Source organism: Sciurus carolinensis, chromosome 12 (genome assembly GCF_902686445.1).
Source record: "Sciurus carolinensis chromosome 12, mSciCar1.2, whole genome shotgun sequence".
Lineage (NCBI taxonomy): Eukaryota > Metazoa > Chordata > Mammalia > Rodentia > Sciuridae > Sciurus > Sciurus carolinensis.
In genome coordinates, this window is record NC_062224.1 from 113806412 (window position 1) to 114377392 (window position 570981).

The 570981-nt window shown below is 42.0% G+C and overlaps 6 protein-coding genes, 1 long non-coding RNA gene, 1 other non-coding gene and 2 pseudogenes across 16 annotated transcripts; 8 read left to right on the forward strand and 2 right to left on the reverse strand.

Annotated features, from left to right (window-relative positions):
- The first annotated feature begins 323 nt into the window (after positions 1 to 323).
- On the forward strand, positions 324 to 66911 carry F5 (coagulation factor V). Its single transcript, XM_047521427.1, has 25 exons — positions 324 to 583; positions 2724 to 2815; positions 11455 to 11577; positions 26080 to 26292; positions 27464 to 27607; positions 30477 to 30698; positions 31868 to 32033; positions 33784 to 33961; positions 35517 to 35616; positions 36013 to 36224; positions 37294 to 37444; positions 39539 to 39751; positions 40921 to 43399; positions 46866 to 47040; positions 49569 to 49805; positions 50771 to 50978; positions 53330 to 53509; positions 55534 to 55650; positions 56420 to 56491; positions 57152 to 57255; positions 57670 to 57825; positions 60333 to 60477; positions 62872 to 63023; positions 65088 to 65270; positions 66617 to 66911. The coding sequence occupies exons 1-25, from the start codon at positions 426 to 428 to the stop codon at positions 66761 to 66763; spliced, it is 6327 nt and encodes a 2108-aa protein (XP_047377383.1). The 5' UTR covers positions 324 to 425; the 3' UTR covers positions 66764 to 66911.
- Positions 66912 to 70875: 3964 nt separating this feature from the next.
- On the forward strand, positions 70876 to 72478 carry LOC124962226 (60S ribosomal protein L7a-like; annotated as a pseudogene).
- A 15566-nt stretch (positions 72479 to 88044) lies between these two features.
- Slc19a2 (solute carrier family 19 member 2) lies at positions 88045 to 104758 on the forward strand. Its single transcript, XM_047521426.1, has 6 exons — positions 88045 to 88386; positions 94573 to 95175; positions 98363 to 98585; positions 100415 to 100607; positions 100957 to 101098; positions 103738 to 104758. Exons 1-6 carry the CDS (start codon positions 88183 to 88185, stop codon positions 103864 to 103866), a joined length of 1494 nt encoding a protein of 497 aa, XP_047377382.1. The 5' UTR covers positions 88045 to 88182; the 3' UTR covers positions 103867 to 104758.
- Positions 104759 to 130235: 25477 nt separating this feature from the next.
- Positions 130236 to 150658, forward strand: Ccdc181 (coiled-coil domain containing 181). Of its 7 annotated transcripts, none has more exons than XM_047521334.1 (8): positions 130236 to 130406; positions 131164 to 131244; positions 132659 to 132798; positions 133989 to 134936; positions 138003 to 138149; positions 146885 to 147007; positions 148865 to 149019; positions 150313 to 150658. In XM_047521334.1, exons 3-8 carry the CDS (start codon positions 132682 to 132684, stop codon positions 150473 to 150475), a joined length of 1653 nt encoding a protein of 550 aa, XP_047377290.1. In that variant the 5' UTR covers positions 130236 to 130406; positions 131164 to 131244; positions 132659 to 132681; the 3' UTR covers positions 150476 to 150658. The 7 variants fall into 7 exon arrangements, with proteins under 7 accessions (XP_047377290.1, XP_047377291.1, XP_047377288.1 ...); XM_047521335.1 differs by having other exon boundaries at positions 131189 to 131244; XM_047521332.1 differs by having other exon boundaries at positions 131189 to 131244; positions 132679 to 132798.
- A 15259-nt stretch (positions 150659 to 165917) lies between these two features.
- Blzf1 (basic leucine zipper nuclear factor 1) lies at positions 165918 to 187358 on the reverse strand. The gene is made up of 7 exons (XM_047521794.1): positions 187298 to 187358; positions 186468 to 186547; positions 178290 to 178729; positions 176340 to 176539; positions 172390 to 172520; positions 170551 to 170768; positions 165918 to 166273 (listed from the first exon to the last, which is right to left on the reverse strand). The coding sequence occupies exons 2-7, from the start codon at positions 186496 to 186498 to the stop codon at positions 166088 to 166090; spliced, it is 1206 nt and encodes a 401-aa protein (XP_047377750.1). The 5' UTR covers positions 186499 to 186547; positions 187298 to 187358; the 3' UTR covers positions 165918 to 166087.
- A 329-nt stretch (positions 187359 to 187687) lies between these two features.
- On the forward strand, positions 187688 to 362094 carry Nme7 (NME/NM23 family member 7). 3 transcript variants are annotated; one of them, XM_047520309.1, is made up of 12 exons: positions 187688 to 187909; positions 221788 to 221895; positions 223177 to 223343; positions 230159 to 230269; positions 235761 to 235811; positions 239755 to 239962; positions 248328 to 248433; positions 276845 to 276909; positions 279142 to 279210; positions 285198 to 285299; positions 321965 to 322072; positions 361810 to 362094. In XM_047520309.1, exons 1-12 carry the CDS (start codon positions 187907 to 187909, stop codon positions 361840 to 361842), a joined length of 1131 nt encoding a protein of 376 aa, XP_047376265.1. In that variant the 5' UTR covers positions 187688 to 187906; the 3' UTR covers positions 361843 to 362094. The 3 variants fall into 3 exon arrangements, with proteins under 3 accessions (XP_047376265.1, XP_047376266.1, XP_047376264.1); XM_047520308.1 differs by lacking the exon at positions 187688 to 187909 and adding an exon at positions 200226 to 200325; XM_047520310.1 differs by lacking the exons at positions 187688 to 187909; positions 321965 to 322072 and adding an exon at positions 200223 to 200325.
- On the forward strand, positions 261204 to 262326 carry LOC124961572 (40S ribosomal protein SA-like; annotated as a pseudogene).
- Atp1b1 (ATPase Na+/K+ transporting subunit beta 1) lies at positions 361904 to 383561 on the reverse strand. The gene is made up of 6 exons (XM_047520311.1): positions 383056 to 383561; positions 378661 to 378789; positions 368091 to 368246; positions 366752 to 366936; positions 364392 to 364472; positions 361904 to 363292 (listed from the first exon to the last, which is right to left on the reverse strand). The coding sequence occupies exons 1-6, from the start codon at positions 383150 to 383152 to the stop codon at positions 363029 to 363031; spliced, it is 912 nt and encodes a 303-aa protein (XP_047376267.1). The 5' UTR covers positions 383153 to 383561; the 3' UTR covers positions 361904 to 363028.
- Positions 367781 to 367854, forward strand: Trnat-ugu (transfer RNA threonine (anticodon UGU)). Its single transcript has one exon. It is a non-coding gene; the product is annotated as a tRNA-Thr (tRNA).
- Positions 383562 to 391020: 7459 nt separating the features above from the next.
- Positions 391021 to 481343, forward strand: LOC124961573 (uncharacterized). The gene is made up of 3 exons (XR_007104290.1): positions 391021 to 391148; positions 407473 to 407595; positions 478389 to 481343. It is a non-coding gene; the product is annotated as an uncharacterized LOC124961573 (long non-coding RNA).
- Positions 481344 to 570981: the final 89638 nt, after the last annotated feature.

The window sequence follows — 570981 nt, forward strand, 5'->3', positions numbered from 1 at the left end:
TTGCAAAGAGTCTGGCAAACATGAACTTTGACCCAAGCACCATGGATGGTGGGAGGCTACTGCTTCAGTGGTTTCAGCCAGTGAAGTGTGGCCTGTGAATTCCTGGGCACTGTCCCTCCTGTTGGAGACTCTAGCAGAATCTCTGCCTGCCATTTCTTCACCTGTAGAAAAACAGTCACTAACTCTCCCCCTTGTCCCTCTTGTCACCAAGGACAGTGATCTTGCCACGCCCCTCCTGGGACAAACCCCAGGAAGTGGGGAGGGAGGGTGAGCCAGAGGCTGCAGGGGAGGAGGACACTGCCACCCAGAGCCTCCCAGAGCTCACTGCAGCCAGGACAGTTCACAGTGCGGCATCGGGCACCGCAAGCTGCTAGGCGAGCCCTGCCAGTCCCAGGGTGGCAGAGGGCAGGAGAAGGAAAGGAAACATGCTCCTAGACTGCCTGTGCCTCTGGGTCCTGGTGGTCCTGTGCAGCAGCTGGGCAGGCTGGGGGAGCCAAAGGGCTGACGCAGCGCAACTGAGGCAGTTCTATGTGGCCGCTCAGGGCATCAACTGGAGCTACCATCCTGAGCCCACAAACCTAAGGTAATTCAGGTGCATGTCCAGGTGGGGAAGCCAGGGTGGATAATCTAATGTTTTAGAGAAGATTCCCTTTGCAATTCCACAGGCGTGCGTGTGTGTGTGTGTATGTGTGTGTGTGTGTGTGTGTTTCTGGTAAATAAATACAATTAATAAAGGTAAGAAGAGCGTAATAAACTTGGTGAGAGCTAATTTTGCTCCACTAATGTGAAAAATATTTGACTTGATTGTTTAGATGCTACTTTCTTTCCATGAGTTTGTTTTCAGTACGGTTTATTTGTAGTCTCATTGTTGGTTTAACGTGTTGATTGAATCACAAACACCAAGCTCCTTCATCTGCCCTTCTTGCCAGTTCCCATTCCATATTTTTAGTATCCCAGTATTTTTATGTCACTTCTAGTTACATATTATTTATTCCATTGTCATACAGCTTCAACTTCTAAAACTAAAGGTGTGCACATCGTACTTTATTTTGAGAAGATAATTGAAGAACTATTGCCATAATTTTGTTGCTTTCTTAAAAATGACTTTTGAAACATCGGTCCATGGATATGCAACACTTCAGTACTTTCACCCTGTCCTACTTCCTATTTGGCTTATTCATGGCTGTTTACTGTGACTCTCAATTTTTTTCTCTCTTAATCACTTCCTGGAGTATGGTTTACCCTAGATATTTTGGTAAGGTCACTATTAAAAGGCATGTGTCACTAAGAGGAGGTTTAAATAATATTAAACCCTATCTTTCAGTTGCAAACTATAGTTTTCTAATTTAAAGGTTAAAATGAGACTTCCTGGACATTAACTAAATCATAGGGTCTATTCAATTTTTCCAGCTAATCTTATTTTTATTCTTCTTAAATGGTAAGCCTCCTAATGTGAATCACTTTTATTTTTTAACTTAGCATCATAGTTTAGATGATTGTGAAAACTGTGTTCCTCTTTTACAATTACAAAACCAAAGCAATCTGCCAAAAAAAGTAATATTTTGAGAGTCTTTTCATGTATCACATTAACCCTTTAAAAATTCCATTGTAACTGGTTATTTAAGAGGGCATTATATACTATCTTGGTCTTACAGTACAAAGAAATTTTTACTTTTAAAAGATAATATTGCATTTCTAGTGATTCATCCAAGTTCATGCCCACACCCTTAGTGAACTGTCGCTCGCTCAAACCCCATAGAAAATAACACTCTTTCTGACACTGATCTTGCCTGCCCATGGGTGGAACAGGAGCTTGGTGACTGGTTTCCCGGTAGCAGGCGGTATGTACGCCTTGGGGTGGGGATGGGTAGATGCAGGCCAAAGCACACAGACCAAAAGATCGAATGTACAGCGTTGGGACCACACTGCACTGGCAGATCTCCCATGGTTAGGAAAGAAGGGTGGGTCAATTATTGACGAGGGAGCCACCTGGGGAGGACATTCTCCTTTCACAGCCTCTGTCATTCCTGTGGAATATGGTACTGTAGCTAAGACTCAGAACCCTGTTGAACCTAGAAAAAAAGATTAAAATAGGGATTAACTGGGTCAGGATACAGGACAGGAAATGATTTTAACCATTTTGGTTCTTGGCTCTGTCATATATCAACTGTATTTCCTTGGAAAATTACTTAATCTTCCCAAGATAGTTTTTTCATTTGTTTGTTTCCAACAGGAATCCCAGAGAGTTTACTCCATTAGCTATATCCACCCTCTGAAGCAGAAAGTATCCAACAAATCGATATGAATTTAAGATATTCCCCAGTGGCTTAAAATTATAATTTGTAAGAAGTGTTTTAAGAAAAATTGTATTTCATTGATTAGTTGAAAACAGCTTACCTATTTACCTATAAGTGATTTGATCATGTTTTTAATCATTTAAAACCTAAACCTAAAGTTTGAGTTCATACTATGATCTTAGGTTTCTTTTAAGAAAATTGATTCTGAGAAACAGCATTAGGGCAGTCTACACTTATGAAAGAATGTGATCACAGCATACTATTTTTGAAGAGATCAATAATTATTTCATTAATTCCACTTATTGTTCATATCTATAAAACACTGTCATTCTGATAGAAGTCTGAGGTTATGAGAGATATACTTGGTTATAATGTAAGTAGATGTCATATACATCTTTCAAATTAGTTTCTGCATTTTGATTCCAGTTTGAATCCTTTTACAACTTCTTTTAAGAAAATTGTCTACAGAGAGTATGAAGCAAATTTTAAGAAAGAAAAACCTCAATCCAGCATTTCAGGTAAGCCTGAAAAAATATATATATATATATTTAAATTTTAAATATAAATTTAAATTATATGGAGCATGTGTTATTTATCTGTATCTAAAATATCTATTAAAATATCTATCTAAAATATCTATTTTTTTTTTACCAGTACTGACTGTGTAAGATGTTGGCCCAGTGCACAGCGAGAATGTGGTGCCCCTTGCTCATGTTACTGAGAATTTTCAAATGAATGACAGCAAAGCATTAAAGCAAACAGAGTCCCTTTTGAGTAGGGGGCCCTTTTAAAAGGCACAGGTCACGTGCCCATGAAACCAGTTGTTTTTAGTCTTGGTCAAAATAGCTAAAGAAAACTTTTAGGAATTTGAATTTTTACCCATTTGTCTAATGAACCAAAGTGGAGCACTGAGGGGCTCGGCACTGAATCAGGCACTGTGGGAGCAGCAGTGGACAGAGGACCTCACACACACCTTAATGGGGCTTGTGGGTTGGTCTAAAAGGCACAGATGTGTCTCAACAGCATGATTTTTTGTTTTAATCTGTCTTCCTGGATTCTTTCAAAGGAACTATGTATAGCTAATTCTTTGCATCTGTCTTTCTCATCTATACTGTTGGTATAATCATGGAGAATAAATTCATTAGGGTTCTAGGATCTTAATTATGGAAACATAGTCCACAGAAATGAAAGAAGCCATCAAGGAAGAACTTCTTTCAGTTGGGTCCCCTTGTGAAGGACCCCCCCACCCCACCATGCTTCCCTAGCCAGGCAGAGGCCTGTCATCTACCCAGACTCAACCTTCACCTCTCCTGCTTATCCCAGTCTGCCCTGACTCCTCTCCTCTCCCTTAATCTTCAATCCTTCCTCAACCAGTCTTCTCTGCATTCAAAAATCAATACCAACAAAACAAAATCAGATCAGGTAAATTCCAACCTAAAAAAAGAAAAGGAAGAAATCTCCCATGACCCTGCCTGCCTTTTCCTTTTTTCTCCTTTCCTTCACTACTGATTCCTTGAATGAAGAGTCTACATCATTATCTCCATTTCTTTATATATTCTTTGTATGTATTCACTTATCTTTATTTTTTAAATATTGTTTTAGTTGTTGATGGATCTTTATTTTTGTTTATTTATATGCAGTGCTGAGAATTGAACCCAGTGCCTCACATATGCGAGGCAAGTGCTCTACCACTGAGCCACAACCCCAGCCCATATTCACTAATCTTTAAATAAATATGCGTATAAATATTCTTTTCCTTTTTAACATTTGTGTAATTGAGAACTACGACATTCTAGGTTCTGGGAAAATAAAATTGGGTAAGACCTGGAGCCTGACTACCAGGTGCCAACCAGTTATTGGGGATGACCTATAATTAGAAAGGTCATGACAGTACAGAAATAAATAAAGAAGAACTATGATGAGGGATCTACAGTAGGACATCAGAGACCTATCTCCAGTCCAGTGGTCATGAAAGTTTTCCTACTTTTAAGTTGATAGCTTGGAAAAAAAAAAAAAAAAAAAGAGTACGATCTTGGAAATCCAAGCTGTGGTTAGGGATGGAGATGAATTTTAGACCAAGGTGATTCAGAAGTTAGAAAGCATGTGTATTGGGGGAACCATAAGTGGATCAGCACAAACATCAAGGAAGGAATCGACAAAAGATGCAACCAGATGGGGACATGGCCAGATCGAAGCCACAGAAAGGCTTTATCCTGAGGACAGTAGGAGGTACTGAAAGGATAGATGCAGGAGAGACTCAAATTTGTGTTTTAGAAGAAGAACGGGTTGGAGAAAGCCAAGTCCAGACCAGAGAAACAAGAGATGGAATTTGGCGTTTGTCTAGGTAAGAATTCAGCAGGGAAGCTGAGGTGGGGAAAATCAGACTATTCCAAAGATATTGAGGAGCTAAACTTGGTAATAAACTGTATGTAGATAATAAGGAAGAGAGAGGAATTGTGATTGATTCTGACATTTCTGATTTGAACAGCAGAGGGCTGCCATTCAATGATAAAGAAAATTTAGAAATAGGAGAAAGTTTGAGAGAGAAGGTTTGGGGTTTGAAATACCATTGGAATATCTACCTAGTGACTCAAATGAGAAGATAGAAGTTTGTCCTTTGGGAGAGACATCTATACTGGACATAAATATTTGGGAGACATCAGAACCAAGATGGTAAATGAAGAGTTTAAGGAGAGTTTAAGGAGAAAAGGTCATAGACAGAGTTCAAAGGAGCAACAAGATTGAAGAGATGAGATCATTCTTTCCTGAAACTTGGCTCCAAATAGGGGGAGAAACAGGTTGGCTCTAGAGAGGAATGAGGGGTCTAAGGATATTTTGGAGTTTTATAAAACAGAATACAGAAACCTGATATATTAGGGAAGATTCCAATTAAAAGGGGGAGTATAAAGACATCTGAGAGAGAATGATTCATGGAGTTAGAAGAAGCAGGAAGTGCTGGGATTCAAAGCTTGGGCTGGCTCAGCTTGAAGCAGAAGGGCTATGGCCTTCACTGGGAGACAGGAGGAGAAGTAAGGCTGGCTGTAGAGTTAGTCTGTGGCAAGGACAGAAGCCAAAGGACCTCCCCTCATCTATCACAGAGCCTATTCATTTTCATTCTCCAGTTCCAAGTTTAGCATATATAGCAGATACTTAAGGACTGTTTAATGAAATTAAATTGTAGGTGGGTAAAAGGGAAAATGGGCTTGGAAACATAGTCCTTAGGCCTAGAAAAGAGGGACTGGCAGGTATTTGAGATTGTACCTTTTGTGGCTTTTGACAAATTAACCAAATGTTAATGTCATACTGGATAGGACATCCACTGAGTGCCAAAGTAGTAAAAAGGACAAATGCCAGCCTGGGCTTCCAAGCAATAAGGAAGATTTGGTAGTTTTTGAAGAGAAGAGTACTGTGATGGAAATCCTTTCAGATGATTAACCTTTATAGTCATTTCCTATTTAACTTCATTAACTATAAGTGGACCTTGAGAGTTAATGAATCAGTTTCTAATTCATGTTTAAGTTCATTTCACTTTAAGCATTACTTTTCTGTCAACTTCTGCACATCTCAGATTGCATTTGTTTTAGGCAAACTAAGTATGTCAGCATCCATTTTTACGCAGTCTCTTCTTGAATTCTCAAAGTTGTTTAACTACGAAGCCCTGAAGAGTAGCAGTGGCATTGTGTTCATCTTTGTAGCTGAGACAAGGAAGCAGAGCTGGTATGAAGGAGAGCCACAGATTTTGATTGAGAAGATCTGTATGTGAACACTGCCACTAACCATGAGTTCCCCAGCTTGGCCCTGGGTCATTTGTACCTTTGCTCCATTTTCTGCTCTGCTCATCTGGTAGGTATGATTCTAGCTGACCCCTGAACAAGTCATGGTGCTGCATTTCTGCAGGGTGACCCCAGAAGTTGTTGTAATCGTGGATGGGGGCAAGGCTACAGGGCTGAAGTTCAGTGAGGCTTGTGAGCACTGGACAGGGGGAGGGCCGGGTTCATTTTCAGGAATTTTGTCACAGGCTTTAAAAGAGCTAGTGATGAGTCTCTGCTTCTTTTCAAGGAAGATTATGAAATGTTTGTTCCCAAAGGCGTTTTAAAATAGCTGCTTCTTGTCTCACGTAATTCCCTGTTCAGCAGAGAGCAGGGGACTAGGCTAGCTCATCTCCGGCATTTCTTTCCATCTTCGCAACTCCATGAACTCCAGGGTAGGCCTTCCCCCAGTCCACCTCTGGGCTCTGAGGGGAAGGTGTAAAGGGCTTCCGCAGGAGCTAATCAGCAGCTCAAAAATATTGCAACACGTGTTTGCCTGCATGTGTTAAGGTATCTGGTTTGCATCAATGAAAACATCCTTTAGTTTTGCTTAATTCTGAAGAATCAGGAAGGGAGGCTGAACAAAAACCCCAAACTGTCACTGTAAAGGTCTCATTAGGAAGAGAACTTAGGAGACTTGTCCTGGGCATCAGGCATTTAAAGCCATGTGATGCTAACAAACGGATTAACCAGGTCAGGGAACCATGACAACAAAGCATGGCACAAGCAGTCTGGGAAGCTGGGAGTAGCCAGTGGGACTTCCAGGAGAAGCCGAGGTGGAAGGTAGCAGCCAGATAGGGTCAGTGGTAGAGTCAGACATGGTCAGGAGCCAAGAAAGCTGAAGACTTCTGGACTTTTCTAGGAAGGGGAGGGTGTGACTTGCTCTGTGGAAGGTGGAAGAGAAAGCTTTGGCTCCAGAGTGTAGAGCTGAGTTCTAGTCCCAGCAATGCCACCAAATCACTGACTTGCCCTGGGGAACCACCTTACTCCTCCCTCCCAGGCTTTGTGAACCATCTCTAAGATGAACACGGAACTATGTGCCCTCCGTGGTCCTGTGCAGAGCTAACACAAAGCAAATGAAAGAAAGCTTCAGGCATAGAACAGTATAAATTCGTGGACTAGAAATTCTGTAAAAGGAGCAAGACAGCAATGGGTGGGAAGACAGGGATAGGGGAAGGTAGAGCTCTGTCCCAGAGATGGTAGGTTACAGATAACCATTGCCGCTGTAACGAATCACCACAAATTCAGTGCCTTAAAACAACACAACTCTTACAGTTCTGGAGGTCAGAAGTTCAAAATGGGTTTCACTGGGCTAGAAACCAGAGTCGTGTTACTGCTAGAGGCTCTAGAGGAAAATCATTTCTTTGCCTTTTCCAATTACTTAAGCTGCCTGTGTACATTCCCCCATCTTCCAAGTCAGCAGAGTGGCATCCTCTAATCAATCTCTCTCTCCCCCCGCTCTCATTTTGCAGAGGTTGGGACTGAACTGAGGCCTCTCACATGTCAGGCTACTAAACTGGCACTGAATTGCACCCCAGTCCTAACCCTCTAAAATGCTCTTTCATAAGAACCCTGTAACCACACTGGGCCCACCCACTAGCCCCCAGACTTCTTCCTGTCAAGATTCTTAGTCACATGCACATAGTCCCTTCTGCAATATAAGGCAGCGCACTAATAGATCATAAGCATTAAAACGCGGACCTCTCTGAGGGAGGGGACATTATTCTGCCAGTGTCCTCCACCTCAGAGAGCAGCACTTATCCGCCCAGCTCCCAAACCAGGCCTCACAACCATCCATGGCGACGTGATCTCCTCCCGTCCCACATGCAGTCCATCAAGTCCTGAGACGTGAATCCCCCAAACAGATCTCGCATGTCCCTTCCTTGTCATCTCCACACCACAACCTGGACGTACACCAACGGGGCCTTCTCTCAGCATCCACACTGGTTTCTCCCCAGGTCATTCTCCACAAATGCAGCCAGAGATTATCCACAGCTGGTTCACGCTGTCCCCTTGCTGAGAACTCTCTAAGAGCCTCTGAACACTGTTAGGCCACAGCAAGACTCCGGAAAGCCTGCAAGGCCCTGAAGAGGGGGCCAGGGGTGCAGTCTTCAGTCTCCCCTTCCACTTTGCTCTTGCTCCTCCTAAGCTTTCTGGCCACCTGCCAATTATCCAAACAGGCTGAGATTTCTGGCATCTCAAGGCCTTTGTACATGCTGATCCAACTCCCTAGAAAGACCCTGCCCATCTCTTGGCCTCTCTGCCCTTGGACTTCAGTTAGAGTGTGGCTTCCTCCAGAAAGTGTTTCCCAACCCTGACCCTCTCCCTGACCAAAAGTGGACTAGATCCCCCACCTAACACTTTCAGAGCACCCTGCACTGTTCTGCCATAAGGATCACCACGGTTGATAATTAAATATTCATATGATTATTTGTTAAAATCTGTCTTTACACAGGGCAGCTGGTGCACGCCTATAATCCCAACAGTTGGGAGGTTAGGCCAGAGAATCGCAAGTTTGAGGCCAGCTTTAGTAATTTAGCGAGACCCTGTCTCAAAGTAAAAACAATAAAAAGGGTTGGAGATAAAGCTCAGTGGTCGAGTGTCCCTGGGTCCAGTCTTAGAATCTGTCTTTCCTACTACCTTACAAGCTCTATGAAGGCAGAGAGTGTATTTTACTCTTTATGCACCATGGCAGTTCTGAATCCTGGAGGATGTGAACAATCAATATTTGTTGAATGAATGCAAAAAAATGTGGAGATTGCAGGATAAAGAGGTGGTTTAAAGTTCAGCTAGATTTCAATTTTAATCATGGCTTTGCCTCTCATTCACTGTTATTTTGGACAAGATATTTAAATTCTCTGAGGTTTATTTTCCCTACCTGTAAAATAAGCATTCTAGTGTCTCCCTGAAGACTTCCTGTGAGGAGTACTGCAAGGGCTCAGGGTGCGTGGCTGTCTTAGGCGGGTGCAGAGGCTGCGTCGTCGCCATCACCACTGTCAGTGCACGCCTGGGGGACTCTGTGACCACTGACACTTCCCTCTACTTCTGAAATTCCTAATGGGCAGAAGCCCATCCCATAAGGACTTATGGATGGCTTGGAAGTTGATCCAGTCACCTGTCTGAAATGGGACTTTGGATGACAGATTCTCAAACTTTAAAGGAAGCCAGAATCACAGGTGAAAATGCAGATTCATAAGGTGGCCATTGAAAATTTTTGTTTTAGTAAGACCCCAGGTTATTCTGAAGTGGAGACACTAAGAACTTCACTTTGGGAAAGTATATGATTCTTCAAAACTCTGACTCAATGTTAACGGAAGAGGTTGACTTTAACTCCCCAGACAGAATTAGTCCTGCATCTTCTCTGCCAACCATGTCTCAGTGGTAGCTCCTACTGTATATCTACTTTCAAACTCACCGTAAGCACCCAAAGGACAGGCTGTGTGCATTTATCCACATGGCCCAAGACCTCGCTCAGTGCCAGCCTGTACCGAGTGAGACCCTACTCTTGAGGTCTGTATCTCTAACCTGTTCCTGTGTCATTAACTGGTAACATTAATCAGGTCAAAAACCTCAGTCATCCTTGGGTTTCTCTTCCACATGCCACGTCAATCCACAGGAAATCCTGCTGCTTTACCTTTATGTGTCCAGAATCCAACCCCCTCTATCGCATCTCTGCTACACAGGGTGGCCCAGGACACCACGGTCTCCTTCCTGAATGCCAGAGTCCTCTGCTTTCACTCTTCCTGCCGTGACGGTTTATTCCCTACACTGCCAGCACAGACCTTTAAAACACATCTGACCATCTCTGTTGCACAAGTCTCCAGTGACTTGCCATTTTACATAGGGGAAAATCCAAATTCCTTCCCACGGCCATGGGGCCTTGCATGATCTACACCCCACCTCCACTCACCTCGTCTCTTCTCACTCTGCCCAGGCTGTTTTTCTTACTGTTATTTGGATACATTAGGCTCACTTCTATTTTAGGAATTCTGAACTTGCCCCAGGGCCAGAGAGCTGTGTTATTTAGGCCTCTGGGGTCTCCTACTTCAGAGAAGTATAATCATTTCTTTATGTCCTGGCATAACTGAAAATGATCTTTCTTTTCTTGACCAAAGTTAGCAGTGTCTAAGGCAAGGCAGTGATCAGAGGGGGACCTGGTCAGAAAGGTCTCCCCTGCTCTCTTGACTTGCTCTGGGTCCGGTCAAGGATTGGACTGTTTTGATTATATGTAACGTAGAGTTAATGTGCTGACCGGGCCTTCCAGATTCAAGAGAAGCTGGTCAGTTTCAGGACCAGGAAGAATGACAGCAATTGCTTCTGGAGTTTCTCTGCATGTTTTTCCAGCTTGGCACTGCAGTCTTTGATGATCCTGAACACACATTTTTTTTTTATTTGTTCTAATTGGTTATACATGACAGTAGAATGCATTTTGACACATTGTACACAAATGGAACATAACTTCTCCTTCCTCTGTCTATACATGGTGCTGAGTCACACCAGTAGTGTAATCATACATGTATATAGGGTAATAATGTATGTCTCATTCTACTGTCCTTCCCATCCCCCATCCCATCCCTCCCCACACTCCCCTCTGCACAATCCAAAGTTCCTTCATTCTTCTTCACCCCACCCCCACTATGGATCAGCATCTGCTTATCAGAGAAAACATTCTGACCTTTGGTTTTCTGGGGATTGGCTTATTTCACTTAGCATGATATTCTCTAGTTTTATTCATTTACTGACAAATGCCATAATTTCATTCTTCTTTAAGGCTGAGTAATATTCCATTGTGTATATGCATCACATTTTCTTTATCCATTCATCTGTTGAAGGGCATCTAAGTTGGTTCCATAGTTTAGCAATTGAAAGTTGAGCTGTTATAAACATTGATGTGGATGCGTCACTGTAGTATGCTGATTTTAAGTCCTTTGGGTATAAACCAGGGAGTAGGATAGCTGGGTCAAATGGTGATTCCATTCTGAGTTTTCTGAGGACTGCTTTCCAGAGTGGTTGCACCAATTTTCAGTCCCATCATCAATGTATGAGTGTACCTTTCCCCCACATCCTCACCCACACTTATTATTGCTTGTGTTCTTGATAATTGCCATTCTGACTAGAGTGAGATGGACTCTTACAGTAGTTTTGATTTGCATTTCTCTAATTGCTAAAGATGATGAACATTTATTCATGTTTGTTGATGAGCTGTATTTCTTCTTCTGTGAAGTGTCTGTTTAGTTCCTCAGCCCATTTATTGATTATTTTTGTGTGTGTATGTGTTAAGTTTTTTTAATTCTTTATATATCCTGGAGATTAGTGAACACACATATTTTAAATCTTTGTTTCCACAGGACTTCTTGGACCCACTTTATACGCTGAAGTTGGAGACATCATGAAAGTCCACTTTAAGAATAAGGCAGACAAGCCCCTAAGCATCCATCCTCAAGGGGTCAAGTACAGTAAGTTCTCAGAAGGTAAGGGCAAAGGCATATCCTTAACGTCATTTCAAAATTTAGAACTGGTATTATTAACTTATGTTATTAGGGAAATATTCTTTCCCACAACTGGTAACCATAAAAATTGTTGCCTTTGTAAGTTTTGGAAATGGAAAAAAAGGTTCTGGAGTCATCTAGACCTTAGGTTTTCCTTAGTTCTTGCTCCTTAATAGTTGAGTGGGCAAATTACCTCATCTCTCTGAATTCCAAAATATTTGCCTTAAAATGGGAATGATAATAATATGTATGTTAAGTGCTGGTTCAGGGTAGGGGTCAGCAAACTTCTGTAGAAAAGCAGTTAGTAAATATGTTCAGCTTTGCAGGTCAGGGGACCTCTATCATAACTACTCAACTTGACATTTTAGTAGAAAAGCAGTCAAAGAAAATAAATAAATGAATGAGCATGACTGTTTTCCAATAAAACTTTATTTACCAAAACAGGCAGCTGACTGGGTTTGGCTATGAGTCACCGACATAGTGATATAGGACTAACCTGACAAAAGGGGTGGCCTGGCACACAGTGACACTCATAAGTTGTGTTCAATGGTGGTGGCACTAGAAGTAGTATTTGAATTTTGGACATAGTGGTTAGAAACATTAGCTTTGAAGATTCAGACTTCAGACTTTTCACATTTCACGAATCTCTTTTCTCCTCCCACATGTTTAGCCCTCACACCTTCGCAGAGAGGAACTGAATAAGAGAGTTCAACTACACTGCACTGTCAGGTGCAAATCTTGGTTTAAGACACTTATTAATTCTGTGACTTTTGGAAAGTTACTTAAACTCTTTGTGCCTCATTTTCTCATCTGTAAAATGAGGATAGAAATCATATTTATCTCAGACATGTTTGTTTTCATGAATCTTAGAACACTGACTAGCATGTAATAAGCAATCAACAAATACTAGCTATGACAGTAAAAAGGATTTTTCAAATAGTGTTCAAATAATTTAATACCTGATAATCTGTGAGTTAGGAAATGATTTTACACTCATTATTTCCTATGTAAATTACTGTTAAATTCATTCTTACTAAAGTATAAGTGACTCCAGGTCAATGAACTACCTTCCCCACAAACTAAATCCCTCCCCACAGACTAAATCTAAAACTAAGTCCTTGGCTTGAGGATAAACAATGAAGCATTATCTGTGAAACTGCAACCATCTTCAACAGCTGATTTGGCAAGACTAGGAGGGGCAGTGTCCACAGGACTCTCTTCTATCTTCCTAAAATCACACAATGGCATAATGAACAACCGCTTAACCTACTTAGGAGGTCTCCAGATGACTGCTTGAGGAACTCGGCAGTGCAGAGCAAGAGAAACCTCAGAATGTCCGAGTGTCCCTTGCAGGTTCTGATTCCAGCGTGGGAGGAGGTATGAGTTGTGGACTTTGTTCCCCACTAGACTGTTTGCACAGTGAATGGACCTTGCAACATCATCCCTCACTTTACTGTTCATTTGCTTTTATCTCCCACCCCCAGACCAAATCTTTTATGAAAAATTGCTTGAAATGCCCCACCACTTCCACGAGTACCAGATTATTGGTGCTATTCATGCCTCTGCCATGAATCTAGGAAGGCTAAGTGTAGATGGGTGAAGAAAGTAAACTTTTCCTTTGAAATGAGATGCAAATCTAGTTAAGTAGCACCCTCCATGGTACAAGACAAGCTTCTGCTCATCTTACTAGGCCCTGTGTAATGAAATAAGATATCCCCTCTTCGTGTCTCACTCACCCTCACCTGCAGCCTTCCTCTGAGTTTTGAGACTTTTTCTCAGGGGTGGGACAAGCTAACAGTGTGCTGTAAGGAACCCCACTTCCTTCATCTCAGAGATAAGCGTGTGAGAGATGGATGGCAGGGATCGCAACACTGGGACAGGTTTGAGAAACCACAACAGTATACAGGGCAAGGGTGGGAACCCTTTCTGAGAGCAACATGTCATTTGTAAAAATGCTTATGTTTCCTTTAGAAATGTATTTAATATGCTTTTAAATCAAGAAATAAAGTGTCTAAAACTATGCCTAATCGTTTAAAACTTTTCTATCACTTATAGAGTTTCAATTTGAGGCTAAAATTTCAGATATTCTATACAAAGCTTGCACTGAATTGTTTAAAACTGGTACACTTGAGCAAATTTTGTTTTTCAGCAAGTTTCAAAGTTGTTTTGATCATTATCTTTAGAACATTTGTTTCATAGCAAATCTTAATATTATTCTTTCATTTGATTTATATTGACATATTTTAAATATGTGAGTTGCCTCATTAGTATTGTACCACAACATTAGTTTGATAATATTTAGCTATCTGTTGGTAAACCAACTCTGTGAATTAATAAATCTCCATTAGAGATTGTTTTTTGCATCTAAGTGTTACTAAATTCTACATGAAAACTTAATCTAGATTTTTCTAAAATATTTCAATGCTGGATATAATATAGTGATTTTTTTTTTTATTTTTCACCTAAATTTTAATTTTGGTCTTATGTAGCTACTTCCTTAAAAATATGATAAAAACCTGAAATAAACTGTTGGCTAGTATAAAAATTCTCAAAAATGTGAATTCCCCCTCAAAAGAGGCTTGCATGCCCTGCACAATGGAATCAGGCTCTTTACAAAACAGTCAGCATTTAAATTTGCCCATTGCCCAAGTCATAGCTTCTGAAAGAGTGTTCTGAATCTTTGAATGCACTGAAACATTCAGTAAGCTTATTAAATGGAGAGGAAAGAGTTGTTCACAAAAATAAGTAAGGGAGGCTTAATGAATGAGCACCCTAATGGGCAACCGAAAAGGCTTTTTTGGAATTTCCCAAGCTTGTATGCACCATTTTACATTTTTAAAAAAATGCTGAGAGCCTTTTGGCAAAATAATTAGTACACATGACCAGAGTAAACAAATCACAAAGCTGAATATGGACTGAGCAGGAAGTGAACAGAACCGGGTAAATATGAAACCAAGGACTCCCTCGTGCAGAGAATTTAGTCTAGCCCAAGGGTGAACAAGGACTTTTTGTGCCCTAGCACAATAGCTGTTCCTGCCCGTTTCTCTTCTTTGCAATTTAGTCTTCACTTTTTCCTTCACTTCACAAAAAATGCATTTCAAAAATGTTCCCTATAGGGCTGGGATTATGGCTCAGTGGTAGTGCACTTGCCTAGCATGTGTGAGGCCCTGGATTTGATCCTCAGCACTACACAAAAATAAATAAACAAAATAAAGGTATTGTGTCCATCTACAACTAAAAAAATTTTTTTAATGTTCCCTATTAATAACTGTTTTATTTCACACCTTATACTATGTAGGTTGTAAATAAAAAATAAAACAAGCCCTGCTTTATTCTAAAGGCAAAATTATCTGAAGTGAAAAGAACAAAAGCAGATAAAATTATCCTCCAACTGTCTCATTAGTAGTCCTCACTACTTACTTACAGAATATCACCCATCTGCAAATCTACGTCGTCCACCAATCATTCCAAGATACCCATAATTCACCTTTTAAGCTTAATTAAAATCATTCATTCAATCATCTGAAACTTTTCTTACACTTAACTGACATGAATGTGCAATTCTGAGGAATTTACTTTGGTCAATTATATGGATATTAATTTGTATGACCATAATAACCTTTTCAAAATCTATAGGTATATCAAAACATCATACTGTACACTTTAATGATATATGATATTTTTTGAAACCCAATATGTGTTAAAATAAACCTGCTGTGAACCACTGACCATTCACAAATTATCATAAAAAACAGTCACACTGCTGTATCTAGCACAAGCTCTGAGGTTGAAGCAACTCCTAAATGTTTACATTGCTTGGTGCTCAATCAAACAGTGGTGTCTAATTGTGGCCTCTGCACTGAGGGGCCCTAGAAGAAATCTGAGGATAAGGCCCATCACAACTAGGCCACCAGCACGCACCCTCCTGTTACCACGCTGAACACTGGGCTGCGGCTGTGCTTCCTTCACGGTGTACCTAGCACCTGTCTCTGGGCTTGAGACAGCAGACGACAATGTCATATTGAGCTGAACCAGAGGACCGCGGGCTGATTAGGAAGTCGGCACTGGGTGGCACCTCCCCTTTGCTTTAACAAGCATTCATCTTGCTGGAGGTTATGAGCAGTTACGCTCCTGGCATTAGTTTTTATCACCTTTAGAATAGATACATCACTACAGTGGACCAGATGTTGTGTCTCCCCAAAATTCATGTTGAAATCCTAGCCCTGCTGTGTGATGGTTGAGGGGTAGGGCCTCTGGGAGGTACTTAAGTCACAAGGGTGGCCCCTCAGGATGGGATTAGTGTCCTCACAAAAGGAACCCCAAGGTAGGTCGTCCCACCCTCTCCTGCTGTGTGAGGATGAGGAGAAAGCAGTCTCCCACCTGGAAGAGGCCCCACCAGAGCCTCAGTGTGCTGGACGCTGCCCTCAGGCCTCCAGTCTCCAGAAACAGGGGACGTGTGCTGTTTAGATGGATGCAGTCCAGGGTTCCTCCTTATATCAGCTAAACTAAGGCAATCACCAATTTCACTCTTTCTCACTGCATTAAGAGAACTCAAGAACACAAAAGATATATCTTATCCAAAGTAAAACAGAGAAAGAGGCTATATTAATTATAAAGTGCCTGGGAAAGAAAATACTTGGCTAAAATACAAAAGCATGTGGACACAGGCTATGGAGTAATTATATATTATATATAATTAATTATATATATAAACATATATATATTCCAGTCCTCATAACCCATCAAAAATAATTATTATTCCTATTATATCCAGGCAAAGACTTATGTTATCTTAAATTCTGAAGGAGAAAGCAAAGGCTGAAAAAGGGCATTAAGAAACTTTTGCGGCTTCACATGGTTGGTTGACAGAAGGCACAACCTCTGACACCACAGCTCATGTGCTTCTCACATGACCCAGGAGAAAGTACCGTTAACCATAATCTCAAATGCAAATTGTGATGAGTGCTATAGAAAAACCTGTAGCTCAACGAAAGATCAAGGAGGGGGTAAGCTTATATTTCATCACATGTGAAAAGGATGAGTGCATTTTATTCAGAGGAAGGAAAGTAAATTATCTCTCACCTGACAAAAAATACCATTTGTGTCTTTTAGAGAGTTTGTGAATACAATGGAAAGAAGGCTACTTTCTGGCATAGGAAGGGCCTGAGATGTTTAAAAAGTTAGAAGGGTGCAAGCTTTGTGTTCAGAAACATCACTTTTTCAGCTCCACGAGGCCAGGAAGCATTGAGTCAGGGCTGATTGACCACAGTGCAGCTCCACCCCAGCCACCTCGGGCCAGTTAGTGAAGTCTGACCTCAGGGGCAGCTCTCCTTATCAGTCTGTTTGCGCTGTGCTACAAAATCTCTTTTGTAACTTTGCAGAGATAAAGCTGCCTGTTTATCAGTGGAAAGTCTTCTTCACCTACTCTTTTATTTTTCTAAGGCTGAAAGGTTATAATTCACAGGAAGTTATTTAAGCTTCTATCATTTCTCAGCTCCTGATAATTTTAACACTCAAATCCTATTTATCATCAGAATGAAAGTTCAGTTTAAGGTAAATATGAGTTATCAGTCACTGCCAAACCATCTTTCAAGGGTGGGAGTGGGCAAGAGGCCAGTGTCCAGCTAAACTTTACCATTAGGTCGCAGGCTTGGATGTCCACAGTGACCAGGTGGGAAATTCAAAGGAACATGGGTCCCGTAGGTACTGGCAACCAGAAAGTAGAAGAGCACAGTGGGACACCAGTCCCACCAAAGTCTGTGCAGGAGTTTGAGCCTATGTTAGCAAATCTCTAGGATTTGGTTTTGCTCTTTTGTTTCTTAATCGTGACATTGTATTTCTTGTTGCTTAGTCTGCAGCAACTTGGTGACAGAGTCCCATTATCTGTCAGGTACAATGGACTTTGGTGCATAGTGGGGTAGAAACACCAATTATAGCAAGTCATTCCTGTGCCATTATCCTCAAAAACTTTTGGTGTTATTTCTTAGGGTAAGTGCAGATATCCTGAAAGAAAAAGTCATTTTATCAATATATCCCTCTTTTTTGATGAATTTTATTCTAGTTATTTTTGGCTCTTTGGCTTTGTACCTATAATTTTTACATGAATTTATTAGCATGTTGTGGTTACACATAATGTTGGAGGTCATCCTGACATGATCATACACGCATGGAATGTAATTCGCTCCCTTGCAGTACGCAGCACTTCTCCTCTTCCCTCTTCCCTCATGGTCTTCCCCTACCTCTCTGCTGGTCTTCCTTATATTTATTTATTGTTTTTAAATTGATGCTTTGTAGAGATACATACAGGTGAAATTCACTGTGGTATATCTGGATATGTACGCAGCACAATTAGATCAATTTCCTTCCACCATTCCTATTTCCATCCTCCCTCCCTCCCTCCCTCTTTACCTCCTTCCTCTAGTCCACTGATCTCCCTTCTATTTTCATGGAATTCCACCCCCTCCCTTTTATTTTTCTTATTTTGCTCTATCTTCCACATGTGAGAGATAATATTTGATCCTTAATTTTCCGAGGTTGGCTGGAGATCAGCATGATGATTTCCAGTTCTATCCATTTGCTAGCAAATGGATAATAATAATTTAAGTAAAATCCCATTATGCATATATACCACATTGCTTTAAATTTTTTTTTGTTTTGTTTTGGTACAGGGGATTGAACCCAGGGGTGCTTAACCACTGAGTCACATCCCCAGCCCTTTTTAAAAACATTTCTTTGTTTTTTATTTTTAAGACAGGGTCTCCTTAAGTTGCTTAGGGCCGCACTGAGTTGGTGAGGTTGGCTTTGAACTCATGATCCTCCTGCCTTACTTAGCCTTCCAAGTTGCTGGGATTACATGTATGTGCCACCACACCCAGCTTACATTTTCTTTATTCATTCACCTGTTGACAGGCACCTGAGAGGTTCCGTAACTTGGCTACTGTGGATTATGTTGCTATAAACATTGATGTGCCTGTACCACTCTACTATGCTGATTTTGGTTCTTCTGAATAAATACCTAAGAGTGGGATAACTAGGTCATGTGGTAGTTCTATTCCTGGTCTTTTGAAGAATCTCCATACTGCTTTCCAGAGTGGTTGTAGTAATTTGCAGTCCCACCAATAACGTATAAGTGTACCTTTTCCCCACATCCTCAACAGCATTTATTATTGTTTGTATTCTTGATGACTGCTACTCTAACTGGAGCAAGATGAAATCTTAATGTGGTTTTGATTTGCATTTCCCTGATTGTTAAGGATGTTGAACATTTATCATGTACTTGTTGGACATTTGTATTTATTCTTTGGAAAATGTCTGTTTAGTTCTTTTGCCCATTTATTGATTGAGTTTTATGATTTTTTTTTTTTGGTGTTAAGTGTTTTGAGTTCTTTATATATTCTGGATATTGATCCCCTGTCAGAGGAGTAGCTGGCAAAGATTTTCTCCCATTCTGTAGGCTCTTTCTTCATGCTCTTGTTTCCTTTGCTATGCAGAAGTCTTTCAGTATCATGCCACCCCACTTATTGATTCACGGTTTTATTTATTGAGCTTTGGGGGCCGTTTTAGGAAATCTGTCCTATGCCAATATGTTGGCATGTTGACATGTTTTCATCTAATAGTTGCAAAGTTTCTGGTCTGATTCCTAAGTGTTTCATCCACTTTGAGTTGACTTTTGTGCGAGGTAGAAGAAGGGGACCTGGTATCATTCTTCTACATATGTAAATCCAGTTATCCCAGCACCATTTGTTAAAAAGGCCCTCTTTTCTCCAACATGTCTTTGGCACCTTTGTCAAGTATCGATACCTCTATGTATGTGTGTTTGTCTCTGTGTCTTTTATTCTATTCCATTGGTCTTCATGTTTCTTTTGATGTCAATACCATGTTGTTTTTGTTACCATACCTCTGGTGTAATTTGAGGTCAGGTATTATGGTGCCACCAGCGTTTCTCTTATTTCTTAGTATTGCTTGGCTACTCTGGGTCTTTTCATCTTCCATAGGAATGTTAGGACTGATTTGCCAAGTTCTGTGAAGAATGTTATTAGCGTTTTAATGGGGATTGTATTGAATCTATATATCGCTTTTGGCAATATAGCATTTTAACAATATTAATTCTTCCTATTCAAGAATATGGAGGTTCTTTACATCTTCTACAATCTTCTTCAATTTCTTTCTTCAGTGTTCTACAGTTTTCATTACAGAGGTCTTTCATCTCATTGGTCATAATTAATTCTCAAGTATTTTTTCAGGTTTATTGTGAAAGGGATAGTTTTCCTGATTTCTTTCTCAGCAGATTCATTATTGGAGTACAGGAAAGCTATCAATTTATGATTTGTGTATGTTAATCTTATAGCCTGCTACTTTGCTGAATTTGTTTACCAGCTCTAGAAGTCTTCTGGTGAAGTTTTTTGGGTCTCCTAGGTATACAATCATGTTTTCAGCAAAGGCAGATAATTTGACTTCTTAATTTTCTATTTGTATTCCTTTAATTTCCTATTCTTGCTTGATTACCCTGGCTAGAGTTTTAAGGACCATGATGAATAGGAGAGGTGAGAGTGGGCATCTTGTCTTGTTCCTGATTTTAAAGGAAATGCTTTCAAATTTTCTTTTCAGTATGATGCTGACCTTGGGTTTGTTGTATATAGACTTTATAATGTTAAGTTCCTTCTCTCTCTAGCATTCCTTCTTTCTCTAGTGTTTTTTGACATGAATGGGTGCTGGATTTTGTCAAAGATCTTTTCTGTATCTATGAAGACAATCATATGATTCTTGTCCTTAATTCTATTTATGTGGTGAATTACATTTATTGATTTGCATTCCTTGGATAAAACCCACTTGATTTAATGTGTTTTTGAATGCATTTGCCAGTATTTAATTAAGGATTTTTGCATCTATGTTCATCAGGGATATTGGTCTATAGTTTTTTTCCTTAATTTGTCATTGTCTCATTCTGGTATCAGGGTCATACTGGCATCATAGAATGTTTTTGGGAGTGTTTCCTTCCTTTCTATTTTATGTAATAATTTGAGGAGGTTCTGTTTTTAAAAGAGAAACAAGGAACCCAGAGTCTTATCTCCAAATTTTTTTTTTATTGTAAACAAATGGGATACATGTTGTTTCTCTGTTTGTACATGGAGTAAAGGCATACCATTTGTGTAATCATAAATTTACATAGGGTAATGTTGTTTGATTCATTCTGTTTTTCCCTTCCCCCCACCCCTCCCACCCCTCTTTTCCCTCTATACAGTCCTTCCTTCCTCCATTCTTGCCCCCCTCCCTAACCCTAACTCTAACCCTAACACTAACCCCTCCCACCCACCCATTATGTGTCATCATCCATTTATCAGTGAGATCATTCACCTTTTGGATTTTTGAGATTGGCTTATCTCACTTAGCATGATATACTCCAATTTCATCCATTTGCCTGCAAATGCCATAATTTTATCATTCTTTATGGCTGAGTAATAATCCATTGTATATATATACCACAGTTTCTTTATCCATTCATCAATTGAAGGACATCTAGGTTGGTTCCACAGTCTGGCTATTGTGAATTGAGCAGCTATGAACATTGATGTGGCTGTATCTCTGTAGTATGCTGATTTTAAGTCGTTTGTGTATAGGCCAAGGAGTGGGATCGCTGGGTCAAATGGTGGTTCCATTCCAAGTTTTCTAAGGAATCTCCATACTGCTTTCCAGAGTGGCTGCACTAATTTACAACCCCACCAGCAATGTATGAGTATACCTTTCTCCCCACATCCTCACCAACACCTGTTGTTGCTTGTATTCTTGATAATCACCATTCTAATTGGGGTGAGATGGAATCTTAGGGTGGTTTTGATTTGCATTTCCCTTATTACTAAAGATGGTGAACATTTTTTCATATGTTTGTTGATTGCTTGTATATCTTCTTCTGTGAAGTATCTGTTCATTTCCTTAGCCCATTTGTCGACTGGGTTATTTGCATTCTTGGTGTTGAGTTTTTTGAGTTCTTTATAGATTCTGGAGATTAGTGCTCTATCTGAAGTATGATTGGCAAAGATTTTTTCCCACTCTGTAGGCTCTTTCTTTGCATTGCTGATAGTTTCCTTTGCTGAGAGAAAGCTTTTTAGTTTGAATCTATCCCAGTTATTGATTCTTGCTTTTATTTCTTGTGCTATGGGAGTCCTGTTGAGGAAGTCTGGTCCTAAGCCGACATGTTGAAGATCTGGACCTACTTTTTCTTCTATAATCTGCATGGTCTCTGGTCTGATTCCGAGGTCCTTAATTCATTTTGAGTTTAGTTTCGTGCACCGTGAGAGATATGGGTCTAGTTTCATTCTGTTGTATATGGATTTCTAATTTTCCCAGCACCATTTGTTGAAAAGGCTATCTTTTCTCCATTGCATATTTTTGGCACCTTTGTCTAGTATGAGAAAATTGTATTTATTTGGGTTTGTGTCTGTGTCCTCTATTCTGTACAATTGATCTACCTGTCTATTTTGGTACCAATACCATGCCGTTTTTGTTACTATTGCTTTGTAGTATCTTATCTCCAAATTTTTAATGTTGGCATTTAAACTGCTTTAATACCATTCAATTCTAGCAAAACACATCCATGAGCCGTGATGTGGCTCTAACCCACAGGATCTTGAATCTTCAGAGTGCAATAAATATGCATGCTTCTCCATGAACTGTGGAGGGCACCAGAGATACTAGGACAAATACAACAGCAGTATCCCTATCTCTTGAGAAGTTTACATTTCTGGCAATCAAAATGTGTAGAATAAAAATACCTCAAAATAATCATAATCTTGAAGGAAAAATTAAATTATCACATAATATCAAATATTTAGTTACAAACTATGATGAATGCTATAAAAGAAAAATATGTAGCAGAGTCAGAGATAAGGGAAGGAGTAAACTGACATTTAAGTTGATATCTAAAAAATGAGCATCATTTATCCCAAGGAAGAAAAAAGAGGATGAGCACTGGAAGCAGAGGAGTTAGCATCTGCAAGGACCCTGAAGCAGTACAGGATCTGGCACATCTGGGGGACTGATGGGGAGCCTGAGTGACCAGCGCACAGTGAACAGTGAAAGGCACACATGATGAGGCTGGAGAGAGAAGTGGGGGTAGACTGCACGTGAGCTTGCCCATGGTAGGAATTCGTAAGTGATGGAGAGTCACTTCCATGCTGGATTCTCATGTACGTAGAATACAGTGCATGTCACCTCAGGGCCTGTGTGCCTGTTGCTGACCACGGCACTGTGTGCCCTGGTCCCACACCCACTGAAAGGGCCCAGACATATGCTGACGCCCTTGAAACTGTCACAGAGTTGTGTGGGGAACAGACTTTGAGAGGCTGGGGTGGGGGAAGTCACAGTTAAACAGGGATCGTCAGTGCTGCGACATAGACATTTAAGATAGCTGTTGTGAGCCTTCTCCACATGTTTCAGATGGAGTAAAGGACAAGCATGACCAGGAGAGACAGAAGATAGAAAGATACTTAACGAGAACTTGTATAGCTGTGGAGTTGAGGTTACCAGCACATTAGACACTATGGGAGAAAATTTTCAGAACATTAATACATAGCAATAGGAACTATTCACGGCTGGGCTAGGGCTCAGTGGCAGAGTGCTTGCCTAGCTCATGTGGGGCACTGGGTTCAGTCCTCAGCACCACATAAAAATAAACAAATACGATAAAGGCATGCTGTCCATCTACAACTAACAAAAAAATTTTAAAAATAAAAAGAGATGAAACAGAGATAAGAAAGAGAACAAAATGAATGGGGCATCTTTGAACTGTGGGATATCATGTAGTCTAACATGCCTAACTAGATCCCAGAAGTGATGGAGACAGGAAAAGAATTTGAAGAAATAATAGCTGTAAACTTTCCGAATGTGAAAAGGTCTACAAACCTGCAGATTTAAAGAGTCTTGACAAGCCTGGAGGGGAACATGAAGAAAACCACACCAAAGGGCATCGCGCCCATGTTGCCAAAAGCCAGGGTCAAAGAGAAAATGGTAAAAAGTACTCAGAAAAAAAGAACACAGGGAAATCTGTCCACTTAGCGTTGTATGCCATGCAAAAACACCCTTTCAAAATGAGGCAAAGTAAAGACTAACTTAGACGTACAAAAGCAGAGATCATTTCTCACTAGCACACCAGAAAAAAATGTTAAAGAATTTCTTTAGCAGTAGGAAAACTGTCTCAGTGGGATATTTAGACTCAGAGGGAATGAAAAATTCTGAAACCAGTAAATATAGAGAACTTTTTTATTTTTAACCTCTTAAGAAGATAATTGATTATCCAAATATTAAAGCAAAAATAATAAATTATTGTGGATTGGACCATGTACATAGAAGTAAAATGTACAACAATGGCAAGAAAAGGACCAAGTACCACAGGGTCTTGTACGTAAAATGTCACATTATTATTTGAAGGGAGACCGTTAAGGTAAAGTCGTAAACTGAAGGACACTGCTAACAACAAAGCAAGACCAAGGAGCCAATCGTGGGGACTTGAAACAATCACTGAAAGCACTCAACCAAAAGGAAGCAGGAAAAAAGGGAAAGTAACCCAGACCAGACAGAAACGGAGCACGTATTGCAGGATAGTGGTCTTTGATCCAGCGATTTAACTACATTCCAAGGGAGCGGAAGAACACTACAGTGAGCAGCAAATTGGAAGCCTGGATAAAACATCGGACTGTGTGCAGAATTCAGAAAATCCACTTAAAATTAGACACAAAGAGGTCAGAAAGAGATGAATGTCACATGTCTTCTCACATATGTGGAAACTACAAAAACATCTGAAAATAGCAGAAAGACTTTAAGAAAGAGGAAAGGGGAAGTGGGGGAACATGATCCAAGCATGATAAAGGCATGCACTGAAGTGTCACAGTGAACCCCAAACCTGCACAACTCGTATGTGCTAATAACTTTAAAATATTTGAAAGAAAAAAGAGACTAATCCACGTGCTCAGGTAAAACAGTTCATACCAACCAGAAAAGAAAAGAAGAAGAAATTAAGAAAACTATACACCATATCAACTGACTGTAACTGAACACAAAGTCATCTATAATGTCACCCATTTGTATGACATCATAGAGAGGCAGATGGGAGTGGAGGAAACGGGCGGTTGCCTGGCCTGGGCAGGGGAGGGTGATGGCACAAGCACTCTGGAGCGAAGGAGCCACTACTTGATTGTGGCTGTAGCTATGAGCCTGCACACTCTGGTCAAAGCTCAGCAAATACGACACTTAAACTGGGTGGACTCTGTTACACGCAAGTTTACCTCAGTAAAGACGAAGAATGGAAGGGAGAGAGGGAAGGAAGGAAGGGTGGTAGGAAAAGATGAGACACTGAAAGGAAGAAAGAGGGAAAGGAAGTGGAGGAAGGAGAGGCGGGAAGGAAGAAATGAAGTGCCATCTGTTTTCAAAAAGCACAATCCCTTGAGTAAGAACAGTTCCCAGGGGCCTTTCTCCATCCTGAAGTTCCGGGCTTGATCCTTGCCTGCCCAGAGCCGTGCTGATGGTCTCCCCATCTACCTCAAGGCAGTTATCAAGCTACCGTTCCAAAGATCACCAAGACCCCAAGGGAAATACCCAAAGGCACCGCTGCTGGGAGCGAAACTTTCAGCCAGTGAAGAGGGCTGCCTCCCGCAGGGGAAACCGCCCAGCCCTCCTGCTGTCTGGACACTGCCCTCGCCCTTCCCGTCTCACTTGCTCCATCCCCAGCACTTCTTCCCTTCCTTGCTGAAAGCCCCACCCAGCCCTCTGGTTTTCTTTTAATTGTGAGCATCTCAGTTCCCCTTCTTCAAAAAGGAAGACCAATTTCCACATCCTCTACGTCCTGTCAGAAGGGAAAGGAACACACACACCACACGGGGGTGTTAAGGGGTCTCTGGGTGCACAAAGAACAGGAGCAAGAAGTCTGACTTCAAAGGACAGACACAGTTTCTGAGCACCAGGATGACTGCACTGCTGTGGGAGCCCACCTAGGCTCCAGGGGGAAAGTTGGGATAACCAGATAACAGAGACGCATGAAGATACTAACCAGGGCTGAGGGGGACTGCAGCTGGAAAGAAGCTAAAGAAGGTACGTTCAGAGCCAAACAAAACAGTGGAAAGAGCCCCAAGTGTACACCAGTCCCGTGCTAACAGCAGCTAAATATAAGAGGACTTGTCAAGCACCAGAGAGAAAATGTAACTTGTTCTCATATTTGGAGGTGATTTACTGACCAGAGGTATTTGAGTCTGTGATTATATTTAAATAATTGTTTGTATACCCTGGAAAATTAACTTGCTAAACCTTAACTAATTCACTGGTAACAGCTATTCAGCGGCATAGAAGTAGGTATATGTGAATCTTTCCAAATTAAAAGGTTCACTATAGAAAGGCATACACCCTCCAGAGAGTTCTACTCAGGTTCTCAGATTTGAAAATGATGAAAAAGTCGTCTCAGGATCTGCTCAGATGTCCTCATGGCCTTTGCTTCTCCAGGTGCGTCTTACCCTGACCACACGTTCCCTGAGGAGCAGATGGACAACACTGTAGCTCCAGGTCAAGAATACACCTATGAGTGGCACATCAGCGAGGACAGTGGGCCCACACAGGACGACCCTCCCTGCCTCACGCACATCTACTACTCCTATGAAAATCTGATTCAGGACTTCAACTCAGGGCTGGTTGGACCTCTCCTTATCTGTAAGAAAGGTACAGATCCACAGCATCAAATGTGTTCTGGTGGTAAGGAGCTCTACGTGGGATGCGGTTTGGCACCTTGGTACATCAGGCAGAGGGAGCAGGGGTGGAGACCAGATCATTGTTTGACAGTAGAAAACACCTAGTATTTGAGGGTCTGGATCCTACTCTGCTTATTCTAATTCCTCCTTTAGCTCAGGCATGGACGCTTCTCCCAAGTAAATGCCTCTTTGAATGTGTTCTGACATCATGCTTGTAACACTGGCCTCAGGGCCAGCCTTTCTAAAAGGGTACAGCAGCACGTACTCTGCTGAAGAATTCTTAGAAAGAATGCAGGCTAAGGTATTTGACATATTGGAGACAGCAGAGGTTTGGGCTGGTAATTTGGTCTACAAATACATGAAAGTGTGGCTTCCTTTCTTATTAAGTTGAACACTGAGCAGCGAGTTTCAAACATCCCAAGCTGGCTTCTTAAGAAATTTCATTGACTAGGCTTGAGTTTTCCCTTCACTCTAGGAATTCAGGCCTTGTTTCCTTAAAACGAACTGTACCAGGAGAAAGTGACACCCTCACCATCCACCCACAGACACAGACCAGGCCTACACACACTCGGTTATTCATTACGCAAACACATTTCTCTCATTGCCTGTACACAGAAGATGCCACGATGGGCGCTGAAATTTTTTAAACTTATGAAAAGCTCTTCTTTCATTTCACCTTTCATTTCACCATCGGCAGCAATATTTCCTTATATGAAAATGAAATAATCCTGATACAACCAATTCTCTAGTGACCTATTTCAAATACAAACAAGATAGCTGCATTAAGCTTAGCCTGTGAGGCTTTATTACCTGAACTAAGGTACGTACGTATTGGACTGATGAGACTCCAGGAAGTGGGTACTTTTACAGAGCAGTCCTTGACAGTCACCAAATGCTTTATTTCTGTTCCAGGTGAAATTTACGTATAAAACTGTCCCCCCAGTCCACAGGGTACCAAAGTAAATAATGTGGCACCAGAAATTTAATAACTGGCAACTATTATTCCTTGATAAAGATGCTATTTTAAAAAAATAACAACTCTTCAGTTATATCCTATGATTATTTTCTTGCTCTAAACCTTTGCTACCTAGCAAACTCATGAATATTCAGTACAGGATGCTACCGCGTCTTTTCTCTCCCAGGCACCCTCACTGGAGATGGAACTCAGAAGATGTTTGACAAGCAGCACATACTGCTGTTTGCTGTGTTTGATGAAGGCAAGAGCTGGGCCCAGTCGTCATCCCTGATGTACACAGTCAACGGCTATGTGAATAGGACAATGCCAGGTAACCCACAAGCCACGCACCACCCAACCTCTGTGGACTGGCTCCACTGTGGCTCCACCGCTTTCCTCCCGCATCAGACAAGTGGCCACGCCCCCTGCTTTTCAACTCCTAATCAGAAAGCAACATAATCTAGTGCAATAGTTCTTAAGGTTCTATTGCCTTTTGTTTTTAACCAGGAAAATACAATACCCAAATTAGAAGCTAGCTAGGAGAAGGACAGCCTTCTCCAGTGCAGTGCTCTGAACAGGCTTCACCTTGGCCTGTCCTACAGAAAGACCTCCAGGGTGTTAGTTCAGTCTCCCTCAGTGAGGCCTGTGGACCCTGCTGTATGATGAGCACGCTTACTTCCAAGTCACTCCCTAGCAGAAATGGTCAGCAGGTCAACAGAAAGAATGCAATAAAGACAGAGTGCAATGAAGACACTTTCGGTGAAGATGAGCTGACAGGAAAATCCCTAACATAAAAAATACATTATTCATTTCAAAAGTTGATGAATGAGTAATATTCAATGGCAAGAAGAATGTTTTTTGTAAATTTCCATCTACCTACGGACTGTAATGAGCAAGTAAAATTAGAACCACTGTTAGGTAGAAAAAAAAAAACCTTAACTTCCACTGTATTAATCCATTTTCTGTTGCTATAACAAAATACCTGAAGTTGAGTACTTTATAAATAAAAGAGGTTTAATTTAGCTCACAGTTTTAGAAGCTTAACATCCAAGATTGAGCATCCCCATCAGTTCAGCTTCTTGTGAGGGACACTTTGTCTGTGTCACAACATGACAGAGAAGCAGAAAGAGAAATGGCCACATACAGGAGAGGCCAAGTTCATGGGTAAACTTCCCTTATGACAACTCACTCTAGTGAGAAGAAAGCAGGGTCCTTCCACAGGCCCCACCTCTTAAAGGTCCCACCACTTCCACACCACCACTCTGAAGACCAGTCTAGAACCAGCACATGAACCATTAGGGACACATTAACACACCTACCAGTTCTTATACTGAGAGTCCTGGGTAAACCAGGGTGGTCACCACCTACTCAGCTCCCTCTTTGGCCTAATCCCTCAGCTTTCCCGTGTTTCTGAACTAACGTCCCCGTTCTGGGCTGTACTCTTATCTTGGTAACAGCCCCACCCAGACCACCTCTGCTCCTTCCTTCTGGTAGAACTGATTGAGAACTAATACTCCACGTACATGGTAACTAGTCTGAGGAAAAAAATTAAAACATTCCCATATTACAGAACGCTAACTTCTGAGAGGTCATTTTCATCTGAATAGCACTTGTGGCTTCAGTTACTAAAAATTATCAAGAGTTGCATTCTAGGTATTGCTTTTAAATTGAGTTCTATTTCCTTTGACTGTTTTCCACCTGGATTATTAAAAACACACCCTATAACTCTGGGTATTGATTCTGAGCTCCAAAATCAGGAGTTTATAAACCTGAGGCTTAGTTAACCGTGGGAAGTTTAAGTCCACACCTCATTCTCTTCCCCATCCTAGTGTAGCCTCTAGGTGCTCACTTCTAAAAATGGATCAACCATCTATCTGTGTCCCAAGAGTGAGCAATGCATACAGAAGCCAACAGAAAAAAATCCACAAAAAAAACCAACTTGCTGGGTGCTATGGTGCACACCTGTAATCCCAGTGGCTGGGGAGGCTGAGGCAAGAGGATGGTGAGTTTGAAGCCAGCCTCAGCAATGGCGAGGTGCTAAGCAACTCAATGATACCCTGTCTCTAAATAAAATACAAAAAAGGACTGGGGATGTGGCTCGGTGGTTGAGTGCTCCTGAGTTCATTCCCCAGTACCTGCCCCCACCAAAAAAAAAAAAAGAAAAAAAACTTGATGAGAACAGAGATAATAATTATTCTTTAGAAAAGAGTAATTGGGGGTAAAAGGGAGAGGGAAGGGAAATGCCACTAACAGAAGGGTCGATGCCTGTAAAACTCCCTGACTTACACAACAGTACAGCTGCAGACTTCCACAGGAGCACTCCTTAGGGACGGAAGCCTCCGAAAAGCCTCCTACCTTCAGCTTGTTGCCAGTGCTGCCAGACTCTCCGCATTGTCACAGGGTCTCCCAAGCAGTACGAGCCCCTGAATGGGTAGGAACTGATTCTCAGTCCCATGATCTAGTGTCTAGTGATTATGGATCTAAAATTTAAAGCCCAAGCCAGAGACAGAAGCCAGGATTAAAATATTCCATTGAGCAAATAAACATTTTCCCAGTTACTGTGGGAGCGATGAAGGAGAAAACTAAGCTTTTATCCTCAGTTCTCATTAGTCTATCCATGAAAAGCTCCCAGCGGCCCAGCATAATGAGGACATCCACAGCATTTTAAGGAGAGCCCATAACCCACAGTAATACCATCAAATGCGGATGAGGAAGCGATATGAAGTCCTCCCTATAGGCAGGGCTTTGCCATCTGTCTAGAGAAGAGGAGAAAGCTTGGACACAGCCTCATTGGAGGCTGAGACCAACTGAGACCAGACTGGTGTGTCCAGCCACCCTGTTTTGCCCAGGATCCTACCAGTTCTTATACTGAGAGTCCTGGGTAAACCAGGGTGATCCCCACCTACTCAGCTCCCTCCTTGGCTTAATCCCTCAGCACTCCCATGTTTCTGAACTAACGTCCCCATTCTGGGCTGTACTCTTACCTTGGTAACTTGCTGCCATTTACTGGAGTGGGTTGTGACTGTCACTTTGCTGTCACTCTGCAGGACAGGCACCACAACCGGAGCATCTGCTTCCGGCCCCAAATTTTACGGAATGCCTGTCGCATAGCAGGTGCTTGATCTGCATTTGGAAGTGAACTTTTATCCCAGAACAGTGAACCAAGTGCCTGTACTGCCCTCTCTCTCCTCCTCCCTCAGATATAACGGTCTGCGCCCACGATCACGTCAGTTGGCATCTGATTGGAATGAGTTCTGGGCCCGAGCTGTTCTCCATCCATTTCAATGGCCAGGTCCTGGAGCAGAACCACCACAAGGTCTCCGTCATCACCCTCGCCAGTGCAACGTCTGCTACTGCAAACATGACCATGGGTCCAGAGGGGAGGTGGATCGTATCTTCTCTCATCCCCAAACACTTCCAAGGCAAGGCGCTCTTCTGGCAGGCTCGCTTCTGGATGCAGCACTGCTGCCCTGGCGTTCCTCCTCCTCCTCGCCCTTCAAACCACCTCCCCGCACCCGACATACATGATGCCCTGGTACCTCACAGAATTTAGATACTCTGCCTCTAGACATGGAACCAGGGCTTGGGGATGAAGGAAGTGAAGGAATTGGCAAAGATTGTTTTAAATGATGCAAAAGCTGAAGAGAGCTGTACTTCCTCAAAAGGAGGAAAAGAGGAAGGAAATAAATGCTACAGAGAGGAATTCTTTCTTGGGGGTTGTCATGTGTAGTCAAAGGAACAGACCTGGAGGCTAGAACGAGACAGACACCCACAAATTATAGAAGCACCAAGGCACCAAGAGTGCCAAAGCTTTAACACAGAACTGCCCTTCACGACAAGACGGGCACACGCCTGACATGGGCGCTCGCCAGAGAAGGGTGTTAAGAGTAGGGATCATGTGTACAGAGACTAAAACCTGAGTAAATGCCATCTCTATGGCCATCTGATTTTGTTACCAGAATAACAGTGTGTTGGCAACACATGCCAGGAAGAACTTCTTCATGGCATGTTTTCTTTTCACACCAAGCAACTAAAATTATGTTCAAAGTAACAAAAAATTGCAACAATATCCATGGAAGATACAGTTCCTAATAATAACAAAACAAAATAGAAACTAACTTTAATCAAGGATAAGCACCATCCTGTGTTGCAATTTAATCTTCAATGACAATTTCATTAACTACGTACTGTTGTTATCTTCATTTTTCAAAGTCAAATAACAGGAAAAATAAGAATTTAACAAGATCTAAATTATAGGGTTTGCTGTTGTTTTGGGGTGCTGGGGCTAGGACATAGGGCCTCCCACATGCTGAGATTTACCACAAGCTACACCCCAGAATCTAGAAATTTCGAGAAATCTTCCTGCTCCAGAAGAAACACAGGGACTGCTCGCAGGTGCTTCCTCTAGCACCGGTTGTCACTCTCACCTCCTCCCCTCCACAGCCCGGCACTCTTACTTCTGGAGGCCACAGGAGGAGTTCCAAGCCAAAACGCTCACTGTCACTGTTTAAATCTTCCCCAAACTGATTTTAAAAACATGTGTTTTGATCAACAATCAAAGTCCTTTCCCTGTCTTTATGTCCTAATGCAGCTGGGATGCAGGCTTACATTGACATTAAAAACTGCCCGAAAAAAACTAGGAATCCTAAGAAACTAACCAGAGACCAGAGGCGGCACATTAAGAGGTGGGAATACTTCATCGCTGCAGAGGAAGTCATGTGGGACTACGCACCTGTCATTCCAGCAAACATGGATAAGTGAGTCCCTGGGGTCGGCTTCACCCTGCAAAGGTTTGAGACCCTTTGGCAGGGTCCTGTATGTGTGGGTGAAGTGTCACAAGCAGACATTTCCCAGGGTCATGTGTGTTTGTTTCCATTCAGGCCTCCTTGTCAAAGTCAACGTGCGTGACCCCAAACTAACCCAGGGAGTTCAGCCCACTAACAGCAGTCACTGCAGCTGCTGCCATTGCCACATGCCATGCTCCATCCTGCCCAAGAGTTCACCACAGTTCTACGAGTTAAGAGACTGCTCTTAACCTTCTATAGAAGAGGGACTGTGTCAAGATATTAAGAAATCTGCAAATGTGAATAGCTCCTGAATAGTGAAAAGGACTGAATTCACTCATAATAAGAGAAATGCAAATTAAGCTTCACTGGAATACTGTTTTTTGCCTTACAGTAGGCTGTTCAGATGTCGGGCTGTGGGAAATAAGTATGGTCATATATTACTGGTAGCAGAATACATTGGTAAGGCCATTCAGGAACTTGGCAAAATGAATCAAAATTATAAATGCATATATTGCCCTCCAAGCCAGCAATCCCACTCTGGGAATTTAGCTACATAGGTCTTCCTGCTCACAGGTAAGATGATGGACATACAGGGCATTCAGTGCTGTACTGTCAGCAATAGCAAAAGATAAAAATAACCCCAAATGTCTAGCAACAGGAAGCATGTTTAATAAATTATAATATACCCATACAATGGAACACTGTGCATCTGCCAAAAATCAAATACACAGAAAAGGATGCTAAATGTTCTCTATATGCTAATATGAAAAGTCCCAGAAGATATGTTGTTAAGTTAGAGTCAAGATGCAGTACAGAGAGGATAAACAACCACCTTTTGTTAAAGGAGCAGGGAGATAAGAATATTTATATTTGCAAGTCATATTTGCATAAAAATTCTGGAATTACACACATGAAATTAATATAATTCAGAAAATTCGGGGAGCATATGAGTTTTCACTGTAATAGAAATCATGTGAATGTATTTTCTATTCAAAAAGCCAAGAAAAAGAGCAAAAATGAAATTTGGCCAGGATTATACAATTAGTGACAGAAGGGAGACAGGAATCTGGACCTCTTTGGCAGTAATTGGTGTTTTTCACTGCTCAAAATAAATGCATCTACTTTTACAAACTGAGGTAATAAAGAGCGTTGGAGGAAAGTGCTTCCTGTTATTGGCCCTAAATCACTTATCCTGGTGGCTACAGAAGATAAGTGAAGGAGGTCATTTTTTGGTCTACACCTGAGAAGGGTGGATATCAAGAAGGAGAGCCCAACAGCTCGAGCTATGACTAATAAAGATGGTGAAACTTCCTGGGTAGAAAAGTGCTCTGGGCAACTGAGAAGCACCTGAAAGTCAATAAGGGAATCACAGACAGAGTAACAGGGAAGACTGAAAATGTACTAGTGTGTCCTATCCTTTCCTGTAATGTGGCCCTTTTTCCAGGGACACCTAAAGGTCTACTGCATGAGAAGGACAGAAAGGTCTAACCTGGTACCTGCAACTCTACCATTGGTGGAAGAGACAACCAAGAAGTCTCTAGTTTTCCAACTAGATAGAAGACATCAGGACCTTGCAAACTACAGAAATTTTTAGAGAACTAGCATTCTAGCTAACCCCAAAGCAGAACTTCTAAGCACAAGGGTTTCCCCATCCTGCTGGGGTCTCTACTTGAGGAAGTGGTTTAATTTTTCTTTATTATTATTTCATTTCACTTTAAAGAAAATACAGGTCTCTGCACTTGGACAATTTCTCAAACCAAATTGGAAAATATTATAAGAAAGTTGTTTACAAACAGTACCAAGATGAGACCTTCACCAAACGCATAGAGAATTCCAATATCAAAGAAGAAGGAATTTTGGGCCCTATTATCAGAGCCCAGGTCAGAGACACACTCAAAGTAAGTAACATAAAGAACCATGAAAGAAATGAAATGACAAAAGAGATCATGGCATGCTTGCTTATTAATTTTTTTAAAAAATTGTGATAGTCTTTAAGAAAAAATGATTGCCAAAGTTAATATCTGCATTTATTTATAATCTGCTCAATAATACAAAAGGCCTGGGACTTATCTTCAAATTATTAATGAAAAAAACAAAGAGTGAATGTAGTCGGGGTGGAGTATAATATGAGACCAAAGAAAACAAAGTCACAAATAAGTAAAACAAAATCCATACCATATGATCCTAAGAGACCACTTGCAAATTTGGTGCTAAACTTTATGACAGTCAACGAGAAAAGGAAATGTGCCAGAGCAAGACTTATGCAGTCATAAAAGAACCACAGTCTTCTGACACTAGGACCTAAGGAATTTCTCCCATAGATCCTGCAAGTGCGGGGGCAAGGTGGTAGACAGCATCATACACAGAATTCCTACAACTGTTGTAGATGTAAAATGCCATCAGGGCCTTTAAAATAATGAATCTCGTTTTTTTGTCACAGTAAACACAATGGAGTAAAGCCAAATCTTTAATGTGATCTAGGTATGTAGTTCCTAAAGGTTGGTCTCTGATAAAGGTAAATTTAGATATAAATTAAGAACTGGAGTTTTCATCAGATAATTCTCTTTAAATATTCATCATATTACTGAGATGCAAGAACTGGGCAACAGGAAATAGAAGGTTTTAATCTTTGGCAAGATCCTAGGATGCAGTAATCCACAGTTTAAGGGTGATTTAAAGGCTTTGGTAATCAGCCAAGCAGAAGATAAGACTAAGATTCTCATTGGAAGGTTAGAAGACTGAAGCCTATGCTGTTCATTCCCAAACAGCAAAAGGACAAAAGCACTCCTGGTGCTTCTCCCTCCCTCATTTCTGGTTCCTGCTAGGTGCTCTAGTAGGTATAAACATGACTCATAGGGAATTCAAGGTCTGGTTATTTGTACCCTGCAGGAAGATGGCTTTAATGACAATGGTCCTAGGAGATCTGGCAGGAGAGGGACCATGGCCTAGAGATGAGAAGGACCAGGCTGGAAATGAGCTGTGGTCCAAACTAAAAGGAGAACAGGAACCAAGTGGAGACCAGCTTGCAGAGGGTGATACACTAGGAGGAAAAACGCAGTCTCTCCCAGACTATCCTCGAAGGTCTTCCACTTTAACATGAATGTGAACGTCTCAAAGCCTCCTGCCATGTTTCTGGAGAGGTTGTTGCTCAGATAAACAGAACTAATTTCTCCGTGTGTGTGTTTGTGTGTGTGTGTGTACAAGTGTGCACCTGGACAATTTTTCAAACAAAATTAGAAAATATTATAAGAAAGTTGTTTACAAACAGTACTAGGATGAGACCTTCACCAAACGTGTAGAGAATCCCAATACCAAAGAAGAAGGAATTTGGGACCTCTTATGAGAGTGCATGTGTGCATGCACACACATACACAGAGTAAATATACAAAGATAATGTCCTTTATTAGTTCTCGAGTGATCTTAAACACTGAAGTAATAAATCTAACCTTGTAGATCGTGTTCAAAAATATGGCCAGTCGAGTCTACAGTATTTACCCTCATGGAGTGACCTTCTCTCCTTATGAAGATGAAGTCAACTCTTCACACACCTCAGGTTGGAATCTTTCACTTCTACTGAAAGAACTAGTGGCCTCTGAGAGGCTTCCATGTTTTTCTGTTTTCCTTCTTGCCCTGTGGTATAACTAATGCAGTTAACTGTTTACACACAGGAATATCCTACAAATCACAACAAAACCTTTCTCACTTCGGGCAGTTTGTCCTAGTAGTAACACAATATGGTAACCATTATTAGTGCCATGGCGGCCCCTAGTGGAGCAATACTGGCTGGCTACATGCTAGTCAGAATTCAAGAAGTGTTTCATAAACAGTAAAAATTAATTTTCATTCCTGATATTAATTGGTTCTGATGAGAGTCAAAATATTCAATTTTTATTCATTATAATGAAATAATTCTCTAACTGCAAACAAAACTGAGTACATTTTCTTTCAGGCAGTCACACCATGATCAGAGCAGTTCAACCAGGGGAAACCTATACTTACAAGTGGAACATCCTAGAGTTTGATGAACCCACAGAAAATGATGCCCAGTGCTTAACGAGACCTTACTACAGTGACGTGGACATCACAAGAGACATTGCCTCTGGGCTGATAGGGCTACTTCTAATATGTAAGAGCAGATCCCTGGACAAGAGAGGCATACAGGTATTCCGTCTGTGAGATAACCCCTCAGAAATTCTGGGAGTTTCTTCTGGATGAAACAAGCTAAATGTTCTTGCTAAATAATGAGGTTTCCTTCTAGAGAACAGTAAATTCCAGGTAATCTTCTTTAGCTTGACTGTGATGACATTTACCATTTTCGTTATTTTTTTCTTTTCTGTTTCATGTGGACTCTCTCTACACAAGGCAACTTTATAGTGTGATATCATATTTTCTTAATTTCAAATTCCATGTCTGTTGGTAAGAAAGTCACTTAGCTTTTCCTAATTTCTTCCTTTTATCAAATGGGCAATACCCCTCCTAAAAATTTTACAGAGAGGCTTGGGAGCTCAGTGATATATCACCCAGTAAAGTAGAAAGCTTTGTACCCACCTTTTTTATTTCTAGATACCCACAACAGAGCGACAGGAAAGACTCCCTGAAAGCAGGTGCACTTGGAGAGACCATTTCTAGTGAAGGTGAACCAGACATGGTCTTTCCCTGGTGAGACTTAATCACACAGAAAAATGTGATCAGAGTTAGTTTTCCAAGCTTATCTTCACTGAAGATTAATATCTCAAAGTGTTAACCTAAAATTCCCATTTAGGCTTGTAACAGTGAAAGAGGTACCATCCCAAGGCATACAGAATAAATAGGCACCTGAGAAAAATCAGAAATAGATACTTAGAAGATCCTGATATGTTGAGCAGATGGGAAGCAGGTAGGAGAGGCATGAGGCTTCCCTACTGAAACCTTCTGTTCAGCCTCCACAACTCTTTGGAACACATGAGTCAATCACGCCTGTGAAAGGTGTTCAGTTAAGAGGTAAGTAGACTTGCAGCAGTCATGGTGAAGTGGAATTTTTTCTCTGGGATATTTTAGCCTCTGAATTTTTAAATCTGCTGTTTGCTCGTGCATGCTAGCTTTAGCTCTGACAAATGCTTGGTACACAACGGGCTCTCAGTGCCTTGAACTGAGCAGCCCCAAGGACAGCGCCCTCTGATGTCTGAAGAATTTGGTGTTACAGATAAGCAGCAGAACGTTTGTCTCTGAACACAGCCCTTTAACCCTCCAGAAGGCAGCAGACATTGAGCAGCAGGCTGTGTTTGCGGTGTTCGATGAGAACAAGAGCTGGTACATTGAGGACAACATCAAAAAATTTTGTGAAAATCCTGATGAGGTGAAACGTGACGACCCCAAGTTCTATCAATCCAACATCATGAGCAGTAAGTTGGGGCACTGGTTCTGTCCATCGGGCTCTCACTCCTGTGGTCGAAGTCAGCCTGTGACTAGAGGCAGAGACAGGGGTGTGAATATACTCACTGAAAAGCAGTTCTCTTATCCTCACTTCAAATTCAAGGACTTGGTGACAAAACCCTGGGGTGATGGGGCTGGAGCTGTAGCTCAGTGGTAGAGTGCTTGCCTAGCATGTGTAAGGCATTGGGTTCAATCCTCAGCACCACATAAAAATAAATAAATAAAATAAAGGTATTGTGTCCATCTACAACTAAAAAAATATATATTTATATAAAAGAAAACCTGGGATGATGTCCCTGCAGTCAAGATTTGTTATATTTTAAACAAGAAGTCAAAGACTAGTCATACCAGGCACGTTTTGGTCTTTTGGGGCTCCTATTCTCAATGTGTGTATGTGTTTGTGTATGTGTGTGTGCCCATAAATGTGTATGCATGTATGTATGTGCATGTGTGTACTTGCATGCATATGTGTGTGTGGGTATGTGTGTGTGAGTCTGCACTTACTCTGGGCAGTGAGGAAGGGGGCAGGGAAGGTATTAAGGTCCTGCTCAGTGGTATCTGGGGACTTAACACTGTGCAGGGTGAACACTCCTTATTAAGGTCAGGGTGGAAACAAGATAGGTTATCCAAAGCTGGATTGTCAAGTCAAAGTTAAGCAAAATGAGCCTGGGGACTCAAGAGCCTGGGAATGGCAATGCATGAAGAGGTTTTAAGTGAGCAGTAAAAAGTTCAGAACAGAAGAATTCCCTAGCTGGGGTTCAGCCATTTGCTGCAGTTCCAAAGTTCACTGCCATGGGGAATCCAAGAGAACTTTCACTGAGGCAGTTAGAAGCAGACTTCACTACAGCCAGGGGCCCTCCTGTGCCTCAGAGTCAGGAGTCACCTTCTCTGATACTCAGAACTCTGAGGATGAGTTCTCCAAGGTCTGTTCACATAGCTCCAAATGACTGACAACTGGGGATTATCAGAACTGATAGGTGCCATGACATATCATTCTAAATGGAAGTTATTCTCACCTTTCTTCCCATAATTTCATTTCAGCAGTGAACCTAGACCAGTGCTGTCCAATAAAAATTACATGAATCACATGTAATTTAAAATTTTCTAGTAGCTACATTAAAAGGGAAAGAGAAATTAGTGATATTAATTTTAATGATGTTTTATTCAACCCACTATATTCTAGACATTATCATCTCAAAATACAATCAACATAAAAATTAATAAGACTTACTTTATTTTTGTCTTTGAAATCCAGCATGTATTTTATTTTTACAGTACATCTTATCTACCACATTTCAAGTGTCCAAAGGTCACCCCACCACATTGGACAGTGTAGCTATGAACCTTCTTGACAACCATCTAAAACAGGGTACATACTAGTGACACATTACATCAGTGATTCAACATGCATGTATTACGTGCCCACTTGAAAGTTTGACAAGTGTCAGGCACTGTACCAGCACTACAGGTATAGCGGTAATCTAAGTAGATGTCAGTCCTGTTCATAGAAACTAGCACTTTGATTTGATTACCACACTTAGTACATAAGGAAAGAAAGATACTGCATAAAGCAGTATATTTTAAAAATAATGAAAATATTTTAACATTTGAATGAAAATTTTAACTTATACAGATGAGATTAAATGGCAATAAAAATGTCAAAATATGCTAAATGGGCTCTTTTAGGGCAACATTCGTTTTTACTCAATGACCAATATTTCAAGAAGATGCATTTCTTATACTGTTCTTCCAGGTAGAATTATTCTGGACAATATTCTAAATTGACTTCAAAGACAGCATGGAATATGAGCTATCTAACATACCTCAGACACATGAACGGAAGGCTTTGTCTCTCTCCTGGCATTGCTCTCTTAGCTAACTTAGAATAAGCTCCCTTGGGGAAGTCTGCATTTGACCTTCTAGCCACAGTTAGACCTGGAAGTGTAATCTTGAATGACCACTGATTTGACACAACCAGATGAACGCTGGACAGGTGCCTCAGGGAGAAGGAGATGGTGCCCTCTGGGTGGCACCTGGAGTTCTAACAGCTCTCACTCTTGCAGCTATCAATGGCTATGTGCCTGAGAGCATACCTACTCTAGGATTCTGCTTCGATGACACTGTCCAGTGGCACTTCTGCAGTGTGGGGACCCAGGATGATATTCTGACCATTCATTTCACTGGTCACTCATTCATCTACGGAAAGAAGCATGAGGACACTTTGACCCTCTTCCCTATGCGTGGAGAATCTGTGACTGTCACAATGGATAATGTTGGTAAGAGCATGGACACTTGGAGAGAAAGCTGACTTTGAACCTCTGGTAAAGTCTGCTGCAGCTCTCCAGATGACCACTGCTGGTGGGTCCATCTTCCCGACCCCTGCAGACTGTCCTTCCACAATTTCTATTTGGGAAGTTAATGACTTAAATAGGTCCAGTCCTTTCGTGTGGTTTTCACTGATAGAATCTCTGGGCCAAGTGGGAAGTAAAGACACACCGCAGCAGGATACAGCATAACCTTGAGGAAGAAGCACAAATATTTTGACCTCAGAAGAGCATTTCCTTTTATTAAAATGCACTTTTCAACTTTTTAAGACTGCCATGCTACCCAGAGTCAGCAATCATCAGATACAGTGCCTTCAAGGCTGCCTCGGGACAGCTTTGGCATGTTAGACCTGAGTTCCAATCCAGCTCTTCCACTCCATCTCTTATAAACTTGAACAAGCTACTTGGCCTCACTGAGCCTCAAGTTATACATCTGAAAGACAGTATAATAACACTTTATAAAGCTGCTTCAGCAGTTATAGTATGCACCAAGTGCCTGGCACTCAACAAGTGGTGACTGTTGGAGACATTCAGTAAATCGCGAGTGTCAGCAATTCATGCCATTCATGCCATTTCAGAGAGACTCAAACTAGCACTCACCCCACCTGAATTATTTCTTAGAAATGCCTAAGTATGTCTTATTCGTTGGAGTAGACAACATCATCCCCTAACTCCAACTCTCAAACAAGATGCAGAGCTAACAGGATGTTAATGATATTCAAAGTCTATTTTATTCTTGATCCACCCCTTTATTAATACATTCTAAAACAGTGATTCTACAAGTATCTGTGCTGAAGAGCTTCTTTTCCTCCCTAATCCCCACTGACCAATACTTTTGGTCAATATTCTGTTAAACAAGATAAGTACATTTACCATGTACTCCAATGCCACAGCAATGTTAAATTGCTTTAACATTTTTTTAAAAAATACATTATTCTTGGTTTATTTCCTTATGTCATCATGGCCAATAATCCAGTTCACAGACTGGCAGTGGTCCATCATCCACACTAAGGCATCCCCCACTAAAGTTCACTAGAAAGAACTCGCCACAATGGACCCTAATGTTTTCATATCTTTTCCTGGACCTTTAGCCATCTCTTCTCTCTTTCTCTCTTCTGAAGGAACTTGGATGTTAACTACCATGAACTCCAATCCAAGAAGCAAAAACCTCAAGCTGAGATTCAGGGATGTTAAGTGTATCCGGGATGACGATGACGACTCACGTGAGATCTATAAACCTCTAGCACCTACAGTCATGGAAACACGGAAGATGCGTGAATCTTCGGAAAATGAACATAAAGAGGACAGCCCTGATGATGATTACCAGGATATACTGGCTTCGTCATTAGGAATCAGGTCATTCAGAAACTCATCACTGAATCAGGAAGAGAATGAGTTCAACCTTACTGCCCTTGCTCTGGAGGACATCTCCGAGTCCATTTTCCCAAGAAGAGATACAGCTATTGACTCAAATTTTTCTTCCCCAAATAACAGTAGTAGGCGTATAGCTAATAACCTCACAGAACCTCAGAAAACCCTTCCTCACTCAGGAGCCACCAAAGTTGGTCCCCCACTGGGGTACCTTGTTGGCTTAGGTAAGAACTCAGTTATCAACACTTCCACGGCAAAGCATTCCAGCCCATATTCTGAAGACCCTCTAGAAGATCCCTTGCAGTCAGATGTCACAAGGATAAGCCTGCTTCCACCTGGGGCAAAAGGACTGAGAAATCAGGAGCATTCCATACATCAGGTATCTAAGGCAGAGAGGGACCGAGTAGCAAAGCACAGGTTCTCCTGGATGAAATTACCAGCCTACAAAATTGGGAGGCATTTAAACCATGGTAACACTTCTTCCAGAAGGAGACCCTGGAAGGACCTTCCAAGTGAGCCCTTACTCTTAAAACAAAAGAATCCATCTAAGACTTCGAATGGAAAATGGCATTTGGTTTCTGAAAAGGGTAGCTATGAAATAATCCAAGACACTGATGCAGATGTAGCTGTTAGTAAGCTCCCAGATAGCCCCCAGAATGTCTCAGGGACTTGGGGAGGAAGCCTTCCTCCTATAAACAAGCCTGACATGCCTAGTGACCACCCAAAGTTTCCTGGAGTTAGACACAAATCCTTACAGATAAGACAGGATGGAGGAAATAATGGACTGAAGAAAAGACCATTTTTCATCAGAACACGGAAAAAGAAAAAGGAAGAGAAGCTTGCACACCGTGTTCCTCTTTCTCCAAGAGGATTTAATCCTCTAAGAGGAAAGGCCTACAACACATTTTCAGAAAGGAGATTTAATCATTCCCTGTTACCCCACAAGTCCAATGAAACATCTCTTCCTGAAGAACTTAATCAGACATCCACATCTGTCAATCTTGGCTGGACAATCTCGCTTGACCATAATCAAAAGACCCCAAATAACACTAGCCAGACAAGCTCCCATCCAGATCTTTCTCAGACAGTGCCCCCAGAAGACCACTATCACACATTTCCTATCCCAGACCCTAATAGAACACATTATACAGACCCCAGTCACAGGTCCTCTCCTCCAGAGCTCAGCCAGGTGTTTGACTATGACCTGAGCCATGAGTTCCACCCTACTGGCATGGGTCACATGTCCACTTCATTGGAACATGAGGGCTGGCAGACACCTATCTCTCTAGATTCCAGTTACCCATTCCTTTCTTCAGATGAGGGTCAGATGACCCCCTCCTCCCCAGACTTCAGCCAGACAATACCCTCCCCAGACCCAGGTCAGATGACCCTCTCTCCAGAACTTGGTCAGAGAAATCTGGACCCAGATGTGGATCAGATAACCCTTTTACCAGGACTTGGTCAAGCAAACCTGGACCCAGATGGGGGTCAGACGACCCTCTCTCCAGAACTTGGTCAAGCAAACTTGGACCCAGATCTGGGTCAGATGACCCTCTCTCCAGAACTTAGTCAGATAACCCTGGACTCAGACAGGGGTCAGATGACTCTTTCTCCAGAACTTGGTCAGACAAACCTGGACCCAGATTTGGGTCAGATGACCCTCTCTCCAGAACTTGGTCAGACAAACCTGGACCCAGATGGGGGTCAGATGACCCTTTCCCCAGGCCTCAGCCATGTGACACCTTCTCCAGACCTGGGTCAGACAATCCATCTTCCTAATCTCAGTCCAACACTGCCTCCTCCAGACCTTGGTCAGACATCTTACCCTTCTGAGTCCAGACAGTTGTTGCCGCTTTCAGAGTTCAATCAGACCTTTCCTAATCCAGACCCTGTGTACATGCCATCTCCTCTACCGTCTCCAACACTCAGTGATGCTTTTGTATCAAAGGAATTTAATCCACCAGTTGTGGTGGGCCTCAGCAGAGATGATGGAGATTACATTGAGATCATTCCAAGGCAGGAAGTCAAAAGCAGCGAAGAAGATTATGTTGAAATGGACTATGTGGCCTATGATGACCCTTACCAAACTGATACTAGGACAGACATCAATTCCTCCAGAAACCCTGACAGCATTGCAGCCTGGTACCTCCGCAGCAACAAAGGAAACAGAAAGTATTATTATATTGCTGCTGAAGAAATATTCTGGGATTATTCAAAATTTGCACAAAGGTTTGACTAGCTTTCTCTTTCTATATTATCATTCTTTGACTATTGATTTTAAAAAAGGAACTCCAATAGTGTGGGTAGATAATTCTAGGCAAATGACCTTTGGTTCCCCAATTGCAACTTGGCCTGTAAAATTTATTTTTATCAATTCCAAAAATTAGTTTCTCTACATTAGATAATACCTGGACAATATGAGACAGTCCTGTGGAAAGTCTATGATATTCTAGAGGTAAATAAACCTCCTGTCTCTTCTTCTCTTACTACACATGTTCTACCCTTCTTCTTGCTCCAGTGCAGTTTCTTCTATTCATAGCTATCAGATAATCATTATGACTTAATTGAAGTTGGCTTCAAATTCAAATTCTGATGGAGAAATCTCCTTTTTCATTTACTTGTTTATAACACAGAGTTTATAAAGGATCCATGTACTTTCTTAAAATATCATTTTCAATATTGGTATTGCTTAGGGAAGAAAGTCATATTGGGCTGAAGATACAAAGAGAGAAGAGAGAGGAGAAAAGGAGCAAGGCTTATTCAACTACAGGCTCTCAGGTTTACTGCACGGTGACTGTGCACAAACTGTCTAAAAGTAGTTCACTGCTCTTACAGGTAGTGTAACTTCTACCTGTTACACTAATTAATTAAAAACCAAAGTGTAATTAGAGTATGCAAACATAATACATGGTGTGACTTAGGCACATTAGCTCATTAATCTGATGCCTGACATTTCCATGTTAGAACTCTGTTTAATTTTCTCCCTGACTTCCTACTGAATGGTAGCACCAATTACTCTATGTGAACAACCAGTTATCCAAGGAGTTCTAAGGAAGACCCTGAGGGGATAGCTCTTCGGGTCTGTGCGGAGCAGAAAGGGTAGGAATCGCTCCTTCAAGATCGTGGGTCCCACTCAAGGCCTACAACCCACTTTTTTTTTTTTTTTTTAAAGTGATATTTGAACAGGGTCTTTTTTAAATTTTTTTTTTTTAGTTGTCAATGGATCTTTTATATTTGTTTATTTATATGTGGTGCTGAGTATCGAACCCAAGGCCTCACACATGCTAGACAAGTGCTCTACCACTGAGCCACAACTCCAGCCCTACAACCCACTTTTATGGCAAAGCTGTTTTGCCCACTCTGTGTGTTCTTTGAGATTGTGTTCTACGCTCAGAGTCGTATGGCTGAGGCTAGTAGGGGAGAACGACCAGAAAGAAGGCAGAGTAAAATTTTCTGTTGATGGTTATGGACTATAACAAATATGATGTGTTCGACAGATGAGCTTTTGACTTATTTCCATAGGCTTGGGAGATTTGAGAGTCAGTGGGAGAATTTGACAACCACTGGCTTCAGACGGAGCTAATGAGAATACATGGAGAATAATGACCTGTATTTACATTTTTAATTAAACATTTTGTGATGATTGTAGATTCACATGCAGTTATGAGAAATAACACAGATCCCTTGTATCCTTTACCTGTTTTCCCAGTGGTAATATCTTGCAAAACTATAATCTCCTATCACAACCAGTATACTGACATCAATACCATGAGAATGAAGAGCATTCCATCGCCACAAATGTCTCTCTTGCTGCCCTTCTGTAGTCACATCCACTTCCCTCCATGCTGACAACTCTGCGCTGGACTCCATTCTGTATTTTTTTTTTGTCATTTCAAGAATATTACATAAATGCAACATGTAACTTTTGGGGATTGGCATTTTTAACTTAGCATAATTCTCCAGAAAGTCATCCAGGTCTTTGCATGCATCAGTAGTTCATCCCATTGCTGAGTAGTATTCCATAAGATGTGTGTGCCATAGATTTTTGTTGTTGTTGTTGTTTTTATATATTAAGGGTATCATACATATATATATGTAAATTTGAAGTGCCTAATTCTGGCTAATTGACACATGCATTACCTCACATACTTACCTGTTGTGGTGAGAACACTTAAAATCTACTCTTAGTAATTTTTAAGACCATACTACACTGTTATTAACTATAGTCACCATATTGTACAATAGACCTCCTGAAAGTATTCTTCCTAACAAACTGAAATTGTGTATCTTTTGACCAACATCTTTCCTTCTTCGAAGCCTCTGGTAACTACCACTCTACTCTCTGGTTCAATGTTTTCAGATTCCTTATATAACTGAGATCATGTGATATTGTGTTCTGTGCCTGTGCCCTCCAGGTTCAGAATGTCCTTCTTTTTAAAGTTTATGATGCTCCATCGTGGATACGCACCACATTGTCTTTATCCATTCATTCACTGTAGGCACTGAGGTTCATTCCACATTCTGGCTGTTGTGGACAGTGGGGCAGTGAGTATGGAATGCAGGGGTCTGACTGATTCACTTTCTTTGGATACATGCCCAGAAGTGAGATTGCTGGGCATGTGGTAGTTCTATTTTTAATTTTTCAAGGAACTGCTATACTGCTTTCCACAATGGCTATAAACTAATTTAACTGTACCCGGTACCAACAGTGTACAGGGTTCCCTTTTTTCCACATCCTTGCCCACAATTACCTCTTGTCTATTTTATAAGACATCCTAACAGATGTGAAGTGAAATCTCACTGTGATTTTAATTTGCATTTCTTTGGTTATTAGTAATGTTGAGCATTTTTCATATACCTTTTGGCCATTTGTATTTTTCCTTTTAAGAAAAACATATTCAGGTCCTTTGCCCATTTTTAATCAGGTTATTTGGGTTTTTATTTTCTCCTAGTCCATAGATTGTCTCTTAACTCTGTTGATTGTTTCCTTTTCTATTCACAACATTTTTAGTTTAATAAAATCCCATTTGTCTATTTTCACTTTTGTTACCTGATTGGGGAGGTCATAGCCAAAAATATCTTTGCTCAGATCAATGTCAAAAAGATTAGAAGTAATGCATTTAGCAAAAGCAGAGAGTGGCTGCTTCTAGGGTACAAAACACTCATCCACCCAGGGCCTTCCACAGAGGTGACATTCCAACTCAGCTGGCAATTGTCACCTGACAGCCCAAGTTCTACTTCTGACACTGTCTAGTGAATGGCACCTTGTCTGCCTTTGATATTAAAATCTATGTTAATATGTACTTATATTTGTTCATTTACTCAGGTGTTTGATAAAAATCTCACAAATAAAGCATACATAATTGACTGCATATATTATAGGAATACTACAGGAATCTACTGTATATACTGTAATAATACAGTAACACTGTATATACTATATAAAGAAATATGAGGAATTATATGAAAGACTTGACCTAGTCCAAAGAATCTTAGGAAGACATACCTAGGAAATGATATGTGAGTTGGAAGTTAGAAAATATTCAATGGTGGGCATTTTCATTCATTAATTCATCCATAAAGTATTTATTAAAGACTCTCTGTGCTAAATATTACATTCAGAAACAATTTCCTAAATTCTTTTTAACAGTCTTTAGTTTCTTCTTTTAAACAAACCCTATTGTTATCATTTCAGTGAAATGGACAACGAAGACACTGACGACCTTCGAGAGGACACCACATATAAGAAAGTAGTTTTTCGAAAGTATCTTGATAGCACTTTTACTAAACGTGACCCTCAGGGGGAGTATGAGGAGCATCTTGGCATTCTTGGTCCTGTTATTAGAGCTGAAGTGGATGATGTCATCCAAGTAAGTCAACTTTTGAGTGCTACTAAGATCATCAGAGGAATTTCCACAAGCACCAGAGGTTGTAAAGGTGAAGGTGGTGAATGAAATCTCCAGAATTAACAAATAATCACATTTTTTTTCAAAGACTGCTTGCCAAGCAATTTGACAATCTTTAAGACAAAAAAAAAACAACACAATTTTTTAAATGCTGAAAACTATATAATTTGGAGGATATCATACAAATTTCTTGGGTTTTTTCTTGGTTTTTGATTTATTCTTTTTAGATATACATAGCAGCAGAGTATATTTTGATATATTATACATACTTGGAGTATGTATAAGTTATTCTAATTAGGATCCCACTCTTGTGGTTGTACATGATGTGGAGTTTCACTGATTATGTACTCACATATGAACATGGGAAGTTCTGTCTGATTCATTCTACTGTCTTTTCTATTCCCATCCCCCCTCTCTTCTCTTCATTCCCCTTTGTCTAATTCAATGAACTTCTATTCTTCCCTCTGTCCACATTGTGTGTTAGCATTTGCATATCAGAGAGAACATTTGGCCTTTGTTTTTTTGGGGATTGGCTTATTTCACTTAGTATGATAGTCTCCAGTTCTATCCATTTATCAGCAAATGCCATAATTTCATTTTTTATGTCTGAGTAATATTTCATTGTCACACTATAATTTCTATCTAAAGCTAACCCGTGTGAAGCTAACATAGAAAACTAACACATTCAGGAACAGTTCAACTGAGTTTCATAGCAATAGCAGAGGTGGCAAGGGCAGTAATTTAGCAATATCTCCTGGTATTTTCTTAAAAGAAAGTAGAGTGAAGTTAAAGAAAACCAGTAAAGGAAATAAGTATGTCTCTGAGCCTTCAGAAGTAAGCAAGTTCCCAAAGTATCTTCCCAATTCTGGTCATTTCCTTTAAAAATCCTGTATCCAGCTCCATGCCTTTAATTCTTTAATTCTTCCAACCTCTCCTGAATATTCAACCAAACAGCTGCTTCTCCAGGGCATTCCCAGCTAAACCCATTCATGCTTTGTCTATAGCACCTGCTGTCTTGGTTCCTGTTTCTATGCCTCTCCTCATTAGTAGCTTTTATTACACAGTTTATCTCCCCCATCCTTCCTAACCTCTCACAAAATAATAATAATGATGGTGGTGGTGGTGGTGATGGTGATGAAAGGGTCCTGAGTCTAAAGTAAGCTATTTTAGATCCACAAATATAACCTCTTTAAATCTATTTAAGCATTTGCCAAATTTTCAGTGACTATTTGCTCTTTTTAAAAATGCACATTGGAGAACGAGAATATGTATTAATCAGCTTCCTGTCACTGTGACAAAATACCTGAGATGACCAACTTAAAGGAGACAAGATTTATTTTGACTCATGGTTTCAGAGATGCAGTCCTTGGTTGCTTGGTTCCATGGCTCTTGGGGCTGAGGCGAGATGAACGTGGCAGAAGCTCACAGAGCAGCAGAGTACTCACCACATGGCAGCAGGGAAGCAGAGAGAGGGTGGGGCTGGGGGCCCAATATCCTCTGCAAGGAAGCACCTCAGTGACCTACTCTTCTTTCTCCTGGTTCCCACCTCCTAAATATTCCACCACCTGCCAACAGTGTCACAGGCTGGTGACCAAGCCTTCAATACACAACCTTTGGGGAACTTGAGGATCCAAATCATAGCAGAATGCAAGGATCTTAACTATTCTACTTGTTCCATGAAGACATGGGCGGCAAGAATCCTCTCTCAAGATTAGGGGGATTTTAGTCATGAGAAACTATAGAAGAAATAGGCTAAGAGACCGGATGGTGCTGGGGCACGAAGACTCCCTATGCGGCATTTAAGATCCTCCATCATCTGGTCCCAGCCTGGTGTTCTTTGAGCCACATTTCCCACCAGGTCCCACCCACCCCTGTGTACTTCAGTCACTCAGATGCTTGCTATCCCCCAAACTTGTCCTTCGTCCCCCCTCACAGGCCTGTCTGTGCTCTTCTGGGACCCTGAAAGTCTTGTTCCTCTTTCTCCCTCTGCTGAGACCCTGTTCATTCTATAAGGGCTTAGTTCCATGTCTAAGGAACTTTCTCTCCTGAACATTCAACCAAACAGCTGCTCCTCTGGGGAACTCCCAGCTAAACCCATGTATCCTTTGTCTACAGCACCTGCTGCCTGGACTTGTGGCTTGGGTTCACATGTGCATACCTCTCTTCGCCAGTAGCTTGAAAGCCTGTCACAAGCAAGGCCAGGCCTCATTTGACTTCAAACCTCAGCACTGATCACTATCATTTCATTTGTCAATAATGTCAACACTTTAGCCTTGGGCATGAGATTTCATGTTCTGGTGTTTCTGGGTAAACTACCTGAGCACTATCTTACAGGATGGTTGTGGAAGTAGATGAAATATTATGAATAAGGTGCTTTGCAATTGTAAGTGCTCTGATCTCACAACTGTCTACTTTGGCCCATCATGCTGACAATTTTTTGGTTTGGATTTTTGTTAAGCTTAAGTACATTTGTGGATTGTTCCTTTTTCTAGGTACGTTTTAAAAACTTAGCATCCAGACCATATTCTCTACATGCCCATGGACTCTCCTATGAAAAGTCATCAGAAGGAAAGACTTATGAAGATGACTCTCCTGAGTGGTTTAAAGAGGATAATGCTGTGAAGCCAAACAGCAGTTACACATATGTGTGGCATGCCACCGAGCGCTCAGGGCCCGAAAGCCCTGGCTCTGCCTGTCGGATCTGGGCCTACTACTCCGCCGTGAGCCTGGTAGGTCTTTCCATCCAAGGCTTTCACCATCCCCAGCCTTACAGCCAGAGTCTGCTCTGTGCAAGGATTGGATTTCTGTGTTGAGTCTGCCTAGCTTTCCATGAGGACGTGGAAGGGTGTGTCAGCCATCCACAGCTACCACAACAGGGAGAGAGACACTCCTATTCAGTGGACAGGAGGGAGGATTATTTAAATGGCTCGCTCCCAGTTACAGTGCCTGAGTCCACAGTAAAAAAGTGTTGATTTGCAATTTTCTAGAGCGCTTTATTGAAGCAGTGTTCTGCTCTTTATAAAAGGACTGAAAGATTGGGACTCCTTCCTTTAGCATTCTATAGTGTACATATAATCCCAGAAAATATGCTGTACATGATAAATATATACAAGTTTTTCAGATAATTTTTAAAAAGGATTTCTTAATTTGAGGTACAGTAGGAAGAGCACAAATTTAGTTTTTCTGTGTGTGTGTGGTGCTGGGGGTTGAGCCCAGACATGCTTCATACATACTCTATCACTGAAGTACATCCCTAGCCCCTAGACTTAGATTTACATTCCTACTCTATCACAAATTATTTGACCTCTCTCAGTCTCAGTTTCCAAAATTAAAAATGAGATAATAGTATACAGCACTTGATAAATATTTGTTTAATGAACTAATTTATATTCATTATCGTAGAGGACAACTGTCAGAATTAAATGAGCCAAGAATATAGTACAGGTGCTCAAAAAATAGTATCCATTGTATTATCAATATCATTATAATCATTACTGGGATAAAGAATATAATCAGAGGAATGCAATAGAATTAAGTGATAAGTGCCCAAGTTTATTAAGCTATTGATTAATAATTTTCAAATTTAGAGCCTTTAAGAAGAGATTTCCTTTTCAATATGATTAGTTATTGCCGGAAGAGTAAAGCAATCCTGAGCAAAGGTGAACTCGTGCCATTTGCTCTTCCTCTCTTCCAGGAGAGAGATGTCCACTCTGGCCTGATAGGTCCCCTTGTGATCTGCCGAAAAGGAACACTTCACAAGGAGAGCAACATGCCCATGGACATGAGAGAATTCATCTTACTCTTTATGGTCTTTGACGAGAAGAAGAGCTGGTACTATGAGAAGTCCAAAGGGTCTCGGAGACGCGAATCTTCAGAAGTAAAAAACTCCCATGAGTTTCATGGTAGGGACCTCCGACTTGAATCTAATCTCTGAATTAATCACACTGGGTCACAGTGATTTCTGCCCTTAGGGTTTCACAAGATTAGACATTAGATCTTCTGAGGAACCGGGAGCTACAGGGAAACCAGTTCTTGAAAACTGGCAGGTGACAGGGCAGGTGAGGGAGTGCAGAGAGTCTGAAAGAGCACACAGAGCCGCCCAAGACAAGGCCATGCACTTCAGCTGCTAGCATGCATGGCTAGCATCCCTGCATCCCTCCAGCAGCTGTCAGGTGGCCTGTGAGGAGGAAACTAGGAGAGAAGAAACAAGGGAGCAGGTAACAGGAGGAGAGAGGCAAGAGAGCAGAAGAAAGTACACCCAGAAGCCCACTCAGGAATTTAGGCTGTTCATTGCCAACTGAATTGCAAACAGTTTTAGAGAAAGGCAGAATTTAGGATTTTGTGAACAGCTAAAAAAAAATAAATAAGGAGGGGATGTTGCAATTAGAAAACAATGAAGACTAATAAGCCATGTTTTCAGAGTTTGGAGAATGGAGGTATGGGGTGTAGTTCAAGATTTCTGATCTCTGAGGGCCTGTGTTGGGTAGCAGGTCACTCAGGTAACAAGAAAGCTGCTATTGCTTAAGGAAACAAACAAAATCCATTATATGCAACACCTCCAGCCAGCCAGCAAGACTGGGCATATCTCTCTTCCCTCTTCTACCATTCGAGTGCTCAAGCTACCCTTCTTTTATCTTCTCTTCTTTTTAACCTTTCTTCTATTTCTAGGAGGCGTTTAATGATGTCACCCATAAAGGGACTTTGAGGTAGAGACAGGCAAGGAATATGATTTATGATCTGTTCCAAATCCCACCCATCAAGGATGGACTCTACTAATCACAAATAGGTCTATAAAGTCCAAACATTAAAAAGACCTATTAAGAGTGTAGAGCAGAGTGAGAGACAACTAACAAACAGGCTGAAAGCAGAGCTTCCTTCCCTTCTCTTCTACTATCTGTAGCCCCAGTGTGCTTGGTCTCAGGAGCAGGAAGCACACTTTAGAAAGCCATGGCCTCTAGGAAGGCACAGGCTACAGAATCAGACTGGATGGTTCTTGGCTGTGCCCTTGACTCACAACCCTGGAGAAACTGTTTTTCAATTTCATCACAGAAAGACTCAAAAGCATCTGGACCAGCTTTAGTCCCAAGTGTGTTGCAGTCTGAGTCTCCGTACTGTGGTAATCCCCATGCTGTGATACTTACCAGGGTATTTACAGACAGGGCCCTGAGTCCCCAGTCCCTAGCTCAGTGCCTTGCCTTTGAAGAACAGGCTCAACAAACATGTGAACTGGTGACTAAATGAGTGGATTCAGTCAGCTTCATTAAGTGTTTACTGAGCACCCATCGTGTCAGGTCTTCACTTCCACTTCCTGACAGACAGATCAGGAGTGCCCCTAATCATCGTCACAATGCCTTGCACTCTCGTGAGCTCTATTTTTTTAACAGGAGCTAAGGTGAGGGGTAAGAGCTGGTGTTCTAAGGAAGTCCACAGCTGCTCCTTTACCTGACGTGATTCCCTTAACTTGGCTCCAGGAATTCCACATCAATTCCTTTACTATAATAACAGCAAGAGAAACTTTTCCTCTCTTCTATTCCAGTTAAATGCTCAGTAGCATTAGGCTTTATCATTAAAATGTTGAGTTGTATTTGCAAGAGAATCAAGTTTACCAGGTGCTTTAAACACACACACACACACACACACACACACACACACACACACACACACACATATTTCACTAAAGAGAGAACCCTAGACACCTAAGCTAAGAAGGGGGCAGAGGAGCCACCAAATCAAACAGAAAACAAAACAAATCAAATGGCTATGGGTGGTGGGAACACTGAAGATAAACTTGGAGTTCCAGATTTGCCTTGGAACTCTGACTTCAGGAGACCTCAAGGTGATAAGCTGCTTGTCCCCTTACTTACTCTCAAATCAGATTTGTATTATATTATCTGCCCAAATTAATCTCCATCATGTGGCAAAGGGACATTTGCACTATTAATGTGAAGACTAGATGAGTAAAGCACAGACAGGGAGAGGCATACTACAGGGAAGAGTGGGAAACGGTGGAAAGGGAGCTCACTGCACTCCTGGAGGCTGGTGCACAGGACAGGAGGAGGACCTGGAGGTTCTGGTTCTGTTTCAGCCTTTCGCTGGTCTTATGATGCACAGGAGGGCCCTATCTATGCCTGGGTGGGCCTGGGAATGTGGAGTAACGAGAAGGTTGGGTGGTGGTGGGTTGCCCCACATTTCCTTATCAGCCTCCTCCTGGTGTATACAGGTTTCAATTGATTGCAACTCTCTGTCCTTTCAGCCATCAACGGGATGATCTACAACTTGCCTGGCCTGAGAATGTACGAGCAAGAGTGGGTGAGGTTGCACCTGATGAACATGGGCGGCTCCCAGGACATTCACGTGGTTCACTTTCATGGCCAGACCTTGCTAGAACGCGGCACTCAGCAGCACCAGTTAGGGGTCTGGCCCCTTCTGCCTGGTAAAGATATGAGCAATGGAAGAGGTCACTGCTGAGAAGTAGCTAGATAGGGCAACCTTAATATCCATGACTCCCCCTCCTTCTTTCCAGTGCATCCTCTACCTAAGGGGTCAGAACACAGGATTCTGCCATAGATCTGAGGCAAAGTCATATACCAAACTGTAAACAGTGTATAAAACAGCTAGTGTATGATGAGTGCAGCCCACACAAGCTAAATGTGTGGCCAGATGTGGTTCAACAGAGATGCTGTGTTTCTCCCAAGCTGCTGTCTGTTGAGCAAAGTGGCTCTCCAGCAATGACAATATGAACCCCAGAGGGTTGAGGCAGATGAAGCTTTTTCTGTTGGGAGGGAGATTAGACTAATTAGACCTCTGGATTCTTGAATTCTACTCCTGGCTCTATCACCCTGACGATATGGGGTCCAGGAATCATAATTTGTACTGACACATGCAGATGTTTGGAGAGAAAAGTTCTTTTTGTTTGTCTGTTAATGATTGTAAAAGATGAACAATAACAAAGGTATTTATGGCTTTTCATACGTAGAATAATGAGAAAATATAGATTTAAGCAAACCCCAATCATCAGAAAGGACTTCAGTGTGCCAGTGAGTTGCTTGTAGGAGTATCTGTTCAGGTAGCAGAACCAGTGCTGGGCGCCACTGATTCTCAAATGTCAGTGGGCATAGTGAAACCTAGGAAGCTGGTTAAAACACAGACAATAAAAGCAGAGATTCTGTTCTCAGAGACTTTGATCTTGGGTGGGATTCCCAAGTAGCCTCCCCTCCACAGTACTGTCTAAGGAGTTAGTGAAAGGCTGTCCCTTGACAAGCCCTTGGGTAAGGATGTCATCATGTGACTCTGCTTCAGATGCAGGTCCACAAGTCCACACAGACCTGATTTGGTGAGTGGAAGGGAGGAGGGGTTCTTGTTTGCTTGTCACACACCATGATTGCCCAATAAATCTAGAAAGACCCACTCTGTTAAAATTAGAGACAGAAAGAATTGGGTCAAACTTATTGCCACTTCTGGTTTTTTTTTATTTTTATTTTTGGCACTGGGGATTGAACTCAGGGACACTCAACTACTGAGCCACATCTCCAGCCCTATTTTGTATTTCATTTAGAGACAGGGTCTCACTGAGTTGCTTAGTGCCTTGCTTTGCTGAGGCTGGCTTTGAACTCACGATCTTCCTACCTCAGCCTCTTGAGCCACTGGGATTACAGGTGTGCGTCACCCAGCCCAGCTTACTGCTTCTTTTTTCACCAAGTATTAGCACATCAGCTGTACTTCCCAAGAGCCTGCAAAATGGACTGAGCAGCCAGCGTGGACCCGGTCATCTAAACTTCCAAACCTGAGTATCTGATTGGAGGCAGAAGAACTGGAGATCGCATTCAGTGTGTTTGAGGGCGATGACCACGGGCTACTAATTTTCACTCACAATCTGGGCATTGACTTCAAGTCATATTCAATAGAATTTAAGTACAATGTTAACTGGCAAAGGATGATGTTAAGTATCATAATAAATAATCAGAGGTCATATAAACCTCATTCTTTCAGTGCTTTTCCAAAACAATTTATGTAAATATCCAAATATATAAGCTTCTAAGAAAATTTGAAAATACAAGGAAAGGATGTTTGTTTTGATTTTCTTATTTTAAAAACAAAAAAGAGAGATGAAAAAAGGAAGGAAACATGAACAATATTTTTGAGGCCTGAGGTTACTTTGATACTTGGAACTATGAAACTTTGTTGGCCATGGGTGACCTGTAACATCACATTAGATAAGTGAAAGCTGCTTTCCAGTGTGGGGTGGTTCATTTTTAGTAACGTGTGTGTGTGTTGTTTTATAGTTGTTTTGATTCTGTCAGTTGCAACTTGAGGCTTGCCTAGAAAACGGATGACTCCTAAATTCTGTGCTACAGCCTCTGTGATGCAGGGGCTGTAGGACCCTTGGAGAGCTGTCAATCATAATATTAACTTGTTCATCTCTGGGTGTATAATTTTGCCCTTAACTCTCTATTTGAGGTTCATTTACAACTCTTGAAATGAAAGCATCAAAACCTGGCTGGTGGCTTCTAGACACAGAAGTTGGAGAAAACCAGCGAGTGGGCATGCAGACACCTTTTCTCATCATAGACAAAGGTACCACCCAAGAGCCATGTCTTGCTCATGAGCAGGAGAGCACCCCAACTTTTAGATCATGAATGTTCAGTCCTGATTATCCCATGGGACAAAGGCGTGATCTGTAGCCAGAGGTGCTCTTACTCCAGCCCCAGGTCTGATGGCACTGAAACCATGCCAGATGGCTCAGAACAAAGGCAGGCCTCTTACTTGGGGAATCATCCCTCCTCCTGATCTTTCTGCCAGAAAGAATATTTAAGAAATTCTCCAGGTTCCTAAAACAGAGGGGGAAAGGTAATAGGAATTACAAAATGACGGAGATAGTCACTAAACTTGGCACATCAGTTCAAGAAACTCAGTTTCCATCTGCCACCCACCAAGCCTTCACTGACAGCACCTGTGGAGCACCACTGTGCCACATCCAGGCCATGCCCTGGCTGGCAATCTCTTCCCTGGTGGCGTAGGGATAATCTGTAACTTCCGGTCAACGTTTGAGAACACAGTCTCACGAGGGATAGAAGTTAGAATTGTAAAATAGCTTACTTTAAGATCCAAGCAGGTAGAAGTAGGTTTAAAAACCAGCCGCATTTCAGAATTTCAGTTCTTTTCCTCTGGGGTGGCACTATTAAAATTAAAGCACTAGTCTTGCTAGTGCACTTCCTATTTTATAATGAAACATATTTAAGTCCATTCCACACAAGGTTGGTAGAAGCAGTTACCAACCAAGGATCTCTTACTTTGTTGTGTACATTTTCTAAGCAAAAACTAATCATTGTTTGGTTTTTCATAGAATGTAAGATGCCAATGGGACTAAGCACTGGTATCATATCTGATTCACAGATCAAGGCTTCTGAGTATCTGAGTAAGTATTAGCATCATGGCTTGTGAATGGCAACTCACATTGTGCAGTATACACTCTGTGGAACCATACATGACAACACTGTGGGTCAGCTCTCCTCAACATAATAAGACAGCTTCATCTGGGGTGCTCATGTGATAGTGGGAGGAGCATGAGGGTAGGTGCTAAGAGCCTGTTAGTTATAGTCCCCATTAATAAGGCCCCTTGCCTGCGCCAACCATTCATCTACTCCAGAAGCTTTACTGACCATCCACTCTATGTCAGGCACACCTAAATTTCCTCAGTCTGCTGCAAATCCTTCCAAGATTGAGGCCTTGATCAAGAGAATGATGAGGTTCCCATCTGGGTCCCTCCCTTACCTTCCTGGTATGGAGGCAGTCAGCAGCCAGCCACACCAACAGAACTGAGAAAACACAAGGCTGACCTGTGTGCAAGAAAAGGTGGGAGGTGATTGACAGTTGACCAAACACAGGCTGAAAGAAGATTCCATCACCGAGGTCTGGCTTGGTACCAGGACCCTCTCAACTGCCTGCTCTCCTAAAGGGAGCAGACCCTGCAAGGATCTGTTTTCCCACTGGACTTAACTCCCTTAAGAAATTGCTAATTATCTATTGTTGTTTTTCAAAAATTCAGAATAAGCTTTTATCTTTCCTTTGAATTTAGATTATTGGGAGCCCAAATTAGCAAGATTAAACAATGTTGGATCATATAATGCTTGGAGTGTAGAAAAAATTGCAACCGAATTTGCCTCTAAGCCTTGGATCCAGGTATGTCTTATTAACCTGATAATGTTTACTACTATTATAATAAAATGACTGTGATTTAGTAATTCTTTTTGTTGTTCTTTCAATGTTAGTAGGGGAAACAGCAGCTAACATTATTCTCAATATTTTACATCTTCAAAATCAATACTCTGAGTATGGTTCTAATAATATCCCATTTTATAGATGAAAAACCAATGACAGAGAGGTATAAATAACTTCCCAAAGTGACAACGGTAGGTAGTGGTTTAGCTGGGTTCAAGTCAGGCACTCTGTGCTTACATATGGATTGCATCTATGAATTTGCTGAGACCGTAAGGTTGGTTCTGGAGTTCTGAAGAGAGTTGACTGCACCAGGAGTTAAGGTCATATGTGACTCATTGACAAGGACTTCTGCTTGCTCGTGTTCCTACACTGCAGGTGGACATGCAAAAGGAAGTTGTAGTCACAGGCATCCAGACCCAAGGAGCCAAACACTACCTCAAGTCCTGCTACACTACTGAGTACCAGGTGGCTTACAGTTCCGACCGCACCAACTGGCAGATCTTCAAAGGGAACAGCACCAAGAATGTGATGGTATGTATACAGGTTTCTGTCTGAATCTCAAGACTCACCCCATGGTTACTCTGATTGTGCCCTTTTTATATTACCTTTGTGGGGCCTGGGGTTGTGGCTCAGTGGTAGAATGCTCGCCTAGCACGCATGAGACCTTGGGTTCGATTCTTAGCACCACATAAAAGTAAAATGAAGGATTGTGTCACCTACAACTTAAATATGTATTTTCTTTTTAAATTAGCTTTGTGGGTGCTAGAAATGTGAATGGCTTTCTAAGGGTCCTAGGGAGGAATGAGGTGATATCATAGGTTTATGTATTATAAATTAAAAGGATCAGCAGAGCTGCTGAAACTCTGAAACCCCACAAAACTTGAAAAAAAAATTCCTTCATCATCAAACAAAGCACCTAGATGTATCATGTTGGCAGACAATGTACAGTAGAGTAGAATCTCTGTTCTTATTCCTCAGGGTTCTCATGCTAGAAACTGGCCACCAAGAGTTCTGATTTCATTATTGTATTTTATTCTGTTCTTCATTTCAAGGTACCTGAAGCAAACAGTAGGGTTATGCCAGTGATGCTCTGAGGCAGTATGATCTCAGACGCACTTGGGGCCATGCCTGAGGCATGACTGTCCCCAGCTGGTATACAGTCTGGCTCCTGCCCCTTGCCCCCACTCCCCTCCCCAGAGGAAATGACCTGAGTGCAAGGACACCAGTGATCTTGTCTGCCATTATGACACCAGGAACCTTGAATCTGTCTCATTTTATATCTTGTGTAAATCATCTACTAATTACTATTTTTCTACATTATCATTTAGCTATTTCTAATAGCCAAATTAGTTGTAATATAACAGATAAAATCATAAAAATCTTAAGTTATGGTTCTTATTACTCCACATTGGGAGAAAAAACACAGACTGCAATTGGGTCTGTAACTTAAGGATTTGTACTCTTGAGTGATATCACTGCATAGTTTTGGTACTGCCTGTTTTTGACAGCACATTAATACCAAACTCACAGAAGAAATTGATGAGCATATAAAGAGATTTCTACAAATTTGTGTTAATTTTTTAAGCATTTGGTAGAAATTTCCAGCAAAACCTTCTTGGGTCTGGGGATTTCATTTGGAGTTTTAAAATCATAAGTTCAATTTCATTAACAATATTCGAATGATCCATTTCACATTAGGGGTGTTGTGATGCTTCGTTTTTAATAGATCGGCTTGCTTCCTGAGGTCCCAAGCCATGTGTGTGGAGGTGTCTGTGGGATCTGCCCTCACCGTCTGAGTCAGCAGCCTGTACTGACAGTGCCTGTTTCCACCTGATGTTGTGAACTGCCTCTCCTCTTGTTTTTAGCTTATCAGGCGTGCTCTCTATTTGCCCATTTATGTTTATGGTCTCCAAGAACCAGCTCTTTCGTTGGTTGTTCTCTGCTGTTTTTCTGTTTCCAGTCTTACTGGTGTTTGCTCGGACCTACAGGAATTTCCTGACACTGCTGGAGCAGTCTGGTTACTGTCAGGTGAAGGTCAAAGTCCAGGCTTCCCAATGGGCTTCGTGGGCATCTTAGGGGAGATTTCTCCTCTCTGCTGCAGGGGCAGAAGCCTCATGAGGGGCTGGAGATGGTAAAGTCCTGGGTTCCTATTTTCACCTTCTCAAACACAGCCCCAACAGGGGTGTTGAGGGTACCTCTTCAGTCTCACAACCCTAAGCGTTGGCTCCCCATTCAACCTTGACTGTTGTGGGTGGGAAGGGGCCACAGTTTTCTCGTGCTGCTTGGTTTTTATAAAACAGTTATTGTCTAAAACTCTTTGCCAGGTTGCCTCTTCCTGGTACGTTGATGACAGAAAGCAGGCTTTTTGTTGAGTAATTTTTTGTCTATACCCAATGGTGTCTCCACATTACCAATTTCTTCTCCAGACTGGGATATATGAGGCAAAAAGGAAACTCAGGGAGCCCACCTCCATGTTGTCCCTTGGGCCCTGAGAACCCTGGTCAGTCCTCTTTTCTCTCCACCTTTCGGAGTCTTCTTCTGTCTCTTTTATGTACAATGTCCAGGGATTCTAGTTGTATGTAGTGAAGGAAACAAGGCGAAGTATGTCTATACCAACTTCCTGGAAGTAGAAGTCAATAATAATAATAAATAATAATAATAACTATTATTATTATCATTATTATTGGTTCTAGAGATTTAACCCAGAGGTGCTTTACCACTGAGGCACACCCCCAGTCCTTTTTGTTTTTTTTTTTTTATTTTGAGACAGGGTCTCACTAAGTTGCTTAGGGCCTCACTAAGTTGCTGAGGTTGGCTTTGAACTTGCAATCTTCCTGCCTCAGCCTCCTGAGCCACTGGGATTACAGGTGTGTGTCACCACACCTGGCAGAAGTCAATTCTTTTTTTAAGATCAAATTGATTTGAATGTCTCAGCTCGCATGAAAACTTAACATTACAATACTGTTAAATCAAAATATTATTATAAAATTACTTTATTGAGAATTGTTACATGACTAAGCTTTCCTCTTTTCTTGTAGTATTTTAATGGCAATTCAGATGCCTCTACAATAAAAGAGAACCAGTTTGATCCACCTATTGTGGCTAGATATATAAGGATCTCTCCAACAAGATCCTATAACAGACCTACCCTTCGACTGGAGCTGCAAGGTTGTGAAGTTAATGGTAAGGCACAAAGATGCGTTATCTTCTCACTGACTGTCTAGGGCACAAGACTGGGGGCCATGGAGGATAAGCAGAATTCTTAGATCTCTTCCATGAATTACGCTTCCAGAAAAATCTCCATAATCAGAGGCTCTACTCAGGTAAACTCTCAGTGACCCACAACGGGAGGGTCCTAGGTTGAAATTAGTTCCATCAATCCATCATCAGCAAGAAATACTTGAGATTTGAACTAATTTTGACTCTTCCAAAGTCCTCCAGGCTACACAGACTTTTATGTAACAAAAATATTCGACAATGTTACTCACGTATCTTGCTGTTCAATGAATATTTGAAATCTGATTCTGTTTTCCAACTTCGAGGTCACACTCTATATTCTTTTGTACCTATGTAGGTACTCAAGTCTTTTCTTTGTAAGTTGCTATATTTTAGGGGATGCTGTATTTTAGTGTAAAAAAAAGTCTAGATAATCATAAATAGTCATAATGAAATTCTACTACAGCTAGTGAGGATGCCTAAGAGTTTTATCAACTATTCTTCTCTGACTTAAAGCAGTGCTTTCCAGCATTTTTCACTTCAAAACACACAGAAAATAATGTCATCTGCCTAACATTCTGAGCTAATCCAGTAAAGCAACTGGCCCCGGACTTGGCTGATCCTGGCCCCTCAGGACTGGGGTGAGGGGTCAGAATAGAGACACAGGGGAAACTCACTGTGTCGCTCTGGGTGGAAGTTACAGCACATTCCCTAGGGGCAGGTAAGGAGCTGGGATGCTCAGTGGAGAAAGCAGCTGAACCTTGGAATCACTTTCTTATCAAAGCAGATAATGGAGCAGTATACCCTTGACACTTGTGAAGGATATGGACGTGGGCATTTTGCCAATGTCCAGATAGCTGCACTATGCAACACCTCCATATAAAAGGCAACTTTTGTGCAGGTAGTACTACTCCTTGAAACAGTTTTGTAAATAACTGGGGCTTTTTCTTTCCATACAGTAAATGGCATAAATTGTAGATTTGTTCAGATCATACAGTCAAATTATCCTGTGATGTCTGATTCTGTTAATTTATTTAGATATCTCTTTTCTATGCAAGAAGCATTACTTTGTTCTTACTTCACTTCCTTATGTATAATTAGCATCAGTAGTAGCCATTCCTTTTAGGGTTTTTGTCACCCACCCCCAACCTACCAAACATACACACACACAGAGAAAGAGGGGGGCGGTGATATCACTTCAAGAAAATGAGTGCACGTTGCACTACCGAGAACAAATCATCCCGGGATGGGCAGTCAGTGAGGCTCACTCACTAGCTATGCTCCTTACACAACTGGTCAGCCTGGTTGCCTGGTTGCCAAGTTACCCCTTGGCAAAATTCCAAAGGGTGCATAACATGAGTCACACTCAAAAAGTTGAAAGGAAAGTACTAAATGGTCACTATCAAGGATCTGTTACATTCTCTTTGTAGCTTTTGTTAGGAGAAGAAACAGTGTTTTCTACACACAGCCATGCATTGCTTAACAGCAAGGATAAGTTCTGAGAAATGCACCATGAGGCAGTTTGTGTCTGTGAAAACCTCAAACCTAGTCGGTACAAGTCAATCACTTGATGCCATTTTGATTGCATCAAGAGAAGCAGAAAACAAGATGTGTGTGGCCACTGCCAGCAAAACATGACACACTGTTTTACAGTAAGTTATTTTTATTACATAGGAGTACATTCTAAAATAATAGTTAAAAGTGAATACACAGCCAGTAACATGTTGCCCTTATCAAGTATCACGTTCCATACATAATTGTATGTACTGTACTTTTATACAATCAGCATAACAGTCATTTATTTTGCCAGCATAACCACAAACACATGAATTACATGCTGTGTCATGACATCATGAGGGCTATGACATCACTGAGCAACAGAAAATATTCAGCTCCATTATATTAATGGGACCTATTGTACATGTAGTCTACCATTAACCCAAAGGTCACTGTGCAGCACATAACAACACAGGGATAGTTTAGAATATTGTCTGCCTCAAAGCAAAGATGAAAGGTTCCACTCAATGAAGGAGGCACTGGAGTTTAAATATGTAGAACATGGTATTTGGTGTCACAGTGAGTTTAAACTCAGTTTCTGATTCTTTTGGCTGTGTAATGTTAGACAAGTTACTATTTCTTGCTGTATTTTTGTCTTCTCATTTGTAAAATGGAGATAATTATGAGCATTAAATAATACATTCAAAGCCCAAGAGTAGTATTTGGCACATGAATTCAATAAATGTTCAGTGTTGTTTTGTTGACACTTGGTAGAGATGCTTTCTCTGTGTCTTCTGCAGTGTAAAACACCATACAGGAGATGTTGGTGCTGCATAACTCATTACATTCCTTTTCTCTTGACAGGATGCTCTACACCTCTGGGTATGGAAAGTGGAAAGATAGAAAACAAGCAAATCACAGCTTCCTCGTTTAAAAAATCTTGGTGGGGAGATTACTGGGAGCCTTCCCTAGCTCGTCTTAATGCCCAGGGCCGTGTGAATGCCTGGCAAGCTAAGGTGATGCAGACCTTTCAAATGCAGTCCTCTTGGCCCCCAGAAGAAAACATGGCCTCACCACAGAGGGAAGCAGGAGTGTCATCTCCTGTCTCTGCAGATTAAAATCCTAGGTCTGAAAGTCTAGGATATCTGCTGATCAATAGCTATAGCTCTGACTTTGGTTCAGAGAAGTCATTTCTCATCTCTGTAGTTTCTGCTTTATAGCCTTAACTTAAACCAGGAGGGGACATTTTTCTGCAAAGAACCAGATAGTAAATATTTTAGGTTTGCTGAGCCATTTATTCTCCCTCATAACTACTCAACTCTGCCATCGTAGCTTGAAAGCAGCACACACAACACATAAATGCAAGCGCATGACAACGATTTGCCAGTTCCTGATTTAGACCAGTATGCATTACTGATAAATGAATGATTTAGATTTACCACATTTCTTATTTTTTCTTTACAAGTTAGCAATATTTTTCACTTTCTTTAGTGTGCCATCTAAACATTTTTGTTCCAATTTTTTTCAAGAATGTTGTAACATTCCTTAACACAACTGGAGTCATGGTTACAAAATCAGGACTATAAATCAGTGACCTAAGATAAAGAGACACCATAAAGAGAGTTATATTGCCCCTGATATCAATCCCTGAGTAATTCAGGTGACTTAATTTTAGGATAACTGTTAATAATTGACTTATTTTACCTCTTTGTTCAACTGACCAGAAGAAGCAGAGTGGCATAGGGTAGCTATGGGTAGCTATGATCCCTTTAGCCAATTAAATCCAAATTCCCAATTTAGCATCCTCCTAGCTCCTTCTCTTAAGGTAGCTAGGGTCCAATTTCCTGGGTCCTCTGTAGAATTCCATACCCTGCCCTTGAATTAGGTCTCTAGAGTGGAAAGACTTGTAGTGTTACTAGATCCAGCCCAGTCTTGGGAACAAATGTCTGTGCCTTCAAACTCATTCTGCCCATCATGAGATCACAGAATGCTAACATGGCAGGGGTTAATGAAGCATCTGCCTAGGCCTTTCAAGTCTAAAGGCTCAGGAGACTAAGTCATTTTTGCTTTTGGTGTTAGAACCAGGACTGGAATTCCATTCTTCCAGGATGCAGGTCAGTGCTCCTTCCTGCTTTGCAAGCAGCCCAAACACCTCGTTTTGTAACTCTGAAGGGAGGCAAACTGGCACCTAGAGAAGTTTAATGATTAAAATCATAATATTACATTGTACTTATAAAATAATATAAAAAATAAAGAGAGCTGTCATCCAAAGCTTTCCTAGATAAATTCTTTGGACCTGTACATTGTAAACCTTGTTATTCCACCCTCCATTTTATACCCTTTTAAAAAATTTGCTCTCTAATATAGTTTGCTCTTAGTCTCTGTGATGTAATGAAGACCCAAAGATAAGATGCTTATTTTAAATTTTTAGTTCTGCCATTTACAATCTGGAATTCTGAGTCAGAAATATGTTTCATTTAACCTTCTACTAGAATGAAATGTGTATATGTGTATATACAAACACACAAACACACACACACACACACATACACACACACATTTTTGAGACACAGTCTGGCTAAGCTGCTAAGACTGGCTTTGAACTTGCTATCCTCCTGCCTCAGCCTCCTGCGCAGCTAGATTACAGGTGTGTGCCACCTGGCTCATCATAGTATTTAAACAAACTCGCTTAAGGACTTTCAGATAATTTAGCAATATTCTGAAGGAAAATTCATTTATTCATTCATTCAACAACTATTTCTCTGAGCACCAACTGTATTCCTCACATTGTCGTGAATACCAGGAAACAAAACTAAATAAGTCCCTATTCTCAACCAGTAAAGGACACAAACAATTATTGTGCAAATAATTATTGCACATTGTATAAAATACATCAATAGAAATTTATACTTGTGGCAAAAACAAGAAGAGACAGGGAAGGCTTCTAAAAGACTGAATCTTAAAGGTGAGACAGAAAAGGAAAACTCTGAGCTCTGTGCATTTCTGAATATCTCTGTCTCAAAAAAAAAAAAGCAAGGTTGCAACATCTTCCTTATCCCTGTGTTTTTATCATTTCATAGGCTAATAACAACAAACAGTGGTTACAAATTGATCTGCTCAAAATCAAGAAGATAACTGCAATTGTAACACAGGGCTGCAAGTCTCTGTCCTCTGAAATGTATGTGAAAAGCTACACCATCCACTACAGTGACCAGGGTGTGGAATGGAAACCTTACAGGCAGAAATCCTCCATGGTGGACAAGGTATGTTGGCAAGAGAAGGCATTCTGAAAACGGGGCCATGATTAGAAGGATAAGGTGCCTTACATTTTACACATGTGCACCAATGTGTACCACCTCTTTACATCTTCTAAATCCTAGTCTGCAGGTGCCTGGTCTTGGCACAGGGACAAAGCACATCACCTTTCTGCCTTGATTGCACCGCCTGTGAAATAGGACAAAATACCAGGGGATGGCTTACTTAGTCTGGTTGAGAAAGACGGCACAGGCATCCAGAAAGCCTTCCACTGAAATGATACCACATTAACATTGCCTTAGATGTACTTGGTATTTGTGACTGATTGAATGCCCAAGACTACAAACCTTTGTATGCCATATTGTTATTAAACAAACAACTATTATCCTTTCTGATGGGGAGACTAGCTTTCCTGCAAGACGAACTGCTCTGTTACATTCTTACATCTTAGTAGGTGGTTTAAAATGCTACCAGAGGCAACACCACAGAGATGTGCCTAGTATTTGAGGAACGGGAATTGGGCTGAAGCCAGGAGGAGAAGCTACACAGGGAAAGGAACCGAGAGCTACTGAATTCTCATCAGGTGCTCAGCACTTTCTCTGTTAATGAATCTGTACCCATTTTTCACTTTATGAGGCTGTCCTTATAACAGGGTAAGCATCCTGTCATAACCACATAGTGACTTGGCTTCTGCAGTGTGTGTGTGTCAATCTTGGAGAACTTGCTAAGGATGGGATAAAAACAAACAAAAAAAAAAAAAAAAAAAAAAAACACCCTACAAAACAGTTCAGTTGAGAATATAAAGAATATTCTAAAAAAGATGAACAAAAATGCCTGACCATATTTTTAATTTAAATGCCAGTAATAGCTAATCATTTACTGGTGTCCATTACCTGACATTTATTGGCACTCATCATATGTACACTTTCAAACCTTCTGTGCCACAGAATTTTATTATCTCCATTTTGCCAAGAGGAAATGGAGAACCAGAGAATACAACTAACTTCTTCAAAGTCACAACAGCTACAAAGGGGTGAGGAGCAGAGATGGTTTTGCAGCTGCTCCCCAGCACCATGTCAGATTTATTTTTCCTTCACTTGACTCAGATCATTGATGAAATGAAAAATCTTTTTTTTTTTCAATTTTTAAGTTTTATTTTATTACTGCTTTTCTGTTCTCCAGGTATGACTCCTTAAAGGAGTCTGCCGGGCTTGTGACTTCATAGTGAGGATCATCTCTGTGAGAGCACTGTTTGATGCCCTCAGGTTCAATGAAAAAATTTTTTTTAAAATGTGTGTAAGATTTTTATACTAACTCTACCAGCATTAAGGATTTTCTCTTATTTTGCTTTCAGATTTTTGAAGGAAACAGTAATATCAAAGGACATGTTAAGAATTTTTTCAATCCACCAATTATTTCCAGATTCATCCGCATCATTCCTAAAACATGGAACCAAAGCATCGCACTTCGCCTGGAGCTCTTTGGCTGTGACATTTACTAGAATTGATTCTTTGAAAAAACAAAAGAAACTCTTTAATACCTCCAATCATTTAATGAGGACAGTGTATTTTATGACTATTTTAAATATTAACAATTTTCCATTATTTCTTTTCTTCTATTAGAGAATAAAATTTTATATAAGAAATGTTTACAATGCAACTCATTGCTGCCATTCAGTGAGACAGTGGCTATTATTTCTACATTCATTTGAATATAGATGAGAAAATATGATGAACCAACAAGATGACATCTTTTACAATGATTAAAAATTCTATATAAAGTAATACTCATGTAGGTAATATGCTTCATTATAGCTTTTTCAAATCCTACACACATTAATAAAAGAGTGATTACTTTTGTAAGCCCTTTATAGACCCGGAAAACTTTCATTCTTACACTTTTCTTTAAAAAAAAATGTGTTTATGAACAAAGGAAAAAGGATTTTTAAAAACGGTTTGTAGCTTCTGATAGAGAGAAAAACAATGTTGCCATGTGAAATAAGTGCCTGAAGTGCCCTGTCTTTCTTGTATGATGATGATATGCTCCTTCTACATAAGCAAAGAAAGAAACATGATTTGAGTGTCCCACTAGACTTGTGCATCTGTCCTGGTCTCCCTTGGGACTGGCTGCAAGTATTAATGTTCAAGCAGTTGGTGGACATTGTTATGATTTGGACCTGAGGTGATCCCCAAAAGCTCATTGCGTGAGACAATGCAAAAAAGGTTTAGAGGAGAAATTACTGGGTTGTGAAGGCCTTAATCCAATCAGCAAATTAACCCCCTGGTGGGATTAACTGAGTAGTAACTGAAGGCAGGTGGGGTGTGGCTGGAGGAGGTGAGTGGGCATTGGGGCCTTGCTTTGGGTACATATTTAGTATGGGGTGGATGGAATCTCTTGCTGCTTCCAGATCATCATGTGAGCTGCTTCCCTCCACCACACTATTCCACCTCACCTTAAGCCCTGAGAATGGAGCCGGCTGTCTGAACTGAGACCCCCCAGACTGTGAGTTTTTCCTCCTCTACAATTGTTCTAGTCAGATCTTTTAGACACAGCAGCAAAAAAGCTGACTAAAACAGACATGAAGCAAAACCAAAATAACTGTGGGAGAAACAGAATGGCTTTGACTTCATTCTGGCTGGCACTGTCTCAGCACAGGTTCACCTAAGGGAAGGCTTATACCCGTAAAACACTATTTAAACTGCTGGCTCAAAAGCAGCTATTCCTGCTGTAACTGGCCCTTGGCCAAATGGGCACACGGTAAAGGTGTTCTCTCTGTGCCCTTTTCTCTGTGGCCTCAATCTCCTCTTCTTTCCTCCAGCAGCTTCTCAACACTCCCTCCCCTAGGAACTTGGGATCCAGTGATCCTGAAGACACTGTGGGGCCAGGAGGTTTTGGCATCCTTGAAGTCACATACAATAGTCACTGTGGAGAATATCTAGTTTTGTGAAATAAATCACCTCAAACTCAATGCTTAAAACAACAACCACAAACGAATGGTATCTGAGGTAAGGAATATAATGGATAGCTAAATGTAATCATTTTACCATGTGTACATATATCAAAATATCACACTGTATACCATAAATATATATACACATATAATTTTAAACAAAAAAATTAAACAATAATGTCATCAACAAATTTATCATCTTTCATGGTCCTGTGGGTTGACTGGGCCCAGCTGGGCAGTTTTACTGCTGAGTGTCTCCTGAGGTCATAGCAAGACAACAGCTACAGCCGGAGTCATCAGGAAGCTCAGTTCAGTGTTATTACAGTCAGTCTTCTCCCCTCTCCAAATAGTTTCAGGTCCTCTTCTCACAACATGGCTTCCACACACAGTCTTCCCACTTGATGTCTCCAACAGCATAGCAGACTTTTTATATGGTGGTTCAGACCCTATAAGCAGGTGTTTGAGGGTTAGGAAGCAGAGGCTTCCAGTACCTTGGAAGGCTGGGCCCAGAACAGGTGCAGCCTCACTTACGTCACATTCTTTTGGTTAATGCAAGTTAACAAGAACAGGTCAGGCAAGATTCAGAGTAGGAGGAGCTACTTAGGATGTGCATACCAGAAGCTGATATTCATTGGATCTTCATAAACTAATAAAGTTACCTACAGCACCTTCAGGTGAGCGCTGCAAATGCGCATGAGAACTCCAAAGTCTCCCAAACACTGGCTTTCTGGTTGGTATTTCTGTTGTTTCTTCTCTTTCATGATTCATGTCACTATTCCACCACAAGTTCTCTAAGGTTTTTATTTTGTTAAGAGCAAAAGAGTGTCTGAAGTTAAAGGAAATATTCCCTTTTTTCTCCATGGTTGGCCTCACAGATGTAGTCTCTGTTCAGTCACAGAAGGCCCATGCACAGAAAGACCCCATGCTTAGGTCAATACTGCTGTCATCCCCCTTGAAGTCCTTCATTTTTAAACAAGAAACCCAAAGTTTTCATTTTGCAATGAGCCCGTCAAATAATGAACCTGCTCTCTACTGCTGAATTGGTCAGGATTTCTCTTGATCTAGAAGCTACTGGGACACAAAAAGGATAATTAAAACATATGTCATAATAGGAAGGGAGAAGATGGCAATGGAGCATAAGGCCCAATTGGTTATTCAATGTGTTAGAAGAATAAGGACCCAAAGGTAACAATTTGCCCAAGGCTGTTGCTTAGGACTGTCACAGCCTATAATCCCAGATGATCATACTCCCAGCTTCTCTTTCAGTCTGGTTTCTCTCCCATACAATGGAACTTATATTTATGTTTATGTTTATGTTTATGTTTATTCATCCCCCCAGACAGGTAGACATGAACCATTTGGGGATGAATAAAATGTTTGGGCTACATCTGATTTTGAAGTAAAAGACACTTCCACTTTTTATTCCTCTCTTTGAAGTTACTTAGATGCAATTTCAACATTGGCTGCATGTTCTATCCTCCTGACATAATATAGCTGTTGCTATGGAAAGGAGCAAACTGACTCAGAGGGAAATCATGACTTGGGAGGAGAAACAAAGCGATAAAACTTTAAACATTATGAGTCATTCCAATTGAAAGTTGGGCAAGACAAGCTATGAGCAAATCACCAATTCAAAACAGCATCAAGAAACATGGAGCCATTTCTCCAGGATTATTTCAGCAAATGCCAGTCTACTTTTAAAATGACTTTAAATAAGCACCATTTTTCTGAGTTTGGGACCATTATACCAAAATTAGAGCCAAATAGTGTGGATCCTCCCAAGAGCCATGAATATTTCACCATTTGTTTCTCTGGTTAGACCAAGAAGTAACACTTCACAGGCAATATTTTTGACTGTACAATTTGCACATGCCCCAAAGCAGCAAGCCTAAAACATACTTAAAAATATCTTTTTATGTTTTCCCCCAATAGAGAGACAAACTGTATGGAAAATTCTGCACGATTAATTCTTCTAAGTTCTTATGTTCTCATAGCCTAGAGGTAGGACAGACAGCGAAACACAGACAAAATGACTACGTATGGAGTGACACATAGTCAACGTCTGGATAACAAGGTTTTTCATTCCCAGGTATTATGCTGGGAAGGACTACAGAGCTTTAGGATTTTTCTACCTCTGACTTGTATGAACTGTTAGCATCAAAACACACATGTATTTTGCATTTTGGTATATGTGAAGAAAATAATTTAAATTTTTTTTCAATTATTAAATTAAAACAATAATTTTAATTAACTTCTCTAGATATACTAACATTTTAATTTGTTCTTTAAAAATATTAAGCCATTCTATCTGCACAACAAAGCACTATGATAAGCTTTGGAAGGGAGAGTATACAAAGGAAATAAAAGACTTCCCTGGATTGTTCAGCACATCATTCAGTGTAACAGGGAAAACAAATAAACATAAGAAACAAACAGAGACTATAAAACTACTATGCCTAACAGATTATACCCCGAGGATTAGGGGTGGAGTGAGACTTTGAAAGCTTCTGGAGAAGAATTGACCTAGGTGACTAGAAGAGAAGAGCTTTGCACTCCAACTTGGGACCTTATAAACTTTCCCCAAAATACCCACCAATTCTCCCTGCTATCTCTAGCTCAATCTGGTAACGCACCTCCCCTTCCCTCCTTACCATGGTCATAAATCCAGTGTGTCTGTAAGGTCAAAATAAACAACAATAGCCTTCTCCTCCAGCGGCCCAAGATGCCGAAAGGAAAGAAGGCCAAGGGGAAGAAGGTGGCTCCGGCCCCCGACGTGGTCAGGAAGCAGGAAGCCAAGAAGGTTGTGAACCCGCTGTCCAAGAAGAGGCTGAAAAACTTCGGCATTGGACAGGACATTGGAAAGAGACAAGGAAATAATAGGAATTGCTATAGTTGTGTGTTTTGTAGTGATAATAAGCTATATTTGGTATTTGCCTGGACTTGTAAAGCTAAAATCATAAAAGGCTCCTGGTGACAAACTTGCTGTATGGCAGGATGACACTCTTGAACAATGCCGACATGAACCTTTATCTGTGATTTGAGTCGGGGCTCCTAGTCTAGTCGTGTTCTGGTCTTTATCAATAAAGACCAGAGCATGACTGGGTTGAAAATCACTACTTAAACCCCTGGACTTTTGGAGCAAACTGTCAGCAGTACCGTGACCAGAGGACTACACACCGCTCTGTCTCTTGACTACCCTGGCTGCTGTCCACACTATCACTGATTGCTGATGGACCGTTGTCACTGAGGCCAGATAACTAACCACCTCTCTGGCGATGATGACTGCCATCCAGCCTCCAGCTTATCGGACACCCGAGGACATCCAAAGACATCTGAGGAGCTGAGAGAGGCTATGGCTGAGAAGAATCCCCTCAGTCTTGCTGACTGGCTTCTTGGCTGAGACGTTGCATTGAGTAAGTCCATGGGGACCAGGCTCTAGGTGAACAAGGGAGAGAATCTTCAATGTATTTGTGACTTGCTATTACTAGGAATGTTAAGTTGAGTGTGCACTGCATGAATAAAATCCACCTGTTGGAACCAAATTTGATTCCTCTCTTACTCACTGCTTGCAACAGACATCCAGCCCAAAAGGGACCTTACTCGCTTTGTAAAGTGGCACTGCTACATCCGGCTGTAGTGGCAAAGGGCTATTCTCTATGAGCGGCTGAAAGTGGCCCCTGCGATTTAACCAGTTCACCCAGGCCTTGGACCGCCAAATAGCCACCCACCTGCTTAAGCTGGCCCACAAGTACAGACCAGAGATGAAGCAGGAGAAGAAGCAGAGGCTGTTGGCCCAGGCTTGGAAGAAGGCAAAGGGGATATCCCCACAAAGAGACCACCAGTCCTTCGAGCAGGGGTCAATACTGTCACCACCTTGGTAGAGAACAAGAAGGTTCAGCTGGTGGTGATTGCACGACATGGATCCCATTGAGCTGGTTGTCTTCCTGCCTGCCTTGTGTCACAAGATGGGAGTCCCTTACTGCATCATCAAGGGGAAGGCCAGGTTGGGACATCTGGTTCACAGGAAGATGTGCACCACGGTTGCCTTCACACAGGTGAATTCGGAAGACAAAGGAGCTCTGGCTAAGCTGGTGGAAGCTATCAGAACCAACTACAATGACAGATATGATGAGATCCATCACCACTGGGGAGGCAACATCCTGGGTCCAAAACCTGTGGCTCGCATCGCCAAGCTGGGAAAGGCAAAGGCTAAAGACCTTGCCACAGAACTGGGATAAATGTACGCTGTTGGGTTTCTGTACATAAAAATAATAAATTATCCTCCACCCGGTGTCTTGGAAAAAAAATTAAAAAAAAAAAAAAATAAACAACAATAGCTACCAGAGTGAACCCAGCAATATCGGGATGGGTAGGAGACACACCAGGACACAAAACACCCCTAACCTGCAAATTGGGAATGATAGATGGTGATGACCAGATTGAAAGCAGCTCACCTTTGGAGTATTATGGAAGATGACTACATCGGACATGATTTTAGTTTGCTTAGGGTGACTGGAGAAAGGCACTGGAGTAGGGAGAAGATGGATAAATGTGTGTCACATGTGAGGAACTGACAGAGAGATGAGATAATCACAGGGGATCTTTGAAAGATGACAAGAACTCAAAGTGCTTATGTAATGGTTTTACTTTGTTTTACCATAAGTCCACATCCTAACCACTCCCAAATCATCTGCACTTTCACATTTTGCACTTTGGGACAGCTTCTTAATGTGTTATGATGTACAGATAATTGTTACTCTACCTTCTTTTTATTGGCATGAACCTTGGTTATAGGTTTACCAGTCTATTTATCTTAACTATCTTGTATCAAAGTCCCTCAGGTACATTCCCACTGTGCAAACATCACCACCGTCCACCACTCATTACTTTTTATTGCTGCTCTATTTCCTACCTGTGACTTGATGCTTCTCCCAGGAGGTGGCGGTCAACTGCACTTAGAGTTCTGGGGACTTGCACACAGGTCAAGCCTTAATTATCCACTAAACAAATAACTGAATAATTTGCATGGACTTTCTTCAGTGGATTTAACTGAACTGATTATGTTTTTCTCAGGAGTAGGGACAATTAACATTAGTTTACTTACTAAGTCTAGACCTCATATAAGATTCAGAAAAAAATATCCACACAAAAATTGGAAATTTTAAATAGAATGAAGTAAAACATTTCTCTACAAGAAAAAAAATTATTGGTTATCAGTGAAGCAATTGAAACCAAGAGAGGTGAATAATTTTTGCCAGAGACTAAGGAAGAAAGGTCAGCATGCTAGATTGTTCTATGCACTGTGAAGACTGTACTTTTTTGCAATGCAGCAAATAGGTCATTAAAAAGTATTGGCTGGTGGTGATTGTATGGTTTGCTATTTGCCAGGTACTATAAAGCATTCTTTTTGCCCTCTCAGCAGCCAACATTCTAAATTAAAAATGCTCATATTTCTTTGGATGAAAAGCTAATTGGAAAGTCAGTGCTCTTAGTAAAAATAAAATCCCAAATGATAATATAGTTTTATGGACATATGAATGAATGGTATTTATCTTTTATCTCATTCCCCTAATATTTCAGGGTGCTTAAAAAAAAACACAAAATGCTATTTGATAACATGTTAAAGTAAAAGAAAAAGCAAAACTAGAGCTAGAAACAGAAACAGGAAGCACAAAGAGGCCACCATGATAATGCTTGCCAGAATGCCCTTGACCTTGCTCTGAATGAACTTGGGATCAACCAAGGATTTTTAATAGTCAATGCAGAAAGGAAAACCTTATTAGTTATACAATACAATGTCCCCAAAATGTTCAAAAGAAGCACACTTTTCTTCAGAGTAAAATTAAAAATAAATTTCTCCCAAGGGACCTTAGAAAGAGGTCACCATGTAATATGCATGGTGCCTTCAGCAAGAGCAGACTGTTCCCTGTGCAGCCCTCAGAAGCTGAAGGCTTCCACCAAAGCACTGTTCAGTACAGCTGGTCTTCAGAGGCTACTCTTCCGTGGTCTACTGTTTGACTCTCTGTGGTCTGGTTGTGCCAAAGGTAGACTTCACAGTCTGTAAGTATAGTTTTCCTTCAGTTTTCACAGTTCATATTGCAAATACTGGATACTCTAAATCATGATTTTTACAGACATTTGGTGGCAATGAGCTCAGACTGCACATTCTGCAAGGTATAACAATGACATTTTTGCAAAGCTGTTGTATTCCAGCATCATATTCTATTGTAAGCAAGTATCAATAGAAGTCAAATATTTCAGTGATTAATGAGGAAAATACACAAATTGAGAAAATTATTTCCATTAACCTAACTTCTTTGCTACAAGATAGAAAAAGAGAACCATTCTATTTTGGTAGTAAAATACTTCAGTCTTTCATAGATGGCGGTAAAGATATCAACATTCAATGTTACATGTATAGACATGATCTGATTTTCTTTTACACTTCATTTAGTGCAGATTAGCCAATTCTAATCAATATCTTTCCTGAAAATGAATATAACACATTTGGAGTCTTTCAACTCAATTACACAATATTTACTGCTAATCATTTATAGAAAAAGGAAGTTTTAGGTACTGTAGAGAGCATCATCCAGCAGAGTCCTGAGAAAACTCACACTTATTGACAAATTCTTAATTGTTAAAGCTCCATTTGACTAATTACGTATTATTTTCTTCTTAGTAGCTAGCTTTTCTCCCCCCACACTGAGGATTGAACCTTGGGCACACTACCACTGAACTACATCTTTGAACTTTTTTATTATTTGAGATAGGGTCTTGCTAAGTTGCTCAGGCTGGCCTCCAACTTGTGATCCTCCTGCCTTAGCCTCCCAGTTGCTGGGATCAGAGGTGTGCGTCAAAACACCTAACTGGCAACTAACTTCTTAACATTTTGTGGTTTGTTGTCATACACTCAGCACAGCAGACTCTAAATAAACAGCTTCTCCCAGATTTGAAATCATCTGAACTATAACCTAGGTTATGAAACAAAATGTAATAAGCTCCCTAAACCAGGTGTTTGTTTTACGAAGGGACCATTTATCACAGCTTTGTAAACACAGTCGGGTTTATACTTAACCCTTTCCTGTCCTCCCCCAACACACTCCTCTCCCTAACACTTTACTCACTATTCCTTTTCAACATTCACAAGATGAAAGGTTTTTCCCTATCTCATAGTAAGAGAACTTTTGAAATAATAATTTTTGTGGCTTATTTTATCAAAACACATTTTGTCCTCCAATGTGTAGATACCTCTAAAGTACTGCCCTGCTTAAAACTAATGCCATCCTTTTAAAAACACCCTTTCTAACAGTGTTCTGTAGTTCCTCACATCCTCGATTTTACGTGAATGTGGAGGACGTTAAATGTGGTTTTCCAGAACCTTCTCTAAGTCTGTATTCCACTCTACCTCAGCAGCTGGTCCAGTGGGAAGAACCTGAGCTGAATGTTAAAGCCCCTGGGCAGAATCTCCAGTGTGTCTCAGCCCTCGGCACCATCATCCCACCCACCTTAGAATCCGCCAAGGCGCCAGCTGTCTCAGGCCCTCTGCTGACTTCTTCCCTAAGGGGTGAACACCCTGGGCACAGCAACCCTGCTTACAGACACTTGGAAAACTCTTGTTTCCATCCCTTGCCCTTCTCCCCACCCTAAGAAGTCCCCAGCCCACTCCTCCCAGCTGGATGGGCTGCAGCACAGAATCTGCACACAGCCCTGTCGGCTACTCCCCAGCACCTGCACAGTCTGACCATCTGGTTTACCTCTTCTCAGGACCTTGTTTCTTACCACACAGGGAACCCCTCCACCCAGCACTCGCGTCTGTTTGTCTGCATTTCCATCTACTTTACCTCCTTCCCTGAAGGGAGAAAGATGAACCTTCTTTCTTAGTTAAGGCCAAAACTTGCGTTTCAGTTCCAGATTTCAGCAGCTTCTACGACCTTAGTGGCCTATTTTTTTAAAAAATCCTTAATCCTACAGTGGTAATTATGTAGTTGTATATTTTGCCAAAACTTATTGAAAGATAACACTTAAAATGAATGGGTTTTACTGGATGAAAATTATAACTCAATAAAGTCATTAAAAAGTTCTTTAAAAAAGATAAAACCCTGAATCTCTTCTGTCCCTTTTCCTTCTGCTCATGCATACGTTCCAGTCTCTGACAAAATAAACAAAACCTAAACTTGAAAATGTACTCTGCAGGTTCTATCCACACATGCATTTTAAAGAGCTCCTATTTTGGGCTCTTCTAAGTACTTGCAAGCTGCCAGCATGGTACTTACGTAATAACAGATCTTATTTTTTAAAGATCAATTTTGTGTCAGGCACTGCGCAGAGCACTTAACATGTATAATCTTATTTAATCCTTCTGCCAAGGCTAATAAGTAGGTATTTTCTCTGTTTTACACATGAGAAAGCAGCCTGACAAGGGAACGGTACCTTGCCAAGGTTGTCAAAGCTGCAGTGGCAGTTAGGACCTGAACCCTGGTCTGCCCGATGATGAGCTTAAGCTCTTCATACTAAGCCAGGGCATTTTAGGTAAAGTGGGAGAGGAAAGGAAAGATCAGAATAATCTGTTGCTCACAAATTTCATGCACTTCTCTCTTGTGTTAAGTCCTCACCCTCATGGCTAGGCACAGGAAGGTATTCCTTGCCAGAATAAGAACTTGGAGGGTCAAAGTTGCTGGTGGACCACCAGACAGTATCCTGGGTCTACAGATCTTCTCTCACCATTCGAGGTAGAGAGAGATTTCACCCTGGAGTTCTGGTGCATAGCCAGAGAAGGTTAGTTTGGAAATACAAAATGGTATGGGTTATGCAAAAGCATGAACCAAGAGATCTCTTTAAGGGATATCTATACTCAAATACAAAGTTAGGCATTTTTGATCCTGTGGATCATGATAGACTCTAGAGTTGGTTTCATCTAAAGATCTCTACACCAAATTAGAAGAACTGGGCTAATGGTGAGGATGGAATGCTTCATCTATAGCTAAGTGTGATGTTATAAACCTGCAAATGAGCTGCAAAAAAAATTCTAATGAAGGCTGAAAGTGTAAGTCATGAGGGCTTGGAAATCTGTCCACCAAGGAACACTTATTAGATAGCTCAGAACACCAGAAGAGACAGGAAAAGATAAAGACCACACTTCAATCCTGATCACAAAAATCCCTATAGTGTTCCAGAGAGGACATCATGTATACAAGGTCTAGAAATTATTCACCTGGCAGGATGTGACACAGGCTGAGCATGAGTGCATGTGGCTTGATAAGTCATGCCCCATAACAGATGGCCTCAACCAGAACCCAAAATATCCTCCCTCTGTTGATAGGAATTTCAGCCACAAATCTTCAACCCTCAGAATCAAGGTTGAGAAGAAGATACATAATAGGAATTTGTGGTTATGAAAACCTGGAGAGGGGATCCTGAATCAGTATTCAGACTAAGAAGTAGGAAGAGTATGTCCTTACTAATTTCTTCTCTGGGAGGACTTTACATGAATATTTTGAACCCTTCATTCATCAAAGAGCATTTCAAGATATTTCACCAAATCGTATGAAAAATAACTAAACCAGAGGAGAGAATATAAGTATGTGGTGGTGTGTTTGAATGTGTTTACACACAGTTAAGAGTGAGAGAGAGGAGAGAGACAAGGTAGAAACACTTTAATAGACATGGCCTGTCTCTGTGGCATTGAGAAAGTCAGAGCACCTCAACTGAGACCAGTTGCTTGGGTCAATTATGTTTCCACCAATGAATATTTGATGAGAGAAATCAACACACCCTTGTTTCAGTTTATTCAGGATTTCTCAACATGTGATTCATTCACATGTGACAGTGAAAGCTGCTTTCAGAGGTTACAAGAGGCTGTGTGTTTTTATAAAACAGGATTTAACACATTTTCTCTCAAAGTTCAGAAGCATTCTTAAAAAAAAAAAAAAAAAGAAAGAAAGAAAGAAAGAAAAGTATATCGAAAAAAAAAATCTTTTACTCCCTGGCATGGCTGAATAGTCCAGTTAGTTCTGTTCTCATGTGAAACTGCTCTGTGTAGAAGTCTGTCTGATCCAGGACATTGAGGAGGCTGCTTCGGCTAAGTCACAGATGGTGCATACAGGTTGCCATCTCACTGGTAACTGTCTGCTCTCATTATGCTTCTGGCAACCTCCAGAACCTCCCTGGGAACTTCGGAAGTCCCCACCCTGCATCCTTCACCAAGTGAATTCTAGTTGTCAGAGAAAAATCCAACAGCAGAGTTCCATGTCGGAAGTCTACAGACCTGAGTAGGCCCTTCCCAGGTACCTCTCACATGTGGCTAGAAGCAGGCTGAACCCTCCCCTCTTCTCCTCTTCCATCCTGGTAAGAGCCCAGCTGCTGCTGGCTGCCAAAGGCAGTTGTGTTGATAAGAAGGGGAGTACAACAGCATCTGATGCCTGGGTGGAGGCTCTGCCAGGTGTCGGACTCTGTCATTATACCCTTGTCACTCAAAGTCATGGATGTCAAGAGATAATGCATTCCTCTTCCAGGACTCAATCTGTTGCTGCCACTTGGCTGCAATCACCCAGCTGAATCAATAGAGAACTTCCGGTTGTCTATTGGAAAGACTTCCAGAGATCATGTAGCTCCTATTCCTACATTAGAGGAATCTGAGTTGCAAAGTGCAGCTACCTTTCCGGGGCACATAGCCTATTTGTATAATCACCTGAGCAAGAACTCATGGCTCCCACCTTCCAACCCAGTGCATTTTTACTGCAATAAACTTCCTCCTTAGATTGACCTGTAGAGTTGTTACGAGGTCCACAGACTCCTACCACCCAGTTGGGTGATGGATTAAAGTCTTGTTTCTAAGAAAATCAGTTTTCTTTTCTTATTGAATTCTACAGGTTACCAGTGTTTGTGCTAAGGCCTTTCGTGAGAACTGTTACATTTTGGCTTGTTTTTTTTAAACTTTCTGCTAATTTGCCACCAAGGTAGCTTTCAGAGGCTCAGGAAAGCAGAAGGGAAGGGAAATCTGGGAAATGGTACACTGGAAGGAGATTGTTTTTGCCTTGGGCACTGACAATGAAAAATGCCAGAATTCAATAGTAGTGTAGCCTCCTGAAGGTGGGATTAATAAAGGTGTCGCATATGTCCACTGTGGCTGTACCATTCCACACATCTTCCACCTTCACTTCTTCTATTCCTTCTCAACAAGTTTGTGCTGGCTGCCGGGACTGACATGAAGATGAATAAGATGTCTGCTTCTGAGGATTTCATAGACTGGCAAGGGGTAAGAGAGACAAATGTGACAACTATCTATGTATAACTAAAGAGAAGGGAACAGAGAATAGAACAAGCACCCAGGAGGTGTCAGAGGTGCCAAGAGGAACTGACACCTCATTTAGTCATTCAACTAATGCATACTGAGTGTGAGCCTGCTTGCCAAGCTCCATTCCAGATCAGCAAGCAGCTGTAGCAGATGTCGAGCGCTTCTCCTGCTGTCCATTTCGGGGGACGGGAGAAGGAAGGAAGCATGTAACACAGCAAGTGGGAATGAGTGCTGGGATGAATGAGGCGGAGTGGAGGACAGAGTGGCCGGCATGGGACACATGCTATTTTAAGGAGGCAGAAACATGAAAGTAGTGAGGCAGGCATCGTACACATAGGTAGGAAGAGAGTGCTCTAGGCAGAGGAACAGCAACACAAAGGTCCTCAGGTAGGAGTGTGCTCGCTGCATGCAAGGAATGAGGAAGCCAGTGTGGCTGGTTCCCAGGGAAGATGGAGAGTGATGTGCCACAGTCACGCTGAGGTCGAGTGAGTAGATCAGGCAGGACTCACAGGCTGCTATGGTGTGAATGTCCCCACCAAAACTCATGTTGAAATGAAATCCCCCTTATAAGGTATTAAGAGGTAGGGACAGGTAGGACCTTTAAGAAGTGATCAAGTCATGAATTCTGTGCCCTCAAGTAGATTAATCTATTTGTGAGGCTAATGGACTCATGAGTTAATGAATTATCTCAAGAGTGGTCTGTCATAAAAGTTAGTTTGGCTCTGGCTCTTCCATGTGCCCCTCTCATCACATAAGGCCCTATGTAGCCTCAGGACTCTGTAGAGAGACCTCACCTCAGCAAGAGGGCCCTCACCAGACACATACAGGCAAATGTCAGCACCATGTTCTTGGACTTCCAGAACCATAAGTTAAATAAATCTCTTTTCTTTATAAATTACCCAGTCTGTGGGATTCTGTTACCACAATAGAAAAAGGACTAAGACACAGGCCATAGTAAAACTTGGAATTTAATTCCAAATCCAATGAGAAGCAGAATTAGGGACCTAAGCAGAAGAACAGTATGATCTGATTTAGGCTTTAGGAAGATCATTCTAGTTGCTGTGCAAACAGACTATAGGGGGAAAGATGGGTGCCAAAAAAGATATAAGGAGATAGTGCAGTAGCCCAGGCAGGAAATGATGATGGCTTAGACTAGGGTGGTAGTGGTGGAGGAGATAAGACTCCTGAAAAAATACTTTGAAAAACTCGTATTAGTACAGGCTAGTAGAGAATGAGATTGTAGGGTTTATCAAAAGTCAGAAATTAAAAAGATTCTGTTTTATTGAGTAGCACCAAGGATTCTTAATCAGAGGACAGGACAAGGGTAATATTCGGTTCTAGTAAGATCATTTGAACAGTGGTATGGAGATTGGCCTGGACTGGAGAGATACTAGAGGCAAGAAAACTGCAATTGGAGTGGGGCGGGGTGGCACACACCTGTAATCCCAGCAGCTCAGGAGGCTGGTGCAAGAGGATCACAAGTTCAAGGCTAGTCTCAGCAATTTAGCAAGTCTCTAAGCAACTCAGTGAGACCCTGTCTCAAAATAAAAAATAAACAAGGCCGGGGATGTTGCTCAGTGGTTAAGTGCCCCAGGTTCAACCCTTGGTACCAACAAGTAAAGAAAAAGTAAAAAAGGGCTGGGAATGTAGTTCATTGGTAAAGTGCCCTGTACCACAAAAGGGGAAAAGAAAAAAGAAAACTACACTCTAATAAATGCAAGTAGAGGATTAAGGTAGTTATTTGATTATATCTGAATTATGGTTACAACAGATAGGTTCTTTTGGGGTATGCTAACTTTTCACAGAGGATGGAATTTTTTGAGATGGATGAGTGATGGTAGCATTCCAATTTAGGTGTCAAAGGGTGACAGAAGACAGGCAGAGTCAGGAGAGGAATGATCTGCACAGTGTACACTGGGAATGCTCCAGAGCATTTTCCCACAGGGACTTGTAGGTGTGGCAATGCCTCACCTGCATGAACCACATTCCCAGCCCACACAGTCCAGCAGCTGATGAGTAGGCAGCCCTAATTTAGATGGGCTGCTCCATGAAACAGCTACGCTTTGGGGCAATGTCTTAATGACTACCTACAAAATTCTGGGTCAAGTATTTAAGAAACAGGGAGGAGAGTACTTATGAGCTGAGCTGGTGTTTTACTGAATAGTGCAGCATAGTCATTCAGTCTATGATTATTGTCAGGACACAACTTGGCTTCTGTTTGTGAAATGGGTTGTGAATTTAGGGGGATTTCAGAGGCACAGGTTGGAGTGGGACTTGGGTAACTGATTCACTACTGATTCATCATATGAGCCCCCTGAGATTGTGGAAGGTCTTATCTTTGTTTTCCTATGACATGAAATGCAATGCCTGAGGCACCCAATAAACTCATGCTAAGAGAATAAATGTGACCTCTCAGAGTTCCCTTCTATAAACTGAGGAATATGTGTATTTTTACCTATCACACTTAGAGGACTGTAGTAAAAATACAAGTTCTAGTAAATACATTTTGAAAGGCATTTCAATACTTTGTTTTCTAGGAGAACTGCTTTGTGGTGTGGTACCATTGTCCCACCATATCCATTTAGAACTGGTTCCAGGACCCATCACAGATAAGTCTGTGAATGTTCAAATTACTTACATGAAACGGTGTAATATTTATGTAAAACTGTGCAATCCTCTCATATACATTATCTACACAGCATTACATTGTGTTAGATATTATAAGTAATCTAGAGATGATTTTATTCTACTGTATTGTTTAGGGGAAAATGACAAGAAAGTCTGCATGTGTTCAGTACAGACATGATTTTTTTTCCCCCTGAATATTTAAAATCCACAGTTGGTTGAATCCATGGATGCAGAACTCATGGAGAGGGAGAGAGTAAAGAAATGGTACCGGGGAGGGAGAGTGCAGAGGTGTCCTGGCGAGGAAGAGCAGTATGAGAGTGAGGCTGCACAGCCCACTAACTCTTGAGGTGATGCTGGTAAATTGATTCACATTTCTTGGCTTCAACTTCAATGTTCTTTCCAAAATGAGCACTCCGTGATTACAATTATTCTTACTGAAGTCCACCATCTCTACTGTAAAACGAAGTTCAAACTGGGCCAACAGCATTTTTTAGATTATATCATATTACATCCCTTAACATCTCAGTAACTTCAAGTCTTCCTCTGGAAAGTAATGCAATAGAAGAGCTGACCTTACTTCTTCCTTCTGTTCTAAAATTCTATATGCCACTCCATGGGGATGAATCAGTACTCCTTTCCTGCCTGCACTACTCCACAGGACAAAAATGTTTGACTCGCCCATGCTTTGTAGGTCCCTGCTAACTCAGCTGCCCCTGAGGTTTTGGAATGAACCATTTAAGGCATCAGAATCAATGATCTACTGGGGAACTTCAATCACCAAGATTCATGAAGTTCTTTCAACTTGCCAGATGCCATGCTAGAAAAACAAAAGATAATAAAACAAGGTTTATGGTATCAGTCCAGCACATTCTTTGGGATGATCAAATTTATAAATATTGTCTTATCACTCTCTTTAATTTTTTTATATTTTAGTGATTTTCCATTACTTGAATCCCAAAGTATACATGTAGTCGCTTAGATTTTGGAAATTGTTCCTTACATTTCAGTCATTTATGCATCTAGAATTTGTTTTTATATGTGCTTTAAGATTATTAAGATGAAAGAAATCAAGTCTGGAACAAATCAAGTCTGGAACAAATTGTTATGCTAAGCCATTTATTAAGTTATCCATCCTTTTTTCATTTAATTGAACAAAACAGCTGTCATTTATTAAATTTTCATATAGAATAAGAACTATTTATGAATTCCCTGGTTTGTTTCACTTATGTACCTGTCTATTCTAATGATCTTGCCAAACTGATTTGATTTCAGGGCCTTTAAGTAATGTTCTGATATCCGGTGAGGCAAGGTTCCTCTTTAATCTTACTGTAAACAATTTTATTGGCTATTCTTAGACTTTTTTGTTATGCCATATAAACTTCAAGGTACTTTTGTATTCTTAATTGAATAGTGTTCAGGTTGGAATTGTATTAAAGTTATACATCACCTTTTTTTTTTTTTAAAGAAAAGAACATTCTTATGATGCTATTTTCCATCCAAGGATATAGTTTGACCATCTGTTCAGATCTTCTTGCTTTATGATCTACATTAAGATTTACTATTTGGCTAAATACATTTTAAAAATTAGAAAAATATATATATTCAAAAAATAAAGGTTTGGATTTTTTTTTTTTATACCAGGGATTGAACCCAGGGGTACTCTACCACTTAGTCACATCCCCAGTCCTTTTTCTGTTCTATTTAGGGCCTCACTAAGTTGCTGAGGCAGGCTTTGAACTTGTGATCCTTCTGCCTCAGCCTCCTGAGCCACTGGAATTACAGGTGTGTGCCACTGCCCGTCTGAAATATAAAGGTTTTAATGAAGAGAAAAAATAAAGGATTTATAAAATTTAAAGGGCTCTTATAAGTAGATAAGGATGAAAAGCCAAAAGAAAAATTGGCAAAGGGTTCAAGTAAGCTATTTACAGAAGAGTAAATCCAAATGTCTGACAAACACAGAAAGATGCTCAAACTCACCCTTAAATATTTTCAAATCTTTGTACCAGGAATTCTCAACTTTTTACATTGTTTCTCATCTTCCTCACAGGATTCTGAACTGGATAACTCTTTGTTTTGGATGATGCCCTGAGTATTGCAGGATATGCAGCAGAATCCCTGGCTTTGCCCAGTACAAATTGGTAGCACCCTCCCCCAAGTCATGACAATTAAAACTATCTCTAGACATTGACACATGTCTCTGGAAGGCAAAAATCATTGCAGACTGAGAACCACTTATTTGCACCTACTAGACAAGCAAAAATGTAAAAGTCACACATCAGATTCTTCTCATCCTTCAAATTGACTTCTGATATCAGCAGGAGAAAATTCTGCTCATGTGACTGATTTTACCTGCAATCATAGATACAGTGCAAAACAAATATTCCCATATGTTGCTAGTAAATATGGTAAGTTATTATAGCTTTTATGGAAAACAACAGAACACCTATTAAATGAAAAATGCATACACTCTTTAACTCAGCAATCGCAGTCCTGGGAATAAATGCCACTAAAATTACATTTAAAAGACATAGTTATATTGTGCAATGATGTTAATCGCAGTATTGTTGGCAGTGATCAAAAACTAGAAACAATGAATTAATTATACTACAGCCACACAATGGGATATTTTGTAGGTATTTAAAAGAATCAAAGACATACCTTATTACTCAGAATGTGCACTGTAAATTATTCCTTAGTGAGAAAAACAAGAACTAGAAATGGGTATAACTGTATAAGTAATCCTACCTTTTGCAAAACACACATTTCTACATATGAAAAGAGAAAAATATCTCTCAATATTTTATTTACTCCTACCAAATAAGGGAACACAGTATCCAGAATATTTAATGAACTCTTATGAGTCAATGACAAAAGATAAACCACCCAATAAAAAAGTGGGCAAAGGACCTGAATAGACATTTTTCTGAAGATGTACAAATAACCAACAAATACATGAAATGATGCTCAACACACTCATTCATTCAGAAATACAAATCAAAGTTACAATGAAATACTATTTCATACCCATTGGAACATTTTGTACATTGCTTGCAGAATGTAAAGTGGTGGAGCCTCTCTGCAAAACATTTAGTTTGGCAAGTCCTCAAATAAACATAGGATACAGCGATCTTTCTCCTAGGTAAGTACCCCCAAAATATTGAAAACAGGCATTGAAACACTTGCACAGGAACGTGCACACCAGCACTATTCATAAGAGCCCAAAAGCAAGAACAACCCAAATGTTCATCAACAGGCGAATACATAAGCAAAATGTAGTACATACACATATTACTCCACTATAATAAGGAATGAGGGACTAACACATACTACAAGATGAATGAACCTTTAAAACATGCTAAGTGAAAAAAAGCCAGACAAGAAGGGTCATATATTGTATGAAAATTCCAGAACAGGTCAATTCATAAAGACAGAAAGCATATTACTGTTTGCTAGGGGCTGGAAGGAGGAGGAGCAGTCACTAGTAGCTTAACGGTAAGGGTTTCCTGTCCAGCTTTTATGGAAAGGGAGGTTGTAAATGTCTTGGAACTAGACCGAAAGAACGGCTCCACAATACTGTGAATGTACTGTGAACATACTAATGGCACTAAGTTGTTATGTGAATATTACCTCAATTTAAAAATATATCCTATTTGCCACTGTGCTAGTTTCCTATTGCTGAACAACAAACTACCACAAATTTAGCATCTTAAAAAAATCATATCTCTTAACTCACAGTTCTGTAGAGCAGAAGTCCAGGTGGGCTTGAGTGGGTTCTCTGCTTAGTGTTCCACAGGCCAAAACTAAGATGTTGAGCAGGCCAAGCTCTTCTCCAGTTGCTCCAAGGAAGAATCCACTTCCAAGTTCATTGGGGTTTGTAGCAGAACTCAGTTCCTTATAGGTAGGACTGGGGTCCCTGCTTTCTCCTCGGCTGACAACCAGAAGCCAGCAGAAGTTGCCACAGACACACCATGTTCTTTGGAGCATAGTCCCTTCCAGCAGCAGCACATCAAATTTTTTCTCCGAAAATTCTGCTTTTAAAGAAATCATTTATTGAATTAGGACCAGATGGATAATCTGACTTTTGCCATAAAAAGTTAGATAATCACAGGAATATCATTTCATTGAATTCATATGCTCCATTCCACACAAATGGCTAGACAATACAAGGGCGAAAGCCATTTGGGGTCAGTTTTAGAATTCTGCCTATCATGACCTCTTAGAGAGAAAATAAGAAGAAAACTTTTTCCACCCAATTCAAGAACAATTGCTATTTGTTTATGCTTAGCATCACTGCAAAAAGGACTTGAAGGGCCTACCAGATTTATGTCAAAAAAAAAAAAACAAAAAAAAACCCAGTAGTTTACAGATTGACATAGTTCAAGTCTCCAAGCCTCAGGGAAAGGATAGAAATATTCTTTTGGTAGGTAGTCTTCTCTGTCTGAGGCTTCTCCCTGCCCGTCTTCCTTCCTTCCTCTCTTCTCTTTGCTTCAAGCAATTAATGTAAATGCAAAGCAATTGCCAACAGGACCAAGTTCTCTGATCATAGTAAGAGAAGCAGATACTACATGGGAGTTTAGGGGACTAGAATATTGTATTGCAGGAGATCAGTAGTTCTCAAACTTGTTGATTTCAGGAATTTGTAATTGAGGATCCTAAGATTTTCGGTTTGGGTAAGTCATTATCAATTTACATTTACCATACAATAAATTAAACCTGGAAAGTTTTTTTAAACACGAGAGCACAAGTACACATTCTCTTCGCCTATGAGGTGACAGTATCATCGCATGATACTGTTCCCGAGTATAAAAGGAAAAAAAGCCTTTGTACGATTATGAAACTGGTTTTGACCTTGGATGTCCTCTGAGAAGGTCCTGAGGACCTTCAGGGTGTCCTGGACCCTCTGAAAAGACTCAGCGAGAGGTATAAATACCATGAATCGTATTTTTTCACGGGTTGATCAACTCGCATGTGTTGGCGCTCTCGCTTGTAAGGCCTTAGAAATCTCTGCCCTTCCTAGTGTGGTGTTCCATCCGCTTTGCGGCTGATGCTTGCGTAATATAGGCAAAAGCAAAACAAGGTTAACAACACCTGCTTAGGCGTCTGGCGGGATCAGCTACCCTACAAATACTGCCGGGAAACACTGCCTTAAGAGGCGCCGCTTGGGCTGCAGGGAGCTGGGGGCCAGGCGGCGCCCGGCGGCGGCCCGCGGAGGGCGAGGGGCAGGCGCTGGCGATCCGGTCCGGCTGTGCCTTCGAGGCCACGCCCAGGCAGTGGCTCCGTCGGCCTGTTTTTGAATGAAATCGGTCGTTCGCGAGTGCCGGGACTCGGGTCTCCGCTTTCTTTCAACCCGAGGCTACACATACGGCTGGGAGTCTAATGGCTCTGTGTGTCCCTGGTAAAGGGACCCAGCGCGGCTGCGGCGCCAGGGCCCCGGGGGCGGTGGTGCGGCGCCCGGCCGCTCGCTCTTCCTCACGCGCCCTCGGGGTCGCGCGGCGCCTTGACGCGGCGGCGGGTCCTGCCCGGGCGGAGGGACCCAGTTCTACACGCGGCGCGGGCAGAGGTCCGCCGCTCCCCGCCCCGAGGGCGAACCCCTGTCCGCCGCCGCCACGTCTTTCCAGCAAGAGGACGACAACCAAGGGTGAGGAAAGCGACTGGCGGCGCGCGTCGGCGAGCGGGAACCAGCGCGGCCAAGCCTCCCGCAGCGCTGCCAGTTCCACGCGCGCCCTGACGAGCCCGCGGCCCGCCCCCTCGACGTCAGCGCCTGGCGAGGCGCCGCCGCCGACCAATCGGGGAGAAGCCGAGTGCCGGACGCCCGCCATGATTGGCCCCGACCTGGAGGCGGTGGCGGGGGGGCGGGTCCAGGAGCCAGACGGCCGCGAGACTCCGCAGAACACGTGAGGGAGTGAAGGCCCCGCCTTGCGGCGGCCGGCCGGGAGCGGCCTGACCTGCGGAGAAGAGGTGTCGCTCGAGGTTGCAGGTGTCGCCGCCCGAGACTCCCTCCAGTTGGCGGAGCAGAAGGAAGGGGCCGGGCCGGCCCGCGCCCCGAATGGATGTGCCCGGCCCGGTGTCCCGGCGGGCGGCGGCGGCGGCGGCCACCATGCTCCTGCGCACCGCGCGGGTCCCTCGCGAGTGCTGGTTCCTGCCCACCGCGCTGCTCTGCGCCTACGGCTTCTTCGCCAGCCTGCGGCCCTCCGAGCCCTTCCTGACCCCCTACCTGCTGGGGCCCGACAAGAACCTGACGGAGCGGCAGGTAGGCGCGGGCGGGCGCGGGGCCGTCCGGGCCGTCGACCTGGCTGGCGCCCCGCTCTGCCTCCTCTGCCGGTTTCCCTCGCCCTCAGGAGTCCGAGCGCGCCCAGCCCGCGGGCCGGGGCCCTGGCGAGGGAGGAAGCGCCGCGGCGCGGCCGGCCCGGCTGGCCGACCGTCCTGCAGCCCTGCGGGAGGAGGGCATCGCGTCTTGATAAAGAGAACGCGCGGGCGGTGCCCGGGACGAGTGGAGAGCGGGTGAGGACGCACTGGCTGGAGGCGGCAGCCGCTGCTTTTCCGAAAGGGCCTTCCCTCGACCTGCTGCACCCCCTTCCCTCCCATGCCCTCCTTTGTTCACCTTTGACAGGGTGGATGTGCTCGGATAAGGACGGTACTGGACAAGTCTCCATCATCGTCACTTGTCATGTTTTTAATTAGGTGAGGGTGTATCCAAAGTTAGCCCTCCCCGCCCCAGTGAGCCCCATCTCCTGGGACAAACGCAGGTGGTATCGCATAAACTGGCACTTAATCCTAGTTTTTTTTCCTGCATTGTGAATTATTGCTTCACAGATGTTAGTTTTGCTCCTCAACTGTTAGGTGAGGTGTTTGAAGGCTCTGTACCTGATGCTCAGGTAATTGAGAGCACATAGTTCATGGTCAAGATCTTCTTGCTGATTTATTTACCCAAGATAAGGACTTTTAAGTATTTCAGAAGTGCATAATGTACTTTTTAAAAAATTATTTTTAGTTGTAGATGGACACAATACTTTTATTTTATTTATTCATTTATTTTTATGTAGTGCTGAGGATCAAACCCAGTTCCTCACACGTGCTAGGCAAACACTCTACCACTGAGCTACAACCCCAGCCCATCATAATGTACTTTAATGACACGCTTAACTCTTAAAGTGCATGGTCAATTCCAGTATTTGGTTTTCGCATTTAGACATATAAGCTGAAAAAGAAGTTAAACCCAAAGTGCTACCACAGAGCCAAAATAAAGCATATTCAACACCTTTTCCTTGAATACTACCAAAGGTGAAAGCTGAGGTCTGGTCTTTACCTTCCTGTCAGTTGAGTGGTGGCTGGTTAGCTGTTGATTTTTTTCTATGCCTCCCTTTCATCCCACCCTGCCTCCCTGCTCCAGTTATTACAGATTACTCCTCTGATTTAAACCTTACTCTTCCTAGTGTGGTTAGTACTTGGTCACCTCTTTTGAATAGCAATTCAGTTACCCAGCATGACAGGTCAGAGCAAGAGGTGGCACTATGGGAGTCATTTGCTGACTGGCAGGATATAATTACTCATAGTCCAGTTTGTTGTTCCAGTATGCCTTTTTTTTTTTCCAAGGGCACTTGAGAGAGAATGGAATCAGTGTTGAAATCTTGGATTCATTTGAGTGTCTGACATTGTTTCACCCCAGTGAGTGTAGAGCTGACTTTTGCCCAATTCTTCATCATCTGTGTCTCAGTCTTGTGGATTACCACACAAGGAGCTGTAATAGTTATTCATCACCCATTTGAATTTTGATACTGGTTAAAACCAATAATAAAGTGGAAAGGACCATCTCTTAAGAACAGAATGATTTTACAAGAAGAAAATTACTGTACTGACCTCAGAAAACATGATTCTGGAGACCCCAACCAACCACTGAATCTTGAGGGTTGGCTGCTAAGACAGAAGTAATTCAGCTTGTGAGCAGCTGACAATTAAAGTTTCATATGAACTGCCATGCGATCTGCAGTTTGTGCACCTTGCCTGACAGAGAAGCACATAGGGAAGAAACATGTCCCCAGTGTTGATATTTGAAAGCTGATCTGTTTTGTCATGTGCCTTGGGCAGAGTTACTGTGTGCTGTCATGACATGTGTCTTATCAGAAAGTTTTCTAGGGTGAATAAAATATGTTCGGGGAAATAGAAATGAAGCAGGAGTGACAGGCCCAGTAAATATTTATTGCTTGTATAATAGAAACATAGGCATGCTTCTGTTATTGCATATCAGGTGCGGAGGAAGGCAGGGTTTGAAGAGAAATCTAGTGGTCTGGGAATAAGAGTCTGCCATTTCTGAGGACCCTGGATTCAGAGCTGATTCTGTTGTTTGTAGCAGTGTGGCTCTGTTTATTCTGTGGAAAATCCCTAGGTTTTTTTTTTTTGATAACTAATAACAGAATCCTTGCTTTTAGCAATTGACAGTTAAGTTAGTAAGCAACTAAATACCAAGCCACTTTCAGTGTCACATGTACTGAAGTTTGAATTTCCCCAGAAGACTTCAGAAGGACCCAAATAGATCACCTTAAATAGAGTACTATGACCTAAGTCCAAAAAATAGCATTTCCTCTCTCTTTGCACTCTCCAAGGAAGTTTTTCCCTTAAATTTTAGGAATAACATTCACTTTAAAATAGTTACCACTTCATAAGTTTTAAACAGGTTAAAGTTCATAGTTGAAAACCAAACTTTCAATAAAATAGTACTGTTTTTTTTCTCTAAACAGTTTATTAACCTTACCTCTTTGTCATATGTGATTTGAAAGACATTTACAGTTTTCGATTTTTTTCATCATTGTGCATATTCTGCTTGATAGTCAGAGCCTAACAGTCTGATTTTTATCTCCTTGATAGCATTGTCTCCCACTCCCTCTTTTTCCCTCTTCGCCCTCCACATAGCCAGGCTTCATGCAGACTGATCTTACAATCATGGGTCCCACATATCCACTAACTCCCATCACCTGTATCCCAAAACGTGATCTCTGTTTGGAATAAGCTTCCCACACATATCTGTTGATACCTTTCTGTAGCTGCTTCTTCATCCTTCAACGTCTGCCTCAAAGCACCCCTTATTTCCCATTTCCATTGTAAGTGGAACCTAGCATATTTCTCGCTAGGTTCAGAACTCCTGGAGAGAGCATTTTCCTTTTTTTTTTAATCACCTCTAAATGGATTGAGAACAGTGTTGTGCTAATAGGTGTTTATTAAATAGTTTAATTGAAACTTGATTTTAAAATGAAGTCTCAATTGTTTTCCCTTGACTTTTTATATCTTAGAAGAAAGCACAAACTCTGATCCAAAGTTACAAAAGATACTTTAAATAAGCTCAATTCCCTTTGATCAAATGGCAGATTTTACCTGAGGTAAGAAATTGGGGCATAGATAATAAAGATCTTTAATTTGTATAGTTTTGCCTATAGGAAGTTCCCCTTCAAGATTCAAAATATTTATCCAAGAAGTGTTTTCTGGTATAACAACTTCCCTTGGTGGCAATGAAGAGAAAGAAAGGATGATCTCCTTTGAGGACACAGTGGCTAAGCTCTGGAGACTGTCTGCAGTATTGCAGTTTTTATTTGACAAATGTCCTATAACGTCACCTCCATGGCTGGAGAGTTGCTTAGGAGGCTTAGGCAGGAGGATTGTAAATTCAAAGCCAGCCTCAACAACTTAGCAAAGCCCTAAGCATTCCTGTCCCTAAATAAAGTATAAATAAAGACTGGGGATGTGGGTCAGTGGTTAAGCACCCCTGGTTTCAATACCCAATATCGGGGTGGGGGGAAGCCCCACAAAACCTCACCTCCTTGTAGACTGTAAAAGCACTTGCAGGCCTCAAGTACCTTGGGAGGCTGTGAGGTTAATAACAGTTTTCTGACTGAAGAAACCAGGTGTTGCAGTGTGATGGATTCAGAATACCTGATTTTGAATGTCTGCTTTAGATCTTCCCTCTGCCAGTCCTCACTGTGATGCCATAGATAGTTCACCTAACCTTTCTCTAAGACCAAGTTTCCTTGACTGCAAAATAGAGATGGTGAAAGCATTTACCCTGCAGTGCTGTTGCTTGGATCAACTGGGGGTAATTTAGGTGAAGTGCATAGCATGATGTATAGCACATCAGTGGAGATTTACTGTTAGGAAGCTGATATTAGTGTGAACGGGCCATTCACCATGGGCAGGTGTCTAATAGAAGACTGTAGGCCTATTAATTATAGTAGGTTAAAGACAACCCAATACACCCCCCCCCTTATGTTTTGGCTGGCATTGCCAGGCTGACAGTGTCACTTTCCCTCAAGTTCATTATCTAAATTGTTTTTCTTATGAGAACGAAATATTTTAAATTGATAATTAAAAGAAGAGAACTTTTATAATGAAAACTTGACAGTTAATCATTTAGGGACAACCATTATTGAAAGGTATATAACATGTCTAAGCACAATTACTGGAAGTAAAAAGGTCAACTGATGTCCTAAAACAAAAGATGGAGTAAGGGAGTGATAGAAACTATTTTTAACTTATTTTTTATTAACCTACAATAATTATACATATTAATGAGGTGCAGTACACAACACATGCGCACAACATGCACCAAACAGGGTGGTTTGCATTTCCATCTCTTTACCATTAATTCATGTTTGGAGCTTTGAGCACTGTGCTTCTACTTATTCATAAAATATATGATAGGTCGGCTGTGGAATGCTAGAATGTATTCCTTCTGTGTTTTGGTACCTTTATCTAGCCTCTTTTTATCTACCTTTCCCTCATCATTTCGAGTATCTAGCATCCTCTATTCTATATTCTTTGCACAGTTCCTACTATACAGTGGTTCAACTTAGGATTTTGGTTTTTTTTTTTTTTTTTTTACTTTTTGATGGTACAAAAGCAATACACACTCAATAGAGAGCATACTCCACATTTGCATTTTGATCTTTTCCCAGGCTAAGCAATGCATGGTTCCTTGCTCTCTGACGATGCTGGGTGTTGAGTATAGCTCCCAGCTAGTCAGACAGACAGTCACAAGGGAAAACGGCCAATGCTCTGTGTTGCTGGACGATGTTGCTTGGTAGACTAGATGTGCTAAGTGCATATTTGACTTGTATTCTCAAGTTACAGTGAGTACATCAGGACCAATACCATCATAAACAGCAAGTAGTAGAATTGCAATTCCAGCTAGAGCATTCTAGTTTAATGCTTATTTTAAAGATCATTTTAAATTTTATTCCCATTTAAAAATATGCATTAAAAAGAAAATAGTAATAAGTTCTGGTATACTATTACATAGAAGGTGATTATAGTTAACATTGTAATATGTAAATCAAAATAGCTAAAAGAAAGGATTTCCAATGTTCCCCTCACAATGAAATGATAAAAAAAGTTTGAGTTGATGGATAACCTAAGTATCCTGAGTTGGTCATTACACATTTACTGATGTACATTTACTGATACAACACACTATGTCCTATAAGTATGTACATATGTACAATTATCTGTCAAGTAAAAAATTAATTTTTAAAAGTTGAAAATGGAAAAACTGTTATCTTCTTCCAAATTACAAGTAAGTAAAAAGGACATAAAACTTGCCTATAATCCTACCATCCAGAGAGAATTATTCTGTCAAGATGCTAGGACTGATTCACTCTCTCTGCCTATTCCTCTGCCCCAAAAATTAAAATTAGAGAGATGTAATTTGTCAATAGGATCAAAGCTCCTTGTCCTGTACTTTTTCCAAAACATTAAAGGAGCCTAGTATCTTTTTTTTTAATCAAGTAGATAATTTGTTGTTTTGTACTGACAGTTGAACACAGAGGCACTTTACCACTGAGCCACACCCCCAGCCCCCACCCCTTTTTTTTTGAGACAGGGCCTTGATAAGCTGCTGAGGCTGGCTTTGAACTTAGATTCCATCTGCCTGCCTCATTCTCCTGAGTCACTGGGATTACGGACTTGCACCACCATGTCTGGCCTGGAGCCTTGTATCTTTCAAGCATGCTGACTATTAGGGTGTACAGATGAGTGTTGGGTCTCCCTTTAAAGAACCTACAAGACAGTGGGTCTAGGAAGTTTAAAAAAAATCTTGAAATCCAAAATTTTTAAAGCTTCTTGGGAGGTATACAGCCATGGCTATGAATCAGTTTTATAAGTTAACTGGGGACACTGACACAAGATAGTATCAAGAGAGCTTTGAATATCAACTTCAGCAATCTTCCTGGAGAAGGAATTCTAAAGAGCCTTGATGAATGGGAGAGATTTTATTAGGAAAAAGATGAGAGTAGAGCTGGGGAAGGATATTTCAAACAGATATCTGAACTGCTATTGCCAAGGTTTCTTTGGTTGGCAAGAATGTGGTATTTGAAGCATTGGTAGATTGTTTTATAAGAATAAATTCTTTTTGAGTATTTCAATCACTAAGAGGTTTTTATTTTCTTTTTACCAGGTCTTCAATGAAATTTATCCAGTTTGGACTTATTCGTACCTGGTGCTGCTGTTTCCTGTGTTTCTTGCCACAGACTACCTCCGTTATAAACCCATTGTTCTGCTACAGGGACTCAGCCTTATCGTTACCTGGTTCATGCTGCTCTATGCCCAAGGACTGCTGGCCATTCAGTTCTTGGAATTCTTCTATGGCATCGCCACAGCCACAGAAATCGCCTATTACTCTTACATCTACAGTGTGGTGGACCTAGGCATGTACCAGAAAGTCACAAGTTACTGCCGAAGTGCCACCTTGGTGGGCTTCACTGTGGGCTCTGTCTTAGGGCAGATCCTTGTCTCAGTAGCAGGCTGGGCCCTGTTCAGCCTGAATGTCATCTCTCTTACTTGTGTTTCCGTGGCTTTTGCTGTGGCCTGGTTCCTGCCTATGCCACAGAAGAGCCTCTTCTTCCACCATGTTCCTTCCACCTGCCAGGGAGTAAATGGCATCAAGGTACAAAATGGTAGCATCGTTTCTGACATGCCTGCTTCTAACCACCTTCCTGGGTGGGAGGACATTGAGTCTAAAATCCCTCTAAATTTGGAGGAGCCTCCCCAGGAGGAACCGGTAAGTTCAGCCTTAAAATTTTTTGTAGTTGCTGTTTTGGGGACTGACTATTGGTGGTAAGACAGATTGGAACCCCCTCTTGCTAGATGTTTTCAGATTGAGGTTTTGTCATGAGTGGGTTCATTGGTTCATTCATTCATTAATTAAAGATACAGTTGATTTATATTAAGAATGACAGGTTTTCCCCTGAAGTGCTTGACCTCCAGACTGGCACAGCATTGTTTATTCATGTCAGAAATGTCTTGGATTCCAGGGGCTGTGTCTGCTTCATCTTTCTGTCTCCAGTGCTTGATAGAATGTAAAGATAGCATTCAGAAAATTTTGGCTGACTGAACAGATGAAGTGATTCTGATAAATCTTTTATATCTACTTCTAGTTTCTGAATTGAAGCCCACAGCCTTTAAAGATAGAAAGTTGTTTTCCTTTTCTGTGCATATAGTGTGTTATTTTTCAAATAACACTTTGCCAAAGTAGGATAGTAATGAATGATACAAAGGAAGAAAATCACAAGAGAAAACTTAAGATAATGATATAAATACTAAAAGTGTGATTATAAAGAGAGATGACATTTAAAATAATTCATCTGCTTATTCTGTCTTTCCTGGAAGATGAACTGCCTCCCCAGTCACCCACTTTTTTTAACCCCCTCTATCAGGTTATAACCTATAAGGGGCAAGGTTCATTTTCTGGGACGTATTTGGAAATAAGCCTATTAACATTCCAGCTTTGCATGTGGGCTTGGCAGACTTAATACTGAGCTCCGAAAGTTGTGTAAACTGAATGAGAATAAAGAACCACCATGAACAGAGACTCCACTACCTGGAGTTTACCCAGTGGTTTCAAAGGTGACCTCTGATGTCCTTATTGAAAATTCTCTATTTCACCTACCCCATTCTTCATCTCGGGTTACTAGCTGGAATTTAGGTTATTGTCCCCAGGAGCCTGAGGCACCCTCTAGAGCCTGGTTGATACTCATCATGAGACTTCCCCTTGATCACCAGGGAACCTACAGCCAGATTTGGACAAAATGACAAGGGATTGAATATCAATGAAATGCTGATTTCATCAGAATTTGTTAGCTGACATTGCAAAGTCAACAAAGGGTTGCTGGGGGAGGGGAGTATATATAATCATTTAATAGGTCTCATGTAGTAGAAACAAAATAAGAACTCTTTTTGTCTATTCCAAATGTTTTCAAATTGATTTGACTGAATAGATACACTTAACATATAATACATATAAATTTTATTTTATTTTATTTTTTTTAATTTTTGCAGTGCACTTGGACTTAAACCCAAGACTTCTTGCAGGCTAGGCATAAGTATATATTTTAAATATTAGCGAAACCATAATTCTAAAGATTTTTATAGATATTTATAGGCCTAGTGTTTTTAATGTGAATGAGAAACCCAGGAAGAACATTTTACACAGCAACCAGTACATACACATAGGTACATATTTTATGTATAACAGAAAAAAATTTTTTTCAACAATATACTTTATTCTGATACATTCCATTCTATTTATTTTTTATAATTCAGGCCATTGTTCACTAAATCCATGTTTTACCTACTGATGAGTTATGACCTACAGTTTAAAAAATTCTGTCCTAAACCAACCTGAAATTTGTTATTTATAGATATGTGAAATGTCAGATTTTTATATGCCGAAGAGTTGTAAAATTTGGTTAGAATGGAATCTGATCATAGATACAGAACAATCAGAGCATCTTGAAAGGGACCAGGTCTCATTAGTCCTCTCACCATACAGATTGGAATCATAGATTAGCAGTTTATGTAGAATTGCACAGATAATAATCCTGAACATAATTTAAGAGCACCCATGAGATCCACTTCTCTCTATACTTTGATCCATAAAGTCTTTCACTAGGGTGACACTATCGTCAGACCATCAGGTTGGCTATAGTGTGATGAAAATTCGGATTCAGGTCAGTTCTGATATCCTAGGCTCTGCTGCTGATCCCCTAGCAGGCTGGTAATGCTGCTTGGTAGCTGTTCTGACTAGCCTGAAAATACTGCTGTTTTTCTTGGACAAACTTGAAGAAAAGTCACAATATGGATACTGGAGATTGTAGACCATTTAAATTAATCAAAATCCATAAGTAAACTGTAAATCATAGTTGTAAGTATTGAAGAATGGGTAGTTTGATCTTGATTTTATAGAAAGGAAGAGTAAAGTAGGAGTCAAACTGACAGCCTAGTCCACAAGTTATTTGTGAGTTCTTCACAGAGCCTATTGCTTTGGGGCCAAGGTTGCTAATATTGCAAGAAGAAAAGCCACCTAAGCCAGTGATTTTTTTTTTTTTAATTTTTTTTTTTTTTTTTTTTTTGGTGACTAGAACTGGACTCAGGTACTTGCTTATAAGCTGGACCTAATATATTTTGAATTCTTCATCAAAAATAATTAAGGGGCTGGGATGTAGCTCAGCGGGAGAGCACTTGCCTAGCATGTATGAGGCCCTAGATTCCCTTCCCAATATTCTCTCTCTCTCTCTCTCTCTCTCTCTCTCTCTCTCACACTCACTCACTCTCACTCACTCACACACACATATAAAAGATACACACAAAACTACTTTAGCATAGGGATTGGCCTATCATTAATACTTGAGTTGATTCTTTTAATATTACCACACTTTTATTTGTGGATGATATCTTTTGCTATTAGTACACATTCTTTGTGTTATAAATCTTTGAGTTCTGTAAAAAAATGATAATTACAAAATTAATGCTTCTAGTTTGGTATTTAATAATATGAGATTTCTAGAAGCAGGGTGTAGTGGGTTTTGAAGAAAAAGAAGTTAAGTGCAGACTCCAGTTCTAATACTTCTTGGGCAAGTTATTTAATTCTGTGAGACTTAGTTTCCTTATTCGTGTATCTATTGAGTATTAAATGAGGCAGTATAAAGCTTTTAAATAGTAGGTACTTAGTCCATGTTAATTGTTGTTATTAATGTTATTATTAGTCATTGTGCCTTTACTATAGATAGTCATTTGTGAGTAATCTCCCCTACCAGGGATAAATGTAATTACTAATATTTGTTTACTTATTTATTTATATAAAGTAAGTTTGTTTTTACAAGGAAAAAGAAAAAGTCTGTTAAATAGGAAGTCCAGCCTTCTATATAGTTGCTATCAGGGTGTTGAAGCTGTTTCCTCTTGCTGCCTAGGAGTCCAGACCAGACCGTCTCCTTGTGCTGAAGGTGCTGTGGAATGACTTCTTGACCTGCTACTCTTCCCGCCCTCTTCTCTGCTGGTCTGTGTGGTGGGCCCTCTCCACCTGTGGCTATTTTCAAGTTGTGAACTACACACAGGGCCTGTGGGAGAAGGTGATGCCTTCTCGCCATGCTGCAATCTACAATGGTGGTGTGGAGGCCGTGTCAACCTTACTGGGTGAGCAGAGTGGGATGGTTAACCCCCTGGTAGTTAGGCCATTTGTGACTGGATTTATTCTCCCCTCCTAAATTTGAAGGGGCCTCAAGGAGCGATTTCCTTATTTTGAGTTCTGATTTTATTGTGTAGTGGAGAACTTAGAAGGGCTCAAGTGGTGGGGAACTATGACTGACAAACCTGAATTTTTTGTAAGCTTCAGGAAAAACTAATACAGTGATTTTCAGAATTGTTTTACTTATCCAAGGTTCTCATTATCTTTGTCTTTTTCACTGATGTGAAATTTAAGTAGCAATATACCATGCTAATGTTGATGGTTAACATGTGCTAGGTGCTATTCTAGTATTCTAGTGGTCTACGTATATTAACTTGGTTCCACACAATTCCTGAGATAGGTGCATTTATCATCACTATTTTTTTTTTTTTTTTTTAATTTATTTTTTTTTTTTACGTTTACATAGGGTAATGATGTTTATTATATTTTTTCCCCTCCCCCCCACCCCTCCCCACCCCTCCCACCCCTCTTTTCCCTCTACACAGTCCTTCTTTCCTTCATTCTTACTGCTCTCCTTAGCCTAACTCTAAACCTAACCCTAAACCTAATGCTAGCCCGTCCCAAACCCCATTATATGTCCTCATCCGCTTATCAGCGAGATCATTCATCCTTTAGTTTTTTGAGATTGGCTTATCTCACTTAGCATGATATTCTCCAATTTCGACCATTTGCCTACAAATGCCATAATTTTATCATTCTTCATTGCGGAGTAATATTCCATTGTATAAATATGCCACAGTTTCTTTATCCATTCATCAACTGAAGGGCATCTAGGTTGGTTCCACAATCTGGCTATGGTGAATTGAGCAGCAATGAACATTGATGTGGCTGTATCTCTGTAGTATGCTGATTTTAAGTCCTTTGGGTATAGGCCAAGGAGTGGGATAGCTGGGTCAAATGGTGTTTCCATTCCAAGCTTTCTGAGGAATCTCCACACTGCTTTCCAGAGTGGTTGCACTAATTTGCAACCCCACCAGCAATGTATGAGTGTTCCTTTTTCACCACATCCTCGCCAACACCTATTGTTGCTTGTATTCTTGATAATCGCCATTCTAATTGGGGTGAGATGAAATCTTAGGGTAGTTTTGATCATCACTATTTTACAATGGAAACTTGAGATAGCAGGTTGTTAATTTGCCTACAGTCGGATATATGTCAAGCACTAAAGTCAAGATTTGAGCTTGGCAAGTAGCTTTAGAGCCCGTGTCCTTCACATTATACTCCGTTGTCCCTTTCTTATTTGTGGCCCTACTTACAAGGTCGTTGGAAGGTTTTATGTGATATCTATAAACACTTATTAACCGGCACTCAATATGTTTTAACTCTCAGCAGCAGCATCATCTTAACAAAAGGGTAGAGAAGCCCTTTCACGTGTACTAGATTGCACCTTGGCTTGATGGAGGCAATACTCTTGCTGCCCTGTTGCCAAACTAGAAGTCTGGTTCTCTCTGACATTTTTCCTAAGGCCTGTATCCCGCTTCTCCATCTCAGTGCCAGCTACTCTACTTAAGTTTATGGTCGTTTCTCAGTTGCTCCATGTTGTTTATTCCATCAAGTCCAAAATTCTCTGCCTGAGTTTCAAGGCCCTCCATAATCTTGACCTGATTTGTTATAAAATTCGATAATTTAAATTAGATTAAAATATAATCTAATATAAATAAAATTAATATAAATTATATTATATTATATATTATATATATTATATTAATATAAATTAATTTTATCAAAATGTGTTTATTTAGTGAAATAACTAGAGTATTTTCTTCTTGTTTTGTAGGTGCTATTGCTGTGTTTATGGTTGGTTATATAAAAATATCCTGGTCAACTTGGGGAGAAATGACACTATCTCTGTGTTCTCTCCTGATTGCTGCTGCAGTGTACATCATGGACACTGTGGGTAACATTTGGGTGTGCTATGCATCCTATGTTGTCTTCAGAACCATCTACATGTTACTCATCACGATAGCAACGTATGTATTTTGGCCCAAAACAGCATAAGGAAAAGGTGTGACAGGATAAACTTTTTGGTTGCTTAACAAACAAAGAAATTCAAATTTCTAGTTAAAAGAGACGAGTGGGAGGAGGCATTGTACTGTATGCTCTATCCGTTTTTCTCTTCAGGAAGCATGTAGGCGAAATTTGTTTATTCCTGTTTTTAGATCTTTGCATGGAATTTACATCATTCAGCAACAAAATTTTTTTCATGTGATTGGGAAGAGAATTGACATGGAAAGAAGGGGCTATTCCTCCTAGTTAAAGATTATAATTATCCAAGAAGCAGTCCTTGTTTATTCATCCTCCTTTTACTTTTTAAAAAAGTTTTCAGATCGCTGCAAACCTCAGCATGGAGCGCTATGCCCTGGTGTTTGGTGTAAATACCTTCATCGCCCTGGCACTGCAGACTCTGCTCACTCTAACTGTGGTCGATGCCAGTGGCCTTGGCTTAGAAATTACCACTCAGGTAAGCTCTTTCCTTCGGCATTGAAGATGGCCTGAAGTGGTCAGGGTGACAGAAGTAGAACATGCTTAATGAAAACAAAGCCAAAAAACTTGGGCAGATATAAAGTGAAAGAAAAAGTGTTCCCTTGTTCCTCCAGTCACCTAGTCCTTAGTTCTTTTGTGTGGAGGATGTTGAGGTCATCATCTTTTAGATGAGGCCCTAGAGCATTCTTGAGTATGACTAGCCTAGAGGGACTATTTCAACAGAGAGGTAATATTAATTCCTTCTAGGCTTAGCCCTTTGGCTTTCTCATTAATTTTGGGGTGCTAGGGATCAAACCCAGAGCCTTATACATAGTAGGCAATACTCTTCCACTGAGCTCTCCCCAGCTCCTTCTTAATTGATGCCTGGAATAATATATCTTCGTGGTTGAGATGCTGCACCTCATCATCTCAGTCCTATTTCCTCTCTCGTTATCTAAAGCACCCCTTACCCAAATACCAATGGAATGACTTGCAGTGGACAGACAGCATTTTGTTTCTTAACATATGACTTATTGAGAAAAGATCTGCACAGACACCCAAACAAAATGAATACCTTTATTTGTTCAGGAAACATACAGTTCTGCATACCTTCATGTATTGTGAACTTGTAGTGTTTGCACTGTACTTCGTTACAGTAGGCAACTGAATCAAGAAGTGCCTACCCCGAGTCCCAGCCCAATTTAGCTCAAATGATTCCTTCTCCATTATTCCCTCCATAAATACTACCTAACAATCATATTTACATATCAGTTTTCTTAGAACACAAAGACCCAACATGTTAGCAATAACTAACTTGTTTTATTAAAGAGGGATGATAATAATGGGTAATGTGCATTCAGTGCCCTCTATGTGCCAGGTGCTTTATATAGAATTTGCAAGGTGGTTGTCAGGAATAAATATCAAGAAATGAGTCTGGGAGATGTCAAATGACTTAAGATCATCCAATCAGTGTATGGAAGAGCTAGAATTTAAACAAGTTGTCTAACCCTAAAACCTACTTCGGAATGGAGAATAGGAGGGAAACTAAGTTTCTGTCATCCTGTTTGGTAAGGAAGAATTCCAGCCTATTACAGTTGAAGGACATATGGCTGACATTTGAAGTAGAAATTTGATAGCACATCCTTGTAGAAATGGTGGGTTTACACATAGAATAATCAAATTTTGTGGCTATGCTGAAATTAACTGCCATTAGTAATTAATCAACTTCGTATCAGAAATGTATTCAAGTTTAAATGAACTTGACCCGGAGATTTAAGGCCATACTCTTATTGTGTCTTTGAACCAGTTTATAAGTGTAGTAAGTCATTAAGAATTAGATGATGATGATGTTGATAAACTATATAATAACATTAGAAAATTGTCTTAGGGAAGTCTTATAAAAGGTAATCCTAGGGGCTGGGGAGATAGCTCAGTCGGTAGAGTGCTTGCCTCTCAAGCACAAGGCCCTGAGTTCGATCCCCAGCACCGCAAAAAAAAAAAAAAGTAATCCTGCCCTCTTCTGGAAAAGAATGGAAGTTCTTGATCTTCAGAACTTGGCTTGTTAGTTGTACCCAACTGTCAGTTTGAGGATATAGACTGTGTTCATCAGCTTTTCATCACTGTGACAAAGTACCTGATGGAATCAACCTAACTGGGAAAAGATTTATTTTCGCTTTGCTTTTAGACCTCAGGTGAAGCAAATAAATCATGTGGAAGGGTGTGGACAAAGAAAGCTGTTTACCTCATGGCAGCCAGCAGTAGAGAAAGTAAGCCAGAAAAGAAGGGGTCAGGGACAAGATATAGTCCCCAAGAGTACATTACCTCCTATAACCCACTCCTTTCAACTAAGTCCCACCTCCTTATTTCCATCACCTCCAGGAATGTCATCAAATTATGAATCCATCAGTGGATTAATTCACTGATGAAGTCAGAACCCTCGTGATCCAATCATTTCCCAGAAGCCCCACCTCAGAAAAGTGTAGCACAGGGCACCAAGCCTTCAACACATGAGCTTTTGGGGACATTCAGATCCAAAACACAGCACAGACCATGACTCAGTTATAATAATAATAGCAACAACAATAAAAATATTATTCATTTTATGTGTGTAGTACTGGGGATTAGACCCAGGGGTCACAAATGCTAGCCAAGTGCTCTAATACTGAGCTACATCTCTAAGGTCTCATGCAGTGTTCAGGTGACCTGAGTCCTCCTGCCTCAGCCTTCTGAGTAGCTGGGATTACGGGAGTGCTCCACCACACCTGCTAACTTACCATATTATTAACAGCAGAAATCTTGTGCTAATAAACATTTACATTTCATTGGCTCCTCGCAACAAATCTGTGAAATAGCAATTGTTACGAACTCCATTTTGTAAATGAAGAAATCAAGGCTCAGAGGTTAAGTATCTCAGTCAGGGTCACAGAGCTAGTAAGGAATGAAGTCAGAATTCAGAACTACCATGCTAGGCTACTGCTTTGAGTCTTCAGTGCCTGGCACATAGTGTAAGCATGCAAGTTTTGAAGTTGTATTGAGAAGCTCTGAATATAACTTTAGTTATATAATGCTCACACATATGTAATGAAACAGCTCATCTCTAATAATTATGTAAATTGCTACTTTTTTCCCCCCTTTTAGTTCCTGATCTATGCCAGTTATTTTGCATTCATTGCTGTGGTTTTCCTGGTTAATGGTGCAGTCAGTGTTATCAAGAAATATAGAAAGCAAGAAGATCAAGAATCAAGTTCTCCAGTAACTACTTCATAATACACTGCTGAAGGGCTGCTGCTTCTCGCAAGAACTCTGCATAGCAACTACCTGGATGTATTTAATTTTTTAAGGTGTAGGCAGATTTTATGAATATGCATTTCATGGCTTCAAAGCAGTCACTCAACTAACACCTTATATTTCTGGTATCATGATCCTGTTGAGAGGAGCCATGGATTATTTTTGAGAGCCAATTTAAGGATAACTCTTTTCTGATTTTTCTGATTTTGAAAACCAAGTAATCAAAAGCAGTCAAGCAGCACATGTGTTGTATACTTGATTAGCAATTGAATGGTGTTTTATAGATCTCTGTATCCACTAGCCAGATGCTTGGCCTGGTTGACCAGGGCTTCAAAGAAGCCATAAGATGTTACAAGCCTTGAGAGAAATATTTCCTATCAGCACCTGCCTCTATTCGACTTCATTCTGATCTCTGTGTTACTCACATGCATTTGTGTTTCTGAAGATGAAAGTTGATCCTATCATTGGCAATATTTGCTCTGATTTAATGTTCTGTCCTGTAAGGAGTATGTATTATTTCTCATTTTAAGTTATTTTTAAAAAATTCATTGTATGAATGTTTTTGGTTCCCATCTTGACCATTATGTATTTGAAAACTTTCTTTAGAAGTACATTTTTTGCATTATTCATATGCTTCCCAGAGAAGCTCACTTAGAAAAGGCAGCAAGTTTTCAAGCCTGCCAGTAATCTAAATGAAGAGACCTAACCAGAAAACTTAAAGTAGGTTTGCTTGTCTTTTATAATTCAGTATGAAGGATTAATTCCATGATGAAAAACTCATGTGGGCTAAAGATAAAACTAGTCCATTTTGTATTCTCTCCTTCCCTTTTATTTCTAAAATAAAATGAATGTCTTTTTTTCTTTAAACTAACTTCATTCCCATTTATAGCTTTTATATTACTTTTACTTTATTATCCAAGATAAGGATGTCAGTAGGAGTTGGATTATTCCAAGGCCTTTTTCATAAACTGAGCCTCTTTTTAATTATTTCAGTGGGCAGGAACTAGGTTAGATTTGATTCCTGCATTTTGTACCTTAGGTCTGCCTTTGTTTCTAAAGGCAGATCATCTTGAATATTTGCTTAAAAGTTGCTAAGTGATTCCAAGTTACTTGAAAAAAAAAAAAAAAAAGTTGTTCTGTGTGCATTTAACTCTGAAGTCAATCTCCCAATGGGCTGCTAATATTTGTGAGACATGAACACTATTTTAAAGCCAACTTTGTTGCCTTATTGTGAAAAAGAATCTAGGTAGGCGCTTTTAACTGGGGTATTAACTTTTAGAACAATATAGCTAAATAGCATTTAATAATAGGGTCAAGATTGAAAAATTGATATGTTCATATGATTTAAGTAGGAATCCCAGAAGCAAATGGATGAGGATAAAACAGATCTTTTCCACTCACCTTCCTTAACAATTAAGGGAAAGGAAAAGAATACTAACAAAGAAGGGAAGGGGAAGTGATGTCATAAAAGTAGCAACCTGCAATTTTATTTTTTGGTTTTTGCTTTGATTCCTTTTTGCTTTATAGGGGGAATTGTTTACCCAGAAACAAGTAGAAAAATAGTGTTTGAGGAATTTTTATTTAATTTTGTAAAGTAAAATGGACTATGATACAATCAATTTATTCATGTTACCAAAGCAATATTTCCCTGGTATTTAATTCACAGTTTGTGGCAACTACCCTGAGCCTTTACCTGTTTAAGACAAAAATATGTTTGCCTCTTAGAGTGGCCATATTTGTAGAATGCTAAACCCAGTGTGCTAGTTGTACTGTATACAGTTTTGCAAAGAAGTGAAAATAATTTGTTGTAACTTTTTATTCAAATCTGTATAGATTATAAAATTATTTTTATTAAAACATATTTTAAAGTATATTTTCCCTTTTTAATCAAAATCATTTTAAATTTATCTTCTGCTTCAATGGGAGCTTTTCATTACATCTTTAAATATTCTACTTTTTCCTAGGACAAAGTTCATATCAATCCTTCCCCTCGTCTGACCTTCTAACTACCTTTAGTCATCCTGTGAATTCTTCCGTTGCTTTATGATCTCACCTTTAACTTTTCCCTCTTGTTTCTGTTCTTGTCTCTTTTTTTCTGGCACTGCACTGCCAGACAAAACAACAGCATTGCACTGTTGATTTTTCTTGATCTTCATCTTGGCCCCTCTCATCTCTAAAAAAAAAGCATTCTTTCCTATAGAAAATGAAGACCTACATTCCCTTTGATGTTAACTGAATTTTTTAAATAAAGCAAATCATATCAAAGCAAGCGCTGAAAATACCATCTTGTTTTAAGACTCCATAGCCTCTTTGTTCCACCCCCAAATATTCTGATACTCAGAGAAGTATCTTCTTGCCATTGGTTAAGAATCATCTATCATATCCCAGAAACCAAATCAGTTTTTTTTTCTCTGTACTCACATATGACAACTTTTATTTTAATATCCCATCCCAAAATTTACTGAAGGGATCTCATTGATTATCACCAAAGATCTGGAAAACTCATGCAAAAACAAAAACAACAAAGTTTAAATTTTTGTGTGTCTCCTGTAGGTACATCCTCAGTATCTTATTGCCTTTCAGATTACAAACCTTCTGGGCAGGGACATGTTTTTTTTTCTTTGTTGCAAAACACATCCCGGTGCTATGTGAATACTGAATTATATAAATGGCATCATTTAAATGGTTAAAAGATGAACTCAGTTACCTACAATTATTCAAGAAGAACATCTGAAACATTAAAATGTCTATGACAGATCTCTAGTCCACCAGATCTTTATTCAAAGTATTGTGTTTGAATGATAGATATCTACTTGTTTGAGTTATTATGGCATCTTCCCTACAATTAACATCTGCCACTTGGTTAACATGTTATACTTCAAGTAGAGGCTTTGTGGACATCATCTTTGATTCTTGTAAAGGAATTTGTACTAATTCTACTTTAGTAAGTAATGCTGTCAGAAGAGATTTCAAAATACTAGGTTTGCATCTTGAATTTGACATGTTAGGAATGTCATTGTGTCTATCCTCAGTTTCTGCATCTGTAAATGAGATGCTACCTCACGGGACTGTGAGGAAATGAGAACACATTTGAAAGCACCTATCACCAAGACCCTGAGTAGGGGATTGGGAAATGAACTCATTTCCCCTTTCTTTCCATTTACCGTTAGTTTTTAGCTATCAATTTCAAAACTCTTCAAGTTTAGTTGCAATCAAAATGTAAATACGAGGCTTTTAAACCCACCTCTCTTCTTTTTTATTCATATTTTGGAGCATTTATGTTAATACAAAGATGAAAGTCATGGTTCCTGCTCCCAAGGAACTTAAAATGTTCCAGTAGAAAAGGTGAGTAGGACTAACAAGTACACTATTGCAATCCAAGATAAAGTGACAGGTAACTTAGTGAAAAGGCTTCTGTCAGGAACAGCAAGGACACTGGCTACATCAAAAGTGGTTCCTGAAGAAGGTGGAATTTAAGCATGCCATGAACATTGAGTAGGATTTTAACAAATTAGGAAAAGGTGGGGAACTGTTGTGGGAAAAGAGCCATAACTGTAAAGGTTTCTGAAGGGCATAAGATGCTGGGAGCAGGGGAACACATAATAGGTACAACCAGCAAGGAATAAAGACGGGTCTGACGACGGTGGACAGGATAAATTTTATAGACAGATACCCCAATTAGTTGAACTGCTATTGGAATTGGCTGTGTGGATGAGGAAGGACTTTTGTGCCTTAGAGCAATAGAAATAAAAATAGGACAGGTTCCTTGTTGCTAAATTAACATTCTAGAATGTGCCCATATTTCATGGCGACTTAGAAATTTTAACCAGCCCAACATCACACATCTGTGAAGTAGGAAAGCCAAGATTCCGATCCCTTCCCTACTGTGTAAGTTGATGGTCACTTCCGCCCGCGTCCCCCTGACAAGGGCGAGAGCTGGGCGGGGGACCGTAGATCCTGCTCAGGAAAAGGCTCCAGCAGGAAGAAAGCCAGGCGGGGAAGAGCAGCTGTCAGCCTGCAGTGGGTGGGTAGGTGGCAGGCAGGGGAGGAGCCCTGGGGTCCAGGTGGTAGGAGGGGAGGGACAAAGCCGCAGAGACACCCCGCGTGCGCTCCCCGAGGGCGGCCGCAGAGGCAGGTGCACCGCCCCGCCGCCTCGGAAGCTGCTCCCAAGCCTGGCCAACGCGGTGGGGGACTCCGGGCTCTGGGGAGCAGGCCTGTGTGCTGGCTGTTGCCTGAAACTCCTCAAAAGAAAAAGAAAACCACAGGGAACCTAGGGTGAATGTCAGACAGGAAAGAAGGTCGGTGGCTCTCCGTGACATTCTAAATGCCTTCGTAACCAGGATGGGCCGTACAAATTGCCCTCTGAAATCATTTATTACCAAATTGTCTTCCTTTAAATAAATGAATCGAACGGGGCAAGAGCCATTTGCAAAAGAATAATCTTACCCGTTAGAGGGGAAAAAATCAGAGCTAAGAAAATTCATCCTTCTGCTCCCAATGCTGAAATAGTAACAAAAACTAATCCTTAAATATTTAAACCCCGTAATTTTGCTCACCTATATGATATAGTTCCATCTTCTACCGCCTCCAACTCCTCTTGTCTGTTTTCAATATTCCAAACTGCATGACTTAACCATCACCCTTCTGTTCTGGACGCCAAAAACCTAGAGGAGTCCTGGGAGGGTTACAAGCATAGACCTTGAACGCTAGATCAGCACTCACTGAGATCTTGCACAGAAACAGCTACCTGAAAAGTTTTGCCACTATCTTGTGCTGGACTAGTGAAGAGAGAGCATAGGCCATAGAAAGTGTCTGTGGTGGAATCATCCAGGTGACCACCAATAGGCTTAAAGATCTGTTTCTAACTCCCATAATTAGCTCCCTGCTAGTCCCCCCACCACCCTGCTAGTGTTCTGATCCTCTCCTTCCCATCTAGATATTTTCTCTACACTATGGGCTCCTTTCCTTTGGTGTAAGCCATTCCATGCTTACCCAAAGGCTTTCCTTCATAAACATTTTTATAAAAATGACTGTATCTACAGGAGAAAGGATTCCAGCATGAAGCCAGGGATTCTGGATGGAAGCTAGGTGGTGTTGGATGAGTAGAAACCCCTGGATTCTCTCAGAAGCAATATTTTATAATTGTCTCTAGGGAAAAGCATTGCCTTGTAAGCCACTGCACAGATGGAATTATGCACAGTGAGCAACAGAAAAGCAGAAAGAAGGGGACCCCTTAATAGTCAATAACCAGCCTCTGAGAAAGGGACTAAAGTACTATTCGAAGTGCATATGAGTTTATGTTTAGCAAATATTCTGATTGCAGAGTTATCTTAATATTATTACATGGTTTTGGAGTCATTACCATTCATGATAGGAAATTTGAGGAAATAAAACACAAAAAATAATCATTGCTATTAGTAATTGCCAACTCTAATCCCATGTATGTGATTTTATCCTCCCACAAGCCCCAAGAATCCACAATAGAGCACAGTAATTAATAGGAAACTTGGTGGCAGATCATTTTAGACACTGGGATTATCAGATACAGAGTATAAATATGCACAAATTTTTAGGTACAAAAGATGACACAATGAGCAAGTACCAAGAGACTAACAGAGATGATAAGACTGACTGGAAAAAGAACTTAAAGAGATTTAAAAATGGAAATGTTGAGGAACTTCCAAATTGGGGAACACATCAGCGTGCCAGAAGAGTGACTCGACCCAACTCCACAGGGGCAGAAGCTACTATGCTGGGCACCCTTCTGGACCTTGCCCTATGCACCTTTTCATCTAGCCGTTCATTTCTACCTTTGTAACAAACAGATAAACATTTTAAAAAATAAAAATTTTGAATCTAAAATTCAATGCTTAATCTCATAAATTGCTGGTGGGAGTATGAATTGTCACAACTACTTTAAATAATATTTTTAAAGTCAAAGATACACATACCCCATTGACCGAGCAATTCCATTACCAGATAGCACTCCTGAGCTGCACTGCCCAACATGGGAGTCACTACACACTTGCAACTACTGAGTCCTTGAAATGTGACTATATAGGAATTAAAATGGATAAATCAGAGCTATAAGCAACAGTTTCAATGAATCTTGACACAAATCTAAAGAACCGAGACACAAAAGAATATATCAAATATAATTCTACTTGTTAAAGCAAAGAAACTATATTGTTTAAATCTATATACATGTGGTAAAAGTATAAAACAAAGGAAAGATTATCATAGGAAGTACTACTTCCAGGGAGTACTGTGAAAAAAATGGTGTGCTTAAGAAAGGGGTATACAGGTTTTGTGGCACTTTTATTGTTGACTTGTAATATGGGATGTGTGTTTCTATATAATTCTTTGTACTGTACATCTATGTATTATGTCCTTCCCCATATATTCACCAACTTTTTTCACTCTTCAAACACTTTTTTTTTTTAAGTTGAAGGGTTAGGTTAAACAGCAAATTAAACATCTGGAGAAAAAATTAGTAAAAGGGAAGATAAGGCTGAAGAAATAACTAGCAAATGGCAATAAGACAAGAAGTTGTTTTGTTTTTTTTTTTTGTTTTTTTTTTTTTTTTTTTTAGTAAAAAGAAGATATATGTAGGAGACAGAAAAAGAAGATCTTATGTCAACAACCTCAGAAGGAATAAATAAATAGAATAGAGGAGAACCAGTATTCTATAATATGACTGAGAATCATTCAAAACTAATGAAAAGCAAGAATTCACAGGGATAGGAATCACAGTACAGTCCAAGCAGGATAATTTAAAAAAGAAATCCACACCTAGACATATAGTAGTAACATAGTAGTAAAATTGCAATTAAATTAGGATCAAGAGCAAATAATAAAAACAGCCCAAGAGAAAAAAGACAGATCATGTAAAAAGAACCGTAAGTCCCTGACAGCATTTCTCAAGAGCAACAGTGGCAGCCAGAGACAATGCAATGAACTCTCAAATTACTGAGAGAAAATAATTTCCTACCAAGAATTATATATCCAGAACAATCTTATTTTTAGAACAATGATCTTTTAAGAGCTAGAGTAAAATGAAAACATTACAGATTTTTTAAAACAATGGAAAAAGACTATGCCAACAACAGATACCCCAGGAGGAAGGAACGGGACCCTAATAGGAAGGGCCAACATGAAAGACATTAGTGTAAGTTTTTTTAAAAGGCAGGGTTAATATTGAAATAAATCTAAATAAACATAACTTTGTTAGTAATGATTATTTGGGATGTGTATTAAAATCCATTCATGAGGAGCATGTAAACTGGGCTTTGAGAGATGCTCAGGTGCATCAACTCTGCACTCAGTCTCTGGGAAGGTTCCACAGAGCTTTGGCTCATAGGTACCCAGGGATGTGCAGTCCCCACCACAGACCACTGCCCAGAAGGTGCAATCAGATGAAGTGACAGTAAGGAGAACTTCAGATGAGGTTCCTAACCAGTTCCTGCAAGTAGTTGAAACTAAACCAAGAAAAAAGCAAGAAAGCATAAATCAAAAGTTTTGCAACAGAAAACAGGAAGCAAAAAGCAAACTATGGCTACTCAAGAAATGAAAGAATGATCCAGCAGGAAGTGGAGAAACTAAAACTGAAGAGTACACCGTCTAGTTAAGTCAGGAAAGAAAGTCAAGTCTGATCAGTATAACTTACCAAGTTTTAGAGGTTCCTATATCTTCCCAATTGCAAACCAGAAAAGTATATTCATCACCTATTTTCTAAATATAAGGGTTTAAAAATAGTTCTAAAAAGACATTTTTTAGAATGTGGAATACCAATACATTACAGGGTGAGTGTGCACTTGTACTGGAAAACATGATATCAATTGAATAAGGGAGGGACTAGGAATTTTTTGTTTGTTCATTTATCTTGTGTCTTATAATTATCATAAAAGCAAATTTTATTCCAATTTCTCCTTTTAAAATTAAAATGTTATCACATGATGTCATTGCCAGTGTTCTTGAGTATGGATATAAAGTAGGCAGATGGAAAATATGTCATTTATATTTGAACCCAGGAGTAACAAGAGTTGGGGACTGATTAATCGAGTTGCCTTTTAATAACTTGAATAGATAATTTTTACACTGTTGAGATATGTTTGAATTTCAGTATTTAGAAATTATTTTTTGTTGATCATGTACAACCACAAGAATGGGATCCTAATTAGAATAAGTTATACTCCATGTATGTATAATGTATCAAGATACTCTCTATTGTCATGCATGTCTAAAAAGAACAAATAAAAAAAGGAATTATTTTGTGTTGAAAACTGTATTGAATATTAAGTATCCTTCTTCACAACAAACAAATACACCAACAGTAATTCACACTAACACAAAACATGTTTCTGATAAGCTGTTACTGTTTGGGACAATTTCAAGTTGTCTTTCCCCCAGCAAAAACAGAAATGTACCTATAAAATTCTCAACATAGACCATGTTCTTAAAGCAAATGATTCATAAAAGAACATGAATATAACTTGTAAGTAGTTGATACAAACCTAGTTGAATTTGTTAAATTCACTAAGAGAACACATCTGTAGTCTTCTCAGATTAAAAAAAAAAAGTGCCCTGAAGAAAAGACTTTATCAATGTCTAAAATTAAATGGTTTTTATACACAATCTGATAAATTATCATAAAAAGTTTTAAATTTTCCATTATAATGTTAAAAAATATTTTAAAAATAGTTAACTTTTGCCATTGGTCCCACTATGTTGTTTATTTATGTCTTTTAAACTAATCCTAAATTACAAATACAATACCTGTGAACTCATTAATATCCTCATAAAACCTAGGACTTGGCCTTCAGGACTCCAAGACCCCAGCCCACCCATGCCCTTTGCAAACTCATAGCCAGTGTCCCACCCATACTGTGGCGCCCCATCTACCAACTTGTTCGGAAGCCCCAGTACAGCCATCTTGGATTATCCCAGAAGCAGAAACCGCCATCTTTAGGAGGGGCAACTCCATCCAGAGTTGCCTGCTGGAAATTGGAAGCTTATTGTCAGATATCTCTCATGCGTCAGGCCACTGAAGATTGGCAAGTTTGAATAGTATATGACTATTGTATTATAGATTTTTTTCCTTCTTTTTAAATTTTTATTTCCTTATTTTTCTTGCTCTATTTTCCTTTTGTTTACCTGTTTTCTTGGAGTCTCTCTCTCCCTTTTCTCATGCTAATGACCAACTTCTTTTAATTCTGCCTTCACTCTTCCTATGATCTAGTACCTCTATACACTCTCTTCTTATCCCATTAACAGTTACATTCTATACTTCTCCCCATCCTCTTTGTCCACCATTAGAAATTGCAGAACTCATCGCAAATGTATTGGTTATACTGTAGATAATGATAGAACTCATCTTCTCTGTTTATTACGACAAAACTGTTAACATCTTCATGGGGCTACTTGGTTTACGGCTGCATATTGTTTGTACTGGGTGTTATTAATATTGAGCTCCCCCTTAAAGGAGAGGTATTGGAAACCAGCACGGTCACTGTAAGCCTACAGGGGGTAAAATGCAATACCTCAGATCTGCATTGCTAAAGGGGAAGGTACACGAACAACATGAAAAAACAAGGGAAGAAAGTGCTCCAAACAAATCAAGGTTCTATGTTAATAGAAATCAATGACAGTATGGTAGAAGAAATGGTAGAAGAAATGTCAGAAAAGGAGTTCAGAATGTATGTAATTAAAATGATCTGCGAAGCAAAGGATGAGATAAAAGACCAAATGCAGGCAATGAATGATCACTCCAATAAACAGCTAAAGGAGCAAATGCAGGAAGCAAAAGATCATTTCAATAAAGAGATGGAAATTCTTAAAAAAAAAAAAAAAGAAGTTCTTAAAATGAAGGAAATAATAAACCAAATTAAAAGCTCAATAGAAAGCATCATCAACAGACTAGATCACTTGGAAGACAGAACCTCAGACAATGAAGACAAAATATTTAATCTTGAAAATAAATTTGACCAAACAGAAAAGATGATAAGAAATCATGAATTGAATCTCAAAGAACTATGGAATATCATGAAAAGACCAGATTTAAGAATTATTGGGATTGAGGAAGGCACAGAGATGCAAACCAAAGGAAGGAACAACATATTCAATGAAATAATATCAGAAATTTTTCCAAACTTGAAGAATGAAATGGAAAATCAAATACAAGAGGCTTACACAACACCAAATGTACAAAATTACAACAGATCCATACCAAAGCACATTATAATGAAAATGACTAACACACAAAATAAAAAAAAATTTAAAGACTGTGAGAGAAAAGCATCAGATTACATATGGGGGAAACCAATATGGATATCAGAAGATTTCTCAACCCAGATCCTAAAAGCTAGAAGGACCTGGAACAACACATTTCAAGTTCTGAAAGAACATGGTTGCAAACCAACAATCTTATACCCAGCAAAATTAACCTTCAGATTTGATAATGAAATAAAATCCTTTTAGGATAAACAAAAGTTAAAAGAATTTAAAAATAGAAAACCTACACTACAGAACATTCTCAGCAAAATATTCCATGAGGAGGAAATGAAAAACAACAATGTAAGTCAGCAAAGGGAGGAACTACCCTAATGGAAAAGCCAATCAAAGGAGAAATCAAGCCAAGTTAAAAACTGAAAATAAGCCAAAATGACCAGGAATATAAATCATATCTCAATAATAACCCTGAATGTTAATGGCCTAAATTCACTAATCAAAGACACGGACTGGCAGACTGGATTAAAAAGAAAGACCCAACAATAAGCTGCCTTCAAGAGACAGCTTCATCTCATAGAAAAAGACATCCACAGACTAAAAGTCAAAGGATGGCAAAAAACATACCACACACACGGACTCAGTAAAAAAGCGGAGTTTCCATCCTTATATCAGATAAAGTGAACTTCAAGCCAAAGTCAGTAAGAAGGGATAAAGAAGGTCATACTGCTTAAGGGAACTATAAATCAGCAAGACATAACAATCATAAATATTTATGCCCCAAACAATGGCACATCCACGTATGTCAAACAAATCCTTCTCAATTCCAGGAACCAAATAGACCACAATACAATACTGGGTGACTTTAACACACCGCTTTCACCACTGGATAGATCTTCCAAACAAAAACTGAACAAAAACCATAGAACTCAATAACACAATCAATAACTTAGACTTAACAGACATATATGGAATATTCCATCAACGAGCAAATAGTCTATGGAGTGGGAGAAAATCTTTTCCACATACACTTCAGATACAGCACTAATCTCCATAATTCATAAAGAACTTAAAAAAACTTTACACCAAAAATACAAGGAAATCAATCAATAAATGTACTACAGAATTTGGCAGATACTTTACAAAAGAAGATATACAGGCAATTAATAAATATATGAAAAGTGTTCAACATCTCTAGTAATTAGAGATATATAAATCAAAACCACCCTAAGATTTCATCTCACTCCAATTAGAATAGCTACTATCAAGAACACAATCAATAAGTGTTGGCGTGAATGTGGGAAAAAAGGCACACTCATACATTGCTGGTGGAGTTGCAAATTGGTGCAGCCACTCTGGAAAGCAGTATGGGGATTCCTCAGAAAACTTGGAATGGACCCATCATTTGACCCAGCTAGCCCCCTCCTTTATACCCAAAGGACTTAAAACCAGCATACTGAAGTAATGCAGCCACATCAATATTTATAGCTGCTCAATTCACAATAGCTAGATTGTGGAACCAACCTAGATGCCCTTCAGTAGATGAATGGATAAAGAAACTGTGGCATATATACACAATGAAATATTACTTAGTCATAAAGAAGAATAAAATTACAGCATTTGCAGGTGACAGATGGAGTTGGAGAATATCAAGCTAAGCGAGATAAGCCAATTCCCAAAAAACCAAAGGCCAAATGTTTTCTAAGTGGATGATGATACATAACAGGCGGGTAAAGAGGGTAAGAGAAGAATGGAGGAACTTTGGATTGTGTAGAGGGAAATGGGGGGGAGGGGGTGGGGCATGTAAAGATAGTGGACTGAGACAGACATCACTACCCTATGTACATGTATGATTACACAAATGGTGTGAATCTACATTGTGCACAACCATAGAAATGAAAAGTTGTACCCCATTTGTGTACAATGAATCAAAATGCAGTCTGTAAAAATTAAAAAAAAAACTAGGACTTGACTACAATTAAGAGGAGGACTTAAGTCCTTTGACAGTATAGTGATTGGTGGGATGATAAAAATATTAAAAACTTGAGAACCACTCCTTAGATTACTGGTGATGTTGGGAAGATAAGAGGGTCAATAAAACTCCAAAGACAGCATTGGAAGCTCATTACAGTCTTCCTTCACCTGAGTTCTGGCTTTGTCTCACTCTGCCTTCCCACACCACGCCAGGATATAGGCTGTGCTCTTGACACCCCCTGGGATCTTCACTGTGTCTTTGCATTCTGGACCGTGCCTGGAATAGTCTCACCCCTAATTCTTTGATGTTGCTATAGTTTGGATCTTAGGGTCACCCCAAATCTCTATGTTAAAGGCTTGGTCCCCCTGGTGGCACTAATGGGAGGTCTCTAGGTCATTGGGAAATATTCTTGAAGGGGACTGAGGCATCTTTGTCTTTTCTTTTTCCTTTCTTTTGTTCCCTGGCCATGAGGTTAGTGGTTTTGCTCTGCTATACACTTCCACCATAAAGTCTAGCCTACACTCAATCCAATGCAGCTAACAGATCATAGACTGGAATCTCTTAATTTGCCTGCCAAAACAAACCTTTTCTCTTTATAAGATGATTATCTCAGTTATTTTGTTATAGGGACATAAAGCTAACACAGATAACCAACTCATTCTTAAGTTTAGCTCAAATGCTATTTTTTGTAGGAATACTTCTCCAATGTTCCTACACTACTAACATTCACTCAACAATGTGTATGGTTATTTTCATGTATATATACAATTTAAACTTTTTTGAAGTCAGGAACTTATTTTGTTCATTATTATTTCCTAGCATCTAGCACAATATCCCATAAATGTTCAACTGAGTTTACTGACTGAAGTAGAGATTTCTGTTTTTCCCAGATTCAAACATTTTAGCAATACAAATTCAGGGAATTAAAATCTTTAGAGAATATCGCTTAGAGATCATGTATTAAAAGCTGGTAATTAAAGAAATCTCTGGTTTTATTACTGATAGCTCTAAGATTCACTTCCAAGGAGGGATCAAATATATACTAGTGAGGCACTTAATATTTGTCAAACTACCCCTGCTTTTTTGATTCCAAATGCTCCTAAACTGTGTACTATATCAACAATTTAGAAAGGAACCCTGCTTCTGATTATGATGAGTACCAAGTGCTGTAAGAAGTTCTGTGGTTTAATTGAGCTTGGCTCTAGAAGCTGGAGGAATCCCTAGGAATACCATCAAGTCAGAGTTGAGGTTGATTTACAAACCATTTGAAGGATGAATTGGTGGATAGATAATAAAGAAAACAAACTAAAAACCTAAACCAAAACGAAATTTAGAGAAGTCAGAGGTTGCTAAAAAGATATTTACAGAGCATATATCTATTAAAAGGCTTGCATAAAAATGTTCTTAGAACTTAATAATAAAACAACCCAAGTTTAAAATGGGCAAAAGACTTTAACAGACATTTCACCAAAGAAGACATACTAATGCTAAGAAATAATGACATCATTAGTCATTAGATAAAAACAAATTAATACCAAATGAGACACCTCTACATATCCTAGAATGATTATCACCTAACAAAGCAGAAAATACCCAGAGCTGACAAGGATGTGGATAAACTAGAATTCTCACACTGCTGGGAGGAATGTAACGTGGTATAGCCACTTTTAAAAACTGGTTCACAGATTCTTAAGAATTACATACAACCCAATAATTCCAGTCATAAAAATCTAACCAAGAGAAATGAAAATCTGTGAATACAAAGAGGTATGCAAATTTCCAAAGGAACATGACATATAGTAGTCAATAATAGGACAACCCAAATGTCCAGCACCTGGTGAGTAGATAAATAAAATGTGATATATCCATCCAGCAACTACTATATCATTCTGTGACAAAAACAAGCAAAATACTGATAACTACAACACGGAAGAACTTCAAAACATTAGGCTAAACGAAAGAAGCTAAATGCAAGAGACTAACTATTGTCAGAGGTAGGATGAAGATTGCCCGGGGCAGAAGGAAAGGGTACAATTTCAGCTGGGGGGCATGAGAAAGCTGAAGGGGGAAATGAAGGGGAAAGTAACCTTTACACAGTGGACCCAGAGCACTCTCCATAACCAAGGGGACACAGTGAAAGAGCCTTGTTTGTGTGGAGGATGGATGTCTGAGTTCAGAATCAGAACTCAGGTATGATATTACGGGAATTATCAAATGGAATTTTTAGTGAGTATGTTTAGGGCTCTAATGGAAAAGCTAAACAATGAACAGATGGGTAACATAAGCAGAGAAAAGTAAACTCTAAGAAAGAACCAAAAGAAAATGCGAAAAATCAGACAGTTAAGATACAAAGAATGCCTTTGAAAGGACGGGATCACCAGTGTACTGAGCACAGCAAAAGAAAGAACCAGTAAGTTAAAAGATGGATAAATGGGAACCTCCCACACTAAAAGACAAATGGAAAAAGGATTAGACAGAGAGAGAGAAAAGAGGAGAAAACATTCAAGAACTTTGAGATAAGCTCAAAGGGTTAATATACATGTTATTGGAATACCAAAAGGAGAAAGGAGTTAAGGAACAGAAAAAATATTTGAAGCTATAGTGGCACTCACACTATCTTAAAGCTAATGGCAGATAGAAAAACACTGGCCCAGAAAGCTTAGAGAACATCAGGTGGGATAGAAACAAAAAAATCTACACTTGGACAAATATTCAAATTCAGAAAACCAAAGACAAACTCGAAAGAAACCAAATGTGAGAAACCTTACCTATAAAGGAATAAGTATAAGAACTATAGCAGATTTCTTATCAAAAACCACACGAGGGGCTGGAATTGTAGCTCTGTGGTACAGTGCTTGCCTAGCATGTGTGAAGCACTGGGTTCAATCCTCAGCACCACATATAAATAAAAGAAGGGTACTGTGTCCATCTACAACTAAAAAATATATATTAGAAAAAAAGAATGTCTTTAAAAAAACATAAGCAGAAGAAAGTGGAATGAAATATTTAAAGGAAAATCCGGTCAAACTAGAATTCTATATCCAGGGAAATTATCCTTCACAAGTGAAGAAAATATACAGACTTTCTCAGAAAAACAAAAATGGAAGGAATTCTTTGCAGGCAGACCTGTCCTGAAAGAAGTGTTACATGAAGTACTTCAGGGAGAAGGAAAATTACACAGATCAGAAACAGATCTATATTAAGAAAGGAAGGCTATTAGAAATTCATGAAGGTAAAATAAACCATTTTCTTTTTCTTACTCTTACCTAAAAACTAAGCTTTAAACTATTTAAAGTAATATCAGAAACTGTATCAGATGAATATAGTATATGGATAAGTGAAATGAATGACAGTTTTGTTGCAAGGGTCAAGAGGAAAAAATTTGGAATATGCATTTACTATGTACCTGCACTGCATATGAAACAATACATTTTCATTTGAAATTGACTTTTAGATTCAATTAAAATGCATATTGCAAATTCTAGGGCATCAGTAATGTTTTTTAATTTTAATTTTATTTTTTAAATTCTTTTTAGTTGTTGATGGATCTTCATTTATATTTTTATATGTGGTGCTGAGAATCAAACCCAGTTTCTCACACATGCTAAGCAAGCATTCCACCACTGAGTCACAAACCCAGCCCAAGTAACATTTTTTAAAAGAAGTAGCATTTCTATCCCAAGAGAGGAGATAAATTAGATAGTATAAAATGTTCAATTACAATGAGAAGGTAGAAAAGGAGGGAAAAATAATTAAAAACAAATGCAATTAATAGAAAAGAGTTAGCAACATGGTAGCTATTAATACAATTATATCAACAGTTACCTTAAATAGAAGTGTTCTAAAAACATCAACAAGATTGTCAGAACAAATGAATAAAAATAAAACTCAACTATATATTGTTTATAAGAAACCCAATTTAAGTAGAAAGACACATATAGATTAAAAAGATGGAGAAAGATTTCCATGTAACACCAATTAAAAGAAAGATGAAATAGCTATGCTGATTTCACACACACACAGAATTCAGAACAAGGAAAGTGAAAATAGAGGCATTACATAAAGATAAAGAGGACAATTCTCCTAGAAGCTATAATAATCCTTAACACATATGCTCTCAACAATGTAGCATCAAAATACACGAAAGAAAAAGTGATCAAACTGCAAGGAGAAATGGGCAAATCCACAGTAACAGAGGACTCAGCACCACCTTCACTAACTGATTGATCAAGCAGGTGGAAAATCAGTAAAGACATAGTTGACCTGAATAGCACTCTCAAGTAGATCCAGGTCTACTAAATCAACTTAATTTAATTGGCATTTATAGACTACTTCATTCAACAGCAGCAGAATATATATTCTTCTCAAACTTGAATGAATGTTTATCAAGATGAGTCACATTCTGGGCACAGTTTTAAAAATTTGAAAGTATAGAAATTATACTAATTGTACTATTATACCACAATCAAATTAAACTAGTAATAAATAACAGAAACATAGCTGGAAAATCTCCAAATAGTTGGTGATTTAGCAGCATGCTTCTTGATAACACGTGTAAAAAAATCTCAGGGAAATTTGAAAATATTTCAAAATAAATGAAAATACAACTTACCAAAATCTGTGAGATGCAGCCAAAGCAACTGGAGGAAAATTTATGACTATATAGAAAAATATAATCAAATAATCAAATAACAAATAATCAAAGACTTCATCTTAGGAAACTAAAGGAATAGCCAATTTAAGCCTAAAGCAAGCAGAAGAAAAGAAATAATAAAAATGGAGCTGAAATCAACAAACTAAAAAAGGGAAACAAGAGAAAAAATAAAAATAACAAACCAAAAAGTTGGCTTTTTTTAAAAAAGATCAATAGAACTAATAAACTTTTAGCCAAACTAAGAAAAAAGCAGAGAAGACACAAATTACCACATCAGAAATGAAAGAGTAATTCTCACTACTGATCTCGTGGACACCTGAGGATAATAAAGTAAACAGCTCTTTGCCCATAAATTTGGTAATTTGAATGAAACCGACTAACTCCCTGAAATACACAATCTGAATAGACCTATACCTATTAAATAAAATGGAATCAATAATAATCTTCCCCAAAAGGAAGCACTATGCCCAAATGGCTTCAATGATGGATTGTACCAAATGCTTAAGGAAGAAAAGATACAAGCTCTTGACCATGTCCTCTAGAAAACAGAAGCAGGGGGCACACATCATAAGTCATTCAATGAGGCCAACATTACTCTAAGTTAAAAACAAACTATTACAAGAAAGAAAAACCACAGACTAAAATTTCTCATAAGTATGGATGCCAAAATCCTCAAAAAATGAAAATGCAACCAGGAATGTATAAAGATAATCATACACCATCACCAGATGGGATTTATTATAGGTATACAAGGTGGTTCAACATTTAAAAAAATCAAGTGTAATTAATCACATCAATGACTAAAGAAGAAAAATGTGATCATTTTAATAAATTTAGAAAAAGTATTTAAGAAAATCCAAAACCTATTTCTGATAAAAACACTCAGCAACTGGAAGTAAAAGGTAACTTCCTCAACTTGATAAAGAACATTTACAAATTACCTAAACCTAAAATCAAACTTAATGATGAAAAACTGGGCACTTTGTTCCTCTTGGGATCAGAAACAAGAATGTCCACTGTCATCTGAATGATAGGAAGGAGCAAACCAGGCAGAGGAAATACCAGAAATGGGAAAGAGCTTGCTAGGATGGTGGTGGTTGAGTAATGAGCAGGAAGTGTAGGGCTGAGACAACAGTGTAAAGAGGGTCCTGATTATGCAGCACTTCAATATTTTATGTAGGAACACTGGAAATTCAGGGTCAGTGTGATCTGACTTGCATTTTTAAAAATATGTTTTGGTTGTAGATAAACGTCTATCTATCTATCTACCTATTTGTATGTGGTGCTGAGGCTCAAACCCAGGGCCTCACACATGCAAGGCAAGCGTTCCATCGTTGAGCTATAACCCCAGCCTCCTGACCTGCATTTTCAAAGAGTATTCCAGTTGCTGTCCCAGACTTCTCCGTTGTGGCAGTATGTTACTATGGGACACTTCACTCTTGGCATCCAGCTTCGGAAGACGAGATGTGTCTGATACCAGCTAATGCCAAAGGTATTCTTTTTGCATATCCACATTTTGTAATGAGTTTAACAAATCTGACAACCCCAGAGAAGAAAGATATATAGCCACCACTGCTTTCGGTTTGTCACTAGAAGGCATGAGGCAATGACTAGAAAAACTTAAAGTCAATTTTTATGGTATGTGGTTTTGAAGTAAAATTTTTTCTTTTTAAAATTTTTCTATATTTTTATTTGTGCATTATAGTTGTACATAATGGTGGGAATTATTACACAACAACTATGTGGAGTATAATTTTTCAAAATTACTAGTCTTAAGAAAATCTGATAATATAAAATCATCTGTATTGAACTTTACAGTTATGTTTAATTTTTTTAAATATAAGATCATTGTAGGAGGCAGCTGTAGGAACCAATCTATGCCTTTGCTATACAAATGCTAGTAAGGAGCTCATGATGTAGTTCAGTGGTAGATCACTTTCCTAGCATGTATGAGGCCCTGGAGTTTGAGCCCCAGCACTGAAAAAAAAAAATGCTATTTAAAGCATATTCCTCACATCACTCATTTTTCCTAGTAAAAACCCCACCTAAGAATTATTTTAAAAAATCAATGCTGGGACAACAGGGTTTCCCTAAGGAACATGTGTAATTTACCTCTTTTTTTTTTTTACATTGACTGTTTAAAATTTGAAATTCAGTTACAGAAATTGAACAGACTTATAGTATTAGCATATTGAAACTCTCCCTATCTAGGATGTGATTACAAGCAGTCTCAGATCCCTTTGTGAATATACTGAGTATGAATTTAAACACATGAATTTTATAACTGTAACTGTCAATAAGCCAAAATGTACTTTAATTCTATGATATAATGTTAGTAACAGTAAAGAATACAGGTGAATATGAATATATAGGGATATTAATTTAAAAGCATTTTTATGGCAATAGAATCAACTAAACAACATTTGTTAATGTACCGGAGGCAGTTACTCTTTGCAGTGGCACAGCTCGGGAACAAGACAGGGCCAGTCTCATGGCTAGTCATCAATACTATTTGTATGCCTTATGTGGAGTCTTGGTAGTTTAGCTTCCCTCTTTTATTACTTTTTGCTTTTTGTGTTTAATGCTTATGTCTGAATATCAAGAACGAGTAATTTCTGTTGTTCTTCACTGACTAAAGTAGACCTGCAGAATGGCTGAACGAACAGCACTTACTGTGTTCAGCTAGATAGGTAGATGTTTTCGAAGAGTAATTATTTATCAGGCAAAGAAACATCACTGTCAATAATTTCAAAAGTAAATTGTTTGTTGTTTACCCAAAGGCTAAACTCCTTTTGTTTATTTTCCATGCTAATGTCTTCCCATTAAATTCTTCTTCTGTTACCCACTGATCACAGGATTCGTGATCACATAGAGTAAGATAGAGCTTTCAGCAGGAAAGCCCTTTAAACTATGGCCTGGCCATACTCTCAAAAGAGCTGAGCACATGAAATGGTGCTGAGCAAATCTACTGAAAATATGAAAATGATTACACTCTAAATACTTTTTCACTTAAAGCATTTGTTTTAAGGAATGTATTGCTGAGATGCAAGCCAGAAGTGGATTTGTCCCACTGCTAAGGGTCAAAAGCGAACATATGACCTTTAGCCTTGTATTGGGGCACAACTTAAAAACATACCGATTACACTGAGAAGTCCAAATTTGAGAGTCTTTATTAAGCCGGCTGCTGACTGTCTCACACAATGCGCCAAAAAATGACTATTGGGAGAACAGCCCCGACCACAGGGTTGTAGGTGTTCTTATACCAAAAATTACATTAATCATAAGTGTCTGTTGCTATGATTCCAAATTACACATTAACATCATGAGATCATTGACAGAGGGGGAAGTGGGTCAAAATGACCCTTAGGGTACAATCTAAAGAATGGTTACTAAGATCCACACAATCACTGTTCACATGGTACATTGTTAGGAGCAATAGGAATCAAAAGAGAGCAATATTTCTTTACATAGGAATTATCATTCTGTATTGTTAAACATGTCACACTAAGTAACTGATGATGGGCACAGAGGCGGGTTGTTCCCATGGAAGAAGTTTATTTCCTACATAACATGGAGTCTCAGAGAAAAATGGAGTCTGTTTAGTAATTTCCCTTAGAGTCTGGCCTAGAACATTTTCATGGAGTCAGATCTGTCAGCCCATCACAGCCTTTGGTGTGACTCACAAGAGCAAATGAAAAGGATGTCTATTTTAATAATTTGGTAGATTATCATTTTAATTACATCCAGATATGAGATACATATATGATTTGCATATCATTTGTCACCTTCTCACATACTATATGAAATGATTTACTTATTTAGCATGTTTACTATTTGTTGTTTTCTCTCCCTAATAGAAGGTGAGCTTCTTTCATTGAAGGCAAATTTAAATTTTTGACTTTTTAGAGACAATATTCCCTATATTACTGAACAACTTTTTAAATTCATAAACTATCTCAGTGTTAATTTATCAGTTTCTAATACATTACAGTTATAAAGTCCTTGGGTTCTGTAAATGAATGAACATTAAAGATAGAATGTATAGGTGCAAAATTCAGGAAAACGACACATTCAAACATCCCATCTCTTTAAGTTCCCTTCCTTTCTAATTATCACATTCTAATTTCTGGACTGGGAACTCAAGAGATTTGGGCTAATAAGAATAAGCCGGGGCTGGGGAGATAGCTTAGTCGGTAGAGTGCTTGCCTTGTAAGCACAAGGCCCTGGGTTCGATCCCCAGCACCCAAAAAAAAAAAAAAAAGAATAAGCCAAAGGACTGTGAATGACTCATATGCTTTTAAATAGCTTTATTTTATTGTTTTCAAGTCTTTTGAATCTTAAATTTTTTTTTTAACAATTGGGTTCTAGGTAGTTAAGGTTACTGATTTCCAGGGAATATATGAGTTCGCTGATATATTCAAGTATATAGAACAGTGTCTACCATGTAAGCGTTGTACAATTATTTGCCGAGATATTTAGAAAATTTTTTGACTGCAGAATCTGAACAGCTTCTGTAAAGTATATTACTTGGAACAGTTTTATTGGATATGTATGGATATGACTTCTCAATTCTACTTTTTTTTTGTTACTTCAGTTAAATATTGGCTTTTCTAAGTAAAGGCACTGAAAACACTTTTTAAAAGATCTGCTTAACTTTATACTACTCTTTTTCATATTGTGCACTTATTTATTTCTAAAGTGAAAAAAACAATGCAGAAAATTGGGTTAGCATTGTCTGTTTCTGGGAACATATTTTGAAATATATACATTCCAAATTTATACCATAACTAGTATTAAACAGTAGAGGGGAAAATGTTTAGTGCTAATTTACATATACAATGATTTTAGATTTGTAAAATAGCATAGTCTTTGATGAATCATAAATTTCAAACACATTTCTCCTGCCTATAACAGAAATTGCCATCTATTGACAGACTTTAAAAATCATAAAACCAGTCTAAATGAAAGACCTGAAAAGTCAACAACTTTCTTTTCCTCACATATGTGGTTTTTCCTAAATCACCTTATTCCTTTTTTTAAAATATTTTTAAGTTGTAGATGGACACAATACCTTGTTTTCTATTCATTTATTTTTATGTGGTGCTGAGGATTGAACCCAGTGCCTCACAAGTACTAGGTAAGTGCTCTACCACTGAGCCACAACCCAGCTCCATCACTTTGTTCTTACATTTCCTTAATTTTCTTCTCTTGAGCAGTTCCAGGGCTCACACTAGAGGGGATAGGGAGAAGACATCAAATGACATGTGTCTACAGAGAGATAGGTATCTTGACTTGATGGATTCTAAAATTTCAGTGTGTCATTTGCATCCTTCCATAATCCCTTCAACATGAATCTTGGGTTTTCATGGTGTCTATGATTACTCTGATTTACCAAAGTTCTGCACTTTCCAAAATGTCCCATTTAAGAAATTTCTCTTCTCTGTGATCATCAAAATGCTAATTCCTTCCACTCTCTTGATAAAGAATTAGGGTGAAATTTAGGGAAATAAGAATGATTAACTTTTTCAGAAAAAATAGTTTATTAATTTTAAAATTCATTAATTTTATTAGATTAGTAGTCATGTGAACTACATAAATACTCATTAGGTATTTAGATGCCTGAACTATGAAGTGTACAGAAATGCCTAAAACTCAGTCTCTTCTTTTAGGAAACATGCAGCTTAGCAGAAATGAATGATATGCTTAACTTTTCAAAGGACAGTGATAATTTTAAAGAAAACATTTGTTCACAGATCTATTGCTCTGGTTTTCAAAATATGCTTACAGTATCTCAGAGGCTGTCATAGGCAATAAAGCATAGATTTCAACTTACACCATGCCCCCACTGTGCATGTTTTTGAGACAGTCATTGTGAATTGCCTAAACACCTTGAACTAGTTGATGGCTCCAGGGCCTGGAAATGCAATCATCTCTGGGTGTGATGCCCTACCCTTCTTGCACAGCTCTTTTCATTCTCCAAAAGTCAGAGCTGATGTCAGCACTTTGCAGAAACCTTTTATTGTCATCCTCCTCTTAATTAATCCCTTCGTATTTGAGTTGAGTTTGCATCTTGTGTGTCACACAGTGCTCCCTTTGTTCAAACCTATCTCCTTTTTCAGTGTGTGGCTGCTTCATGCAGCAGGTGGGAGGAAGGGTAGCGTGGTGGAGGTGTTAGGAATTACCTCCCAGTCAGCCCATGTATAAGGACTTCAAAAGGAAAAATTAAATAAAATTGGAAACATAATCTTGTTCTGCCTTTTAAAATTGATAAAATGAAATCAACCGTTTTTTAGTTGCTTGGGTTTTTTTAATTATAGATTGTCAATATTGTACAATATTGCAACTTAGTGTTGTCTCTGGTGCTCTTAGACAAAAATTTGGTTTTATTTTACATTGTCTCTGTTTCTAATTCTTTTTATTTATTTTTTTATTCCTGCATGTCGTTTGGCAACCTTCTAAGTATTTCTGGAGTCAGTGTACTTGCTTTTAACAACCCATTTGTTTCCCTTCTTTCTTTCAAATTATCTTGTTCTAACTTCTAGGCTGGGAACTCAGAGATCTGAGTTTATGAGACAAACATAAGCAAAAGAACTATGAAGACTTTCATACAACTGCTCAGTTAGCTCAAGAACTTTGTAATAGCTTTGTATTGTTGCTTTCAAGCCCTGTTCAATTGTTTGTATTTTCAACGGGTTTCTAAGTGGTTGTGAACTATGATCTACATACAAGTGGGAATTTTTTCTGAATTTAGCACTATCTATTCCACTCTTTTTTAATCTTAGTCTTTTAAAATTTTTTAAAAATTTGTTCTAATTAGTTGCACATGACAGAATGCATTTATACATTTTGATAAATCATACATAAACAGAGTATAATTTCTCATTTTTCTGATTATACAGATTGTAGAATCACATCTGTCATGAATCTATTCCACTCTTAAAGCTCAGTTACATAGTGTTCTATAATTAATGTTTAACATATTTTTGAAATTGATACATTAACATCTAGAGCCCTCAGTAATGAAAAAATTGCTTGGGCACTGAAAATACTTTCTTATGGAATTCACACAAATTTTAAATATTTCTTATTTTAACTTTAGATTATCAGAATTAGATTGTAGAATCTATGTCAATTCTTTTGAAAAATATGTAGTGAAAACAGTCACCATTTGCTGAGTACTTTTATACATCATGATCCTCACAGGACTAAATAAAAATATTATCTCTATTTTGAAGATGGGGAAACTAGACTTAGAAATTAAGATATTTCACAAGTTTAACATAGGAAATAGAAGCCATATGTTAATCAGTTTTTGAAAACTCATTTTTAATATTTTCAAATTCTCCAGTTATCGTTTGCCTACTCTGTCATTGATTTTTTTATAAGATCTTTTTTGTTGACATGCAATTCATATGCCATACAGTTCACCTTCTAGTAATCATCCACCCATTTCCCTCCAACAACTTCCTTGCCTCAGCCCAAAGCAATCTCGGATCTACTTTTTGTCTCTATAGATTTGCCTATTCCAGACATTTCACATAAAGGGAATTATATGATATGTGGTCTTCTGTGACTCACTTCTTTCATATAACATCATATTTGTTCTTAAGGTTCATCTATGTTGTACTATCAGTACTTCATTCCCCTAGAAGCTGCAAGCCCTTAGCAGACTTCAGAGTTCCAGAATAGTCACAAGAGAGAGATTCCGCCACTTATGACCACTTCTAGGTGAGGAGACAGATTCCTGGTGCTACCTATTTCACCATCTTCCCAGAATCTTCTTCTAGTACTTCATTCTTATTTATTGAATAATGTTCTACTTAATGGTGTACTGCCCCTAAAGAAAAGGGGAACAGTAAAACGCCAGGTCCCTAAATGCCCCCTTGCTATTTCCAAAATCCTAGCCAAGTTAAGAGTGCAAGAGCAAGTCTGTGTCAAAAAGTTCAGATACGTATCATGAGGGATACTGGGAACTAGGGCAAGTTAGTGTTATCTGTAGAAAACTACATTCTTGCTCCTTGGTAAGCTGCTCAGACAAGAAAAGTAAGCAAGCTAATGCTCAGAATCTCACTGCTTCTGCAGCTGACATATAAAACCCTCTTTCAGTGGTGATGAGTGAAGACCTGAAGATAACTGTGGAGAGGATACATTCACTGGTCCAGCCTGCTTTCACTGGACAAAATGCCTGAGGAAGAGCAGGCACTCCTTGGGGAAACTCTGAGGGACAGGTGCCCTTCAGCCTATCGCCTCTGAACATTTCTTGGGGCAGTCACTGATCTCTTGTAAGCTTTCTCCAATTAATCCTATGTGTCCCATGTCATCTCCCGGCACTTTCTTTGGCCTTTCCAGTAACTTACCTCACTACCCTGGCACAACTGCCCTGTGAATGTGACAAATGGATATATATCACATTTATTTACCCATTATTCATTTGATGGATATTAGGTTGTTTCCACCTTTTGACTATTAAAAACAATGCTGCTTTATCCAATTAATATTTACATAAACATTTACAAATTTGGGTGGGAGTAGTCAAAGGAAAAAGGAAAAAAATTGTAGTTGATCATTTTAAACAAGGATTGTTGAATCCTAGGGTCTACTTCTACTTCTAGACAAAAACTATGCTCAACTTTTAACAATAATGTTTTTTTTGTTTTTCTTTTTCAAGTGTTTGGCCTGGGTCCTGAAGCAGTAGAAACATTAGCTTCAATAACTATACAACGGCTAGCAAGTGCACTCAATATTGTAATTCATTTTAACCTGAATTTTTTTTCTTAAACTTAGTTTACTCTATAATTTGGGGAATACAAAAAATTCAATTTTATGTAGCTCCTCTTTGGAGAAAAGGTGCTTTCCATCATACCCAGTGACGAACATTCTATTAACGAACCATTTGAAAATTACCTGAACTTCCTAGATTGTACTGAGGAAATGGTTTTCACTTCTTCACTTTCTTGTCTGCCTGGGAATGGACAGTTCTGAACTCCTGCCATCTGTCGCCACAATCTAAAATTCACCTTGTTTTCCTTTTATACCTAAAGACGCTAAAGGAGGATTTGAGAAAATTGTAGTTGATCATTTTGATAAATCTGAAGGTGCAACAAAAATCCTATTTCCTTTGACAGTCATCTTGGGTAAATAAAGTTTTGATTTTGATTCAGAAAAAAAAACAGTTGAGGGTCAAAAACACAATGAAAACCGAGACTGCTTTTTGAGATTAACGGTGAAGCAAATGGTATATGGAAACGCACTTCTAGAAAGTGTCCATGTAAATTATCTAGCGAGTTACCCACGATGACACCGAGTTACCACGAGTTACCACCGAGACAGCCATGCGGGGCCAGCCGCGACCACGGCGAAAGTTCAGGGTGCTCGGCGCGGCGGCCGTCTCCTAGGAAACCGCGGCGTGCGGGTCCTTTGTGCGCGCGGGGATGCGCAACCGCGGGAGGGGCGGGGTGTCGCCTGCGCCTGCGCAGGCCTCCCGCCCGTGACGTCAGAGAGGCCCGGATGGAGGACGCGGAAACGCGCCGTTGCCATGGCATCCCAATCCTGGCCGCCGCGGGAGCGAGTGCTGGGGTCTCTGTCGCCTCGCTGTCAGAGCTCAGAAGCAGGAGGCGAGGACTCCCGCGGCCACCTCTGTGACCCCATTCGCTGCGCCTCACCCAGGCAGGAGGGGGCTGGAGGGCGGGGAGCGGGGCGGGACGGGTCGCGGCGCCCCGGGGCAGACGGCGGGCGGGCGTCAGTGCAGCGGGGCGGCTTCTGCGGGGACCTCGGGGGGCCCCTGGAGTTTTTTCCGCATCGCTTTCCCGCCAAGTTCCGACCGCGAGAGGTGCCGGCTTGGTCCCTGGGAGCCGGGCGCCTGCCATGCTATAGCTCCAGGACCGGAGTCCGTTCCATTGTGCTTCCTACGCACTTACTGTGCCTTTAAAGGCAGCCGCCTTGACGTCCTTTCGGTCAGTCGGCAGCTTTTAGTAAGCGTGCTTAGGAGGCAGCGAGGCAAGACGGGCCAGTGAGTGCTCGGTGCGGCTGTCACTCTCGCCAGGCCGCGGACCCAGGGCCACGCCGGCTCCGTCCGCCTCTCGGCCAGAGTGGACTTCGGCCTCTCCCGGCGTGTTCCTGGGAGCGGGCGTCGGGGCCCAGCCACCTGCGTAGAGCTCTGCCGACGACAGGTGTTTAAGCTGAACGTGAGGACGCACCGTGGACGGAGGAAGGGAGGGCCAGGCCTTGTCCGCGTAGGGTGCCTCTGTTCCGGCGTGTCCACTGCGTGCGGTCCCGACGCCTCCGGAGAGGAAGATCAGAGAATCCGCGGGGTCGAGTGTCCTGCGGCGCGTTTTTTAAAAGCACCAGGGCTGGGTGGCAAGAGTTTATGGCTTGTGTCCTCTGTTTGCTTGAGGCACCAGGCGTGCCTTTTTTTTTTTTGAAGTTACAGGAATAGGATTACTTTTCAGATTTCATGCAGCTGCCTTTACTGCTCAGTTACTTCACTATGGCTTTTCTCTTTAAGGTATAATATACAATTTAATAACACCTAATATGTTTATATTTTTATTTATTATACTTTTCTGTTTTAGTTTAAACCTGAGTTTTCACATGGGTAGGATTCTTTGTAAATAATAAAGCACAACTCCTCAGGTTTTCAGGAAACCACTTATGAGTTCAGAACTAGGTTTATTATAAAAATGAGGGAACGTACTAAAGAGTCCCAAAGAAGTTTTGTCCTAAAAGTAATGTCACTTAAACATCTTAATAAATTTAAGATCCCTGGTCTGCAAAGGAGCTGATTATCCCAAGGCACTGTAACTGTGATAATAAGTACTATTATTTACTTATTTCAGATTATACTGAGTTTTACTTTATTCTGCATCATTCATTGTGCCCTTACTTCTAATTAGTAGGTAGGTAGATACAGTTTAAGGGATTCAACTGTCCTCCAACTAGGCAGTCTTAAATAAACTTACTCTGAATATTGATTGGTTTCTCCAGGCCAAAATATTATTGCCCTGAAATTTGATTTAAAAATTATGGAAGCCTTACTTTTGAATTCTTTAAGAAAGTTCATTTTGTATTTTTAGTTGAAAAGAAATAAATATCTGAATGAATTATAGTACAACTAATACTTAAGAAATAATAATTCTCCAGTTGATTAGTTAAGTAGAATAATTAATAACTTTAATTTTATCTGAAAATTCTATTTACTGTTACTATCTTCTTGATAGTATTAGGTATGAAAGTTTTTAAAATGAAAAATGTATATTATATATAATACATTTTATACTTCTATGGAAATCAACATTTACCAATAGTAAGAATTTGTTGGTACTTATTAAAAATCTCTGAGGGCTGGGGTTGTACCTCAGTGGTGGAGCGTTTACCTTGCATGTGTGAGGCACTGGACTCAATCCTCAGCCCCACATAAAAATGAAATAATTATGTCCATCTAGAACTAAAAAAAAATTTTAAAGCTCTGAGATTACAAATATGCCTTGTGAATTACTAGAAGGTTTGAGAAATTAGGGATGGAAATCGTTATACTCATTTTTATTAGAACATGAGCAAATGCAAGTGGGTAAAACAAACAAACCAAAAATAATTTGCTCCGACTGGACAGTGTTTTAATGATTGGCAGGGGATGTGGAAATCCTTTTCTAATCCTCAGTCTTCTTATCTACTTTTTTAAATCTCCTTCTAGATTAGCATTTCAGAAACTGTGGGGTGGTGTAAGGTTGTTAGGAATATCCACATATTGAAATGTCATGCCATTGCAAGTCTCTCATTAGGGTATATGCAAATATGTTTGTTTTGACATTCTGTTAGGTGCATTTATATGTGTTAATTAACTTACCTTCAGTATTACTCTCCATACCATATTCTACCTCTAAAGTGGACTTACATATACCTTATCTTTTAAAATCTTATAGCATTATTCTTTAACAAGCAGAAAATGAATGAAAATAAAGATACGGAATCAAAAGACAATGGAGAATATGAAGATGATTTTGAAAAGGACCTGGAGTGGCTAATCAATGAAAAAGAAAAGAGTGATACCAACATAATAGAGGTATATATAAATTGCCAACAATATTCATAATAATTATGTTAACAAAGTGCTTTGTGATTTTTGAAGATTTTGACATATCAGCTCATCTAAACCTCACAAAAAGTTTTTGTTGTACCTTGGAAAAATACCTTATTCCCATCCTAGAGATGAGAAAATTGAGGCATAAAGTGTTTAAATGTTATATCCTAAGGCATGGGGCAATGAGATAACAGGGATTAAATAACACTTAAAGCTAAAATAATAATTACAAAATTATAATTTAAATTATTAAATAATAAAATCATGATGTATTACTTCAAAACTAAAAACTTACACCTCCCACTTGCTTAGCATGCACAGTTCCTACGTTCTAGAGTGAAATCATGGGGTTATACTTCTAATGTCAATGAAAAATAAAGAAAATCCCTTAAAAATATAATATTTAAGCTAATATCTGAAACTTGAAGACTGGATTAGCTCTTTAAAGGAAGGAACATAGAGAAAAAAGAGTCAAAGACTGACCATAAAACACTTCTAGGAAAAAGGAATCCATTAAAAGTGATCATATACTATTTATGAGAGATGAAGAAGGGAAATTCAGGAAAATTAGCCAGTTCCTGGATCATGATAGGTTCTTTCTCTCTCTTTACATATATACAGTGTGTATGCATATTTATATAATTTTTATGTGTATGTGTTCGTGTAAGAATAAGTGGGGAAAGTAACTGAGGAAAAGAGCTGAGACTGGGATATGAGTAGGTGACTTTAGAAGGCTAAAAATCAGAGTAGTTAGAGAAGAGGCCTGATTTAAAGGGGGTTAAGGAAAAGAAAGCAGATTTTACACGTTCTTAGTTCCATCTCGCTTTCTTAGTGATGGAGAAGACAGGGTAGATAATGTTTGCAAAAGACCACAGAATCAAAAGTGAAGATTTTCCTAAGGTAGTTTTTAAAAGGAGCTTTATGAATTTGAACAGAATAATCAGAACCAGTAGAGGCAGAGATACCCGGAGTGGTAAGGTTGAGCCAAGTTCTCATGACTGGAATGGTGCGAGTCCAGAACACAGGGCGGTAGAGTTGTCTGTGTGGTTCAAGCAGGAAGCACTTGCACGTTCCCATTCATAAAATTCAGAAGTAGAAAAAGTCCATTTTGAATTGTCCACATAGTAAATGAACAGTTTTACAAAAAATAGAACCTCATATCCTTTTTTTAGATGGTTTGCAAGAAAGAAGAGAATGTTAACGAGGAAGCAAAAGAGAATGAAACAGAAGTAGAACACATCAAACAGCTTTCTGATCCTGACACATCCTTGAAGGATGAGGTTTCACCAAGAAGAAATGATTTCATTTCTGTACCAAGTATTCAGCCTTTGGACCCTATATCAGATTCAGATAGTGAAAACTCTTTCCAGGATTCCAAACTAGAAAGCCAGAAAGACCTGGAGGAGGAAGAGGATGAGGAAGTAAGGAGATACATAATGGAGAAAATTATACAAGCTAACAAACTTCTACAGAATCAAGAACCTGTGAACTATAAAAGGGAGAGGAAACTTAAGTTTAAGGACAAATTAGTTGATTTGGAAGTTCCTCCACTAGAAGACAATGATATGTACAAAACTTATTTTGAAAATGAAAATACGTGTGGAAAACTCTCACAGTTGTATATTTCCAATGAGTTAGGGTCAGAAAGTGTGCTGCTGTCACTTACTGATGGAAGCTGTGACGAGAGCAAAGATAGGAAGATACTGGTAGAGAGAGATGGGAAGTTCGAACTTCTGAATTTACAAGACATAGAGAGTCAGGGGTTTTTGCCCCCCATTAATAATATCAATAGTACAGAAAATGAACCTCCTCCGCAGTTGTTACTCAGATCTCCCAATTCCTCTGTCAATAGTGTCAAGAAAGAAGAGCCTGCAGTAAAGATTCATGCTGTCACTCACTCAGCAGGAGAGCCATTGGCTTATGTCCCTCAGCCACCACCCAACCCCAAGACTTGTCCAAGCTTTGCCTCCAACTCAGACAGAAGTAAAGGAAATGGAAAATCTCACCACCGGACACAATCTGCAAATACATCTTCAGTGACCTCAACATACTGTCTTTCCCCTCGACAGAAAGAACTCCAAAGACAGCTAGAACAAAAGAGAGAAAAGCTAAAGAAAGAGGTAAGGATACAAGTGGACATTATATTGAAAATAGAGTATATTTCCATGTTTTAAAAAAGCAGTAGGAACTGAAATCATTGTTCAAAGTATTGGCGATTTTGCTTATTTTTCATTGTTAAGTGTTAAGAATGTGTATTTATGAAACAAGCACTCTGATTACCTTGATCCTTTTTCATAAGCATCACAAAACACAGAATCATCTGTATGAGAGGCAGAGGAGATCTCAGTGATGACTTCTTTCAGTTCTTTGATTTAAAGGTGAGACTCAGAGAAGTTGTGACTGCTAAAAGTAACTTTGATATGAGATAAAAGGAAAACAGATGTCAGATGGAAAAATGAAGGCACAGAGTTGTTGGGGTTTGGCAGGCAACAGGTAGACTTGGATTGTGATTCTCTTATGTGTGTGTGTTTTGTGTATCTTCTAATCTACCACCCCTTGATGTTGGTTTTGGATAAAGAAGAGAGCCTAGGCTGGAGGGTGTAGCTCCATGGTAGAGTGCTTGCCTAACATGCACAGTGGCCTTGGGTTTGGTTCCAGACATTGAAAAGAAAAGGGGGAAAAAGTAGAGCTTAAAATATCCCCAAAATTCTGGATGGAATCTTAAATTAAATATTTGATTTTTGATTTTGCTCTTAAGTGAAAATCTATATATTTATAATTGAAAATTCCAGGTACTTAAACTGGTGAGTTTTCTCTAAATTATATCAGTGCTCTAATTCTTGACTAATGGGATACTTAATAATCCAATAGTAAATACCAAATCTCAACAAAATCATAGCCTGATAAATTTTACAATTAGAAGGGACCTTAATGATCATTTTACAGATAAAAAGAACACTGTACTTGACCAAAATCACTCAACTTTTTAGTAGTAAAGTTGGAATCAAAGTTCAAGTTCTCTGGCATCCATTGAGAAACGGTGTGTTTTCAATTTCATGTGAGAAATTATCAGGGAAATTTCTGACATTTAGATCAGGAATTCACATTAGCTGAAAAAATGAAAATGCATTTGTCAGAATGTGAGACTCAGGCAGGAGCACGGAAGGGCATGTGCTTACAGAGCTTTGCTCACTTGGCCACTAAAATCCGAACTCAACAGTCAAACCCGGTTTACATGATTCAGGTATAAAACAATAGTTGAAAGTATCAGAACTTCAAGACAATGGAGAAGAATTTGTTGAGGACTGAATAATTGTTTGCTATACACAAACACATCTGTGTGCGTATTTTTATAAGAATCATGACGGGGTTTTATATAGACTTCAGCTCCCTTTCACCAGTGACCTGATGGTGAACTTTAACCTGCATATGTGATGGGTAGTTCTCTTTTCCAGATGTCACACATACTTGTTCTGGGATCCACTTTTGTTGTGTTAGGATCCTCATAACTAAATTTCCCTTTGGTCAAGACATGCTCTTGAAGTGCTTTGCTAAGACTTTTAAACAGTCTTAGTTGGTTTCAGGAGAAAGCATGGCTTTTCTTACACCCAGAGCTTGCTTGTTTGGGCTGCTACGCTGTCTTCTAACCTGAGAGCTTCATTGCAGTGCTCCCCTTGGCAGTGGTGTGACCGATGGCGCCTGTGTAGTGTACCTAAATAAGCCCTTCGGAAAGATAATCCTGTTATATTGTGTGTGTTCACGTGGGGAATCCAAAGTCCTTTTTGAGGGTGGGGTGGGGGGGAGAAAATGTATGAGCAAGTTTAAAATGTAATCTTTAATAAATTGACATTTTATGTAATGTAGGCTACTTTAGGGCACAGAAAATAGTATATAGATATTTCCAAAGATATATTACGTTGTTTAGTCAGATTTTTGCTTTACTGCCTTTCTTTTGTTCAATCAAAAGGAATTAGAAGAGTTTGGTAGTTTGACAAAATGTAAGAAAAACACATTGAATTCCATTATTTGAGGATAATTTAATCATGGACTTGAATAATTTAGTTTGTTTAAGTGATAAAATTTAGAACTGGAGGAGACATAAGAACTTCTTGCTGCAGCTCCATTTTATAGACAAGCATAAGGAGGCTGAAGTTCAGCACCGTGCCCAAGCCAGTGTGGTGGATTGTTACCTAGGCCTGACTCCTAGCCTGGAGCTGTTTCAACTGTGCTCTGCTATTTTGGTCTTGGTTACTGTTTTATAGCTCTAAACAACTGATTTCAGCATCCCCCTTCAAGTGTAAGTAACTCCTTTTTATAACATCAACTGAATAATTTGGATAAAAAACTCACTTTATTCTTTTTTTTTTTTTTTTTTGGTGCTGGGGATCGAACCCAGGGCCCTGTGCTTGTAAGGCAAGCACTTTACCAACTGAGCTATATTCCCAGCCCCTATCACTTTATTCTTGATCATTAACCCAATGTCTAAATATCTTTCTGCTAGCAAAAAAGTTATGTTTTGAACATAAACTACTTGAAAAACATTTTTAAACATTTTAATAAAAAGTTTCAAACACCTATAAAGGCAGTTATTTATTCTGTATCCCCATCACTCAGATTCAAGTCATTGTGATTTTGGCATATTTAATTCACCTCCTCCTCTTTCCTTGTATTTTTAAAGCAAGACCCAGAGAGCATGTCATGTCTTAACTGTGTACTGGTATCTTCTCGAAATGATTATGGCATTTCCTTTCATAGGTACAATACTATTCATCACAATACATTTAAAAATAACGTAAAACATTATAAATTGTACACATTAATATGTATTACATATTAACATATACCCACATAATTGTATACAAATATATAAATTAAGATATTATATTGCTTCTAGAGTGTGGTTTTCCTTTTGCATAACTGCAATTTGATGGAAAATTGCATAGAAGAGAGATCCAAAGTACTTCTAAAATCATCTCTGTAATCATCTCTATGTAATTATAGACTTTACAGTTTAACTTATCTATTTCTCCTCTAAGAATATTTGAAGTTCTGTTTTTTAAGAAGGTGCAATTTTCAGAAGGAAAGTTTCAGGGGCAGAGAATCCTAAGTTTAGATATCAAAATATCTCTCTCCATTCTGACAACTCATACAATTTTATTAATGTATTTTCATATACTTTCCACTAGGAAGAACAGCGGAAAATAGAAGAAGAGAAAGAAAAGAGAAAAGAGAATGACATGGTATTTAAAGCATGGTTGCAAAAGAAAAGAGAGCAGGTTCTAGAAATGAGGAGAATTCAACGAGCAAAGCAAATTGAAGATATGAACAGTAGAGTAAGTAAAACTTCTTTATGGAAAGCATGTTCACCCAGATGTGAAAACCAATCTTGTTTACAAGAAGGGAGTCTGAATAAGACTAAGAACCTGTGGAAGACCTAGAAGAATAGTGAAAGATCTGCAAAAGTTGGAACGTGCAGACGACTTTATAATTAGGTTCTAAGAAACTATAAAAATAAAATGATTCCTATTTTATTCAAACTTTCATAGTTGGGCACAGTGGCACACACCAGTAATCCCAGCTACTTGGGATTGAGACAGAAGGTTGAGACAGGCGGACCACAAGTTTGAGGTCAGTCTGGGCAATTTAGCAACCCTTTTTCACAATGAAAATATAATGGCTAGGAGTATAGCTCAGTGGTAGAACACTTGCCTTGCTTGTGAAGCCTGGGTTCAATCCTCAGCACCTCAAGCAAATAACCACCCAACAAACAGAAATGTTCATAGCCCAGGAAAACAGAAAATACCAGTTCATTTTTTCAAGATAGTGTAGCTTTACTATTCAAATGAAGCAAAAATAAATTCTCTCTCAGACTAGTCTTACTTTAAAGTAGACATATGGAAATCTTATATAAAAACTAGCAAAGACACTGAATTATTTAAATTGTAAAAATTTTAAACAAAAAATCCAAGAAAAAGTTTAAAAAAACCCATATCCTCACTACTTTGAAATAAGTAAATAAAAAGTAAAAAATGAAAATTTAGTTCTTAGCTCTTCCAGGTTCACCTCACAATGATAGCCATTTTTGACAATGTGATACAAATCCATCTTATTTATGTTTGTTTATTTACTTGACCAAAATTTTATGGTGTAGTTTATTTTCACTTCGTCATGAATATCTTTCTAGGCTATTACATTTAGATCTCTTTTTCCTTTTCAAAGAGATATGTGGTATTCCACTGTTAATTTATTAAGCCATTCCTCATTTGTCAGTGTTTAGGTAGGTTCCAATATTGTGCCATTAACAGTGCTACAGAGAAGATGTACATTCTACTGGGAAACATCTTTTAAGAGTAGAATTGATGGCTCTTGAATGTTCAGAGTAAAATTTTTGGTTAACTATGTAAAATTTACTTCAAATTGTTCTACCAATTTATAGTCCCTCCAACAGTACGTTAAGAGTAAATGTTTCCCACATCATACTTAACAGTATATGTGGTTCATCTTTTTGTTTTCAAATAATAATATACATGCTTCTCTACAAGCATGGACTTATATATGTTTGTAAAATAAAAATAATTACGCATATTGTGGTCTTTACCCCTGGTTTTTGGCACAGAGCTCCCAAAACACTTGTAATTTCCTGAACAGTAGGGGTACTAGGTGTGTCTTTTATTCTAATATTTGGTCTTTGACTCCTGTTCTGACAGGGAACTCTTAATCCCATAGACATTCCTGTCTAATGAGGTAACTTGCTGGTTCCTGGGTAGGACTGGGAGAGAAAGACTAAACCATGACTAGAGGCTTGGAACTTTCAGCTCCATCTTGTAACCATCTCAGAAGGAGAGAGAGGCTAGAGACTACGTGATTGTAGGGAAAGAACCAAGGGAAGGAAATAGAGAGGAGAGGCTGCTCAACAGTAACACAGGTTTATTTGGGACAGACCTGCAGAGGGGGTCCTGGTGGGTCCTCCCCCACCTGTGGGCCCAGGGACACCCCCTTCAGGCACAAAGGGCCCACCTCCTAGAATCCCCCAGGGATTTGAGCCCTTCTTTGATGGTGGCCACAGAGTTATGGAAGTAGCCCCACAGAGATGTGAGCCCGATTCCCCAGGGATGTTTGTTTGTTATGCTTTCTTGGAGTCTCATCAGATTGTTTGGATTCCCTTACAGGACCCCCCTTCCCTGGGAATGCACCCCCAAGTCCCTAGACTTACTTGGTCCTCCTCAGCTCCCTGTTTCCCATAAGACTGGATATAGTCCTTTTACTTCCTTGTGACTTATGGGACTGGTTTATAATAAACTCTCAAAAGAATATTATAAGTGCACCTGCTGTATCCATTTATTAAACACCCTTTGATGCTTCTCTGGAACAGTAAAGAAGATACTGATATGGGAAATTATTTCAGTTTTTCAGTTGTTGAGTTTGAGGTACCTACAAAACATTCAAGTGATATTGTATTGTAGATTATAGATTAAATAGGGAAGATTGTGTAGTGATCAGGAGAGGTTTTGAGACTGAAGATCTGAATGGGGAGACTTGATTTCAAAAATGGGATAGTTTGTGGGGATCTTTGTGTACCCTCTGAAGTCCTTTAAGTGTGGACTATATATAATATATAGGTTCTATTTGAGAGAAGAAGCTGTTCCTTGGGGGCAAGTCAGGCTTTGCATTAGTAGGGGATTTAAGGCCAGGGCCCTCTTAGTGGGTCAGGAGGATAGAGGATGTTAAGAAGTTTTTATATTGTTGAATAGATTACAGAGAGCACACTAGCAAGGTTTATGAGGGAGGGAAGGAAGTAAGAATTGGAAGAATCACAGCACATTGCTGTAAGGGTTAAGGGTATAGAAGACAAGAGGAACCTGTGTTTCCCAATCACTGATCACGAAAAACACAGCTGTGCCTGTACTGCTGCTAGTTTCCAGGCTGATGGGCCTTCAGGCCTCAGGGTATTCAGCCTAATGTAATTCTTATTAGGTATTTGTAAAAATCAATGTATACTTCAGTGTTCCTTTTTTTTTTTTTGTACTCTATTTATTTACGGAAATCATAACCTTAAATATCATTTTCAAAACATGGACCATATCAAATAATTTATTTCAAATAATTTTATGTAAGAATACATCATGGTTATATTTTCCTTTGTAGTTACTTTAAGAAATTTTTAAAAATTTTTAAAAATTTAAAATTTTTTCAATACATTGCATGTCTATCTAAAAAACTGACTTTAATGAGATTTCTGAAGTACTTTTATGACCTTCCTCCCTACTAAAGCTTTGGTAGTTGATTAATTTGGCTTATTATAACATTGTGATAAGTAAGTGCATTTTGTTTATTATTGCTATGAGGCATTATATATAATGTGAGTCATAGTCTTCAGAACATATTTTCAGCATATTGTTGAATGATCTTTTTTATATCAGATGAAAGAAAGATTTTAGGTGATAGAATTTTTATTGCCATTTTAGTAAAAGTAGCTAAAGATATTTTTTGGAGAAATAGCTAAAAATATCTTTCTTTTGCAATGAAATTTGTTTCCTTTGCTCAGTAATATATGCATATCTAGGTGAACTTTCCATGATCATTTACCTACCTTGTATTTTATGCCTTTGGATGTAGGGTTATAATAATATCAATATGATGGAGTTGGTTAATGGTGATGTTAAAAGCTTCCACATTCTGTTTCCCCCCATTTGTTCTGTGAATTACTGAGAAAGTGGTGTTAACACTACCAACTTATCATTGTTTTCTAGTCTTTATCTCAGTTCTGTTTAACTTTGCTTCACTTGTTTTAAAGGATTGTGTGTGTGTGTGTGTGTGTGTGTGTGTGTGTGTGTGTGTATATATATATATATATATATATATATGCACTTAGGGTTTTCTGTCTTCCTGATAAATGACCTTCTTTCATTACGAAATGCCCATCTTTTCTTAGAAGGAAGTTTTGTCTGATGTCACTGAAGCCATACCAAGTGGCTTTGTATTTAGAGAATGATTCAAGCAGACAGCATAAATTTGGATCCAGAAATCTACTTCTTTTAGTTGGAGTTAATTTGTACTTAATTATTGATATTGTAGGTTTTAGGTCTACCATTCTGTTATTAGCTATTTGTTTCTATTTTTTTTTTCTTCTCTTCTTCCTCTTTCTCCTCCTCCTCTTCCTCCTGCTGCTTCTCCTTCTCATCATCCTGCTTCTCTTCTTCCTCCCCTTCATGCTGGGTTTCAAACCCAGAGCCTCAGACATTCTAGGCAAACATTCTACCACTAAGCTTCATTCCCAGCCCTGTTCCCTGTCTTTTGAAGCCCATTATTCATCCTTTTTTGCCTTCCTATGTGTTATGGTTTGGATGTGAGGTATCCCCCAAAAGCTTATGCGTGAGACAATGCAAGAAGGTTCAGAGGAGAAGTGATTGTGTTGTGAGAGTCTTAACCCAGTCAGGGAATTCATCCCCCAACAGGGATTAACTGAAGTGGTAGAGTGTGGCTGGAGGAGGTGGACGTTGGGCCGTGGCTTTGGGGTGTATACTTGTATCTGGAGAGTGGGAGTCCTCTCTGTCTCCTTCCTGATCGCCATGTGAGCTGCTTCCTTCACCACACTCTCCTGCCATGGTGTTCTGCCTCACCTTTAGCCCTGAGGAATGTTCCTGCTCTGTATGGACAGAGATCTCTGAAACCATGAGCCTCTGAATAAACTTTTCTTCCACTACAGTTGGTCTGTTGGGTCTTTGAGGCACAATAGTGAAAAATCTGACTAAAACATTATGGATTAGTCAAATGTTTTTAAAATGTTACATTTTCTTAGAGGCTTTTTAGCTGTGTCTCAGCATTGTTTTAAAAATCATTAATCTAAGGCTCATAATATTTACACTGAATGTATCAAAATATATAATTTTTAATGCTTATTTTATTATGTAATTTTGGGATGACTTTTTTTTTTTAACCTTTTAGCACTTTAAAGATGGTGTTCAGTTGTTTTCTGACCTTCATTGTTTCTAACCAGAAGTTAAGCATCATTCCTATATTGTTCTTGTTCCTGTGTATACAGTGTGTCTTTTTCTGTTGTTGCTTTAAAAATTTTGTGGCTTTCGTTTTCAAAAATTTATTAGATGTATGATTTTCTTTGAATCAACCTGACTTGGGTTTTGCTGAGCTCCTTGTATCTGTATGTCAATGTTTTACACCATATTTGGGGAATTTATGGCTACTATTTCTTGGAAATTTTCTTTTGCACCACCTTTTTTCTCTCCTTTTGGAAATCCAGTTTTACATGTGATAGGATGCTTTCATTACCTCACATTATTAATAAATTTATGTTTATTTTTTAAAAAACTTTTTTATTTGATTTGCATAAATTTTATTCATTCATCTTCAGGTGCTGACACTTCCTTCTGTAGTTTCCTCTACACTTATTAAGACTACTCGGGGGATTTAGGTGTTTTTCTGACTTGTTTTGTTTTCTTAAGTTTCTAGTTCTTCAATGAAATTCCTTATCTGTACATTATTTATTTCATATTTTTAAAACTTCCTAAAATTGTTAGACCTGTTTTAAAGTCCTTGTATCTGTATCTTCTCGTAATCTGGTTCTGTTGATGGTCTCTTTTCTGGATCAAGGATCACACACTTTGTTTCTTCTTAACGTCCAATGTTTTTTTTTTAATTGTGTAATATATTCTGTAGACCTTTACTTGTAGGGAGTCTGGATTACATTATTTTATTTTAAAAGGTATTTGATTTTGTTCCAGTAGGAAGTTAATATTGAATGCTCTTTATCCTGTCAGACTTGGTTTTATGCTTTGCTATGTTTGGTCTGTTTGGTTTCGTTCTTAATCTTAAAGCATAGTCCTTACTCCCAAAGCATGTCCTTTTTAGTTGTAAGTGGTTGACCAAAATATTCAGTGAGGTATCCCCACTCTGTTGAACTTGGACTCTAATGACTCACAGAACTTGTGACTCCTGGTATCTTCATCACTTGTAGCTCTCTGCTAGAACTTATAGATCCTTGTTTTACACATGCACAGCCCATTCCTTGCTAAGGCCAAGGAGAAGCCCCTATAAGTCTTTTTGAGCTCTCCTCTGCATGACTCCTTTCTTCTAATGCCCTGACCTGGTGAGTCAGGTCCTAAATGCCCCAAGTTCCCATCTCTGCTTTGTGAAACCAATGAGACTATTAACTGCACTATGCCATGCCTCCCTTTTCCTATATTATGGACAAGAAAGTAAAAAGCCAGGTGAACATTGGGCTCTAGCATGTGTTTTTTTTATTTTTTAAAAATATTTTTTAGTTGTCAATGGACCTTTATTTTACTTATTTTTATGTGGTGCTGAGGATCTAACCCAGTGCACATGCCAGGCAAGCACTCTACCACTGAGCTACAACCACAGCCCTAGCATGTATTTTTATTTATGTCAATAGTCACAGCTGCTGCATTTTTTTTTTCTGGTTTTTCAGCTGATTAAGGTGAAAAAGGGGTCTGATATCAGTTACTCCATTCATGACCGGATGTAGAAATTTCAAATTCATAGTCTTTTGTTTTCATTTCTTAGATATTTTATCCATTACTCTTATTATTCATATTTAATCTTTATAATTCTTTGTTTTCATATTTCTTTTTAATATATTTATCTTCTGATTCCCCCCAGTGTAGAAAGTTATTTGCTATTACTTTATATATATATAATTTTGATGCTAGACTTTTAGTTGCAATTTGATTTACCTTACATTTTAAAAATGTAAAATTAATGTAATGAAAAAGATTCAGATTTCCTTTCAGGAAGATGAGGGGCTTGGGATTTATGTGCCTTTTTATACCCATTTTTTGGTTCATCTGAGTTTATCATGCCCATTATTTTAAATGAAAACTTTTGAAAAGCTCTTACAAGCAACATTTTAAAAATAGTCAGTTTATGTTCAATAAATACTGCAAACAATACAATATGATTCAGATGAGATCGGGCACATTCAGGGTAATGTGGCTATAGACAATACAATATAAGTCAAAAGTTAAAATGTACCAAGAATTCTTTTTCCTGCCTTCCCCAGCTAATAAATTCCCCCTTTCCAGTAGCAACCAGAATCGGCAATGTTTTGTGCTTTTCCAGGAGTATTATCATTCATCTATGTATATATGAATGATATAAATAAATATATATATATAAATTATAGATATAAATAAACGTGACATATGTGGATGTGAACCCGAATTCTATCCACTAATGTGTACTTTTGATTTTCACTGAATGAATCTTAGAGGTGATTTCGTATTGGTATGTAGATGGAGATTTTCCAGTCTTTCGTTATGTGGATAGATCACAGTTTACTTAATCATTCCTCTGTTTATTAACATTGCAGATTTTTTAATTTTTTGGTATTAAAAAATCCTATAAGCAATTATCAATGGATACATGTTAATTTTCAAATATAACAGTTTAAATGGAGGATTACATTTGAGGAGATAGTATTGCTGGGTATTTCTTTTTAAAAATTTGACAAGTTGTTTCTCATAGATGAACTACTTATACTGTCATTGATGGTGCGTGAGAGTTTCTATATCCCACACCCTCATTAAGAAGTGTGCTTTCCAGTGTTTTTTATCTTTACTAACTTTGTCAGTAGGAAATGCTGTCTGATTTTATTATTATTATAAGACTGACACATACACATGCTGTTTGAACTTTCTTTTCATAGAAAAATTCTTTGCTAGCTTTCTATTAGTAGTATTGATCCTTTTCTTTTGACATTTAGGAATTCTTTGTGCATTATATCAACTAGTTTTTTGGGAAGTTAGCTGCATTTTCCTTTTTCTTTTTTTTGCAATGTATAAATTTTTTTTTCATTATTTAGAGAATACTTTATTAGTTTCTGTAATCAAACCCATGTAGATAAGAACTTACATATTTAATACAGTGCGTTACCCCTGTACAAATGGAAAAAAATTAAGTTTAACGTTTCTAGACCAATATGGCTGTTAATTTCTGTACAATGCCAACTCAACACGGTAAACTGTGATACTTTTTCCAAAGTTGACAGCACAGCTAAAGTTTCCAAAAATTCAAATTATATATATATGTATATATATTTATATTTATATAAAAAGACCAACAACAGTATGTTATGCATCAATAGCAGCAACAGCTTTTCCAGGTTCTGCAGTCATCTGAACAAAATTATAGAGACATCCAGCACACTCCATTAAAAAAAGGGGCGGGGGGGTAAAAAAACAAAAACAAAACAAAACCCAAGAAAACAGCAAAATTCTGTTACTGTTGTGATATCTGGCACCTTTTTTTTTTATTAGCTTCTCAATCATCATCTGAAAAGAAAACATTCTAGAGTAACATCATTAAAAACAGCTCTGATAAAGCACAGTCACTACTACGTATGATAAAGCAGGTACAAGAGGTTTCACATTCACAGAGTATGATACAGTACTGTCCTACATCTATAATACTAGAGGATACAATTAAAAAGGCAATTATTTGAGACTTGATTCTACTTTTCCAGCAGAGGGCCCAAAGGATGGCATGACACAGCTCTGTAAAGAAATGTACTTCCTTAGGATTTCCTTGCCTCCACTTGGTCACCTGTGTATGAATCCAATGGTTTTGTTTTGCTTTTTGTTTTTTGTTTTTTTTCCTGGCCTTTTTTTTTTTTTAAATATATATATATATGTATATATATATAACAGTTTTTAGCTGATGTTCATGAAGAGAGTGAGTACTTGGAACTGTGCCGCCAATGAAAGGAAATCCTAAGGAAGTACATTTCTTTACAGAGCTGTATCATGCCATCCTTTGGGCCCTCTGCTGGAAAAGTAGAATCAAGTCTCAAATATAAATTTGATTTTATATTAGATTCATAAAATAAGAAAAAGCCTGGAACAATTTTTTTCAAAAATCATTTACAGCATAACACAACACTTAAAATCTAATCTCTGAGCACATTTTGTTGGTTCTACTTTCAAAGTATATCCTAAATTCCACTACCCTAATCCACAGCACTATTTTCTATTGGCTAGACTGCTATGAAATAATAACCAGTTCCCTTTTTGTACTTTGCCTCTCCCTTGCCCAGTGTTTTCCACATGGCAGCCAGAATGATCCTTCTAAAATGTGGAAGATTGTCATGGATGCTCAGAAATCGCTAATGGCTTCTCATCTCAAAATAAAATCCAGAGTTCCTACCATGCCCTGCAAGGTTGTACTTTACCTGATTGAGGCTACTTCCCTACTTCATCTTCTGCTCTTCAGCCACTTTGCTACAGCTTCACTTTGACTCCTTTGCTACTTATTGAACATGCCAAACACAATCCCTTCTCAGGTTCTTTGCTCTTACTGTTAATAATGCTTGAAATATTTTTTTCCCAGATAACCCAAAACTTCCTCCCTCTTTCTCTTTAAATAACATCCTTTCTCTTTCCCTTTCCCTTTATTACTCTCTCTTTCTTGTACTTCTCTGGAGGAATCCAATATATCTATCATCAATCAGTGATTTTTCTCTTAACATAGAATAATATAGACCAAGAGAACTTTATAAAATGATGGACATGTTCTGTATCTGTGCAGTCCAATACAGTAGCCACTAGCCATACATGACCATTGAGCACTCAAATGTAGCCAGTGTGACTGAGGTATTGAATTTTAGGTTTTTTGTTTTTTAAATAGGGTCTTTGCTGTGTTGCTCAGGCTAACCTCAAACTTTTGGGCTCAAGGGATCTCCCTGCCTGAGCTTCCTGAGTAGCTGGGGCTACAGATGTATGCCACCACACTTGGTATGAATTTTAAATATAATTTAAATAGCCTCATGACAAGTGGCTACTGTAGTACAGAGCAGGCATAGAATGTATAAGAGAGGGAACCTTGTTTTTGCTTATGAAACTCCATACCTATATGCCTGCCATGTAGTAAATATTTTATAAATACCTGTCAAATGAATGAAAGAACAGGAGTACCCATCATTCCCATACATCCCTGAATGCTAGACTCTTCTGATCCACAATTCCAGAGCATATGCACCTCGTGTTATCTCCAGTTATTCCCAACCTTCCAGGTGTTCAGTAGTCATCCTTTAGATCCAGATGTTTTCTCCTTAAAGTTCATTCATGTATCCAAGATCCTGAATTACATAAATCTTATAAATTAGATGGGAGTGTACTTGCCAATGTTGGTTACAGATAAGAGAAAAGGTAAGATGGAGGAAAGGTCTGTCATAGAACTCCCATTTGAGGCAAGCATTAGATGAGTGCATCTTTCCTTTTGTGTTCTAGCTAGGTGTCCACATAATAAAGTCATACTTTTTCCCAGGCTAGAGAGTTCCAAATACGTCCCTTTCCTCTCCCTTTTTCCCCCTAAATGAGAGCTTTATCAACTTTGGAAAATTCTCTGAAGCTAAAATCCTGATGCTACCCTCCATGATAGTAATTACAGTTCTGAAGATGGGCTTAGCAGTTAAGTACATTCTGACAGATATTCTTAAAACTTAAAAAAGCTGAGTTTTAATAAAAAGATGGATGGCACAAGTGTTAGATCATATAGCATACACCATTTTCCATCAGCTCCTTTAGAAACTGCCCCTCACACCTCAACTCCACTCACTTCCTGTACCCAGCCTTTCTTCAGTTCTTTGTTGTATGTGTTTGTGCAAAATTATTTTGACAAAGGGGCCAACTTTTGAAAATCACAACTTTTAATCAGTAAGCCTTTTTTATGTGTGGTTTTGTGTTGTCTTTTGTTTTTGGTTCTGGGATACAACTTGGGAGCTTACAGATGCTAGGTAAGTGGTCTACCAATGAACTACATCCCCAATGCTCTCAATAAGATTTCTGAAAGAAAACAGATGGCATTGAGTTCAGTGTTGAATTTCCTGACAGAAGGGTAATCGGCATTGCTGATTCAAGGGTGAGGTGGTCTGCATACTTGGAATGCAGGTGATGAGGTTGGTGCTGTTATGAAAAATGGATGATCGGGCAGTGTGTTCTTGTAGGGTCACATAAGACAGGGCCTCAGAAGGTAGTTTTGGTTTCTCTAAATTAATTAAAGTCTGTTTTCTAATCAGCAGGAAAGCAGAGATCCACAAGAAGCTTTTCGATTGTGGCTTAAGAAAAAACATGAAGAGCAGGTGAAAGAAAGGAAGACAGAAGAACTAAGAAAACAAGAGGAATGCTTATTCTTCCTTAAAGGAACAGAAGGCCGTGAAAGAGCTTTTAAACAGTAAGTTCAAGACATGGCTTGATTTTTTTCTTTTTCATTTTTAAGGCTAACCTGATTTCTTTCCAGTTATCTGGGTAAAACTGTATTACCTCACTAATTCTAAAAATACAGACCCGGTTTCATAATTTTGCTAGCAAGCCTTGGGGAAAATAGGGACTAGTAAGTATTGAGTCGACTTATTTGAAGTTCATTTTTTTTTTCTTTTTCATAACTTTTTATTATAAAAGAAACAATAAATGTCAATTGAGTAAACAGAAGCTATTTACATGTTCATCACACAGAAATCATGACTGTTAGCATTAGAATACATATCTTCCAGGTATTTTTCTCTACATATAATTTTAAAATATTGAGTCATACTGAATGTATTGTTGTTCACTCTGCTTATTTTATTAATGATCGCATCTAATATCCAACCCATATCCATTTTTTCCCCAAGTGACACATAAATGACTTAGAGGCCACTTACTTCAACTCATATCCAATTCAAGTTCTTAGAAAATTATGATTTTTCTTAAGTTCTTTTAATTCTAATAGTTTAGTTATTTAGGTTCATATATGAAAAGAACTATATGTATGTATAGATGTATAGGCCTGCTCACATGCCACATACATAATTATATACTAGCTATATGTGAAAAGAACTATATGTATGTATAGATGTATAGGCCTGCTCACATGCCACATACATAATTATATACTAGCTATATGTGTATATAATAGTTTTTGATGTTATTTAAAGTAACAAAGCACACTAGATTTGTTTTATTGACTAGATTATTTAGAATGTGGACTCTTCCTTAACCTGTTTTGATGTGTTTATGCTTAGTCTTATTTTTATATTCTAAGGAAGAACTTATTTTATGCATTGAACAGCAAGAGCTCTATAATTTCCCTATCAAGAAGAGTGAGGCACTGCTTTTGAATCATGCTAGTATTTCTAACCTGGCTAAGTAACATTTTAGAATATAGCTAAGTACAAAGAACATGTTACTTGGGATCTATCAAAGTTATTTGCTTAGAAAACAATATTCTTAAAAGAGGGTAGGACTTAAAGCACTTGTAAAACATTGTTTATTACTAACAAACAATCAAGTTGGCAGTTTCATCATAAGACAGACTTAATTAACTATGCCTTCTTGAATTTCAGGTATAAGCCTGAAATTTTTCTCTTAATAATTTAATAATTTGTGTTGTAACATTATTTCAATGTGAAAAATATTTTCCTAACCTTAGAGTGTGAAAAGTGAATTTAGGGGATGTGCGCCAAATTTGATAATGCCTTTTTTATAGATGGCTAAGAAGGAAACGCATAGAAAAAATAGCAGAGCAAGAAACTATGAAGGAGAGAACTAGACAGCTCCGACTAGAAGCAAGACGTTCTAAACAGCTACAGAACCACCTGTATAACATGCCAGATGCCAAAACTTTTCGGTTTACAGATCCTTACAGCTGAAGGTATATTAAATACTTCATTTGGCAGCAGCTGTCATCAAAATTTTGGAGATAATTTTTATGGCTCTTGTGTTTTGGTAATACTCTAAATTATGGAAAAAGTATTTATCTTTTGGTGATATTGACAATAAATATATGTTTTTGTAACATTAAAACAAAATAAACTTATCTTACAGTGTTGGAAGGTGCTGTGTCATCTCGTAATCTGTGAAACAAATAACAAATGAACTCTATGTTTTTCTACTTCTAAATTATTAACCTTTCTACCTAGAAAGAACGAAAAGAAAGGGATATATTTATTTAATTCTTACTATCATTTAAATTTTGCAACAACATTTCAGGCAGGGGAAGTAGCTTCTTTTTAAAAAATATTTTATTTGTGCATTATAATTACATATTATAATGCATTATATTATACATTGTAATTATGCATTGTAGTGGGATTCGTTATGACATATTTGTACATGCACATAACATAAATCAATTTAATTTCTTGAACCTCCCCTCTCCAAAACTACCTTATGTTCTGCCTATCTCCCTTCTGTTTTCATGAGATCTTTTTATTTTTATTTATTTATTTTTTGCTTTTTTCTCTGTAGCTTCCACATATGAGAGAAAACATACAACACTTGACTTTCTGAGTGGCTTGTTTTTTTTGTATATAGGAATATAATTCTGGTGGGGTTGCTAATCAGCCTGTAGGCAAATTTGGGTTGTTTTACAACCCTCATTCCAACAACTCTATCCTGGAAGTACACCGATCTTGTCTGTGCAAACAAAACTCCAACTGACAGAACAACTTCATCTGACCTCGTACTGGTGAGAAGAGAAGCTGAGAAATATTTCAACCAGCTTCAGAGTTAGGCCACTCCAGCTGGCAACTTGGAGAGCAGCACAAAAAGAAGAGGGGGTTAACAACCCTCAGCCATTGTTCTAGAAGAAACAGAAAGACAGTTGGGCATAGATAAGGACCATCCATTCTCATCGACTGGACCACCTCAGTGGAGACAATTTTGTCATTTTTCATGAAGAATCATTTTCTCCAACCACCCCCACCTTCGTGTTTGTGTGTAAGAGAGAGAGGGAGAGAGAGACAGAAGAACAGAAGGGTAGAGAAGAGAGTTTTTGATGTGCTGAGTGGTTCAGATATATACATATGTTTCTTTTTCTCATTTTTAATGTTATTTTTGTGTGCCTTGTCTTTTGAGGGTTAGGTTTTTGGTTTGTATAATTTGATTTTGTTTTATATTGTTTTCACATTTGTTTCTCTTGTTTCCCTTTCTCTTTTCTTCTGCTTACAGCCAAAACACTAGTGTTTTCTCTCTCTCCCTTTGTTTCTGCTTTTTTCTTTATTCCATATAACCATAATCTGCTACATCTCTTCTGCATTTTCTGTTCACTATTTAGCACATTTTCTTTCTTCTTCTTTTTTTTTTTTTTTTTTTGTTTTTTTGTTTTTTTGTTTTTTTAGCTTTGGTGTCCAGTTTTTATTGAGATATCATTACATAGCCTTGGTTGAATTGTTGGCCACATACCGAACTCAATCTCCAGCCTCTCTCTCCTTCTCTAGGGTCTGGCTGACTTAAAGTTCCAACCCTCTAACCATATGATTGGTCTTTATGGTGATGAGTCCCCATTCTGAGTCATCTCATCTTTCAGCATAAAATCATCCAAAGGGCTCATGAATACCTAAGACATTCTTTTTACATATGCTCCTAAATGCTCCTAAACTTCCATTGGGGTTATGTCCCTAAAAACCTATCATAAGTTGAACATATCCTACATCAAAAATGCATTTAATTTGCCCAACCTGTTAAGTATCATAGCTTAGCAATACAGTACACTGCAGAGTATTAGTTATGTATCTTCATGATCACATGACCACCTGGGAGTTGGGGCTTGTTGCCACTGTCCAGCACCCCAAAGGAGTACTGTGTCACGTATCACTGGGATAGGAAAAGATCAAACTTCAAAATTTGAAGTATGCATTCCACTGAATGCATATACCTTTTGCACCATTATAAAGTCAAAAATTCCTAAGTCAAATCATCATGAGTCAGGGACCATATTTACCAAAGGTTTAGCATTCTCATGAATCAGGGATAAATGCCCATCTTTGCCCCTCACACTACAGCCTTCTAGGAAGCTGGATTCCAGGACTCCATTCTCTCTGACCTCCGACTCCAGATTCACCAAACTGAGAGTCCATCAGCTCTAGGCACCCCAGGTTGGCCCAGGGTGTGTCACATCATCCATATACTGAAGAAGTCCTTTGCAAAGGCAAAACCTGTCCTCGTCGGCCCTGCCTCCAACTTCCAAGGCCCAATTGAAGATTCTACCCATCCCAGGACTGTGCCTCTCCTTTCTCCTGAAGAGTCAAGCTCCACAATGGTTAAACCCTGACAACTCCAGATGAAGCCATGTGCCTGAGTGAAGGGAATCTCCTTGGCCTGGAGAACCAAAGACCAGAAGGGAAGACCAGGCTGCTCTGCACCAGACCAGACTCAACCAGGGCAGGAGTATCAATGTGAGTGTGAGCAACAGGGTGAGTGTGGCAAGATCACAGCCTCTTCAGGTCCAGACTGCAGTGCTTCCAATAAAGCCACCTGAAAACCACTCATCTGTGTTGTCTGTATATAGCGCAGACTTGGGAAGACGGACATACGAGAGAGAAAAGGGGTTAAATGGACGATCAGGTAGTGCATCCATTCTTCTCATTTCAGCTGAGCAAATTTTTCATCTTGCTTATTTTGAGTCATTCTCTCCCATACAATCAGTTCAGCCACAAGACTCTCTTCTGCCTCTCCCAAACTGTGGGTGAGTCGTGGGCCTTGGCTGGAATGTCAGAGATCTGAGGCAGCTATTTCCAAACCCCTATAATGGGTTAATTGCCCTTCTTGGCTCTGGTGAAGCACTCTGCCTTCCCCAGCCAGTCTGTTCCATTTATTGTAATGATCTATCCCAGCTTCTTTTGACTATCCCAGTTGTACCCCAGATGATGGTTCTTGGAGGGTGGAGACTGCCTGTAATTCTTTAACACTACATCCCTATGTTCATCACAGTGCCTGGCATGAAGTAGACACTCAGTACATAGCTGTTGATTGAATGTCTGTGACCTAGTCAGATTCGTCCCGAGAATGACGGAGAAGGGTACCTGGGACTGGGGAATACTTAATACAATCATGCCTTTCCCCAGGAGACATTCAGAACCCAGGACATGTCGGGATTGAGGAGATACAAGGTGGCACTGGAGGCGGAGGAGGAGTGAGTGGAGGCGGGGTTCTGCAGAGGAGGAATCAGGCAGCTCTGGGTGGGGGAGGGTGCCTCTTTCTTCTTAATTAACTATTTTTACCATCTTCTAGAATGGTTTATATAATTCCTGCTCCCACCATTAATGCTGATGAAATTACTACAACTGTGGGTGACAGCTGACACCTGCTGTGTGCTGTAAAGCCAGATCTATTTCATGGCTCTTGTTTTCACTGTTAACAATTGCTGACCCCACCATTCCTGGTTTTTTTTGTTTTTTTTTTTTGTGGTAGTTAATGTTGTAGATGTCATAGTAGGACCTGGGTATTCTAATGCTATAATACTGTTTGCATCAGTCATAGTTATTGTTTGCTATTGTTTGTTTAGCCTAATACTTTGAGGTGCTACAAGTTGCTGTTGAACAAACTCAACCAAAAGACCTTATTCCACACACAAATTGTATCAGCTACACTTTAATACAAAGAGTAGAAGAAACAAAATCCCATACTAATGCCGTAGCCCCAAGTCAAAATACATAGGGGTGGGCGCCTAGGTCCCATATATGGTCATCCACTGCTTCAAAAAAAAACCCAGAATCAACACAAAAGCTGTCACAAGAAGTTGTCACTATAGATCACTCTAGGACACTTTGGTAGGTGAATACTGTGCCCTAAAAAGACCCAACGCAAGAGCAGAAAAGATATACCTCCAAACAGACGCATAAAACCCAACACAGCAATACAAGAAATATGAAAAAAACAAAGTAACATGACACCTTCTAAAGTTTATAAATCACCAGCAATTGACTGCAAAGACACTGAAATGAATAAAATATCAGATATAGAATTCAAAAGAATCATTATAAATTTGATCAGTGAATTCTAAGAGAACACAGAAAAACAACTGAATGAATTAAGGAAGAGTATGAATGAGAAATTCAATAAGGAGAGAGAAATTTTGAGAAAGAAACGAACAAGTTTTGGAAATGAAAAACAATACATCAAATAAAATGTTCAATTGAAAGTCTCTAAGACAGATGCTGAAGACAGAATCTCACAACTGGAAGACAAAGTGACCAACTTTGAACATTCAGATAGCATTAAGGAAAATAAGTAACCATGATCAGAATATACAAGAACTCTGGGAAAACATTAAGAAACCAAATTTAAGCATCATTGGAATTGAGGCTGTGAGATGCAGGCTAAAGGAATTGATAACCTCTTCAGGGAAATAATAACAGAAAAATTTCCAAACCTTGAGAATGAGATGGACATCAAGATACAGGAGGCATTCAGAATTCCAAATAGACAAGATAAAACAAAACCCTGCCCATGACACATTATTATTAAAATGCCTAACATGCAGAACAAGAATAGAACTTTTAAAGCCTTAAGAGAAAAACATCAAGTCATATTTAGAGGTAAGCCTTTCAGAATTACTTTCACTTTCTCAGCAGAAACTCAAAAAGACAGAAGGACTTGGAATGATGTATTATAAATTCTGAAAGAAAATAACTCTCAACCAAGATTGCTACATCTAGCAAAAAGCTATTATTCAAAATGAAGAAATAAAATCCTTCTAAGATAAGCAGAAACTAAAAGAATACATGACAACTGGCACTACAAAATGTACTTAATGAAATACTCCACACAAAAGAAATGTAAAACAAACCCAAGAGCTCACAAATGAACGAATCTCAAGAGTAGCAAAGCAAATGAGAAGACTGATTTAAACATTATATGTAAATCAAAATGGCAGGAATTAGTAAACATCTTTCTATAACGATACTGAATGCAAATGGTCTCAATACAGGCTGGCAAAACATATTAAGAAATAAGATCCAACTATAAGTTGTTTGCAAGAGTCCCACCTTATAGGCAAAGACAGACACAGACTGAAAGTTAAAGGATGGGAATTGATACACAATGGGAATGTAGCAGGAACAGCTATTCTCATCTGACAAAGCAGACTTCAAACCAAAATCAATCAGAAAAGACAAAGAAGTCCACTTCATATTGCAAAGGGATTAATCCAATAAGGAAATATGGCAAAAAATATTTATGCGCCAAATATGGGTAAAACTTAATTACATAAAAGAGACTACTCAAACTGAGGCCTCAGATGGAAACTTGTAAAATAATACTGGGTGATTTCAAAACACTGTGCTCACCATTAGATAGATCATCCAGACATAAACTTGGTAAAGATTCTCTGGATCTGAAAAATATTGTAAATCAAATGGACTTAATAGACATCTATAGAATATTTCATTCTGTAGCTGGATACTTACTTCTCAGTGACTCATAGAAACTTCTTCAAAATAGACCAATTTTAGGCCAGAAAGCAACTCTGAGCAAATATAAAAAGAAACTGATATTTAATTCTTCGCATCGTATCAGATTATGATGGTATGAAATTAGAAATTAACACCAAAAAACCTTACAGAAACCATATAAACACATAATGTTGAACAATACTCTTCTGAATAATGAATGGGTGATAGAAGAAATCAGGGGAAACTTTAAAAAAATTCTTAAATGAGAATAGTGATACAACATATCGGAACCTCTGAGACACCAGGAATGAGTTTTAAGAAGAAAGTTTATAGCTCCTAGTGCCTACATAAGAAAATCAGAAACATCCAAATAAACAAACTAATGATACATCTCAAGGACATGAAGAACAACAAACCAATTCTAAAACCAGCAGAAGGAAGGAAATAATTAAGATCAGAGCTGAAACCAATGAAATTGGGAATAAAATAAAATACAAATGATCAATGAAACACAAGAGTTGGTTCTTTGAAAAGATAAACAAGATTAATAAGCCCTTAATCAAACCAGCCAAAAGAAAAAAAAAAGATCCAAATCAATAAAATTAGAGATGAAAAAGGAGAAATCACCACAGATATCACAGAAATCCAATGGATCATTAGGGACTATTTGAAAATTTATACTCTAATAGATTGGAAAACCTAGAAGAAATGAATATATTCCTAGACAAATATGATATGCCAAAACTGAATTAAGAGGACAGAAAACCTAAACAGACCAATAACTAGCAATAGGATATAAGCAGTAATAAAAAGTCTTCCAACAAAGAAAATCCCAAGACCAGATGGATTCTCACCTGAATTCTACCAAACCTTTAAGATAATGCCAATACTCCCAACATTAGTCTATAAAAGAAGGTGATGAATACTTCCAAATTCATTCAATGAAGTCAGTACTCATACCAAAACCACATAAGGATACTACAAAGAAAGAAAATGACAGACTAATATCTGATGAATTTAGATGCAAAAATACTTATATTAGCAAATCATGTTCAACAATGTATTAAGATTATATACAATGATCAAGTCAGCTTTATTCCAGAGATTCAAGAATGATTTAATATACACAAAGCAATAAATATAATCACAAATAGAATAAAGGACAAAAAACACATTCATTTCAATCGATGCAGAGAAGGCTTTTGACAAAATTCAGCACCCACTCATGATAAAAACTCTGAACAAACTAGGGACAGAAGAAACCCACCTCAACATTATAAAGGTTACATATGAAAAATCCAAAGCAAGCCTCATAGTAAATGGGGAAAAACTGAAAGCATTTCCTTTAAAATATTGAACAAGGCTATCCACTCTCACCACTTCTGTTTAATATAGTGCTGGAAATTCTAGCCAGAGCATTTAGGGAAGAGAAGACAATAAAAGGAAATTTAAAATAGGAAATGAAGACATCAAGGAATCACTATTTGCAGATATGATCTTATACCTAAAGGTCCAAAGAACTCTGCCAAAAGACTGCTAGAACCAATAAACAAATTTGGCAAAGTAGAAGGTAACAAAATCAACATACAAAAATCAAAAGCTTTCCTATATACCAACAACAAATCTTTTGAGAAAGAAATCAGGAAAACAATTCCACTCACAAAGTAAATAAAATACCTAGCAATAAATCTAACCAAGGAGGGGAAATCTTCTACTTGAAAATTATAGAACACGAACAAAGAAATTGAAGAAGCCTTTGGAAAATAGAAAGACCTTCCATGTTCATGGACTGGCAGAATTAACATTGTTAAAATGGCCACACTGTCAAAAGCAATATACAGATTCAATGCAATCACCATCAAAATACCAATGACAGATGGTGTGGTGATGCATACCTGTAATTCCAGCAGCTTGGGAGGCAGAAGCAGGAGGACTGCAAGTTCAAAGCCAGCCTCAGCAACTTAGGAGACCCTGTCTCAAAATACAAAACAAATGTATGGACTGGGGATATATCTCAGTGGTTAAGCACCCCTGCATTCAAACGCTGGTACCAAAAACAAAACAAAAATTAAATGTAAAAACCAATGATAGTCTTCACAGATCTAGAAAAATAGTCCTAAAATTCATTTGGAAGAATAAAAGACCTATAATAGCCGAAGAAATTCTGAGCTAAAAGAACAAGGCTAGAGACATCACAATACCCGACTTCAAATTGTACTACAGAGCTACCCTAACAGAAACTGCATGGTACGGACATAAAATTTGACACATAGGCCAACAGTACACAAGAAAAGACACAGAGATAAATTCCAGTTCTCTGCATGCTTTACTGGGTGTCCTATAACTCAGATCATTCTCACACTGCCTGGAGGGAGTGCAGACCCATGAGGTAAGAGTGCAGTCTCATGAACCTGCTACTTTAGAGTGCCGACCCCAAGTAGAAGGTCTCCAGGTCACACTTTCCACGGTCATTTGCTATGATGACAGGAAACACTTAATGTTTAATCTATTTTTAAAAGGCTATAGCACAGTAATAGCCAGATGAAAGAGATGCTTAGGGCATAGTATGGAGGAAGGAGAGCAAAGATTCTGGGATCTCTCCAGGTGCTCCACGTCCCACACACATCCATGTGCTCAGCAACCTGGAAAGCTCTTCAACCCTGTCCTTTTGTATGTTTATGGAAGTTTCATGATGAAAGCATAATTGATTAAATCACTGATCATTGGTGATCAACTCAACCTGTAGGTACTCTCTTCTCCCTGGAGGTTGGGGGTTAGGCCAAAAGTTTAACTTGACCTAAAATTTGAGGAGTCATACCTGCCATTTTCAAAAACAGGCTACAGTGACCTAAACAGTGCATAATGGAATAAGGGTAAACATGAGGGTCAATAGTACAGGATTGAGGGTTGAAAAGTTCATACATTCATGGATATTTGATCATGTCTAGATATATTTCCAATTATCCTAGCTCAAACTTCCATTTTAATACCCACTAGCAGTGGTGAGAGTGTGCATTCCTATCTTGTTTCTGATCTTAAGAGGAAAGATTTTGTTCTTTAAAAATTGAGTAGGATGATAGTGGTGAGTTTTTTGGTAAGTGCCCTCTATGAACTTCCTATTTTTCTGAATCTCTTTAATCTTGAAAGGGTATTGGGTTTTGTCATAGCTCTTTCTGTGACAAGTGAGATGATCCCGTTTTTCTCCTTTTTTCTATTAGTGTGATAATATTACATTCATCTTCTTATGTCGACCTACCACTGAATTCTTGAAATAAATTGCACTTGGTCATGGTGTATAACCCCTTTAATATTCTATTGCATTTGGTTTGCTAGTATTTTGTGGAAGATTTTTTTTTCATATGTAAACAATAATGTTCTGTAATATTCTTTCCTTCTTATCTTTGGTTTTGGTATTAGGGTAATCCTGGCTTCACAGAATGATTAGGAAGCATTATTACCTGTTTGCTCCTTTTCTATTTTTCTGGATAGAGGATTGGTTTTAATTCATTAAATGGTTGGGAGAATTCACCAGCGAAACTCTCTGGTCCTAGACTCTTATTGGGTGTTTTTTGTTTTGTTTTGTTTTGTTTTTTAAAAGACTTGTTTTTAGAGTTCATAGCAAAACTGAACAGAAGGCAGAGTTCTCATACACTGCTGGCACCCCTCCCCAGACTCCTCCCTCCCTTACTAACTTCCTATACCAGTGCAGCTCCCACATTACCAACTTCCTGTGCCAGCGCGGTATATGTCAGAATTGATGAACCTAATACTAACACTTCGTTTTTGCCCCTGATCCACAGATCACATTAGGATTCATTCTTGGTGTTGAGAACTTTTGGATTAATTTCTTCATTTGTTATGGATATGTTCATATTTTTTTTTCTTGAATCAGTCCTGGTAATATGTGTCTTTGTAGGGAATTTTTCCATTTTGTCCTAATTTTCTGAAGTGCAGTTGTTCATTATATAAGGTTGGTAATAATGTCCCTACTTTCATTTTTACTTTTATTATGTTTTCTTAGTCAATCTGACTATAAACTTGTTTTGTGGATATATTCAAAGAATCAACTTTTGATTTTTGTTTTTCTTGCCTCTACTTTTCTTTTTAAAAGTGTCTTGAATCTTAATTTCCTTCCTTCTGCTAGGTTATTGAGATTTTTTTAACATCTAGCTTATTTACTATCACTATATTACTCCCATTGATGCTCTTAATACTAATAGCTGACACTCTTAATACAAATACTCTTGACACTAAAGCTGCATTAATGTCCCAGGAGTTTGTGATTCTTATAGATGTCTTTATAAATGTCTTTATTTTTTCTTGTGGTAAATATACGTCAAACTTACCATTAAACCATTTTTAAATGTAAGTACGTTGACACTGCTATACAACTGTTACCATGTCCATCTCAGAAACTTCCCATCATTCCAAACTGAAAACTTGTACCTATTAAGCCAGATCTCCCCATTCAGTGCTCCCATAGTCCCTAATAACCTCCATTCTACTTTCTCTAATTTTTTCTAGGGAGCTCATGTTAAGAGTATTTGTCCTTTTGTGTCTATTTCATTTAGCATGTTTTTAAAGGTTCGTCTGCTTCAGCATTCCATTTGCTTTTAAGGTTGAACAGTATCCTTTGCAGGTATATACCAGATTCTCTTCATTCTGTAACTGATGGACATTTGGGTTATACATCCACCACTTGGCTATTGTGAATTAAGCTGTTATGAACATTGGTGGACAAATACGTACTACAGCATCTCCTTTTTTTCTTTGTCTTGAAGTGGAATTTCTATGCTTCATGGTGATTAATTTTTTGAGGAATTTCTCTACTGTCTTCAGCAGCTGTCGCACCATTTTACATTCCCACATCTTTGCCAGCACTGGTTATCTGTCTTGTCTGTTTATAGCCATCCTAATGGATATGAAGTGGTAGTGATTAGTGATTTGCAACTCCTTAATGGTTAGTGACGTTGAGAATCTTTTGATATGTTTACTGAGTTCTTCTTTTAGAGAACTGGCTATTTAAATTCTTTGCCCACTTTTTGTGGGTCGTTGTTTAGTTATTGAGTTGATTTAAATTCATTATGTATTCTAGATCCTTATCAGATGTATAATTTGCAAATATTTTCTCCCATTCTGTGAATTGCCTTTTTAGTATATCCTTTGATGCACAAACGTTTTAAATTTTGATGAAGTTTATTTTTCTTTTGTTGCCAGTGCTTCTGGTATATTCAAGAAAAATCACTGCCAAATCCAGTATCATGAAAATTTTCCCCTAAGGTTTCTTCTACAAGTTTTATATTAAGTAAACCTAAAGGCAAAAAAGGCAAAGAAGCCAGGTCTGGTGGCGCATGCCTGTAATCCCACCTACTTGAGAAGCTAAGGCAGAAGGATCCCCAGTTCAAGGCTGGTCTCTGCAACTCAGTGAGACCCTGTCTTAAAAATAAAAAAAGGGCTGGGGATGTAACTCAGTGGTAAAACACCTCTCCAGTTCAATTTATGGTAGCACAAAACAACAACAAAACCAAAAAAGGCAAGGAAGCAATTAAAAATAGTAAAAGCTAGAATAGTAAATGGAATCAGCACACATTACTCAGGTAGTGTGGTGGGGTAGGAATAATCACAATAAAAAGATGGGGAAATTTATTGCCACTTGAAACTATAACTCAGATGACTGACAGAGAAATAATTAAGTTGATATTAACATATATTATTTAACTAGATTTATCTTTAGAAGATTTCTGATAGGCTCTTCTGCAACTTATTTGTGTGATTTGAAATACATTGCGTATAGTTTTAAAAGGCAATAAAAGGGTCCTTTATCATATATATTACATATTAAGATTGCATTTTTTGAGTTTATACAACTAGAAAGAGTCTACCTCCACCATATACTAAAAAAATCAAGTTGGATACTTCTGTTGTGTGTTGCCTTTGCCAAAATGCACTGATGGTTATGAATATTTCCTTTATATGACAAATTGTGTCCATTTAGAATGTAGAATCCCTTGCATACATGATAACCTGTTTGTGTAAGTATTTGTTAATTTGGCTCTAAATATTTTTTATTTTCCTAATATATTGCATTTAGTTTTTACTGTATGTAGATATATGTTGTCAAGGTACAGTTGTTACTGAAGGCTATTCTCCTCTCTCAAAAGTGGAGCTGGGAATCAAACAGCAGTTGGACCACACTGAGTGGGTGTTTTAAGGCTGAGGTAAGCCCTGCCTTGAAGCACAAAATAGAGAGAAAGCAGCTCATTAAAAACCCTCATATAACAATGGTAAGGACAGCCACCCCTACAGAAGAGCACATTCAACATAGGAACACACATAAAAGATAACATGAAAAAACAAGGCAATAAGATGTCTCTAAAAGTTCAAAACTCCCTAACAACTAAATTCAGAGATAATGAAGGGTAGAGAATACCAAGGAATTCAGTTGATTAGTAAGATGATCAATGAATTAAAAGAAAATCTAAAGAATGAACTACAGGAGTAAAGGCAGGATATGAAAGAACATTTCAATAAAGAGGTAGAGATTCTGAAAAAAAAACAAAACAAAAACAAAAACAAAAAAAAACCAGACAGAAATCTTGGAAATGAAAAACTCCGTTAATCAAATAAAAAAGTCAGTTAAGTCTTACAGGCAGACTAGATAATACTAGGGTTGGAGGATAAGAGGCAGGAAATGGAACATACAGTAATAAAGACAAATAAACTACAAACAGAATACTCAAGAGCTCAGGGACAACATTAAAAGAACAAACTTAAAAACTGCTGGCTCTGAGGAAGGAGAGAAGATAGAGACTAACAGTATGGAAAACCGACTCAGTAAGATAATGGCAGAAAATTTCCATGATCTTGGGAAGGAAGGACATGGATGTAGAGGTATAGGAGGAATTTAGATTTTCAAACAGAAACTGATCATAGCTTAGGCCATAAAGCAAATCTCAGCAAATACAAACAAAAAACACCAGAAACAAAACAAACAAATAATCTTTTGCATTTTTTTCAGATCATAATGGAATGAAATTACAAGGAAAACCACAGAAACTACACCAATACATAGAGATTAAGAAATGTACTTTTGAATGATGAGGGGGGTCACTGAAGAAACTAAGGGGAAAATTAAAAAGTACATAGAATCCAACCAAGATGGAAACACAACATACCAGAATCTCTGGGATGCAAAAGTATTAAGGGAAGTTTATAGCTATGAATGCCTACATTAAAAAACAAAACAAAAAAAAAAACCCCAAAAACCTAATGGATCTCAAATAAACAAGCTAATGATGCACTTTATGGTTTCAAACAAACAAGAACAAAGCACATCTAACACTAGTTAAAATTAAGATTAGAGCTAAAATTCATAGAAACTAAAATAATACACAGGGCCAATGAAACAAAGAGCTGGTTTTTCAAATAAACAAAATAGATAAATTCTTAGCTAAGCAAATCAAAATAGAGAAGACCCAGATTAATAAAATTGACAACAAAAATGGGGATATTACAACAAATGCAACTGAAATCCAGACAGGGTCATTAGGTATATTTTCAACACTTATATTCCAATAAATAAAAATGTCTAGAAGAAATGGACAAATTTCAATACCCATGTGACCTAAGAAAACTGAACCAAGGGAGGACAGAAACCTAAACAGACTAATTACAAGCAATGAGATTGAAGCAGTAAAATGCCTCCCACCAAAGACAAGACCAGGACCTGATGGATTCATAGATGAATTTTACCAGGTCTTCAAATGTCAATACTCCTCAAATTATTCCATGAAACTGAAAGGGAAGACATGCTTTCAAACTCATTCTACAAAGCCTGACTAACCCTCATACCAAAACTGGATAATGATATTTCAAGGAAAGAAAACTGTAGAACATAGATGCAAAAATCCTAAATAAAATATTAGCAAATTGAATTAAACTATACATTAAAAAGATCATATACCATTATCAGGTTCACTGCATCCCAGGGAAGCAAGCATGGTTCAATATACAAAAATCAATAAATGTAATACACCACATGATCACTTCAACATGCAGAAAAAGCTTTCAATGAAATTCAACAACCTTTCAAAATAAAAACCCAGAAAAAACTAGGAATAGAAGTAACTTACCTCAATATCATAAAGACTATATGTAGCAAACCCAAAGCCAATATGGAGCATTGCAATTTCAAGTTATACTACAAAGTCATAACTAAAAGAGTACTATACTAGTAAAAAACTGACATGTGGACCAATAGAACAGACTGTAGGACAGGGACAAATCCACAAAGATATAATCATCTGATTCTTGACAAAGGGGCCAAAAAACATATCCTGGAGAAAAGACAGCCTCTTTAACAAGTGGTTCTGGGAACACTGGATATTCCTATATAGAAGTATGAAACTCAATTCCTCTCATTCTGTACAACTCAAAATGGATCAAAGACCTAACTGTAAGATCAGAACTTTCCAGTTGTTGGAAGAAAACGTAGGGGAAACTCCAACATATAGGCACAGGCAAAAACTTCCTGAATTAGATCAGTATAGCAAGTGAAATAAGAGGAATAAATGAGATGGCATCTAATTTAAAACCTCCTTCACAGCAAATCAAATAATTTTAACAGGATGAGGACACAACTGACAGAATTAGAGAAAATATTCATTAGCTACCCTTCCAAAAGGGGCAAATATCCAGAATGCACTAAGGGCTACCCACCCAAACTCAACATCAAAAAACCAAATAATCCAACCAATAAAAGGACATATGAACTGAATAGATACTTCTCAAAAGAAGTACAAATGGCCAAAAATATATGAAAAAATGTTCAACATCTTTGGTCATCAGGGAAATGCAAATCAAAACCACATGAGATTCCATTTTTCTCCATTTAGAATGTCATTCATGGAGAATCCAAATAACAATAATGCTGGTGCAGATGCATGGAAAGGGAACTATTATACATCACTGGTAGGAAGGTTAATCAGTAAAGCCACTATGGAAATCATTATTTAGGTTCCTCAAAAACCTAAATATATGATCATATGATTCAGCTATACCACTCCTTGGTATTTATCCAAAAGAACTAAAATCAGCATATTTTAGAGACAGATGTATAACTATGTTTATTGCAGCACAAATTCAAAATAGCCAAGTTACGATAACCCTGGGCATACCTCAACAGAGAATGGGTAAAGAAAATGTAGTACATACATGCAAGAGACATTCATGCAGGAAAAATGGACAGAACTAGAAACCATAATCTGAAGCAAAATAAGTCGCGTGGAGAGAAGAGTATTGTATGTCTTCTCTCATATGTGGAAACTAGGAAACAGAGAAACATGGAAAAGAAGGGACTCTGAAATTAGGAGACTAGTAGGGTTGAGGAAGGGATAAGGGTGAGGGATGTATTGGGGAGTGAAGATCAAATATTTTTTTATGCATGCATGAATATGCCACAGTGAAACCCACCATTCTGTAAAATGAACACACACACACATACATACACACACAATCACCCTTAGTGTTTCTGTAAGCCTCTTTTGTAGCCCAAAAATTACCATAAAAATGAATGAAACACTTTCTTTCTCCCTATTCCCCAGGATTATTTTTATGTAAGGGTCAGAAATTTTTTCTGTAAAGAACAATTCTTTGAGGCTCTACAAGCCCTGCTGCATCTACTCAACTCTTGTTCAAAAACGGCTTAGGCAATATGAAATGAATGTGTATGGCGACATTTGACTCATGGATGTAGTTTGCTGCTGTAGTGCACCAAAATAAATTCTTTTCTTACAGAATAGACAAGATAAATAATAACTTGGGGCCTCAAAGACAGGTAAAAAATCTGAGTCTTTTAGCATAAACACTGTGTTTGCCTGGAAATTACCCACTACTTCAAATATACCTACACGGTTTGCTTTCTTACCCTGAGATATTTATTTAGAAAGGATAATGTGGAGTCCGGAACATAAAATCTCTTTGCAGATATACATTATGTAAAGAGGAAGTGACATTAGTTTGCATTATAAGAACCCCAACTCCCAAATAAAAATGACTTTGGAAATAAGCATGACTTCAACGTATGGAATATTAAAGGACAATAAGTTCTCCCTGGCAGTGATTACAGCAATTAAAAGTTACATTTTCATATCTAGTATAGGGATGAAATCGTCCAATATTTTTCTTAGTAGCAAGTAATGTGTTTGGTGAAGACTCAGAAAATGGATTATCAGGTGAGCTTTCTGTACAGGTAACTGGATCCAAAATGCGAAGAACCTAAGGAAAATGAGAGGTAATATTAGAAGTATGCAGTATGAACTAATAAAAGCCTTTCATTTCACTGATGTATGACTACCTATGAAGCTTCAGTTCATTACTATGAAACTCATAAAAATCACATCTGAAGGATGATTTTGAGAACAATACCATCGCCCTAAATCATACATTTAACAGTGATTCCTAGTTATTATTACATTACTCTAGGTTACATGTTTTTTTTAAGAATGATGAAATTAATGCTCTTTTAGGAATATTGACAGGAATAAAAACCAGAGAAAATGAGGTTGTATCAATTCTACTTTAAGTGAAGACAATTTTTATCTGTGTTCACTGAATCTTCTTAAATCTTTCATTCAACTACTTAGAATCAGGATTCTGATCTTTATTTTTTTATTGAATGCTATTTTGCAGTCTGATTAGTTTTTAATTGTAAAATAAATAGCTTTCATTTCTTTTTCCAATTTATATGCAATAGTTCGTGTTAACAATCATGTTCTCATTTCTTAGGTTCCATAACACTGTCATTCTCCCTATTCTTCTGCTCTGACTTTTCCTATTTAGTCACCTTTACTGATATTCAAAACAAGGAACTTCTGGATTGAAAAAAATCTAACTAAGAATAAGGATAACATGTCTGGCTCACAGCTCTCCTACCTCTTGTTCATATTCTCCCAGTAATCATCACATGATGAATATGAGTTATGTTTCAAAGGAGGTAGGCACTGCAATCATAAGGAAATTGTGAAAGGAATCAGAGAAAGGTCTTTCTCTCTAGAAAGCTTATTCAAAGAAGCTTTCAAGAAGGGCTGAAGAAACCCACTTCCCTGCCCTGATGTTGTCCAGAAGACTGTTTTTTCCTTCTAAGTCACCACCACACCCACACTGCAGCTACCTTAAGAATATCCCAGAATTGCATGTGAGCCACCATTCTATTTAGGACTTGTATTTTTCAAATAAGCTTTGCCTTTTCAATTTAGTTTTTGAGATCTTTCCAATTTTACTCAACCCAGTTAAATATAAGATAACAAGCAAAGAAGAAGGACTTAGAGTTACTTATAAATTTGGAGGGGAAAATAAGGTTTCCAAATATCCTATGTATGTTGTTACATTATGGATCTTTAGAGAGAAACAAAATGCTTAGGAAATTCAACAGGAGACTGAGACACCAGTATGAATAGAACTGCTTTTGGACGGTAGTCTAAAAGAGATGAGGATGGATTTTTAAGCATCGTCCCTTTCACAGAGATCATGTGATACACAGTGTGGAAGATGGGAAAAGAAGGGCAATTAGGGCAGACAAGGGAAGAAGAAAGGTAAATCACTGCAATTACCTGATTAAAAACTAATGGCAACTTGAGGTAATGGGGCTGAAAGGTTCAAGAAATCCTAAGGAAGAAGGGCTATCAGTTTTGCTAAGTGGGAAAATGTAATGGGATAAAGGACTAGAAAAACAAGGAGTTCTCCACCACACCCTGAGAATTCCCAACATTCTGAAATAGAATGGTCAGATAAAAGAAAACACAGGAAGTTGTAGGATTCAGAAAAAAACATGGGAAGAGAGTATTTCACAAAAGACAGAATGGTCAACTACTCCAAATGCTCCTGGCAGCAACCAAGTATGCACTGACATAATTTCCCAACAAAGAGAATAGTAGAAAAGGGGAAACAAGGTTTCAATAAACTTCTGAGTATTGTTCTAGGCACTGATTCATTCAGTAAACAGCTGAGTCCCTTCTCTGTACCACATACTATGCCACATCTTGAGGAAACGAGCAGCTCAGGGTTTGGGAGAAGGACAGAGAATCAAACACAACTACAACTTAAGCTAATGAAGAGCTAGTGCAACAGAAGTCCGCAGAAGGCACATCTAGACTTGCCAGTGAGACCTAGGGAAGGCTGACTCTCACAGTTGGTGCAGAGGCGGGCGACAGGACAGCTGCTGGGAAGCAGTCCAGGGAGACAGAGACACAGGGCACGTGTAGGAAATGAGAAGTGGTCAACACTGCTAGATGTGAACTTCAGCGTGGTAGGGGCAATCGAGAAGGAGGGATGGAAAAAAGATTCCAAAAATTCTTTACTATATGAAAAAATTTAGATTCAATAACGAGGGAGACTGGGAGCTATGTGATTATTGTATTGGCATTTAAAAAATAACTTTCTGGAAACCAAGCTCAGGATGGCCTGGAGGCAGGTAAAAAACGAGGCTGGGATACTGCCACAGTCTAGGCTGTGTAGGTCAGGAGCTGGAACTTAGAAGCGAGTGTAAATCAGAAGGAACTGATAAGATCTGTAAAATTAACAGGATTGGGGCATGAAGGAAAAAAAAATAAAAATGATGGCTACCATTTATCGAGAAACTGCTATATGTTGTAAACTGCTATTGCCTTTATATTCATTATTTAAAAAATCCTGAAAACATTATATACAATAGGAATAGTTCACAAAGATGGAGTATAGGAAAGAAGGTGATTTTTCTCCTTTTTAGGGGGTGTACAAATGCAAAAACTAGAAGGAAAAAGGTTGTTCCATTTTTACCTTTCTGTAGAATAAGCAGAAATGTGCAGGTGTATACAAATCTCTTGAACTAACAAAAAAATGCTTCTGGTAGAGAAACACAAGCATACATCTAAAGGAACATGACAGTCCTGTGAGAATACAGAAAGTATGTTAAGTGAGGAAAGCCTCAAGCATGGCCAGAGGAAGAGGGTCCGGCCCTCCTGCTTGAATACTGAGAAAGAGTGGTTACAGAAGCAGTGAGGAGCTGGAGAACGTGGTGCTTTGGAAACCAAGACGTCTGAAGAGTAGGGAAGAGATTCCTATGGAACATCAACATTTAAAGGAGAAAAAATGTCTCCAAAGAAGAGGTCAGATAGAGTAATGTTACAGAAGTCAGGGAGTATGAGGAAAAAATGCTTGATTCAGTAAAATATGACCATGAAATAAACATTCATGACCTTTTTATTAGAGTACTTTTAAGAACAGTGAGGCTGGGAGTCTTCTATACTTGGAAGTGGGTGGCATGCAATGACAAACAAGCATGGTTTTGTCCAAGACTCTGGGTTGTGAAGGGAAGGTGATGAGGCCATACCCTAATGAGAACTAATGAGAGAGGAGACTTGTTTTTTAAATGAATGACACACGGGCATGTTCTTAACCCAAAAGGAAAGAGTTAACAGAAAGAGAAGGGATAACTGTTCACGGATATGGTGTGCCTAGAGAGAGGCTATGCTTGGGGCCAAGGAGGAACACCTTTTCCTGGGAGAGAAATGAATATGATGCTGGTCATCATACATGAAAGGCTTCCAGACATCAACTGGGACTTTGGGGCAGTTTTCTGCCTGTACCCTCTCTTTCTTCTGTGAATCAGGAACCAAAGTCATCTGCTGAATGTGGGGTAGTAGTCTGATGGGTATTGAAACAAAGCTCTTGACCAGCTGAACTGACACAGGCCTGGGTTCTGAGTACCTGGGAAGGACAAGGGAACAAGGTACTTAAAATGAAGCCTAGGCAAGAAAGACAGGGAAGAAAGAGAAGCTGGGACTGTGAGCTGATGAGATGGAAAAAAATGCAGGGATCGAGGGAAGAATAATAATGATGTGATCAAGAAAAAGGCAGTAAAAATGAAAGAATCAGTTAGAAAAGTTGGAGTCACAGATCAGAGAGAAAGATGCTGAAGATTTTAATGATGAAAGAGGTCTACTGAATAACAAGGTCCAAGATGGGAGTTGGGTACTAAAGTTGTAAGGTAAACTTGGCTGTCATCAAAGAACTGTGAGAGCACATATTGGATAGGTCACCTGCATGAGCCCTGAATTCATCCAAAACTGGAGGTACTTGGTCTACATTATTTGATTCTGTATTATTGAGCACATTCCCCACTTTTATGTGGGAATTACATAATTTCTTAGATCAGAAGTAAACCATTTAATTTACTAATGATTACTAAATTATAAATTTTACAGCGGTTTTTATATCAAAATGAGTATAAAGAAAAGGATTTTCAATGTGTTGTTTGCTAAAAAAAACTGAATCTCTTTCAAAACAAATTTTTTTTCTCCTCAAAATAGAGCAGTTATGGTAGAGAAAATTAAAGCTCAGAGGAGAAAACAATTGTCTCAATGATCACAAGAAGCTTATTAGCATGAAAATCAGGTTTAGATTCCATACTTCCCAACTCCCAATGCCAACATTATAACATGATGCTTTTCAGTAAGGGTACAGTAAAATTCGAGAGATCATAATAGAAGTTCCACAGATCATGAAAACTATTTTACCTTTTCAGCCATTTTTTCAGCTGGGGAGCTGCAGAATTCAACTGCTGATGGTATCTTTTGTTGACTGCTAATGCCAACATTCCCCAGAAGATGAGAATTTAATGCTTTTGCCAGCTTGTGATTTGTTAATGCAAGTTCTGCTGTGCTTTGGGGTTGTGCACTGGGGGAGTAAGTCTGCTCTCTTCCCCACTGTAAGGAGACCAAAAGCTCCTCCAAAATCTGCATAAGATACACATGAACTCTGAACATTAGTGAGAAGACAAAATATAAACATCCATAATAATAAATAAATGAGAAATACATTTCTGAAATCATATATTCTTTCTCCTGTATCTTTCTCTCTCCAAATTCAATAAACCAGGCAGGCTGTCTGGTCAAATAAGTTAACTACAGAAAGCACCAGTCAACCTGAAAATCATTCAACGAATAGTACTTTTTTTAGTTATTATATTTTAGTATAGGAGCTACTGATATGTGCATCTATGGGTTTTCTTTTTTGATTTTGAATGCTAAACCAACCTATAATACCTGAGCTCAACCTTATGTTGTCATAACATACAAATCTTTTTCTATATTGTTGCATTTGATTCACTAGAACTCTGTTAAGGATTTTTACATCAATGTTCATTAGAGATACTGGTCTATAGTTTTCTTGTTATGTCTTTGGTTTTGGTATTAAGATAATGGTAGTCTCATGAGTTGGAAATTGTTTCTTTCTCCTGTACACTCTAGAAGAATCTGTGTATATTTCCTTCTTTCCTAGATGTTTACTAGTATTCAGTGAATCCAATTAGACTCAGAATTGCCCTTACTAGAGGGTTTTAACTACAAATTCATATCTAATATATTAGGACTATTCAGGTAATTCATATTTTTTTTACTTTCTTATTTTTCTTTGTAGTTCTGGGGATCAATAAATATTTATTCTAGAATAACCTTTGTTAGTATGTCTATTTCATCTACATAATTGAATTTACTAGCATAGAGTTGTGAGTAATAGCCTTTTATGATTTTTTTCATGTCTATATAACCTGCAGTGCATACTCCCCTCATTCCTAACACTTAATATGAATCTCCTCTCTTTACCCTAATTAGACTGGTTAGAGGTTTCTTAAATTTATCTTTTCAAAGAACTAGCATTTGGTTCTCTTTTTAATTACTTTAGCTTTCATCCTTATTATTTTCTTCCTTCTGCTTACTTTGGGTTTAATTTTTTGAGGGAGCTTCAATAACTGGTGAGACCTTTCTTCTTTTCCAAAATAGCATTTAAGGCTGTGCATTTCCCTCTAAACACCGCATTAGCTGCCTCTCACAAATTGTGATACTTTGATGTACTGTGCTTTGTTCTTTTGATCATCCATACAATTTACTCTTTGACCCTTACTGATTCTACTGGTAATAATTCAATTATATACAGTGCAAGGAGCTTATTTTTTAAGGAAGACTTTTTTTTTTTTTTTTTTTTAAAGATGGTTTTTAGTAGTTCTGGAGTATACCTATTTAAAAACGAACTCTAATCCTGTAGAAAGTCTTCGAAAAGATTACCTTCCATAGGAAAGACAGGTATACTCCTTGGCTTCTACCAAAAGTTATAGTAAACCACAAAACCATCATCCAAATCAGTTTTAAATTTCAATGATTTTTTTCTATTAAATTACTGGTATAAATAATATTCTCCCTAATCGAGAACAGGTGAAAAGGCATATCTATATTTTAGGCCTCCTCCCTCCCAAGACATCTGTTTTATAAGTTATCAAATGTAGACAACTAAAAAACATTATTGCAGTAGCAAAAATAGCAGGAAAAACTATAAGAGTTCAATATGTAAACAAGTGCCGTACCTTTTGGTAGCTACCATTTCTTGACAAAACTGCTCCCGTTCACTTAGGAGATCTTGTATAGCACTTTGTGCATCTCGATTGTGACGCTGTAAAACTGCTCTGGAGCTGGTTAGTTCATCTGCCATTACCCTGAAACAGATTAAAATTTCACATACAAATTTTCTGAAAGTAGGACAGTAAAGAAATATTAATATAGTGCTTTGTAACTGGCATTTTCAAAAAATAACAAAAGATTTAACATACTGTCTTGTTTAAAAATTTTCACTAAAAAACATTTAAAAATATTTATAAATTTAGTGCTCACTAAAGGGATTCAGTTAAAATATTTATTTATAAAATGACAAAGGAAACATTTAATTTTTCTATACAGTGGCTTTTGAATTTACCCCAATCTTACTCAAGGTTAATTATATTTGGAAAATAAATGAAACGAGTTTAAATATAGAAAAATTTAAAGGGGAAGACAAAAATGAGCTTTTTTTTTTTTTTTTTTTTACTACTCAATTACAATTTGCCCTTAGAAAAATACAGAAACATAGAAAGGCTTCCATAAAATAAAAACTAAGTCTTTCCTTCTGCCCAGCATGCCTGTCCTTCTTTTATATATAACTCATAAAAATTTCTTAAATGTTTTTACCAAAAATTGCTTACAAAAAGCGATTATTTAATACGACGTTTACTATACCTTGCTTTTTTCACTTACTAATTTTGGAGCTTTTTCCATATAAGCACATGCAACTCTATTTCATTCCTAGTTTATTTTTGCAGTACTGGGGATTGAACCAAGGGCTTTTCACATGCAAGGCAAGGACTCTAACACTGAGCTATAATCCTAAACCTTTTAAAAATTTTACTTTGAGACTGAGTTTTACTAAATTGTCCAGGCTGGCCTCAATTTACCTTAGCTTCCTGAGTGGCTAGATATAGGCCCAGCTCATTCCTAGTTTTGAAGAACCAACTTCGTGTTTTCTACCGATTGTACATACTACATTTTACTTAACCAACTCTGTTGATGAAACTGAAGCAAATTTTACAATATAGCTTGAGCTGAAAAATCTTTAAAAAAATTTTATTTTAGCTATAGATGAGGCACAATGTATTTTATTTATTTATGTGGTGCTGAGGATTGAACCCAGTGCCCCATGCATGCAAGGCAAGCACTCTACCACTGAGCTACAACCACAGCCCTGAGCTGAAAATCTTAAAACTAAAATTTGAAGTTTCAGACCATACTTATTACTGAATTCCTTAAAAGGAAAACAATTTTGACATTAAAAGATCAATTCAACTAAAATATCAGTAATTTTTATTATCTTTAGAATGCTACCATGGGTGTTGATCAGGATGTTAAGAAAGTTACATATTATTTTTTTTAATTTTTATTGTAAACAAATAGGATACATGTTGTTTCTGTTTCTACATGGAGTAACAGCATACCATCTGCATAATCATACATTTACATAGGGTAATGATGTTTGATTCATTCCGTTATTTTTCCTCCCCCCCACCCCTCCCACCTCTCTTTTTCCTCTATACAGTCCCTCCTTCTTCCATTCTTGCCCCCCTCCAACTCCCCATTATGTGTCATCATCCGCTTATCAGCGAGATCATTCGTCTTTTGGATTTTTGAGATTGGCTTATCTCACTTAGCATGATATTCTCCAACTGCAACCATTTGCCTGCAAATGCCATAGTTTTATTATTCTTTATAGCTAGTAATATTCCATTGAATATATATACCACAGTTTCTTTATCCATTCATCAACTGAAGGGCATCTAGGTTGGTTCCACAGTCTGGCTATTGTGAATTGAGCAGCTATGAACATTGAAGTGGCTGTATCTCTGTAATATGCTGATTTTAAGTCCTTTGGGTATAGGCCGAGGAGTGGGATAGCTGGGTCTAATGGTAGGTCCATTCCAAGTTTTCTAAGGAATCTCTACACTGCTTTCCAGAGTGGCTACACTAATTTGCAGCCCCACCAGCAATGTATGAGTGTACCTTTTTCCCCACATCCTCTTCAACACCTATTGTTGCTTGTATTCTTGATAATCGCCATTCTAATTGGGATGAGATGGAATCTTAGTGTAGTTTTGATTTGCATTTCTCTTATTACTAAAGATGGTGAACATTTTTCATATGTTTGTTGATTGCTTGCAGATCTTCTGTGAAGCGTCTGTTATATCCTTAGCCCATTTGTTGATTGGGTTATTTTTATTCTTGGTGTAGAGTTTTTTGAGTTCTTTATATATTCTGGAAATTAGTGCTCTATCTGAAGTATGAGTGGCAAAGATATTCTCCCACTCTGTAGGCTCTCTCTTCACATTGCTGATAGTTTCCTTTGCCGAGAGAAAACTATTTAGTTTGAATCTATCCCAGTTATTGATTCTTGCTTTTATTTCTTGTGCTATGGGAGTCCTGTTAAGGAAGTCTGATCCTAAGCCAACAAGTTGAAGGTTTGGATCTACTTTTTCTCTATAAGATGCAGGGTCTCTGGTCTGATTTCAAGGTCCTTGATCCATTGTGAGTTGATTTTTGTGCAGGGTGAGAGATAGGGGTTTACTTTCATTCTGTTGCATATGGATTTCCAGTTTTCCCAGCACCATTTGTTGAAGAGGCTGTCTTTTCTCCATTGCATATTTTTGGCACCTTTGTCTAGTATTAGAAAATTGTATTTATTTGGGTTTGTGTCTGTGTCCTCTATTCTGTACCATTGATCTACCTATTTTGGTGCCAATACCATGCTGTTTTTGTTACTATTGCTTTGTAGTATAGTTGAAGTTCTGGTATTGCGATACCCCGTTTCATTCTTCCTGCTAAGGATTGCTTTAGCTATTCTGGGTTTCTTATTCTTCCACATGAATTTCATGATTGCTTGCTCTATTTCTGTAAGGTACGTTGTCATTGGGATTTTAATTGGAATTGCATTGAATCTGTATAGCACTTTTGATAGTATGGCCATTTTGACAATATTAATTCTGCCTATCCAAGAACATGGGAGATCTTTCCATCTTCTAAGGTAGAAGTTACATATTATAATAACCTGTATAACATATGCATGATTTGCCTCTTAAGCTGTTTAATAAGAACTCTTTCATTTGAAATCAATAAATAGAAAGTTAATTTCTTCAAATAGCATACTATACTAGCATAATTGGAAACAAATAAGTGAAGGACTTCAAGAGAATAATCAACTACTAGAGTGTATCACAAATGTTAGTACATGAAGAAACATGTGATTCTTAAAAGTATAACCTGGAAAACTTTGGTGTTTTGTGAAAAATTTCCACAATTAAGTCAGTAATTGTTAAACACATGAAGTCCTTTTCTAAACACTAGAAATATAGAGATGAATAACATCAGATCTTATTCCCAGAAACTCAAAGTCAACAGGGATAAACAGAGTCATAATATATATCCCACAGTTCCCAACCAGTGCGGTCAGATGCCTGGACTAGGGCCCTGGTTTACTATCTGCTAGAGAGTAGCCTCATGAGGTATGCCATAAAAATGTTGTAATTTTTTAATGTATATAGAGAAAAAGGTTAGGAAGATCTCTTTGTAGACAAAAGAAAGAACTCTGAGAACAGGACATGGACAGTGTCCTGTTAGGCAGTGGGAACAATATTAGAGTTCTCCAGATAGAAGGTAGAGGAAAAATAATGTAGTTTTGCCTTTTGTGATTTTAATATTTACCAGATATCTGAGTTTACAGGTTTGTTTTGGTCTTAAACAGTAATGGGAGGAGTGATTTCTAGACTAAGAGAGGATGCTTCTATTATTTTCCCATTCAGGGAGACTGTGTGAGAACCACATATTAAATGATGTATGAAGTACTCTGACAACCTCAGTAGAAATTTTTGTACTACAATCTACTTTCTTATGCTATTGTTCAAAAACCTGACAGAACAAAAACTAGTAAATGAAACACTATGTAGAATAGAAAATACCTGCTTGCGAGGAATTTACTACGCCACACATCACACTGTATGGACATACGTTCTAACTGTTCCGAGAGTTGAGCTGTGTTTCGACTTAGGGCTTCATTTTCTAAAATAAGCTGATTCTTCTCACGGGCTAGACGTTCAAAGTGATACTGAAGATCATCCCCCACAGAAGCCACCAGCAACTTTTTTAACTCACGATTTACCTAGAAGAAAAGAACATAATCGATACAACAAGCTCAAAGTAATGCACTGACTTTAATGTAGCAAAAACAACCTGTGTTTCTGTGTAATGTGGATCGCTTATTTAATAAGTGTATATCAAAAAATGATATTAAATAATTAAGATGCATAATGTATACAAACATTATCTCTATCTTTACCTGTAGATAATGTGGTTATAAACTGAACCTCTATAATAAATACAACTCCTTAGCATGAAAATAAACTGCTTCCAGTCAACAGAAAGGAAATGCAATCAGAAAACTAAATCAATACATTTTGCCCCAAAGTATGAGAGAATGTTTTATGTGGTTTTTATTTCAATATCTACAAGTTAATTTCTTTGTGTCCTAAGACTTTTAGGAATTTAAGAAAAGGCAGTAGTATAGGGTATCTATAAGTACATTTTTTATACTTTTATTGAAAAGAGCAAAAAATTAAAACAAATGTCAAACTTGTATTGGTGCATGGTACAGCCACTGAAGAACACTATTACTATTAATAATTAGAACATTATTACAAGGAAAATAATGACTGAAAAAAATGTGGGTTATAAGACAAAATAAATTCAACATGTATAGTTTTGAAGTTATACCTGGATAGTAGTTATGGATGGTACCATGTTCATTGTGTTTTTCTGTATTGTAAAAAAATGTTTACTATTTACAGATGTCTGAGTTCACAGTTTTCTTTTGGTCTTAAACACTGTAGGAGTGATTTCTGAATGAGAGAGGTTCCTTATATCATTTTTCCACTTCAGGAGACTATAGGACCATCCAGAGAAGAGCTGCATATTCAATAATATATGAAGTAGTGTGACAAACTTAGAAATCTTAACACTAAGATCTAATAAGTATGTACTACTTTTATACTTAGAAATTGGTTAAAGTTATATTTAAAATATATTGTTACTAGGCGTGGTGGTGCATTCCTGTAATCCCAGTGACTCAGGAGGACTGAAAGTTCCAGATCAGCCTCAGCAACTCATCAAGGCCCTAAGCAACTTAATGAGACCCTGTCTCAAGATAAAAAATAAAAAGGCCTGGGGATGTGACTCATAAGCTGACAGAACAAAAGGCCCTGGGTTTAGACCCCAGTTCCTCCTCCCCAAAAATTTACATAAATATATGTGTGTGTATATATATATGTGTGTATGTATACATACATACATATTGTTAAATACATTGGACAAGAACCGCTATGGTGTCACAAGACTAGTAACTAGCAAAAAGATACAGTCCAATAGAGAAACAAGGGAGGGTTAAGGCAATTTTACTAAAATGTAAAGATTACAGCAACACAATCAAGCACTATAGATTGTTTTTATCATGATGAAGACACAACTTATAGCACCATTTGCCTATGTATCATGTGTACACAGGCAGAACAACTTGGGATTTATGGATCCTTAAAACAAGGACTGCTAAGTCGTCAACTTAAAAGCTTGACTTGATCACCCTTTGGTTTGGCACTTTATAACTGTAACCTACTTTGACAATTTATAGGTAGTCTTCTCCAAAGCACCTCTCACCTCCATCCTTGATCACGCTTACTGATCAATTAACTCTCTCTAGGTGCCCTCAGAGAGAATGAGAAATTTAAGGGGAAAAATTTTAAAGAAATGACCACCTTTGATAAATGACATATCCATGAAGAAACAGACCTTTCTGCCTACGCTTAGAAGGTTCAGGTGTAAAGAGTAGCTGCCATTTAAGCTATTAAGGCCATTCTTACCTCCGTCTGTACTCGGAGCTGGTTTGAAAGACCTTCTTTGTCTTGTAGTAACCTCCGTTCAGAGTTCTTGAGCTTTTCCAATATAGTCTTTACCTCTGAGAGTTCCTTTCTAGGTTCTATAACTCCTTCTGGCTGACCATGAAATTCTCCTCTATGATATCCTAGAGACTTAAGCTTTCCACTTCTGTTGGGGATATCATGAGTTATAGCAGCTTTGGGAACAAGTATTCTTATAGCTTCGACTTCTACTGCTTTTTCAGAGAGAATCTTTCCCAGCTGAAGAACTCCTGGGCTCTCTGAGGGAACTGCTTTCTTCCGTGGACTCTGAAGGATATGATGCTTTATGGATTGGACTCCAGAGGTGACTTCAATAGATTTAGGTGGCTCTTCCGTTTCCATTCCATCTCCTGCTCCTCGGATTGGGGTTGAAGTAAGGGTGACTAACACAGGAAAAACAAAACATGAATTACCAGAAAGAAAGGCTAAGGAAATGCCAAGACTGCTTTGTTTTACATTCAGAATTACAAAAATTTTTTTAAAAAGGAAAATATTTACAGTTAAAAGTAATATTCCAAACAATCATGTGTCAATAAAAGATGAATTAAGTCTTCCAGACTCCAACTTTCCTTAGTAAATGGCCTCTCTTGGTAGAAGATGCAAGAGAATTGTAATCACAACATTTGGTTTGGTCTTCGTATAAGATCAAGCGCCTGGCATATGGTAGATAATAATTTTAGTTAATATAAAAATAAGTATCAGGTTTACATATACATATTTACAAACCATTTATGTACCTCAAAACAAATTCATCTTGTTTTGTGACCTCCTGGCAAAGAATGCTCTACATAAGGGTAAGGGAAAACATGTTAAACCAGAGAAATGATTAGGCAAAGAGTGAGTCACATTCTTAAACCTAAGGGTTTAGGTGTTGCTTACATAAGTGAAACAACATTGCATTGTCAGATTAAACTTCCACATACATCGCTTTCACCATAACATTTACTAGTGTTCTGTTTCCTCCAGTGGCTTTCAACTTATTTTAGGTACACTATATTTCCAGTGAAGTACTTGTACACAGTACTCAATGCAAAAAATGAATAATAAATTGTGATGAAAAATAAATGAATGAGACTAAGGAGAGGGTAGAGGACAAGCACACAGGTCAGTAGCAGTGATCACAATGACTAATGAAGTGGTGGCAGGCAGTGAACATGGTGCTGCGTGTCTCTTGGAGTTCATTCTGAGGCAGTGCCGACCACTTTACTGCAGAAACTTCCTATCTAATTTAGGAGACAGGATATACACCTAAAAAGATAAAATGGGTAATGGAAGTGCAGGGCAGTGATAGGACCTGTGCTTAAAATGCATGAGGCCCTGGATTCATTCGGAAGCACCCATAAAAGAAAAAAGATAAACTGTATAACAGGGTAATGTACGGTGGGGTGCAATAAAGGTACAAAAATATTTTGATAGAAAACTTATTTCTATGGAAACATTAAAGGCAATCTTGAATTACTGATTGCTCTTTAGTGACTTCATTACTATTTAGCTGAATCTCATATATATGCGTATGTGTATAATAGATTATGTAAATAATACACAATAACATAAATATGCAATATATAAATAATAATACAATGTAATTTCCTAAGACAAAGACCTGGAACAGAACTTAGAAAAAAAGCACAAGTATGTTCTTAGTTTTGATTATTACTAAATAAAATATCTTACTATATCAAATAATCACATTTCACTATACCTACACTATTAGAACTTATTGAATTTGGTAAGAGCAATGATAAGATCTTACTAAAAATAAACTTCTTTAGGGTTGGGGATGTAGCTCAGTTGGTAGAGTGCTTGCCTTGCATGCACAAGGCCTTGGGTTCAATCCTCAGCACCACAAAAAAAAAAAAAAAAAAAAATTAAACTTTTTTAGAGTTTCTGATGTTCAAAGCCACATTAAGAGAGAGGTACAATTTGTGAACATTCCAAACTGAAGTAGACTCTGCTTGTCACCCTGGTTCTTGGAATTCTGGCCCTGAAATGGAGTTCTCTGGCCAAAGCACTATAAAAAGGGTAAGCATTTTGGGGGCAATGTTAAGAATGTTCAAAAGTTACCTGGGGCAATGTTAAGAATGTTCAAAAGCTACCTGCCAACGTGTTTTATAACAAAGAAAATACCTAATCAGAATAAATTCTTGAAGTTTCTTTGTTAGGTCTACTTTTACTGAACTTAGTTTTCTTCCTCTTCCAAACTTCACTATACAGATACAAAAACTACCAAATAGAACAGATCATCTTCACACACAGTCACACATCTTTGGCTTCTATTACTATTTTTAAAATATTACATTATTAAAGATATTAACAAAAAAACTTACCTATGTTATCACTAAAAAATACTTATTTCAAACTTCTTCAATATTTCTATAATCATAAATTTTATAAGTTTAATATATTTTTGTTTTGTTATAGTCTTCATATTTTTCATTTTATAGCTATAATATATGCCTTCAGGCTTATATAGAATTCACTTATTATATTGTTGAATATTTGTTTTTTCAATTTTTCACTATAATAAATAGTGTTACTATATAATGGTTTAGTGAACATTTTCATGCCTCAACTTCTCAACTTCTGGATCCTTTCTTCCTTCTTTCCTTTCCTTCCTTTGTTGAGAGAAAGTATCACTGTTATGAGGGTTAGCTCTGAACTTCTGAACTCAACCAATTCTCCTGCCTTAGCCTACCACATGGCTAGGATTACAGACATGCACTACCATACCTGACTTGTATTTCTTTCTTTCAAATAAATTACCAAGCATTGAATTAATGGGTTTGGTGAAGATCTGTATTACCAAACTATCTTCCAAAATCATTCTATAATCTATTTCTTATGTTCTTATTTAGATTTACTTTTTTAACATGCTGAATCCTATGATTTAATATAATCCTTAAAAGTAAATAAGAACACAAGAGAAGAGTTCAGAATGGTGCTTGGAACAGTAAGCACGCATTAAATATTAGGGCCTACTGTGATCATTATTATTATTCTTTATAAAGAAATTCCTAACAAACTTTGGGTGTTGCTAAAAAGAAGAAGTCTATTTAATGTTATAAAATATAATTCTAACTTTTACTCTTTTAAGATAGTCATATCACTAGACAACAGGACTAATTTTTTTCATTTAAAAGATTTTTTTTGTTGTTGTTGTTCAAAATTTTCCTGTATATGTAGTAATGTCCTGGGAATCACAAGTTACATTAGAGGGGAGGGAAAAAGAAATCTGGGGTGGAACTAATGTGCTCTGTTCTATAAAATATTGTATACTAGAATAAAATAATGTCAATTCAATATAAATGTTAACACATTTGAGACCTTAAGACTGACTTGAATTTCAAAAAGATAAGCAAGTATTTGAGAAAGTTAGATAAAGGATCTGTACATTATTTAAAAACATGCTGTAGCACATTAGTACTCACTAGAATATCCATTGAACTGTTTTTAAAAATAACTATTCTCATGTTCTTAAAATATGGTTTTAAATTTGTCTAACTTTATCTAATGCGAATTTTATTTTATTAATAAGACAAGCTGTCATTCAAGAACTTAGAATCAAGTAATAACTATAGAGTATTAAAAACAACAAAAATAAAAAGATCACAGGAGCCATACTACTCAGGACTACTGAGGCTGAAGACACAGGCTGGGGTTGTGGCTTAGTGGTGAAGCGCTTGCCTAGAACGTGTGAGGGACTGGGTTCCATCATCAGCACCGCATTAAAAATAAAAAAAATAAAGGTACTGTGTCCATCTACAACTGAAAAAAAAAATACAAGAGATGTGATACTTGATCACAGTTGAACAGGATTTCAGAACATTTTTGAGTTGTGATTTTAAGCAATGGAGATTAAAGAACAGATGACAAAATGGATAATGCTAACTTTAAAAGGCAAAGAAACATTAATGGGGTTTTAACAAATATCTTTTTTCAAACAAAATACATGGTAAAATTCCAATCAAGAAATTCAACGGTTTCAACACTAATTTACTTTTTTTGGGGGGTGGGGGTGGTACCCGGGATTGAACTCAGGGGCACTCAACCACTGAGCCACATCCCCAGCCCTATTTTATATTTTATTTAGAGACAGTCTAAGTTGCTAAGCTCCTTGCTTTTGCTGAGGCTGACTTTGGACTTGCAATCCTCCTGCCTCAGCTTCCTGAGCTGCTGGGATTACAAGTGTGCACCAATGCACCTGGCTAAATTTACTCTTAACTTCATTTGAATTGTTCTACTTACTCAAAGATTTATGAATACCAAGGCTGTGCTGCGTATCATACAGCAGCTCCTTCTCACTGACAACTGATTTTAGCTAAAACGCATAGGCAAGCTGGCAATGAGAGCCAGGGCTTGACATTTTTTCACCTGGTAGTTTGCCTTTCATAATTCTATTTTTCCCTGTGACACACAAAGATACCTTTATTACATATATACTGGCACAATCCAGGGCACATTCATGAGCAATTACCTTCTCTGAAGTGGAAAGACCAGACTCTATGGTACCAGCTCCACAATTATGAGTGTTGCTTACGTACAGCAAAACACCATCCCTTGCTTTTCTCCACTCTTTGAGGAGAATCAACAAGACCACCACTATGATACTCACCAACGCTACCTTCAGCTGTGATCACTTACCAATAAACTGAACTATATCTAAGGTTCACGATTCATTCTAATTGCCTTCTCCAAGGACTGGTCAAATGTAGGGACCTAACAAGTAAGGTCACTAGTTTAACATTCTAGAATAGGGGTTGGCAAAGTTTTTTTCTAAAAGGTCAGAGAGTAAATATTTAGGCTTTGTGGACCAGGAGGTAAAAGAAAGGATATTACTGATGAAATTAAAACTATAATAATTATGGAATAAAGTTGGTACTATAGATCCAATAATGAGAAGAACAAAATTCTTTTTTATTCAGAACAACATTTAATTGATGTGGAACTCAAAGTTACTGTTCCCTATCATCTAATTGCAACCATTTTCAAGGAGGCCCAAGAGCCACAATTTGACAATCCTTGCTCCAGAATATTTAGGCAAAAAGTATGATTTTATAGTCTGTCATTGAATAAATACTGTCCTTTATTCATAACATTGTGAATCCACAAAGATAATAATAAAAAAAAAGTCAGCAGGGTGAGAAGGAACACCAGACTGCATCAAAATTTAAGTCCCCGCTGCCATCAGATTCTGAGTCAGAGTAGTATGTAAGTCCCCACTGCTGTGTATTATGTAAACTTGGATAAATCCCTCAACTGCACCCTCTCCCATCCCCTGGAGCTTTCAGAACAATGCGAATACTACAATATTTTAAGATGATTTCTTTCTCTTGCAGACTAAACTATTGGAAGCTCCTTAGAGTAGAAAGGCTTCCTACTTCTTATATCACCAGCTACAGAAATGAGGCTTGGCACAGAGATAAGGAGGAAGTGCTTAATGAAGATTTCAGGTGTGTGTAAATGTTCAATAACTAACTCCTTTAAAAACTGCTTACTTTTTCCCTTTACACTAAATCATTAATTCCTCAGTTACAGTCTGACAGATTTTTCCCTTTTATTTATTTATTTATTTATTTTTGCGGTGCTTGGGATTTGAACCCTGGGCCTTGTGCTTGCGAGGCAAGCACTCTACCAACTGAGCTATATCCCCAGCCCGATTTTTCCCTTTTAGAACAGCTCTGGCAGCAATGATACATCACTCCAGTGATAACAGTATAGCTCTTATGTCTTCTGTGAGGAAGTTCTGTGATACCAAACAACCAATGATCAAGAATATAACCATGTTTCTCACCTAAGGCAGGTACAGGAAATGCAGACAACTGACAAGGTCAAGTCTATGTACACTTCTTCTCAGGCCATGCAGTACAAGTAACTTTGTTCACTAACAACAGTTAACATATTAAGTAGGAATAGCACTAGTACTTGGATTTATTTTCCTTATTAGATAATTAAGATCAAATGAAATAAAATATATGAAAGTGTTTTATAACTCTAATCCTCATTACAAATAACAATAACAATTTCAGAAGCACTTCAAGAACAAGCTTTTAATCACTAATCATAATACTGTATTTAGTTTTTGTCAAATGCCATTCTATTTTTCACATTAGTTATCATTTAATAGTTCTTATTTCCCATTTATTCCCAGTTTATTACTTTGATTTGCCTATTCTAATGCTATTAAACTATTTTAGTGACTTGTGAAAATGACTGATACAGTTGTTGCATACAGCTGTATCAAATTTAATTAAATACTTAGCGTGATCTTTCTTTGTTGTTTCCTGAACATATGTCTGAATCCCTTTTTTTGGTGGGGGGAAGGCGGGTACCAGGGATTGAACTCAGGGGCACTCGACCACTGAGCCACATCCCCAGCACTATTTTGTATTTTATTTAGAGTCAGGATCTCACTGAGATGCTTCTCTCTCGATTGAACTCATGATCCTCCTGCCTTGGTCTCCCAAACCACTGGGATTACAGGCGTGCATCACTGCGCCTGGCTCTGAATCCCTTTTAAAGAACTGACATAAGCAGAGTTTACTATTGGAAATATGCTTCCTGAAAAGTCTGCTTCTAGAAAACTGCTTCCAATCTCTCAATAAAGGCTCTGGCCGGCAGAACTCAACTCTATCCCCAAACTGAGCGGGGTCAGGAGTTCGCTTTGGGACATACCAAGATTACTGTCTATATCTAAGAAAAGACAGTTACAGTCTATAAGGGTCTAAATCTCAAGAGAAGGGATCTGAGCTACTGATAAATCTGGAAGTTGTTCTTACAGATAATTAATTACAGAAGTTCTGAGAGCAGAAGAGAAAAAAGTGAAAAACACTGATGTTTAAAAGATAAACCAGGGAGAAGGCACTGCTAGAGCAGCACTGTTCAAAAGAATTTTTTGGCAATAATAGAACTACAATAAACACTAACCACTTTGGTTACTGAGCACTTGGAGGTTGTAATGGTTTATGAAAACACCCAGAAAACCACACCAGATATGAATTAACTGGGTAGTAACTGTAAGCAGGTAGGCCATGGCTGGAGGAGGTAGGTCATTGGGGGTATGCCTTTGAGGTATATATATTTGTCCCCGGAAAGTAGAGCTACCTCTTTCTCTGCTTCCTGGTTTCATATCCTGAGCTGTTTTACTCTGCCACACTCTTCCATCATGATATTCTTCCTTCCTCTGGTGTCAGCTATCTATGGACTGAGACCTCTGAAACTTTGAGCCCCCAAATAAACTTTTCCTCCCCCAAACTTGTTCTTGTTAGGTCTTTTGGTTATAGCAGCAAAAAAAAAGCTAACTAAAACAGGTGTAGCTAATATGAATGAGAACTAAATATTGATTTTTAAAAAATGTTAATTTAAATCCAAGTAGTCATATGAGGTTACTGAGTTGGGCAATAAAGAGCTACAAAGCAGGTTGACGGCACAAGTGATGGCTTGGAAGACATGGAAAGAATTTCAAAAGATCGGGAATGATCAAGAATATTATAAGCAAAGCAGTACTACAAACTGACTACTGTATGTGGAATGTGCTATGGGTAGAATGGTGTACCCCAAATATTTATGCTGAAGTCCTAATCTCAGTGCCTCAGAATGAGACCTTATTTGGAACTGCAAATGTAGTTAAGATGAAATCATACAAGATTAGGGTGGGTCCCTAATCCAATATGACTGCTGTCCTTATAAAAGGGGAAAGTTGGATACATAAAAATGCACAAGGGGAGCATACCATGTGAATACAAAGACAGAAAAGCCAAGGAACATGAAAGAGTTCCAGCAAACACTAGGAGAGGAGCCCAGATCTTTTCTAATGCTTAATGAGAGTGTGGCCTTGCTGGTACTTGATTCTTTATTTAAATCTCGATCCTCCAGTGGATAAGGAATATAGTTATAAAACTGAGTTTTGTTACACTAAACTTTTAAAAGTAAGTAGTCATCCAATACATATGACTTAATGATGTTAATGTTCAATTATTTACCTGAAGTACTGAAATATAAAATCTGAACTACAAAGAAAACATGAAGAGATCTGAAACACAAATGATTCAAGGAGACTATGAGATTCATAAATTTAACCATAAATTTCATGTCTTAAAAAGTTATCAAAATAAGAACACTTACCTTTGGTTTCTAAACCTTGAAGAGTAGTCATTTTTTTTTCTTTAATGAAATGTACTTCAAGACTTCCACTGGAAAAAATCCAAAAACGTATACACAGAAAAGAATTAAAACGATATCATATAAACACAGTCGATAAGTGCCTGTACTTAAAAATTTATATTTTAATTGCTTCTGCTTTTAGAACCCATGCACTCAGAAAGGGAAATGTTCACAGTGCCTTCTCACAGGTGATAAAAAATCGGGCACAGTTCACTTGTAGGTGCTGTTTTAGCCTCCTCACCAGTCTAAATTGTCAGGGGTGTGCCTTGAGTTTTAGAAGCACTGAAGTTGCTGTAGGAGCTGATCCACCACTGACAGGACAACAGGTATTTTAAAGTAAATCATTCTTTCAGGAGACACCCGACGCACTCTGTTCACTGTACATTTCAGAGGGGCCTCTGTTCAGATGTGTAACAAGCAACGAAAGTAACACTCGAGATAACTCATTTTGCCCCTTTTCAGCAAGACAGAGCGATGCAGCTCCTCACAGTAAAGACGTAACCCGAGCTTCCAGCCCGGTCTGCACAGGCTCCAGGACTGCACAGGACCAGGGCGAGGCCAGCGCAGTGCCCTCAACGCGGGGGCGGCACACTGGACGCCCGCGGGCTCGGACACGCGAAGGCGACCGGTCCGACCCGACCCGAAGCCACGCAGCGCGGTGGCCCCAGACCCGCTTCCCCAACCAGCCGAGCATGCCTCGCCGGCGGCCCGGCTCTGGACGCAGGGGCGCCCGGGAGTTGATCCCTGTTCCGCCCGCGACGGAGAAGCCTCCGAGGTCCTCCCCTAGTTACCGGAGCTGACTCGGGAACCTCCGCCAAGACCCTGCTCTCCCGACTTCCGCCACCCCGCGTCGCAGGCCGAGCGCTCCACGTCACCCCGCAGCCCCGCCGGCTCCCCTCCCACCCGATGCGCCCCAGGCCTTCCGGACTCCGGACGTCCCTCTCGTCACTTCCGGTTACTCAGTTTCGTTTCCGGAAGGCTTTTCCACAAGAGAAAGACAGTACTCTGTGGTGCGTTTAAAATCTAGGAACACTGAAAATACAGTGTAACGCCTCAGAAAGCGAGAAGTGGGCGCGAGTATATAAAAAAAAAAAAAGCAATATTTGGATTCTAGCCTCTTATTCTCTTGAACTTCCGGGTCATCTGTCAATCGCACGGAAGTGCGGAAGGAGGAAGGTAGAAGGCGCGTCCGTTGCTCCGGCGACACCTGAAGGGGCAGGCCGGTCGGCTGCATGGGCGGAGCTGAGGTCCCTGCCGCGACTGGAGAGGGAGCGGAGAGGGGGCGTCCTGCGCGGGGTCTGAGTGGGCGGGGCTCTGTCGCCGGAGTAACCGGCTGGCGACCGTGGTGATGCTGTCTTCCTGTCGCCACGGCGGGTTCCCCGTGCTGAGATCCTGAAGCCATGGTGAGTGCGGGGAGGCCAGAAGAATGGCTCCGGGGTCGCGTTTCTCCATCCCCCGCGGCCCTGCCCTGCCGCTCGAGGACCGCGGCGTTCCGTGAAGGGCGAGGGGAGGCACCCGAGCGAGCCGCCCCGCCGCTGCGTGTCCAGGCCGTGCGCGCGGTGGGCGTGCGTGACTCTGCCGGTCCGCGGTCCGCTCGCGCCCGGGTGGCGGGCTCCCCGCCGAGCAGGGCCGCAGCCCGGGGTGCACGTGCCGGGCTCTCAGGTAGTCAGCCCGCCGCCTTCCAGGTGCGTCTCGGGATCGTTGGGGAAGCTCCTGAGAATGACAGGGCACCGGGTGAGCGTTTTTAGTGAGCGCTGTTCGCCGAGAAGGCGGGGTTCGGTGGTCACTTGATCATCAGGCATTTTAGGCACCAAGGTTGCGGCCCTGGAGGACAGCAAGTCGGCAGCTTTCGGGGGTGTGTGTCTCTGCATTTAGCAACAGACCCCCCACCTCCGCGCTCCCGTTAGTGCTCAGCAGGCCCTTTGGTTGACCCATCTGCCCCCGCCCCGTGACCGCAGAGACCTTTTCCATTCTTCACTTTATAAACCCCGACCCTTCACCGCTTTTCTCCTTTTTTAAAGCAGATGACAGAATCCAGTAGGCAATTTCTTCAGCCTCGTGGCCTCTCCTACACACAGATCAATATTTTTACCCATTCTTTAGGCTTGTATTTCTAGTTTAGAGGAGACGTTGAAAGATGGCCCATCTTCGCTCTTGATCTCCTTTGCTGCCTTCTATTCCAAAATATTTTGCTTCCAGTTGTCTTTTTCTTTCCTGTGCTTTAAGTCTCTTCCTCCACAGCCCCTTCTTCTAGATGCTCAAGTCATACATTTCATGAAGATTGAATGAAACAAAAGCATGTCCGCCATCCTATGTTGATTCAGTTTTTGCCCAGTCCTCTCATCAATCTATCAGTAAACTGCTTGAAGGCATAGTATTTTTACTTGTGCCAACTTCTGCCCTGTCCTTTTCATCTTCCGAAGCCGATTGCCTGGCTTCCTTTCTGATCACTTCCATGCCATTGCTCTTTCTTATGTTTCTAATGACCTTTTAAGTGCCAAATCCAGAAATCCTCCAAGTTCATTTTACTTAGCCTTTCTGTGACAATTGAGGGTCATGATCATTTATCTCCTTTATTTTCAACTGGCTTTGTCTTTTTTAATGCCATTTAATTTCTTAGTGCCTACGTGTTCTTTGTCTGATTTTTGTTCACACCCATGGATTCTACTAATACTTGTGATTTCTATACCAAGTTTGTTTTCACCTCAGACCTATGGCCTAACTCTGATGCTTCCTGGATATTTACATGTGGGCAACTTAAAGGCCCTCAACTTAGTACAATTCAAACTTTAATTTTCCTTCTGGTTGCTCCTATTATCACCAAATTAGTTCATGAATCCAGTATGCTATAACTGAAACCGGAAATCAGAATGATCAAGGTTTGGGGTATAACTTAGTGGCAGAGTTCTTGTCAAGCATGCACAAGGTTCAGGGTTCAATCCCCAGCACCACAGATAAAGGAATACATACATAAATAAAATATATGTAAGTGAGAATGGTGGCACACGTGCAGTCCCAGCCTCTTGGAACACAGGAGGATTTCAAGTGTGAAACCAGTGGGGCAATTTAGGGAGTCCTGTCTCAAAATAAAATAAAATAATAAGACCGGGGGTGTAGCTCAGTGTTAGGGCACCCACGGGTTCAACTCCAGTAATGTGAAAACAAGAAAACAAAAATGAAGCAAAACAAGAAACTGACAAAGCGGAAACCGTGTATGCGTTGCTCTGTGGTATGGGTAACTTTAATGAACTTTCGTATTAAATTGTACACATATGGCGTGTCTACTGGGTTAAAATGTAAAAGATATTTCTTACTGTGGATCACAATTCATGAAATTCAAGATACAGTCAGGTTTATCTTGAATAAGATATACTTTAAAAGGCAAAAGAGTTGAAACCTTGAGGCCCGCAGATTCACTTTATTCCTGTTTTTACCAAGTGTTGGTGTGACAGAAAAAGCTTTGAATTTAATGAAAGCCTAAAATTGGCTCGAGTAACATTTTCAAGTGTCTTTCTGCATCCAGATCTCTCTTCTACATCATTTGCTATCAGTCCTTTATGAGAAAGTGTGGACCTTTTGAGAAGAGGAGAGAGCTGTCCTCCGCTGCGTGCAGCCTCGCCACGGGCATATGTTTTGTAGCCAAGGCTCCTGGTCTCCCTGTAAACTGCTGCCATGGAGGTTTCCTGCTCTGCTGGTGTGGCTTCCAGCCACTGTAATTTTATTACATGATAAGCTTCAGCCTGCTTCTGTTTTGTTACACCTGTGGCTTCCAGCATTAGATTTAGGTTCTGGTTACAAATTCTAAAACCTCCTTTGTCTTGTGAAACAGAGACAGGCAACTGTAGTTTAATATGCCTTATATATATATATATATTTTTTTTAAATTTTTTAAATTTTTTATTTTTTTAATTGTAAACAAATGGGATACATGTTGTTTCTCTGTTTGTATATGGCGTAAAGGCATACCATTTGTGTAATCATAAATTTACATAGGGTAATGTTGTTTGATTCTTCTGTTATTTTTCCCCTTCCCCCCCACCCCTCCCCACCCCTCTTTTCCCTCTATACAGTCCTTCCTTCCTCCATTCTTGCCCCCCTCCCTAACCCTAACTCTAACCCTAACACTAATCCCTCCCACCCCCCATTATGTGTCATCATCCACTTAGTAGCAATATCATTCGTCCTTTGGTTTTTTGAGATTGGCTTATCTCACTTAGCATGATATTCTCCAATTTCGTCCATTTGCCTGCAAATGCCATAATTTTATCATTCTTTATGGCTGAGTAATATTCCATTGTATATATATACCACAGTTTCTTTATCCATTCATCAATTGAAGGACATCTAGGTTGGTTCCACAATCTGGCTATTGTGAATTGAGCAGCTGTGAACATTGATGTGGCTGTATCTCTGTAGTATGCTGATTTTAAGTCCTTTGGGTATAGGCCAAGGAGTGGGATAGCTGGGTCAAATGGTGGTTCCATCCAAGTTTTCTAAGGAGTCTCCACACTGCTTTCCAGAGTGGCTGCACTAATTTGCAGCCCCACCAGCAATGTATGAGTGTACCTTTCTCCCCACATCCTCGCCAACACCTGTTGTTGCTTGTATTCTTGATAATAGCCATTCTAATTGGGGTAAGATGGAATCTTAGGGTGGTTTTGATTTGCATTTCTCTTATTACTAGAGATGTTGAACATTTTTCCATATGTTTGTTGATTGCTTGTAGATCTTCTTCTGTGAAGTGTCTATTCATTTCCTTAGCCCATTTGTCGATTGGATTATTTGCATTCTTGGTGTAGAGTTTTTTGAGTTCTTTATAGATTCTGGAGATTAGTGCTCTATCTGAAGTATGATTGGCTCTTTCTTCGCATTGCTGATAGTTTCCTTTGCTGAGAGAAAGCTTTTTAGTTTGAATCTATCCCAGTTATTGATTCTTGCTTTTATTTCTTGTGCTATCGGAGTCCTGTTGAGGAAGTCTGGTCCTAAGCCGACATGTTGAAGCTCTGGACCTACTTTTTCTTCTATAAGATGCAAGGTCTCGGGTCTGATTCTGAGGTCCTTAATCAATTTTGAGTTTAGTTTTGTGCATGGTGAGAGATATGGGTTTAGTTTCATTCTGTTGCATATGGATTTCCAATTCTCCCAGCACCATTTGTTGAAGAGGCTATCTTTTCTCCATTGCATATTTTTGGTCCCTTTGTCTAGTATGAGAAAATTGTATTTATTTGGGTTTGTGTCCGTGTCCTCTATTCTGTACCATTGATCCACCTTTCTATTTTGGTACCAATACCATGCCGTTTTTGTTACTATTGCTTTGTAGTAGAGTTGAAGATCTGGTATTGCGATACCCCCTGCTTCACTCTTTCTGCCAAGGATTGCTTTAGCTATTCTGGGTTTTTTATTCTTCCAGATGAATTTCATAATTGCTTGCTCTATTTCTGTAAGGTACAATTGGGATTTTAATTGGAATTGCATTGAATCTGTATAGCACTTTTGGTAGTATATCCATTTTGACAATATTAATTCTTCCTATCCAAGAACATATAAGGAATGTCTAATGTTAGACTCACTAGTATTGGAGTCCTCAATTTTTTATGCTTAAATAGAATAAAGAAGGTAATTCTAAGACCCATTAGACTAACAAAGAATGTTATGTAGTATCTAAAATGTGGCATTTATTTGAATACTGTTATCTCACATGAATTAGTATAAAGGACTTTAAAGATTACCAGCCATGTTCCACAAAAATTAACCTTTGAAGTACAAATGTCTCGAAGCTGTTTTAACAGAGTTACCAAAGACAGTTTCATGATTATTAAATAAAGAACAGGATTTTATTCCATGAATGTTTTTTCAGATTCCAATACTATTTATAAAATTCTTTCTAAATAGCGTTCTGTTTTTGTCTTCAGCAACTCTTTTCTTTTCCATCCAGAAACTGAATACTTCTGGTACTTGGAACTATTAATTGGAAAGAATTACAGTTGTAAAGTTTCATATTTATTGAAACTGAATCAGAAAGCATACAGCTTAAATTACAAAACTGAAACTTAAAAAATTAATTTTCCCCTATGTGTTTATTAAGAATAAAGTCTCAAGTCTGTTGTATTCTTTAATAGAATCAGTAGTCTTTGTAAAACTGAAGAGTATATGATGAATATAGTGCCTTAATTTTCATCACAGGTAGCTTTATTTTTTTCTTTCCTTTTTCTGCCTTTTGTACCTCATTCTTCCTTCATTCACCATTTATTCATCAGTTTAAAAGAGCATTGAGTGTATCTAGGTATTGGTGGCTATACATGGATTAGTAAGACACCACACAGTGGTCCATATCTCATGGAGTTTATAGTGAGGAACAGATACTGGAAAATAAATTACAAGTGTAAGTTGAGTTGCAAAAGAAAAATTACAAGGGGAGGTGGAAATTAATAATAATATAGGGTGATCTGACCTAGCCTGGGGTGGTCACGGGAAGCTTCCTTGGTGATATAACATTTCCTATTCCTTTTTTTCATTAGCTGGGGAGAAAAAACAATTTATTTGTGTGAATAAATAAATGAAGGAGGGCCCTTCATATAGTGATAAGCACTGTAATTAAACCAAGTAATGCCACAGTGGCTGGTGCCAAGAACAAGTAGCTTTGGGTACTTGGTCAGGGAGGGTCCTCTCAGGGAGGCAGTTTTTAAGCTGAGATGTCAGTGATAATAAAGGAGCTTGCTGGGTATGCTGGTATGTTCCTGTAATCCCAGCTGCCTTGGAGGCTCAAGCAGGAGGATCCCAAGTTCAAAACCAGCTTGGGCATCTTAGTGAGAAACCCTGCTTCAAAATAAAATTGGGGGGAAAAAAAAAGACTTCAGGTGTAACAGAGTGGTAGTATCCTTTCCCACTTAATATATCTTGTACATTTTTCCAGATTAATTTTAAGAAGTACATTTTGTTCTTTCATTACTCTCATTTTAACCAATTTATTGATTATTCCTGTTAATACCATAAATAGCATGTTTTTATACATGTCCATAATCATTTCCTTAGTATGAATTAGGTAATAGCTAGGTGGGGGGCCATGTGCCTTTCCCAGGATTTGATATTTGTCAAACAACTGAAGTTTTTAAAAGATGATACTCTGCTAGTAGTGTGCTATGCTATCAGCTTCTACTGAAAACTAAACTGGTATTTCTATATGTTGTATTCAGATGTCTAACAATAGATTTGAACTTTAAATAAAATGCCACCCTTCCCAGAATATTGAGAAAATGTTAAATTGCTGTATGCTGTATTGATGAAAGACCTGTAAATACTTACCTATCACATTTCCCTCATAAATTATTAAAATGAAAAGTTTATTGTCTATATATAATGAAGAAGCTAAAGCTGCCTTTCTTTAAATGTTATTTACAGGGGACATGTAGTCCTCTCTTGTCTGCCTGTTTGAAAGAGCAGCCTGTTGTAGCATGAAGGAACTTGTGTAGAGCTAGTAATCTAAATTTTCATTTTTTATCCTAGTCCTGCTGCAGCATTTGTGAGCTGTGCATCGTGTAATCTTCCTGGACAGTCATTTTTTCCTCCATAAAAACAGAATAATACTTTTTGTTCAGATTATCTTTAAGGCATTTATGTGAGGATCAAATAAGTTAATGCATATGAAAGTAATTTATAAACTGTAATGTACTATACATATAAAATATGCTATTTTCCTATTAACTATATTTCTAACTAATGAGAAGTTATGAGGAAAATGGAAGGACATTAAAATCCAAAACAAGCCTCAGAAATAAATATCTGAGGTTAGTAGTATTATTAACAAATTTTGTGACTATGGAAAAATTAATTTTTATATATTGAATTTCATTTTCCTCAATTTCTCTTATAGATTTATTTTCATAATGAAAGCACTACAAAACCAGAGAAAAGGTAGGGAAGGAGGGAAGATGGCACACATAGTTCAATTTTCAGTATCTCTCATACACTTTTGGGGAACAGAGCAGCTAAAGATGCCCGATGTGTACTTAGTAGACATTGGCATTTGAGACCCATGAATTTTTACTCAGCTTAAATGAACTATTTGGAAACTTTTACTTTATTACTGGTAGTCTTGAGATTTTGTTATTCAGTAATTTAATTGTGAAAGTACAGTGAGGCCATTCAAACCCAGTCTGTTTCTCCTTATGGAGGTTCAGAAATATGACTGTGGGAAAAACTAAAAATTTCTCCACCTAGTGGCAAGTATAATTCTATCATTTATGTCACTCATCTTGGTTTTAAAGTAACGTATTGAATTTTACTGCATATAACCAAAATTTTAAAGGTGAATATTTGTGTTTCTTAGATATCTGAATATTTTTGTAATTAAAAAATTTAAGTTTTACATTCAAAGGGAGAATGGTTTCTAAAATAACATGGCCACTCTTTCCCTAGAGTTTTCACTTTAAAACTAGGAATGGCCTTTTGACTTTCTTCTTACCTTTCAATACTCTTCACACATAGATCAAGGCATGCATCACAGGAACACTGGGTTAAATTTGAAGTGTTAAACATGAGCGGGGGCTCAGCAATGTATGGAGGAGAGGGCTCCTTCAGAGGAGGGTTTGCTCCCTATTTTCCTGTGTATCATAGGCTGCTCTTGGAGACCCTCAGTAATACTTTGCTTCAAAGACAACCATAAATTCTTATGAATACAAACAAAAAATCTGTAACCTGGAAAGAAGCTTAAATCAAAAGAGAATTTTGGAGAATTTGCAAGGAACTTGATGAAATTCATCCAAAAGTTAAGGAAGAATAAAGGTTCCTTTTAAACACAACACACATGATACATACACACACAAATATACACACACAACATATTAAACTTTTTTAAATGTCACAAGGAAGATGTTCTTAAAATAATTTGATAGCATTTTAAAAATCATTGTTTTCAGTAGTTTAGAATGCTTTTATGTAATTACTAGAAATTACATAAAAATTGCCTGTTAGAAAGCAGGTGAAGAGATTCAGCAAATGTCCCTCATCTATGAGAGGTGCTTGAAACCTGATAGTTTCATCAGTGGCTAAAAAGCAAGGCTTTAAACTTACTTGGGGCTGATTGGAGGAAATGATCAAGAAAGAGTTCAGATTAGTGGCGAGGATGTGGTGAAAAAGGAACACTCATACATTGCTGGTGGGGTTGCAAATTAGTGCAGCCACTCTGGAAAGCAGTGTGGAGATTCCTCAGAAAGCTTGGAATGGAAACACCATTTGACCCAGCTATCCCACTCCTTGGCCTATACCCAAAGGACTTAAAATCAGCATACTACAGAGATACAGCCACATCAATGTTCATTGCTGCTCAATTCACCATAGCCAGATTGTGGAACCAACCTAGATGCCCTTCAGTTGATGAATGGATAAAGAAACTGTGGCATATTTATACAATGGAATATTACTCCGCAATGAAGAATGATAAATTATGGCATTTGTAGGCAAATGGACGAAATTGGAGAATATCATGCTAAGTGAGATAAGCCAATCTCAAAAAACTAAAGGACAAATGATCTCGCTGATAAGCGGATGAGGACATATAATGGGGGGTGGGAGGGGTTAGCATTAGGTTTAGGGTTAGGTTTAGGGTTAGGGATAAGGAGAGCGGTAAGAATGAAGGAAAGAAGGACTGTATAGAGGGAAAAGAGGGGTGGGAGGGGTGGGGGGGAAGGGAAAAAAAATAAACATCATTGCCCTATGTAAACGTATGATTACACAAATGGTATGCCTTGACTCTATGTACAAATAGAGAAACAACATGTATCCCATTTGTATACAATTAAAAATTAAAAAAAAAAGAGTTCAGATTAGGTTTTCTCTAAACAAAGGATTAGAGAGAAATGAAATTGTTGACCTGCTAAATGCCATCTTTTCATTAAAACGTTTAAGCTGCTGTAATGGAGGGGGATATGTTAAAACCAAAAAGAAACTTATTATAAACCAGATCAGGAAAGCTATTTTTCTTAATATTTATTATCTATTAAATACTGAGTGTGTAATAGCATACTGCACATGTTCTCTTCATGTAAGGAAATAATCTTGGTTTTTAAAAACACCAACGTTATACTGCTAGATCTGGATTTGAACTTCTTTAACCTAGAAGCTTGCATTCTTTCTGGTCTACTGTAATTGGGATCAAGATGCTTAAATGTTTTAAATTTCTTAGGTGTAGTTCTCTTCTACGTTTGTGTAGATCTAGACAGAGCTTTAACTCCCTTGTTTTTGAAAACATCGATTTCTAGAGGATATGAATGATATAAAACTTTTTAAAAAGGCATAATTCTTATTGTGCTTCTTGGCTAAGGACTTTGCAAAATTAATCTGATTTAATATATAATTATAAGACTGGAATGTTTGTAAAATGACTGTGTAGCCAGGATATTTTAAAAAAAATTTAGTTGTAGATGGACACCTACAATAAAATATTACCTTTATTTTTCATTTTATGTAGTGCTGAGGATCCAACCCAGTGCCTTACACGTGAGAAGCAAGTGCTCTCTACCACTGAGCCACAATCCCAGACCCTAGCCTGGATATTTTGACATCCACATTGAACGTTAGGTGGCGCTCCTTCATCATGGGACACATTCTTTAGGGAAAGATCCTGTATGAATTTTATTAGTTGCATATTAATTTTAATCACATTGATGTGACAGATATCATTCATCTAGATATCACAGAAGTGCACAGTATCAGATTATTTCTCATAAAGTCAAAGACACACCTTTTTCTCTCACGTATTGGAAAATAGTAATCTAAATGATGAAGATTGGCCTTTGGAATTAAACTTGAAAATAACATTTGAAATCTGTTTCTGCACCACAGTATCCTTGAACTAATCAAAAGACTCAAACAGTAGGCTACAAAATAAAAATACGGAGTCACATGGGATAATATAGGCAAACGCACTGCACAGAGTAGAAAAGACTACCCTGATAAGACTACCCTAATAAGTCCTCTTCAGAGGATTGACTTCTCACACGTACTGATGTAGACATGGCTTTGATCACTGTTACAGAGGTACATTCATACTTATAGCCTCTTGAATTTGCGTCAGTTGACTATGAACACAGTATTTTCTCCAAGGACAAATATTCAAAAAGTACTTACTTGTTCCTTTTCTCTTGAGGATAATGCTAATGGAATCAGCAAATTGTAGCTAATGCTGAATAGTAATAATTTGAAATGCATTCAAGTTCACATATACATTTATCATCTACAGCATTTGGTATATGAAATAGAGAAAAAAAGGAACCAGTCTGCTTTATGTAGAAGTACCCTTCTCTCTGCAACTAGGGCCACTACAAACTATATACATTAGCATTTAAAAAAACAATTGTTTTTAGTAGTCTGACACCTAGTAAATTACTAGCAGGTGAAGAGAATTCACAAATGTTCTACATCTTCTACAAAGGCTGTTTGAAACCTGATTAATTTCATCAGTGGCTGAAAAACAAAGCTTTGTACAACTAGGAGTGACCATAGATTTGCTCATTTCATATTTTTCTAACCAGTGGAAATAAAATGTTCTGAGGAAGGCATGTTTTTTCTGTTTGCACAAAAGGAGAGCTTAAAAACAGTCTTCTCAAATTTCTTAGCAATGACACTGGTTAGCATTGCCATTGGTTCTTTTTGTAGATGGAAAAAGTAGTATGAGAGAGAACATTTCAGGGTGCACCTATAGCAGTGTAGGTTTAGAACCTCCACAGTGGAGGCCACACGCTTCCCTCTCTCTCTCCCCTTCTTACTCCATCTTCAGGTCATACTGGCCTTGTTGTTTCTTGAACTCACCAAACTCCATCTCCCCCATCAAACTTTTTATACATTTTTTCTGCTTGGGGTATTTTTCTCCCAGGTTTCTGCATGAGTGGCGTCTCTGACATCTCTTGGAGATAGGCTTGATTATCCATTCTCGTTGAAGGAGGATTCCCTAGCTTTCTGGACCTAATTATTAACATGTTTATTTATCATATTGCCTTTGTAACCCTTATTATTCTGAGATTATGTTGTTTTCTACATTCTTTGAGCAGAGAGAATTAGTAATAAGCTTCATGTCAACAGAGCCTCATCTGTTTTGGTTATCCTAAGAGTCTGCTGTAGTGCCTGGCAAAAAGGCATGAATGAATGAATGAATTCATCTTTAAGGCATGACCACCTTTTTCATTTGATAACTGGTGGATAAATTCTGCTTTTAAAATTTACTCATTTAACAAATATTCAGTGACATCTCTATGCCATGTATATACCTAGTCCCTTCAGATGTGTCCTTAAACAATACATTCTACTGGGAGATGTATGTATGTTTATATATAAATATATATAAATTTTATATATATATATATTTATTTTATTTCATATATATATATGAAATAAAAACATCATATTTAACATACCTGATATTCGAAGTTGTTAAATGCTATAGGGAAAAAGTGAGTAGAGTACTGAATGTTGTCTGTGCTGATGGCTGTGGTGAATATAGTTTAAAGGGAGGTAACCAGGGTCAGTCTTGTAATGAAGGTGATGACAGTGAAACAAGTTTTGAGATGAAACTTGATTCCACAGTTCTTAATGGGGGGCTGTGTGCTCCAGTAAGTGTGACAGGTCGACACACCGTGGCTCCCAGGTCTCAGGCTCGCTGCACCTGCATGGTGGGGTCCAGCGCTGCTTGCCTGTGCTTGCTGCCACTCCTCCCCTCTACTGCCGCTTCTCTGCAGGGACCAGTAAGCCAGCTGTGCCGCTTGGCAGCCAGGGAGCCATGTCCAAATGATTCCATCTTCTTTGGTTAGTTTCCTGATTTACACGCATACTATGGAAATAGTTGTTTTGGCATTTTTTCACTCTTAAATTCAGCAGGAAGTTGAAAGTGCATTCCCAAGTGTCAGTTTGGAAAACACATGAGTTATTCTCTTTATTGCAGCATCAGTTCCTTTTTGTAAAGACAAGCGACAGTTCATTATAAGATGTGGCATTTTAAAAAAGAAAATACCTTGGAAATATGTGGAAGTCTCATGTTCAACAAAATTTTTCTAAATGGGAGAAGACATTGTCCTTAAACTATATATATTTTTAAGGCTAAAAATGATTGCAAGTTTGAGGGTCCCCCCTACCACCACCACCACCACCAGTACTGGGGTAGAACCTAGGCTTTGACCTAATTTTGACTTAGTTCTTAAAGAATTTAAGTGAAATAGGATAATTAGCTAAGTTTAATAATTCACCTGCCTTTTCCTCTTTTGTCTTCATTACTGAGAAATGCTAAGCTGTAGTTGGCAAGTGAGACTCTCCACCTGAAGAACTGTTACCTGAGCTCCCCTTCCATTTGCTTTGCACTTGTAGAATTAGGAGGAAGAAGTTACCGCCTGACAACAATCTAACCAGGCTCAAAACTGGTTCTAGCCACACTAATGGAAAGTTAATATTTGACACAATTCAATGTAGGAAAATACTTGGTCTTTGATAAAAAGCCCTAGAGAAAGAGACTCCTTGTAAAGGATAAGAATAAAATAAATTATTGCTTAAAATCTAGCCTGTGGTATTGGGAAAATATAAACCTTTTGGTGGTTCTATTTTCATTTTTATTGTACTTATCACAGCGGCATCTCAGTAGGAATTGCTATGCTTAGTTGCCTACTGTGTCTGGAAATACATTTTTAATGATTCACTATATTCTCGGAATACTCAAGACAATAAGTTTGTTCTTTGGAAACCACTTTTCACTGGCCCTTACTGGAAGCAGTTGGCTTGAGTCGGCAGGTTCTCAGATGCCACAGATTTCTGTTACAGCTGTATGTCATCCAGGGTGACTGTAAGTACATGGAGACTCCAACTAAATTTTAGAAACTTGGTGAACTGTGACGTTTACTGTCTACATAGTTAATTGACTTAAAATTGGTCGAGACCAATTACTGATTTTTTTTTTTGGGGGGGTGCTAGGGATTGAACCCAGGGCCTTGTGCTTGCAAGGCAAGCATTCTACCAACTGAGCTATATCCCCCCAGTTACTGATTCTTAAACATACAAATTTGGAAAATCAGATTTCTAGTTAAAGAATTTTCCCATAATGTATTATATAAATCCATTTTAGTATGATTTATGCAAAGGAGCAGGTATTTATGAGCAAAAATGTTTTGTTGCCTATTGTGAAGTAATTTTTCCTAAAATAGAGTATTATAAAATGCAATATACATTGATCAGTGCATTGTTAGAATTGCAAGTTTGGCAACTATGGCCTGATTTTTATTGTTGTCTTCACTTTTTAAGATCTGATTTGCTTTCATAGAAGATTTAGTTGAAAGGCCTTGGTCTCCAGTTCTGCAGGTCTAGTAAAGAGTGCTGGATATATATGTAGGCAACTTAGCCCTACTACCCTTAGATGCCCCTTTCACTGCTTTTAAGCAAAAGGTTAAGAACTTGAGATCTAGGATCAAACTGCGAGGATTCACCTCTGTTTTTTAAGCTGTGTACTCTTGGGCAAGTTTTTCTCTCTATTTTTTTGGTATTAAGGATTTAACTGAGGGGTGGTTTACCACTGAACCACATTCCCAGGCCTTTTTTATATTTTATTTTGAGATAGGGTTTTGCTAAGTTGCTTAAGGCCTATCTCACCAAATTGCTGCAACTGACCTCAAACTTGTGATCCTCCTGCCTCAGCCTTCTGAGTTGCTGGAATTACATGTGTGTACCACTATGCCTGGCTTTGGGCAAGTTTTTTAACTTACCTGACCTCCAACATTACACCATCTCTCCCATAATGTGGTTTAGATAAAATACATAAGTGTTCACAGTAGGGTTTAGCATGTAGCAAGTACCCAATACTAGCTCTTGGCCATCACCATTACTTTTCTTGTAATATTGGATTGTAATGAGATTTACATGTTGGGTTCTATGTTACTGACCTCTTAAAGTTGGGGATTGCTTCTAGAATTCACAGAATCTACCCAGAACTAGGCACAAGATAAGCAGTTGATGCCTGCTTTTGGAATGAGTGAGAGCATGCAAGGAGAATCTGATCAGATGTGATCTGAGTTTGAACTACACAGGATGAAGCTGACATTGAGCACTTATAGTGACATAGGTGGACAGGAGGCTATTGTATGACTCAATCTCTCAACTATTTTAGTCTCCTATTCCTATTAGAATGTCTTTCCATTTCTCCTACCCCCACAAATATGTATTTAGTTATAATTTGTATACAAATATTAATATACTACATACATTGTAAACCATATATAATAATAGAAAATAATAGGCTAAGATAAAAAAATAGATATATAAAGATTGAGATTTTCTTCCTGCCTCCTGGGGGATCCACTACTTCAGAGACTATTGGTATTAAAAAAAAAAAAAGGGTCTTTTAGTCTGACGGGTTGAAGTTCTGGTTCTGGCACTTGGTGTGGGTACTTAACCTGCTTTTGCCTCAGTTTCTTATTTTAGGAAATAATAACCTATTGGGTTATGTTTATGGTACATAATAAAGTCTCAGTAAATGTTAGATGTTACACTACACCTTCTACTACTAAGAGTTATTATGCCTTTTGGAAAATATTTCATTTGGGGAATTTTTCATGAAATTGCTAGTTTTTGTGAAGTTTAATACTTTTTACTTTTCTAATAATTACTGTTGTTCTTTTAAAATTTGTTCTCAAATTTTAGCATGAGAGTCCCCACTGTTACTATAAATTTATTAGAACTTTTGCCTTCACACAGGACCAAACATGAGAAATTGTGACTTCAAAATCTAACTGTATATAGTATCATTTTTACCTATGAAAAGATCCTCTATTCTCTCACTCACTTTGACTTGAAACCTGGAAATATCTTTAATCAATCTCTATCTTTCCTATCTACATCTTTTCCCTGTCATTGACTAATTATTGCTTACTTAAAAAGCCTCTTTTATCCATTGTTCTTACTGTCATTTCTTTTATGACTGTATTAAAACAGCTAGTCTCCTCCTTTAGACTTCTCCCACCCATCTATCCATTCATAATATTGGACAACATTTATTAAACACCTAGTATGCCAGTTACTTTTCTAGACCCCGGGTGTATGTTCTCTGCCCTTAAGAGCTATTTCCATATTAAGGTGAATATTATTTAACTATTAGCTTCATTATCAGTTTCTTTACTTAGAATGTTCACTGACTCAGGGATTCATTACTTCCACTTTGTTTTAAAAATTTAAACCTTTTACCAAACTATGTTTCTAGTGAACTCCATCCTCTTGGATTTTCAGTAACACCCATGCTTATTTCCAGTCTGCTTTTTTGTCACTTTCCCCCTGATGATCCTATAGATTCCTCTTCTTCAAATGCCCATACTTGTGGATCACACAGCCCATCTCCATTTTTATGTTGTATTTTTGCTGTTGTTTTGTGCATATTGGTCTTCATTTGTCCCTTTGGAATGTGTGCAAAGCCCATGCAGATCAGGATTGTTATTTTTACCCGTGTATATGCTCTTCCTCCCTCCCAAGACCCAGGGCCAAGTCTAGGAAGATGCTTATTCTAGTCCTTAACGATTCATCTGTACAGTCACTGAAGATCCTCCCAAGTGAAGGGAACCCACACCATCAGCATTTGTTACAGGCTCATTATTACATTATTGAAGCAGGAAATCCAAGGTTAAAATTTTAGTCATAATCAGAAAGGAGAAGTCAGCTGCAGTCTCTGTGGCACACAGGAGCTCTTCTTCTCTGCCCCACCCCCGGTGTTTGTATAAAAACATGTATGATTTTTCTGATACATATTAAAACAATTTGAAACAAACAGTTCTGTCAAATCCTAAATTAGTAGATGTGCAAGTTAAAGTTTTTAAGAAGTGTAAGCATAATGGTAAGATACTGAAATAACAAAACCCTATAATTTAAAAATCTTTTGGCAACAGATAAAATAGACATGTAAAAATCATACTGAAATAGCTTGTGTTGGGTATTGTGTAAGCAGTTTTCTCCTGGAATTAGTTCTTAGATGAATCTAAGATTGAAGTGTTGAACAGATATTGACTGAGTGCCAAGTATTGGAAGGCACTTTGGGGGATATAAAGATGAATGACTCTTGTTTTTTATACTGTCATAAAAGGTAAGCTATGTATAGGAACAACTATAAATATGCCTCCAAAGGCTCAGGTCAATGCAGGAGGATTTCAGAGCACTGAATAAAACTTCTTTAATCTGGGAGACTCCTGGGCAATTTTATTGAGTGGCTACAATTTGAATTATGCTTTGACAAGAAAATGTATGAAGGAACTGAGAGTTTAGAAGTACTATAAACAGAGGATGTATGGTATGTCATTGATCTGAGTCTGGAACATAGTAAGACTTTATTTCAGCAGTGTTCAAGACTGAGATGTGATTCCTTTTTGGCTTGTTACTAGGAAAAACAAAGAGAATAGGTATTTACTGTCATTTTAGAGTCTTTGCCTGCACTCATTTAACTCATCATCCAGAATGAGCCATCCAGTCCTTCCTAGGATGTGTTAATGGATAAGGACTAGTGCCTTCATTTTTTTTTCTTTCCCTTCTCAAGTAGCGGTATGTATTCTAAGAACTTTCTTTTGCTGATGTTTCATTTTAAATGGTAGTCTTGTATAAAAAATGGGTATAAAGACATACATTTTCACAAATGGAAATCAGAAAATACTCCTTGTCACTAGTACACCAGCGCTGCTGCTACTTTACTACTACTACTACTACTACTACTACTACTACTACTACTGCAACTATGACTACTCCTACTCCCCCCACCCCCCTGCTTGCTCACTAATTGCACCTACCATTTATTGAGCAGGTTTCCCATATGCTAAGCACAGTATTAATTAGCTTACTCATTTAATCCTAATAGCCCTGTAAGAATAGTTGAGGTCTAGAAAGGTTAAGTAATTTGCCAGAGGTCAGACAGCTACCTTGGAACACAACAAACCTGAGTTTTTGACCTCTGCATGATACTGAGTCAAATCCAGTTAGTTAGAAGGCCCACTTATGTCCTGAGTGAATGGTTTTTATTTTGGTAAACCTCTGAGACACATTTTCTCCTCCTTCTGTTCCTTTTTCATAGCTTTTGCACAATAAATAAAGGATTCAATTAAAGACAGTTTGTATCAAAATTAAACACTTCAATACTTAGAAGAGTAAGAGGATTAATGGTAGAGGACTAGACTAAGATAAACTAATAGTTGTTTAGACCTTTAATGTTTCTTTGTATTAAGTAATAAAAGTACATGGATCTTGTTTACTGCTGTCTAGTCATGAAGAATACTGGGTATTTTAAAAGTTCAACAAAGATTTGAACTCGTATTTGTAGAAGATGACTGAATTGTGACATGCCATGTGAAGTGAGAGATGTTGTAGAGATTCATTCTCAATTCTTGGGCAAATGGGAAAATATAAGGAGAAATATGCTAACTTAGCCTGCAGCTAAGTTATAAAAAAAAGTTATAAAAAAAATTGTACCATGGACTTCATTGCTTGAAAGAAATCAGAACTTCTAAGTGGCATTGAGTTATGACTTATAGATTCAAATAATATATTTAAATGAATATTCAAATAATATATAATTGAAACTTGGTAGTTACTTTATTAGTTCTACAGAACCGATATTGTTGGTTAGAATATAACTGCTAATTTCAGTGAAATGTCATCTTGGTTCTGTTATTGGATCGTGTTTCAGGTAAGTAATTTCAGAAAGAGGGCTTCTTTTTTGCTCCAATTTTCTATGAGAATCAGAACACTGTTCCACATAATTCCAACCTGGTGGCACTATAGGCTATTTCCTTATATTTTACATGAGAAGTAGTGCTTGGTCTGGGTTCATAAACAATGGAAGTTCATTTCTCATGGTTTTGGAGGCTGGGAAATCTGATCAAGGCACACTGGTAGATTGGGTGTCTGGTGAAGGCGTGTTCCCTTCTTGTTTTGAGGTTAGAAAATGAGTAGGATTTTCAGTGTTTCCTGCCTTCCCTCTATGCTTATTACTACCAAGAAAAAAGAAATTACTTGGACATATTCCTTGAATAAAAATTTTACTTCACTTCTGAACCATTAAATGGAGATTTGGATAATTTATTTGAAAAAAAAAATTCCATGCTTTATTTTTGGTATCAGAGAAACCTTGATCTGAAAAACTTTCTCATCCATACACATTGATTCTTTTTATAAATGAAATTAAATCATTTTTGCTTTATCTCTGGAATTAGTAGTTTCTTCAGATTCTCCTCTTTTTTCTTTAACATTCCTTTAATCCTTAGATTCCTGCGTGGTCCTAGAACTCTAGCCGCATAATTGTGTCTGAATGTTAGTGTAACTAAATGGTATTATACTAGCTCTTTTGGACATATAAGTGCCTAATAAGTGTAATGTCTAATAGACTTCAAAAACTAATGTGAATGCTGTTATTATTTTTGTAACATCTTTGATTTCTGACTGAAGCCAAAGTGCAGCATTTAATTTCTCACATCTATTCTTGGCAACAGTAATTTTGTGTTGATTAATGCAGTTTATGATTTTAAACAGTGCCTTTCTTTTGAGAAGTTAGAATTGTAAAGCTAATCATTATTATGTAACAAATGGTATTCTGTTAATTTTTTAGTAAAAACAGATCCATTTCTAGATGAGCTTTTCAAAAGGCAAGAATTTGTAATGACTCTCATGTCCTTTATGAAAAATTACTTATTACAGAAATAACTATATTCATATTATATAATGTACATATATATGCTACAAATATGTGTGTATATATATGTAATAAATATTTTCAGCAGTTTTTTCTTGAATATTATTTTAGTTACATTTCTCTTTTGTGGCCTATCACATTCCCTTTTCCTTGTACTGTTTTTTTTTTGGCAAAGATCTTTAAAAAACTACCTAGGATTATGTGTAGCAGAGTTTGTGGCATTATGAATCAAGGGTGACTCTTCTTGCGTGACTTTAAGAAAATGTTCAGTGAGGGAGAGGAGTGTGTATGGTGCAGCTCCGGAGTCCCAGGGCAACTTAGAAGCCAGCATCACTGCTGTGGGAGATATGGGCAATGAAAATCCTAAGTGCTTCATGTACCCAAGTCATTTAGTCCCCACAGCTACCCTATAAGGAAAGTATAATGACTGTTTCTCCTTTATGGATGGAGAAACTGAGATTTGGAGAGATTAAGTGTTGTGTCCAACATCACAAAGCCCAGAGGTCGGTCTGACTCCAGGTCCTGTGATCTTCAACATTCTGAAGTATTCTCCACCTGATCCCAAGAGAAAACTTTATTTGTTCCCGATCTATAAACACATTTTGGGGCCATGCCACTTGGTGCCAACAGATGATGGCATACTCTTTGTACTCAGTAATACTGGCAGTGCCTGCAGTTTCAAGTGGTAGTTTTTGATTGCCTTAGTGTCATCAGGAATGGAATGACTTTATGATCAGTAATATTGAAATGTGGGAGGCCAAAGTACAATTATAGTTGACGGCACAAGCTTGGTAAACTTGCTCTTGAACTGAGAGACTGGATTAGTGTTTGTTCTTTGTTTTTTTTTTTTTTTTTTTTTTTTAAATATATGCATGTAGAAAAGATTGTTTCTTATGACTCATAGGACTGAGTCCTCCCTTTAAACAGTAGCAGGGAGAGGTATAGTGGGATTCAGTTTTTCAAAAGCTTTGTTATCCTTCAAATATTATTTCACCTGAAATTCCAGCACAGTTGAAATTTCCTCAAAATTACCTATTTATCTTGTAATTTGTGTGAATTTTACATTCTGCTCAATAATATATATGTGTATATAATAATGTAAAAAATGTTTATATTACTTACATTAAGTAATTCTGATGTTTTAGGAAACTTCTCTGTCTTCTTACTGTCTACAAATATAGTCAATTTAAGACATCTGTGTATATTAATACCATATGGTGTAATTTAAGTGATTAAAATGCTGAAGATCATTTTATAAAAATAAATTACTTTGCAGAAAGTTAAAAGATAATGCCATTATGACTCATTTAGGTCTTATCATTATTATATTACTATGTCAACTTTCCAGCAATATCCCTATTAAACAGGATAAAGAACAATTGGAGGAATCTCTGTTAAAATCTTGTCAAACAGGGCAGGGCCAAAATTGGGGTAGAGTGGTCTTCCAAAACGAAGTTAGCTAAGTCATTATTGACTCTAGGTATAAATGCTTATAAATTTCATTGGTATACTCATACGCATAGTAGGAAATTTTAGTTACATTTAAAAAAAAACTATCATTTGAATATAAAAGTAGGGAACATGGTACAAACGATTGTACTGAAAATTGAAGGGTAGTATCCACATTTACTATGTTCACTTATTTGGTGTTCTAGGCATTAAGAATTCATGGTGAGCAGAAGTGGACATGAGACCTTGTGTTCATGCACCTTATAGTCTCATGGGAGAGGCAGTTTTCAGCTACAGGCAAGGATACAATCCTAACTGAATGAAAACTTGTGACGTGATAGGGACTATGACTTCAAGGTTACTCTCAAAGCTGAAAACAGTTTATTTGGCTCAACCTTTGTGAATCAGGGTAGGCTTATTTGAGGAAAGATGTTTGAACTGGGTCTGGAGGATAAAATAGAAACTAGGCAAAGGTGAAGGAGGAGGAAGAGGTTCTAGGCAAAACCCACTAGGTAAGAAGGATTTGGTCTATTTTAGGAATTCAAAGGTGTCCTTTAAAGCTGGAACCCTGCAAGAGAGCAGGGAAGGATGATGTGGGTTGAAGCTAGAGTACAGGAAAGACCAGACTGTATGAGGTTTTCCGGGCCATGTTGAAGATGTCACCCTTTTTCCTAAAAGTTGGGAGAAGTTTTAAGTGGGGTCAGGATGTGGTGGTGGCAGAATCAGATTTGGATTTAAAAAGTATCACCTTGGGTGCATTGTGAATTGGAGAGAGGCCAGATAGCTGCAAGGAGACCAGTTAGGCTACGACAGTGGTTCAACAGAGAAATAGTGCCAGTGTAGCTTGGGGTGGGAGTGGTGATGGTGGAGAGAAATGAACGGGTTTGAGAAATGCTTTGCAAGTGAGATCGAATGACCTTGGCGAAGTATGAGGTGTGGCAATGCAAGATGTATCCAGGTGATTCTCAGTCTCTGCCATGGCAGCTGAAAGGGTGGAGGTAATATTTACTGAAGTAGGATACGGAAAGAGTACCAGGTGTGTGGGTTGGAAATCACAAGTTTTATGTAGAACTTGTTGAATTTGAAAGTCATCTGAGTGGAGGTGGCTAGTAAGCTGGAGCTCAGAGTCAGTGGTATGCATTTTGGAGACATTGCACATTGATGGCAGTAGATGTCATGGGTTAAGCTTAGGCAGAAGACAGTCAAAAAAGGGCATTAAATGTTGAGTAACCAGTTGGAGGTGGAGGTGGGTGTGGGGAGGTTCTGACTTGTGGCATTTGCTGATTTTCATAGTATGAATAGTCCCAGTATGGCTGTTTTCAAGCTATTAATGGTTTAACAACTGGATCAAAAAATTCCTGTAAGTGTAATAATTAACTCTTACAAGCAGGTATGACCCACTCTCACATGTATCACTGGAAAAGGACCTAGAACCTATTCTTTACTTATTGACCAATTAGATGAGGATTTGTATGCAAATGTTAGAAAGAATAACCAGAAAGTATCAAAGAAACTAAGAAAAGGATTTCAAGTAGGAGAGTGTTAGAGTGTCAGATGCTTTTGAGGTCAAGTAAGGTGAGAACTAAATGTGTCCATTATTTTTTAAAAAATTGGAAGTCACTGGTAAATATAGGAATCCTATTTCCAGGAGAATGAGAACATTAAGCAGATTGGGCATATTTGCTTGAGGTCAACATTTGACAGGTCTGGAAAAAGAAGAAATAGAGATAGTAAGTATAGATGATTCTTGTAGAAATTTTTAAAGCTCAATAATGTAAAAGGGGGAGAAGTTGAGCAGATTACCTGCAAGGATGGGAATATATGGGTGGTGAAGAATGTTGAAATTGCTGGATTTTGTGGTGGAAAGCTTTCAGGAGATGGTAAAGATCAGAATGTGGCTAACTCATCTGTGTAAGTCTTGTATGTTCTTCCAGGGTTGTTGCAAGTTCTGTCATTGCCATGTTTATAATTTGTGTTCATTAAGTGTTTTACAAAAGAGCATTATCAGGCTGGAGTTGTGGCTCAATGGCAGAGCGCGTGCCTGACATGTGTGAGGTCCTGGATTTGATACTCATCACCAAATATAAATAAATAAAATAAAAAGATGCATTAACAACTAAAAAAATTTTTATTAAAAAAGAGCATTATCACTTCTGTTGCTTTTCATCCATTTGAAAAATGGAAGAAGGGAAAATGTTTTCAAAATGAATGGAAGAAACTTACCTACCCAATCAGGCATAGTATAAACCAACTACTTAAAAACAAAAGTGACTGCACTGATAAATGACTCATATGAGAATGTTATTTGAATAGACAGCCATTTTCATATGTGGCATTTAGAATGATATTTTTCTTTTTTAGAAGCTGTTATAAGTTTGGAAAAACAACCTGATTTTTTAAAAATGCATACTATCACAGGGAAATTAAAAAGTTTCTCATGGCATATACTGATGATAGTTATATAAACAGTGTTGAATGAATTTTGAATAAGATGGGGTAAAAATCAAATGACTTGATTTGATGGATGGTCTTAACTGAACCAGTGCAACATAGAAGACCACTAAATTTACAGCCAGAAGGCTTAAGTTCCTCTCAGAAATACACAACACAATACCTGAAACATGGAAAGTGTTCAGTTTACTGAGTAATGAACTAATGAGTAGGAATCTATAAAATATAAAGCCCTGCCTTATCCTTTTTAATGTGCAAATAGTGATGCTTACATTGAAACAACTGTAACTTTCTACATAAAGATATAAATAGGTTGAAACAAGTTATTTTTATAGTTATAAGCATTTTATTAATACAAAGAGCATTGAAATATTCTGTACACACTGCAGACATGAGATTTAAAACTCTGTTATGCAGCTCCCTATCATGTCAGCTTAGGAACAAGACTCCTAAAGCAAGTAAAATCAAGAATCAACAAATGGGATGGTGACAAACTAAAAAGCTTCTTCACAGCAAAGGAAACAATCAAGACCATAAAGAGAGAGCCTACAGAATGGGAGAAAATCTTTGCCACCCATATCTCAGATAGTGCATTTATCTCCAGGATGACTCCAGGATGTATAAAGAACTCAAAAAACTTAACACTAAAAAAATCCCAAATAACCCAATCAATATATGAGCAAAAGAACTGAACAGGCACTTCACAGAAGAAATATAAATGGACAACAAATATATGAAAAATGTTCAACAGCTAGTAATTAAAGAAATGCAAATTAAAACTACAATGATATTCCATGTCACTCCAGTGACAGAATGGCAGTTATCAAGAATATAAGTAACAATAAATAAATGTTGGTAAGGATGTGGGGAAAAAGGTTCACTCTTACATTGCTGATGAAACTGCAAACTGGTGCAACCACTCTGAAAGGCATTATGGAGATTCCTCAGAAAACTTGGAATGGAACCACCATTTGATTGATCCAGTTATCCCACTCCTAGGTTTCTACCCAAAGGACTTAAAATCAACATGCTATAGTGATGCAGCCACATCAATGTTTATAGTAACTCAATTTACAATAGCTAAGCTATGGAACTAACCTAGGCGTCCCTCAATAGATGAATGGATATAAGAAAATGTGGTACATGCACACAATGGAATATTATTCAGCCATAAAGCAGAATTAAATTAATGGCATTTGCTGGTAAATGGATGGAACTGGAGACTATCATGCTAAGTGAAATAAGCCAGCCTCCCAAAATGAAAGACCAAATGTTCTCTCTGATATGTGGATACTAACACACAATAAGTGGGGCAAGGAGGGAAGAATAGCAGTTTATTGGATTAGAAAATTGGCAATGAAGGGAAAGGAGAGGGAAGGTAATAGGAAAGTAGAATAACTAGGACATAACTCTCCTATGTTCATGTATGAATACAGGACCAGTGACACTCCACATCAAGTACAACTGCAAAAATGGGATTCTGATTAGAGTAAGTTATATTCCACATATGTATAATATTTCAAAATATACTGTCATTTATATCTAAAAAGAACAAATAAATTTAAGAAATTCATGTTATACTGTTTTGTATTCTATTAGGATTTTTTTATCTGTCTATTCTGATTTTTAAAGTATAACTGATAAAGAGAACTCCAAAGCTTCCACATGAAATATGGCATGAAAAAGGCTGTAGTGATGATGATTGTTTTGGGTGTTTAGTTCTTACTTATTAAATGGATTCTAGCTTCAGTTTGTCTATGGAATTTTATAATTAAAGTATAAAGAAATATCAGTGAGAAAGCAACTTAACCTCTTTTGACATTAAGCAAGTAATAACAAGGAAGGTTCAAATGGTTTTCAACTTGTGTACTTCCTAGTGGCATCTACTTTTGACACATTTTTTAGTGTCTTTGTAGAAGAAATTCTCTATAGGATTTAAAATAGAATATTAAAGATTTGAGTTATCACTCAAGTTTCTTGGTGATGAATGTGGTCATTATGTTGCTCTATGCTGAGTTTTTGCAGTAGGAACAGAACTTCTTTTAGTTTAGGATTAATAATTTTCCACAGCTTCCTGTACTGTATCCTGCTTAGCTATTGTTTACATAATCATGGACATGTTGTTCTTAAGGTACAGCACCCTGCAGACCACTGTGCATTTTGCACTGGAGACTTGAGCTCATGAAAGCTTCTATTCCATTTCCTGACTCTGATCTTAGAGTCTTGGCTGTGGAGTAGATGTATGCTTATAACATGACAAGTTAAATGGGCCAATTAGTTATTACTTGCACAATTTAAGCAAAGTATGATCAAATGTGAGGGAGCAACCCTTCTGTTATATACAAATTATATCTAAAATGTTTGCAAGAAGAAAAATGAATTGGCTTCTTTAGAAAAGTCTCTTTGGATGCAGCATAACCTTTCAATACTCTCTCTAAACAGTTCTGATGGCAACTGAAATGTCCAATGAAAAGGGAATGAATGACTGTCCCTATAAACAATCTTGTCAGCACATCTGTGGCAAGAAGCTTATGCACTGCTAGTATTAGATTCTCCGTGAGTTATCTCTAGACAGTTGGAATTATGGGAAGATCTAGGTAATGTAAAGTTTAGTTCCTGGTTTTGGTTCCATCATTAACTAGCTTCTTGACCTTATGTTGGTCATTTTTTCCCCCTGGAACTCTGTTTCTTTAACATGAAGGATTGAATAAAATGACATCTAACTCTGATATCATTTAAAAAAAAGATGAATCTTTTTTTTGCTAGACCATGAAGCTGAAAATTAATTTTTTTTTTAATTTGAAAGGTTACTTTTTCCAAGAAGTCTGTGTGATTATCCATGTATGTGAATATGTGAAGTCAGGCAGGTAGTTGAAAAGCTGACTTAGTCTTTCTGCTGCTCTAATAGAACATCTGAGACTAGGTAATTTATAAAGAAAAGAGGTCAATTTTTAGATGGCAAAATAGAGAAAGTTGCTTTCCTGGCTGCTTTGTGATGTGAAACTAAGAAAACAGGCAACTTCTCAGCAAGTTGGGTGAGCAAATAAAAAAGTGGGAGGGGGGACCTTACTCGAATTTAATATTGCACATTCAAAGTAGATCAGGGACTCAGGAGTTTGGGTATAATCAAATAAGGAAAAAAAAAAAATCCCAGGCAGCACAGCTGCTGCTGAGGCCAGAGACAACAGCAAGCAAGGTCCCTCTATAACAAAGTGGTGGGAAGGGAATTAAAGGAACCCACATTTTTAGAAGGACTGAGGCATGTCTAGGTACAGAGAGTTTAGAGATCAAAGATACTGCCCAACTAAACTGAAAGGCACACTGCACAACATCCTCTCTCCAGGCTGCATGTGAAGGACAGAGGAAGGAACCATTTTGTAGCAGCAACAGGGCCAGGCTGCTGAGGGAGCTGCTTCCTGGCAAACCTAAGTTTGGCCCAAAATATAGGCCTGACAATCTTATGCTGCATGACATAAAGTATGCTTAAGTGACCAGGAGAAAATCAGACATGGAGAGAGGCTTACACATGGGACAAGTAGTTGTAGAAACTCACCCTGCTCTTCTTCTCCCCCATTCTATCCAGCTGCCCGTGGGACCTGTGGGAGAGGCGCACCTGGACGGGAATTTGAAAGGGTGGTTGTGGGAGAGATTGAGTATAGAGACTGAACCCAAGATCAGGAAATGTGGAATCTGCATGTAGTGTAGAAGACTAAGTATTGACTCCTTCACTACATGAGTGGAATCCAGGGGAAATCTCTTGGATGCTGTCTTCCAGGACTGGCAATTGCTGGGCCTTTAAGTTGTGTTGATTTAAAATCTCCAGACAAATTTGCATTCAGCCAAGAGCATGGAACCTACCTAGGCCTAACCCCACTTCTGGGAGTTTCACCTATAGGATTACCTCTCTTATTGCAGCAACCCCACCCTAAGGGTGGAGCAGGCATCACACTCCAGATGATACCTCCTAACGCTGCTGAGAGGGGAAGCTGAGAATCTTCTGAACTCCAACAGAAACAATTCTTTGACTTTTCATCAAGATAGTTTTTCTTTTATTTTCCTTTTTCTTTTCTCTATTTGATTGTGACCTTAAAGTTCATGGATAGTTATACACATTCACATTTTTACCCTCATTTCTAGCAGTTTTGAAGCCAGTTGTTTTTCATGGATCAGTATTTTAAGGACTAGGATATTTAATTAGTATATTTTGTATTCTTTTTTTTGTTTTTAGAATTCTTACTTTATATAAATTTTTTCCTTTCACTTATGTTTCCCTTGATTCTTTCTGTATTTTCTTCTGATAGCATCTAATCTCTATTGTTCTTTCAATTTTCCTTTACTTACTTCTACCTTCTCTCTTCCCTCATAATTATTATATCCTACATCACTTCATTTCTCTCTCTGTTCATCATTTAAAATTGTAAAGCCTTTTGCAAACTTCTTGTTTTTAATGTAAACAATAATTGATCATATCATTTCTGTTTATTGTGACAGTTAATATTGCAGATGTCATAGCAGAATCTGTTTGGTTTCATGCTATGTATTGCTTGCATTGGTTGTTGTTATTATTTGTCTCCCCCTAAATATTGAGGTACTGGAAAACTTCAGGAACACTGTAAAACCGCAGAGTAGAAACTGCTGCCTCAGATCCACATTGTTAGATGGGTAGACTCACAAAGAACACACACACAAAAACAAAGGAACAAATCACCCCAAACAAACCAAGATACTTCATTAACAGAGTCCATCAACACCTGAGTTGAAGAAATGTCAGAGAAGGAGGTTAGAATGTGCATAAACTGATCTGCAAGGTAAAGGACGATGTAAGGAGTGAAAGAGAAAATATAAGCAGTTCCCTTCAATAAAGAGTTGGAGATTCTGAAAAAAAAAAAAAAATCAAGCAAAAATCCTCAAAATGAAGGAATCAATAAATTAAATTAAAAATTCAATGGAAAACATCACCAACAGAGATCACTTTGAATATAGAATTTCAGGCAATGAAGACAAAATATATAATCTTGAAAATAAAGTTGGTCATAGAGAAAAGATGTTAAGAGACCATGAAGACAATTCCCAAGAAATATAGGATAACCTGAAAACAATTAATTTAAGGTTTATCAGAATAGAAAAAGACTCAGAGATACAAACGCAAAATACAATCTTTGCAAAGGAGTAATATCACAATATCTCCCAAAAATAAAGAATTAAATGGAAAATCAGACACAGGAGGCTTACCAGACCCAAAATGTACACATTTACAACAGACCCACAGCAAGTCACATTATTATGAAAATGCCTAATATACAGAATAGGAATAGAATTTTAAGACTGCCAGAGAAAAATGACAAGTCACATTTAGAGCGAAACCAATCTGAATCTCAGTGGATTTTCCAACCCAGACCCTTAAAGCTAGGAGGTCTTGGAATAATATATACCAAGCTCTGAAAGAAAATGAATGCCAGCCAAGAATATTATACCCAGCAAAATTAAACTTCAGAATTGATGATGAAATAAAAGCTGTACATGATCAACAAGAGTTCAGAGAATTCACAACTAAAAGCCTACACTACAAAGTATACTCAGTAAAATATTTCATGAAATAGAAAAAGCAGTCATGAAATTCATTTGGAAAAATAAGAGACCCAGAATAGCCAAAACAATTCTCAGTGAGAAAAGTGAAACAGGAGGCATCACAATACCAGACCTTAAATTATTCTACAGAACTACCAACAAAAATGGCATGGTTTTGGCACCAAAACAGACATGAAGACCAATGGAACAGAATAATACAGAGACAAACCCAAATAAATACAGTTATCTCATACTAGACAAAGGTGCGATAAACATGCATTGGAAGAAAGCCTCTTCAACAAATGGTGCTGGGAAAATTGGAAATCCATATGTAGCAAAATGAAATTATACACCTATCTCTCTTGCTGCACAAAACTCAAAGTGAATCAAGGACCTAGGCATTAGACCAGAGACCTTGTGCCTACTAGAAGAAAAAGTAGGCTCATATCTTTGCCATGTTGGCTTAGAAATGACTTCCTCAATAAGACTCCTGAAGCACAAGAAGTGAAATCAAAAGTAAATAAATGGTATGGTTTTAAACTAAAAAGCTGCTTTACAGCGAAGGGAACAATCAAGAACATGAAGAGAGAGCCTACAGAATGGGAGGAAATATTTGCCACCTGCATCTCAGATAAAACATTAATCTCTAGGATACGAAGAATTAAAGCAATTTAACACCAAAAAAAAAAAAAAAAAAAAAAAGAGAAAGAAAAAAAAAAAAACCCGAAACAAATAACCCAATCAATAAATGGGCAAAGGGACTGAACAGGTACTTCACAGAAGAACAACAAATTTGAATGATCAACAAATATATGAAAAAATGTTCAACATCTCTAGTAATTAAAAAAATGCAAATTAAAACTACACTGATATTCCATTTCAATCCAGTCACAATGACAATTACAGGAATACAAGTAACAAATGTTGGTGAGGATGTGAGGAAAATGGTACACTCATACATTGGTGGTGGGACTGTAATTGGCTCAAGCACTCTGGAAACATTATGGAGATTCCTCAGAAAATTGGACTGGAATCACCAATTGACCCAGTTATCCCACTCCTCGGTCTATACCCAAAGGACTTAAAATCAACATAGTGCAGTGACACAGCCACATCAATGTTTATAGTAGCTCAGTTCACAATAGCTAGCTATGGAACCAACGTAGGTGTCCTTCAATAGATGAATGGACAAAAAAACTTCAATAGATGAATGGATACATAATGGAATTACTCAGCCATAAGGAAGAATGAAGTTATGGCATTTGCTGGTAAATGGATGGAACTGGAGACTAAATAAAATAGGCCAGTCCCCAAAAACCAAAGATGGAATGTTCTCTCTGATATGTGGATACTAACACACAATAATGGTGGGGGAAGTGAAGAGTAGAAGTACTTTAGAGTAGACAAAGGGCAGTGAAGGGAAGGGAGAGGGATGGTAGTAGGAAAGTAGAATGAATAGGGCACAACTTTCCTGTGTTCATATATGAATACAGGACCAGTGAAACTCCACATCATGTACAACCAAAAGAATGGGAAGTTATACTCCATTTATATATAATATTTCAAAATACACTCCATTGTCATATATAACTAGGGAGAACCAATACAAAATTTAAAAATTAGGAAGAAAAGAGGTTTGTGTGGCTCATGGTTCTGGAGGCTGGGAAGTGCAAGAGCATGGTGCCAGCATCTGGTGGGGGCCTTCTTATTGCTTTACTCCTAGTAGAAGGGAGAGGAGCATACTGTAGAGTTCACTTTTATAGCAACCCCCTCTTATGACAACTCACTCCTTTGATGACCACATTAACTTATCAATGAAAGCAGAGCCTCTTTAAGGTCCCACTCTTAATACTGTCTCAGTTGCAGTTACAGTTCAGTAACAGTTTTGGAGCATAGGTCAGCTGTGCCAAGTCTACATGTACCACTGTTATAACTCTAGCTGTATCTTTGACTCTCAGAAGGAACCAAATTTTTTACTGCAATAGTAAATCAGAACACAAAATTTAAGTCACATTTGAATACAGTTATACTCAGATAAATAAACCTTTTCTCGTAGAGGAAATAGTACTTGTGAGTTAGTTCCTTCACTTGTAGATATAGTCTATTTTTATTCTTGTGCCATTTAAAAAAATCTCATTGGATCAGTTCGGTTGTAGATGAAGGAATTGGCTACTTTTTTCGAAAGATGACATCAAAACTTTTTCTTTGTAGGTAGGTGGTATTGTGAAACACTTAAGTCCAAACTCCAAAGGTCATAGAGCTTAGAAGTTTTTGAAATCTCATGAAAATAGTTATTTGTCTTTCTTTTGTTTTGATGCTTATTTATCAGATTTATTTGACTCCTGTGTAAAGTTGCAAACTCTCCCTTTTAGCACCTCATTAGGTTGTTAGAGTTCAAGGGATTTTAAAAGACCACTGCTCTCTACTTTTATATTTTATAATCAAAATTTTTTTATATTGTTTTGCATGATATCATGACAATGTTAGAATAACTATTACCCACAGTGAAAATGGCTTCAAAGGAGCCACTTGTTGGCAAAATGGTCTGTAATATCTCTAATTTCCCATGTGGGAGAGTGAATAATTAGGTTCATCATTGGTTGGGGTGCATTGATTCAATACTCTGTTTAATACTGACTTTCACATAATATTCTACATGTACTGTTTAATGGGTCAAAGCCTGAACTTTATCAAAACCTGTAGGTCCAAGGTTTGAGTTTCGTTGTATAACTGTGAGCCAATGTTCAAATTTTCTTAATTATATATTCTTGTCCATAAAATTGGGATATATTGTCAGTTTGAGGATACAATCATATAATGCATATAATGAACTTAGCACTTAGTAGGTATTCCAAAAGTTGTTATTCTATTATTGTTATTGTCAAGATTAATGATTATCAGTTTTTTTTTTAATTTGAATGATTTTCCTGTTACTAATTTATTAAATATTCTAAAAAGTACTTCCCAGACTGGGGAGTAGTAGAGGAAGGAAAGACATTTTAACAGAAGAGAGGGTAAAAAATAGAAGGGAACATTTATGATTCATTGTCGTTATTTTGGGGAGCTACTTGTTCACTGATGTGCATTTGAGTTTAATAGATGAGAACAGGTTAACAACTGATCTAGAAGACACTTTCTTTGCTTTACATAAGTTGAACATTGTCAATCCCTCATCCTTTATATTCTTATTGACATGTATTCAAATTCTACTTATTTTGTATCCCTTAAGACAATATCATTATTTAGGGTAGTCATTATTTATTTACATTTACCCAGAGTTACCTTACATTATTTTTCATTTCTTTCTTCAATTCTTGGAATCATTTGGTGCCATTTTCTTTCTTCCTTTCGAATTTCCTTTAGGCTTCCTTTTACATAGGTACATTGGCTATGAATTTTCTTCAATTTTGTTTTATCTAGAAATGACTTTATTTCACCTGCAGATTTTGAAGAATATTTTTGCTAATTATAGAATGGCATGTTGGCAGTTGGTTTTAGAATTTCCACTTTATTTAAAAAATCGATTCTGGCTAGTGACTAGTGAAATTCTCCATTCTGACATGTGTTTTCTTATACTTGTTGTTGTTATTCTAAAGCTTTTGTTGGATCACATTAGGTATTCACAGGTCTCTTTCTATTGCCTGTTCTTCCCCCTACCCGCTTGGTTCTTATTTGTGAGTGTGTCTGGTATTTTATCACTGAACACTGGACATTAAGTATTGAAGGTTGTGAAGTTTTTGAGACACAGGGAGGTGGGAAGAGGAAATAGTACCTCAGTATGATCAGGGGCTAAGCATTGAGTGAACATAAATTTTTTCTTTTTTCAGACTTTGTAAGGGTTAGTTTACCTTTAGGTTACCTATGCTTCTAGGGTGTGAGCTTCTTGGACCCACAACAGAATGTTGAGTGTTTACAAGGGGTCTCCTCTTTGGTGAGTTTAACTCTTATTTTTCTTTCCCCATCACTGTGAGATTACAAAAAGCTCTGTTGACTTGAGCTCACTTTTCTGTGCTCCCCTTCTCTCCAGAGTCTTTGCCCTCTAATCTTGGGTGCTTTGAAAGGCCCAGATGTGGCTTTACTGTCCTTATCCCTGTGAAACTGCTAGAAGTTCTGCTGGGTTCTCTACTCCTGGCAGGTGCACTCTGCCAGCTTCTTAGAGTCCTCAGGTTAAAGTAACACAAAGAACTTTGGACTCCCTGAAGTGAGCTTCCTGCTTTTCTGGATCTTGGTACCTCATACCTTGGCTATCTTGGGAAGCTCCCCAGCATCTTCAGTACCCACTTTTCTGGTTGTTCTCAGAAAGTAGCATTGGTTTGCTACTTGCTAGTTTGTCATAATCAGAAGCAAAGTAGTTCCTTAGTTTCTTTTCTTTTCTTTTCTTTTTTTTTTTTTTTTTTTTTTTTTTGCTTGCTGGGGATTGAACCCAGGGCCTTGTGCTTAAAAGGCAAGCACTTTACCGACTGAGCTATTTCCCCAGCCCCAGTTCATTTTCTTTGTATTAACCTTTTCTGGATAGCGTGATGTACAAATTATGCCTCGTAACTCGGAATTAAACAGTATGATTTACAAATTTCGTGGTGAGGCTACCTGGGGAAATGGAATTATCAAGTTTTCATTTGCTTTATTGGTTTTCAAATGCATCATTTTTCCATTTCATCATTTTTTCATTTTAGAGAAATATTTAAATTATATGTATGAATATTTTATCATGGATTATAAAATAATAAGCAACAAATATTTAGTTTTAATTAAAAGGAAAGTACAATGATAGAATATACAGTGAAACCTAAACCCAAAACCCTGTATTGTTAGAATAAACATGAAAAAATGCATAAAGAAAACTTTTTGCAAATGTCATAATGTGTCTTATTTTACAATTATTTTCTCTGGATTAATAAGCATTGGTTAAATGTGTCTTTTTGGTGATTGTGGGAAAAAATAAAATAGAGACTTAAAAACTGCTTATCTATATTAAAGTTTAAGAATCTAATAAAAAACATAAGTAGAGATACAACTTCTCCCATTTTAATTTATAAGTCAATTATTAACATAAAAAAGAACCCAGCTAGATCATCAATTCCAGAATTAGCAACAAAACTCTAATTCCCTTCTTCCTTATGCATCTACTTACTTTGGAACTGGAATATTTTTACTAACATATATAGTGGGAAATCCTGCATAATAGTAGAGGAAAGGGGGCTAATCTTTGACTTACTTTAAAATTTTATTCTCTGTATTAACTCTAAGATTGCATCTCCTAGACCTCCAACCATAGGAAACTTAAGTGACCAAAGGTACCGGCGGTTATGTTCTGAAGTCTGCTGCTGCTTCTGAACTTTGACCCTGTCCCAGGGCTGGTCCAGTGACTGAAGGAAGCAGTGATACTAGAGCTGCCCCTCCCTGGGACTCGGAGCCCTTCTTGAGCTGACTGGAGCACTCCTTAGACCACGCAGCAGGGAGTCCTTTGAATCTTCCCTCCTGCTCTCCAGTCAGATTTGTGTTGTGGTCTGGCTCTCCCAGGCTTCCCGTCCTACTCACAGGAATTTCCCTTGATGAAATGCATGTCCAGCCTGTCTTGGCTTCTGTTTCTCAGAAGTCCTAGACTAACACATTCTCTAACACTACTTCTATAAAAAAATACTGTTGTGAAATTACTAAGGAGTAAAACGATGTTTACTGTAATTTTAATTACAACAGTATCCTAATATTGCTAAATTCTTAAGTTTAGGAAAGTTAAAACACCCTGTAATTGAACCTCTCAATTTTTTTTCATATTAGTTTATTGATAGTTTATATGTAAGATTGCTTTCAGAACTACTTGAATTGTTACTGTAGTTGGATTAGGAGCTCATGTTCTAAAAAATGTTAATTAGGGTGATGGATGGTTGATCATGAAGCATATTGAAAGCTCTTAACTCATCTTTAAAATATCTAAAGTATTCAATGAGAAATCAGCAGGAAATATTTCTGAGGATGTGATATTTTGTTGAAAAGGAGAATAGTTCAGCATGAAAGTACCAGATTGGTTTGTTGCAAATATTTGGAAATTCTCACTTTCATTTTGTATGGCTTATACAAGAGTACTTACGTTTTATATGTTATCGTGCTAAAATTCTTTTGTTTTCTTTGCAGAATTATAGTGAGAGATTCGTTTTCATTGCAGAATGGTATGATCCCAATGCTTCACTTCTTCGTCGTTATGAGCTTTTGTTTTACCCGGGGGATGGATCTGTTGAAATGGTAAATGAACCTTTCTTTCTTTGAAAATTGGCAAAGCAGGAGAAGGTCAGACAGGAAGAGGAATAGAATTACTTTTAAATAGTTGCTTTAAAAAATGTATTTGTGTGTGTGTATAAATTCTTTTTTATTCATTATAATTGATACGAGAAGATAACTTTGTGCCTGCATTTTTGTGTGTGTGTGTGTGGGGGGGTGTTGGGAATCATACATGCTAGGCCAGCACGCCCCCATTCCATGCCTTTATATATATTTTTTATTTTTTAAAAATTTATTTAGATGGGGAGTCTGGGAGAGAACACCAGGAATTATGGGTTGGTTTATCTCTTTTTTAATCTGTCACTTTTACCAAGGCATCCAAGTCAGAAAATCCACTAGATAGTAGTAGATATGATTCTGGATGAGGAAAAATATGAGATAGATCTGATTGTTAAGAATTAATGCTTTCTAGGTGGATCAGGTCACCCAAAAGGTGATGGAAGGAGAAGAAGAGGGATGGGACAGACAGAGGGCAAATATTGGTCAAAGTACATTGCTCACACATAGGAATTCATCACCGTGAATCCCATGCTTTTGTACAATTAACATGCAGAGATGATGTGAGCCTGTAATCCCAGCAGCTCTGGAGTATGCAGCAGGAGAGTCTCAGATTTGAGGCAATTTCGTGAGGTTCTGTCTCAAAATAAATAAAAAAATAACAGTGTGGGAGAGCCAGTGTGTTCTATGTCTGTATTTTTAATGTCAAAAATTGGAATACTTTTTATTGGAAAAATGAAGCAGGATTATTCATGTCTTGGATTAAGCAGTAACTGATAAATGGTTATTGATAAAGGTATCATGGTCACAAATATCATTACCAAAAATTGTAATCTCTGCAGAAAGTCAAATTGAAGAGGATCGAGGGTCCCTTTGTAACACTTAATTGTCAATACCTTTAAGAAGTAGGTCTATTTGGCATAAGAATGTTTATGCAATAAAATACAAATTTGGGCATATGATGGTCTTTCTCTGGGATTTTCATAGGACTACTTTGCTAAAATAACTTGACCAACAACAGATCTTTTTTAAAAAATGCTTTATATATAATAAGACTCTTTTATGTTATTACTGGGTTGGATTAGGAAATACAGAATTTACAATATAAAAATATTGTGATTTGTATTTGCAGCAAAAAAGGAACCTATCTTTGATATGCTAGCAGTAAAAACTGTTTCTACCTCATGATAAGGTTAACCTTTTTTATTGATAATTATATTTTTATTGTATTATTACTTTTGTTTCTAGCATGATGTGAAGAATCATCGCACCTTTTTAAAGCGAACCAAATATGATGACCTGCGCTTAGAAGATTTATTTATAGGCAACAAAGTAAATGTCTTTTCTCGACAACTAGTATTAATTGACTATGGTGACCAATATACAGCTCGTCAACTGGGTAGCAGGAAAGAAAAGTAAGAAAATAATTACATAACCTTATTTTTCATTCAAAACAGTATGCATGAGGCTTGGTACCATATTTCCTGTTTCTATTGTGTTTTCAGAAAGTGGAGATTTTTCAGTGATCCAGTTCAATGTTATGACATTTTTAGAATAGTTTGGAGTAGATTCTGTGATTTAGTGTTCAAATCAGAATAACAGAGTGATATCCGTAGTCTTAGGCAGTGATTATTTTCTGGGGAAAAAAGACAAAGCTTTAATATGCCTATCATTTTTTATAACATGTATCTCATGGGAACTAAGAATATTTGAATGTACAAAATCTTGTTTTAAGAAAAAAAGTGACTTATGGGAGGAAAGAGAAGTATTGAGTGTAGAAAGCTCAGTGGGAACTCCAAAGCAAGTAAAGTTGTGGAATTGCTCGGAAGGCTTTGTGGAGGTGTTTGGGCTGGATAATGAAAGACAGATTGAATTTTTACCAGGTTGAAGAAGTAGGCTGGGGCTCTGGTTAATAGAATAAGCATAAGCAAGGGTAGAAGGCAAGAATTGTACATCTCATACTGGGAGAAGCCTGTTGCTCTCCCTGGATAACCTTGTTCAATTTTTGTAAATGTTTACTTTGTAAGATAGCAATCTTAAGTTAGGATGGTGGGTGTGAAGAGGAAAGAAGGAATGTGCGAGGTTAAAGAAGTGGAGGGATGGTGCTGGGAAGCATGCAGTGGCTGCTAGCTATTACACAAGGTGCAGTCTTGAATGGTTTGCATGCATCATTGATTTAAGCCCCACGTTATCTCCACTTTGTAGACTGGGAAGGTGATGCTTAGCAGTCTTAAGTAACTTGGCTAAGTTTACAGAGTAGAGACAATATTAAAACTCAAAGTCAGTCTGCATCAGGAATGGCAGAATTCAACCAGAGGAGAATGGGTAGGACCTGGAAAATGGTTGCCTTTATTCTGTCTTAATTCATTTTTATGTCTTCTATGGTACTTAGTAGATCTCCTTATATATTACAAGCACCTAATCTGTTAGCTAAATGAATTAATAAATAACAATTTAAAATTTATCAATTCTTTTTCCTGTTTTCAAATTGTGACTTCTTTTGATCTAGTTAACAAGGAAGTTCTTGTCTACGTTGTTTATCACTGATGTTGTTTATTCTTGAACTTTACTCACAGAAATAACATATCCAATAAATATTGACCACCTGATTAATTAAAAACAACTGATTAATTAAAGATAGACTTTGAGTGTTGTAAAAAGGACAAAAAAAGGGAGAGAGAAAGAAACCGTATTTAAGCATGATGATACAGAGAAACTAGTTTGTCTTTCTTTTTCACAGTTGTATCCCTAAAGACGTTGTGGTGATATGTACAATACTAAATTATTTACAGGATGTGTCCCACAAAAGTTTTGAATGATCACATCATTGAAAATAGCTGGTGTGTCAGGAGGAAGTTTCCAGCTGGCAGCCATTCCTGCTTCCTCCCTTCATCACTCTGGTTGCATGTTGCTTGTGTTGGTCTGTTTTGCAGGTTTCAGTCATTGACCGTTTGGTCTTGTTTGTGGTGCCACAGCACATCATGGTAAGAGTAATCCAGAAAGGAGGCCATTCGACTCATGGTGGGGAAGCAAAAGAGAGGAAGAGGAAGGGCCGGGGTCCTATACCTTCTTTGAAGTCTTGCCTCCACTGACCTTAAGCCCCCGCACTAAGTCTTTCTTAAAGATTGCCAGTTGTACAACGGGCTAGAGTCCAAGCCTTTAACACATGAATGTTGGGAAACCCTTTTCCAAACCCATGATGTACAGAAGCACAGTACAGTGTCCTCCACATGCATCTCTTCGGTCTTCTTTTTGTTTATCAAAGTTATATTTGTCATTCTGATTTTCTGATTGATTTAGAAGATATAGAACATTTTGGAGATGGTAGCTGAAAATTTGGCTTTATAGAAAATAAGAACTTTTGATATTCTGTTTCTTCTGAATATTGATTTCATTATTACACAATGACAGTTTACTTTTCAGTTTCTACTTGCAAGTTACAACTTTGTAAGACTAGAATTATATTTGAAATGAAATTTTAATTCTTTGGTCATCTTTCTTGGCTCTGATTTCTATGATGTATATTTTGTATTGTTTGTAGAGTTTTTTCGCATTTATGGAGTGATTGTTGGGGTAATTAAAAGTAGGGATCGATTAAGTTAAGTTATATGCATGAAAAGCTCCAGAAATCAGCAAAGTATTTTTATTATATATTTCACTGATTTAAATCGTTTTACCACTTTTTCCTTCTGATTCTTTCTTAACTGCCCATGGTCAGTGAATACAGCAATCATTTGAGTGATTTAAATTAATCTCCAAATCTAAGAATTCCAAAGATATTGTTTCACTTCAATGACATTACAGTAAGCATATGGAAAAATGTGTATGTCTATCAGGGTCCCAAAGAAACATCTTATACATAATCATTGTAATTTAGTCTAGTTTTCAGTGTAGTATAACATCAAGGAAACTGATGAGCTACGTGCATACCCAGCGCCTTTCTTCCTGGAGCAAACCTATAGTGAGGGGGGTGGGTGAAGTTGATCTCCAGGGAGCCCATCAGCTAATTGCGAAGCAACTATCCAAATAATTCAGTGTCATTAAACTTAACTCATAGATTATCCTCAAGTTTTCAGTTCCCTTTGAAGAAATCTGACATTTGATTCACATATCTAGCCTCTTTTATAAAGACTTTTTCAGATGGATAAAGGTTATTAGTCCAGTTTATTTGAGGGTCCATCACAACAAAAACAAAATAATGGTATGAATTCTTTTGTTCTCATGGAGATGTACTGATTTGATAAGAATTCATTACACTGAAAAGAATTGTGGGTAAATAGCAAGCTGTATTTAAGTTGAGACCTGTGCTTCCAAGGGTTTTAAAAGCACTTTTCTTGAAAGCAGGGTGACTGACCTAAATTACCTTTTGACATTTTTGATACAACCCAAGAATTCCAAGTATTTGTTTAGCTTAAATATGCCTTATAGATAATATTTTTAAAGGTACTGAAATAGTACTCTATATATTTTCAAGACTTACATAGTTTAAGAATACTTATGAATGAACATACATTATTTGGTATTAGAATTTGATTCATGTATTTTTTTATATTTGGAGATTTGGAAATGTCATCAGATATCTCTGAAGGAAATTTATGAGGAGAGAATGTCATAAAATCTTGGCTATTTAAACTGTGAACTAGCCTTTGGGTTCAGGTATTTTATACTGAGGCAGGATTATAATATTGGGATATAAGAGTATATGAATTAATTAAAAGACATTGAAATTAATAAATGCTAAACATCCACCAAATAGAGCAAAAGAAGTTTAGAATAATGTAAAAGTATTCCTTTCTCTCCCCCTGGTTGCTGTAGCACTGTATGTCCCTTGCTTTTGCTCTGCCTCTCTGGTTATTTCCTCTGTCTTTCTGACCTCTTCTTAATAGAGAAAGCTAAAAAATAGTGCTGACATTCCCCACGTTTCTGTCTGAGGGCCTTTTTTTTCTTATTCGTGCACCCTGTGAGGGAATTCTCTTTATACTCATAACTTCAACTGTATGTTGCTTTCCAAGATTATATTATCAGCTCTGCTGCAAAAACCATATATTCTTCTCTTTTCTGTATCTTTCCATATGGACTTTACATAGATACTTAAATATAAACAGATTCAAAATTGAATTGATTCTCTTTCATTGAAAAGCCTCCTTTTGAACTCCCAAGCTTCATATTCACTTAATCATAGTCTTAGAATAATGGGAATTCCTTGAGTCCTATTTGTACTTTAACCCTACATCCTGAAAGGTATCAAACTTTACCCATATACTTACCTCCTTTGGAAATCTCTTATTTCCCTTCTCTTCCTTCTTCATGTCATGTCCTTTGTACCTTAAATCATCCTCTTATCATCTTTTGCACTCTGTTAGCTTCCACTTTCCCCTCCATATTATTAACTGATTGAGGATAGGTAATTTCAGTATCTGAAGTATTTGTAGGTCTCTCTGTTTGTATTGTTTCTTTTCATTCTCTCCTATGTTCTTTTCTTGTGTGTGTGTCTGTGTGTAGTTATCTTTATGCGATGATGGCTATTGTTTGTGGGTGTATTTTGTATGTATATGATATATGTGCACTGTCTATTTATATATGAAATATTGGAGGTACAGAAGGAAGTGAATTTGTTCCCTGGGAAAAATTGTGTTGCTTCTGCCTATTTCCTGTGACATTAGCAACCTGTATGATCATTATCCAGGCTTAGAAATTAAGTAACACTTATGTAATGAGAATGTGTGCTTTTGGTTCATGTTCATGTTATAGCTGTTGGTCCCAGGTTATTATAGGGAGGATCATCTATTGCATATCATTCCCCTCTCCTGGTAATGTAGTATAGATTAAAGTTGAAGTTTGCCACTCAGGCAATGCTGGCAAGTCAAAAGTTGCTTTCATTCTCACTTTCCTGGCACCCTCATAATTACTATCTAGTTAATTCATCTTTACTTTGAAAAAATGTTTAAAAGGTATCTTACCTACTTTTATTGTTTTAGTTTTCAATGTAGGGATTGCTCTGAGTAGTTTGCCATTTTTGCCAAGCTTGGTGCATTTCATCTGTACCATAGCCTGCCTCACGTGAGGATGTTTTCCTTTATCCACAAGGAAAGCACACACTATATGCTCACAAAGAAAACATAAAATAAACCCTAAGTTTAGCCTTCAGTTGCCAGGTTCAGTGGTGCATGCCTATAATCCCAGTGATTTGGGAGACTGAGGCAGGAGAATCACAAGTTCAAAGTCAGTGTCAGCAGTTTACCCAGGCAGGCCCTAAGCAACTTGGTGAGACCCTGTTTCAAAATGAAAAATAAAAAGGACTGGGGATGTGGCTCAGTGGTTAAGCGCCCTGGGTTCAATCCCTGGTACCAAAGATAGATAGATAGATAGATAGATAGATAGATAGATAGATGATAGATACTTAGATAGATAGATAGATAGATAGTTAGATAGTTAGATAGATAGATATAAAATGTAGAAAAGAAGCTAGGAGAGATTCACACCTATAATCCTAGGTGAGGTGGTAAAGCCAGAGACCTCCTTGGTGGCGTCTGAAGAGACCAGCCAAAGGGCAGTAAAAGCTGAAGATAAGACTGGACTTCATTATGAAAGGAACATCCCAGAGAAGGTTGAATTCTCAGTCCCAGCAAAGTTCTGATGGTTTTAGACCTTTTAATTTTTAAATCTGTGATGGTGGGGATCAAACTCAGGGCCTTGCACATGTTAGACAAGTGTTCCACCACTGAGCTACATCCCCAGGCCAGCTTTAGATTCATGTTGCTGCTTGTTCACAGAAATTGATGACTGTTGCTATCTTATATTTTAAGAGTTAAGGTTTGTGAAATATTCTTCTAGAGTTTAAACATAATTTATAGTTTAGGTTGGCTTATAATGATTAAATAAATTGAAATAAAAAGCAAGATTTTTTTTTTTTTTGGGTACCAGGAATTGAACCTAGAGATTCTTTACCACTGAGCCACCTCATCAGCCCTTATGTTCTTCTTGATGGTAAAAATAGCTTACTATGAAAACTTTTCTCCTTTTATGGATTCCTTGAATTAATGCCAATATTATCAGATCAGTTGAAAATATAGAAGTGGAAGGAGCAGCAATAGATTGAATTATTCCAACTGGTCAGGTTTTTGTGTTACATCTTGCAGATTTGGTAATGATGCCCCTAGTTAATAATATTAATAGTAACACTATTTATGATGTGGAAGGAGCACAGACCTAGAAGTCTTCTGAGCTGTGTTTTGGCCTGAAGATGGAACTAATCAGTTGTGTGACTTTTCTATATTACACACACACACACATATATATATATATATACACACACACACACACACACACACACACACATATACACATATGTATATATGCATACATATATACATACACACATATGTGTGTGTGTGTGTATGTATATATATATATGTATATATGTATATATATATATTTTTTTAGAGGCAGGGTCTCACTGAGTTTCTTCGGACCTTGCTAAGTTGCTGAGGCTTACTTTGAACTCATGATTCTCTTGCCTCAGTCTCTCCGTATTACCTCTTTAGGCCTAGTTTTCTCATCAGTAAAATGACACTCCTGTTATGTCCATTTCCAAAATTTTATTAATTCAGAGACTTCAGAGGAACATTGCTCTGATGTATCCTCTAGAAAGAAAGCATGATTTTAAAAATTAGGGTGGTGCTTGCTGTTCATATACATTGTTGGGTGAGAGGACGTTCGTCTCTGTGTATCACCCATGTTACGAATAAAGAGTCAGTAGAAGAATTTATAATTATTTCCAAGTCAGTGCTGAACCCATTACATAGCATACATGTTTAAGTCTAGGAGACCAAAACCAAGCTTCTAATACACTCATTACAACTCTCTAGAGATTAGTCCTTTGTAGAAAATGTCCTATAAGAAATAGAAATTTTAAATACCTGTTTTCTAATTTAGGTATATTGAAAATAGCAATTTTAGTGTTTTTTCCCCCTAACCATTCTTCTTCTTTTTTTTTTTTTTTTTCCATATTGGATACCTAGTTTTGATTTCCTTGGAAAAAATACTAATCTTATTTAGTATAAGTTTTTAAGTGAAGTTTTTAAGTGAACTCTTTAATATAACTTTCAATATACTTAATTTTGATGTTGATTATCTAGAATGATTTAAGGAAACTACCATTCCTTGAGAGTTTTAAATAAAAACTGAAGAAAAATGTTTATTTTCAGATTTATTCCTTGTTTTCTTACAGAACATTAGCCCTGATTAAACCAGATGCAGTAACAAAGGCTGGAGAAATAATTGAAATAATAAACAAAGCTGGATTTACTATAACCAAACTTAAAATGATGATGCTTTCCAGGTAATTTTTTGATCATTTTCAGTTATGTAATATCTGATTTTGTTTTTTAAAAAACTTTCCTGTCTTTCTCTTTGTTGTTTAAAATTTAAAGAAAACTTCATTGAATGACAAAGAGTAGAATATTAATTTTATCCAAATGAGAAAAATAAAACAACAGGTTATCAGATGTAAATAATCACTGAACTCTAAACAATTAGGAGTTGTGAGATGATCCTTGTTTAACTATTTGTTGTCTTCCATAGCCCCATCTCCTTCTATAAGACCAATGGTTGATAGTGGTAATATGTTCTTAATATTTAATATATAAAAATGACACACTGTCTATAAGTGATAGAAGAGGAAATGAATATGATTATTTCTATTTGTTCAGGTTTTTGCATTTAATTTCTTCTAAGTATATATAATGGGTAAACATGCCTGCTCACCACTCTGAAAAGCAATGCAATGTATCTAATCAGACATTTTCTAAGTTATTTAATGAAAATAAGACTTATTCTACTTAGCTTTATCAAAAAATAAAGTAACTCCAATCCCATGATAAAATGGTGTTTCTCTCTTGGGAATGACAAGAAAAATATTTACAATGTCCAAATAAAGATGAGAGAGATGGGACAACTTCTCTGAAAAAACTGAAAGCCTTTGGGAAAAAGCACAGTATCTTTCCATGATGTTGGACACTTGATTTTTTAAAAATTTCATACCCAGTAGGCATAGCAAAGACAGAAATTTTTCAGAGGATGAAGAATGGAGGCAGGCATCTCTCAGGGCAGAGCCCCTTTTCCCTGGAGTCACATTTTGGTTGGCTGAGTGTGACACAGTAGCACAGTCTCTGAAGGGGCCTTCGAGTGGCAATTAGGAAGAACTGGCTCCAGTGTTCTTGTATTATTCCATTAGTTCTTCTCTTTGGTTTTGGTCAGGTGCCTTCTCTCTGCTTCAAGAAATCATTGGTTCCTAGATTTCTATTCCGTGGGTCAATTGCATTTTCATCTCTGAAAGGAGGGACAACAGGAAACAGTAAACATTCAACCCAGTTTTAATAAGTGTGATCTGGGAAATGATGACAAAATGCCCTCAGTTTTACCTCAACAGTGACATGTTTTAATCTGAAAATTTTCTCCTATTTAAAATCTCCCTATTTCCATATTATATAGAGACAGTGGCTTACATTTTAGAGCAGAGTCTATGGCCAGATTGCTTGCAGCTATGCCACTTTCTAGGCATGTGACTGACCAGTTTACCTCTGTGCTTGTTTCTTCATTTGAAAAATGAGGTTCATGATAGTGTGTATAGTTTAACACAATATAAGGGCTACATGCATTTAATGTCTCTAGACCTCCAGTGTTTGATAGTGTGGTGTCACATTTCCTATGAAGGGATGCTGTTTGTTTTTCATAAAGGCCCTGTAGCACATAAATAAAGATCCTGGAACCAGTCAATACTTTGGGAACACTATACAGCATAAATTTGTAGAGTTTTGTTTTTTTTTTTTAAACTTGAAATTTGTTAATTCCATCTGTGCTTTATAAAACTCTTCACCCTTTGGAGTGCCACAAATTTGAGCCCTTCTAATTATTTTCTACACAAATATTTGCTCCTTTATTATTGTGTACTGCCATTAATCTGTTATCAGACCCTTTTTACTGGCCCTTCTTGGAAGCCAAGTTGCATGTTAAACCAACATTTTTGTGTCCACAGCATCATAATAGAGAGCTCCCAAATCCCCCCTCCACCTTTCCTTTAGTTGGAATCTGACTCTTCTCCAAGAGCTTACCTTTTCCTTTAGCCCTTTTGTGTAGGCTGCTCACTCTTGAATATTCCTGTGTCACAGGATCGTGACAGGATCAGTGTTTTATCTCCCTCTGAAAATCTCCACTCTTTCACAAAACAACTTGTTCTTGGAAGATCATGTCATACTTTGAACCTCATTTCCATTCTTTAGGTCACAAACTCCACATTTATTATTTGGGCATTTGGTTTATAATCTTTGTCTCCACTCCAACTTCCGTTAGTAGGGATGACTTCAACATCTCTGATCATACAGGATTTTTGGCTTTATGGATAATTTACTTCCCCATCTCAGTGACTTCCACCATCTTTTCAATGAACTACTTCCATGGCTACATCTTTTTCTTGAAGCATGTTCTATGTGTATTCTTTTCTTTGTCCTTTCCCTGGTGGTCCCATCCATGTCCACGTCCATGTCTATGTAATCTCTACTACTTATAGGTGAAATGCAAGCACATCTCTAGCGCTGACTTCTCTCAATTACCATCAGTCTGAGAGTGATCCTGGATTCATGCTGATTATCCCCCATTTCTAGTACCTACCTGATATTTAAGTCTTCTTGCTTCTGATTTCTATACATCTTTGAGAACCTTTCCTTCCTTATAATTCCCATCACACCTGCCTTAGTATAGGACCCTGCTCAAGTTGTTAAAGTATTTAAATATACTACTGACTGATTCGCCTACCCCTAAATTTAATGTTCTTTAAATACTCTTGATTACCCAAGATTGCTTCATTCTATTCTCTGTATTGCCAGTAGAGCGAGACTCATAAACAGAATGGAAATCTGAGCACATCTCCATCTTCTTCTTTAAACCTTACTGGTTTCCCTTTGCCTGCTAGAGAAAACAGACTAGCTCTTTGGGGGAGTACAGAAGACCCGTAGTCATCTGACCTCACCTACCTTAATAGGCTCACCTCTTGCCACTCCTTCCAGAGGCTACTTGGGTTTCAGTTACTTTAATATGCCTTGCCTCTCACCTCAGTGCCATGGAATTGCTTAGCAATTCATTTCTCAGAATAGATAATATGGTTAAGTGACATATGACAGTATTCCCTTTTTTTTTAATGACAAAGGTGTCAAGGATAGGTGGAGAATTACAAAGTTACAGTGCTGTTTCTTTTTTAAAATTTATTTGTTCTTTTTAGATATATATGACAGTTGAATGTATTTTGATATGCCATACATACATGGAATATAACTTCCCATTTTTGTAGTTGTACATGATGTTGAATTTCACTGGTCATGTATTCATATATGAAGATGGGAAAGTTCTGTTCATTTCATTCAACTGTCTTTCCTATTCCCTTCCCTCTTCCCTTCATTCCCTTTTAACTTCTATTCTTCCCTACATCTCCTGCCTCCATTGTGTGTTAGCATCCACATATCAGAGAGAACACTCAGCTTTTGGTTTTTTGGGATTGGCTTATTTCACTTAGCACGATATTCTCCAGCTCCATCCATTTACCTGCAAATGCCCTAATTCCATTCTTTTTTAATAGCTGAGTAGTTCCATTGTGTATATATACCACATTTTCTTTATCCACTCCTCTGTTGAAGGGCACCTAGGTTGGTTCCGTAGCTTAGCTATTGTGAATTGAGCTACTTTAAACATTGATGTGTCTGCAACATTGTAGTATGTACATACTCAGGAGTGGGATAGCTAGATCAAATGGTGGTTCCATTTCAGGTTTTCTGAAGACTCTTCACACTGCTTTCCAGAGTGGTTGCACCAATTTGCAGTCCTACCAGCAATGTATGAGTGAGCCTTCCCCCCCACATCCTTGCCAACATTTATTGTTACTTGTATTCTTCATAATTGTCATTCTGACTGGAATGAAATAGAATATCAGTGTAGTTTTAATTTGCATTTCTCTAATTTCTAGAGATATTGAACATTTTTTCATAATATTTGTTGACCATATTTCTTCTTTTGTAAAGTGCCTGAACAGTTCCTCTGTCCATTTATCAATTGGGTTGTTTGCTTTTTTGGTTTTAATTTTTTGAGTTCTTTGTATGTCCTGCAGATTAATGCTCTATTGGCAAAGATTTTCTCCCGTTCTGTAGGCTCTCTTCATGTTCTTGATTGTTTCCTTTGCTGTGAAGAAGCTTTTTAGTTTGACATCATCCCATTTATTTATTCTTGATGTTACTTCTTGTGCTTTGGGAGTCTTGTTGAGGAATTTGGTTTCTAAGCTGACATGATGAAGATTTGGGCCTACTTTCTCTTCTAGTAGGCATAGGGTCTCTGTTCTAATGCCCAGGTTCTTGATCCACGTTCAGCTGAGTTTTGTGCAGGGTGAGAAATAGGGGTTAAATTTCAGTTTGCTCCGTATATATTTCCAGTTTTCCCAGCACCATTTGTTGAAGAGGCTATCTTTTCTCCAGTGTGTATATTTATGGTACCTTTGATGTTACAGGATTTTTTAAGAAAATTAAGTATAACTAAAAACAAATAAAAATTAATTTATAAATCCTTGTGAAATAATGATGAATTTCTTCATAAAACCAACATAAAACTCATAGATAGTGACACACTTGATGATATCTATCTACTTCTAAGCCTTGTAAGGGAGGAATTAGATAAGAATAAGGAGGAGAAATTCATGCACTCCCATTCTGGTTTCAATTTTAGATTTTGAATGGAGATGACTATGGAATTGGTGACATGTTAGAAGTAAAAAAAATACTTAAGAGTGTCCTTTTCACTGATATTAAAGATCCCTTGGAGTTAAATTTGTGTGTGTGTTGGATGGTTTAGAATTTATCATTTTAGTACTCTTCTAGTGCCTCTTCTGATTTACTCCTTGTGTGAGTTTTTCAGATACTGTTTTACCCCATTTTAAGCTGCTATGTAATATATTCATGTCACATTTTTATAAACTCTTTACTGTCTAGATTTTTTTTGTTCAGTTGGTAGTAGAAAGAGTACATGCAATCAGAGAGACTATCAAAATCAAATCTTCCTATCTTGCCTTTACTAGTTCTTTGACCTGAACAAATTATGTCACCATGCTAAACTTGTTCTTCTCATATGTAAAATGAAAGTGATCATACCTACTGCAATATATTGTTGAGGAATAAATACAATTTAATCATTGCATGTGGTGGACTCTCGAAATATGTGAGTTGTTTTCCCCTCCTCAAGTCTTGTGAAGAATTTTATTCTGTGTACTTGTGTAGTTTATTTTTATAATGTCTGCATAGCCTTCACCACCCACACACATCTTTGTTAATTTTTTCTTCTAATCCATGTTCTCTCATCCACATCTGCCTGTGCTTCCAGAATGGGCTCTGCCTTCAGATTTATGCTGGTTAGGATGCCAGTCTGTCAGCTTTCCTTAATAGTGTGTTGGGGGTCCCTAACTTAGCTGAGGAACTGGACAAGTTGTCCTTGATTTCAGCTTCATCCCACCATGAATAGAAAAATAAATGCTACCTCTTCTATTCATTTTAATTTTATGCCTCAAAATAGAAATGACTCACACTTGCAAAATATTCAAAAGGGGGAATTTGACAGACTATTTAGTGAAACATCTTTAATTCACAAACTGATCTCTCTCTCTCTCGCTCTCTCTCTCTCTCTCTCTCTCTCTCTATATATATATATATATATATAAAGAGGTTTTCATCTTTTTTAATGTAAGCTAAAATAATAATTTTCTTATATAACTTTTAACTGTTGTCATTTTGATTATTTTATAGGAAGGAAGCAACCGATTTTCATGTTGACCACCAATCAAGGCCCTTTTATAAGTAGGTATTTAATATGAGGCTAGTGGTACATAATGGAGGATATCCTAGAAAACTAAAGTTATACACATATGTGCATAAGTATGTAGATGTATATATATATGTATTTTTGGGGGGGGTTCTAGGGATTGAACTCAGGGGTGTTCTGCCACTTGAGCTATATTTCCCAACCCTTCTTATTTTTTATTTTTATTTTATTATTATTTTATTTTTTAAGTCATTGATGAACATAATACCTTATTTTTTTTATTTATTTTTATGTGGTGCTGAGGATTGAACCCAGGGCCTCACATGTGCTAGAGCACACTGAGCTACACCCCCAGCCCTTATTTTTTATTTTGAGACAGGATCTCATTAAATTGCTCAACCTAGCCTTGAACTTTCGATCTGCCTGTCTCAACCTCTGGAATTATAGGCATGTGCCTCTGTACCTGGCAAGAAACATATTTTATAATTCAAAAGTTTATTTCACGAGAATAATCTGTCAAAGGACCAAAACAATACCTTGCAACTGCACAGAGTTCTTTTCTAAGAATTTTATATCTCAGGCCAGGCATGGTGGTGCACATCTGTAATCCCAACTACTTGGGAGGCTGAGGCAGGAGGATTGTAAGTTCAAGACCAGCCTGGGCCTTAGAGAGACCCTGTCTTAAAATTAAAAAGGACTGGGGATACAGCTTAGTTATACCATGCTTGCCTAGCATGTGGGGGGCACTGGTTTTAATTCCCAGTATCATAAAAAAAGAATTTCATGTGTTTATCATTAAATAGCTTAAACTTTAATCAAAAGCAAGTGGATGATTTAAGTTACAGGAAGTATAGCTTTCTTGAGTGAGTTAAAAATGTAGTAATAATTATATTTTCTGATGAATACTTTTGATGTCCTTTTATTTTATTATTTTTATTTTATTTTTTTTATTATTGTATACAAATGGGATACATGTTGTTTCTCTATTTGTACAAAGAGTCAAGGCATACCATTTGTGTAATCATACGTTTACATAGGGCAATGATGTTTATTTCTTTTTCCTTCCCCCCCACCCCTCCCACCCCTCTTTCCTCTCTATACAGTCCTTCTTTCCTTCATTCTTACCGCTCTCCTTATCCCTAACCCTAAACCTAATGCTAACCCCTCCCACCCCCCATTATATGTCCTCATCCGCTTATCAGCGAGATCATTCGTCCTTTAGTTTTTGGAGATTGGCTTATCTCACTTAGCATGAGATTCTCCAATTTCATCCATTTGCCTGTAAATACCATAATTTTATCATTCTTCATTGCGGAGTAATATTCCATTGTATATATATGCCACAGTTTCTTTATCCATTCATCAACTGAAGGGCATCTAGGTTGGTTCCACAATCTGGCTATGGTGAATTGAGCAGCAGTGAACATTGATGTGGCTGTATCTCTGTAGTATGCTGATTTTAAGTCCTTTGGGTATAGGCCAAGGAGTGGGATAGCTGGGTCAAATGGTGTTTCCATTCCAAGCTTTCTAAGGAATCTCCACACTGCTTTCCAGAGTGGCTGCACTAATTTGCAACCCCACCAGCAATGTATGAGTGTTCCTTTTTCACCACATCCTCGCCAACACCTATTGTTGCTTGTGTTCTTGATAATCGCCATTCTAATTGGGGTGAGATGAAACCTTAGGGTAGTTTTGATTTGCATTTCCCTTATTGCTAGGGATGTTGAACATTTTTTCATATATCTGTTGATTGCTTGTACATCTTCTTCTGTGAAGTGTCTGTTCATATCCTTAGCCCATTTGTTGATTGGATTATTTGTATTCTTCGTGTAGAGTTTTTTGAGTTCTTTTGATGTCCTTTTAAAGTCTCTTATTTTGGTACTCTTGTATATAAAAAAATTCATAGAACCCTTATATTTGAACTTAAATATCTTGATATATATTTTGTTTATTGATATATGACAACTAATATATATTAGAAACAATCTGTATTCTGAATATTTGGTATGTAATTAAATTTAAGTGAAAGTGGTGCATATTTAATTATTGACATACAAAGAAATGCTTACATTTCTAATAAGGATAAATGTTATTTACTCAAACTTCTATAATAGACATGCCATTTGGTATCTTATACAGTGTAGTGTTTTTTAAAGCTTTATATAAGAAAATTACTGTTATAGATTTTTAAAAATGTTTTTATTAGTTCATATTATAGAAAAGAGTGGGTTTCACTCTTTGACCTCTCCTTCTCCCTTCCCCTGACCCTCTTGTTGTACCCTAATGATCCCCTTCTACCTTCATGAGACCCTATTTTCTCTAGATTCCACATATGAGAGAAAACATGAGGCACCTGTCTTTCTGATTTTAGCTTATTTCACCTACCATAATGTCTCTGGCTCTGTCCATTTTCCTGAAAATGTCATAATTTTGTTCTTTATGACTGATAAAACTCCATTGTGTGTCTATATACCACATTTTCATTATGCATTAATCTGTTGATGGACACCTAAGCTGGTTCCATAATTGGGCAATTGTTAATTTTGCTGCTGTAAATGTGGCATTGCATGTATCTCTAAAGTAAGCCGTCTTTAACTCTTTTGTTATAGATTATTTTAAATCAAGCCTTATAAAATATTCCCAAGACTTGTTAGAATGGGCATATCCAATTTTTAGCAGATTTGTAGAAATTATTGTAATAGGTTCTTTTATATGTTTATAGCATCGGATTGCAAATCTTAGTTTAATGTCTTAAATGTAATTAATTTACAGTAAATTTTATTAAGTGGATGAATTATATAGTTGGTTTTGGGATAGATGTAATGAAAGAATAGCAGCAGTAATCAGATATTGCTTCATGAAACAATATCTTATGATATACTCTACCCTATATTATTACACGATAAGCTCATATTCTTAGAATGCTACTTTAACAGGACTTTAGATCATCAGTTCCTTGTGGGAGGAATCTTATTTTATTGCATAGATTCTGATATGTAGTAGGCTATCATCAAATGTTTATTGAATGGATAAACATGGGTTTGGTACCTTTATTTGGGCACCTTAGATCTAATGGTTGGTTTGTTGGGGTTTGAGGAGTAGCTAAGGGCTAGCAAAGTATGTGCTAGGGGATCCTGTGGTCTTAGAGTAGAGGGTGAATACCACTTCATACGTTGTATTTCTTAGAAATAGTCTTCAAAATGAATTGGAGTGATGAAGTACTGAGGGAGTAAGGTAACATGGGAGTACATGAAGGAAAAAATGTACAGTCCTAAGTTAATAGGCACAAGGGCTGTTACTCCCTTCTCCTCCCTCCACAAAGCTGTTCTCTCTCTCTGATGTGAACGAGAGAGAAACATGGGCTCTCTCTAAAGCATGCTTTGTGTCTGCTTATTGCAATAACAAGGATACGCACTCCTTTCACAGTTAAACTTGTCATTGCTGTGTTGTGTACACATGGAAGTAAGTGTACATTGCCTGGGGGATGGTGACTCATTGCTGGATTTTTAATCAAGAACCTCTGTATATGTTTTGAAATTTAATATAGGAATAACTCAGTAGCTTTTATACTAATAAGTGGATATTTCTTGAAGACCCATTGATATCTTTTTTCTTTATCCCTAAACCAAGTCAATGTTTATCAATAGAGAGTTCTTCATCACTCTTTGAATTCTAATAGTTCACACACACACACAGTGTCAATGAAATAGTCTTAATTCAATCAAAGTGATTTTTTTTCTGCTAATGGTAATTGACTTGGCATTACTACCATATTGATTTTTAGTGAACTGGGCTATGTCAAGACACTTAGTTTATGAAAGCCTTATCCTGCTCATATAAAATTCATTACTCCCAACAGTAGTTCTAAGAATATAATATTCCTGTCTGTGTTGAAATATTCACATTTAAATATATCCATGTGGTTAAGAGAGAAGTCTAAGTTGGCAAAAGCAAACCAATCTTCTGCCTGTTTTGTAGTGAGATGATCCAGTTTATTACAAGTGGTCCCGTTATTGCCATGGAACTTTTAAGAGATGATGCAATATGTGAATGGAAAAGACTGCTTGGACCTGCAAACTCTGGGGTGGCTCGTTCAGATGCACCTGGAAGCATTAGAGCACTTTTTGGAACAGATGGCATAAGGAATGCAGCTCATGGCCCAGATTCTTTTGCTTCTGCTGCCAGAGTAAGGTTTTTTTTAAAAAAATATTTCAATTGTTGTAGTTTTTTGAAATGTTTTGTATCAAAGTAAAGCATGTGTCATTGGTGATTCAGGATGGCTCTATACAGCTGATCTGATACTGAGAACACCTTTGACGTTGGGTCAGAAGGTGTGTCAGCAATGTTTCCTTTGTGAACTGGTGGCCTGGTCTTTCTCAAGATAAGTTTTCTGCAATTAAGACTCATTTCTTATTCTAAAGACTTAAATTACTGAGTCTCACAGATGTTATAACTATTGGATTCATGTATGAATAGTAGTTTATGGAAAGTAGATGCTCAAAAAGAAGGCATCATTTGATACAGCCTTTCTTTGATTCAGACCCAACAGTAGGAATCAAGGAGAAATACTGCAACTGGAAAATGAAGCATGTATGAAGAAGCAAGAGCCACCGTTTTTAACAACAAATTGAAAACATACATGCGGCCTCCCTTTACCTTGAGTTCCTATTAGAAACTGTCTATAATTTTTTTTAACTGTCATGTTTAATGTTCATTACTTTCTGTTTCTCAGCTGCTTTTGAGCACTCACTGGAAGCAGACCCTCCAATTAGGGTCTGCTTTGTCCCCACCATTCCACTGAAACTATTTTGACTGAGATAACCAGTGTCCTCTTAATTTTAAATCCAAGGAAAAATGTTCATCTCTTACATTATCCTTCTGCTACATTTAACATATTTGAGGGTGTCTCCTTTTGAATACTCACCCTATTTTAATTTTGTTATCTCACCATTGATGTTTTTCATACCTTGTAGACCGTGATCTTTGCCTTGTTAATTGATTTTTCTTCCTTCACTTTCTCTCATCTTTTTAAGTATTGGTATTATTCACGCTTCTTTTCCTGGTCTATTGTTAATTTAATTTAATTTTCAGTCTTCTGGCCTATAAAATAGGTAATAGTTGCACCTGTATCATGGAGTTCTTCTGAGGATTAATGAGCTTATTTATGTCCTTAGGATAGGACGTAGAATATAATATTTAACGAATAGATAATAACTTTTTAAATTATTATCGATACTTCATTTTAATTGCACTTCCCAATCTACATCTGTACATTCTACTAGACATAATGCCACTAGTCCTGTACCACATGACAGTATTTACATCAGTGATAAGCCACAGAGCTAACAGTGGTCCTTGAAGAGTATATTGCCATCTTAGTTGGTGTAAATGCAACTCTGTGATGTTCACACATCTCCTTGCCTTTCCCCCAGCCTTGCATCTTGTCTCTCCCTGTGTGCCCTGTTGTTCTTGCTCAACTGTGTATGCTCACTCTGCCACTTTGCCTTGGAATGCCATCTCTCCTTATGCCCAAGCATTCTTTACTTGTCCTTTAAAATTCAGCTCAGAGTTCTTCAGCATTATGGGTACAAATTCTTCATTCAGATATATGATTTGCAAATATTTTCTCATGGGGTATGTGGCTTGCATTTTCCATCTCTTCAACAGTGTCATTGGGTGAGAAGTTTTTACTCTTGATGAAGTTCTGCTTTTCAGTGTATTCTCTCATTTATTGTGGTTTTGGTGTCACAACTAAGGAACTGTTGCCTCACCAAGTATCACAGATTTCTCTCCATTGTTCTGGAAAGTTTAGTTTCAGGTTTTACTTTTGTCTCTGTGGTCCATTTTGAGTGTTTTTTCTGACAGAATTTGCTGAAGATGGTCCTTCCTGCACTTCACTGCCTTGCACCTGTGTTGACTATGTGTAGGGCTCTACTTCTGGATTCTGTTCTGTGCTTTTTATCCATTAGTCTCAGTATGCCAATTTTATACTTATTTCAAAAATCACAATTAAAATTCAATAATAGATTTGAGTAGGCATGTCATCAAAGAAGATAGATGAGTGGTAAATAAGCATGTGAAAAAGCTTTGTTAGATATTAGAGAGATGTTGATTAGAACCACACTTCCTAAAGACTGACCATAGCAAGTGCCTAGGATGAGAAGAACTAGAATTCACCACAATCTCTGCTGGGAATTAAAAGTCATGCAACCACTTGACAGTTTAGAAGTTTCCCAGAAAGTTAATGTACATCTCCCCTATGACACAACCATTCCACCCTGAAGTGTTTACTCAAGAGAAATGAAAGAAAATGTCAGTGCAAAGAGGACTTGTGTGCAGATATTCATAGCAGCTTCATTCTCACACCACACTGCCTGTCACTTGTGTCTCCTCAATTTACAGTGGCAGAAACTGGGACTCAGGGAGCTTAGTTACCTTGCCCATTTGAGGACTTGAGCCCAGACACTGGCTCCAGAGCCCCTGTGCTTAGCTACTGTTCTCCACCACATGTGCTGGAAGTAGGCACCTGCTTTGCTTCAAATGTTATAGACTTTTAGAATTCAATTTTAAAAAGTATAGGAAAGAAAATTTGTCATTACCAATCCTTCCAGCAAAGTTTTGAAGAGATTACCTATTTATGACATATTCCATCCAACTCATTCCTGTGATCATGTGTATAGTTTACATACTAAACATCATCTTACATTGTTTTAATTGGATTCCTTTTTCCATTTGATATTTTATTATAACATTTTAGATGACTTCATATTTTATTAATGTTTTGGATTATTTTCTGAGAACAGATTTGTTATTTTAGGTTATGTAGAGAAATCTAAGTATGCTTTTTGCAGTTTTTATCTGGGGAATTTACAAAACTATTTAAAATTACCATGTATAGATAAAAAGTTTCAGAAAAGCTGTTCACTGGAAATCATTTAGCAATATTTTTATATTTTAATTAAGATACTAATATAGGTTTGTCAAATATTTTAATGCAATTACCATGGGATCTTATTAGGGTGAAAATTTATGAAGCAGTGCAACTATAATTTTATGCTTTGTTTAAAAATTAATATGCTTAAACTTTATCAAATTGAATCTGGATTTTTGATTTGTTGAAAAGTTTTTTTTTTCCTTTTTATGTTAGACAATTTAGGGAAACATAGTATCCAAGAATGATAGCACAAATGTTTGCAAGGAGAACAGCTTTATATAAAATGTTTAGCCCCGCAAATCACAAAAGAACATGAAGCTTCTGTGGTGACTTTATATTTATTCTGTGAACACTTTAAATTGGTTGCCATAACAGTGACCTACTAAAAATGTTTTTGCAAATGTTATTTTGGATTACTAGGTGGGATGAATATAACTAATGGCACAGGGGAAAAAGAGAAAGCACAACATAGAGCCGTAAGTAGAATTGTTTACTTTTACAAAGAAGTGAGATATGTATGTACAGGTACACACACACGCATACACACATACACACAAATGGGTGTAAACCTCTATACTTTTTGTCTTAAATAAATATTTGTTCATCATATGTGAGTATCTGGGAAGCTAACTTCCATTTTTAAAAATTGAACAAGAAAATAAATTAGAATTTGAGTTTAAATAATTGGCCAATTTTAACAAGTGGTTGAGTAATTCGTTAACACTAAAGGTAGGATACTATAGCATTGTTTTTTCACTTAAGAACTAGATATGACAGAAAAAGTTCAGGGTTTTGGAGTCATAATGACATGGATTTGAATCCTGACTTTGCCACATTAACTTTAAAGGCCTTGGTACTCAAAATGAGCCTCATTTTTCTCGTTTGTACTGTGTGGCTATATTTATTTTTATTTTTTAAATTTTAATTTATTTTTATTGTAAACAAATGGGATACATGTTGTTTCTGTTTGTACATGGAGTAACAGCATACCATTTGCATAATCATACATTTACATAGGGTAATGATGTTTGAATCATTCTGTTATTTTGTCCTTCCCCCCACCCCTCCCTCCCATCTTTTCCTCTACACAGTTCCTCCTTCCTCCATTCTTGCCCCCCTCCCACCCCCCATTATGTGTCATCATCCACTTATCAGTGAGATCATTCGTCCTTTGGTTTTTTGAGATTGGCTTATCTCACTTAGCATGATATTCTCCAGTTTCATCCTTTTGCCTGCAAATGCCATAATTTTATTATTCTTTATGGCTGAGTAATATTCCATTGTGTGTATATATATATATATATATATATATATATATATATATATATATATATACCACAGTTTCTTTATCCTTTCATCAATTGAAGGACATCTAGGTTGGTTCCACAATCTGGCTATTGTGAATTGAGCAGCTCTGAACATTGATGTGGCTGTATCTCTGTAGTATGCTGATTTTAAGTCCTTTGGGTATAGGCCAAGGAGTGGGATAGCTGGGTCAAATGGTGGTTCCATTCCAAGTTTTCTAAGGAATCTCCACACTGCTTTCCAGAGTGGCTGCACTAATTTGCAGCCCCACCAGCAATGTATGAGTGTACCTTTTTCCCCACATCCTCTCCAACACCTATTGTTGCTTGTATTCTTGATAATCACCATTCTAATTGGGATGAGATGGAATCTTAGTGTAGTTTTGATTTGCATTTCTCTTATTACTAAAGATGGTGAACATTTTTTTCATATGTTTGTTGATTGCTTGTAGATCTTCTTCTGTGAAGTATCAGTTCATATCCTTTGGCTATATTTATTTTACTTAGCACTTGCAGAATTTATAAGTTTCTGAATTTCATCCATTCCAAAGTATTTATTGAGAACTACTAGTGAATAAATGCCTGGCTTGAGTTTCTGTTTTCTTCTGATGGGGAGTGTCAAATAATAAACAAGTCAATAGACACAACATTTTGGTTGGTAAGTGCTTTGATGGAAATAGAGAGAAAGGGAATAGAAAGACTAGGTGGACAAGGACTGTTTGGAGTAAGGGCGTGGAGTGCTGTCGAATGCAGGAAATCCTCACAGTCTCTGTTTGAGAGATATGAAGGAAATGGAGAAAACTATGAAGATATCTGGGGAAGGAACATTTCATGAAGAAATGCCAAAGATGGGAACATATCTGCTGTGTTTGAAGAACCTCGCAGGGGCAAGGCTAGTGATGCCAGGGCAGGAACAGAAGTGGCTGGAGGTTGGGTCAGAGCTGTTGCCAGTAGGCAGGTTGTATGAGGCCTTGTAGGACCTCTAGGACTCTAAACTTCACCCTGAATGAGATGGGAGACGTGGAGGCAGTGTGTGGAGGCAGGGCAGGATCTGGGTTTCATTCTGCCTGCAGTGTGAAAAGAGCAGGCTGGTTGGGGACAGGAACGTCGTGGGGAACACTGGAATGGAGAGCTGTTAGCTCAGTTCTGTCTTCACAGGGGGTGGCCTGGTGGAGGTGCTTCAGTTCCTGATATATGTTGAAAGATTTCTAGATAATCGGATAGATGAGTGAGAAAAGGGAGGCATCAGGGATCACCTTCTGTGTCTTTCCTGTATGTGTACTTGGGTACAGGGAAAACAGGGTGGCAGAGAAAGAACAGATTTTTGGAGTGAAAGCATGAATTCTGTTTTGGACTTTTTGAACACCTAATGTCTGAAGTGGTATTTGCAATTATGATGTGGAGTTTAGGAAGGGGGTTGGGTTGGAGGTAGAAATGTGGGAGCCAAGAGATGACAGATGGCATTTAAAGTTGTGGGACAAGATCTCCACCAGGAGGATGACTGTAGATAGAAGACAGACTGAACCACAGAGTACTGCCACACATAGAGGTCACACAGACAGGAGAAAGCCGGCAAAGGAGACTGAGAGAAGTAACTGCTGAGGTGGGAAGAAGGCCAGATGATTAACGCATTTCAGGACTTGGGGGTGCTCAAATGAGTCAAATACCATTGGGTCAAAAAGGGTCAGTTCTGAGATTAACCTGCACACTTGGTAACATGGAGTGGTAAGAGATCTTTTTTTTTTTATTATGTGTTTTTTTATTAAAATCATTTTTATTTTTGCAGACTATATTTTGATTATTGTACATAAATGGGCTACAACTTTTCATTTCTATGGTTGAACACAATGTAGATTCACACCATTCATTAATCATACATATACATAGGGTAATACTGTTGGTTTCATTCTACTATCTTTCTGTCCCCTACCCCTTCCCACCCCATTTTCTTCTACAACATCCAAAGTTCCTTCATTCTTCTCTTCCCCCTGCCACTCCCCTCGTTATGTATTGTCATGTACTTATCAGAGAAAACATTCAGCCTTTGGTTTTTTGGGCTTGGCTTATTTCACTTAGCATGATACTTTCCAACTTCATCCATTTACTAGCAAATGTCATAATTTTATTCTTCTTTATGACTGAGTAATGTTCCATTGTGCATATATACCACAGTTTCTTTATCCATTCATCTATTGAAGGGCATCTAGGTTGGTTCCACAATCTAGCTATTGTGAATTGAGATACTATGAACATTGTTGTGGCTGCATCACTGTAGTATGATGATTTTAAGTCCTTTGGGTCTAGATCAAGGAGTGGGATAGCTGGGTCAAGTGGTGGTTCCATTCCAAGTTTTCTGAGGAATCTCCATACTGCTTTCCAGAGTGGCTGCACCAATTTGTAATTCCATCAGCAATGTGTGAGTGTGCCTTTTTCCCCACATCCAGCCAACACTTATTATTGCTTGTGTTCTAATTGGAGTTAGATGAACTCTTTGGGTGGTTTTAATTTGCATTTCTCTAATTACTAGGGATGATGAGCACTTTTTCGTATATTTGTTGATCACCTATGTATCTTCTTCTGTGAAGTGTCTGCCCATTTCCTTAACCCATTTATTAATTGGGTTCTTTGTATTTTAAGTTCTTTATAACTTTGGAAATGAGTGCTCAGTCTGAAGTGTGTGTGGAAAAGATTTTCTCCCACTCTGTAGGCTCTCTTTTCACATTATTGATTGTTTTCTGTGCTGAGAAAAACTTTTTAGTTTGAATCTATACCATTTATTGATTCTTGCTTTTATTTCTTACACTCTGGGGGTCTTGTTAAGGAAGTCTGGTCCTAAGCCAACGTGATGGAGATTTGGGCCTACTTTTTCTTCTATTTGGTGCAGGGTCTCGGGCCTAATTCCTAGATCCTTGATCCATTTTGAGTTGATCTTGATGAACAGTTTTGGTGGAATAAAAACCTGATCGTTTGTGGAATAAAGACATCTCTTCTGAGTTTTGTCATGAAGGTGGCAGAGAAGTTGGAGTTCTGGAAAGCGCACACCCTTTCTCTTTTGCAACTCTCCCAAGCTTTCTTGTCCTCCCAGTTCCACTTCATTCCACCAGTGATTACCTGCTTGGGCCCTGGGGGTATCTCGGTTCTTATTTGTACCATAAGGTCTGCTAATACTGTGTAATCAAAAGATCTTGTGCAGGATGAAAAGTGGTAATTGATGATGTTATTGATCCAGAAGAGTGGTAAAGGGAGCAATATGATAGAGAGGAACTCAGTGTCTAAGGAACAGAATATTTTAAATTTTATTCTAAGATATCTCACCACTGGAACAGCTCAAGCATGTATACCAATATTTGAACAAGTCCTCTTACTCTTTTAGTTAAAGAAAATGTCATTAGTATGGCATATCTTGTGATCTTTCAATTTTAAGTTCAATTAAAAAGGTGAATATCTCTTTTGAGCCAGGCATTGTTTTAGGTACTTTGGGGTCTACAAAGATATGCAATTAGTTCCAGTCTTCAAATTTATAATTTGGTAGAGGCAGTACCTGAATAATCACAACTTTGAGGGAGAAGAGGGTGAAGACTAGGGCACCAGGAAAAGCCTCCTAGAGGAAATGGTATTTAAAGTAACCCTTTATGCCTTACAAGGGTTTTGGTGCTTTATAGGGAATAGTGAAAATAATAGTAAGAAAATTTAAAGACAGGAAAGCATCTAAGTACTTAAAAGACCTAATTAATGTGAATATCTCTGTGTCTGATTCAGGTTGCTGGGTTGTCATTTTAACGAACCATATGCAAAGCAAATACTACAACCTGAATTGGGCTATAAAACATGGTGCATTTGACTTATGCTAGAACTATTATAAGTTAGTTTTAACCACCTGTTGTTCTCAGATTCCTGAATGTTAATCTCTATTTCTATAAAGATTTCCTTGTTTTAAATTTTATTTTACATACTTTAATGAAAAGTTTAAAAATAGATTTGTATCTTATGAACTATGCTTTGGGGAAGATAAGAACTTCATAATGATTACTTCCAATATCCAAACTTTAAGACCTTGTCAGTTATAATCAGAAACAAAATGATCCCTAATGTATGCTTTAATACTTCTTCATATGTTCTTTTGATTCTAAGCCTTGAAACAGGGTTACGTTAATCAGTTATTCTTTATAAAACTCACATTTAGGAACTTTGAAACAAAGAATTTATATTATGAAATTTTAAAACTACTTGCATAATCTACACCTATTAAGAAAAATCCTGTAAGTTAAATTGAAGAGGTCATATGGGTCAAAGTCTTTTCTCTCCGTCTTTAGGAAATGGAATTGTTTTTCCCTTCGAGTGGAGGTTGTGGGCCAGCGAACACTGCTAAGTTTACCAGTTGTACCTGCTGCATCGTCAAGCCTCATGCTGTCAGTGAAGGTAAGTGTTAGGTTGAGTACAGTAGCTCCAATATATTTTGGTAATAGAACAGTTTGTTTCACTAATGATTATTTTCTTGATGAATTTTACATGATGAAATTAAAGTATATTTTTAATATTTCAATTTATTGGCACTGGCATTGTGGTTTAGTGGTAGTGTGCTTGCCTAGCACTTGTGAGGTCCTAGGTTCAATCCTCAGCACCACATAAAAATAAAAAAATAAAGGTATTGTATCTACCTACAACTAAAAAATATACATATTAAATTTTTTTCAATTTATTTTTTCTTTGAAGGTATATAATAAGAGATGTCAAGTTATGAGGGGAAATCTGTCCAAATCTCCATCTTTATCTTTGTGCATTTTTAGAAGGTGTTCCTTGGGTTACTGATCATGGTCTTGCTCACTCCTGTTAACAGGTTTTGGGTCCTTGACTTTAATTTTCCTCTTGTCCTTCCAATCACTTAACTGTGATTCACGTAATTTACTTAAGTAGCACTCCTAATGTTTAATTTTTTTATTTATTCTAATTAGTTTTACATGACAGCAGAATGCATTTCTTTCTATTCATTGTACATGAATGGATCACAACTTTCATTTCTCTGGTGGTACATGATGTAGAGTCACACCATTTGTGCAATCATACATGTACCTAGGGTAATGATATCAATCTCATCCCACCATCTTTCCTATGCCCTCTCTCTTCCCCTCTCTCCCCTCTGCCCATCCAAAGTTCTTCCATTCTTCCCCTTCCGCCTCCCTTGCCCCATGATGGATCAGCATCCACATATCAGAGAGAATGACCTTTGGTTTTGGGGAGTTGACTTATTTTGCTTAACATGACTTTCCAACTCTGTCCATTTACCTGCAAATACCATAATTTTATTCTCCTGTAAGACTAAGTAATGTTCCATCCTGTATATACCACACTTTCTTTATCCATTCATCTATTGAAGGACATCTAGGTTGGTTCTATAGCTTAGCTATTGTGAATTGAGCTACTATAAAAATTGATGTGACTTTGTCACTGTAGTATGCTGATTAAGGCCTTTGGGTGTACATCAAAGAGTGGGATAGCTGGGTCATATGATGGTTCCATTCCAAGTTTTCTAAGGAATCTCTATAGTTCCAGAGTGGTTGCAGTAATTTGCATTCCCACCAGCAATGTATCAATGTACCTTTTACCCCACATCCTTGCCAACACTTATTGTTCCTTGTATTCTGGATAATTGCCATTCTGACTAGGGTAAGCTGAAATCTTAGAGTGGTTCTGATTTGCATTTCTCTAATTACTAGAGATGTTGAACATTTTTTCATATATTTGTTGATCAATTGTATATCTTCTGCGAAGTGTCTGCTTAGTTCCTTAGCCCATTTATTGATTGGGTTATTATTATTATTTTTTGGTGTTAAGTTTTTTGAATTCTTTATATATCCTAGAGATTAGTGCTCTATCTCATGTGTGTGTGGTAAAGATTTTCTCCTGCTCTGTTGGCTCTCTCTTCATGTTATTGATTGTTTCCTTTGCTGAGAATAAGCTTTTAGTTTGAATCCATCCCCTTTATTGATTCTTGCTTTTATTTTTTGTGCTGTAGGAGTCTTGTTAAGGAAGTCAGGTCCTAAGCTGACATGATGAAGATTTGGGCCTACTTTTTCTTCTGTTAAGTGCAGGGTCTCTGGTGTAATTCCTATGTCCTTGGATCCAATTTGAGTTGAGTTTTGTGCAGGTTGAGAGATAGGAGTTTAATTTTGTTTTGCTGCATATGGATTTCCAGTTTTCCCAGCAACATGTGTTGAAGAGGCTATCTTTTCTCCCAATTTATGTTGTTGGCACCTTTGTCTACTATGAGGTAACTGTGTTTATGTGGGTCTTTGTGTCTTCCATTCTGTGCCATTGGTCTACCTGTCTAATTTGGTGCCAATACCATGCTGTTTTTGTTACTACATATCTGTAGTGTAGTTTAAGATCTGATATTGTGATGCCTCCTGCTTAACTTTTCTTGCTAAAGGATTGCTTTGGCTATACTAGGTCTCTTATTTTTCAAATGAATTTCATAATTACTTTCTCTATTTCTATGAGGAAAGATGGGATTTTAATAGGACTGAATTCATATAATGCTTTTGTTAGTGTGGCCATTTTGACAATATTAATTCTGTCTATCCAAGAACATGGGAGATCTTTCCATCTTCTGAGGTCTTCTTCAATTTCTTTCTTTAGTGTTCTGTAGTTTTCATTGTAGAGGTCTTTCACCTCTTTTGTTAGATTGATTCCCAAGTTTTTTTTTTTTTTTTTTGAGGTTATTGTGAATTTCTCTTTCAGAGGATTCATCACTAATGTATAGAAATGCATTAGATTCATGGGTGTTGGTTTTATATCCTGCTATTTTCCTGAATTCATTTATTAGTTCCAGAAGATTTCTGGTGGAATTTTTTAGATCCTCTAAATTTAGAATCATGTCTTGGCAAATAGTGATGTTTGAGTTCTTCTTTTCCTATTTGTATCCCTCTAATTTCTTTCTTCTGTCTAATTGCTCTGGCTAGAGTTTCAAGGATTGTGTTGAATAGAAGCAGTGAGAGAGGGCATCTTGTCTTATTCCAGTTTTTAGAGGGAATACTTCCAATTATTTTCCATTTAGAATGATGTTGGCCTTGGGTTTAGCATAAATAGCTTTTACAATGTTGAGAGGTATGTTCCTGCTATCCCCATTTTTTCTAGTGTTTTGAACATGAAGGGAGTGCTGTTTTGTCAAATGTCTTTTTTGCATCTATTGAGATGATCATATGATTCTTTTCTTTAAGTTATGGATGTGATGAATTACATTTATTGATTTCTGTATGTTGATCCAATTCTGTATCCTGGGATGAACCCCACTTGGTCATGTTGCATTATCTTTTTAATATGTTTTTGTATGTACCAGAATTTTATTAAGAATGTTTGAATCTATATTCATCAGGGATATTGGTCTGAAGTTTTCTTACCTTGATGTGTCTTTGTCTGGTTTTAGTATCAGAGTGATGCTAACTTCACAGAATATGTTTGGAAGGGTTCCCTCCTTTTCAGTTTCGTGGAATACTTTGACGAGTATTGGTATTAGTTTTTCTTTGTAGGTCTTCTAGAACTCCGCTGAGAATTCATCTGGTCCTGGGTTTTTCTTTGTTAGTAGACTTTTGAAGGCATATTCTATTTCATTTCTTAAAATTGATCTGTTTAACTTGTCAGTACTCCTGATTCAATTTGGGTATTTCTTATGTCTCAAAAATTTGTCATTGTCTTCAAGATTTTCTATTTTGTTGGAGTACAAATTTTCAAAGTAGTTTCTAATTATCTTCTGTATTTCAGTAGTATCTGTTGTGATATTTCCTTTTTCATCACAAATTTTAGTAATTTGAGTTTTTTCTCTCTTTATTAGTGTGGCTAGGGGTTTATCAATTTTATTTATTTTTTCAAACAACCAACTATTTTGGTTTTGTCATTTTTTTTGTTTCTTTTATTTCAATTTCATTGATTTCAGCTCTGATTTTAATTATTTTCTGTCTTCTTTTTTTATTGTAAACACATGGGATACATGTTGTTTCTCTGGTTGTACATGGAGTAAAGGCATACCATTTGTGTAATCATAAATTTACATAGGGTAATGTTGTTTGATTCATTCTGTTATTTTTCCCTTCCCCCCACCCCCACCCATCTTTTCCTCTACACAGTTCCTCCTTCCTCCATTCTTGCCCCCCTCCCACCCCCCATTATGTGTCATCATCCACTTATCAGTGAGATCATTCGTCCTTTAGTTTTTTGAGATTGGCTTATCTCACTTAGCATGATATTCTCCAATTTCATCCATTTGCCTGCAAATGCCATAATTTTATTATTCTTTATGGCTGAGTAATATTCCATTGTATATACATACCACAGTTTCTTTATCCTTTCATCAATTGAAGGACATCTAGGCTGGTTCCACAGTCTGGCTATGGTGAATTGAGCAGCTATGAACATTGATGTGGCTGTATCTCTGTGGTTTGCTGATTTTAAGTCCTTTGGGTATAGGCCGAGGAGTGGAATAGCTGGGTCAAATGGTGGTTCCATTTCAAGCTTTCTGAGGAATCTCCATACTGCTTTCCAGAGTGGCTGCACTAATTTGCAACCCCACCAGCAATGTATGAGTGTACCTTTTCCCCACATCCTCGCCAACAACTATTGTTGTATTCTTGATAATCACCATTCTAATTGGGATGAGATGGAATCTTAGTGTAGTTTTGATTTGCATTTCTCTTATCTTCTACTCTTTTGATGTTGATTTGTTCTTCTTTTTCTAGGGCTTTGAGATGTAATATTAGGTCATTTATTTGTTGACTTTTAATTCTTTTAACGAATGAGCTCTGTACAATGAACTTTCCTCTTAGCACTGTCTTCATAGTGTCCCAGAGATTTCAATATGTTGTATCAGTATTCTCCTTTACTTTGTGTGTTTTTTAATCTCCTCCTTAATGTCTTCTATTATACATATGTCATTCAATACTATATTATTTAGTCTTCAGGTGTTGGAGTAACTTCTATTTTTCATTTTGTCATTGATTTCTAATTTCATTCAATTATGATCTGATAGAATACAGGGGAGTATCTCTTTTTTTGTATTTGCTAAGAGTTGCTTTGTGGCCTAACATATAGTCTGTTCTAGAGAAGGATCTGTGTACTGCTGAGAAAAAATTGTATACACTAGTTTTTGGGCGGAATATTCTATATATGTCTGTTAAGTCTTAGTTATTGATTGCATTATTGAGTGCTATAGTTTCTTTGTTTAGTTTTTGTTTAGAAAATCTATCCAGTGGTGAGGGAGGTGTGTTAAATTCACCCAGTATTATTGTGTCATGGTCTATTTGACTCTTAAATTTGAGAAGGGTTTTTTTTGATGTACATAGATGCTCCATTGTTTGGGGCATAAATATTTATGATTGTTATGTCTTGTTAATGTATGATTCCCATAAGCAGTATGAAATATCCTTCTTTGTCCCTTCTGACTAACTTTGGTTTGAAGTTCACTTTATCTGATATGAGGATATAAACACCTGCTTTTTTACACAGTCTGTGAGAATGATAATGTTTTTTCTGTCCTTTCACGTTCAGTCTCTGGATGTCTTTTCCTATGAGATGTGTCTCTTAAAGGCAGCATATTGTTGGGTCTTTTTTAAAAATTCAATCTGCTCTGTCTTTTGATTAATGAATTTCAACAATTAACATTCAGGGTTATTATTGAGATATTCTTTGTGTTCCCCGGTCCTTTTGCTTTATTTTTGTTTTTTACTTGACTTGGTTTCTCCTGTGATTGGCTTTTCCTTAAGGATAGTTCCTTCCTTTGCTGACTTTGATTGTTTTTCATTTCCTTCTCAAGGAATATTTTGCTGATAATGTTCTATAGTGCAGGCTTTTGAATTGTAAATTCTTTTAACTTTTGTTTATCATGGAAGGTTTTTATTTCATCATCAGATCTGAAGCTTAATTTTGCTGGATGTAAGATTCCTGGTTGGCATCTATTTTCTTTCAGAGTTTGGTATATTTTGTTCCAGGACCTCCTGGCTTTGAGGGTCTGGGTTGAGAAATCTGCTGAGATCTGAATTGATTTCCCCCCATATCTAATCTGATACTTTTCTCTTGCAACCTTTAAAAGTCTATCTTTACTCTGTATGCTGGGCATTTCATTATAGTGTGCCTTGTTTTGGATCTGTTGTGATTTTGTACATCTGGTGTCCTATGTGTCCAATAAACCTTTCTTGTATTTGATTTTCCATTTCATTCTTCAGGTTTGGAAAATTTTCTGGTATTTTGTTGAAAGATTGTGCATTTCTTTGGTTTGTATCTCTGTGTCTTCCTCTATCCCAATAATTCTTAAATTTAATCTTTTCATGTTATCCCATATTTCTTGGAGATTCCGGTTATGGTTTCTTACCATCTTCACTGTGTCTAGATTATATATTTTGTCTTTATTGACTGAAGTTCTGTCTTCCAAGTAATCTGTCTTTTGGTGATGCTTTCTATTGAGTTTTAATTTGATCATATCCTTCATTTCTAAGATTTCTGTTTGTTTTTTTTCCAGACTCTTTATCTCTTTATTGAAGTGATCTTTTTGTTGCCTGCATTTGCTTTTTTTTTATTATTTTTTTTATTGTAAACAAATGGGATACATGTTGTTTCTCTATTTGTACATGGAGTCAAGGCATACCATTTGTGTAATCATAAATTTACATAGGGTAATGTTGTTCGATTCATTCTGTTATTTTTTTTTCCTTCCCCGCCACCCCTCCCATCCCTCTTTTCCCTCTATACAGTCCTTCCTTCCTCCATTCTTATCCCTAACCTTATTCCTTATCCTTATCCCTAACCTTATTCCTTATTCCTTATCCCTAACCCTAAACCAAACCCTAACCCTAACGCTAACCCCTCCCACCCCCCCATTATATGTCCTCATCCACTTATCAGCGAGATCATTCGTCCTTTAGTTTTTGGAGATTGGCTTATCTCACTTAGCATGAGATTCTCCAATTTCATCCATTTGCCTGCAAATGCCATAATTTTATCATTATTCATGGAGGAGTAATATTCCATTGTATATATATGCCACAGTTTCTTTATCCATTCATCAATTTAAGGACGTCTAGGTTGGTTCCACAGTCTGGCTATGGTGAATTGAGCAGCAATGAACATTGATGTGGCTGTATCTCTGTAGTATGCTGATTTTAAGTCCTTTGGGTATAGGCCGAGGAGTGGGATAGCTGGGTCAAATGGTGGTTCCATTCCAAGCTTTCTGAGGAATCTCCATACTGCTTTCCAGAGTGGCTGCACTAATTTGCAACCCCACCAGCAATGTATGAGTGTACCTTTTTCCCCACATCCTTGCCAACACCTATTGTTGCTTGTGTTCTTGATAATCACCATTCTAATTGGGGTGAGATGGAATCTTAGGGTAGTTTTGATTTGCAGTTCTCTTATTACTAGAGATGTTGAACATTTTTTCATATATCTGTTGATTGCTTGTACATCTTCTTCTGTGAAGTATCTGTTCATATCCTCAGCCCATTTGTTGATTGGGTTATTTGTATTCTTGGTGTAGAGTTTTTTGAGTTCTTTATATATTCTGGAAATTAGTGCTCTATCTGAAGTATGAGTGGCAAAGATTTTCTCCCACTCTGTAGGCTCTCTCTTCGCATTGCTGATAGTTTCCTTTGTTGAGAGAAAGCTATTTAGTATGAATCTATCCCAGTTATTGATTCTTGCTTTTATTTCTTGTGCTATGGGAGTCTTGTTAAGGAAGTCTGATCCTAAGCCAATAAGTTGAAGATTTGGACCTACTTTTTCTTCTATAAGATGCAGGGTCTCTGGTCTGATTTCAAGGTCCTTGATCCATTTTGAGTTGAGTTTTGTGCAGCGTGAGAGATAGGGGTTTAATTTCATTCTGTTGCATATGGTTTTCCAGTTTTCCCAGCACCATTTGTTGAAGAGGCTATCTTTACTCCATTGCATATTTTTGGCCCCTTTGTCTAGTATTTATTTGGGTTTGTGTCTGTGTCCTCTATTCTGTACCATTGATCTACTTGTCTATTTTGGTACCAATACCATGCCGTTTTTGTTACTATTGCTTTGTAATAGAGTTGAAGATCTGGTATTGCGATACCCCTGCTTCGCTCTTTCTACTGAGGATTGCTTTAGCTATTCTGGGTTTTTTATTCTTCCACATGAATTTCATAATTGCTTGCTCTATTTCTGTAAGGTACATCATTGGGATTTTAATTGGAATTGCATTGAATCTGTATAGCACTTCAGGTAGTATGACCATTTTGACAATATTAATTCTGCCTATCCAAGAACATGGGAGATCTTTCCATCTTCTAAGGTTTTCTTTAATTTCTTTCTTTAGTGTTCTGTAGTTCTCATTGTAGAGGTCTTTTACCTCTTTTGTGAGATTGATTCCCAAGTATTTTATTTTTTTCTATGCTATTGTGAATGGGGTCATTTTCCTAACTTCTCTTTCTGAAGATTCATCACTTATGTATAAAAATGCATTGGATTTATGAGCATTGATCTTGTAACCTGCTACTGTACTGAATTCCCTTATGAGTTCTAAAAGTTTTCTGGTGGAATTTCTAGGTTCCTCTAAATATATAATCATGTCATCGGCAAACAGGGATAGTTTGAGTTCTTCTTTTCCAATTTGTATCCCTTTAATTTCTTTGGTCTGTCTAATTGCTCTGACTAGAGTTTCAAGGACGATGTTGAATAGAAGTAGTGAAGGAGGGCATCCCTGCCTTGTTCCAGTTTTTAGGGGGAATGCTTTCAGTTTTTCACCATTTAGAATGATATTGGCCATGGGCTTAGCATAGATGGCCTTTACAATGTTAAGGAATGTTCCCACTACCCCAATTTTTTCTAGTGTTTTGAGCATGAAGGGATGCTATATTTTATTGAATGCTTTTTTTGCATCTATCGAAATAATCATGTGATTCTTAACTTTAAGTCTGTTGATATGTTGAATGACATTTATTGATTTCTGGATGTTGAACCAACCTTGCATCCCTGGGATAAAACCCACTTGATCGTGGTGCACTATCTTTTTAATATATTTTTGTATGCAATTTGCTAAAATTTTGTTGAGAATTTTTGCATCGATGTTCATTAAGGATATTGGTCTGAAATTTTCTTTCCTTGATGTGTCTCTGTCTGGTTTAGGTATCAGGGTGATATTGGCTTCATAGAATGAGTTTGGGAGGGTTCCCTCCTCTTCTATTTCATGGAATACTTTGAGGATTATTGAATTGAGCTCTTCTTTAAAGGTTTTGAAGAACTCGGCTAAGAACCCATCTGGTCCTGGACTTTTCTTTGTTGGTAGGCTTTTGATGACCTCTTCTATTTCATTGCTTGAAATTGATTTATTTAAGTTGTGTATGTCCTCCTCGTTCAGTTTAGGTAATTCGTATGTCTCTAGAAACCTGTTGATATCTTCGAGGTTTTCTGTTTTGTTGGAGTATAGATTTTCAAAATAGCTTCTAATTATGTTTTGTATATCACTTGTGTCTGGCGGGACTTGGAGCTCGTTCTGTGCAGAAAGGCTCTCACTGGGTGGCCTGATCCGAGAAGCTTGCCGTGTGGGAGGAGCCCACCACCGGAGTGAGCAGGGCTACCTGGGGAAGACTCTAGCTGCCCTGCCCTGCTCTGATAAGCCGCCCCTATCCGGGCCTGCTGCCCAGGCCGAGCTTCACCCGGTGGGGGAGACTCACCCCGTGGCTCTATTTTAGTCCGAGTCTCTCAGTGCCTCCCCTTCTTGAATCCTGGGTTCTGCAGCGACTGGAAATGCAGTCACCCTCTAGTCTGCCATCTTGGATTCTGGCCTGCATTTGCTTTTTTATATCATCCTTTACTTTGTGATTTCAATTATATATATTCTGAATTCCTCCTCTGATGTTTTTCCTAATGTGCTGTTAAAACTTTCTGTTACTATAGTGTCTTGGTTTCTTTGGGGTGTTTTCTACCCTTGTTTTTTCATGTTGTTCACGTGTCTCCCCTCTAGCAGTATGCATCCAAGGTATTACAGTTTCTACCCTATAGATTTATAGTGTCCCCTGTAGGTTTCTAATAACTTGCCTTTAAGGTGGAGATCAATATTAACAGTACCCAATACAAACAATATGCAACCTTGAATCAAGTAGCCCCTATTAAAATGTTTACAGTTTTGTCCCAATAAACAGAAATAATGTGTTTGATTATTATCTGCACTATATAAACATTAGCTTTGCAATAGTGTCTACAGTTTCTAAAGGTGGATGAAGAAAGCATGGGCGGCAGTGTAGGGTGTGATGTTTATGAGGTAGGAGATGAGAATATAGAAGTTTAGATCATAGCAAAAGTGAAAGAGGAATTAATATAAGTCGGGTGTTAGCAGGAGCGAAGAGAGAAATGGACTCTCAGGTGTAGCCAGGCCTACAGGGACCTTGGCGATGGTCTTCCAGGTCCTGGTTGTCATCTCTAAATAGAAGTGGCCATGTCTCTAGTTGATAAGACTGTGGATGTAATGAAATGTTGAATTTATTATTAGATTAACTTGGCCTCTTCTCAGTTGGTGGTTTATGTTTATCTTTTCCTATAATAATCCCATCTCCCGGTATATTTCATTTTACCTGTGGTCTAGTCTTAACATGACAGAAGAAGTTTAAAAAGGACTTGCTGATAGAAGAGCAACTGAAATTGAATCTGCAGAGTTTTCACGATCACATTATCTCTCAAGGCCCCACTGTATTGGGTACCACGCCTTCAACATATGAACTTTTGGGGGACATTTATGATCTAAAACATAATAGTGAATGTGAGGCAATTGCAGTCTTTTTATAAATATAGATTGAAATACATATTATCATTTGGGGAATCAGGTTAAAAGGGAGGAAATATCAGGTGAATATTCTTGTGTTGTTCTTACATTTTTAATTTAAAAAATATGCAACATGTTTATTTTTATGTAGTTAGTTTAATTCCATTCATAAAAAGAAATTTTGCTCTCAACATGCTCTCTAGGTTTGAATTCTGGTTCTGCTACTTACTAGTCATGGACTATTGGACGGATTACTTCACCTCATTGAACCATTCCTATTTGTTAGATAAGAGTGATAGTATGCTTTCTTTATGGGGTGACTATGATACTGTGTGTAGTACTTACCCTGCACTTGGATAAGGCTATTATCAGTGTTAGACATTGCTACTCTTTCATGACTGCCATTGCTACTAGTTTCATTATCTTTTAATTTTTAAGTGAAATTGAATAGTTCTCTAGTAAGAGCAGTAGTTTAAAATGCTCGAAAATCCAACATCCACAGGGACAAAAATCCTTTTCACTAAGAAAAAATACTTTAAATTTTCCCCAGTTAAAGTCTAGGTCTAAGTTAAGTTCATGAAGTAAGATTATTGTTTACATCTGGTTAATTCAGCAGCTATTTTCTGATTGCCTCTTCAAGTTGGCACTGGGCAGGAAGTGGTAACCTAATTTAGGAGAGCCTCTTTTGTACACAACTGGCTAAACATTTTAGGCTTTTATAGTATTAGAACCCTGAAATATTGTTAGAAATTTTTCTTATAACAGATTAATTCATTAAATAACTTTATTACGTTATTCATAACGTAGTCCTTTAGCACTTTGTTTCTTCATCAATGAAATGAGTTAAAATGGCTTGAAAGTTTTATCTAAACCTTTAAGTGAGAAACTATAGAAAATTCTTGTAAGAGGAAGTTATATTCTGTATCTCAATGCTGTTTGGTTGTAAAAATTAATTCAATTTCATGGAGAATATTTTCAAGCAACTTTAGATTTTTTAAGAAAAAAGATGGAGGACCTTTGGGATTGTCTGCATTTAATTAACTATGAAGCAGATTATGTATTAGAATATTATATAGTTTGTAAATTTGTTGCCACAATTACCTCTGAAATACTAATTGAAATAGGACGGGTAGCAGAAAGGTCTTACCTGTCCAGTTTCTCACTTCTTAAAATCAGATTGTCCTTACTCAGAGTCTCTTTGCAAGAGTTTTAATGTCCACCCTAAGGGTACTTTTGATGCCGTGTGCACCAAAAACCCTAGAAGACACATTCCACCAATGCATCCTCATGAATTTGGGCTGATTGACTTGGTTGACTTAGTATTAAATTTCCCTCCTGTAATTCATGTTCCAGGTAACTGTAAAAGAGGTGTGAATTTTTTTGGTGTAAAGAGATTAAATTAAGTATCATAAATCTCAGTTTCAACAACAACAAAAAGCTAGAAATGGGCCCAGATTTGCTTAGAATGTCACAACTTTGGAATTCTGTGATTGTTCTGGGTTCTTTCTGAAAGAACAAACAAGTGGAATTTATAACAGATGTACCAAATATATGGAAATGCATGTAAGACTGACTTTGAGTACATAGAGCTCAGCATGCAGTTTTGAAACATAAAATAATAGGCAGTGATAATATTCTATGGATTTGTAAGTTATGGCAGTTTTAAATGAAATTAATGATTGTTTGATTTAGGAGGAATCAAAAGTTCTACTAGACCTTACTGAAGAATCTTAACTTTCAGGAAGGATAACATTCAGTGATCCTGAAGAGATAGATATGTGTTAAGCTTTAAAAACTTCGTTTTAAAATAATGAAATTTGTTTGCTAATGTGTCTCAACATCTAGTAACCTATAGAGGCAAATGGGCGTCTTGGGATTGTCAGTTGTAATGACTTGGGTAAAGGAAGAGGATCCTCAAATCTCCTTTATGAGATTATTGGAAAGGCCCTTTCCCAAGTATAGAACAAAAAGAGTTTCATTTTTATTACAAATTGCAGTTCATGTCTGTGAAGTGCTAAACACTTCACAAATTTAGTGAATTATTTAACTGACAAAGAGAGTGGTTATTACATGAAACCCATTTCACAGAGAAGAACCCTGAGCAGTAAGATGTTAACTTGTGTTAAAATCACACAGCTCTTGGGGGATGGAGTTGGTATTTGTACCAAGATTGTTCTCGTTCTGTCACATTGTATCATTCATCCCCTTGGTGGACGATCCCTTAGAGCTATAAAACCATACCATCAGATTTAGTTATTAATCCCCTTTTATCGGTGTGGAATCTAAAAAGGTAACACCCTGAATCCAAAATGAGTTAATTTCACAGCTGGGGTTATTTGCTGTATTCCATTAATATAAACATCAGTTGATCAGAAAACAAACTGTAGGCCTTTCCATGCTACCCAGGGAGGGGTCCATAGGCATTGTTCTTGATTCCCGTCATAACTTAAAGGGAAACTGTCACAATGTCCGGAGCCCTTGATGTCCTGCAAATGAAGGAAGAGGATGTCCTCAAATTCTTTGCAGCAGGAACCCACTTAGGTGGCACCAACCTTGATTTCCAGGAAAAGTGATGGCATACACGTCATAAATCTGAAGAGAACCTGGGAGAAGCTTCTGCTGGCAGCTCATGCCATTGTTGCCATCGAAAACCCCGCTGATGTCAGTGTCATATCCTCTAGGAATACGTGCCAGCAGGCTGTGCTGAAGTTTGCTGCTGCCACCAGAGCCACTCCTATTGCTGGCCGCTTCACTCCTGGAACCTTCACTAACCAGATCCAGGCAGCCTTCTGGGAGCCACGTCTTCTAGTGGTTACTGATCCCAGGGCTGACCACCCGACTCGTACAGAAGCATCTTATGTCAATCTGCCCACCATTGCTCTGTGTAACACAGACTCTCCTCTGCGCTACGTGGACATTGCCATTCCATGCAACAATAAGGGAGCTCGTTCTGTGGGTCTGATGTGGGGGATGCTGGCCCGAGAAGTTCTGTTCATGCGTGGCACTATTTCCCATGAACACCCGCAGGAGGTCACGCCTGATCTCTACTTCTACAGAGATCCTAAAGAGACTGAAAAGGAAGAGCAGGCTGCTGCTGAAAAAGCTGTGACCAAGGAGGAATTTCAGGGCAAATGGACTACTCAGCTCCTGAGTTCACAGCTACTCAACCTGAAGTTGCAGACTGGTCTGAGGTGTGCAGGTGCCCTCTGTGCCTATCCAGCAGTTCCCTACTGAAGACTGGAGTGCCCAGCCGGCCACTGAAGACTGGTCTGCAGCTCCCACTGCTGAGGCTACTGAGTGGGTAGGAGCAACCACTGAGTGGTCTTGAGCTGTGCTGCAAAATGGACATAAGGTTACGGAAAATAAGCACACCATTTTATTAAAAAAAAAAAAAAAAAAAAGAAAGAAAGAAAGAAAGAAAACAAACTGTATGAGGTTACATAGTAGTTAGAATGAAGGGTGTTTTAATAACTAACATCTTACCTAGGTGAAAAATATTCACGGCTCATGGTAAAATTTAGAGATTACTGCTATGCTGGCTGAGTTAATGGCAGTTAAGAAATGAATAATAAACAAGTTCTTGAGAATTACATAGTTGAATACCTCTCTAAAACTTTCTCAGTTAAATGAGAATAATACTTAGGAACACACCCTACATCCCCAACATTGGGCATTATACCCAGGGACACTTTATCACTGAGCCACATCCCCAGCCTTTTTATATTTTATTTTGAGACAGGGTCTCTAAGTTGCCAAGGCTGGCCTTGAACTTGCAGTTCTCCTGGCCCAGCTTCCAAAACAACTGGGATTACAGGACTGTGCCACTATATCTGGCAGCAATCATGCTTTTTTTTTTTTTTTTTTTTTTTTTTTGGGTGCTGGGGATTGAACCCAGGGCCTTGTGCTTACAAGGCAAGCACTCTACTGACTGAGCTATCTCCCCAGCCCCAGCAATCATGCTTTTTATGTTTTAAAAGATATTGATTTGAGTAAAAGCAGAGTTTTTTTTTTTTTCTTCTTTTTTTTTTAATTTGGAGTAGTCTGTTTTTCCTAAGTGCAGTGTGCTCTCTCTGAGTTCCACCTCTGGAGTCAGTCAAATGTTGGTGGAAAGTCTTTGGGAAAGAATAGCATCTATACTAAACAGGTACAGACTTTCTTCTTGTTATTCTTGCCAAACAGTATATAGCACATCTACTTACATAGTATTTACTTGTGCTAGTTATTATAAGTAGTCTAAAGATGATTTAAATTGTGGGAGGCTGTATGTGGGGTATATGCAAACACTGCCATTTCATCCCAAGGATGTGGACATCTGCACATTTTGATGTCCCTGGGTGTCCTGGAGTCCATTCTGCTATATTTTTTTCTAGCACTAGTGAAGACCTTTAGGCTCCCTGATTTGCCTTATTTTTTTTCTATTCTTGGCACCTTATCAGTCATCCTTTTATATCCAGAATGTGCATCTCTTCTTTCTCCCTACTCTTAAAATGTCATTTGCTAGCCAGATACCTCCCCACCCCAGTATGGTAGGCATCCAAACATCAGAAAATGTGGTCTCTAGGATCATGGTGGTGGTCGTTTTTTTAATTTGTTGATCTCCTTTATCAACTTAGTACATGATTAGATCAAAAAATCCTAATGTGTGCTTGAAAAGAAGGGTATTTGGTGCAGTATCCTCTATATTTAAATAAGTATTTATTCAATTAGATTGTTCAAATCTATATAACCTTTTACTTTATCTGCTTGATCAAGACTTTTTATCCAAAAAAACCTGTTAATTCTCACATGTTAAAATGACCTGTTATTATTATATGTGATTTTTTCCTTTGAATTTTGACTTTTATTTTACTTCGTATATTCTGAGACTTCATTATTTGTGATTATTATGTCTTTTTTCTCATTTCATACTATTTCACTTTATTCCCATTGTTTTTTATTGCTTACTTTAGACGGTGTTGTATCTTTATGTAACTTTTCTTTCAGCTTTTTCCTTCCTACATATTTTATTTTCATTATGACTGACTTTGGTGATTTCTTTTTAAAAATTAGAAGAAAAATTTCAATCCATTCTGTAGCCTTGTTAATAGTTGGATTTAATCTCTTGCCCTTTATTTTGATTGCTGATCTGTGTAGATTCACTTCTTATTTATCTTGCTCAAAGTTTTTTTCCCCCCACTCTTCCTCTCTCTCCTTTTTTTCCCCCTTTCTAGCTTTTTATTGGATGGATGAAGTTTTCTTATTGTACTCCTTTTTTGTTTATTTCCTGGTTTGAAAACCATAGATCAGAAGTTAGCAAACAATAGCCCTTGGGCCACATGGGCTCAGCTGTGAGTCGTGTGAATAAAGTTCTGCTGCGACTCAGCACACCTGTGCATTGTCTATGACCATGTTTATGCCTCAGTAGCAGAACTGAATAGTTGTAACCATGTGACCTGCAAAACCTGAAATATTAACTATCTGTTCCTTTACAGAATGTTTGCCATAAATTGTAATTTTTAATTGGTTATGCCAAAAATTTAGCATGTATATTGAGCTCTAAATTTTATTAATACATTCTGAACTTACCATCATTTTTGTCCTGAAATAAGATAAAAATTTTAGAATGCTGTAAATAGCGTCTGAATCTTTGATTTTTCTGTTATTGTGAGAATGTTAATTCTCTTGTTTTTAGCCTTCATTTTTTTGGGGGGGAGGGTTACCAGGGATTGAACTCAGGGGCACTGAACCAATGAACTGCTTTCCCAGCCCCATTTTGTATTTTATTTAGAGACGGTCTCACCGAGTTGCTTAGCACCTCACTAACTTGCTGAGGCTGACTTTGAACGCAGAGCTGCTGGGATTACAGACGTGCCCAGCTAGCCTTTGTTTTTTAAATCAACATTATTGACACATAATTTACATAACATAAAACGCATTCCTTCTAAGTGTATAGTTTTGGCAATACATTAGTATCTCAAACTCCCATAGTCAAGAAATTCTGTATAATGTATAGATTTGTTCTTTCCTGATGTCTTCATTTTAGAGACATTTAGATGGTTTTGATTGATAATTTGATGGCTTCATTGATTAATGCTGTGTTAAAGCAGGAGTAATGAATAGATTAATTCCAAACTTAATTATGTGCCTTTATAATTATGGTCTCCATCAAAGACAAGCAATGGAAAGTCACTGTGTCATTTATCTTCTGAAGTCAGGCTGTACCCTTCACACTTGACTGGAACAACAACTATCCGTTGCTAGGCAGCCAAGCACCAGTGCCTAGCAACTGTGATATCTGCATCAGGAACCTTAGGGTCTCTTCAGAGCGGAATGTCATGTAGTTAAAGCAGAAGATCTGTGCTTTTCTGTCAGAATTAGAGGAAGCAAGAATCTAGAGGGAGGAATGGGTGAGCAGTCAGTGAACATCCTACTAGAGCACTGGCAAGTGTGATCATAATTTACGTTTGGAATGACCATTACATTTTTATGCCTTTGACACTCATTTGTGATCTTGGAAACATTTCTTGATCTTCCTAAAGCCTCATTATTTCATGTGTGAAAATGGAAGTGACAGAATCTAGTTCATAAGTAAGTTAATACTTGTGGTGCACTTAGCACAGGTTGCAATGTAAAGCATTCAATAAAATGTTAGTTGCTAGTAATAGTTTTAGAGATCATATGATACAACATTTTTTAAAAAATAGAATCAATAGTGCTTCTTATCTATTGCTTTATAACAAATGACCCTGAACTTAGTTTCTTAGAAACAATTTGTTATTGTTTATAATCCTGTGACTTTTCAGATGACAGTTTCTTCTGTGGCATACCAGGAGTTGTTTGTGTGGCTTCAGTCAGTTGAGACCATGGCTGGAGGTACAAGATTGTTTCTCATTCCCCAGAGACTTTCCACGTGGCCTCTCACCATGCTATAACCTAGGCTGGGCTTCTACAGCATGGTTGCTGCTTCCTGGAGGAGCATTCCAAGATATTCCCCAGTGTAGCAGTGCCCATCAAGCCTCTGCTTCCACATGCGTTAATGTCCCAGGTGGCCCAGCCCAGAGTCCATATGGGAGGGGATTCCACAAATGTTTGAACACCAGGAGTTAGGGTTCACTGGGGCCACAAGTGTAGCGTCTCCCTCCAGTGGTGGAAAGCACTTGAGATACTAACTTGAGATAGTAACTGGTCAGGATGTGTGAGTAGATCCTGACCTGGGGTGATGTGCCACTACTGTGCCAGATGATGCTTTTTCAACTTTTATGTGCACCAGAACCACTTGGGTACTGTTGAAATGCCTATCCCTGGGCCCCAACTTTATGAGCTTTTGTCTCCTTAAGTCTAGAATAGGGCTCAGGTTGTCCTGATAACACTCATGAGAATCACTTTTTGTTTTAATTAATTATTTTTTTTAGTTGTAGATGGACACAATACCTTTATTTTATTTACTTATTTTTATGTGGTGCTGAGGATCAAACCCAGTGCCTGAAACGTGCCACGCATGCTCTCTACCACTGAGCCACAATCTCAGCCTGAGAATCACTTTTCAGAAAATTTAAAGACAGAGAACACCTTCACCTTCTCTGGTACTCTGCTTTATCTAGGCAAATCCTTATGAATTTTAATACGTTAGGGAAGATTGCTAGTTTATTCTCTGTGGTAGATTAATGAGTCATAGGGGTGTTTGGGAAAAAGTCTACTTTTGGTTTACAGTTGTTCCTGTGACTCAGAGGTATCCTCTGTGCTGAATTTTAAAGTTGGTGGAGAATTCTTAGAGAGATGGAAATTTTGGGTGTCCAGGACATTCTTGTTGAATATGCATCAGCTTCTGTGTAGTACCAACTTAATGAAAAACAGCAGTAAGGTTTGCTTGTGGCTAGTTGAGTGTCTTAGAATGACATTTCTCTCTATTAAGATTAGAATAAAAAAAAAAAGAATAAAAAATTTAAAAAATTAAAAAAAATAAAAAAAATAAAAAAAGAATTAAAAAAAAGATTAGAATATAATCCAGTTTTATGGAAAGAAATAGACTGGTAGAGATTAACGTCAAGGAAAGGGCCTGCTAATATAGGCATCTTAAGTTATACCAGTCATACTTAGTCATGGTTTTAAGCTTTAATAACTTCACAAGTATCAATGCTACAAACAAGTATCATGAGTAAAAAGTAACAATTTACATTTCTTTTTACATATAGAGTTTTTTATTTTGAATAATAGTTCAAGTTTTTGTTTCAGAAAACATTTTTAAAAGAAATTTAAGCAATTCCTGTTTTTCTGTATATTTTTTTAAGATTCAGCAGTCACCATTTAGGGAATGAGGCTATTGAAGCAACCTGCCACACATGCCTTTGGGATCTTTATCTGTTGATTTGCTAGATTCGAGGTATGCACAGAGACTTTAGGAGGAAGAGAATTACTGCCAGCTACATACAGAGCTTTGATGCTCTCGTTTATTTTCATGTCCTTGTCTGTTAGAGGACTGTGTCATTTTAGAACTCATGATAATCAACACTGAGTATTATAGCTAGACCTGACCTAGACTGAAAGAAAGCATTATCTCTAAGAGTTTGGGAGTTTGTAGCAAATATAGGGTCTCTCATTCCTCTCTGTGGCACTGGTCTCCTGGATCTCCTGACCACTCCTTTGCAGCAGTGCCTTGTCATTGCACAGTGACAGAAAGAGACAGTTTCTTCCTCCTGCACTCTGGTTCTGTTCTTCAGGATGCTTCCTCTTCCTTCCAACCAGGAACTGGGCTGGTTCCTATAGAGCTGGAAATCCAGGGATTCAGGGAACATGATGTTTGTTTGCCAGGAAATGTTTAAAAAAGAAAAATCCAAGGAAGCACGAGCTCATGCTTTAAGACTTTAGAATATAATTCACGTTTCATGGACGATTATAAATGCTAAAAATATAACAGTATAATTAAAATTGGTTCTTATGAGGAGGAAAGAGGAAAAAAGATCGTACCTTATAGGAAGGTATCTGAAAACCTGGGATTTCCAAGTGACATGTTGAAAGGAGGAGTTGATACTTGTGAAAATGTTGGACATGTTTGCTATCATTGTTTCTTTTTTCTTCCCTTTTTTAAAATTAATTTTTAAATTCTAATTAGTTGTACATGACAGTAGAATGCATGTATATGTTTCTTGAGTGGATTAATAAATAGCACTCTTCTTTGCTTTTCTATACACTTGAATATTTTTTTACTCTACAAACCCCTGTGGTTCAAAACACTCACTTATTTTGGTTGTTAATTCATTTCTAACATGTCACCAACTTGCATCTACTGCATCTCTGTGTTGACACATAGCATGTACATGGTGGCTTCTGGGTGTGCAGAATGGGGGATGGGTCACTCATCTCAGTTATGTCTCTAGAGATCTTTCTTGGTAGGCATTGTGGAATACCCTGGTTTTCCAGGGGTGGTTTTCATTGTTCCTTAGGATTTCAATTTAAGCAAATTGGAATGAACTAGGATGATTCTGGAGTGTTTAAAATAAATCTTGAATTATTTTTCTTAAGATTAGTACATAGACTCTGTATGCTGTTTTCCATATTCTTTATAATATCCACAATTTAAATGGGAAAAACTTTAAGCACAGTGCTTTTATTTAAGCATTGGATTAGTCAGAAGATGGAATTTCAAATATGTTTTTATAAGATTTTGTTTTTCATCATAGTTTTTACTTATTCTGATTGCTATTAATGATTCAAACATGCCTCAAATTTTTTACAACAATGATGTGAGGATAAATTAGGTAATGTAAAAAAAAACTAATTTGGGTTCTTTGGGAAAAGTCATCACTCTAAGGAGAACATCTTACACTGATGTATACAAATAAAATTGAAAATTTTGTTTGAGAACTGTGTTCTTTAGACAATGAAACTACCAAAGTGCTCCTATTAAGAAATAATGACACCAAAGAAGTACAGGGGTGGATAATGCTAAGTTTTAGCCAGGAGTTTGTCTTAGTAGCTGCATTTTTTTTTGCAGGGTGGTGGTGGTTCTTGTATTAATAGAACATATATAGTAGAAAATTTAGAAGTTATAGACAATGTATATTTAATGATCACTTATTCTATCCAGAAATTCTAATTACTTTCTCTTTTTTTCTGAATTAGGAACACTTTTTCCACGTATTTAATTGGTGTATTGTAGTTGTACATAATGGTAGGGTTTCTTGTTACATATTTGTGCTCGCTTACCATATAGTGATATAATTTGGCCAGTATCATTCTCCAGTACTTTTCCTTTCCCTCCGCTCCTCCCTCCCCCTTGTCTCTTTCCTCTACTCTTTTGATCTCCCTTTGATTTTCATGAAATCCCCTGTACCTTTATTTTTCTCTTTCTTCTTTAGCTTCCACATAAGAAAGAAAACACATGATCCTGGACTTTCTGAGTTTGATGTACTTTGCTTAACATAATGTCCTCAAGTTTCATCCATTTTCCTGCAAATGACATAATTACATTTTTTTATGACTGAATAAAGTTCCATTGTGTGTATATATACTACATTTTCTTTATCCATTCATCGAATGACAGACACTCAGGCTGGTTTATAGTTTAACTATTGTGAATTGTGCTGCTATAACTGTGGATATACATGTATCACTTTTAATTATTTTCAAATGTACTTTTCTTGACTGTCAGAGCCAAACATAGCAACATAGATATCATCGTCTTGAAGTTGAGTAAAATAGGCAAGACATAAAGCATAAGATGACATGATTCTTTTCATATAAATAAGGGCAAAGGTTAATAATGTATTTCAAGAATGCCTATGTAGATAGTGAAATACAAAGAAAAGATTATTCCAAAGACAGGTAAAACCTCCTCTGAAGAGAAAAAGGGTAATAATTTGGGGGAGGGGACGTGTGCAGAAGGCTCCTGAAGAGGACTTGTGACGTAGATGGTGGTTGTCACAGATGTTCGCTTTACAATTATTAAATGTAGCTTATCTGTTATATATTTTATCATTATAAATATATATATATTATATTTATTTTCAGTGACTATATAGAAATTGAGTAGCACATAGACAGTGTAGTCTCATTGATTAAAAAGAAAAAGGCCATGTCTTGCTAGGTGCGGTGGCACACAGCTGTATTCCCAGCAACTTGGAAGGCTGAGACAGGAGGATTGCAAGTTCAAGGTCAGCCTCAGCAACTTAGTGAGCAACTTAGCAAGAGCCTGTCTCAAAACAAAAAATAAAATGAGCTGGGAAAGTGACTCAGTGGTGAAGTGCCCCTGGGTTCAATCCCTAGTACCAGAGAAAAGAAGAAAGAAAAAGGACATGTCTCTGTATTTTTATATCAGTTGAATATTTCTAAAAGAGCCTGTAAGAAATGACTAACAGTGATTGCCTTTATGAAGGACTGAGATTCTGAGATGGGAGGGAAATTGATTTTCATAATGCATCTTTTATTTTCATTTTGCGTTTCTGATTTAGAATGGTCTACAAAATGAAATGTTAAAGAATAGGAGAGATTAAGACAACAATTTAAAATTAAAGAATTTTGCACCTTCTTGATTTCTTTATAATTATGTAACTTTGGTGTGATAGGATTAAGACTGTGATTCAAAAAGTTAAAATCATGGGCTTTTGGATCGTATTATCTGTTTTCATTGCTGGGTGAGTGGTCCTTATGCAGTATACTGTGTCGTTCCCAGAGACTTTGCTCTGTGACAGTTGGATAACCTGGAAGACTTGTCAGTAGATTTCTGGACCTGCCTCCTGAGCGTGTACTTATTACTTCAGGTTTAAACCCAAACAAACTGAATTTCCAGTGAATTCCCAGGTCGTGCTAAAGCTGTATGTGTGGGAACCACACTTTTCTTTTTATTTAGTTACATTTTGATGGTTTTCAGTACATAGTCACTATATTGTGGGTACATCTATAAAGCTCTTAATAATCCTTTTTACTACCTTGCAAAAAATTTATGGATTATTTTGTTAGGAAATTGATAGGGAAAAATGGGTATTTTAGATCTGGGTGTATGTAATTAAATGAAGGATAAGAAATGCTACTGTTTAAATTAGGTCTCTTTTATAAGTCTACTTGATAACAGAATGGATTTTATGATCAGCTAATGGATTAATTTGAGATTCTAAGTGCATTACTAAGTTCTCAATTTAATACATCAGCTGAATCCAAACTCTTGTTTGGCACTAACAGTGTAATTCTACAATTTTTTTTCTTGCTTCCAAGGCAGAAAACCACAAAAGACATTTACAGTCTGCTACAGTTTAGATCTTAAGTGTCCCCTAAAGGCCCATGTGTTGAAGACTTTGTCCTCAGCTTGGCACTTTTGGGAGATGGTAGAAACTTTAAGAGGTCGGGCACAGTGGGAGTTCTTTAGGACCCTGGACCCCTACCTGTTCTTTTCTCATTTGCTGCCTGGCTGTGACATGAATAGTTTTGTTCTATGAGACATTCCCTTCATAATTGCTGCCTTACCTGCAGTCAAAACAATGGAGCCAGTCATCATGGACTGAAACCTCCAAAACCATAAGCCAAGATGAACCTTTTCTCTTTGTAAGCTGATTTTTCAGTATTTGTTTACAGTGACAGAAATGTAACATGCAAACAAACCAGTCTGTGGGTTTCTCTTTACATTCAATTTAAAAAATACTGAAAAATTATTAGGGAAATGGTATTGCCTAGTTACGTATTGCTGTCTGGGGGGACAGAAAACTTTTCCACCTGGTTTTTATGCTTAACATTATTATTATTTCACTAGATTTAACTTTTTTAAAAAAATCACATTTCTCCAATATGATTTAAATTGGCTGTTAACATTTAACTATTTAACAATTTTGTTACTTTAGGCATTCTTGGCTATATCAAGATTAAAACTTTTTTTCACAAATTCTTTTACATCTAAAATTTTTTTGTGGACATCTTTCTGCTTCTTCCCATCCTTCAATTTTACTTCATTCCTGTTCATTATCTGGGTTGTAGAGTGAAGCATCCAGGTGATAGTGAATTGTCTTGTACAGTAGCCTGGTTGCTTCTCTGAATTTCAGTTTCATAAACTGTTTTACTCATCAGAGTGTTCATTTCATGGGCTGTCATTCTTGTGAATAGGGTTTTGCTGTCATCTATACCCTGCTGTTGCAAGGAGAAGCTTAACTCTGACGATCAAGGTGTTTTTCAGGCTTTCCCACAGTATGTGGGCATATTTATTGGCAGTAGCTTAGTTTTGAGGTTTGCAGGTAACTGTAGGGTAGAGTATAACATAAAGAGAAAATCTCAAGACATTAGGCAAGACTTTGACATCAGATTACATTAGTTCACATGGATTTTGATGTAGAGACTTTTGGAAATACAAAACTCTTAGATTATTAGCTATAGAAATCACTTTTGTCATTATTTTTAAAAGTATTACCCATCTAATTTGTTAAATTTCTCTTAATGTTCTCTCTATAAAACATTTTTCTTAAACTATTAATAAATAGTAAACTTATTTTTTCCTCTCTTCTGTCAAATCTGATGAGCATCAAAGTGATTAGTGACAGAAATCTTCAATTCTGAATAATCAATAAGTTGGGGGTGATGATCCTCTGACTAATTAAAAATTTACTATAGAAGTACTCTATGTTATCCTCTTATGGATTTTATGGTATGTATTCAGAAGATCTAAAAAGATAAATTTCATGTATGTATATATACCCATATAAATCTATGTATATTTAATATAATTAATTTATTTTTATTAAAATATTTTTTATTTTTACAGACACATTTTGATTCATTGTACACAAATGGTACAACTTTTCATTTCTATGGTGGTACACAGTGCAGATTCACACTGTTCATGTAATCATACATATATACAGGGTAATACTGTCTGTTTCATTCTACTGTTTTTCCATCCCCACCCCCTCCCACCCCATTTTCCTCCACACCATCCAAAGTTCCTTCATTCTTCTCTTTCCCCTGTCACCCCCGCTCATTATATATTGTCATGCACTTATCAGAGAAAACATTTTGGCCTTTGGTTTTTTGGGCGTGGCCTATTTCACTTAGCATGATATTTTCCAGCTTCATTCATTTACCAGCAAATACCTTAATTTTATTCTTCATTATGGCTGAGAAATATTCCATTGTATATATATACCACAGTTTCTTTATCCATTCATCAATTGAAGGGCATCTAGGTTGGTTCCACAATCTAGCTATTGTGAATTGAGCAGCTATGAACATTGATGTGGCTGCATCACTGTAGTATGATGATTTTAAGTCCTTTGGGTATAGAACCGAGGAGTGGGATAGCTGGGTCAAATGGTGGTTCCATTCCAGGTTTTCTGAGGAATCTCCATACTGCTTTCCAGAGTGGCTGCACCAATTTGCAACTCCACCAGCAATGTATGAGTGTGCCTTTTTCCCCACATCCACGTCAACACTTATTATTGCTTGTTCTTGATAATAGCCATTCTAATTGGAGTTAGATGAAAGTATGTATATTTTAATATACATGGATAACTTAACTGAATGACATCTAAGAACCAATTAAATATTTTGATTATTCCATTATATAATATAACTTCAGACTGAGGGGCAAACAGATCTTTTAGGAATCTTTGAGGTTAAAGCTGTTTTCATAATTGTATTCGTTAGATTTTTATTGCTTGACCAGAATATCTGACCAGAACGACTTATGAGAGAGAAGGTTTATTTTGGCTTATGGTTTCAGAGATTCAGTTCATGGTCATCAACTCCATTACTCTGGCCCTAAGGTAAGACAGAATATCAAGGTGGAAGGGTATGGCAGAGAAAAGCTGTTCAAGTTCACTGCAGCCAGGAAGCAGAGAGTGAGCTCGAGGAACCAGAGACAAGATACAATCCCCCAGGCATGCCCCCAGTGACCTATTTCCTCCAGCCAGTTACTATGTAGTAGTCCCTTCAAATTCATCAAATGGATTAATCCATTCATGAGATTATGGCTCTCATCAGTGCCTAAAAGCCCCACCTCTGAACCTTCCAACATTGGGAACCATACTTTCAAAACATGAGCTTTAAGAGACATTTCTATATCTAAACCATAGCACCTACCCTCCACCTCCCTCCCTTCCTTTCTTCCAAGGGCTGTGGTTCCCAAACTTTAGCATGTGACAGAATCACATGGAGGGCCTACTTTAAACAGTGATTTTGTTGTTGTTGTTGTTTTTGCTTCCATTCCCTGAGTTTCTGATTCAGTGGGTCTAGGGTTAGTCCTGAGAATTTGCATTTCTGACAATTTCCTAAATGATGTTGATGCTGCTGGTTTGGGGATTATTCTTAGATACTCATTAAGGAATAAAGTACATATCCATATTTAGAGTTAATAATGTTATATGACTTCACTTAAAATATAGAAGCTTTTCAGTTGTGCAGGTCCACTTATCACCTCTCTGCCTAGGCTCACGCTTTTCGCTGTATTTCTGATGTGTATTATGAATACAGACTTTTGAAATCTACAGAACAATGTTAAATTTTTTACTTTAATTGGGCATATTTTTTTTCAAGAATTTAAGAGGAAAAACAGTCTTTTGTATTATCCATATGTTTACCTTGATACCAGTGTTTATTCCTTAAAAATCCTGTTTCCATTGCATTTCATTTCCCTAAAGTTGGAATAACTTCCTTTACCATTTCTTATAGTACAGGTTTGCTGGCAACAAATTCTTTGACTTTCTTTATCTGTAAATGTCTTTATTTTACTATCATTCTTGAATGATTTTGTACTGATACAGAATTTCAAGTTGGTAGTTTTAAGCTCTTCTTTCTTTAGTACATTTAAAAGTTAAGTCGTATACTGGTCTGTATTGTTTCTGATAAGAAGTCAGTAGTCACTGAAGTTGTTGTTCCCTCTATGTTCTCATCATTGCAACTCTAACCCATCTGCAGCCTTCATTCTCTCTCTCTAACGCTATTGGAATGCAATCCCATGTCACCCAATTTTCTATATGGAGTTTATTCAGTCTTTCAGCCATTGGTTAGGTTTCTACTCTACAACTGCTTACGTTGCACACCTTGTGTTTCTATTTAAAATTTTAAATTTACTGTTTTTCCCTTTACTAATTTGGTTTAATTAATAATTTTCTTCTTAAAAGTGCTAATATCTTCTAGTCTCTTAGGTTCAAGATCTTTTGTATTTTTAGTTTTGTGGTGCTAGGGACTGAACTGAGGGCCTTGGGCATGATAGGCAAGTGCTCTACCACTAAGCTACACACCCCCAGCACTGGACTCAAAACCTCAAAGTCATTTTTAACCCTTCTTTCAGCCCTACATTCTGTGGAGTTTAGTACTGTTACTTTGTATTTGGAAATATCTTCTGTTCACTTCCTTTTTGATTGCTGCCATCTAAGCATTAGGATCCAAATCAAGACAAAATATTTAAAGATAAGTGACTGATTTTTTCCCCCAATCAGCATACTCTATGATTTCAAAAGTGCTAAAATTTGGATATGAGGTGTTTTTCAAAAGCTCCTGTGTTAATGCAGGAATATCAGAGGTAAAATTATTAGATTAAGAGCACTATAGCCTAATCAGTCCATCCTAGTTTGAATGGACTGACTGGGTGGTAACTGTAGGCAGGTGGGTCATGTCTGGACGAGGTGGGTTACTGAGAGTGTGCCCTGGAAGGGTTCACCTACCTGTGGTCCCTTTCCCTCTCTCTGCTTCTTGGCCACAATGAATAGAGCAACTTCTCTCTACCATACTCTTCTACCCAGAACACTGGACTCAACCAACCATGTACTAAACCTCTGAAACCATGAGCTAATATAAACTTTTATTCCTCTAAGTTGTTCTTTTTGGATATTTTGTTCCTAGCCACAAAAAGCTAACATAAAAACTTTTGCTGTTCCTTATATCCCTTATTCTTTTAGTGAGATCAACTTGACTGTCACTATTACATTAGCAATCTTCTGGAAACACTGCTTTGTTTTGAATTATACTGTTTAATATTTTCAGTTACTCCCCATTTCTTTTGATAGTATATCATTTTGGAGAAAAGTCACGCTCATGAACTTTCAATGATGGCAAATTATTCTAATTTTGAATAATGCAAATTAAATATGGCTAAACATAAAACTAAGTATATAAACTTTTGCATATACAACTATATAACTAAAATAATTTACAAGTTCATTACAAACTATGAAGTGAATATTTAAGTTAATACTATTATTATAACAAAGGGTATTTATCAACAGTTCAACATGAATACTGTACAGCTTCTGACTTCAGCATGGGGCTATTCTTCAGTCATGACTTAAGTAGCCTGTCACTTCTCTGTGTTCAGACTTCTGAGAAACCTTTGTTTCCACAGAATGCTGTGGTATCATTTGACCTTCCCTTGGTTTAAAAGTATCATTTAAGAAATAGATCCACCTCCATCTTTTTCTCATTCCTCAGCCTGCTACAATTGAAATGGCACTACTTGGCTACAGTAAGATAGTAACTAAAACACACAGTAAGACACCAGTACTACTTGTTGATTGGGGTTTCTAGGTGAGCATCCAGATGACCAGAATGTGGGGGGTGTGTGTGGGGGGGTGGGGATGAGAGAGAGAGAGTGAGTTGTAGTCGACTTGAAAATAAGAAACTGTGAAGATTTGTATAAGAAATAAATGGAATCTTAAAATCATTCCCATGGCCCTAGAGTCTGTAAATCCCATATATAAAAATCACTTTTCTGTGAGATAAAGACCAAATTCCTTATGTGGGCACCTGAGGCCTTCATCAACCTGGCTCAGTCCCCTTCCTTTCCAACTTTGTTTTTCTTTTCTACTTTCTTACTGTGATGTGATCATAGTATCTTTCACATCTTACTGTGATGTGAAAATAGTATCTTAAAATTTTTTCTTGCATGATCCTTAGGACCATTGTTGATATTCTTAAAGCATTTACTCTGGGAATCAAATAATTAAATGTAGTACCTTAGCATTTGTACAGATTTAGTTTTTTTGGCAAAATACATGTTTTCATTATATAGAGTATAAGCAAAATATGTTGATGTAGAAAATATGTATTTCTGAAAAACTAAAATGCTTTATAAATTTTGGGTTTTTTTTTTTGCATCTATTTGTTCTTCATTTTCAGGACTGTTGGGAAAGATCCTGATGGCTATTCGAGATGCATGTTTTGAAATCTCAGCTATTCAAATGGTAGGTAATTTGAAATGAGCCCTAATATATTTGAGGATTTTAAAAAAATAATCTTTAACATTTCTTAATTGAATGTTCTCTGTGCACTTGTGAACTCAGTGCATTAAAAAAAATTTTCTGAACTCAATAACCTTATAATAAAAAGTTTTTTAAGGAAAAAATATCAGTTAGTTTGTAAAGTCATTAATCAAAACTTGGAAATGGTGGAGAAGATGGATAATTGTGAAATCTTACCTAGGATGTTAAGAATTCATAGCCAAAACATTCTAAAAGTGTTGATTGGTGATGTATTAAGTGAGTATAGGACCTACACCTACTTTAAAAGTAATAACTATAGGAATTTTAGCTTTAAACATTGATCTAGCTCTTGGCCTACAACCTAGCACAGTGATTAGCTGTAATACTCAATGAAAATAGCAAGAAATAAAGTGTTAGTTGAACCTATGATGGAGGCCTGGGAGTGTAGTGGCAAGTACAGTTTTTAACTTTTGGGACCAGAAAGCTTTATTTCTGAATCTGGGTTCAGCTGCTTTCTAGGTCTGTGACACTGGCCACACGTCAAGCATTCTATCCCTAACTTTCTCATCTGGGCAGTGAAAACATTATTTGTCTGAATGGGTTATTCTGAAAATTAAATGAAATAACTATACACAGTGCCTTGTAGAGTTTATAGCTCAAATTCCTACTCAGGAATATTTTACAGGTTATATCTTCTTTACTTTGTTGCATTAATGAAAGTTGTGTGAATGTAAGATAAAACACTGATAACAAACAATTCCCTTCCTGTACTGGTAGTGTTGCTTATGATGATAAATACTTTCAACTTGAAGTATTGTCTCTGTAGAAAGAAATTTCTCAGTAATCTTTAATCTTGGCAACAATAGAGAAATGAAGGAAGTGGAAAAATAAAATGAAAATTCAGAGACGTTTTTTAAAAATTAGGGTTTTAGTTCTTGAGACCTGGAGTGTAATGAAGTTTTACTACTAGCTACATTTAAGTCCAACCTGCATAGGAATGAGTTGTTGAGGACTGACCTTGTAAGCATACTCTTATTCATGATGATGTTTGTAAGTGCTTTGTTAGAAACCCAACTAGGGACTTCTCTGAATTCTTTGGAGAAAAAATGATATGTTTTTAATTCCCTCCACAAAATCTAATGTACTTTCCTTAAGTTATATTTCTTTCTTGTACCTCTAATCTACTCACAAACAGCATTGCATAAGTCCTTTCTTACCAAGAATGAGGTTTTATTCAGAGAGGTGTAGGGTAGTAGATAAGAGCATGGTCAGTGGAATGAGACTGCTAGAAACAGAATGCCAATCGGGGAAAGATTCATTGCGCCTCAGATAAGTAGCCTTATCTGTAAATTTGGGCTGTTAATACTAACTGTGCCATAAAATTGTGAGAATTAAATTAGATGATGCATATGCAGATCCTAGAATAGTGCATGACATATTAAGTACACATGGTTATCCATTGCTATTCTGCAACTGATCTTTAATAGCACTTTTTCATTAAAGAGCAAATTATTCAAGATTTACATTTTGATGGAGAATGTCATGCTAAGTGAAATTAGCCAAACTCAGAAACTCGAAGGTTAAATGTTTTCTCTCATTTGTGGAGGCTAGAGTAAAAGGAAAGGGGGAGGGAAGGATAGGCTAACATAAAGAACCAATCAAATATAAATTAATAGACAAATGGAAGGAAGTCTAGTAGAGTAGAGGAAGGAGAATGGGAGAGGGGAGGAAGGATGGTGGTAGAGAGGGGGAAATCATGAACTGAAGTCAATTTGCATATATCAGTTATTCAGGATGAACCCAACTACTATGTATAACTATAAAACTGTAATTTAAAAGAAAAAAAAAAAAAAAAAAAGCACACGCATGTTACAACAGCAGTGCTGGACCTAGAAAGAAAAAAAAGTAAAGTGTAAAAGGATTGAGGAGGATCAGTGGAGGGGAGGGGAGGGAGGTGGGAATGGAGCACTAAACTGGAGTAGGTTGAGTTCCGTGCTTTTATGATTATGCCAGGTTGTATCCTAGTGTTGTGTATAACCAAAAAGAATTAAAAATAAAGAAATAAAAATAAATTTTAAAAGGAAACAGAAAAAAGATTTACATTTTGAAGTAAAGAATATATCTATGGGATAATAAATTGGTGAGTGCTAAGAATGGCTCATTTATTTTTCTTTTGTTGGTTGGTTTACAGTTTTGTTTTATTTTTTAATATAGTTCAATATGGATCGGGTTAATGTTGAAGAATTCTATGAAGTTTATAAAGGTGTAGTAAGTGAGTATAATGTAAGTATTGAAGTAAATTTAAAGCAAAACCATTTGAATGTCTCAGGTCTTGGGAATCTCATTATGATTTATAATCATTGAAAGTATTTTTTAAATTTTGATTTGCAAACCATACATATGAGAAGGGCTAATATCCAAGATATATCAGGAACTCAAGCAAAAACTCCGTTGAAAACAAAGTACCTAATTTAAAAATGAACAGAGAATCTGAACAGATATTTCTCAAAGGAAGAGATGTGATTGGCCAACAGATATGTGAAAAAATGTTCAACATTTCTGATCATCAAGGGAAATCGAAAGCTGCAATGAAATATCACCTCTTGCTTGTTACAGTGGCTATTATCAGAAAGACCAATGATACCAAGTCCATTTAGTTAAAAACACTGAAAAAACTAGGGAGAGAAGGAACTTACCTTAATGTTATAAAGGCTATAGATGGCCAGTCCAAGGTCAACATCATACTGAACAAAGAAAAGCTGAAAACATTTCATCTAAAATCAGGAACAAGACAAGGATCTCTATTCTTACCACTTCTATGCAATATAGTTCTTGAAACTATCCAGAGTATTCGGGTGAGAAAAGGAAATTGTAGGTTACATAAAGGAAAATAAGAAGTCAAACTCTCTCTGTTTGTTAATGACGTGGTCCTATATCTAGAAGACCAGAAGTCTTTTAGAGCTAGTAAGTTCAACAAAGTAGCAGGTTACAAGATCAACATAAAAAAAATTTAGCTTTTCTGTATTTCAGTAATGAATCTACTGAGAAAGAAATCAGGAGAGTAATTCCATTCACAGTAGCCTAATAAAATAAAATAGTTGAGAATAAATCTAACCAAGGAGGTAAAAGACCTCTACCATGAAAATTATAGAACACTGAAGAAAGAAATTGAATGAGACCTCAGAAGATGAAAAGACCTCCCATGTTTGTGGATATGCAGAATTAATATTGTTAAAGTGGCCATACCACCAAAAGCAACATATAGGTTCAATACAGACACCATCAAAATACCAATGACATTCTTCACAGACCTAGAAAAAATAGTTCTAAAAATTATATGGAAGAATAAAAGACTCAGAATAGCCAAAACAATGTCAAACAATAAGAGGGATACTGGAGGCATCACAACATCTATTCTCAAACGATCCTACCAAACTATAAAAAACAGCATAGTATTGGCATAAAAACAGACATGAAGACCAATGGAAGAGTGGAAGACACAGGTACAAACCCATACAGATATGGTCATCTGGTACTTGACATAAGTGCCTAAAACATGGAGAAAAGAGCCTTTTTTTTTTATTGTAAACAAATGGGATACATGTTGTTTCTCTGTTTGTACATGGAGTAAAGGCATACCATTTGTGTAATCATAAATTTACATAGGGTAATGTTGTTTGATTCATTCTGTTATTTTTCCCCTTCCCCCCCACCCTCCCACCCCTCTTTTCCCTCTATACAGTCCTTCCTTCCTCCATTCTTGCCCCCCTCCCTAACCCTAACTCTAATCCTAACACTAACCCCTCCCACCCCCATTATGTGTCATCATCCACTTATCAGCGAGATCATTCGTTCTTTGGTTTTTTGAGATTGGCTTATCTCACTTAGCATGATATTCTCCAATTTCATCCATTTGCCTGCAAATGCCATAATTTTATTATTCTTTATGGCTGAGTAATATTCCATTGTATATATATGCCACAGTTTCTTTATTCATTCATCAATTGAAGGACATCTAGGTTGGTTCCACAATCTGGCTATTGTGAATTGAGCAGCTATGAACATTGATGTGGCTGTATCTCTGTAGTATGCTGATTTTAAGTCCTTTAGGTATAGGCCAAGGAGTGGGATAACTGGGTCAAATGGTGGTTCCATTCCAAGTAGTAAAGAGCCTTTTTAACAGATGGTGCTGGGAAAATTGGATAACCCTATGTAGAAGAATGAAATTAAATGCCTATCTCTCACCATGCACAAAAATCAACTCATAGTAGATCAAAGATCTAGGAATTAAATCAGGAACACTGCAACTTCTAGAAAACAAAGTAGGCTGAATACTCAGACATATTGGCATAGGCACTGACTTCTTTGATAATACTCTGAAAGCTAAAGAAATAAAACCAAGATTTAACAAGTACGATGGCATCAAATAAAAAAGTTCTGCACAGCAAAGGAAGCAATTAACAGGGGATTAATATTCAGATTATATAAAGAACTCAAAAAATACCAAAAAAACCCCAAATAACCCAATCAATAAATAGACAAATGAACTAAACAGATAATTCTCAAAAGAAATACAAATGGCTCACAAATATATGAAAAAGTATTCAACATCTTTAGCAGTCAGGGAAATGCAAATCAAGACTACACTGAGATTTCATCTCACTCCAGTCATCAAGAATAACAATAACAATAAATGCCGACAAGGTTGTGGGGGAAAGATATACATGGTTGGTGGGACTACAAATTAATCCAACCACTGTGGAAAGCAGTAGGGAGATTCCTCAAAGACTAGGAATAAAGCCACCATGTGACCAGCTATCCCACAACTTGGCATATATCCAAAAGAACTAAAATCAGGATGCTATAGTGATCCAGACACATCAATATTTGTAGAAGCACAATTTGCAATAGTCAAATTATGGAATCAGCCCTGGTGCCAGTCAACAGACAAATGGATAAAAAAAAATGTGGTGTATATACACAATGGAGTTTCACTCAGCCAAAAGAAGAATGAAATTATATCACATGCTGATAAATGGGTGGTACTGGAGAATATCACGTCGAGTGAAATAAGCCAGACTCAGAAAGTGAAGTGTCAAATGTTTTTAATCATATGTGGAAACCAGATAAAAATAAAGAAGTGTTTTAAAAAGGAAACTTATGAAAACACAAGGGAGAAAAATGGAATAGAGGAAGGAGATTGACGGGGAGGAAGAAGGAGAAACTGCTCAATGAACCGATTGTTATGTGCATGTATGAACATATATATGCACGCACACATACACATACGTACTGTGGTTACTATTAATGTGTATTTCAACTTTACTAAAATAGATTTTTAACATTCTTATAAAGTGATAAATTGCTGAGGGGATACATATGTTAATGAGTTTGATTGAATCTCTTTTATCTCTGTACATAAATCAAAATAGCACATTGTACCCCATTTATATACACAACTATTTGCAAATTAAAAATTTCTAAAAAGATATTTCTTAAAGCATTCTTACTGCTAGAAACATTGTTGATCATGCCCATTAACTGAGGCATTCTTATCCCTGAGACCTAGTAGAAAATGCAATATTATTTCATTTATGAAGCAAAATTTTATAGGAGGAATGCAGAAAAAAAAAGGCACCACCACACCAAGACAAACTTGTTTGGGATTGTAATACATTTTGACTTTTTCTTTGAAGTTTATAATATTCTCAGAGTGAATGACTGTCTGAAATGCTTTAGAAAGTTATAAGTAAATAGTTCTTCACATTATAATGTGACTCCACAGAGATACTTAATGGCTACTTGAAAGATACTAATGCAGATGGAATCAAGTGAATAATGACTGAATAGGAAGTTATTCAGAGGGCAATGAAATACATTCTTACAAATAACCATAATCAAGCAAGCCAAATCTTTCCCCTTAATACAGCACTGGTAGATATTTCAAAGTTGTGGTTTCCCTCCTTATCAGTTTTCTCAGATAGCTTCGTGCTGGTGCCTTGCTCCTCAACCAGGTTCTTTTCTAGGGAGTCTTCTCTTTTATTTTTGCCACACAGGCCATGTGATACATAGAAAGCACACTACTTGCATTAATGGAGTTGTAGTCTTGGTGAGGACCAACATGAATTAAGTCAGATTAGGTCAGCAAGGCATGAAAGGAAGCAGATTCATCCTTTTTTATTTAGAAAATCTGCTCCTTAATAAAAACTAGATGATTTAAATTTTTAAGTCTACCTTTTAAGGAATGTTATGCTTTTGGTGACGTTCTTAGCTCAACATGTTTTTCTTGACATTTTGTGCATTTTGAGCAGCCCTGCATATCTGTATTTTAATGGTATCAATTCCTAACACTAAAAGAAAGCAAAGTAAGGGAGACTGAAGCTAAGACTAAGAAGAGAAGAGAGAAGAAGAAGGAAAGGCAAGCAGGCAGAATTTATTTCTCTTTTGGAACATGTGTTTATACATTCTACTCCTACTGAGAACTTGCTCTTGATGTTTATGTGTAGGCAGTTCTTCAGTGTCATGAAACAAGATCAAACTCAGCATGATTTTATATAAGAAATCAATTACATATGACATTTTTTGAAATAACAAATTGACTTTGGAACATATTTAGGGATTCTAATGAGAAGGGTTATGTGTACTGTATTAAGAAATTCTTTCCCTTCTCTTTTAACTTCTGCCATTTCTATTAAGTAAGTTGACAGCTTGGATTAGTATCTGTGCCTCAGTTCTGTAATCAAAAGGCCTCACGTGGCTGCGTGGTCTGGCCTGCTTTCACTTCCTTCCTGCCTCTCTCAGCTCCTGATACTTTGCATCTTCATATATTCCCCACTGTTGTTCTACCTCAGTCTTAGTGTTTGTTCCCCCTTCTGCCTGCTGAAGGGAAGGGAGGAAGATCTGCTGGGTGCTCCAGATCTGCGAGGACACCCTTGGTGTGTTCCAGTGTGCCGCCCCAGCAGTCCACGTCCTAATCAGGTGCCTGTGTTTCCCTCCTCATGCCGCTGCCGTGGTGCACTTTACTTCTTACAGTACACTCTTCATATTTTTTGCTTTAAATAATTACCTTTTTAAGCAACTAGAAAAAAAGATAATGTGTTTTATATTCACCTGCATGTTTACTATAGTTTTGTGTAGATCTCTATTTTTTTCCTTTACCATTTCTTGAGGTATAACGCTGTTTGTGGTGAATACTCCCAGCTCTTGTCTGGAAAAGTCTTTATTTTTCCTCTGCTTTTGAGAATTTTAGGTTGACAGGTATGCTGCCTTCTTGGTGTGACTGTCCTTATCTGCTCCTCTGCTGTGTAACATGTTTTTCTCCCCCAGCTGCTTTTAAGGTTTTTTGATTTTGGCTAATTTGATTATGATGTCTCTGTTGTACTTTTCTTTATATTTATTCTCAATGAGTTATGTTGTTTTTATGTATTTCAATGAAGTTGGAAAAATTTTAGCAATTCTTGAAATATTTTTCTGTTTGTCAACTTTTCTTTAAGGACTCTAATTACACATGTATTAGATAGCTCAATGTTGTCCCGCAGATCTTTTTCTTTTTCATTTTCTTCATTTTTCTTTATTTCCTTGCTTTTTTGAATGGTTTCTGTTGACTGTTTTCAACTTCATTTTTTGTTCACATTGTCTTATTCTGTTCACCCCACTGGTGTGTTTTGGTTTTGTTTTGTTGTGATAACATTTGCAGTGGGGCAACTGTGTGGCTGACTTCATTTGTTGCCCTTCTCCTGAGGCCCACGGTCTATGATGCCTGTCATCCAGAAACTGAAAACTGTTTTGTGTATTTTGTCTAGGTTCTGAAAGTTTAAGGTGGGGAAAATAAATCTGGTCCCTGTTATTTTCTGTTGCTATAATGTGTTATGGTTTTTAAAAGGTTCTTCAAGAGAAACATTTTGTTTTTGTATGTTAATTTGTCATCACTGTGTTCAAGGAGAGAGAGAGGGAGAGAGAGAGAGAGACCTTTGAAAGGAAGATATACTAGAAGATAATTTCAAATAAGGAGAGTTTCAAGTAGCAGAGCAGTACATTAAAATGGCAGTAATGGCAGGAATGGAGATGAAGGAATGTATCTAAAAATATTTTTTGCAGGAAAAATGGACAAAATTTGGGAACAGCTGGTATGCATTATATAGGTGGGAAAGAAGCCAGAGGTGACTTTTAACTCTGAAGGATTAGTGGAATAGTGGCACAATTAAAAGACAGGGGGTAAAATATTATTAAATTATATTGTCTTTTGTATTCTTTTCTATTACACCTCATAGGAGATGGTGACCGAATTGTATTCTGGCCCTTGTGTAGCAATGGAGATTCAACAGAATAATTCTACGAAGACATTTCGAGAATTCTGTGGACCCACAGATCCTGTAAGTTGTAACTATTAATCTAGTTTGTGTATACATTCACTTAATATTTAAACAGATTTGATATTTTTGGTTTATTCTTTTATAAGTAATATAAAAGTGAATATATACAAAATTTTTTACTCAAAAGTATTTCAAATAACAACTTTATGTAATGTTCCAAGAAAGATAATTTTTACTAGCCTTGTGACAATATAGAATATACAGAAGCATTTATTCTGGCACTTTTTATTGTTTCCTTTTGCTAAATTGTCTAATTTTGCAAACTTTATAATAGAAATTAAGTTATTATCCTCTGACATAGGAAAGACATAAATAGAGCTCTAAATGTGAAAAATATCAATACGGTGACATCATATGAGATCCATAAGTAAATGCAAGCAATGGAGCTTGTCACTTGTCAGTGATCTCGTAGTACACATATAGAGATTTCTGAGACAGAGAAAAATACAGGTAAGGATCAAAATATTGATGTTCAGGCAAAATTGAAATGTCAAAAGTGTTATATAGCAAAGGAGCCATTCCTGTGAACTGGAGGTAGTGAGACTTTGTTAGAGAAGAGAGATGTAAATAGGGATTTCAAAGACAAATTAAGGAACAAAGAAAATGCATGCACAAAGAAAGCAATGAAGAAATTTGCAAATTTTCTGTGCAGCAATGGAAAATGAATACCTGAAGCACAAGGAAGTATATTTTCTTAAATAGAGGAAATAAGGTAGATAATGCTAGTAGGTACGAGTATGGAATGGGTAGCTTTAAAAGCCAGAATAGGAATATAGATTCTGTATAATTTGAATCCTATATGGGAGGAGATAGGAATTACTTGTACGTAGCTCAGTTTCGAGTATCCTGAATTATTCCTTTGATGTAACAGGAGACTAGATGGGAAGAGGTTAAAGACAGAGGCTCTAGAAAGGAGTAGGGTCTCCTTTATGTCTTCTCCAGGAAAAAGAAAAGTAGATATGAATCCCATCTATTAGGAACATGTGGTAGTTATGCCTGATTTACTGTGAGGGCTTTAGAGAAAACAGTGGTGATACTGTTTACTAAGCCCTAAACTTAAGACAGGAAGGGATACTTTTTATCTTGAAGAGAAAGCTACTCAGTTGTTGCCATTCTTCTCATTTTTAATTTATCTTTAATACAGAATGGGTATTCATTTTTAAGATAAAAAGTGTGAATGAACAGCTGACCAAACAAGTAGGAATAAATAAGAAATGATAAATAGAACAAAAAAGGAGTGAGATATTTGTTCATTTTTTTCAGTCTTTCATTCGTTCAATAAATATTGTGGAACCTTTGCAGGTATTTGTAAATATAAAGATAGGAGCTTTAAGAGCTGACAGTCTACAAATGAACAACCATTTTAGTGGCTAATTTTATGCACTATGTCACTTGCATTGTTTGCAGGTATTATGGGAACTTGAATTATATAGCACTTAGCTCAGCCGAAGGATGGGTAACAAGGGTCAGGGAGACTTCTTGAGGAGAATGACATCTGAGCTGAATTGTGAGGAGTGAGTGAAACGTAATTTGGTGTTGAAGATGGAAAATAGTAGAATTATAGTGTCACTTTTGGGCTATAGCAGCCTCTTTACTGTTGTTGGAGCTGAAGTACAGACAGGGAATGACAAGGTGGCATCATTGGGGAAGAGCTGGGGAATGAGCAGGTGTGCAGTTGTAGACTCTGAAAAGAAAAACATGCTGACTCTCTTACTTTCTAGATGTTTATTCAGTGAATATTTACTGATTGAATATCACGTGCAGTGATGCTAAGTCCTATGGCTGGGGCAAAATAGAGATATCTGAAACGAGATGTTGTTTCTTATGGATCATAACCTATGATAGCTTAATTTGGAAACTTGCAGGCCACGAATCTTGCTTTATTAAGCATGGTTGGAATTACTCTATTGTGGATTTTTGTTTTTGTTTTTTCATTTTTGTTGCTTGTGAGTCTTGCATAGAATTATAGAAATTCAGACCCCAGGGGTTTTAAAATTTTGAGCTAATTCAATATGTAAGATGTTAATATTGGTTATCTTTGATAATATGTTCATTCTATTTTTCATGTATTTTACAAATTTTCTTTAAAGTGCTTATTTTGCTTTTATAATAAGAGAAAATGATTTTTATTTTATCATAAACCTGAAAGTTAATTAACTTTTAAATGCAGAAGCATATATCTGTTAGAACTGCTTCTCCTTTTGAGTCTCAGGATCCTGAATTACATACTGTTTCTAAATGCAGATTAGGCTGTCAGGCAGACCACATGCCTTTGATGGTGTTCCCAGGTCAAAAGAAGCACAATGGTAATAGTACAAACCATGCTTACAGGACCGTGAGATGTTCCTTTCTCTTTGACCTCAGACTTCTTTGTTTTATCTGGTTCTCACCTCTTTCTTCTCCCTTTTCCCCCTCACTTCTCCAATAAATAGGAATTGAATGCTTACTACATGCTAGTTCTTATGCCAGATGCTACTAGGTTTATATGAATGATAAATGTAGTCCACTTGTTGGAAAAGCTTATTGTCTAACTCTAGCAGAAGCCAGAATTGATAATTAACAAGAACTCACTTTAAACTTGCACGTGTGCCAACCTATTATGTAGTATTCTTCTTAAAATAATTTAGAAATCCATTTCTTTATTGCCTGCAATTCTCATATCTAAAGAAAGACCCTGTTACAATATATGTAAATATAATTATTGCTTGGAAGACTGCCAGGTACATAATGGTCATGTGATTAATACTGGATGAATTAGTAAATAGACAATTTTTATGTATACCTAATATCTGGTACTCACTGATTGCTTGAATATGTGTTACCTTCCAAAATGAATCTTTTTTCTTTATTCTTTTCTAAGTTTTAGACCTATTTCATAAGTGAATAAGAAACCAGTAGGTCACTTGTAATAGTACATGTTACAGACATTGACCTCATTGCATCATTGATGTCTATGCTATTGGCAGTTTTTTCTTCTTTGTGGTCTTACAAACAATGAGTTTATGAACAAAATTTCTTCTGGCCTCTCTAGAAGCAGTATCCAAATAGAGTGGTTCACAAGACAACTCATTAGGGAAGCAGTGGGGTGGGGGATAATTGACCATAATTTTCTATTTTACTGCCACAAAATAAGAGATTTTTAATAAAATATAATGTATGGATAGGAGTACATTTATATCTATTAAAATATATACATATTTTACTAATAGGGATATTTGAAAATATTTGGAAGCCAATGGAAAAAATATCACATATTTCTTTACAACTAGAGATGTATTCACTATTCACACTATCACATGCAGAAAATAAATCCACCTGGGCAGAAAATTCATTCCAGATTTATCTCTTGAAAAGGTTTTGATTGCACCTGCTGAAGACTTTTCCTGTTGAGTAAGTTTAGCAGTTTTCATGCTGAGCCATTAGGAGACTGAGAGTCGCCAAAGAAGGAGTAAATTGTCTGGAAAATTTGTGCAGATTACATTTGCTCTTGGACTGGTGGGTCTTGTTAAACCAAAATAATTTAACGTACTGTATTGGTCAGTTTTGTGCTACTATAATGAAGTACCTGAGGCAATTAACTTATAAAGTATTTATTTAGCTCACAGTTCTGGAGGTTCCAGTCCAAGATCTGTGGCCCCTGGTGAGCTTACTGAATGGCAGTGGTAGGGAGTGGGTGTCACAGCATATAGTTCAAATCGAAAGCCAGGAAGCAGAGAGAGACAGGATGGGCCAGGATTCCTCAGTTCCCTTTGAGGGTACCACTCCAGTGACTGAAAGACCTCCTACTAGGCCTCACCTCTTAAAGGTCCACAATACTCTTCCTATTCATATCATAGCACATGATCATGCTTTGTTTCTTGAAAAATGTGTTCCTAAAGCTTGTTATGATTATGTAAATCACATCATATAAAATGTAAAGGATCTTATTGAAGGGAATCTGAATATTTTTGTAAAATGAACCTTCATCTGCTCTCATACTTTGAAAACCTTTACCCTATCACAAGATTGAACTGAGTCAAATATTTTCATGTACAAAAGGTGGCTTACAAATTTTGATAAAATTTTCCATTCATTTGATTTTCAAAGTGGTATTTTATCTCTTACTTAGTAGACTTTGACAATTTTTTTAAAATGTAGAAGTGGTACAGTGTTTTGAGAATGTCAGTTTTTCTCATCAGCATATAGGAGATTGTACAAACTCAGAAGAGAAATGTTTGAGAGCTGATGTCTGTTGTTTTGTTATCTGTTAACTTCTTGGTTATATTCTTTATTCACTGAAGATTTTGAAACCCTGATCATATTCTTTCTTATCATCCCAGTTTTTCCCATCAACTTGGGCAAAACAGGATTCCTTCTGTCATTGATTTGTAATCATTCTGCTTCTCACTTTTCTTGTATAGCCATGCTCTTGTTGATGAATGTACAGAGATAGTTATCTCTGCAGACTGAACCCTAAGATGGTGGTATCTGTCTCGATTCCCAGCTCTCTGGGTTTCCTGACCCAGTGCACCGTGCACCTGTGACTCAGCTAAGAACTCCAGGTTTTGGAGTCCAGGTCCTTCCCGTACTGACAGTACTCCCACTTTGTGACTTCTCTGTGCTCCACCTAGACACCACTGCTTTCTCTCTATCCCCTCTTTATGGCATTCTCGACATTCTTTTTACTGTGTCCTTTGGCACACCCTGACAATTCTAACCTTGGATCAGTTCAGCCGTCTACCTACCACATTCCTGTGTACGGACTGGGAGTGTCTACTGATCAAACTTACCTGCTACTTCAATTCACATCAATACAAGTTATCTCCAATCACAGCTGAGCCAGGACTGCCATCTTTAAGCCTTTATTTTAAAAAAATTCTTCTATTTTTCTCTTTCTACTAATTCTATTTTAATAGAATTTTTTGTTTTTTGAGGAACTTTCATACTGATTTCCATAGTAATTGTACTATTTACAGTCCCACTAACAGTGTAAAAGTGTTCCTTTTTCTCTACATCTTCTCCAGCATTTATTTTTTGTTTTCTTGATGACTGCCATTCTCAGTGTAATTTTGATTTGTATTTCCCTACTTGCTAATGATGTTGGACATTTTTTCATATATTTGTTGGACATTTTTATTCTTTTGAGAAGTGTCTGTTAATTCATTTGCCCATTTATTAATTGGGTTATGTTTTTATTTTTTTAAAGATCCCTATCTCTATAATGGCAGTTCCAGTTTTTATCCCCACTGGAGTTATCTTTTCTTCATACCCTAGCCAACACTTATTATCTCTTACCTTTTTATAATAACCATCTTAACAGCTGGGAGATGATATCTCATTGTGGTTTCAATTTGCATTTCCCTGATAATTAGTGATGTTGAGAATATTTTTATGTACTTGTTTTTAAAGGAGATTATTTGAGCTATTTGCTATTGTATTATATATGTTCCTTAGCTATTTCAGATCTTTAACCTTCCTCAGATATGTGGTTTGCAACTATTTTCTCTCTATAGTTTGCTTTGTGTTTTGTGAATTATGTTCCTTTGCTGTAAAGAAGGATCAATTTTCATTTTGATGTAGTCCCAATTGTTTGTTTTTGGTACTGTGGCCTGCGATTTTGGTTTTATGTCCAGAAAAATCATTGTCAAGACACATCAAGGAGTTTTTTTTCTGTTTTCTTTATGGTTTCAGGTTTTATGTTTAAGTCAATTTTATGAAAATTGAAACTTAATTACTGGGGAGCATTTTCCTGAGAAGGCAGAAGATGTAATTCAGATTCACATGTCAGCTTAAACTGCAATTTCACATATTCTTTTTCTGTAATATGTGGAGTATTCAACTAAATTAAATGAAACTGTTTTTTTTCTCTTTTTGGTTGTTCTATTAAGTAACATAGCTGGAATTCTGATCACAGAACTTCTTCCTCTTCCCCTCTTTCTTTTTTCTTGAAGATTTTTAAATAATTGGGAAAGCTTGTTACTTTATAGCAATAGGCAATTCTTATCTTGCTTTTCGAGTGTACTATTTTCTTTTTTTTTTTTTTTGAGTGTACTATTTTCTAATGGAAGACACATATATTTAGATACTAAGAATATTTTCTAGAGCATCTGAAATTACCATAGGAGTATCTAAACAAGCTTAGAATACAGTCTTCTCTAGATGAGTACCAAATATTCCAGTTCCCAGGGCCACCAGAGTCTCTGATACTGAATTGTTTTGTCATTTGTTGTTTGCTATCACCCCACTTAGGAACCAAGCATTCAAACACTGTCCAGTTGACCCGTGCACTTCTGGAATGGAGACTTTAGTGTCTTAAGTGACCAACAATAATTAAAACAACACCAACAATACTTTTTATGCACAGACATGACTTCTAGTATAATGAAGAATATTAAAAAAACTCATTTGTGATTAAAACTTCCAAAGACTCCCAGTGGCATTAGACATAGGGTAATCTAGAAATAAGTTTCACTATAAGGGATTTTTGCCTTTTGCCTCCATTTTGTTGGATTGGGATTTATTTTATTTCATTAAACTAAAATTATTAAATCCATTGTGGTATGGGGTCCTCAGGAGTGATAATAATAGACTTTGGCTTTGTCCACATAAATTTTTTTAGTCTAATGAGGAATATGATCATTAAACAAATGATTACAAAATATGCCTATATTATAACAAATGTTAAATGCTTTATAGAAGTAGGATAATTGTATAAGAACTTATAACAGAAGTTCTAGCTTAAGTGAGATGAAGAGATTCCTGAGAGATTCTCATTTATTCTGAATCCTGAGGATAGGGAACACATATATGGAGGCCCTAAATCTTGGAAGAACTTAGTACATTCTAGGAATTCAAAATGAAGTCCAGTTTGACTCTAGCTGGGAGTGCAAAGAGGAGGTAACCTACAGTGCAGTTGAAGAGATCATTAAAGCTGGGGTATGAAAGCCATGTTAACTGGTTTGTATTTTGTTCAGTGCAATGGAAATGCCATGGAAAAGTTTAAATTGGGGAGTGAAATGATCAAATTGTATTTTAGGAGAGTGCTATGACTGTGTGAAAAATTGACTGGAAGAGAATAAAGTAATACTGACTAATGATGGGACCCTGTGCTTAGATGGTGACAGTGGAACTTTCAACATGTATTTTGTAAATAGAGCTGGCAGAAGTTGATAATTTGGATGTGGTCATGAGAACTAGGTACTGTATCTACTGTAGATGAAGAAATTCCTGATAGAAATGATTGCTATATTTTCAAATAGATATAGAAATTGATTAAAACACCAAAGACTGTTTAATCATTGCTTAAATGTTTTTCCTGACCTACTGATTTAAAATTAGGTACATATAAATAATGTTATCTCTCTTAGGAAAGAGAAATGGAAATATGCATTCCATCTTGAGTTTAGACTCTAAATTAGCTACCTATCAGCTTTTAGTAAATTTGGAATCCCTTGGTCTTTGAAGAGTTCTTGAGTGTGTCTATTTTGTTTTGTTGTTGTTGTTGTTGTTCTTTTTTATTTTTTGGTACCAGGGATTGAACCCAGGAGTGCTTAACCACTAAATCACATTCTCATCCCTCCTCTCTTTTCATTTTGAGACAGGGCCTCACTAAGTTGCTGAGGCTGGCCTCCAATTGATCCTCCAGTTTCAGCCTCCTCTGAGTCATTGGGATCATAGATGTTTACCACCACATCCGGCTTTGTTTTGTTCTTAAAGAAAGTAATGACTTGGCAATAATAAGCTTTTACTCAACTCCTTCAATGTTAATTTTGTAGGTTTTTTTAAACACTTAAGTTATTTTAAAAAATGCCATATTCCATTCTGCTGTAACCAGCAGATGTTACTTTCTTGTAAGTTCTACTTTGGAGTTTCAGAAGTGGGTGGAATTAGTTAATTAGAATCCAGAAACAGATGGACTATTAAAACATGTTTTTGAAAACCTTACTGGATTGAAATTCAACTACTCTATTTTTCAAACCAGTAATTCTGTAAATGTCTTTTTGTTTTTTACTATCTCCTATAAATGTGATAGAGGCATTTACAGGTTACATTTAGAAACATCTAGGATTACTCTGAGTTTGGATCATTAAGTCTTCGTATTAAAGAATGTAATTGGCTGCTGGGAAATGTGACAGTTTGCTAAGGTGTCACACTTAATACTTCAAAGAGTGCAAATGAAATGTTAATTTAGTCATTAATACCACAGTCTCTCTAGTTACAGAGTCACAGAAATGGTTAGGATGAAATTGATTTTCCTTTTCTTCAATCAGATTTCACCTTTGTTGTTGTTAAAGTATAACAGTGTATGTAGACTTGCACTGAGAAAGTGCCCTTTGTCATCCTTTCTTACTGTTTATTACCCTTAGAAATGTATCTCAAGGTTTCTAAAAAGTTCCTTACGTGTTGCAGAGGTAAAGTGCACAATAGACTGGGTCCAAAGCATTTCTTTTCATGTCTCCGATTTATTCATTCTTTTAACCAACCAGCCCTCCTGCCCACCCACCAACCATTAACCAACCAACTAACCATTTACTGACCTTCAGAATGCCTGGTATTCTTAGGTACTAGCAGTGAAAAGATTAACAATCCATTTTCCCTGAACCAGAGGAATTTATGTCCTAGAAGGAAAGACTTGTTTAGTCCTTAATTATAATAAAGTCTTATAATTGCTGTGATATATGTATGCATTAGAAGGAAAAAAAAAGGATCAAATAAGACTGAGAAATGCTGGGTCAATGCAGTTATGCATGATTCTTTGCTGCAGGAATCTGGAGCATTTTTAATGCTGAGACATGCACTGTAAATCTCCACAAAGGTCCTCTGGTGTGAGCTGTTTTCCAGTTTTCTTGCCAAATATTAAAGATGACAACCAGGATAAGAGAAAATTCCTAACCATAATTTTCACTAAGCTGCCTGCAGAGACCTTGAGGGTAACATAAGAACATGGAAGCCCAGTTTTTACTTTTTAGGGAAAAGAGAAAGACAAGCAGGGCTACATAAATCTATACTCCAACATTGTATCTTCTTTCTTCAGCATCTTTGTGTCCATACCCTGCTGCCCTTGCTGCGGATATTCCACTGATGCTGGGGTTTCTCTGCTTTCGTACCTTGGATTTCTCATCAGTGTTAGAAAGTAACTCTTTATCCTATTGTTGGGACTTATTCATCCTGGTACACTAAGACTCATAAATACTTGAGGTTTAAGGCCTATTCTCTATAAATTAAAAAGGATTGTCTATAGTTAAAGGAATTTAGAAAAATAATGTGTTTTTTCCCCTTCTCCTTTCTGCTGCTGAGGTAATGGAGGTCCAGTCAATTTTGAATTGCTTTCCCTTTAAGGAAATTCTGAGACTTATCCTAGAGCAGGTGTTCTTATCCTGGTATCTATAGACTGTTAAGGTTTGGAGAATAGAACTGAGGGGTCTGTGAACTTGGGTGAAAAAAAGATCATGTATTTGTTTTTCCTAAAATTAACAGAAGATCAGAATTCCTATGAAATAAGCAGCAAACTGTTATAGTAGCCATCCTATACTTTGCAACCAGTGGAGATTGTAAACATTTTCTTATTGCATCAGAGTGTTATAGATATCTTTAAAATGTCTCATTCATGGCTATTTTTAAATTATAGGAGTCATTAGATCAGCTACTAGACCTTATTAAACAATTCTTGATTTAATTTCCTTTGCAGATCTATGTATTTTAAACATTTAAAAACATTGCCCTGAGTAAGGTTCAAGGCTTCATCAGACTGATCCTTGGGACCAGACAAAGTTAAGAACTTTGTCCTGAACAAAGACAACTGGAGGTCAACTAAGGATCCCTGTAGTCAGAAGATGTCCTAGTAGCCCAAAGTAGTTCTTTCCCCTTTAGTCCTTTCTTAGCATCTCTCCTACCATCTCTATTCCAAACCTCTGAGAATTGGAGGGCATTTTTCTTGATCATTCTTCTAACATTTGCTCCAGTATTTTGCAGGAACCAGTTACATACTAAGTACTGCTCTAGAGCAGGACAAGCAGTAAGGCTTGCCCTCATGCAGTAACATTCTACTAGAGGGAAATAGACCACAAACGAAGTAAAGAAGTAAAATAAGCAGCGGGTCTAATGATGGCATGTGCCCTGAGGAAGGCAAAGCTGGAGAGGCAAATCAAGTGTTCCAGGAAGGGGAGAGATTATAGTTTTAAATAGGATGGGTGTCGAAGGCTGCCCTGAAAGGTCACACCGACAGATGTGAAGGTGAGATGAGAGTTGCTCAGCAGTCCAGGTAGAGGGAGCAGCAGGTGCCACAGCTGGAGTGCACCAGGTCGTTGCTGGAGTGCAGTGGGTTTGGGCAGAGCAGCCAGAGGAAGGAAGACCAGGTGAAGCCTCCTAAGCTACTGTAGGACTTCAGCTCTTACTCTGCATGAGGTGGAGGTCCTAGTGGGGTTCAGCAGAGGACTAACATGATCCACACAGTTGAACAGTCTCTGGCTTCTCTGTGGAGAAAATGAAGCAGGTCCAGAGCAGCAGCAGATAAGTAATGAGTGCCAGTGTTGAACTAGCTCTTTGGTATTTGGTGTGGCACTATGGGAAGACTGAACAAGTTTGGGGGAACTCGCTGCTCCTTGCATCTTGATTTCAGGAGAGAAGTTGAGTAAACCAGGAATCACTCGATGTTCCCTGTGGACATGGAACCTTACTCTTTGCATACATGTATTGTTGGTGCTGAAGCTAAAATCACATGAGGTTAGGGGAGACTATTGACACTGATTCTTTTGTTAAGAAGTGGGGAATTAATAACTGAATGAAAGAACTAAAAATGTGCTTATAATAATTATTGTTTTTTAAGTGAACTGCATTGTTGTTTGTCTAGTTACTCTAAAGAACAATAACATGCACATCATTATGCTAGATTAATTTTTAGTGTGATAGTAAATAGTAAATTTATTTTCATAGGTTTTCTACTTTGGTCATATTATCTTATAGTTAATCAGAAAACTAGATGGCAAATGCTTTGTGAGATCCTGGCCATCCTTGTTTTGTGAACTTTAAGAAGGAAAAGAAATTTCCAATGGAATTACATCATCTATAAAGGTAGCAAACTTGTTCAAGGAACTCATGTATCAAATTTAAGAACTTTGATAAGTATAGAGTTCAAAATTGAATAAATTGAGACCTAACAATTGCCAAGGCATTGTAGATATTGCTGGCAATCTGTAAGAAAGAAAAGAGAAGTTTACAGATGATGGTAAAATAAACCAGGGTGAGATGCATGCTCCTTAAAGGGAGGCACAGAGTGTAAGTAGGATTTTCAAAGAAAGGAGCGCCTACATTTCTTTGAAGTAAGTACAAAGGCTTCACAGAGAATGTGACCTTTGAAGGAGGTGAAAACACCAGAATAAAAGACATGCTTAATTTAATCTCCCCTCTTCACGAGTGTTCTATAAGCAGTTCTAAATGATTTGCTGTTTCTGACTACTCTGTGCTAAAAATCAGTAAGCTCTTCCTGGAGAAGAGTCGTTGTCTCTTAATTAATGATTCTCTTTGTATAACCCACCCAGGTCTTTCACCAGAGCTGTACACCTCCTTGTCCTGTCCATTCAGTGTTGCTTATCACATTATATCGTAACCATGGCTCTGTACCTGCACCTGCCTGCACCCAGATGTGAGCCTCCTGGGGCATGGGATTCATGTGTCCTTGGCACACAGTTGATGTTAATTATATATTTGCTGACTGAAATAAAAAGTGACTAGTGAATAAGCAAATGAAGTAATGACTAATGAACTAATTCATGAGTCCTGTATCAGTACAACTGTGCCCAGCAATCACCATTTACCTCCTTTTATTTTACAAGACCTTTAGAGTTAGATCAAAGTCCTCAGTTTTATTATTTGTGCTAAGTTGCCATCAAACCAAGTGATGGGTGCTACACCTTCCAACTCTAAAGTTCTGATTTTGCTGAGTAAAATAAAGCTTTTAGTATTTTTGATGAATTAGACCTTTTCCTTTTCCTTTTATATTGGCTTTGAAGAATAATTCACAGTTTTAAAAGTTGCAGCCATGGGAAATGTGGTCCGAGTTATTTCTTATAGATGATAGGAACTGCAAAGTATAGAGAGGTGTTCTGAGACCCTGGGTTTTTCACCCAGCGAAGTCCAAGCCGCACCTCCACAATTCAGTAGTTTTTCTCCTGGCCAAAACTTAATTTTTTTGTGAAATTGTAATAATGATATATATTCTGTGAGATGTTGTCATAAATAATAAGTGAGATAATGTAAACTCCCTAGAATGAAGTGAACACTTAATAAATATTAGCTAACATTATTCTCCTCACTGGTATAATAGAGGTTATTAAGTTTACAGTTTGACACTGGCCAAGTTCCAAGGGTGCAGTAGCATTATCTGTAAGAACTAAAGAACAGATATAATGTTGACACATTTAGCTTTAAGTGCTTGTAAGTATTACTATTTTTGTCACATTTGATGTAGTCCAAAGTCAGTGAGAGAAAATCTTTCAGCTTTATAATTACCTAGGAAGACTCTCTAGTGAGTTAATTATTTCAGAGTGAGTTTTGAAAAAGGGAAATAAGAAAATCTGTGTGTGAACTTTGCAAAATCACATAAGATATAAATGTGTGATTTTTAAAAGTTTTATTGAGGTGTAGTTCACATACGAGTATAATTCAACCACTTATTAAAAATATCCAACTCAATGGTTTGTATAATATCCACACATTATATAACCATCACAGTTTTAGAGTATTTTCATCACCGCAAAACCAAATTCCATACCTTCAGTTATCATCTTCTTATTGCCACCCTGTCTTCAGCTCTTGGCAACCACTAATCTACTTTCTTTATCTACAGATTCCACTCTTCTGGACATTTCATGTAAATGGAATCATAATATGTCATCTTTTATAATTGACTTCTTTCATATAGCATAATTTTCAAGGTTTATCTATGTTTTAGCATATATGGTGTTAAATTCCTTTTATGGCTGAATATTAGTCCATTGTATAGATACTCCATATTTTGTTTTCTCAAATGATGGACATTAGAATTGATTTCACCTTTTTTATATCATGAGTGATGCTGCCAATCTTTTGTGGAACAAGTATTTTCAGTTCTCTTGAGTGTATTCTTTGAAGTGATATTCCCAGGTCATATGGTAACTCTTGTGACTGTCTGAAGAACTTCCAGACTGTTTTACAAAGTGGTTGCACCATTTTGCCATTAGCAGTGTTTGAGGGTTCTAGTGTCTCTACATCCTCACAAGTATTTGTTATTATCTATCATTTTACTTTTAGCCATCCCAAATGAGTCTGAAGAGATACTGTGGTTTTGATTTGCATTTCCTTGTAGAATGATGATGTCAAGCATCTTGTGCTTACTGTCCATTTATATGAATTTATGTATCTTCCTTGGAGAATTATCTATTAAATTCCTTTGCCCAGATTTTAATTGGGACATTTGTCTTTTTTACTGCTGACTCATAAGAATTCTAAATATTCTAAGTACAAGCCTTATCAATTACATAATTTGAAAATACTTTTCCCAGTCTGTGAGTTTTCTTTTCACTTTCTTAATGGTGTCCTTTGAAGCACACATGTTCTTAGTTCTTAATTTATCTATTTGTTGTTGCTGTTTGTGCTTTTAATGTCATATTCTATAGAAATATCACATCCATAGAAATCCTTTGCCAAATCTAAGATCATGAACATTTTACAGGTATGTTGTTTTCTAGGAGTTTTCTAGTTTGTTTTTACTTTTAGATCTTTGATGCATTTGAATTAATTGTTGTATTTGGCATAAGGGAAGGACTAAACATCATTCTTTAATGTATAGCTATCCATATGCTAAACAATGTCCTAAAATCATTTGTCGAAAAATGTTTTCTTTTCCCCATTGAATTGGCTTGGTACCCTTGTAGAAAATTAGTTGAAACAGATATATAGGTCAATATTGGACTCTTAGTTCTGTTCCATTGATCTATATGTCTGTCCCTTTGCCAGATATTCATTTGACTTTATGCATTTTATCACTTTTTTCTTTCTTTGAAAAGTTGATACCCAAGAAGATATTTTTTTCTTTTTAGTTTTTAAGTAATATATAATTTTTTAGTTAGGGTAAATCTAATTAGATCTCAGAAATACTGATTCATCTAGAATTACATACTTAAATATGTATTTAATATGTATTATGCTATTATATAAACCTGAATATTAATCCTAGTTTTATTTGATAAACAAAATATTTTTCCAAAATTTTTTTTTGACTTATAAAACAATTAAATATATAGCACCTCATTTGACCCTAGCAATAATTTGGTGAGATACAGGTAACATTATTTACTGATCTTACTGTTACCCACGTTATCTGTGGGGAAGCTGAAGCCTGAAAGCATGCAGGAACCTGTTCAGGTCACTTGCTCAGCTTACAGCAAATCTGCACACAGCTCCTCACAAATAAGTGAGGTAGGCTCTGTGGAGAGTAAGGAAGTATGGGAGCTGGGGAGAGGGAAACCTGGCAGAAGGTTGGCAGTGAGCATGCTCTTAGAGCACTGCTGCCCACAGTCAGAGCTGTGGTGTGGTGTGAACAAATGCTCTTCTCTGATAGCAAGAGAGGTTAAGCATCCAGAGGAGCTCAGCAGCAACCTGGTGGGTCAGAGGCTCTGGGTTCGATCCCCCACACTGATGGGAAGAGTCATGGAAATGGCCTGTTGTTGTGTGGAGACAGAAGGAAGATGTTCTTAAACCTTCTTGAGATGATTAGAAATTACCACTTGTGAACACAAAGGAGCCTGGCACTTTCCAAGCCTCTCCATAGGAGAAACGCACAGACACCAGTGCCAGGCTTGAGTCAGGATTGGACTCATGTTGGCATGAGCAGGATGGAGCCACGCTGTTCCCAGGGTGTTGTTAGGAAGACATCTTATTTACGTCTCCATGGGACACTCCTGCCACTTATCAGGCCAAGGAGAGGGACTTTGGGCCCTTAAATGTGACCATGCAGACCTGTCCCACCCTTTCACCTCGTGTGTTGTTTTTTGTTTACTGACACTGGGTAACAAAATAACCATTACTTCAAATATAATGGAAACTTCAACTCACAGTACATGTAATTTAGGAATTGCCTATTCATATTATGAAAGAAGTCTGTAGTTTCCAAAAAAAATTCCTTTCAGAAGTACTTTAAAAATAAGTTTTCCTGCATTTTAAATAAAACCTAACTTTAACACATTTAATGTAAAAAGTGAAATCATGTGTTTGGGGAAAAGCCTGCCCTGGTTCAGAGAAAGTTGTACCTCTCAGAATAAACCAGTGTGATCTCTTGAGGTTCCTCACTCCGTGGTCTTTGGAAGTTTTGGTACCTGAACACCATGCTGTTTTCAAGTAACCATAACTAAGTTGTGGTTAGTTTCTCTCAACCCAGTGACCCCACACAGGTCGGTAGGTGGGGTCTATTTTATATACTAGGTTTGAAAAATTTATAAAACCATAGAGTGTAAACTTAGGCAGGAGAGGGTTGGGTGTACTATAATCCCTTTTTATTATTTTTTATGTACTGTCTTTCCTGTAAGAGACCACCAGCTGCCCCAGACTTGTGTCAACTTTTGCCTTCCTTCAAGTTCCTGTGCCCTTAATTGTCTCTGTCTTTCATCTGAAAGTTGGCCTACACTCCTTTTATAGTTATCTTTTATGTGTGTTCCACACCTCCTGGTCAAGCAACTAATTATACCTGAGTTGTACCTTTTGGTTTCTCCAATATCAGAAAAATGCTCAGACACAGTGTTTCTCAAACTTTGATGTGCATCAGAAACACCTTGGGGTCTTGTTGAACTAAAGGTTGTGATTCCCTTGAACTGGTGGGACCTGAAATTCTGCATTTGTGACAAACTCTCAGGTGATGTGAGGAAGTTGGTCCACAGACTACATTTTGAGTGACAAGTCTCTGGTTGCCTTTTAGCAAATGTCTGATGGTGATACTGTTTGTTGGAAAACTGACAAAAGATTTAAATTTTGTTAAGTGCTTCATTTTTCTGCAATATGCAAACACTACTAAGAAGTAAAGTTTAATTCAGTCTGTATGAATGATTGAAAGTGTTGGATGTCTCTTTTTTTCCCTGATTTTTTTTGTCTAATCAATAGTAATGAACTTCAGCTTATCCTTTTAATAAATGCCAGGCTAGATGAGATTGTATTTAAATAACTTCTGTTTCTGACTTCATTAGATTTAGACTTGAAAGCAAACACCTTCAGCACACACACATTTCCAGAAGCCTGAGTTATCCAGTCTTCTTTTAACTTTTCCTTTTGTTCAGGACATCTAGCTGTTAGGAGCAGCAACTTTCCCACTAAATTTCCATGTCCATGAATGTCACATTTCAGAGTCCAGACCTAGGTAGTTGCTCCTTCACTGCAGTTTCACTTTTAACAGTTTCATTACCCGTGGTCAGCAGTGGTCCAAAAATATTAAATGGAAAATTCTATAAATAAATAATATAGGCAGTTGTGGAGCAAGCTGGTGGCTGAGCCAGGCCGCCTACATCACGGAGGTAGGCAGCGGTCAGCTATCCTGCCCAGCCAGTAGGCCATGGACAGACTTCATAACTGAGCGACCCCGCCTGACCCCTGCGTCTAGGTTGGTGCCATCTCTGGTTGGTCCCAGTCGTGGAGCAAGCTGACGGGCAAGTCAAGCCGCTTGCATCGTGGAGGTAGCAGGCAGGCACCCGACCCGCCTGCTTTGTGGAGCTGGGCAGCGGGTAGCCAACCTGCCCAACCACCAGGCCAAAGACAGACGCCATCACTGAACAACCCTGCCCAACCACCACGCTGAGGTTTGTTGCCATCAAGGAGTTAGCCAGAGGCTTCTTTATAGGCTGGTGCAGGCATTTTGAATTACTCCTGAGGGCATGGCCGTCATCAATGGAAGGGCAACTCCCTTCCTGAGACGCCTACAGGAGGCTAGAGGACCTTTGACAAGACCCAGGAGCCACGAAGAGGAAGTATTGAGAGACTTGGGACCAACTCAGAACCACCAGGGAATATACCCCACCTGAAGGCCACCACCCCTAGAAGGCCAGCTTCCTAGTGGAGCACCGCATTATCAAGTTCCTCCAAGACTTCAGGCTACTGAAGGCTAAGAGGTGAGTTATTGGAAATCTACAGAGAAAATATTAGTCAATAGAGGAAATCTGCAATATCTCAGAGTTTCACTATTAGAGGGATAGATACCTGAACAATATGAGAAAACAAGGGAAGAAAATGTCCCAAACAAACCTAGATGGTATAGCAATAAAATCCAATGACAGCTTGGCAGAAGAAATGTCAGAAAGGGAGTTCAGAATGTACATAATCAAAACGATCAGGGAAGCAAACGAGGAGATGAAAGAGCAAATGCAGGCATTGAAGGATGAGATGAAAGGGCAAATGTAGGCATTGAATGATCGCATCAATCGACAGTTAAAAGAGCAAATACAGGAAGCAAAAGATCATTTCAAAAAAGAGTTAGAGATATTGAAAAAAAAACAAACAGAAATCCTTGAAATGAAGGAAACATTAAACCAAATTAAAAACTCCATAGAAAGCTTAACCAATAGGATAGAACACCTGGAAGATAGAACCTCAGATATCAAAGACAAAATATTTAATCTTGAAAACAAAGTTGATCAAACAGAGAAGACGATAAGAAATCATGAACAGAATCTGTAAGAACTATGGGATATCATGAAAAGACCAAATTTAAGGATTATCGGGATTGAAGAAGGTTTAGAAAAACAAACCAAAGGAATGAACAATCTATTCAATGAAATAATATCAGAAAATTTCCCAAATCAGAAGGATGAAATGGAAAATAAAGTACAAGAGGCTTATAAGACTCCAAATTCACAAAATTACATTAGACCCACACCAAGGCACATTATAATGAAAATACCTAACATACAAAATAAAGACAGAATTTTAAAGACTGCAAGAGAAAAGAAAGTACAATCAGGGGGAAACCAATATGGATATCAGCAAATTTTTCAACCCAGACCCTAAAAGCTACAAGGGTCTGGAACAACATTTTTCAAGCTCTGAAAGAAAACGGATGCCAACCAAGAATCTTATACCCAGCAAAACTTACCTTCAGATTTGACGACGAAATAAAATCCTTCCATGATAAACAAAAGCTAAAAGAATTTACAAAAAGAAAGCCAGCATTACAGAACATTCTCAGCAAAATATTCCATGAGGAAGAGATGAAAACAATGAGTAAATCAGCAAAGGGAGGAATTATCCTAAAGGAACTGTCAAATAAAGAAGAAATCAAGTCATGTCAAAAAAAAAAAAAAAAAAGAGCCAAATGACCAGGAATACAAATCATATCTCAATAATAACCCTGAATGTCAATGGCCTGAACTCATCAATCAAAAGACCTAGACTGGCAGATTGGATTAAAAAGAAAGATCCAACAATTTGCTGCCTGCAAGAGACTCCTCTCATAGAAAGAGATCCCACAGATTAAAGGTGAAAGGATGGGGAAAAACATACCATGCACATGAACACAGCAAAAAAGCTGGAGTATACATCCTCATATTAATGTGGACTTCAAGCCAAAGTTAGTCAGAAGGGATAAAGAAGGACATTTCATACTGCTTAAGAGAACCATAAATCAGCAAGACATAACAATCAAATATCTATGCCCCAAATAGTGACTCATCCATGTACGTCAAACAAATCCTTCTCAACTCCAGAAATCAAATAGACCACAACACAATAATACTAGGTGGTTTTAACACACCTCTGTCACCACTGGACAGATCCTCCAACAAAAATTGAACAAAGAAACCATAGATCTCAAAAACACAATCAATAATTTAGACTTAATGAACATTTATAGAATTTACCATCCTACAAAGAGCGAATACACTTTCTTCTCAGCAGCACATGGATCCTTCTTTAAAATAGACCATATATTATGCCACAAAGCTACTGTTAGCAAATACAAGAAGATAGAGATAATACCTTGTATTCTATCAGATCATAATGGATTGAAATTAGAAATAAACAAGAGAGTAATAAACAGACACTACTCCAACACCTGGAGATTAAATAGTATGCTATTGTATGATGAATGGATAACAGAAGATATCAGGAAGGAAATTAAAAAATTCTTAGAGGTAAATGAGAACAAAGAACATATCAAAATCTCTGGGACACTATGAAAGCAGTTTTAGAGGAAAATTGATTTCATGGAGTGCATTCAATAAAAGAAGAAAAAATCAGCAAACAAATGACCTAACACCATGGCTCAAAGCCCTAGAAAAAGAAGAACAGAGCAACACCAAAAGTAGTAGAAGACAGGAAATAGTTAAAATCAGAGCTGAAGTCAATGAAATTGAAACAAAAGAAACAATCAGAAAAAATTGATAAAACAAATAGTTGGTTCTTTGAAAAAAATAAACAAAATTGATAAACCCTTAGCCACACTAACAGAAGAAGAGAGAAAACCCAAATTACTAAAATTCAGAATGAACAAGGAAATAACATAACAGACACGAGTGAAATACAAAACATAATTAGAAGCTATTTTGAAAATCTATATTCCAACAAAATAGAAAATCTCGAAGACATCAACAGGTTTCTAGAGACATATGAATTACCTAAACTGAACGAGGAGGACATACACAACTTAAATAAATCAATTTCAAAAAATGAAATAGAAGAGGTCATCAAAAGCTTACCAACAAAGAAAAGTCCAGGACCAGATGAGTTCTCAGCCGAGTTCTACAAAACCTTTAAAGAAGAGCTCATTCCAATACTCCTCAAAGTATTCCATGAAATAGAAGAGGAGGGAACCCTCCCAAACTCATTCTATGAAGCCAATATCACCCTGATACCTAAACCAGACAGAGACACATCGAGGAAAGAAAATTTCAGATCAATATCCTTAATGAACATTGACGCAAAAATTCTCAACAAAATTTTAGCAAATCGCATACAAAAATATATTAAAAAGATAGTGCACCACAATCAAGTGGGTTTTATCCCAGGAATGCAAGGTTGTTTCAACATCCAGAAATCAATAAATGTCATTCACCATATCAGCAGACTTAAGTCAAGAATCACATGGTTATTTTGATAGATGCAGAAAAAGCATTTGATAAAATACAGCATCCCTTCTTGCTCAAAACACTAGAAAAAATTGGGGTAGTGGGAACATTCCTTAACATTGTAAAGGCCATCTACGCTAAGCCCATGGCCAATATCATTCTAAATGGTGGAAAACTGAAAGCATTCCCGCTAAAAACTGGAGCATGGCAGGTATGCCCTCTTTCACCACTTCTATTCAACATTGTCCTTGAAACTCTAGCCACAGCAATTAGACAGACCAAAGAAATTAAAGGGATACGAATAGGAAAAGAAGAACTCAAACTATCCCTATTTGCTGATGACATGATTATATATTTAGAGTAACCAGAAAATTCCACCAGAAAACTTTTAGAACTCATAAGTGAATTCAGTAAAGTAGCAGGATATAAGATTAGTGCTCATAAATCCAATGCATTTTTATAAATAAGTGATGAATCTTCAGAAAGAGAAGTTAGGAGAACTACCCCATTCACAATAGCATAGAAAAAAATAAAATACTTGGGAATCAATCTCACAAAAGAGGTGAAAGACCACTACATATGAGAACAACAGAATACTAAAGATAGAAATTAAAGAAAACCTTAGAAGATGGAAAGATCTCCCATGTTCTTGGATAGGCAGAACTAATATTGTCAAAATGACCATACTACCAAAAGTGCAATACAGATTCAATGCAATTCCAGTTAAAATCCCAATGACATACCTTACAGAAATAGAGCAAGCAATCATGAAATTCATCTGGAAGAATAAGAAACCCAGAATAGCTAAAGCAATCCTTAGCAGGAAGAGTGAAACAGGGGGTATTGCAATACCAGACCTTCAACTATACTATAAAGCAATAACAACAAAAACGGCATGGTATTGGCACCAAAATAGACAAGTAGATCAATGGTACAGAATAGAGGACACGGACACAAACCCAAATAAATATGATTTTCTCATACTAGAAAAAGGTGCCAAAATATGCAATGAGAAAAGATAGCCTCTTCAACAAATGGTGCTGGGAAAACTGGAAAACCATATGCAACAGAATGAAATTAAACCCCTATCTCTCACCCTGCACAAAAATCAACTCACAATGGATCAAGGACCTTAAAATCAGACCAGAGACCCTGCATCTTATATAAGAAAAAGTAGATCCAAATCTTCAACTTGTTAGCTTAGGATCAGCCTTCCTTATCAAGACTCCCATAGCACAAGAAATAAAAGCAAGAATCAATAACTGGGATAGATTCATACTAAATAGCTTTCTCTCAGCAAAGGAAACTATCAGCAATGTGAAGAGAGAGCCTACAGAGTGGGAGAAAATCTTTGCCACTCATACTTCAGATAGAGCACAAATTTCCAGAATCTATAAAGAACTCAAAAAACTCTACACCAAGAATACAAATAATCCAGTCAACAATTGGGCTAAGGATATGAACAGACGCTTCACAGAAGATCTACAAGCAATCAACAAACATATGAAACAATGTTCACCATCTTTAGTAATAAGAGAAATGCAAATCAAAACTACCCTAAGATTCCATCTCACCCCAATTAGAATGACGATTACCAAGAATACAAGCAACAATAGCTAAAGCAATCCTCAGTAGAAAGAACGAAGCAGGGGGTATCGCAATACCAGATATTCAACTCTATTACAAAGCAATAGTAACAAAAACGGCATGGTATTGGTATCAAAATAGACAGGTGGATCAGTGGTACAGAATAGAGGACATGGACACAAACCCAAATAAATACAATTTTCTCATACTAGACAAAGGGGCCAGAAATATGCAATGGAGAAAGATAGCCTCTTCAACAAATGGTGCTGGGAAAACTGGAAAACCATATGCAACAGAATGAAATTAAACCCCTATCTCTCACCCTACACAAAACTCAACTCAAAATGGATCAAGGACCTTGAAATCAGACCAGAGACCCTGCATCTTATAGAAGAAAAAGTAGGTTCAAACCTTCAACTTGGTGGCTTAGGATCAGACTTCCTTAACAGGACTCCCATAGCACAAGAAATAAAAGCAAGAATCAACAACTGGTATAGATTCAAACTAAAAAGCTTTCTCTCAGCAAAGGAAACTATCAGCAATGTGAAGAGAGAACCTACAGAGTGGGAGAAAATCTTTGCCACTCATAATTCAGAAAAAGTACTAATTTCCAGAATCTATAAAGAACTCAAAAAACTCTACACCAAGAATACAAATAATCCAATCAACAAATGGGCTAAGGATATGAACAGACACTTCACAGAAGAAGATGCATAAGCAATCAACAGATATATGAAAAAATGTTCAACATCTCTAGTAATAAGAGAAATGCAAATCAAAACTACCCTAAGGTTTCTATCTCACCCCAATTAGAATGGCGATTATCAAGAACACAAGCAACAATAGGTGTTGGCGAGGATGTGGGGAAAAGGGTACACTCATACATTGCTGGTGGGGTTGCAAATTAGTGCAGCCACTGTGGAAAGCAGTACGGAGATTCCTCAGAAAGCTTGGAATGGAACCACCATTTGACCCAGCTATCCCACTCCTTGGCCTATACCCAAAGGACTTAAAATCAGCATACTACAGAGATACAGCCACATCAATGTTCATTGCTGCTCAATTCACCATAGCCAGATTGTGGAACCAACCTAGATGCCCTTCAGTTGATGAATGGATAAAGAAACTGTGGCATATATATACAATGGAATATTACTCCGCCATGAATAATGATAAATTATGGCATTTGCAGGCAAATGGATGAAATTGGAGAATATCATGCTAAGTGAGTTAAGCCAATCTCCAAAAACTAAAGGACGAATGATCTCGCTGATAAGCAGATGAGGACATATAATGGGCGATGGGAGGGCTTAGCGTTAGGATTAGTGTTAGGTTTAGGGTTAGGGATAAGGAGGGTGGTAAGAATGGAGGAAAGAAGGACTATATAGAGGGAAAAGAGGGGTGGGAGGTGTGGGGGGAAGGGAAAAAATAATGAATCAAACATCATTGCCTTATGTAAATTTATGATTACACAAATGGTATGCCTTGACTCCATGTACAAATAGAGAAACAACATGTATCCCATTTGTATACAATAATAAAAAAAAACTAAAACGAAAAAAACTTATTGCACAATATAAAAAATAAATACTAAAGTTCATGCTTATAAAAAAAAAAAAAAAGAATACAAGCAACAATAGGTGTTGGAGAGGATGTGGGGAAAAGGTACACTCATGCAGCCACTCTGGAAAGCAGTGTGGAGATTCCTTAGAAAACTTGGAATGGAACCACCATTTGACCCAGTTATCCCACTCCTCAGCCTATATCCAAAGGACTTAAAATCAGCATACTACAGAGATACAGCCACAACAATGTTCATAGTTGCTCAATTCACAATAGCCAGATTGTGGAACCAACCTAGATGTCCTTCAATTGATGAATGGATAAAGAAACTGTGGTATATATATACCATGGAATATTACTCAGCCATAAAGAATAATAAAATTATTGCATTTGTAGGCAAATGGTTGCAGTTGGAGAATATCATGCTAAGTGAGGTAAGCCAATCTCAAAAAACCAAAGGACGAATGATCTGACTGATAAGCGGATGATGACACATACAGGGGGTGGGAAGGGGGCAAGAATGGAGGAAGGAGGGACTGTATAGAGGGATAAGAGGGGTGGGGGGGGGCAAGAAAAAAATAACAGAATGAATGAAAAACTATTATCCTAGGTAAATGTATGTTTACACAAATGGTATGCCTCTACTTCATGTACAAACAGAGAAACAAGACGTATCCCATTTGTTTACAATAAAAATGAATAAAAAAAATAAATAATATAGTAAGTTTTATTATAGTGGCTGTCATAATCATTCTATTATTGTTGTTACTAATCTTTTACTGTGCCTGATTTATAAATTAAACTTGTTCATAGGTATCTATGTGTAGGAAAAAATGTAGTCTATGTGGGGCTTGGTACTCTCCATGGTTTCAGGCATCTTCTGGGTGTCTTGGAACATATTTCCTATAGATAAGGGGAGACTATGAGACTACCGTATACCTACTATAAGATTTATAAAAATCTTCCTAGTAGTTTAATAAACTTTAACTAAATTATTTCATGATTTCTTTGGACTTTTCTTTGGGAAGCAAGGTTTGTGCTGCTTCCTAAGTGCATGAACGTAAGTGTGCCGCTGTGTGTGTGGAACACTGATCGCCCTGAGAGCATAAACCACAGGCGGTGCAGAGAGCCGCAGCAGTTGGCCTGTGGAGCCATGTACTGCATTGTCTATTGTGTCTTGACACATTTGAGACTTTGGGTCATACAGGCATTGCATAAAGTAGCTCATACATGAACTTACTTGAAATAAATGACTGTTAGCCAAAACAAGAATTTATCTTTCAAGTTTTTTGTCCTCATGGTGAATATACTGTACTCTTGAGGGAAGCCAGCCAAGCACAATATGAGAAAAGAAATCTGGTTAACTTTCTCTGTTATTCTCAGAAGTACTTGGACTAATAAATTTTGACAGTCTGTTTATTTGTTGTATTTCAAATCTCTCTTTTATCATGTTTTAAAAGCAGAATCCAATATAAAAACATTAACAGCTGAATTAACGTAAGCCCATGTACCACAGCGTTGATTTAAAAATAGAACTTACTATGGTATAGCTTATTAAATACATAATGCAAATGGTTGCACAATGGTTTAGGTAGTTTTATAAAAGTTAAATATTTCAAAAATTGAGATATCAAATGCATAAAGCGAAAGTTTTGTTATTTTTAATCATTCATTGTAGTTACCTGCAACAAAAATGCCAGTAGTTACTTATTACTATGATCATTAAAATAACTATTAACATGTATGATTGTATCATAAGTTTACTCCTTACAATAGAATAAATTAAAATTTAATGTGTAAATCAGGACACAGAGCAAATAAGAATCCAAATGATAAAATGCATGCTACAAGGTCCTGTACTTTTATTATGGTCAGGGAAGAGGGCATAACATGATTCAGCTTTTAGAATTCCATGCAGTCAGATGATATGACTGATGGTGTAACGAATGAGTAGCTCACAAATAGCCCCATTTTTACTGATCCTTGAGTGAAAAATTTCTTCATGGATCTCAAAAGAACACACTAATGTGATCCAGCATGCACTGTCCTGCATAATGGCTGGTTTCTTAGGCTGTTCCTTACAAGAAGCCCATAGTGTCACCCCCGCATTTTGGCAATTGTAGAAAAAGTCAAAATGATCTGACCCCACAGCTACTGCAGTGTAGAAGTAGAGTTCTGAAAGAAATGATGTGTTTGTTTTATTTCCTTTAGAAATCTTCTGTTCATAATTCTCTCAATCAAGGTTTTGATTAGTTTCAAATGGCAGTAAGTTCAAGGTTAAACTCCCTGGAAAGTCGCTGTAGTGTGGTTATTGTGTCTCCATAGAAGTGCAAAGAGGCATGCTGTACCTCCTAGCCAAGCTGTGTGTGTTTTTATTTGTTTGTTTGTTTTTTTGGTATTGGGATTGACCTCAGGAGTGCTCAACCGTTTAACCACATCCCTACCCCTTTTTATATTCTTTAGAGGACAGGGTCTGGCACAGTTGCTCAGGGCCTTGCTGAGTTGCTGAGGGTGACTTTGAATTTGCAGTCCTCCTACCTCAGCCTCCCAAGTCGCTGTGATTAGAGGCATGTGCCACCTTCTCTGACTCCAAGTGTTCTTGTGGAAACTGAGTATGGCATGGACATTCAGTTGAATGGACAGACCTTCAGTGCAGTGAGTGGGCCCAGGAGTGGGCAATGGTTTCTGGAAACTTGCATACAAGTGACTGAACAATCAGATTCTAAAAGCTCTGTAACTTGGGTCATGACTATCTAGTTTTAGGCTGAAATTTAAAAAGAAACAGATATGATCAGATGTTCATCTCCTGCCATAGGATAAAATATACACATTCAAACAAAACAAAATAAAAATAGTGAAACACTCATGGACTGTGTGTCCTTATAGGTTATTTTCTAACATGTACTTGTTGTAAAATGCACCTTTGGGCATTTGAAATGAGTCAACTTGCTATATAGGATATAGAATCAAACATTTTTAAATAAGTAAAAAATATTGTGAATTACTAGGAAGACTGTGTCCAGTAAGAGCTGCAACATGGTGTCTAGAGCCTGTGGCCCTGTGTGTGGCGCTCTTTTGTTATTTGCATGAGTCTCAGGTTTCCACCGTACCTGGTGAAGTACCATCTAAAAGCAGCAGTTAGGGAAGTGGTCACAGCTCTTTTCTTATGCAGTAAAAATACTCTAATTTTATTGAGATTTCTCCCATGTAAATTTTGGTCATGGTCCTGTATTGCCAGGAGTTCATCTCTGCCTTTTTGCAATTGAATTTGCCAGTGTGTTTGGTACATTTTTACTTTTTGTATAGTTTTAGAAGTACATATATTTCATAAATCATGATGCATAGGTTTTGAATACTTTAAAAAATGAAATGCCTAGAGAAGATTCAGTCCAATTCCTGCGTCATATATTAAGCACCTCCTTGTTTGAGATGCCCTCAGTGCTGTCAGAGATGCTAAGATGAATACATCACATCCCTGTGTGATCCCTGGATTGATCAACTCTGAGAAGAGATTCACAGGTTTTTACATGCTTATTCAGTATTAATTGAGCACCTGTCACATACTTGGCAATGTTCTCAGTGTTCTGGGTACAGCAGAGAATAAACAGATAGTATCTGTGCTTTTATAGAGACGGACAACACAGTTTTAGTTACCGAAGAGTCACCGTACTTAAACACCCATTGTAGCACAGAGCTGTTAACTCTAACTGGGGCTCGAGACGAGCTTCAGGGAGGTCACTTCTGAGTGCTTGGAGTTTTACTGACAAGAGCAAAGGGGAAAACATGCAGAAAGGAATCACTTGAACACAGTATGGAGAACATATTGGTAAGCCTCTCCACCTCCTAGTGTTTGAGAGAATTTCAGGTATCACAGAGAATTTAGAGGTCTCAGTGCATGTCGTGTAAAGAGGTTTACTGTTAGAGCAAATACCATGATGTGCGCCTTTTGATCCTCGGTCCATGTACTCATTTTTGTTTCACGTTTGTTAGCTTCTTTTTTCACCTCTAAACATTTTTAAAGCATAAATCACATAGAAGCGCATGAGGGAATAAAAGTAAGAGTGCCTCAGGGCATGATTGAGAGGTTCCTTGATTATCATGCCTCATCTGTTTAGACGTTAGGACGGGGAGCCATCAGCAGCATTTGAGTCAGGGAGAAGCCGTGTCTGGCTGACTCGTCTCTCACCTTGCTGAACTGAAGCAGCAGCTGGGAAGAAGGGAAAGACATTCACAGGCTGAGAGGATCCTGTGAACCCGTGGGTCCCTGGAGGTGCTGCCTGTTGCTCCTGCACACTCTGCATCCCTTTCTGGTACAGCTCTGGTCTCACTTCGAGAACTTTCAGGGAATGTGTTGGTGGTCAGTGGCACCAGCTTGCAGGGCACAGTGGTTAGTATTGTGTCCCTCGGTGTTTTGCTGTGGCAGGAGTAGTTACATCAGGAAAAAAGGGAAGTGATACAAATCCGTTCCTTCCTGTTGTGTTTTTATAGTTGGTTGTTAAACAATCACCACACATCACTGGCTGTTTATTTACCTGACTTCTTGTAAGAGCATGACCTCTTAGAATAAAATTATCATCTTATTAATCTTCATTTCCTTATCTCTAGGACCAGTATCTCATGTATTTAGGTATAAATAAATAAATACTGAATACGTAGGACAGATTAACAAATGAGATAAATTAGTTGGTGACCCAGTATCCCCAATTAGGTGTAGGTGTTGAATGGAGCAGTTGGAAATAGTCCTGTGTTGTCTAGCCTGGACATTTGGGATGATAGTCATGCCACCAGGAATCAAAGAAGAGAAATGGAACTGGTGGGTAATGGGGAGGGAGGAATGTAGGGAAGGTAATTGGTTTGATTTAGGACATGTTGTGCTTGAGGTGCTAGCAGAACAGGATTGCATTTTGCCAGCATTTGTTCCAATTACTATCCGCTGACAGTTTTGAAATTACTTTTCCTGTGGTTTTCCAGAATACTCAACTATAGAGACTAGTTGGAGTTCAATGTTATCATTTATTTTTAAAAAAGATTGCTTCATTCCATTAGTACAATAGAAAATAGAGTTTATATAATGCATTCTGAACACTGCTTTGTCAGGGAGAAACAAAGATCAGATAGTTTAGAAGAGAGAGGAAATAATTTTTTAACACTGTAAATTTGGTATTTCAAGATCATACTCAGAGTTTGTAATTCTATTAGAAAGATAGAATGAATTTGGGGAGAGCATAAAGTTACCATTAGAATGTTACTCCTGAAAATTTTTTTCTTTTAAAATAGCTATTTTAATTAATTACCAGAAGAAAAAAATGTTTTTCTGCATTAAAGACTTAGGCAAGAAAAAGAAGCTACTTCCTGATGGCAACAACTTTAAAGTGTCTGAGTAATGTGACACTCTGATTTATTAAATATTCTCATTAATAGAATAATTTAGTATATTCTGTATACAAATAAGTGACAGGACAGATAGGATGCCAAGGAAATACACTTGATATTGCAGCTATCATGAACGAACTTTATTCTTTCCTTTATAAATGAGGGTCTTGCCTCAATATCATACATAAGATTGTGAGTTAATACATTATAGAGGAATATATATTTTAAGACTAGGCAATAGTAATAGGAAAATCCAACAAATAAGATGGAAGATCACTTAATATAATGTGATCTCTGATGTTTAGAGCAAATTGGTCCTTTCTGCAATATGGATATTCACCAGAAGATTCAGCAGTTCTTCAGATAATTCAGATGTTTCTTAATATCCCAACTGGAAATATAATTTGGAACATGCACTGACAAATCCAGTGCTACTCTGGTGGATTGCTCCCATCCCACATGTTTACTGTTGAACCAAGTACCCTAGGCCAAAAGTCATCCCAAGACCCATCCCTGTCCCTGTCCCCGGGGCCCTGCAACCAAGCTGTTTTTATGCCATGTGGATTCTGTTGGGTTTTGTTTTTTTTTTTTAGTTGTTGATGAACTTTATTTTATTTATTTATATGTGGTGCTGAGGATTGAACACAGTGCCTCACACGTGCTAGGCAAGCGCTCTACCAGCTCATGTTGTGGATTCTATTCCTTTTAGCACAGCATTCTTTCCTCACTTTCCAAGTCTACCCCCTACTGCTACAGTTCATTCTTCTGTCTTGTTTAGACTATTGCCTTGCCTGTATCATTAAAAAATTCATTCCCTTTGTTTGTGCACATTTGTCTCTCTCTTTTAAATGCCTTAAGGACAGTCATATATATAAGTCTTAGTCTTTGTGTATCCAATATACTCATGAAAGTTTCATTGAGTAACAATATGAATGATTTAGTGGATGAGTAATGGATGAATTAAACAATGAACATGCCCACATTTACATATACTTCATTAACTTCATTAATGATATAGCAGAGAAACTAGGCTTCTTGATTGGTTAGCAATAGTCCAGGCTCCTTTGGCTATGTTATACTCTTCAGAAGTGCCTATTTTAAGCAACTCTAAAACGAAGTCTTTTGAAATGTAAGCAATCACTACATAATTTATCTATTTTGTGAGTTGGTAGTTTTGTATAACAGATTTTCTCAAACTAGGGCACACCTGTTTGAGAATGGAATTGAGAACTCTAAGCACTAATCCCATAGCTCTGAAAGTGACTTGCTCTGTAGCAGTAGGGGGTAGACTTGGACAGGGACAGGGATGGGTCTTGGGATGACTTTTGGCCTAGGGTACTTGGTTCAACAGTGGTTTCATTCATGAAGAGAGGGAGTTTAAGAGGAGGAAGAGGTGTTGAGGGAGGATGGGGTACAACGAGATTGATTTTGGATGAGTTGGTGTAGGAATTTCCTGGGATGTCTAGGTGAAGTTAAGCAGTTATATATTCCAGGCTGGAATTCAGGAAAGAGGACTGGGATTAAAGAGTCATCTGAAGAGTCATAAATAATAGTGAATATGATCATCTGTGGAGAGCCAGAAGATACGAAGAGAATAAGGAGTGAATCCTGGGCAGCAAGAAGATGGAAATACAGGAGCCTAAGGAGGAATACTCAAAGGAGACTGGATTATGGTGTCAGGTGGGCTGAGTGAAGGGAGGATTTCAGGAAAAAATGTTCATAATGTTAAATATTAAGTAGAATCACAAATGGAGAGAATATATGGACTTTTAGATTATTAGTGTCATTTACTAAAGCAATTTAGGTAGTGTTGTGGGGTAAAACGTTTAAGAGTAAATGGAAGTAGAGCTTATTAAAACTTCCAGAAACAGAGAGAAAGAGATGGTACAGTAAAGTTGGGTTTTTTAAAATATTTTTTTAGTTGTTGATGGGCCTTTATTTTATTTGTTTACATGCGGTGCTGAGAATCAAACTCAGTGCCTCCCAGTGCTAGGCAAGCACTCTACCACTGAGCCACAATCCCACCTCCATGTTTTGTTTTAATAAGAGTAAAGACATCTTTGTTTTTATAGGATGCAAGGAAGAAGCTTTTAGAAAGAAGAGGTTAGAAACAAAGGAAAAAGTAAATGGCAGTGGAAGAAGTTTCCTGATTTAGAGTGGCAAAGAAATGGGAGGGTTATGTAGTAAAAGGAAAGGAAGAGAAGTACCTTTTCCTTTGGCACTGAAGGGAATGAGGAGAGGGTTCATTCATATGTATGTGAATGTAGGTGTAGGAATCTCCAGGATGATTCTTGATAGTCTCATGCTTTCTGTCAGCAGGAAACAAAGTTGTGTGCTAAAAGAAAAGATGTAGTGGAGGCTGGAGGGCAATGGTGAACCTTTGCAGGGCCAGCTATGGAAGGTAGAAGTGGGCAGAGGGAGGTGGGGGGGCGTGTGGAGAGAGGAAGAGATGGCACCTGGATGGCCGTGTGCAGAGCAGGATTAGAGTGCCTTCCCCCAGGGTTCATTCTGTATAGGCTGAGTTCTCCTTCAGAGAGGAGAGGTTCATCCTGCAGATAACAGGCGTTCTCGGCCCCGCTGAGTAGCATGCTGCTGGGTCATGGAAGAGAGTGCTTCTGCAGGTCTCCACTGTCGGATATGGTGAGCATTATTAACACATGTGCTGTTTGAACACGATTCAAATTGAGATGTGTTGTACATGTAATCTGCACCTAGGAAGACTTGGTATGAAATAAAAATTACAAATAGATCATTACTAATTTTTGTATCAGTTGCCTACAGAAATGACAATATTTGGCATATGTAGGGTTAAATTATTAAAATTTCACTTTTTATTTTTAATGCGACCACACAATTTAAAATCTCATGGAGCTCACATTGTATTTGTATTGAACAGCACTGCCATCAGTAATATAGAAAATTGGATGGTTTCGGAAATGTTAATCTTAGTCTAGAATCTTGGCTGCTCACTTCAATTTTATAGGGAATCAGAGGGAACCTGGAACAATTTAGGAAATTAACCTTCTGAAGTGAGATTGCTGTGTTGGTTGGATCTTTGAATATACTCTTCCTTCAGTACTAGTCTGTCGGTATAACGAGATTAACCATCTGTAAAAAGGCAAACATTGTTAGCTTTGTCAGTATAAGGGAATTTGTGAAATTTGTATGAAATGGTACATCCTTTTAAAAATGCAAGTACTGTGTAAGTGCCTCGTATTATAAAGACAGCAGTTGTTATCTTCTGTTGAGTGTATACTGTTCACTTTGGCCAGACATTCTTAGAATATGTTAGGGCATTACCTCATTTAATTCAGTCTTGTACACTGAACTTAGGCCTTTAAGATAACAAGATTTTTCCACTAAGTGCTGAAATTTATGTTTCTATTATAGGACAAATATACTTAAACTTTATAAGATCTGTGTTCTGTTTTGTAAATTGGGTGAACCCTACTAAGATGCATTTGTTATACCACTGCTATTTCTGATGATATTTCTGTCATTTTCCTGCTATGTATGAGTTTTCAGCTGGAGGAGTACTAGGTTATAGGTTACTTTGGAAGGATCAATTTTAACATTGGTGAAGTTATAAACCAGAAAGTACTTACCAATTGGAAGCAAAGAGAGGGAGCTTTTTGTGGAGGAAAGGGAGATGGAACCTCAGAACATCCCTGAGAATTCAGAGCAGGAAACAGAAACAAGTCTAGAGATTTTTTTTCTTTTTTGTATTAAAAAGAGGAGTGGTGTTAATACAAAAAAGTACTTTACAAACCACAAACTCAGTGGGAGAGCTGTGGGACCTTAAGGCAGAGGTTTCCACTGGAGCTGTTGGTTTCAAGTGTACCTCTTCATGTCCATGTCTAGATCCCAAAGGTGCTGCAGCCTCTGACACTCATGCCAAGGATTCTGGTGACTTCAACCCTGAGAAAGGAAAACTTTCTGAGCCAAAATGCTTAAACTCAATAGTGTTGTTTTCATACTTGAGCAGGAAAGAACCTGGTGCCTTCGAGAAGTTGGAGGAGGCTGATGTGACTGGATCATTTCTGTAAGGATGGGAGTGGGAAGGGAGTCAGGTCAGTCAGAACTACAGGGCATGTTGAGAACTTCGGATTTGCTCCTAAGAAGAAGAACCTTAGGACTGGGTTGCACCCAGTAATTAGAGTGCTTGTTTAGCAGGCACAAACCCTGGTTTGATCCTCAGCTTTGCAAGGGAAAAATGCTTAGGTCTTATAGAGAGAAGTGGTGTGATTTAACTTAGATTTTATAATGCTTATTCTGTTTCATGGAATGTTGGCAACCAGATGGACCAGAGAATTCAATCTAAAAAATTCCAGGTGAGAGAATATGGTGGCAGAGGAGAGATAGAAGTAGACTGATAGAAGCTATTTCTAACAGTTGTATTGACAGGATTTGGCAATGAATTATGTGGTTAGAGGTGCCAAAAATAGATCCAAGATATTTCATTGTTTTATTCCTTTGGAGAAGTTTCTGGGGGTTGAGCTATAGGCTTCTTTAGGATAGTAAAGGAAGATTAGATAATAATTTGGTTTCATCAGGATGCGGTTTACTATGTGGAGTGAGTCTTTCTGCAGGAGAAATTAAGAATGATTCTCAAGTTTCTAAGTAGTCAATAATATGAGTATACTTCAAAGGTTAAATCTCTTATAATTTAGTACTTTTTAAAAAATAGAAAAGAATTAGCAATATTTACCAAAAAGTAATTTAATTTTCCACTACTCTAATGTTATGTTCTCAGACTTAGCTTACATAAATGAATCTTCATAGTTTTTTGCTAAAATATAAAACAGTTTACATAAAAGTCAAGAAATTTGACCAATCCTTTTAAAAAGAAGAAAACAAGGAGATCATAATTTTATATCTCAAACTAGTGCCTGTGTCAAATGAGTCTTCATTTCATTTTGCCAGTGTCTGTTGCTGGCTGAAATATGTTGTCAACACAGTAAGAGGCAGTGAGTACCTATTGAAATCTAGTGGAAGAGACAGAATGGAATTTTCTAAGTATTTCACCTGGAATAGAATTTACTGTGGCCCTCTTCACCTTCTGTAAATTTACATTACAGCTAATTTCTACCTAACAGAAAGTGACATGTGAAGCTTGAGAGTTCATAAACCAGATGTTTTAATGCTTACTCAAATACAAGCAATTCATGCAGTCTCCAATGCAAATAAGTATATTTACCATGAATTCTCAGATGGCTTATTCATTGAGACTAGTTCATAATAATTGAGTTTGATTTTGCAAGTTACTCTTTCTTAATCTTATGCATAGGTTCTAAAAGATCCCTCAGACTGAGCAGAAAATAGTCTTTGGATAACTTCCCTGGTTTCCCTTCGTACTTCTGATTCCTTCCCTGGATTTCATTATCTTGTTTTAGTTGTGACTTAGTCTGATATTGCTTATCTCCCAGAAATACAAAACTGCAGATGCATTAGTCAGTGCAGGGTTGCACATCTGTGTCATTGGGGGGTTCGAGTAATAGGCTGGAAACATGAACACTTGCTGTTTTAATTGTGGTGGCTGCACATTGGCCATTGATAGTGTTTTATTACCCTTGTTGTCTGTGAAATGAAGATTTGATTAGAACAGGCTTTAAAGTCATGTTTCATAACTATTTTAATGTGTCCAGGACTGAAGCTGTGATAGCCCTTCTTCATATTTATCTACTTATTTATATCAAGACTATTGTGGTTGTCCAGTAGTTTAGGGGAAGTATTTTCCCCCGTACTTAAAATTCCCCTGAAAATAGTCTAGTGATCTACTGATTTACCTACCCCGTACCATTCATTATGTGAAGGTACTCTATGCTTGATCACAAAAGTCTCTTTCTTCAAAGTTCTCTTATTAGTAAATTTCACAGAGCTCTTTTCAGTCTAATTTGCTTCTTAATGGAAGGTCACTTTCATTCTTGCATCTGTCTTCTATTTTATGAAGAACTGAATAGGATGGCTTACATGGAAGCGATTTGTTCTTTGTCCAGACATATCAGATAAACCTATTTTTACTGGCATGCTTAAAAATGCACATAGCCTTGGGTAATTAAACCTTCTCTTGGTTTTCAGTATTTTGCTAACCACCATTCTATTTGGTACTGTTTATGTATGTATGTATGTATGTATGTATCTATTTATTTAGTCAGTCTTAGAGGTCATTCTTGAAGCCAGAATTCTTCTTCCACTGCAGGAATACCTGAGTAGACTTTCTAGTCCTTATGTGCTTTAAAATAACCAAGCACTTAATGGAGCTGAGCAGGCAAGGCTATAGAAAGGGATGAATATGCCAGAAATTTTGTCAGCTCTTGATTCCCTTAATGCAAATAAATATTACTCTAATTTTCACAGCATAATTTATCATTTGTAAATATCATAAATTTTAAAGAGTTACTTATGGTAGTAAATGAAATTGTATGTTGATACTGTGTATTGCTTTTGTGTATCTGATAATCATTTCCGCTCCTTTAAAGAAGAGCAGTTGCGCATGTTAGTGTGGTTTTCACCCTGGAGTGCAAGGAGCACAGGGAACAAAAATCTGTTAGAAACAATTAGGGAAAAATCTACCAGAAAATGATCTGCAAAGGATTACTTTACTTTAGTATTTCACTTCCACTTGTAGTATTTTTTCATTATTTCAATATGTTTTACATGTGCACACATATCAGACATTTTGTAGTGATCAAAACTGAAATCAGTCTATCAAACCTTTTCAAAAGGATCCAAACTGAAAGCCTAAACACCAGCTGAGTGTGGCTGCTGCCAGTGCAACATGGCGTACTGCTTTACAGTTGACTTTCTCTCTTTTAATAAGTAGGAAGAATGCTCTAAAATAAGGGTGGAAAGAGGAGTATAGGAGTAGCAGTCACACCTAGCTGTGTGTATACATATGTATGCTGTCATACATAGCCAGTTGCATGGTCCTCTGTTATTATCATGAGCTATTTATCATGAGCCACACTTCCATAGGAGCAGCAGCGGGGCAGCTCTGTTAGCCCCACATCACCACCACCAGCATGTGGCCACATCCCAACAGCTACAGTGTCTCTAGGTGATGGGAATCTTCCAGCTCTATATACGTGGCCTGTGCGACCCAGTATGTCCCCAAGTGGCATGTGGCTGTGACTGAGTACTGTTAGCACATTCTTTGGTGCTGGAATCACACATGCAAATGCTGCTCAGCCTCCTTGCACCATCAGCCTCACCTGTCACGATTCTTGTGGGTTTCCTGTCCTCCAGGTGATCCCATCAGTGCCTCGACCTCTTAATCCTTGTCCTCCCTTCTTCTGGCATTCTTGCTATTAACCTGACCTCAGCTGTGATTATACCTTAAAACTGTCATTATCAGCCACTGTAATCCCTCTTCCCCACTTGGAAAATTAGATTTTCTATCCCACTTCAACACATTCCTCTCAATAGGCACCCCTTCCCATGGCTGAGCTCATATCTGTTGACCTCCCTTTTCATCATTCACCCAACCCCTTTCCTCCTTTCTCACTTCCTTTCTTATTCAATTTAAGTTTTTAAAAATTTTGCCCATCCTTTCTTTCATTCTCTTGTACCTCTGTTGTTTTCTTGTATTCTCTTGGTAAAACCCCCAACACTCATTAAATTCAGTGCTATTTGTAATCAGTTTTTCCACTAAAGGTTAGCTAGTACTAAGCAGATAGAACTGTAACATTTTTAAAAAAATCTTTTCATATTAATACATTAAGCTGATCCCTTCTAAATCATGTTGTTATGATCTTTATAAAATACAAGTCTTTAAAAATATAAGTCTTTTATGGTAACAAACTGGACTTACATTTTTTTGTGATTCCAATAATCTATTGATAAAAAGAAATATAGTTATTGTTTGCCTTCTGACATAGGTTACATTGGACTTGAGCCACAGACAAAGCCTTATAAGTAAACTGAAGTTTCATTGCCCAACATTTTCATTCTTGTGGTTTCCAGGAAAAATATCAGCATCCTCAACACATAACATGTATTTCATAAACAAAATAATTCACATTTTATATAACTTAGTGTTTTTCTTATGAACACCATATAAACTAACTTTAATCTTTATGTATTTAATAGGAAATTGCCCGGCATTTACGCCCTGGAACCCTTAGGGCAATCTTCGGTAAAACTAAGATCCAAAATGCTGTTCACTGTACCGATCTGCCAGAGGATGGCCTGTTAGAGGTAAGGGAAAGAAGGGTCGACCTTCTGTTTATATTCCAAACTCAGAAATACTCTCAGCAGTTGGCATGTAAGAAACCATTTCATACTCCTCCATTGCACTTGGCCATCTGATAACTTGGGACTGTAAAAGACAAAACTGTAGCTGGGCACAGTGGTGTGTACCTGAGGTAAGAGGAGCACTTGAGCAAAGGAGCTCCAGTCTGGGGCCCATAATGAGACCTCATCTCTTTAAAAGGAAGTACAAATCATAGTATGCGGTATATAACTGGGTCAGCTTTAAAGAATTAAGTTTTTTTCTAATTAGCATATATTGTGGTTTAAAGTAATTTAATAAGAAACTATAACATAATTGAATCTTGTTTTTTGGTACTGGGGATTAACTCAGGGGCACTTGACCACTGAGCCGCATCCCCAGCCCTATTTTGTATTTTATTTAGAGACAGGGTCTCACTGAGTTGCTTAGCACCTAACCATTGCTGAGGCTGGCTTTGAACTGGTAATCTTCCTGCCTCAGCCCCTGGAGCCACTGGGATTATAGGCGTGCACCACTGTGCCCGGCACATAATTGGATTATAAGCCATGAAAATATTCCAGTGGAATTAAGAACTGCAGTATACAATGAGATAGCATTAGAAGTAATACCTACCACTTAGTGGTACTTTCTTTGTACCAGGCCCTACCTTGATAAGTGCTTTCTATGAGTTATTTCTCCTAATTGCTATGGCAACTCTAATAGACTGACATCGTTAGGTCTAGTTTTTCAGGAAAATGCAAGTTAGATGCATAAGCTTAAGTAACAGCTCCAAATGAATCAGTTAATAAGCAACAGAACCGTATCTTGACTTCTCATCTATTACATAAAATAAGAAACAATGAAAAAAATTCTTTAAAAAAAAGTGAAAAATCAATCTGATTTGAAGTTAAGAAAGTCATTTCTAGGCCAAAAACAAAGAAACTTTAAAAAAATAAAAAAACTTATTAGTTGAAAAATTAAGTATCAAAAAGAAATTAAATGAAATTAAAAGACATTTCTCTACAGTCTGAGTCTGTCAACTCCATGCATTTGTGCTTCTCTTTTTATGCAGAAAGTACTTTTCCCACCAGTTTTGTTTCTGTTGCTCTCAAGAATGACTGCATTAGCTCTATCAAGATTTTCTCCTAGGGCTGGGGATATAACTCAGTTAGTAGAGTGCTAGCCTTGCATGCACAAGGTCCTAGGTTCAAGTCCCAGCACCACAAAAAAAAATATTGTTAAATAGAAAAATGTAACAAATTTTGTTTTTATTTACCAAAAGGATTAAATGTTTATTTAAATTTACCTGTTTTTAAAAATATTCCCTTCTCCTTTTGATAGTTTCGGACCTATCATTAGGTTGGAATAGAGACTATCACTCAGTGAAACCAATTATTATTAACCATGACATTTATACCCCATACAAGTATTATCCCAAATATGCCTGTGGTTTTGCTCATACAATTTAAAATAGATTATTATTGCCTGCAGTTTACAAAGGCGTTTACTAAATGACTAAAATCTTTCCAACCATACTGCATTGAAGATCTCATTGCAAATTATTAACTGTGCAATCTGGAAAATTAATCAAAAACTGGAAGTTGGCACTCCCGCAGCCTCCTTGTGTAGACTGGTGCATACTTTTTTCTTAATTTGTTCTTTGTAGATATACATGACAGGAGAGTGTATTTTGACATTATACATACATGGAGTATAACTTATTCTAATTAGGATCCCATTTTGTGGTTATACATGATGTGGAGTTTCACTGATCATGTATTCATATATGAACAGAGGAAATTATGTCCAACTCATTCTACTGTCTTTCCTATTCCCACCCCCCACTTCTTCCCTTCATTCCCCTTTGTCTAATCAAATGAACTTCTATACCCCCACCCACTTGTTTTTTGTTAGCATCCACATATCAGAGAGAACATTTGACCTTTGTTTTTTTGGAACAGCCTTATTTCACTTAGCATGATAGACTCCAGTTCCATCCATTTACCAGCAAATGTTATAATTTCATTCTTTTTAAGGCTTAGTAATTTTCCATTATGTATATGTATACCACATTTTCTTTTTCTGTTCAGCTATTGAAGGACACCTAGTTAGTTCCATAGCTTTGCTATTGTGAATTGAACTGCTATAAACACTGATGCGGCTACATCTCTGTAGTACACTGATTTTAAGTCCGTCGGTCATGTACCAAAGAGTAGGATAACTGGGTCAAATGGTGGTTCCATTCCAAGTTTTCTGAGGAATCTCCATACTGCTTTCCAAAGTAGTTGGTGCATACTTGGTACAACTTGGATAAGTCACTTCTGTTATCAATAAAATGGAATATAGAATGCTGTCAGAGCCAAGGATGTTCTGTTAGGAGTTAATGATTTTGCTGGATCTATTTGTCTTTAAATGATAAAGTAATATAAAAGCACTTAAAAGCCAAACATCCAAGAATTATCCACCCATGGAGCTTCAAAGTGAAATTCAGAGTGACGCTAAGACTAGCTCCCTTTTCCGGGAAGCACTTGGTCCTCAGTGCCACTGCTCATTAAAGGAACCTTGTTTAGGGGTAGAGTGACCTTAACATTAATCACCAAGATCCTTTTGAAAGGCAGCTCCTGAGGGACAGGAAGCATAGAACAGAACATCACAGGCAGAGTACAGCGAGAAGAGAATTTTCTCAAGAAGAGTCATTACTTCATCTTGCCCTAATGTGATGCTTACTGAGCTGTGTTTATTTGTGTCACATGTGTAGAGCTGAAAGTGTGATTTCAGTTTATATTTTTCTGTCTTCCATTATTTCTCTTATATATTTGTATAGTAGACCGTTTCAGAGCTTGTTTCACCTGCCAGCATTGTGATAGCATTTTAAAAATCAAACAAGAAAAGCTCTCTGTTCTCTTGGAGTTCACAGTAAGTTCGAAAGGTCAAAGGTTTTAGCACAAATACAGAAATCTGATTTCTTTTGATGCTGCTACTTGTGACAAAGTCATTTTGTAATTATAGGGCAGCACCATGTTTATAACACGAGACATCCTAGAATGTTATCTCACTGGCAGTGTTCTCTGGTACTCTGTGGCAGTAACGCCAAAGTTCTTAAATTTATGTATTAAAGCATGGATGGAGAAAATGTTGAGCTTAACTAGTAATCAAAGTAATCCTAGTTCATAGCAAAAATCTTTTAAAGTAATAATGCCTGCTTCTGGAAAGGCTGTAGTAAAGTAGGTAAACTCATGTTGCTGGTGACAGCTTAGGGGCAACAGGTGTTGAAATCCTGGGGGGTTTTCTAGACAATTTGTCCCAGAATTCTACTTCTTAGAATCTAACTAAAGGAGGAATATGGCATCCTGACTACAAAATGGAAAGTTATCTGCACAGATGTTCATGGATGAGCATTTGTGGTAATTAAAGATGGAAAGAACATGCGTGTCTAAAGATAGCTCCTATGTCCCCTCTTCTCAGAAACTTTCCATGACACTTGGAAGGCCCATGTGTGATTTCAAAGCACTTTGCTTCTCTACTATGATAGTATTGCCAGGAGTCAAAACAGCTCTGTCCTCCTGGACAAGTTACTCATCTTTCTGTGCTCTGAAGGTAGACAAGAACAGTGCCTGCCTTATCAGATAGCATAGTGCCTGACAAATAAGAGCTGCCCGACAGATTATCACAAGTAGTCCTTACCTCACAGTGTCTCTGCTCATGTATTTCCACTTGAGACCAGGTGCTCATAGAGAAGAGATTCTTTCTTGCCTGGCATATAAGAGCTCTTAAGTTAGTGATTTGGGAGGAAAAGAGGGAAGAGTTTGATTAAATAAATTATGATTCATGTACTCAGTGAAACAGTATGTAACTTTTTTTTTCTACTGATGAAAATATAGACTATATTAGTGGTACCTTGCCTTGATTGCACATTGGAATCACTTAGGCAGTTTTTCAAATACTGATGCCCAGATTCACTCCCAAAGATTCTAATTTTTAAAAAAATATTTTCATAGTTTTAGAGAAGTCGCAACTGCAATACAAAAAATAAACTTTTTAAAATGAACATTTGAGGGTCAGTTGGCAGCCTAGCATCCTATACTTCTGAATACTTTAGGGGATATTTTTTAACATCAAAAAGGCCTTCTCCTATATAGTCACCTTATAAGCATCCAAATTAGGGGGTTAACATTGATACATCACTTTCATATAATTCTCACACTCCATTCCAACTTCACCCATAGTCTCAATAAGGTGCTTTAGTAGCTGGAGCCACTCAGCCTCATACATCACATTTAGTTTTTTCTTTTGTCTCTTTCAATCTAGAGCAATTTTTCAGTTTTTCCTTGACTTTGATGACCTTGACACCACTGAAAATAACAAGCAGAGATTCAAAGCAAATGTGTTCAGTTATGCCTTTGCTTTTCAGAAGCCTTTCTCGATGGCCACTGCCTGCAGTTCTAGCAGGTTGCTGACCAGGTCTGTGGCTTGTGGCCTGTGGTCCTCACTAGGAGGCACTTGTTCTACCCTCCATGTTCAGGGAAGGAATGATGCCTTTTTATTTAGGACTCTGCCTGTGTCACCTTCCCTCTGGCCTCCCAGTGACAGTCCTCATCTCACCCATGTCACCAGTGATGGCAGAGGGCCAGTTTCATTTTCTCCTTTTCCCACAGCTTCACTGAAGAAGTATCACTTCTCTGCCTTTCACTTTTTCATCTGTTCCCCTTCCCCAGACCCTCTGTTTGGGTTATCTTTAACAGGAACAGCCATCACTTTATATGCACAGAAATCGAAATTCTCAAAGTTGCTGAATGGATGGATCATGGTAGAAAATTAAAGTATGTTTGAATTTTGAATTCTGTACACTAAAAAAATAGGTCAGTCATCCTTTACTCAGATATTTATGTTTTTGAAAAATTAAAAAACACTACACTGGGGGCATAGCAATAAGCAGGGAGCAAGTGGCCACTGCCTTCATGGAGCTCCTAGCTTTTAGGAGATAGTGATTGTAGTATCATTTCATATAATAATGAAAACATGGATAGTTCCTCTTTCTTTCCTAAACATTCTGTTACTTGGTTATATAACTTTGTGATTGTAAAATAAAATTTTTAGAAGTACTTTAAATATTTTATTATATGTATAGTTACTCAAAACAAATCTGAATTTGAATATATAATTGTACATGGATTCTTGTCCTGGTACATTCTAGGTAAAATAGCAGTGCCTCAGGATTAACTGGAAGTAAACATAGACTTAAGGTAACTAAAATGGTATGCAATATCTAGTATTTATGCCATGTTACTGTTCCAAAATCCTAAAACAACATCACCGGTTTTGAATGAAGGAGAAGGGAGGTTTGAAACAGCTGTGTTTCCAAAAAGAGCTGGTCACAGAAGCTAGATATGATATTTAGAATTTGGTTGAAATGGGAGATTGAATGTGTCATGGTTTTATTGTTTTTCTGAAGACTGGTTGAATTGGCCTAGGGGCCAGGTTTTTACAGGGGGTGCAATGAATAAATTGTAAGTATGTTAGCAAGCGTGGTTGAAATCATAAATAAAGAAATATGTAATGAGAGGCGGTATAGAAGAAAGGGAGAAAGTAGCTGCGCCAAAGGACTGAAGACCTTTCTGAGGTACAGACAGAAGTCCCTGGAATACCAGAGAGAGGGAGCTGTGGTCAGAGCAGACTTGTCTCAATTTAAAATTTCAGAAATGGAGCCTTTCATGATTATGATCAGTTTCACAGTGTGGCCATGGAAGTGCAAGCCAGTGAGGAGTAGAGACTAGTATGTAGGTATTGGAACTGAGAAAGGCTTTAGTGTTGAGTTGAATCAGAGTCACCCAGATCATGGCTAGAAGCAGGTTGGAAAAGGTTATGATGGTCCAAAATGTGAGGTCTTCAGCAGAGGGAAGTGAGCCTAGGTATGAGAGCCACAGGGAGGAGAAGAGAGGATCTAACCAGATGGCATCAGCCTCACAGAGTCAGGCTCAGGATGAGGGGGGGAGGTCTTAAAGTAGCCCTAGGGGAAGAGGTACAACTCCTCCTACCCTCCTGACCAGAGGGCTTCCCCTAAGGACTACAAGGAATTGATGCCCTGGGGCTGTTCAGACTTCCTGTAATGCTAGGAGGCCTAGTGAAAGGGTTCAAGATTCAAGAAAGCCTGTGTTGGTACTGAGGTTTCAGAAGAAGCAAGAGTAATAATTGAGATGGAACAGAGAAAAGACAAACCCCAAATCCATGTGAAAGTAGCAGGATAGATCTTGGGGGGTGGGGATGCTCCAAATTAGTAAATAATTTTCTGATCACTAGTACGAGAGATCCTCAAAATAATGTCTTTAAAAGCCAGGACTTTTATTTTCCTGCCCCAGAGTTTGAGACTTGAAGGTAGGTTTGTGGACAAGTAGGATAGCCCCTTAAATATCAAGATGAACACCTCCTCTGTGTTGCTTAACCATCCTCACCATGTGCTCTCTGCCTTGTTGTCACAGAATGGTGGTCAGATCTCCAGTTATCACTTCTGTATTCCGGGCATAAGAAAGGGAAGAGTAAAGGCCAAAAGTGAAGCACACCTCTCCTCTTCAGGTCTTTCCCAGGCCAGAACAGCTTTATGCTGTGACTTCTTTGGGGGTATTAGTTCTGTGGTCACCTGTTTTAAGAGAAAATTGTTAAAAGTAGTTCTGTTAGTTGGGAACATTGCTTTCTCTAAAAAAAATCCAAAGCTCTATTGGAATGAATGCAGAAGGAGAGAATGAGTGTTGTACAGGTAGAACACTTCTAGAAGTGGGCATTTTGTCAAAGGGCATTTTGCTGGTGACCAGGTTTCCCATAGAATTGGCCCCACTGATCCCTGGATCCCTGGTGGTTCTCGAGTCCCTTCCCTATGCAGGAGCATCTGCATCACCTGAGAATTTGGGGGAAATGAAATTCTGGACCCTACCCTAGACCTACTCAGAAACTCGGGGATCAGGCCCAGTGGTCTGCTTTAAAAGACCTTCCTGGCAATTCCAAAGTCCTGAAAACTTGAGAACTACTGCTTAGTGCTGTGGTTCCAGTCAGGGGCATGCATCAAAATCACTTATAAAGTTGTGTGTGTGTGTGTCCTTTTAAATTGACACATAAAAGTGTACATTTTATGGAATACCAAATTATCTCATTCATTTGGAATCTAAAAAGGTTGATCTCAGAAAAGTTGAGAGTAGAACTGTGGTTACCATGGGAAAGGTTGGTCAAAGGCCTGGGGCCCAGTTAGTGCAGGTTCTGGTTAAATGGGTCTGGGATAGACTTTCTGTTTCTCTGTTGATATAGTTAATGGTCAAACTAGCATTTAGAAACCACCTTCCTGTGAGTGGGGCACACCAAACTTTTTACAAGTTGTCAGCCTTGGCTCTGCTTTTGAGGAAAACCTGGACCCTGTGGTCAGGCCAGCAGGGGAGTTATTTTGCTTTTGGGGCTCACTAAGAGTTGGCAACAGCAACAGGCTCTGAGTTCGTGCAGTCTATAGCCTCTCTGGATGAACTCCACTGCAGCAGAGTTACACTTGCGAGTGCGTCTGGGCTCTGAACAGGGGAGTCTTGGACATCTCTGTAGGGAGCCAGCCATAGCTTGCTTGGTTAGCTGGATTTCTTGGGGACAGTCTCTGTGTGAAGGCTGCCACACACCCTCACAGGGAGTGACTGGTGGCTGAAGGTATGTGGTGTGCATGGGCACATGTTGCCTGCATGCCGAGGCTGACAGGGACAGAAGTCCTGAGTCTTCCGCAGTGAAACTCATTCTCTTCAGGTTCTTCTAGGCTGCACTCATCATTTAGCATGGGTGTGCAGGGGACCACGACTTGTCTTCCCAGTTGCACAACTGCCTGAGGGCCTGGGACGCTCATAGACTGACTATCCTCCGTCCCTGCCTAGCATATAATCCATGTCCATTAAGAAAATGCACGTGGAAATGTCTCCTGAGTGGAATGGTGCGCCTCCATTCCCTCTCTCCTTTTTTATGGCTAAAATATCATCACACTCTAATGCCATATCTCAGTGTTCCCTCTGCCTCCTAAATGCCAGCAATGCCCACTGCTGCGAGTGTCTTCCTTCATTGCTGACTGTATTCAGGTAAAACCTGAAATGAGCGCATACGAAAGCTCATGGTTTGCATAGGTGTTTTTTTTCTTCCTTCTCAGCCCTCTTATTCCAGAAGTCTCTACATTATCCTTAAAAATATAGGTGGCATTCGGGTCTCAAATTGTAATTCATTATGGCCCTGTTAGTATTTTATTAGCATTGACTATTTTCTCAGATAAGGGAATCTTGAACTAAGAAGTAATTTCATGTCCCTATATCCTGTCACAAATGAAGCTCATGTTCCTTGCTCGATTACCCTAGGTAACTTTTACCCTAGGTAAGTTTCACACTACCTCCATAATAAACGTGGTTCTAATATTCCCATCAGTTAGCATAGGTACAATAATGAATAATAGTAATAAAGTGCTGGAATAACTTATCCTAAACAGTCACAGTAGCTGTTTTCTTCATGGAAGTGTCTGTAAGCATTGATACTATATATTCTAGCAGTCATTTTAATGACTGAAACCACATTCCACAAAAGAAATTATAGGTCCATAGAGCTTTCAATACAATATCAAATATCATCTCTAACTTTTCATAACATGTTTTTTTGCTTTTGTGTGTTTGTTTTTCCAGTGCTGGGGATCAAATCGAGGGCCTCATGCATTCTGGGCAGGCATTTGCTGCTGAACTGCACCTCAGCCTTAGACTGTTGTCTAGATTAGCTATCTTCTCAGATTGGAAACTTAGAAGCATAGTGGTCCAAGGACTATATTTAATATGATTATCCTGCTTTATAAAGGTGCCTGTAAATTTCTTTACTATAGATTCCAGGAAATAAATTCAGATTAATTTTGGAAAGATTGGTTAGTAAATAATTATGGCAAATCCATATAAAGTAAATAGGTATATATAGCATCCTAGGACTGAAGATGACCTTAGGGGGCATTTCAGAATCTTCATGTGTTTATCCCAGCATTCTCAGCTTCTCTACCTATGCCATATGCAGTAATGGCTCTCACACTTAAGCAGCAGCAGAACCCCGTGTTTGTAAAACACAGTTTTGCTGGACCCCTCTTCAGAACTTCTGATTCATTCAGGAGTTCTGAGGTAGGGCCTGAATGTTGGCATTTCTGACCAGTGCCCATTTAATTCTGTTGCCGTTGGCACAGTATAACACACTGACAACCTCTCCCTAAACCAGAAGATGCAGCTGACTTTCACACTGTGAAAAGTTGTTAGTTTGGTTAATGGTGCTTAGATTTGGAATTTTTGAACCTAGAACATTTCCTGAAACAAACCAAGCAATAAATAATAGTAACAAGCCACATGGAGATAGACATAATGATTGACTCTTAAATTTTACCAAATGAAGACATTAGAAAAAATTGTCTTCCATCATCAGCATCATTTTGTTTTAAAAGGACATTATCACTGACCGCATTTACCCATAGAATAAGGGCTGCCTCTTCAACTGAACAAATTCAGCCTTACCCAATAGCTGACTTTATGCTGTGGCATGCCCAGGGCACAAGAGCCAAAGCGGTCCACTGCAGGTTCAGGCAGAAAAGAGTTGTTTTCTACAGAGAGTTTAAAACAGTAATTGAATCCACCACAAGTTTTTCTGTTTTTCATGATCACTGTGAACAGGCTGTCACAGAGAAAATCCTGTCCCCTCCCCAGGTGGAGTACTCATGCCAACTCCAGGCTCACCCCTGCTTTAGATGCCTTGATTATTCCCATTTTGCCAGAAATGGTGAAACGCATCCTAGATAGCACCATCCACAGAGTGCTGGTCTAGATTTTATTCAAAAATTCTTGATTTTATTCAAATCTGACATAGAATGCTTATGACATGTTTCATAGGTCAAAGAGAAATGCAACTATTTAGAATTTCTTTAATCCTAACAGTGGTTGATTTTATCAATGTTAAGAAAACTGTACAAATCTAAGCACACATACATAAAAATAAGGGAAATCCTTTCTAGTCATTAGAGAGGTAGAATCTTCTTGAACATTTATACCACCTGGGCTCAAATGTGACTACTTGAACATTTTTTTACTGTGACCAATTGATAAATAAAGGGAGAACATTCTAATTTTCTACCTCAAAGGAAAACACTGAAGATTTTCCTTGATAACATTGAGTCCTCCAACATAATATTGACTTAAAAATTAATTTTATCTTCTTATTCAGTGACTAAGTTAGTTGAAATGTGTATGTTTTATTTAAATTTCACTCAGCCATTGATAGGAGTGTGTAACCATTTTAGGAAGTGCTGATTTGAGAATACAAGTATTTTGTAGTCTCAGCCTCTAAATAATGGGGAGTTTGGATGGGAAAACAAGACAAATGCACATGCAAAGTTAAATTGTACTCTCCGGTACACACCAGCATGTGAGAGTGTCACATGAGTAATTGTATGGTGAAGTGTCAGAAATAGTCAGCATGAGAGGCAATGGAGAGCTGTGTGTCTATGGTTGAAGAGACCAGGAGATGTTCATTAATGAAATGGCACTTGGAAGTGACCTGGAGGAATAAGGTGATTTTTTTTTTCTTTTTTTTTTTTTTGTGGTGCTGGGGATTGAATCCAGGGCCTCATGCTTGTGAGGCAAGCACTCTACCAACTGAGCTATATTCCCTGCCCATAAGGTGATTTTTATACACAGAAGAAGAGAACCGGGGCTAATGTTGGGAGATGTTGATGTCCACAAGTCTGATTGAAATAGAGGTGGGAGATAACTATGTAAATGTGAATTATAGCTAGCTACGGAGGCTTTGGAAGTTTTCTTTCTGATGACAGTAGTGGATGTTAGGATAGCAGTGATGAAAATAACAACTAGTTTCCTCCATGATCTATACCAGGCATTGTGCTACATGGTTTACCTAAAAAATACACTGCTTCAAGGAATCCATTTCTACTGTAAATATAATTCTTGAATAATGTTCATCTCCTCCACTAACTTCTATGCCCTATGAGAAAAGTGACCTTGAATCTTTTGCTCATTGCTTACCATGCCAGTGACTAGTCACTTGACACAGCTTTCTTAAATTCAGACCTATTCAAAGCAATGATAATGATAATAATTATAAGTGCTCACTTGATGTCAGGCACTGGGCTAAGTCCCTTGAATTCAGCCAATGCATTTGAAACCAGACTGTCCGACTTGAAGTCTGCCACTTCCTAGCTACTCAAGCATGTCGGTTCAACTCTTGTGCCTTGATTCCCTCATCTTTAAGGCAAGGATAATAATAGTGCTTATCTCAGTGGTAGTGGTATGATATAAGTTGATGTAGGTGAATCAATAAGAACAGGAAATGTCCAATTAAATGTTAATGAGTAATAATTACTATCATAATACTTAACACTCTTTGGTCTTGCCATTGGAAAATAAACTTATTAGGGTCAAAGGAATCCCTTTAACTTGTATGGCGTGCCCATCATGTGTCAGGTCGGCCAGGCTCTTCACAAATGATATCCCAGCTAAGGTCAGACTCTGAGTACAATTACTACTGTCAAATTCAACCTCATTCTGCTCTTACCAAATACTGAGTACACACAGATCTGGTTCCAAATAATATGTTTTTAAGAAGAAATAAAGGAGGCTTTTATTCTTTTAGTATAGTTTTCAATGATGGAAACACAAGCCACATTCCCTTGCAAAGAACCCAGGGGTGAGTCTCGGCGCCACAGCATGCTGAACTTGCTCCACTTGTGTGTTGTTTTCTTCCTTTTCAACCTCTCTTTTCATCGTAAAACTCTATTTCCTGTCACCTGGCAGCAAATTAAATTCACGGATGATATCCTTATTTATCAGAGGTTTGAGAGGTAAAAGCTAGCTGAGCCATCAGAAGGGAGGGGAATACATGCTATATCTGGATAAGCAAAACTTCCCTGTGCCTAGGGCTTGTTAACAACTAAAGTCAAAATGTCGTTCTATCCCTACCAAGTAATGCTTATCTCAAGTCTTTTTGTTGTGGTGTTTTGCTGTACTGGGAATTGGCCTGGGGACACTCTACTACTGAGCCATATGTCAGGGGTCTCCCAGAGTTGCTCAGGCTGGTCTCAAACTTATGATCCTCCTGCCTCAGACTTTCAGATCACTGGGATTACAGGCATGTGCCACCATGCCCAGCTGATCAATTCTCCCTTATTTGCCACAAGAGATAAATTAAAAGGTTAGCAGGAGTGCTTGAAATCCAGAGCAGTCCAGCAACCATTCATCTGCTAGTTGCAAACTATTCACCAAAATACATCTTGCCTTTTGATAAGTATCCAGACAGACTAGTGTATTCTTAGATTTAAATTTGAAAATATTTGTTATGGGCTTAAGACAAATATTTTATAATTGAATGGAGGTGATTAAGAATCATGAAGGGACTCAAAAGTCATAAACTAGAAAGAAGTTAAAGGACTGACTCAAGCTAGATCTGTCTAGTATAAATTGGAGATTATATCATCCACATTTAATCCTCCACCAGTAGACAGAATGTGTAACTAAAACATTAACCTCTCTGAGTTAAATATCTTTTACAACTATAAGTAAAAGTGCTCCCTAGTGATTTTAGCTGACAGTCCTGAAGTTGAAAGAACTTTCTCACAGCTCTGGTAGGGTCCGAGGTGTACGGCACCCTATAGAAAGGAATAGCTGAGAAGAGGTACCAGCCTGGCACATAGATGGGTGCCTCTGAGGGCATCTCAGGAAGAGCGGCACAGTGCCCTAACTCCAGAGCTGGTCTCCTTGCCTAACAGCCCTGCACCTCTCGAGGCATACTGCGGCGTCCCTCTCCAGCTCTGAAGAAGTGTGCAGGAAGGCGAAAAGGATACTCACTGTCCTTGGCTCTCGTCAACTGGCCCTGAACTCTTGCCTTAGGTCTGCACACTGCTTCATTTTTTAACCAGTGACTAAGCATTTTCTGAGGTAATAAGTAACTCTCAGGTGACTGATTAAATCCCCAGAGAAGACAAAGAAAGAGGAATAAAACATTGATACAATCAGATACGCTTCCTTTTCATTCCTGAATATAAGTGCCTCCCACTTTGGTTTCGAGTGCAAATTGTTAAACTCACTACTGTTCTGTGTCCGTTAGACAGTTATGGCCATTTCTGTTTTAACCAGAAAAAAATGGGACTAAAAGTGTAACAGAAGAAAACGTGGGCCCAGTGTCTCCTAAAACAAACGTACTGAGAATGTTTTGCAGATTAAGTGAAGCTTTTAAAGGATCTCGAAAGAACTTTGGTCTTCAAATGTCAAATACCCGGACCACAGAGATGATAATTCTGTGTAGACAGCTTACTGTGGAATAATTGTGAAAGAAATAATAACAGCTGCTGCTCCCTGCTCGCCTAGGACCTGAGCTTTCTCTTAGCTGCCAAGGTGGCACCTTGTTAACATCTTCATAGCGTCTTGTCCACAGCGAAATCACACTTTCTGTCCATGAAGGAACAGATGCAGTCCAAACCACCATGGCTAGTAGTTTTAAATCTCATGAGATACATGTTTGATATCATTAGGATCTAAATGCAATCATGTTTGTGGCAAAATTTAAATATCCGTGCTATGGGATTTATTTTGCTAATTTCTTCATAGCACCTGCTTATTGCTTTTGTATTTTTATGTATATGATAACAACATTAACTAGCTTGTAGGAAGTCCTTGCCATGTGCCAAACATTGTCCATGCATTAATTTGTTACTCTTTGAGAACCCAATGAAGTAAATGTGGTCATCCCATTTACAGATGAATAGCTAACTGATACACAGAAATGTGAAGCAGCTTTCCCAAAGTAATTCAGTGGGAAGATAACAGGAAAGTCTTGAACCCAGACAGTCTGGTCCAGAATACATATTGTAATCTCACTGCCCTTCAGTACAGTCCCTAGAGTTCATGATAGAATGAACAAAAGTAGAGAAATTAAGTCAGGGGAAGGTATTACAGAATATGCAACCAGTATATTTGGCCTCCCTCAAATAAAATTAGAATGATTGGATATATATTTACTTATTTTTTATTCTTTTTTTTAGTTGTAGATGGACACAATACCTTTATTTTTAGGTGGTGCTAGAGATCAAACCCAGTGCCATGTGAGGCAGGTGCTCTACCACTGAGTCACAAACCCAGCCCGTTTTATTAACATTTTTCTTCACTAACTTGTCTCCTCTGTTTTAGATGAAATATACAAAATTAGTTATCCCTCAGAATTTCCTCAGTGATGGCCCCCTACAGACTTTGAGCTCTCTGGGGCATGAGGGAAGGTTGAGGATCCCCAGAATCACAAAGGATTATTCTTGTCACTGTGCTGACCTGTCTTGGGGGTGTGGTCCATGTTTGTTACGTGACTGCATGTTCCCATTTCCCACTGCAGTGGCAGTGTGTCATGATTAACACCAGCAGAGTGCTTTTTTACCCAGTGTTCCCAAACGTTCATCTGTTAGAGCATTTGGTGTCTTGGAAAATAGTTTCTTGTTTCTGTGTTGTTCTCCCTTAAGTGTGATCCTCTTAAGAACAGGGATCATGTTCTATGCTTCTGTCCCAAGATATTAGCACCTGATTATCAGTGTCCTGACTGATTATTTTTTTTGACTCTCTGAGAAATTTATTTTATAAGTTGTTTTTGCCCCTTTATCAAACATGTTATATTTTAATTAATACTTCTATCATTTCTATCAAATTTTTTTTTATTGTAAACAAATGGGATACATGATGTTTCTCTGTTTGTACATGGCGTAAAGGCATACCATTTGTATAATCATAAATTTACATAGGGTAATGTTGTTTGATTCATTCTGTTATTTTTTCCCTTCCCCCTGACTGATTATTGACAGTTGGTTGTGGAATGAAGGGAGGAGTGGAGCGGGCAGGCAGAGAGCTAATGTCTCTGTGTTTCTGATTTACATGGAGTAGCAGTTATTGGCTTTGATTTTGGGAACTTTTGAAGAAGGCTTTGCTGCTCCCATGGTTCAGTCCCTGGGAAGAGGCAACGTGTCATCAAGCAATGTGTGCCTTGTAGTCTCTCCTGGGCCCACCACTCCATTGTGTTGCATAATCATGTCGTCCTCCAAAGGACTTTGTTCTCTTGGTGAGTCATCTTGTTATTGTTTCTCGATGTATACGGATGCCTGCATGAATTACCACAAGTCACTGCAGCACCCACATTTTCATTTCACAGGGTGGACACAGGCTGAGCAGTCTGCCTCGGTAATTATGGCATATTATGTGGAAAACCACAAAATTGATTTGAGATAAATGTGAAGTATACTATCCCCCACCCAATAATACTGAATGCTGTGTCTCTCCATTTTCCACTATCCTGTTCACCACATCTTAGCTCCTATCTCTTATACACTATGTACCCATGATTGTGTTGGATCCTTTCCAGTTTAAGAAATTCCATTTTTCTACATAATTGTATGGTTTTGCTTTTCAGTTCAGGTCAACAATATGGTAGACATTCTTGTTTGGCTTTCATTCTGTTTTACTGTCCCTGTCATCTCCTATACAGAACCGTCTACTCCTTCAGTGATATTTCTCATCATTGCAGTGGTCCAAGTGGGAGTTGGGACTAGAATGAGGCTGTATGTGGACCCTTAGTAGGTGCTTTGAAGAAGTGTTCTTCCAGGGAAGCTGCTGATGACCTGCTTTTCTATGCTATCACTGAGGCTCCCATTGCCTCAGGACAGCCAGTGAACCTGGCCTAAGGGAGGAAGGTGCCAGAGTGCATGAAAACAGGTGGGAGCCTGGGCCATCTCATGGGAATCTGCCCACCCATGCCGGAGAGTCCCGGAAGCCTCTGCTCATAGTCTGTTATGTAACCAGTGGTAGTCCCTCTAATGACCAGTACTAGTCCCTTTTGGTATCAACCTTGGAGTTGCAAGTAGCTTAATCTGGGTAAAGGAATCACAGTTGCTGATTTAAAACAACAAAAAATTTTTTTGCTTGAAATATCAATGTACATCATTTTCTGTACAAAGTTCTCCCCTTTCCTTGTTACACATTAACTTTCTGGTTACTGTACAATCACCATCTGAGAGCTAAGATTTGCTGTTTAGTAGGCACAAGGCAAAAAGAACTATAAAACATACCTCAGTAGCACACAGCATAGCTTCTATAAGGAGGTTATCGTCATCATAGATTTTCTGAGTACTGCCTTAAAGTATTTTAATAAAGAATCTATTGCTCTACTGGTCACAGAAACCCATGCTGATATTGAAAACTTGGACTAAGGTATTTTTATCCATTTTGCTAGGGGCTAAATAACTTTATTGTGTGTCTGTTTTGACAGCCTTTGTTGACACTTAATACTTGCAGGTATTCAGTTTATTCCCTCTTATGCTGGTTTGTCTTCTCAGTTGAGGGATATCATCTCTGTATTCCCTTAGCTCTCCTCCCATTGTTCATTTTGGTCCTTCTTAGATTAACGTGTTCATTGAAGGCCTGTTTGTGCCAGTCACTATTCGAGACACCAGGGGTGAATAAGACACAGTCCCTACTCTCAAAGAACTTAATGTTCTCTAGAAAAGATTGTCATTGAAATTGGTAATTTTCATATTGGGAAGTAGGTAATGGAAGGCTGATCCTCATCAGATATCACCAGAAACTGTATAAGTGCCTCATTTCCTAGCATGAGAATCAGATGAGACTCCAGGAAGATAGGAGATCTGCTCCATGTATTAGACAACAGATTTGTGAAAAAAAGAAAAAGGAGAGTGATATTGCAGGCAGAGGAAATGATGTGTGTGCTGGAAAAGCCTCATGGAGGCTGTTAAGAACATTGGCATTGGACTGGGAATGTAGCCCAGATATAAAGTGTTTGCCTTGCATGCACCAGGCCCTGGGTTCAATTCCCAGCACTGCAAAAGTAAAAAACATCATATTGTTCACTAATAAGAATAAAGTAAAGCATTACCGTATTCATATTTCATATCACAAGAAATTTGATACACATATATCTGTTCAACAGATTAACGTTCCAGAAAGAATGCTTTGACCAAGTCAAAACCATAAATTCATTCATTGAGCACTTACTGAATACCAGGCACTGTGTAGGCTCTGAGGAGACTGGCGAATGAGAGACATGCCCCTGTTCAGAATTCATATTCTAATGAAGAAGGCAGATATTAATCGGATTATCACAAAAAGAAATAAGCGAGAACAAATTCTGATTATTGCCTTATAGTAAAAGATGGGATGACATGTAATAGGGGAACCTGGGGTAGATGGGGAATGAGGGAGTTTCTTGAGCAAATGACACTTGAACTGAGACCCAGAGAAATGAGTGTCAGCTGGCAGAGGATAAACACTCTCCAGCAGAGAGAATGACAGATTCTAAAGCTGATTGAGGGAAGTGTTTCCTCCAGGAAAGGAAGCAAGGAGCACAGGACAATGGGGGAGGACCTCCAGGAGATGGAGACCGGGCTGTGCAGAGCCTCAGGTGCTATTCAGGAATATGAATCCTTATCCAGAAAGCAGCAGGAGGCAATTGCTGAGGGAGTGGTGGCATTGTGATCAGGTTTATCTTTTTTAAGAGAGATGACTGGTTAACATGTGGAAAATGGGCTGAAGAGGGTCAAGTTGGGAAAGATTTTTAAGTAACATCTTAGTATAGCAACTGAAAACAGACACCATGCATTCTAATTTAGAGCTTGTGTAAGTGTATAAATTGTGTCTGTGCTTTAGCTTCTCATGTGGAAAATGATGAGGCGGAACTTGTAGTTCTCAGGCTTCCCCACCAGGGAGCTGAGAACCTAACCCTGAGACCTGGGTGCAGCAGCTTTAATCCTGAACTGCTCCCTGTGTGGCTCCAGGGGACACAATGTGAATTAACATGTTGTGGGTGTGCCATGAGGTGACAAAGGTAGAGGAGCCCTGCTCTAAACCCGTTTTTGCATTAACATTTCTTGATTCTAGGTTTTGAATAACTGAAATTCTAATTCAACACAATGAGTAGAGCGTGGCCCAAAGAAGGAAAAGTGGGTCACCTATGATCATAGGACTGGGTTTAGCAATTAACCAGTAATCCTGGGTTTTTCTACTATGTCACACTGTCTCTATATTTTTTGTAAGCAGTGTAAAATTTATCATTATTATAGTTCCAGCATTTCAGGTGCTTTTTTCCCTTTTATATATAAACAGAAATACATTTTATTCTTTTTTGATGACTAATAAATTATTGCTCTATGTTATCAAGCATCTTTTTACTAAAATTTGAAGCTTAAAAACTGAGAAACCAATTCTCAGAACAAAACTTCTTACTTTATTCTGACTAAGTTGAAATAATTGCAAGTCTAGCATTTCTAAGTTGGCCCAAAGTTTGTAACATGCAGAAGTGATGAGTAGAGGAAGTTAGCTGAGCTTTTAATTACTTTTACTTGGTTTGAACTTGAGCCCAAAGGTAAAAATTTAAAGTTGAGTCTGGACCTCACTGTGCCAGGTGGGCTTCTAAAGGTGAGGGGAAGTCCAGGAGTATAGTCATTCTGGGTGTACACTTGAGAGTCAGGTGACCTGAGTTCTGATTCCCAGAGTGTCCATCACCAACTTTGTGACTTAAGGAAAATTACCTTCTCAGACTCATTTTCCCCACTTACAGAATTGAAGTAATGACATTTCACAGTAAGAATTAAATAAGACAACATATATGGAGGGCTCTATCATCAGAGTTCAATGCCCAAGAAAGAAACCACTCCAGGTATTTAAGTCAGAAATTTAATATAAGGAAAGTCAGTGAAAGGGCAAAGCTGCTTCAGGACCACTGAGTGCACCCTCACATTGCTGTAACTGTGATCCAGTGCCCTGCAGTTATTCTTACTGCCACCTCAGCCGGGACTGCTGGCGTAACTGTGTCTCACAACCTTGAAACCGGTAAAGAAACCTGGACAGCTGAGTCATCCAGGGCAGACATCCATGTCTCTAGGCTTGCTTTCCAGAATTCACAGCAGGAGGATGGTCTTGGGCCTTTCTCTTCAGATTTCACACAGTGCATGTTTTGATGGATCTTAATTTATAGCATGAGCCCTAGCTGCAAGGGAGTCTGGGAAATGTAGTTTGTTGCTTTATAACTGCCAAATGGAAGGAGGATGGAGTAAAAGAGAGACCCAACCTTAGCATCTGTAATATCTACCACAAGGCTGAAACCTGGGGTCTGGCATATGGCAAACACTCAAGTGAAAGTTATTGTTTCTTGCTGTTATTGATTTATTAGTAGTAGGAATATGGATAGTGCTTAACGTCCACATATAATTTACTTTTATTGACCTGAAAAGGTTGTTTGGATTTTGTTCTTAGGTTATTCACTAAGGAAACAAATCTAAATCTTCATCTGTATTTCAATTCATTGTTTATAATATCTCCCTCCAGCAAGATAGTAATAAGTAGCAAGGCAGATTTCTATGCATTGTTTGATTCAGTTACTACACAAATAATATAGCTAAATTTAATTCATTCTTTTGCAATAATACATGCCTTACAGCACTCAAGTGTAAACAGTTCTTTGGTCTTATAGAAGTATCCAGGCACAGGATAAAATTTCCCCACAAATGTTATAGTAATTTTGAAATTATTTTCTAAATGCTAAGGAAGCAGTAATTTGTATCAACAGTAGCATGTTCTTACCACCATAATTTTTTTTACCTCTTTTATTAATTTACTGTTTTCACTCATTTCCTCCTATTCTAATATTAAATATCTGGGGTTTTTATGTTACAATTTTAGGATGAATAATAAAAGTATAAAATAGTAGATCAATTACAAAGTTCCTTTATTATTATTTTTTTTCCTAATGCAAGGATGCCTGTCTTCTAAACGTCCCACTTCATCCAGAGATTCTTAGCTAGAACTTTGTTCATGCTTAAGGAAGGAAAGATCTAATCAGTAATGACTTATGAGGATATGCCATTACTTTGGCAACTAACTGAATGTGCCTAGAAAAGTAATAGGCTTGTCTTTTGAAGGTTGAAGGGTATGTAATGTGACTTTCTCCTATTTTAATTCATGGCATAATTTTTCTCAAATGATCTTTATTTTGTTCTCTATTTTATGTTTACTAACCAGTCAAAATAGAAAGAAGGATATTTATATTCAGAGTCAGTATAAGAAACTAAATTTTTAAAAAATTAGAGTCAATAAAACCAAAAACATCTTTTATTCATGTATTTATTAATAAAAATTTCTTGGAGACCTACTTATTTATACTTAAAATCTAGGAAACTGCCTGAATTGCTTTTTTCCCCTTACATTGTTATTTTAAGAGTTCTTAGCACTAATTATTGAAATAATGAAGGAATGTCTACTAATTAGGAATTGAATGAAAATAAAGATTTTCTTTAGAAGTCAAACTTCTCTCCTTGCTGTATCTGAATGATAAATTCCTGGAATGTCATAGTGGTAAAATTTTGGTAATATTTAATGTTACAATAATGGGAACCAAATAAATAGATTATAGAAATTACCTGCCCTGCTTAGTGACTATATCACAAAGTACCACTGGATATTTATACCAATGTTATAAGTTCAAGTCAGATATTTTTAATTAAACCCAATGTATAAAATTCTTCATTTTGAGCCCAGGACTTTCTAAAGTCATCTACCTAAGGATAGTTTTTGTTTGTTTGTTTTTGGTACCAGGGATTGAGTTTAGGGGTGCTTAACCACTGAACCACATTCCAGCCCTTTCTATTTTTTATTTTGAGACAGGGTCTCGCTAAGTTGCTGAGAACTTGAACTTGTGGTCCTCCTGCCTCATCCTCCCAAGCTATGGGGATTACAGTTATGTGACATCATGCTCAGTTTAAATAAGGGCAGTTTTTAAAGAAAAGACATAAATAATAGATTTACAACTTAAGGAAGTGAAGCAAAGAATATTTTTTCTCCCCAAGTGACACCAGGCCTTCGGGAATTATAGTACTTCAAGTAACAAGCACTCAGAGGTTTTCTGCCTGGTCACATCCCATGAAGGTGAAGATGTATTGTCCTCCTGTCCACATCCATGAGACCAGTCATGCAAGTGCCATCTTGCTGGCCTGTTGGGCATTTTTCCCTAATACATTCAAAAATTAGATTCAGCTTGCCCAAATTAAAAACGTTTCTCTACACTAAATCAGTAATTCTAGACAAAAACAATAGGAAGTACCCTGTGCTAGTAGATGACCATATTTTTGTTTTATTATTTTGAATATTAATTCCCAAATTAGAAGCATAGTAGACATAGTGTCCCTGAATGACTTAAAAAACTCCCTCTCAACTACTAACTAAACCTAATATGGAAGAAACAATGTTAGTTAAAATTATGAAAGAGCACAGGTTAATATTTTGTGAATGTAACAACTAGCAGGGCTCATTTGAAATGGTACATTTTTAATTTCAGCTTCACAGTCTTTAAACTTTTGATTCATGTTTAGCACTAAAATTTAAACCAGAGTTAAGTTTCTCTATCACCTTGAGGACTTCAATTTTAAAAAGTAAGAGAGGTTACTTTAAAATGTTAAGATGGCTTGGTTTTGTTTATTAAAAAGTTCAATTCTCAGGGCTGAGGGTATAGCTCAGTGGTAAAGCCCTTGCCTAGCATACATGAGGCCCTGGGTTCCATCCCCAGGACCACAAACAAGTAAGACATAAGCTCCATTCTCTTAGTCTCCCATCATTTAAGTCACAGCTTCAACATTTGCACCTTGTACACTAACAGAGGTCATTTTGGAATTCCCTGGATTGAAGATTCAGTAAGGTCTTGGCTTCGTGCCAAATTACTTGGTTGTGGAAATAAGTTACACTTTTTAATGTCATCACTGACTACCTGCTTAATAAAGTCATCTGCTTTTCATTGACTTTTAAGACTTGAGTACCCATTAAGTGCATCTCACATACTCAGCTCCCATGTGCACCAACAACATAGGAAGCAATTCAGAAGACACATCAACAGATAATTAAATGAATTATGGTTTTTGACCAAAAGGTAAGTGAAACATTTATCCAGTGTTTTAGTCACTCTGATTCATTGTGGAACCAGGCCATTTATGAATAACTCTTACCAAAATTTGACACTCTTGTAGGAGAAAGCTGGAAAATTTTCTGTGATGCCAAGACAAATGAGTCAAGAAGGTGGTAGTTAATTTTAGTTGACATTCTTACCCCAGCCCACTCTCATGCAGTGTTTATACTTTATGGTAAATGTAACCCTAACATCCTCTTCTCTCAGTAGAATTGACATTCTCACATGAATTAAAAGTGCCAGATTCTGAATAGCTTTTGCTGAGTGTTGATATCACAGATATCATTTTAGAGAGTTAAGGAAAAGGCCCAATAGCAAAGTATTTTCCCTCCTTCTTTGTATTGTAAAATATTTAAAAACTTTTCAAAAGAATAAGTCCCCAAATGATGGTCTGGTGTCTTTTTGCATTTGGTCAAGTATTATTTTCTTTTGAAGATGTATGCCCGCAAATGAACTTCTTACCTACCAAACTAAGACTTGACCTCCCTAGATCCCAAATGACCATCACAATGTCATGTGATCCCCAAGTGCTAAGCTGTCTCTGCCTCCTATAGTTTCTTCTCCCTCTTTCCTTCTCCTACTAAATGATTAGAGCAGCATTTCCATTTCTATTTTTTCTACCTTCAATTTATTTGTTTGTCTCCTTTACCTTAATCATTTTAGGAGTAGCTAGATTCATCTGTTGGTCTGTCATAACAATTTACAACAGACTGGATGGTGTAAATAGTAGAAATTAATTTCCTCACAGTTCTGGGGGCTACCAGTTCAAGATCAAGATGTTGGCATGGTTGATTTCTTCCAAGGCCTCTCCTTGGCTAGCAAGTGTCTTCACACGGTCTTCCCTCTGGAACTGTCTGTGGTTTATCTCCTCCTCTTATGATGCTAGTCACATTAGATTAAGGCCCATCTAATGACTTCCATTTTAACTAAATTATCTCTGTAAAGACTATTTTTTCAAATATATCTCACGGTGAAGTACTGAGGCTAGGATGTCAACATATGAACTTCGGAGGATGTAATTCAGCCCATAATGCACCCTAGGGTAGATAGCATGATGCTGTTGATCAGAGGCAGGGGGCTCAACTCTGCATCCTACTGACCTCCACAGGCTGTGCTCAACTGCTTGTCGTCATGTGGCATCAGGGGAACTATAGTCAGAGGAAGGTAGTCGAGCACCAGAGGTGTGCCCCCACTCTGTGCCTTCAGCTTAGTCTGAAGTTCGTACTGTGAAACCTCTGGAGAATGAAGTAAGACTACCAAGTGTATGTGCCACGTTGTCTTTATCCATTCATCAGTTGATGGACACTTAGGCTGGTCCATTTCCTGGCTTCTGTGAATAGTGCTGCAGTTAACATGGGAGTGTAGATGTCTCTTTGACATGCTGATTTCATTTCCTTTGGATCCAGTAACAAGATTGCTGGATCATACGGAAGCTGTATTTTTGAGGAACCTCCATACTATATTCCCTGACGGTACTAGTTTATATTCCCACAAACAGTGTGCAAGGGTTTCCTTTTCTACACTTGTTATCTTTAGTCTCCTTGATAATAGCCATTATCATACTGTAGTGAGGTGATATCTTATTGTGCTGTCCTTTCTAAATTGTTATTGGTACTGCTCCATTCCAATCACATCATTCTTGCCTGTACCTGTGTAAACGCCTCCAAAAGGGGCTTCCAGCTTCCAACAGTTGCTCATTCTTGCTGTTTGTTTATTTTACTAGAATGTAGCACCCATGAGTCGCATCCTTGTGTTTCTTATTGTTAGTTGTGTTCCTAGCACTTAGCCCAGTACCACCTTTATTGGTACCTCTGGTCCAGCCACATCATCCCTTTCCTATGCCTCTGTAAAAGACTCCAAAATGGGCTTCCAGCTCCACTCATTTTTTATCTAGTAACATTTCTTTAATGTGATACCGTGGCAAACACTGGTCTAGGACCCAGGTTCAGTGCCGCCCTGCAGCTCACTTCCTCCACTTGGTCAATGGAGGTGTTTTCATGAAGCATTACCCAGGTGACATCATTCTTCTCCGTTAGCTTTTCGGTGACTTTGAATACTTAGGATGAAATCAAACTCATTTCAAGGGAACCTGGCTCTTGTCTCATTCCACTGTCCCGTCTGCACCTTTACTGTATTCCCATCGTAATGGATTTTTGTTTATTCTTTGTCTTTTTTCATTGGTCTTCGTTTCTTTTCATCTTGCGAGGCTTATTCTCTCTTCCTGCCTGCTGTCTCCCTGCCTTGACTGTGCTCTCTGACCTCTTCTGGGTGCTGCTTTCAATAGTTCAAAGCTCTGTGAATTTAGCATTTCCTTGGAGAGATCTTTCTTGACTACTCTTGCCTTTTCATAGCACATGGATGTCAAAGCCAAGGCTTCCAAAATGCTCTTCAGAGGATTAATGGCATTTTTAGGAATTTTTAAAAATATATTTGCTCACTGTCACTTTTTTTTATTAGTATGTAAGTGCCAATGAGTTAGATCCTTGCATGTCTCATTAGTTGTATTCCTAGTACTTAGTAATGCGTTAACACCTAATGTATTAGCACTTAATAAAGTGTTATGAAGGAAATAATGAAACAGATTGTCTCTAAATTAATTATAGTTCATAAACATTGTAAAGCATTATTCTTTCTTTCCCCCATTCAAGTTTATTTAATTCTGATATTGATTCCAGTGAACTTGAGATGTAAAATTCCAGTGTTTTCTTCTATGGAAAGTGCACAGAGAGTAGAAATGATATATGTGAGAGGATTGTACAAAATTCTCTCAGGTCTTTTTCAGTTCTTAATTTCTGTGATTCTGGTTTTCTAAACTGTTCAATTAACCTTAAGTTAACCTAAGAAGAAGAGCCAGTATCCCAAAATTTCCTTTAAATTTATCGTTGCATTATGATTGATTCAAAGAGTAGTTGTGGTCAGAAAGGTCACCTGAGGCTTGGAAAGAGCCTGTGAAACACCCCCGGGGAAGTATTACAGACAGCTTCAGCGTGGTTTTTCCAAAGCAACCCAGGCGTCTGGTGCTGTGGGTAGATTGCTTCCACCTTTGCTGGACGGCCCTGGGTCCCAGGCCACAGGCCCAGCACCTGCACTGAAGAAAGCAAACTTAGCTGGCCCAGTTTGTGATGACTGCCTCTGAAGGGTGAGGACTGAATGAATTGATGAATACAGAGCTCACTGTGGACTCTAATGAGAGAGGACCAAGTCAGACTAAAATTCTTAGGCTGGTGAAGCATGAGGAAGCTGACAGACAAGAGCAGTAGTTCTGAATCCTCACACAGGGAAGATTTCCTTCTGGTACTCTCCATCTAACTGCTTTTTTTTTAGATTGATCTGCATGTTTTATGTGTCTTAGTAGAGAGGGAAACAGGGGAGACATGTGCTTAGCTTACAGCCCTGTGGTAAGGGAGTATGACCAGCGTAGCCCCAGCTGCCTGCTGGCTCGCTTTACCGCAGTGGGGAGAAAGCATAACAGGTACAGTTAAGGGCAGGTTCCTTGGCCTCTAATCCTGCCTCTACCTCTTTACTAGCTATGGGACCTAAACTTCAGTTTCCTGAACTGACATACAGAGAAAACAGTTTCAATCAGTAGGTCATATTAAATGAGACAACACAAAGCATTCTTTCTTTTTTTTTTTTTTTTTTTTTTTTTGGTACCAGAGATTGAATCCACTGAGCCACATCCTCAGCCCTTTTTTCATTTTTTATTTTGAGACAGGGTCTCACTCAATTGCTTAGGGCCTCACTAAATTGCTGAGACTGACTTTGAACTTGGCAGTTCTCCTGCCTCAGCCTCCCAAGCCACTGTAATTACAGGCATGTGCCACAGTAGCCAGTGACACAAGGCATTTAGAGTGGTGCTGTTGTGGTGGTGGTCATTGTTGTTTACATCTCTCTAGATTTTGGCTGCTAGGATCAGAAGTGCCCAAAGTGGAACAAGCCAGGTTTTCTCTCAGGAAACAAGGAGTGGGCAGGATGGCACTAGTTCAGCAGCTCGAGAAGTCGGGCTTAGACCTCTGCAACAGCCCTTCCCTGTGGATGCCCCTTGCTACAAAGTGGCTGTTCATTGTAGGCAGAATGAACTGACGGGCAGAGGGTGAAAGGGCACAACCAGTAGAATGCCCATCCTTGCCAGGAGCTTCCTGTGAGCCCATCCAGTGACATTCCCTTAGATGGCATTGATCAGATATTAGTCCCACCTCCCCACACTTGTAGTAGAGGACGTGCATTTTGCTGCTTCAAACACAATCAAAATTATCTTCCTGAGAGTGAAAAGAGTGAACACTGGCAATGTCTCCACATTATTTTCAGTGTTGTCATTGTCTTGAAACACCACATCATCTTTCTCCATCATAAAGTTCCCCAAGAGAATCCATAGACAGAGAGCGTCTCCCTGCTCTAAAACACTTTGACTCCAACAACGCAGATTCTGAAAACAGCACCATGGGAATATGCCAGGAAAAATCACCTCTATTTAACTGATTGGGTTTTGTTTTAGCCTTTGTTGTTACCATTCTGAGAAGAATATAAAACTTTAGTCCAGATATATTATCCATACTCTTCATGGGGCCAAGGCAGAGTTACACTACTCAAAGCAAAAAACTAAGAAACAAGTTATTGCGAATGAAACCTTTAAATGAATAAGGCTTTAAACAACTCATGTTTCTTGCCAATCCAGAAACTCACAGAGCTCTGGGACTATTTATGAGTCACTGATGCTCCTGTTTGAAGCGTGCCCTGTCCCATCTGCTCTTTCTGGAGCCACACTCACTGTCCTTTTGAAGAGGAACATGACGGCTTGTTTCCCCCCTCCCGAGACCCTCCGCAGCTCTTGCTGCCTAACTGTTCGTGCACACTAGCTGTGGTGCTTGCTTCCTTGAGTCTGTGTCCCTGCCATTCTGTTCAGAATGTGGATCTTCCTGATGTGTGAGCATGAGTGGCAGGAGGCAGTGAGGGAGATGTGCAAGAAGCCTCTTTCGACTTGGAGAAAGGGGAATGGCGTGGATGTGCCATCACCCAGGACGTGGTCTACTGCATGTGAGGGAGTGAGCGTCTTCGCCCTGGAGGAGTTACAGGGCATTTCAAGTGGTGAAGTCCTGTGCCTTTGGTGTCACGAGAGCAACCTTGACTGGAGGCAAGAGCGTGCTGGTTTAGTGGACCACACTCGAGCTGTGAAAGTGGAGCCGGGCAGGTTGGAGTGAGGCAGCCAGCACGTCAGTGGCAGGCATCCAGCTGGGGATGTGTAGGGAAGCTGTGCAGCACAGAGGCTGCTTTGCTGCACAACAGCGGTAGCCAGGGGACCAGGCCAGGCTAAGGGCATTGTCTTTTGGCACTAACTGGCTGGTCCCTCTCTCCTGCAGCTGTCTCCCTGGGCCACGCAGGATCGCTGCCATTTCCCCTTAGCCGGGAAGTGTGCAGCGAGCCCTCAACACTCTCGGAGCGGCGCACTGCAGACTCAGCCAGGATGACTCTTGCTAGTAGCAGTAGAGAATGTTTCTAGGGAAATACGCCTTTGCCTTTTATGACGTTGTTACTCGGGATTCAGAATGTTCCTTCAGCATCTCCAGCCTGCCTTCAGGAGGCCTTCAGCATTGTCAGTCACGCTGGCCATTTCAGCCCTTCAGATCGCTGGGTGCAGGAAGTGACCTTTCTTGACTTAGAATGTCTCAGCATTGCTCCTCCAGTGTCTCCAGATCTAAGTGAGAAAGTTGAACCTGCTCTTTCCTTTGCTGTCCAGTGAATTCAAATCATGTTTTCTCAGCTTCTACCTGGTCTCATTTAAGAGGTTTTTCCCCTTTTCTCATCTGTTCTTACAAAAAAGGGAGCCCATCTCCTAAATAACTCTAATTTCTGTTTTCTACCATTCTCATATTGGGGCTTTTCTGACTGCAGTGTGTATGAAGTGGAGCAGCAAGAACCTCCCAGGAAAGAAATGTCCCGCAGGTAGGCTTATTTAAAAGGGCACTGCAAGGACTTGGTTTTAACTCCCATGTACATTTTGAGGACCCTCAGCCTGCTGGTCCCCAGACTGCACTGGCCTTGGACCCAAGTTCTTAGCAATCACCAGGACACCCAGGATCCCTTTCCTAAGTCACTTTTTATATTTGTGGAACTCACCCTGTGAGCTGCGCTGATGTCTCTCTTACAAATACTCAAGATGTCCCTTTCTGCCCACATTCCCTGTTGCATCTGCGAGGCCTTGCCCATTTCCTTGGCACATACTTCTTGTCAAGGGTTTCTGAATTACTGTGAATACTATTGGCAAAGACAAATTAAACCAGAGATGTCATTCTTTCCTTTAGATCAAAATTCTGATGGTATCAGATGGGCTCGGTTCCAGCCCTGACTTCTGGGACACCCACTTTGACTCAAGGGCAGTGATCCACAACCCCAGTTTGCCTCACAAGTGTCTGCAGCTATTTGAAAATAAAGCCATCCAGGATGTGCCCAATACGTCATAAACCAAATTCTCCAAGGCTGGGGTACCAGTGTGTGTGTGTGTGTGTGTGTGTGTGTGTATTGAAGGGAGGTTGTATGGTGTGCGTATTTGTGTGTGTGGTATTTTTTTTTTTTTACTTTGTTTTGTAAAACTCTATAGGGTGATTCTGATGTATAGCCAGATTTAAAAATCACTTGTCTCAAATTGGTCATTATATCTACATTTTCTTTTGTTTGGAGCGATTTTTTAAGGATAGGGTACGTTCTGTCAGTCACCTGCCTTCTGGATGGTCAGCAGACGTGAATCTCCAGTGCGGAATGTCACGTGCTCCTGATACGTCCTCTGCTGGCCTGGCTCCCGCTGGGACAGCCCACCCGTAGCCTTACTGTGCTGCTGTGGAGCATGGCCCTCCTGAGGTGCTGGTTTCAGAATGGGAACATGGAGTCTGCTTGAGGAAAATTCGTTATTAGTAAATGTGATGCCGCTTTATAACTTGACTCATAAATTTACATACACATTCAACCCAATGAGGTCAACTTTATTATCTTTAGTTTTTAGGTTAGGAAACAATCACAGAGTTTAAAATTACTTGTACTAGGAAATAGTGACCACTCAAACTTAGTCCCTTCAAGTGCAAACCAGTACTCTTTTCTGTTCTTTTTAGCAAAAGAACACTTTTTATCATTTTATTTTTAGAGGATTTCAGACTTAAAGAAAAATTGCAAAAATAATGCTGACTTTCCACAAATTCTTAGCTCATATTCTTCAAATGCTAACATTTTACTATGTTACTCATCCTTCCTTCTCTCTCCTTGTGCACACATATATTTATTATCTGTATTTCTTGAAAGTATATAACAGACATAATTTATCTCTTAATACTTCAGTGTGTATTTCCTTAAGAAGCAGTTTTGTCCATTGCCACAGAACACTGATTAGAAATCATAAAATTAATATCAGTGCGGTACTATTATCTATGTACAGATGTTGAAATTTCACACACAATGACTTTTGTAGCAAAAGAAAACACTACGTCTGGCCCAGGCCCTACTTAAGAAGCCCATACGGCATGTGGTCCTCAGTGTCTCTTACTAGCTTAGTCTGCATTGTCCTCTCTGTGCCTTTACCATTTGTGACCCACTTAGTTATGCTGCTCTCTCCTGATGAGCAGGAACTGCCCACATCTCAGGGTGTGATGAAGGTGCTGAAGCACGTGGCAGACCACAACATTGTGAGAACATCTGTGAGCTGAGAATAATATTTGCTATACGGTGATTGCTGTCTGCTGGACACTATGTTAAATGCCTTTTAGATAATAACTCATCTGTTCTTCACAACAAATTAGGGCATTATTGTTTAAATGTGTAACCTGAGGAACAGAGAAGTTAAGTAATGTATTGAAGGCCATCCAGCCAGGATGGGCAGGGCCGAGTCAGACTCCAAGCCAGGCTCTACTCCTAGTATAAGGTCTTAGTCAGCATTGGCTAAATCTGAGATATTAGACAGAGTCATGTCCTCCAGGGAGTTATTAGCTCAAAAAACCCTCAGTTTTATTAACTGAGAAAAGAGGCTTATTATATGTACTTGACAAAGTAGTTGTAAAGATACACACAGTAAATGTGTTAAAAGCATTTACTATGTAGCAAGAACTCCATTTTTAAGGGTTAATTTTGAAATGTAAATGTTTAAAAATTATATGTGACTTTCTAAGGTGACTCAGTTTTTTTTAAATGTTTTTAATAATTAGAGGTTGGGAGGAGAAGGGAACAGAAGCAATCATCACCTATTCTGTTTTTTTATTTTATCATTGATTTCTAATTTCATTCCATTATGATCTGATAAAATGGCAAAGTATTATCTCTATTTTTTTGTATTTGCTCAAAGTTACTTTGTGGCCTAAGATATGGCCTACTTTAGAGAAGGATCCATGTGCTGCTGAGAAGAAAGTGTATTCAGTCATCAATAGATGAAATGTTCTATTTATGTCTGTTAAGTCTAAATTAGTTCTATAACTTCTTTCTTTAGTTTTTGTTTGGAGGATCTATCCAGTGGTGAGAGAGGTGTGTTAAAGTCACCACAGTATTATTGTGTTGTGGTCTATTTGATTCTTGAATTTGAGAATGGTTTGTTTGATGTATGTAGATGCTCCATTGTTTGGGGCATAAATATTTATGACTGTTATGTCTTGTTGATGTATGATTCCCTTAAGCAGTATGAAATGTCCTTTATCCCTTCTGACTAACTTTGGCTTGAGGTCCACTTTATCAGACATGAGGATAGAAACTCCTGCTTATTTACGAGATCCATGTGAATGATATGTTTTTGCCCTTCCCCTTACCTTCAATCTGTAGATGTCTTTGCTGATGAGGTGAGTCTCTTGGAGATAGCATATTGTTGGGTCTTGTTTTTAATCCAGTCTGCCAGTCTGTGTCTTTTGATTGATGAATTTAGGCCACTTTTATTCAGTGTTATTGAGAAATTATCTTTATGCCCTGTCATTTTGATTTATTTCTGGTTTTTAATTTGAATTAGTTTCTCCTTTGCTTCACTATTCTAGTATAGTTCTTCCCTTTGCTGGTTTTCACTTTTTATTTTTCATTTCTTCTTTATGAAATATTTGAGTATGTTTCATAGTGTAGGCTTTCTAGTTGTGAATTCTTCTGTTTATCATGTAAGGTTTTTATTTCATCATCAATTCTGAAGCTTAATTTTGCTGGGTATAATATTCTTGGCTGACATCTATTTTCTTTCAGAGCTTGGTATATATTATTCCTAAGACCTCCTAGCTTTGAGAGTCTGAGTTGGAAAATCCATTGAGATCTTGATTGGTTTCCCTCTAAATGTGACCTGTCTTCCCCCCCCCTCCCCCGACAGTCTTTAAAATTCTATCCTTATTCTGTATGCTAGGCATTTTCATAATACTGCCTTGGTGTGGGTCTGTTGTAAATTTGAACATTTGGGGGTCTGGAAAGCCTCTTATATCTGATTTTCCATTTCATTCTTTATGTTTGGGAGATATCGTGATATTATTTCATTGAACAGATTGTGTATATTTTGGGTTTGTATCTCTGAGCCTTCATCTATTTAGATAAACCTTAAATTTGTTCTTTTCAGGTTATCCTAAATTTCTTGGGAGTTGTCTTCATGGTCTGTTAACATCTTTTCTCCATGATCAACTTTATTTTCATGATTATATATTTTGTCTTCATTGCCTAAAACCGTCTTCAAAGTGATATACTCTGTTAGTGATACTTTCCATTAAATTTTTAATTTGATTTATTATTTCATTTTGAGGGTTTTCTTGATTTTTTTTTCAGAATCTCTAACTCTTTATTGAAGGGAACGTTTACTTCCTGTATTTTCTCTTTTTTTCATTTCTCACATTGTCCTTTACCTTGCAGATCAATTTATATACATTCTAAATTCCTTCTCTGACATTTCTTCAACTATGGTTATAGATGGATTCTGTTACTGAAGTACCTTGGTTTGTTTGGGGCAGTTCGTTCCTTTGCTTTTCCATGTTCTTTGTTTGTCTACCCATCTAACGGTGTAGATCTGAATTTCTACCCCAAGGACTTATAGTGTCCCTGAAACTTTCCAGTATATCAGTGTTTAGGGGGAGACAAATAATAACAACCTTTGCAAACAATATCCAGTATTAAACCAAATAGTTCCTGCTATTGAACCTACAGTGTTGTCACAATAAACAGAAATGATATGATCACTTATTGCCTACAGTATAAACAGTGAGTTTGCAAAGGTGTTTACAATTTTGAATGATGGACAGGGAGAGAACAGAAGTGATGTAGGATATGATGATTATCAGGGAGGAGTAGAGAAGATAGAAGTAAAAAATTAAAGTAAAAGAACATTAGGAGCTGGCTGTTAGCAGAAGAAAAGAAAGAGAATCAAGGGAAACAGATAAGTGAGAAAAATATATAGTTAAAATTTTTAAAATTAAAAGAATACAAAACAAATGTACTAATCAAACATCCTAGTTCACAAAAAAAAACTGATCCTTGTAAAATAATTGGCTTCAAAATGCTAGAAATGAGAAAAAAAATCAAATATGACTCTATATAAATGTTCATGAACCATTCAGATCACAATTAAACACAGGAAAAAAAAAAGATCTTGATGGCAAGTTTAAGAATTGTTTCCTTTGGAGTTCAAAAGATTCTCAGCTTCCCTTCTCAGCACTGTTAGATGGGGTTGTCTTGAGGGTGATGCTTGTTCCACCCTCAGGATGGCATTACTGGAGTGAGTCAAGTCATCTCATAGGCTTAGGTAGGCTCCAGCTTCCTTGCCGAATGCCAGTTGGTCTGGAGATTTTAAGTCAGCACACCTCCAGAGCCCAGCAGTTGCCAGTCCAGGCTGGAAGACTGCACTCCAGGATCTCCCCTGGATCCCACTCAAGTGGTGGAGGAGCCAACTCTTAGTCCACTCTGTCACCTTGCTGAAAAGCTGCCTATCTACTTTTTTGGTTTCACACCATGGAGCAGCCAGGAAAGCAACCTTCTCTATTATACCATTTTGAAACCCTAGCAGCTCATCTATTCTTTTGTATAATTAATTCTCTTTTTTTTAAATAATTTTTTTACTTATAGATGGACATGATACCTTTATTTTATTTATTTTATTTCTAAGTGTTGCTGAGGATGGATCCCAGTGCCTCACACATGCTAGGCAAGCACTCTACCAATGAGCCACAACCCCAGTCCTTCTTTTTTTTTTTTTTTTTTTTTAATTATTAGAACTTTGTGGTTATACATAGTTCATTCTGACAAACTCATACAGGTATGGAATTTGATTTCAGTGCATGATTGCTCCTTTTTTTCTCCCGTCTTCCCTCCCTTTTCCCTTTCTCCTTCCTCTACCCTACTAGGCCTCCTTTCACTCTTCTATTAATTGATATTTGATTGGTTCTTTATGTTAGTCTATCCTTTCTCCCCCTTTCCTTTATTTCACTCTAGCTTCCAAACATGAGAGAAAGCATTTGACCTATGATCATCCATTCTTAATACTGGATTTTTAGGGACTGGAGAAGGACCAGCTACAACTAAAACCACCTTTAAGGCAGAAGAGACCAAATAATAACAAGTCAAGAAACAGTTTCAGAACAGATTCTTTTAAAAAGACCTCTGTGTCTTCATTTTTAAAAAAGTTACTTATATTTCATAGGAAAAAGATCAATACTGCTCTACCCTGGGTTGAGGAATAATTATCTTCCAACTTTAAAAAGAGAGTTATTTTCACTGTCATTAGTGGGTGGCAGTCAGGGGAATCAAGACATCTTTAAAAGAGTCTTAAGGGTCCTCAGGATGAAGGAAATATACAATCATTTTAATGTACCACTTTCACTTTGTCTTAAAACATTTCTAACATGGCCTCTTAGCCTGTAGATAAGCATATGTGAGGGGGACCCTCATGTCTAAGTTAGCTCCACTTTGTCTTCTGACTCTGTAAGTAGACTTGAGGACCAGATGTGTTATCTTTACGTCAGGACTTGACCACTGCCTCTGAGCCTCTGCATCTGGAGAGCCCTAGACTTCTTCACCTCTTCTCACGAATGTCCACTTCTGAGTATTTTGGGGCTCAGAATAAGTAATGACTTGGCGAAGGAAGAGAAACAAGGAGAAGGAAGCCTATCAAAGATGGAGAAGTATTCAGGGCTCACCTGTGAACAGCCTACTGGTGGCCTCTGCCTCCCACAGCATTGCCCTGTCCCTCGCTGCTCAGCTCCCTGAGGGCCTGAGCTGCACTCATGGTGTGGCAGCTCATTTCTACCAGTTGGCCTCACCCTGCTGCTTCCCAGACTTGCCCAACTCATATGAATTATCGTTGCTTATTTTTAAAGCAGTCCTTTCACCACATGTTCCCTTCAGCCAATAGGACAACCTTGCTATTTAGCCCTAGCTTAAGCTTTTGGTATAAGCAGAATTAGTCGGAATAAAAAAGTGGAGCCCTTTGTTCAAAATTCATTATGAATTTCAAGATAGTGACAGAAGAACACTAACCCAAACAGCTTGTGGCCCTGTGTGACAACACAGATCCAGGGGCCATGAAGCCCGAGGTGGCTGTGAGGGACCCATGAGTTGAAAACTGGCTCTCGATTGAGAACATGGGTGCATGTAAAACTCAGCATCGTGTTATTGGGGAATTAACAGAGTGGTTCCTCAGATAAAGTCAGATGACCAGACTTTATCTAAAAATCTAGTATAACTGCACAGCACACATTTCTATTGGTGCTGGAACTGCACAACAGGATAGATAAATTCCCTCAATGTGTGACCATATTTGTTCTTATTTAAAAATAATAAACAAAAAAAATTGCTTCACTGGTATTTCTGATGCTCAACTAATATGAAGAACCATTTGAAAATAGACCCTATGTTCTACCTCCAAGATGTCTGACTCAGTTTTCTGTGGAGGAAGCTGGGCATCGGGAAGGTGAAGCCCAGCTAGAAACCATGATGAGAAGCCAGTTATTAGGGTGTGCAAAGATTTCCTGCTGAACCCAGATGCTCCAGGTTCCCTGGTGGGCAGTGGCAGGATCGGTAGGCCCATTTTGCCAGTCACTATACTCAGGGTGAGCTTGGGAAAGTCTTCTGAAGCTTTTCTTAAGTCTGCTTGAGCCAATAGCAGAAAATTTACTTGTATTTGAATTCTATTGTTCTGTAATTTTTTACATCAGTGTAATCATCAGCAAATGCAGAGACTGCTGTATAAGAAGCCACAGAACCAGTGTGACTTAAGTTATAAGAAAAAGGTTCAAGTCCCAGTCCTGCCAGTTCAGCAAGTTCCCACCTTATGTTCCGTTAGGATGTCCAGTCGAAGTCCAGGTCATTGGTGTCACCAATGAAGAATTGAGTGAGGCACACAGAAGTAACAGAGTACAGATTTATTGAAGGAGGAGAAGATAGCACTCCATTAGGGAGCACAGAGTGGGCAGAGCGAGAAAGAGGGGCTCAAAGTCCCAAAGTCTGGAAATTAGGGTCTTTCTTATATCCTGAACTGTGGGGTGTTCTCTTCCATATTGATACCTGATTGAAGACCTTACCCCATTTTCTTCCATTGGTTATCTTATGATACCTGATTAGAATATATTCCAATTTTCCCCTCACTGGTTACTTTAGAAAACTTAATTAGAATACTGCCCACTGGTCATTTTAAAATTTGAACCTATGGTAGGCATGGTGATAAGTCCTCAGTGGCAGGAGTTGTCATGGTAATGGGATTTACTGTAAACAGGGACAGGACTCTGGTCTTGTCCTCTAGTGGCTTCTTTTTATTATCCTGACTCCTCCATCTTGGTATCCCCGAACTCCTACCTGACACTACATGGAGAGGTCATGGCACCGGATTCTCAGGAGCCTCCACTGTAATGAGATGAGGTGACCAGCTTCACAGAACTGTTGTGAAGGAGATGAGATTAATGGATAAAATTATGCTGTACTTTAGTACAGTAGTAATAAGACATTGTTCTTATTTAAATCTAACAGTGATAGAGACGAAGAATCCTTCAAATTAATCTTCAGAGTAGTCAGATATTATATATCTATTGTATATTAAGCTAAATTTTGCTGTTCCTTCATCTGTGTCAAACCTAACTTGTCCTCAAAACTATACTGTCAATCCCTTGATGAAATATCTGGTCCCCACCGACAGTTATTTCCATCTCTTTCATTGTAGACTAGAGTGATTGCATGGGTTTTCCTCTTTCCAGGCCATGAGCCATCTGAGAATCGGGTGCATCTTTCAGTCATCATGGATAGGATGTTGTTGGTATGCTGGTTCAATGAATGACTGGCAGAAGGAGAGAAAGGAAGTAGGTATGAATGAGAATAGTTTAGGCCAGCTAAGACTTTAATAAGCGTAGAGACAAACATTTCATAAGAACGCTCCCCTCCACCAGTTCATGGTCCGTGCTGGAAACATTGTAGGTACCTCAGGAGAAATTTGCAGTTGCAAGGAAAGAAGAAAGGTCGGCTCCAGACAAAGGTTTGGGGAGTCATGGCATTCTCTCCTGGTGCCGGTTCACGTTCTGTACCACAACCCCCAAATGTCTGTTGGCTTTGTACCAGGCCCCTGGCACCCAGAGGCCCCTCTGTGGAATCACCTGGACCTCCCCAAGGCCCGATCCTTGCCCACTGGTCCTGCTGGAACTCTGCTTCCTATCAAGGCACTGGCCCTGCTCCCCGCCCTGCAGGGCTGTATCCTCCACCACTTGCTAATTTCATGACCAACAAGTCCTATAATAAATTATGGGCATTAAGGGGCCTTCATTCACAGTTAATGAGAGTTTCATTCATAGGAATGAAATATTTGATCCATGAAGCACTTAAACCAGAGACCCAATAATGACTCTATCAGTCATTATTGTGGCTAGGTTTCAAATTACTAGGTGCCTCATCCTACCTGGCCTAAAAAAAGCAAACTGTAGGGAGGGAAAATATGTGTTCCTTGGAAAAGGTAGCCCTTTTTAGACTGCCTGAAAGACTCCGGATTTTATGAAATTCAAGTTGATAAAACACTGTGCTGTGGGGCATGGTGGAAATAGTATGTTGTAGTTTTATTAGAATATGGACCTTTTCCAGGGTATGAGAATCATTTTTGATTAAATAAAATAGCTGGATTCTGTAGTCAATAAGAGTCAATACTTTAATAAGATACTTGGTTCCTCAGAACAGACTGATGCTGAAAATCACTTGGAGAAAAACACAGAATTAACGCATGAGCCGGGGTCCCTGCCCTGGCCCTGCCTGTTTGTTTCACATTGGGTGGGATATGGGTGCTGACTAGAACCATCAGTTGGGAGAATAACAGGCGTATTTTCTTTTTCTTAGTCATCTTTCCTGGTGTGGGGCCCAGAGCATTACAGATAACATGCCTGGTTAATGCTGCACCCCCACCCCCCTTAAAGAATCAGAGTCAGGTTCTCTCTGTTGAATTTGAGATCAAGGTCCCTTTGTGATTAAAACTGTTTGTTCTTGAATGTTCCTTGGGTGGTTCCTGTCTGTATGTGTAAGATCTTACTGGTGGATTTTCAAGGTAGGCTCATTTGGTTCTCCTTCACAGGCCAGATATACAGATAAGGAGGTGTTACTAAGCCTTTAAAAAGCCAGGGGTTTGAGCTACTATTGAGCTTTGAAAGATTTTGATAACTGGGCTTTTGTTTGTGATCACTGATAATGTTTTTAATTTAGAGTTGGAGCAGTTCCCTCTGGAAATAAGTGTAGCTTGAGCAGACAGGGTGCTATTGTTCGAAATAGGTTCAAGCTAAAGTTTGCTCTAACAGGTACAGAAGTGGAAAACTGGCTTCTGTTAATGCCGTGCTTTAAAAAAGCAAAGGCCTCATTTCAGCCACTTGTCAAGTTTCATGAATTTTTACTATATTTAAGTACCCTCTAAAGTTTTTCCTACTATTTTTCTTTAAATTCATTCACTGCTATATATGAATTAATTTATTTTACTGCCATAAATGGAAACCTAGTATTCCAGCTAGATCCATCACTTTCAAGCCTCGGAGCCCAAGGCCATCTCCCCATTAACTCTGGGCAAGCACACCAGGCACACTGTGCTGCCAGAGGCATGGAAGAGAACCCCTTTTTCTCTCTTCAGTTAACTACTTCAGTGCTTTAGATTCCAAGTGGTTCTCAGCCCGCCTTTGAGAAAGGCCATCTTTAGAAAGCTCATTCTCTTTCTGTGTGAGGAACTCAGTATTTCGATTGATGGGACTTGCATAAAACCTTTTTTGGTTTCGTTTGTTTGTTATTTCCACAATCCCACAGTGCTGGGGACTCGAACCCGGGCCTCCAGCATGAGAGGCAGGCACTCTAGGAGATGGGCTATGTGGCCTGCACTATAAAACCTTTTTTGAATGGGATAAACACACTTTAAGGAAGGGAGAGGGCACACTCCCTGCACCCAAGGATTGTCTGAGGTAGGCATATACTGGTAACACGGGAAAAGAAAACAGAGAAAAGACGGCCAGGAACAAGCAAGTATGAAACGCTTGAGTGCCAGCTGAGAGGAGTCAGTTGTTCACTGACCTGGTCCTGGCTGAGAGCAGTGTGGCACAGTGGCACAGAGGAGGCTGTGGGGATCTGCTGAGTCTGTTCCCAAGTCTCCTAGCTGCGGGAGGAGCCTGCGGGTCATGGTGGGAAATGGGGTTGCACAGTCTAGATGGGTTACAGGAAGTGACCTTGGGAATCATGAAGGAAGAGGTAGGTCGGAGCTAGAGTGCACACACATGCACACACAGCACACAGGGTTTTGTTCTCCAACGTTGAGACCTTTGAACAGCTTCAAAAATGCAAATTACCACCAATTTGAAGAAATTCTCCCCTTTCCTCAGACTTACAGCCCCTTTCCTTCTAATTTACAAAAACCACAAATTTAAGACTTCTTTACATCCTGCAAAGTGAGCTGATGCTCAACAAGAAGACCTGGTGCAGGAGCAACACTCCTGCCTGCTAACCAGTTACCCTGGAGAAAGGGCAGCTTCGGCTCTGCCACCCTCCCTCAGTAGTGGGGGAGGGTCCTGTAAGGTTAAACACAGGCATTTTCTGCAGGGTCTTTCCTGCTTGTTAAATGGAGTCCAATGCCTCTGGTACTAGTCTGCCACAGTTTGCTGCTGTAGAGACAGCAGAGTCTCAGGTAGTGTTTTTAAAGAATTGCGTTCCTGTCACAGGACCCTAAGAGGGACTCAGGTGCAGCTCACACCAAGCTCCTCCCTCAGGCCTGGCTAAGGTGTGGCTGCACTGGCTTTTGTTAGAGGTTTCCACTTTCAGAAATCCGATGCCATGATTTTCATTTGGGTGTTTCCCACTGGTTACGTGATAAGCAGCCTTCAGCTCAGTCATGCTTGGAAAAGTTTTCAGAAAGCCAAGTCTTATGATCTCTCACACTAAAGCTAATTGTTTAATTCAGTTAAGGACTTAGGTGAGGCCCCAAACCATGAAGCACAGTATGAATCTTTTTAACTTTCTGAACTGCTAACTTTAATATATATATTTTTTCTTTTTTTAAACAGACATATATCTAGTGAAACACTAGCAAGAAATAAAATTTCAAGCTTTCTAAACTGAGTGAAGTAGGCCAGCAAAGTATTTCTGAAACTGAACTCCAAACCAATGGTTTACTGATCCTTTGCCTCATTTTAACCTCGGGGGCTCTTGAGAAGGGGGTGCTTTGGGATACCGGTGCAGGTGGACAAGGCTGAACCTGTGTGCGAACTAATCAAAGTGTGTGCCTGTCTTCCAGGTGCAGTACTTCTTCAAGATCTTGGATAACTAACAGTACAGAAAGGACAGAAGTCAGACTAGGGTGTTTAGACGACAGTGATCACGCACATGAGGGATGTGTTCATTCTTTTATTGTCCGTTGTTTTAACCTGACTGATACAAGATCAACAAGAGCACTGTACTCCTGGCGATTATTACATATGTTAGAACATGGATTTGCACTGTAGACAACATTTAACACCAGTCTATGGGGTACTGCATTGCTTTTTATAAAGTTCAAAATAAAGATTTATTTTCAAACAAGTGACTTTGGTTTATTTCATACATTACACTTTTTCTTGCAGAAAAAAATAAAATTGTACAACTGCATAAATATAAAATCCTTCCACCATGAAAATGGTTAAAACATTCATAAAGACACAGCACCAGCATGTGATGCCTCCAGAGAAAGGAAAAAAAAAACAAAAGGAAATGCATAAGCAAATGAGCCCCGCGCCTAGGCAGAGCGGTGCAGGCCTGGGCCTCGGACAGCTTCAGAGCACGCTGGAGGACAGGGCAAGGAAGGTCAAGAGGGCCTTCACCACGAAGCGCAGCACAACCCATCACCGTCTTGTGTTTTTCTGTAGCGTCACATAAAATGTAAAGGGCAGTTCCCCATGACAGCCCACCCCCGCCCCAGGAAAAAAAGACCTAACACCACAGGAAAAGACTATGGAGTGTGTGAAAATGCTCACTGATGGGCCATTGTCCTTGAAAGAGCCAAACCGAGAAGAAAAAAGTACCATGCCAGTTTTATTCCCATTGAATATTTACACCTTGGACAGCATCCTTGCTCACATAAAGTAGAAAACAGGTATGATAAAACATGGCTTGAAAAATGACCGGAGTATGCACCTACAGTACTGTACACTAAATAAAACACACAAGGCAGCAACACTCAGGGGCCAGAAACACTGCTACTACAGGTCAGTCACGGAATCATAATTTACAGTAAAAATGGGCACGTCCCAAGGCTCAATTTTTATTTTCTTTTGTCATTTACAGTAGAATAAATATTTTGTTGCTATTGCTACACTTTAAATTTACATTCTAACCTATTAAATGCAGGAAAGCTAGTGTAAAGCATGTAGATTAAGTGTAGGTCCCATACGTATGACAGTTTGTTCAAGACTAGTAGGTTTTGTTTTGTATCTTTTTTAACTTATTAAATGGCTAGTGGGAAAGATTTGTGCTTGTGATCAGCTCTTAATTTCAATTTTTACATCAAAGCGTCCCTGAAAACGGTCTTTCTCACTGTACCCAATGTTCTCCCCATACGCCTTACACTCGACGCGAATCTCAGTGTCCAAGGTGAGGTTGGTGAACTGCACGGCCAACAGGGGCTGCAGGTACCTGGGCTGCAGGAGCTTGCCGTAGTAGGGATAATACTGCAGAGGAAAGCCGGAGTAGCCACCCAGGCCAAAGTACTCCACGTTCCCAATTTTATCCTTATCTTCGTCTCGCTAAAAACCAGAGTGAAAGGAGAGTTGAATGGCTCACATCATGGATCTCCACTTCACAATGAGATTCTCAACCCCAAACAGTGTGCAGATGCTGCTAGAGGGAAACCGGCCCTCCCCGGACATGCTAGCTCAGACCTCGCTCAGAAGAATGGGAACACAAAGCAGCAGAAGACACTGGCAGGTGTCTGATGCCACAGCGGGGTACATACGTTCAGTCTAATCCACGGGGGCCTGAGAAACTGTCACAAAAGGAGCTATTCTCACTGTGCAAATGGGGAAACCGAGGCAAATACCAAATAAGTATCTCTCAAAGCCTACACAGCCTCCCGGAAATGAGGTCAACCATGAAAAATGTCCTGGCCTTGTCCTACCAATATCACTCCCAGTGACACTGTCTCCAAAGGTCACCTACTTCTCTCTCGTTTCTTACACCCATCTCCTTTTTTGGTGCCAGCATAAAACAGCTTTTGGAGATTCCCTTTTATTCTGCCTTCTCTCTAAACAATTCATCAGGTATCTGTTTTAAGATCTGGAGGGAAAATGGGATGTCTACTACTTTAATCTTTAAAATCTTTTAAAGAGAAGCCCATACTACCAATTGTTAGGTGATAGTCTTCACTGAAAAAAAAAAAAAAAAAAAAAAAAAGCAGCTTGGTCCACATTTTCAACATATGCTGCAAGGCACAGAGAAGCACTTCTACATTCAGTAGAAAATTACTGAACAAAAGGGCCAGATTTCAGAAATGAGCGTGTTCATAACTCAGTCCTGCTGTGACTTTCTATCAGCATTGAAAACTGCTCAGAATGACAGCTCTGTAGCTCAGTAAGGAATTATTTACACCAGTATTCCAATGAACTAAATTCAGTTATCTGAATTTCTTGTACCAAAGGAGAAAAGTCCATGTGGTTTTATTTTTGTTATACTTTTCTGTCCTTGTGAGTTTACCCAGTAGTTACAGTAACTCTAGTTCCTGAGACTGGTATCTGAAAGCAATGTTTCTCATTTCCTATGTTAGAATTTCACCTCTAATTAAAACAGTCTCATCCACCCAGTCCCCTGCCCTGATCCCACCACCCTTGGTGACCCACGTGTCCTTACTTTGCCAGTGCACTGAACAGGCAGCACATTCGGATTGTACTTCATCACCGGGTAAGTCTCCAGGGACTCATTCTTGGGAGGCTAAAAGTAAAACCCTCTTTGGTCAGTAAGAATTTTTTCTTTTAACTTCTGAAAAATAAAACTGGTTTGCAGCCCAAACAAATACACATTGTCACAATAAATCAACTGAAATAATAAAACACATCAGGATAGTAAAACAAACAACTGCCCTGACCAATCTCAAATAAGTCAGAGTTTGCTGAAATGAAAGTGAACTGCCCAAATCCTGTGAGCACCACGACCAGGCTGTGATGCAGCCGGTGCTAAATGGAACGTCAGCGGTGACCAACTGGACACGTCACTCGAGGACAGTGAAACGTAAGAACCAACCCCAAAACAATGCTCAGTCTGCTGAGGCATGGGAAAGGTGACAATGGACACCTGTTTGCACACAGCCCGGGCTTTCCTCTGTGCCATGGAGACAGCACCTCTGCAAGCAGACTTTCCTCTTCCGTGCTCCAGGGCTGGGGAGGCCGCCACCGAAGGAGGGCTCCCTCCTAGCTCGTGAGCAAAGTCTGGTGTGTAGAATGGCTGGAGGATGGTGCCCAGGGCCCCGCACCCAGCCCTTTCTGCTACAACCCTGGCTCGACATCCTCAGAGGTGCGATGAGGACAGCCTCCTGCTTGCTTCTAGCAGCACAGCATATGACCTACAGGGTCTGATTAAGGTCAGACGGAATGGACAGTCCTGCACCTCTGGAAGTAATTGATAATGCAGCGCTACCCTTCACTGTGGAAAAACATGATCATCTAGATTTGAGTCTTTTCAAACTGTCTGCTGGCAATATATTTGTCTTTAAAAAATAGGATAAAGTGCTTATTGATCAAAGAAGTTGCCAGAATCTACCCTGAGAAGCTGAGGAAACGCACACCAAGTGAGATGCCGGACTCTTGCCACCACTAACAAAAGCACTCCTGACAGCAGGACGGGTGGGTCCTGGGTGGGAGTGACGAATCAGAAGGGTGATGGACCACCAGGCTGGAGGCAGGCATGCTGCGGTATCCTCACAAACAGGCACTGCACCAGGGGAGAGACGAATCACAGCAGGCCAGGCTTTGCCTCTGTGAGGTGCAAGCACCCCTCAGTGCCTTGAGGAGGACTCCGGAGATGAGCTTTGGTCATCTGCAGCCACACCACACCAGTCCTTTTACTGATAAATAGTTGGCTGATCTCGGAGCATTCCTGAGCAGGATGAATATCACATCCAAGTGTGCTGTAATGTTCTCACCACTTTTCTTCTGTCGGATCTTTGTACATATAAGTGAGAAGAAGATTAAAATTCTCTGGCGAGGTACACTAAGGCCTGCGGGAGCGCCACCAGGCCAGCCAGCCAGCTGCCCACCTGCTCACCACGTCTGTCTCTGGTGGCAATAAGAGAGTGCTGGGTATGCTTCAGTTAATAAACTTTTCACCTCTACACTGTTTCTTTTGAAAATGTTATTCATGGGTAGGTAAGCCAGTTTGTGGAAACAAATTAATAGCATTCAGAAGAAATTACTGAACAGAAGGGCCAGATTTCAGAAAAGAAGTGAGTGTGTTCATAACAGTCCTTCCCCGAGTCTCCACCAGGCTGAAAACTGCTCACGCAGGCAGTGCTCATGACAGAGGGACACCTGTGAGACACGACTCATGAGGGAGGGTGGCACTGTTCCCTTCATAATGGGGGGGGGAATAAAATAACTGATTTTGTAAAAGCAGAGATGACACAAATACTTCTTTTCTTTCTTTTAAAGAATTAATATGTTCTCACAAAACGATGAGCAATGCCATCTGCTGTTTTTCAGAGATCTCAAGGAACATTCCCCATTACAGCTGCAGAAAGCCAACTGAACGGTTATCAAAGTTTGGTTTAGGTGGGGTTTCTTTTCTGTTTACTGCAATGAAATCATCATTCAGGGAAAAAAATTATGTTTTCAGACTATCAAACAATTTTTGAAAATTCTTGTGGCTCCAGGCAGACCAGAAATATGACTGCATATCCAGGAGATTTAATTCAAAAATATCTTTTTCCATCTGTAAAGAGTTTTCATGTCATAGAAAGGATACTAAGCAGAAATATTACAAAGAGGGCTACAGGACTTACTTTAAAATCTGGTTTTGCCACTCAGAATTTCTATAACTAGAAAATGAGATTCACACTTTAACCCCAGGAATTCCAGGGGAGATACAAAACTTTCTGGTGTTGCTCTACTGATTAGGCTTCCAACTGAACATACTTTAGAACTCCTGTATACTGATTATCTTTTCATATCAATTATGTACTTTATCTCAATTCCATAATTTAAAATATCCCCACTTGCCTTCGGCTTGAAGCCCAGAACTCGGTTGAGCTTTATGATGATGCAGGGCTTGCCCTCTCTGTAGCCGTAAGTATCATCCTCTAGTCCAGAGCAATTTCCCAGCCACTCAAGTCGGAATCTACAGACCTTTCGCTCTCCTCGTTCATGGTTATACTCTCCTCGTTCTTTGGGTTCACTGGGCACACCTAAAAATACAAACATCATTTTGATATTATACCAGCAACTCCCTAAGCACCACCAAGAAAGGAAGAGGGGCCTTGTCCCTAGTCTCGATTTCCTGTTCTAAGCTAGTGCTCCTCTTCATGTCACGCACAGCGTAGCAGAGCAGGGCTCTCCAGCAGCCTTCTCTCCCTCCATGGAGCCTAAGAAGACATGTCAATAAAGGTGAGAGCTGGCACAGGGCCCACTGCAAAGCCTTACGGTACCTGTGCTTGATGATCAGCACCCACCTGGTCTCTGGCAGTACCTCTCTGCCTCTAAATCGTGGATGACTCAGCTATTTTAGAAGATGGAAAGGAAACTGAATCATCCTTCATCAGTAACGTCATTTACACAGTTCAACATAGGCTTAGTTCAATAGCAGGTACATTACAACACAAAAGAACTGTCACTCATTTCTGGAACTGGTAGTTTTCAGTCAGAGTTTTAGTTTTTCGTCAGAATTACCCCTAATTAGTACATTAAATAGTAAGAGGGAATAGCTCATCTCCTCACCCAGAGTGCTCAGCTTCCTAAGATGCATTTCACTAGTGATCCCAAACAGGATCTATAAAGTATACCCGGACCACAATCCACCTTCATCCATGGGCAGGTCCCTAGCTAACCACCAAACAGTCATGGCGGCCAGAGGAAGCCCTGTGCTCCTCTCAGCAGGGAGAGCTTTTGGGGAGGATGTGGAAAGACACAACTATACTTCTGAATGGTCACAAGAAATAAAACTGTCATTGTGGTCTGTATCATAAAAAGCAGTAGTGTCTAGGAGTATTCTTAAAACTCCTTTAAGTATTTTAAAAACATCTTTCAGGGGCTGGGGAGATAGCTCAGTTGGTAGAGTGCTTGCCTTGTAAGCACAAGGCCCTGGGTTCGATCCCCAGCACCCCCCAAAAAAAAAAAAAAAACATCTTTCAGGTGTAGGAAATAGTAATATTTGAGCTACACTGTCCCTTTCATTGCATCCTCCAGTTTAAAAAAGGAAAAAAGCATCTTCTCAATATGGCCAGAGTTTAATTTCTAATTATTTCAGGAGCATTCCTCAACCAGAAGGCAATGAATAGATAAGGAAAATTAAAATTAGCAAGAAAGAAAATGAACCACAAACATCTGCAGGGAAGCTACTTACTGCCACAGTCTTCAAAAATCATGTCGTCCTTCTGGGCCGTATCTTTGTACTTCTCCAGGAACCTCATCATGTTCAGCACGTAGGCCTCGTAGCTCTTGGGATCATTAGGACGAAAGGAAATTTCAGTCTTTTGGAGCTGAGGAATCTGTGTTAATCCTGGACCAAGTGGAGAGGTAGGAAGATGGGTTCATCAGTGAGACGTCAACAAGGTCGCTGGAAAGCAGACCCTCCCTGAACACGCACACTTGCCCACCCCACCCTGGCTAAAGCAGTGGGTTGATTTCCTGCCACCCTGTGCAACTGCTTCTCGGGCACTTAGATTAAGCACCTTGGTGTAATGACAACGCGTAATATCACATACTGAGCAATTTCCTTCCCATCGCTCCACAGTAGGCCCTACCTACACTTCACGAATGACAACACGGCTTGCACAGGAAGGGTCAGTACTTGGCTCAAGGTCACAGCAAGTGGGACCAGAATTCCAACCCAGGTGTGCAGTGCTCCAGACCTGCTGTCTCTCTAGGATCCTTGTGTGCACATTTTAGCTAGTAAGGCTTACCAGTGACAGACCCTCCTGAATGACAGGAATCTGTGAGCACTGAGATCTTCCTGTACGTCCCACATCAACATGTTCACACCACTCCAGGTCCACACCAACGCTGCTCCACAGATATGGTCCTTCAGCTATTATAACCTCACATGGATCTTTTAGCCTCAACTCGGGTACCTGGGGTGTACGTGTGGTTACCAACCCAGGTCTGAGCACATCAGTACCAGGCAAGGTAAAATTAAGTCTGTGTGCCTCGGATTTGCACTCTGTGCCTCCCACCATGCCTGCAGGTCAGGAGAGCGCCCACGTCACTTCCCGAGGGCTGCAGCCTCAGAGGCGCCACGCCATACCCACCCATTCAAAGCACAAGACTCAAGACTCTTAACAAGCACCAACAGATGCTGAAGAACCCTGCTCTCGGAAATTATAATCTATGAGTGGCAATACTGACAGGTGTGAAGAGAGAGAGAGAATCAAAGCAGAGGTGGAGACGACAGTAGTTAAAACTCAGCAGCACCATCTGGGGGGGCTGAGGACCAGCAGCCATGGCACCAAGTGGCTGTTATTTTTTTAGTTACTAAGCTCTGAGCTTCACAAGTGGCTCTGGGAGCAGGCTTTTCCAAGGACACAACGCCCTAGAAGAATGGAAGGGCTGCAGATGAAGGGAAGGAGTGTGAGGGCGGAGAGGCGCGCAGAGGAGCAGGACAAGACCGCAGGAGTAACTGAGAAGCATGAGGTGGGATCTGAAGGACACGGAGAGCAGCTGTGGACAGGGGTGGAAATGAATCCAAGGGGAGGAGCAGCATCTGCTCATGGAAGCTCTTCACTTTACAGTGGAAGAGGTCATTACAACCGAACATCATCGTCTAAAGCACCTTGAACACTCCTGAGTGATCTCTCTACGTTAAGGTGGGAAACCGCACTGTGATCACGAATGTACAGTGCAAAGGAGCCTGCAGTAGTGAAGCCACCAGAGGTGCGCAAAGACGCCCCCAACACTGGCACAGGGCAATGGGAAGGCAGCTGGCGACGGTCATTCCCAACTTGAGTCACGTCAGCTCGCCTGGGCCTGGGGGACATGCAGGGCAGCCCAAAGCAAGAAGCTCACTGGAGCTCAGAAGAAGAATGCGTGGTGTTCCTAGAACAGCCCTCAAGCCTGGAGGAGACAGGCCAGTGCCTCAGGACCTGCCAGGCAGGAACGGCCTTCACAAGCCCGAGTGTTGGGGCAGAGCAACACCTGAAGATGCAGAAGAGGAGGAGGGTCAGCGAAGCTGAGGAGCAGCCCCGCAGAGGCTCCGAGAGAGGGAGGGAGGGGAGAACTGCAGCTGGCTGACAGAAAGAACATCACTGTGACAAGTGACAAAGATGCACCCTGTGGCCCAGCAGCAGTGGCTGCTACAGCAAAAACCAAACTGCTAACAAAATGTAAGCAAGACCAGTGTGAAATCTGAGCATCTCACCCAACAGACTGCGAGCAGGAGAGGCCCTGGAAGGCCCAAGGTGAGCGTGGGGACGGACTGCGAGGCTCTGTCCTGCCTGGGCCACACCCAGGCGTCTGCCTCTCCTGTGCCAGATGCCCCTACATTCTCCCTTCCAGTGGCCAAAGTGCCATTTGTTGACATGTGTCTGAAGAACAGTGAGGCTACTTCACAGATTCTCCCACAGAAAAAAGGACAGAAAGCAGGTGGGATTGTGCAGGTGCTTCACTCCCTGGCTACGTCAAGTCCAAGTATCCACCACTGAGAGACCAGGCGACCTGTGTCAGGCCCGGTCATCAGCTCCTCCCAGTCAGTCAGCGCTAGTGTTTTTCAGGATCCCTGGAGCGGGGGTCTACAATGACGCCTGTGCCAGCCTTCCGTGTCACCAAGCACCTGACGTCTGATGTGGGATGGAGCTGTGCTGACCCAGAGTCCTGCACAGTTCATCTCATGTCTGCCTAGGAAGGCAAACAGGAAATGATGAAAACGCAGGCGGCTCACACCGACTGCCATGAAAGCTCAACTCCTTCAGGAAGCAGCGCTCGGGATCTCGGCGGCCAGGTCTGCACGTTAACACAGGAGAGAAACGCAGACTGAGGCTGCTGGGAGAGCTTGACCACTCTCTCCCAAGAAGCATCAAAAACTGATGAACTGGAAATACAAGGGCTGAAATGGTCAGTTAAGCACTGAGTCTTGGGACCCCTAGGTCCTGCCCAGCTGGATTAGATCTTGGGCCAAAGTCTCTGTCCTGTCCTTTCCGTTTTAAGTGATAACTATCTTTGACAGAAGCAGCCAAGGAGTGACAGCAAAGTCCCAGGAAGCTCAGCCATGCTTACTCTCTTCTGTAGGGTTAGGACTGTCCTGAGGCATCTCAGAAGGTAGTAATTAACATAAGCCTTAGTGGCCATCCTTTTAAGATGCCCAACTTCTGATTCAAATGTTTCCAGAAAAGATGTACAAATAATTTGGGTTTAGGTCACACAGTGTCCTGCAGATGCTCACTAGGAGCACACATGTACTACATGTGAGCGCAAGCAGAAGAGGCCAACCCAGCGTGGGCCGCTGCCTCCCAGAGGGCTCTTCTGCAGATCTCAGTCGAGCATCTACTTTCTCTGCCTCCTGTCTTTTCAGCCAGATAGCCTAGGATTTCCTCATCCTCGAAGCTACTAGAAGTCAGTCGTCTGGCCTATTCTGTCCTGGACAGTCTCAATTAGGAGACTTCTTGGACAAGATCTTCTCCAAAACCTTAGGGAAATTCCTCTTCTCAAAAGCAGTTTCTCTAAAGCAACCAAATACTCCTGAGAGCAGGCAAAGGACCCTTGAAATGATGTCCAAACCCTTCAGATCATTCACTCTGCTTTTATCAGACTACTGACGAGATAGAGAGGAACAGGACTGGATTTGGCAACTTTATCATCTGCAGTCCACAAATTCCCCAGCTATAACGCTTCCCAAGGGTACACGAATCCCACCTTGTGGACTGGAATTCTCATCTTCATGTTTGCACTAGATGGAACACTCTAGGCCTGTCCCTTCTCCATTGCCCATTCCTTAAAGTTATAGTAATACCGAGAACAATGATGAGCTTTGTTTGCAATGTGACTCCCAGAAGCCAGGGATAGCAGAACACCCAATCAGTGGCTTGTGGTTTCAAATTATAGCCCAGGACAGATCTAAGCACTTGCCTCCCCAGTACCTGAACTCAAGTCTACCAGGTTAGGCTGCACTGGCTGAGCTCTGCCCTGGGCACCACTCGCACAATAGGAACATTTGTCTTAAGCTACACATCATGTTTAATCAAGCCCCTGAAAGGACTGAAATAGTAATGTGGGTGTGTAGTATTTTAATATTTGGTTTTCAATGAGTATTTCGACTATGCATAAGATTTAGACTTTTTAAAGAAACAGCCCCTGGGCTTCCCACTTGCTTTTTGGAGATAAACTGCACGGTCGCTTCTATGCCCCTCCCAGGCACCCAGAGGCTGCCCATCTCCTAAGAAATAAGGAACACATTCTCCACACTGTTATAGGTGTTCACAGCAGAAGGGAGATGGACAAGAGAGAGAGGGGAAGGAAGCCAGACCCAGTGCCCCATCCCCTTAACCCCAACAGCTCAGGAGGCTGAGGCAGGAGTATTGCAGAGTATTGCAAATTCGAGGCCAGCCCTGGCGACTTGGCAAGACCAGGCTGGGGATGTAGCTAGTGGAAGAGCTCCCCTGGGTTCAATCCCCAGTGCCACAGAGGGAGAGACAAAAGAAGAGGCTTTCCATTAAGAAGTATTTCATTGGGGCTCGGGTTGTGGCTCAGTGGTAGAGCACTCGACTAGCCCAAGTGAGGCCCTGGGTTCGATCCTCAGCACCACATAAAAATAAAACACAGGTATTGTGTCCACCTACAACTAAAAAATAAATATTAAAAAAAAAAGTATTTTTTTCCAGTTAAGTTTATAATGTAGCAAGATTATAATATCTGTATTTGTGAGTCTGAAGTATTTAAACTAGAATGCAGCCATTTTAACCTTGTAGCAGCACAAGTAAATCCCAAAGCACAGCTGCTGGTAACTGTCATTTAATACATCTGATGAATCACCAGCCAAGTACTCTAAATAGGTATCGTTTTCCATAGAAACCTCCAAGAGACTACCATATGACTAAGCAGGCCAGGAGCAGAGAAACGCTCTTGAAGGTAGCCACGCACACAAGGCACCCTTATCACGGTCTCCTATACACTCCAAGTTGGAAAGTGATTTCCAGTTGAAAAAACAACTGCAGGGGCCTGTGTGACTTTACACACACACCTTCAATGGTAGCTCTCCGTAGGACTGAAGGTATTTCTAGGCTGTTATTTTGTTTTCACATTACAGCTGTGGGTTCTTAGTTCAACTTACCTAACAGAATATAGAAAGGGCACAGGAAAAAGGCCACTCTGTGCTTTCTGGAAACTCGGTGACTCTGACTCTCCTCCCACCTCAGAGTCAGTCTGTGGCTCAGGCTAGGACCAGCCAGGAAAAAGCCTCCTGCAAGCATGCAGGGTCACTTCTGTCCCCTGCTGGACACCGTCCGCCCCCTCTGTGAGGTCCTGGACGAACTGCTCAGCTGCTCTCCCCACTGTCTCCTGAGGCCTTAAAGCCCATGGTGGACAGAAATCTTTCCTCTGCCTAAGCCAAAGGCTGCACACTGGCTGAAGGCCCTTCACCATTCAGGAATTAGCCTTTGTCACCAGACTTTCCCTATAGTTGTATATTAATTTTCAGGCAAGCAGAGAAAGAATTATTTAGTTGGGATGATTTTTAAAAGCAGATACAATTCCACAGGAGCATTATGTTTGACATTTTGTACAGCTCGTATTTGTGACTGTTCCTAGGACAAGAAAGAGAAAAAACAGACAAATCCCAGCATTTTATACTAATGATGCGTTTTTGTTCAAGGTCAAAGAACAAGAACACACGGTATATCTGACTTGTCTAAATATACAACATCATAGTAAGTAACTAATCTCCTGAAGGACACTGTGTTATGTACGTGCTATCCATTGAGGCCTACCCAGGCATGTGGGTGGGAAAGGACACACTTTCCTGTTGGAAGCTGCTGGATAACACATCCTGGTTCATCTCCCAGCTTCTCTCCAGTCTCATCTGCGTCGAGTGAGCCTGCAGGTCCTGAGTTACTAGGGCGAGACCACTGAACCCACCGTCCTACCCGAAGGTCTGAGGTCGACGCTCTTTCCACTACCACCTTCCACGCTGCAGCCCTCAGAAATCGCTCAGCGACGCTCCCAGCCCCAGCGCTGTCTTCGCCAGCACTCCCACAGTCTGGTACCTGGTCCTATTTGTCAGAGGTCTCAGTTCTGCTTACTTATCTTCAACTGTGCACAGAATGGAACCCATTTTTCCGCAACTCTGAGAACACTTTAAGCTAGTCATTAGGCTTTCTATACACCCAAGTTGTGGCCTTGTCTTTAGAAAGAAATAGCTACATGGGTAGGTGAGTTGTCCAAGGTAGAGTCCCCTGCCCTGTGCCCTTTACCAGACCACGGGATGGGTAGTAACTTCTGGAAATCATATGCCAACTCATCCAACCTCCAGGGACAGGCTGCAGGACCATCTGGGGGCAGGAAGGGAGGAGGGAAAGTAAGAGCAGCTGACCTGCATGTGTGTTAGAGGGGAGACTGCAAACCAACAGCTTCTAGTTAGGGCAGAAAAAAAAAAAAAGAATAGAAAACACCTGATCACACTCTGAAATAACAGGTCCTTCAAAGTACAAGGAGACCAAAGAGTTCCCATTTCCCCTCGGAAATCTAAGTGAGAGAGAGTAATAATACAGTGTGATGTAGCTTGAAAAAAAAATTAGCTTTTCTGAGATTGACATAATGACTTCTCAGGAATTCTACTTAAGCATGCTAAGATTCACTGCGACAGCTTGTACCCTAATGGCTTTTCAGATTAGATGTCTTCCTCTCACAAACAAGACGAAATCAAGACTGCTGGTAGTACACCGTGGCCTGTGCGTCTGCATCCTCCCTCCTCTCCTGCCCCATTGTGATACCAACAGGGCAAGCATATGACCCTTGCAAAGGGAGTTCTGTCAGCCGGGAGCCATCTTTAGAGCAAAACTAAAGGTCACCCACGACCTGAAGAGGAAGAACAGGAGTGTACATTCAAACCTGCTTGCCAGGAAGCAAGCCACCTGGGAACCTCCCTGCACCCAGGACTGACACTAGGCGACCTTCAGTTCATTGCGCAGTAGCAAAGCCAAGTGACCTTGGGTGGGGGAAGGGCAGCGGTGGGTGGGAGGGAGAGACCTTTCCATTACACCACGGTGCACAGCAGCAGGGCGGGCAGGGCCAAAAGGACAGGGCCTGAGGAGCACAAGAGTGTGTGTGTGTGCCTGTGCACGTGCCCTCTGCCGCACAGCTGAGAACATCTACCCCCAAACCCAAGTGCAAGAGCAGGCTGGGGGAGACGCTGCCGACCACCATGGCAGGACACTCCTGGGAGGGCCTCCTGTGGACGAGAGGGTGGCAGCTGCACAAGTGTAGTTGGGTGAAAGGTCACAGAGAACCGCATATCACTTCAATCCTCTCCAATCCTTTAAAACTGGGATTTTTTTTTTTTTTTTTTTTTTTGGGGTACTGGGGATTGAACCCAGGGGCACTTAGCCACTGAGCCACACTGACAGCCCTTTTTATTTTTTGCAACAGGGCCTCGCTAAATTGCTAAGGCTAGCTTTGAACTTGTCACCTCCCGTGTCAGCCTCCAGAGTCACTGGGATTATAGGCATGCACTACCACACCCAGCTAAAAATGTGTTTCTTCATCCAGTGTTTTCCAAACTCCTCACAGAAAGCTAAGGTTTCACTGATTCCATGAAAACTTAAGTGAGCAAAGAAATCCCTGTCACTCACCCACAGCACACAGCCTGGGAATTCTAGCAAAAGGGCAGGCTACGGAGAAGAGTGGCCGTCACAGCCACCCTTTCCTCAATACCAGCAGGTGTATCTCCATAAAGTAGTGGTTGCCTTACGTATATTACCTCAGTTAATCTCACAGGGTATTGCTCCCATTTTACAAGTGAGAAAACTGAGGCTTAGTGTAGCTAAGAAGTGTTCATATAGTGTCCAGCTCCAACTGCAATTCCTTCTGAGGTCAAACTGACCATGGATCTATGTGCAATGGAGCTTAGGATTTCAGAGGCTGCTTTGATATTTAGGATAGGCAATACAGAATTACCAATCATCAACCATTTTTGAGCTACAAAAATAGCAATTTAATATGTCTCAATATCTCAGCTGAGATTCTAGCCTTCTGCCTTCTAGGTGGAGTAGGCAGATCTGTTCCAACATCCCACATTGATGAGACTTTGTAAGGAATGTCACATGCGTTAACAGCCACCATTGCTTGGGGCCAAGAAACGGGACGTGTTACCCATTTTTCCCTGAAACTTCACTTGCATTTTATGGTGTACTCTTTTTCTCTGTGATCTGCATGTTTGGCCTTTCAGTGTATCCAGTATTACAGACACAGAGACCCAACGGCACTGCACAATTGTCACTGCTTAATTTGGCCACCACCACACATGCTATTTGGAAGAGATCTAATTACAAGGTATTCCAGTGGGGAAAGGGCACTCGACACCCAGTTGGGACAAGTCTGTTTTCATGCTTCACCTTCAGCAGATAACAGCATTAGCTCGTCCTTGGAGCCTGTCTCACTTCCTAGGTACATCTGACTTCGCGTTCTCGCTCTTTAACCATCACAAAAATGGAGGGTTCAGGACATGAAGTTGAAGCCAAAACAATCGTCAGGATATCCTTCCACGCGTTTATTCAGTCCGCATACTTCAGGAATCGCTGTCGCTCTCCAAAATACAAATTTTTAAATCTTTTCTGAAAGGTGCCAAGAGGAGTCAGTAAGAGTCCCTTAGAACACACAGGGCCCTCAGGGACCATTCGAGGACCACAATTCTTGGCAGCCAGTGCTCCACAGCCCTGGCTGTAGGTCACCATTATTTTCAAATGAATGTCGTGTCCCTTGGTAGAGACACAGACAAGCCCCACAGGGCAAGTGGGCAGGGGAACTTGGTCTAGACTCTCCCATGTGTAAGGAAGAGAAGAGAGAAAGAAATTCCAAGACAAATAACAGGAGACAACTGGGAAGGTGGGGACTCAAGACTTTCCTGTGACTCAGACCCAAGGACAAGAACGCATATTTCCCAGATGAGCAACTAATACTGCTTTGGAGAAGTGAGGTTTGTCAGTACGTCCAACTGCTGTGAGCACACTAAATATAGGTACCAGGAACATGTCTTTTAGGCAGGGGGGCTGGAAGGACAGGGGGAGGCAGACAGGGAGAGAGCGGGCTGGAAGGGACTGAGCACCTCAGACAGTCAAGTCAAGGTCATTTGCAAATCCTTATTTACAAGGTCGGGCACTCTGGTTATTTGTTTTTGAAAGTGAAATTTCCCTTTTAGCAAAGAGCATGGAGAAGACTCCCTGTATTGTTTATCAAAGGCTGACTCTCCAAAATTTATATAGTCAAGGATCTTTTTCTTTTCTTAAATCTAGGAAATAAAAGGAACTGCTTGGCTTTGTGGTCATCTGATCATAAATTAGCATCAACGTGATTGAAGAATAGCACGTAAGTGGCAAAAGCACAACAAAAGATTTACACAAATTTATGTCACTAATGCCACTGTAAGAACTCTAATAACAGGAGAGGGCATGGAGAGGCGCAGAGCTTCCTCAGCACAGAAGCCGCGTAAAACGTGTCTAGTTCAGACGCACAGCTTCTCTGCAGGCTGGGAAGTCTGCTTCAGCCTGTCCTAGGGGAGAGCGTGCAGCGCGACACAGGTTTAGGCATTTTATATACTCACATGCTTTTCTTTTTCCACTCCCCACCTAGGTGCACTGGAAGTATTCGAGGCTTGCCCACAGTGGAGGGCCACATAACCAAGGACTGCAAGACAACACGTGCCACCGCCACATTCTGAAGACCCTTCCCGCGCCAGGGAGGTGGTGTAGCAGCAGCCTCTTATCTGGGCTGCTCAGTGCCACACAGACAGCATCAAGACTGTCACCTACAGGGAGTGTTACTAAGCCCTTGCCTGGGGAAAGCAGAGGAGGACACGTCTTCAGCACCCGCAGAGCAACCTCAAGGTCATTTGTGGATGGGGACCCGAAGCTGTGAATGCCGCTTCTCTCTCTAGGTCCCAGACAGTGAGCTTTTCAAAGAGCCACACGGTAAATTCATGTTTATTACTGCTCGCTGCCTTGTCCTGCCAGCCCCGGCGTGGCGGCAGTGGGCCATCTATGGTGTGCAGGGACTGATGTGGACACAGCTCAGCCTCACTGGTAGCACCCAGATCACACCAGGGGACTCGTGACAGCCTGCAGTTTTATGACAATCTTTTTGTTCACTTAAGCTGTTAGGGCTAATGGAGACAGTTAATTAAACTGCAAGGAGGGTCCACAAAATCAGTAAATAAAACTCATTAAACAAACAGGCATAAATATTAAGAAGTGAAAATGACTTTCCTCAAGGTCAAACTGAAAGTCAGTAGCAGGTGGGAGCCTGGACCCCTGAAGTCACTCAGTGGATGACCCACTAGGGCTTCACGTCATCCCTAAAATAAGTTAGCTTTTTAAAACAGGAGCTCAAGTGCTTTTTCGAAAGGCTTCATCTGAATCATAGGCCCCTCAGGGAGGAGAAGGGCATGTGTTGGAGCTGGGGAGGCCCTCGAAGGACCCCACTAACCACACCTGTGAGGGTAAGGCCAGGAGAAAGGCCCTTAGGCCGACTTGCCCATGGTGTTACATGACTGGCAAGAGGCAGAATGGGTACAGGAGCAGACTCTTCACCCTCACGCCTGAGCTGTGGAAGCAAGACATCGCCACCCCACAGTTCCACTGCACTGCGGGCAGGCGACACAGCTGCAGCAGAGGCTCCTGTGTTCTCCTTCCAGGTCTGGTGAAACACGGTTGCAGAACAATGTCCAAAGGGGTTTTCTTAACCCTCTGGAGAAAAAGACCCTAGTTGTGTGGGTTTACCTGGTGGGGCCACCCGGTCCTGGTACGTGGGCTTAAATTCACTGATGGTGAGCAGCATCACTTGGATGGTTCCGATGAAGATGCCGGCCAGGCAGCCATAGAAGATCACGTAGAACAGAAGGATCTTAACTGCAGGGAGAGCAGAGGGACACAAAGGCTGTGATGGAGTCAGGGCACGGAACCAAAGTCTACGGCTCCTGGGCGAGAGCAGCTTCCTGCCCGGCTCCCCTCCGCCTGTTTCTGCAGAGCTGCCTTTTCCAACACTGATGGAACAGGAAGCTTCCTCTTGTTTAGAGTGAAGGTGGAGGAATGCTCAACTACGACCAAGATTCTGATGGGAGGTATTTTACTCCCTAAGGAAAAAAAATCATGAGGCTCACCAATAAAAAATCTAGAACTAAATTTGCATGCTTATGCAATGCATGTAAGATATGACAGCATGCTCCCTTGGAGACACACTCTCTTCTCTGGCTCATCCCTCGACACTGAACACGACAATCCAGACTCCTGCTCTTCCAAACTCTGCGTGCCTGATGTTTTATGCTGAGCGGGCTGATAGAGCAACACAGCGCCACTCTCCTCTCCACTACCACTCCACCTTTGGGGTGTCACTGACCAAACACAGCATATTTCCATCAGGGGGACAAGACAAGGGGAAAAAGCGAACAATGGAAATCCTACAGTAAAAATGTCCAGCACGTTTTTATTTCATCTTCTGACACCCGAGCAATGACTGACTCGATGCGCTCCATTTTCTTTTTCTCATAGTTAACAGGACAACAGAAGGAAGGCTGAGCTTGCTGCCAAAAAAGAAAAAGGGGAAAAAATAAAACCATGCGAAGCCCACAGACTGGAACAGGCTATCAGTTACTGGTTTACGAGGATTATCTCCCCGATTAGCCACGCAGTAACGGGCTGTACCAGGCATGGCCGGGCAGCCTTGTGCCAGGCAGACTACTCCATGCCAATGCAGGGCAGGCAACCCTGCATGGCCTCCAAGTCAGGACCCACAGAGCAGCCTAGGTTACTTCTAAAAAGGCCCAGAGCTCATGAACCACACAGAGGGTCCTTGGGGAAAAAACAGAACAAAAGTGTTATTGAGAACAAGTGCCTCAGGTGGGAGGCGCCGGGGGAGGGGGCACGTCCAAGGTGGGAAGCGGCCACGTGGCCCTCTCCACACCCTCAAGCTTCCCCATCAGGAAAGAACCGCCCAGGGCAACCATGCTAGGGAGCTGTCAAAGCCAGGAAAACACATAAAGCCAAGCCGAACCATTTAATCCTAACCCTTTCTCTCCTGTTCCAAAAGAAAAGAGCAAGAAAACTAGGCAAAGGCACAGGATAGACAGGGAGGAGGGCAGAGGCTGCAAGAGGCAGAACCACAGCCGCCAGCGTTCCGTCCCTCCCAGCAGGACAAGGGTTAAGCGCTGCCTTCTGTATCTGAGCAGTAGTAGGCAAATGGCAAGGCTGTGACGTCAAGAGATCTGGAAAAATTTTCCAGTGAATGCCCCTAAGAGGTGCAGGAGCTGGTCGGCCAGTGAGAGCTCCCAGCTCGCTTCAGATTCTCCCCCCGCGCTGCCCTCCCAAGCCCACCTTGGATTCCTTAGCTCGATCACATCTGCCTCTTCTGATTACTCATCCCTGGACTCCAGATCCTTCATTCTGACAACAGAAGAAAGTACGTGCCCAAGGCTGCAGTTTAAAATACAAACAGGGCAAGGGAAAAACCAAGCCATTCGGAGGGCACGTGGATCCAACTCATTCCGCCCACAGGATACCCCCAGAAAAGTGTGGAATTGTCCTCTCTCTGCTCTGATATGCTACTTAGCTGAACCTGCCCAGTTACTGCTGTGAGGCCACTTGGTTAGAGGGGAGCATGTGGGCCTGGCAGGGTCCATGCCATGAGCTCACTCAGACACGGGTCACCAGGAGCGACTTAAAAAAAGAGGGAAAAAAAAAAGGGCTGGACAAGTCCCCCCAACCAGCGGGGGCAGCACCATGGGTTAAGGGGTAGAGGTGTGTTTCCCTTTTAAGCAATTTGCCCTCCTTTTTAAAATAGCACGCAATAATAAAGGATTTTAGTTAGGGGGAAGAAAATTGTATCCTTCAAAAGGTTATAGGCAGATGGGGAAAAAGGCACCTGGGACCAGTTCTACATTAAAAAAAAAAAAAAAAAAAAAAAAAAAAAACACCAATGCCTCCATTAACCCAGCTGAAAAGGTGGAAAGCACAAGGTGATTTGCATGCTGTGATTTCTCCAGCAGGTGACAGGCTCGAGTCTCCTGCGTCCATCTTGGTGAAAATCTACCTATAAGCAAAACTGAGCCAAGGGCAGCCTGCCCTCGTCCCAAGGGCATCCATGTTGGGCCCAGAGCTGGAAAGGGGCATTATCTCTGTATGAGACTGCAATCGCTGTCACCTTCCCCGCCTAAGAGAGACTCTGTCATTTCTTACACTGCAAGAAAGGAGCAGACATTTCTGCCAAAGAAAAATTAGATTTTTAGCCCATCACCTGCACCTTGGGAAGGAGAGACAAGACACGACAGTCCGGTGTCTGCATTCACACATCACTGTACTCACACCTTGCTGGGTGAATCATCAAGACACAAGTATTAACTAACACTGTCTCTCCTTCTCCCTCTCTCATAGTGGTGCTGCCCTATTAAATGTCGGCTTAAAGAACTAGCTGTTCCATACTGCCTTACACTCTAAGGCAAATATTATTCTAAGAAGAAGCATGGAATTGGAATGAGGAAAGAAATATATTTATGAAGGAAAAAATACACTAGAGGGCAAATTTCACAATATGCCTGGAGTCAGTGCAGACCCTAGCCCTGTGATGGGCATCGGGTGAGACCACCAGGGAGAGGCTGCAGCCAGCCTGGGGAGGAGGCCGCCCATTCCGCAGTGCACCTCCCAGGCCTCACTCAAGTTACCAGGAGTTGCTAGGAGATGGCCCTGGCTGGGAGCTGTTCACCCTAACACTGCATGGTTCTTCAGTTTCCTTTCCACATCAAAAAAACACACTATGCCTGAGACACTATGACAACAAGCCCACTGAAAAACGATCTCCCCAAAATAAAATAAAATATAAAAGGAAATAAGAAGCCATTACTTTAATGAACTGCATTTTGCATGGCTCAGGAACACCTGTGCTTCCCAGTACTTCGGAATGAGGCTTCACCTTGACTAACCTTGAAGTATGATGCATTTTTAACCCTTCACTTTCAATCAAGGCAGACTCACTGTAGGATGCATTTTTTTTTTTCTTCACAAAAATCATACTCCAGCTTCTTCCATTTCAAAATGTCAGCCAAGTACTATTTCCCTGACTCATTCTCTTGCAGATTCCCACAGATCCTCCCAAACAAGAACACTGCAACAGCCCCTTTCAGGTTGCCTTAGTGACTGCAGTGGGGGTGTCAGAGGTGTTGTTGGTGGTGGTGATGATGATGATGATACCAGAGGAGGAGGAGGGGGCAGTGATGCAGCAGGGAGAGGTCCCCCCTCCCTTCTGCAGTCACGACTCATAGATGTGCCTACAACTCTGCCCTTCAAAATGACCTTTCTAAAAAAATGTCAGCCTCCCGGTGTAGAGAGGCAAAAACAAGTAAGGTATCTAATTTTCAATGGCAGGGGTGAGCGGGTGGGGGGGGGGTCCATCCAATGAAGCAACAGGCTGCACAAAATCTTGTAAGATGAGCTGTTTCTCCATTTGTACCATACGTTTCTTACACTGACCCTGTACTGCAATCAAACCCAAGCTGCTGGTCCGCATCTGTCTGTGTAGACCTTGAAAACCCTAGACTTTGCCGTCTTTCCAGTAAAGGCTTAGACCTCCTGACACGGAGATTACTGGGCCATTTCTGGGCTGTGGTGACTGGGGAAAAACCGGGCTATGATCATGAAATGCTGCAGTGTGGATGGATTCCTCTTCCCCTCCCCATTCTTCTCTCCCTTCTAGGCACATATTTGGACTAGAAAAAAGGATGCGACAACATACAGCTTCATCTGCATTACATCCGATTACCTCATGATTTTCTCTCAAACCCAAACCTTTCTTTTTAAGGACTTGGGATACGGCTAGGGGAGAGACATATCCAGTCTTCCGGAGCCTGACCATTCCCAGGAGGGAAGGGCTCAAGCGATGTCGGTAGCAGGCACTGAAAATTGCCAAGACGAGATCGCGACTGTACGTATAACCCTCTGCCTGGTGGGGACTCCGCATTTCCCACAGGATGACAAGCCCAGGCTGGCGTGATGAGAGGAGAACCTCCTATCCGATGCCCCTCCACCCTGGCCAGCACGATGGGTGCGGAGCTGTCCGCAGGGCCTACGCTGGGGATGCGCCGCCCAGGGAAGACCAGGAGCTGAGCGAGCTACAGATCCCGTACTTACACCAACTGCCACCGGTCCTGCCCAGAAACTCCTTCTTCTCCGAGTTCCAGATGAATTTCTTCCAGCTGCCCTCCTCCTTGGCTTTTCCGCGGGCCATGGTGGCGGGTCAGCCGCGCCGGGAGGCTGCGGATAGGTGACTGCGGCGTGCGCCCTGGTGTCCTCTCCGGCTGCCGCTCGGCGACCGGGCCCGGTTCTCCGCAGGCTCGACGCGCTGCTGCCGCTGCGGCTCTCCGAGTGCTAGACGCGCGGTGGAGGAGCCGAGGCAGGAGCGGGAGGAGGGGAGGCGGCGGGGGCGGAGGAGGAGGGAGGGACGCGCGGCTGGGCGGCTCCGAGCCCGCACCTATGGGGGGCGCGCAGCCGCTCGCCGGCTCTCGGGTCCGCCACGCACTCCTCTCGCCCTTGGGGGCGCAGGGGCTCCGCGAACCCGGTTGCCGCTCCCTCTGCCACTGGGGACGCGTGGGACCCCCGCCTCCTGTGACCTCTGCAGAGACAGGGGCAGGAGGAAGCCAGTGGGAAGGGCGCACGAGCGGACTGCGGGACCGGCAGCGCGCGCCGGCCACGAGCCGAGGAATTGGCCGCGGCGCACGCCCTACCTTTACTATATACCGCGCCTCCGCGGCCGGGGGCCCCGCCCATTGGCGGCCCGGATGGCCAATCGCAGCGCGGAGGGGCGGGGCCTGAGTCTCGAAGGGGCGGGCACCGGGCTGGCACAAAGGAGCGAGAAGGGGCCGGCTGGGGAGCGGGGGCGCGGAGAAGGGCGGAGGGAGCGAGAGCCGGGCTCCTGCGGCCCGCGCAGCGCTTTCCCAGTTTCTTGCTGGGCGCGCACCGCGCCTTCGGAGATGGAATGGACTGCACCTGAGTCGTCCGGAGCCCCGCGGAAGCCGGGAAGCCCGGCCCCACTGTGCCAACCCAGCCCTTCCTCCCGGTCTCCCCTAACTGTAGGCCCACCTCTCGTAGGCCCTGGCGGGGTGGGGGAAGGTCACTCCGGGACGCCTGTGACTGCCCAGTTCGCCCCGCCTGCTCCTGCACCTGCCGCCCCCTCGCACTCCCTACCACTGTGGCCGCAGTTCCGGCCCGTCCCTCTCCGCCAGGCCAACCCGGCCGGTAGCCCCGGTTTCTTACTCCTGGGCTGTGCTTCTTGTGGGCGGCCTGAACCACCTCGAGCAGGACAATTGCCAAACCCACCCTGGGCGGTAGCCTGGAGTGAGTCGCCCTATCGAAACCGGTAGTGGCTCAGGCCAACCTAGACCCCGGGGGACAATGTCTGCACGTGACCCGGCCGCCCAGGACTCTCCTCGCCAGGTCGGTGGCTGGTATTCTAATTGGCATGCTTTCACGCCCCCTCGGGGGCGCCCCTTGGGAGTACCGACCTCTTCGCTGGGCTGTAAAAGTACATTTGAGAAAACCCAGGTCATGTGGCAGGACGTTGCAGGGCAGCCCTGGGCATGGAGTACCCCTTCCATCCTTTATCTGCCGTTGCTAAAAAGTCAAATTCTTGTTTTTATTTCCCTCCACTGAGCCCCTGAGCAGCTTCACAAATCACTTCTCAGGGCAGTGACACAGCAGAAAAATGAGGAATGCTCATGCAGTCACTGCAGAGAAGCCCATCCCAAGAGAGCGGCATGACCCATCCTGGAAAGGGGGACTTCCCAGCCCCATAGCAAGGATTTCTCCAGTACTGAGATGCTTGTCCAGGCCACCCAAGGTTGTCCCCAAGGTCGACCTTGCAGGCCTGGAGACAAGCTTGACAAAATGAGCTCTGTCCCAGTCATCTTTCTCAAGGCCCACCTGGAGACCTGAGCAAACTTGAAAATTCAGGGAAGAAGAATCCACCTACGGGAACAGCCCCAGAGAGGCTGCTGCAGGGCTCTGTCAAGGGCAACTGTGAGAACAGCCTGTTGGGAGAGGAAGCCACCCCCTACTTTGCCCCTGCAGTGTTTATGTTGGCAAAGCCCCAAGCTGGTGGTTGGTGGTAGAACTGGAGGAAGAGGCTGCACCTGCGATGTGATGCCCCTGGTCCCCCTCCAGGCAGGAGTTACCTCACAGAGGACTTTCCAGCAGAACAGGTCGCTGGGAAGGGCATGTTTGTTAGTGTCCACTACTGTAAGAGGGAGAAAACCCTGTGGGCAGAACCAGCAAAAAAGGGTGAATGGGGGAAGGGGGCATGGGAAGGAGGTTGCCCTGCCTGTGCCCCACCCCGACCCCTCCAGGAGAAGCATGTGGTCAAACAGTGTGTACCCAGAGGTTCAGAGTGATCAGTTTTCATCAGGATCCCCGTTTTTCCTTACAGAGGCAGTGCCCTACCTTAGTTCTCCAGGGCTGTGGCAAATGCCAAGAACTCTGATGCTGTGTTTGGCAAAGACAGGCTTTCTCGGCTTTCTCTCTCGTCCTTGACCTACTGTCTTCCTCTGGCAGATATCTGCCCTTTCACATTTTGATTCCCTGGCTTTGATTTCTTTGCCTGGGTGCATGTAACTCTCCCCAGGTGTTGGTGAAGCCCTGAAGGTCATGCCTGCAGAGCCATTGCTGCATCCCACTCTAAACCAGTGCCACCCCCCACCCCCACTTCTTAGAACCCTTCATGTTTCCACCCCAGCTGGGCATTACTGCTGAGGACGGGATCTCAGAGACCTCTCAGTGGCTCACTGCCCACTCCACCTGGCCGGCCACTCTATCTGGGATTGTCCCACCCATCTAACCTCCTCACCACATGGTACCGCCTGGTCCACATTCCAGCTTCAGTGTGTGCTAGCTGTGTGACCTTGGGCAAATCATTTGTTCTCTTCAGTGCCGTCCCCTCGTCCCCTCGGTTGTAAAACTGGAGTGCTACATGGTAGCAAAGATGAGGCGGGAGCTGTGGGAAAGCGCTAAGCACAGGGCCTGGTGCATAACAAGAGCTATTAAGTAGCCAGCTTAGTTTTAATTCCCTGTTTCCACTTGACCTTGTCTAACCTTGGGGCTGTTGCTATGAATTTACCACCTTCTCACTCTGAGACTTACCCCCTGCCAGGATTCTTGAGTTGCCATCAGGCTAGTAGAAGGTCACCCTGCCGAATTCCCCACCCTCCATGCCACCTTTCCCTGCGTCCCAGCGTGCTTCCTGTTCCGTGACCTCCTCTAACTCAAGTAATGAATAACTCAAGCACATAATGTCCCTTTGGGCTGTACTGGGCTGGGCTTTTGTTCCAAGGCCCCTTCTGTGAAGGGTGCTGTGGCAGCAGGTTGAAAGCAAAAAGTGCGTGGTTCTCAGGAGGGAGGGGTGCCTCTGGCAGGTGGGGTGTGTCGCTGGGTGTGGACAGAGGTGCAGATCCTGGGGAACTAAGAAGCTGTTTGATACATGCCTGTGAAGCGCAGTGTTTCTCTGCAGAACAAAGGAGAAAATTCTTGAGCTCAGTTTAAAGGCTCAGGGTATTTTTCTGTGCAGGCTAGGGAAGAGGGATGGCTCTGGAGTCCTGCGATTGGTTCTCCCCAAGGTTAATGCTGCGTGTGGGTGGATGGAGGAGACGCAGGGTGCGAAATGGCTGCAGAGTGGAGGGGGGTTAGGGACCTCTGTGCAAGTGAGGATGACAGGTTCTAACTCAGGGAACAACCAGATACTGTGGTGGTCAAAGCGGAACCTTCTAGGGGCAGAGCCAGGGTCTAAGGGATGACAGCAGGACAGGCAGTCCTGTCAGCAGCAAGACAACCAGTCAGAAGTGGGGCTGGGAGAAGACAAGACAGGTCGTCCCCAGTAACAAGGTCCCAGGAAGGCTAAAATTAGGGTGCAAAAGAGAGGGTGCAACTTGGCAGCCTGTGTGAGAGAACAGATCTGTAAAACAACTCCGAGCTGCTGGTGTTCTGACCCCTGGACCCCCGGGTCCCCCCGCCACGAGATGCAGTTGCTCTGCAGAGAGCTGCGGAGGGCTGGGCTGCCAGGCCCACGCTCACACACGTGCTCACACACAGTGGGGTGCTTTTCAGCCAGGCCTGGAGTATTTTAAGTAGGCGCAGGGGATGGGGGATGTGTGGCACAGTGACTCATCCTGGCAGCAGCCTGTGTGCAGTGCAGAGGAGAGTGCTCAATGGCGGCTCTGTGTGCCCTGGGAGGCCGCCTGAGTGTGCAGCCCTGCGGTGCAGAGCTGGGGAAGCGCTGCAGTCTGGTCACCAGGGGAGGGCCTGGTGGACGCCTGGCCATCACCTGACAGGAGGACACCTGACTGCTCCCCAGGGTGTCACTCTGCTTCAGAAGGGACCCCTCATGTTTAGTAGAAAAGCAGATCGTTCTCCAGAATGGTTTTGGTCTCTTAAAGAAACCATCCCCCCGGATGGGAACAAACTGAATTATTCCTTTGCTGCTTTCATCGGAGGTCATTCTGGCACTTTCCTGTGATTTCTTTGGGTCTGGAATTGAACCCTTGTCCTGTCTGAGGACACAATATGAAAATAATGAACAGGAACCTTCTTGCCAAGGCCTGTTGGTGTGTTGGACCCTTCCTACCTTCAGTGGGAGTAATAGGTCACCTTGGCTGCCAGGTCCTGACTGGCACCTGCCTCAGTTGCTCTCTGCTGGGCTGTTTCTTAACGGGGACATCCACAAAGCAGGTGTAGTGAGACCTGCCAGAATTCCTTTCCACCCCAGTGAACTTTGTCAAATTATGAAGTGTGTGGATGGCGGAAGTGACCACAGCAGAGAGGACATGGGGGAATGCTTTTTACTTTCTTTGTTCCACAGGGCCACTGAGGAGCATCGTCTCTGTAAGGAATCATGACTCCCCAGACTGACTGCCAGTTAGCTGGACTGGGTCCCAGGGAAGTGGTGCCAGGTCATTGTTGCAGTTTTCAGAGTCAGCCCACCTGCTCCTGGTACTCCCCCAGGGCAGGAACCAAGGAGTGCCTTCTGTAAAGTTCCAAGACTGGGGTATAGTTCAGCTACATCCCTAGCAGTTGGGAGGCTGAGGCTGGAAGATCCTTTGAGCCCAGGAGTTTGAGGGTCAGCCTGAACAACATGAGAGACCCCCATCTCAAAAATGTAATGAACAGAAGTTCCTTTCTGGAATTTTCCATTTTCTTAAAAGGCAACCAGTGAACACCTTTCCAAGAACTAATTTCACTGAGGGTAGATCCCACCACTTCATTATCCTGGAAGAGAGGCACTGTTAGCAGCAGCCAAGCCAGGAAATCTGCCTGGATCTCAGCCGGCCGAAATTCGGCCATCCACCCACATAAGAAATAAGCAAACCAAACCATGTAAAAGGGGAAAATTAATTTTATGTGGTTTGAACAAACTGGGGAAAAGAGGCTCGTTTGTTTTTCTGCTGGTCCTACAGAGGAGTCACAATTTATAGAAACAAAAGCCAGGAGATATACATATGTAGATTTATCCAGGCTGTGCTGGCCAGAGAATACAGGAGGTTCAGCTCCATTGGCACCGTGCAGAATGGGGATAGTTTTTATGTGCAGCGTGAGGAAGACCAGGAGCTCTCTGCTTTAGCCGCACGGTCTCATCAGCCCCAGGATGGATGGAGATGACATAGGATTGGGGAAGTGTTTTATGACCCCTTTTCTGCTCGGAATATTTGAAGTCTTCTAGAGGTGGAAGGAATGCCTATTTTATGGTCTCTTCAATCTTCAGCTTCTTACTGAAGCAATAGTGGAAGGCCAGGAAGAGTCGTGGGCGAGCTCCTGTGCCCGGTGCTGGAGACAACGGCAGAGGCCCTCCAGCTCGGGCTGCCGTCTGCAGGGCTGTATGGCTGGCCAGCTAGTCTCCAGTCCAATACCTCCAAGGGCTGTGTCCTCCCTACCTGGCAGCAGGATAGCCTATTGTTGGGAAACTCAGAGTAGCTCCTTATAACTGCTGGCCAGTGCCAGTTCTCCGCTTTGGAGGGGAAGATGTGAATCTGATGCATGTGCATGATGGTAGCCCTACATCTACTGAGAACTTCTCTTCTGCCTCCCTCGTTTCCATTTTTCAAAGTAGAAGCTCTCATTTCTCCATCCTGGTGAGACTCCCTGGTGGCCCTGCTGCCTTCCCCTGCGTGACTCCTCATGTGGTGGTGTCCTTTTTCAAGCAGGGGCTCTGGTTCTGAGGAGCACAGAATCTAAGGAACCTATACTTTAAGGGCAATATTACCATTCTTGTCAGTTACTATTGTCCCAAAGCTGGCTTCATGTTTTCTTGAGCCAAGACCTCTCTTAACTCTGAAGTCAGATGTGTTTTTTAGAAAAAGATCTTGCACTTGCAAAAACAGATAAACGCCTTCTCAGTAAAATGGATACACATGGAACGCTCAGGCGGAGGTTCCCATCCCGGGACTGCAAGGACAGGTCACTGCGAATGCTGGTGTTTCAGGTCCTGTCCTGGAGGTGGTGCTGGGCCAGAGTCTGGAGATCCGTTTTCTAGCTGTTGTAGCCTTCACCCGCTGAAGCAGTTCAGCTGCACCCTGAATTCTCTCTCCCTTCTAACCACCCGCTGACTTTCTCTGCTTCCTCAGCTCCCCCCAGTGCAACTTTGTGTGCATGGAGGTCGCTGGCTTCGGTTCTTATGGGCCTCCTTTCTCATCATCTTGCAGGTGCAGACCCACTGCTAACTGGCAAAGCTTGCTTTACTTTTAGTCTGGATTCCAGGCAGAGGGAATCAGATCAGCACAGTTCACGTTTTCCTAGCAGGTCATAGGTTGCTGGGAAACCAAAGCCCTGACTGCCTTGGCCTCGGTTCCTCCCTGCAGTGTGGCCAGGATATGGAGCAGGGAGCCAGGCAGGATCAAGTGGCTGCCGAGCTGTTGGCTGGCCCCGGAGCAGAAGCACACACTCAAGTGAGCAACTAGACAGGTAGGGCAGACACTGAGAAGAGAACCTCTACACCTCATGAGAAATGTCCGTTTTTCTTCTTTCTGAGGCACTGTACCTTTCCGTGTCATCCTACAAATATTACATTTTAATGTGGTTAAGTTTGTAGGGATCAAACCAAAGGGAAGTAATGAAAAATGATTGTTTTGCTTTTATTTTACTTTGGGGAGGAGCTGGGAGGCAGGAAAATGCAAGCTAATTTGCATAAAGTGGATTACAACTTTATTTATACTCATCTCTCTACAAAGTAATGAGGAAGGTTTTATTCTCTCGAGGAGCAAATCCTTTAGGCAAACAGCTGTGTCCTAGCTAGCCGACAGCATGGGTTTGCATTACCAAGTGACAGCATGCCCTGTTCCATACCTAGGGGGCATGCAGCATCACAGCCAGTGACCCCACCGGGAAGCCACTTCTACTGAAGTGCATCCTGCAAACCTGGTAGCCTGTTCACATACACAGTCACAAGACCCACCTAGGTACTCAGCTTCTGGGTTCTAAAAGCCAGTGCTGTGCCTTTCCTTACAGGGGTGCTTCCAGGGACACTGCCCATGGAAATAAGTGGAATGGCCAGGAGACAGCACCTTGGGGCCCTGGCTTCCCAGGAGTTCTTGCTTGATTTAAGCCTTCTGTCATCTCATTAGAAGCTACACGGAGGCATAATAGCTGCATTATTAGACTCTTCCTGTAAATCAGGTTCTATACCAAGTACTTCATATGGATGACCTTTAATTTTCTGTTTTATATTAACGTTTTTACAACTTAAGGAGGTAGGTCCTATTATTACCATTGTCATTTACAAAAGAAGAAACTAACACTCCTATAGATTCAGTCCCTAAAGATAGAAGAAGGAAGGCCACATTCAGATCAAGGCTGTTTGGGTCAAGACCCCAGTTTGATAACCACTAGGCCTAACTGTGTCCTCAGAAGGAAACTAGACACATGGAAAGGGCAGGCACAGCTCAGGGCACCCAATAGGTGCTGTCAGGCACAGCCTCTGCTTTTTAAGTTAAAAGCTCTCCAAGGAAGTGCCAATCTCCTCTGGGTTACAGTTTAAAAATCCTTTCTTGGATTCATGCTCTCATCCATCAATCATTCACCAGTTACCTGCTGTGTGTGCCTTGCTGTGGAGACTGGGAGAACAACAAAGGCGGGTGAAGATAGCACCTGGACTCCAGCAGTGGCGTCTGGGAGAGGAGGAGGGACGCAGGACTGAGCGAGCAGCAGTGCTGGGGGTGAAGATCGTTCCACAACGGAGGTGGCGAACTCAGGTGCAGTGAGAGTTCAGGGAACGCAGACACCCGTGTGCAGGGGGCAGGCCCTGTTCAGGACTGTGATAGACCAGGAGGAGCAGAGAGGAAGAGCATTCGTCCCCTGATTACTGAGGAGCGGCACGGTGAGCTGGCCGCTGCAGAGTCGAGAAGCTTCAGCAGCTCATTCTCTGAGCTGGGTCAGCCTGACCCTTGCTAGGGGTGCTGGGAGAGCACACAGAGGGGACGTGCTTCCTCTTGAGTGCTGAGGAGGCTTCCTGAAGATGAAGACACTTGGTCAAGGGGGAGTGAGCCTCTGAGAACAAGAGGGCAGGGCAGGCAGGGCAGGCAGAGGAAGCATGTGCAGAGACTCAGGGGCAGCGGCTGTTGAATCAGCAGATAGAAACAACGCCTTTGGGGCAAAGTTTATTTGTTTGTTTGTTTTTTTTTTTAATAAAGATAACACATGGGATCTAGACTGCCCTCTTTAAAGGAAGAACTGGAGTGAAGCAGACCAGGGATCTTCAGGAAACTATGATATCCCTCAGAAACCTCACTCGTAGGGCAGGAAGGCAAAGGTACCCAGTTCCTCCAGGACAGAATCCAGGCCTGTCTCCTGGCTTCTCCACTCCCTTGCAAAGCTGGGTGACACTGGGGCCCTGGGCCACCAGCCAACAGGAAAAGTCAGAGGCAGCACATCCTCCCCGTTTGCATCCCCCATGGAGTCTGCATAGTGTTGCTTAAGGAAATGTTGACACACTCAGAAAGTAGCCTTTCGCTTGCGGCAGGCCCCGGATATTCAATACCAGCCAGACTCCTGCTTTCTTAGCTTCCACATGAATCTGGGTGTGAAGGGAAACACTGGTACTGGAGGCAACTGTTCTCAATTCCAGAGCACAGGGCTGAGGGAAGAATGTGCCCTTTCTGCCAACAGTGGAAGAGAAGATGCTCCTGTCCATCTCCCCAGTTTGTGACCAAGTGCTCTGTTCCCCCATACCAAATGTGAGCTAAATAACTTTGGAGTTTACTTGGGAACCAAACCTTCATGTATGTTAGTGACCCATTGTAGAATGTGTTGTAAGCTCCAAATAATTAATATCTGGATGCACAATCTTTTAGTAAGATGGAATTTTTCATCCTAATAATAATTTCCTTTGGCAGATTGGCATGGGCATTAAGAAAGGCTGAACATGTCTGGTCTTAGAAACTATCAGATTTGTAAGAAGGCTGTTTTTCAGATGAGAAAGTGGAACACCAGTGAGGGAAAATGGTAAGTTTGTGGTAGGACTAGCCTCAGATGGAGGCCTCTTGCCCCCAAGATCATGTTCAGTGTCCATCTTATGATTCAGCTTGGACCAACCTAAAGAAATAGCCATGTGCGAAGGCAGAGGATGTCATTCCCACATTTGAGGGACACCCCTCACCCCAGCCCCAAGAAAAATCTTCACTGTGAAGAAAAAGAAAAATCTTCTTGATAGTTTCTAAAAAATGAGGTTATGTTTGGGAGTAATGGAAACCCAAAATAACAGTGATTTCAGCAGCATAGGATTTTATTTCGCTCTCACTCACATGCTCAGAGGTAGGTGGTCCATGTAGGGGTGATGATTATTCTGTGAAGCACTCAGGGAGCCAGACCTCTTCCAACTTCCCCTTCTACTGTACCTCCTACATGGTGCCTCGGGTGCCAATCATCACATCCAGGCTGGAGGGAAGGACAGAGGGGAAAACTATCAGCACAACTGCTCTTTACAGAAATATCCATCCTAGAAAAGGTCCCAGGACACATCTGTTCCCATCTCACTGGTCAGAACATGGCCTCATTAGGTATAAGGGAAGCTGAGAAAGAGTTTTTATTCTGAGTACCACGTGCCCAGCTAAAAATAAGAGGTTCTGTTGTTGTATTTGCCATGGGATGAGGAAAGTTGGCACATCTGTATTTGCTCTTTTGTTATTTACTGTTGTCCGGGACTTTTCAAATATAAATCCTGGGAGGGAGACATTATCTAACACTTTATTCTTCAACGGGATCAAACCCCTTTCTTTTGTGTCAAGAAAAACAATCCATTTTAAGAGTAAACCATTAGAAGAGTCCAGGCCACTGGGGTCACGAGAGGTGGCTCTGTAAGCTGTGGGGAGCTTGTCTGGAGAAGATCCCGAGGAGTGTGCGGAAAACAGGTGCGGGAGAGCGGTGCACAGTCTGGGCTTTGCTTTTTGGCAAGGGCGGCCCTGTGGGTATCCTGTCCCCCACCTTCTCTGCTTCCCAAAGTGACAGTCACTCCAAACTCTGCCAGCCTCTTTAGGGGCCTGTGGATGCAGACAGCTGTTGCCCATTCCCAGCACGGGTTGTGGTGACATGGAACTTGAGATTTCCCCAGGCCCTGTGTGCCCTCTGCAACCTCAGCTTGGGCTGGATGACTGACAACTGATCTCAGTGCAGTTTGCATTTAATTGTGAATTAAGAGCTACTTTAAGCAAATCCATAAGTCTTCTCTTGCCCCAGCCTTTCAGAAGTTTGGAATGTTAGAGTGACATTTGGAAGTCTGTATGAATCCCCATTGCTGAAGACACTGGGTAACTTTGGATGCTCCAAACTCCCTCTGGCCACAAGGCCTTAGCAAGGCCATTCCCTCTAGTCTGTAAGGTCCACCTCTCTTCTCTTGGCTGGATAACCCCTACTAAGCCTTCGGAGGAAGACGTCCTTATACTCAGGAACTAGGGGAAATGTGTGAGCCAGAGTCTTCCGGACACTGTGTAATTCTTTGTGCCTTTTGTTGCAGATGGGGTTCTTCATGTGTGACCACTGGCTTACACTTTAATTTCATGAGAAGAGACTCTCCATGTTAGTACTCCCTACGCCTTAGCACAGCGAGGGGTGGATATTCTGCATGCAGCGATGAGCTGAATGAGCACCTACGTCTCCAGTCCTGATGGAATCACATAGTGTCTCAATATGCCAACCACCAGCTGCCCATCAAATGTACCTGGTTAACTTCCTTAGGATGCAGATTCCTGGGATTTATCCTATTCTACTTAACCAGATTATCAGGATAAGGCTCAGGAATCTGCAGGGGAACGCGCCTCCCAGCTAATTGTTAACTTTAATGTTTGAGATGTGCCACTGTAGGGTGTGTGAGGAATTTGGGGAGATGGGACAACAACGTTATTAAAAGCTCCAAACTGAGTGTAGGAACGAGCTTCCGGGATGAGACTACTGTGAACAAACTCCCTCAGTGTTCTTAAATTAGAGGAAAGAAACATGCAATACTGCTTTGCTCTTTGGAATTTGAAAATGCAAGGGAAAATTTGGAGACAGCTGTTGACGGAGCTTAGGAAGTCAGGGCTCCGTGGATAATGAGCGACGTGTGCTCATGGTGTGTGCATGGTGTGTTCACAGTGGGCTCATGGTGTGTTCATGGTGTGTTCACAGTGGGCCCACGGTGTGCCCATGGTGTGTTCACAATGTATTTAGTGTGTTCACAGTGTGTTCATGGTATGCTCACAGTGTGTTCACAGTGTGCTCACGGTGTGTTCACAGAGGGCCCATGGTGTGTTCACGGTGTTCTCATGGTGTGTTCTTATGGTGTGTTCACAGTGTTCTCATGGTGTGTTCACGGTATGCTCACAGTGTGTTCACAGTGTGTTCACGGTGTGTTCACGGTGTGTTCACAGAGTGTTCATGGTGTGTTCACAGTGTGTTCACAGTGTGCTCACAGTGTGTTCACAGTGTGCTCACAGTGTGTTCACAGAGGGTCCATGATGTGTTCATGGTGTGCTTATGGTGTGTTCTCATGGTGTGTTCACAGTGTTCTCATGGTGTGTTCACGGTATGCTCACAGTGTGTTCACGGTATGCTCACAGAGTGTTCATGGTGTGTTCACAGTGTGTTCACAGTGTGCTCACAGTGTGTTCACAGAGGGCCCATGATGTGTTCATGGTGTGCTTATGGTGTGTTCACAGTGTGTTCACAGTGTGCTCAGGTGTGCTCATGATGTGCTCATGGTGTGTTCACAGAGGGCCCATGGTGTGTTCACGGTGTGTTCACGGTGTGCTCACTGCATGTTCATGGTGGCACCCTTGCACAGAACTCTGAAAGAAAGAAACAGAGACTTGATTGTCACCAGTTGCTTGTTCTCTCTTCTTGCTCCACCAAACCCTCACCCCCACATAGACTGGTGACACAATGCTGAGTCCTCTGTGGAACCTCAAGTCTGATTTCAAGGCTCCAAACTGAATCAGACGTGTAATCTCCTATTAACGATGTCCCAACCAGGGAGCTGGCTAACTTTAATTTTTGATTTCTTAAAGAAAAAAAGGATCAGATTTGAGATGCATGTGGTCTAGACGGGCAATCTAACTGTGAAGGGCGGGAAAGCCCAGAGGAAGCCAGCACTGGGTCTGCTTCTCTCCCACTGCCAACCTTGCTCACACTTTACTCCACTCCAAAGCTCGCCTCTTCCTCCTGTAAGATCCCTACCCAGGCCTCCTTGAGGGCAGCTTCCTATCTTTTGTTAAGGATCATAGATTCTTTAACTTCCATGGATTTTTCCCCTTTCTCTCATTGCCCCAGGACCCTCCTGCTTTTTAAAAGTATTTTAGTAAAATCTTGAAAAATAACTGTCATTTCTTTTTTTAAAAAATAAATCATTGTATTATCTCACTAAATGCCCAACTCCTATTATTAAGAGCTCCACTAAAAATAAATAAAAACACAGCATGAACTGATGTATGAACTGGAGCATGAATAAAGATAAAAAGCACAACCCCTGGAAATCTTAAAATGTGAGACACCCCAGGAAGGCACTCAAGTCTTCTAGTACCTGGAGGGCGGAGTAGCTGTGCTCATATGTGCCCCTTGCTGGTGAGGACCACTCCTCACCTCCGAGTTCTCCACAGTGCCCGGCACAGTGACTGGAGCACAGGAGCTTTAGGAAGTGTCGCTTGAATAAATGATGGCAGGAAGGAGGAGCCTCTAGTTTTAACCAGGAACCTGCTGGTCGCATGGAAGGTTGCTGTTTAGAGTAAACTTCTGAACCCCAGCCTGCCTGGCCAGATGGTTCAGAAGTTGGTTATGGACAGGAGTTACAAACTATTTCCTCCTGGTAGGCCGTGATCTCTCACCCTGGCCCCTGGGCTCTTACATTTGACGATCCCCAACACCTCAGGGATCTTTTCAGGTCATGGGAATGAAGAATCCTTTTTCTAAGAATAAAGAAGTTTTCTGACAAAATGTAGGGCAGTCCAACTGAAAGTCCCTTCCCAGTTGGGCAACTGCATTTCACGGTGGTGCCGGGGATGTGTGTGGGCGGAGGCTGCGTGGATCCGAGGAAGTTACTTAGCTCTCAGGTTTCCTGCTCTGTGTGGAAATGGACATCATGATGATTGTTTGTCACTGACTTTATGCACACCTGAGGCCATTAATGTAAAGGGCTTAGGACTTCATAGACGTTCAATAAATGACAGCTTTTCCCGCTTGAGTCAAAGCTTCGTGAGGGCCGATATTCTTGTCCGCCTTGTCCCTCCTGGCTCCCAATGCCTGACTGAAAACAAGCACTTAGAATATTTGTTAAATAAATTATGTATTTTCTACTTACTGAGCGATGGACTGGAAGTGCATCCCTGTCCTTTGACTGTATTAAAAGAGCGTGGTGCTGAGTGCTGCCATTAGCATCTGGCTCCAAGACCGAGCGGCCTGCCAGTGGTGGTGCTGTGCTTTCTGTACAGGCACATGCTCTGTGTCAGTGGCTCTCAAAGCACGGTCCCCAGGCCAGCAGCACCAGCAGCCCCTGAGAACTTGTTAGACAGTGAATCACAGGCCCCACTCCTGACCTGCTGAATCTGAAACTCTAGGGGTGGAGGTAGGAATTCAGTTCACGAGTCCTCCCGGTGCTGCAGATGTGCCTCAGAGTTTGAGAACTGGAGCCCTGGGCAGGGAGGAGGTGCTCCCGTGCTGGAATTGGACATGATCGCAGCATTCGATGTCTGAGAAGAGATGACCTGCACCTACAGAACATGGTCCTTCGGAGATTGTAGAGTACGATGTTTAAGAACTTGCGTCCTCCAGGTGCAAGCTTTCCAGGCCCCTCAACCGAGCGACAGAGGGTGAGTTCAAATGCCTCAATGTCTCCTGGTCTGCAGACATTTCTAGATGTGCTCCCTAAACTACTGTTTTGCCAGGGTGCCCGTGCGCTCAGTGATGGCAGAGTAGGTGAGGTGGGCCCTGACTCAAGGGGAAATCCATCTCAAGGCTGGCCCTCAATTCCATGTAAGAGACAAGCCAAGCCAGTGTAGCAGGGGCCAGAACTACAGTGGCTTGGGGACACAGCAGGTAGTTCTCCCTTCTGGGCACCTGGAGGGGAAGGGTGGATGTGAAGTGGACGAGACCCTTGTCCTTCCACTCTGTGGCTCTCACACTTCCTGTCTCACCTTGCATGTCAGAGCCAAGAGCACATCTGCGTTCTATCCCGCTTCAAACAGGAAGCTCGTCTTCTTCTTCATCTGATAGTAAAACTAAGCTACAGGGCAGGCAGATGGTGAATTCTCCCAGAGTCAAAAAATAAGGCTGGGGCAGAATGTGGCCCACTCTTGTTTAATTACTGCTTCATTCCTGGTGGTCCTCACTCCCCCTTCCCCTCTGTCCACTGATAAAGAATGTGATTGAGATGGGCCATACACCCATTCTTTTCACCAAGGTGTGACTCTTCCTGGTAATTCATAGAAGAGTCTTTACCTAAATGTGTTGAAGCCAATTTTTGAGCACAAGACTTAACACCAGACAAACCTTGATGAGATTCTCACTTCCTCCTATTAGTTATTAGTAATCTGGGTAAATTAATCTTTAGTTTCTCCAAGTGGAAATATTAATTCCTTTCAGGCTCATTTGAGGATTAAAAGCACATGGCACGGCCTGGCACACAATGGCTGTGGCCCGATGAATGACCACGCCCACCTCTTCTTCCCTGCCATCTGTAAGGCCCATGGTAAACAGAATGTCATGGATTTGCAGTGGTCCCATTGTCTCAATGAAAATTGTGGGTTATCAAGACATAACCATGGAAGTGTAAAGCAACCAGAGACAAAGCCAAGAAACCAGGATAGATTAGACCTTGCCCAGTGTTGGGAGGATGGAGGCCAAACATTGAATTTATTTTCAAAAATATTTGCAAAATCCCCTTGGGGGTTTTCTTGTGATTCCCCTTAGTTTATCATACTCCCTCGCTGAACCAGCATGTGTTCATAAACACCCAGAATAACAATCTACATAGAGTAACTCTGCTTTATTTCTGCGGTTGCTCTAGACTCCAGCATCTTTGAGGTGAACTCTGTTTCTTCGTTGATTAACCCCCAGCAGGTCAGAGCTGAAGGGGACTTTAGAGATAATCTGGTCTAACCTTCTCACCTTGTGACTGAACACACCTTTCCGTTCCTCCTGCTTGGTCGAGCACCATGCCTTGTATACACTGGAGGATTAATACATAGCAGTTGAACAAACTGATGTCCTTGATACTCTTTTCATTTACCTCCCTCCCCCTCGGCCTCTCTGTGAACGAGGATGCAGAAACAATCTGCACCTCTAGGCACAATTGTCTTGTGTTTGATGCTGTCATTAATTGCTCCACACAAGTTCACTTGTTCGTATGAGCTTTGTCCTTCTGAAGTGACCTTTACTATAGTTCAAGTTCATGAACATGAATTCAGTGTATCCAGATCATTCCTGGTCCTTCCAATGTCACGTTAGACTGATGTGATACCCAAAGCAGCTCCCACAGATGCTGTCGCCATGATCTCCTGCACCACGACTGGGAGCCACAACGCCAGGTTCACCTGTGTCCCTGGCTTCATGAGGATGCAACCTCTGCAGCCGGGCAGGGGACTGCAGCTTAGAAGGATCCAGGCCTGGTTTAGTGCTCAGATGTCATCCTCTGGAAATTAAAAGTAATTTTTTAGCAAGTGCCCCATATTTTATTTTGCACTGGACCCTGCAGATCATGCCGCAGGTCCTTCCTGGTCCCTGTAAGTGCTGGAGCATCTCCTGTCCCTTCACGTTCCCAGACCCCCACTTATGAAGGCAGTCAGTCACATGCTCCCGTCTCACTGAGGCTGCAGCACCAGCCAGGACTTCAGAATAAGTGAGCAGGCGTGCCATTCAAAGCAAAGGGCGTTCTCCGTGTGTGTGGCAGGCCAGTGCAAGGGAACAACATGCAGCTGTCACTTACTGGTGCCAACCACGGAGCTGTGGATTTCTGTACAGATCTCGCTCAACCGTTACCACGAACCTGTGAGATAAGTGCTCTTCGGACTTTGTGGCTGGGAGGAGTGAGGCTCAGGAAGTTGTTTTGGACTCTCCTGTGCCAGGCTTCGGGCTCTCTCAGGACCACCTGAAACCAGAGTGACCCCGTGCCCTTCACCTGGCAGTGGAGGGAAGCAGACCAGCCACAGCAGGAACCATGTGCTCTGGGGTCTGGAGTCCAGGCCAGCATGCTGCACAGGAGTGCCCAGCATCCTTTCCCCACGGGGCAAAAGAGGACAGCAGCACGTATTCACTCAGTTACTCACCAACCTCCGCGTGGGCACAGGTGGCATCTATCCTGTGAGACAACAGTGAGAAAGTCCTCCCTCCACTCTCCAGAGGCCACAGGCCAACAGAAAGAGGCAGGCCCGTGTGGTCCCCGTCCCGGCATTCTGGCAGCCTTAATTGTGAAGTCGAGCAGTCGGCATGGGGAGCAAACTTAGCAACCGGGTAGAATAAGCCACAGATTAGGGTCTGGGTTGGGTGGCCTGCATATTGGTTATGTCTGCAATAATTCACATGGTGGTTAACAGCTGGCTCTGGCCAAACTGTACTACCCTCTGCCTTAGTACAGAAGTACGGTTTGTGAAAAGTGACAGGAAGAGGATCAAAAAGTTTAGTCCTGAGTCCCCACCCGCTGCCTGGTTGCAGAGCTTTGAAGAGCCATTGATTGGTTAACTGCCAGTGGGGCAGGAAGGCCAGAGTTATGCTCAGCAAAGGCAGGAATGGAGCACGGGTCTGTGTGTGTTTCCATGGCAACAGTGATAACAGCTTATATTTATAGACTTTCTATCTCCAAGGAGCTCAAAGCACTTTACAGACATGTTATCTCTCTTCTATAGGAGACAGAGAGAGGGGGAGAGAGACATGCGTGGAGAGGAGGAGACGGAGGGAGGGAGGGAGAGTAGGAGAGGATGAAGGAGGGACTGAAGGACATGGTGTACTATTATGCACATTTCACAGATGGTGCAGAGTGGGGAAGTCAGTGACCCAAGGTGGCATGGTAAGCCAGCGACAGATGGTAGATTGGACGGACCTAGAAGCTCATATCACTCCTTACTGCTGGCCTTGGGCAGATGTCAGACTGAGCTGCTGTCTCCCAGTCCCCTAGTTCTGCTCAGTGTCATGTGGGTGATCGGGTAACTCTGGGGACATCAAAGGCTGTTTGGCTCTGCTCTTGTTGATAGGAAACATGGGAACAGTTCTTCCCTGGAGACTTGGGGGTAATGTCTGGACAGCCATCAGGGAAAGGTAGATTGCATTCCTAGGGAGGAGAGGCCCAGGTGTCCTAAGAACCTTAAATAGAAGTTGTGCACACATGTGCAGAGGGTCTGCATGCTCTGAGGGAAAGGGATCCCATTTCATGGTGTCTGGGACCTTCGGAGGGAAGGCTTTCTGGGTACTTCTGATTGGGTGGGCTATCGCCTAAGAAATTGAAAATGAACTTTGCAAATCTCAGATCTACTCTTTCCTGCAGGAAATGCTTTGCCGGGGAACAGCGTGTGGTGGCTGACGGAGGCCTCTGCCCGTGTGTTGGAGTGATTCTCCACTTCCCTAGTGGTGGAGGGAGGCCTTCTGGCCTCACTCCGCTTTAGTCCACCTTTGCCTGGGCTGCGATGCCCACTTCTTACCCTCATAGACCTTCTATTTCCCCTCTCACCACCTCCTCACTCCCCACTTAGCCTTTGGAAAATAGGAACTGTTTTCTCTTTTTAAAAAGAGTCATGATGTGCAGAGCATTCTGTGAGCACAGCCGGCAGTCCCCATGGCAACACTGAGAGACGGGATCCTTCCTCCTTGGTCCTATGTGGTCTCTGAGCACAGTGCTGTTCCTGTAGCCATGAGCTTGGGCCTAAGCCACAGATGAGCTTCTCTTGGCCTTCACCTGTGTAGGCTTTGGAGACTACTGGCTAAGGGTTGGTAATTTGGGAGATGAAACTTGTGAAAAATTAGAAGGTCTGATTTGTGAATAGGCTTCTGATTCCCAAAGCAAAAAGGAAGAGCAGTTTGCAGAGGGCCTTCTGGTTCCTGCCACTTGACCATACCAGGCCTGCAGGCTCCGTCCAGGAGAGTGGGGTTCTCTTTCCCTTCCAAGGTGGGCGGCAGCGACCCACCTTTCTTTTGCTCTATCTTCCTTCCTGACCTTGGGCTCCAAGAGACCATTTTGTCTGCTTCTCTTCTGCAAATGAGCAGACCCATGTCCAAGTGTGACAGATTCCTCCAGAGCATAGGAAACCACCCACACCAGTGCTATCAGGAGACGCAGTAAGATAACGGAGACGTGTGGGACAACATGAGCTTCCACTCGTTGCAGAGCTACGTGATGTGCTTGTGTGCAGAAGTGGCCCGGCGGACTCTTCTGATCAGATTCACGTAAGAGCTGCCCTGGAAATTACTTGTCCGTACAGGGTCTGTGTTCTCACAGGGCACTGGGGCTGGCAGGGTTTTTCTTTTTTTTAATCTATTTTTTAAAATTTGTTCTAATTAGTTATACATGACAGTAGAATGCATTTTGACACATCATACATAAATTGAGTATAACTTCTCATTCTTCCAGTTGTGCAATAATATATGCACACAGGGAAATAATGTCCTATTCATTCCACTGTCCTTCCACCCCTATACCCCGTGCCCTCCCTTCACTCCCCTTTGTCTAATCCAAAGTACCTCTATTCTTCCCTACCACCCCCCTTATTGTGAATTAGCATCTACATATCAGAGAAAATCTTTGGCCTTTGGTTTTTTGGGATTGGCTTATTTCACTTAGCATGATTTTCTCTAGTTACATCCATTTACTGGCAAATGCCATAATTTCATTCTTTTTTTATATAGCTCATTGATTCTATTGTGTATATATACCACATTTTCTTTATCTATTCATCTGTTGAAGGGCATCTAGGTTGGTTCCATAGTTTTGCTACTGTGAATTGAGCTGCTATGAACATTGATGTGACCATGTCACTGTAGTTTGCTGATTTTAAGTCCTTTGGGTATAAACCAAGGAGTGGGATAGCTGGGTCAAATGGTGGTTCCATTCCAAGTTGTCTGAGGAATCTCCATACTACTTTCCATAGTGATTGCACCAATTTGCAATCCCACCAGCAATGTATGAATGAACCTTTTCCTCCACATCCTCGCCAATATTTATTTTGCTTGTATTCTTGATTATTGTCATTCTGACTGGAGTGAGATGAAATCTCAGTGTACTTTTGATATGCATTTCTCTAATTGCTAGAGATGTTGAACAATTTTTCATATATTTGTTGATTGATTGTATTTCTTCTTCTGTGAAGTGTCTGTTCAGGTCCATAGCCCATTTATTGATTGGGTTATTTGTTTTTTTTTTTTGGTGTTAAGTTTCTTGAGCTCTTTATATATTCTGGAGATTAATGCTCTGAGGTGCAGGTGGTAAAGATTTTCGCATACTCTGTAGGCTCTCTCTTCATGTTATTGATTGTTCATCCTTTGCTGTGAAGAAGCTTTTTAGTTTGAATCTATCCCATTTATTGATTCTTGATTTTACTTCTTGTGCTTTAGGAGTCTTGTTAAGGAAGTCAGTTCCTAAGCCGACATGGTGAAGATTTGGGCCTACTTTTTTTCTATTAGGTGCAGGTTCTCTACTCTAATGTCTGAGTCCTTGATTCACTTTGAGTTGAGTTTTGTACAGCATAAGAAATAGGAGTTTAATTTCAGTTTGCTACATATGGATTTCCAGTTTTCCTAGCACCATTTGTTGAAGAGGCTATCTTTTCTCCAGTGTATATTTTTGGTGCCTTTGTGTAGTATGAGATAACTGTATTTATGTGGGTTTGTCTCTGTGTCTTGTATTCTGTCCCATTGGTCTACATGTCTGTTTTGGTGCCAGTACCATGCTGTTTTCATTACTTGCTCTGTAGTATAGTTTAAGGTCTTGGTATTGTGATGCCTCCTGCTTCACTTTTCTCACTGCGGATTGCTTTGGCTACTCTGGGTCTCTTATTTTTCCAAATGAATTTCATGATTGGCTTTTCTATGTCTATGAAGAATGTCATTGGGATTTTAATAGGAATTGCATTGAATCTGTATAAGGCTTTTGGTAGTCTGGCCGTCTTAGACAATGTTAATTTCCGACTTTGGTTCCTACCAAGGATCAGTGGCTTCCAGTACCATTGCAGATAACCAAGGTCCTGACTATGGTCACAAGGTTCTGTACCTTGAACTTGCTTTCCCAATCATTTGGGAAGACTTATTTTTTTCATCAATTGATTTTTAAAAATGTATTATTATTATTAAGCTTTATAATTGTACATAGTAGTTGGGTTCATCCTGACAAACTCATACATGTATGGAAATTGATTTTGGTTCATGATCCCCCCTGTTTTCTTCCATCCTCCCTCCCCTTTCTTGGGCAGACCTTTAAAGATTTTGATACCACCCTGGCCCAACTCAATCAGAATCTCTGCAAGAGATGTGTGCCTGTGGATCTTTTTTTCAAGAAGGTATAATTGACAGACAAGAAATCACTCACATTTAAAGCATACAGTTTGATAAGTTGGATATATGTAAACACCCCTGAAACTATCACCACTGGCCGCAGTGAGCACACTTGTCCCTACCTGCCCGAACCGCAAAGTTTGCACATTTTCTTGTGCCCATTCGTCACCCTGTCCCCTGCCCCTCAAGCAGCCAGTGATGTTTTCTGTCACTATAGGTTAGTCTGCATGTTCTAGAGTTTTATATAAGTGTAATCATAGGGTATGTACTCAACCTTAAAAGTCTGGCTTCTTCCACTTGACATAGTTATTTTGAGATCCATCCATGTTATTGCATATATCATAGGTATTTTCTTTTAAGTTCACTTTCTCCCCTCCACTGCTGCTGGGCTGGGAGCCAAGCCCTATCTGTACTCTGGGATCTGGTTCAGGAAGGTTCCGAGCAGCTCTGAAGGCTGGTGTGTGCAGACCTCAGGGTTCACTGGGCTCAGGGGGCAGCGTCTTCAGGGCCTCAGTGTCTCCTCTCCTCTGTCATCACTGTCTCCAGCACTACCTCTGCCTCTCTGGGTCAACACTCCTTACCCAGGGGTCTGGCAGTGGCCTGGGGAGCCAGGCGGCTGATGAGCTGCCGCTCAGGAGCACCTGTCCTTCCCCTGTGGGCTCCGCCCCAGCCTTTGCCTGGCTTCTCCAGGCCAGGCCTTCTACCCTGGTCCCTGAGTCAGCAGAGCCCGCAGGCACCAGGTTCTCAGCTCCCTGCTGTTTCCTTGCCAAAAATATATCGGCAACTGGAATTCTCTGTGAAAATATTTTACAAATAGAATTTCTTGGAAGAGTATTTCACCGATCAAAGTGTAATGTGCTGTAGGGCCTGACAGCACCCAATAATTAAGAGCTGGAGATCCCGGCTGATGAATCTAGGCCCTTGCTGGTGTCCCAGTCCCTTAATTGGAACACCTCTAAAACTAGTAAAAACTCCTAACGAAGAACATTCAAAGTGCACAGAAATATTTATGATTCAACTCAGGGAACTTCTTACTTCCCCAATGCCTTTTGGGAGGAAGACTCCAGAGCTTGTTTCCTTATGTCATTTACTCTCTAACAACTCTCAGCCTCTGTGCACTCATTTGAAAAGTCTGACTCTCAAAGGATCACTCAGATCTTTAGAGGACAAGGAGATATGTGTAATATTACAGCAATAAGTCTTGATAAGGAAATTCAAGGTGGATTTTTGTGTGTGACTTTAAAAAGTTGTGTAGGTAGTGTTTTGTTTTATTTTGCTTTGGTACTAGGGATTGAACCCAGGGATGCTCTATCACTGAGCTTTATCTCCAGCCTTTTTATTTTTTATTTTGAGTAAGGATCTAGCTAAGTTGCTGAGCCTGGCCTTGAACTTTGGATCCTCCTTCCTCAGCCTCCCGAGTCCCTGAGATTACAGGCAGGTGCTATCATGCCTGGAGGAAATGCACAATTTAACAATATCCTGTTTGATATAGGATAAATAAGGACACATAGATATCTTCTATTTTATATAACTGATGTTATGATTGGGTTAGTAAAAACAATGATCTCCCTCTGAAAATGTTTATTCAACCTACAGAATAAAGAAGACCTTGTCTGTACCTTGGTTTATAAATTAAACTGCAGGATATCTTAACAACAATAAAAACAAAAATCCAGAAACCAAACTTTCTTTAGAAAGACTGTTGGAATGAACCAGTAAATTGTGATGGATAAATTGAAAAATTGGTGAGATTTATTGGTCGGTTCATTACTGGTGGACATTGACCTCTTTATAGACTTACATTTTAACTTTTATATGAGTACGTTGAGGGCAAAGTACGGGATCCCCACGTGTGTGGGATCCTGGCACTCTGGGACATGTACAGTTTTGAGGACCTAAATGCTACTGTTCCCTCGGTGGTTAAGTATGGACCTTGAGCAAAGCATGAAAAGAAAAATATATGGATCTCAGTTTTTGTAAACCAAGGGAATTTATACTTGACAATCTGGTTGATTCCTGATAGCTTCAACAGTCTAGATTTTTAAAGTACAAATTCGTTCAGTCATTTAACATAGAAACGTCACAGAAAAATAATAACTCTGCAATTAGTGTGAGCTGCTCCAGGGCAGGGTGGTACTGTGTCCACGGGTCGCGAGCCCTAAATGGTGTTCTCATGCCATGCCTGTGATGTTTCTGAAGTTCACATTATACTGTTATGTTTAATCCCCTTTGAAAGAAATACTCGTTTAAATGTTAAGCTCACCATTATCACGCCCTCATTGACCATAGTCGTGGTCTGATTTTCTTCTTTCCTCAGGCTGCTTGAGAACGCCATTGGTGTATTTTATCTGTGTGTGCAGGTTGGCCTGGCAGCTCAGGCTGGGCTCCTGGCGACAGTAATGGAGCACATCTCTGTGCTACCACAACCGTGAAATAAAACTTTGTCCAGCCACAAGAGGCTCCTCCCATCTCCTCAGGACGGAGGTGCTTTGATCACAGGAACCTCCGGCTTAACGGGGTGCTCCCTAGAAACAAACACTGAAGCAAGACATTCTGATGAGGAAACCTTAGGCAGTTTTCTTAGTGACTTTTTTTACTGTTATGATCTGCCAAGAAAGTGAAATAGTCTAACACCACCCTATCTGAAAACATTTATTTTTATCATTGTGTATTATATGTTAAAATAAAATCACAAACATTTATAAGGTTTTTTCAAAAAGCGTAAAGGACTTTCACAAGAGAAGACCCTTACCAAAAGTTTGGTTTAGGAACCCAAAATTCAACCCTATCAAAGGCCTCCTTAGCAAGACCATAAGGACGTAGCATCTGGAGACCAAGAAGGATGTTAGGTGGCACCCAAAGGACAGGCCATCTGGTAAAGAAACTCCTGCTAGGACCAAAGCCTGCCTTGGACACTCGGGTGGCCACACTGAGTGTGGCAGTGCTTCTGCCTTGTCAGATGGGTGGAGTCGACTGAAGATGGGAACTCTCGTTTGGGTGGCTATTTGACCTGTCTGTGGTGAGACCCTCTCTTCTGCACCCATTCTCCTCCCCTCTTGGTCCAGGACCTGGGTGCCCCAGCCCCTGGGAGAGGCGGCTGCCCGGGAACCCGCTTCTTCCTGGCTCCACACATCCCGGGGCTCTTGGTGTCTGTTTAATGAACATTAAACTTGTATTCACTCTGCACATCATACGCATCAGAGCTCTGAGTGCAGACATAGACGTGCCTGGTCAATCCAGTCGTGCAGGGAAAAAAAGTGACGGCTCTCACTAAACAGCAAGAGCAAGCGGGAGGCGTTGGCCCCTGGTTGGGCAGCTTACAGGACATCTTTTTCACCTTGTGATGATGGAACAGGTACCCAAGGAACCATGGATGGGGCAGGGCGGTGCTGGCGGGACCGACGCTGGGGAGGGCAGAGAGGGCAGGGAGGGGTGTCTGGTCTGAAGGAGGTCCCTCATTACAGGAGGGAGGCACGTCCCCTGAAGGGTGGCAAGGGCACCTGGCCAGTGAAGGACACGGCCAGTGCTAGACCAGCTTCTAGACCCAGGATCTTCCATCACAACACACTGTCCCTTTTTCCTCAGCTCTGACTCTCCGGGGGCCAGAGGATCCTGATCACAGCTCACTCCTGACTTTGGCTGACTTTGGACAAGTGTGCCCTCTCTGGGAGCCAGTTTCACTCTTTGGAAGAGACGGCTGCGCCCAAGGTAACTCTGCTCTGGAGCTCAAGCTCGCAGAGAAGTTCGCACTGCACATGTCTGTCCGTCCGTCTGTCTGGAAGGACTGCTGAGAGGGGCGGGTTTTCTTCAGACCCACCTGCCCGCTGTGCTTTGCTCCGGACATGGAGCTGCTTGCCTTCCGCAGCTTCACAGAACTTTCTGCAACTCTAGACAGCGAGTGAATCCTCTAGGCCTGAGAATTCTTCCCATTCAAGCTCTTCCCAGAACGGTCTAGCAGGTGGCTGTGCCTTGTAAACTGGGGAAGGAAGCCCTCTCTAGACCCGGGGCTCTCTCCCTGGGGCTGAGATGGATGATCTGATCAGGCTGTCACAGGAGAATAACAAGGGAGTGTTTTCTGACGTAAGCTCGCGTGGAAGTTGGAATGCCAGGGTCCAGAGGACAGAAACGCCAGGCCGAGGTGACCTTCTCAAATGCTTTGCTTTCCTTGCAGCTGTCTTCGGCGGCACAGTGTGAAGCCTAAGTCGACTTCTCATTTCCACTGCACCAGATTTTCATTAGGGTCACACAGATGACCTCATGATTACCCCAGATCCTCATCTCGACCCCACGTGAACCGCAGTCCCAGTGATTTCTAACCCCTCCCATTATTGACCCATTTTAAAGATTATTTTGAAAGTTAATCATCTATGTCTTTTAGAAAGGGACACATGATCCTCTTGCACCCAGAGCTAGGTATCCCTGCTGTGAGCCCTAGGTGGGAGCAGGGTTAGCATAGACACCTACACCACTGCGCAGCACTGAAGAGCTCAGTCCTGTGTAGTGCTAACCGTGCTGCCTTCTGCATACTCGCTACAAGCTGCCAATATGTTATGAGTAGCTTTCCATGTTGATCATATTGATCAACATTATTGAAATGCTGCCCAGGTGCACACTTTCATACGTCTTTATTTCACTAATGTGGCATTTACAGACATTAAATTGCCTTCCCGATTTACCTGTTACAGACGGCACCTGCGTGAACTTCTCTAAATCCAGGTCTTCGCGTGCCTTCTGGTGCTTTCTTGTGGTGAATTTCTGAAGTGGCCTTGCTGGGCCAGGAGGCTCCCCTCCTGGAAGGCCCTTGGCGCCTGTCACCACACTGACCAGGAGGCCCGTCCCATGCAGAAGCTGAGTGGCGTCTTTCTCCATGTCCTCATAGCGAGGCATTGTCTTTACTTGACAGTTGATTGAAATACAGTTGACGAGTCACACAGCTGAGTCACGGTAAGGGAACGATAGTTCAGAGGTGTGGGCACAGGTGTGCAGCTGTCACCACAGTCCCGCTTCAACCCGTCCCGTCTCCTAAGCCTCACTCAGCGCGTCCTGTCCAGTTTGCCTTATTGAGGTAGAACTGAATGTAGAAAATGGTCGATTTTAAGTCCATCAGTCATAGTGATGCACACCAAGACGAGGGACGTTCCAGTCACCCCAGAACTTTTCCTGGTGCCCTCCCAGCCAAGCTCCTCATTCCTGTCCCCAGTAGAATTTCATGTAAGTGGAGTAATGCCGTCTCTGCTTGATATTTTTGAGGCTTGTCCGCGCTGTTCCTGTGAGAAGCGTGTTGCTCTTTGTTGCTGACTAGCATTCTGCTGTGTGAACGTGGAGTATGTTTATTCTCCCGAGATGGGCATCTGCCTTGCTTCCCACCTGGGCTACTGTGACTAACACTGTGGTCAGCACTCCTCCACGAGGCTTTTGTAGACCCGTATTTTCAGTTTTCTTGGATAAATAAATGTCTAGGAGTGGACTCGCTCAGTCATAGGACAGACATCCATTTTATCCTCTTAAGAGGTTGTGAAGCTGTTTTCCAAAGTGGCTGGACTCCTTGGCACACTGCTCAGAGTCCTGCTTAGTCTACATCTTCTCCAGTATCTAACGTAGCAAGTGTTTTATTTAGCTATTCCTGAGGGCGTGTAGTGAGATGTCCTTGTGGTTCACATTCTCCTCCTAATGGCATTTCTTCTTCAATGACTTGATTACCAAAGAGACTGACTAGTTTTTATACTTGTTGATTATTAGATTTACCTAATTTGCTTCATAAATGTGAATTCCTTGAAAATCCACATGTGAAATATTTTAAAAGGTAAAAGAAGGAAAGAAAAGAAAAGTAGGTCTCAGGATGAATGTTTGTACGTACCCAGGGGAGGTACTCAAAAGTTTGGCCCTCTTTTTTATTTTCATTTTCCTTTAACAAATAAGGATAGAGAGGTGACATGGGGCACTTTGGTTAGAGAATTAGTTATTCAACCAGCACCTGATATGTACTTATTAAAGGATAAAATCATAACTGATTTAACTGAGAGATCTCTATTGACTTTAATGGCGATTCTAGAATTAGGCAACTCTTCATGGCTTAAAAGACAATGTTTCTATGGGTTAAGCCAAGGATGTTGGTTCTGCAGACAGAAAGTCTGGAAAAAGCAGAAACAAAGAAATAAAAGCAGAACAGTCATTTCAAAATTACTCTCCTTCTAAATCTGGGAAACAAAACAATAGAAAAATAACTGATTTGTGGGTATCAGACGACTTGGTTACCTTTTCGTGAAGGTTAAGCAGGAGGCCCTGTCTGGGACATTGTCTGTTCCTCTCCTGGTTCTCCCAGCTCAGGCCACAACTTGGTTTTAATCGGCTGACATGGAACTTGAATGAGCCCTTTGGATCTTAAGCCTTGTCTGTTGGGGCCTATTGCAGGAAATGGTACCCTGTAGTTTTAACAAATACAGCGGATGCTGAAAAATCCTTTTGCATGAAGGAATAAACGAATGAAGGAGGACTCCAAGTCTGGGGCTCTTTCCCATACAGCTCCCCTTGCTGCTGCTCGTGTTTGGTTCCCTTCCTGCTCTTTCAGTAGCAGGGTTTCAGTAGCAAATAACGTGCGGACAGTCGGGCATTGAGCCTTGGTGGCTTGAGCATCTTCAGAGAGGACGTGGGTTGGGACCCGGCACTGGAGGATCTTAGAATCCCCCACTCCCAACCCGGCAAACTGATCTTTTTTGTTCTTTTCTATCGATAATTTCCAGTTTGCCATTACTGTGCACGTGTGTGTGTCTGCGTGCACGTGTAGGCACTGTTGCTGTGTAGGGCCTCATGTCCTCTGGAGAGAGTCACGAGCAAAGGACACACAATGTACACAAATAAGAGGCCCACCCAGGCCCCAAGCAGGGACCATCTGCCTGGAGAGGGAGATCCACCCTCAGGGAAGCACAGAGCTCCTGCAGTGGCAGCGGTGATTACTGCCCAGCTGCCACACCTGGCAGGACTTTCAGGGAGGAGATCTGGGGAGCTGGGCACTAGGAGTGACTAGGATTTAGGATACAACTACTGCAGAGTACTAAGACAATACCGAAGGGCTGGAAGAATAGACAGGGGTACCCAGGATCAAAGAGATGAAAGGGAGTGGGATGATCACAGAGGAAGACATCCCAGGAGCATGTGTGGAGTGGATTCGAAGCACACAGGAACCAGGAGGCAGTGCAGCTGGGGTGGGCGGCAGGTGCGAGCTGCAGGGAGAGCAGGCCCAGGCGGAGAGAGGAGCGGAGAGCCACAAGGGAAGGAAGGCTGTAACACACCAGACCGTGGCTGAGCTTCTGCCAAGTTAGGGTCCGTGGGAGTTCTTGATCAGGGAGCAATAGGATAAAAACCAACGTATGCCCCGGCACAGTGGCACCTACCTATAATCCCAGCAGCTCAGGAGGCTGAGGCAGGAGGATCGTGAGTTCAAAACCAGACTCAGCAAAAGCGAGGTGCTAAGCAACTCAGTGAGGCCCTGTCTCTAAATAAAATACAAAAAAATAGGACTGGGGATGTGGTTCAGTGGTCAAGTGCCCTGGGTTCAATCCCTGGTCTCCTGACCCCCTGCACCACCAAACCAACCAACCAACCAACAAACAAAACCCAACGTGTTAGCACTGATGATAATATCTTGCCAGCTGTCTGGGATCTAGGAGGGGCTGAGTCAGTGGGATGGGTTCTGTGATAATCGCATTGAAATCTTCTCTGTTCTTCACCTATTATTCTATGAATTTTATCACCTTCCTAAGGTATTAATTGAGTTTTTCAAATACTTTTCTTCACATTAAATGCGTGTACCTTATTAGAACAATTTTCTCCACAGTTTTGCCTTCTTTACTACATGTATTTTACAAAATGCAAACTTAACAGGACCAATTAAGCTGTTGTTAATTTCAGTTTGAGCGTGTATTTCACTTCACAGATGTTAAGTCGGGACACTGCTAGGGCCAGCCCTGGAGTCATTGTGACTGAGCTTTTGGTGATTCCAGTTTCACCAAGCCCTTCCACGGACCTCATCTCAGGTGGCTCCAGAGCTTAATGCCGTAGATAAGAAAACAGATATTGACAAAGATGAATAACGTCCAAATTCACAGAGATGGAAAAGCGAAGCCAGGATATTGTTAAAAAAAAAAAAGCCCCCGTTAAGGTCTGGGGGATATAACTCAGTGGCAGAGAGCTTGTCGGCGTGTGCAGGGCCCTAGAGTGAATTCCCAGCACCACAACAAACAAACAAACACTTACAGTTACCAAAACTGAAAAGAGAAGAAATTTGGAACTCTGAACTTACAGGAAAGCACTGTTTCACTTTTTAAAATTCTTTTTGTCGTTGTAGATGAACTGCATGCCTTTGTTTCATTTGTTAGGCAGTGCTCGGGATCGAACCCCGTGCCTCACACCTGCAAGGCCAGCGCTCTGCCCCGGAGCTGCAGCCCAGCTGAGACTGTTTAATTTTTAAGTATTTCCCCTGAGAACCTGAGGGACACAGGGGTGTGAGCTGCTCTGCAGCACCTTCCAGTACAACCTGTGTGCCCTGTGGCTCTTTTACTGAGAATGGCCGAAATACCTCCACCCCGCTGCTCCTTCTCCCTGGCTTATTGCAAATCCCACCATTAAGCGCAGAGCACTTAATGAACGAGGCAGTGCAGAAACACATTTCCTGTGTCGCCTCCGTGTGACCTTTGAAGACCCCATGAGTCAGACACTAGTATGATTATCATCTCCATCTTACAAAAAACACAAAAACCCCCAAAACCACGCCCAGCAAGAGGTCTCGGGCCTTGCCCGAGTCTGCACAGCCACGCTGGGTGCACCAGGGCTCAGGCCCCGCTTTGTCTTAGAGTCTGGGCTCTCCCCAGCAAGAAGTAAGCCTGCGGCTCTCCTGGTCTCACTTCCTGGGAAGGCCCCTGATGCTCAGGGAAGAGGTGGGAGTGTCCTGTTGTTCCTGAGCGTCTTCATCTCTGCTGAGCTACAGCCCTGAGCAGCTTGGCCAGCAGCCAGTCCTCAGGGTGAGCTGGGGCTTCACTCAGCCTGCTCCTTGCGTTTTTTGTCCCTTTCTCTTTGCCAGTATAAGTTAATGCCAATAAAAGATCATTGACTCACGAAAGGCGTGTCAATAAAGTTACCTTGGGGAGATGGCCTCAGTAATAGTACTGTGTACTTGACACACAGGATCTGAGAATCTTCAGCCACAGTGCAGTCCTCAGGTCACTAACCTGGGCCATCCCAGAAGAGGTCCAGGTGCCAGGGGAAGAAGGTGGGGCAGAGAGGAAATTCTCAAAGTCTCTCTGAGGCCGCAAAACAGGGTAGATCGGGGAAGTTCTTGACTTTACGTTAGTAACAGGCAAAGAGATGCAAAAGACACGACTGGTCCCTGGAAAACAGTCTGGGAAGACAAACTCTACCAAGTTCTGTCAGCCTGAGACTGTGAGAGGTGGTAGAAAGTAGTTAAATGCACAGTTTGGCTGAAGTCAAAATAACCAAATAGCTATGCTCCAATGTAAGGTGAACATATAACAAATGTCTACTTTGTAGAATCCTTACAATAATCTTGGGAGGATTGTGAGATCACTCTAGAAAGTCATGCAGGCATCAAAGTTCCAGTTGACAGTAGATACATGAGTAGAAGTCCAGTGAGAGCCAATCTCTTCTAGCATACCTTCCTGCTACTGGGAGGAATGCACAGCAATGAGGGGAGGCGTCCTCGGGCTCTGGGGAAAACTTACCAAGGAACTCCCACTCTGGTGGTGGGTGCATTGATTTGATGGCGTTACTTATTAGTGACACCATTTGCAAAGCAAAAATGTGGAAATTTAAGTAATTTATTCAAGGTCAGTCAGAGAAACCATGATTTAAACTCAGATCTTCCTGAAATTTTTACGAGTTTCCACTATAAGGTAGGGTCTCAGCCTGTGTGTCTCAGGCATGAGGTCAGGTGGTGGCTAACCCTGTAGCGCAACCTTGCTCTGCGAACACCCAGCCCTACTGGGGTACGCAAGCCCAGTCTACCAAGTGGAAAAGTCAAATGCCTCACCAGGACCGGGACGCGTCTCTCTCGGTGGAACAGAGGACAAACTGGGTAATAAATAACAGGTGAGGGACACAGAGGTGGTGAGAACCGGGACGAACTGGCAAGGCACACCCAAGCTGAAGTGCACCTGGGCTCCCTGCAAGCCATTTTAGCTGTATTTGAAAGTGGGTCAGATCTTCTCTGGAAGCAGAGTAGATGGAGATTTAGAATTTTATGTAAATCCGATTAAAAATTATTTTTGAATGAAACCTTTCATCTTGAAATAGTTGTAGGTTCACAATGCAGTGTAAGAAGTGATAGAGAAGCCCCTTGTCCCCTTATCTAGTCTCCCCCTTGGTAACTGTGATGGGATTTAGAAAAAGAAATGTGCCTTTGTTTTTATCTCCACATCCCGACACAGTTCCTAAAGCCTTGGACTCTCCAAAGTAATAAATGTCTTTTCATATGTGAATGAGATGATTGATGGCTGGAACTTTCAGCCCCAACCCCAGTTCCCAGGGTGGGGAGAAGGGCTGGAGTGGATCATGTGAATTGATCGCTAATGGGCAAATATTTAATTAATCATGACTTCATCACAATCCTCCATAACACTCAAAAGGACACATTCAGAGAATCTGGGGGTTGCTGGGCACGTCGGGGTGCCCAGGCTCCGCGCTGCTTCCTCTGAACCTTGCCCTAGGCCCCTCCTCCATCTGGCTGTTCCTGAGTCATGTGCTTGTATAATAAGTAGGAAAACGTAGTAAAGCATTCCCGAGCTTTGTGAATCATTCCAGCAAACAGTAGAACCTGAGGGAGGCTGGGGACCTCTGATCCATAACCGGTCAGTTAGGAGCACAGGTGAAGAACGGGGGCTGGAGGCTGGATTTGAAGTTGGGGCAGTTGTTTGGGTCGGAGCTTTTAACCTGTGGGTCTGATGTTGTCACCAGCTGACGGTGCCAGTCGATGGAGTCATAGGACACCCAACTGGTGCCTAGTTACTTGCTGTGTGCAGAAAGCCCAAAACCCAACTGGGGGGACCTGGAGTGACCCGTTGAGGGTGGAGGAGGAGGAAGCGGTCAGTGATACGCTTTTTCCTGTTACCCAGTAACACCTTGCCCTGTTATGACCAGGAGCAATACGGGTACAGTGCAGATGAAGAACATGCCCGTCACTGGGAGGTGCCCTCGCTGCACACACTTCTCCCCACCCACCGCCTCACTGACTCTCGGCAGCTGAGCTGGTGGCTGGTCTCTATTTCTGAGATATTTGCCATTTCTGGAATGGAAACATACAACACACAACTTTTGGGGACTGGCTTTGCTCGTTTGGCTTGATTGTCAGGAGGTTTTTCCAGGTGGGTGCTGAGTAGAATCTGTGTCGTGGTTGTCCTGTGGTTTAATCATTCACCTACTGAAGGACATCGGGCTTGTTTGGAACCTGATGAATAAAACTGCTCTAAACATTTGTGTACAGTTTCGTGGGAATGTGTCTTCATTTCTCTGGGATAAATGTCCAAGAACACAGTTGGTGGGTCACGTGGGAGTTGCACGTCTCCTGGCGTGTCTGTGGCTCACACTCCCACCAGCAGCACGTGGGTGGTCCCATCTCTCCACGTCCTCTCCAGCATTGATGTGGCCGCTCGTTTTACCTCGGCCGTTCTCACAGGCATGTGGGGATATCTCCTTGTGGCTCTAATTTGCATTTCCCTGGTGGCTAATGACGTTGGACATTTGCACAGGTTTTCTGCTCATCTGTGTCTCCTCTTTGGTAAACGGTTCATGTCTTTTATCCATTTCCCATTGGATTGCTTAGAGTTTCAAGAGCTTTAAAAATTTACTTTTAAGCCAGTCTTTGGTTAGATGTATGATCTGTAAACACTTTCTCCCACTCTGTAGCTTGTCTTTTCATCCTTTTAACAAGGCGTATAGCAAAGGAAATTTAAAAAAAATTTTTTTTGGATGAAGTTGGTTTTTCCTTTTTGTCTTTGTTACCAGGTCTAAGAACATTTTACCAAATCCGAGTTCCTAAATAGTTTCTGTTTTAGTAGTTTTGTATTTAATCCTGATCAATTTGGAACGTAAGGTCCAAGACCCAGGCAGAGATTCATCCTTGTGCCAATGGATTTCTATGGAGTTTAGCATCATTTGCTGAAAAGCCTGTCTTTCTGCGCTGGATTGCTTTTGCACTTTTATCCAAGCCATATCAGACGTGTTTGGATGACTCTGTTTCCGTGGTCTTCACTTATAAATGTGTCTGCCCTTTGCCAGCTCCATTTGTTCAGGTTTTCCACCAGATTTATGCAGTTTTCTGCATTCAGTTCTTGTATGTTTTATTGTTACACGTATTTCTTTTTTTCATTTTCACAATTTTAATGGTATCTTATTTTGAATTCAGTGTCCACATGTTCATTGCTGGTATTTAAAAGTACAATTGATTATGTTTGTTTTTCTTGAATTTCAAGACTTTGCTGAATTCACTTATAAGTCTAGGTCTTTTTTTTTTTGTTTTTTTTGCTGTTGTACTTGTTTCTTAGGCTTGTCAGGATTTTCTGACAACCATTGTTCTCTTCTAAAAGAGAGAGTTGCTTTCCTTGTTTTCTGATCTGAATACCTTTTATTTCCTTTTCTTGCCTTATTGCACTGGCTAGTACTTCTGGCATTTCAATGAATAAATGCCCTATTTCTGATGTTATGGGAAGGCCTGCAGCCTTTAACCATTAGGTGAAATGTAGATTAAGCATTAGGTATAATGTAGATGATCTTTATCAAGTTGATCAAGTTCCCCTCTGTTGCTATTTTTCTGATAATTTTTTGAAATCATGAGTACCTGTTGAAATTTGTCAAATAACTTTTTGCATCAATTGACTTAATCATGTGTTTTTCTTTTTAGACTATTAATATGATAGACTGCATTGATTAATTTTCAAATAATGAACCAGGCTTTCATCTCTGCAATAAGCCAAATGTGGTCATAGTTTATAATTCTTTTTCATATATTGCTAACTCTGTTTGCTAATATTTTGTTAAGAATTTTTTCTTCTACATTTATGAGGGATATTTGTAATTTTCGCTATTTTATAATGTCTTTGTCTAGTTTTGGTGTCAAGTTTATTCTTGCCTCATAAAATGAATTGGGAAATATTCCATTCTTTAATTTTCTGTAAAAGATTGTGTAGAGTAGATGTTAATTCTTCTTTAAAAGTTTGAGTCCAGTGATACCATTTGGCTTGGATATCTTTTTTCTTTTAAATACTAATTCATTTTCCTCAGAGTTCTATGGGAAAGAAACAGGCTGGTAGAATTATTCACCTCAAGCAAGTGCTGCTTTTTGTGAAAGAGAAAGGGTGTCTCCACGAGAGAGCTCTGAGCCTCTGGGGCCATGGAGTCGAATGAACTCTGCCCTGGACTTCAGGTTTGCTTAGGACTGCTGACTCTTCCAGTTCCCTCTGTGTGGATGTTTGTAACTGGTTTCCCATGCCTGTCCCATCACTAAAGTTCAGAGCAGATGTCTTGATTCTGGTTTCACAGCTCCCAGGTAGGAAGGGATTTTGTTCTGAAATGATGACTCACACTCGGTGTCCTCCTCATATCCACTTGGATGACTGCGAAGATGAGAGGTGGGGCTTCTCACTGATGAGGTTTCCATGGAATTTAGACTCTGAATCATGCTGTGATAGATCGCGACTTTGGGGATGGGGCGAGTGTATTCTGTGGAATAGAAATGAATCTCTGAGAGCAGATTGAGGCAGAATAATGTCCCCCAACCCCCTGCAATTACTGTCCTCTCAAAGATGTCCACATTTGAATCTCTGGAGCATGTGAATCTATGTGACTTTGCTTACAGATGTGATTAAGGGTCTCGAGATGGGCGATCATCCTGGGTTATATCACAGGGTCCTGTTTAGTCAGAGAGAGAGGCAGGCCCGTCAGCACCAGAAGAATGCAACACGAGAAAGAGCTGACCAGACTTCACTGGCTTTGAAGATGGAAGGATTCATGAGCCAAGGAAAGCGGTAGCCTCGAGAAACTGGAACAGGCCCGCAAATGAACTCTCCACTCGGGCCTCTATAAAGTCACACAACCTGGACACTCCCTTACTCTAGCCCATGGAGATCCATTTCAGACCCCTCTCTTCTAGAACTATAAGAAAATAAATGTGTATTGTTTTATGCTACTAAATTTGTCACACCAGCAACAGGAAATGAATACAAGTTTACACACTGAACTTTTCTCCTCCCTTCTCCCATCTCCATCCCTGGTTCCTAGCAGTGTGGAGCATGCCCATCTCTGCTAACTGGTTCACAGGAGAGGACGCCTGTCTGAAGTTTCCTTACCTGTTCCCTCTGACTCATGCCAGCTGCTGACCCGCAGGAGCCCCATTCTCTTGGATGATGCATGGAGGCACCTTTCTTTAGGGAAACCACCTGCCCTTTGACAACTCTCAAGTGGGTTTTCTGTGTAAGTTCACTCTCAGGTCCAAAACTTGCTGCTGCTTTTCCAGGCTAAGGGCAGCTGCTTCTGTAGCCTGAGCCCACAGCACTCTCCAGTCCTCTGTGGTGTGAGGCAGAGTCGGAGGAGGAAGGGATTTTGCACTGTGTGCTCTGCTCTGTGTTCAGTGCTGAGGAATCTGAGTGCCAGTTGGCATTCATCATGGGTGGAAGGCCCCTCAGCTGGGGGAAGCCACCTGCCATGCGGAGGGAGGGCAGGATGCTGGGGACTTCCTGGGGAGCAGGAGGTAGAGGAAACCCCCTGAGGCTGTGCCCCTTTGCCTCTCCTCATTCATTGGCTAGGGTCACCATGACAAAATGCCACAGATGGGGTGGCTTCAACCACAGACATTTATTGCCTCATAGAATTGAAAGCTGCAAGTCCAAGATCAAGGTGTCTTCAGGTTTGGGTTCTCCTCAGGGCTCTCTCCTTGGCTACCTTCTTGCTGTGTCCTCACACGGTCTTTCCTCTGTGCATGTGTGCCCCTGGTGTCTCCTTTGGTATCCACACTTCCTCTTATAAAGGACACATCCTTATGGGGCTAAATTAGGATCCACCCTAACAACCTCATTTCAACTTACCTCTTTAAAGATTGTCTCCAAATGTAGTCAAGTTTGAGGCTCAGATTGATGGGTTTCAACATGTGAACTTCAGGGCAGACACAATTCAGCCAGACACTCACTCTTGGCCCTTCTGAGAATGCTGAGAGGAGAGACCTGGGCCGTAGGCCCCTGTGGTTCTGGGGTCCCAGAGAGCAAGCACAGTAGAGACTGGCCAACCTCAGGTTATGTGAGTGAATAATAAATTATCAGTGAAATAGAAACTCCATCATCACCACATCTAACGCTCAAGATCACTCTTAGAGAAGCTCGTTGTTGTTGAAACCCGGTTCCCTGCTTCTGCTGGAGGGTGGGGCCCAGAAAATCCTTTCAGTGTCACAGGTCATCACAGCAGGGGGTGTCTGCCAGCGTGGACTCTGAGGGTCACACCAGCAAAGCCGGATTCTTGTCCGCTGCCATTGAGTGGTGTAAGTGGCAGGTGATGCCCTCCAGTGTTGTGACAGGCCCCAGTGGCTCACCTGCTACCTTCTTTCTGGGTTCTTGTCTCACAAATCCAAAGGATGGAATTCACGGGATGACAGAGTGTAAGGAGTAGAACTTATTTCAGTGTGAAGAATAGAAACAGAATGCTCACAGAAGCAAGGGACCCGTTAGCAGGTTACCACCCGAGTGTGCCAATCTAGGAGTTTATGTAGCACTCGGGTCAAGCTGTTGGTCCAATTTATGCCACTCAGGATTTGGAAAAGAACCAACACTGTTGGTCCACCCCGGAGTCTGAGCTCCCATTCAGGTCCGCCCCCTTTCCAAGCTCTCACTCTGGCTGTTCCCAGGAGGCTGAGGTCAGCTGATCACGGCGCTCTGGGTTTGGGGCTGTGGTGCTGTGTGGATCAGGCAGCCACACCCAGCCTGGTGCTGGCCCACCTGGGGTGACAGTTTGGTGACCTCAGACCTGCACTGGCATGGAGGGCCCTGCAGGCCACCTGCACTCCAGCCCACCCCTGCCACCACTCTGCACTTGGGGGCAAGGGCTTGACTTCACCTCCTCTAAGGGGTCATGTGCTTTTTTAAAGCTTGACCTCTACCCAATCACAAGTGGATCTTCATTGGTCTAGCCAACGGTGGTGGCCTGCCCTTGCCTAGTGATGACTTAATCATGGGAAGATTGTACTGATTCTGGCCAAAGAGGAGACATTCCCTTTCTCTGCCTCTGAAGATTGTGGACAACATGGGAGACTAATCCCAGCAGACCTTGGGGCTGTGGGGAAAGCTGCAGGACAGCTGGGCTAGATCCAGATGTTTCTGTCAGTGAGTTAAGCACCCTGAAATTGCTGTACCTCCAGATTTCAAATTATGCAAAATGATAAACCTCCTTATTGGTTAAGCACTTTTATTTAGATCTTATATCATTTGCTGTCCAAAGCATCTCCTGTGGTCTTTGGAAAGTTAATGTTGGTTGATGAGACCAAGTAAAAAAGTCCCCTTCTCTCTCATTTTAATACAGTCTAACACGTTTGACTGATAGTTCTGGTTGATCTGTCTCCTGAAGAAGTGTCTATGCTAATAATTTTCAAAGGCCTGGTCCTGATGGGAGCGCTATTCCCTAAGGAAGAGCTGGTTTGAAAAGAGAACACATTCAAGAGACACCTCAGAAGGAGCTTCTGTCTCATAGGAAGGAGGACTCACCATTGAAAATTTTAAGGACACTGAAGTTCTTCAAGCCAAGTGTGCATTAGCTGCTTGGGACTGTATCTGCCCCCACAAACAGGATGTCAGAGTGTGACTCTCATTCTGCCAAGTTGAGATTGCGGAGGGTGGGAATAGGGTGGGACGGGAGCTTTGTGTCCCCGTGCAGGGGTGTGCAACGCGCACCCATCTGAGCCAGGGCTGGGTTAAGCAAGGATACGTTCATCTGAACTGACATTAATTGAGCATCTGGTGTTCGCCAGACTCCGTGGGAAGTTCGTGAGAAAGAAGGAAGGGTGGTCATTGCCCACAAGGAACATGGCTCCTATTGCACGCTCCCGCTGTCTCCCACCCCCTCCTGTCAGTCTGAATGAAGCTCGTGCCCTGATGGTTCTGACTTCTCATCCCACTCCTAAATTATGGTGTTGCTGGGGTGTAACTGTGCATGCCACCTGCTCTTACACACGTTTCACATGATTGCCTTGTTCAGAAACAGTGTAAGCCTGTGGACAGTTACGGAGCACCTACTGGGAGCCAGGTGGGGTGGGGTCTACGGGGAATGGGATATCCCACACTTCTAGGAAACTACAACTCACTGGGACTAAGTGATCTGCACACCAGAAGGCAGAGCCAGTGTCTAGGTGACAAGCAGCATTTGAATGGTGCAGACGACTTGTGCTGGGTGACTTCGATAAAATCTAACACAGATTTGCTAATCTCTTCTTAATTTGTCCTGTGCTCATCAAACTCCTAAGGCAGGAATAGGGGAGCTCAGTTCCTCCCCTTCCAGGAGCCCACTACTAAGTAAAAATGATGCAATCCTTTAGTCATATCAGCTAACGTTTATGGAACACTAAATATTATTACATATTTCCATTTGATTTCCATATAATAGCTCATTTAATAATTAATTCAACCCCCTGAGGCTTCTGGAGGTTGAGTAACTTTTAGAAGATCACAGGGAGAGTATGACAAGTGAGAGATTAATGAAGAATCTAATCATCAATCCCACCTGTGATAGGCCTAGGTATGGAAAACTGGGATCTTTATGCAGAGGAGCTCTGGAATGAAATGGACTGGTAATTCACCACAGCCAGCCATATGGAACGGGGCAGGTCATGTTCCTAAACATTCCCGCAGCGCTGCTGGGAACCACAGAGCTCCAGAGCCATCCCTCCCAGATGCGGTGCAGGGCCTGACACTATTGAAACAGGGTCCTCAGGGGAAGGAGGAGCATGGTGGCTTTCCTCTGTCCACATGCTGACCTGAGCCGAGGTGAATTGAGGACATTTGGTTCTGGGACACCTGGAATTAGGATCCCATGGAAATTTACCATTGAACTAGGGGGTAAATCTCTCTAATTATGCAGTCTAATTAGAGCAATCGACAACGACCTGCCAAAGGTTGCAGGAGGGCCTCTTGGCCTCCTACCAAGGGCTCGGCCTCCTGTGGACCTGCAGGAGACGGAGAAGGTGGTTTCTGATCTGCTTTATCGTCTCTTCCTGAAGGCCAAGACATCTCTTCTTCTAGGCCATCCCAAGTCACCTTTTTACAATGACTCAACTTATTATCAGTCTTACCTGGGTATAGCATGTGACTTTCCTTGATAGGGGTTACAAGTGGGAACTCGGAGTCTTCGTGAAAACGGTGGACAGCAGAGCAGGGTCCTGTCCTGCCTCTGCCACTCTGCTGTCGCTCTTCACCTGCTTGTCTGTGTGATGAGATGCACAGCAGCTGGGAGAGCAGGTGACCATGTCCCAACTTGCACATCCTGTGTCCCTGAGTGTGTCTTCCAGTGCTGGGGGAGGGGTGTCACAGCCACTCAGCAGGGGACAGGCACATTCACACTTGCTCTGTGAAGAGGTCAGTTTTCAGTTGGCCTTGGTTCGCTCCTTTCTTCCAAGTTGACAAGACTTTTCAAATTTGGAAAGCAGCCCATTGGATTTGCCTGATGGAATATTGTGTAAATCAGATGATTAGAAACAAATATGCAACAAAGCACTTTCATCTCAGAAATGGAAAACTGCCGGGCATCATTCCCCGCAGGGCCGTGTGACCATGGCGAGGGACGCGGAGGTGCTGAGGGGTGCACTCCATTGGTTTCTTGGCTGCCCAGCGCTGTGCTCTCCCTTGCAAACAGAATCCTGATTGGCCTGCGTGCTGGTGGCCACGCTCTTCAGGGAACCAGGTCCCTCCCGAGCTCCCCGAGGCCGACCAGTCTTGGTTGGAGGCTTCTTTGCAGAGCTTCATTCGCCTTGCCTGCATTTTGTGCTTAGTTCTGTCCAGTGGGAGATGAGGGGAAGTCTCTGTCGGGGATCTTTTGGGAAAGGCAGTCTCACGCTTCTAAAAGGATTTAAGGGACGAGTGAGTCCTCTTCTCCTGCCCATAAGGTCACTGCATGAGTGTAAGATGCTTGATGTCACAGCAGGTACCATGATATCATGAGGTCAAATGTCAACCAGCTGAGACTGGCAGAGAAAATGGAAAGAACCTGCGTCCTTGGTGCCATTTTCTTTTGTGCGAACGTGAAACTTCTGTACTCTGGAAGCTGTTACTTTGAAAGAGAACAATCTGTCTCTTGCTCCAGGGCACCTCTGGTTGGGCTGTCTTGCGGAAACCTGCCAATGCTAGCTGAAGCTGCTCTTTGGCATCGACATTTCCCTCCTGCCTCCAGGGGCTCTGGGAAAAGGGACTGAAGGCCAGGGCAGCCTCAGCGTGCTCGTCGCTCACCAGAGCCTTTTGACCAATCCACTGGGCAGGTGGATGAGAGGGACAGCAACCCCCTGAAGATTGGGGCAAGCCTAAAGCTGCCAGCGAAGAAACTAGACTTACTTCACATGCTTTTAACTTTGAGATTCATGTGATGTTTTTATTCTATTCCCTAAAATATCTTGGTCTTAATGTAAAACTCATCTTTTATCCACTTGCTCATTAAGTCATCCAACTCCTCTTACCCTGCAAATTTCTGATTGAAAGTGAAGCTGACCCAGCTCCTGGCAGGACTTGTGGCAGGGCGTGAGGACCACAGGCAAGCACCTGCTTCCAGCAGTCTGTGGACAGAACTTGCAGGTCAGCGGCACCAGCCTGGAACTAGTCAGAGCAAGGCAAGGATGCTGGGTGGATGCAGCAACTTCCCCCACCTCTGGATCCGTGGCCGGAAACTCCAGGCAGGGCGTGGAGACAGATGCTGGCACACTTGGCAGATAAGGTCTGCACAGGTGATCCCCAGACTGCACAGGCAACTCCAGAAAGGGTTGCATTATCCTGCGAGAACCCAGGTGCCTGGGCGGGTTGTGGTTTCAATGAGAGGCGAAAGGGAAGTTCCTTGCCCTGTTTTGAGTGTGCTGCACTTAAGTCCAGTCCTCTTACACTGCCCCTGACCACTCTTTTTTGGTGCAGTGTAAATTCTCCTTCTGTTTAAAAACTCCCTAGAAAATAAACTCAGGAAAGCCAGGGGCTTTTTCCGCGGTGTTCTTTGCTGAGTCCCCACTACTTAAGCCATGCCCGGCACACAGTGCTTGCTTCAGAAGTATGTCCTGAAGGACTGACTTGCCAGAGAGGGAACAAGGAGTACGTGAGGGTCACACTGCACAGGGGAGGGTAAGTACTCTGAGGGCAGCTGGAGTCTAGAAAGGTTCAGACAACAGGAACGGAGGGCAATAGTGGGGATGGCGGTGGAGACGTGGGAGGGGGGCCAGAAGCATCCAAGGAAAGGGATGTCGGGAGGCCCGCTGACCTCCTGGGGCACGTGGCAAGAACTGCTGTGGCTCTCAAGCCATGTGGGGGACACAGCTCACTGTTACTAGTGCTGGAATCTCTGTGGACCTGGGTCCTGGGTCTGGAGGAGGAGATGCCTGTGGGTCCCTGTGGGTCCTGCAGAGGACTGTACTCCATCTCCTCAGTACCTCACGCTGGCTGGCCTCACCCTGGGTGGAATGAACTGGAGGACACGATTCTCCTCCATCCTTGTTCAATGATCTCTGCCTGTTCAGTCACTCAGCAAATCTTTAGGACACTTGTCAGCTTCAAGGGAGGCAGTTTCTCCCTCTTGAAGGAGAGGTGGTGAGGAAACACCCGTGGCTGGTGGGAGACAGCCTGAGGTGGCTAAGCTGGCACAGTGGTGGCAGAAGGGCCTGGCTGGAGGCTGTTCACAGGCCCTCTGTGCTCAGGAGGGCCCAGGAAGTAGCCAGGTAGGGCCAGCCTCCGGCTGCCTGTTCGTCCCACTGGGCCCTCGCTTCCTCTGCTCTCTCCCCACCAGCTACCACCAGGTACTGCTATTTCTGGGCCTCTTGAATTCTTGGGTTCCATTTCACCTGCTCCCTCAGATACCCTACCGCCCGGCATAGCCAAGTGGGGCGGGCATCAAGCCACTCACCCGGCTAAGACGGTCTCAGTGGGGACATGGTGGTTGTGCCCACAGTCCCTGGGGTGGGCCCTTCAGGGTTACATGGCATTTTATGCCTTTCCTAGCTCTCCAGTCCTGGACAATTCGCTTCACCTTTGTAGGCTCTAAGGTTCTGCATGACAGAGTTAACGGTGGAGCCTCCCTGGTTCTCAGGATTAAAATAGCCGACGTCCGCAAAGCATGGATACCAGGCAGGGCACGTAGCGAGGGGTCGGTGAATGGCAACTGTTGTTCTTTCTGCCTCTCCTTTTCATTTTTTTGTGTCTTTTGCCTAAATTGATAAACGCTTTCACCTTGGCAGGAATGGTAGGAGGCAGAGACATTTCTCTGTTAAGTCATTTGATACATTTTCAAAAAAATGGGGCACAGGCATATCACATACTGTGGTGTCTTTAAAAGCAGTCCAGGATCTCTGGCACTCTTGCAGACTGAGGAAGTGTCTAATTCTCCCCTGGAATGTCTCCACCAGGTGATGCCGTCGCCAGTTGCTGGTGCTCACTCTTCCCCAAGCCTTCAGAGTCTTGAGCTGCCATGGTAGAAATCCAGGGACCCTGAAGGAACTATGCAGGGTGGCAGTGGGGACAGGCTGTTAGGCCCCACAGTGGGTAGAGGGACATGCCCAGGGAACCCCAGTTGCTCCAGCCCCTGTCTTCCTGGCCCCGCCACCAAGCATGTGAATGTAGGGTCCTTGACACTGACCCTGGCCCTGACCGCTGTCTGACTGTGTCTCACGAGAGCCCCCAGACCAGAGTCACCCAGCTCAGTGCTCCCAAATCCTTGTCCCCAAAACCCATGAGAGCTAAGGAATAATGATTGCTGTTTTTAGGCCACAAATTTTGGGCTGATTTGCTCAGCACCAATAGATAATGGATACACGTGTTATCAACTAATGCACGGCAGGTGTGGCTGTCTCGGTTTTACAGACCAGGCTTTGGATATGCAGGATGTGATGAGGACGATGCAGAGCAGGACCCAGGGGACTCTTGAGGCCGTGCTCCTCAGCTGCTCCATCCATGCTGGGTGCAGTGAGAACGGTTGAGCAGACGTGCGTTCTCCTGGATCGGCCCCGGACCCGTCCGTCTTCTAGGGTTGGACTTTGTGTTTGGAAGAGCACCGCCTGCTCACAGTTCCCGAGCTAACTGCCACAAGCAGACCTGAAGCTGGGCGTGGTGGTGCTCACCTGTAATCCCAGGGATTTGGGAGGCCGAGAGAGCGGATCACAAGTTGGAGGCCTGCCTCAGCAACTTAGCCAGACCTTGTCTCAAACGCAAAAAGAAAAGAAGGCCAGAAGTGGAGGCACGGGGAGGCTCTGGGTGAGCCGAGAGCCGGCGCTGCTCTGGAGATGCAGGGTTCACAGAGGCCCAGGCTGCCCTGGGAGGCCTGAGAAGGCTGTGCAGCCCCAAGCTCAAGGCGGCCGGGAAGACCACTGGTGTGCGGTGAAGAAAGGTGGAGGAAGACTGAGCAGACACAGCCAGGAGTGGGAGGACCGCCGAGAAGGAAATGAGGAGCGGCAGGCGGAACAGGAGTCCCGAGGAGCAAGGAGACGCTTCTCTGAAGAGGCCTGGGCGCGCTGCTCAGGACCCACACCCAGGGCTGTCCTGCACCTCTGGGAGCAACTGGCCTGGAACAGCCCCAGCTGAGGACCGTGACACAATCTCTCTCAAACTGCTGTCCTGACCTGGGAATGGAGGTGCTTGTAAAATGCAGAACGAAATGTCCTGGAGACTCATGCCCCTTAACACCTGCCAAGCACCCATTATGTGCGGGTCAGTTCTCCACTGGGGCTCTTCACACACACAGAACGTTTTACACTCTGGAGAGCTGGAGGTCTGGAAGGGACTCGCCCCCTCCGGAGACCTGTTGGGAGCCAGGTCCTACGTTGGGTGACTGACTTAAATGATCTCAATCTTGACACCAATACTATAAAATGAGCATTATTATTCTTACGAGAAACAGTGTAGAGAAATTAAATAACCTGCTTGAAGTTACATATGGCAAGAACGTGTTTACATTTTAACACGGGTTAATCCAATTCTAAAGCTCCTAGCTGTCCCCTGTAGACCCTGTCTCTCAGCCTTGCGGGTTCATAATTCTATTTCTGTGTGCAGGCTTAATGGCACTGTGTACAGAGAGCTTCGAGTCTGCAGAGGAGGAAGCCATTAGTTCTGCTTTGGATAAGGTCCAGGGAGGGGATGGGATTTCTCAGAAGTTATTAAAGTGGGCCGTGAAGGATGAGGAGGAGTTCGGCGGTTGCAGAGTGTTTGCAGGCCCGGGGAGCTGCTAGAGGGACAGTGTGCTCGTGGGATGGAAAGGAGGTGGGCTGGGGCTACCCTGAGGGTGGCGGCGAGCACTGGGGTTTTGAAGCACCTGGGCAGATTTGCCTTTGGAGAGGCCACCCTGGCAGCTCTGGGGGGCGCTGGCAGGCCCAGGGGGCTTGGGACATGTTCACTGCAGTCTCATGCTGAGATGACAAGCACAGGTCTCTTTTTCTCCGCTTGTAAACCCTCATCTCCTGGGAGGCCCAATTTAGTGAATGCCCCAGTCACCTCCCCCATCAACCAAGCCAGGAGCCTTGGCTGGCAGAGAGGCATTGCTGACGCTGGCCAGAGTGAGCTTCAGACCCCGGCCTCCACGAGCCCACTTCGGGCCCTGGGCTGACTTGGCGTTTGCAATTATTGCTTGAGGGCCGTGCCATTTTCTCCTGAGCTCTTTCTAATTGGGCTTTTACACTGATTCTGCCACTGGGGTCCCTGCAGTAGCTTTGCTCAGGTCTCCCTGCTTCTACCCTTGCCGTGGACGTCATGTAATCGAGTAATTCCTCTACCACAGAGGTCAGCCCGTCATCCCCTGCTTTTGCCATGGGACCTGCCCCAGCAGCCCACCCCCAAGTGTGCAGAGGCAGGGGCCACACCCTTCTGTGTAACCAGTGCTCACAGGTGCTTAGCGTCGCTGTTCATAGTAGTCTTAATGCTTCAGAGAATTTTCAGACTCGTGTCTTTTCTCTCCTAGAGATCACTCTTTGCCTTCACACGTAACAGCGCTGGCCTCAGGGTCACGTGGCTTGTCTATTGTGCGCTACCATTTCTGACGGCGCCTCTGTGCCGGGCGCTGGAAGTGTACTGTGGCCTACAACAGACCCATGAAGCAGGTATTGTTCTCTGGGAGGCCTTGGGTTGGCGAGCTCCGTGTCTGGAGGCCTCTGTAACTGTCTAGGTCACGTTGCCCGTGGCCTGCCTGAGGCAGAGCCCTTCTCTTGGCAGTGCCGGCTCTGCTCAGTCCTTGTCTGCCTGCTGCTTCCCCAGATGTGGGCGCGGTGGCGGGAGGGGCCGGGACTTGGAGCTCAGCTTAAGCATCTTGGTGCTGATCTTCCCTTAGAAAGTTCATTCCTAATAACTACGACATGGTCCCCATGTCAGTGCAGCGTGGTCTCTGTCTTCCTCTCAGCTACATCTGGGGGCAGTTCCTTTGGAGCTGGGAGAGACCCAGGTGACTGGACCCTCCTACTCACGTTATCTCCTCAGAGTAGAAGATTGTCCAGGGCATGCTAGCTAGTTTCTCAAGCAGTGGTTTCAAACCTTTTTGTTTCAGGGTACAAATTTACTTTTCAAATGTTATTTTTCATAACTCAAATATAAATCAAGTAAGTCTGAAAAGTGGTGCCTTTCCTCAGGATGTGGTAGAGGCCTACCACAAGTTTCAGTCGAATAATTAGCCACCTAACAAAAACAGCCTGTGAACAAGGAAAACAGATAAAAACTCATTTGCTTTGACAAGTGAGTTCAGTATCTGTGAACACAGTGCTTTGTGCTTAGTTGCTACTTTCTATGGTTTACGTCAGATAATTTTTCCAGCCCAGGTCCTTGAGACACTGTATCTCTAAGAAAGAAAACAGAAATGATCTGGTCTTGAACGTGATCTGCTGTACCAGCTCCCTCTGATTCAGCCCAACAGTCCTAATTTGTCAGACTCAATGAAATGACAGTGTTCATTAGCCAAAGTCAGAGGTGGGGAACCTGAGACCTCAAAAGAGAGCTCTCCCTCCCGAAGGCCGCTTTGTGTTCTCATGGGCAATGTCCCTCTTCACTGCCAAGCCGGGGACTTCCGTGTGCAAACTCTGGGAGGCCCTCCCCAGACCTCTAGGGTCAGGGGCATGGGACCACAACCAGGGGTCTTTCCACTACTCGGTGTCAGTCCCCAGTGGATGGTGGCTTTGCCTGGAGGGCCTTCCTCTTCTCAGCCCGGTCACACAATTCCATTTTTCATCTAACACACAGATCTAATCTCCTTTCCTCTCAGAAGCTACTTTTAGTTGCCTCTGCCTATAAGGAGTTTTCCAATCCTTGACAGGAAATTACCATCGCACACAGATGTCAATCTTGGGCACCATTTCCTGTCCAGCTCCCTCTTTCCTTTAAAGGTCACATCACATCTCATTATTTACTTAGCACAATTTGTTTATCTCCAAACTGGAAGACTTGTATGTTGGAATTACATTTGGCATTACAAACAATGTTGGAGAGAATATTAGGTGTAAGCTCCGGGGCACGGTTAGCGGCCAAATAAAATCGGACAGAAAGCGGCCGAAGCAAGTTTTATTGGAACTTGACTCTCAGGCGAAATTCCCAGCCCTCCAGGGTACAGGTCAGGTAGGGAGCCAGAGAAAATCGCACATGGCCCTGGCCGCCCAGGTCTTTATAGGCTGGAATGGGTGGGGGTCCTGCTGAGTGACAGGTGGAGTTAAGGGTCAGCCGTTGGAGTTAAGGGTCAGTGGAGTTAAGGGTCAGCCGTTGGAGTTAAGGGTCAGTGGAGTTAAGGGTCAGCCGTTGGAGTTAAGGGTCAGTGGAGTTAAGGGTCAGCCGGTGGAGTTAAGGGTCAGTGGAGTTAAGGGTCAGCCGGTGGAGTTAAGGGTCAGTGGAGTTAAGGGTCAGCCGGTGGAGTTAAGGGTCAGTGGAGTTAAAGGTCAGCAGGTGGAGTTAAGGGTCAGTGGAGTTAAGGGTCAACAGGTAGAGTTAAGGGTCAGTGGAGTTTTCTTGTCCGTTTGATTCATCACGGTTTGCTGCACTGTCCTTTGTCTCAGTTGCTCCACTCTCCTTCTACAGTCGCCCAAATTCCGACCTAACATTAGGGTCTTTTTATCTTGACATATTTGCCCCCAAAGACATGTAGGATAAGTGGCTGCTATGAAAGCTGTTGGGTGAAAGCCATACCCGTGCCTGTCTTTCATAGCTCTTATTAATTGAATGGGAGTGGTTTTCTGCACATCCTCACCAACCCTGGGTATCCTAAGTGTTTGGCGTTTACTTGGCCTACGTGTGTCAGATTGGGTTGGCACACAGCCAGCAAGGCACCTAACAGCTGTAGCACCTTCTGAAGACAGCAGGTTCTACTTCCCCATTCCTGAGCTGAACAACCCCACACAGATGTATTCAGCAGTGAGACCTTGGGAGGTGACTAGACCGTGAGGGTGGACTACATTAATGCCCTTATTAAAGAACCTGGAGAGTCCCAAGCCTTGATCTTGCACTTCCCAACACCCAACCTGAGAATAAATTTATGCTGTTCATAAACCATCCAGGCTGCAAAATTCTGTTGCAGCAGCCTGAACTAAGGCAGTACCCTTTTCTCTAGAGAGAGCACTTTTTTCCCCTTATTTTTAATGGGCTTGTTATCGTCGAACATAATGGTGAGATCTGTTGTTACAGATTCATGCATGTTCACAGCAGAACAATGTTTTTTGGTCAATATCCCTCCCCTTTCCTGCCCCTTCTAGAGAGGACTTTCTAGATGTTATGATATTGAACAAAAATCATTTGAGTCCCAGTTTTCTTATCTGAAAAATGGGGCTAAGAAGACCTCCCTCTCCAAGTCGTCAGGATCAAAGAACCCAGTCCAGTGTTTGTTTGATAGTGCCCAAGAGTTGGCAGGAACCTTCTCTTTGTGTTCTCTGCAGTGCTGGGTTCATGTGGCACCACCATGCACTCCATGTCTACAGACGGGGACCACACCTGGTCACCGCCCCCAGCCCTGGCAGAGAGGGCCCATCTAGTGCCCACCACCACACTGCAGTGGTGCTGTTATTCCCCTGACTTTATGCAAACTTAAAGTTCCAAGCCAGGTAGCAGTGGCCTCCGGAACCTAGGACCTGGGATCCTGAGTGCCCCATCTCCTGGGGTCAGCTGCCCACCTCTGGTTTGCTGGGGCCACCATGCCTCCTGCAGGGCAGCATGGCGTCCGATGGGTCTGTTCTTCAGCAGAGCTTGCCACGCCTCCTTTGGGTGCCAGGACTTTATGAGCACCAGCTGCTGTTAATTACACAGTGGTTAACATGGACAGCCAGAGGAAAACAGCCAGCATGTTTACTTCAACAAGGTTAAGAAGCTTGCGGTTCCTTATTCATTGATCTGAGTATTGACGTGAGAGGTGCTGGTGTTCAGGAAGCCCTTCCTAAATCAAGCCCTGTGTGTGGATCTTCAGCAGCCCAGAGTGGACGTGAGACATGCGTCAGTGTGCCTTTAACAAGCCGTGAGCCTGGGTGCTTTCAAGCGAGTACTTTAAAGGGTGTTTTAAATAGGTATAAATATTCATAATTTGACGTCACTTTTTACAGTTTCTGTGTAGACGTGGGCAGGGAGGACTGGAGAAAGAATCGTGAACTCTAATTTTGAAATAGAGAATAACCCCCAAAGCCCAAAGGATGGGTCGTTTTGTTTTAAATACAAATGCCAGCTCGTGCTAAGACGGGTGATGGATGGCGTTGACCTTGGTCTCACTTCACAGATGAACACCCAGGCTGTGAGTGATTTACATCAGAACAGACAGGTCCGCGGGGCACGGGCTGGGGCTTGCAGAAGGGGTTCTGCTCTGTGCAGTGGACTAAACGTCACACTCTCACACTGAAAAAACAACCCGGAAGGACCCACAGCGCAATATTAACTCCATGAGATGTGATTAGAGGAAACTTTTAAAAGATACCTTTCTGAATTGCCTGAAAATTTTAAAAGAGAATTGATTTTTTAGAACTAATCAGGAAAATGAAAAAACAATTCACCAATGAAGAAACAAACCCATGGAAAACAAAGGTAGCTCTATCTTCGTGGCCCCAGTGTGGGTGGCCCTTGGCTGGACCTCCCTCCCCTTGGCCGACCTCAGAGCTCATCTCAGATGAGTCTGTGGACTTAGTTCTTTCTCTCGCCCCAGCCAGAGGTGAGGGACTGGGGCTGCGTCCCTCTGGTGTGGGCAGGGTCCTGGTGTCACTCTGGTGGGAAGAGAGCAGTTCTGCCATGGGACCCTGGAGTCAGCACACCACCCCAGGTGGTCTCCGGAGCCCTGGCAAGTTGGGGACGTTCTGGAGAGGCAGCTGTGAGCGCCGAGGGTGGGCTTCCGGGCAGCTCTGCCTCCTGGGCAGGCCATGCAGCCAGTGGGAGCCGGTGTCCCCATCTAGGGAGTGTGACACTAGAACTGTGGTTTAGGGTTTGAGTGTTGGAGATAATGTACGCGGGGTGCTGACCAAAGAACCTGCCTGCTGCTCCCAGTCACAACGACACCACAGCAGCCTCGCATCACAACAGCCACTCATCACAACACAAAAAGTCACTCACAACAACACAACAGCCACAACACCACAACAGCAGCCACTCATCACCCCCTATTAATTTGCCGAGCACCCCAGCATTATAGAGTAAGTGTACTTTTTGAAAAGAGGGACCTGTGTTTCTCAGCCCAAACGTACTTCAGCTCGTTCCACAGGATGACCTGTCAGCTTATCCGTTTCAGACATTCCAGGGCCAGGCGCCGGGTTACAACCTGCCAACTCTGCCCCAACAACAAGCAGGTCATGTGAGCAGTCACGGTGGCCACCGCTGCTTTGCTGGTATTCACAGCCTAAGGTGTGTTTTCTTGTTTTTTTTTTTTTTTTTTTTTTTAATTAAGCAAGATAAAAAGAACAAGCTTAAAAAAAAAAAAAGCAGCCCTATAATTCCTGTAATACTCGGCAACCACAGGCTTTCCAATTTATTGAAAAGAAGTTTTCATTATTCAGATACCAGGATTCGAACACCAGTTCATAAAAATGTCCATTATTTCTAAGATTTATGCTCTTATTATAAAATGTGGTGAAAATAAGAGGGACAATGTAGAAACCTATTATTAAGAGAGTTGAAATAAAAAAGTAAAAAAGAAGAGTTAGAACTGATGTCAGCAGGTACAGCTCTTTGGGGAAACTGAAGTTTTTACGGAGAGCTAATAGAGTTGACAGTTATTAAACCCTCTTATGTGCCAGGTGCCGTTCTAAATGTATGAACTGCTTTAATTTTCACCAAAGGAAGATATTATATTCCCCTTCCCCAACTTAGAGATGAGGAGTTTGAGGCACAGAGAGGTCAGGTGTCCAGGTCACAGGTAAGCGGCAGAGCTGGGATTTGGACCAGGAAGCTGGGCTCCGAGTGACAGCCCATGGGCGTGCTGGTCTGTCCATGCACATTTTACTTGGTTAGCCTCACTTTTGAACAAATGAATTTATGAAATCCGACCTGCTCAGCAGTGGAGAAAGTTCTGACTAGACACTAACTGCCAAAAGTACAAGTCGGGTGGCCAGAGTTGCCATGGAACACCCACCATTTTATTTGCTGTGTTGTCTGGATACCCAGAGAATCTGAGGAAGGAAAGAGGGGGTCTCAGTGGGAATCTATTCTCTAACTCCCTTTTAAAAGTTTGTGTAGAGAATCCAGATACAGGGGTACTCACCTGTACTCCCAGCAACTTGGGAGGTTAAGGCAGGAGGATCCCAAGTTTGAGGCCCAACTGGATATGCTGGCATGGAATGAAAATAAAAAAGGGAGGCTGAGGATGTAGCTCAGAAGTAGAACACTTCATCCCCAGCACCACATGAAAAAAAATTTTTGGGGGTTGTACTTTGGTTGAAATTTAAATTGAATTCATTAAACCTTAATAGATAAAAAAGAGCAAAAACTCTACACATCACTTGGAAGGGGCAGGACATTTTTGAACTAGGGGAAAAAAGCAAGTCAAAGGGATGAGATGTGAGGCAAAGCTAGTTGCCAGGTGTCCTCTCTTACTGGGAGACAGTGGTTGCAGGAGGACCTGGGAGACTCCAGGGCCCAGCCAATCGCAGGCTCCGTCCTGCTCTAGCCTGGGTGGCCAGGGCTTGCAGGACTCCACACGGGAGAAGGTCAAATTTAAATTAGTGGTTAAATGAGTAAATACAGGGACAGACGCCTCTTGACCCAGATGCTTGTATTTCTTTAGTTCATGCTCCAGGATTTATCTCAACGTTTGTGTTTGGGGAATGACGAGAGGCTCGTTGCCCTTAGACTATTACATAAACCACGATTTATTTTTAAAAATATTCAAATTTTTATTAACTTTTAAATGACAAGTAAAAATTGCATACAGGTATGGTGCACAACATAATGCTTTGATATATGTTTAAATTGTGAAATAGCTAAATCAAGCTAATCAATAGATGTTGTACTTCACATACCTATCGGTGTGTGTGTGTGTGTGTATGTGAAGTGTGTTAAGAACTTGAAATTTACTCTGTTAGCAATTTTCAAGTACACAGCATGTTGTCATTAGCCACAGTCACCTTGAGGTACGATGACTCTCTTGAACATACTCCTCCTAACTTAAATGTTGCCTTCTTGGATGAACATCTCCCTCCCACCAATCTCCTGCCTCTGGTAACCAACATTTTACTGTTTCTGTGAGTTAGACTTTTTCAGATTTCACACATAAGTGAGATCATGCAGGATTTACCTTTTCATACCTGGCTTATTTCACTTAACATTAAAAAATATTGGAATTTTTATTTTAAAATGTAATTAGACATATTCAATCACCAGATTTAAGAAAAGTATATCTAGAGAGAATGACTGACACAATGACATTTAGCCATAATTAAATATTTTCTCTACGTATCTTATTCTAATGTTCCCTCTACTGTTTCCCTCAATGTAAGTCGTCCATAGTGGAAGCTTCTGAGATTATACTGGTGATAAATCCATCATGGCTCAAGGTAGTTCCAGGACAAACTCGGAAGTACAATGTGAGTCATCTTGCTGTATATTGCATTGCAAAAACTCTCCACGTCTCTTCTTTTCCTTCTGCTCCTGTGGCAGAGAGTTCCCTTCTCTGGTCTTGGTATGGACCCTCTCTTCCCACACTTCCTGGGACGCTCCTCCTGATTCATCCTCTCTCTTCCTGCTCGTCCTCTCCTTTTCTATTGGTTCTGTTGGATCCAAGCAGGCTCATGCCCACTCTTTCATCAGTAATCTGAGAGTAGGTGCTGTGGGTTAGTTATTTTTGCATCTCCAAGCCTTCCCAGCACACTGTAGGAGATGAAAATTAAATTAGTTTTAGAATTAATATGGGATGAGAAAGATAACTGATTTATTTTCCCTCTGGCTCTGACTTGGGGAAGAGAAACTAACTGGGACCCCCAAGCGTCTGGTTGCCAAGCTCAGTGAGTGCTCAAGTCCCTTCATGACGGTGACAAACACTTGGTTTCAGTCCCCATGCTACCAAAGGATGAGATGAGTAGATCAGGCCATTCTCCTCTGCCGCTCTTGTGCTGAACTTTTCTTCATGAGACAGACGAGGAGGGAGGGCGCTGTCTCCGTGAGGTGTACGGAGCCCTCATCTCCAGCAGGAGGAGAGTTCACTCAGCTTTCTGACTCCTGGAGGAACACGTGCTGGTTCACTGTCTCCCTGTGACCCGGTTTCCTTAGTGGGGGTCCTTGAACATTCCAGGTGGCCTGCTGTAGTGGACACCCTGCTTCTGAGAAGACTGGAGTTACAAAGTAGCAGGATAGACCAGACTCTGCTTCCTAGCACAGTGGGCATCTCTTCCAGAATAAGCCATTTAAGAGGAACAGAAAACCCAACATGTCTTTCTAAAAGTGTGATTGGATGCATTACGCATGAAATCGCACATACACAATGAGCTGCAAAACCAGAACTCGGAGGAGGTCACCCTCCTCCAAAGAGACGCAGAGAGAACCTCGTCGTGAGCCTCGAGTCTGGAAAGCCTCAGTGGACTGTGCTTGGTTCACTCGAGGGAAGGAGAAAACCCTGTCTCTAATCACCCCATCTCTCCTTAAGGCCTCACAGAGCAGATTGATCACCTTTTTAAACCAAGAGCACTAGAGGCCTAAGCACTTGTGGCTCCATGGTTCAGCTCAGACCACCTCCCGAGGGGACCCCTCATGCTTTGACGTCAGTGTGACTTGCTGCAGGCCCCAGATCAGGTTCAAAGGACTGACCTGGGGCCCAGAGATGTCAGCTTACTGGGTTTTGCAGAAGATGGTGACAGCTGGTTGACAAATGGAAAGGACAATGTGTACACGAGAGACACTGAAACCAGAGTTGCGTGCTGCCCTGACCCTCTGACTTGGGGTTGAGGGCTGTCATTCCGTGGTGCCATCTCTTTTCACTCTTCTCCTGGCCAGTTTTAAAACATCAAAGGAACACAAGGGACATGCCAGAGGACGCCAGCTTGGACCCAGCACCCTGGCACACCTGATTCTGTTTGTTGGTGTGTTCTCTTCCTGGGCTCACATTTCATCAGTAGGACAGATTCACCAGTGGTACCGGGGAGCAGATCCTTCCTTTGAACCCTCCTGCTTGGTCAGGTGGGGCGCTTTCCACAGGGAGGAAAGTTATGAGTGGTGAGGGACACCTGGAGCTTTGGCCCTCTGGTTTCTGCCCACTCAACACTTCAGCGCTGTTCTTTGTGACCCTGGGAGACTTGCTCCCTCCCACCGGGCAGCACAAGCTTTGCTTTGTCCTGCAGGAAGGAGCTGCCAGTGGCGTGGAGTGTTGGTGCTGATGATTCCCACGTCTCACTCTCCGTCTCCTTTGCAGTTCATATTTCCCCCAGGTTTTAATTTTAAAAAATTCAAACCAATACAAAGTTGCAACAATGATACCTCGTGCATGTCTGTCTCCCCGTCTTCTGGATTTTCTGGCCGCTGGCATCTGCCACGTTTGCATTTTCTCTTTTGCTCCAACCACTTGCATGTTCCCACAAGTAGTTTTTGTTGAACCATTTAAGAGTTTACTTGTTACTGTGACCCTAAATATCTGTAAACATGTCTTCAAAGAATAAGGATGTGCCCCGATGGAACACCAATATATTCATTGAAAGCATAAAATAATTTAATATATAGACATATTCAAATGTCTCCTATTGTCCCAATCCTAATTTTTTGCATCCAGGATAGAATCATAGACTAAAGAATTACTCATTCTGTTAACTGTCCTGTTTATTTAGTTTCTTTAAATCTAGAAAAGTTCCTGAACCCCTCTTTTTTTTTTTAATTTTGTAGTTGTAGATGGACAGCTTGCCTTTATTTTATGTTTATTTTTATGCAGTGCAAACGATTGGACCCAGTGCCTCACACATGCTAGGCAAGGGCTCTGCCACTGAGCTACAGCCTTAGCCCCCTGAGATCCTCTTTTTAAAAAAATCATCATCTTGATATTTTTGAAAAGTTCATGCCAAATTATTTTGTAAAATGTCCCTTAATTTGATTCACCTGTTTGCTGGTGCACAGATCCTGGAGTACTGTTCTGGGCAGGAATCCTGCCTGTGTGACGTGTGTCTTTCTCAGTGCTGCCCAGGGAGGCCCAGCCCCACCGCGCCCCCGCCAGTGCTGCCGGCTTGGACCACGTGTGAAGCTGGTGTCCACCCAGTGGTTTCTCCATTTAGAGCCACCTGGCCCACTCCCGTTTCTAGTTAACAAGCAATTGGGAGTGATATTGTAAGATTGCTCACCACGGGTGGGTTTTTGTTTTATTTGGTTTTGGTGTGCTTATCTTTGTTACTCGCAGCTAAGGCGCCATCGGACAGTTCATGACGATTTTATTTTCCTCATCTGACAGCCCCAGCATTTGCAGTTCTTAGGGTTCAAGCCCATTGTCAACGGTGCTTTGAGTTCTCGTGGTTGGTCGTCTTCATTAGTTCCAGCCTAATGATTAGCTCACTTGAGCCTAATGACCTGAGAGCCCCTGGGTCCACCTGGGTGAGGCCTCCCTCCGGAGCCAACTTGACCACGTCCAGCCCCCCACAAGGCTTGGCTTCCCACCCAAGTGCTGTTTCTTCCGAGATCACTGTCCTCACTGCAGAGGGGCTGGGAGAACCTGACCTCCCTCTCTGACAACAGGACTTATGAAAATCCTAAGGGCACTGCCCTGTGCGTTCTCAAAGGGAACCGAGGGTGCAGAGAAACCCATCACAAGGTTTTTGGCTGCAGTTTTTTGTCTGGTAGAGTATATCATAAATTGATACTGAAAAGTTCACAAGGTTTTTAAAAGGAAAGTACCAGCCTTCACTGAAAGGGACAGAAATCATACCAATGAAGGGGACCTTTGGACTCTTCCCCTATAAACTAGCCTGCTGCAAACTCAGGCCATTCTTACTGCACAGTAGTGATGACTCAGAGGGCAGGACCCAGAACCCAGGGGTGAGTAAGAGCCAGAGAACAGCAGCTGAGCCTTAATCAAAAGCAGGCGACGAGTGCCAGGGTGGGTTTCAGAAAAGATGTGTGCCACCGAGGTTGCTGTGTACCTCTCTTTTCCTGGCTTTTGGAACAGGAGTGTCCACAGTGGCATGTTCAGCCATTGTGTGGGTGGGTGTGTGGGGCCAGTGACTTTATTTAGTTCACTGGTGTTTAGGTTGGAGGAATGGAGCTCACGTACACTTGGACCTGATTTAAATAACTTAAACTGATGTCATAATGGGATAAGACGTGGGGGGTTCGGAGGAAAGGACGAGTAGTTTGTAGGTGAGAGGGATGCAAAGTACTGTAGCCAGAGGGTGGACTGAGCAATTGTATTTTCTGGAGATGGTTACAACAGTATTTTCAATTAGTTTTACAATGTGATCTGGATGTGATGGGCTGACAGATCTGGCTCCATGAGAATGTTATAGGCCAGACTCTAAGGGAAATGACTAAACAGACTCCATTTTGCTCTGAGACTCCATGTTATGTAGGAAATAAGCTTCTTCCATGGGAACACCCCGCCTCTGTGCCCATCATCAGTTAGTGTGACATGTTTAGCAATACAAAATGACAATCTTATGTAAAGAAAAATTGCTCTCTTTTGATTCCTATTGCTCCTAAACAATGCACCACATGAATGGTGATTGCGTGAATGTTAGTAACCATTCTTCAGTTTGTACCTAGGTAAGGGTCGTTTTGACCCACTTCCCCCTCTGTTGATGATCTCATGATGTTAGTTTGTAATTTCGAATCATAGCAACAGACACTTATGATTGATGTGATTTTGGTATAAGAACCCCTGCAACCCTATGATCAGGGCTGTTCTCCCAATAGCCATTTTTTGGGGCATTGTGTGAGACAGCGGCCGGCTTAATAAAGACTCTCAAATTTGGACTTCTCAGTGGTGATCGGTCTGTTCTTAAGTTGCGCCCCATAACATGGACACCTCTTCCATTGAGGAGCAGGGTCTTGTCCCTTTTCCTTAAATCAGGCAGATGTAAAGCCGCAGTGGAGTTGAGGGTACATGATACATAGTGCTACTGCGTCCTGTCTGGCTCCCTTGAGTTGTTTGCTGGTAAAACCTAGGCCCTTCGCTATAAGCCCACTCGGCTGCATGGGGTGGCAATGTGTCAGAGTCCCAGTTTGCTGCCCTAGTTGAAGTCCCAGCGAGCAGCCAGTATTGACCGCCAGCTCTGTGGGCGAGCAAACCCTCAGGGGGCTCCAGCTTCTTACTGTTGAATAAACTCCGGGAGTCAGGTCTTCCCAGCTGAGTCTGCACTGTGGCTCAGAGATAAACCATTCTTTCTGAATTTCCGACCCAGAGAACACATGGGTATAGTGAAAATATTTGCTGCTTTGTTTTTGTCAGAAGTGCAGGGTAGCTCGTATCACTGCGGCAGTGCCGGAGATGTTGATAGTCTCTGCATCCCGCTGGGACATATATAGTCGCCTCTTGCGGTTACTCCTCATCCCATGGCCTCTGCGTGGAAGCCAGCTTTGGTGGTCGATGTGGAAACCAGAAGCAAGGAACCAGGTGTTCAGGTGAGGCAGGGTGCCAGGTAGTGCCCAAAGAGAACCAGGGCTTGGAAATTTAATACTGCTAGTGGGACCCACTGATTCCAGAGCCAGACTCACTGGGCGTGTGTCGAGCTCCGAGCGAGGAGATGAAGGACAGGCGGCGTTAATATTTCAGCTTTTCCTCCTTGACAGGGTGCTTTTCTTTGTTCTCCTCTTCAAGGTCTCAAGAAAAAATATGATTTTTCTAGGCAATTGCCATTGTCCCTCCATGGGACAGTTCTGATATTAAGTCACTTGACAAACCTGTAGACTACCTGCCTGGGGTCATGCGTTTACCCCTCTTCTACACTGTGGTGGCGAGTGGAACTATTTTGGGCTGGAATGACATTTCCTCCATTTCATATGTGCAAGTTTTGACCACAGACTTTGTTCTGGAGCTAGGGTCTCTCAAGAGGAGTGTGTGCACTGCGGGGACCTGGATGGCGGGGACTGTGGAAGGTCAGCGTAGATGAGCTCCCAGGGGCCTTTGGTCGGAAGAAGACACGGTCTGCTGAATTGTGATACCCACCAAGCTGGCCTTCCAAAGTGCCGATGAGAAAACTGCACTCATTCAGAGGCTCAGGTGGGGACCTAGCCAGCAGAGTCAGAGCTCACGGAGCCAGTTTCTGCCTGCGAGGGCCCAGATAGTGGAGTCCCATAGGGAGGCTTGGGTTCCAGTCCTGCGGGGGCTGCCTCAGAGCCTGACAGCCGCACATACCAGCGCCTCCAGCAGAAGCTCCCGGACTGCGTACCGAAACGGGGATGCCCAGGACCATACTCAGACCCAGGGATCCAGCCCTGGAGCAGGGCTGGAAGTCCACATTCTAACGTGTAGTTTTTACTGATGTGACTTTTATTGACACTGAAATTCATGAGTCCCGGGCCCCAGGCAAGGGTGGATTTCTGCAACTCTCCCCCACCCCAAGCCCCCTTCCCTCGGGCGCCTCCCTCACTGGCTGCGGCTCGCTTTCTGTGCGTCCACTCTTCATCTTTCCGCTGCCCAGGTGTTCTTCCTCTTGCTCTGTGCTCGGTTTGGCCTCCTCTCGGTGTTGCTCTGGTTTTTACTTCCTCCCCCAGCTGCTGGGGCACTCCACTCCCTGTCTCGCCGTGCATTCCCGAGTGGTGCTGTCCCCAAGGGCGAGGAGTCGAGCTCAGAGCACAGAATCCAGACTCCAAGCTAAAGGGCGGGTGGGAAGAGCTACAGGGGGAGGGGTGCAGATTCCTGACACGGGAAATTCCATGAGGAAGTGGATCTGGGAGCCCTGGGTGGCTGGCGGGTCAGGCCAAGAGCCCTGGGCACACCTGCCCTTGCCTTCCCAGTGGCCTGTGTGTGGGTGAGCTAATGAGCCACGGGGGTATCGGGTGTGCTCAGTTGTACAGACACCGCCCAGATGTATTACCAGGCGCTTGCTCCAAACAAGGTTTGTCCTCCGTTTGTCAGACTGGGGGCTTTTAAAGAAAGCAGTCAGCTTCCTGTCAGCTGAAGAAAACTTGATCCTGCAGGAATGGAGTTTTTCCCAGGGTCTCTCACACGGAGAGGTGCCCAAGTCAGGGTTAGAGCCCCTGGCGCCATACTTGAGGCAAAACTGAGAATCAAAGCTTGCTTTGTTTGTCCAGTACAGCCTAACAAGCAGGGATATAAACACCTAGATAGTTCACGGACCTGTGTGTACAATCAAACTGGCACAGAACAAGCGCCCGGTACCGGTTGGCTCTGACCTCCTCTCATTGGGAAACCGGTGTGTATCTGCTGTGTGTCTCCATGTATCACGATTTCCGGTTCAGGCTGGGCACTAGGCTTGGCCCTCTGGGACCTCTCACAAGAAGGTCTTTGTGTCAGAACACCTGGAGGGACAGAGGACAGGTGCCGTCCTAGGGGTGCCCCTGGGTTCTCAGGAGGCCCGGGAGTGGGACTGCTCCTGAGGCTCCATTTGGCTGACCTCACCTGCTTCGGAAGGTGTGGTACATTCCACAAGCCCCAGGGCCAGACAGCACCTGGTGGGGTCGGGAGGCTCCTCCCCACAGACCTCCTGTCCCTCTTCCTCAGTGCTCTCGGGATGACTGGTCTGAACGGGGTAGAAATCTGCTCCCCTTCCTCGTCCCTTTCTTTGTGTCCCCAGGTGTTCCCTGACCAGCCTCACCCAGGGGCTGTATTCCTTAAGGCTGGGGTGGCCTTGGGAGCAGGACCTGCCGTGTTGTCCTCACTCCCACTCCCAGGGCAGGGAATTCACCAGGTATTTCTGTGGATGCTGACTCTGATTTGGAATCTGCTTCCTGATCTTTTGCAAGCTGCCTTTGAACAAGAACCGAGGCCTACACACTCTGGGGCAGGCCCAGCCTCTTCCTCTTCTCATCCTCCGCCACCACCCTGGGACTCCCTCGCACCTCTGTTCTTGCCAGTCTGTCTTCATGCTTTCTGCTTCAAGCTTTACTGCTTGAAACTTCTTGTCCCTTCTGCTGACCTTCCAGCCAGGCCCAGCCACTGTCAGCCCTCTGCCGGGCCTGCCTCCTGCCCCTCTGCTGGGCTCCTCACGTCCTGCTCTTGGGCTGCTTCTCTGGTGTCATTGCGGGTGTTTGCACCTGTGCCTCCCCAGGGCTTTAACAAGTCCTTTAATGGTGTCCCCAAGGCCAGCCTCAGGGCTCCAGCACAGTGAGCTCTCAGGAGTGACCAGATTTTATCCTGACTGTGTTGCAGACTCCCAGTCTTCCCAACTCACTGACCTGGAAGATGAGTAACTGGAAAGGGGACCTTGGGATGACCTAATCTGCACTGTCATCTGCACATAAAACCAGGCTGAAATCTCCACTGTCGGTGGATTCTGAAGGATAGACACTCTCCAGGTAGAGGGCTGCCGATGACGAGGATGCTCTGCGCCCAGCTTGGTCATGTTTGTGACCACGCTGTGCCTCTCCTGGCTGCTCTTCCTAAAGGAAGACCCTCTGTTAATATTGAGTGAAGTACCATTTATTTATTTTTTTTGTGACGTAATAATGATCAACACTTACTTGTCCCCTGGGTTATTATCTGCCCGCGTTAGGATGCACACTCCTGAGCAAAGGTCCGTCTGCCTCTGTTGCAGGCCCGTCCGTCAGGTACAGTGCCCAGTCCAGTCCATGTGGAGGAGCAAGTGAAAGGCCACTCACGCCGCTGCAGCTGCGTGTGTGGCACTCTGGACTGGAGGCCAGTGGTCCCGAAGGACGGGACGCAGCTTTCGTTATCGGTAGCCCCTCGTGGGGGGGTGGGGCTGCGATCACAATGCAGTGATTGGTGCGGACACAGCAGAGCACAGGGGCCTCGGCAGGAGGGGGGCCAGTTCAGGCTGAGGAGGAGGTCAGGGTCAGGAAGTTCCCCATTTGGGTTGAATCCTGAGTGGGAGAAGCTTGCCAGGCAGTTGGGGCTGGAAGGACATTCTAGAAGACAAAGCCCCATGAGAGAATGGGAGGGGAGGCAGGTGGGTCGCAGCTGGAGCCTGTATAGGAGGCAGCTGGCAGGAGCTGGCCTCTGGGCAGGTGAGGGTGGTGGCTTTATTTTCTCTGGCTCTGGGCCAGCATGCAGACTTGAAGGTGGCCCGGCCCTGCCTGGGAAAGCGCAGTGCCACCGGGGCTGATGGCCGGCCCTTGGCGCCAAGTGCCCCTTTCTCTCTGTGTTGTTCTGGGGAGCAGAGGAGAGGCTTTTGGGGCGTCCTGCCTAGTGACCTCGGAGGCGGGCGGAGTCAGGAGCCCTGGGCCTGCAGGCTGTGCCACTCTGGGCCGCCACCCAGGGGAGGCCATGGCACCATGTTGAGAACTGCTGAGCCAGCTGCGGGAGGAGAGGCAGAGGAACCGCACAGCCTTGGATCCTGAAGGAGGCAGGGGCCCCGCCTCAGGCAGCACCTCCTGGAGACTCCCGTGTCCTGAGCTGGCGCCTGGGAGGTCTGGGGCGCGGGTCACAGCGGCAGCCAGCCTGGCTTCCCCCTTCCTTCCTTCCACCTCGATTCTCTTCGCTGATACTTAGCGAGCCTCCATTCCACGCCAGACTCTGCTGTGCTCACCGAAAGGTGACCTTGAGCAAAGCGGTCACAGTCCACGTCCTCAGGGAGCCTACTCCCGCCATGTCGGGGGGCAGGGGACCCTGTATCAGGAAAGCAGAGATGCAAACCAGGGGTGATGAGAGCAAAGGAGGAACGGAGCAGATAAGGAGGGGCGCTGGGCGCAGGGTGTGGCTGCCCGAGAGCGGGAGGGGCGGCCTCCCTGGAGAAGCGGCCCTGGCCCAGAAACCCCGGCCAAGCAGGGTGGGGCCGCACCGCTGAGCAGATGTGCTGAGGCCTCTCAGCATGGGAGCTGTCCCCTCCCTGTGCCCTGCCTCGCGACCCGGACTCGCCCTCTGTTCCCTGAGGAGCACGATGGCGCTGGGCAGGATTTCACAGTCACCCAGTGAAGAGGCACACGTGGCTTCCGTATCCCCAGACAGGTTGCTGCCCTCTCCTGATCTCCTTGGGAACACAGGTGCAAAGACGTCCCTTGTTGAGGTGAAGAATCAGGAACTTACGGATTTCTAAGACTTAGAGAAGAGCCAGCGGCCTGGAGAGCTGAGGTTCTGATTTGCCAGGCTCGAGCTCCTTTAAGACTTTGTTCAAACCAAGAATGTCCGGGGAGAGGCTGCCAGAGGCCCTGGCCCCAGAGACTGGTGAAGGGTGGCAGGGTGGGCAGAGGGGCAGCTGTAGGAGGCTGCAGAGGGGTCTTGAGAGATGGGCTGATTTGCAGTCCCCCTTACCTGGTGGTCCACGTGGAGGAAGGGCTCAGAGTGCGGAAAGTCCTGCTTTCGTTCCACGCACGCGTCACCTAGTTTCACGAATGGAACATTCTCACCACGACACGGCTGTTGACTAGATAGCATACAGATAGCGCTCGCTAGGAGACAGTCCAGCTGAAAACCCAGGCTCGGATTCTGGGTCCTCTGAGCCCATGGATCCATTTTCTGTGGAGTATGAGGAATTCCTCAGCTTAGAAGCCCGGGGTCCACAGAGCGGGAGGTGGGTCCCCTTGCTCCTCTGCAAGCCTCGCTCGTCCTCAACGCCCTCGACCCCCGCCTCCTGCTGGGTGTCTGGCCTTTGGAATTCCCGGCAGGCACCCGTGTGGTGCTCTCTGCAGGTGTTTCCACCGTGATGGGGACTTCCGAGCCTGGTGTGTTGGAGTAGGGAATCGGAGTTTCAGGGTTAGAGCCCAGCGTGGCCTGAGAGCCCAGGTGGGGTGTGAGAAGAAAATGAGATCGGGGTCCGTGACTCTGCCGCTTACTGGCTGGGTGCACTCTCTAAACTCGCCATTCATCACTTTGAAAAGGGGCACCATCCACTTTAATATCGTAACTGTGATATGAATAAAGTGAGGTCGTGTGCTCATTTGCTAGGGCGCCTGTGGCAAGACCCCACAGACAGCGGGGCTGGAGCAATGGAAATTTGTTTCCTCAGGGTTCCTGGCTCGCAGACGTCTGCCTTTCGCTTTCCCATGCCCGCCCTTTGGACTGGGCAGGGTGTGTCCTAATCTTTTCTTGTAAGGACAGCCATCAGGTCAGTATTGCCTGGGTCCCTCGGGGCTTTATGACTTTAATTACCTCCTTAAAGGTTCCATCTCCAAACACAGTCACATGCAGGTCCTGGGCATGGGTGCTTCTCTGTACCCACGTGGAGGGGACACGAGTCCGCCATGATGGGTGGACCCAGCTGTATCCATGCTGGCTCCCCCACTCTTCTTCAGGTTGCAGCGTGAGACTCCAACATTGATGACATCCATTCTGAAGAGCAGATGGCTTGAAGGTGACACATGAACACGAGAGTCACCAGAACCTGGAAATTAGATTTTGCTGCCACTTTATAGATGTGCATTTGGGCCAAACTCACAGTCCATGATTCAATGACAACCAAACCTGGTAGCCATCAAAACCACAGCACAGCATCGGATCCAGAAGCGCTTCGTAGATGGTCTTCTACCCGGTGCTCCCTCAGTACTTTTTAGCTGGACACAGAGACTTTTGGTACAGAGCCCCGTGTTGTGCAGATGTGTTGTCCTGCTCCCTGACCCCTGAGGGTCACTCTGTGAAGCAGGAAGAGCCACATGTTCCACATGCCCCTTCCCTGTGGCTCCCTGGGTCCCTTGTTCCCTAGGCTGGTGGGGCTTGCGGCTCCACCTTAGGGTCACCTGCAGAGGAAGCTCCAGGTGGCTCTCATTCCCCATGTCCGAGGGAGAGACTGGAAAGGTTGCTCTTGCTGTTTCCACCCCTGTGTGGTGGTTGGTGGGGGGCCGTGTGGAGCCCACCAGGCCTCCTCTCCTCATCTTTTAGACGCACCGGACTCCTCCACCTCCTGATGTCTGCCTCAGGAGCCAAATGTGCCCATGCAGGCCTGGGCCTTCCTGAGAGGAGAGCCGGATGCTGGTTCCTCTGCACAGCATGAATACCGGTGCTGGTCTTCATGTCTGACAAATGGTCAGTACTCAAGTAGCTTCAGCTAAGAGAAAGCCGAATTTCCCCTGGTCCTGCCAGACTTCCTTTGAAGGTAGTAGGAGTCAGTCTCTTAGGCATCTCTGCAGAGACACTGTCTTGGAGAGCTTTTTCCTCAGCTGCCAGGACCCCAGGGGAACAGGTAGGCTTCTGTGGAACAGGGGGTTCCAATGTATTTGTTTCACCGAGAAACTGTGGGGCAGAGTGACCTGTGTTTTCTTGGTGATTTCACTTCTTCCAGAGCCAGGTTTTGCCTTCTATTTCTGTTGTCTTTGTCCCTTGAGGCCTTACCCATCCAAATGTTAATGTCATTGAAGGCCAAACCTGAGTCAGATGGCTCCTTGGGCCCATGGGGGTTCCTGTGCTGTTGGGGGTGGGGGAGCACTGCTGGGGGTACAGCACCAACTCACTTCTCTGGTAAGGGTGGCACAGAGACTCTGTGGGCAAAGACATTTGGAGGCTGTGGCTGCCCAGCCTGTGTGTGGTTTTCTCTGCAGCCGGCAGAGAGGCCTTTAGCGCCCAGAACTGCAGGCGTGCCTGGTGATGTCGGAGGGAGAAGGATTTCATGGGGTGCCTCCCTCCAGAGAACAGCTGGCTCGTGTGTGGCATCCTGACACGGCACTTTGCTTATTTTTGGGACCCCCCCCCCACTTGGTTACAGTGATTCCTTTGGAGGCCAGTGCCAACTGAGGTCGTCCTTCTGAGGGGAGGGGTAACTATTGGATCGTGTCATCTGCTGGCACAGGAGATGCCAGTTTCTCCAAAAGTGAGTTTAAGTGAAGTCATGCTGGCAGGCCAAGGAGCGCACCTGGGGAAAGCAGTCTGGCGGTTTTCCTGACGTAGTGGTGTCACAGACCTGCTTCTGCTCTGCACGTACGTTGTCACCCTGGAAAGAGAGGGACTTCATTCCTGCTCGGCCATAGCCAGATGGCAACGATAGTGATGCAGGAGGGCGTATTATGGCTTCCTGCCCGTGATGAAGGACGGTTCTAATCGCTGTCCCGAGGAGGTTCTGCAGCATGTCCCTAGACAGCATTATGAGCATTATTGTTATAATAGTATTTTTAGCCTCCCCTGTGAACTTGTTAGGGATGCGCGTTCTCAGGCTACCTGAAACTTCACCTAAAGCTCTGGGGACCTGGCATCGAGCATGAAGAGGCTGGCGGTCCCAGCCTGGGTGTCACACTGGAAACGGCCTCTTCACCCACATTGCTGGAGGCGAGCTCCTGCTGTCCTCTCTGCTCTACTGGTTTGGCTCCACCGATGATTAGAAAGTTCCTGCTCCCGGGGACTATGATTTGCTTCCCTTCGGGGCACACACGTCACCTCCAGTCCTTCCTTTGTCCACCAACATGACAGCTGGAGATGGCAGTTGCACTCACATGACCAAGAGCAGTCCTTCAGCATAGCTGAAGGATTAAGAAGTGCTTGTTTGGTGGGACGCACACCGCTCGAGTGCCTGCCACCTTGTCTTTGTATATCTGCTGCCGATTCTTTACCCTTTGCTCTGCGAGTAAGACAGGAGGGGAACATTTTTTGAAAAGGAGAAAGAAGACTGAGGGGCCAGAGTTCCAGGGAAGTAGTCCTTCTAGCAAGCCTGGGCCTGGAAGTGTTGTTTGCTGCAGCGTCTCGCAGGTGGGGTAAAACTCCTCCTAATGAACAGAGTGGGTCATTGAACTGAGCGACTTTGGCAGGAGGGTTAGAATGGCCAGGAAGGTCCTGCAGACTGGAATTAGCTGTGGTATGTAGGTTATTGAGCTGGGATTCTTCTCTTGAGCCTGAGGCAAAAAAGTTTCTGTACTTCTACCATATGGGGTTGTTTTGGGGAGGAAGGGGATTGAGTTGGGAACAAGGGAACCAATATAGCAGTGGACTGAGTTGGTCTTCACCAACCATGACTGCTCGTTCGATTCTGCTGCACTCACTCCTCAAGGCCAGTGAACTCCATCTCAGAAGAAGTTGGGGGAGAAAGAATTTGTCTATTGCTCTCTTCTCACATGTCAGACGTTCATCTCCAGAGTATTAATGTCCCCAACTTTGGGTCACACAAATGTGGGCTTCGTGTTGGGTCCCACTGCATCTCATGCTTGGTGGTCAGTAGGATGGGAGGCCAGAGACTCTTGGTATGACACAGAGAAGGAACAACAAGATTTACCTGCATGACACTGGCCAAAACTCGGGCAGGGCAAGTGGCCATCATGTGGGATGGAGGAAGAGTCAGGTGAGGCTGAAAGGACCTGAAAGGGCACAGAAGAGCTTCTGGCACACCCTAGAGCAACTTCGGGGGAAAAAAATAGGTACTTCCTTACAAATTCGATATCTAACATTTTCATCATTAGTCTAAGTAATGGCAAAGGGCATCATTTCCAGCCTATACATATTCACATTTTAAGGAAAAAATGGGTTCTTTGTCTGGGTATGATGAACCAAGACCCTACTTGATGACCACCCTCCTCCCACCCATGAGAAAATCATTGCAAAATCTGGAATAAAGAGCATACAGCCTGGCGTTCACACCTGCGTGGGGTGGGGAGATGGATGGCTACCAACCCTGACCCCACGGGAAAGGAACAAGTCTGACTCCAGCTTTTAAGTGCAACGTATGTGCAGAAGAATCATGCGCTACAAAGCTGGCAGTCCTTCAGGCCTGGGGATTAAGAACAGCAAAGTCAGGAAACTGTAACTACCAAAGGTAACAGAAAAATCCTGGAAGGGAAAGAACCAGAGAGGGGCTCCCCAAACACGGCTCACACAGGTCTTGAGCTGACTCCTGAGCTGTGCATAGGCAGAACTGTCTCAAACTAGCCGGCCAAATGCAAAGATCTGAACAGAGATTGGCGGCATCATCCCAGAAATAAACTTTGCAGTTGAAACCTAGTTCAGAAAAGTACCTGCTAAGACAAAGGTAGTGATGTTCCTGGGAGAAAAAGAACAGAATCCAGAATTTCTACAACATAATGTTCAAAATGTCCAGCATAGAATCCAGAGTTACCTGACATCTGAAGAACCAAGAAAATGAGGCACCTCCTCAAAAGAAAACAACGTGACTCAGGCCAGACTCTGAGATTGAACAGATTTTGGAACTAATAGACAATGATTCAAGAGTAGCATGTATCTATCTTCAATGAAGTAAAACCAAACATACATTTCCCAGTATGGGGAATTGAACCCATGGGTGCTTTATTACTGAGCTATATCCCCAACCCTTTAATTTTTTATTTTGAGACAGAGTCTGACTAAGTTGTGCAGGCTGGCCTCCAACTTGTAATCCTCCTATCTTGGCCTCCATCAAACACATTTTTATTGCAGGTTACTCTTAGAGAACACATTTATTTTATCACTCTTTTCAATATGTCCATTTGAATCTAAATTCATCCTGTTTAAATATTCAAAGGTTACATAAACAATTCTTTTTGAACTGTCAGACATTTTTGCAGTCCTTTTCTTCTTGTAATAAAATGCTCATTTCACTACTCCCTACAGAATTTTGTATAAATGTGAAATAATTTTATTGTTCAAAATATTATGATTACCCTATCATAATTCTCCCTCTCTCTTAAAAGTTCTTAAAATTTTTGTTTTATGGACATAAGGCCTTAGGTGTTAAGAATGTTTTAAATTGATTGATCGTTCTCCATAATATTGCTATACAGTTGATTGAAGCATTATAAATGTATCATAAATTTTGATAAATAGCCAACAGAACAAAATTTTATTGCAAATGTCTACCTTAATGAGATAGATGAAGTTATTTTATTTTAAAATTTGTTTATGTGTTCTTGGATGAATACTATTGAGAGTGTGAGGTAATGTTTCCGTATTTCACATGAGTAAATACTGAGAACATTCATAGAAACAAGATGGAACTGAAAGGGGGTTGTATCAGTCACAGTGAACAGTTTTCACTCGTCAAAAATAATGATTCCTCATGAATATGTTTAACTTTGTAGAAAGCAAATAACTGCATACTATCTGATTGTGAAGGTTTTTTTCTCTTAGGTCATTAGGAATATTTTCTTGTCACAGAAATAATTTGAAATTGTCCCTTTGTCTGGTGCTCCAAATCTTATTTTGCTCTGAGCGATCATTGAAGTCAGTTTAAGCGGGTATCAGGAGTGCGCCTTACGTGACGCTGGGCCAGGATGTCAGTGATGAGGGGACTCTGGCACCAGCAGCCATGTTCTCACCTGCTCCCACGCAGCCGGTTTGGACAGAAGGCGAGGATCTAGAGACGGACTCCACTGAAGCTGGGCACTACAGTGTCCTTCCTGGAAACGCCACAGGCGTGTGGGTTGTGCTGTAGTTTGAAGGCCTCTGACAGAGGGTCAGGGAGCTGAAACCAATCCACAGGAGAAAGGGAACAGAGGTGCAGTTGAGGATCGGTCTTCTTTGCCTACTGGACAGAAGGCTCTGGGTTCAAGGCCCTGGGTCTAGCAACACACACATACTCTTTCTCTCTTTTGCTTGAAGAGATAAGAAAGAACTTCAGGTTAGTCGCGTTTGCAATTCAGTACTAAAGTGGGAAACCTTGGACTGGTATTATGGTTTGGATATTGGTGTCCCCCAAACCTGCTACTGTAGGGCTGTGTAGAGATGAAATGATTCGATTACATGAGCTGTAACCCACTTGGTGGATTAATCCATTTGATGGAGTAATACTTAGAATGGATTACTGTTGGGCCTCCTGGGTTCTTGTGTTATCCCTGGTGCCTACCCTCTCTCTCTCTCTCTCTGTGCTTCCTGGCTCCATGAACCGAGCAGCTCTCCACCGCCGACCCTCTGCCCCGATGTTCTGCCTCAGCTCAGGCCCAGGGCGTGGAAGGTCCTCACCATGGACCACACTGCTGGAACTGTGAGCCCAAAATGAACTTTTCCTCCTCTAAGTTGTTCCCATTGGTTGTTTTAGCTCATAGTGACAAAAAACGGAGCAACTGCCGTGGTACCTAAAGTACAAAAGACCAAAATGGAGCCTTTGATTTCTCGGGGAGACAGAAGGACTCGCTTTTCCTCTTCGCTGTCCAGTGCAAGACCTCACTGCACACACAGGCCGTGGAGCCCCGAGCAGCAGGCCGGTGCGGAGCAGCCCTGGCCCCGGGCGGCGGAGGCCGAGGCCGTGCTGGGGGGCTGGCCTGCGGGTGTGGACAGCTTCTAGAGGAAGGAAACTGCCCGGGGCAGTGAGGCTCAACCCCGGCCTGGATGAGAGGCTGAAGCAAGGGGAAGACGCTGGGCATGGGGCCGTGGAGGCACGTGAGCAGCGTGCCAGGTGCTGGGGAGCAGTCACGGTTACCACGGTGGCGCAGGACCCCGCTCTCGCCTCCTTTCTGCGTCTTCTCTGGCTGTGTCATGTGGGCGGTCTCAGGTCTCCTGCTGTTCTCCTGATTGTCAGCCGTCCCCTCAGACAGTGCCTCAGGCCTCTGTCCCCTCAGGTCTCTGAACAGAGGGGAGCTCCCTGTTTCTGTGTTCGGGAGGGCGTGTGGAGGGCAACGGCTGCCACTCGTTTAGCGTCCCCTGTGAACTGAGCACAGACCAGAGCACAGTGTCCCTGCCGCGTGGCGTGGGTTAGAGGACGAGGGCCGCGGGCCGGAGGTGGTAGGCTTGGGGCGCCGCGTCTCAGCCTGCAGCAGGGGACCGATGCGTCCTTAAGCGAGGTGCTACTGACCGGGGTCTCTTGATTTTACGTGGGAGAACCTGGCCCACGTTAACTTAAGCTGGAAAAAAGGGCATTTCAGCTCATGGAACTCAAAAATTCAGGGAGTGAGTCATGCTGCAGGCAAGTGCTGGTGGACCCCAATGTCACCACACACATTTCTCCACTCTGCTTCCGCCACGGGAGCCTCATCCTCAGCTTGCACTCTCCCCACCGCCCCGATAGCGTTTCCAAGTCTCACATCCCCATGTCATCAAGCACAAGAGAGGAAGGTCGCGCCCGCCATTCCCAGAGAGAGCGGCTGAGTTCACTTGGATTCGTCCCGTGTTCCATTCCACATTCTCCCTCTAGACCTCGGTGAGGGCGAGAGGGAACAAGGTTGCTGATCTGACCTAAGCAAGCCAGCTGGTGTTCATTTCTGGAGCTAAGAGTGGGTTAACCAGACCCTACAGCCGTTTCTCAGGGGAAAGTCTGGGTGCTGTTGTCAAGCTGGGGTGCAAACCCACGCAAGTCGAAAGGGCACGTGGAAAAAATGTTGAGACGTGCTGTTCACCTTCCCAGAAATTTAAAATTGAAACAAATCATGTAGCGTTCTTAGAGGAGAACCTGGTAAAAACTTAGGAAGCACAGTAATTAGATTAAAATGTTCAGTGCTGTGTGAGAAAGGGGGTAAGCTATACCCTGATTCCAGGAGACTCGGCTAGACCCAAGACACAACCCAAGAAGACACATTTTGGTTGTTATGGCTGGAATGGATAGTGAGCTTCACGGGAGCGGGAGCAGAGGAACACAGCCTCTTCACAGGAAATAGGGAGCTCCCTGCTTTGGGAACCATCCAAACGCGGCCAAACATAATTTCAGGGATGTCGGGTTGAAGGGTGTTATGGTTTGGAGGTGAGGTGTCCCTCAGAAGCTCACATGTGAGACAATGCAGGAAGGTTCAGAGAAGTGCTGGGGTTACGAGAGCCTCAGCCCAGTCAGTGAATGAATCCCCTGCTGGGATCGACTGAGTGGCAACTGAAGGCAGGTGGGGTGTGGCTGGAGGACGTGGGCATCGGGGGAGAGCCTTTGCATTTGGCTAGCGGAGACTCTCTCTGCTTCCTGACCATCATGTGACTGCGTCCCTCTGCCACACTCTTCCTCCATGAAGTTCTGCCTCACCTCAAGCCCCGAGGAATGGAGCCAAGTGTCTGTGGACTGAGACCTCTGAAACCGTGAGCCCCCAAATAAACTCTTCCTCCCCTAAAGTTATTCCGGTCAGATCTTTAATCACAGTGGTGAAAAGCTGACTAAAACAGAGGTATGGGGCAGATGGCTGCCTGGCTTCCTTCCGATTTTAATGTCCCAGGGAAGAACACTACGTCAGCATTAAGCATCATTACACACAAGAGCCAGAAAGCAGGCCTGAGCCAAATGTCCGTCATCAGTGAACCAATAAATGAAATGTGGTCTATTCATACAATGGACTGCTGTCAGAAATACAAAGGAAGTACTGATACTTGCTAGAACAGGGGTGAACCTTGAAAGCTTTATACTCAGTGACAGGGACCAGCCACAAAGGACCCTGCAGTGCATGGTCCCGGTCATATGAAATGCCATAATAGGCAAACCTGTAGAGACAGAGAGCAGAGTGGCGGCTGCCCTGGGCCTGGGGCGGGGAGACATGGGAATGCTGAAAAAGGGCGTGAGGCTCCTTTTTGGGACGATTAGAACATTCTGGAATCGACTGTGGTGACTGCCTGATTATGTGACTACTGAAACCATCGATGGTATACTTTAAGTGGATGAATGGCTTGGCCTGTGGGTGCTCTCTCCATGATGCTGTTGTTTAAAGGAAAAGCTCACTGCAGAAGAAACTCTAAGAGGAGAACAGCTGGGACGCGGCAAGACAAGCCTGGGACGGTGCTGTCGGGCAGAGGGCTGACAGCGGCCGAGCCAGACGTCGGAACTAGCCCCGGGAGGGCGAGTGACTGCAGTACCACTCACCACTGGGCAGGGCCCGCAGACAGCAGCCAGGGGACCCAGGTGGGCGGGGGTGCTGGGTGCATCCTGGGGCCTGGGGCAGGCTCTCTCTGCTCCAGGTCCAGCCCTTGGCCAGCTCTGCAGGGCGGGTCTTCACAGATGGCCGCCCTCCCCCGCCATACCCGGGTCCTGGGGCTGCAGCCTGCCTTCTCCCTCAGCTCCGCCTGTGTGTTTTGACATAGTGTCTCTCTCCTCTTTTTATTTTGTGCTTACCCGTCTAGTTCTCTGTCCTTGGTGCAGCCTATTTCTTTTATGATTATTAATGAGTCCGCTTTTGACTTTTTTATATTTCATCTGTTCTTCTCTTGGGTCCTTTATGACTTTATCATAAAGGTTCCTTATTTTAAATGTGAAGATTCACTAATACACTTAAAATGAGGAAATCCAGGTTTTCAAGTGCTATTAAGATGAAAAATTTTATACACTAAAAATAAGGACAAAGTAACCTGACATTTATTTGAACAGTTTACACAATAAAGAACTTGAGGGACTCCTTGAAAGACCTTTTTTCTTTTGACTCCTCCTGGTAGTGGGGGTGCAAGTGTATGTCTTAGGGTTGATTGGAAGACTCCTCTAACTTTTCACTCAACTAAAACGAATGCTGGATTTCAGATTCATTCATTTATTCATCCGTCCATCCATTTGTTCATCCACTTGTTCAAGAACAGTATGCACTGAGCAACTGCTGTGAAGCAGGCACCCAGTAGGTGCTGAAGCACCTAGTAGGTGCTGGAAACATGAGGCTAGGGCCCTCTTCTCGTGGCCATGCAGCCCTTGGGTGGCAAGCACACCATCTCACCGGTAACTGTAAGGTCAGAGTCATGGTGTGTTACGGAGGAGCTGCGGAAGGCACCGACGCCCCATTTCCCAGGACCCCTGGTCTCTTGCCTCTCTTCCTGTGCTTGCTTCCTTGCAAGTCCCCCAAGGTGCTGGCCAAGGCTGAACGAGGAGGGACAAGCCGCTCATCCGGCACTTTGACACGCAGTCGACAGCTCAAGGACTCCTCACCCATTCCAACTCTGCACTGCGTCTGCACTGAGGCGAGTTTCAAACTACCTGAGTATTTGAGAAGACGTTAAAGTTGACCATTGTCAAGTAGGTGCCTTAGTTAATTCAAGTAGAGTTCACCCTAATCTAATGAACAGATCACCCGCTTGGGATAGGCAACATTTTAAAAAAGAGTTTATTATCTTTTAATTGAAGTGTAAGATATGTAAGAAAAACATGAAGGTCATAGGTACTTGGGGGCAATTTCACGGACTGCACACCTGCAGGGCCAGCACCTGAGCCCTAGAGTGGCCTTGTGCCCCTTCCGTTCTCTTTAAACTCAGACTTCAGGGGGACGGGTGCTTTCTACACTTGCTATGTGTTAGGCTCATCTTTTAAAGACTCCATATCACATTAAGAGTACCTTTCGTTTATTTTCATGTGCATGTTAAATCATCCCCTGGGAGTCTGTTTGATGTCAGTCATTCAGTTTGCAAATCCTCCTTTTTCAGAAGCCAGGCGAGTGTCCTTCAGCCCAGTGCAGTGGGAACTCTTGCAGTTTGGCATTCCTGGAGCTTTTCCACAAGTACAGGAAATTTCTGTGGTGCCAGGGGCCTTGCAGCCCATGAGCAGAAGTAGGGAAGTGGAAGTTCCTCTCATGGCTCGTGCCAGGCTTCTTAACGTGTTCTGCATTTCCTCCTTCCCTGGGGAGGACAACTAGCCCTGTGCCCTTGGCCACTTCCCCCACCCCCGTCCCTTCCTCCATATGCCAATTATGGGATTTCATATGACTTACTAATTCCTCTGAACAGTGAGGGTCACCGTAGGGTGAGGGTTCCTTAGACTACTGTAATCACCAAGGTTCCTAAAGAGGTTCACATCTAGTGCTGGGTGCCATGCCCTTGTGGGCTTATGGGAGGATTGCAGAGAAGAAACAAACCCAAAGGACCCTGGTAGCAACAGGAATGGGAAAAGCCACTTCTGTCCACAGGAGGGTCGGCCTTCACGGAACAATGCACGGAGGGAGGTGTTGAAATCCCCAGAAGCAACGTAGGTCTCAGTTTCTGGCAAACTTCCTATACAGACATGCAGCCTGCCTTCTCCCGAGTTCTCACTCTCTGCTCTGCTCTGACACCAGGTGTACTGACTGCCGCATCTTCTCCCTCTCCAAGCCCCAACCTGGACTTCCTGTTTCTTCCCTCCTTTTCTGGGAATTTTGAGGTCACCCAACATGGTCTTTCTTTTTCCCTCTTGCTTTCTTCCTCTGTCCCTGAACACAACTTGTTCACATTTTTATTTCCAACTGTTTGAGAAGACCAAACCCTGCCCTATGTCCCGAGGTGGTTCTCTATGCTCATTCCCGGGTATGAGGCTTCCTGAAGTCATCTACTCCCTTTCCAAATTTTAAAAATATTTTTATAACAGGTTTGAAATATGCAAAAGTGGAAGCTGTGGTGGCCACCACCTGTAACCCCAGAGCTGGGGAGGCTGAGGCAGGAGGGTGGCAAGTTCAAGGCCAGCCTCGATAACTTAGTGAGGCCCTAAGTAACTTAGAGACCCTGCCTTGAAATAAAAACAAAGAGAGCTGGAGACGTGGCTCAGGGGTAAAGCACCCCTGCATTAAATCTCCAGTAGCCCTCCCCCCAAAATACGCAAAACCAGAGAATAATGGTCCCTGACAACCCGTCCCCAGGTCCCCAGGTCCTGCTTTTCCCGCACTCGCTCTTTCCCTTCTCCTTTCTCACAGGAATACTAAGGAGGAGATTCCATCACCACCTCCTCATTGCCATTGTCCTCACCCTGGTCTAGTCACCAACGTGTCTCACAGGATCAGTGGTCCCCGAACGGGTCACCCTGCCTCCACCCTTCAGTCTAGTGGTGACACCGCAGCCACAGTTTCCTACTTAGGGCACCAAACGATTATGCTAAACTTCTGCTGTAGTGCTGCCGTGGTCAAGTTGGAGTCTTCTGCAGGTCCTCGGGGTCTTCCCCGTGTCCTCGGGGTCTTCCGCGGGTCCTTGGGGTCTTCCGCGCGTCCTCGGGGTCTTCTGCGGGCTGCCCCCTCGCTCCGCGACTTCCCCAGGTCACGTTCTCCTGTTCTTCCCTTGCTCTGCATCCCAGCCGCGGGGGATCCTCGGGACTTGAGGGCCTCTGCACTGTGTCTCTTCCGCCTGAGCGCCTCCCCTGGCGTCTGCCAGCCTCACCTCCTGGCTTCGGTGTTTGCTGGACGCCACAGGGGAGAGGCTGTCCAGCTGTGAGGGCAGCGCCGGCTCCTTCCCCTCCCCTCTCCCTCCTCCCTCCCCTTCTCCCCTCCCCTGATCTCGCCTGTGGGAGGGAGTAAGAGGGGACATGGTTTTAACTTGGAAGGGCATTTGGAGAAGGGACTTTTTTGAATAGGAGGCTTTCCCAAGCTGTGACCTTCAAATGCTCTTCAAACTCTGGACGCTCCTCCCATTCTTCTTAGCAACCAGGGCGCTAGGTTTGCACCTCTGAGAAGACATATTTACCTTGGGCCTTTGCAGCTTTTGTTCAGCTCTGCAAAAAGCAGCAGTGAAAATCTCCTAAGTGTCAGATCAAAGAAAATTGGGCACAGCCTGCTGGCCCCCGGGAGCAGTGCTGCTGAGAACAATCAAATGGCTGTCACGCTGCCTGCAAATAAACACACACAGGTCTTGCTCCCATCTCCACTGCACTGCCTGCTGCTGAGGCCCCGGGGGAAATTATAGACCACCTGTCCCCAGCCCGGCCAGAACAGGCCAGTGGATCTGCCTAGGCCAGGCTGCCTCTACCTCTGTGAACCGAGGCTTCTGGCCTGGTGGCTTCCACACCTGCCCACAAAGAACGGTTGCTTGGAGCCTGTTAAAGATTTCTGGATGTTCTGAATCTGAATCTTTGGATGGAGAGTCCAGAAACTGTGTTTTTTGTTGTTGTTGTTTTTTTGTTTTGGTACTGGGGATTGAACTCAGGGTCACTAGACCACTGAGCCACATCCCCAGACCTATTTTGTATTTTATTTAGAGACAGGGTCTCAGTGAGTTGCTGAGGCTGGTTTTGAACTCTTGATCCTCCTGCCTCAGCCTCCCAAGCTGCTGGGATTACAGGCGTGCGCCACTGTGCCTGACCAGAAACCTTTATTCGTCACCAGCTCCTTGGGGGTGGGGTGGGACTCTACAGCCCGCTGTACCTGTTCCATGCATCAGTCTCTGAGGTTTGCTTCCTTTCTCCTCCCTTTCTCTCCACCCCACCTCCTCCCCTGCCTCCGTGTGTGCCAGAACTTGAACCCAGGGCCTGGTGCATGCACCCCAGTCTTCCATTTGCCTCTGCTAACTGTCAGGTTGTGACCTAAATCCTAAACACCCATAGCTTGTCCTCCATGGAGGGAGGTGGAGCCTTCTCCTAATTCCTAAAACCCTGCCTGGCTTTGCCTGGTTTGGAAACTTTGTCCCTTAGCCATACACTGAGCACTTCCCACAGTTACCATCTATCCCCTAACATGGTCCCTCTCCACGGGTGCGTGGGGTTGGAGGAGGGGACATGGGGGGAGGCACCAACTGACAGGGGACCTCGAACATGGCTAGGCATGGAGCAGGACATGGGGACAGCAGTGTGACTGAGAGGTGACTGGAGGTGCAGCCGCTCTTGATTATCGGGTCCCCTCTGGCCGCAGAGAGAGACACGACAAATGTCTGAAGCTTTGGAAGTTTATTGTGCACAGTTTCTTTCCTAAGCTTCTCTTACCCCTAGCTTCTGCGCACTCTCAGCTTCCCTTTTCCCAGCTCCTTCCACTCCCGCGTACTCCCTCCTTCCAGCTCCGCTCCCGCTGCTGCCGCGGCCGCCGCCGTCGCTGCAGCTTCTTCCGCTCCGTTCGTTCCGTTTTCCCCCCCTCGCTCTCCCACCCACCAGGCTTATATACACTTCAATCAATCAGGGGAGAGTACACGAGATAAACGCGGACAGCTGCAGGCGCAGGATGGGTACACGAGGGGGCATGCTCTAGTCACATCGTTAACTAGCCAATTATTGGAATTCGCTGGTTGTTTACTGTATAGCTGGCCGCCTCTGGCTCAGCGTCAGGCGCCATCTTGACCACGCCCAAGGCTGGGGTTCCCGGGAACCCCCACACTTGATGACAGCGATCCAGCAGGATCAGATGAGCTCAGTTGCCTGCCTGGGCTGGAGCACGTTTGGCTGGCGAGTGGGGCCTTCCAGCATGGGGCCTTCCAGCATGGGGCCTTCCAGCGTGGGGCTTGGGTTCCATTACTCCTCCCCTGCCTTTCCCCACAGGGCAGTCTTCGCCCCTTCTGCATGGAGGGAGGACTGGGGCCAGGGAGGCAGCCCTGAGGTTCCCTCTTCAGTCTTTCCTGGAAGAACGAGCGCTTCTCAAGGGTCTCCGCCCGTGGGGTGTGCCGCTCCGCGGGCCAAGGCTCCGGCTGTCACCCTAGAGTGATGCGTCTGCCTCTCCAGACTGTGAACTTCTTGAGGCCGCGACCGACTCATGCTTCAGGCTCTGATTAGATCATGAATCCACAGTTATTTATGGGGTGTCTGCTGCAGTCAAGGCACTGTACTCTGTGGCCTGTAGATTTAATGGGGTACAACCAGAGTAGGGGGGCCAGGGCTACGGCGGTAGTGAGTGTGGACTCACAGGATATGAAAACATGAACCTCAGGTTCTGGTTAAGGAACTTCGCAAGCAGAATACATTCGATCGACACTACAACCCTCCCAGCTGCTGCCATTATGTTTTCTTATGGATGAGGAACTAAGGTTGGGTCAGGAGAGCAGTCAGGTTCCCAGAAAGGGACAGGGAGATTTGGGGTTCACACAGAAGCAGAGGAGAGCCACTTCTGTCTGGCCAGTGAGTGGAGGCTGGCCTTCAGTGGAGCTGAGGGACGAGAGGTATCTAGAAATCAGCCACGAGGACACTTAGAGTAAGAGATTATAGCAATTACAGAAACAGGCTAAGAACTTTCTTCAATTTTCTGTAAATTGCAATATAATACCAAGAAGTTCAACCACCCTCAGTTGCTATTTTCATAAAGTCCTTAGGTACAGTACTCTTCAGATGCAGCTATCAACTCCTTCCTTTATCCAGAGGCGGCAAATCAAGAAACAGATCCTCTTAGAGAATCCTTTTTTTAAAATCCAGTGCTGGGGGAGCACCAGGCAAATGAGGCAGGCACACCACTGAGCTACCACCCAGCCCAGAGACGGCTGCTGTGGAGAAAGAGCTGCCTCCAGGTGAACAGTGCTTGGCACACAGTGTGCTCTGTGAAGGTTTGCTGAGTGAATAAGTGACAGGACAGTACGGATAAACTGGGGTGGAAAACCTGCACCCGCTGTACTTGAAGATCTACGTGGGGAGGAATGGAAAAGGCCGAGCCTACTCGCTGGCCTGCGTGCGGAGGAAATGAGGGGCCAGCCCTGCCCGACTCCATGGGCCCTGGCCTGTGGTAGCCTCTGGAATATTTTAAGTCCTGTTTGTAGCGCTGAATCCCTTCTCAGATGCCAGCTCTCACCGGCCTCCCCTCCCCTCCCGTCTCCTGAGGCACATGGAAAAGCCAAAGGTTTCTGGCCTCATGTAGCCTCACCAAGGAGAGCTAGAGCCATGCTAGGGAAGGAAGAAGACGCAGTCCTTAAAGGACTTGGGACAAGACTGCTGGAGGGGAAGAGGGGCAGCTCTGCACTCCCCGGGGCTGTCTGGCAGAGCCCACCTGAGGATCTGCCCCCCGACTGTTACAGGCTCGGGTCTCCTCACGCCGCCATCGTGATTTCTGCTGTTTGGGTCCACTGCTGCTTGACCTCGATGCCGGTCGTGTGTTCGTCAAGTGCTCACCACACTGACATTTTCTCTCTGTATGGGAAGGGGTGTCTGCAGATGGAACGGGACTATCCAGTCCCTTCTGGTCCTCGCATGGGAACCCCTGTGTCCTGACCAGCTGCCTGGGTGAAGACTTGTCCTGCTCTGAGCCTGCTGTGGTGTGACCTCAACTGTGAAGGCCTGGCCAACCTGCTCAGGTAGAATTAATGGCTCCGTCTACTTTGCTGTCTGTTCTTCGTATACAGATACGTATATTGTTAGATGAATGGAGGAGTGGAGGAGTCGAGAGACCTTACCTTCCTCTTCTTGGTAGCTCCAGAACTTGGCACAGCACCTGGCCCAGGGACCACAACATCACAGCACCAAGCAGAGGTTCAGTAAGTGTCAGTCCTGCTGAGTTCACTTTCCTTTTTCTCTTCTTGACGCAATGACCAGAACTTATTAGTGCCGTGGGAACTTAAGGGATGCTTGACTCTGTTCTACTCCCCAGTGTCGACGTCCTCTGTAGCGAGGCTTTATGATCCCCCTGGACACCTCCAGGGGTGGACGCTCACTCCTGGTGATATAGCATGATCCGTTCCAACCTCTCCAACTGTCGGTGAAGCATTCTTTTATACTGAGCTGGGAATCCCCTCCCTGTAGAATTTGCCTATTGGTCCTACTTATCACTACCCTCCCCCGAATACTTGGAATTATCCAGAATAAATCTGGTCATCCTACCAATTTCATACTCCAGTCCGTTACGATGACTATCAGGTCTCATAATTTTCTCCTTTCCAAAATTGGGCCAATCTATGCCAAATGAGGCTTCAATAGGATCTCGTAGCACATAGTTTCTAGGTCTTTCCTTGTCGTGGTCTTCCTCCCCTGACTTCTAGTTACTCAGCCTGGCTTCTGGTGTTTCTGCCAGGACAGGTGCTGTGGCATTTCCCTGATGATTAGTGAGCATCTTTGCAGGTACCTGTTAGCTAGCTGAATATCTTTGGTAAAACATCTATTCGGATATTTTGCCCACTCTTAATTGCCTCATTAATTAATTTGCCTTTGAGTATATGAGTTCCTGATATGTTCTAGGTGTTGACCCTTATCAGACGCAAGGCTCACGGGTACTTTCCGTCACTTAGGAGGTGGCCCGCCTTGCCCATCGTTTCTGCTGTGCTCAGAGCTTCCGGTCCAGGGCAGCCCTGCCAGTGTGTTTTTGCTTTGGTGTCGTATCTGCAGAGTCATTGTCAAGACCCGTTTTCAAGGAGAGTCACCCCTATTTCCTTCTAAGGAGTCTCATGGTTTTGGGTCTTATGTTTACGTTGCTCCAGTGACTTGATTTTTATGAGTGGTATGAGATGGAGGTCCAGGTGCCTTCTTTTGAATGTGGATATCCAGTTTTCCTGTCACTCCTGATTGAAGACATCCCCCCTGTCCCATTGTGTATTCTTGGCACTTGCATCAAATATTAGTCGACTGTTTACGCACGGCTTTATTTCTGGGTGCTGTATTTTGTTACATTGATGTATGTCTGTTTTTGTGCCAGTACCATGCTGTTTTGATTGCTCCAGCATTATAATATATATATATATATATATATATACTTTTTAATGAAATTTTATTTTTTGCTGAGCATGTAATAAATGCATGTTTAATGGGGCGTAGTCTGATATTTCAGCACATGCATACAGCACTCATTGATCAGATCAGGATAATTAGCATTTCTGTCTCTTTGTCACGTTCTTCTTTGGAGTTTTGAGCTCCTCTCCTCTGGATCTTTATAAGATGTATACTAGGTCATTGTGAACTGAAGTCACCCCACTGTGCTGTGGAACACTAACTCATTCCTGTATCTCATTCTGTTTTGGTACCCATTATTCCACCTCCTTTATTCTCTCTCCCCATCCCTCCTGACCCCTGATAATCATTATTCTACATTCAGATCCAGTTTTTCTAGCTCCCACACAGGAAAGAGAAGATGCAATGTTTGTTTTCTTTGTCTGGCTTTGCTCACTTAAAGCAATGCCCTTCAGGTCCATATATTTTGCTGCAAATGACAGGATTTCATTCTTCTTTATGGCTGAGTAGTATTCCATGTGTGCATGTGTGCACACCATTTTCTGTTTCCATTCATCCATGAATACACACGTGGGTTGACTCTGTATCTTAGCTACAGTAAATAGTGCTGTAGTGAACAGGGCTTCAGCATGTCCTATCCACTGGATGTGCTGATTCAATTCCTTTGGATTTACATCCAGGAGTAGGACAGCTGGGGCATGTGGTAGGTCTATTTTTAGTTTTTTTAGGAACCTGCATACTCTTCTCCATAGTACCTGAACTAATTTAATTCCTACCAACAGTGTGTCAGAATCCCTTTTCTCCACATCCTCACCAGCAATTGCTATTTTTAAAAATCTTCTTGATACTAGGCATACTAACTGGGTAAGCTGGCATGTCACTGTGGTTTGATTTGCATTTCTTTTGCAAATTAAAAGAAATCAAATAATTTCTTTTTCTTAATATCCATTCAAATTTTAGAATATTTTTTTTCTATTTCTGTGAAGATGTCCTTGGAATTTTGCTGGAGATTGCATTGTATCTGCAGATCATTTGGAGTTTTAATGACGTTCTTCTGGGGGATGCCTCTTCATTTATTTGTGTCTTCTTCCATTTCTTTTTATTGGTTTTGGTTTTCAGTGTACAGGTGTTTGCCTCCATGGTTAAATTTATTCTTCAGTATTTTATTTTTGGGGGTGCTATTGTAAATGGGTCTGTTTTCTTGTTCAGATACTTAATTGTTAGTATGTAGAAATAAAACTCATTTTGTGTTGTGAGACTTTAATTTATTAGTTGTGATAATTTTTTGATAGAGTCTTTCGAGTCTTCTACATGCAAGATTGTCTCTTCCGCAGAGACGACTTTACTTCTTTTTGTCTGGTGTAGATGCTTTTCTTTCCTTCTGTTTTCCAATTGCTCTGGGTTCTCGCTGCTGTGTGGAACAGAACTGGTGCTTGGTGCACCTGGTCTTGTCCGAGTCTTGGAAGAAAAGCTTTCGGCTTTCCTGGTTAGATGACGTGAGCGGTGGGCTTGGCCTGTGTGATCTTTATTGTGTTGAGGTTCATTCCTCCCGAACCTAGTTTGTTAAGAGGTTTTATCATGAAAGCATGATGAACTTTGTCAAATGATTTTTGTGCATCTGTTGAGATATCCTACGATCTTTATTATTTGTTGTCTTAACGTGGCGTGAAGGCCTTTCTTAACCGAAGCGAATGGGAATGGACGAGATGCCCGGCATGGGGATGGGGAGTGGTCAGGGATCACATCTGCAGCTCAGCCATGGTTGTCAGGGGTTGGAGAAGGTGGGGTGAGGGCTGGTCTGGTCTCCGGCCGGGTCCCTGGAAGGTGGGAGGGGAGGGAAGGATTTTCCAGGCATCGTTTCACGTCCTGGGGGAGGGAATCATTCACTGGGAGCCAAGGCAACTCCAGCCGTGTGCGCCTGGCTGTAGCTGTCATGCTGTGTCTGCCCCTTGCGAGGGTGGGGAGGTGGGGACAGCCTAGAGGGGAGCCACATGCTGAGCATGTGGCGGGGTGGAGAAGAGCAGTGTCGTGTCTTTCCCTAAAACTTTACAGCAGATGCGCAGACTAAGAATCACACGCTCCAGGTAAGAACTGAGCCCACCGAGCGCTGCTTTGGAAAGGCTCCCTTCCTCCCAGCCTGTAGTGGGGTCGACCTGCCTCACCCGTGGGGACACCTGAAGAGGCAATGTGTGTCCTTCTCGGGGTTTCCTCTTTGAGAGATACTGGCTCGAGACCCTGCGTTTGTTTTCAGGAATATTCTGGAGCTGGCGGTACATTTCCCAGACTCAGAAGTTTTTCTCAGCTCAGAGACCCGCACAATGCAGAACTTGTGGAAAATGAACCGGTGCGACAAACTGCAACCTGAACAAAGCCAGGAGTAGAGGAAAGGGAGCGGCTGTGGCCAGTGGAGGTCACTTGGTTAACACAGCACAAAAGAATCATGAGTCTCAAGGCCCGAGGATGGCCTCGTGCCAGAGAGCAGCAGGCCAGGGGTTGGGGCAGAGCGTGGCAGTGTGGGAGGCTGAGCTGGGCCCGGCCGTGCTATGGTGGCAGCTGTGGTGGCCCTGTGAGGGTGGGTGTCCCTTGAAGGCAGCAACTCCTGTGACAGGGTCCACGTGGGACTCTGAGCAGGCAGAGCCCTCGCTGCAGGGACGCGGGGGCAGCTGCTGCAGGTCTGCCTCTGGTTTCTTCTGAGACACTTGATAGGTGTCGCAGGACGGCTGGCCATTACCTGAAGCTCCTCGGGTAGGTCCCTCGGGGCGTAAGTGCAGAGCCCGGTGCCAAGGACACTTGCCCCTCGTGTCCTCAGCGGGAGTGCTGAGTGCTGTCCCGTGAAGGACCAAGTTGGAGGCCAGCTCCTGTTGGTAGCCAGCGTGCTGCGCGCAGGGCCAGAGCCCCGGAAAAGCAGTGCCACCTGTGCTGGGACCCGAGCTGGACTGACTGGACGGGAGGTGACTGCACGGCCAGACCTCAGGCCAGCCTGTGCCGAGGCGAGAACTAGAGGCAGCCTCGGGACGTGGGACCCAAGTTAGCTGGGGACACTTTCCACAAGCAGATGTTTCTTCCTAAGGTCGTAAGTGGCCCAGGCAAAAGTGACCCAATCAGAATCCAAGCAAGAGAAGACGTGTAAACGTGGGCCGCGGTCTTTCCTCAGGTGCCGTTGACCATTCCACCTGCCTATTGCTGCCTTCCTGCTGGGGCGTCGCCCTGAGCCTCGCTCGTTTTACTGGAGGACAGTAAACCGTCCATCCGAGCCATCTGGTCTGTCTCCCTGGTGTGGACCATTTTGCTGAGCTAATACCCGCCCCCTACCCACCGTCTAACTGAAGGGTTCCCCCTTTCCACAGGAAAACACTGACAGGATTAAGAAGAGGCTGGGTGTGTGTGTTTATTTGTTTCTTTCTATACACCACACACCCCCAACCGAAGTCTTGATTGACATGAAGGTCACAAGAAAGATTCAGCCTGCCCAGGAGAAACTGATGAGAGGCAGGCATGTCGCGCGTGGGTGAGGCGTCAAAGGACAGAGGGCATCTATTAAACGAAGATACACCCGATGACTCTAAATAAAAGGTCAGCTTACTGAGTTTCCATTTCTCCAAATTAGCGAATAGTGTTTCACAGTCTGAAAGCAGCGCCCGCGGTTTTCCCTTCAGGAGCCCCGCAGAGTTTGGCAGAGTGATATCTGAGAGGAAGAGATGCTCAGGGTCTCTACCATTTTAAGAGGTCTTCTGTCTAAAGGGCTTGAAAAAGGGATGCCACAGTTCCCCGAAAGCAGACCCTTGGGAAGTTACCTCCTCCATGGACGGGACACTTGGCCATGCGATTTGCTTCCTCCAGTGGACCAGGACCAAATGCCACTCAGAAAGGCCGCGTCCACTGAAACCGATGCTCTTGCCGCCGGGAGCTGGGGTGGTCGTGAGCAGGCCTGGGTAGCCACGCTGAGCAGGAGAGGCACGCCGTAGACAACTGCTGTGCAGAGAGAGGAGATGGAGGAATGGCCAACAGACAGTCATTGGAGGAAATTCGTTAACTGTTTGAAATTTGAAAGAAAATCTATTGAGAAAGCCAACATCATATGTATGTTAAAATAAATTCCAGGTTAATGAAGATTTTAAAGTAAAATATTTGATCTTTTAAAGATATCAGAAGAAAACACGAAAGCTTTTTTATCTGAGAGCAAGAATTCGCTGAGCTTAAGGCAGTGGATGGAAGTAAAAAGAAAAGAATGATTGGACCAATTCAGAAATTAAGTTTCGGTAGTTTAAAAAAAATATGAAGAAAAATGAAAGATAAATTTTGAGTAGAATTTGCAAAATTATTAAGGGTCTCATAATGTGCTGTTGTTCTTTCAATTTGGAACCAGGTTAGGAATAGACACAGAAATTAGACTAGTGGTCAAAAGGTAATTTTATTGATGATAGAAGACAGAGTCTGGGGTTTAGAGGTAAGGCCGCTGTGGGCTTCTTAATACTGCACCCCACAAGCGAGGGACGTCACCAGATGGCTGCAGGTGGCCCGGGCAGGGCCTACCTTGGACAGCTGCAGAGGGCAGGAGGCAGAGCCAAGCCCGTGTAGGAGAGAGGACAGCCAGGAATGAGCTGAAGATGTTCTGCTCCTTCTACGACTCCTTATGGACTGGATGAGTTCACTCTTATTCCACAGAGACAAGTAAGAGAAAGCGTGGAAAGAAGCCAGCAGTGTTAGTCGGGGCAGGAATTCTTAATTTTTTATGCACAGACCATATTGGTAGCCTGGTGAAGCCTATGGGTCTCTCTCTCAGAATGATGTTTTAAAATTCATTTTAAAAATAGCTAGAATTACAAAGAAAATACATTCTGCTGAAATTCAATTACAAAAAATTTTTGTAATATACTAAAATAAATATCTTCTTAATTAACCCCTTAAATTAGCTAACCCATGATAATTAAGTAGCAGGTCTAATAACCAGTGTAATTTTGAAGTTGCAATGAGCATAAAACATATTTTAGCATATGCAATGTGATTAGAAAATATAATTTCCTTTGGCAGCAAAGTCACAGTTGCTGCTAATATCAATGTGGTTGGTTATATACAGTCGAGAGCTGGAGAAATCCTAATTTCAACTAAAGGCCAAGGAAAGTAAATACAGTATTTCCTGTTCAGGTTCAGAGACACAGCCCTCCACCCCTGCAGATCCAAGGGACTTCAGGTGAAAAATCCTTTCTCAAAGGGAACTTGAGATCAGGAAGTTCTCTCTAAATATGTAAATCTGTAAATATAGGAGCTTCATGCAAATGAACAGAAAGGCCTTAAAAGGTGGGTCAGCGGCCTGGTGAACAGACAGGCAACCAGGAAAATGGGAAGTGTCATTCAAGTAAAAGCAACCGAGGTAACAGAGAAAAGGATTTCTTTTTCTTTTTGCCTACTGGGCAGGATGCAACACGCACCCACACAAACACGTACAAATTTTCAAATAGCTATTCTCACTACTATTTAAATAAAAAATCGGCTATAGTTGTTTTAGAAAACACATCTTAAATTCTTTGCATTCTGAACCAATAACTCTTCTTTCTTTTTGTGCAGTCCCTGGGGTCAAGCCCTGGGCCTCACACATGCCAAGCACTCTACTACGGAGCTACATCCCTACTCCTTATTTTTATTCCATGTTTTCATTTTGAGAGAGAATCTTTCTAAATTGCCCCAGACTGGCTTTGAATCCTCCCTCCTCAGCCTCCCAAATAGCTGGGATTATAGGCATGCGCCACTGTTAGGTAGCATTAGTTATGAGCCGCGGTCCAGGGGTTTAAGGAAGTACCTAGTGCAGAATGAGTCAGTTAATCAGCGGCCCTCAGGGACACCACTCGCTCTGGCAAGACAGCTATGTCAGGACCCTCGCCTGATCTCAGCTCTATAAACGATCCTCTTACCAGAGGAAGAAGGGGAAGTTCAAGGGGTGAGAATGAAAGGGCACAGACGTTTGCTCAGCAGGGCCTCGTCGCTAAGACATCTGAAACAAGACCCTGCACAAGCAGCACAGGCAGAGGTCCCTAGACCTGGGGAAGCAGGATGATCAAGACTGGGGCATGGACCATGAGTTCTGCAGAACTAGTCCTGGTTAGGACCTGCCGGGCCCAGAAGACAGGTTGCCCTCAGGTAGTTAGCTGTCCATCCAGAGCCCAGAGATGGTACTCAGGCTGGACCTTCTAACACTCCCTTTCCTACATCAATGGAAGCTGCGACACGGAGGTGAGTTGGTGCCCCCCATTCTGAGGACCCGCTCTCTCCCTGAGGCTGCCTCCGCTTCTTCTCTCTTCCTAAACTTTGATGTACTTTTGCCAAGTCTCACGTCTCCTGAAATCCTTTTCTGCAAGAGCACAGAAGCCAAGAATGAAATGCCATCTGCCGTAAGATCTGACCTTAGGAATTGTCTTGTCTCCATTATCACCACCAGGTCCACTGAATTAGTAGCTTCTGAAATCAACTTGACTTATCATCTCTAATGACTAGACTCTGAGATTTTCTTCATCTTAGATTACCCAAGTCTTGACCCACCCAGTCTGCACACCAACAGCCCCCTCTCGTACTATCTCCGGTCCCGAAAGCAGAAAACCAAAACCTTACCACCCGCGTCCTATGTGCTTACCCCACAGGGACCAGGGTGTGCGCAAAGCTCTGAATCTGTGGAGGACTGGCACCTTGCACAGGACAGTGTGCATTTGGCCATGAACATTTTGACATAAAATTTAGGACTGGGTTCATTCAACTTTTGACCAGAAGGTTTTCTGTGTTCAGATTTTAAAAATTTTTTTCAAATTTTATTTGTTCTAATTCTTGTACATGACAGTAGAATGCATTTATACATTTTGATAGTGTAATCTCATTTTTCTGATTATACATATTGCAGGATCATATAGGTCATGCAGTCATACATGTACATGAGGTAATGATGTCTGTTTCACTCTGCTATCATTCCTTCCCGCATACCCCTTCCCTCCCCTCTACCTAATATAAAGTAACTCTATTCTTCCCTATCTGCCCTTCTTATTGTGAATTAACTTCCACATATCAGAGAAAACATTTGACCTTTGTTTTTTTGGAATTGGCTTATTTTACTTAGCATGATATTCTCTAGTTCCATCCATTTACCAGCAAATGCCAGAATTTCATTCTTCTTTAAAACTGAGTAATATTCCATCGTGTATGTATGTATATGTGTGTGTGTGTATATATATATATATATATATATATATATATATATATATATATATATATCACATTTTCTTTATCCATTCATCTGTTGAAGGGTATCTAGGTTGATTCCATAGTTTAGCTATGGTGAGTTGAGCTGCTGTAAACATTGATGTGGCTGTGTCACTGTAGTATGCTGATTTTAAGTCCTTTGGGTATAAACTGAGGAGTGGGATAGCTGAGTCAAATGTTGGTTCCAATCCAAGTTTTCTGAGGAATCTCTATATTGCTTTCCATAATGGTTGCACCATTTTGCATTCCCATCAGCAATGTATGAGTGTGCCTTTTCCCCACATCCTTGCCAGCATTTATTGTTGTTTGTATTCTTGATAACTGCCATTCTGATTGGAGTGAGATGAAATTCTAGAGTTGTTTTGATTTGCATTTCTGTAATTGCTAGAGATGTTGAACATTTTTTCATATATTTGTTGATAAATTGTATATCTTCTTCCGTGAAGTGTCTGTTCAGTTCCTTAGTCCATTTATTGATTGGGTTATTTGTTTTTTTGGTGTTAAGTTTTTTGAGTTCTTTATATATCCTGGAGATGAACGCTCTATCTTATGTACATGTGGTAAAGATTTTCTCCCAATCTGTAGACTCTCTCTTCACATTATTGTTTCTTTTGCTGAAAAGAAGCTTTTGAGTTTGGGTCCATCCCATTTATTGATTCTTGGTTTTACTTCTTGTGCTTTAGGGGTCTTGCTAAGGAAGTTAGAATCTAAGTCAACATGGTGAAGATTTGGGCCTACTTTTTCTTCTAGTAGTCTCAGAGTCTCTGATCTAGTGCCTAAGTCTTTGACCCACAGTGAGTTGAGTTTCATTCAGGGTGAGAAATAAGGGTTTAATTTCATTTTGTTACATGTGACTTTCCATTTTTCCCAGCACTATTTGTTGAATAAGTTATCTTTCTCCAGTGAATGCTTTTGGCACCTTTGTCTAGTATGAGATGCCTGTATTTATGTGGTTTGTCTCTGGATCTTCTGTGTGTTTAGATTTTTGCTATTGATTTTTTCTCTGGTCTTCCTACCAGTTCACAAATCTTTTACTTTGAACTTGGCCTCATGGGTTCATTCATTTTATATGTATTTCTTGAACATCTATTATGTGCCAGGTGTGCTGCCAGATATGAGAGATTCAATGACAAAGCAGATGAACTCACTCCTGTCCTCCCGGACTTACAATCTATTGCAAGGCTCGTTAAACTGTAGACCGTGGGCCAAATCCGCTCCATCACCTGTTGCTGTAAAACCTGAAAGCTCCGAATGCTTTTTTAAAAACTGAAAGGAGAAGAAAATTTCATGACGTGCACAGTATATGAAACTCGAGTTTCAGAGTCCGTTGGTAAAGAGTGGTCGGGGCGCAGCCGGGCAACGTCATCTGTGTGTTGTCTCTGGCTGCTTCTGTGCGCCAGCAGCAGAGTCGAGCGCTGGCCACGGAAACTGTGTGGAATGAACCTGAAGTATTTACTCTCAGCTCTTCATGGAAAGCGTGTTCTCGATCGTGGGATATCAGAGAAGAAACAAGCAAATAGTAAATAGAACAATCACGGCAAATGGAACGAGGGGAAAATGAGCCTGAGACACAGAGAGCCGTCCCGTGCAGTGGCCCCCAGGGCCTGGGTGGCAGAGGCGGCGGGTGGGGTGGGGTGGGGAGGCCAAGGTGCTGGTGTGGGGAGTGCCCTTCACGAGGCTCCTTCCGCTTCCTCTGCCAGCGTTCTCAATTCTGAAAAGAAGTCACGCCTAAGCCCTTAAGATGTTAACTGCCTGATAATCTTTTTTTAGATTTGTAGAACCCCAAATGCCTGGTGGCCTTCAGATTATATCAGAAGGATCAGATTATACCAGAACGTTCCTTAACCCAGGCAATGCTCTGAATTGCTGTGGTGTTGATTGTGCAGGCACTGAGCCTCTGGAACTGGCCCAGGTCAAGGTCGATTGCAGCATTCAGGTCCTGAGTGGGGAAGACCCTGCTCAGGGGGTCGCCCTCCCTGTGAAGCCCTATGTGCCCCTAAGTTCCTGAGATGAGGCTCTGAGTCAGCAGCCCCTCCCAGTTCTCTAAAGATGCTGGTTCTGGGATAAAACTAATTTCCTTCCCACCAACACTTGTCTCTCAAGTATTAACTTCTGAGCAGCCAGAGAGAGGTTGAGAGGCTTCCAAGGGTCACTGGTTCCTCTGAACCTGAGCCTGTAGCTGCCTGGTGAACAAGAGCTAAGTTCAGAGGAAACTGGGAAAGATAGAAGCAAGTGTCCAGGGGCCAGCGGGACCCAGCACTCACCCAGCGTCTGCTCCCGCAGGCCTCTGGCTCTTCCTGCATTTCGGGTGTCCCTGAAGTTCTATTTTTAGAGAAAAACACACATGGGCCAAATTTTGCTGAGCCTTTTTCTAGGAAGAAGTGTCCTGTTGGTCTGTTTTTCGGGTCTCAGATACAACTCAGAACGTGTGAAGCTGACAGAGGCCAAAGCATCCATGTCCCCGTGAAGTCTTCTGTCACCCGGGGCCCACCAGAAAGACAGGATCAAACGCAGAGTGGAAGTAGGCTATTCTGTAATTTAAGAGAGGTTGGGTGATTTGGTATCGAGGGTCTGTGTGGCAGCAGGTTGAGGCCTTGCTTGGTTAATTCAGCCTTCCCTACTTCTGTCACCTCAAGGAGGACTGACGCCTCTTGGAGACTAGAAGGGGCCTCCAACGAGTGGCCAGGGATCCAGGTAAGGGCTATCAGTCATGAGATATTTGGTGCAATGCGGATGAACAGCCAGGATGTGAAGATGGTGTAAAATAGAGTCACAGAATCTTGTAAAGACTCTTCCCACCTTCCCCGCTGTTGGGAGAGACCCCAACATGGATTCCTGGTGGAGCTGGAGCAGGCCAGAGGCTCACCTTCCATGGACCCTCAGAAGTGGGGGCAGTGCAGGCGAGACAGCCACCTGGGCTTCCCGTCCTGCTTTCCTCCAGCCCTCGGCCTCAGAGAATTTTCTCCTTCCTCGCTCAGAGTGAAAGAACGAGCGAGATACTTGTCTGCGACGCATTCTGAGTTTCCTGAAGAGAAGCACCATTGGAGTGAACCAGCAATGTGCCAGACGGCTCTCGGGGCTTGCAGCAGAGCAAGCCGTAGCTGGGAAGAAACTTGTAAAATGTACTTCACACTTCAGAGACTCGTACAAGTGACTAAGTAGCACTTTTTTCTTTTTGAGGTCAGGAGAACCTGAAGAGGCTACAGTCCTCGCTGAACAATGGTAACAACCACCAGTCCTGGGAAGCCGTGAGCAGTTTGCAAACACTCCCGGCACCTGGCTCCTCTCTTGTAAGCCAGGCTTTCGCGAGACGTGGAAGCATTGGGAAATGGGGGCTGTTTTTATATCATTTGAAGGGAAGAGAACCCCAGATGCAGGAAGGGAAAACTCTAGTCCAGGTCCCTCAGCTGTTAGGCGACAGAGTAAGGGCCTGAGTCCAGATCTCGTGAGGCCAATTCGAGCCACTGCCGGGCCTCAGGCCTCCTTCTGAGAGGGGAACATGGCCCTCCCCTCTGTCCCCTGCCTTGTGAGTGACCTGCCACAAGTCATCCTCTGGTGCAGTATGTAGCTGCTTCTAAGGAGACTAAGCCTCGTTCCCTGGATGCAAACTATTCCTCACCCTCAAGTTTTCGGAGTGAAGGAAGTTTAAATTCCAAGTTATTAAGCAAGTTTAAGGTTTTGATCACCAAGGAAAACTCCAGAAAGTTTCTTTCAGACAAATGCTCTGTGTCTGGCAGTGACTTCTGCTTCTCTCCAGTGTGGTACTTAGTACTTTACCTGAATCCCTTTAGCCACTCATTTATGTTTTGGGCACCTAAAATGTCTGGGCCATGCTTCTATCATTGCAGGTACAGCTGTGGATGGAATAAGTAACCCTGGCCTCCCTCTGTGGGACGAGGACAGTATGCAAACTGCTGAAGAAGTGATATGACCGGTGGTAACAGGAGCTGAGGGAGCCCAGGGTACTCAGGAGGGTGGGCGGGGCTGGCAGTGAACGACTCTGACTCAAGCGATTCACCCAAAGTCGCGAGGGAGCAAACCACACGGTTACCTGGGGCAAATCTTTCCAAGGCGAGAGAAAACATGCACATGTCCTTGGTAGAAAGCGCTGGTGTGTTCGAGGACAGCTCCTGGACCGGCATGAGGCGTGACCTGCGCAGGAGGAGCAGATGAGCAGAGAGAGATGGAGAGGCTGGGAGGCCTCCGTGGAACAGACGTCCAGTGAGTTTTCACAGTACTGGCCTAATCCTCCTACTTTACAGGTAAGGAGACGTGCAACAAGAAATTTAACAATTACTGAAGTCGGCGGAGCAGTCAGCAATTCAAATCCAGAATTTCTGATTCCAAAGCTTGCCACCTGTTCTCCTTCCCTTTAATCCCAGGGAGCCTTCCTCTTCCATGCTCCTGAGCAGAGATTCTAGACAAATAGCTGTGCCCATAGCAATCATGTAACTTGACAGACATTTTTCAAGAGTAAACAATAAGGAAAAAATTCATACAGGAGGTGGAATGAGAAGCAAATCACTCTGAGAGTTGGCATCTGCTGAGTTGTGCTTTGTAATCAAGACAATCAAGACCTTTGTGACACGAGAAAGAAAGGAGAGAAGAAGCTGTGGTAAGTCCTGGAAATGCCCAGCACAGGGCCATATTGAACAGCCAGAGATCAAAGAGGCCAGCGAAGTTCAGCCAATGTGACTGCCAGGTTAGTCCCTGAGGCCAACAGAGAGGCTTTGCACCTGCACAGCCGAAGTGTGGGCCCCTGCTTGGCTCAAGTCTCTTTGAATGTGGTCCACAAGCTGGAAGTCTTTGAATCACTTTCCTGTGTGGCTTTGAGATTCTGGGAAAGAGCGTTGTTTGATCCCATCATGCCATGGAGACCACTGTCTGTGATCATGTTTCCTGTAGAGTCCCAGGCCCTCTGCACATACGGTCAGCTGAGCCCACCCAACGCCCACTCATACATAATTTGGCTTCTGTACTTGTTGGGACCATCCAGACCAGATGCATCTCCAGATAGCTGCTCCCCCAACATGGCCCCTATGACTCCAAGCCAGGTCCCCTGCGCTGTGTGGAAGGCCTGTCCTGACCCCGGCAGGCACTGGGGCTCAGAAGACCAGGCTCACTCTCTCCAGGGGCAGCTTGACACGTCTTCCTGCAGCCCCTGCTCTCAGGGACGGTGGTGCTCTAAGGAATCACAGGGACACGTAGGAGCTGCATCCTTCAGAGCGAGTGTACTGGAGGCCCTTGTGCGCTCATTCCACTGCTCACCCAGTTCCTGCAGCATCTTTATATGTGGAAACCAAGTAGCATCCTGAGACCAGGTCCCAGGAGAGGTCTAACCAGCACAGGAGTGGAGGGCGACCTAATGCTGATGAGAAAAGTTGAGTGAGAGTTGGGGTCCAGGAGAAGGAACCATGATATCCCACCAGCGGGACAGGCGCACTGATGCAGAACCTGTCCTGGAAGACCCTGCCCAACAGCTCACCTCACCCCCGAGGCCAGCGCGGCTCGCAGCTCCCTCTCTGGGTCCTGCAATAAAACCCTGGGGGAAGCAGCACCTCAGCCTGAATGACTCCGGGGGCAGCTTCCCATCCATCCCTCTGGGATTAGGTTGTCATGGGGTAGGACTTTAGCTTTCTGTCCCCACAGGCCTGGAGGCTTCGAGGAATGCACATCTGATCTTTCACAGGTCGTAGATGGAGAGGAGACACAGGGTTTCCCAAGTCCACATCAGGAGCTCAGCAGAGCTGGGTCCTCACTGGGGCTCTGGAGGTTATTGCCCAATGTGGCCCTCAGTAGTGATGGGCTGAGGCCTCCTCTCATTGATGGTGACTGGCAGATGTCATTCTCTGCACCCAGGACCACTGCATTACCTGGGTTGTGGCCCCTTCCCCATCTTCAAGGTCAGCCATGTGGTTGAGTCCTTCCCACGCTTCCCCCTCCCCACCTTCCCCTCTGCTTGTTGCTGCTGCTTCTGCCACATCTCTCTGACTCCAGTCAAAGAGTCTTTGCTTTTAGGGCTCATGTGATCAGATTGGAGTCCCCAAATAATCCAGGATCATTTCGTTGTATTGTATCGACAAAGTTCCTTTGCCACATAGTTTAACATATTAAGAGGGTCCAGGATTAGGCGTGGACATCTCTGGGAAGGGGAGTGTTATTTGGCTCCCCACAGAGGTTGCAGGGAGGAGATGAGACTTTAGAAACCCACTATTTCTTTTATTCCTTACAATTACAGTGAAGCTCCAGAGGCTCAGCATGTTAAGAAACCTAACCCGGCCTGTCAGTGCTGGGACCCGGCTGCAGTGAGAACTCACAGGCGAACAGAACGTCAGACCCAGAAGCGGCCTTAGAACTTATCTGAAAGAGTTCTCACCTCTCCCGCTGGGCCCGCAGATCTTGAGTCCATGGGTCCACCAGTGAGAGGAGAACTGGAAGAAACTGGAGACAAGGACGGTGTGTGCAAAGGCAGGCTTTTACTTTATTTTTTTGTTCTTATTAGTTACACAGGAGAGTAGAATGCATTCTGACATAGTATACATTCTTCTGCTTGCACATGATGTAGAGTTACACAGGTAATCATGTATGCACATAGGATAGTAAAGCCTGATTCATTCTATCTTTCCTATTCTCCCTCCCTTTCTTCATTTCCCTGTCTAATCCAAAGTACCTCTGTTCTTCCCTAGTCCCACCCCCTTATTGTGAACCAGCATCCGCATATCAGAGAAAACATTCGGCCTTTGGTATTTTGGTATTGGCTAGTTTCACTTAGCATGATATTCTCTAGTTCCATCCATTTACTGGCAAATGCCAGAATTTCATCCCTTTTTATGGCTGAGTAATTCCATTGTGTAAATATACCACCACATTTTCTTCATCCATTCATCTGTCGAAGGGCACTTAGGTTGGTTCCAAAGTTTAGCTCTTGTGAGTTGAACTGCTATAAACATTGATGTGGCTGTGTGTGCTGATTTTATGTCCGTTGGGTATAAATGTAAGAGTGGGATGACTGGATCAAATGGTGCTTCCATTCCAAGTTTTCTGAGGAATCTCCACGCTGCTTTCCAGAGTGGTTGCACCAGCAATGTATGAGTGTACCTCTAGCCCCACATCCTCGCCAACATTTATTGTTTCTTATGTTCTTGATAATTGCCATTCTGACTGGAGGGAGGGAGTTTTGATTTGCGTTTCTCTGATTGCTCGAGATGTGAGAGGGGTCCATGGTCTCCATAGTAACCTCACCAGGCGACTACACGAAGTGTTAAGAAGCACAAAATTCGATGTTTCATTGATTGGGTTTCTTTAAACATCATCACCAAGAGCAGTCGTGCCATTGCTGTGACAGACATGCTTAGATCGTGACCTGGAGACTCTCCTCTGCAGACCTGCTTCACAGACATGCTTCCACTGGGACTTGGGGGGGTCTTCTCTGCAGACCCACTTCACGTCCGTTAGCGGCTCTCCTGAGACCCAGCTCCATTCCGTTCATCTCCAGCAAGGTCATTCAGCTGGTGTAAAGCTGACTGGATGTGAGCAAGATCCCAGGTTTCTCCGCCGTTACGTCCTCAGGGTTTCCTAGGCCTGGGGTGCTGAGACCATCGGATAGACCCAGGAGATAGGAAAAGGGAAGGTGTGTGGGTGGGAAATTGAAGTGCGAGTTTCTCTGTCAGAGGCCGGTCTTTGCAGCCTCACCCACCAAGCCCGGGCAGCTTGCGTTTCTTTGCTTTTCTGCACCAGCCTCCTGCACTTCCTTATCCGCCTGCCGCCTTCTGCTCAGATGTGAAGTCATGGCTACTCTGGGCCCAGCCCTTGTGAAACCAAATAGCCATGCTTTCCACCTCTCTAAAGTTTGTGAGCTCACGTTGCACTATTATTATTACTGTTGAGAATAAAGAGATCGAACTGAACTGTCGACTTCAGCCATAGAATTTGTTCAACATCGTGTTTTAACCAAGTCAACTAAAGAGCAAAACCCATTAATCATTAAAGTAATTTACTGACCAATGAAACATAAACAGGACTATTTCAGCCATTGTGTGGTTATGGAAGAAGAGTATTAAATGTCGTGATCTTTGTAACAAAATTTCAAGATACTCTTGTATCCTATGAATAAAAATAAAAAACAAATCAGATTTTTTTCTTTTAATGGAGGTATACTAACAGAGAGTAAATGTTGGGAGAAAGTACTCTCTGGGATACATATGAAAACAAGAAAAATGGAAGCATATTAAACTATCCCTTCAAATAAAATTGTCAAACACCAGCTTTGAGGCGTGGCACTAAACAGAGAGAACTGTGTGCCCTGGGGCATGTAACTCAAAAACTCTGAGCTCTGATTTTCTCATCTGTAAAATCATAACAATAATGTCTTCCTTGCTCCATTTTTGTACAATAAATGAAAAAATTAAGTTATGTGATTTAAATAAGAATATGTGTACCATAGTAAAACACTTTGAAAAAAGTAGTAGATTTTAAACATAATTTTATTTTTATTAGGTTGTATTCTTTTCTTGTTTAGAGCATCAGAGAAAAGGTAACTATGAAGAACTCAAGATGTACCCTGGTCCTCAGAAAAAGAGAAAGAAACGAAGGCACTCAGGCCACCTGCTGGGAACTGTGGACACAGGAGGAAGCGACCACTTTTCTCTGACATCTTCTGGTGGCCTCCTGGTGTATTCTTTGCCTTGTGGGACTTTGGCTGACAGTTCCATTCACACTTGAGTCTACGGCAATGGGGGCCCGGGTATCAACCTAGAAAACAAGCAATCAGCTTAAGGAAGGTGCATAGGAGTGAGGCTGTGCCCTTGTGTGACCTTCGAGGGTGATGTGGAAGCCTGGAGGCTGGTGGAACCCGGAGGCCACATCTGCACTGCAGCCTGAAGGCCATCTTGTGTCCTCACCGCCTCACACACATCCATGGGAAGCAGTGACCGTTGTCCTGCACGCTTGCCTGAGGAGGAGCCTTTGAGGAGGCTCAGCTGGTTTCTAACTATGCCCCACATCTGAACACCACTCTTAGCAAGAGCAGGTCTCTATCCATATTCGCTGAGTGTGTGAACATGACTCGGCTTTTATGCAACTCGGTTCCAATTTGCAGTTTGCATTTGCTGCACAGTGTAACAATACACAGACAGCTAAGGCCAGCTCGTGGCGTCAGGGAGGGTGGCATGACCTGTCAGACCTGTCCCCTGGGTGGGCAGTGTCCACAGCTCCCATCGTGGTCTTCCACCAACGTGGATGCTAGCCTTGGAATATCCAGTCCTCGACTAAGTCCTTGGCATGCCGTTTTCCCAAGTGAAGAGGACTTGGATGGGAGGAAAGAAGGACAGAGGGGATGAGAGGGACAGAGGTCACCACTGGATGAACATCACTGTTGCTGTACAAAAGATGGTGTCACAGGTCGGGAGGAAGGTCCAGGCCCTGCTCTCCTTGGCACGACTTCTCCCTTCCTCCCTAGGTCAGGCAGAGCTGGGTTCTGCAGATGCCATTTTGCCCTCTGGGGTAGGTTAACCTGTGCTTTGATTTCCTTGCAGGTAAAGTGAGAATGATTGAGTGTGAAGGGGAGGGTGGAAGGCAAGCATGGGCGGATCGTCAAGTGGAGTCTCGGACTGATCCTGCATTGCAGGGACCGGGTGGGGAGGATGGAAGTTACGAGGCTCTGTAGTCCCACCTCAGTCCTCTGAAAAGAGCCCTCAGTGCCCAGGTTGGACCCCAGCACACAGGAGCTGGGGGAACCCAGAGAACCAGTGGGAAGGGACCTGAGCGGAATCCATGGTGCAGACTGGGTGTGCCTTGAAGGGTCAGGTGACAACTGCGTTCAAGTCCCCAGGGATGGACTCTGGTGTCACACAAGCACTTCTGGATGTTTGCTGCTACAATTAATTTTTTTAAAGATGTCCTTCCCTGTATTAGAGTCACTGTTCCCACGGCTTCATTCCAAGCAGGGGTTATAAACCCAAATGTCAATTCCAGAAACTGCCAGGAGAAAGGTGAGGACGAGGTGGGGTGGGCCAGCCCGGAGCACACCTGTGCCTCGGAAGACCTGGCGTCCAGGTGGGTGTTTACCAAACAGCGGGCTCCAATGGCATTGAGCAGGGCCAAAGCAAACACGGCGGCTGGTGACCGTCTGTGGTGTCACATGACTTCCTCTGCACCCTTCTCGGAACCTCCCCCTTGAGGAGTCTGGTTCCCACAGGAAAGGGCCGGTCTGGCTGCCTGGGAAGCCGGAAGGGGCACAGCGGCTTTTAACCGCTGCTCTGTGCTGGGCACCTGGCTGCGGCAGCTTCTGGTGAAGTCCTTTCTGCGGCAAGGTGTCTGGAGCCAGATCCTGTGGGGGTCTGGTCAGCACTGCTCAGGGTGTCCTCTAACGGCACGAGAGCCTGTGCCGTGGGCAGCGAGGGGGCGCTGGCCGTGTCCACCTAAAGCGGGTCTGTTGAAGATGACCAAGTTCTACGCAGGGTGCTGCCCACATTAGTGAGGGACTCTGTGTGTGTGTGAGGGAGGGGGTGGGGAGAACACACCCTTGCCATTCCTTTGTCCTCCACTGACCTGGGCCTGTGGAACCGACTGTTCACCCGCCTCTAGGCTTAGTCATTGAAGGTGGGGGTTTGTGTGCAAGAGGAAATAAGACGCGGTCCCGGGGAACAGGGTGGACATTCAAAGAGCTACGAGGCCCGTGGTGGTGGATAATGAAACCTTGGCCTGTGAAGATGCCCAGAGGAGCTGGAGGAGGGAAGGCGGAAGGTCTCGAGGCCAGGGTAGGTCCTGGGTTGTACACTGGCATGACTCTTGTGTGGCTTGTCCATTGCCTTCCCTTGATTGCTTGGCTTTATCTGACATTAATGCCTTTTTATGACTAGAATTTAATGTGTTCATCATAGAAAATCCGAGGGAATCAAGATTCCATTCTCTTACACCCAGAGGAAGTTACAGTCAACACTTGGGACTTTTTCTTTCCAGATACACAAATGTTCACTTTCCTAGGACATTTCTATGTTTGAAACTTGTGTGGAGCTTTTCCATCTGACGCTGTGTCTTCCCTCCATACCATCAAGGACTGGCTTGCAACATGTTTTTAATGGCTGTGTCATTTCATCACACAGATGTACTGTGATTTACTTACTCAAACTCTCGTTTTCTCCCTGAGATCTGCCTCCTTGCCCTTAACCCAACTAAAGCCAGACTCTTAAAGCTACCCAGGGCCCCAGAAACCCGCTCATGTTCTCTGTTGTCCCAAGCATTTCCAGAAACCGTGGGAAGACCAAAGCGGCATTCTAGCTCAGCTCCTGAGGTGCCAGCCCAGCTCCAGGAGACCACAGCCATCGGACACTTGCCGCAGGTGCGTTGGCAGGAAGGTGAGCTTGGAGCAGAAAGAGTTCCAATGGCCAGACCGCAGCAGCAAACCCTTCTCCTCCAGGCCTCTTCCAGCAAGTGAAAGAAGCCATGGAACTCGCAGGCTTGCTTGGAAAGTCGAGGCAAGTGGTGCATTTGAGAACTGGATTTGGCTCCATGTGCGCAGGGGAAGGTGGGCGGCTTCGGCTGCCTAGGAAACGGGCTTTGAATACATTTTTCCTGGAATTCTTTATGCTTCTCCTGTGACAGGGTTCCTAGTGTTCCTGATAAATGCTTCTTATTATTTAGCAGCCACAGCCCCTGGTTTGGGTAGCATTCTGTTGAACTCTTTTGTTGGTGAGCTCTTGCAAGCCCGTGTTTCTGCAGAGCTGGGTGGGAAGTCCTCCTTCCCTGGCCTTTCCTCCTCCCCACCAGGCCTCACTCCCACCTACAAGCCTCTGCAGGTTTTTATTGTATTTCTGGTTTTAGAGCCGAAGCTCTACAGTTAGGTGAAGCTCTGTGCAGAGCGTCCACTGGGGTGACTTGTGTGCTCAGGAGACTGGACGGTGCCCACAGGGTGTGGTTCTGGGCAGAAGTGAAACCCACACGGTGATCATGGGTCGAGTTTTGACCATGATGAAGGCGAAACAGGACACTGGGTGGAAACCTCTAAGACTCTGAAGCAAGAATACATCTTGACCCCCTTTCATTCCTCTGGTCCAAGCTGCGGAAACCAAAGGGGATGGCAGTTTGGTTCTCTGTCATCCAGTTATGTGCTCATCAGATCTCAGTGACACATTTCAGCATTGTTCACCAATGAGAGCTTCCTCTCAACGGGGGAGGCCGAACAACTGTGGGGCAGGTTGGGACTGTCTACCTCGCTGGGAACGGTGAGAAGGGGGCGGTGAGCCTAACAGGGTGTTCATTCTCACACAGGACGTCATCCCCACACGGACTCTGGAAGGTGGACCAAGACAGGACCAACAGGAGCCCTGCCCAGAGAGACTTCTGTCTGGGGACTCGGAGAGCGTTTCATTGCACACGCATGCACACACACCGAGTTTCTGCACTCAAGAGTCTTGAAATACTCTGTGGAGGCGAATCACACATAGATAAAAAAATTACAAGATAATGTAAAAGTACTAGATTAACCATTCTATTTTCTGTAGGGACATAAAAGTAAGTGTTCTTTTCCTCAAGAATCTTGTCATCTTTCCAGGAAGATAAGACAAACACATAAATAACTATAAATAACTCTCCATTGTAATGTGAACTCTATGAAAGCAAGAACTTCTTATTCACAGCTATATTCTTAGGTTCTTGACGACTCAACTTGATATGAATGTCCATAGATGAGACATTCAATAAATAGTTTTGGATGAATAAATAAATCCCCAGTGGGTTTGGAGGAAGCTGTAGAACATAAATGTGGAAGTCCTATATTAGTTATTATTTCTGTGGAACAAATTACTCCACAATTTAGCACATCGGCAATCTGTGAGTGGTATATGTGGGTGGTACTGGTTGAGTCTTCCAGATTGCAGTCAAGTTATCAAGTAGGACTACATCATCTGAAGACTTGGCTGAGACTGGAGGATCTGTTTCCAAGATGGCTGCCTTATATGGTTGATGGCAACAGGCCTCTCAGTTCCTCACCATGTGGGCTGCTCCATGGGACTGTTCCCCATAGAAGCTGGTTTCCCTCAAAGTGATTGACCAAAGAGCAGTCGAGATAGAAACACTGGGGCTGGGGAGATAGCTCAGTTGGTAGAGTGCTTGCCTTGCAAGCACAAGGCCCTGGGTTCGATCTCCAGCACTGCAAAAAAAAAAAAAAAAAAAAAAAAAGCATTAATGTCTACTCTGACCCTGTTTCAGAAGAGAGATGCTATTACTTCTATGATGATTTAATTGGTTACATACAGGCCACCACTGGTACATATAGAAAGGGATGCTACAGAGCCTAAGTATCAGGAAGCATGGATCATTGGGGCCATCTTGGAGGCAGGTTGCCCTAGACCCTAAGGATTTACTATTTGGTATCATATCTAAGGAAGGAAGCTTATTAAAGCTTAGAAAATTGTGTGATTTGATTTCTGGTATACTGAAAGATATTTTAAATATATCCTGGGGAGTTTTCTATATAGAAAAACATTATTTTGAACTATTTTATGCAAAAAATGGGCACCCCTTAATTAATATTAAGTCAAGACTTTCACACTTTATATTTTTAGATATAATGCTCTCTTATAATTTCTACCTTTCCCCCGTCTTAGGTTCGAGAGCATCAGGAAGACAGGCGAGGAATGACCCTGGCATTAGAAATCCTGGGGGGTAACACAGAAAAAGGGTCAACTGGAGCTAGACTGACTTAGGCTTGAATTCCGTCCCTAGACTACGCGAATTCAACAAGTTATGAAATCTCCTTAAGCTCAGCAGGACTGGTGCTGGTGTCTACCTGTTGGGCCTGTTTTGAGCCTTCATGGAAAACATACACATAAAGCAGTCAGCAGCGTGCACTGTGAGACGGTAAAACACATCTGTGTGCGTGTGCATGTGTGCAACTGGTGGACTCGTGTTTCAATTTGTTACCCAACAGAACTGTGGTCATGGCTTTTAAAAGTATTTGAAATTTTCACAAATACATTTTTAATAGATGTATATTTATATTTTATTTATGTATGAATAAAATTGACCGCACTTCTCCTACATCTTTGTTCAGACAACACAGTCAACGGTGCAATAGCAAGCTAATAGGTAGCATACCGCATGGTTGATTGTATGTTAGGGTTCATACTTCTATCATGTGGTTCAAGTTGGACCTGTTTAACTTCTATATCCACAATGAGGAATTCCTATAATTGCTAGATGTCACTAGTGATGACTAGTGAAAGGTTAGCATTCCTCTTTTTTGATCCATTTAAATAAATAGCCTAAAATTGCAGGGAATGTTGCTTTAAAATAAAATTGATGCTGAGGTTTATGTAGAAATAGAAATATCATGCTTAACCCTGAATTTAAAGTTTCATGCTCATCATTAGATCTCCATTGCCTTTATCAGTGGATTTCTTCTATTCAATCTTCTTTCCACATTTTTAATTGGTATATTACAGTTGTTCTATTCACATGAAAAATGCACTTAGGAAGCCTTTCAAATAGAGGAATATGATTTGAATTTTTTGTGCAAGCGATCATGCTCTAATGTATCCTTTGTATAGATCTTTTGGATATATCGAGTTTCATTTGAAACAATTTTCTACTGTGAAAACAATGAAGAATCTGTGATCTACAGTATCAACTCTGTGGGAGAAGTGGGGGAGTCTTGAAAAGCAGGCTTAGAGTGATCTTGGAAGTTACAAATGTATAAAGTAGAATCTGAATTAATTGAGGTATTTATATACCTATACAAATGCAGTCTTCCTAGCAAGAAGGAATGTACAAAAAATTCTAACAGAGGCAAGTGGCCAATACTGATTGAACCGATTGAGTTCACTTAGATTGGCATATGGAATTTTTCCTCACCTTAATCAGGAAAACAGGTTAAAATAGGTTATTAAAGAATTAAATAGAGACAGAGTCAGAAATTTGCGAGTGTAATTATGGAAACACCCAGTTTGAGGCAGATGGATTTGATGTCCAGTTGGTAGAGCAAGTTACGACAAGACTGGGCTAGGCTTTCAGAGAAGCATTGCTCTGGACGTGGGGAGTGCTTGGACTTATATGCCACCCAGGTCACTGTGTGGTAGCCAGTCTCTCTCAGTTGAGAATTTTCTAATTTGCTGTGACCCTGGTTTACTTGGGGAGAATTCCTGCTTCTTTGGTGAATTGCATCTTTTTTACTCTGTGAAACATCATACGATCTGTATAGATGAGACTGTTTCCTTTTGGACGCCTGCGTCTTATTTATCCTACGTAACTTATTTGTTCCACATACCTGCAAGCTGACCCTTTGACATCTCCCCATTTCTTTCCCCTCCTGGCCTCTGCTGGTCACCACTTTCTGTATCCATGTGTTTGGTGCGTAAATTCCGTGATAAGTGAGATCACGAAGCACTCTTCTTTCTGTTCCGGCTTGTCTCACTGAGTGTAATGCCATTTGCAACAAATCAATGAACCTGGAGAAGAGAGAACGATTGCCTACCCACCAAGATGGGCGACAACTCGTGAGCTTATCCGTACGCTGTGTTAGCAGGCTGGAGAAGCAGGCATTTTCATAAATTGCTGGTGAAAGGGGGAAATGTCACAAACTTCGTAGTGGTGACGTTGTCAATTACCTCTTGACCCTAGGTTTGACTCTAAATATATCCTCCTGATGTTAAAGAACATGCAATACAGAAAAGTGAAATTGTGCATTTGCAGGAAAATGGGTGGAACTGGAGACCACCGTGTTAAGAAAAATAAGTCAAACTCAGAAGGTCAAGGTATATACGTTTTCTCTCGTAAGTGGAAGCTAGAGAGGAAAAAGTAGAACAAAGATGGGGGTCTCCTAACAATCAAAGGGAGATCAGTAGAGGAAAGGGACCAAGGGGTGGGAGATGGGGAAGGAGGAGGGAAATGCTGGGGAGTGTATTCCCAAATTATATTGTTATATTGTGTGCATGTATGAATATGTAACACACCCCATAATTATGTACAACTATAATACACCAATAAAAATGTGGAAAAATATGCAAAAGATTATTTATTTCAGCATTGTTTATACTGAAAAAATTTCAGTATCACCTAATGTCTATTCATAGGAGATGGGTTGAGTGAACCATGGTAATTCACATAATGTAAAGCTATCTAATTATTAAAAAATGAGAAAGTTCTCTAGGAACTGCTATGGTGTAATTACCAAAAGATATTGTTAAATGAAAAAAAGCTAGGTACCAAAGAACATATATAGAGTCTGTTGACCTTTTATTAAAAAAGAAAATTTAAAAATGCATATATTTATCTTCGCAAAAAGCAACAGAGGGAGGATAAACCAGTAGACAAAGTCGGGCACTCCCAGGGGTGTTGGAAGAGAAAGGAACCAGACAGGCTGCCGAGGGGTGGCATGGCTCCGGAACGTCTCTGCAGGGTCCTGCCTTTCAGGAGCTTGTGCGCTCCCTATTTCAGAAACACATAGTTACGTCAGCAGCCTGGGAAGGGAGGAGAACCTAAGGCCGAAAGGTAAGTCCATGAACCTCAGGTATTTCAAACACACTGCATAACACACGGAAGGGAGAGAGTGAGGAACCAGCTGATCAGGCACCCACCGCCTTGGCCCATGCGTAGAGGGGAGCAGCACACCAGCGCTAGACTTTCACTAGGTTTCCTTTGTGTAGTTGAGACCACTCACGATGTGTTGTAGGACCAAGCACGCGAGTAGGTGTGCATCTCATTGCCCACAAAGGACATAGTGGATGGGGTGAGGGTGAGCCAGCAAAGACCCTGCCAGCAGGTGGCATTTAGTGGTGTCTGGTGAACTCCTGGTTTCCTAACCATGTACGTGTTTGTGTAGATGTGTGTGCACAACTGCTTGTTAATGTGCCTTGATTTGCATGTGTACGTATATAAGCATTCATCAATTTCCAAGCTTTGTCTACTGACGGAGCCTAGGAGCAAGAGCACCCCAACAGCAATGAGCTCAGCCAACATCCAGGTCTTAGTTTCTAAATACCATCTCCCCAAGAATCAGGCTCCTTGAGAAATGGAACATGCCTGGGCTGGAGCAGGGTGGGTAGAAATGCGGCTGGAATATCTTCTTATGTTAGAAAATAGAATGTACTTGAAGAAAAAGAAAGGAAGAGGGAGGAAGGGAAGGAAAAGAAGGGCGAGAGAGACAGGGCTCCATCTAGAACAGACTCTCACGCACCAAAGCTGAGATCATTTGAACACCAAAGTGCCTACAGATAGCCCTGAGCTCACGTGCATCGTGAAGGAATGAGAGGGGCTCTCGTGTGCAGTACCGCCGACTCCCGACTGGGAAACGTGAGGGGAATGTCCGAGTTGGAAACCCATCATTTTGCAACCTTCGTAGGGAAGATGGGTTCAGGCAGGAGTCCACAGTAGATGAAGCGGGACGGCTGGACCTTCCAGGTCCGGGAGTGGGACTTAGTACTCCAAGAGCCAAAACAAAGCCACCTGGCCACATGACATGGAGGGAGATTGGGAACGTCTTGCTGTGTGTTCAAGAAGAGGACAGTTCTTGCCCCAAGAGCACATATCACGTATGATAGTTGCAGGGGCTGGTCTGCAAGGAGCCTCCTCCAGGACACCGCTGTTCCGGTGTCCATGCTCCGTTGGGTCTCTTCCTGCGCTGAATAGGGACGGCGTGGGCTCTTGCTAACCGTCGGAAGAGGGGGAGGCAGACGTGACTGCAGAGCGCCAGGTCTGGCCTGAGGGGCTCTGCTGGCGTCTGCCGTTTTCCTCCTCGGGCCGCACGCTGGGAAGACACGTGGCATCATGGGAGAAACCTGGCTGACCTGCTGGAGTGGCCACGTGGAGGGTCCAGTCAGGTGGTGCCAGCCCCGCTGCTGGGTGATGCTGAGAGCTGCCAGCGAAGCCACCAGCCCACGGCCCCTCGGAGGAAATGAGCTCTTGCTGTCTCAAGCCTCTAAATGCTGGCGCAGTTCGTTGCACAGCGCTGGACAATTGAAATCCTAGCAGATGGGGTCACGGCGCCAGAATAAACTGTATAACTGAACGACCGACTCAGATGTGTGATTTTTTAAATATGAAGAGCAGAAGAGAAATCTCCTGTGTATATGAGCAACGTTGTAGTGTTCAGAGGATGTAAGAGTCACTAAAGTGCTAAGTGTAATTTTCTATTTATAAAGCTATTGGAATATTTGGTGAGATTCTTTTAGACAATTAAAATACTTTCAAAGCAAATCAGATAGATTACATTGATAGATGCTTCTTAATATGCTTACGGGCACTAAAGCACGTTTTTCTAAATCAACTGACCCGTCGTCTCCGTAAATGACTCTAAAGCTTTCTAGATTGATAACTAGAGTAACAAAACTCGTAGGTAGAAGCAAGATAATTAAGCAGCACCAGGTTTCAAAATTTGTTTCCAGAACAAATATTAAATAAAAACCCGGAGTGACTACAAAGTCCCTTTCACACGTGTGGACACAAAGGCCCCGTTCCAGGACACCAGCATTATTTTGACAATGTCATCGAGGGCTTTCACAGTGGGTCCTGTAGGTAGAATGAGTTTCCGGAGTCCCGGGCTTTCATGCTTTGATAAAGCCTGGCTGGGTGCTCTTCCCCGTGGGCACCCGACGTGCAGGGGGATCAGGGAGCTGCCTTCCACCCCGTGCTGTCCCTGGGAGTTGCCCCTGGCCTCTGAGCACCCTTCACTCTGGTTTGAAAATAAACACCACGGTGGGGTCCCAGGAAGGGATCCGGCTGGGAGACCTGCAGTAGCTTCATCTCGCAACGGGAGACATAGGAGTGGACGTTCATCAGGAAGCTCCTAAAATATTAGCCTTGGCTCCAAAGAGCCCCCCACCCTGCTCTGTTCCACACAGGAATTCTAGAACACATCCGCAGACTCACGTGTGGCTGGAAGGAGCAGGGCCGTGGAGTTTGTCCCCGCTTGTGACTCCAGCCATTGTGAGCACGCTCGGAGGGGCTGCCTCCTCCTGTGACCACCCTGTTCCTAGGGCGGTGCCCCTTCCCCACCAAGGGCTGCTAATGAGGCAGCGGAGGAGAGACAGACTCTGGGCCCAGAAACTCCCCTAGCCTGCTCGGCAGAGGGTCTGTTGGGCAAAAGAGAGGCTTTTCAGAAGTCTGACTTCAGCATTCCAAAATTCCAGCTTAGGACCAGTTTTCCTGGACGGATTTTGTTTTTGGCAGGAGTGGGGAGTGGACATGAAAGCTCTTGGAAGCAGACATTTGTACAGCCTTGACTCGGGACAGCTGGGGAGAGCGGTCAGCGTTCACACAGACTGGGGCTTGGTAGACGCGCCCCGGACTCTGTCGGGCCTGGTGAGAGCGCGTGCTGCTCAGTCCCCTGCCTCAGCCTCCGCGTGCAGAGATGGTGACCCTGAAGGACCCAGCGCTCCCAGACCAGGCAGGGGGTGGTGGGCAGGCCGGGCAGAGTCAGGCGGGAAGCAGGTGCTCAGCACCTTGGCGCTTCTGCAGGGTGGGGGGAGGAGAGCGGGCCGGCCCAGCGGGGAGTCAGGCTGTGCTAAGACCCACTGCTCATTCACAGAGGCGCGAGGAGCGGGGTTGGAGACCGGCAGAGGCAGAGGAAGGAGGAGGAAGGACAGGAAGAGGACAGGGAGGAGGGAGGAGTCCTCTGCGGGCTCTGCGGAGACCCAAGGTGGGGTCTGCTCACACAGCCGATGCTTTATGCCCAGGCCTGGGTGGCACGTCTGCCCGCGGCCCGAGGGAACCTGGGAGGGGGCTGGCCCGGGGCTGTCTTTAAACCCACGCTCCTGGTTCTCCGTAGGGGCGCGGGCAGCAGTTCCGCTGAAGGAGGAGACCAGCAAGCGGGGCGGAGACCCAGCTGAAGGGCGGCACCTCCGAGCCTGCGCTCTGTTTGTGCGGGTTGGGCAGGATCTCAGACGCCCCTGTGGCTCGGCAGAGGCCGCTGCCACAGTGACCACACTGGGAGTGGGCCAAGCGTGTCCCTGGCTCAGTGGCCAGCAGGATGGTGGACAGGCTGACCCTAGACTGGCAGCCACCCCACGGGGCTCAGGTCCTCTGTGGGGCTGCAGATTCCCGTTCGCCAGTCACCAGGATCCTGCTTCATCAGTCGCTGTTTTGGTTTGGATGTGAGGTGCCAAGGCAGCGGGTTTGGAGGAGAAAGGATTGGGCCGCAGCCCCGGCCTAATCAGTGACTGGATCCCTGGTGGGTGGCCGAGCGCTAACCGGAGGCAGGTGGGGTGTGGCTGGGGGAGGTGGGCACGGGGGGCGTGGCCACGGGCACAGATTTGTATCTGGAGAGTGGAGTCTCTGCCTCCTGATCACCGTGTGAGTGGCTTCCCTCTGTCACACTCTTCCTCCATGACGTTCTGCCTCACCTTGAGCCCCGAGGAATGGAGCCGGCCTTCTGTGGACTGAGACCTCTAAAACCGCGAGCCCCCAGATAAACATTTCCTCCTCTACAATTGGGTTGCTTGGGTCCTCTGGTCACAGCAGCAGAAAAGCTGACCAGAACAGTCGGTCACGTGGTCCTCTGGTGCTCTTTCCCCTGCAGCAGTGCCGGGAGCCTCCATGATTTGAGGCCTGCATCTAGGTGCGCGGAAGGCCGTGGGAGGTTCCCTGAGGCACCACATCCCAGGGTGACGCTCTGAAGGGTGGCCCAGGGCCCACGGAGGCTGCGCCGCTGGGCAGCGCGTGGGGAACACACGGTCAGACCCCACCCCAAGTACGCCGGCCGAGGCCAGAGTTCTGTTTCAGGTCCTCCAGGCAACCTTGCCGCCATCCTAAAGTCTGAGAAGCACTATTCTGAGGGAGTCTATTTGTCACTTTGAATTTTTTTCTCTTTTCCTACTGATAATGTTTGTTACTGGTGCAAATTGATTTCTGAATATAGAGATAAAAATTAAGTACCTGCTCGAGCAGTGTGATCTGAGAGGGGCCGCAGGATTTTGTATGCTCAGTGACATCCCAGAGCATGACGCTGTCAGCCTGTCTCCATTCGTGTTGGTTTCCAGACTCTGAAGGAATGATTGAAAGAAAGCCCAACGTGCTTTAGCAGTCGAGGCCTTGAGGCAAGGGGCTGGTGTTATTTAGGATTTTGCTTCAGATGCTTTTAAAGGAGAAACCTACAGTGATAATGGGAATGGACTGGTCATAATACAAGCACATTCCTGTTTATGTGCAGGTCTGGGTGGGTAACCCTACAGTCCCACAGTCACGAGGATCCCAGGTTCTTTCTGTCTTGTTCCTCCACCATCCTCAAACTACCTCTTGAGTCTTGTGGTCCAATATGATTGCCCCAGCTCCCACCATCACATCTGCATTCCAGCCAGTAGCAGACGTAAAGTACTCCTATTTAAATGAGTAATGATAAGAGCATGGTCAGGGCTGCACACTGGTGTTGGGTTGGGCTTAGAGTCATTCCTCTTCTTTTTCTGTTCGATTTTGTCCTCAGAAGAGCAGATGGTTCAAGCTGGTGGGCGCGAGTTGGGGAGGGTGGTCTCCTGGGGTTGGATCACGCAGGGCCTGCAGACCCAGACGGGAGCAGGATGTCAGGATGCAGCCTTGGAGGGGGCCCGACGGGGTGTCCCCTGGAGGCTGCCTGCTCAGGAAACCTCATCTGCCTGCTCCCTGGGCTCTGCCGTGGGTGTGGGTGTCAGCCCCATGGTGCCAGGGCCTCCCTGGCTCATGGCCTCGTGGGACTGTGAGGTCTCTGGGGACAGACCTCCTGTGTCCCTGTGGCCCGTCACATGGTAGGTCTTAGCCAGTAGCCTGAGCAACGCACGAATGGACCCTGGCAGAACCACAGCCTTCCTGGCTTCTCCGTGTCCCTGGGGGAGGCCGAGGAGAGGAAGGCCGCTGGGCACGGGAGCGCGTGGGCTTGGCAGGCAGGAGGGCCTCGTGGGGCCTCGGCACCGGCTTGGAGAGGCCACGGGAGGAGAGCACAGTGGGCGGAGAGCCGAGCCTCAGAGCCTCGGGCTGTGGAGGACGGGGCAGGTGGACGAGAGTCGCCAGCTAATCGGACGCCTTTGAGAAGCAGGACCACCTCCACCCAGCCTGTCACCACTCAGACGCTGCCACGCCGACGGGCACACTACTGCTCCTGCGGGCCCCCTGCTCTTCTGCTGGGGACGAAACCGTCCCGCCCTTGATGGAGAACCCTGGCGGATGCTCTTCTGGATGCGCCTCTCCCTGCGTCCCCGCCCCACCCACTCACACTGGCAGGGGGACGTGTTCCCACCAAGTGAGTCAGAGGGAGCATCGGTCTATGGAGCGGATGTCGCTTCAAAAGGCAACGTCACAGCATTGCACAAAGCTCCCCAGTACCGCCTGTCAGGGAGCAACGGCGCTGATGGCGAGAAAGGGGTAATTTTGGTGAATTCAAAGGAGATAAGATGACTGTAATTAAGGGGGACTGCTTCTAAATAATCCCAGAAAAAAGCAAGGCCGTTCTGCATCCTGCTGCGACGTGGGAGGGAGGGGAGCCAGCAGGGGTCGGTGTCGGCGGGAGGCGGGATGGCCGTGCTCCTGTGGCGTGCTCACCCTGTCTCCAGAACACGCCTCTGCAGCAAGCAGGACCCTTGGAGGTCACGGTCAAAGGGTTGGCTCAGAATAAACTCCCAGGCTTCTTCGTGGTCTTCTGCTCCGGCATTGTCCCAAAGCCAGTTAAACCGTGGTCCCCTGTGAGCCACCCATTTCCTGTTGGCAGGGCCCCTCACACGGCAGCCGGGGCGTCTTGGACTCCAGTGTGGAAGTACTGTTGTTATGCACTTGCGTGTTCACACCCAGATTCCCTGAGCAGGTCGCATCCCCTTCAGTGCTGGGCCTCAACCTGGGTCCCCAGAGTGCCTCTGTGCGGGTCCTTGGTGCAGGTCGCTGGGCTGACTGGACTCACCCCTGGGACCCACAGTCCCTCTGCACACAGTCCTTGGTGCAGGTCAGGTGGCTGACTGGACTCACCCCTGGGACCCACAGTCCCTCTGCACACAGTCCTTGGTGCAGGTCGCTGGGCTGACTGGACTCACCCCTGGGACCCACAGTCCCTCTGCACACAGTCCTTGGTGCAGGTCGGTGGCTGACTGGACTCACCCCTGGGACCCACAGTCCCTCTGCACACAGTCCTTGGTGCAGGTCAGGTGGCTGACTGGACTCACCCCTGGGACCCACAGTCCCTCTGCACACAGTCCTTGGTGCAGGTCAGGTGGCTGACTGGACTCACCCCTGGGACCCACAGTCCCTCTGCACACAGTCCTTGGTGCAGGTCGCTGGGCTGACTGGACTCACCCCTGGGACCCACAGTCCCTCTGCACACAGTCCTTGGTGCAGGTCGGTGGCTGACTGGACTCACCCCTGGGACCCACAGTCCCTCTGCACACAGTCCTTGGTGCAGGTCAGGTGGCTGACTGGACTCACCCCTGGGACCCACAGTCCCTCTGCACACAGTCCTTGGTGCAGGTCAGGTGGCTGACTGGACTCACCCCTGGGACCCACAGTCCCTCTGCACACAGTCCTTGGTGCAGGTCGCTGGGCTGACTGGACTCACCCCTGGGACCCACAGTCCCTCTGCACACAGTCCTTGGTGCAGGTCGCTGGGCTGACTGGACTCACCCCTGGGACCCACAGTCCCTCTGCACACAGTCCTTGGTGCAGGTCGCTGGGCTGACTGGCCTCACCCCTGGGACCCACAGTCCCTCTGCACACAGTCCTTGGTGCAGGTCGGTGGCTGACTGGATAGTGGAAGGCGGGGGCCGCCAGCCCAGGCAGCCTGCATGCATGAGGTGGGATCTGAAGGACGCGATGGAGGAGGGAGTCTTCGCCCACGCAGCCCCGGCGGGCCCTGGCCGTGATCAGCTCTCTCCATCAGGCATGTAAACACGCTCTGAAGGGACGTCCTCAGTCCAGCCCCGGAAGTGACGATTCAGAGAAGGCAAGGTGGGTTTTCCAGGCCACGGATCTCGGCAGTGGAGGAAGCCAGGAGACCTGTTCCGTTCAGGGGCGTCTCTTCAGCGCCCCACGCCCTGCCCTCTCACGTGGTCAGGGTCAGGAAGTCCGCCAGGGTCACCAGTAGCTTGAGACTTGGTCCCTGCCGTACGGAACGCACTGCTAGGTTGCGGGGCGAAGGCAGAGCACTGCCCCTCCCAAGGCCATATCTGGTGCCCGGAGCTGTGCTCAGGCCACGTCACCCGGCCAGCAGTGACTGAGGCTGCCGAGGCAGTCTGTGTGCCGCGTGGCTGACCCTAAAGCCGCGAGATTGCCTGGGGTCGTCTGAGTGAGCCCCATGGAGCGGCAGGTCCTCGTGTGGTGGAGGAGGACAGGGGGACGATCGGTGTGAGAAAGGCCTGACGGGCCCTCGCAGGCTTCCGAGGTGGGGGCAGGTCCGGAGCCCGAGCGTGGGAGTCCCTGGAGCTGGGACGGGGAGGGGGCCTGGGGAGCTCCCGGGAACGGCACCCACCCGGCACCTCGATGTTAGCCCAGTGGGACCCCCAGGTTTGTGACCGCAGAGCCAGAACGATGAGTTCATACTGTTTGAGCCACTCAGGGAGCGCGGTCGGAAAGTGGATGCAAGGCCATGACGGAGCGGTTCCCGGTGGGCGTCTGGAAGATTCCAGGAGGGGTTGGCAGGATGTGCAGGAGAGAACAGGTTCCACTGAGTGCCGACAGGGAGCGGAGGGAAAGGAAGAGAGAAGCCAGGACACAACGGGGGTGGAGGGCGGGGACCACCTCCACTGCCTCCCCGTGCCACACATGCCCTAAGTCAGTCACTCAACAGAACAAACGAAGGGGAAGCACCTGATGGAGGAAGGGAGGCCCAGAGGACGGGAGGCCCAGCAGAGGGGAGGCCCAGAGGAAGGGAGCCCCAGCAGAGGGGAGGCCCAGAGGAGGGGAGGCCCAGTGGAGGGGAGGCCCAGCGGAGGGCGTGTGTGCCAGCAGAGGCTGTGGTCAGGAGGCAGTGGTGGCCAGCAGCTCCACGGGGAGGTGCGCGGGCCTTCAGGCGTGCCACTTGTCCTGGTGAAGAGTGGCATCCTGTATTTATTGGCTCGCATCGTAATATTAAACCGTCGGATCTACCCCCACTCCCTCGAGGCACTGGAAATGTTAGTTATACAGAAACCGAGTCTCAAGTTCAGGACGTGAAAGATGTGCAGGGGTTTCTCCCTGTTATCATTTCTTTCTCGTTAATCCTTTTCTATTCTCATTCTTTTCCTCTTTCTTTTTTCAGAGACACACACGGGCGTGTACACACACACACACACACACACACACTCCTAACAGCTGAATTTTAATCCACTGCCTCAGGTCACCATAACCCCAGGCAGAGGCCATGGAACCCAGCTCCCTTGGCGACCACAGAGAAGACCAGCTGGTAGTGGCAGGATCCATGCCCCAGGCCTCCTGGTGTCCCCCAGAGCCAGGGACTCTCTGCCGTGCTCCACCTGGGTGCGACAGAGGCGCGGCGGGCAGTCACGGGATCCCCAGAGCACCCCGGCCCTCTGCTCAGCCTTCGCCCCCCTCCTGGCCCCTGTTCTCGGTGAACACATCAGACCCACCTCGGTTTGTCAGCGGGTGGGTGGGAGCAGATGCTGGGCTGTCTGTTTTGGACAGTCACGCCGAGCTGGTGCGGAGTAACGAGGAGGCACGCTGGTGCTGGTAGACCTTTACGAAAATTAAAAATCAAAATGTTCCTTAGTGGGGGAAATGGCATATAAATTATTATATCTGTGCTATGAAAATTAGTGTGGCAATTAAAAATAATGAATTAGCTTTGTTACACTGACCTGGAAAAACTGTATACTCATTAAGAATCGAATTGCAGAACGTGACATATGGAGTTATCATATTTTTGCTCAAATATATAGAAAAATATGTGGAAGGAAAGGCACCACGTTGATTTCTCTTTTAATTACTCGTGAGGGGCACTGGTGCTTGTTTACTTCGGGAACTCGTGTTTGGCGTTTTGCCGAGAAGCTTCTTCCTTGAGTAACGTGAAGAATGTTAAGGGAGAAGGGAGCTGGCCTGGGACGTGGGGCCAGCCTGTAGGAAGGGTGACCACACCGCCCACAGGAGGGCCTCAGCCGTGGTGACGCCACGCACAGGCCAGCCCGTGCCCGTTTCCCGCTGGCATCCGGGCAGAGCCTTGCGGAGTCCGCGCCTTGACGACCCCTCGCCCTCCGGTTCCTGCTCTGGGCTCCCTGTCTCCTCACTCCTTGGCTGGTGAGCTGAGCCTGGTTCAGACGACCAGCCCGATTTCTGGGCGCCCCTGCTCTCCTCCCTGAACCCCAGCCTCCGGGCTGCGTGGTGCACCAGGGCAGGCATGTGGGCCCTTCCTCCTCCCACGCCTTCTGTGGACCCCCATCCTGAAGCTGGCCTGCTGGCCAGGTCCTGCGTCTGGCCCAGCTCATGCCAGGGCCCTCTCTGGGGTTGGATGAGGCTCCCCGAGCCCCAGCGTGAGGCTGGCCTCTGCTCATGGGCAGATCTACTGCTCAGAGGGTGACCACTGTCAGGCTGAGCTTTTGCTGCGGCTCTGCCCTGCCTGCTGCCTGGGTGGCTCAGATGTGTCAGTTTCTGGAATTCAACCAGTGACATTACTGCATCCCCTTTGTGCCCTGGACCGGGACCTCCAGCTTTTCCCATTGTGTCTCCTTAAAAGGCCGGCCTCTGCTCTGCCTCTGTGTCTCCCCGTCCATCCTGCAGGATATTTCTCCCCGACAGCCCTGGACCCCTGCGTGACCATCACGCAGGCCAAGTTTCCTGTCAGATCAAACTTACACAGTGTTCTGGCTCAGTTCGCTATGATTCTTTTCTTGTGTGGCTTTGTCCACCACCTGGATAGTGCTCCCAGCTGGAAGGCTCACATCTCATCACTTAATCCTCTCCCCTTGCCCCCCAAAGGTGCTGACCACCCAGATCCAGAAGTAGAATCTGAAACACGAGAACACCCCACCTCCCGTCCCAGGAGGCAGCCCGCAGGTGCTGCTGTCCATCCGGGGCCGCAGGAAACCTGGTCGTGAATCTCGGAAGCCTCCCTTAGTGGATGAAGCGGACACTTGGCCTCCCTGAACCTTTATCTTTCCCCATTAATATTGAGAGTACCCTTTGCAAGGCTCTTAAGAGCACTAGAGATCATGTCCACGGAGAGGAGCTTAGAGTGAAGCGGCAGGGGTTGAAGCACGGGTGGGCTCCGACTCCTTCCCGCTCCGTCCTCAGCGACTCTGCCCTTCACACCCGCTCGCCCTCTCCGTCTGCCCAGGGCTGGCTGGACGGCGACCCTGCTCTAGACGGCGTGGAGCGTGACCTCGAGCTCAGAGCGGACCCCACTACCATGCCTCTGCTGAGTGTGTCTGTGATCTCGAGGGCAGCGAAGTACCCCCACCGACCGTCCTGGTGTTGGCAGGACTTCCCTGTGTCCAGCACGTGCCTCAGAACTGAGAGAACCAAGAGCGAGGAGAAGCAATGATGGGGGCTGTCCCCACGATCGGCAATGTCCATGCATGGCCCGTTTTCATTAGCCTGTGACCTCGAGCTATTACAGGGGAACCACTCAGATAGTTAAGAGGGGGCACTGGGCTTCCCTTGCCTGTGACCTGGAAGACCCGGAAGGACACCTGCCTTGGTGTCTCAGGGACAGAGCATCACTCATCTCCACGGCAGCCTCATCCAACGTGCTCAGGCCTCTGCCTCTTATGGAGAAACAAAACCTTAGCAGAAGTAGGACTCAGAGGACCTGGGGGGCGGACGGACGGCCAGAGCCACACTTGAACGCTCTTGCCAAACCATCCCGGGAGTCCTTTCCTGAGGTACGATTCGCGTCAACGTGGTGACCTGCCCCACTCTCGAGTCCATCGCCCAGCACACTGTGCCAGGCCCACACTCTATGGCATCGTCAAGATGGAGACAGAACGTTCCATAGTGCCCCACCAGAAGCCACCGCCGCCCTGACTGACGTCACCAGAGATTAAGCTGAATTAAGTGTGTTCAGAGATGTGGTTTCAGGACTGGGAAAAGAACTTGAAGTAATGGCAGTGCTCATTGAGAAATGAAGACTTCTAGAAAGAACGCGAGCGTGGCCGGACACGACAGACAGCGGTCAGAGCAAGGGAAGCTCGCAGAAGCAGAAACTTGAAAAACCAGAGCGGAGAAATGACTGGATTTGAGAGAAAGGACACATTGTGGAGAGGCAGGAGGCCCGAGAGTGGATATCAGGAGTCGCCGTGGAGACTTGGGTTATTGGAATCTCGATCCATCTCCTCAGCTCCTCACGTGGGTCCTGTCTTCTTGGGGCTCATTCATAACCTGCCACTCAGAGTACTTGACAAGTCCTTCAAAATTGAGGAGAAAAGGGAAAAAGAAAATAAGAAAGAAAATGTGAATTCCAACTTTGAATCCATGAATGTGAATAGATTTTGTGGGCAGAAGTAGGCTTGTCCTTACTGGTTTCATAACTGAAGGTTGCAATCTCTGGAAAATAATGTGTTTCCCCACATCCATGCCAACACCTGTTGTTGCTTGTGTTCTTGATAATAGCCATTCTAATTGGAGTTAGATGAAATCTTAGGGTGGTTTCAATTTGCATCTCTAGAGATGACAAGCACTTTTTTATGTATTCGTTGATCACCAGTATATCTTCCGTGAAGTGTCTACCCAGTTCCTTAGCCCATTTATTGATTGAGTTCTTTGTATTTTTGGTGTAAAGATTTTTAAGTTTTTTATAAATTTTGGAGATTTGTGCTCTGTGTGAAGTATGTGTGGAAAAGATTTTCTTCCACTCTGTAGGCTCTCTTTTCACATTATTGATTGTTTCCTTTGCTGAGAAAATGTGGATGTGGGGAAAAGGCATACTTGCACATTGCTGGTGGAGTTGCAAATTGGTGCAGCCACTCTGGAAAGCAGTATGAAAATTCCTCAAAAAACTTGGAATGGAACCATCATTTGACCCAGCTATCCCACTCCTTGGTCTTAAAACCAAAGGACTTAAAATCAGCATACTACAGTGATGCAGCCACATTAATGTTCATAGCTGCTCAGTTCACAATAGCTAGATTGTGGAACCAACCTAGATGTCCTTCAACAGATGAATGGATAAAGAAACTGGTACATATACACAATGGAATGCTATTCAGTCATAGAGAAGAATAAATTATGGCCTTTGCAGGTAAATGGATGGAGTTGGAGAATATCATGCTAAGTGAAATAAGCCAATTACAAAAACCAAAGGCCAAGTGTTTTCTCTGATAAGTGGATGATGATACATAATGGGGGGGGGCAATAGAAGAATAGAGGAACTTTGGATTGTGTAGAGGGAAATGGGGCAGAAGGTGGGGGAAGGAAAGACAGAGGACTGAGATAGACATTGTTACCCTGCATACACGTATGATTACACGAATGGTGTGAATCTACATTGTGCACAACCATGGAAATGAAAAGTTGTAGCCCATTTGTGTACAATGAATCAAAATGCAGTCTGTAAAAATAAAAATTAAAAAAAAAAAAAACAACTTAGCTCCTGAGGACTATAAGCTTCTTGCCCACAAGGTGCACAGTGGCAACTGGAGGGAAGAGCCAGGCTTGGGCTGCCAGTTCCTGTGTGCCTTGGCTGTGGGTCCCGGGGACTGATGGATACTCAGCTCCTATTTCCAACCATCCATGGCCCTCGTTGTTCCTGGCCACCTCCTACAGAGGCCCCCCAGCGTGGGACAGGTGTGACGATGTGGGCAGTGGCTCTTGTTCAGGGCGAGGTCTGAGGAGAGGACCCTGGCTCAGCCTGTTTTGCTGATGGACGTGGACAGACCCTGACTTCTCTCCTCCATGCCCTGGGGCATGTCCTCTCTGCTTGGACTGATGAGGCACTTGGTCATTCTTCTCTGCTTCTAGTGTCCTTTCCTCATTGCTCTCCTTTTCTAAAGGTTGACACACTCCCGCTCAGCAAACTCCACGCAGTATGCTGGTGACCTTTGGGGCTTTCTTTGGGAAGAGATGCAGAGAGAAGAAACAGCTCCCCAGGCTCTGCACTCAAGCCCGGCCCCGCCATTTGTAGAGCACACAACCTGGTTCCCTCCTCTGGCAGGGACGTGTGAGGAGCAGCACCCACCTCCGGGAGTGCTGTGGGCGTCGCCACGAGATGGGAGACTGACACACGCGTGGCGCTTGGTGGATGTTGCTTTCGTTTCTGTCTCCAGATGGGCTGTGGGCCGATTCATCTCTAGATGAACTGATGTTCATAGGATGGCAATATGCGTGCCGTCTGTAGTAATGCAGCACTGACTAGGAACGCGAAATGAAAGGCACAGACACATGGCACAGATTTGGTTTGAGATTTCTGACATCCCAGATTTGTTCTGTTTCAGAATTGAGAAAATAAATAGTTTTTGCTCAAATCTGTACTAACTTTTTAATAAACAAAAAACGGAATATGCAATGTAGGTGGTAGCCGAGAAGAAAAATGCCATCTCTTAGGACTGATGTTGCTTTATTTTGCGAAACTCACTTCTTTGTTGAATCAGTGCCTCTGTCGGGACCTCTGCACCCACAGGAGTCGCTGAGAGTCTCTGGTGAGAAAAGCCTGTACATTAATTCCTACCACATTTTAGGAAACGAGTCGGCCTCAGCAAATTGAGAGAGGAATGGTCAGGTGGTGGGCGTCAGGCAGGGTGGCCGCCATCGGCAATCGGCTCCTGGAGACGGACAACTTCCGGTGTCCTCAGGCTGACCCCACTGAGGGTGGCTCCCGTTCCCACACCTCACCAGCCTCCCTGCCCACAGGGAAGCGTTGGCATTTGGCCCCCAGGGCTCCTGCCACTCTGAAATTCCCTGGTTCCCTGAATACAAAAGTGGTGGAGCCACAGGAGCCACCTGCGGGGAACAAAGGCGGCCGGAGGAGCCAGACTCAGAACCTGATGCACAAACTTAGCTGGATGGGGGGCAAAGCAGCGGGTCCTCCGGAACCTGAGAATGGCTGATGGAGGTGCAGGCGGAGGTCCTGGTTCCAACACAGTGGCCATAATTGGTCTTCTGCCATGATCTGTCCCCTGGAGTTTACTCTCTGTACTTCCTACTCCCGTCACGGAGCCGGAGAGTGCGCGGAGACACTGTGCCGAGGTGTGACGTGCAGGAAGCCCGGCAGGCCTTCACAGGGACGGGAAAGAAGTTGGTTCAGTCGGGGTGCAGCAGCTGCTGAGGACAGAAGGGGCCTCCCACAGGCAGGGGATGTTTAGGAGGGACATGGAGCAGATGCTGCAGGTCTGTCCTGGAGAGAGGGATGGGGCACCGAGGAGGATCGCAGGCAGGGCAGGTTCCAGACCAGGGAGATGGGTGGCAGCTGAGCTCCCCCTCCTGCCTCCCTCCCTCCCTTCTACCTAGAGTGGAATGGCATCTCTGGGGGCAGGGAGCAACCTCCCTCCTCAAGCACTCCTTCCATTTTCAGCAGGTTGGCTTAGGAATCCGTTACTCCTGTGGGTTGAAATACACATTTTGATAGCAGCTGGTCACCCGACCTGTTTTATTTCCAGAGCTACGAAGGCTAGAGTTCCGAGGCTCTTTGACTTTGAAGATGGCAGATGCACACTTCTGGAATCTTCTCTCCTTCATGGACAGCTTCTAGTTCTCCTTAAGAGAAATAGAATCCTTCTCCCTTCATCGTGGATCTCCTAGCTAAAGCCAGCCTTCTGTGGCCGGCCCTTAGTTCTGTCTTCGTGAATATGTCTGCCCAGGGTTCACTGCTGGGCTTGTGTTTTCTCATTGGGCCCTTTAACCACATAACTAGAAGCTGTGCGTCTGAGTGTGTGCAGGCTTCAGTCTGCAAAGTCCCCCATCTCAGTCTTCAAGGTGAGTTCTACGGTAGCGCTGGTGAGCACCACTAACTAACTCCATTATTTTCAAACTGAAAATGTTGGTTGCCTACATTTTTCTTCTTGGAAAGCTCGTGCACATTTTCAGCTCTGGTCCCACTAAATCGTTACTGCTGGTCCCATTAAAACCTTATTCTCTCACATTTCCACAAACCAATTCATTTGAATAAGGTTCCATGAAAACCACATCAGATATCTGAGGTAGCATTAGCATCCAGGAAATAAAACAAGAGTGTCTTCTCAAAGACAAATTTTGTCAAGATATTGCTGAAAATATTAAGGAGGTTAACAGAGTAGGAAGAGCAATGCATTTGGAATCCTAAAAAACTGAGTTCAAATTACAACTCTGCCACTGAGTGACCTTGAGCTTTGGGAGAATTAAATGAGATTAAAATGATAAAATATCTGGTATAATCCAGGACACTTGGAGTTGCACAATAATTGTTGCTATCCTGTGTTAGCTTTGTATCACTGTAACAAAATACCTGAGATAATCAAGTTAAAAAGAGGAAAGGCTTATTTTGGCTCACAGTTTTGGAGGACTTCAGTACATGGTTGGCTGGCCCTGTGCATTGGGCCTGTGGAGGGGCAGCACATCCTGGTGGGAGCTTGTGGTGGAGGAAGCTGTTGCCTCGTGGCAGCCTGGAAGTGAAAAGAAAGAGAAAGAGCCTGGGGTCCCAAGGTCCTCTTTGAGGACACACCCCCACCCGTGACCTAAAACCTCCCCCTCTAGTCCTGAGTTCTTAAAGGTCCCACCACCTCACAATAGTGCCCCGGGCTGGGGACAAGCCTCCAACACATGTGCCTGTGGGGCCATTTCAGATCCACTGTGGCTCATCCTTGCCCTTTTCTGGACTAGTCCTGCCCTGACTCCCTGAGATTCTCTGGGGACTTTAAAGCAACAGGTTTTCTTACCTTCACTGAAAACATAATGGTCTGGCTAAGAAGCCTGTCCCGTCACCAAGGAGCCCTGCTCTGTGCCTCTCCTCCTCAGCAGTATCCGGCTGGGCCCGAGCAACACTTCCTCTGGGGCCTGCTCTGCTCTCGCCAGGACGCACAGCACACTGCACACACCGCCACTCCTGCTCTGACTCACACCCCTCCCTCACGACGGCAGGGAAGGAGCGGGAGGCTGCCTGGCGTCTGGCCGAGGCCGTGCTCGCACGTCTAAGGGGCCGAGCTGGCCTGGAAACCTTCGGGTCTGGCCTAGAGAGGAAAGCGAGCTCGCACTGCTTTTTGACGCGGTGGAAAATCTGAAGGGAGGACACAACACTAAGTGGATTTTGCTTCTATGTAACGTGTTTCTGGTCAGCCAGGACTTCCTGCTTCATCCATGTGGAGTTGTGCCTTGTAGGTGCCTTGTTACTATAGAGACTGCACTAGTCAAAAATAGGCTGAGTCGTGTGGTGTCAACGACTGACAGACACCCAGCGTGACCGGAGGCTCGGCTGCGGATGCAGGAACAGAGCCCCGGGTCCCCCTGGCGTGTGTTGGACTCCACGTCGGCTCTTCCCTGCCCAGTGGGGATGAGGTGGTAGCATCTGGTCTCTGGTTCAAATCCTGGCTCTGTTGTTTGACTTTGGACAAGTAATAGAATATTTCTGTGTCTCAGTTGCTTCATCTGTAAAATGGAATTAATAAGACAGCATATTTAATGGTTATTTCTTATTTCTTATTAATCTAACAAATATTATTATTATTGGCAATTTAGAGTGTTCTGGGCACTCTTCTAAGTTAATAGAGGCAAATACTCGGCCACCGTTCCTGTTCTCCGGCCTCAGAATCTGCCTCCTGACGGATTCCCACATGGTCCTAGCTGTGCCACCTGGAGCGATTCAGAACCCATTTTCAAGCTGATTTGCATATTTGCAGCCCTTAACCTAGCAACGATTTTAGCCCTTTGGTTTTCCTGCTTCTGATTAAACAGGTGTGGTTCTTTTAACTACCCCAGAGGCAGTAGGTGGTCACCAGCTGCGTTTCTGGGGTTCACCCAGGGGCCACTCCGGAAGGAGGCAGCCGGGTGGACTGGGGTCCGCACCGCGTGGGTGGTCCAGTTCTGCCACTCACTCTTGACCTTGCTGCTCCTGCCCTGGAGTCCGTGTTCTCACTTTATGAGCCGAACAGAGGCTAGTTGAAGGTCAGCCTCTGACTTGCTCCTCCTGCTCTTGCACCCCGTCCTCTGGCTGGGATCCTGGCAGCCGAGAGCCTAGCTGATGAACTGGGCCCAACCAGCCCTTGACCTGGCAGTTTTAAATCCTTGTCAGTTGTTATTTGTTGTAAGTGCTTTGCTGGAGTCATCCTAAACTGCTTGAACTCTGAACTTGACTTGCTCATAATAAAGGAGGAAAATAAACTGCCTGAATGTTCATGGGTCCAAGATCCTCGATGGTAGCATGCACCAAGATTTTCTGTAACACACCCTGCACCACGCTGTTTCAGCGGGTAGGATGTTTGTTTATTCTTAGTGAAGGAGCCCTTCTGGACTTATTTAACTATAGACTTCTTTGGTCCTGTATCACTCTCATGCATACAAAGCAGCCTAGTCCCATCTTGTTTCAAAAGTTTATTCTTTATTCATAAAATGTCCCAAAGTCAAGGTGCTTGGTTGGCTTGGTGTAACCCCTGGACTTCCAACTTTTCCAGGACTCCATCAGCCCAGAGATCATCCTTTGATGTTCTTACAAGCACAGTAACATCGCTAAGAAGCATTTTATCCCTGGGCAGGGCAATGTTTGCTTGTTGCCAATTAAGTTTTAGTTTTAGGGCTTCTTACCAGCACAACCCTGTCCTTTCTTGCATGGATCACTCTTACAGAAATGTTGTCATGTGGAAAGGAAGTCAAAAAATATGCAGCCACCAAATCTAGGAGAAGTATAGAAAGTCATGCCAAGTATCTAACCCACTTTTCTGGATTATAGTGTTTGTCAACTTTTAAAACATCGTAATTTGTCATGATTTATTTTCTCTTTCTTCATTATTATTACATCTTGTATCATATTCACAATTTTACATTTTTTTTCCCTGGAGAGAGATCTATCTGCAAATTGCATGAATCTTGGGCCCTGTCACACGTGAATCTGCCCCATTCTTAGGTAATTTTTTGTTGGTGGTGTTTAAATTTAACTATGGCGGCAGTGCTAGGCTGTTGGACAGATTCCATAACAGTGAGGGGCTTCTTCTTATCACAGTGCTGGTGGTTTTGATTTGTTGTGCTTCTTCAACATCGATGAAAATATTTTGAGACATATTGAAATATGCCATGGATTCATTAGCATTTTCTACTTGACCAAGTTCAGGTTTTTTTTTTACTTAATTGAATCGCATATTATTGTAAATTAAAGAGCCTGTCAAAGCCAGCTGGACATTTCTGAAGAATTGATATTCTGCCTGATGCATGAATTGGTTGTGCCCTCCTCTCGTGGCCTTAAAATTCTTTTTCTATATTCTCACAAACTTGGGCTCTTTCTCTACCTGTAGTTGACCTATGCTGTGGTGTGGGTGTGGTTTGTTCCGGAAGGTTTGTGTGCTGGAGGCTTGGTCCTCAGTGGAGTGGTGTTGAGGTGGTGGGACCTTTAAGAGGTGGGGGCTGGTGCAAGGTCACTAGGTCACTGGGACCTTGCTCTGGGAAGGGACTCATGCTGGTTAGCCAGGGAGTTCTTCCTGAGTGGTTGTTATAAAGCAAGCCAACCCTTTGGCCTGGCTGCCTCTGCATACAGCCACTTCTTCCCTGTTCTCCACCATGTTGTGTTTGGACTGGGCCTTCACCAGAGGCCATGTCAAGATTATATAAATATTATGCTTCTCATCAGACTTTCTGCCATGAATTTTATCTTCCATTGAATATACATGGACAGTGTCTGTAAACATAGTTTTATTGAAACACAATCATGCCTATTCTTTTCTTTTTTTGGGTACTGGGGATTGAACCCAGGGTCACTTGACCACTAGTTCTTTTTATTTTTTGTTATGAGATAGAGTCTCACTAAGTTTCTTAGGCTGGCCTTGAACTTGCTATCCTGCCTCATCCTCCTAAGTTACTGGAATTTTGGGCCAGTGCTACCATGCCTAGTTCATTTCTATTCTTTATGTATTCTCTGTGGTTGCTTCTTTGCTACAACAGAAATGTTAAGCATTTGCAACAGTGATCAAGTATCCCACAGATTTCTAAATTATTCACTCGCTGGCCCTTTAGAGAAGAGCCTGCCAACCCTTTGTCTCAAGAGCCTGGTAATCTACATTTTAACAATTGCCTAGGTAATTAAAACCTGGCTGCAGTATTTTTTCTGCACTGTTGTGGTCTGTATTTCAGAGTGTTATTTGGACTTTTATATCTTATTTTTAAAATAAGATTGTGAAATTTACAAAAGCAGATGATAAACCTGCTTCTGTGACATGCCAGCTGTATAAACCGTATAGAGTGGATTCTCACGTGGATTTTCAGTAGCTTTTCTTTGATATTATGGTTAGTTGAAAAACTTCACGATTACCTAGAGCACTAATACTATTCAGAATCATGGTCATTTTGAGCTGGATTCTCTGGCTCCTTAGTCTCTCAAATTCTTCACACACTGCCATCTGATCAGCCTTCTGAAGGACGGCTCTGAGTTCCTCCTCGCTGGTTAAAAGGCAAACACAAGTGCCGCGCTTTACCATCTCTGTATTCTGAAGCACAAGGCCTGCGTTTCTTGGCCTGGCATTTCAGAGTCCTCCTGAGCTGGACTCAAACAAGGCTGAATCAGGAGGGACGTGAAGACAGGCGCAGTCTTGGGAAGGGGAAGGGCTTGGGGGCTTTTCCAGTGTTTCTGCCCCTAGCCACCTCTTGCTCAGTGTGTCCGGTAGCGCCAACTCACAACTCTGACCTATTTGGTGGAATGAACAGTCGCTCCGTCCTAGAAGCTCGAAGAAGGCGTTAAGGTCTTGAAGCTAAATTTATTTTGATTTTGTCCGTGGACACACACGAGACCGTTGGACAGAGGGGGCAAGGGAGCAGAGCTTGGCAGGACGGTCCCGTGTCTAGGTCTCTCTTCAGAACCCTCACGCACCACCTTCACATCCTAGGTGGAACTCTGTCCTGGGTCCAGATCCTCTTTGCCCCAATTTATGTTCCATCCCTTTAATCAAGTTCTTCCTGTCCTGGACAGTTTGTGCCTTGTCTATGCTTCTCCTATGGAATTTATAAGCATGTACTTCAGGGCTACGGGCTTTATCTGACCCTCATTTTTATACATCTGATTTTCCATAGCTGACTTTTCACAAGGGGGGGCCTTGCTGACTGAATACGTGGTTGGAAGGCTTTGTATATGTGATTAACTAAGTTACTTTCTTTTTAAAAATTATTGAACTAAAATTTTAATTATGAAAAACTACATTTAAATAGGGGCTGGATGTAAGGTCCAGGCATGAGAGAAGCAATCAGACAACTAGAGAAACAACTTCTGCACCTAACAAGCAGCAGGGCAGTGAGACCGGGTGCTGCCTGATGCAGGTGCGGTTGTAGGCGGGGTGTGAAAACGGGCCTTTCTACTTCCTGGCTTTTATTTTCTCTGTTAAGGGAGAGCCAAGGTCACCTGTTAAGAATGAGGAAGGACAGAGGTGAAGGAGAGGACCTCATGTAGACTGCAGAGGCCAAATGAACACTGGTAATTGTCAATTCAGTGTCAGGTCAGCATGTGTCAAACAAAAAGTTATAGGGGACCTTTGTTTGGACTTAGCTCCTGCTCCGGGTCCCAACAGAGTTGACCAAACTCAGAATGGAGTCCTGGCTAGATCCCACACCCCCGCGCTGAAATGAAGTCGCTCTCTGACCCGTGGGAAAGCAGAAGACAGAGGCACCGCATCTCCCACGGACCTGTTTCAACCGGCCAACGATTTCCTGCTTTCATCCTCACGACGTGACCTGAAGTAGCCCGATGTAACTGTCTTCCGTCCTTCTGTCCCCCTGTCCCTGCCTTATGAAGAGAGTAGCTTTGAACCCCTAATCTGCCTGTCCTCTTTTGTCTCCCTTCCCAGCCTTCTCCCTGCCTCCCTCTCTCCCTCTCTCTCTCTCTCTCTCTCTCACCAACTTCTTCTCAGCTCCTCAGAACACTCATCCTATTTGGTGGATGAAAAGTCACTCCATCCTAGAAGCTTGAAGAAGGCGTTAAGGTCGTGAACCTAAATTGGTTTTGATTTTGTCTGTGGACACATGAGACCATTGGACAGATGGGGGCGAGGGAGGAGAGCTTGGCAGGACGGTCCCTGGAGGGTTGGGTGAGGTGTCCAGGCCGGGTAGGAAGGTGTGAGGGAGTGTCCTTGAAGGAGAAGGAACTGGAAAGCATGTGCCCATCAAGGGCAGGGCAGGGGACTGATGTCCCCCAGAGAGGTGGCCCAGGGTGTGGACGAGCGGGTCTGCACTGGAGACCTCGAGAGTCGGGAGGTGCCCGCGGGAGTGGGTAGCCAAGGTGGGGCGTTGACAGGCCCTGCAGATGTGAACAGCTGCTTTGGAAGGGTGACTGTGTGGACGCCAAGGTCACCCTGAGCAGAAGGGCTGCGTGGCGGAGTTAACCAGGTGCTGCGTGACAAATCTCAGCCTGCCGGCGAGGAGCCAAGGGAGACAGCAGCAGATGAGACCACGGCCTTACCTGGCGTCCTGACTGGTGTTCAGCAGGACAGAAGCTGGTGTTTTCCAGACGCTTCCCCTACCTCCCGCCCCACCCCTCCCATGGTCGGGCTTGTCCCCATCGCTCGGGGATCCTGGACTCTGCCCTGCCTACCTTCTCTCTCTCTGGCCTCTGCGACCAGAACAGATGCTTCCCTCTGTTTCGGACTCTAGTTAGTAAACTGGTCAATTTTCCTTCCAGGCTTGTGCCTGAAACAGTGGCTCTTTGGTTTCTGATTTCTTCTTGTCTTTTCTATTCAATCATGCATTTAATTCTATTGTCCACCTGCTCAGGCTTCACTGACTTACATTTATTTGCTTCTGAGAAATGAGATGCACCAAAACAGTACTTTTGTGAAAACTCTGGTGGAACACAGAATCCGAAAAATCCTTGCCGTGTGCAGGAAGGGCGTGTCCACATTCCCATGCCTGTCCTGGCATGAGAAGGCACTTCCTGCCAGGTGCACGATTCCTTTATGAATGACGTCTCTCACTCACTCCTGCTGGGCGCCTTCAGGATCGCCTCTCCTCATTAGCTCGTGATATTATGTCTTTGCAGGAAGGTCACTTTTAATTTAACAGCCGGGGATATCAAATGGGAAAGTTACTGGAAGAAACCCGGTTCATGTTTCATTCTGTTTTAACATAACAAGATTTCAAATTAAATATTGTCGCAGTGGTGGCCACTCCTTGGCCAGTCATCCTCCGCAAAGTTACTTCCCTCCCTTTGCCTGATCTTCTGGCTAAATTTAAGGAAAAACCAGACCTAAATGGGGAAGATGTCACCAGTGAAATAACTTTTTCTCTAGGTCACAAAAGCCAGAACACCTGGTGGCCTTCTGATTACCTGGGGACGCATAAGGCCCTCCTGTGCTTTAGTCCCGTGCATCACGTACCTGGCCGTGAGGTTTAACTTGCCCAGCGCAGCACGTTTGTCTAGAGTCACGGGCACAGATCCAGGAGGTCAAGGTTGATGGCGGTGCCCCAACCAGAGCAGGGAAGCGGACGTGCCCTAGATGAGGAGGCTGACCCAGCACAGCCCTCCTGCCTGTCCTCCTGCTGCAGCTACTCGACCTCCCTGCAAAGGCCCCTCTGCACGGCCAGGCTCCCTAAGGTGGTCTTAGGGGGTGGTGGGTCCCCCATCTTCTTATCTGCCCTTGAACTGACCTGATTCTTCCCCACCGACATCCTCTCCTGAGGATCGGCCTTCTAGTGGTGGGCAGATGGACTTGGGACCAGCAGCGATATCCAATAGCACTTCAGTTACACTTTTTCAAATATCATTAATTTGCCTTGTGGGAATCTATGTGTGTGTTTTCTTAATGTGACTCTGCCCCTCTTGGATATCTATTTTCACAAATGTCCTTAAAGATAGACGTACACCTTAGGGTTCAGTTAGAATGCTGTGTGCAAATACTTCAGGGAGCACCGGCCTCTAGGCTCGTCGGGCGCAATGCGGGGGTGGATTTCACTCTGATGTGCTCCACTCCGACAGCACAAGAGAGACCCAAATTCTCCCCAGCCTGCACATTGATCTGAAGGATCAATGCCTCCCATCATGAGGGAGGCTTGTAAATTTCTTTGGGGCAGCACATATAGTTTGAAAATTATTGTCACGATTAAAATATAATTGAAAAGAAAATCATTATTTTTATAATGAAAACTTCTGAAAGAACAGTCCGATAAAATGCTTTCAGCTGGCAAGACCACAACACCAGATTATACTGCTTGCATGTCAATGATTTTCATGAGCAAAGGGAATAGGTGGTAGTTTAGTTATGGATTCTATCCCTGACTACCAGCTCCCTTTTCTTTTGCCTCTCGTCAGACACATGACTGATGGGGGTTTTACCTGTAGGAACCTAACTTTTGTTCCCTTGTGATACAGTTTGTATGTGGTCATTATAATTTTCCATTAATATTTAGTAGGTCCACATTGGTACTGGCTGAAGAATGGTGTACAGAGGAGACATTTAAAATAAATACCTGCTCTCTTCCTGTGAGTTAGATGGTTCCCTTTCTGCACAAAATGGCATTGGTGTAGTTGACTTGATCCAGTTAGCTGACGGGTCCCTCCACCTAGGGCCCCGATTTGAGTACTTGGAGTTGAACACAGTAGTTGGCAAATTGGACGTTTAGCATGGTCGTAGCTGGTTCAAATGACATATGAAATTATTACAGAGACCTTACCCACTTCCAGCCTACCCAGCCTGGATAGTTCATTCATAAGGTCACTGGACACACTCTAGGTAGCTGGATTAAGAGACTGACAGGCATCCATAGGATGGCCCATCTTACCAATTGATTTTCAAGATGACCCTGTACAGAGGAGGATTTTGTCCGAGTTTTCATACTACATGAGAAACCAAAGGTTCTCATACTCTGGGACCTTTCCTAGAGGTCTCTACATGACTCTTCTCCAACTCCCTGTCATTGATCCTCGTGTTTTGCTCCTTTGAAGATTGGCCAGTAGATTCAGGTCCTTATCTAAGGGCATTTCTCCTTTCATATAAACCATGAGTTGAACCATTTCAAGTCTGTCCCTTGGGAAGAGCACCTATTTTCCACTAACCTTTAGTACCGTTTCTGTGTGGCTTCATGATGGTGAAGTGTGCCTTTCTGGCTATTTCAGGCTGAGCCATCTGTACATAAGATGCAAAATATGTCTTGGAGAACTTTCCATGAGTTCATGGCTGTGGTGATAAAGCATGGTGGCACTGTGTGACTGAAGCAGGCATACTGGGAGAGACCCACTCTCTTGTCCAAACTTGAGACTTGCTCAGGTCAGCCCTGAGTGTGCTACTTCTGCGAGATGATGGAGGGCTTGTGGGTATGCCTCGCTTTTGATTAAGTGGATGAGAAACTTTCAGTTCATTGTGAGTGTATTGATTTCCGTGGTCCCTTGGTCTGTCATGATCATGCATTAATATTCTTGATAATCTCTTCTGTGTCTATTGCTTTTGCAGTCTACACATTCAATTTCTTTTCTTTTTTGTGTTTTTCTTAAAGTTCTAATATGCACACTGTCCTTAACAAAGTTTGTAATTAATCACTATCTCTTACCTCCATCGGGGAAGAAAAAGGAAGACTGGGACAATGGGAATCTAATCATTCATCGTTATGTCCAGCATTTTACCTTACATGCTTTATTTTGATCTTGTGTACCTGTAAAGTCAAGAATTATTATGATTGTGAAATCCAGTAGTTGCTTAGAATTGCTGATGTTTTCCAGTCGCTTTGCTTTACTTTCTTCTTTCTAGATTAAAATTCTTTTTTAACTACTTAGAAATTCTTTCAGTAAGAGTGTCTTCATGGTAAACTTGTGCAATGTCTGTCTGAAAACATTAATTCACTCTCAGTCTTGATTGGTAGTTTAACCAGACATGAAATTCTGAATTGAGAGTGATTCTTTCTCAGCGCTGAACACATTATTTCATTACCTTTGATTTATATTGTTGCTATTGAATGGATTGGGACTGGACTATATGCTATTTCTTTGCAAATAATAATGTCTTCTATCTAGATGCCTTCAATATTTTCTCTTTATCTTTCCTGTGTTATGAGATCAATGTGTGAGCTCATTTTTATTTTATCCTGTTAGGGACATAGTGAATTTCTAAATTTCGGGATTCTTGTCTTTCATCAAGATTAACATTCCAATATCTTTCCAATTAATTTATCTCCTTCAGAAAGCCTTTCTATATAGATATGAAGCCTTCTCACTTCATCCTGCATATTTCTTTATTTCCTATTTGTATTTTCCATCTAGTTGCCTATCTATGCTACATGCTAGGTATTTTTTTCAGATATATATTTCAGTTAATTAACTCTCTTTATACCTGTAGCTAGATTCCAACTTAACCTCTCTATGGGGACAATTTTGATGGATTTATTTTTCATTTTAGGCATTTTCTCAAAACATCCTATTCTTTTTTTTCACAATGTGTTATTTTCCTATGTTTTTCTTTGTGTAATCATTTAGAATATTTTTATTTTGTAGTCTCTGGCTTTTTGTTCAATTATAAACTCCTGGTGGGAACCTAGTCCTCATATTTATGTGTCTACCTGGTGAAATTTTCCTCAAGTGTTTTGTAATTTTGGATTGTGAGCTCACATCCGGTGGAGCTTTAATTACATGGGTCTCCAGGTCCCTTGAAGGTATTTCCTACCTGAAGGTGTTTGGGTTTGCTGCTATCAGGTACTGCTGGAGTTCTACCAGTCTTGAGCAAGATAAGTTAATTATGCTTAAAGAACCACTGTGAAGACCTCATAGCAAAACAAATGCTGTTTTTTAAACAGTAGAATTACCTGGGAAAGAGGGGTTGGCTTTGCTTCTAGGCCAGGGTATCTTGAGTTTGATTCTCTTACAAGCATTTCTTTCAGGCTACACAAAATATTCCAGCCTGCTGCAGGTATTTTGATTCCAACGTGAGTCTCTTTGTCATGCAAGTGAAACTGGCAGAGCTCTGGCATCATGTTCCATGTCCCAGCACAGGAAAGGACTTTCTCTTGACCTGATCTCATTCAAAACTGTACTGGATGTAAGTGTAAAGGTGGCATATGTTGCCTCCGAAATCTGAAATCCCTGCACATATTGTGTAAGTGTTTTTGGTGTCAGGAGAAAAATGGTGGATTTTTTTTTTCTTTGCCTGTTGATGGAATATGTATCTTTCTGTCCTCTGTAACTTTAGACATTTTCCTGCTGTAGTTTATAAACTTATCCCTGCTCTCTGATACACATTTCCTTATGAAAACATTTAGGAGCAGTATTTCTACTTGATGTTTTTCAGGTCCTTTCAATGTTCATTTATAAAGGTAATGGATTTATATGGAATACTCTAGAATGCTATATGGTTAGGGTCATTGTGGGTTTAATGGTGGCACAACAGAACACTCAGATTTATTGTATATCATATTTGCTTCAACATTTTTTCCTTTTCTTCATGTGAGAGACTCTGAGTTCATGAAATAATCAGGTCTGGAATCAGTCTTCCTAAGGGACTTTGTGGCTAATCAAACCTGGCCCCTACTTGTCAGATCTGGACAGTTCTCTGGACAGTTGATCTGGATCAACTTCCTTAGAACTCATCACAGTGATCAATGAACCCCTCACTGTCAAGATACCTGTGGGTAAAGGTTTCCTTGTGTGCTCAGTTCTTGGTGTCTGTGGTGTCTCAGTAACTTTTATGGTGCCCTGGGTCAAATCAAATCTCTAACAGTTCTGTCGATTGAGCAGGTAAGCCAAGCAGTTTGTATGTGTCTGTGTCCTAATAACCTGGTAGTTACATGGAAAGAAGGACATGTAAAATGGAAGGAAAAGCAGTCTCAAAGAACCTCAGCTACTTACCCACAGGATGTGCACATGGAAAGCCTCATGTGTATAGACTGAAAGACAGAACTTTTATTTCCATTGGTTCAGTTACTTATGGGTGTGTAGTGGTCGGACACTATTTAACTCGTCAAGTATTGGAATCATATTGAAAATTGCCACCCTCATTTCCTGTTGATTTCTACACTGATTGCCATGTAGTATCCACTTCTTGCCAGAGTGGCCAAAAAAACCCCCTTTTCAAAGACACGATGTTAATGAAGGAATTGTAGTGTGAGCCGGTGTTAAATACTAGGACAGCTTGAGCTGGTAGCTCAAGCAGAGGACATCAGTTGAAAAACTGAAGTAGTCAGCTACCTCTGCGACTTTGCTGCTGCACCTGCACATTACGCAGTTCCAGACGGTCGATTTGGGGTGAGACACGCCCATCGCCACGTTGACCCGAGGGTGTTAGGCAGTTACACACACCTGTGTCTCATGGTGAAATGCCACCTTGCGTCATTCGATCCCTGTTGAAACCCCTGCGTTCATCTTGTCTTCAGCATTTCCTCACCTCCACCTATGGAGACTCCCGTGAGCAGCGTGCTTCTCAGGGCTGAAGGGATGGAAGCGTTTCCAGGGCCTTTTCAAAGTCATTGTTGATGTAAGCATGGGTGGATGATCAAAATCACCTCAGTAGTCTTCTCTCGAAGTCTCTAGATAACGCTTATAATGCTATTTCAAGAAATGTATGACCTGGCAGCTTTATTTCGCCTGTGTCAATGTCGAATGTAGAATTTAGTCAGTGAGAAAAGAAAACAGTAAGAGCCACAAATTTAAACTAGCAGGTTAACTTTTTAAAATCCAGGAACCGTGCCTATATTAATAAATTCAGACAGCATTATGCAGTTTCTTTCTTTGTTCAACATGCTCAGAATCTGGACCCCACACATAATGTTTGTTGTTTTTTCTGATGTAACTTAAAAAATTCCTACCACTCTTGCAGTGTGTAGCTCTGACCTTCCTGATTTTTCAGTCACACCAGGTATCTGATTGTAATTACAGTTCTGAAGACAGCGGTAGTGATGGTAATGAGGCATGCAAGGAAATGGTTTCCACTTGTAAATTAGTTCTTTCTGGTAAGGGAGTGACAGGGTCTCCAGGAAAGGCAGGCTAACCATCTTCACTCAGGAGAAGCTACTTCCACCGAGAGGAGACTAAATGGAGGCTCCAGGTTCTTGAGTCTCCAAGTCCTCCGAAACCTCCCACAGTGGCCCTTCCCATTTGGGGGATTCCATGTGTTCTCTGTCAATGTCCATGTTTTCAGAAAGAGAGCTGGAGAATCTGTAGACTCAGTGGGCAAAATTCAACCATGTGCACCATGAAGCAGTGTTCGTTCTCATACATTTCAGCTCAGTGACTCTAAGAGATTAATGCAGTTTTATAGACTCACAAGTGGCCCCTGTGCCGAGGTGCAGGATTGCAACCAGCAGGTTTGCGGGTAGGACATGGCCATTGTCCCCAGCACCCCTCCTCCAGTCTTTCAGCCCCTTTTTACTGTTTTCTGGCGGTGCAGAGTTGTTCTTCCTTCCCTCCAACTGGCTTGTGATTTCCTCGGGTGGTCGCAAGTGGTAATTTTTTTTTAACTTATTTTAAATACTTTTAGTCATCTAAATATTAGAGAAAATAGTGTAAAGAAAAAATACATATACCCCTTATAGTTAATACTGATAAATACACTGTCAAATTTGTTTTTCTTGCTAAAAGGCATATTTCATAAACACAAATGGCTTCTCATTCCATATATACAAATGTGCACATTTAAGAAAATGGTATTTCCTACATAAACAGAAAATCATTGTATACTTAATACATCAACACCGGTTCCCTAAAGTCATCAAGGCAGTTGAGTCAGCCTGTCACCAGAGCGTGCCCAGAGCATCCAGCTTCCCCCGTCACTCTGCTGTGTCTTGACTGCCTGCTTCAGCAGAGAAGCCACACCCTACCCTGCACACCGTGTGACACCGTGTGACCCACAGCTCTGTGAGCTGCAGCCACTCCTGTAACCTCTTGCCCTAGTCAGATTCCAGGTCTGATAAGACAGAAATGAGTCGGGTCAACTTACAGAGGAAGGGAACTTCTAGGAATGGCCTCCCATCTCTCAGTGGGAGGGCATCAACCAGGTCTGGACAGAGAGCGAAGGAGAGAGGTACCAGGTCTGCCACGGGAGCCGTCCTCTCAGGTCACTGCTGGGTGACACTGGTGCAGGTGTCCCTCGTCACCACGCTCCCAGGCGCCCAACTCCTTCACTGTGACCCTAACCCTCTGGTCAGTCCCACACAGGTCAGAGTCAAGGGTCCTCACTTAGCGGGCCCTGAGTGTTTGGAAGGGAGACTTCATCTCTCTCTGATCCTGGGGTCTTTCCAATTAGGAAAAGAACGTTGGTGTTGCTGCGGACCAGATTCCCCAGAGCCGACTTGGAGGTGAAGGTGTCCTTTAAGAATTTTGTCGTGGGATGCCCTTGGGTCGGGCCTGTGTAGAAAAGCAAGGAAGGAGGCTGGGACCCGGGAGGGGTTAGAGGACCGAGCAGTCACGGAGGGAGCTCAGACTCAGGAGGGTCACCCCCACGGGAGCTTTTCAGTTGCAACGACCCCTCAGAGTCGCCTCCAGCTGGAAGGAGGGGGCTCTCCATTCCCGACCAGGCACACCTGCTGTCACCAGCCAAGGGCTGTCACCACGGAGGGCAGGCGCCTCAGCTGTCAGTTGCCAGCTCGTCCAACCGCTCTCAGAGCGAGTCTTGATCACAGAGGGTGTGGCGAAGGGCAAGGTGGCATTTATCACCGTGCTTGACAGACAAATGGAGAAACGTCCACCAGGTCATCGCACACATGGGTGACGCTTAGTCCCACTGCATGGCTACTGAAGGAGCATCGCGCGCAACAGAGTGTATCATTTTAACGACGAATCCAGCTCTCGCAGGCTGCAGACCGAAGCACTAGAGGCTAACAGTGGGCCTCTGCCTGGGCAGCCCGTGGTGGGTCTCTGCTGCCTTTTCTGAACCTATTCAATCATGCGAACTTCAGAAGGATTTCCTTCTACGAAGAATGGGAGACGGAGCAAGAATAGAAGTTGAGCTCAACAAAAACTGAGCTACGTGTCTCAGCAGAACCCCCAGCCGGCGTTGGCAGCCCCTGAGGGGCCCGCCTTGCCGTGGAGTGCTCTCTGGTGAGGGGCTGGAGGGGGTGTCTCCGCGGGGCCGGGATACTGTGGCTGTTATGCACCTGGATGGTTGGAGCCCATTGGTTAGAGATTTGCAATCAAAAAAATTATTTTAAGTGAAAACCTCTCCTCTCGGAGGCTAGAAACTCAGATGAGCATGTGTAACGTGAGTGACGTGTAGGAACTGGAAAACGGCTCCACGTAAAGAGGCAGCTGCTGTTCAGCTCCAAGCTGATGTTCCCACTGGAAAACACGACCCCAGGGTTTGTTTCCACTGTTTTCTCCTCAAGAAAATATAGACAAAAAGTTGAACATCTTTTCTTTTTTTCTAACTCTTTGTATTTTTTATCTTGACCTAGGGTCTTGCTGAGTTTCTGAGGCTAGTCTCAATCTTGTGATCCTCCTGCCTCGGCCTCCAGAGTCGCTGGGATTATAGGCATGTGCCGCCCCACCTGGCTTGGGAACCTGTATTTCAATATGAAAAAGGAATCTATCTCTTTGCAGGCCAAGTGAAATACTGCTGAATTCTAACCGAGCCTGGGGTCGTGCATTTGTAACTTCCGATTTACGTGTTAGAAAAGTGGCTGAGAAAGAAGTTAGATGAGGGGACCGTTGTCCAAGACTACGGCAGGCGCTGAAAGAGGAAACCCTTGCTCTTCTGCGCCAGCACACTGGATGACTGACAGGCAGCACCAGGGACTGTGACTGAACTGTCTAAAGTGGCAGATGTGAGTGGGATTGTTGATCCGTCTAGACACCATTTTACATTTTCACTCTTCCAACTTTGTAAGAAAGAGAAATTTTCATTGTAAGAGTTTATATATTTTCATAGCTAGCTGAAATGCTTCTTTATAATTCTACACCCCACTGCTTTTTGTATTTTAAAGTAGACAATTCATCTGGTAGAAAATTGCCATTTTCACAAATACACATCTGTGAGTCCTGAAAATATCCTGTTGCCTTTCATCCCTTTAAACTCTGACCTGCTCTGGCTGTCAGCTTGCTGGACCCTCCACCTTGCCAACTTCATTTGGCCCAAGCAAGTTTGTGCCAGGCACAGTGCTGGGTGCTGAGGCGACCACCATGAAGAACACAGGGTCTCTGGTCCTCACAGGCTGACGGTGGAAAGAGGAGCTGTGCAGACTCAAGCTTGACTTTTAGGTGAAACAGTGCAATTTCCAGGTGAGGCAAAACGGATGACGGGTGGCATGCATTTCCTGCTGGTGCTGTGGATCCATGGCTCTCTGTGAGCTGTGCACGAACCTTAAAAAAACAAGTACCATGCTTAAAAATGGGTTTTCGTCTTCTCCCCACAGTATCAAGTTCTACTGGGAAGACACGAGCACAAATGGTCAATAAATCTTACTGCGAAGGCCAACAGTAGAATAGATTGGCCTCCTGATAAGGACGCTCCTCGGCTCCCCAGCCTCAGTCGGTGACTTTCCTTTTCTGCGTTTCCCCTGGTTACCTTGGGCCCTCCCCTGACCCCGCTGCCCAGGCTGCTGACTGCAGTAAGACGCTTGAGTCCAGTGGTCAACTCGGCACCCTGCTTTATCCCAAGGCCTCTCAAAGTCACCCGTCCAAAGGCGACCTGCTTTTGGCAGCACCCCTCCTCGGTCTCCATGTTATGGAATGGACCTCCGGTGACTGGACAGAGTGCGCCTTCTTTACTCCTCCACTTCCTCCGGGTCCCTGGTGCCGCCTCGGACGGCGTTTAAAGATTCAGCGCTTCTCACCACGTCCAGACCTGTTCTTCTCCACCTGGACGATGGCGCTGCTCTCTTGTCTGGTCTCCGTAGTTCCCGTCCTGCTGTCCTGTGGAACCGGCTGAGTGACGCCGAGCCTTGGTCCGTGTGGTCTCACTCTCTGCTCAAAACCCTCGGCGGCTCCCTTCTTCCTCGTTCGCGTCTTTGTTTCTGGAGTCAGCCTCCTCGCGGGACCTCCCCGGCACGTCCCCTGCCTGTCTCCTCCGACCACCAGCTGCCCACACTGCCCCTTTCCTCACCCTGATCCCGGGGTGCCGGGCATGGCGCCGTTCCCTGGGAACGCCAGCAGGTTCCTGCCCTGGGTTGGCGCGCCAGCTGTACCCTGTGTGAGGCACTCTTGCCCCAGAAACCCGGCCCCTGGCCCTGCCCTTCACCAGGCCTTCACTCAGTGCCACTTTGCAGAGACCCTGAGGAATGGGAAGCGACTTAGGAGGAGAAGGGGCAGGAGAATGTTGTCCGAGTTACTACATTTGTTGGCTTTGCTGCCGCATCTTGTCAAACCCTTGCAGGACGAAGGCCTCGTTGGTGGGGAGCAGGGCAAGAAAGAAGGGAAGAGCAGAAGAGAGAACGTCGCAATAGGACCAAGGGGCCATGCGACAGTGCAGGAAGGGCAGGGAGGACCCAGAGCCTCCTGCACGCCTGCTCGTCTCCATCAGGCTTCCCGGGAAGGGCAGGGACCCCAGAGCCTCCTGCATGCCTGCCCGTCTCCACAGCACAGGGACCTCTGGAGTTGTTCTCTTTCACTCACGTTGGCTGCCCAAGAGCGCGGCCCGTCTGCCATGGGGTCCAGGTTCTAGAACAGTGTGGGCCCTCAGGGCACCTGTCCTAGCTCAATATCGATGACAGTCCCCAACACCTTCCTAGGGCAGATCTGGGGAAGCGTTTCCTCATGTTCTGTCACTGGGACGACTCCAGGGGACCCTGGAGTCTCCTGGAGGACAGAAGCAGACTCCATGGGTCAGATGACGTGCAGAGATTTTCAACGATCTCACATTCGCTTCCCTGAAACTTGTGCGTTTCATGTTTTTGTCACTTGATTATATTTTGGTTTTCTCCTGTTTGTGTTCCTTCCAGGACTACAAACCCTGGATGACGGACACTGGCTGTCACACTGTGCTCCCTGTGGCCCCAGGTGGCTTTGCAGGCACCCTGGGAGCTGCCGGGGAGACAAGGGTTGAGGTAAGCGGAGCCTAAGGCTGCTGTCCCGAGAGGGTCATGCCATTAACGGAGACCAAAGAAGTTTGTGTCTTTCCACGATGTCGGAACTTACTGAGTGACAGTAAATTCTCAGGCCGCACCACTTTCATTGGTGGCCATTCACTGTGGGTCACTTGTCGTCATGAGCCAGGAAGGGGTAAGGCAGCCTCTGGGTTCAGGAGGCTGAGCTGAGAGCCCAGGGCAGATACCAAGGTAGGTGGCCAGACAAGATGAGGAACCAGCCAGGAACTTGGTCAGGGTGCAGAGCTGTCAGAGGGCAGGGTCCAGACAGAGGGCAGTTTCAGAGTGACAGCCCGTAGCGTCAGCTTGGAGTGGGCTGTGTGTGGTTGTCGCAGCCAGGAGAAACGGTGCTCGGCTGAAACCTGGGGAAGGAGGTTCGGAGGTTCCTCCCGTGGCGCTTTTCCTTGCTGCCTGGCGACCGCGGTTTTGCCACCCTGGGTTTGAGGCGCCCGTGCAGCCCTGTGCTTCTGGTCAATTTAGTCAGGGTCACTCTGACCAGTTGCATTCTTACTAGTGACTTATCAGCCAGTGTCTTAGGGCTGTGCCGGCGGCTGGGGGGGGTTTGTACAGACAAGGTGTGGGGTCTTTCGGCCTGGGCACTGAGACTCAGCAGGGAGCAGCTTATGGCAGACAAAACAGAGGAACCTTACATAACAGAGCAACTCAGGGTAGGCTCAGCCTGAGGCCACTGCTCTGGACATGTGGAGTCCCTAGGGGGGGCACGGGCCGCCCCCACAGCTGGCTTCCTCCCTTTTACCAGTGGTTCTGCACGACTGTAAGGTTTGACTCGATGCTGCACGATTCCAGGCCCCAAACAAAAACTGTGAACACCATTGATCTTCGACTTGGCTAAGAAAATCCCAGATGCGTCTATGTAATTCCGAACATCTGAGTGCTCCCGAGGACACTTACCGTTTCTACCCGCAGTGTTGGCCCCGGTGCATTAAAACTCAATTAATCATGTAATACTATTTCACAAATAATTTATCTTTGCTTATCTGTGCTAAAATCAAAGGGGCCATGCTAGCACCCAAAACAAAACAAGAAACCCAAGAATGCCTCTACACTCTCATAGAAGTTAAAAATTGAGTGCAGAATGTGGGATTACATAGTAACTAATGTGAACTCTTTAAAGCAGGGGCGTGAAGACTGGCTCAGTGTAGAGACCGTTGGCTTTACTTTTCTTCATCACAGCAGATTTTAGTCAGGACACAATCCTGAGCTCCCAGGGTGCCAGGTGTAGTCTGTCTTAAATCATTTTCCATTGCTATCATAAAATACCTGAGGCTGGGAAAGGTATAAAGAAAAGAGGAGTATTTGGCTCACAGTTTCTGAGATTCAAAATCTATCTGTTCAGCCTCTGGTGAGAAAGACTTATGGTGTCTGGCATTATGGCAGGAGCATGTTCAAGAGGGAGAGATCACATGGTCACCTGGAGAGGCAGAGTGGGGAGGGACCAGTCTTGCTCTTTTATAATAACCCTCTCGTGAGGATCACGGGGTCCCAGCAGAGCTATCTTAATTCCTGATGCCATCTGTCTGGGCTCCATGTCCTGAAGGTCCCACGACTTCCACATCACCGTGGGGACCCAGTTTCCTACCCACGAGCCCTGGGGCACTCAGTCAAGCCGTGTCCAGACTCCAGCAAGGTGGCTGCGGCTCTGACTGAGCATCGCCCTTTGAGGCAGAGCCAGCTCTGCAAGCACAGGTCTTGGTTCCGTGGCTTTCTCCATTTGCCAGCGCACCTACTGGAGCGAGATGATCTTCTGTCATTGATCAGTAGCCCTGCTTTGTTTGCACCATAGGAAATGCCACTGTCGACCTCTAAACAGTGTGGACTGTTCTAATATATCTGAAATTTAAAACAGTCAACTCTAGAAAGACAATGATTGAAAAATGATGCCTTAGCACATTGTGTGTATGTGTGTGTGCACTTGGAATTTAATGCTTCAAAACTGTTGCCATTCTTGAAATAAATAAGTGATAAAAACCCGTCGACTTACCAATTGCCACTGAGATGGTTACGCTATCCTTGCAGTCGCGCTTTACGCTCTGCATCGTCCAGTCCTGTCCTGTGGGGACACACTGAATGGTCATTCCTGACTCAGCAGATTCTGTTTTCTCTACCCCCTGCACTCAAGCAAATCAAGTTTTACACATATGTTGGCATAATTTGGAAAGTAGAGGATCATAAAAATGATGAATTTAGAGACATTTGTTGTCAGATACTTCCAGTGCCTTCACACCCAGAAAAATGTCCTGTAGTAGTTTTATGCACACATGAGACTTGTCGTGGCCCGTTTTTCTTGACTTCTTTGATGCGTCTGCCTTATCTGCCAGTCCTCGAGCCCCTGAATGGCAGAAGCCCACTTGCAGGCCTGCATAGCTTGCGGGGTCTCTACTTCAAAATTCACCTGTGGTCAGACCTTGGTGGGGCGGGTGGTCAGCTCTTCGCAAGCTTCCCCAGGGGGAGGTTTCCCGGGCTGAAGGAGATGGGGACCAGGAGAGAGTCTGGAGACAGAGCAGGAAGTACAGGGACACGGTGAGTCATTCCTGGGCTTTGAATGTGCTGAGCTGAGACTGAAAGGGCAGAAGCTTGAGGCCAAGTTGGTTCCGATGGAGGGAGACCGTGGAGGGAAGGCTGGGACCGGCGAGTGTGGGAATGGCCCTGGACGGGACAGAGGACCACAGTAGGTGGAGCCAGGGGCCAGGTGCACACAGCGGGTCAGGGAAGAGGGCAGGGATGTGGAGGAGGAGGGCTGGATCTGGGAGTGGGGCCCAGGCCAGGTGGACCTGGGCAGGAAGAGAGGTGCTTAGGACAGCGGCGTCTGGCGTGGCCCACCGCCCACGTCCGCTGTCGGAGGCAGGAGCTCGGGCCAGGGCAGTGAGCAGAGGAGGCTTCTGGTCGCCTCTGGACTTAGTCGCCCACTGACGCTCTTTTCCCTGGACTCTCGGCAATCCCTGGGGCCGAAGTCCTCCTGCAGGACGTCATGACCATCAGGTACACACGTGCCTTCCAGCCCAGAGAGTGGCACTGCCCGGCTCCTCAGAGCACGTGAAACACACAGCACAGGTCAAGGGCACACCGTGTGGCCCGGGTGACAACAGAGAAAGAAACATGGAGACGTTCGGGCGGGAAATGCAGACACCAGAGGATGAGTGGACCTGCCGAGGGCCAGTCGCGGCTGGAGTGTGTGCGTAGCCCTGGCCTGGAGATGGTGCCCACAGCGGGCACCGCCGCCACTGCTACCCTGAGAGGTCTTAGACAGGTGGACTGGTCAGCATGCCCGCGGGGCCGAGCCCAAGCGGGCTCCTCCAGTCACCGTCTCCCGCTCCCCGGGGGAAACTCTTCACTTCGGAAAGAGCCAGTGACTTCTGGGCTCTTCCAGCGCCCCGCCCAATACTGACCGCAGGCAGGGTGGCCAGTGCAGCCTCAGGGATCTCACTCGTGGACATCCTGCTCGTCCTCCGAGCCCTTCCTCTGGGCACAGCCTCTTACTGTGAGGTTACGGGGAGCACCATCGACGACAGGCGTCTGAGCCACCGTGTGACTCGGGCTGCTCCAGAGTGCGTGATCTGGCCTGCCCACTGGAGCTGGAGTTAGTTCCTGATCCTCCTGCAGCTGCAGAAGAGAGCTCGGGAGGCGGCTCTTCTCGGTGCCTCCGGCTACTTGCCTTCAGCCCCAGGACATTTATAGAAATCTGGAGGGCAAGAGGAGCCTGCACCCAAACTCCCCAGGTCGGCAGGTTGGCCGTGTAAACTGCTAGGAAATTGCCAAGTGCTCTCCAGATTTCTGTGTCTCAGCCAACGAGCTGTTTACCCATGAGGTTCAGATCCTTCCAGTCTTGGGAAACACAGGTGAACCTTATCTGACCAAAAACCCTGCAAAGTTATTCTGAAAATCATTTTGAACCTCCAGTGGTCATGGGAGCAAAGTCAGACCCCAACATTGTGTGCGAAAGAGGCAGCTGTGATGTGAACCTGCCGTGATCCAAATGTCCAGCCTGCCCTCTGAGCATCGCTGTCTGGAAAAGGATGTGCCTAAGAAGGAGCTGGGCCAGAGCGGCCTTGGTTCTATGGGCTCCCTGTGGCCTCGCAGGCGTGATCCCTTACCTGCTGGTCATGTATGTTCAGGACGCCTTCACTTACTTGTTGACAAATACGAGCCGAGCACCTGCTGTGTGCTGAGCTCTGTGTAGGGACTGAGACACTGCTAAGCAGAAACAAAGACGCTTCTTACACTCCAGGATCTTGCCGTCTAATAAAGGACATACGGAAAGATGTAGCTTCCAATGGGCAGAGAGTTGAAGAACATGGTAATCAGACTTTGAGCATGTCCAAAATGGACCAAATCTCATCTGCAGATCTGCCGTAGACATCCCTGGGGAGAATGTTTCAGCTGAGCTTTGGAAAACAGGGACCATGTCCTGGACCTTCGGGATCCACGACGAGTTAGGATGAGGACGCCCGACCAGCAGGCGTGTGCAGACACTAACACACGCCTGCCACGCAGAGCTGGCTGGGTCTCAGTCCTCACCAAGCTCTGCCTGGCTTGCGGCACCCGCTGGCACATGGGGGGAGCCCCAGCAGACGCAGCCTTAGCGGAGTGGGACCCAGGGCCTTTCCCAGATCATCCTGGACATGGTCCAACTCCGCCAGTGACTTTTTCTTTATCTTTTTATTCAAAGTCAACGGATGAGCTCCCTCCTGTGGTTTTGCGCTCCCTCCCTGACGGGATACCGTTTGTTTTCTTGCTCCACGGCCACCCCGACACCCTCCCTGTCCCGTGTTGGCTCCTGCGGAGAACCGCACACAAGTTCCAACTTGCAGGTGGCACTGGTGACAGCTGGAGGGAGGCGGGAGCTGGTCCTGGGAGAAACGCAGGCAGCGCTCCTTCTGTGAGTCCCCCATAGCACACTCGAATCCGGGCCGCCGAGTCACTTTCCCGACACTTGCCTGCTCTCGCCTCCGTGGATCATTCTCACCTGGAGTTTTTAACAGAAGAGCCACAGTCCTCTTCTTCCTTTTGCTTCGCCCAGGTGAGGAGACACAGGAACTGGAAGTAAATGGAACAGGGAACCTGGGTTCGTCTCCCCAGCAATGCTAACTCAGTCTCACAAAAGGAAAAGGCCCCAGCCGTTGTTCCTGCCCGCCCAGCTCCGTAGGCACTGAGGACGGTGCTACCGAACAGAATCTGCGGCGTTTGCCTGGGCACCACCCCTCCGATCTCACCCGCCCTCGCGGGCATAACCCTGCAGCTGATGCTCATCCTCTCTGCACAAAGAAATGGGGGTAGAGGAAGGTCCGGCATGGGACTCCTAGGCGGGCACCTTAGCCCGGCAGGGGCGAAGTGTGAGGTGGCTTGTAATGGCCAGGGTTGGAAGGCGGGTCCTGCTGTTTAAGGTTAAAGTGGACAAAGGTCCAGCTGTTCAGGTGCTCAGGGCTGGAGCACTGGAGAGTCGGAACAGCAACCAAACTACCCACGTGGAAGTGTGTTCTCCAGTTCACGCCATCCTGAACGCTCTACAGGCACCAGGGCAGCAGCACAGAGAACACTTGGGACACAAGAATTCACGTTTATCCACTGGAATACTTTGCACTTGAGAAGCTCAGGTGACATTTGTCCACTTTCCACACACAGGACATCTCACGGGCACATGCCGTTGGGAGGCTTTATAATGCAGTAGTGGCTTCCAGAGTTCTTGTGACGGGCTGCCAAGATGTGCATCCCGGATCCACCGCACACAAGCCCCAGTCCTGAACAAGCCTCTTCCTTTCTCTGCCTCAGTTTTCTCATCTGTCCAGCGCTCACAGCTGTGCTGCGGGGCTGTGGGGATGGTTGAAGGAAGACATCTGTGTGCAGTTCTGAGGCACCCGGAGCCTCAGGGAAGCGCTCAGTGCGTCTGACGCTGAACCGCCACACACTTCCGCCTATTTGCCCAGGAAGACAAAGCACTTGCCAGGTCTTTTCTGGTCCTTTAAGAAAGATTTTGCAAGAGCTCACAAAGGTCGACATTTCCCCAGCTCATTCCATGAGACTTGGACATCTCCGTTTGGTGGCTGCTCCTTTAACCATGTGGTGGGGCAGGGGCTTGGGAACATGGAGGAGGAGGAGAGGGAAAAGGAGAAGGAGGAGGAGAGGAGGAGGAGGAGAGGGAGGAGGAGGAGGAGCCAGAGCCCAGGATCCAGTGACCCTGAGCCGCCTGCAGGCTGGAGCCCCCAGACCGCCTTCCTCTTTCCTAACCAGTGTTGCTCCCTCCCAGTTTGGAGACTCAACTTGGGACTGAGTCCTTTTATCCTGGATCCCAAGGGGCCACACCACGCCACAGTGTGGACTCCTCTCAGGTGGTGTGCAGAGCTCCTCCTGCCACAGGAAAACACACGCAGCACGGGAGCCTGGTAACAGGACGAACCGGCACTGGCGTGTGTGAGGAGACTTGAAGGGAATCTTCCTTTTCAGACTTAAGGTCAAGTTCAGTAAAGAAACAGAAGGCCTGGTTTTTACCTGCCTTTCTAATACATTTGCCTGGAAATTTTAGAAAATTAGAGGACATGGCGTTTGCTCCAGACAGCAAAATTTAGGACCAAAATTGACTTAAAGAACAAAGGCCATGTGTGTAAGCGCAAAAGGACAGAATGCGGACCTCAGCGGATTCAGAGAAGCCTCTTGTTCATTCGTGGACTTGGGCACTGTCATTGGGGTTCATTTTCTGGATGCGAAAGTGGCCCTCAATTACAGAAGGCATTTTGGTTTCATAGGGTACGATGAGGATGGTTTGATCATTGGAAGCCACGCATGTGCAGTCTGGCCGTTAGGGGCTAGTTGTATATTTATGAGGGTGAAGGCGAAACTCCCTGCTGTCTGAGGAGATAGGAGTCCGGACCCCGAGGGATGAGTACTCAAATCTTGCCCATTGTCTTACTTTCCCTGGGATCCACTGTTTCCCAGAGTCTCACTATTTTTTGAGCCTCCATTTAGGATTAATTTGCAATCGGGGAAGGTCAAAGTTTAGGGCCCAGCATTTAGTGTCCGCCCCTTTCCCCCAGGGCCCATTGTTATTAGGAAGGGATTTGCTGGGAGGTTAATCCTTGGCTAGTTTCTCCTCCCTCCTCTGGAGCTGCACCTCCCTCTGTTTCTCTCCGGGGTTGTCTTGCAGGAGTATTATTTCCCATAACCCTTCAAGGCGTCCCCTTTGTTTGTGAGGAGGATGAGCGTCACTTTGTTGAGGTGTGCTTGATGGTGCCCTTCCGGCCTGTCCACCGAGGCACTCAGGAGCCTGTGCTCACAGAGGAACTGCCCCCTCCAGACATGGAGGCTGCGCCCGCTACGCAGTGGGCCTGGGCCTCTCCCAGCACTCCCCGCCCCCTGCAACCCCTCCACACTTGTCTCTCAGGCTTCTCCTGTCGCTGCCCTTGGTATGCTGCCCTTGGTATGTGTGGAAACTTCCGCTCCGGGTCCTCTCCTCCCGTGCTCACACTTCTTCGGCTTGACCTTTTCCAAAGCCTTGTTCCCTCTTTTAGGCCAAAATGACTTTCCTTGGCAAGCCTTGCCTAGCAGCCCACCTGCTCTTGGGTGTCTGTCCCCTGGGACCCATTTAGACAAATTCACATCTCACATTAGCACTGCCATGTGGCATGCCTGCGTATGAAAATGGGGTTGAGCGTGTGTGTGCACATGTGTATATGCATGTATGTGTGCATGTGCACTTGTGCATGTGCATGTGTTTGTGTGTGCATGCATATATGTGCACATATGCACTTGTATGTGTGCTTATGCACTTGTGTGCATGCATGCGTGTGTGTGTGCGTGTGCACTTGTGTGTGTGCACTTGTGTGCATGCATGTATGTGTGCATGTGCACTTGTGTGTGTGCACTTGTGTGTATGCATGTGTTTGTGCACGTGTACTTGTGTGTGTGCATGCGTTTGTGTGTGAATACATGCGTGTGTGCACTTGTGTGTGCGCTTGTGTTGTGGCTCCCCCCTTGCCTCATGATGATCTTTGGGAGAGGACCAAGTCTTATTCATCTCTGCTTCCTCAGTTCCTAGAAGAGCATCTGCACAGAGATAGTGGAGGCATCTGCGTGCATGGAGGAGTGACGGTCTGTGGCCTCCTGGCCTCTTTCTTGCTGGGCATGCAGCCCCCTGGTGGGGACCTCCGGTGGAGTCCTCCTTTTCCTCTCTCCTCTGGGCCTCTAGCCTTCCCCACCTTCTCTCTTCTTGGTTCTATCCAGGTGGGGGATCCTGAGAGTCACAGTGATTTCCAGGTTCAGAAGAGAGGAGCAGATAGTCCAGGAAGCCCTGGGCCAAGGGGACCCTCTCCCACCCGACCATCCAGCAAGTGAGTGGACTGGAAGACCCTGCTCTTCAGATGCTGTCCCTTCCTTGTCCTCCTCCAGTGGAGTCAGTGAGGCCGGAAGGGTTTTGGCAGCAACTGAGGAGAGGGGCAGGCAGCCCTGTGCTGGCTCTGTCTAGCCAGTGGTCTTTCCCTGCTTCACGCCTTCGCCATGCTGGTCTCGTATTTGTGGGAGGTTCCTGACAGTGGTTTTATAAACCCTCATCTATTCCTGGCCACTGGTGTCCCTCAGGCTGGATCAAAAACCCAGATTTGTGAAATCCAAACACTGTCCATATTAATGGCCAGTAATGGATCAGGATTAAGTCCTAATTCATTAAGAAGACAGTGATTATCTGATTGGTGCCTCACTGAGGCTAATCAGTTAGTTCCCTTGCTTTTCCCTGGTACCTAAGACATCTCTATGGGATAGCCACTCTATAGGAAACTTGTTTCTTATTTTTATTTTTTATTTTTTTGGTACCAGGGTTTGAACTCAGGGGCACTTAACTACCAAGTCACATCCCCAGACCTTTAAAAAAATATTTTATTAGAGACAGGGTCTTGCTGAGTTGCTTAGGGCCTCATTAAGTTGCTGAGGCTGGTTTTGAACTTGTGATCCTCTTGCCTCAGTCTCTGGAGTTGCTGGGATTACAGGCATGTGCCACTGCACTTGGTTTTAATTTTTGAATTTGTAAAAATAAGTGATGGTGAGAGTCAAAGAAACAGAGAAATGAAGTTGTAGATCAATGTGCATTTTATACTCTTTCCTGGCTTTGACAAAGCCTTTCTGATGTCATGGGGAGAAAGAAAGAGGCACACAGTGTTTGGCTTTGGCTTCCTTGTCTTTTTCCCAGTCGCAGACTTGGTCTGGGAGTTGCGTTACTCCAGCGGCCTTGGTGTAAAGATTGGAGGCTGTGTGAGGAGCAGACACGAGAGTTCAGTGGTCCAGGTCCCACCCCCGCCGTGAGCAGCTCCCTCCTGGTGTCTGTCCACCAGGAGGAGGAGGGTGGCCACACGGTTCATTGACACATCCTGGTCTGCTGCTTTTCAGGCATTAACCCAGTTACGAACTGTTGGGTCTAAGTGATTATCAATCCCATTCGACAGATAACCAGGCAGAGGCTTACCTTAGCCAAGTGATTGGTCCAGGTTGGTACAGCGAGTGCGTGTGGAACCAGGGCTGCAACCAGTACACCTGACAGCTGTGTACGGACCCTCCTCGTGAAGCACATGCCAAACGTGGTCCGATCTGAGCACTGGCCTAAGTCGCAGTTTCATGGTGTTGGGACCTTGAAGCCATCTTGGGATTGTTGCTACCAATAGTAAATGCTTTGATTTTCTGTGACAGTTCAGTTAAATCTTTCTGGCACCCTTATGGATTTTCCTGGTATATTCTATAGTTTGTACTTTCCAGAATATTGATCTGGGTCATATGACAACTATAACATATTTTTTTATTTTTCTTTTTTAAAACCAATAAATATCTTGTGATCCTTTTAATAGTGGAATGCAAGTTTTACCTAATCAGGGAGTTGATATTTTCTGCGTATAACTCTGTGACTCAGTTTTCTGGATTTATTTCCTCTCTGGAACTGGGTCACCTAACTTGTTTGTGTGCTGGCCACAGCTCCTCACATGTCCCAATCTGTGGGACTCGGGCCTGGGGCAGGGGCTGCAGCTCAGGGGTAGAGTGTTTACTCAGTCAAGGTCCTGGCTTCTACCCCCAGCACTGGAAAGAGAGAGAGAGAGAGAAGGAAAGAAAGAAGGAGAGGGTGGGGGAGAGAAAGGGAGAAAGAATGAGAGAAGCAGGGAGGGAGGAAGGGAAGAAAGAGCTAATTCAGAACCCAAGGGTAGAAGTGCTCAGCACAGGGCCACCTCTGAGCCTGGGGTTGAGGCTCAGGTTCAGCCTCGCACAGTGAATCCTGCCTTTTATTTCACGAGAGCTTCATTCCCAGGTTTCTAGAGGACGTACCTCTTCGTATTCCTCTCCAAACAAGTCCACGGACAGCGGACGGTATCTTTCGAAGACAGTTACATCAACACGAACCAGGCTTCATCTTCTCAAGCTGAAGTCAGGCTCGCCTCTCCAGCGCGACCTCGGCCCTTCTTGCTGTTACTTGGGTTTGGTGTTTAGGAGCAAATGGCTTAGCTTCTGGCGGAGAAGGACTTTGGAGGCCGAAGCCTTCAGGAGGTGCAGGTCCTTTGTCACTCCTGTCCCCCAAATTATCCCTCTGAGTAACTGCTTTGTGTCCTTTGGTGGAGGAAAACAATAACCAAATAGAAATAAGCTACTTGTGTTAATGATGGTGGGATTTTTTTTAGAGGTTTATATTTAGCTTTTGTTTTTGAAAAGAGCATATCTAAAAAGATCATCTAAAACTAGGGTTCATGCTTAAGTGAACAGAAAATCTATGCAGCTGGATAATAGTTTCTTTACAACCCGGTCGAAGCTCTCACCCTTTCTCTAGCTCTCCAGGGCCCCAGATCCCAGAGGTTCGGGCAGGGGGTGCGAGGGAGGGGCCCGGACCTGGAGCTGAGCAGGCCCTACTGGCATTGGCCTGGGGCCAGGAGCTGCCTCCCTCCCTCCCTTCCTTCCTTTCTTCCTCCCTCCCTCTCTCCCTTCCTCCTTCCCTCCCTCCCTCCTCCCTCCCTCCCTCCTTCCTTCCTTTCCTCCCTCCCTCCCTGCCTCCCTTCCTTACTTCCTTTCCTCCCTCCCTCCCTGCCTCCCTTCCTTCCTCCCTCCCTCCCTCCCTCCCTCCTTCCTTCCTTTCCTCCCTCCCTCCCTTCCTCCCACCCCCAGTACTGTTGAAGTTTGGTACATTGGCAAACCCCCTCCGGGAATGAATGGAGGAACTGCATTTCCTTCTCATTAGGAGAGTAGCTGTTTTCTCTTTTGCACTTAAACTTGATTTGGATGCTGTTTTGAGGAGTTTGCCTGACTAATTAATGATGCATATTAATGAAGCCAGATTTGTGCGTGCAGTCATCTTCTTTTCTGTGCTGACTGATTCTACTCCCAAACCCACCAGTCCAGGGTCCTGCAGGCAGCTGGCCCTGAGGGAGGCTCCTGGAGGATGTGCCATTGAGTCTCCACTGGAGGAGCAGCTCGGCGCCTGGTCCCCAGCGCTGGCCTCTTCAGAAGCCAATTCCGTGCTTCTCTGGCCCTCTGTGAAGCACCCTGGGATGGAGCCCACCTGGAGCATAGCCCCTGCCTCAGGAATCTCACCCCGGCACCAAGATTGCAGGGACTGTTCTCAGGGACCACTCCCCAGGTAGGAGTGAGGGGGGCCTTGGACTTTAAGATGCGGGCTGCTGGCGCTGCGGTGCGGTGGTTCGAATCTGGCCCACGTCTCCAGGAGCTGTGGCGCTTGGCAGGACTCATGCTCTTCAGGGGCTCTAAGGAGTCAGTCTCTGCCTCACAGGGCTGTTTTAAGGACAAAGGAAAAGAATCCTTAAAAGCAGCCAGCACAGTTTCTTGTAAATGATAAGGACTCAAAGAAATTTTAATGATGAGTAATATGTTAATTTCCATCTCAGGGAAAGGAAAATGGAGATGCAGTAGGTGAAATAATTTATAAAATCATTTTTTGGTGCTAGGTCTGGGATGATAAAATGTTCAGATAGATTCTGTATAAAGGTTATCTTTCTGCTGTAGAGAGGCAGTTGAGATAATTGGTTAAACAACCTATTTAATGTATGGGGAACAAATGGAAAAGAAAAGTCAGATCTGTTAAAATTTCACTTTTATCTTAAAACTTTTGGCAAGAATTACCACATCAAAACGTCCTCAGGGTTTTCTCTGGCAACAGGACGAATCTGAAGGGTCCTCGGCTCATAACGGATCTAGGACCAGCCAGGGGCTCATGGCGACTCGCTGGGCTGCTCTGCATGAGGCTTCTCGTGGCTGAGAAGGGTAAGGGACCTTCGCTCCGGGTCCCCGAGAGGGACAAGCAGGCAGTGCACAGGAGGGCGCTCCCGTTCCGCAGCCTCACGTGGCCAAGAGCTAAGGGACCAAGCAGTTCCTGAAAATCAGCCCCAGGCGGCCAGGCTGAAGGCCAGTGTCCACCGGCTGCCCCTTTCTGGACCACAGTACCAACCCCCAGCTGGCCGATGGCACTGGATCCGATGGGCTGCTCCGCGGTCTTGCCGATGGCGTTTCTGCTGTCCCACCCTCTGCCCCCTCTGGCCACCCGCAGAGCCTCTCATGGCCCAGGAAGCAATTATTCCTCCCGTTGAGTATCTTGGGTTTATTTTTCAGGAAAGGAATCTTTCTTCTCAAAGAACCAGAATCTACTTCTTGTTATGGAAATTTTATAACTAGTCAGAAAAAAATATATTTTCAAAGAAAATCCGCCAAAGGAAAATACTGGATCTGATGGTATTGCTTCTTCGGAGTCATTAAGGACAAAGAGCCCTCCCTCTGCAGGCAGCGAGGGCGGAGGTCCCCGGGTCCTTGCTTATTATTATAGCGAGAGTTCAGTGTCCCTCGAGCTGGAAAGGACCCTGGGCCTCCGACTCTGCCCTTCCCGTTGTGGAGATGAGCAGATGGGCCTGGAGATGCGGATGCCTGCAGGTCACTTCCTCCCTGCGGTGCCTCAGGCTCCCTTTCATGTTTAGCTGCAGAACGTGACTTTCCTCTCAGTCCCTGTGATGCCCTCTGCGCACGCGCTCCTCTAGGCCTGTGTAGCCGGGCGGTTTTCCTCTCTCCCACCCCTCACGGTGGCCAGGCCTACCTGGTCCTGACAGAGGCCAGCGGTCCATCTGACCAAGGTGCCCCTTCACCTCACATGGTCCCCATGGTGTCCTTCTGTCCTGCCAAGGGACTGGCTCAGTTTAGATGCTTAATAGGTTCTTTTTTCCAACTGGAAAGCTGTATCATGATTTTTATTTTTAATATTTTCAATTGGCAGGGACATTGTTACAGTCTTCCAGGGCCTAAGATTTGTAAGACCACAGTTGAGGACAGAACAACCAGGATTTCCTATTTAAATCTGAGCACATACCCAAGATTAGCAAAAATGCTTTTCTTATTCAGCAAAGTCACACCTCAATGAGAGAATGAGAGAAATTATGGAAACTGTTAGGTTCCTGAGGGGAGAAGATTGCTAAGGCCAGCGCTTACCGTTGGGGGAATCGCTCTGGCTCCATGAAGGGCATTGAAGGCTGAGCACTGGGCTGGCCGGCCGGCAAGACGGACCCGCATGGAGGCGTCATCAGTCCAGGAGGATCAGCTGAGCCAGGAAACCCTTACCTGGGAGGGAGTTTGGGGCCAGGGCTGGTGCCATCTGCCCACCTCGGAGTTCTTGGAAGAGCCTGACAATATTCCACACCTGTTGGGATGGTGGTAAGGGAAACTAAGTCTGTTCATGGGGACAGCTGAGCCCTGTAAGACCCTAATCGTGGTTAGCAATAACAACACCCGACACTATTCAAATGCTACCAGGTGTGTCTGTGTGTGCGCACGTGTGTGAGAGGGCGTTCGTGCATTCCTACAGCTGCAAAGCAGGCCGAAGAGAAAGTCGCTACTAATGTTCACACTAACGGTGAAGAAAGTAAAACAGATATTAAATAACTTGTCCTAATTCACACGGATCCAGTGACAGAGGGAGGGCTGGACCTCCAGGGTTGCCTTTCTGTTCTAGGACCTCTTTGCTCTCAGTACGAATGGCTCACACAGGGGGGGAGGGGGCAGGGAGTGTCTGTTAGAGGCTGATTTCATTGGGCCCCATAGGACAGTTTAGCTACCTAGCATGTTACCAAGACGTTTCCCCACTGAGCATCCGTATTCACGTGATCTAGAGGCCCCAAAACTGTTTAGGTACTTCAGTTATTTCAGGAAGTCACTGAATTGAAGGCAAATGAAATCATGGAGGGAGGGGAATGAACTGTCCTAGGCTCAGGTTCACCTTGCTGGTATAATCCCAGGTGTGGTGCCCTGTCTCAGGTGTGGTTCCAGAGGTGATGCCCCGTCTCAGGTGTGGTAACAGAGGTGATGCCCCATCTCAGGTGTGGTCCCGGAGGTGATGCTCCATCTTGGGTGTGGTCCCGGAGGTGATGCCCCATCTCAGGTGTGGTCCCAGAGGTGATGCCCCATCTCGGGTGTGGTCCCGGAGGTGATGCCCGTCTCAGGTGTGGTCCGGGAGGTGATGCCCCATCTCAGGTGTGGTCCCGGAGGTGATGCCCGTCTCAGGTGTGGTCCCAGAGGTGATGCCCCATCTCAGGTGTGGTTCCAGAGGTGATGCCCCATCTCGGGTGTGATCCCGGAGGTGATGCCCGTCTCAGGTGTGGTCCCGGAGGTGATGCCCGTCTCAGGTGTGGTCCCAGAGGTGATGCCCCATCTCAGGTGTGGTTCCAGAGGTGATGCCCCATCTCAGGTGTGGTCCCGGAGGTGATGCCCGTCTCAGGTGTGGTCCCAGAGGTGATGCCCCATCTCAGGTGTGGTCCCGGAGGTGATGCCCGTCTCAGGTGTGGTCCCAGAGGTGATGCCCCATCTCAGGTGTGGTTCCAGAGGTGATGCCCCATCTCGGGTGTGATCCCGGAGGTGATGCCCGTCTCAGGTGTGGTCCCAGAGGTGATGCCCCGTCTCAGGTGTGATCCTGGAGGTGATGCCCCGTCTCAGGTGTGGTTCCGGAGGTGATGCCCCATCTCGGGTGTGGTCCCGGAGGTGATGCCTGTCTCAGGTGTGGTCCGGGAGGTGATGCCCCATCTCAGGTGTGGTTCTGGAGGTGATGCCCCATCTCAGGTGTGGTTCTGGAGGTGATGCCCCATCTCAGGTGTGGTTCTGGAGGTGATGCCCCGTCTCACGTGTGGTTCTGGAGGTGATGCCTCGTGGCTGTGCTTATGGTGCTCACTCTAGCTTACTGTTTACCATGAACTTTCTTGAGTGAATCCCGAGCCATAGCAGGAACACCCTTTGAGTTGGGAAGAGTTCGTCTTACTGAAACATCGAGAAACGGGAAGGGAAAGAGAAGGTGGGTAAGGTACCTTCCCCTGCAGGACGGCCCGGGTTTATTTTTAGCACACCCTATATCAGTGCTCGATTGCCGCTGGGGGATCCACCCACTCGTTTCCTCTGAAGGGACCTGTTCTGGGGCTCAGGTCTCTGCCCCGCAAGTCTCTAACTCCCTCGTGGTCAAATGGACGCACGAGTGATCAGAACACTTGCCGTGCGTGCTGGCGGGTGGCTGGCGCCGTCTCCCACTGGGATACCCCACTGAGCAGAAAGCACGGGAACCGGGCGACGCCGAGACATCTCTACTCCCCCAGCCCCGCCAGCTTATCCCACTGGGATCACCGGGAGGGAGTCACGGGGATTCTGGTACCTGAAGTGGGCTGAGTGGAGAGGGTGGGGGACAAGCTGGTCTGGATGTGGCAGTGAGCCCCGCGCAGCCCACGGTTTCAAGGGCGCGGTGGGCAGAGTGGGGCTGGAGGAGCTCGGGAGGCCGGCCGATGCTGCTGCAGCTTCCTCAGACGGAACCCAAAGAAGCTGCTAGTCAGGCACCAGCGCACCTGCCAGGCCACCTCCAGGCCCTGCAGTGGTAGTCCTCCTGCAGAGGTGTGGACAGACGCTGCCCCGAGGCAGCTCCGAGGAGACCTGGGCAAGGAGGAGGCAGGGAGAACAGCCGCCGTCTCCCTGTGGCAGCTGGAGGGAAGCTCTGCAGGTGGGAAGCTCCAGATGCCGCTTCTGCCCCGAGTCCGGTGGCTCCTGTGGGTCACAGTCCAGAGGACGGAGGTGGCCATGCCGGAAAAGGAGAGAAGGGAAATTCAGGGCATCGCCAAGCGATGACACTTCGAAGGCAACGTGAAAGCAAAGGGTCAATTATCAGGACAGCACCCAGAGCAGGGCCTGCGGGCGAGGCGTGTACGTCACCCTATCCCAGCTCCGTGGGAAGGAGCAGCCGGCTGTCGCGGAGCCTTGTTATTCGTTTTGACAGGGTCTCATGCTGTAAGGCAAAACCACATTTTCCTTGTAGGCGAGCAAATACCCAAACTTGCGGCCACAAGCAAGACTTAATTAGTAGAATGTTAACTCATTATCCCGACACTAACTTCCCAGGTGCTGGGCATGAGATTGATGCCAAAGGCCACTTAGGTGAGAGGCCGCGGCTTATGCATACAAGAAGACCATCGTCGTTCCTGCAATTGGCCTTAATTTATGGAGCAATGAACAGTCTATAGCATGCTTTTTATTAAGGTTGACAGTTCTGAGTGTCACCACCTTAAAAAGACTGGGTATTTGTAGTCCCTTTTGTAGATGAAGAAAGGGGGACTTGGTCCCCACGCTCAGAGCCAGTGCTGCCCAGGGTTCCCTCTGCAGCTGGCTCTTCCCGTCACCGAGGACTGACAGCTAGGAACCCACCCCAGTCATATCCAGCTGCCTCCTGGTGACGCCCTTGTGGCTGGGGGTTATCCCCTGGAGGGAAGGCACAGGGAGTGTAATGATCATTTCATGGCATGTAGATAATTAGTGATTTTACAATAACAGAGCTGAGTGACCACCGGGACGGCGCCAGCCGCTTTCCATGTATTGTCCGCACACTAATCTAAGAAGTTTGAAGGCAGCCTGTATAAATAAAAAACAAATAAATAAAAATATAAAATACAAGATGCTTGATACAGAAAAAAATCTAAGAAGTTTGAACTATGAACATCCCCCACTTTACAGAAGTGGACACGGAGGCACAGAGATGACTTTCCCAAGGTCAGGAGTGAGGTTAGCCCATCTCGGTCTGCACTAGGGGGCGTGGATACGGCCCCACGTCACCGGCTCTGCTGTCAATGCCACTCCCGTGGGTTTGTGTGGACTTGGAGGAGCAGTGATTGATTTGTGCCGTGGAGAAGCAGTACTCTCTGCCGGGTCGCCGAGTTCTTGTCCCCACGCTGCCGCCATGAGCTGTGTTTCCAGATCTTGCTTTCCTCATCTGCAAAACTAAGATCTCATGCTCTGCCTCCTCAAGAGTCAAGTGGGGTCTAGTCTTGTGAGGTCTTTTCTATCATGATGCAGTATTATCACTATATGAATGGAAGCTAATATTTTAAAGGTCTCTAATGAAAATACTTTTCCTTTCACTAAGGAGTAAAGAAGAAGATAAATCAGAAAATTGAAAAATTGTTAATTTGATATCTCAGAATAGTCTGGGGCCACAGAGTTAAGATTTCCTCGCTATTTAAGACTTTTTATTCTCTTAGTTTCTCTTCTCATTTCCTATCCTTTAAACTCGGCTTTAAAAAGTGAACTCACAAATGATATAATGTGCTAGTCATCTGCTCCCTGAAGCATTAGGTTCAGGAATGTAAACTCCAGTGTAAACTCATGCACTGGAAAATCTATAATTCAGCACATGGAGCTGTGTGCCCTGTGAAACGTTCACCCATTCTTGGTTGCAGAGTAATAAACCAAACAGTGCTGGGTTAGGAGAACAGACAAATCTCCAAGCTAGAATTTTTGATTTTTTATATTTCTATTTATACACTCTGAAAACAGAAAGCTTTGTTCTGACCACTGTCATTCATTTTGATTACAGAAGTTGGGTACCTATTGGATTTTCTACATGATTATCAAAATTGGTCTCTGGTGCTGAGGAAGGGAAGGCAAAGTACCATGACCAATCTACTGTGTGCACCAGGCTCTTGGCCTGGCTGCAGTCAATCCACTTGTCAGTCCCGAGGAGCGAGCAGGATCACACAGTGCACAGACATGACTGCTGTCCACTGAGACTTCACCCCAGGATCCCTTTAAGATCTTAGTCAAGACCTTTGGTGGAGCAAAGAAAACGGGCAGGGTTTGTCAGAGGTTCAAGATCTTGTTTGTAGAGGGAGCCCTCTCCTAGAAGAGAAGAACAGGATGGTTTCCCAGGGGACTGTCTAGTTGAGAAGAGGCAGAAGAGCAGTAGAGTGACCTGAAGCCAGGACCCTGGGATCCAGACCCTGGTCCCCACCACATCCTTTTGGGACTGTGGGTAGACTCTAAGCTCTTTCTGGGCCTCAGTTTTCTTTTCTATTAATGCAAAGATTTGGAATAACAAATATCCAAGTGCCTTTCCAGCATGGTCTAGAGTGAGTCTTTTTATACGACTCAGGTTACCAAAGAACAATTCAGGCCTAAGACGGTTTGTAAAGTGCAGTAGGTTTTGAGAATTTGGTTTGGGGCATGTATGATAACAGGCTTAGCAAAATCTAGAAGTGATGAAAGACGGGTGGAGGATCGCTCTGTCCTCTCCTGGAGAAGGGGTTGGTGTTTGTCGGGTGAAGTTGATTTTCTAGCATCATGCCAGATAACACAGGTCAGGGCAGGCCGCGTACAAGGACCGGCCAGTGGATTCTCACGGCCCCAGCAGGCATGGCGCCAGAGTTGAGCAGGGAGTCTCAGTAGTGGTCACCACCCAGGTTTGGCTTAGACCTTGCCCACAAGATACCTCCTGCCCCATGGGTAATGCATAGTTGTGGCCCCCAGGGGAAAGGGAAGGGAATGGTCTCCGGAGGACGCAATGTTGGAGAAGGTTCCTGGAGGTGCTGGAAGCCTGGACCTCCTGCGAAGGTCGGCTAGGATTTGGTAAGTGGAGAACGGGGCTAGGAGGACAGAGGCCAGGCAGTGCGGCTGGGAAATGAGCCAGCCAGTCTGGCACGGGCAACTCTGATGCAGGTGCCTTCTGACTCAAAACCAGAACTTTTAGGCTCCACAGAAACGTGGACTTACGTAGATGTCATACACTGTAAGTTGGACCCCCAAGTTAATTCCATCTAGATTTTCTTTATTCAAAGTGAAGTTTATTCGCCAGCAATGAGGGTTCACCAAATTGGTTGCAAACTTGCTTTTTTTTTTTTTTTTCCCCAAAGTCATTTTCCAAAGAACACTCCAGAGAGGGCAACTTCGACCCCTTCAAAGGATGTGCTGGCCTCTGGCCAGCCCTCTAGCACGTGGTCTCTGTGGAAGTCATGCTCTAGCTGGGCTGGGTGGAGGTCGCGGCTTGGGACCGGCCGGCATCGGCTGTCTCATTGACGCAACAGAAGGGAGCCGGGGACTCTGTTGAGTTCTGTGATACTGGCCCCTTGAACCCTTCTGATTTTTCTCCCCTGGTATATTTAAAATCAAGATGGTTTTTATCAGTAACCCATAGAGGGCTGTTCTCACAGTTATTTTTATCTTAGAGTTCAAAAATTGCTTTATAGAGTCAAAACTCTTCAGTTATTCAAAGAATAATAAAAATCAATCCATCTATCTTCCTTCCTTCCTTTCTTCCTCCCTCCCTCCCTTTCTTCCTTCCTCCCTCCCTCCCTCCCTTCCTTCCTTCCTCCCTCCCTCCCTCCCTTCTTCCTTCCTTCCTCCCTCCCTCCCTTTCTTCCTTCCTTCCTCCCTCCCTTCCCTTTCTTCCTTCCTTCCTCCCTCCCTCCCTTTCTTCCTTCCTTCCTCCCTCCCTCCCTTCCTTCCTCCCTCCCTCCCTCCCTCCCTTTCTTCCTTCCTCCCTCCCTCCCTCCCTTTCTTCCTTCCTCCCTCCTCCCTCCCTTCCTTCCTCCCTCCCTCCCTTCCTTCCTTCCTTTCTCCCTCCCTCCCTTTCTTCCTTCCTCCTCCCTCCCTCCCTTCCTTCCTCCCTCCCTCCCTCCCTCCCTTTCTTCCTTCCTTCCTCCCTCCCTCCCTTTCTTCCTCCCTCCCTCCCTTTCTTCCTTCCTCCCTCCCTCCCTCCCTTTCTTCCTTCCTTCCTCCCTCCCTCCCTTCTTCTTCCTCCCTCCCTCCCTTTCTTCCTTCCTCCCTCCCTCCCTCCCTTTCTTCCTTCCTTCCTCCCTCCCTCCCTTTCTTCCTTCCTCCCTCCCTCCCTCCTTCCCTCCTCCCTCCCTTCCTTTCTCCTTCCTTCCTTCTTCCAGCAGCAACTTTAGCATGCTATATACTTCAGCAAGCAAATCTGGGGGAACAAGAGACAAATCACGCCCAGACTTCTGCCTTGGAGGAACGCCAAGGCTTAGCGCGTCAGGCCTCAGTGGTTGTAGGCCCCGCTTGGCTGGATTGCTCTGTCGGTGGGGATGGGAGCAGGATGAGTCAGTCCCGACCTCTGGGCGGTGGTGTCCCTGAGTCCCTCAGTCATTCCAGAGGGACTTCTGAGCGGGAGGAGGGCGAGGGTGCTTGGGGTGAGGCTCCCTTCCCGCCTCTCTTCTGTGGCCCCTCCCTGGGCCCCGACGCTGTTTCTGCACCACCATGCCAAGCTTTAGACCGCAGCTTCAGAGAAGATGCACTTTTCTGAAAATTGAAGGCAATAGAGGCTCTCGTGCTGCACTTTCCTTGCTCACCTTTCTGGGCCCTCACTCTCTACATTTTACAGGATCACAGAAGAGAAAACAGGGAAGGACGTGAGGGATGACAGGAAGCCTGCAGGATGACCAGGGCTGGCCAGGTCATGGGCACTTGGCGGTCAGCAGGCAGCCATCTCTGACCACTGGGCAGAGCCCCCTCTCCTGCAGGTACCCTGTCCCAACTGCAGTCTGCTTAACCTGCTCCTGGGTGGCACTGCAGTGGCCCCAAGGAGCTGCAGAGCCTGGAATTTTCCCTTTCTTTCACCCTCCAGGACAGGGGAGAGGGAGAGCTGTAAGATTCATTGATATTAAAATATGCCATTCTTTCAGAAGATGAGAGCGGCGTTTAAATGTGTGCCCCCCCCCACTGCTGCACTGTCTGACCTTGCTGGACCCTGAATCCGGGGTCGCTGGGCTCCCATCCAATGGGCCATGCTGTCTACTTCCTCTCCTGAGCTGTGACTCAAGAGTTAAATTACAGCCAGCTTCCTACCAGGGCTGGTTTCAGGGGTTTTGAGGAATTCACTCCTCAATGAAAAATCAATGCATCTGATCACTGCTGCAGTTCTGCGTGACTGTGGGTCATGTTGGTAGGTTTCCATTCACCTTTGAACAGTGGCGAAGGTAGTGGGCTTAGAAAAGACTGAATTCCTGGGCTGGAGATATAGCTCAGTTGGTAGAATGCTTGCCTTACAAGCATAAGGCCCTGGGTTCAATCCCCAGCACTGGAAAAAAAAAAAAAAAGAAGCCCGAGTTCCTGCTTTATAGGAAGCAGCCTTCTAAAAGAAGCTTGTTTCCTTGTTTCTGAAATTAATCTTGTAGATCAAAATGGTAGACTTTGCTTCGGGAATCATCTTAATCATGTATAATCTGAAGTCCTTTTCTGACATTTCTTCTAACATACTGTCATAGGATTCTATTAATATAGAATCTAGATTTGTTTGGATCATTTTCTTCCCTTGTTTCTTCATGTTGTTCATGTATCTTCCCCTCTAGCAGTACAGATCTGGGGTATTGCAGATTTCCCCCTATAGGCTTATAGTGGCCCTATAGGTTTCCAAAACCCTTTCTTTAAGGGGAGATCAATATTAGCAGTGCCCAAATCAGATACTATGCGATCCTAGACCACATAGCCCCTATGGGGACAATAACAAAATTGTCATAGTAAACAGAATGAGTTCAAATATTATCTTTGGTAAAACAAACAGGTTTGCAATAAGGTCTGCAGTTTCTAATGGAGGACAAAGAAGATGCAGAGGGATGTAGAATGTGGCTGTTAATGGGATAAGAAAAGAATATACAGAAGTTCTAGAAAATAGAAAGGGTGAGAGTGTAATCAAAAGAAATCAGATGTTAGCATGCAAAAAAGGGAGAAAGAGACTCTGAGGAAACAGGTAAACAAAAGGAAAAGAAAGGAAGAAAAGTAAAGAAATAAAAAAAGTTTTTTAAAAAGGAGAAAAAAGAAAATCTACAGTATAACAATCATATAGTAATGAAACCTCCCAGTGTTCAGTAGCCTGATGCATGAGAGGGACCTGACAGTGAGCTTCAAGCCTCCAGCAGGCATCTCAGGATGGGTTTTGCCCCACCTAAAGATCAGAGCTATGGCTTCCAGGATTATCCAAGATGGCCACTCTGGCTTCGAAATGTGTTGGCAAATGGGGAGCTGCAGCTCAGGGGTGACGTGGTCAGCTGGAGGTCCTGGAGGTGGGATGCAGTGGTCCAGCAGGGGTCCTGGAGGTTCGGTGTGTTTGGTATGGTTGTGGGATCCTGGATGCCGGGTGCAGTCAGTCAGTCTGGGGTCCCGGTGATAGGGCGCAGTCAGTTGTTCTGGGGATCCTGGCGGCAGGGAGCAGTCAGTCGATGTGAGGGCCCAGAGGCAGGGAGTGCTCGGTCGGGCTGAGGGATCCTGGAGATGGTGCTCAGTCAGTCCGGCCAGGGATCCTACGGGGCCTGGCTGTTGTCTCAAAATGGCGGCAGCCACGTGTAATTAAACCTGCAGGTACTGTAAGAGTGAACTTCCAGGCAGCAGCAGGCAGCTGGTGCTCCACTGGCCGTCGGCGATCAGTTTGCTGACTGTTGTCAGATGATCGGGAGGTGAACCTCCTGTGTTGGGTGATGGACAGGTGTAAGGCAGGCGATGGACAGGTGAGAGGCAGGCAAAAGGCAGATGATAGACGCCTGACAGTGAGCAATCTGCACTCAAAAAAGGCGACAATATGCTGGCAGACTGCAGGTCATCACAGCAGACAAATGGGGTAAACACCAGGGGATCAATAAGCAGCAAAAACTGCCTCACCAAGAAACAGATATCCTCTGCTTGAAACCCGAGTTACAGAGTGACAAGGAACGCAGCCTCCCTCTAGTCCGCCATCTTGGATCTCTCCCATGTTCTTGGATAGGCAGAATTAATATTGTCAAAATGGCCATACTACCAAAAGTGCTATACAGATTAAATGCAATTCCAATTAAAATCCCAATGACATACCTTACAGAAATAGAGCAAGCAATCATGAAATTCATCTGGAAGAATAAGAAACCCAGAATAGCTAAAGAAATCCTTAGCAGGAAGAATGAAACAGGGGGTATCGCAATACCAGAACTTCGACTATACTACAAAGCAATAGTAACAAAAATAGCATGGTATTGGCACCAAAATAGACAGGTAGATCAATGGTACAGAATAGAGGACATGGACACAAACCCAAATAAATATAATTTTCTAATACTAGACAAAGGTGCCAAAAATATGCAATGGAGAAGAGATAGCCTCTTCAACAAATGGTGCTGGGAACCTGGAAATCCACATGAAACAGAATGAAACTAAAGCCCTATCTCTCACCCTGCACAAAAATCAACTCACAATGGATCAAGGACCTTGAAATCAGACCAGAGACCCTGCATCTTATAGAGAAAAAGTAGGTCCAAATCTTCAACTTGTTGGCTTAGGATCAGACTTCCTTAACAGGACTCCCATAGCACAAGAAATAAAAACAAGAATCAACAACTGGGATAGATTCAAACTAAATAGCTTTCTGTCAGCAAAGGAACTATCAGCTATGTGAAAAGAGAGCCTACAGAGTGGGAGAAAATCTTTGCCACTCATACTTCAGATAGAGCACTAATTTCCAGAATATATAAAGAACTCAAAAAACTCTACATGAAGAATACAAATAACCCAATCAACAAATGGGCTAAGGATATGAACAGACACTTCACAGAAGAAGATCTACAAGCAATCAACAAACATGAAACAATGTTCACCATCTTTAGTAATAAGAGAAATGCAACTCAAAACTACACTAAGATTCCATCTTATCCCAATTAGAATGGAGATTATCAAGAATACAAGCAATAATAAGTGTTGGAGAGGATGTGGGGAAAAAGGTACACTCATACATTGCTGGTGGGGCTGCAAATTAGTGCAGCCACTCTGGAAAGTAGTGTGGAGATTCCTCAGAAAGCTTGGAATGGAACCATCATTTGACCCAGCTATCCCACTCCTTGGCCTATACCCAAAGGACTTAAAATCAGCATACTACAGAGATACAGCCACATCAATGTTCATAGCTGCTCAATTCACAATAGCCAAACTGTGGAACCAACCTAGATGCCCTTCAATTGATGAATGGATAAAGAAACTGTGGTATATATATATACAATGGAATATTACTCAGCTATAAAGAATAATGAGGGGCGGGCCAAGATGGCGGACTAGAGGGCGGCTGCATTTCACGTTGCTCCAGGACGCAAGATTCAAAAGAGGAGATAGTGAGAGACTTGGGACCAACTCAAAGCTGCCGGGTGAGTCTCTCCTGTTGGGGAGGCGTCCCGGATGGGGTGGTAGCCCCGGAATGCAGGGAATTTGTGAAGTGGAGTTGCCCGGTGAGACGCCCCTCCCCCTGCTGGAGCGGTAAACACGGACAACTGGGATCATCGTAGAGGAGGCGGCTCAGCACAGCGCTGGGGCTCCGGGCAGCTGCCTGGGGAGGAGCTGCGTGGCGAGCTGTTTGGACCCAGAACGACCACTTCTGAACACCGGGGGGTTGCCCGGAGGAGGAGGAGGAGCGCGGTGGGTTGCTTGACCTGGGAGTGACTGCATCGGAGCCGCGGGCGGTTGCCGGAGGAGGAGCTGCGTGGTGAGCTGTTTGAACTCGGAGCAGCTGCTCCAGAACACTGGTGGCCTGCCTGGAGGAGGAGAGCGGTGGGATGCTTGGTCTGGGAGTGAATGCATCAGAACCACAGGCGGTTGCCAGAGGAGGAGGCGAGTGGTGAGTTGATTGGACTAAAAGCGACCGCTCCTGAACACCGGTGGCCTGCCTGGAGGAGGAGCGTGGTGGGTCACTTGGTCTCGGAGCCACCGCTCCTGAACACCCGGGGGGCTACCCCAAGGAGAAGGAGGAGGAACAGGGCAGGTCACTTGGAATTGGAATGTCTGCCTAGGGCTACGGGTGGTTGGCGGGAGGAGGAGACGCAAAGTGAGTTGACTGCGTCGGAAACTGGGCAGCTGTCCGGAGGAGGAGGTGTGTGGTGGGTCTCTGGGTCTCGGAGCTATTGTACGGGGCTCCAGGTGGCGGCTCAGGGGAGGGGCTGCATAGCCAGGCGATTGGTGCAGAGCAGAGTCCCAGGAGCTAGGTGGCTTCTTGCTGGAAGAGCCGCACAGAGACACGCCTAGGGGTGGAGCGAGGTTTCCAGGGCTGCGGGCAGATTCTCTGGGAGAGGCAGCCTAGGGAGACTCGCCTGCGAAGGGTGAGGCTCCCAGGCCCAGGACGTAGGTCCGGGCCCCTGGGATCGTTGCAGAGGAAGACAGCCCAGCCCAGGCGGTAGTTGTAGATTGAGGGGAACCTCTAGGAGGGCAACAGACCAGCGAGACGTCCCCACCGAGTGAGTCTTCCCGGCCGGGGGAGGTTTTCCCACAGGGACGGTAAAACCAGAGACACAGGCACAAACAGGCCTTGCCTCAGCCCGCAGTCTAGTTCCCCATTGGATGACCATTGGTCAACAAGTGGAGGCACCTCTGCCCACTAGCAGGGAATATACCCCACCTGAGGGTCACCACCCCTAGAGAGGCAGCTTCTTCGTGGAGCTCTGCATTATCAACCTCCTCCAAGACTTCAGGCTACTGAAGGATAAGAGGGGATATACTAGCAATCTTCAGGGACATTATAAGTTGATAGAGGAAATCTGCAATATCTTAATGACCCACTGATTCCTGAACAATATGAGAAAACAAGGGAAGAAAATGCCCCAAACAAATCTAGATGTTACATCAATAAAATCCAATGACAGCATGGCAGAAGAAATGACAGAAAGGGAGTTCAGAATGTACATAATTAAAATGATTAGGGAAGCAAACGATGAGATGAAAGAGCAAATGCAGGTATTGAACGATCTCACCAATCGACAGTTAACAGAGCAAATTCAGGAAGCAAAAGATCATTTCAATAAAGAGTTAGAGATATTGAAAAAAAAACCAAACAGAAATCCTTGAAATGAAGGAAACAATAAACCAAATTAAGAACTCCATAGAAAGCATTACCAATAGGATAGAACAGCTGGAAGACAGAACTTCAGATATTGAAGACAAAATATTTAACCTCGAAAACAAAGTTGAACAAACAGAGAAGATGGTGAGAAATCATGAACAGAATCTCCAAGAACTATGGGATATCATGAAAAGGCCAAATTTGAGAATTATTGGGATTGAGGAAGGCTTAGAGAAACAAACCAAAGGAATGAACAATCTATTTGAAGAAATAATATCAGAAAATTTCCCAAATCTGAAGAATGAAATGGAAAATCAAGTCCAAGAGGCTTATAGGACTCCAAATACACAAAATTACAACAGACCCACACCAAGGCACATTATAATGAAAATACCTAACATACAAAATAAAGACAGAATTTTAAAGGCTGTGAGAGAAAAGAACCAAATTACATTCAGGGGGAAGCCAATACGGATATCAGCAGATTTTTCAATCCAGACCCTAAAAGCTAGAAGGGCCTGGAACAACATTTTTCAAGCTCTGAAAGAAAATGGATGCCAACCAAGAATCTTATACCCAGCAAAACTTACCTTCAAATTTGATGATGAAATAAGATCATTCCATGATAAACAAAAGCTAAAAGAATTTACAAAAAGAAAGCCAGCATTACAGAACATTCTCAGCAAAATATTTCATGAGGAAGAGATAAAAACTAAAGAAGCAAATCAGCAAAGGGAGGAATTATCCTAAAGGAACTGTCAAATAAAGGAGGAACCAAGATGTGTCAAAAATTTTAAATATGAACCAAATGACTGGGAATACAAATCATATCTCAATAATAACCCTGAATGTTAATGGCCTGAATTCATCAATCAAAAGACATAGACTGGCAGATTGGATTAAAAAGAAAGATCCAACAATATGTTGCCTGCAAGAGACTCACCTCATTGAAAGAGATACCCATAGACTAAAGGTGAAAGGATGGGGAAAAAACATACCATGCACATGGACTCAGCAAAAAGCTGGAGTATCCATCCTCATTTCAGATAATGTGGACTTCAAGCCAATGTTAGTCAGAAGGGATAAAGAAGGACATTTCATACTGCTTAAGGGAAGCATAAATCAGCAAGATATAACAATCATAAACATCTGTGCCCCAAACAGTGGCTCATCCATGTATGTTAAACAAATCCTTCTCAATTTTAGAAACCAAATAGACCATAACACAATAATACTAGGTGATTTTAACACGCCTCTTTCACCACTGGACAGATCTTCCAAACAAAAATTGAACAAAGAAACCATAGATCTCAATAACACAATCAATAATTTAGACTTAACAGACATTTATAGAATATACCATCCAACCAAGAGCGAATACACTTTCTTCTCAGCAGCACATGGATCCTTCTCTAAAATAGACCATATATTATGCCACAAAGCTAATGTCAGCAAATACAAGAAGATAGAGACACTACCTTGTATTCTATCAGATCATAATGGATTGAAGTTACAAATTAATGAAAGAGTAAAAAACAGAAACTACTCCAACACCTGGAGATTAAACAATATGCTACTATATGATGAATGGATAACAGAAGATATTAGGAAGGAAATTAAAAAATTCTTAGAGGTAAATGAGAACAAAGAAACATCATATCAAAATCTCTGGGACACTATGAAAGCAGTACTTAGAGGAAGATTTATTTCATGGAGCGCATTTACTAAAAGAAGTAAAACTCAAAAAATAAATGACCTAACACTACAGCTCAAAGCCCTAGAAAAAGAAGAACAGACCAACACCAAAAGTAGTAGAAGACAGGAAATAGTTAAACTGAGAGCTGAAATCAACGAAATTGAAACAAAAGAAACAATACAAAAAATTGACAAAATAAATAGTTGGTTCTTCGAAAAAAATAAACAAAATTGATAAACCTTTAGCCACACTAACAAAGAGAAGACGAGAGAAAACCCAAATCACTAAAATTCGGAATGAACAAGGAAATATCACAACAGACACGACTGAAATACAAAACATAATTAGAAGCTATTTTGAAAATCTATACTCCAACAAAATAGAAAATTTCGAAGACATCAACAGGTTTCTAGAGACATATGAATTGCCTAAACTGAACAAGGAGGACATACACAATTTAAATAGACCAATTTCAAGTAATGAAATAGAAGAAGTCATCAAAAGCCTTCCAACAAAGAAAAGTCCAGGACCAGATGGGTTCTCAGCCGAGTTCTACAAAACTTTTAAAGAAGAGCTCATTCCAATACTTCTCAAAGTATTCCAGAAAATAGAAGAGGAGGGAACTCTCCCAAACTCATTCTATGAAGCCAATATTACCCTGATTCCTAAACCAGACAGAGACACATCGAGGAAAGAAAATTTCAGACCAATATCCTTAATGAACATCGACGCAAAAATTCTAAACAAAATTTTAGCAAATCGCATACAAAAACACATTAAAAAGATAGTGCACCATGATCAAGTGGGTTTCATCCCAGGGATGCAAGGTTGGTTCAACATCAGGAAATCAATAAATGTCATTCACCATATCAATAGACTTAAAGTCAAGAATCACATGATTATTTCGATAGATGCAGAAAAAGCATTTGATAAAATACAGCATCCCTTCATGCTCAAAACACTAGAAAAAATAGGGATAGTGGGAACATTCCTTAACATTGTAAAGGCCATCTACGCTAAACCCATGGCTAATATCATTCTAAATGGTGAAAAACTGAAAGCATTCCCTCTAAAAACTGGAACAAGGCAGGGATGCCCTCTTTCACCACTTCTATTCAATATCGTCCTTGAAACTCTAGCCAGAGCAATTAGACAGACCAAGGAAATTAAAGGGATACGAATAGGAAAAGAAGAACTCAAACTATCCCTATTTGCTGATGATATGATGGTATACTTAGAGGAACCAGGAAATTCCACCAGAAAACTTTTAGATCTCATAAGTGAATTCAGTAAAGTAGCGGGATATAAGATCAATGCACATAAATCTAAGGCATTTTTATACATAAGCGATGAATCTTCAGAAAGAGAAATTAGGAAAACTACCCCATTCACAATAGCTTCGAAAAAAATAAAGTATTTGGGAATCAATCTCACAAAAGAGGTGAAAGACCTCTACAATGAGAACTACAGAACACTAAAGAAAGAAATTCAAGAAAACCTTAGAAGATGGAAAGATCTCCCATGTTCTTGGATAGGAAGAATTAATATTGTCAAAATGGCCATACTACCAAAAGTGTTATACAGATTCAATGCAATTCCAATTAAAATCCCAATGATGTACCTTACAGAAATAGAGCAAGCAATTATGAAATTCATCTGGAAGAATAAAAAACCCAGAATAGCTAAAGCAATCCTTGGCAGAAAGAGTGAAGCAGGGGGTATCGCAATACCAGATCTTCAACTCTACTACAAAGCAATAGTAACAAAAACGGCATGGTATTGGTACCAAAATAGAAAGGTGGATCAATGGTACAGAATAGAGGACACGGACACAAACCCAAATAAATACAATTTTCTCATACTAGATAAAGGGGCCAAAAATATGCAATGGAGAAAAGATAGCCTCTTCAACAAATGGTGCTGGGAGAATTGGAAATCCATATGCAACAGAATGAAACTAAACCCATATCTCTCACCATACACGAAACTAAACTCAAAATGGATTAAGGATTTCAGAATCAGACCAGAGACCTTGCATCTTATAGAAGAAAAAGTAGGTCCAGAGCTTCAACATGTTGGCTTAGGACCAGACTTCCTCAACAGGACTCCCATAGCACAAGAAATAAAAGCAAGAATTAATAACTGGGATAGATTCAAACTAAAAAGCTTTCTCTCAGCAAAGGAAACTATCAGCAATGCGAAGAAAGAGCCTACAGAGTGGGAGAAAATCTTTGCCAATCATACTTCAGATAGAGCACTAATCTCCAGAATCTATAAAGAACTCAAAAAACTCTACACCAAGAATGTAAATAATCCAACTGACAAATGGGCTAAGGAAATGAATAGACACTTCACAGAAGAAGATATACAAGCAATCAACAAACATATGGAAAAATGTTCAACATCTCTAGTAATAAGAGAAATGCAAATCAAAACCACCCTAAGATTCCATCTCACCCCAATTAGAATGGCAATTATCAAGAATACAAGCAAGAACAGGTGTTGGCGAGGTTGTGGGGAGAAAGGTACACTCTTACATTGCTGGTGGGGCTGCAAATTAGTGCAGCCACTCTGGAAAGCAGTGTGGAGATTCCTTAGAAAACTTGGAATGGAAACACCATTTGACCCAGCTATCCCACTCCTTGGCCTATACCCAAAGGACTTAAAATCAGCATATTACAGAGATACAGCCACATCAATGTTCATAGCTGCTCAGTTCACAATAACCAGATTGTGGAACCAACCTAGATGTCCTTCAATTGATGAATGGATAAAGAAAATGTGGTATATATATACAATGGAATATTACTCAGCCATAAAGAATGATAAAATTATGGCATTTGCAGGCTAATGGATGAAACTGGAGAATATCATGTTAAGTGAGATAAGCCAATCTCAAAAAACCAAAGGAAGAATGATATCGCTAATAAGTGGATGATGACACATAATGGGGGGTGGGAAGGGTTAGTGTTGGGGTTGGAGTTGGCTTTAGGGAGGGGGGCAGGAATGGAGGAAGGAAGGACTGTATAGATGGAGGGGAAGGGTGGGAGGGGATGGGGGGAAGGGAAAAAATGGCAGAATGAATCAAACAACATTACCCTATGTAAATTTATGATTACACAAATGGTATGCCTTTACGCCATGTACAGACAGAGAAACAACATGTATCCCATTTGTTTACAAAAAAAAAAAGAATAATGAAATTATGGCATTTGCAGGCAAACGGATGAAACTGGAGAATATCATGTTAAGTGAGATAAGCCAATCTCAAAAATCCAAAAGACAATTGATCTCACTGATAAGCAGATGATGACACGTAATGGGGGGTGGGAGGGGGGCAAGCATGGAGGAAGTAGGGACTGTGTAGAGGGAAAAGAGAGGTGGGAGGGGTGGGGGGGAAGGAAAAAAATTAACGGAACGAATCAAACATCATTACCCTATGTAAATGTATGATTATGCAAATGGTGTGCTGTTACTCCATGTACAAACAGAAACAACATAAAAGAAGAAAAAAAAAAAAAGAAAATCAAGCCTCCCAGGGTCTAGATTACCACTGAATCGAATCTGTCTTAATCAGACAAAATCTCTTACATGTAACGTTAGGGTGCGTCAAGGTGGGGAATCTGTGAGGACCAGTAAACTGAACTGAAACAGTGTTAATAACAAATATTGTCAAGAAAAAACTGCTCGTGCCAAGGGTGTGGAGAGCCAGGGAGTGATAAGCCCCTCTGCAAAGAATGTAAATGTCTTCTCTCTCTGTGCCCCTCCTACCGGGTAGGTATTGCAAACTCTCTGCTACCGAGAAGGGGGGAATTCAAGTTATGATTGAGAAAGTGGTAGGAGCTTGGTTTCTCAAAATTAAACAGCTATGTCATCTGCCGGTGTACAGAAAGAAGGAGAACACAACCACCAGAACTCTCCAGTACCTGTTGAAAATAGAAGACAGTATTTGTGTATATATATATATATATATATATATTTGTGTGTGTGTGTGTGTGTGTAATATATACATATTACACACACACACAAAAAAAAAAACAAAAAAAAAATGGTAGACTTGCAAAGTCAGAGGAAGAGAGAGATTGAAGACGGGGTCGTTGAGTTCTTATCAACTCTCACATATTTATAGGATGAGGGGCCACCTGAGGCAGAAAAGAAAATGGAAGCACAATTGTCATTTTCTAATCACATTTTAACTTTCCGGGTCAAACACTTTTTATAGGAGGGATGCAGTGCTGTTATCTTTTAATCTTGTTACCCCTTTGGTGGAAATACTTCTTAAGAATGAAATAGCCAAAATAGAACAATAAGGTCTTGGATGGAAACATTTCTAATACAGCATTTAAAATTGTTTATCATTTCAAATTATGGTAGGTTTCTTTTAAAGGTGGCCGCCATCGATTCCTTCTTCCCCTGCACCAAGGGATACCAAGAATGGGTTGATTAACTTCGAGTCATGGAGTAAGTGATTTTGAAACTGGACTTTTAAGGCTCAATAGGAGTTCTCCAGGCAGATGAGGAAGGTGATGGAGGGTATTTCAGAAAAAAAAAAAAAAAGAAATCAAAATATCTGCCAAGGTTTGGTGCTTCCTAAATTCTTTGCCAGCACAATATTCCCAAGGAGCTATAACCCAGGTATCATGCCCACTGCCTAGTTTTTCTCTAGGTCATGACCATTCCAGAAATGAAATCTTCCAAGAGAATTCAAATAATTCCTTCTCCAGGGTTCCTGAGCAAGTTTGATTTCAATCTCACCTAGTTTGCCAGCTTTACCATCTAGACCCCTTGTTTCCTATTTATGTTCAAGGGACAGTGGTCAGAGTTAAAAACTATAATTCTATAGAGTTTTCATATATCTTTGAAGAAGTGCCATTTTTATAATTTCACAAAAATTGATATCCCAGAATCCACTATTTCTCCACTATTTTCCCCTTCTGTTCTTCTTTGGAGTGAGAATGATTTCAGAAAGGTCATGACCTTCAAGAATAGACAACAGGTATCAAACCTCCCTAACAGCATACACTTGCTGTGTGACATTTAGCAGCTGACTTAACCTTTCTGAGTTTCTATTTCCTCTTGGGTGAAATATGGATAATATACTTATCTCCTAGAATTATGGCAATAAAATGAAATGTCAATTAGGGATGACACAGAACAGATGATCAACGAGTTTCCTCTTTGTGGGTCTCTATGACTCTCCCCTGCTTCTCCTGACTGTTTTCCTGTGCCAATTTCTTTCAGCATTTGGATGCTGACCTTTTATTTCCCTTGACCCAGTGACTCTTCTTATCATCTATCTCCCACCTGCTTTAGCCTTGCAAAAATACTCCAGCCTCCCTGAAGATGCTCTGATTTCCCAGAATCTTGACCTCCAGGACTCCAGTCTAGAAAGACCCAAGGAAAATAGGAGGGTGAAAGTGGACTCTTTCATACTGGCTGGCTTTCAGAATGGAGATGAGGGCAAAAAGTCATGAAGGGAACAGAAAACAAAGAAGGAATACGAGAACATAGAAGAGCCACCTTAAGCATAAAGCTTCATGCTGGGAAGGGGCTGAGTGCCATCTCGTTACAGTTTCTTTGAACTTAATTACCTTCCTGAAACTATTTTTTAAAAGGAGAATAAAAACCTTTTCATAAATAAATCTCTCTGATACTTTGTTACATATTTTTTAAATATTTTTCCATCAAAGAATAATATATATTTTAGCTTCTCCACTTGCCAAACCTGTTTTATATTTTAGTTCCTATAGCGGTCCACAGCCAAGAAAAGCTGGGACTCTCCAGCTGGTTCCTGTTTACACTCTCAGAATAGAGTAGCACATTGCCCATAGGTGACTGGCGCTCTCTGCCCTGAGCTCAGAGAGCCTGGATCTTCAGGGACTCAGGACAGTGGGAGCCTCAGAACTGCCAGGCCTCCAGGCCTCCATGGTATCTCCTTCAACTTTTCCTCTTAAGGAGCATACTACATCATCTGTACAGATTTCCATGTACATATGCAGCAACCAGAGAAAAAGAGTTCATGATATAGGTGGCAAGACTCTCAAATCAACTAATGCATAAAGAAGAAATACAAATGGACAATGAACATGTGAGAGGACAGTCTGCCTCACTGATAATGAAAGCAGTGCTACTTAAGCCAGCAAGGTTGAACCATTTGGACTGATTTCACAATGATGGGGAGCAGCAGTGCGAGGGAAGCCTAGAAGATAATAGATCTAAATGTCAATTTAACCTTGATTAAATTTCAATTTCATGTTTTGTTGGTTAAGACTATTTCATAACTGGTGACTGGTGGGATATATATATATATATATATATATATATATATATATATTAATTACATGCTAAAATTGATGAGTGAGGTCAGATGAGGTAGCTTTATCTTTCCATTGTAAAGTTTCCCAGAATTTTTCCTAATGGTTTTATCATCTGTTAATGTTCGTTTCTTGAATCAATTTTTTTCATTTTTGTTAGTAAATGGTGATTTTCTAGTCTTACTAATTCATATAGATTTTAAAGCCTTAATTATTTTCTAAAGAAAGAGGATTCCTATACATCCCAATAGATGCATAAACCCAACACAGGAATACAAGAAATATTTGAAAAAAACAAAGTAACATGATGCCTCCTAAAGTTCGTAACTCACCAGCAACTGACTCCAAAGACATTGAAATGGATGAAATATCAGATAAAGAATAAAAAAAAAGATTATAAAATATTGATGAATTCCAAGAGAAAACAGGAAAACAACTGAGTGAATTAAGAAAGTCAAAACAGGATATGAAGGAGAAACTCAACAAGGTGATAGTGATATTGAAAAAGAACCAAACAAATCTTGGAAATGAAAGACACAACAAAGCAAATAAAATGTTCAGTGAAACGTCTTTCTAGTAGAGGAAACCATGCTGAAGACAGAATCTCAGTGTTAGTCAGTGTTCTTTAACAGTATTAAAGAAAAGAAAATAAGTAACCATGACCAGAATATACGAGAACTCTGGGACAACATTAAAAGACCAAACCTGAGAATCATTGGAATTGAAGAGGTTTGTGAGATGCAGGCAAATGGAATGCAGAAATCCTTCAGGCAAATATTAACAAAAAGATTTCCAAACCTTGAGAATGAGATAGACATTCAGATCCCAGAAAAATTGGGAACCCCAAATAGATAAGATAAAAAAGATCCTCCCCATGACACATTATAATTAAAAGGCCTAATGTAAAGAACAAGAAGAGAATTTTAGAAGTCTTAAGAGAAAAATGTCAGGTTACACTTAGAGGCAAGCCAATCAGAATTATTTCCAATTTCTCAACACAAACTATAAAAACCAGGAGGGCTTGGAATGATGAATTTCAAGTCCTAAAAGAAAATAACTCTCAACCAAGATTGCCATATCCAGCAAAGCTACTCTTCAAAATTGAAGAAGAAATAAAAAACTTCCAACATAAGCAGACACTAAAAGAATTTCTCATTACTGGGTTGACAGTACAGAACTTAATTAGAAAAATATTCCACACTGAAGGAATAAAAAACCTGAGAGATCACAAATGGACAAATACCACTTGAAGAGTAGCTAAGCTAATGAGAAACAGTACCAAATTGAGCATTTAAAAGAAATCAAAATAGCAGGAATTAATAAACATCTCTCTGTAATAACAATGAATGTAAATGGTCTCAACTTTTAAATTAAAAGATATAGACAAACAGAACACATTGAAAAACAAGACCCAACTCTGTTGTTTGCAAGAGACTTGGATGGACATTTCTATACCACTTGAATGGAGCCCCCAAACAAGCAGGAGTAGCTACTGTCATGTCTGACAAAGCCAAAATTTATTGGAAGAGACAAGGAAGGTCACTTTATACTGGTGAAGGGAACCATCCAACAAGAAGATATAATGATAGTAAATATTTATGCCCCAAACATTTATAATTTTTTAATTAAATAAAAGAGACACTGCTTGAGTTAAAACCTCTAATAAACACCAGTAAAATAATACTGGGTGATGCCAACACCCCTTTCTCACCAATTGATAGGTCATTCAGACATAAACTCAGTAAAATTTTTTTTGGACCAGATAAATGTTTTAAATAAAATGAATGTAAGAGACATCTATCGAATGTTTTTCATTCAACAACAGCCAAACACACTTGCAGTGGCTCATGGAAACTTCTCCAAAATAGATCATATTTTAGGCCACAAAGCAACCCTTAAACAAATACAAAAATTGATACAATTCCTTGCATTCATCAGATTATAATGGAATAAAATTAGAAATAAGCATAAAAACCCATACATAAACAATATAAACATATGGAGATTGAATAATAAACTTTAAAACAAAATTTTATTTGTTCTAATTAGTTATGCATGATAGTAGAATGCATTTATGCATTTTGATAACTCATACATAGAGTATAATTTCTCATATTTTTGGATTGTTCATATTGTAGAATCACATTGGTCTTGCAGTTATATGTATATATGAGATAATAATGTCTGTTTCACTCTTCTATTCTACTTTTGAATGATAAATGGGTGATAGAAGAAATTGGGGAGGAATTTAAAAATTCTTAAAATCAAACAAGAATAGTGATACAACATACCAGAACCTCTGCGATACTAATAAGGCAGTTCTAAGAGGAAAGTTTATAACTACTGTTGTCTACATAAGAAAACCAGAAAAATCCCAAATAAACAACTTAATGCATTTCAAGGACCTTTAAAAAAGAGCAACAAACCAATTCCAAAGTCAGTATAATAAGGAAAATAATAAAGATCATACAAAATCAATGAACTTGAAGATGAAAACAAAACAAAACAAAGGATCAATGAATGAAGAGTTAGTTTTTTGAAAAGATAAACAAGATTGATAATCCCTTAGCCAAACTAACCAAAAGAAAAAGAGAAGACCCAAATAATAAAATTAGAGATGGAAAAGGAGAAATCACCACAGACATAACAGAAGTCCAGTGAATCATTAGGGACTATTCTGAAAACTTATATTTGAATAAACTGAAAAGCCTGGAAGAAATGGATACATCTCTAGACACATATAACCAGTCCAAGTTGAATTAAAAGGACATAGAAAACTTACACAGACTAATAAATAGAAATGTGATAGAAGCAGTAATAAAAAGGCTTCCAAAAAAGAAAAGTCTGGGACCAGAAGAATTCTCAGCTAAATTGTACCAGAGTACTTCCAAATTCATTCCATACTAAAACCAGATAAAGACACATCAAGGAAAGAAAACTATAGAACAATATCCCTGATGAACACAGATGCAAAAATACTATATAAAATATTAATAATTCATATTTGGCAATATATTAAGATGATTGTACATCATGACCAAGTTGGTTTTATCCCAGAGATATAAGGGTTATTTAACATATGTAAATAAATAAATGTAATTTGTCACATAAATAGAAACAAGAACAGAAAGCACTTAGTCATTTCAATAGATACAGAAAAAGCCTTTGAAGAAATCCAACACCCAATCATGATAAAATCATTTAAGAAACTAGGGCTAGAAGGAGCCTCCTGCAACATCACAAAGGCTCTATGTGGCAAACCCAAAGCCAACATCACAGTGAATGGGAAAAAACTGAAAGCATTTTCTTTAAAGTTTGGAATAAGACAAGGATGTCTATTCTTACCACTTCTGTTTAATATAGTACTAGAAATTCCAGTCACGGCAATTAAGCAAGAAAAGGAAATGAAAGGGATAAAAATAGAAAAGAAGGGCTGGGTATATAATAACTCAGTTGGTGGGGTGCTTGCCTTGCAAGCACAAGGCCCTGGGTTCAATCCCCAGCACTGCAAAAAAAAAAAAAAAAAAAAAAAAAAAAAAAAAAAACAAGAAAGAAAGAAAGAAAAGGAAGAAGAATCAAATTATCACTGTTTGCAGATGGTATGGTCTTCTCCTTAGCTCCATCAAAAGACTGCTAGAGCTAATAAATTCAGTAAAGTAGCAGATTTTAAAATCAACATACAAAAATCAATTGCTTTCCTGTGTACTAACAATGAATCTATTGAGAAAAAAAATCAGGAAAATAATTCTATTCGCAATAGCCTGAAAAAGTAAAAGTAAAAGACCTAGGAATATATATAATCAAAGAGGAGTTGAAAGACCTCTACAGTGAAAACTGTAGAACAGTGAAGAAAGAAATTGAAGAGAACCTCAGAAAATGGAAAGACCTCCCATGTTCATGGATAGTTAGAATTAATATTGTTAAAATGACCATTCCACCAAAAACAATATACAGATTCAATTCAATCGCCATCAAAATACCAATGACATTCTTCACAGAACTAGAAAGAAAAGTCCTAAAATTCATTTGGAAGAATAAAAATCCCAGAATAGCCAAAGAAATTCTAAGTCATAAAAGCAATGCTGGATGTATCATAATACCTGACTTCAAATTATACTACAGAGCTACAGTAGCAAAACTGCATAGCACTGGCATAAAAATAGACACACAGACCAATGGTACAGAATGGAAGACACAGAGACAAACATACACAGATCACATTCATCTGATCCTTGACAAAGAGACCCAAAACATACATTGCAGAAAAGACAGCTTTTCCACAAACAGTGCTGGAAAAATTGACTATCCACATGAAGGAGACTAGACCCTTAACTCTCACCCTGCATAAAAATCAACTCAAAATGGATCAAAGACTTAGGAATTAGACCAGAAACTATGCAACTCCTAAAAGAAAACGTAGGGTCAGCCCTCCAACGTATAGACACGGGCAATGTCTTTCTCAGTGGGACCCCTAAAACTCAGAAGAATATGTTTACAGACAATAAATGGGATGCCATCAAATTAAAAAACTTCTGTACAGCTAAGGAAACAATTAAGAATGTGAAGACGGAACCTACAGAATAGAAAATCTTCACTAGCTACTATTCTGACAGAATTAATATCTAGAATATATAAAGACCTCAAAAAGCACCCCTCCCCATTAATAAGTGGGCAAATGAACTAAACACACACTTCTCAAAAGAAGAAATGCAAATGGCCACAAATACAAAAAAAAATTTCCAACATCCCTAGCAATCAGGGAAAGGCCAATCAAAAGGACACTGAGATTTCATCTCACTCCTATCAGAGTGGCAGTTATCCAGAATACAAGTGATGAATGCCGAAGGGGATGTGGGGAAACGGAGCACTTCTGCACTGTGGGAGGGACTGTAAATTAGTACAACCACTGTGGAAATCACCGTGGAGGGTCCTCAGAAGACTGAGCACGGGACCACCATGCGACCCAGCCATTCCGCTCCTCGGGGTTTATTCTACACAATTGCAGCCACCACGCTTACAGCTGCACGGTTCACAACAGCCAACCAAGGAAGCAGCCTAGGAGTCCGCCAGGGGGCGATTGGATAAGGAATATGTGTACATATACACAATGGAGCTTTATTCAGTCATAAGGAAAATGAAATTATGTCATTTACAGGAAAATGGGTGAAACTTGAGAGAGAACATTATGTTAAGTGAAATAGGCCAAGGGATGTATGTTTTCTCTCATACGTGAAAACTAGAGAGGGAAAAGGAAAAGATAGTTGGCGGGCACCTGGTAAAATTCAAAGGGAGATTAGTAGGGTAGAGGTAAGGGTCCTGGGGTGGGAGAGGGGAAGGAAAGGGGAACTACTGGGGAGCGATACTGACCCGATTACAGTGCCATATTGGGTGCTTGCACTACTGTGACCACTCCATGTGCCGCCGTTATGTACAACTATACCATACCACACAAATCTGGAAGAAAAGTGGGAATGCTTGTATGCAGATTGCAACACTAAATAGAGGAAAAATAAACACATTTCTCAAACTGAAGAGAAAGAAAAAAAATTCCTTATCAATTTGGAAAATTGTGTTGTTATTCTAAAATGTAGTCATACAGGAAAGCAATACATGCACATTCCCTATCTGTGTCCACTCTGAAGCCCCAGAAGCAGGTCAGACCAGTGGCAAGAACCCCCCTGAGGCCCAGAGTCTGGCCTCAGAGGGACAGAAAGCTTCCTGGAAAGGGCTGATGTCAAGCGTGGGGCTGGAGATAAGCAGCACATGCCTGGTGAACCTTGTGGTGCCAGGGAGTGAGGGATCCATCAAAAATAATGGGGCTGTGTCAGAAGGGTCCCCCAGGAGCTTGCTGGAGGAACTCACGCTGGTACACGTTGAAGACCGTGAGCTATGTGAAATATGTTTTGGAGTTTATAATGATACAGATAAAAAATAACAACAGGCGGAGAACCATAAAACCACCAGCCAAAACAAAAACAAATACCCTGAAAATCAGTGAAAGGGAAAGGGTGATTTATGCTTCTAAAAGATCACTCCAGCTGCCGTCTGAGGAGGGCTTGCAGGAAGGTAGGCGTGCAGAAGTCCAGGGGCCGGCGACTGCAGGTGCAAGAGGGGCTTGGTAAGGACAGGGGAGAGCAGGCAGTGCCACCAGACCTGCAGAAGGTCCTGAGGCTCAGACGGTCGGTGCCCAAGCTGAGTCTCACAGGTCATCGGAAGTGAGGGGTGCCCTACCCAAAGCCACCCCAGACCCAGCTGGAGCCTGAAGGAACCGAGACATCTGCTGTCAGCACTGACTCAGGACCTGGGCAGAAGTACGCTGGCAGGAAGAAGGGAACATCGAGTCCAGCGGGGAAGGGACTGGAGAAGAGGGGCTGAAAACCGACAGCCTAAGGCCAGAGAGGATAGGCTCAGAAGCCTTGTGTCACCTTCCTTCTCTACTTACGTGATCATCGCTGGTAACTGGGAAGGGTGCTGGCTGGATGAGATGAGAGGAAAGTGGCGAGAAGGGAGAAAAGGTAGGGAGGGAGGCCAACAGCAACCAAGAGCGAGTCCTAGCCTCGCTGTGGGAGGACGGACGGGGCGTCCAGCCGAGGAGGAGCGCACGCCCAGATCAGACGCCTTACAGGGGCCGGGTGGACACTGGGCATTCAGAACCGCACGAGGAGCTCGCCAGCCAGGCAGGGGTAAGCAGTGGGCACAGTCATGCTCTGGAGTGTCGGGAAGATGATGTCAGAGCATACTGTCACTCCAGCAGAGGATCCGCAGATGCCCAGCTCCTTGGAAACAATGCGATAATCCCTGTGCACAGGTGGGTGAGGGGCATGCACTGGCCCTTTCTGCACAGAGGAATAGAGAAGATGACCTACCACCCAGGGTCAGCTAGATTGCAAAGTTCTGGAAAACAGTGTAAGCAGACGTTTAAAATGATAATGAATACAGCGTTCTTTTCATATACTAGTCGTCAGAGTTATGTCAGCATAATCTTCCTGGAAAACAATTTAAGAATGCATTTAAAAATCTTAAAATGTACTTATATTTTGAGTTAATGATTGCAGCTTCGACAAGTTATTATAAGAAAAAAATTGAAAAATATACAAGAATATATACACATAGTATTTCAGAGTATTAATTAATATAGAGAGAAAAGTCAAAATATCAATTTCTATCAAGAAGGGAAAGTATAACTAGGGTGTACCCTCATGGAATATCCTGTAGGATTTAAATCTCACCAAGTTGTCAGTAATGTCGGAACTGTTTATTAACTGAGATTTTTAGAAAGTGGAAAATGAAGTGTATGCAATTTTTGGTTTTTAAATTCATTTAGAAAGTGTACCCAAAGCAGGGAAAGGCAGCGAGCTGGTTCTCAGAAGCCTTACGGAAGCTCGTCCGCGTGTTTCCACATCGTCCTCTTAAGGCCTGGGGTGCAGGCGGTGTCTCTCCTCATTGTTGACGCTGCAGAGTGTCTTTTCTCTTTGGTGTCTCTTCAGCGTGGCTAAAGGGTTATCGATTTTATTAATTTTACTGTATTTTAATCTTTTTCTGCTTTTTATTTTGTTGTTTTCTGTCCTTTATTCTTTCTTTCCTTTCACCTACTTTGGATTTCTTTTGATTTTATTTTAATCAGAAAAAAGTCAGTAAACAAAACCCAATATGACAATTGAGGCACAATAAAATCATCTTCTTTCAGGGTATTAAAGTTAAAAATTTGAACAGAGGACTAGAGACTCCCAATCATCCAGAACTATTGGTAGTTCAATGATGTCAAATAAGAGACTAGTGGCTAGTGAAACATTGCTTTTGGCATGGGGAGGGGGCAAGAAAAATTTTATTTTAATTTTCTATATCAAATTTCACATTACGTTTTCTCAATACATCACATAAATCACTGTTCTTTGCTTTTCTCAATTTTGAGAAAATGAATGGCAGGGAATGATCTTTATTACCTCCTGAGAACGTCTTGACGAGAGCTGGTGTGGTTGTGCAGTGCCCTAGGAAAGCAGCTGCGAGGCCGAACTGACGACACGCTAATTAAGAATGCATGACGCGTGTCAACATGTCAAACCAGAGTCTCCAATTCACCTGAGAATGATCAGAGATGGCGTTGTCCTCCTGAGCGACGTGTAGAGAATGCCTGCTCAGGCACAGCTCTGGGCCAGCAGAGCGCCCTGCTCTTCAGGAGTTCCTACTTGCAATGGGGACCTAGCCAGGCATAGGAAGGAAGTGGCCAGGTGGCCAGAAGCTGAGTGCCAAACGAGTGGTGCAGAACTTCAGGAATTCAAAGGGTCACACGCTGTGAGGGCTGTGAGCTCGGGTCAGGGTCACAGGAGTTTCATGGGGGAAGATGAAAGTTATTTGCATCTTAAAGGAAAAATAACAGCTGGAGGAGAAAGGAAAGATAGAGAAATGTAGAGGGATGTGAGTAAACTAGTATGCAGAGAAAAGAATGTTTACAGCATGTGTTTGAAACAGGAATGGTACACCTGAGTGGAAAGTTTGTGAAATGGAGTAGAAGAAAATGGAGAGAAATCAGCAATCCCCTGAAGTGTGTTTCATGTTGTGTTAGTCAGCTTTGCATTACTGTGACCAAAATACCTGACAAGAACAACTTTGAGAAGGAAAGATTTATTTTGGCTCAAAATTTCAGAGGTTTCAGTCCATAGTCAGCCAGCTCCATTGCTCTAGGCCTAAGGCAAGGCAGAACATCATGGCGGAAGAATAGGGTGGACAGAAGCTGTAAGCTCAGGGCAACCAGGAAGCAGAGGGAAAGAGGAGGGGCCAGGGACAAGTTAAAGTCCCCAAGGGCATGGCCCCAGTGACCTTCATCCTCCAACCAGGCACCCATCCTGCCTACTGCTTCCACCACATCCTCATAGCCCACTCAGCCATCGTTGGATCAGCCCACTGATGCGGTCGGATCCCTCATGATCCAGTCTCTTCCCGAGAGCAGCAGGGTTCTCTGGACATGGCTGCATTGGCAGCCAAGCCTTTGACACAGGAGTTTCTGGGGACATTCCGGATACAAACCATAATGGGTGTGGAATGGCTTGTACGTGCTTCGCATGTAACTGTTGGCCCTGCAGGTCGTTGTTGGGATGTAGGGTTGATTCTGATTTCATGGCAGAGAAGCTGGGATCGGAGAGGCAACATGAGTTGCCAAGATTCAGCCAGAACAGCACCCAGTCTTTCAACTCAACTCCACGCCAAAGTCAGGTAATGGCGGGGAAATGCCCTGAAGGAATTCGGGTTGGCTGAGTAGGTTTTGCGGGCACACTGGAGGTCTGAGTGCTGGGGACTCTGCACACGGCAGAGCTCCAGGAGACTCATGGATGGGGGCCTGTAAGGTGACGCAGAGGGACAGAGGCGGAGAGGATGCACAGTTGTCCCCACAGAAGCCACCCTAGTCTACTCTGTCTCAACTGCCCATAATTAAAGGGAGGCAGGCGCAGTGCTCCGGAAAGGTGATGTGAACTTCGGAGAACCAACGACGAAGAAAGGCTTTGCAGTGCGGCCGAGGCAGCCCCCGTCCGGTCCTGGGCCCTGGAGTTCACATCTGCTGCGTGTCCTGTGCTCTCTCTGCTCTCCACATCCAGTCTCCTGCGACACCCGCACTCGGGGCAGACGAAGTGGAGCGCTCTTGTGGCAGAACCACTGAGACGGAGAGTGTTCGAAACGAGGCCAAGCGTACTTCCCGAAGAATCTGGAATGAAGAGAAAGTACGTTCTTGTTGTTTCCAAGGAATCACGATTCCGATTCAAGCCCTGGCGAGGGCCGGAGCACCTGCCCAGAGCCCCTCCGGGTGTCTGCTTGCCTTGGGGGCCGTGTTCAGTAAGGACGATGTCGTGGCCATGGCTCAGCTCTGACCCCTCTACTCCTGGGAGTGACCGGGCTGCACCCAGCGCCGGGCCTCTGCTGCCCTGCCCGCGACCGCAGCGGCGGAACAATGGACGCTTGTCTCCGGCGAACCCCGAAGGTCAGTCCGTGTGGCCTGTTATCAGCTACTTACTGCGTGAGCTTCTTTCCCCCCGTAGATCAGCATTTCCCAGACTTGATTTCAGCCCTGAAGAGAATCTTTATTTTTGGAAAGTTCCAAAGAAAATCTGTTCAGCTATTTTTGAGTTTTCAGAGTGAGAAAAGTCAATGTTTTATGCTACTAAGAAAAAAATAAAAATTAAGTTCGGTGATTCTTGGGTCCGCAGATAATTAGAAACTGACTTCTGATGGAGGGTTCTAATGTGGCGTGCCTGTCGTGCCCAGCACAAAACTCTGGCACTGTGCAGAGTCTGGGGATATGGGTTTTGTTCTTCTCTACTGCTGTGTGACAAATTGCCAGGACACTCGGCTGAAGCAGCGCTCTCGTGGGTGGGGAGGGCCACGGCCCAGCTGGTCCAGTCAGGCCTCACGAGGCTGCGGCCAGGCCATCAGCTGGGGTCTCCCTCTCACCCGGGAGCTCTTCATCCAAGTCTGCTTGGGCCTGGGAAGGAGTTAGTCCCGTGATCCTGGGTCCGAGGCATGCGGTCTTGCTAGCTGTCTGCAGGGTCTACTCTCGGTCCCAGAGGCTGCCCTTCTCTGCGAGCAGCACACAACATGGTTGTTTGCCTTCTTCCTCCAAGGAAAGCCGGAGCAAACTGCTTCTGAGGGCTCGTGGCGAGGTCAGCCCCTCCTAGGAAGGATCATCTTGATGTTATCCACACGATCCTTCAGGCACACACTGTAGCAGGATCCGGGAGAGAGGGAGCCCTCATCCATTCACAGGGTCCCACCCCTCAGGAGGTCCCTGGTGCTGTGTCATTTTGGAATCCGGCCTACCACACACCCTACAAAAAGCTCATTCAAACCAGTGAAAGTGGTTACTCTCTGATGTTCTCTCAGGTCCTCCATCAAGGGATTAGAGTCAGATTCGATCGCAGAGCCACAGACTCCCCAGACTTGGAGTCCCTTGTTTGTGCTTAGTGTGGTTTGGACCTGGAATGTCATCCAGAGGCCCATGTGTCAACAACTTGGTCCCAGCTGGGGTGCTCCTGGGCACTGGCAAAGCTTTAAAGAGGGGGCACTGGGCCACCCTTGAAGGGGATGTGGGACCTGGGCTCTTGCTCCTTTCTTTCACTTCCTGGACACCCCAAGGTGAGAAGCTGGGCTCCTCCACATCCTCCCTCCCTGAGGTACTGCCCGGGACAGCAGAGCCAGCTGGCCATGGACGAGGCCCTCTGTGAGCCAAAGTAGACCTTTCCTCCGTGTACAATGATCTCAGGCACATTTTTTTAGTAAGGGAAAGTGGACTAACACGGTGCTGCCATAAAGCAAAGCAACCCAAAGAGAAGTTCAGTCTGTGTTACCCTTGATGAGAAGAGGTGGCCCTACTTCTTCACTCATTCAGCGAACACCTGTCTGTTACCTGTCTATCGTCAACCTTTATCCATCGTCTCTCTATGTATCTGTTATCTACCCATCTGTCATCTGTCTACCTTCAGATCGTCTGTCTGATCCGCAGCGGCGCCGGGTTCTATGCTAAGCAGTGCAGAGGGGTGACAGATGAAGGCTGGGACTTACTTCTGTTCTCTGCCTTTAAGAGGATTTACAGACCAGTAAGACTGACAGGAAACACTCAAGACGGAGGGAGTAAACTGTGAAGTCCCCAAGGCACGACAGAGCATGATGTGCCTCAAAAATGCCAAGGAGGTCAGCCTGGCTTGGGCACAGAGCAGCAACACCGCGGCCTGAGATCCTTTTGGAGAATTTCATAAGCAAACAGATAACACGGACCTTTCAGACCATGGTGAAGGTTGTGCTTTGATCCCATGAGCACAGCAATGGCGTGCAGGGCTTTAAGCAGAAAAGCATCATCAATGTGTATTTTCAAATGATCCCCTTGACTCTGGGTAGGAGAATGTACTTAAAACTGGCAGGAATAGCTGCAAGAAGACCAGTTAGACTAGGCTGAGAGGGAAGCCAGCACCATTAGGTTGCTGATAATGGGGGAGAGAGGGAGGCAGGTTGGAGGAATCCAAGCCTTTTACAGTAAGGACTTGGCAATGGGCTTAGACAGGGCAGGGCCAGGAGGCTGCCCAGGCCTCTGGGTTGTGCAATGCTAGGATCATCTCCTGAGATTGAGGTCACTGTGGAAGGACCAGGTGTGCTGTGTGGGAAGAGGGAGGGAACGGCAGATGGAAGCTGCAAATTTGTTTTGGAAGCTGAATGTGAGATGCTCTGATATATTTAAGCAAAGGTATCAAGAAAGTATTCGTATGTGAATCCAGATCTAAGGATACAGGTCTGGACTAGAGATAGGACAACGAACTCTGTGATATTCATTTTCTGAAGCTCCTGTGACAAATTGCCATAACATAATGGCCTAAACAACACAAATCATTCTCTTCCAGGTCTGGAGGTCAGAAGTTTGAAATGAGTTGTCAAAGTGTCAGCGGGGTTGGTGGAGGCTCCAGGAGGGAATCTGTTCCTTGCCTCTTTCAGCTTCTAGAATTTGCTTCTGGGCTCTTCCTTTCTATTCAAAATCTGTTTTCTAGCACCCAATACTCTCTGTGTGTCCGTCTTCACATGACCTCTCTCTTGTGATCACATTGGACCACCCAGTAAATCCAGGGGCTTATCTCCACATCTCAAAAGTCCCTAACTGAATCACCTCTGCAAAGTCCCGGCCACTGTGCAGGGCACTGAGCTCACAGGTTCTGCAGCTTGAACATGGCCAGCTTGGGAGCTGAGCCACCGTCCCACCCTCCAGCAGCCCTGCCAGTGCAGATGGAGGGCGGGGTGCCACGCCAGGCAGGTGGTCACCTGACTTACCGTGTGCCAGGCTGCAGTCCCTTGAAGATCTCTTCCAGACGGATGTCAGCACTCACACTGTACAGATGCAGAATCAGGAAAGGAGACGCCAACTGACTGACAGGTTGCAGAGCTAATGGAAAGTTCAACCCAAGGAAAAGTGTTTTAAATGTGTTCTTTTAAAAGCCTATTTGTACAACTATCAGAAAACGACATTGCCTGAAAGTATGCCTGATTCCAGAAGAATCAGCCCACGGTTGGGCAGTTCTGAAGTCCTGCCTTTCCCTTTATGTCAAGGGGCTTGCCCCTTGCTGGGGCTCTCTCTCCTTTCCACACCTGTTTTCCCTCATTCACTTTGGGCACCTCTTTAACTCCTGTTGACTCAGTGTTTTCTTATAGTCACAGTGGTGACTAAGAGGCCCTTGCAGGGGCTGACTTTGTGCTGTGTCTCTATAAGAGTAAGAGTAAGTGATCTTTTTTTTTTGGCGGTGCTGGGGATTGAACCCAGGGCCTTGTGCTTGACAAGCAAGCACTCTACCAGCTGAGCTATCTCCCCAGCCCCCAGTAAGTGATCTTTGATGATAATTTTACCCTCACCATGCCAGGAAAAAGAAGACACGAGGAAGGAGCTCCTCCTGAACCCCTCGCGTACCTGCCTGGTGGAGAGACACCTTTGTGACTGTGGGCATCCCTTCAGACAGGAGGCTGACCCAGAGCCCAGGGCCTTCACCACTTTCTGCAGAGGACCAAGGCCCTAGGCTGTCCAAGGAGATGAGTGGGGCACATTTCCAGGCAATGGAGTTTTAAATTAAGAGTTCAAATTGGCTTTTTCTGGAGACATTTTTCTTGTTTTTCTTTTTAAGCACATTGGCACCCTTTCCCTTGGGCTCGTCTCTCGGTGCCTGTACTCGCACAGTCATGATGAGGCCCAGAAGGCCCAGGCTTGGAGGGCAGTCTTGGCTTGCTCGGGTGTTTTAGGCTGAACAGCCCGAGTCCTCCCAGCTCACCTGGGCTCCGTGTACAGGCCGTGGCACATCAGCCCCTGTGGAGCAGACAGCTGGGATGTGCCGGGGTGGACGCTCTGCATATCTCCCTATCAAGTGTCTGTCAGTGTGCCTGATTGAGGTCTCAACATTCTGGGAACAGGATATCTCCCTATCTCTCTTTTCACCAGGGCCATGACTAAGACTGGCCTGTTTTCTAAAACCTTCTTCAGGGAACAACATGTAATACGTGCTCTGAGATGCAGTATTTGAAACTTTGATCGTCTCTAAAAACATGAAGATATGTGGCTGTCGGGCTCTTGTGCATTCCCAAGAGTGTGGGTGGGGTTTGACCGTCAGAGCCATTCTGCCCGGGGACTTGTCTCAGAAGAGGCCCACCATCTTTCTGTGTCTGCGTATGGCGCACTGAGATATCATTCTATTAGAGACCAGCCCTCCCGAAGCCCTCCTTTCAAGATGCAAACCTCAGTTCTCTGTCCCGGATGACAAATTACAAGTCGTCACCCCCATTTATCTGAAATTTCAGTTTCTGCAGTTTCAGTTAAAGAAGTTACATGGAAAATTTCAGAAACAAACAAGTCCCAAGTTTTAAACTGCCTGCTCTTTGAGTAGCATGGTGAGACCTCCTGCTGTCCCTTTCCTTTCCTTGCAGGGTGTGGACCATCTCTTTGTCCAGTGCATCCACATGTATACAGCCCCATTTGTCAGCGGGTGTCTCGGTTATCAGAGCGACTGCCCTGGGACCCAGCACTGTGTCCAAGTGACCCTCATCTGACTTACTGGCCTCGAAGTGTAAGAGTAGTGATACTGGTAATTTGAATATGCTAAAGAGAAGCCACGGAGCAATTCCTGTAAGTGGGAAAGTGTAAGTTCTCAAGTGAATAAAGAAAAAAACAACTTACGCTGAAGTTGCTAAAACCTGCAGTGCAGTAAGATCCCGTGACGGGGAAAGAGAGAGCTATGTTCACGTAACATGTTATCATATTTTATTATAATTGTTCTAGTTCATTGTCGCTAATATCTATTTGCCTAATTTATAAATTAAACTTTGTCATAGGTGTGTGTGCACAGGACAAAAGCGCTGTAGAAGGATTCGGTATGTCTGTGGTGTCAAGCAGCCACGGGGGTCTTGGAAGGCGTGCCCTGGAGATAAAGGGGGACAACCACAGAAGCCTCCCCACCACTTTTGATTATAGAGCCTCCTCACTCGTGTCAGGAGACCCCCTCTTCTGCCTCTGGTAGATTTGATGGTAGGTGGCACAACATACCGACTTGCTTCAGTTAAACTCGCCAATCTGAGGTTTGAACGGCTGCCCCACGTTAGATGTTACGGGGACACAGAGACAAATGACATGTCCCCATCCTCCAGCAGCTCCCGGTAGACTTTCTCCCTTGGCTCAGAGCCATGCCTGCTGTTGTCTCATGGAGAAGAGAGGAACCCTCTGCTCCTCAGGCCCGATTGCCTCTAATTCTCCTTGATGCAGAGCTGCTGCTTCGGTGGCTGGAATTCTGGTCCCTTTATGAGTGAGACCCCAGAGCGAGACCCCAGCAGCACCATGTCCATGAGTCAGCAGAGACACTCGCCTCTGAGGTAAGCACGTTGCTGTCCGTCCCCTCGAGGAAGCACCGGGGACCTTCCAGTAATATTTGAAAGGAGGGACAACCCTATGCCTGCATTTGACCTCCATGTCCTCAGCTCTGCCTGGGACCATCCTGGGAGGACATTGACTGACACGTAACTCCCTCTTGCTGGCATCTCCCCTTCCTTCCCCCTCTGTCCATAGGAGAGTTCCATGGAAGCACCATGAATGTTCCAGTCCATCCTTGTTTACTCCCAGGCAAACCGACGCCTACTTTACTTCCTATGCCACCTACTTTACTTCCCTTTTCCATTCAGTCCCCAACGTAACAGGTGAACCCATGGAGTACTAGCTGAATTCTAGCATTTACACATTTTTTTTCTTAAAGAAGGTTAAAATAGATCCATCCTAACATTTCCTCAACAAAATAGGTTAATTTCTCATTCTAGGGAAACGCCTTCACTGCACACTGACCACCCTGGAGGGTTCCCCCAGGTTTCCATGCACAGCCAATTTAATCCAACAAATATGGTTCAGTCACCAAGTACCAGCCCCAGGGTTAGGTTTCGGGGATGCAAAGATGAATTAGATGTTGCATCAAAAAGTCAAATGGCCAGTCACCAAAAATCCCCTTGGCCTTAAGACACATTTAGCATTCTTGAGTTTTTCTTTTCATTCGAAATTATCTCTTAGGTTTTTGGAGTTGCTGTATGGTTTAATTCAGCATGATTTGGAAGTTGATGTTACTTGTGACATATCCTTAGTTCTAACCAATATCCATGTAGCTTCTACTCTACTGATATTTTAAAAAATTATTTTAATTTGCTTATTACTACACAAAGTACAGGGCTGACCCGTAAAGTTTTTGATGCAAAGGAAAGAGCACCTTCAAGCATGGAGCCTTGTGCTATGGTTTGAACACGTCTCTCAAAGTTCATGTGCTGGAAACCTGATCTCCCACGTGGCGGCGTTGGGAGATGGAGCTTAGTAAGAGGTGCTTAGGCCATGGGGGCTCTGTCCCCATGAATGGATCGATGTCACTGTTCCAGAGTGGGCTGGGTATCTCAGAGTGAGCTGTTATGAGAAGCAAGCTCAGGCCCTGTTGCTGACTTGTGCTCTCCTCCTCGCGTGCCCTCCGGCCTCCGCCCAGGGCACGACCCAGCTGAAGGCCCTCACCAGATGCCAGTGCCAGGCCCTTGGTGCTTCCAACCTCAGAGCTGTGAGCAGCTGCATTTCTACTTTTGATAGATGGCCGGGTCTGTGACACTCTACACAAAATGGACGAGGGCATCTCCCGTCTGCTTGCTGCCTGACATGGACGTCTCTGCTCCACAGCTCCATCACTCGGAGCGTGATGAGCCTGGGTGGAGGACCGCTGGGGCCTCTGCAGCGCTCAGGCCCGCAGGGCACTCGACGTTCTCATGAGTCTTGCTGGAGTGTTTGGTGTCGGTGGACAGGGGCAGAGGCTAGGCCTTCACATACCTGGTCCAGGTTCTCAGAATGTCTGATTGTTAATTGCAGAGAAAAAAAATGGCATGAAAAAGAGACAGCTCTTTTTTATTTAAGAATGTGCACCTTTACTTTGTTCCTTCTTCTTTTTATCTCTTTAGCTATATTTTGTTGTGGTCATTTTGTGGAAACCAGATATAATCTAACTGAGCCCTGTCAAGAAGGTGACACGACACTCAATCC

Excerpts from the sequence above, each read along its gene's own strand:
- F5 (XM_047521427.1), top strand. The coding sequence starts at position 426 with ATGCTCCTAGACTGCCTGTGCCTCTGGGTCCTGGTGGTCCTGTGCAGC. Across the intron at positions 584-2,723 it reads CCTGAGCCCACAAACCTAAG|TTTGAATCCTTTTACAACTT; the intron begins GTAATTCAGGTG and ends TTTTGATTCCAG. Across the intron at positions 36,225-37,293 it reads TGGACAAGAGAGGCATACAG|AAGGCAGCAGACATTGAGCA; the intron begins GTATTCCGTCTG and ends TTAACCCTCCAG.
- Blzf1 (XM_047521794.1), bottom strand. The coding sequence starts at position 186,498 with ATGACTACTCTTCAAGGTTTAGAAACCAAAG. Across the intron at positions 178,730-186,467 it reads TCAAGGTTTAGAAACCAAAG|TCACCCTTACTTCAACCCCA; the intron begins GTAAGTGTTCTT and ends TTCCTGTGTTAG. Across the intron at positions 166,274-170,550 it reads CTGAAAAAATGGCTGAAAAG|GTTCTTCGCATTTTGGATCC; the intron begins GTAAAATAGTTT and ends CATTTTCCTTAG.
- Ccdc181 (XM_047521332.1), top strand. The coding sequence starts at position 131,194 with ATGCAGCTGCCTTTACTGCTCAGTTACTTCACTATGGCTTTTCTCTTT. Across the intron at positions 134,937-138,002 it reads GAGAAAAGCTAAAGAAAGAG|GAAGAACAGCGGAAAATAGA; the intron begins GTAAGGATACAA and ends ACTTTCCACTAG. Across the intron at positions 147,008-148,864 it reads TTCCTACCATGCCCTGCAAG|CAGGAAAGCAGAGATCCACA; the intron begins GTTGTACTTTAC and ends TTTTCTAATCAG.
- Atp1b1 (XM_047520311.1), bottom strand. The coding sequence starts at position 383,152 with ATGGCCCGCGGAAAAGCCAAGGAGGAGGGCAGCTGGAAGAAATTCATC. Across the intron at positions 368,247-378,660 it reads GGACCGGGTGGCCCCACCAG|GATTAACACAGATTCCTCAG; the intron begins GTAAACCCACAC and ends CACTTGGTCCAG. Across the intron at positions 364,473-366,751 it reads TTCTGGGCTTCAAGCCGAAG|CCTCCCAAGAATGAGTCCCT; the intron begins GCAAGTGGGGAT and ends TTTTACTTTTAG.
- Nme7 (XM_047520308.1), top strand. Across the intron at positions 230,270-235,760 it reads AAAATGATGATGCTTTCCAG|GAAGGAAGCAACCGATTTTC; the intron begins GTAATTTTTTGA and ends ATTATTTTATAG. Across the intron at positions 276,910-279,141 it reads AAATCTCAGCTATTCAAATG|TTCAATATGGATCGGGTTAA; the intron begins GTAGGTAATTTG and ends TTTTTAATATAG.
- Slc19a2 (XM_047521426.1), top strand. The coding sequence starts at position 88,183 with ATGGATGTGCCCGGCCCGGTGTCCCGGCGGGCGGCGGCGGCGGCGGCC. Across the intron at positions 95,176-98,362 it reads AGCCTCCCCAGGAGGAACCG|GAGTCCAGACCAGACCGTCT; the intron begins GTAAGTTCAGCC and ends CTTGCTGCCTAG. Across the intron at positions 100,608-100,956 it reads TTACTCATCACGATAGCAAC|TTTTCAGATCGCTGCAAACC; the intron begins GTATGTATTTTG and ends TTTTTAAAAAAG.